The sequence below is a fragment of the Anolis sagrei genome, chromosome 3, assembly GCF_037176765.1.
Source record: "Anolis sagrei isolate rAnoSag1 chromosome 3, rAnoSag1.mat, whole genome shotgun sequence".
NCBI classification, from domain to species: Eukaryota; Metazoa; Chordata; class Lepidosauria; order Squamata; family Dactyloidae; genus Anolis; species Anolis sagrei.
This window is the reverse complement of record NC_090023.1, coordinates 154,233,286-154,810,001: the sequence shown is the minus strand read 5'-3', so window position 1 is coordinate 154,810,001 and position 576,716 is coordinate 154,233,286. Positions and strand designations below refer to the sequence as shown.

The following is a 576,716-nucleotide window of genomic DNA, read 5'->3' as shown; positions in this document are numbered from 1 at the left end:
GGTGCTGATTTCCAAAAACATCTAGAGAGTTAAGGGTTCCCCACCCCGGCTTGATAAAATCAAGATCCAGAGGGAGTAATAATCCAGATGCAAATGGGTCAAATACCAGGATTTGTGTTACATTTTCTTTTTGGATGCTTGCTAAATCAAATTACAGACTACTTCTCTACACTTGTAAATTTTCAATAATTGCAATATTTTAAGTATGATCTAAAGAAAGTCCAATGAGCAAAATTGTTGACCAACTATATATATATATATATATATTTGGCAATTTATCAGTTTTAATGTTCAAATTTTATATTTGTGTTTCTATATTTTCTACAATAGGGCAGCAATTTTCATCAATGAGAGTAGAACTTTCAGAAAAAAATGTGCTCATGAATATTATTTATGTTGTTTTCAATGCAAAACAATGCACAGAATAATCTTAACTGCAGTGAGTTTTATGCAGAAAATGCTATTTTTTTGGTAGAATAACTCACGAGCTGAAAATAGACTTCAAAAACTGCACAGCTTTCAAATATTTTCTTTTAGTGGGGAGAAATTGCTAAAAGTTACTAGTTGCTTCTGTCAAGAATGAAATTAGAAAAAAATTACATCCATAATAATGATAGAAACCTGCTGTAAACCCAATATGCAGTATAGAAAATCTTCAGATTGCAACATAAACAAGTAAATTAATGGAAAATACCTGAGATTGCACAGAAATTCCTTTTAGCAGAGGTATGCAATTGCAGCCCTACGTTTGTCATGGAATTTTACCACTATCCACACTGGCTAGGTAGTAATAACATCTGGAGTACATCAATGTGCAGTCAGTGAGTGGAAAAGGGAATCTGCTCAACACTTTATTCTGATTGTTTGTTATTGGAGAGGGAATTACTAACCACCTTGAAAACTTGGCAGCAAAAGAGTTTTAGAGGACATTAAGGTTTGGCATTGGCTTCATCTGCGGCTGAAGAAGTGTGACTTGCCCAAAGTTTCCTGGTGAATTTAATGGCTAAGTGTAGATTTGAACCCTGGTTTGCTAGAATCCCTGTCAATGTTAAACTACTGCATTTTGCTGGCCTTCTAGAACTAGGCCCACATTTTATCCAATGTGTCATTCAATGAGATAGGGCATGAGATCACTGCTTTCTTATGAGATAATGGAGGCCTACTTGTTCCCACCTCAGCCTATCTGAGAAAGGAGTGTAAATTTATGGTTAGCTTTCACTTTTTTCCTGTTTTTTTTTACAACTTCTGAAACATATGTTTTTTTGTTTGCATAGTGAGTCTTTCCTGTGAAATGTCCCTATTTCAAGTCTTGCTTTATGGAACTTTATTACATTTTAATCCAGCCTTTTGACCAATGGGGAAATCCAATAGGCCTGAGGATTCAGACTATACCTACTGAGCTCAGCTCTCTAGCCACTGAAGACACTTTAGTTGCAATCTTCTGTTGTGAGACATTTGCTGCATCTCAATACCTTCATTAAAGCTAATACTTTTCGGTGTTAGTAGAAACTGAGATTAGATTTAGGCCCATTTAAGAACAACTTTAAAAGGAGCTATCAAAAGTGTTGAACAATATCCCTAAAACAGATACAGCACATTTGGACAACTCTTTTGAAGTTCAGATAAAAACCTAAAATGAATTCGCACCCTGATTGATATGGAAGCCCCTGAAACTTTGTTACCCCTCCTTATTTATTTATTTATTTATTTATCTATCGTGTCAGGAGCAACCAGACATTTGTATTACATTTTTAACAAAACAAACAAACAGACAGACAAAACACAAAGTTTGCAACCTTGGTAGTTGATTAAATGTCCTTTGAACAGTATCTGGCTACTTGGAGTGCCTCTAGTGTTGCCGCAAGGAGGTCCTCCATTGTGCATGTGGCAGGGCCCAGGTTGAGAACCACTGGCATAGAAGATTTGATGACCAGAAAGTCTGGTGAACTTCATAGCTGTCAAGCTTCTCATATAATACGATTTACATACTACGCTAGCTGTACAAAACCATGATTTTTACACTTTTGAACATTCAGTTATAGTAGCTCAAGAATACTTTTGTCAAAGTGGAAACCTGGAACATCAATTAAAAATCTTTCTCAAGTCTCAACAATTATTTCTGATTGATACAAGCATGTAGCCAGGGGGGAGGGGGCTTGAGAGGCTTCAGCCTCCCCCCCCCCCCCTGAAATTCTCAGGGTGGTCCACGAGAAGGCCTTACTGGTACATTATTTAAATTGTTATGTTTATTCATATCATGATCTGATCACCATGCTCAATATATCCCATATGAATGGGGGTATTGGGATAACAATACAAAAGGTTTGCTAGGGTAGATCCTCTCTCACTCAGATTCATCCCCCCCCCCCCCCCCGAATCAAAATCCTGGGTTCTGGATTGATCAGTTAGGGATAATAACTTATTTTCTAGGGACACATACCCTACAAGTTACAGCCTTTATTTGCTTTTTTGTTTTATGTATGTATGTGCAAGCGATAAGGTAATCTCTACTTTTGAAATAGCCTTTAGCTGAAAGGAAAGCTACTCAGTTGCAGCCCTGTTGTAATACTGCCATGTTCTCCTTCACTTCCTTGTTGATCTCCTTTCAAACCAATGGACCCCTTAGATTTTGCGAACTCTAAACGTGGTCCACACTAATGATTTGTAAAAATCAAATAGAAATAACCAAGAATAAGGTCATGAGATTATAAACAACCTAGCTTCCACAGTCATTTTGTCTGCACCTTCTGATGCAGAAAGGTTAGTTGCAGCATTGCACCTATACTTGGTGACAAACACAAACTCATTTCTTTTTCCTAAACTTATTATAATTCTTCTCACCTATTCTCTCTCTCCCAAAACCCTTAGCACAGCAACTGGTTACAAACTATTAGACAAGATTCTGATAGTGGATATTAAAGTGTTGTCCTGAAGACACATTGATGCGAAAAGTGTTCCCTGAATGTAGGCAGAATACAGAGACACTGCATAGGGGCGAAAATCAATTTTAAGAGATAAAGAGCAAAAAGATAAAAATATGGAACCGAAAGTGCCATCATATTTTAGTTTAAAGTTATCAAACTACCAGTCACTTAGCAGAAGCATTTGGATATTTTAGTATGCAGAAAACATGTGGAAAAGCAAGGAAAACACCAAGCAATGGTCTTCTGGGAAAGAGGCTTTGCCATTTGGAGAAATGCAGAAAAAGCAGCTTGGGGCCTTAGCGAGGATGGATTTGGCACCATGATGTTTGTTTTCCCATTCCAAATTTAAATCAATACACTAAAAATGGTCAGACGCCACAACATTTATGGAACCTATTCAAATACCTCCAGAGAAAGAATTTGCTATAAATGAATTTGCTATCTTTGCAATTCCATACCAGTAATATACTGAAATGGCTCAAGTTATGATAAAAAAAACCCCATCCTTAAATAATTTTTTAGAAGTAATATTATATTACTGCTTTATTTTTATTTCTTTTCATTTTTTTTCTTTTCTGAACTGCTGAAAGAACCTGCATTTGAAATGGTAAATAATCATTTTAGCATCAATAATATTTTAAGCAAACATGACTGGAGCATGCCCCATACAAACTTTATTTACATTCTTGGTCATTTTTTTAATTAACAAAAAAGATCTATATGCCAATTATTTTATGTAGTATTTTTATGTTGTTTTATAGATTTATTCTGTATTTTTTTATTCTGTAAGTAAATTGCTTATGAATGCAATTTTCCTGCTTCTTGGCAGGGGGTTGGACCGGATGGGCCATGAGGTCTCTTCTAACTCTATGATTCTATGATTCTATATAAGCATTAATACTACTACTACTTGTAGTTTGAATCCCTGACTTCATGCAGAACATGCTCTATGTTGATGTTTGCAGACCATCAAGCCCATAACCAGGATTTTGATTCCGGGGGGGGGGGGGGGGGCTGAGTTTGATTCGGGGGGGGGGCTGAGTCTGAGCCAAAGAGGGTCTACCCTAGCAAACCTTTTGTATCGTTACCCCAATACCCCCATGCATATATGAAAGTATAGTGATCAGATCATGATATGAATAAACATAACGCACCAGTAAGGCCCTCTCATGGACCACCATGAGAATTTGGGGGGGGGCTGAATCCCCCCAAGCCCCCCCCCTCCAGCTACATGCCTGCAGACCATGCTTCTTGACTGGGATATATAACAAAATATATGCAGTACATTTTTTACATGATGCTTATACATTTCTCTTTTATTATACACTAATCAAGAGAACAAAAGGATGTGTGGATTCAGCTGTACACAAAACGTTCTGCATGTATTCAGACACAACATTTTCAGTTTAAGAAGTTTCCACTTGTGATTCATTGGCAATTATTTGTAGCTATCCACTTATCATTTTTCTTGAAGAGGATCAATGTCATGTAACTGACTAAATCACTCCTCATTAAGTATTAACAAACAAGACATTTGAAGAGTGAATAAAATAAATGAGTGGGCATGGGAGGAAAAGAGAAATGCGGATGAATGACAAACTGTACTGTTGTGGGCATCAGGTGTGATTGAAAGCTTTGGGAGAGCCTTACTGAACCTAAAAATTCCCAAATATGCTGGACAAAGAATTAATAACCTCCATAAGGTTACCTTCTTCCTACTTAATAGAAATACAAGGTAGTGTTTTCACCAAGATTTCTACAATTTGCACAAAATTTGTGCGCACAAAACTACCCCCTTTTTACTCCCCCCAACACACAAACTTGCACACCAGGTGCAAAGGTATGAGTGTTTGAAGTTTAAAAGAGCAAAATCTATCCAGTCCTTACAACATTTAAAAGCCCAGGCAACAAGACACCAACAGCCATAGTTTGCACAATTTGACTATTTGAAGAAAAAGCAATCTCACAAAGGCAAATGTCCTCCCTGAATAGACACAAATGTCCTCCTTGAATACTCCACCTGTGAGATGGTGGAGACCCTGGTGGCACAGTGGGTTAAACCTTTGTGCTGGCATGATTGCTGACTGAGGGGTCAACGGTTTGAATCTGGGGAGAGTGGATTGAGTTCCCTCTATCAGCTCCAGCCCCCCATGTAGGGACATGAGGGAAGCCTCCCACAGGATGATAAAACATCAAACATCCGGGTGTCCCCTGGGCAATTCTCTCACACCAGAAGTGACTTGTAGTTTCTCAAGTCGCTCCTGACATGAAAAAAAAAACCCTCAGAGGTGAGAACTTGAGGTGTCTTGAAGACTGATCACATAGGGCACCTGAAGTGTCCTAGAATGCTTCTACCCCAGTTCACCAATGGAGCCCTATACTGCCCATCAAATGACATATGGTGACTTCCGGTAGGGCTCTATGGGCAGCCTGGCATGGCAGTGTGGTGGGATGCTATTGCTGCCAACACAGATACCACCCTGTGTTCCATAACTAACAATAGGGCTTTGTCACAGTGGTGATGCTTCCCCACCTGGGATGGAGAAGTTTCCGCTAGTAGTTGGAGGTACTAGGATTGTCCCACTGCCATTCTGTTGCTGCCATGATTCACTACAGAGGCTGTGAATGACTGTTCTGGACGTCATCCACGTGATGAGATCCCTTATTCTCACATTCAACAATGAGGCAAGAAAATAGGACATCCCTACAGTGAACAGGAACATGCAACATTACTGTGTCTTGGAGACAGGTCCTTCCTTTATGTGTGATTATTTCCTTTCCCTATCACAATAGCCTGATGAAGAAGTTAGACTAAGATGTACTGAGTGGCTCAAGGTCACCCAGTGGACTTCATATGTCTGGGCTGAGACAAGATCTCCAGTCTTCTTTATCTATACATTCCTTTAATGCAGAGACTTAACATATTCAGAATCAGCTTGTCTGATAAGCAATGCTTATTTTCATAGCCAAGAATATCAAGATCTTTCAGAGTCTTGGCAGTCAAGTCTTTAAACTCCAAAATTGCCAATTCATTTTCTTCTGTAGTTGGAAATTACTTTCATCCATATCTTAACATTAATTGGTATGTGTTATCTATTGAAAATGTCCTCCTCTAAAGCCTTGTTTTTAGAATATCAAATGGCAATTAATTGGTATTACAATGGTTATCTGCTCATACACTTCTCTTTTATTATACACCATTATTTTCTGCTGACAAGCTCTTCAAATAAATTTTTCCCATACTCCCTGACATTATTAGTGGTGAGTGCCAAGTTAAAATCTGTACTTCCATTTTATCTTTTGAATGTATCGAGTGTCTGCTTCATCTGTCATTATTAACAAGTGCAATATAAAGATCCTTGAAATGTTCTTCTTTGCAATGAATGGCAGCTGCAGCTCAGATTAAGAACCTTTGAGTCTGTACCACTAATTTGAAGTGTTTTCTTCTTCTTTTGCTTTGCCTAGAACATTGCTGCCTACTTCTTTATTAAACAAATATCTAATTAAAGTTGCAAGATTGTAAAGCAAATGCATATGTTAACTAACATTAAATGAATATTTGAAAAGAAGTTTTGTGCTCATACTGATTATTCTACTGGCATTAATACAGTAGACAGCTGCTCAGCAACAAACATACTTGTGGCTAAGTCATTCTGTACAAGCACTCTCTTAAAAGGAACGTGTTAAACCGTGAATAAAACAAATACACAATTCAAACATTGGCAATGTTAGTATGCATAACACATATATTTAATTTCATTGACTGCATTATATGTTTTTCAATATCTCATGAGAACAAAGAACAAAAGTCTACAGAACCAAGAACATTTTCTACTTTTAGTATACATATACTAATCCACACTATGCATATATTTTAAGGTAAAGCTTATTTCTCAAGTTTTATGGGATTGGTTAACTCCTCTTTCCTTTTTATTAACATGGATTATTCCTAAAACTCTTTACAGAACTTGTCACAAGAAAACCCCTATCTATTTTGGTTTCATTCATTTCTTTCAACCATAGTAAAATGTATGAGTCATCACTGGTTAACTATAGGAAATCCAGGCAGAGTAAATACATCAGCATATGAGGAGTTCAATATTCCTTTCTGTGCTGTATTTTATCAACAAGGACCAGGAAGGAACTGTCAAAACTATCTATGAGTATCCTTTGCTTAAGAAAACTCTATGAAAGCCACGGTGATCCATGCTCTTGTTACATCCCGGATAGATTACTGCAACGCACTCTACGTGGGGTTGCCTTTGAAGACTGTTCAGAAACTTCAATTAGTCCAGCGGGAGGCAGCCAGATTGCTCACTGGAGCGTTATACAGGGAGCATACCACCCCCTGTTATATCAGCTCCACTGGCTGCCGATCCAGTTCCGAGCACAATTCAAGGTGCTGGTTTTGACCTACAAAACCCTATACAGTTCCGGTCCGAACGCATCTCCCTTTACGTTCCATCTCGGAGTTTGAGATCCTCTGGGGAGGCCCTGCTCTCGACCCCGCCTCTGTCACAAGTGAGATTGGCGGGGACAAGGAGCAGGGCCTTCTCAGTGGTGGCCCCTCACCTATGGAATTCACTCCCCGGGGAGATCAGATCAGCAACATCCCTCCTTTCCTTCAGAAAGAAATTAAAAACATGGATGTGGGACCAGGCGTTCAGGCAATCTGGCAGATGAATAAGGGACTGTGATGATGGATAGGAACTGGACAAGGTGGAATGAAAATGAACTCTGAGTGGCGAACGCTGTGTCTGAGATTGGCTATTGATTGTGTGATATATTGTTGTTCTAATTGTTTTAATTGTTGACCATTTAATTGCTGGTTTTATATGTTATTGTATTTGTGCAGGCACCAAGATGTGCCTTTTTGTAAGCCGCCCTGAGTCCCCCCTCGGGGGTTGAGAAGGGCGGGGTAGAAGTATACGAAATAAATATGAAAGGCACATGCAAACACCTGTGCACTTTGTGAATGCAGAAGTGGAGGAGAGTAGGGAGCAAGTCAATGGATATGTTAGCCATTTATATAAATAAAAATGTATAAATAAAAATCTATATAAATAAAAATGTAATGTTTGTTTGTGGGATTAACATAACTCAAAAACCACTGGACGAATTGCCACCAAATTTGGCCACAAGACACCTACTAACTCAAGGAGTGACTATCACTCAAAAGAATTGATTTTGTCACTTAGGAGTTGTAGTTGCTGGGATTTATAGTACACCTACAATCAAAGAGCATTCTGAACTCCACCAATGAAGGAATTGAAGCAAACTTGGCACACAGGACTCCCATGGCCAACAGAAAATACTGGAAGGGTTTTTTTGGCATTGACCTTGAGTTTAAGAGTTGTAGTTCACCTCCATCCACTGTAGACTCAAACAATGATGGATCTGGACCAAACTTGGCACGAATATTCCATATGCCCAGATAGGAACATAGATGGAGTTTGGGGGAAAATAGACATATGGGAGTAGTTACTGGGATTTATAGTTCACCTACTATCAAAGAGCATTCTGAACCCCTCAAATGATAGAATTGGGGCCAACTTCCCACACAGAACCTCCAGGACTAACAGAAAATACTTAAGGCCACCCAGTCCAACTCCCTTCACCAGGGCAAGAAAACATAATCAAATACTGTTTACCCACAAGCATAAAGAAATTACAAGACTTTCTCATTACTTTATTTCCCAGATCATGAGACTGGGCCACAGCAACGCGTGGCAGGGGGCAGCTAGTATATAAATACAAAATAAAAACAGCTTATGAAGAGTCCATTATTCCTTTTTCTGCTGTGTTTTTATCAATAATACCAGTGCATAGAGGAAGGGACTGTCAAAACTACCTATGAGTATCCTTTGCTTAAGAAAACTCTATGAAAGGCACATACAAACACCTGTGTACTTCAGGAATGCAAAAGTGGAGGAGCGAAGGGAGCAAGGCAATGGATATGTTAGCCATATTTCATAAGAATTGTAGTCCTCACGAAGTGTAGGGACCAGAAATAATAACTGGGGCCTCTTCTACACTGGCATATAATTCAGGTTATCAAAGCAGATAATCTACATATGCTTTGAAATGGATTATGTGAGTCTACACTGGCATATAATCCAGTGTAAAGCAGATAATCTACAATGAGACTTTGACGTAACCCTTCACCTTCTGTTTTGTTTTTCTATCCTACATTGACTAAAGCACAAGTCAGGTGCAGTCTATAGGATAGAAGCACACAGGGAAAAGCTACTAGTTTATTTTTTTAAAGAAACCTTGGGAATCTTACCCTTTGGAAAACAACAACACCACCAAGAAATTCCCAAACACAAGGAAAGGCTCTCATGCTGTTTTTTCACAGAATTTGGAAATCTTACCAATAATGGCTACTGATTCAAAGACTTCATTATGAAAAACTTTAAGATCTGTTCACTACTGGAGTAGATTGCCTTAAAGTGTAGTGGACTTTCCATCTTTGAAGATCTTTATACATAGGTTTGATTGGTATTTTTGATAGTTCTGGGGCAGAGGCGGCCCTAGGTAATTTTCAATGGTAAGCAAACAGTATTTTGGCGCCCCCCCAACCAATTACCGATATATATTTTCTGTTCGTCATGGGAGTTCTGTGTGCCATATTTGGTTCAATTCCATCATTGGTGGAGTTCAGAATACTCTTTGATTGTAGGTTAACTATAAATCCCAGTAACTACAACTCGCATATGTCAAGGTCTATTTTCCCCCAAGAGCGCCCCTGGGCAAAATCAACTATACGCCTGGCGGGGACAAGAGAGCGGGCCTTCTCGGTGGTGGCCCCCCGGCTATGGAACTCCCTCCCTGCTGAAATCAGACAGGCGCCTTCCCTCATGGCCTTCCGTAAGGGCCTGAAAACCTGGCTCTTCGAAAAGGCCTTCAACTAAGTGCTATGCTTTTGGAATGACCACCGGAATGGACTATGACTATGAGATTGACTATGACCCCAAACTAGACGAAGCGGATTTTTAGTTTAATTAGTTGTTGTATTAGTAATATGTTGTGTTATGGTCTTGATCTATTGTAAATTGTTGTCTTTCTATGTTCTGTACACCGCCACGAGTCGCCCTCGGGCTGAGAGTGGCGGTTAACAAGTGCAAATAATAAATAAATAAATAAATAAATAAATAAATAATATACTGCAAATGCTTACTTCTCGTAATGGGTTGAGCCGCCCCTGTTCTGGAACTATGTGTTCCTGCATTGCAGACAATTGAATTATCATCCAGATAGTCATGAGCCAGAGTTCTGCTGGTGGCTTATCCTTATGTTCTTCCTGCTTCACAAGCATAGCAATGAGGTTTTCTAGTATTTCCTTGCCAAGGACCTATGCCAGTGGTTCTCAACCTGTGGGTCCCCAAATGTTTTGGCCTTCAACTCCCAGAAATCCTAACAGCTGGTAAACTGTCTGGGATTTCTGGGAATTGTAGGCCAAAACACCTGGGGACCCCCAGGTTGAGAATCACTGGTCTATGCCTTGGGTGCATGATGACAGGAAGACGCTCCACAGTAAAGCTCTGAAAAGCCATGCCCTCCCTGGGTCACTGATCAGCAGCAGCAGGAGTCTCCATTCCCTGAAGAACAGCATGGGCACATCAGTGGAGACTTCCACCACATTGGAAATTTGACTTTATTTTGACCACTCTTTGCAACACAAAAAATGACCTTGCCTTTAAAGGTGAATAAAACTAGAAAAAATTGAATGTGTAGAAAGCAATTTAAACCACAGAGGGTATTTCCTTCTCCAAAATTTGAACTCTAGTTGTAAAACACCTGCTTTTGACAAGAAGAGACAAGATCAGTTCCATTCTAAAACCAATACTTTTCTTTCCTACAACCACAGACCTAGGTTTTATATTTATTTTTAATATTATTCATCTTGCAAAAATCTGTGGAGACAATCAGTTATTGAATTTGTAGGTATCTCCTGTCCGAACGTATCTCCTTCTACGTCCCACCTCGGAGTTTGAGATCTGCTGAGGGGGCCCTGCTCTCGGCCCCACCTTTATCGCAAGCGAGACTGGTGGGGACGAGGGACAGGGCCTTCTCGGTGGTGGCCCCTTGCCTATTGAATACACTCCCCGGGGAAATTAGAACATCAACATCCTCCCTCTCCTTCAGGAAGAAGCTAAAAACCTGGATGTGGGACCAGGCCTTCGGGTAAGCTGGCAGAGGGACAAAGACAACCAATAATGACCAGAGTAGGAAAGGATAATGACAATGCTAAATGGTTTACGGACTTTGATTTGGTGAACACTGACCACAAGATGTTTTTATTGCTGCTAGTATATTGTCTGATTGTTTTAATCAGTTATAACTGTGATATTATGTGGTAAATTTGTGTATTGTATATTGCATTGTATGTTGTAATTGTTAGGCATCGAATTGTGCCTTTTGTAAGCCGCCCTGAGTCCCCCCTAGGAGGTTGAGAAGGGCGGGGTAGAAGCACCCCAAATAAATACATAAATAAATAAATAGGTGTGTAAAGATATTCACAGCTTAGTTTTCTCAAATGTGCCTATGTAAAAAAGAAGCAGTGTCAATAATTTAATCACACCAGAATAGCTGAATTGAAGACCATTTTGTACTATCACTTGTGATTGCAAATCACTTAAAGCAAGCCAGTTGGATTTATTTGATTTAGCATTCAATACCTCTAATCACACATGGATTTAATTGATTTATAGCTTGGGGCCAGTTTCCACAAACAAGAGAACATGAAAGAAAATTGTTCCTTCATCTTATCTCTTTAGAGAAAGGCAGTCCTCCAGATGTTATTAGGCTGCAACTCTTAACAGGCAATGGGGAGGTGCAGTCTAACATCTGGAAGGATGAATAATTTCTACCCCTGTTTTAAATCGTGGGCAAGGAATTGCACATTTATTTATTTTATTTATTTCCAGTATTTCTATCCCATCCTTATCAACCCCGGATGGGGGACTCAGGGTGGCTTACACTCGGCAACAATTCGATGCCGTGCATACAAGCAAATAACAATATAATAACAGTTTAAAACAATGGATAAATCATTAAATTAAAAGCAGTTAAAAGCATTTTGTCAAAGCTGTAATGCCATTCCGAATTCGATTCCATAACCAAAGTGCTGCTATGTTTGTTGACCAAAGGCCTGGTCCCAATTCCACAATTTCAGATTCTTCCTGAATTAGATTGATTCTTCAAAAAGCAAAATCTTTGTACAAGAGATACAGAGTAGAAATGGTATTACCCTATCACAGTGGTTCCCAATGTTTGGTCCTCTGGGTATTTGAGACCAACTTTTAGCTTGGCTAACTTCAGGAATTCTGGGAACTGAAGTCCAAAACACCTGGAGAATAAAAAGATGAGAACCATGGACCTGTCACATGAATCTTCTAGAACTCCTGAAGTCACTTCATCTTATCTCTTTAGAGAAAGGCAGTCCTCCAGGTATTATTAGGCTGCAACTCTTAGCAGGCAATGGGGAGGTACACTCTAACACAGTGGTTCTCAACCTGTGGGTCTCCAGGTGTTTTTGCCTACAAGTTCCAGAAATCCTAGCTGGTTTACCAGCTGTTAGGACTTTTGAGAGTTGAAGGCCAAAACATCTGGGCACCCATAGGTTGAGAAGCACTGGTTTAACATCTGGAAAGATGAATAATTTCTACCACTGTTTTAAATTGTGGGCAAGGAATTGCATTTTAGATTGATTCTCCAAAAAGCAAAATCTTTGCACAAGGGATGCAGAGTAGAAATGGTATTACTCTACAACAGTGGTTTCCAATGCTTGGTCCTCTGGGTATTTGAGACTTCAACTCCCAGCTTGGCCAACTTCAGGAATTCTGAGAACTGAAGTCCAAAACACCTGGAGAACAAAAGATGAGAACCATGGACCTATCACATGTATCTTCCTGAACTCCTGAAGTTACGGTATAAAGTTCTTTTGTCAAACTGGATCTCCTTCTTCTGCCATTTCATTCTGGATTTTAATGAAGATTTATGTCTTTGTACATGCTGACATCCTAGAAAGGTAATAGCTTTTATCTATTCACCTAGCAAGTGTGAAGCAGCTCCCTTTGAACTCTCTCCTTTGGTTAGCTCAGCTACAGCTATCTATAAATATTTCAATTCTCATCAAAAATACATCACTTCAACATTGGTCTTACACCTTTGTTGTGCTGCAAGACAAGCCAGATTCCGGCCCCTATTCTGTTCAAGAAACATAAAATCCCTATAGCTCCAAATCCTACACAATTACGTTTTATATTTATTCTGCTTTATTTCCTCCATGAAAATCTAATACTTTTTCAGTTAGATCTTAAAACCAACTCTTTAAAATATATATAAACTAGCCGCCCCCTGCCATGCGTTGCTGTGGCCCAGTCTGTGTATATGTGCTTTTGTGTGTATATGTGTGTGTCTATATTTGTATATATGTGGTTTTGCGCATGCGTTGTAATGTATTTTTTTTTGGTTTTTTTTGGCTTTTTAAGTCTCTTCCGCTGTGTTTTTTTTAGTGTTTTTATAAGTAAAGGTCATTCATTGGCCTGATATGTGTATTGTGTCCAAATTTGGTGTCAATTTGTCCAGTGGTTTTTGAGTTATGTTAATCCCACAAATGAACATTACATTTTTATTTATATAGATAGTGTGTGTTTTTCCAGGGTGCCATATCACATTCTTTGGTTATTATGCATAGTTTCTATACTGGCCTATTTTAGGTTTCTTCATTAGCTGGACACTTAACTGCAAACATACTATGTGACTGAATATCCACAAGGTCCACATTTTCATCTATTTCTCTCTTTCTGTGTGTGATCTGTCATGGTTGGCTCTTTAGCCCTGTTGAGATGAAAGTCCTTCTAAGCTGTTAAGATTGTGTGCAAAAGAGAGCAAGTGCATTTCCTAGCATCCTATGTCTGAAGTTCTCCTTCGATCTTCAGAGGAGGCCCTCCTTTCACCCCTGCCAGTCTCACAAGCTCATCTTGTGGGCACAAGGGAGAGAGCCTTCTCCTCTGTGGCTCCCCGACTATGGAACTCATTACCTGGAGAGATCAGGAAAGCCCCTACACTAGAAACTTTAAAAAGTGGCTCTTCTGCTGCGTCTTTAGCAAGTAAATGTACAACATGACTCTACTGCTCCGCTCAACACTTTTGTCATTGGAGTACACGCCCCCCCAATGGGAAATTTAGTTTCACAACTCTGTGTTTCTTTATGAGCTCCCTGCAAATAACTTGCTCCTATTCTTATCTCATTCGAGTTTCTTAACATTTTATCCTGCATATGTGGCCAGCCCACTGTCACTGTGATTGTGTTTATTGTAATGTTATTTTGTTACTGTATTAATATGTTTTTTTCTTTTTTAATGTAATACTAATATTAGGCCTGGGTAACAACGGAAAAAATTGTTTCTAAAATCGATTTGTATTTGGGGGTTTTTTTTGTTTCGATATTTAAAATAATTACAAAATTTTCCTTTTAAAAAGTTCGATATTTACAAAATTTCGTAAATGGTAAAAATTAACGAATCGATTTCCGAAACAATAACGAATCGATTCGTTAATGGCGGACGCGACCGCGAAATACGCTAAAAAACCTCCAAAACCTTCTGAAGCTTCCCTCTCCCTCTGTTGTTGACTGTTGGTGTGATATTATAATTTTTTTTCACTAATTAAACCATAAAACTGGCCCAGACATGCGGAAATAATAACAAAACGACCTCAAAACAATAACGAAACGAATACAATATCGAAATACGAAGCATTTACAAAACGTTTTTGAAAATTCGTTTTTTTTAATAATTGCTCCAGAATGGTTCGTTATCATTTTGTAATTGAAAAAATTAACGAATTATTAACGAATTACGAATTAACGAAACGAAACCACCCAGCCCTAACTAATATTGTTGCTTGTTGCTTATGTTTTGGTTTTATCTTGCTGTAATATGTGGTCTGGGTTTGGCCTCATGTAAGCCGCCCCGAGTCCCCGTTGGGGAGATGGTGGTGGGGTATAAATAAAGATTATTATTATTATTATTATTATTATTATTATTATTATACAGTATATGCTTTTACATAGGAAAAAAACTTAATGAATGGATGAAAATGTTTCATAATGATGGGTTTCAGTTCATCACGAATGGCCTGGCAGCCTCTCTTTCCCTGGAATTATAACCATAGGAAGAGAATAGCACCCAAATAGTATTAGTCAAAGTATTGTAATGTACTACTTTATTTAAAATATGTATAACTTTCTTTCTACTCTAAGGTGAAGCACCCTAAGTGTTAACAACGAACCCTTTTTAGTCATTTAACCTTTTTTAAGAAATGAGATCCTTGTTCTGAACTAGCTTTGATATTCAATTTTCCATGTCATGTTCAAAGCTGTTAAAATTTCATTCTGTTAAGAGCAAAGGAGGGAACAAAGCAAAAGTAGGCCCATTTCCTTCTTAAATGCAATGTAACTACATGTTTGAGAAGAATAAAGGGAAGAATAAAGGGAACATACTGAAATAAAGAGAAACTGATAGAAAACTGAATTTTGGTTCTAGTAGTATTTTGGAAGCTGGTTTCCTTCCTCTATCACTTGGGTGCCAAGCTTGCATCTTTGAGAAGCATTGTTCTCTCTCTCTCTCTCTCTCTCTCTCTCTCTATATATATATATATATATATATATATGAAGAGTTGAATAGCATTGGCCCTAAACCATTTTGCATCCCAGTAGTCACTCCTCTCTAGGATGAAGAAGAGCCATTGATGAGCACCCTTTGCGTTCAGATGGTCAAAACAGTCATAAATCCGCTGAAGAGTAGCATTACCTAGCCCACATTTTAGTAGCTTATTTGCAAGACTATCATGGGGGATCTTGTTGAAGACATTACTGAAATCAAGGAATGCTACATCCACTCTCTGCTTAGAGAAATTGGAAAGACCCCTTCCTTTTTGTCCTTCCAGCAGCAGATGAAAGCCTTTCTTTTCAGGTAGGCTTTTCAAGAGGGAGTTTTTGAAAGCAAGCCACATGATGCTGTGTTTTATGCAATTTAACATGTTTTTAAAATTGTTTTATAGGTTTTAACTATCTATTTTAATAAGTCCTGTGTTTTAATATTTTGATATTTTTGGTTTGAAGTTACATATTATATGATTTTAGTGCTAGTTGCATCGAGTCTCCTTTGAGAGGAAAGAAGCAGAATATAAATACTAATCATCACCATGGTTATCATTATCATCATCATCATCATCCACAGCATTCTCTTTATTTACCAAGCTTGCATCTCTATTCAAAAATACATAGGATTGATCTGACATGACTTATTTTTGAGAAACCCATGTTAATTTTTAATTATCATGACATTGTTCTTTAAGTGCTTACAGACTATCTGCTTAATGCTCTGCTCTAAAATCTTTCAAGGTTTTGATGTTAGGCTGACTGGGTGGCAATTGTTTGGGACCCCTTTTCACCTTTGTGGGACAACATTTACTATCCCCCAAACTACTGGGATTTCTCCTGTTATCCAGGAAATTTCAAATATGATTACCAGTGGTTCTGAGATTACTTTGATCAGTTATTTTAATATTCATTGATGTGATTAATTTGACTCTGGAGAACTGATTTAGAGTAGTCAGATATTCCTTGACTACTACTTTATCTATTCTGTTCTATGTCTCCTCTCAGCTTCCTTAAAGTCTGAAGTGCATGTCTGATTATACTTGGCTTCTCTTTTCCTCTGTATAACAAACTCCAGGACAAGTGGTCACTTCCAACTAAGGATCCCACTCTGACCTCATTAATCAAGCTATCACTACTGGTTAGGATTAGATCTATAGTAGCTAATCCTCTTGTTGCCTCTTCAACTTTCTGAACAAGGAAATTATCTGCAAAACAAACGAGGAATTCATTGTACCTTACATCCTTGGCAGAGTTGACTTCCAAGGTAGTTCATAATGATTGAAAGTTCCCATTTCTTTTGAACCTATGGTCGTTTGTTTCAGGAAGATATCATCCAAATCTGCAATCTGGCTTGGGGATCTGTGGTAAGCCCCCACAATGACACCCCTATTTCTCTCCCCCTTAGTATTTACTGAGATGCTCTCAAAGAAGAGGAGAGAAGATTTTTGAACAGTTCAGTGGGACTGGGAGTTCAATCCATTGTGATGGTAAACAACATTAAAATAAAGATTATAGTCTTCCTTCTGAGGATAAAAACAACATGATCACTCACTGCCTGTATGTATAAATAAGAATGCGGAATCTGTTTACTTTTGAAATCCTGTGTAACCTTGACACTCAGAGTTGCAGCATTCTGTTGTCATGAGAACATTCTGTTAAGAAAGTGAGAGAGTGACGTCAATCAATTCAAGACATTTGTGCATGATGGCAGTTTCTTTTCTCACATGTACATTAATGTGCCACTCTTACTTGGCTGTGCCAAAAGCTTGACAATCTATTTTTGATAAAGGAAACCGCCATAAATTACATTGTGAAATATTCCCATTTAGTACCAGCTCTTATTTTTTATGATTCAACTAGTAAACAAAGGCTTGCACCCTGGTGATTTTTATGTTAATCCCACTTAGGATTGCCAGGTTTTTAAAATGACAATATTGACCAGTCCTCTCTTTCCAAGTTAGCTCAAGGCTAGACACCTGAAGATAGCCTAAATGAAGTCTGCCCATAGAAGGTCTCTCATGAGAAATATAGAATCTTATGAAAATAGAGAGTCCAGGGTCTCTCCTCCCCAGACTTGAGGGGGGCTATATATAAGTCTGCTTCACATTCTGCTTGCCTCCATTGATTGAGCCCACAAAGTGGAGAGGAGAAGGAGTTGATGGCATCTGTGTTTACAACAGAGGAAGTCCTGAAGAATCTCGTATGTATTATTGTCATGTTGCCAGGGCTCTACCTTATTTAGGTAGAGATGAACCAAACTCCCAGTTTTATCAAACTGTTTAATTAAAACAGCACTTACTTTCTGGCTGTTTTAATAGACCAAAACATAAAGATAGCACCCAGCCACAGAATAAACAAAAACTGATAGCAAAAACAACTCCGTCAAAAGGGTCCAGTCCAGTGGTCAAATACCGAGAGTTCAATAAACAAAGTCCAGGGATCAAGAGTCTATACCGTAGTCAAAAGCCAGTCCAAAGGTTCAAGGTTCCAGGATTCCAAGACTACAGGAGACAGGTCAAGATACCAAAAAATCCAACAGATCTGGGGGAAAATCAGCAGCATCCACTACCAAAATATAACAAATACTTTTCTCCTAAAGATCAGACTCAAGGTTAGCTTCTTAAATCCAGTAACACCCAGCTGCAACCCATCTCCTGCACACCTCCCCCCCTAATTGCTTTCACCCATGAACTCCCACTTACAGATTACCAAACCCTCTAGAACTAATACTCACATTAACCCTTCCATCACCAACCACCATCAACTGCAGAACATATGACAATTATGAGGCCATTTTGACACAAACCCATTTTGGGGGGGGGGGGGTTGTTGGAAACATAGCTGGGAGCCACTCTCACCAGATAACATATGAGATTTGGGGCTGATTTGCCCAAAGATTTTTCTAGTACATGGAGAAAGTCGCCAGCACAGGAAGGGTAGAGTGATACTGTTAATCCATGCTGTATTGCCAGAATGGTCTTGGAACTCGATGAGATGTGGAGTGTTTCAATTCTATTTTAGAACCAAAGTCATTCAGCCCCAAAAAGGAATGTGTTTCCTACCCCAGTCCTTCTTCTAATGGAGTATTGTATTTACTCAAATCCAGTGCTCACTTTTTTTCACTAAATTGCCTTCTCCACATTAGGGTGTACATTAGATTAATGTAATATGGCAATCTTATTGCTGACCAAAGCAAAATGGGTACCTGGAGCTCCTATTTGAGGGACATCATCTCTGATTTAAATGCTAAGTAATGCTGGAGTTTGTAGTTTGATTAAGGCATCAATATTTTTTGGCAGCCCCTATGACCCCATAAGGCAGGACAGTTAAAGTGGATTAATTCTACAGCATAGATGCACCCAAGGTTTTCTTTTCCATTGCTGAATACTCTGATGTTCTAACACTTTTGTTTATAAAGAAATAATTATAAGCATGCAGCACCTTTTTTTACCAAATTACAGTGTGCACTTTTTGCCACTGCATATTACATTTGGTAGCACATTTTTTTTGTTTCAGGGTTGTGAAAATTGAGGTGCACATTAGATTCAATGGCATATTAGATTAGAGTAAATATGAGTATGCCCTCTTCCCCTGAAAAAAAACCCCAAAAAAACAAAAATCATTTATGGTGGGAACAAACTAAGAGCAGTCTGCTGACTCAGACCCATTTACTGGAAAACTAATTTTTCTTTCCACTATCTCTTTTTTTAAAAAACCCTTAAGCCTAATCTTACATTGGTTAATCCTCCATCCTTGTCAATTTCTTTTCTTAACTGTTGTCTGTTGAGGTGAAGGAATTTTATCAATAGTCTCAAAGGGCTTGATCCTTCATTAGCTGCGGTTCATGACCCCAAGCTCTTGGATTTGACAATAAGTTCAATGTGCCTCATAGCATCTGTTCTTCTCTGCAGAATTGATTTTCTCTCATTGAGGTCACTCTCTTCAGTGCCCTTTCCCCTTAATATTATGTTTAATAAATGTCATTGCATGAAAACCTAGGTCCCAGTGATGCTGTTGGTTTGACACATCAGACATCTGTTTCAGGAACATCACAGTACTTCTTCGGTGGTGATGGTGGTAGTAAATTGGATGCACTCATTCAGTTGACAGCTGTGCTGCAAGACATATAGTTGTCTCAGCCCAATTTCTATTAGTTCTTCTCTTGTCTGCAAAAAGGATGTAGTTTCTACAATATTCCCATTTACAGCAATATACTTTTCCTATCTATTATCCCATCTATATAACTATGCCTTTTCCTTCTCAGTCACATGCAGAGCTGAGCCTACAATTAAGCTGAAAGCCTTATCTATTCCAGGGATCAATCATTAGCTGTTAACGGAGAGAGATTTTGCTATACACTGATTTATCACAAGCACATATCCTGAAATGCTATGCAAGTAGAGTTGCCATATTTGTCTTCCTGGACATCTAATTTGTGTAGTATGTGAATTATTTGTAGTCTTTTTTTCTCCACTATGTTTTAAACTTCATGCTATTTTTACAGTGACAGCTAAGAAGAGATACCAGTATAGGGTAATTTAAAGTGCTGGCACAGGAAGATCCAAGTTCAAATCCCTGTGTCACAATGGAATTTACCATTTGACCTTGGACTATCACTACCTTTCAGCAAACCTACTTTATAGGATCATTGTGAAAATTAATTGGAAGATGGAAGTCTTGTGAAGTATTCATGTACATTCCTAGTTCAATAAAAATAAAGTAACAACAACAATAGTAATATTGTGTCATACTCAGACAATTATAGTTGTATTCTCATCTTTTCGTGTTTTTTGTCATCAAGTTTTCACTGATGGCAAAAAAGCCACGGATCCATGAAAATACCGCAGGACTCATCTACAAGTGATTACCTTTTTGCCTTCAGCAATTTCAAAGAAATAAAAAAAATCAAATGCCCAATAGTTAAATATGGTTACATGGTATGATAACAGCTTCTGTATGAACCCTCTAAAGCAGTGTTTCTCAACCTGGGGGTTGGGACCCCTGTGGGGGTCGCGAGGGGGTGTCAGAGGGGTCGCCAAAGACCATCAGAAAACATAGTATTTTCTGTTGGTCATGGATTCTGTGTGGGAAGTTTGGTCCAATTCTATCGTTGGTGGGGTTCAGAATGTTATTTCATTGCAGGTGTACTATAAATCCCAGCAACTACAACTCCCAAATGTCAAGGTCTATTTTTCTCAAACTCCTCCAGTGATCACATTTCAGCATATTGAGTATTCGTGCCAAGTTTGGTCCAGATCCATCATTGTTTGAGTCTACAGTGCTCTCTGGATATAGGTGAACTACAACTCCAAACATTCAAGGTCAATGTCCACCAGATCCTCCCAGTATTTTCTCTTGACCATGGGAGTTCTGTGTGCTAAGTTTGGTTCAATTTCATCATTGGTGGTGTTCAGAATGCTCTTTGATTGTAGGTGAACTATAAATCCCAGCCACTACAGCTCCCAAATAACAAAACCAATCCCCCCTAACCCCACCAGTATTCAAATTTGGGCATATTGGGTATTTGGGATTTGAAAATACATCCTGCATATCAGATATTTACATTACAATTCATAACAGTAGCAAAATTACAGTTACGAAGTAGCAATGAAAATGTTATGGTTGGGGGTCACCACAATGTGAGGAACTGTACTAAGGAGTCACGGCATTAGGAAGGTTGAGAACCACTGCTATAGAGGTACTGATTAAATGATAGTCATCCATAAATCATAGGGATTTATAGGAAGATTTCCCATGTGTTTGGTCCATTTTGTATGCTTCTGGTAATCAAATATTATTAGTGAAATATGGCTACCAGAATAAGATGTAGAGGACTTGCAGCTGTACCACTTGTATTATATTAAATTATACAAAAACTAAAAAAAGTTTAATTTCTAGCTTTATAAATGCTATCATTCCATTGCATGGGGATTTCTCTCTGTGTTATGTGGAGGTTAGGAAAGTGTTACTTTATGGCATAATCAGAAAGCCATCCCAAATCCCAGGACTTGGGATGCTCCTGACCTAGGAGTACAAGCCACCAGTTTTGCCAAACAATGTATCTTTTAGTTCTGACAACGTAGAACATTGCATAAGTCTTGGGTAGGAAAGAAGGGGATATCTGCTATTCCACATTGAAATAATACAATTGTGGAAAGGGTATGCTTGAAAGCTCCTGAGTCTAAAATTACTTCAATATAACATTGTGTTTATGCCAGACTAATGAACCTGAAGTCAAAGAAAGTGAACATCTTCATAGAATATTTGCATGTCAGGGTGTGAATGTTAAAATTAATATTATGTTACTGTAGAAGGAAGTAATTTAAATTCTGGGTATATTTAAATGTGGATTAACTGTAAGCAACCAACTCTTCAAGTGGCGAAAACCATAAATAAATAAATAGTGAACACAAGAAAGCATTTTTATGTGAAAACCGGGCACAGATGAATTCATAGATCCATCTCTAGCTATTTATGAATACTGCAAGATCACGTCTCCATACAAAACAAAACAAAAAACAAAACTCCACAGGTACCATAGAAATCCAGCTCTTCCACTAAAAGATTACAATGAAAGGGGAAAAATATGCAGTAAGTCTGAATGGTCTGAGATAATAAAATGCAATTCATATTTTATATAAAAAAACACACAGCATTCTTTGTCCTAGCATCAATATACCTGAAAACTATTTTGCACATTGTTTTGTATGATCTTTCTCCTCCTCCCACCCACCTACATAACATGCACACAAATCCAAACAAATTCCAATGCCTTCTGTCAGACCATTTATCATGTGAATGAAAGTAACTGTATTAGCAATAGTTGTACGGATGTATTTCAGAATTGTGGTTAAGAGATGCTCTACTTATATGTAGTTAGTTTGCCTACATGTGCCTTAGAACCAGTGTCCCTATCAGCAAGTCAACTGGATACCTGCATCCACTCCTGTACCTCTGCAGCTCCTGAGAATGGAAATGTACTTGGAAAGGAGAGCCATGATGTCAGATGTCCACTACTCGTCTGCAATAGACCTTGGAGATCTGTATACAATATTGGAGACAGCGTCCTGCTTGTTCTATATTCCCTAAACTAGTCTGCTGCCCTCAAGAGTTTTTACTAATGTTGAAATACTGTTCAACTGCCAGTAGAATTAGGTTCTAGGCATGGAATTTGGAAGTTGGAATTCCATCTTGTCTTTTGCCTCAGCTAGAAAAATGACTTTGGCTACTCCTGGTTTTTTTTGTCCTACATCTATTGTTAAACAAACACATACCCTAAATGCCAAATATATGCTAGACAGCCCTAAATATCTACATAAATATTTTACATATATACAGAAGCATTAAAGACACTGGGTTGTTGTAGGTTTTTCCGGGCTATATGACCATGTTCTAGAGGCATTTTCTCCTGACATTTCGCCTGCATCTATGGCAAGCATCCTCAGAGGTAGTGAGGTCTCTTGGAAGTAGGAAAATGGGTTTATATATCTGTGGAATGACCAGGGTGGGACAAAGGACTTTGGTCTGCTGGAGCTAAGTGTGAATGTTTCAACTGACCACCTTGATTAGCATTTAATGGCTTGGAAGTGCCTGGGGGGAATCTTTTGTTGAGAGGTGATTTGATGTGCCTGATTGTTTCCTCTCTGTTGTTGTACTCTTGCAATTTTAGAGTTTTTTAATATTGGTAGCCAGATTTTGTTCATTTTCATGATTTCTTCCTTTCTGTTGAAATTTTCCACATGCTTGTGGATTTCAATGGCTTCTCTGTGTAGTCTGACTCAAAAAACTCAAAAATTACAACAGCAAAACAACAGAGAGTAAACAATCAGGCACATCAAATCACTCTCAACAAAAGATTCCCCCCAGGCACTTCCAAGCCATTAAATGCTAATCAAGGTGGTCAGTTGAAACATTCACACCTAGCTCCAGCAGACAAAAGTCCTTTGTCCCACCCTGGTCATTCCACAGATATATAAACCCATTTTCCTACTTCCAACAGACCTCACTACCTCTGAGGATGCTTGCCATAGATGCAGGCGAAACGTCAGGAGAAAATGCCTCTAGAACATGGCCATATAGCCCGGAAAAACCTACAACAACCCAGTGATTCAGGCCATGAAAGCCTTTGACAATACATTAAAGACATTACAAGGATTCACAATGGTTTTTAGTGCTGCAAATTTTGCAACAAGCATGCCTTTGCCACTATGCTCATCTGAACCAATACGAATATTAACAAGGAATTTATCTGGAGGACCACGATTCTCACCCTGATCTACTGTATCCAAGCTACTTAATTTAGGGAGAAGGAATGCCCTTGAAATGGATATAATTCCTGTCATCTCCCAACCACTGGTTATTCTGGTTTCTTCCAGTAGGCATTGATGGGAGATCTCAAACACTGCAGGTACCATTAAACACACAGTCTGATTAACCTTATGATCATGATAATGAAAATGGAACTCGTGGGCTGTATTTATTCTAGACCACAGCTGCTATAACCCTCAGGTCAGTGATACTTTAGCTTTATGAAACACCATACTCTAAGGCACACAAAAATAGGACTCAGAAGACCAAAGTATCATAGCAATATGCCAAAAATCCTTTTCAATGATTCATAATTTTCATTAATAGTAATTATGCTTTCACCAAATGCAGAACTCTGGAGAATTTGACAGACTTGTTTCCTAAGCTATCTTTCTTGCTGTGGAGATATGTTTTACTTTCTCCTGGGGAAAGAACAGATGGAAAATAGTGGTATAAAGAAAGCCCAGCAGGTGTTTGCGTAAAGTCTGTCATGTTAGCTCAATGACAATAATTGGCAGGATTGTGGGCGAGAGAAGAGGAGGAAACGCTAACGGGGTAGGGAAGGTAACAATTTCTAAGAGAACTTCAGATTGTTTGAGATAGGTTTTACTTCTCGCAGGGCACAGGCATCACTTTGGTGTCCCTCTGGTCAAATAGTTTTTGCTTGTTTTAAAGGCAACAACAATGGAACACCCATTGAACCTGCTTGCTAGAGACAAAAGGGAGCGGACTGAATTCATCACAAGCAATAACTCACTTTTCACTTGTCACCTTGCTCTCCCTGAGAAAAAAATCTTTCTCCAACCTATGGTAATTTTGAAAAAACACTGAAGAATGCAAAGGACTTCCAGAGATAATTCCAGACAATTATTAAGATGACTAGCAAATCATTTAAATTGGCTGCTGAGACTATTAACTGGATGGTGACTTCCATTCTACATATATACAGAAATGGATTGATCTTAGAGTTGAATGACTTCATGACTACTATCATTAACACACTCCATTACATTTGAGCACCGGGATAGTTAGATGGGGAATGCAGTGGAGGTGTGTAAAAATATAGCCCTTACATAAGGAAGCAGATGGGGAGTTTCCATTGCTGTTCATTTCACATCTGCTCATCATATGTTACTTGAGATGTCCAACTAATGTAGGGCCAACTTTGGGAGCCTATATGTAACGAAATAGGTAACAATCTTCATACTTATTTATTTTTATTTATCAGTTTTGCTTAACTTTTATTTACATTACAACCTTTTTCATCCTTCTCTTATACCTTGTTCCTTGTCTTGAACTGCCACTGAAGATTCCCACAAAGTTGCTGGGGTTTTTTTTGCTTCTATATGTCCATACTAATTCATTATCATTTTTAGGCTCTTTCACCATGACAGACATTGCTTCTCACTTTTTTTTTTTGCAATGTCTTGGTTTTGTGGTCTATTGGAAAGGAGATTAGCAATTGAAGAAATAAATGTACCACTTGTTGACCTATGGTGACCTCATGAATTTCATGTGTACCTGGTAATCTTTGATGGCCTCTCATCCAAGTGCTAACCATAGTCAAGCCTTCTTCCTAGATCAGATGAGCTCTGGAACCTTCAGAATATTGAGACATACACAAAAAAGCCCAACAGCAAGAATGAACTAATGTCTCCATAAAGGACTGAAAGGACAGTACTATATTTCTATGAAATTTTCAAAATGGAAGGACACTTGGGGATTTGTCCCAGGTGAAATGTTTCACATTCTGTGACACAGATTGGTGCTTTGCCTTCCACAATTCTCTGATAGTATCTCTCTCCCTGGAGCAGCACTGGAATTGAGAAGATGAAGGCAAAAAGATTTGCAAAGGCATGTGAGACAATATTTTACTGGAATAACACACTTTGGTGAAATGTGTTCAGTACAGATAAAAACAGAGCACCCTCTGGTTGTTATTCCTTTCCCCGAGAAGCTGAATTAACTCTGTTGTACCCTCAAACTAATCACTGTGTTACTCTCTTGTCTAAAATATATTTTCATAACTCAATTGTCATAATAAGATGACTGCAAATGAACTGAGATACAGCATTACAAGAATTACTTCATACCTTTTCCAAATAGACTCTGAAAGGTCTCTCAAGGAGAGAGACATTATCCCAAGGCTTTAAATAGTAGGTTCATTGTAAGCCAGAAAAAAAGAGAATATACCTATAAGTGATCTTTATCACACCACTAACAGTTTAAAATACCTTTAGTTCAAAATACCTTTAGAACTAACAGTTCAAAATACCTTTAGAATTAGCATTCAAAAATATCCCACAAATGTTAGGCATAACTACAGAGGAAAAAATGAAAATTAATGTATACGTTTTAATGCATTTTGAGGACAAACTGAATTTGAGGACCTCATCACACTGATGGGGGGCAGGCAGGGAGATTATCAAGCCTGCTGAATCCGCAGGGCAGAAGGAAATTTCATCACCCCGCATTGCTCGCAGTAATGCTTCCCCATTTCATGTGGGGAAGTGTCACTGTGTGGCTTCCCCCCCCCCCCCCCCCACACACTTATCTTATTGCTGTGGAGCATCCTAGGATGCTTGTGGCACAGTTCATCTATGGAGCCCTGCCAGAAGTGAGTGTTTGTCATGTGATGGGTGGCATGGGGCTCCATAGATGAAGTGTACTGCAAGTGTCCTAGATGCTTGTGAAGACCCATGTAATGAAGCCCTATGAGAAAAAATAAGAAGCTATGAGAAACTTAAATAAATGGTTCAAATCATATATAATTCTGACATATTACATAGAAATTGACAGGATCAGATTATTATTTATTACTCTTGTTACAGTTCCTTGTTTTCCTATTGAACCCAAAGGAATGTTACTAGGATCAGGTCCTAGATGTTGTTGGGTGACTTTATGGTGGTTTTTCTCAGATAGATGTTTAATTTTCAGGATTTCTCATACTTTTCTTGTGCACATCTGAAATAATACTTATTACAGAGCAGGTGCTGAGGTTCTTTAAATCAAGGAATTTGATTTCAGGTCAAAGTTGGATTAAGCTAATGGAATCAAGTCAATTTAGGATGTAGGACCCTAGCTTGAATAATGCAGACTTTTGAATGTGAATGCATGTTCACAACAAATTAATGCAGAAATGGTTCAGTCTAGTTCTAGAGCAGTGGTCCCTAACTTTTTTGGCCAGTGACCATTTGACCAGGGACCCCTTGACCATTGGATAGACCACATCAGCTCTAGTTGCTGATACAGAACATATGCCATGGTCAGCAACAGGGAAGGAATGACAGGCAGAGCAAAATGGATGGAAATAAAATAAAATAAATAAATAAAGAGGAAGGAGGCTCGCGGACCAAATTTTCATCCTCACGGTCCACAAGTAAAGAACCACTTGTCCATGGGATAGGATCCTAAAATCACCATTCCCAGTCTTATATTTCAGATTTTCCTACAGACATTTGCTTTGATTGTAAGATAAGGAGTCCAACACAAGGACATCATGTTTGATTCCTGGGACAGGCACAGGGTGACTACATTGCTAGAACTTGGAAGTTACATGTTTCAAGTAATGTAGTTACTGATTTTTAATGAGAATGTAACAACATTACATTTCAAAAGTAATATATTGAATGGGCATGTTACTTCATGCATTTAATGAGTAACTATGTCATGTTCAAAACTATGTCATTTCAGAGAATAGTTTAAAGCACATGTGTCAAACACAATGCTGTGGGGCGACTCCATCCTGCAAAGTCCTTTTATGTGGCTCACAAGGCTTTCAATGCCAGGGCAATTATATTTGTACAGTCTTACAATTACAAATGGCCATTTGAGGTCAACAATAAGGCTGAAGTGGGCCTTATGACACCCCTGGTTTAAAGGCATTTTGTCAAGACTTTCCAAGATTTATGTCATTCTTTCTTACCATACAGTTTTTGAACGGTGATTGAATACCAAACATGTTGCTGGGTGTGGGTTAGGATATAAAAAAGAAAAGATTTACTGTACCAGTGGCAAAATTTAATTGCACAATTTGTTAGAAGTCTTGCCTTAGGGAAGACTTCCCTAGGTTGTCACTTTCCAAATGTGTTGGACTAAAAAATGGCACCATTCCCAATCAGCACTCAGGTAGTGAGATTTGTTTGTATCTGGATAGGACTAGGTAATGTAAACTACTTTAAAAGCTCTTTTGAAGAAGCCTGGAAGCAAATGTGCAGCTTACAGGCAATAGTATCAATCAAACTACTATATGTTCTTTTCTTTGTCACTTATACGGCTTCTAATGCTAACAACTGATATAGGGCAACCCTACTATGTCAAAAAGTCTCCTCGCCTAATATTCAGATATATGAATTACATTTTTGGATTCTCTAAGAGTTAATTAAATGAATGAAGCCTTTCCACACACACACAAAAATCCGAACTCCAGAATGATTGAGCCCTCATCCATTTCTCTGAAGTATTTAAAGGGTTTTATCTGACAATAATAACAGTGTGGGGGTTTCTGTTGACTGTGTAGTTTTATGGCTCAGTATTTTTCTTGGGATTGTGCATGAGGTCAGAAGTGCAAGGCACTGTAAATCTTTTGAAATACAGTCCAGGCCACATTGCAAGAGGCAGCAAAATGCAGCCAGTTGGATTTAGTTTTACAACTATGAAATCGGCACAGCACTTTCTAAGCTGCTACCAGACCAGTTCCACTTTCCATTTGCTGAAACTGCAGACTGTTTTGTGCTCTGATAGGTATCTCCAGTCTGGTAAAACTAAGTCCATTCTGGTCCTCTATTCAGTTTTATGCTTGGGTGACTTCGATTTCACAAAATGACACAACCAGACAACACCCTTCTAGGAACTAGGACAGCCTGTTTCAGGCTAGTTGGCAACCAATTTCAGATTTTTTTTCAATATGCAAATGTGTATTTTTACAATGAAACCTCTCTCACACTTTCTCTCTCTCTCCCTTTCTCCTTGACCTCAATGGTTGAGCCACATTTTCTAAGGTGTTTTCTACACAGATACTATAATGCAGTTTGAAGACAGTTAGAGAGTGGGATGTCCACAAAATGCACTCTCCCAATGTGTGCAGCAGCAGTTATCCAGTCAGAAACAGCATGTTTTAAAAACTAACCAGAAAGTCTGGAATAAGTCAGATACTGTGCTGTAGCTTATCTGAATATATCCTATGTAGGGCTCCAAACTTGAACCAGAAAATGTAGAGCTCTTGTTAGGACACCCCTAGAGCTAAAGCATTTTAAAAACATCAAAACATAGCTGGCCAGAAGGTAAACAATTATGCATGATACGATTGCTGGTGGATTCCTATTTTCATCAGAGCAGATCATAGCAACCAAATGATTTCAGAAGCTGTTCTCCAGCCTGAGACGTGCTAATTCCCAAAAGCCAAGCAAGGAATTCCAAGGACCAAACTATTCTCAGGGCTCAACAAGGGCCCTGGCCAGTTTTGTGATTCTGTAAAGTCATTTGCTATCAGAGTGTGCCTAGAATCAGGTCAAGACAAGTTCAAACACCAATACAAATATTATTTTGTGTGGCATATTCATGCAAAACTTCCTTGAAATAAAATGATAAAATAACTTGAGATGGAAGTTGGAACTAACACTTTGAAAGTGCACCCCTCAAACATACAACTAGAAACTGATGAATGTTTCCTCCTGTCAATGGACTGACTTATAAATAAGCCAATCTCTAAAATAAAAAGGTGTGCAAAGCCAAGGATCTCATACCCTATATTCACCTTACAGTGTAGATCAGGGGTCCACAAACTTTTTAAACAGAGGGCCAGGTCATAGTCCCTCAAACTGTTGGAGGGCCGGATTATGATTTTTTAAAAAAACATGAATGAATTCCTATGCACACTGCACATATCTTATTTGTAGTGCAAAAAAACCCCCTTAAAAACAATACAATAATTAAATGAAGAACAATTTTTTAAAAAACATAAACTATTAATATTTCAATAGGAAGTGTGGGCCTGCTTTTGGCTGATGAGGTAGGATTGTTGTTATTGTTCTGTGCTTTCAAATTGTTTCATACTTAGGTTGACCCTGAGTGAGGGTCGGGTAAATGACGTTGGAGGGCCATATCTGGCTCTCAGGCTTTAGTTTGGGGACCCCTGGTGTAGATTATCCAGAGATATTTACCAAACAACATGAATAAGCCAGAGATAACCACAAGAGAAGACAATTATGTTGGGGAAAGTGGAAGGTAAAAGGAAGAGGGGCTGACCAAGGGCAAGATGGATGGATGGCATCCTTGAAGTGACTGGAATGACCTTGAAGGAACTGGAGGTGGTGACGCCCGACAGGGAGCTCTGGCGTGGGCTGGTCCATGAGGTCACGAAGAGTCGGAGACGACTGAACGAATGAACAACAATCACTGTAATACAGGAAAATGTGCAGAGTGATATTTCAGATCCTAAAAATGGTGAATTTGAGATCCAGCCACATTGTTCAGATCAGCTTCATATATCAATAATTATTCAAAAGAATTCGGAATCTACCACCACAACCACTTTCAACATCAATTTTGCCATTACATTATTGCAAACTTTAAAAATCTGAAGCAAAATAGGCAACAGAGAACAGGGTTTTACAAGTGAACAGAGTCCAACCAGGAGAAATTTTATCAACCCTAAGGAAGTTTTTTATGGTACAACCATTCTAGCTAAAAGGGGACTGCAAATTTTTTAAACAGTAAACTCTTCTAGATTTGTATTGTCGAAGGCTTTCATGGCCGGAATCACTCAGCAAATCTTCTAGATTTGCTTAGAAGCTATCCACATTTATTGATCTCTGGTGGAAGAACCATACTAATAAGGCACTCTGAGCCTGAACAACACAACATAGACATGATCCAACAGGGCTGTAGCCAGAAAAAAACATTTGGGGAGAGTTGAAATTTGGGGGGGGGGGGGGGGGGGGTTGAAACCTGCTTCCTAGCTCACGCTCAAGCAAAGAGCACAGCAGGGGGGCAGATCAGCCTTCAATAGCCTGCAGCTCTGCCTCTGTCAACCATCTCCACCAAGTCTGGCCTCCTTAATGAGAGCATTCAACACACACACACACCCAACTTGGTTGCTTCGCTACATCAGCTTTTGCTGCAAGTAATGACAGTGTGAATAAATTCTCAATATTTGCTTGAGATAGTGCTTGCAGTTCTGGTGGAACTCTTAATTTTTTGTGTCTTGTAGACTTAGCAAGAGGATTTGGTTAACCAGTTAAAATTCATGAGTAAATAGGATTTTTTTTTAACCTGAAAAATTTCGGGGGGGGGGGGGTGAACCCCTAACCCCACCCCCACCCCCCTCCGGCTACAGGCCTGTGATCCAAGGAGCCAAATCTGTGGTTATTCTGTGCGGTGAGTCTCCAAAATGCAAGTTGCATTCTGAGCCTGGAATGACTCTGCCTGTGGAAGTGGGAAACTGGTTCCTCTTTCACAGAAAGAGAAACATGCCCAAATTGATCTCCACATCAAGCCCTTGTACTGGAAATGTTGGTACAGTTTCACATAGGGAAGAAATTTAGACATCGTTCCATTTTATTTAAGCTATGGCAAAGCTAAGGATAATCATCCTGAACTTTGTTGTGTTCTTAAATCCTTTGGTTGTCTCAGACCCAGTCATTTTAGGGTTTGAAAAGCTGTTAATATCAATTTCATTGTGTTTTTCCAAATCTCGCTCTCCCTGAATCTTTGTGTGTTCTTCCTTTCCCACAGTGAAATGTATATGCATTTATGCATTTTACCTAATGGACACTTTTTCCTCATTCAGTAAAGTATAGTCGTGTTCATTTTTCAAAGCAAAAGCTTTTCTCTTTTAAAATGTGCATGTTGTTTTGTTTTGTACTCACCTTATCTCTCCAAAACATCCCTTTCATTGTGGTAAAATCTTCCTTAGTTCTCCTGAAAAAGTGCCTTCTATACTTTGCCAGTTCTAGGTAGGAAGATAACTTTGTCTGAATGAAAAGTGTTCAGATAGGGTTTGAAAAAATGATTTTAAAAAACCCCCCAAATACTTAGCATGTTCTGCAGACTAAGTATCACTCCTGGATAGATAGCATAATCAACTAGACAACAGACACACTGTTTCTAAGTATTAGAGAAAAAGCTCCCAGCTAGAGGTATAATTTTGATGTCTATTTAAAAGATTCTGCAATACAAAGCATATTTACCTGAATTTTAAAAAAAACAGATATTTAGCCAGAACACAATGAGAAGGAAAATTGCAAGCACACCATGTCTTCATACAAATATAATAAATTCTCTCACCAGACTGGAGAGCATAGGTCCTGTGGAGCTTTTTTGTTGTGAAAACTAGTTTTGTCCCTTTCCAAGCCTTTACACAGCATCATTATCGTATATTTTTTCCCTTTCCTTTCCTTTCCTTTCCTTTCCTTTCCTTTTCTCACTCTTATATTATGCCAGGCAAAGTTTGGATAGGTGCAATTCAAATGTTCTCTTGAACACTGGTTAGGAATAGCTTGGCTTTCTGTCTGGTATGTGAGGCACCTGCTTAGTCAATGTTATGTTATAGTTATCGCTAATGCTGATATAGTTATCGCTAATGCTGATTTCTTACCTTGGGGGGGGGGGGGGAGTGGAGGAAAACATGAGAAGGTAGAAGGAACAGTCTTACCCCATTCCCATCTTTCCCCATCTTGAAGGATAGCCAGTCGTTCCCTGTCCATACCTGTCTTTCCCTTGCTTTCTCCCAACTTATGGCTGAAGATGGGTATAGAGCTCAATTTCCATGCGCTGCACCAATCTGATGAAGTCCTATGTCAGGGTCATCAAAATTATGTGTCTGTGCCCAATAGGTTTGAATAACTGACATTTAACCTTAATCTTCAATCCAGCATTTGTCTTGGATTAACTGGAAGGCTTTCACCTCAAAGCTTCTTTGTAGACTTGCTTTTTTGCTATCTCAGCTTTTCATACCAGTTAAGTATTAAATAATTCCGGCATCTCTTCAATGTTTTGCTGTTTTGGCTGATATAAAACTTACATTGCCTGGAAAGAGATGAGCCGGAAAATTTTAATTGGACTTCTCATGAATGACATTGTGGAAAATATGCAACACTGTTTTACAAATATATGAATTGTTAAAGCAACGTGGATTCTTCTCATACATCTCAGAGTTTACAAAAAGGCTATTTTCATCAAGACTGCCAAATCTACCAAAAATATTTTCAGTCCCTACCAAATCTGGTTCATCTCTGAATTCCATCCCCTGATTAATTTTGGATCCCTATTTATGGTGTATCCACATTATATAAATACTGCAGTTCGATGCTACTTTAACAAACATGACTACATCCTGTGGCATCCTCAGATTTATAATTTGTCAAAGAACTCAGAATTCAGTGTTAGTTCAGGGGTATGGATTAAAACTTTCCTGTGCAGAAGAACCTCCCAAACTACAAATCCAACGAATCCATAGGGTGAAGTCATGACAGTTTAAATGGCCTGAAACTGTTAGAACTTTGCAATGTGGATATAACCTTGGTCTCAAGTCCTTTTACTACTCCCACCCCACTGTTGCCCAGAGCAACACATTAATTCGGAAGCATGGTATGCTTTACATTAAATGACATTAGTGCCTGCTTTCTAGGGTACTTTCCTGTTATCAGATTCTGCAATGCTTGCTCAAATTAATCCAAATCAAAACTGCTAAATTTCATCAATGTTTAGTCATGCAAAACAAAACAAGCAAAGCTGGTCTAATATGCCTCCCTCTCTGCTTTGAATGAGAAACAGGAGACTTCAAATTAAATCTAAATTGGGAAGCAAGCTCCCAAGAGAAACACTGAACGTTACCACTAAACTGAAACCATTCAATGGGCATTGTCTATGGTTTAAAAATAAAACCTGACAAGTAAGTGAAGCATGGGGGAAGGACCTTGAATGTGATGCAGATTGAGTAAGAGAATAGTATGTCATTATATTTAAAGATTCACACAGAATTAATGTGAATTTTTGGGCATGAGCCAGAAGGTACAATGTATGATGGAGCCCATCCCATTATGCAGGAGGACTTCCTACCTGCATTCATCATGCCTTTTTAGAAAAAAAGTTTCTTAAATATCGGGGGGGGGGGGGAGAAAGGCAATGAGATTTGACAACTTTTTCCATGTTAAATTGCTTTAGTGACGTGGAGTAAGGGGCCTTCCTATAGGTGGTCCCCTTCCAAGCATTTGGCATTTCTCTCCAAAATCCTGCTTCATGAGCCTTGTAGTTGTTCATTCGTTCAGTCGTCTCCGACTCTTCGTGACCTCACAGACCAGCCCACGCCAGAGCTCCCTGTTGGCCGTCACCACCCCCAGCTCCTTCAAGGTCAGTCCAGTCACTTCAAGGATGCCATCCATCCATCTTGCTCTTGGTTGGCCCCTCTTCCTTTTACCTTCCACTTTCCCCAGCATAATTGTCTTCTCCAGGCTTTGCTGTCTCCTCATGATGTGGCCAAAGTACTTCAACTTTGTATCTAGTATCCTTCCCTCCAATGAGCAATCGGGCTTTATTTCCTGGAGGATGGACTGGTTGGATGTTCTCGCCGTCCAAGGCACTCTCAGCACTTTCCTCCAACACCACAGTTCAGAAGCATCGATCTTCCTTCGCTCAGCCTTCCCTAAGGTCCAACTCTCACATCCGTAGGTGACTACAGGGAATACCATGGCTTTGACTATGCAGATCTTTGTTGCCAGTGTAATGTCTCTACTCTTTACTATTTTATCGAGATTGGACATTGCTCTCCTCCCAAGAAGTAATGAGCCTAGCATGATAATTTTTATATTAATTTAATTATTAGAAATACCAAAAATTCAAAATATCCTTGTTTTTCCTGTCATTTTCCCTTTATAGTATTCTTGGCTTGTCAGTCTGAGAAATGATACGATTTGCTTTCTAATGCAACAGGACAGAATAATATGGTCCTTCCTCCCCCACATGGGAGTCCTGATTACTTATTACTGAATTGTACTGACACAATATGAAAAAAAGAATAGTTTGCTGACCCCATTGCTTCTACCTCCACTTTTGGAGCTGCCCTCATGTTGAGGACAAAGATCTGTGTTGAAAAACATCCCTTATGCAAATATTCTCCATATGGAAGGAAACATTGGGGTCCCTGATTTCATGGAGAACTTCCAGATTTAGGGTAAATTCTTCTGCACAGATTCATTGGCTTTCAGGTAAGGAGACTGACCTGGGTAAGCCTGGGTAAGCCTACATCTCCTTTTTCTTGATTCAGCAGGTTTCTTGAAGAGTTGGACATTTGCCAGAGGTAAAAATGATGAACCACTTTCAACTTTTTCTTAAACTGGGAAAAATGATATAATAGTAGTTGTTGTTATTGCTGCTGCTGCTTTTGTTTTTTTTCATACCCTTCCCTCCTTTTTAATTAGGCATGTGTGGGTTTTAATTTTCACATGTTTAAAATGTCAATACCAAATGACTAATTTGTTTTGATAGCAATTAGTGGAATCAAAAACTTAATCTGTTTATGTTAACATGGCATCTTTTTAAAAAAGATAAGTTGATCAAAGCTTTTTAAGAAACCCAGAGGATTTTTTTATCATGTCAGAAGTGACTTGAGAAATTACAAGTCACTTCTGGTGTGAGAGAATTGGCCGTCTGCAGAGACGTTGCCCGGGGGATGCCCTGATGTGTTACCATCCTGTGGGAGGCTACTCTCATGTCCCCACATGGAAAGCTGGAGTTGACAGACTCAGAAGATTGCCAAAACAGTATATGTTTGATATGTTTGATTGACATTATTGCCCCCTAGTGGTATGTTTTGTTGTTGTATTGTTGAAGGCTTTCATGGCTGGAATCACTAGGTTCTTGTGGGTTTTTTCAGGCTATAGGGCCATGTTCTAGAGGCATTTCTCCTGATGTTTCGCCTGCATCTATGGCAAGCATTCTCAGAGGTAGTGAGGTCTGTTGGAATTAGGACAATGGGTTTATATATCTGTGGAATGGCTGGGGTGGGGCAAAGAACTCTTCTCTGCTGGAGCTAGGTGTGAATGTTTCAACTGATCACCTTCATTAGCATTTGAAGGCCTAGCTGAGCCTGGGAAAATATTTTGTTGAGAGGTGTTACGATGTGCCTGGTTGTTTCCTCTCTGCTGTTTTGCTGTTGTAATTTTAGAGTTTTTTTAATACTGGTAGCCAGATTTTGTTCATTTTCATGGTCTCTTCCTTTCTGTTGAGATTGTCCACATGCTTGTGGATTTCAATGGCTTCTCTGTGTAGTCTGACATGGTGGTTGTTGGTGTGGTCCAGCATTTCTGTGTTCTCAAATAATATGCTGTGTCCAGGCTGGTTCATCAGGTACTCTGCTATGGCTGACTTCTCTGGTTGAAGTAGTCTGCAGTGCCTTTCATGTTCCTTGATTCGTGTTTGGGCAATGCTGTGTTTGGTGGTCCCTATGTAGACTTGTCCACAGCTGCATGGTACATGGTAGACTCCTGCAGAGGTGAGAGGATCCCTCTTGTCCTTTGCTGAACATAGCATTTGTTGGATTTTTTTTTTGGTGGGTTTGTAGATTGTTTGTATGTTGTGTTTCCTCATCAGCTTCCCTATGTGGTCAGTGGTTCCCTTGATGTATGGCAGGAACACTTTTCCTCTGGGTGGATCTTCATCTTGACTCTCGTGGCTTGTTCTCGGTCTTGCAGCTCTTCTGATGTCTGTTGTTTTGTTGTTGTCTCATTTAAAAGTTCTATAGCATATATTTGCTCTCTTCTGCCCTTTTACCAGGTCAGCTTATGAAAAGAAATAATTTTCTAAGACTCTCTTGTAGACTGACTGGCAGCATCACCATCCAGGAAACACCTCTGTTTTCCTCTGCTTCTGACTCCCTGTAACAAAATAGCTGATTATAATGTATGTTTTAAATGTGTTTATTGATGTTGGGATATGATAAGTGTAGGACAGCTTATGTGTCACCTGAGCTGAGGCGTTACCATAACGACAGAACCGGCTGTTAGAATGTATACAAGTTAGAGAAGCCAAAGGGGCGGAGCTAACTGCCACTTGGCAGGGGCAGGCATTTTAAAAAAGGGAGTTTCTTTTAGTCAGTGGGACAAAAGTGGAAGTTGGGTTCTGGTGTGTGGAGAAACCGAACCCAGGGATTTAGGTCTTCAGCTTGTGTGTTTAGAGAGTCAATTGGGCCTGTTTAAATTAGCAAGTAGCTTGTGAGCTAAGGGGAAAAGAAACCCAGTAGAAATCCGTAACTTCAGTGGGGATAGCTGAAGGGAGAAAAAGGCAAGTCAGTGCCTTGAATTGTCAGTTAAAAAAAGAACGATACTTGCAGTGAAATAAGTTTCAAACCAGTCTGGTGGAAGTAAAAGCCATACTGAGAGTTATATTGGAAACTGTTTAACTGTAACAACATTTAAAGGAATACAGAATAACCATCAAACATTGTACAATACGTACATAAATATTTCCTTGATCAGTTCTTTATAATTAAGACTCATGTTCATTTATTGAGAAGAAGATTTACCTCAGAAGAAGGCGGCTGAAGATATCGGAAGAAAGGAATGTGGTTGGGGTAATGAGGTACTTGTTTTTAAAAAGTGCCTCAAGTAAAAACATTTTAAAAGTCAAGCTTCAGCTACACGCACCACCACTACTTTAGTCTCCTCATTGCCCTAGTTATATATCTATATCTATATCTATCTAAATAAAAATGTAATGTTCGTTTGTGGGATTAACAGAACTCAAAAACTACTGGACAAATTGACACCAAATTTGGACACAAGACACCTAACAACCCAATGTATGTCCTTCACTCAAAAAATTGATTTTGTCATTTGGGAGTTTTAGTTGCTGGGATTAATAGTTCACCTACAATCACAGAGCATTCTGAACCTCACCAATGATAGAATTAGGCCAAACTTCCCACACAGGACCCCCATGTGGGCCACAGGCCACAGCAACGCTTGACAGGGGATGGCTAGTATGTGTATGTATATATATATATATATATATATATATATATAAAATTAGTTAGTCATATTTTACATCCCATTTATTCCATATATTACACCTTTTTTCTCCATTTTTCTTCTTTTATTTCCATTTCTATATCTGTCACTGTTCTCCATTATCACTGTCATCCCATTCTCGATGTTCAACATCCTTTCTCTTTGCTCTCTTCCTCCTGCCCTTTACTTCTCTCTCTTGTCCTTATCATCCACTCCTGTCTGAGGTTTTGACAACCTTCACCTCCAGCAATGGCGTTAGCAATCCAACTAACTGAAGCAGAAGGATAACCACTGCTTTCAGGTTGCCTGATTATTATTGCTACTTTTCATGCATATCCTTTTCCTGTGTATTTCCCCTCCCTTCCCTTCTTCTACTTCTTACCTACCTTCCCAACACCACTACCATAACTGCATATTGTGCTTCACCTCACCTTGTACTTACTTAGGCGATCCTTCGTTGCCTGAGTAGGATAGTCTTCCAGGATCAGTGTTTTGGTGGGTCCCTAGGTGACTGTAGAGCCCTATTCTTGATCTGCATCTTCTCCCACAGTGAAGGCATTGGTTTCCAGGTAGAAGACGGTCTTGGTCGGGGTTGGCTTGATGCACCTTCCCCTTGGCACGTTTTTCTCTTTCGCCCTCCATTTGTGCCTCTACAAATTCTGCAGCACAGCTGATCACATCTTCTGTCTTCCTCACCTTGTAACAGGGGCAGCATCAGTACCACTCTACTGTCTACCAGTGCTATGTGTAATGCAATCATTGTCACATAAATTGGAGAACAGTCACTTTGGCAGTCTGAGGACATCCCTCTCCAAAAGAATGTCACCCAATCCAGTGCCCAGTTTTGTTGTTGTGTGTCTTATGGTGACCCTCAGTTTAAATACATAACAATAGCACTGATTCATGAGTCTGCATTCAGACCACAAGAGATTATTTTCATATCTTCTTCGTTCTTTATTTAGTGAACAGCCATAACAGATAAGAAGTCCAAGCTTTTTATATCAGACACAGTCTCACCAATTGCTTGAGTCTTTATTTTGTTAACAGCAAGCACAAACAGGGCAGCAATCGGAAGCTAAACAAGCAAAAGGTGTGACAGAGGGGTGGAGCATCCTTAAATAGCCTGCAGCTTCACTCCTTTCATGTGTTTGAGGCTAGTGAAGCCAACCAGTCCCACCAAGTCTGGCTTCCATTCAAAGAAGATTACTCTCTTTAATTTAAGACATGTCATGATCCATACTGAATAGGGCTTTTCAGGTGTGATAGTCCACAATCTCTATGTATAACAATCGAAATTATAGAGATACCAATTTCTTGAGAAGAGCAGCACCAGAAGATAATGATATCATTCTTGGTCTTATCCATGCGTCCCTCCTAAAGGGAAAATACCAGCCCAGCTTCTCAACTTTCCTTGTTATGCAATGTGAAATTGTGCTGATTAAGGAAAGACCAGCTCCCAGCCAAGTTTCTAACAGTCAGCATTTATCATTGACAGCAGGAAGAGAAGAGAACAAAACTTTGATCAGGGCCAGTGATCCCTCAAGGATTAAATGTTAGTTAAGTATTCTGATCACACAAAGCCCTCGAGGTCAAAGGGGACAAAGTTCAAGATGCCACCACCATGTTATAATCTCATTTGATTAGGTTAATGTCAGTTTCAAACTGTTTAGTTATGATATCATCGTTCATACCAATAAACTAATCAAACGAGTTTTATAAAATTGACGTGTCCAAAGATTTTTTTCACATTCCGTCCTTCATATGATTCTGTGAAATGCAAATCTTTTTCTGTTTAGCAGAATCTGACATACAAGCACAAAGCAATAATGAGGATCTTCTTTAACACATTACCCTTTGCTCTTAAGGCTACAATTTGAAATCCCAGCTGGATATTCAAACTCATGATGAGGATGTGGTTATTCTTGGATCATTGACACAAGGACCTTGTTTTCAACTGATAAGGAGAGAGGTTGAAAACCTCACATCAAGGGTTGGTGAAAATTTAACAAAATTGCAATTACTGTTTTAATGCCAAAGTCCACAGTAATCCTGTCTCCATTTTAAATTGGTCACCAATGAAGAAATTTGTACAAATTCAGCCTTTTACTAATGACATCATAAATTTGTTGCCCTCACAGTGTGTTCTATAATCCGCGAGCAAGCAAAGCATGTGTGGTAGGAGCAATTGTGTTCTCACACAATGTAAAAGCACCTACTAATTTCTTTCAGTCTTCTTTTTAAAAATCAAGCATACAGTCCTTATTGACAGCAGACTCTCCATATCCACAGATTCTGCACCCACAGTCATCCATAGCTTGAAATCTCCTCCCTCTGTGATAAACACATCCAGTAAACATACCTTAATTCTGGCATTTTATATAAGGGACACTATCACTCTGTGCCACTATATATAATGGATTTAAGCATCCATAACTTTTGATATACATGGCGACCGGAGGGGGGGGGGGGTCCTGGACCAAATCCCCATTGATACCAAGGGCTCACTGTATATCGCTTTCCAAAAATATGTACTTTGTAATATTGATTTGTGAATTTTGTTCATACTGTTGTTAGTTTCAAATTGACTTCCTTTGAGGACAAGTTACTTTCATTCTGCTTTGAGCTTTGGGTAACTGAGGAAAGTATCATAAAAAAGTACAATGCTGAATCAACTTGAAATTAAGGAGGGGAACAGTCACAAATAGAAGTCAGATTGTCTGTATCTCTTTTTAATTTCTGATGGGCAGCAAAGCCCACATGGCTTTCATTTAGTGAAAGTGCTTTAGCTTTTGAAACTGTATGATTTTTTTTAAAAAAATTAAGGGGTATTTTTCTCCTATTTTAAAACCATTTGTTTTTTTTAATGACTTGTGTATTTAATGTTTGGATTGTTTGTATTCATTATGCATCATGGTGGTTGTAGTGAAGGAGGCTTATGTGATAAACTCAGAGTGTGCTGGTACGGCTGTACCAGGAGCTCCAAACTCCCTTTCATTCTTTGAGTGTTTGCATGTGCTTGTTCTGGCCATGCATTTTGCAGTTGGATGGTTCCTGCTAGGCTGCAGTCATGGGGCTAGCCACCTGTCTATCATCGTTAAGTTTTAGTTCCACCATTTTTTCCAGGTTCAGGAGGGAAAGGGGACAATTTTAGTTCAATCTTACAATTGGAAGCCCAGCTACAGGACGTGAAAGGTTTCTGCGTGTAGAGATGCTTCGTTTCTTACAAAGTCCGGGGGGAAACAGTCCCAAAAGCTCTGGCTGGGGATTTTACAGCCTCACAGCTTTAAGAACAGTCTCTAAAGAAAGTCTTTTAAGAGAAACAGCTTTACAACACAACCCTTGTTGGGGTTGGAGAAACAGACCTACAATTTTCATGGGAAAAATCCTAAGGACTCCAGCTGAAAATTCTTCAGAGCCTTGGCTGGTAGGTTTACTCGAAGCAATTTGTATCCGGAGGTAGGGCCCACACCAGCAAAGCCTAGAAAGCAGATTGCCCAAGGAGGGGTCAAAGAAGACGGCCTGGAAGCTCCAGCTAGTCCAGCGCACGGCAGCCATGTTACTAACAGGAGCGGGACGCAGGGAGCATACAATGCCCTTGTTGTACCAGCTCCACTGGCTGCCGATCTGCTACCGGGCCCAATTCAAGGTGCTGGTGTTGGCCTACAAAGCCCTAAACGGTTCCGGCCCAAAATACCTGTCTGACCGCATCTCGGCCTATGAGCCCACAAGGACTTTGAGATCATCTGGGGAGGCCCTTCTCTCGATCCTGCCTGCCTCACAGGCACGCCTGGCGGGGACTAGGGACAGGGCCTTCTCGGTGGTGGCCCCCCGGCTGTGGAACACCCTCCCTGTGGACATCAGACTGGCGCCCTCCCTTATGACATTCTGCAAGAGACTAAAGACGTGGTTGTTTGAGAAGGCGTTTGAGTAAATGCAGCAACAATTGGCAATGACGATTGGAACTGAACATGGATAACGAGATTTGGATTGTGATTCAATGATGAGACGTCGCGAATGATTTAGTGTAACTGTATTATTGATAGTGATGTTGTTTATTGTTGTTTGTGATATTGCTTATGTTGCAAATTGTACCTGTTTTTATATGTTGTACACCGCCGTGAGTTGCCCTAGGGCTGAGAACGGTGGTCTACAAGTGCAGTAAATAAATAAATAAATAAATAAATAGTTCTCCAAGCAAATTGCCTGTCCATTGTAGACAAGTTAAGAAGCATGTGTTTGATTTGTTGAAGATCTCAGATTGTTTGTTGAAGACCTAAGCAATAATAAATAACTTTGTTAAACTTTTAAGCTTCTAAAGACTTTGTATAGGAAAACCCATAGGGCCTCTCATCTGAGGCACCCCGGCGTCCCACTGGGCACAAAGAGCACATCCTGTTCAAAAGCCAATTGCTATAGGCCTTGCGCGCAACAGCACACAGAGGCAATTCAACATTTTTGTAAATCAATAAATTAAGAATAACATTAGAAAAAGCAATAAGATAAATACAAACCCATATGCTTAAGACTTCTATGCAGTGTGTGTGTGGTTTTTAAAAACCCTTCAGAGCTCAACTGTATTAGATAAAACTCCAGTGTAGTGCACAAAATACACCAATTTTTAATTTTTTCCACCAGTTCAAAAATGATTTCACATCTAGAAATATAGAAGAAAAGTCATCTGGGGAACACATTGTTTTAGATCATACAGCAGATGAGAATTTATGTACCTTAGCATCATTGATGGGGAGAGCCAGAGGGACTATAATATGTTGGGACACTGTGCTGAAAATATCTAGGTTCTTCTGGCAATTTCACTTCTGCTTAAATCAATGACGTTATTGGAAGCTGTCACTTGGATCATAAGGTCCTTGACTGGGCCACAAGGAAAGGAATGAGTCCTTCCTAATTATGCATGGAAGAGACCAAATAGGCTGTGCATTAATTAAGCTTCTTCGGGTTAACTGAAGGTTGAACTTGTTAATCAGAGAATTGATCACTTCCATGGGTCCCCACTACCACTGCTGCTTTTGTTCTATCTAATCTCTAATGGAATGGAGACATTGCTTGTGGCCTCTGCTGTGACATTAATCTAGTGACATTCAGCAGCTAAGAGATCACTTTGGCATGTCTTACTTGAGAAGATAAAACAACTGGACAGCTGTGTTGGCCCCCTTGCCCTCTGTACTGCACTTAGCACAGAGAGTGCATCTTGGTTGTTATAGGACAGGATAAGAAATTAATTAAACCTTTAGCATGTTGCACTCACACCTCCATGAGAAAGATGCCGGGACTCAAGGAAACTATGCAGCTTTTGCTACAAAGAGATAGCAAAGTGCCTACTTTGGAAGAGGGCAGCCGTTATTATGCATAATTGGAAAGAGAATGTCTTGTCAGTGGCAGAGTCTTGCGGAGAGATGATAAATGACATTAGTGCAAAGCTGAAGAATTGCCTCCTTAAAATACAGTGGTAACTAAGAAAATGAACTGATCCTAACCAGATTAGATCTGAGGATAAAAATGGAATGAGGTTAGCCTTCTAATGCATCTCTCTTGTAAAAAAAAAAAAAAGCAGCTGTAACACTGATTTTGGATATAAGTACTTTTTTCTAAACTGCCAGGAAAAAAAAGGGGGGGGGGGGGCTATGGCAGATAATTTGCATTAATTATAGGAGTGAAATAAAAACAATGATTTTTTTAGTCTGAGTGCTTAAAAAGTAGAACATTTGAAACTGCAGGTAAGTATAAAGGGCTTCTGAACATTTGTTGTAGATGCTCAAAACAAATAGTTTACCAATCACACAGAGCAGAAAGGAGAAAAAGTACATTGCCAAGAATTTAAACAGAAAAGAAGACTTACCACCTCATTACAAAGAGCACTTTTTAGCGACATATGCTACCTCCACCCTACATCACCCATGGAGTGATACCGGCAGAGTTCTGTGGGTGTTGTAGGGCAGAGCTGGTACATGCCGCCACTGCGGCAACATGGAAGGCCATAAGAAGCCATGGGGGAAGCTGTGCAATCAATGCTTCTCCCCATGGGATCAGCTGGAACAGGAGCCAGGCAATGCGAGGCATGGGGCTCTGGGTTCCCCACACCCTCTGATGATGCAGGGTGATTCTGGTGGCTGCGTGACAAGGTCATTAGAAAAGCTAGGTTAAAATCTACACTGAAATTGTGTTCACATTTACCCAGATAATCTGGGATAAACTGCTCCAGATCTGCCCTGATGTAGCCCACAAGCATTTTTTGGGGTCTTTTTGGTGCCCAGAGGGGTTTCTTGGACTAAAAGCACCTTGAGACCATCACTGCTGTGTTGTTAGACACAAGCAGTTCCCCCACAAATTCCTGCTGGTGATGTTGCTATTCCTGGTCACAATTTTGACCTCGCAAGAAGCAAAGTGACCAGCAAGTCTCTCCCAGGGAGCTACTTGTGACTGGTGAGTTTGTTAAATTGTGGACATTTTTTTTTTGTGTCAGGAGTGACTTGAGAAACTGCAGGTAGCTTCTGGTGTGAGAGAATTGGATGTCTGCAAGGACATTGTCCAGGGGACGCCTGGATGTTTTTGATTTTTATCATCCTTTAGGGAGGCTTCGCTCATGTCCCCGCATGAGGAGCTGGAGCTGACAGAGGGAGCTCATCGACGCTGCCCCCAGATTTGAACCTGCAACCTGTCGGTCTTCAGTCTTGCTGACACAAGGTTTTAACCCACTATGCCACCAGGACAATGGACTGGATGTGTCCAGCCAGATCCAGCTGCTCATGTCTCCCGAAGACAGGGATCACTCCAGGGCCTCCTGGGGGCTCCACAATGAATTTCATATACCCTTTCACCAGAATAGTAACTGGATATAGCACTTTTATTGCAAATCCATCAATACATTGTGTGGATCCCCTGCATCAGCTGAACAACCCATGTAACCCATGTAGACATGGCCTTTAGTTAAAAACCAACCAAATAATCAAAGGCCAGTCACTCTTCTTCAGTCTGGTCTACCTCACAGTCACATAGAGGATAAAATATATAATATTTTATTTAATATATAATATATTAAAATATATAAAACATAGAGGGAAATCACGTGCACTGCCTCAAACTCATAAGAGCAGTGGTTCTCAACCTGGGGTCCCCAGATGTGTTTGGCCTTCAACTCCCAGAAATCCTAACGGCTGGTAACGCTGGTAAACTAGCTGGGATTTCTGGGAGTTGTAGGCCAAAAACATCTGGGGACCCCAGGTTGAGAACCACTACATTAGAGGAAAGCCAACAAGTCATTCTGCATAGTAAAAAAGCCGCCAGTTTTAGCACAAGGAACTTTGATGAACCAAGGTTGAACCATTGTAGATGAGGATCTTTAATAATTGTATCCATACCAGTGATGAGCAGAAATAAGCAACAAGATGGTGATTTTGATCTTTGTTTGATTTAGTGAAGCTGCTCTCATGATGTGTTCCATGCTATTCTTTTTGATTTCTCAAGAGGCATCTGCAGTGTTAAAGAGGGGGAAGGCATATATTACAAGCTTGACTATGAATAGCTTTCAATGTTCCAGAAAAAGAATGCCAAATCTCAGCATTGTGACTCACTTCTCCATTTGCAGGTGCAAATGGTTACCAGGGTGATGGAGACACTCTGCATTGGAGCTCCGCATCACGTGTGATTTCTTGCGACAAGTTGCTATACCACAAGTTCAGCTTCCTTGTCTAATGCCTCAAGGCAATTAACCCACCCAGGACTCAGAGAAAGCTGACAGCCAGAGCTGTGAGCTTGCTGTACTTAAACTTGCCTGATAATGGGTGGAGGGTGAGGGAGTGGGATGAGGTAGGCAGTCAGCAAATGTCAATCTCTGCCTATTAAGAATACATTCTGGAGGTTAAGTTTCCCATTTCCAGGCCAGACGTATAGCATGAGAGGCACTCTAAGCTACTTTTTTCTCCAATCTTTAATGAGATTTTTAGGATTTTCATCTTATAAAACAAATATGGGGGCTGCTGATAAGTCTTTGGCTTTACCCAGAAAGAAACAAGCTAGGAAGATGAAACTTTACATGTATTCCACATACTCTCCACTGATAACAACACACTTCTTACATCAGTGTTCCAAGTTCTGTAAGCCTTTTAAAAAGAAGGATTTCGGTTATGTCTCAAACCAGTCATCGATAGCAGCCATGGCATCAGAAATAGTGTGAAATTTGGTACCCTTGAGGTGTTTCTTCAGATTTGAAAACAGATGATAGTCAGAGGGAATTAGATCCGGTACATAAGGTGAGTGGTCAACCAGTTGAAAGCCTAGCTCCACCAGTTTTGCCATGGTCACTTGTGCAGTGTGAGTGGAGGAATTGTCTTGCAAGAACAAGAATACTTTGGACAGCTTGCCATATCTTTTGGCCTTGAGAACTGCCTTCAATTGGGTCCAAAAGTTCAGAATAATACCTTGCATTGATGGTGGAACCATTTTGAAGGTAGTCTACTGGCAGCACACCCTTCTTATCCCAGAACACAGACGGCATCATCTTAGTGGCTGATTTTTGCACCCTGAACTTCTTTAGATGAGGAGAACCGCTGTGCCTCCACTCTTTGACTTCTGCTTGGTTTCAGGGTCATACAAATAAATCCAGGTCTCATCCATAGTGACCAGTCGATCCAGGAAGTTCTTATCATTCTGGAAACACTGACAAATGGACCTGGAAGTTTTCACTTGCATGCTTTTCTGATATGTTGTCAAACATTTGAAGACCCACTTTGCAGAGAGCTTCTTCGTGTTCAAATGTTCATGTTCACAAACACATTCACGAGAAATCCCCTATTCCTTTAGCTGAAATTCGTCGATTCTCCAGTATGTGGTTCTGCATAGCATCGACGATCTCCAGAACAACAACCATTCTCAGACGTCCAGGAAATTCCTCATCATTGGTGCTGAAGTAGCCCATTTGAAATTTGGCAACCCAGTTCTTAACTGTAGAATATGAATGGCATATTCCTCCAAAGCACTTTACATTTCTTTAGGTCTACTCGTATGCCCTTCCACAAATACCACTATCACCTTTTCGTTCCATGTCCCAGCATTACTTCCAATTTTAACTTTAAATTTGGCTTTCCCACTGTTTTTAATTGTGTGTTGTCTTATTGATAATGTTGTATATTTTATTGTCTATGTTTTGATTTTAATTGCTTGTATTGTTGTTTTAGTGCTTGTATGGTTGTATTTGGGCTCGGCCTCATGTAAGCCGCACCGAGTCCCTTGGGGAGATGGTAGCGGGGTACAAATAAAGTGTTATTGTTATTATTATTATTATTATTATTATTATTATTATTATTATTGATCCCCAATGTCTGCAACATATCACCATGACTATCCTTCATGGACTTCCCTTGCAGAAACAAGCATTTTATCACTCATCTGCTCTCATTTGCTTTGAATATTGCCTTAGACTCCGCCATTTTGTTTTCCTGCATGCCTAGATCATTGTTGCCATAAGCTAAAAACACAAAATTTTGACAACATATATTAGACACATAAGGCTTTCATGTGGTGTAACATTCATTACCATAGAAACAAAACAAGATTTATCAGCAACCCCTTGTATATACAAGCATTCCATTAGAACAAGGGTGGAAAAGAAGGCACTTTGTAGATAGCATTTGGACTCATACAAGCCTCTCCAAAAGCTTGGTTCAGTTCTATGAAATCCTAAAGTTTATAGCTTAGTGTGGGAATAAAGAACTTCTTTGGTTAATAATGATAAATTCTTGAACTGCCAATTAAAAAGAGCAATGACACTATATTTCTGTAGTGTCAGCTGACCCAGGTGCTGGATAAATATTTAAATGGGAAATCGTTGTCAAGTGCAGTCTTAGGACCTCATAATAAAGGCCCATGGATTCAATACACATTGTGATGCATTCATGGGCTTCAAGCAAGGGGCCTAGAGAACCCATCGCTCTACACCCTGCATCGTGCAACTTGCCTTTGTTCCCATTCCATGGGAGGAAGTGTCACTGCCCGGTCCCCCCCCCCCCCACTGCTGATAAGGCTCCCATGTTGCTGCCATGGCAGCATATGCTGTTTGCTCTCTCCTTTCTGGATGGAGCCCAGCCAGAAATGCGTATGTGTCATGTAATGGGCTCCATCCTGAAAAGGGAGAACAAATAGAGTACAACAGGCCAAGTAGCCCATCTGATGTGATAGCTAGAGCGTGTGATTGGCTATTTGAAGAAAAAAAAGTGTGTGTGTTTATGTTAGAGCAGGTGATTCTGGGATCAATGTGTTGCCCTGGGAAGCTTGCACAATTGGGAAGGCTATATCCACAGACATCCCCATCTTAAGCAACAATACATGTCCATTCAAAGTTTAGAAAAATTATGTTTTTGGATTACAAAACCCTGAATCTAGCTATTTCATTTTCTTAAATCCTTGGCTTTATTGGATTTTCTCATTCTGTACTTACAAAATGCTCTGTTTATATACTAAACAACAGCATTTGTATGGCTTCCTCAAGAGTTTGCTAAAGTTCAATCTCCTTCTCCCTTTATTCTCAGTTCCAAATCCTTTCCCTTCAGTCTGTCTTCCTGACCTATATTATTTTCCTGGATTATATTTACAGACCAATTTATTCTCTCCCAAAAAGCCATTTCCACATTTATCCTGATTAAACCTCTTCTATTGATTTTTGCCCAGCTTGCCCAGAATCTGCTGAATTTTATCTCTGTTTCTCTAAGACTGAGGTGTTTTACCTAAAGCTTATGTCATAAGAAAATGTGAATTGTGCAATCCACATCTACGGGACAAGATTAAGACCACTGAGTTCTGCAAGAGTTTCTTCCACCGAGAAACATTATTCAGTTGGAATAGGAACAGCTCACTCAAGGCACTGATAGTCTAGGGGAATGACTTTTACATTTCCAAATACATAACACCATGTGGACAAACATCTCACATCTACTCAACATTAGCAATAACATTTCAGATTGTTGGAGGATATTTACACCCTTTACATTCCAAGCCATTGATGGAATTTCAGTTAGCAGCAGTTAACAGCACAATCCTACTTGTCTATTCATTCAATTCAATGGGGCTTCCTCATATTAAAGCATATATAGGTTTGCAGTGTAATTTTCTCATAATGTTTGCTCACAGGTGCCTTAATACCCCCCCAAACCCCCCCCCCCCCCCCCCGGGCTGATTATGGAAACATGAAATTTAACTTTGCCATCTGCTGTGGTCATAGACTACCTTGGGGCATTTAAGTGAAGACAACAGGATAAAAGCAGATAACTTATGGCCACCATCCAATTGTTTGTAGCAACCAGATTTTAAATAACTAAATGGATATCTGTTTGTGGTACTTTTGAGAAACAACACAGTAAAATTTGACCGATAAGGTCATGTAATTACAAGGGTTGAATGAAAAGTAATGCCTCCACCTTCGTTACTTGGGTTTGGGTGAGAATATTTTAATAAATCAAACACAGAAATAATCCTTAGAATGTGCTCTTTAACTACCGCTATTCACTTTTCCACATAGTCACCAGACAATTGGATATATTTATGCCAGCAATGAACAAATTTTCGGAAGCTGTCATGGAAGAAATCGACACTCTGTTCCGCAACCAGCATCTCACAGTTCTCTCAATGTCTTCATCAGAAGCATGATTTCCCCGCAGATCTTCTTTCATTATCGGGAACTGATGGAAGTCAGACGACACTAAATCTGGACTGTATGGAGGATGTTGTACGGTGGTGAGATCCAGTCTCTGAAGTTTCAAGTCTGTGCACTTTCATTTCAGGCATCAGCATCCTGGGTACACATCATGAACAGATCTTCCGATAGCCAAGCAAAGCAATAATGTAACCCACACAATTCTTGTGAAATGCCGATTATGCTTGAAATTTCTCTCTGACTGATATGACAATTGTTCTGAATCAATCTGTCAAACTTTTGTTTGTGAAACCTGGTGGCTGCTGTCACAGGATGTCCAACCCTTTGTTTATCACGCAAGTCAGATGTTCCCACCTCAACATCTTTAAACTTTCTTGCCCAATGACACACAGTACTCACATCAGCACAATCACCATAAATAGCTTGTATTCTCTGATGAATCTCCTTTGGGGTGACACCTTCAGCTGTCAAGAATTCAGTGACACACGTTGCTTAAATCTCATTGACCTACTGTCTGAGCAGGGTTCCATACTTGGCACTTTAACAATACAACCATTCAATGCTAAGGCTTGAATGTCCCCAGATTTTTTTCAATTTGATTTCTAAAGGTTTTGTATTTAACAATAGAAAAATGTATGACAGGGAACTCATTTTCATTAGATGTTTCTTCCAAAAGGAAGGGCTGACAGAAATTTGAAACAAATATTCCAGTTTATACCTATCTTTGTTCCAGACATTAGGTTATTATAGAATACTCTTGATTCATTCCTGTAGACATGGGGCATTATAACTGGAATTATATATAATTATCACAACAAAAGTTAAAAGGGTTCCCCAAACATGTAAATTTTGGAAGTTGAGAAAGATATTTTGCGGTGGGTGTTGCGTGTGGAATAAAACACTTGAATAAGAGGCCCAAGTATAAAACATCTTCCACCAAATTTTATTTTGTAATTATTGAAACAAGAAGACTGTGCGTGTGTGTTTTTGATGCTGATCAATCACGTTCCTACAAGTGTTACTCTTCACAGTTTAAAGCGTGAAAGCTTTTCAACTATTTTATAGTCTTCTGTTATTTGAAGAGTCTTTCATAGCTTGGCGCTGTCTTTTATGTCTTTCAAAAGAAAAAAACCCAGAATTTTCAATTAAAATTGATCCATTCTTGGCCCTCCTCTATCATATTGCATGCTGCCTGTACTGCAGAGTTTTACCTTACAGCCAAAAAAGCAGAACAATACAAGTTCATTGTGGAGTTCTGTTCTATTAGACAGATTGCAAACAGCAACAATTGACTCTCTTTTATTGCTCTCTTTTGATTTACCTGATTCTTTTTTTTCACATCACTGCATACATGAATTTGGAGGACTGTGGAAAATATTGACATTCTACAACTTACTATAGCAGTGACAGCCCTGCCTTCATTAGAATCATTTCCATTTTCTTGCTTTTTATTACATCATCACATTGTCATATTCCTTTAATTTTATTGGAACTTCATCTTTCACTCTTATTCCTCCCTCATTTTCCACCATCTTTTCCATATTTTTTAAAGACAAAACTCATAAAACATAATAGCTGGTGCAGTGGCTTTCAATAAAAGAGGTGTCCGATATCTAGATATCAAATTAATGTAGAAAATATATTTTCTGAAATCTTCAGAAACATCAAAAACAGATGAAAAGAGACCCGTTAGTTATTCAATATGCAGTGGCTGAAGTGAACTCTGAATTCCTCGATTAAAGTTTTGTCTAGCCCTTGTTATTGTTATTGTTGTAGCCCAGTCACCTACTTGATCCCTTTTTCACCCAGGCACCACACAGATGAACAGTAATAGTAAGTTTATTAAGAAAAGAGCATATAATATAAAAACAGTTTCAAAATACATCCATGAGCTAGATTTTCAGAAGCTTAACAAAAAGCAATGACCAACTCTGAATAGGAAATTTAAAAGTCACTTAAGCAAAAAAACTGTAATCTAAGGGTTGTTGCATTTAAACTAGAATTGTATTCAAAGGCTTAAAAACATGAACATCACCATAATACAGAGGGAGGCAGCATAACCTCCTTTTTTCAAAACTTAATAAAACCCATTGTATGAATCAGAAATTTTTATTTTTTTATGAAGTTTTGTTTTATGTAGTTTTGAAGATCAAATTAGGTTGGTGACGTCCCCCATTCTCCATTCTCCATACACTGAGTAAACCGATTTCTGGAGTTTGTCAGGACTCTTGCCAGCATAGCAGGTGTTATGTTGGCAATTTCTTCCTGGATGTTGGTCTTCAAATCTTGTAGGGTCCTTGGATGGTTCACATAAACACTGGATTTCAAAAAACCCTATAGAAAAAAATCACAAGGGGCCAAATCTGGAGAGCAGGCCGGCCACTCCAAATTCACTCGAAAAGTAGGCCTCAATGGCAAAAGCACGCTCCTCACTGTTCCAACGCGTGATGGCGACTGAACTGTGTCAGGACAAAACTTTATACTCCCGCCTCTCAAATGAGACCACTAGCACTCCGCTACGTCTTCAACTGACTGAATGGTACACATTTTTAAAAAGGAAGTTATGCTGCCTCACCTTGTATTTGAACTTGACTATAATCTCAAAGGCTTGAAACTCAAAACAAGATTGATAACCCAAACAGGAGGCAAGGAACTTCAACAGGGAAACAAGATACAGACCCAAGAACAGAACTCGTAACTTGGACCTCCCAAGACAAGCAACTTGGCACATGAAATCCAATTTTGATCTCCCCACCGAACACTGACTCCAATTGCTTAATAATACTCCCTCTGGCCCATGACATCACCCTTTCTCACACCTTGGTTCACTTTGTTTATCTTTCAGTCTCTGGGAACACCAGATTTGTCTGTTTTGCACTATTCTGTCTGATCTGTAAATGCTGGGTTATCTGTAACCCTCCTGTCTCCTCCACGTTCCTTCAGTGTCAACTTCTGGCAAATTCTCATGAGAACCACTGCCTGTTTCCCCAACAACAGATCTACCCAAAATATTCCCATCATCTCGAAAAACACTTTCGCTTTCCCCCACAGAAACACCAGGCTCAAACAGAAAATCCTCATTCTCAGAGGCTTCACAGGACTCAACAGTTATCATATGGATTATACAGATTGATGGAAGCCTCCACATTCTGTTTCTCCTGTATCCGATTACCAAAGACAGAAGCAAAACAGACTTTTTACTATATAGCATAAAAATAGTTTTTTAAAAAACCTTTAGAATCTTTGACACTAATGAAAAAAAGTCGAGCATAAGTTTTCCTGGACTCTTCATTGAATGCATAATTCTGGCATCTATAAATGTTTGTGTTATTTCCTCAGGATTTTTCAAAGGACTGCTGAATGCATGGGTGGAGAATCTGTAGATACAGAGGACGAACTCTGTTTCTCTTGCTATACACACACACACATATTTTTAAAAGCAGTATAGAGTGGCAGGAGTAGGGATGGAGGGGGATGGAGAACATTGGGAAGCACGCCCACACACACACACACACACACACACACACACACATAGAGAGAGAGAGAGGCGGGGGGAGGGAAAGGGGAAAAAAAGTATGGGGTGGCTTACCCAGATAGTTTTAATGATGAATTTTAAACTTCCACTCTATGTCTAACTTTTGTTTAGTTTATTTAATATGTATTTTATGGAAATATGTTTTAATATGTGATCCTACAGAGTATTTAAAATAATTATGTGTTTTGATTATGTGTTTTAGCAATGTTGTAACCCGCCTTGAGCCTTGAGGAGAGGTGGGTAAGAAATAAAATTATTATTATTATTATTATTATTATTATTATTATTTTACTCAAACTATCTCTGGTATATCATTATTATTCTCATAAATACTAATCAAAACAATTATTTTTTTAAAATCTTATTAATAAAATAAAAAACAATCCATCTGGGTGAAATATTTTAAAACCCTTATTAGAACATGCTTGAAACAAGGGCCGTGCCTATTTTCAGATCCAGTATATATATTTTTTACTAAGGACCACATCTTTAGTATTCTATGTGGGGGCAGGCAGGTCGACCAATAGCTCTAGTAAAGTCAAAAGATATCAACCTCATCTTTGCATTGTGGCTGGATGGAAATCATGCTGACATGTTCCAAGGACTGAAAGTTTGATTTCACTGCCTACTCCCATTTGCTTTTCACACTTTTTCCATTCCATGCTACAGCATAGAGATGTAGCATCTCTTTGTGTATGTGTGCTTTGCGAACTCCACAGGCAGAACTGAGATTATCTCTCACAGCATCTCAGATACAATTTTCTGCTTCCAAATCTCTGCAGGCCGACAGCAAAAGCTCACATTATAGCTCTAAAATAAGGCACACAGAGAATAAGTGCCTTCTTTTAAACCTGAAGCATACTTCTGGGAGAGTGATTCCAATTAAAAACAAGGTGAGGTCTCCCTATGTGCCTTGTTTTAGAATCTAGGTGGGAGTTTCGTTGCACTTGGGTCAAATGGGATCTCCATGTCTCTCTTTCTCTTTCTTCTCCCTGAAATTGTGTAGCAGAGTAGCCATTTTCAGGGTTAAAAAAAGTAGTAACAGCAATGTAGGTGATCTCTAATTTGAGATACCATTAGGATTTAAATAAAATTTTATTTTTTCCCCTCCTGATATAGTCTTTGACAAGGTGTGCTTTCTATTTTCAAAGCAGGAAACTTGCCTTTCTCTTCCCTCTGTTTTCTACTCACCTGATGAGAAAAACACAACAAATGTAGAAATGGTGAAGGAGGAAAAATATATAGGTTAATTTCTCCCTCCTTTGGAAACTCACCTCTTTACTTTTGAATGGAAACTTTTATTTATAATTTACAGAGGTCAACAAATGGAATGGCACCCTTCCTTGAAATGATTTCTACATGGTCCAATGCCTTCTCCTTCTCTGATGGAATAACTAAACTTAAAATTGTTGCTTGTTTGCCAAATAATAAGAAATGGGAAAACAGGAGAGCCAGATGTGCTTTGTGAGAATATCTGGAGGAGCATCAAGCTAAGGCATTTTGGCTTGGTATCTTGGTACACACAGACTCAAGCACTGACTCCCCATCACCCAGTTATAAATATCATATGAAGCTAGTGTGACTATTTCAGATGGCTTGGCTGTTCTTCAGAGCATCTGTCTCTTTGGCCACTTACTTAGTCCTGTGCACTAAGGGAGCACTACAATGAAGCATTGCCCTGTGTACTAACAATTCTGTGTGAAAGATTTCAAGAAAGGATTACTTTTGTCCATGTCATGACTCTTTCACAACTATTGTGACATACAATAATATCAGGTGGTATTAACGTTACGCAGCGACGTGTTTTGCCCAGCATCCCAGTGCCCAAAGTCTAAATGCAAAAGACTCACAGACCAGAGTAAAAATGAACAGAAAAATCTTTATTCAGCAGAGATAAAAACATGAACTGGCAATGTTGCATACAAAAATCAAGCAGTGCAACAAACTTACACAGTCTTTGTAAGAAACACAAAATACAGCATCTTCATCTTACAGCAAATGAGAGATCAAAATAAACTTTGAAGTAAATAGCTATTTCACCATAGCCTCCTTCAGAGTAGCTTCTCCAAACTGCTCCCCAGAGCAAAGCCATGTAGCATAGGTCTCCTCAGAGAAAAAGCTCTCCAGAAGCTCTCCAGGAACTCTCACAAAGATATATCCCTGTTCAAAATTGTGTTGCTTGTTTTCATAAGAAATAATAATGCAAATATGGAATATGTGCATATACCCTTGCTCCATAATAATCCAATAGGTCACTGGAAGTGCAATTCCTTTCATCTTCAAAGAAAGTAAAAAGTAATTTTTCTTTCATTGCAGTTTTCACAGTCTCTTCACAGTTCATTTTTTTTCTACAAAAGAGGCAGACTTTGGGAGTTGGGGTGATGCATGGCAGGGGGTTTGGACTAGTGGCCCATGTGGTTTCTTCCAACTCTATTGCTCTATGATTATTTATTTATTTATTTATTTGAAACATTTATATTCTGCCCTTATTGCCCTGCAGGGGACTCAGGGTGAAGCACAACATATGTATGGCAAACATTCCATGCCAGGACATAAAACCATAAATATACACAAACATTAAAATAACATATATACTCTTTAAAATCAGTTCCTTAAAAACCATCTCAGGACACCATTATATTATTGCCTCTTTGTACTGTCCCAAAGGCTTGGTCTCACAGCCAGGTCTTCACCATCCTTTTGAAGGACAGAAGGGAGGTCACTGATCTAATATTGCCAGGAAGGGAGGTCCATAGCTGGCGGCAATCATTGAGAAGGCCCTGTCTCTCGTGCCTGCCATATGCACCTGTGACAGTGGTGGAACCGAGAGCAGGGTCTCCCCAGAAAATTTTAGTCTTCATGGTGGCTTATAAAGGGAAATGTGTTTGGACGCATCTGGTGGACACAACTGGTGGACAGTAGGTATGTAGCATAACAAGTATTGTCGTGTTTAGATGGATATGGAAAAAGATTAGATAGTGGGGGTAGATCTATGAGTCCTTTCACAGAATGGTGACTTTACATTGCTTTGTTATTGCGTGAAGAATAATCAAGTTTAAAGATAAGAGAATGAAAAGTAGAATTATGTGATTCTAAAACCAAAAACATCATTTTGCAAAAAATATGTTTCAGGACAGAATATATATTACTATTTTCTGCAGGGAAAATGCTGTTTTCTGTGCAAAATAACTATTTCCAATTTTAATGCAAAATATATCCCAAACTGCTAATTCTTCATTGGGGTTTCCTAATACTAAAGAAATATATTTTGACATGTTTGAAATATTATTTCCATTCCAATAGAACACCCAAAGGGAGCCTGCAGTTTTCACCCATGGACAAGAGTTTGAAAATTTCTACCTTATAGGATGGCCTTATGGCCTGCATCATAGTCCATACCTTTAGAAGTAGATTTGTGAATATTTTTCTTCTAATGTCCAAATTTGGAGGAAGAAATTCAACAGGAAAGTTTGATGTTCATTTTCAACTATAATAAAGGTAAAAAAAAATTGTTTTGGTTCAGCTCATCTTAGGCTCAGCGCATCCAGTTGAAGGCAATATTGTCCTCCCAGTAGTAGCTGTAAAAGCACTTACTACCTGTCATTGTCTGGTTAATATGCTAGTTTTTATTCAAGAATAATTGCTTTGGCAGACAGGCTTAGAAATCTGGCCATAACATTATTCTCAGCATGAACAACTCTTCCCCAAGCAGCTCGAGAGGAAAGTATCTCCATTTAACCTGGAAGCTGGAACATGAGCCAAATCAATGTATTCCCTTTCATTTTTCTGTAATCAAAGAAGAGAAAGAAGAGCCAGAGAAATCAGCTGCATAGCTTGGATAATGAAGAATAGAAAGTTGGAAAGAACGGAAAGCTGGTATTATCATCACTATGCAAAGAGCTTAGGGTGATTACAGATGTCCAAATATCAAGCATTATCTTACCTTGCAATAATGGCATCAGTAGTTTTTTTACATTGACCTGTGCAGAAGTGAAGAGAACTACACAATTCCCTAGATTTCTGATCATCTCCAAAGCGTTGACAAATACTACCTCAGTTTCCTGTTGAAAGATACCATTTGGTAAGCTGTTGTCTGAAGTCAACCAATATTGGTAGAACTTACATGTATTTCATGTTTGAAATTGGATGATGGGTTTTGCTGTTAAGATTTCTATTCATAGAGGAAATATAACAGAAGCCTACATTTCTGCCTTGGAAATAAAACAGCCACTTAACACAACTGTATTTGTCCTCACAAGAATCCTTGCAAACTGACTTCTACCCCTCTCAGAAGACACCCTCCCAGAATCCCAGAATGGCTTCCACCCCTCCAGAGGAACTGTGGACATGATCTTCACTGCACGACAGCTCCAAGAAAAATACAGGGAACAAAATCAACCTCTGTACATGGCATTCATTGACCTTGCAAAGGCATTTGATACAGTGAATCGCAGCGCTCTCTGGACCATCCTCTAAAAAATTGGGTGCCCTAACAAATTTGTGAACATCCTACGGCTCTTCCATGATGACATGATGGCAACAGTCTTGGACAGCAATGGCTCCTAAAGTGACCCATTTAAGGTGGAATCAGGTGTCAAACAGGGATGTGTTATTGCCCTAACTTTATTTTCCATCTTCATCGCTATGATATTTCACCTTGTTAACGGGAAGCTTCCCAATGGAGTGGAAATCATCTATCAGACAGATGGCAAGCTATTTAACCTCAGCAGACTGAAAGCCAAAACCAAGGTTACAACAAAATCTATTATAGAACTCCAGTATGCTGATGACAATGCCGTCTGTGCGCATTCATAAGAAGACCTACAAGCCACTCTAAACACCTTCACAGAAGCATACAAGAAGCCCGGCCTGTCATTGAACATCGAGAAAACCAAAGTGCTCTTCCAGCAGTCACCAGGCAATCCCTCTCCAATGTCAGAAATACAGCTTAATGGTGTAACATTAGAAAATGTTGACCATTTCTGCTCCCTTGGCAGCCACCTCTCCACAAAAGTCAACATTGACACTGAAATTCAACACCGCCTGAGCTCTGCGAGTGCAGCCTTTTTCCAAATGAAGCAGAGAGTGTTTGAGGACAGGGACATCCGTAGGGATACCAAGGTGCTTGTTTATAAAGCTATTGTCCTCCCAACCCTGCTATACGCTTGCAAGATGTGGACTGTCTACAGATGTCATATGCAACTCCTGGAACGATTCCATCAGCGCTGCCTCTGAAAAATCCTGCAAATCTCTTGGGCAGACAAGCAGATAAATGTCAGCATGCTGGAAGAGTGTTTGAGGACTGGGACATCCGTGGGGATACCAAAGTGCTTGTATATAAAGCTATTGTCCTCCCAACCCTGCTATATGCCTGCGTAACATGGACTATCTACAGACGTCACATGCAACTCCTAGAATGATTCCATCAGTGCTGCCTCTGGAAAATCCTGCAAATCTGTTGGGTAGACAAGTGGACAAATGTCAGCATGCTTGAAGAAGCAAAGACCACCAGCATTGAAGCGATGGTCCTCCGCCATCAACTCCGCTGGACCGTGTTGTCCGGATGCCTGACCACCGTCTCCCAAAGCAGTTGCTCTACTCTGAACTCAAAAACGGAAACGGAATGTTGGTGGACAAGAAAAGAGATTTAAGGATGGGCTCAAAGCCAACCTCAAAAACTGTGGCATAAACACTGAGAACTGGGAAGCCTTGGCCCTTGTGTGCTCCAGCTGGAGGTCAGCTGTGACCAGCAGTGCTGTGGAGTTTGAAGAGGCACGAACAGAGGGCAAAAGAGAGAAATGTGCCAAGAGGAAGGCGCATGAAGCCAACCCTGACCGGGGCCACCTTCCACCTGGAAAGCAATGCCCCCACTGCAGGAGAAGAGGCAGATCAAGAATAGGGCTCCACAGTCACCTACGGACCCACCAACAGAACACCGACCTTGGAGGACCATCATCCTCGCACTACGAGGGATCGCCTAAGTAAAGTAAGCATCTGACATTACAATTGTTGTGTTCAGATGGCTATGGAAAAGGATTAGATAGTAGTGATAGATCTTTGAGTCCTGTCTTTACATTGCTTTGTTCTTGTTAATAATGGGCTATTGAATGTTTTATTTCATGAATAATAATCAAGTCTAATGACAAGAGAATGAAACCACACTTTAATTTTCCTACCAAGAAGTCTGAAAGTAATAAAAACTCAGATATATTTATAAGTTTTGCTATGGTATATGCATAGAATCAATAATTATTTTGAACAAAAAAGTGGGAGATACAGTACTTCAATTATCTTTGACAAAGTTCTTCAATGATTACAAAGTGCATTTCACGGTTCTTAAAATGAGAATGCCTTTTTTAATGCAGTCAATTATCTCTTATTTTCAGGATTTTTTAAACTATGTATCCATTTGGCTTCTTAAAAATCTATACTCCACCATATTTTTTACTGTTCAAGCCATGTTGCATTACATCATTTTTTAAAAAAGACACAAAATAAATTTATTAATTGATTGAATAAACTCAGAAAAGCTGTCAGACAATATAGATTACTTGGCATCAAGTGGATGGACCATAATAATATGCTTTATCCTTATTACCATAACTATACAATGTCCCAGAGTACTTGTAGGGTATCAGCACAAACACAAAATTTTGTTAAATAGCATACTATATGCTCTTTTGACATTATATTTTGACATTACACATAGATTGTTTTGTGGTTATCCTTATTACCACCATATACCATGTAACTATAAAATCATTTATTGGCTTCCAGCTTTTCGATCAAAAATCAGATGGCTTATGACCAAATTGTATTATACTCCGAGCAAATGACATTCATTCTTTATATTTTCTTGTTGTCCTATACATGTAACAAGTGCAGCATGCAACACCAATTTGCAATACACACTGCATGCCAAGTAATTGAATGTATACTTTGACAAGGTTGACTTCTCTCTAATATAGCAAGATAATGGAACAAAAGAGAGTCAGATATCAACAGCATTGAGCCAAATGGCATTTTAAAGCATACTAGGCTTTTAAACAAACATGGTACATGAGATCTCTTTAGACACACTGTGAGGCATTATTCTTGTAGCATGCAAAGCTGGTCCAAATATCCACTGTGTGCTAGTTTCTTGGACAATAACTGCAGCTGCAAATGGTTTATTATTGATCTTGAGGCAATTTTCCTAATTATTGCATTTGCTCTTTGATATCCCTCCTGGTAAACTGCAAGTGTCATTTTGAAATTTTCAAAATGAAGAACTTTGCAGAATAAATGGTATCTCTTCCAATAAGCTGAAAGTGCCATTTTGAAAACTAATGGCAAGGAGATGCCTATGTTTAAAGAAATTTATGAAAGAAGAACAAAATCTGCTTAGCACCTGTTTAAAACATAAGCATAGTTTTAAACATGCATCGGGGGTTCCTTCCATGTTTAGATTGGCAATAATTTTATGGGTGCAGGAATCAGAACCTGTTTGGTGTGCCATTTTGGGTCCCAGTCCTAGGAGAAAAGCAGAGTACTACTACGAATAGCACTAATGATAATACAGTGAGAAAAATTTAGTATCAGGGCCAGAAACAACCTGAAAAGAATAGGGATAATTTCTTACACCAAAAAAAAAAAAAAAGAGTGACCTGTTCAACATATTTCACAAAATTTGTTCTTTAAAACAAATACATGTGTGAAAGGAAACAATCAGGCTTATTAAACCTTCCATAAGTAAATAAAACATTTTGAAAATATATACCAGAGATCACTTGAAAGTTTCTTCTGAAATGTATTCATAGACAACTTCTTTCCCTAGTTTCCACTCCTCTTGTGATGATTATGATAATGATGCCACCTACCCACCAGCCTCAGCACCTACCTTGATGGTTCGTTTTTGGATACCAAGAGGAGTATCCAAATTAGTTGCTGAGTGAAAGTTGTTCAGAGAATTTAGGCTAGTTAAGGCTTGATAATAAAACTGTTAGTGAAGGGGCAGAGACGTTATGGCACAACTGAAAAAGAACCTTGAATCTTATCATTCTGGTTGGAATGCAGGGGTGTTTTTTTTTTATCCTGCATCTGCTATATGCAGTGGAAGCTCAATTTAAGAGCATCCCAACTTAAGATTGTTTTGAGTTAAGCGCTATTGCTCAGCCTGGGATTTTCTTTGACATACAAGCCGCATTTTTAGTTAAGTGTTAGCGCCAGAAGGAGAATAGAGGACTTTAAGGCTTCAAGGCAGCAGCCTCTGTAGCTCATGCCTCAATCTTCTTGTCCACTTTGGGAGATTGCAGTTTGCTTTGCTCTTTCCCACTTTATGGATCTTTGAGTTAGTTGATTTTGTGTGGTTTTTATTCCTGGTATGTTTAGCTTCATGGGGAGAGAGAGGGAGAGAGAGCAAAAGAACGAGGGAGGCTGGAATAAGTACAGTAGGAAGAAAGCAATGCTTCTGCCTGTTCACTTTGTGATTAAAATTGAGCTTTCTTTTTCATTGTTCCATGTAAATATGCATGTGTACATTTTTTTTTCATTTATAAAGTGCATGTTCTTATTTAAAAACATGCAACAAAATAAGGGGAGGTGGGGGCCAGAACAGATAAATAGTATTTTGATTCATTTCAATGGGGAAAATTCACATTGAGATAAGTGTGATTTGAGTTAAGAGCTCAGTAACGGAACAAATTAACTCAAGATATCACAGTACTTTAATTTTTTCCCTAATTAATGCTAATGCTCTCTGCAATGAATGATAATCCAATTTCTGTTGAGAAGTCATCCCCGAGAACACAGCTACTTTGTTAGCCGTTACTCTCTAACAAGTTATGTTTCTGTTTTACCCTTTTATTTTGTTACCTTTTGTGCATTATAAATGTGCTTCAAAACTACGTTTTTGTACTTTTAAAGCTCTCCTCCGAAAAGAACCCAAATCAAATATGCAACATAACAAGTTACTATAAAAATTGTGCAAGAGTCGTGGAGAGGAGGTAATGAGATTGTAATTAATTTTCCAGACTCTGTGAAAGGTCTTCCTCTTAATTCCACTTTCCCTTCGTACATACTTCACATCACTTGAAGAAACACTATAATGGGGTAGCTACATTTGTACAGTTTTTTTTAAAAAAAATAAGCACTTTCCAATAGCAATTTTTTCATAAACGCAATAAAAGGTGAAAGGCAAATAAACAGTTTTGGTTGCAGTTAGCAAAGGACACCATCAAGAATTCAGCCAATATATGTGCTATGATCTAAATATGCTAAAGGCACCAGATCCCAACTGATGTTAGGAGACTATCAACAAATACCAGGTGAAGTAGACTAGATTTCAGAAAAAAAGAACCCTCTGAGTATTACTTACTAGCCATCCCCTGCCACGCATTGCTGTGGCCCACATGGGTGTTCTGTGGGAGGTTTGGCCCAATTCTATCATTGTTGGGGTTCAGAATGCTCTGTGATTGTAAGTGAACTATAAATCACAGCAACTACAACTCCCAAATGTCAAGATTCTATTTTCCCCAAACTCCACCAGTGTTCACATTTGGGCATATTGAGTATTTGTGTAGAGTTTGGTCCAGATCCATCATTGTTTTGAGTCCACAGTCAACTTTGGATGTAGGTGAACTACAACTCCAAAACCAAAGGACAGTGCCCACCAAACCCTTCCAGTAATTTCTGTTGGTCGTGGGAGAACTGTGTGCCAAGTTTGGTTCAATTCCATCGTTGGTGGGGTTCAGAATACTCTGATTGTAGGTGAACTATAAATCCCAGCAACTACAACTCCCAAATGACAAAATCATTTTTTTGAGTGAAGGACATACATTGGGTTGTTAGGTGTCTTGTGTCCAAATTTGGTGTCAATTCGTCCAGTGGTTTTTGAGTTCTGTGAATACCACAAACGAACATTACATTTTTATTTATATAGACTTAAGAAAACAGTATGAAGTTCATGGTGTTTCTGTAAGCAGACAGCCAATTTGAAAGGAACTATACACACATGCAAAATATTAATATTACCTATGTGAGGAAATACTAGCTCTGTCCAGATCAGGTGACCAAGGTTCAACTGTGTGATTCCTTTGCATTTTGGCAAGACCTTTCTACCTCTTTTCATGAGCACAAATGATTTTGGCATGTTAGAACTATTATACAGGCATTGCCTCTCTTTGTCGTGAACCCTACAAACCAAATGTTTTCAGTGCTGGTAACCTTCACACCCCAAAGGAAAGGGCATCATTTAATTATTGGTGTGTGAATAGAAAGATAATTAAATCATGACCTTGTACAAGACACGGAATTTTCATATCGCAAAATAATTCATGTTGATACAACACAATAAATCAGACTATTGTGCCCCTTTGAATTGAATTTGATAGAACTTTTATTAACACTCATTTATCATAGAGGCTCATTGTCAGTTGATCAGGATGGAGATGTTATTAAGGGTTAGATAATCCAAATGTTACAAAACTGATTTATATTTTACAAATATAATAAACCGACTTCCCTGCTAAAACATTGACTTGCAGAGCTGTACTGAGAGTAACTTGTAGCACAGATAAGAAGCTCACTTATTCCTTGACAGCAAACAAGGAATGCTTATTTTTAAACATGTAGTGTTTCTCAGCTAAACAATTCTGCTTAACTTTTCTATTCTAGGAGATACCAAGTTATTATATGCTCAAACAGAATAGCTGGCAAAGCTCCTATTATGTGATGCTTAATTTCTTTAGGAGAATTCTGTACAATGTTGTGATTCTGTAGCAACCCAAGGCTACTGACTTGGTACAGAATATAATTATTTTCTCTGCTCTATGGTCTGCCCTTGCTATCTCCTTAAAGCAGGTTAAAGGCTGCCTTATAGAAGGGATAAAAAAGAAAGCAGCAGGGATGATGACTTTTCCTAGGCAGCTAAAATATTATTTAAATTAACAGAGCAGCTTTGTGACTTAAAGTTGGTATTTTTCATTTAGATCAGTGTTTCTCAACCTGGGGGTCGGGACCCCTGGAGGGGTCATGAGAGGTTGTCAGAGGGGTCACCAAAGACCACAAGAAAACACAGTATTTTCTGTTGGTCATGGAGGTTCTGTGTGGGAAGTTTGGCCCAATTAAATCATTGGCAGGGTTCAGAATGCTCTTTGATTGTAGGTGAACTATAAATCCCAACAACTACAACTCCCAAATGTCAAGGTCTATTTTCCCCAAACCCCACTAGTGTTTACATTTGGGCATATTGAGAATGCATGCCAAGTTTGGTCCAGATCCATCATTGTTTGAGTCCACAGTGCTCTCTGGATGTAGGTGAACTACAACTCCCAAAACTCAAGGTCAATGCTCACCAAACCCTTCCAGTATTTTTTCTTGGTCATGGGAGTTCTGTGTGCCAAGTTTAATTCAATTCCATCGTTGGTGGAGTTCAGAATGCTTTTTGATTGTAGATTAATTATAAATCCCAAGAACTACAACTCCTACAGGACAAAATCAATACCCTCCCCCAATCCCACCAGTATTTAAATTTGGGTGTATTGGGTCTTTGTGCCAAATTTGGACCAGCGTATGAAAATACATCTTGCACATCAGATATTTACATTACTATTCATAACAGCAGCAAAATGAAAGTTATGAAGTAGCAATGAAACTAATTTTATGGTTGGGGGTCACCACCACATGAGGAAGCGTATTAAGGGGTCGCGGCATTAGGAAGGTTGAGAAACACTGATTTAGATGAAGAGAGCCAAAAAGGCACCCCCCCCCCAAAAAAAACAAAAAAACAAAAGCAAAATAAAACAAAACTCCTGCCCCGTTAAGTTTGTGTTCTGCTTTAGGGACTAGTTGCCTTTCTGTTGCTCAAGGGCTTGCATAATTATATACATGTACATCTTTCAAACATGCATCCTGCAAATATGATGTATGTACTTACGGCTGATCAAGAACCTTTTATCTTGACCTGTATTTTTAAATGTGTATCATAGAGTCACATCAAGCTATTACTGCCACTAAATATTCACAAGCAGTAGGTTCGGCAATAAGAAATTTAGCAATGTAATAATTGCCTTCTCCTGTACAATCCACCCCAGACACTTTGGTCCTCTACGGAAAAACTTCTCCAACCAGCCAGAACCTGACTGGTGGCTGTCACCCAGGCCCCTTCTACACTGGCATATCACCCAAATGATCAAAGCAGACAATCCACATTATCTGCAATGAACTGGATTATCTTAATCTACACTGCCATATAATCCAGTTTAAAGCAGAGGACCTTTTCATTGGCTGTCCCAAGACTGTGGAATGCCGGAAAACCTCCAACAGCTAAAACAGCTATCAGAGTGTAAGACACAATTTAAGACCCATCACCTACCCAGTCAGTTTTAAGTTGTGAATTTTAACCTGCGTTTTCTAGGTAAATTTAAACCTGCAGTTTACCTGTGTGTATTTGTTATATGGAGCTCCCGGTGGCGCAATGGGTTAAAGCGCTGAGCTCCTGAGCTTGTTGACCGAGGTCGCAGGTTTGATTCTGGGGAGCGACATGAGCTTCCGCTGTCAGCCCTAGCTTCTGCCAACCTAGCAGTTCGAAAACATGCAAATTTATTTATTTATTTACTTTATTTATATACCGCTTTTCTCAGCCCTCAGGTGACTCAAAGCAGTGAACAACATCGATACAAACATCACGAGACAAGTATAGGGCAATTAAAAACAATTGTAAAATAAATCATTAAACATCAGTATAACAATCATTAGCGCCTCAACAGTAAAATCAGAATCCAGTCTCATCATCCATTATTCCGTATTCCTATGTTCAATTACACTGTCTCATCAAATGCTTGTTTGAACAGCCAGGTCTTCACTTTCCTCCAAAACGCCAGCAGGGAGGGGGTTGATCTGATATCTGCAGGCAGGGCGTTCCACAGCTGAGAGGCCACCACTGAGAAGGCCCTGTCTCTCATCCCCGCCAAGTGTGCCTGTGATGCAGGCGGGAAAGAGAGTAGGGCCTCCCCAAATGATCTTAGTGTCCTAGTTGGTTCATAGGGGGAGATGCGTTCGGAGATAATGGCGCTCCATGCAGTCATGCTGGCCACATGACCTTGGAGGTGTCTATGGACAACGCTGGCTCTTTGGCTTAGAAATGGAGATGAGCACCACACCCCAGAGTCGGACATGACTGGACTTAATGTCAGGGGACAACCTTTACCTTTTATTTGTTATATGTATTTTTAATAGTGTTTTGTTTTTCCTTGCTGTTTTAACTATGTTGAACCCACCTCAAGCCACAAGAAGAGACAGGTAATAAATATATTGTTGTTGTTGTCTGTTACTGCAGTTATTAGTAATTTTAGTATTGTTATTTAATTAGATCAGTAATTGTAGATTTTTCCTTTTTTCTTTTCATTACAGCTAGTACAGAGTCCTACTGCACACTGATTGTATGTCTCCATCTTCTCTTTAAAGTAATTTGCTATCAAGAAGTTTGAAAAAACAGAAAGGTGAAAAAGAGAAGACAGAGACATACATCCAATATACAGTAGGACTCTGCCCTAGCTGTAATGAAAAGAAAAAAAATCATAAAGTAATGGTAAATTAGATTGATTGTGCTAAAACTTAATTTTGAAATGAATAAAAAACCACATTTTAAGGCTACCATAACAAGCACATTTATTTATTTACAGCATTTTTCCCCTGCCCGAGGGGGGGGGGGTTCAGAGCAGCTAATATTGGCAACAATTCGATGCCGCAATATCAATAAAACCATAAATATGCAAAAGACTAAAAACAAAGACATTAATTATACAGTCACATAGCCATTTCCATTATTATAACAATCATGGTCCAATTCAATGTCCAAAGTGCCGCTGTGCCTACTAGCCAAAAGCCTGGTTCCAAAACCACAATTTCAATTTTTTCCTAAAGGTAAGGCGGGAGGATGCCGAGCTAATCTTGCTGGGGAGCAAATTCTATTAATACAAGCAGGGGGTCATCACCGAGAAGGCCCTGTCCCTCGTTCCCACAAGACACATTTGCGAGGCCGGTGGAACTGAGAGCAGGACCTCCCCGGTGGATCTTATTTATTTATTTATTTATTTATTTCACAGTTTTGTATACTGAGCTTCTCAACCTCGTCGAGGGACTCAGCCCGGTTTACAGCCATAAAAACATATACATTCATTAAAATATCATATATCACAAATTACAAAACAACTTTAAAAACACTAAATATAAAACTACAGTGGTCAGTCGTCCTAATAAGATGGGTCTATATCCACTTCCATCCAGAGTCCTATGGTGTTGTCTCATTCCTCGAAGGCCTGACTCCACAGCCACGTCTTCACCCGTTTCCTAAATGTTAGGATGGATGGGGCGGTTCTGGCCTCCAGAGGGAGAGAGTTCCAGAGTCGTGGGGCCACCACCGAGAAGGCCCTGTCCCTCGTCCCCACCAGCCGCGCTTGCGAGGCTGGTGGGACCGAGAGCAGGGCCTCTCCAGATGATCTTAGTAATCTTGATGGTTTGTAGGGGAGAATACATTCGGAGAGGTAAACAGGGCCGGAGTCGTTTAGGGCTTTATAGGTCAACACCAGCACTTTGAATTGTGCTCGGAAGCTAATTGGCAGCCAGTGGAGCTGGCGTAACAGCGGAGTGGTGTGCTCCCTGTACCCAGCCCCCGTTAGTAATCTGGCTGCCGCATGTTGGACTTGCTGCAGCTTCCGGGCAGTCTTCAAAGGCAACCCCACGTAGAGAGCGTTGCAGTAATCTAAGCGGGATGTAACCAAAGCGTGTACTACTGTGGCCAAGTCAGCCCTCCCAAGGTACGGACGCAGCTGGCGCACAAGTTTTAATTGTGCGAAAGCTCCCCTGACCACCGCTGAGACCTGGGGTTCCAGGCTCAGTGATAAATCCAGGAGAACTCCCAGACTGCGTACTGCTTTTAGGGGGAGTGTGACCCCGTCCAGCACAGGCTGTAACCCCGTACCCTGTTCGGTCTTACGACTGACCAGGAGTACCTCTGTCTTGTCTGGATTTAGTTTCAATCTGTTGTCCCTCATCCAGTCCGAGACAGCGGCCAAGCACCGGTTCATGACCTGAACAGCCTCCTTAGTGGTAGGTGGAAAAGAGTGATAGAGTTGGACATCATCTGCGTACAGATGACATCGCACCCCAAAACTCCGGATGATCTCTCCCAGCGGCTTCATGTAAATGTTAAACAACATAGGGGACAGTATTGAGCCCTGCGGGACTCTACAGTGCAATGGCCGAGGAGTCGAGCAGGAGTCCCCTAGTGACACCTTCTGGGAGCGACCCTCGAGAAAGGATCTTAAACTATGAGGTGGAACGTAGAGGGGAATACGTTTGGACAAGTAAGCTTTTAGATATGGATTACAATCTTTTGCTTTTATGTGCTTTGGCATGTGATTGTTTTATTATATTTTGAATCCTGAAATGTCACCTGAAGGATAGGGCAGAAGACCACAGCAGATCATTTGCTATCATGCTATGTGCATTACATAGCCCCTGCTAGATTTTCTCATGTGTTAACAGTTTTTCACAAGAATTCTTAGAATCCATTGAAAAAATATGACAGTTAGATGGTTGACACTTACTCAAGTTCTGCATGCACAGCTTGTTGGATAAATATAATCCAGTCCTGAGAGAAAACTAGGCTACCAAATCAATGAACAAATACAAGGCTGCTGCACCGAGGATAATGTCTGACAACCTGGAATTCATTACCATTTTACTGTAGCAGGTTCATTATTGTCCCATTGTCACAACTGAAATTATAGTCTCCAGGGGCAATTTCAAGAAATCACAACAAATCACAACGCACCCATCCAGGAGCTGTAAACAAATCAATTACATCAACAGAAAAATGCTATAATGGAGTTTAAATTACTGTTAGCTTGTACTGAAAAAGAGAGAACTACAAGTCATGTTTTATGGCTATTTGCACCACCCTGAAAACTAGTTGACTGTCGTACCATTTTAGGCATTGTGAATGAAGTTGAGCTATGTGTAATAAATAAAAATATATTTATTTATGGTTTTCTTCATGTACTTTACTTCACAGGAACATATAGCAATTCAGGAATTAAAGAATCACTGAGGCAAAGAGAGCATTAACCCACTGTCAGTTTCAGGAAGTGCACGATGGATATTTTAAGAATGGAAACAAAAAGCCACATTTTAACAGCTACTTCACTCTTTGTTTCCTTTTTTCTCTATATAGCCACCAAAATATAATCAGCACAGGTCTGTATAAATGTTTCTAATGCAGTTAAAGGCTTTCCAGTAATTTCCTCTAACTACTCCTTTATATAATAAGAATAAGATTAACAACAACAACAACAAGAATAAGAATATCAATTTTATCAGTTACCTACCTCCTCAAGGCTCAAAGTAGGACATAGCATGGTTAAAATACATCGTTGAAAACATAAGGTCATTAAAACAATTAAAATACATAGACCTGGGATTTAAAACATATTTAAATAAGTCCTCCCAATAAAATGAACATTGAAATTCATCGTTTAAAATGTCCCCTTGCTTTCTACAAATATTTCATGACATATTTGAGAGCCTGAGGCTCTTTCCAATCAGATAATCTACATTATCTGCTTTGTACTGGATTATATTAGTCTACATTGCTATATAATCCAGTTCAAATCAGATAATCTGGATTTTATATGGCAGTGTAGAAGGGGAAGGAAATAAGAAACCATGTTTCCCTGTCTAAAACTGGGCTGAAGAAAGGGGTCCTTGATATGAAGCTGAGAACTGGGATGATGTGAAAACAGTTTGTGCTGCCAACTTTGCTCTCATTCTTTTCTTGAGAATCATGGCCCACGAGATGGGTGACATTTACACATCTTTCACAATCTAAAACTATGTGTCAGCACACACGTGTCCTCAGTTCTTGTCATTATGTATAATTATCCCACTTCCAAGGGATGACTTTAAAATTACATTTCATCTAGAATGAAAATTCCTTTTGCTTAAAATCAATATGTTCTGCACAATATACAATATGATATGGATTTCCTCTCCACAAAACCATATTGTGCACCAAATAGAAAAGTTATCAATTGAATTTTTTTGTCAAAAAAAGTTCCAAAATTAAAATGTGATTGCCATAATTTCCCTCACTAAGGAAAAAGTGGTATAATACAATAGAACTGGAAAAATCATATATCTCTTTTCTATTAATACATGTATTCTTGTATTTGGCACTGCTTCTTATGCATTGTATTGCCAAACTGGATTATATTAGTCCACATTGATATATAACCCAGTTCAAATCAGATAATCTGGATTTTATATGGCAGTGTAGAAGAGGCCTGAGGCAAGGAGAGAGTGATTTCCAACAGACATAAAACTTTAGTTGTATGAATGAGACTGATTAAACCTCAGATTTCTTTTGCTCTCTCACTCCTTCTGTCATGGTTGAAAAGGAACGGCCTTTTTCAATTAACCATAATTTAGTGTTACATCTGGACACAGGTATAGCTTTTACTATGGTTTACTGAAACACATCATATTCAGTGCATAGTACATATAACTGTTTTGTATCAGTTTAGATTTGTATGGAATTCTATACCTTGTGTCCATCAAGGCTTCAGCAAAGGAGAAGCAATAGGAAGTATGCAAGTTTATTTATTTATTTATTTACAGTATTTATATTCTGCCCTTCTCACCCCACAGGGGACTCTGGGCAGATTACAATGTACATATACATGACAAACATTCAATGCCATAGATACAAAACATATATAGACAGTCACACAGAGGCTATTTAACATTCCAGCTTTTTCATGAGGGTATTCAGGCCACCAGGGGAGCTGTCACTTCACTGTCCATTTGTGACACCGATGAAGTACTTCCTCATTCTTTGAATGCTTTCTGGAAATTTTTATGGTGCTGTAAATTAGCCTCCCCGCGTAAGCGGTACCTAAATTTCCTATTTGACAGATGCAACTGTCTTTCAGGCTGCAAAAGTCGACGGCAAGCTACACAAATTGGTTGAAAGCTCACTCCGACCTGGGCTGGCTTTGAACTCATGACCTTTTGGTCAGTAGTGATGTTAATGCAGCTGACTCCCATCCACAGTCCTGGAACCCTAACTTGTTCCGATAGCACTGAAACCAGGAGAGAATTTTTTCCCTTATTGAGCATTATCTTCACTCGGAAGTTATCTGGGTTCTTTCTGGCAATAGGAGGGATTTACTACTTTATCACACAGCCTTTGGTATATGTCCTAGAATGCTTCCAGGATGCTTCCTTGAATGCCTGCCATATGCCATCACATAACGTGAGGCTACGTACAGCAGGACTCCATAATGGAAGCATCCTGGCAGTGTGCTAGGACACTTCCCAGAGAACATGGGAGGCTTCCCGTGTTCTCACTCAGAAGAATGGGGGGAAGCCAGGTGGTGATGCCTCTCTCTGTGGGATAATGTAAGGGGCACAGTGGGTGATGTAGGGAGTGGGGCAAATGTTTACCCCCACTGCCTGCCAGATTTGCCCCTGGTGCCACCCATCTTATTGACCTCTGTGTGTTGAGGTTCTAAATCCAGCCAGAGAAAAACGTGGTCATGGATATCCCTTTTCTCTCTCACCATCATCTCCATGCTAGAAAATGACTAGTCTGAGGATCTTATGGCGAGATGCAGTCCTTGAGACCCAAGCCATAAAGGGTTTTCTAGGTCCTAACTAGAACTTGGAATCGGGGTTGTAAAGACAGTGGGAGATTAGCACCTTGTGGAGCAGTTGCAATAAGGAAGTCGTATGTTTCTTGCAGTCAGCCCAAGTTAACGATTTTAAAACAGGAAATCCATACCTTTATTAAAATTATATGCCAAAAATAAGCTTCTGAAATGGGAAACTACATGCTTGGGTCATATAAATGACACTGCCATGCGGGTGGTTGGAGAGTAAGCAGATATGTTTCTGGAAATGACTTAAAAGGAGCTGATTTGGCAGATAGAGAATGCATCTGAGTGCTCCATTCGCAATCAGCCAAGAGCCAACTCTACTCAGGAAATCTGTCTTCCCTACAAACATATCTAGGCTACCACAGAAACCATTATTTGCAACCTCTCAAAATTTGGCAGTTTTCCCTGTTCAAATTGCAAAATAAGACTTTTCAAATTCAGATAACAAATTTACATTTCCAGTGTGAACCTTTTAGCTCAACATTTAAAACATAAAATGCTTTAGACATGTTAGCATCTCTCTTGACAGATTTTGGCAGGCTCTAAAATGAAATCTCACAACCTGTCTAATATTCACTGCCACTGCAAGTTATCTATCAAATGTTGCACGTTCCAATACCCTTTCATGTCAACAACCAAATGTTGTCAAATCCTAAGGACATGTGCATTTCAACCATCAGTTGTTGGAAATGGAACATGTCAGTGTTTTTGTAAGAATCCCTGTCTCTGGAAGGTTATCTGACACTCCTCAGTATTTTAGGCTCACCCGCACAGTTAACAATGGTGTCACCCAGATAAAGCAAGCCATATCGCAAAATTTCCAACAAGATAGCATGATTGCATATCACAACATAGCTACTCATGGATGTGACCTAATCAAGTTTACCTTTACCTGAATCAGTTAAAAATACCCAAGTATTGGTCTTAATTTGGTACTTATGTCTATCCAGATTAAGTGGTACCATTTTCTAAACAAAAAGAAAAGTCTGGACAAAAGTGTAAATTTTAGGGAAGTAGGCAGTCAAAAGCACATATTAGTGAAAGAAAAAGGGTGGGGGAGAAAATTATGGGGTGGGGGATATATTTTTGCTGTGTTTTGCCTCACTGATTTAACTCTTGAGTCATAAGCGGAGGTGGGTAATACAATTATTATTATTATTATTATTATTATTATTATTATTATTCATAAGAGTTATACTTAGCAGTTCAAAAACATGCAAATGTGAATAGATCAATAGGTACTGCTCCAGCAGGAAGGTAATGGTGTTCCATGCAGTCATGCCGGCTACATGCCCTTGGAGATGTCTATGGGCAATGCCAGCTCTTTGGCTTAGAAATGGAGATGAGCACCAACCCCCAGAGTCAGACATGACTGGACTTAATGTCAGGGGAAAACCTTTATCTTTGCCTTTAGTTATATTTTTGTTTTGTTTGGTTATTCATTTCTGGAAATGTGAAATTGCTCATTTTTTTCCAAAAATAATACAAGGCAGTAGAAGAGGCAGGGAAGACAGAGTTATGCGGGTGTGAGGAAGTATAATCTTGGGAATATGGATTGTCAATTCAGTGCAATTGCAAAAATGAAGAGAGGTGTGATATTGAAGGAACTCATCTTCGTATGTAATATATCTTCTATCTGTTCTAGCATAATTGCTGTGGAATAGCAACTTCATGTGACAAAGTCCTGAGAGGCTTGGCTATTTTTAGTTTCAACTGGGCTAAACAAGTCTCTCAGGACTTTGTCAACTGGACTAAAGGAGCCCCCGGTGGTGCAATGGGTTAAACCCTTGTGCCAGGAGGACTGCTGACCAAAAGGTCAGCAGTTTGAATCTGAGGAGCGGGGTGAGCTCCTGTCTGTCAGCTCCAGCTTCCCATGAGGGAATATGAATCATAGAATCATAGAATTGGAAGAGACCTCATGGGCCACTGAGTCCAACCCTCTGCCAAGAAGCAGGGAAATGCATTCAAAGCACACCTGACAGATGGCCATCCAGCCTCTGTTTAAAAGCTTCCAAAGAAGTACCCTTTACCACACTTTGGGTCAGAGGGAGCTGAACAGCTCTCACAGTCAGGAAGTTCTTCCTAATGTTCAGATGGAATCTCCTTTCTTTTAATTTGAAGCCATTGTTCCGCATCCTAGTCTCCAGGGCAGCAGATAACAAGTTCACTCCCTCCTCCCTATGACTTCCTCGCACATATTTATATATGAAAGAAGCGTCCCACAGTATGGTAAAACATTTGGGTGTCCCCTTGGCAACGTCCTTGCAGACAGCCAATTCTCTCACACCAGAAGTAACTTGCAGTTTCTCAAGTTGTTCCTGATACGAAAAAAAATGGGACTAAATGTTAAGTGAGCTTTGCTAGCATGGGCAAATCCCTTTAGGATTTTGGCTACAATTCTCTCAATACCTGAGGTATCTGTATTAAGCTGCTCCAAGGACCTTATGTTGGGATGTACCTTTTCTTTGGTTGGATAATGACTTCTCTCCAGCAGCATCTTTGTAACTTTCTAACACTGTTGTGCCAAAAAAGGGTGGGAATCAAACTTTGATCTGCAGACCTGCTTGAAAGAAGAAGAAAAAACAAGTAAAGGAGAGAGCAGGGGAAGGGGGCGGGAGAGAAGCAAACATTTTAGATGCTCTATCATATCTGAGATAAAAAATTTAAAACCTTGAAGTCAACCATGAAATGAGTGACAAATAGCAATCCATCCTCATTTAAATCAAAAAAACAAAACAGGTATCTTTAAAATCTCTACTTAAAATCTTCTTGCAGAAAAAAACCCCCTCCAATATCCTCAACATTCCTCCAAGGATATGCTCTTTTTATTTTTACACTACTGATAATATTCTCATTAAAAAGAGTATAAATAGAACACAGTCAACAGCAAAAGATTACAGTTTCATTCAATTTCTTTTTTTCTACAGAGATCTACCTCTTTGTATCCAAGTCAACAGATCTATCCCTGGCCCAGCTTAACGGTTTTAATACTGCAGTGTTACCATATAGCTTCTATTGTGATCCTCTACCAATGAAATTAGGATGCTCTGTTTATTCCATATGAGTTCCTGACAGAAGACCAGTTGGCACATTGGCAAAATCAATGGTGCACGCTTTTGAGAAGATAAGTTACAGTGTGTGTTTGTGTGTGTGCCAGGGGGTGGAGTCAGGCCCATAGCCAGGATTTCATTTCGGAGGGGGGGGGGCGAATATTTTCAGGGGGGGTTCAGGGGGGGGCTGAGTTTCAGGGGGGGCTGAGTGTGAGTGAAAGAGGGTCTAGCCTAGCAAACCTTTTGTATCATTACCCCAATACCCCCATGTATATGGGATATATTGAGTATGGTGATCAGATCATGATATGAATAAACATAACAGTTTAAATGATGCACCAGTAAGGCCTTTTCGTGAACCACCATGAGAATTTGGGGGGGGGGGCTGAAGCCCCTCAACCCCCCTCCCCCCCCCCCTCGGCTACATGCCTGGGTGGAGTGTGTTCTTCCATTGAAAAGATTGTCCAGAGATAGAAAATAAAAGCAAAGCTGGATTCATCCTGTTATATTATACTTTTCACCTTGCAGGGGAGTATTATTAATACATCACCTTTTTTCCAGAGTGGGACCCAAGGTATCTCACAAATGAATCAATTAAAACCCAACAACAGAATTTTACACACAGATAAAACCATCATGTCGAAAATAGTATGAAACTATTTACAAATCATGTTCCTAATATATATCCTTTAAAAACATATTTTTCTATACATTTTATTGTTAGATAGCTGTATACCAACAATGAAGAGAAGGGCAACTACTGAAGATCTGTGTCAAGGCAGATAATCCACAATATCTGCTTTGATTTGGTATATCTGAGTCTAAACGACCATATAATCCAATTCAACGTCGATTTTATGCAGCTGTGTGGAAGGGGCCTAGGAAGTCTCCTTTTCTATAAGCATGTCTCGGATGTTGGTGAAAATGAAGCTTTACTCAAGTGTTAATACCTGTTCCAGTAGAACACTTGTGCCAAATGCAAGGCCCATGGCCCAGATTTGGCCCTCACATTATTTTATGTGGGCCACAGGCATGTAGCCGGGAGGGGGGGGGGGTGAGGAGCTTCATCTCTCCCCCCCCCCCCCAATTCTCATGGTGGTTCGCGAAAAGGCCTTACTGGTGCATTACTTAAACTGTTATGTTTATTCATATCATGATCTGATCACCATACTCAATATATCTCATATGCATGGGGGTATTGGGGTAACGATACAAAAGGTTTGCTAGGGTAGACCCTCTTTCACTCAGACTCAGCCCCCCCCCCCCCCCCGAATCAAAATCCTGGCTACGGACCTGGTGGGCCAGGAAGCTTTCAGTGCCAGCCATCATAATTAAATGTCAACACTTGGAAGCTCTTGGAATAAAGGCAGGTTCACAAAGGCAATTCTTTGGACACAGCTTTATTTCCATCTTACCACAAATGATAGGAAGATAGTACTGGAGAATTCCCACCCATATAATCCCATATAATCCCATTTAACATGGATTTATATAGCTGTGTGGAAGGGGCACAAGCAACCCTTTATGACATCAGCAAATGCAACGCCTTAGTCAGAAAGGAGTGGTGGCAGAAACATGAGAGTGACCTATCCCCTTCCCTGTGCTGATCAGCTCAGGGGAAGGATGGTGGTGCCAGTGTGCATGTGAACAATGAATCAGGACAAATGAGATTCAGTTCACCTGTTCCAGTGGCTACAAAGTCAAGTAAAACTTTCTTACCAAAGGTTATTATGCATCATGAAGACTGCCATGTAGACACAAGGCAGGTCAAAGATAACCCCTAGATTGTTTGAAGACAGAGCCATACTAGAGTTTGGAAAGAATTAATAACAAGAAGGTATAAAGATAAGTACAATGCCTTTTCCAAAAATGGCATGACAGGGGCTAAGCTCCCAATGTTTTTAGTAGTATCTTGATCAAGTGAAAATATTCATGTTGTTCCTTAATGGAAACTTCCCCATTAAAAGCTTCATACTGATATACTCTTAGAAATACACTGCACCTTGTAGCATTCATTCGGTATGGTATAAATAATTTTCTCTGGGATATTAACTATCCTTGCAATCTTTTTTTCCATTTCAGGTACCCACAGAAAGACCAAATAATCTGGTTGTTCAATCCAATTGGACCTGGCTTCAGACAACCTGAGATATGATTACTGCAGTATTCAATGGCTTCGTTATATTGATGACAAGAATCTATCCTAAACAGCAGATGGTACTTGGGATGTTGTTGAAGTACAAATCTAACATCCCTTTGCACTGTCTATACTGAGTAGAGTTGTTAGGAACTGCAGTTGAACAGCATTTGGAGGGTCACAAGTTTACAATTTCTGATATACAAATTAGCTGTCATATTCAGACCATGTTGGAAATAATTTATTGCACATGCAATCCTCCTTGTAGCATCATATGCAGTAAGATAATTGATTAACATTTACCAAAAATCAACATTTGGCAATGATATAGCAACATGTGTTAGACATGTTATGAGATAACAACCAACCATACATTGTTTTCCTCTATAAAATTATTGATCAAATTAATAACTTAAACTTAGTAGCTGCAGTGAAGCAAGGAGAAAAGTTACAAGATGAGAAATACCAGTACATAATTCATAAGACTGAGGCATATACAGGAACATTGTATATGCGATCATCTGTTAATGTCTTGTTATCAAAGTTCTTGATGTATCCCGGTTTCCTTCAGTTTTGGATCATATGTATTCTGGTCATTTAAGAAAACAAAATAACTAGCAATGGCTGGACAGTTATTAAAAATCCTAATAAATAATATTTTAGAAAATAGCCACTGACTTCCAGGTAACAAAAGGTGTGTCAATCTATCTGTGTGCAAATTCATCTAGAAGGTTCCATGTTTATTGTAAAGTTAGGTAAGGGTAAAGGTTTTCCCAGTCATGTCCGACTCTGGGGGTTAGTGCTCATCCCAATTTCTAAGCCGAAGAGCCGTTGTTGTCCATAGACACCTCCAAGGTCATGTGGCTGGCATGACTGCATGGAGCGCCATTACCTTCCCACCGGAGCAGTACCTATTGATCTACTCACGTTTGCATGTTTTCGAACTGCTAGGTTGACAGAAGCTGGGACTGACAGTGGAAGCTCACACCGCTCCCTGGATTCGAATCTGCGACAAGTTTAGCAGCTCAGCAATTTAACTCACTGCGCCACCAAGGGTACTAGCAGAGATGGCCCTAGGTAATTTTCAATGGTAAGCAAACAGTATTTTGCCCCCCCCCCCCAACCAATCATTGATATGGAGCAGGAACGAGAGGGGCTTGGCGAGGCTCAAGGGCTCGGCCCCTTCGGGAAGAGGTTCGCCCGGCAGTGAGGCAAGGAAGCCGAGGCTCCCCCCGGACTATTAGGGCTGTTGTGAGCTGAGGGGGTGCCCCTCAAGTGGTGGTCAAGGGGCATTTACAGAGGCACCTCTGTGCCCCTGGCAAAAAAAAGTGTACCACAACCGCTTACTTTGCATAATGGACGAGCCGCCCCTGGGTACTAGTAAACAAAGTGAATGCACAGAGAATGAGGGAGACTGATAAACAGGAGGTAGCATATATGATTCAGTAACAGCTAATTTGCACTGGATTATTTCATTGCAGTGAAAGGAAGGAGTTTAGTATGAATTTGCTAGACCTAGAATTTACTTGATGTTTTGTTTGTTTTAACTGCAAAGCATTATTATACTCTAGCGGCAACAAATTCAATAACACAGGTTGAGGTAGTTACCAGGACACTTTAATGAGATTTTTTTGTTTAATATCTTCCTAATAATTTAGTACATTAATGAAATTTATAGAAAACAATAAATTAAGAGAAGTCATAACCAGCCATCCAGTGAGCAGAAACACAAGGCAAAAACCAAAGATTAATGTGAAAAATGGACTAGCAGGGTAGTGTGGGAAAGGAAGGTATAGCCACCTAGGGAAATACAATCAAAAACACAAATAATTCAGTCGGAGAGTAAGAACCAAAGGCAAAAGCAGAGAGGAAAGACCTAAGGGAATGATAAATAGTAAACATGCCAGCTAATTCAAATAAGTAACTAAATATTGCACTTACAAGCTGCATCCACAGCAAATATGCAATTAAATTCAATTTTGTATGTGCCACAGTGCAATTTAAATGGTTATCTTTTATTAAAACTATTTTAAGAGTGCTAACAGGAAGCTATGAGTAAAGATGCAGGTCAGGTATATCCTAGCTCCTGATATTTCAGGGCCCAGACTTTGAAACATGGATATAATTTCTCCTGATATTTGCAGAGAAGAGGAGGAGTACACCAAATGGACCCACTGGAGACTCTGCAGCATCCATTCCAAAGCACTCTGCCACAGAGCCCCCAACATTTGTGCATACATGAGGCATGGATAAACACCTCCAGGTGTTTTGAACCTCAATTCCCACAATTCCTAACAGCCTATAAGCTGGCTGGTATTTCTGGGAGTTGAAGTCTAAAACACCTGGAGGGCTGAAGTTTGTCCATGCCAGGCATACACACACAAACATACATACACAGAGAGGGAAATATAATTTTTAAGATACTATTCTTGCCCTAAGACTCTTCTCCCTTCCCTGACAACTGGAGAAGATGGACTTGTTATCAAGCTACAGTAACTTCCCTGTCCCAAAGATTTCTAGTTCACCAGAACAAAAAAAAAATGAATATATGGGTTTTTCCTTCTTTATTAAAAGCCTTTTTAGGAGGTCCAGAATTGCAAGAAGGAATATCTTGTTTTGGTTGTACTTGCATCCCTTTTGGCTTGTCTTCAGCCTGGTGAGTTTTTTTCTTTATCTTGTCCTTTCTGGTTTAGCATATGCTCGCCGGGCACAGATCCTCTTATCCGTGGTTCCAATTAAATCACTTCAGACTTAAACAAGAAGCATTAAACATTTCATTAAGATAGACTAAATCAGCCCATCAAAATTTGTTGCTAAATAAATCTTTTAGAAGTACCTGTGAAGAAATTACAATGATGGCTTCAGCAACACTTGCATGTAGTTTGTGTACCAGAATTGGGAAGGCTCTTTTCTTTTTTCTTTTTCTGTATTTCTTTCTCTTTCTTTCTTTTCCTCCCTTTACATTCTTTTATTTTTCTCCATTATTTCTTTATTTTCTTTCTTTTTATTTTTTTTGGATGGACGCACACACAAAATCCATTTTCCTCCTGTGGGGAGGGGAAAAATAGGAATGTTGTTAAAAAGTAGCAGAAATCTGAAACTGAAAGCTATTTTAAGACCGATAGATTGGTTATATATAAAAAGATTTGTCATGTTTGGTATATTCAATATAGATTTTATTTAGACAATAGTTGTAAAATAATTTAAAATTTTGTTGAAAATAGAGCCACATGATTCTGCAATGTAAGGGACCTCTTTTGACACCTTTCGGTGTTTCCAATGTGGGAGACAGAAATGAGAGACTTTGGAGGGGGGGCATTAAAGGTGATGTCCCCCACCCCAAATGTTTCTGTGTCCCACCCCCCACCCCCCTTAGATCTTCACATCTCTAACTGGATCTGTTCTGTGCTTGAAGCTTCACAACCTCACAATATGGTTTCCTGCTCCATTTTAACTATTGGCATCAGAGACTGGCCTTTCTCCTTCTGCAGCTATGAACAGCTCTCCTTCAGCCACCAGCAGTCTTCCAACAGATTGCATCAGCAGCCCCCCCCCCCCCCCCCCCGTCTCCTTCAAATACAACTTCAAGCCTCCTTTCCATAGCAACAAACATCCGTGGCAGGCACCATGCTCTTATGTCTGCTTTGGAATATTAAAACTAGGCTTCTAGCCAACTCAGTTGCATTATAATTTCACTCAGAGGCCACTCACAATGTATGTATAACCATGTGCAAAAGTAAAAATAGATACAAATATTCATAGCCTTCTTCAAATTTCACATTGTGTGTATTCTAACATATACATTAGAATATACTGTATATTCATATTCTTGTTTCCTGATGGATTCCAGAACTGTTTTTTTTTAGTGCAAGGGAGCACAAAACTGGCAGAAAGTGTGTTTTTAATTTTGCTTCTAGCAGGTTTTGTGGCGGATGATACTTTTGCCACTAATAACCTTAACTGTGAAGATTCTTACAAGTGCAATGTGGACTCATAGTTCCCTCCATGTGTTTTGTGCAGCTAAATTATTGAAGAAAGGGACAATAAAGCTAATACTGCCTGCTGATTGATCATTTAGTACATTGCTAATACATAATTCCTCAGGAACTACAAGGGAGTCTTGGGACTTCATCGTGTAAAACAGGCAAACTGGTATTGCAGTTGGACCATCACCAAAGGTTTACATCTCCCTGTGATTCTCCCATCCCTATTGATGGGTAAAACCTGCCAATATTTCCCAGTCCTGCAATGTACCCACATGATAGGATAGGTCCTTTCGGCTTCTGTGGTGGCATGCTGGCACTAAAGTGACACCAGGAGGTGGGACCATTTCCACTACCTTGGCAGCCACCTCTCCACCAAAGTCAACATCAACACCAAAATACAACATCGCCTGAGCTCTGCGAGTGCAGCATTTTCCCGAATGAAGCAGAGAGTATTTGAGGACCAGGACATCCGTAGGGATACCAAGGTGCTTGTCTATAAAGCTATTGTCCTCCCAACCCTGCTCTATGCCTGCGAAACGTGGACTGTCTACAGACGTCACATGCAACTCCTGGAACGATTCCATCAGCACTGTCGCCGGAAAATCCTGCAAATATCTTGGGAAGACAAGCGGACAAACGTCAGCGTGCTGGAAGAAGCAAAGACCACCAGCATTGAAGCGATGGTCTTCTGCCATCAACTCTGCTGGACCGGCCACATTGTCCAGATGCCTGACCACCGTCTCCCAAAGCAGTTGCTCTACTCCGAACTTAAGAACAGAAAACGGAATGTTGGTGGACAGGAAAAAGAGATTTAAAGATGGCCTCAAAGCCAACCTTAAGAACTCTGGCATAGACACTGAGAACTGGGAAGCCCTGGGCCTTGATCGCTCCAGCTGGAGGTCAGCTGTGACCAGCAGTGCTGCAGAATTCGAGGAGGCACGAGTGGAGGGTGAAAGAGAGAAACGTGCCAGGAGGAAGGCGCGTCAAGCCAACCCCGACCGGGACCGCCTTCCACTGGAAACCAATGCCTTCACTGTGGGAGAAGATGCGGGTCCACAGCCACCTACAAACCCACAAAAATAGTCATCAAGGAAGACCATCTTACTCGTCCAATGAGGGATCACCTAAGTAAGTAAAGGGATTCCCCTCCCCTTCTGCTTCACCTAACCCCCTACTATTTCCAAGCTACTTTTTTTACTTTTTATTTTATAGGTATATTGCATTCTTTTCTTAATTTTTAAATAATGGAATTCACAATTGTGCTAAGAACTGACAATTTAAAAATTAAGGAACAGAGGCCGTGAAGTAAGACAGGGATACAAGGGTTTGGAACTTGCTCCCCAGTGAAATTTTTATTTATTTATTTATTTACTGTTTTTGTATACCACCTTTCTCAGTCCGTAGGCGACTCAAGGCGGTTAACAGGGTAAATTTCAATGCTTAGAATATCATAAATTCAATTTAAAACATAACATATACTAAAAATTAAGCATATCAATAAAATATAAATTCATAGTGTCTCTTTGTTAAAAACGTTGTCCGGTCTCATTGTCGTCCTTCCATTTTCCTATGTCAGTTACTCTGAATTTGGAAACGCTTGTTCAAAAAGCCACGTCTTGACTGTTTTCTGGAATGTTAAAAGGGAGGTGGCTGATCTAATATCTATAGGTTAACTACTTCCCTCCTTTCCTTCAGGAAGAAGTTGAAAATGTGTTTGCGGGATAAGGCCTTTGTGTAGCAGGCTGACAATGACAATGCTATGGGAAATGGACTATGGATTGTGTCACTGGTTGCAGAATTTCGGTTCTAGATAAGGCTAACCAGCCAGTATTATTTTAGATGGATTTAATTTTAACTAATTTAATGTTTTTATTTACATGTAATTATTGCATTTATTATGTTGTATGAGGGGGCATCGAAGGCCCCCGGTGGCGCAGTGGGTTAAAGCACTGAGCTGCTGAGCTTGTTGATCGATAGGTCGCAGGTTCGATTCCGGGGAGCGGTGTGAGCTTCCGCTGTCAGCCCTAGCTTCTGCCAACCTAGCAGTTCGAAAACATGCAAATGTGAGTAGATCAATAAGTACCGCTCTGGCGGGAAGGTAACAGCGCTCCATGGAGTCATGCCGGCCACATGACCTTGAAGGTGTCTACGGACAACGCTGGCTCTTCGGCTTAGAAATGGAGATGAGCACCACACCCCAGAGTCAGACATGACTGGACTTAATGTCAGGGGACTCCCCAGATTCGAACCTGTGACCTGTCGGTCTTCAGTCCTGTCGGCACAGGGGTTTAACCCACTGCGCCACCAGGGACTCCTATTCTCTGTGGTAAAATAATATTGTATGTGTGCCCCTTTAAGTTGCCTTTTGACTTAATAAGGTTTTCTTATGCAAGGAGTACTTTGCAGGACCTTCCTCTGAAATACAGCATACAGCACCTGATAGACATTGGTGGTCTCCCATCCAAGCACTAACCAGAGCTGATTCTACTTAGCTTCCCAGATCAGATGGGATATGGTGCCTTAGGATATTGACGGTGACAATACTAACCGCAGGTAAAGCCAACAAGGGAAATACATTTATATTCATGCAAAGGAGTAGGAGAGAGGAAAACATTCCTGAGACTTGCTCCTTATTTTTAAATTGGTTTTCAATGAGGCAATATTAAATACATACTGGCCCCCAGTAACAATGGGGCTTTCCACACAGCCTTATAACACAGAATATCAAGGTGGATAATCCACAATATCTGCTTTGAATTGGGGTTGTTGTGGGTTTTTTTGTCGTGTCAGGAGCAAGTAGCTTCTGGTGTGAGAGAATTGGCCGTCTGCAAGAACGTTGCTCAGGGGACGCCTGGATGATTTTGATGTTTCTATCATCCTTGTGGGAGGCTTCTCTCATGTCCCCGCATGAGGAGCTGGAGCTGATAGAGGGAGCTCATCCGCCTCTCCCCGGATTCGAACCTGCGACCTGTTGGTCTTTAGTCCTGCCGGCACAGGGGTTTAACCAACAACAACAATAATATCAAAAAACAATAATTAAAAACGTCATATAATCTATTCAATTAAAACATTAAAACAGCAAAATGCAATCACATAATACCAATAACAATGGTCAGTCGTCATAGTGCATTCGTTGTCCGTCATTCATCCGATCACAGAAATATTGATTCACTCGTCGAAAGCCAAACCCCATAGCCAAGATTTCACCCATTTTCTGAACGACAGAATGGAGGGGGCAGTTCTGATCTCCAGTGGGAGAGAGTTCCAGAGTCGAGGGGCCACCGCCAAGAAGGCCCTGTCCCTCGTCCCCACCAGATGCACTTGAGAGGCCGGTGGGACCGAGAGTAGGGCCCCTCCAGATGATCTTAGCAGTCTTGATGGTTCATAGGGGAGAATACGTTCGGACAGGTAAACTGGGCTGGAGTCGTTTAGGGCTTTATAGGTTAACACCAGCACTTTGAATTGTGCTCGGAAGCTAATTGGCAGCCAGTGGAGCTGGCGCAACAGAGGAGTAGTATGCTCCGTGTACCCTGCTCGTGTTAGCATTCTGGCTGCCGCACGTTGGACTAGTTGGAGCTTCCGGGCAGTCTTCATAGGCAACCCCACGTAGAGAGCATTGCAGTAATCTAAACAGGATGTAACCAAAGCGTGGACCACCGTGGCCAATAGAGGGGAGAAGACCGGTATACAAAATTGCTAAATAAATAATAAATAAATTAACCCACTGTGCCACCGGGGGCTCCTTTTGAATTGGGTTATCTGAGTCCACACTGCCAAAATCCACTGATCAATGTGGATTTTTTATACAGCTGTGTGGAAGGGACCAAAGTGACTTGCACAATATATTACAACCAACTTCACTGCAACTCTGCTGTTGTGGGGTTCAATATGGATCCATTTTCAGCCAAGTTTTAATTTTTCCAGCCAAATAATTGCTCTGAACAAATGTTCAACACATAAAAAAGTCTAAATCAGGCAAGCATTCCAAACCTAAACACAATAGGCCTTTGCCAATGCAAGACAGTCAAGCTATTATTGGCTCTAATTAGCACGACTGCAAACCGTATCATTCTTAAAACGTGGCTGACAGGGCTCTGAAAGAGGCATGAAATTATTTCCTGACATTGAAAACATGAAAGAAAGAAAGAAAATCAAAGCAGTAGCTTTCAGTCTGCTCCACACAACTAAATGAAATCCTTGATCAGTGCAAAGGGGCAAAAAGCATCAGCCGCAACTGAAAAGCAAGCTCTAATTCATGGACCCAAATAGTCATTATGCAATTGATGAATCAAAAGTGTGCACTTGAGGAATTCTAAGCCAAAAAAGGGAGAGGCATGGCTATTTTTAAGTGCTATGAATTTATGGGCATTTCTCACCACTCTGGGAAATAATAGTTTGTGGCTGAATGTCTTTTTGTGTTTTAGTCTGAAAGTTAAAGGCACAATCTAGAGTACTCAGCACTATCCTTCTGGAAGAGGCTCAGCTCTTCAAATGGCTCTTTTAACATTTGGACTAAAATCCAAAGTGGATTCATTACCCCTTAGAACTGAAACAACCAATCCCATTCTACCTAAAAGACAAGACATCACCGTGGAAAATGGAGCCCCCAGTGGCGCAGTGGGTTAAACCCCTGCCGGCAGGACTGAAGACCGACAGGTCGCAGGTTCGAATCTGGGGAAAGGCGGATGAGCTCCCTCTATCAACTCCAGCTCCTCATGCGGGGACATGAGAAAAGCCTCCCACAAGGATGATAAAAACATCAAATCATCCTGGCATCCCCTGGGCAACGTCCTTGCAGATGGCCAATTCTCTCACACCAGAAGCGACTTGCAGTTTCTCAAGTCACTCCTGACATGAAAAAAACAATGTGAAAAATGAAGAAAATGGGGTCCCTCCATTAGACAATCTCTTTCTTCAGTAATTTAGGGGTGGTTTCTATGTTACGAGAACATGGAGGACATAACATCCACACAACAAAGAAGGGAAAGCTCTGGTCTATAGGCCAGATGTGCCCCCACACATACACAACTATCCACAAGCTTCTTCTGGAGAAAAGGGTGTTATTTAAAGTCTGGATAATTGTTTTATATAATAAAATAGTCCTTTGTATCTCAGAGAACAATATCACTAGCATAATACTTTAGGTACAGTGAGACTGTGTAGTCCCTATTATGAATTTATTTATTTATTTATTTATTTATTTATTTATTTGCAGTATTTATATTCCGCCCTTCTCACCCTGCAGGGGACTCAGGGTGGATTACAATGTACACATATATGGCAAACATTCAATGCCAAAGACACACAACAGATATAGACAGAGAATCAGAGGCTATTTAACTTTTTCTGGCCACCAGAGGAGCTGTCACTTTCATCGTCCATCTGCGACACTGATGAAGTACTTCCACATTCCCCGCATGCTTTGCTGGAGTGCTCTGCTGGAGTCTTTTTTATGGCCTCATAAATTAGTTAAATTAGCCTACCTAATTTTCCTACTTAACAGATGCAACTGTATTTTGGGTTGCAAAGGTCAACAACAAGCTACACAATTGGTCGGAAGCTCACTCTGACCCGGGCTGACTTCGGACTCATGACCTTTTGGTCAGAAGTGATTTTAATGCAGCTGACACTCAGCCAGCTGCACCATAACCCCGCTTCACTGCTCACGCTCCTTCTTGTGATTCTTGTATGCTGGCTGAACAATTTCTTGCAAAAAGATAAAAACATTGTGTCAAGTTAAATAGTTCAAAATATTTTGTCTCAATTCAAAATTTCTTCCTAAGACAGTGAAGGATCATTTATTCACAATCAATATTTTATCTCTGCCATCTTATTTTGAGTATATCTGTTAAAATGCCCCAAAGATCAAATCTCTTCTGATATGAGAAATCTAATATTATTGCACATTTAATAAAGAGTTCTTGAGCAGTCTATTACTAAAAAGGTTTCTCAATATTCATGCAAAATCCTCCAGAGTATTCAGACCAGTTGGCTCAGGCCACTTTCTTCCTTCATACTTGCCAGTTCTTCTCAAGCAATTTGATGTTGACCAATTGTTTTTTATATCCAATGTACCAGGAACTTATACCCTTTTCTGCCCATTGGCTATAACAGTTTCATTCTTTCCCGGAAACCCATTTTGTGGAATAGTAACTGATGGTTCACAATATTGGCATTGGGCCACATAACAGCACTTTGAGTAGCGAATCCATACAATAGCACTCCCCCGTAAAGCAGTGCTTCTCAGAGCATTTTGTCTGAAGGATTTGAAAAGTGCCACTGACCACAACAGCTTCTTTCTTTACTGGAATCGCAATGCAGACTGGCAGCTAATAGATTGCACAACTCCACAAAATAAAATGTTAAGTCACACACATCTAAATCACCAGTCTGTCTAATGTCCCAGTTTATAGTACTAAACTATGCAACAACTCTTAAAATATTTGAAGGGGATTGTTATATCATTTCTCAGTTGACTCATCCAGAGGTGAATTTTTCTCAACAACTTTTCTCTGGTTTGGTCTTCTCCATATTACTCAACGCTATATTGTTTTATTTATAAAACCATTTGTCTGCTTTCCCGGACTATATGTGTCAAGGTCAGACGCCAGCCAATTAAAGAAGTATAGTTTATTGTTCAAACAAACACAAAACAGCCCAAAACAAAACCACAGGGCAAAAAACACTTAGTCTTCAGTGTGAAACAGTTCAAAAAGGCAAAAGAACCCACAAGACCCCAATCAGAATATAACCTGGATTATCCAGAGATATAATCCGGATTAAACTCAAAATGCTTAAATTCAGCTCAAACTTGCTCCGTCAAACAACAGAAGCAAAACAAAGGTTTGCAAAATGTAACCCGAGCCTCAAACACTGCAGGAGACGCCACACTGAACTCTGAGGCTGGAATGCAGGGAGGATGATAACGCCAGCTCTAGAAGCACAGCCGCAGACGTGGAAGGGAGAGTAACGCCAAACTTTATCTCACCCTGAGTTTTTAAATCATTTTATGTACATGCGGCCCGCTCACTGTTGTTATGTTTGGTTTACAGCTTTTTTTTTTCTCTTTATGTTTCTCTAAATGGTTCTGGCCCTACTTACCTCTCCGAACGCATCTCCTCCTATGAACCGACCAGGACACTAAGATCGTCTGGGGAGGCCCTGCTCTCGGTCCCGCCTGCATCGCAGGCGCGCCTGGTGGAGATAAGAGACAGGGCCTTCTCAGTGGTGGCTGAGGAATGCTCTACCTGCAGACATCAGATCAGCCCCCTCGCTGTTGGCGTTTCAGAGGAAGGTGAAGACCTGGCTATTCGAACAAGTGTTTGACTAAACAGTGAAATTGAACATAGGAATACGGAACAATGGATAATGAGAGTGGATTCTGATTTTATTGTTGAGGCATTATGATTGTTATACTGTTGTTAATTGTTGATGTTATAATCTGTTTTAATTGCATTATACTGTTTTGTGGATATTTTGCATTGTTGTGTAAACTGCTTTGAGTCGCCTAAGGGCTCAGAAAAGCGGTATAGAAATAAAGTAAATAAAGTAAATAAATAAATAAATATGTTTTGTGTATATTGTTTATATGCTTATATGTTTTATACTTTAATGCTATGTTGTTTATTTTATTGCAATTTGTATCTTATTTTATTGTAATCTGTTGTTCAAGCTTGACCTCATGTAAGCTGCCCCGAATCCCCATTGGGGGAGATAGTGGCGGGGTATAAATAAAGATTATTATTGTCGTTGTTGTTGTTGTTGTTGTTGTTGTTATTATTATTATTATTATTATTATTATTATTATTATTATTATTGTAGGTCCTGCATTGCCTTTCTATACTAAACTTCCATCTTTCTGTATTTTTCAGGCATGTCCCTTTTAAATTTTAGTTCTGCTGAAAGTTTTTTCAGACATCCAATCTGGTTTTTTAGATATCTCCCAGTTTTACTTCTCAATGGAACTGTTTGAAATTGTGCATTACATATCTCACTTTAAAGAAATACTAGAAATGTCATGAATACTAAATAAGTCAGCAACTATTTTAGTATTCCTTACAACAGAATCATGTGCAGTATTCCTCTAAATTTATTGAAGTCAGTGTTCTTAAAGTCCAGAATGCATGACTGACTATGTTTGGTTTAATCTTTCTTCTGTATAACAAACTTTTCTTCTGTATAACAAACATAATTTGTACCATCTAAGTATGCCACCCCAGAAACCAGGTCATTGCTGGTGGTTAGAAACAGACCTAAAATAGCTGATCCCCTAGTTACCTTATCCATCTTTTGGGCAATTGAATTATCTGCAAGGCAAATGAGGAATTGTTTGGGACTATATTTTTGGCAAATTTGACTTCCAACAAATATCAGGATAGTTGAGATCTCCCATTACTACTACATCCACAATGGCATCAGTATTCTTGTTTTCCATCATAAATTTTACCTAGATTCTCTACTTCCAAGATTTAAGTCATAGATTTTTTTTTTTTACAAATGTAAACACCTTTGATATATAACATGACGTAACATGATTTTTGTTCCTGGGTTATATATGTCATTTCCTATCAGAAGGTAAAGGTAAAGATTTGGGTTTTGTTTGTTTGTTTGGGGGATTTTTTGCAAAAAAAATGGGACATCCTGCAGCACATTTTGCTATAGTTTTTCAATGAATATCTCACTGAGTCTCAACCAATTCAACTTAGTTTGTGGCAGTCACAAAAACAAAGTTTCTGGAGAACAACAACTATCTTTAAAGTAAGTACCCCACAATTAAACAGGAAGTATCACTTCCAAATCAGGAACAGAAAATGTTTCAAATTTTGTTACATAGTGTAATGCTACTTCTCCTCTTTTACTGATTGATCTATTTCTCAAAAAGAAGTTATACCTCTCTATTAGGCCTGGGTAACAACGCAAAAATTTGTTTCTAAAATCGATTCGTTTTTTGGGGTTTTTTGCGTTTCGATATTTAAAATAATAACAAAATTTTCCTTTTTAAAAGTTCGGTATTTACGAAAATTCGTTATTATTAACGAATCAATTCATTAAAATGGCGGACGCGGTTGTGCAACTTGCTCCCTTCTTCACCCGGCAGGCACTTTGGGTCGCCCCGAATTGGCCCTGGCAGAGAGAGGGAGAGCGGGAGCGCGCACGCGCGCGGCCCTGAAACCAGGAGCCTTGGTAGGAGTCGTTGCTGCCTCTACTGCTGCCTCCTCCTCCTCCTCCTCCTCCTCCTCCTCCTCCTCCTCTCCATGCTTCAGGCTTCTCTTCCTCTCTCTCTCCCTCTCTTGGGGCCGCCGGGAGAGGCGATGAACCTACCCGGAAAGCTTGGTGATCTTGACAAAGCTAAACACATCCATCCATGCAGCCGCCTGAGCTCTGCCCGCTCGCCTTGCTCACCCTTCTCTTGCTCACTCCAGCAGCTCCATGCCTGGGAGAAGGCGGCTTGGCAGAGGGCAGCTCTCCTTCTCTTCCTTTCCCCAGCAGAAGAAGCAGAAGCAGCAGCAGCAAACCTTGGCAGGGACGGGAGCTGCTACCCCCCTCCGGTGAGTTGCTGCACGGCCAACAACTGGCCGGAGGGGGGTAGCAGCTCCCGTCCCCGCCAAGGTTTGCTGCTGCTGCTTCTGCTTCTTCTGCTGGGGAAAGGAAGAGAAGGAGAGCTGCCCTGCCAAGCCGCCTTCTCCCAGGCATGGAGCTGCTGGAGTGAGGGAGAGAAGGGCGAGCGAGGCGAGCGGGCAGAGCTCAGGCGACTGCATGAATGGATGTGTTTAGCTTTGTCAAGATCGCCAAGCTTTCCGGGTAGGTTCATCGCCTCCCCATCCTCCTCTTCCTCCCTCGTCTTCACGGCATGTTTTGCTTTCGGGATTCTTCCAGGCTTTCCCTGGGGGTCTCTGGTGCCTCCTGGCGATGCTGGCGAAAGAGGGGCAACTAGGCAGGAGAGGAACCAGTGGCCCCGGTTCAACTTCCTGGTGAGTCCCGGGGGCTCTGCTTCTCCCCACCCTTCCTCCCCCCTTCCCCAGAGTGGGCATCTTGATCTCCATCCCTAAGGGGCATTTATTCTTGCAGGAGCAGAAAAAAGTGAAGCAGCCTTAAATGCCAAATCATTTCTGAGTATAAGCAGAATGTCATTCTATAACCAGTGAGAAAAATGCAGCCAGCTGGGCTTAGAGGCAAGAAGGAGTACCAATATGCAGAGCTTTGGGAGCTGAAATAATAAAGAAACAATTACAAAACAATTACAAAACAGCTTTAAAAATTCGTTTTTTAAAAAAATTGCTCCAGATTGCTCCAGACTGATTCATTATCGTTTTGTAATTCAAAAAATAACGAATTTTTAAACGAATTACGAATTAACGAAACGAATTGCCCAGCCCTACTCTCTATTACTACATCCAATAATGATATTCATCCCACCACATTTCGTGGATTCCAGTTATATCACATTTGCTGCATTAAGAGATCAAGTTCATTTTATTTTCCTTTTTTAAAGTCAAAATATACTCTGAGGGAATTTGCCAGTTCTTATCTCTCAAATATATACAATACTAGCTTTACCCGCCACGCGTTGCTGTGGCCAGCCTTCTCTCCCTCTTTCTCTGCTTCTTTCACTCCTTCCTTCATTCCATTTTCTTCTTTCCTTTTTTCCTTCTCTACCTGTTTACTTCCTTCCTTAGCTGTTTGCTTTCATGCTTCCTTCTCCTTATTTATTTCCTTCCCTGCGTCTTTCTCTCCTTCTTTCTCTTTTTCCTTTGCTGCGTCTTTCCTCCCTTCCCTTTTTTCTTTCCTTCTCTCCTCCTTCCTTCTGTACGTCTTTCCTTCCTCCTCCCTTTTTCTTTTCCTTCCTCTTTGTCTCCTTTCTTCCCTCTCTTTCTCTTTCCTTCCTTCCTTTGCTCTGAAGGTGCGTGACCGGCAGAGGAGGAGGGACAGGAAGGAAGGATTGTGTCAGTGCGGGAAGGGGCGGGGCAGCGAAGGGAGGGGGCATGGTTTTCTCGGAGGGGGCGTGGGTGGGGGAGGAGGAGGAGGGGGAGGAGGGAAGGATGGCATAAGGGTGGGTAGGGGCGGGGCAGCGGAGGGTGGGGGCGTGGCTGTCTCAGGGGGGTGTGGGTGGGGGAGGAGGAGGAGGGGGAGGAGGGAAGGATGGCGTATGGGCGGGTAGGGGAGGGGCGGCGGAGGGAGGGGCGTGGCTTCCATGGAGGGGGCGTGGTCCGGCCATGTGCACGCATCGGGCGGCTCGTGCCGGGACACCTCTGCGCATGCTCTGTTTGTTTCTGTGATTGTGAGTTTGTTGTAATGTTGTTTTGAATTGTGATGAGTGTTGTGTATACCTTGTGGTTTGAGGTATGTGTATGGCAAGTTTGGTGAGTTTTCGTCTGGGGGTTTTCATGTTTTGCGGTCCCTAAGGATGCCCTTTTGGATTTTATATATATAGATTATTGTAGCACCTAGTATTCATTGGAAGTCTTCCATCCAAGTATTAGTTAGGGTTGACCCTGTTGAGCATCCAAGGTCAAATGGGATCTGTTGCCTTCAGGGGTGCTTTCATGTTTTGCTACAAAAACAGAATGAAGAGGCAATGGAAGAAGCCGATTATATAACTTCACGTAGTCCTGCCCAATAAAATAACGTCATTGGAGGGTCTAATGGGATTCTTTCCCTCAACTTCACAATATACCTGTCGATGAATAAAACCCAGGTCCCCTCTGCACCATACGAGCAGAGCATTTTCCTGATATGTTCATGTTTGAAATACAGTCTGGCTTTTCCTTATAGATTTTTAATATTCAGGTCTCTGGATCGTTCCCAAAGCACTCAATAGTGTGCCATTCTGCTCTAGAACCAAGCTGGCCCAATGTATTCTAACCAGGTGCTCATATAAATTGATCTGAATCAGATTAATTCACCTTATTATTCAAGATTTAGCCAAAATATTTCTACAGCCGTACCTGCATATGATTCAGATAAACCACAGTGTGTCAAACACATAGTTAATATCTATAATGCTCTGCGCATTTCCATTCTTTTATATTTGAACTGCAATATAAAGACAGATTATCATTGGAAAAGAAGATGAGAATTTCCAGCAGATATCCTTACAAAGACCGTATTGCATTAAATACATCATTTTGAAAGGGCAATCTGAAATAAAATGGCATATTAAGATCTAGAACTAAGGTGATAATATTTACAAAAAGATTTCCCAGAGCTCCGACGAGACTTAAAACTAATATCAAAGGAAGGGAGGGGGTATAACCACTGTGTGCTGAAAATATCTTCAGTCACAGTTTTTGCCTCTCCTAGCCTCAGTCAAATCTATTTTTAATATGTTCATTATTCAAGGTTATGTTAACATATTTTTTTCACCTAAGAACCTTTAACGCATAATAGTGGCATTAATTAGAAAGGTTCATTGAATTCTACAGATGTATTCCTGCTTCCCAATATAAATATATTTTGTTTGCTGGCTTTTGGATGACTCAGAAGACACGGGTGGCACAAGACTGTTTGGATCAAGAAATATACTGCCTAAGGTAAAAAATAAAATCTCCCCCCTTGTCACAGGTACCCCTTTTATCCTGTGTACAAAGTCAACTGGAACAGACACTAAATCTTTCTTTATTGGTATTTATTTATTTATCGTGTCAGTATCAACCAGACAATTGTATTACATTTTTAACAAATTTTTAACAAACAGACAAAACAGGGTTTGCAAGCTTGGTAGTTGATTAAATGTCTTTTGACTAGTAGCTGGCCACTTGGAGTGCCTCTGGTGTTGTTGCAAGGAGGTCCTCCATTGTGCATGTAGCAGGGCTCAGGGTGCATTGCAGCAGGTGGTCAGTGGTTTGCTCTTCTCCACACTTGCATGTTGTGGATTCCACTTTGTAGCCCCATTTCTTGAGGTTGGCTCTGCATCTTGTGGTGCCAGAGCGCAGTCTGTTCAACGCCTTCCAAGTTGCCCAGTTTTCTGTGTGCCCAGGGGGGAGTCTCTCATTTGGTATCAGCCATTGATTGAGGTTTGTGTTTGAGCCTGCCACTTTTGGACTCTCGCTTGCTGAGGTGTTCCAGAGAGTGTCTCTGTAGATCTTAGAAAACTATTTCTTTATTTAAGTCGTTGACATGCTGGCTGATACCCAAACAAGGGATGAGATGGAGATGTTTCTGCCTTGGTCCTTTCACTATTGTCTGCTACTTCCTGGTGGATGTCAGGTGGTGCAATACCAGCTAAGCAGTGTAATTTCTCCAGTGGTGTCGGGCGCAGACACCCCGTGATAATGCAGCATGTCTCATTAAGAGCCACATCCACTGTTTTAGCGTGGTGAGAAGTGTTCCACACTGGGCATGCGTACTCAGCAGCAGAGTAGCATATCGCAAGGGCAGATGTCTTCACTGTATCTGGTTGTGATCCCCAGGATGTGCTAGTCAGCTTTCGCATGATATTGTTTCTAGCGTCCACTTTTTGCTTGATGTTCAGGCAGTGCTTCTTGTAGGTAAGAGCACGGTCCAGAGTGACTCCCAGGTATTTGGGTGCGCTGCAATGCTCCAGTGGGATTCCTTCCCAGGTGATCATCAGAGCTCGGGGTGCTTGTCTGTTCTTGAGATGAAAAGCACATGTCTGTGTTTTAGATGGTATTGGTAAAAACAAGATACTAATGAGGACAAAGAGGTTGCCCAGTACACAATCCCTACCAACTTCTTCTCCTTAAAGATAAATGCCACACTCTATTGAATGACAGGTGAGCCCTAGCAAAGCAGCTGGACTATTTATATTGGGTTATTTGAGTAGCCCTTCAGTTTTTTCAAATTTACCTTTTGAATAATTAACTTATAGACAAGAATAAGAACCTACCAGATTTTGAATCTGAGAAGAAATTCTTCACGCCCTCCTCTAGAGGAGCAGTTGTACATAATTAAGAGACTGGGTTGTTGTAGGTTTTTCCGGGCTATATGGCCATGTTCTGGAGGCAATTTTTCTCCTGAAGTTTCACCTGCATCTATGGCAAGCATCCTCAGAGGTAGTGAGGTCTGTTGGAAGTAGGAAATATGGGTTTATATATCTGTGGAATGACCAGGTTGGGACAAAGGACCACTGACCGCATAGGGAAGCTGATGAGGAAACACAACATACAAACCACTTACAGACCCACCAAGAAAATCCAACAAATGCTACATTCAGCAAAGGACAAGAGGGATCCTCTCACCTCTGCAGGAGTCTACCGTTTACCATGTAGCTGTGGACAAGTCTACACAGGGACCACCAAACGCAGCGCCCAAACACGTATCAAGGAACATGAAAGGCACTGCAAACTACTCCAACCAGAGAAATCAGCCATAGCAGAGCACCTGAGGAACCAACCTGGACACAGCATATTATTTGAGAACACAGAAGTTCTGGACCACTCTCACAACCACCATGTCAGACTACACAGAGAAGCCATTGAAATCCACAAGCATGTGGACAATTTCAACAGAAAGGAAGAAACCATGAAAATAAACAAAATCTGGCTACCAGTATTAAAAAAAAACTCAAAAATTACTACAGCAAAACAACAGAGGGGAAACTAACAGGCACAAAAAATCACTCTCAACAAAAGATTCCCCCCAGGCACTTCCAAGCCATTGAATGCTAATCAAGCTAATCAGCTGACACATTCACACCTAACCCCAGCAGACAAAAGTCCTTTGTCTCACCCTGGTCATTCCACAGATATATAAACCCATTTTTCCTACTTCCAACAGACCTCACTACCTGTAAGGATGCTTGCCATAGATGCAGGCGAAACGGCAGGAAAAAAATTGCCTCCAGAACATGGCCATATAGCCCGGAAAAACCTACAACAACCCAGTGATTCCGGCCATAAAAGCCTTCGACAATAAATTAAGAGACTATTCCATGGCATGTACTAGCTTGATTCTAACCCACGTGTTAACCTTTAAATTCCCCAAACTTTGCTTAGCAGAGCAAGCTTCTAGCAATCATCAGACTCTGTAAGGCCAAATTTACCACCAACTCTCCCAGCTCCTGAGCTTGATTTTGTAGCCTGGCACCTTGACTATGCTTTCCAGTGCTGACTTGCCATTGAAGGTTGGGCATGCTGCTAGGACTGCCAATGGCCTGTTGCATATATTTCTGATCTGAACATGATGCTAACATTAAAGAAATCTAGTTCTCAACATCATAGGACAAGTGGTTTTGGGGTGACTTGTAACAGTTTGGGAGAACCGTTGTGGTGAACAGACTAACTCACATCCTTCAATCCTTCTTCTAGGTCCTCCTTCTCAGTTCTAGTACAGGACCTAAGATTAAACTGTTGAGACTCATAATCCAGTTTCATCACTGTCAAGGTGACTCACAATGCTGTGTTACATGGAGGGGAAGAATGCACATGAAAATATATTAAAACGTGATGTTGACAACAATATTGCTATCTCCCTGCTGTCAGCATTATTAAAGCTGAGAATGAAATAGATTTGATGCAAATCAATCTGAAATTTCACAACACAGCTTTGACTAGCATACCAGATCATCATATCTGAGACATATGCAGAGATTGAAAATGTTAGGTTATGGGATTACAGATCATTGATTTCTGAGCATCATTGTCCAAACATGTGTCATTTTCAAGCAATGGATATCAGCCCAATGTCATCTCTGGCTTTCAGCAAAATCTTAAGGTATGTTTTTTTAAGGTTTTATCTTGAATCAGATAGAAGCATATTTTCAAATGGCAACAGAACTATAATGTTTTATGTTTCAACCCAATTTGAACATTCACAGAAAATAATGCTTTTTACTCAGGTCCAGTCTGACTTACTTTACTCAGGTCCAGTCTGACTTCACAACACATTAAGGTGAGTTAAGGATAAAAATAATACTTTGAAAAGAGCCTCTGGAATGCCAGAAACATCTTTAAGCACTTTCATAAATGGGGAAACATAGTCACAGTGGCTTGTTCTGCATGAAAAATCCACATTTTTTGGCATCAAAAATAATATTTTCCAAGGAGAAATCACTAAAAAATTGTGTGCAAGACAGAAATTTCTTCACATAATATAACATTTATGTGCAACATATACATTTCTGGCACAGCCCTGAACTACAAATCATCTTCAAATATTGTACAATTTTTACTACTACTACTACTAATAATAATAAAATTATTTATTTATTTATTTATTGTATTTGTATACAGCTTTTCTCAGCCAACTGGTGACTCAAGGCGGTTTCCAACAAATCAGTATATATAAAACTTAATAGATAAAAAAAACATTAAACAGTATAAGACATCAAAAGCAATAAAAGCAATATCATCAGCATCTCATTATTCTCAAACATTGTCCAATTCCGTTGCCAGGTCATTCGATTTCCTATATTAGCTACTCTGTATTTGTAAACGCTTGCTCGAATAGCCACGTTTTAACTTGCCTCCAAAACATCAAGAGGGAGGGAGCAGATCTGATTTCCCTAGGGAGGGCATTCCCTAGCCGAGGGGCCACGACTGAGAAGGCCCTGTGTCTCGTCCCCGCCAAACATGCTTGTGACGAAGGTGGGACCGAGAGCAGGGCAATAACAATAACAACAATAACAATAATAACAATAACAACAATAATAAAACCTTATTTATATCCCACTCCCTCTCCAAACTGGACTTGGGGTGGCTTACAAAGAGTAAAAACACAATGCAAATACAGAAATACAACATGATACATAAACATTTCTGGCACAGCCCTGAACTACAAATCATCTTCAAATATTGCACAATTTTTACTACTACTACTACTACTACTACTACTAACAACAACAACAACAACACTTTATTTATATCCCACCCCCTCTGCAAACTGGACTCGGGGTGGCTTACAAAGAGTAAAAACACAGTGCAAATATAGAAATACAACATGATACATAAACAATAATATCAAAACCTAACAAAAATAAACCACAATACAAAAACCAAAGCAAAAATAAATACATAATGCATAATGACAATATCAAAAAACTAACAGACTGACATAGCAATAACACAATATAAAATAACACAAATTTATTTTTTACTGGATTTAAATATGTTGTCCATCAGAGGCAAAACCAGTTCAAACCAGTTAGTATTGGTGCAGCTATAAACCACCATCACAGTAGAATTTTATAACCAACCATTTTCAAATGCCTGCTTCCATGTGCAAACTTTTAATTCTTTCCTAAAGGAAACTAGGGAGGGAGCCTGTCTAATTTCTTTGGGGAGGGCATTCTAGAGCCGGGGCACCACCACCGAGAGGGCCATTTCCCACAACCACACTTGTGAGGTTAGTGGGACCATGAGAAGGGCTTCTCTGGAGGACCTTAAGACCCAAGCAGGTTCATAGAGGGAGACGTGGTCATGCAAATAGGCTGGACCCGAACCACTTTTTGACAGCTTTTGTACTGCTGGGGGGGGGGGGGCATTAAAATTGTTCATTTTTGCCTATAATAATGAAATATATGAAGCTTCTGGGCCAAAACTATTTCCTTTAATGCTGTTTTTGTGATTGTTCTAATATACAGACAGCTAAGGATAACACAGACCCACATTCTCCATTGATGATGTTACAAGCACTTCAACAGTGAGCTGAAACAAGCATTATTATTGGGTTGTTGTAGGTTTTTTTCGGGATGTATGGCCATGTTCTAGAGGCATTCTCTCCTGCCATTTTGCCTGCATCTATGGCAAGCATCCTCAGAGGTAGTGAGGTCTGTTGGAAGTAGGAAAAAGGGTTTATATATCTGTGGAATGACCAGGGTGGGACAAAGGACTCTTGTCTGCTGGAGTTAGGTGTGGATATTTCAACTGACCACCTTGATTAGCATATAATGGCATGACAGTGCCTAGGGCAAACTTTTGTTGAGAGGTGATTAGATGTCCTTGTTTGTTTCCTCTCTGTTGTTGTGCTGTTGCAATTTTAGAGTTTTTTTAATACTGGTAGCCAGATTTTGATCATTTTCATGGTTTCCTCCTTTCTGTTGAAATTGTCCACATGCTTGTGGATTTCAATGGCTTCTCTGTGTAGTCTGACATGGTGTTTGTGAGAGTGATCCAGCATTTCTGTGTTCTCAAATAAAATGCTGTGTCCAGGTTGGTTCATCAGGTGTTCTGCTATGGCTGACTTCTCTGGTTGAAGTACTCTGCAGTGTCTGAGGATGCTTGCCATAGATGCAGGCGAAACGTCAGGAGAGAATGCCTCTAGACCATGGCCATACAGCCCGAAAAAACCCTACAACAACCCAGTGATTCTGGCCACGAAAGCCTTCGACAAAGCATTATTATTATTATTATTATTATTATTTCTAGCATTTCTACCCCCCCTCAAGGGGAACTCAGGATGGCTTACACTTGGCAACAGTTCGTTGCTATTACATATAACAATTACAATAAAACAACAATTAAAAAAATAAATAGTGCATTAATTAAAACCATAAAACAGTAACGTCAGCCATATCACCATTCCAGTCAAAGCCACATCCAAAGTGCTATTGTGTCTGCTGTCGAAAAGCCTGGTCCCAGAACCATGATTTTAATTTTTTCCTAAAAGACAGGAGGGATGAGGTCAATCTTATCTTGCTGGGAAGCGAGTTCCACAGGCAGGGGGCCACAGCCAAAAAAGGCCCTGTCTCTTGTCCCCGCCAGATGCATTTGCAATGCTGGTGGGAGCGAAAGCAGGGCCTCCCCGGATGATCTTAAACTGTGAGGTGGGATGTAGAGGGAGATGCATTAACAGAAATGAGACTGGGAATTATGAATGCAAAAAATGAAGGAAAGAATGGTGTTAAGATGGGGAAAATGGCAATAGAGTTGTGACAACTTCTGGGAAATCATCTAACACTTGCAGGGACTTTCTCAGAAGTCATTAAAAAGAATGAGATAAGTAATTCTAAAATCATATTATGGATGAATGTTGGTGATGGCACTGAGGAGGAAGAAAGATAAATAAAATGGTTAATAGCCAGATCTACACCAAAAAAAGGCTCTAGAAGAGCAGCGAAGCACCACAATTTTAACAGGCTAATTTATCCTGCTCCCCATTTATTTGTTCAGCCTTGCCAACTGTCCAACATTCAAAGTGAATATAAGAATTAGTGGCTGTTTGGTACAGCCCTAAGTAGCACAGAGCATGCAACTTCAAAGCATAGACTGTCTGAGATGTTGCCTTCATGAAGTAAGGCCATTCCTTTTATCCCACACTGTAGAAGCAGCTATGTGTTACGAAACCATGAAGAAAAAAGATCCAGCACAAAAGGCTGCAACGATTTTATAGAAACACAAGCAAAATACAAAGCCTTCTTATGTGAAGATTAAAGAAAAGGAGAACTGAAAGCCCTTAGTTCATTCCTTTCAATTAAAGCTACACAAGAAGGCAAGGATTTCTTAATTCCCTCCATATTTTAACTTATGGCTTTCACTGTTGTCACAAATAAATGAATCCAAATCTCAGTAGAAGTCAGATCCGAAACAAAAGTAATTAAAAAGGTTTAGGAACAAAAATTCTGTATCGTTTTTATTTTACTTGTAACCCCATCAGCAATATTGTCCCCAAATAAAAAGAAATATACAGTACACGATTTTTTTTTTTACTCTTTCCATCTAACTATTAAAAGATAAACATGCCTTCAGGGTAGCTACCGAACCTCTGGTTAAAATTCTCACTTTTACAGATTACAATCTCTTGGGTTGTTGTTGTTTTTTTTTTTTTTGAAAACCATCCCATTAGCCATAAAGTGATTAAGAGATTTTTTTTTAAAAAAACTGCCCTCTTTTTTCTTAGTGTAAGGACTAAAGTTTGTATCATTGTTATCCAACCTAGCTCCTGCAACCAGTAATTTAGAAAATGAAAATAAAATCCACATAAGATTGTTGTAGGTATTTTCGGGCTATATGGCCATGTTCTAGAGGCATTTTCTCCTGACGTTTCGCCTGCATCTATGGCAAGTATCCTCAGAGGTCTGTTGGAACTAGGAAAATGGGTTTATATATCTGTGGAATGACCAGGGTGGGACAGAAAACAGAGGACTCTTGTCTGTTGGAGCTAGGTGTGAATGTTTCAACTGACTACCTTGATTAGCATTTGATGGCCTGGCAGTGCCTGGGGGAATCTTTTGCTGAGAGGTGATTAGATGTGCCTTGTAAGCCACACCGAGTCCTGTGGGAGATGGTAGCGGGGTATAAATAAAGGTTTATTATTGTTTACTTTTTGTTGTTTTGCTGTTGTAATTTTAGAGTTTTTTTAATACTGGTAGCCAGATTTTGTTAATTTTCATGGTTTCCAAAATCCACATAGTTTACACTCTGTCAGAAGTAGCTGTCAGTCAGCTACTTCTGGGCAAAATGAGGAGGAAGAAAGGGGAATAGCAAGAAATTGTGCAGTTGGATTAGGAGCTACTGGAGGAAGAGAAAGAAAGAAAACTGGAACATACCGGTCTTCCCTATAATAAATTCCTAGTATGTTGTTATTGGTGGTGTATTTGTGGATGATGCAGACTAGATTACTGATGGAAATTGTGCAATCTCACAGAAATGGTTGGATTGTCACTTCCAACTTCCTAATTCAGCAAAGGCAAAAATGAAGAAATGTTGAGAGTTTATCAACTCCTGTATAGTCACATCATTTCCACCTATGATCTGGATGTTCTTGGTTTCTCTGTCAACATATTACATGAACATCAGAAATGAAGATAGCCCCACATAAGGAAGAGAGTAGGCAATTCTGGAATTGCTACCATTACGTTTTGGGGACTGGCATCTTATATTCCAAGCAGAGGGAATATCTCATTCTGTCCCATTTCTCTACTATATTCCTTGGGGTATCGGTTGCAACTTGACAAACAGTTGTAGAGAGGCCAAACTTGACCCAATCCAGCTATTCAAATGCCCACAAAGCCCATGGGTGCTCCAGCACTTCCTGCAAGCTCTGGAATATCCCCTGACTTTGCTTAGTGCAGAGCAAATTCAGGTGAAGGACTAAAACTGTACTTTCCAGTAGTCCCCATGTGTCATGAAAGCTATCAACACCTTACTTGGGTTAGTAAGGGGATGGAATGTCAAGACAGTCTAAGGGTACTTCTACACTGACACCATAATCCAACTTGGAACTAGTTTGGGAGGAACCAGTTTTGTCATTTAGGCAATCAGATTTCCATGCCTGGAACTAGTTTGCAACCAGTTACATTGAACATGAAAGCTGGTCTCAAAATAGTTCAAATGAGCTTTTGTTCCATTTTCAGGAGAGGAGTGCACCAGAGGCATATTGAGTAAAATATACCTCTGGGGGAGTGACAAATAGCAGTGGAAGTAACCATTGAGTTGATTGGCCCCCTGTTTCCCAGTCATGCCCGTAGGGTATTTTTGGATTCTTTACTGTGCTTAAGTGAGAGGCAGATGTCTACAATGCACTCCATTTTTGGCAAAACCATTTTTCCTTGGACCTGGGATACATTGGCATCTGCTGTAGTACATGTTTTGCCTAAACTTAGAATATATTGGGAGTTTTTTTTAATGCATTGTATACTCTTAGATGCATGCTGCAGCGCACATTGGTGGTGTGTGTTTTGTGGCCACTGTGATCTTGAGTCAACTTTAAACAGCATTATATAGTCAGGGTGGAAGGACCCGAAGAGTTTCAAGCATAGTAATAAATGGTGGTTTAATATGACCAGGAATGAAGTACTGAAGCCAATGTGTGGAGGCAGGCTAAAAACCGGAAAACGTAGGCCTGGTGTTCCTGCCTTAGTAAGCCAGGAACATTATGTTTGTATCAGTGTATTTTTTTTAAAAAAAACATACTTCCTTCAATAAATGTTACACTATTAAAAATAGATGTACCTCAGGCATGAGACTTTGCAGAGAAGGAGGGAGTGCAGATGGGAGGATGGGAAGGAGAGAGAGAGACTGAGCCATCTTGCATTGTATCACCCACAGATGCATTAGCCTTTCAGGACTGCATTTTTGTGTATGTGTGATATTTATATAATAGATAAAGATTCTTGAGGGAAATGTAATGATATACCAGCAACAATAGAACATGTAATCATCAGCTTTCCTGTACTACCTGATCAAAAATGCCTTGCCAAATGCAATCCAGCTGAAAAAAGTGTTAAGAGCTGAGTAGGCTGCACCAAGTAATCATTTCACAACCACTACCTTTCTAAAAGTCTAATCCTGACCTATTTTTAAATAATGTTGATTACACATTATGCTCAAGTTATCCTTACACTGAACCGATACAAACAAATAGACTAGACCTGATGAGATATGCAATAATAAACAAAACAAAAAAAATGTTGCCACAAAAGCTACTGACATCTTATACTCACAACACTAAAAGAACTATGTTTTGGGGGTTTTTAAAGATCTAAAAACCTAAGCATGGAAATAAACAAAATAAAGAAAACCAAGATAATTGATATACCCTCTCTTTCAATTTTAGCAACAGGAGTTAAGTCTTGCAGCTCAGGAAGAAACTACCCACATTCTCTTCCCATTAAGTACAATACAGAAAGATAGAATCCATCCATCTTGTCAGCTCTGGGTACTTGTACAACACTGAAAGTCTAGTCAGAAAGGCTGACCCCAACTTACCTGAAACCAGAATAACTAAGTGCATGCCTATACTAGTTCTATACACCGATTTGAACCAGAAGTTAAACCTGGATGTCCAGACAACATCAGGGTCTTCCAGACCTCAATGTGGGCAAATTCGATTAACAATGTTTCACACCATGTTAAAGAGATTTAAAGATGGGCTCAAAGCCAACCTTAAAAACTCTGGCATAGACACTGAGAACTGGGAAGCCCTGACCCTTGAGTGCTCAACTGGAGGTCAGCAGTGCTGTAGAATTTGAAGAGGCACGAATGGAGGGTGAAAGAGAGAAATGTGCCAAGAGGAAGGCACATCCAGCCAAACCCAACCGAGACCACCTTCCACCTCGAAACCAATGTCCTCACTGTGGGAGAAGATGCAGAGCAAGAATAGGGCTCCACAGTCACCAACAGACTCACAAGAATACTGCTCCTGGAAGACTATCCTACTCGACCAACAAGGGATCACCTAAGTAAGTAAGTAAATACACCAAATTAAGCAAAGTTGGAGACTGGTGTTTCAGTGAATCTCCAAAGCAGCCTTCCATTTCAAAGTAAGTGTGGACAGCACAACTAACTTTAATATGAACCTATGTGCTATCCACATGTGGAGATGCTCCCATTTCCTTCTGCCTGTGCTTAGTGGCACAGAGAAAAAAGGATAGATCAAACCCATCTAATCCCACTTTTTCTCCCTGGCCATGTGAATGCCTTTGCTGATGCCAGAAAGGATGCCTGACCATGACTAGGAGCTCTGATTGAAATTGTGGTCATCTTACAGCAGATATGGGGACAGCCACAGTAAAGTGACAGCCCAGCATAACTGAACCCATTATAATGCCACTGAACTCTGCCCCACCACTGCTGCAGGAGAGATACAGATAATGCAGTTGCCCCTGGGGCCAATCTAAAATCATGCTACTCCATGCGGGCCCCAGATTTCATAGTACATGTAGATGAGCTCTAGGATTACATAGGGCTAGGCCAAAATGTTTTACTGCTTGAGGCAAAGAGCAAGATTCCACATTCCATATGCAGAGCTTGACTGGACTGCCTGTTGAATCATTTTTTGAAATTGGTGACATAAGAACACCTTCCACTGCATCCAAGGGCAGCAACATAGTTGATGGGATACAGAGCAAACATTATGGCACACATAGCACTGCAGCTCCCCTATGTCTATGCTTCAGTGAGTTGCTTTGACTTGCCTAATGTAGAGCAAAACGTCCTGGCTTGGATTTATGTAATGTTAGTTATCCCAAGATTGCCATTAATATCATAAATATTATAGTATAAGATTATCCCAATTATAACTGATGACAGCTCACTTTTTAAAAAACACAGCAAGCCACAAGCCCTTGAGACAGAACTGTGCCTTATTTCTATTACATCTTTGATGATAAAGTACTTTTGTATTCGTTTACACTGTGAATTTAGGAGGGACTGTTGTGGCAAACCTATCAGTCAGACTTGATTACTATTTCTCCTGCAGTCACCTTCATCCGAAACTATTATTACTGGTGCCAATGTGTGGAATCAATATGGCTCCAGGCTTCTAGAATGCTGCTGCCTCCATGGCTAGTGGTGATGCTGCCAACTGACTGCAAGCTACCAAGGTAACAGAACATAATACATAGTCTGTTGGGAAGGAGTGGAGCAAAGGAGCAGCCAAGAAGAAAGATGTTGAGGCTTAACAAAGAAGGAGAAAGACAGCTGTAGATAGGTAGGCAGAGTAAGAAAAGGAGTAGCCAATTTCTTGGCTGGAAGCAATTCCTGCCCATGTACAACAACCTGGTCTTTTCCAAGTCCTTTATTTATTGTATTGCAAATCAACCAACTTGAGGTATCTCTATAATGATGATTGACAAATACATTTAAGAAAATATCTCCATTGCTGGCCTTAACAATGAACCAAATTGAAATGACTGGCCTAAGAGTAGAAACTGTGGAGTAATTTAAAGGGGTCATTTATACTAGAAAGTATTGCATTCTTTATATCCTGTTTAAGGGCAAGAGGGTAGACAAAGGAATGCCTTGAATTACAAATCATCCTGGTATTTCAAATTCTTTGACAGTTATTCTGGTTTATTTGTATGCTTTATCGACAATGTTACATTGCATTGCTGAAGGGAAATTATGATAATGAAGTCTATTGGGTAAGCTGTTCAAAATGTTATTGTCACTATGGTTGTCAATATTTAGATTCCATACTGTAGTATATGTTTTAAAATATCAATGTAATTTTAGCACTGTCCCAAGGAAGAACTATCAAGTCTCAAATAAAATATACTCACTCAGAGATATTTTAGAAAAAGATCTTAATACCTAAAATCATTCATTACAAGAAATGTATATAAATTGCCTATCAAGATACCAAGGCACATTCATGGTGCATACTGCGCAAAAGGAGTTTTGACATTTAATCTTGATTTTATCAAACATCATTTTGCATTTCACCATTTTATCAAGTGGAAAATTGAGAAGTGGATTTTCCATATTCCCAATAAAGAATTGGTCACTCTGGGCATATTTAAACTGACTACTTAGGTCAGTTTGGAACTGGTTTTGGAGAAACCGGCAGATTATAGATTGACATGACAGGCCAAGTGGGTGATTACATTAACCATGGAAGCTGGACTCAAACCAATTCCAGAAGCCACAGTAATTTTTTGCACATTTCTTTCTGTTTTTTTTTATAATTGATATTGTAGCCCACATAGCTACAATAGTATCATCTGGAATAGAATCCTATACTTTCCCACGTCACGTTTTATTGCTTTGTTTACAGTAGATTTGCTACTGCAACCTACAGTCTGTCTTTCTCCACCTCACCTTCACCACCCTTCCTAACAGCAACAACAACAGCAATAACAATAGCAACAACAACAAAAACAACAACAACAACCATCTTCTAGCCAGAGATGAGACAAGAAGTGCTGTGTAACTAAAGTAGCTTGTGGTCCTATAAAAAGTCTTTGTAAATAAAGAAACTTCATTGTTGGGGGGGGGGTGGGATCTATACTGTAGAATTAATGCTGTTTGACACCACTTTACCTGCTTTGACTCAATACAATCGAATCATGTCAGCTGTAGTTTGGTGAACCCACTCAATGGACTGTCACCTTGTCATGGTGAGGGGGTTTGCATGTTCCAGTAAATCTGCAGGCATAACCATCAGAGCCATGCATGCCCAGATCAAGCATAATCTGAAGATCTCAACCACAGATCAGGCAGAAGAGAACATTGTACATGTTACAATGGCTGTGAAAGCAAAAAAAGGCTGCAACAGATTGAGAAAACACCATCATTGTGTTGACTATACCACTGGTTGGGACCCTCACTCTGTGAAGACTGTGTTTTGATTGGCCACGCACCGATTTCCACACATTACAAAACACATGTACAGGCACCTTCCAAGAACTTGAAAGGCCATCATACTCAGACGATGAGGGATTGCCTACGAAGGAGAAGTAGTAGTTTGATGAAACACCACTCTCTTTGATACAGATGGCTAAAGACCTTGTAAAAGTACTAGTCTCGGGCTATTATAGCATGGAGTTGTGGCAGTTAACTTAAGTGTCAAACTGCATTAATTCTACAGTGTAGATGCATCCAGAGACTGCTGCCTAAGGTACGCCTGTACAACGTGTACAGTGTATAAGGCTAGGCCCTTGCAATGTAACCATTGTGTCATTTCTAGCAGAATGACAAAAAGAATCTATCATTTTTCAAGACTGAATGTTCAATGAAATTTAAACAATAGATACTATGGTTGGCAGAATTTGTTAGCACAAACTGAAGGGTAGAAAAGGGATATATAGGATCTGACTTGCAGGAATGACAATCAAGAATCCAACAGAGCACCTAATAAATGCATACAAGCTTACATACATATATGGAATTAATTTATAATATATATATTTAAAAAACTGAAATATATTACAACTAAATGATCTATATATTTTTGGAATATCATTATAACATAATGTAAATGTAAAGATCAGTTTGACAATAAATGTTGCTCTAGTAGAGGACTGATGACAATTGGATTAAACAAATCAAACTTTGAACATAAACCAGATGCATTTTTATATAAGAATCTCAGTGGCCAGCATTGAAGTCTTTTGTTTCCAAAACATTTTCAGCACTGTATCTATGACTGGTATTTCGAACCACTGCTTCTCTCCATTCCTTCTTTGACATAAACCACTGCATTTGTGCGTGCGTATTCACATTCTACTCTTTCAAAATTGCATTGTTTACTTGCTATATCTGCTGAATGTTTACATCTTCCACTAGAATGCACAACCCAGACATATTTGGAAATTAGGTACAAGCACATTTGCATCTCAAAACAGGTCAAGCTAAATCAATTCGACATAAATTAAGTTTGTTAGACACAGGGATGCTAAAGGCCTGAGGGTGCAATCTGTGAAATTAGGCATGCTTCAACACCTTTCTTAAATTGGAAGGTAACAGTGCAGGATTGCATAGGAAATAAAAGAAAGAGTGCTAATAGGGAAAAGTTTAACAGCACGCTTTTTCCACCCATTGGAATCTGTGCTAAATATACCAATTCCCCAAATTACTGTGTAGAACACATCATTTTCATGTATTAATAATGGAAATAATGGAAAGTAATTGTCTTTTTTAGAATGTAAAACCTTTGGGATAGGGGCCTGTTTAAATCTTTATAAACTCCCATCCATATTCATGGAAAAGGCAAGAGGAAGGAAGGAAGGAAGGAAGGAAGGAAGGAAGGAAGGAAGGAAGGAAGGAAGGAAAAGGAGGAGGAGGAGGAAATCCCCCCTTGTTTCTTCGTGTGCACCTCGCTGCTGTTCTCACTAACAATTTAAGGGAAATGAAGCATGAAAAGGCAGAAATGATGATGACTAATAAGAGAGGGATTCAGGCAGTAGGGAAACTAATCTTTATGTGTCACTTTAATATTTACCTGAGATATTCCAATACTGTTATGGTGGAGGTTTTGAAAAACATCAGAGATTCCCTAAATCAGTTATCACCACTCTGAAGGTTGTTATAGTAGAAATCTAAGTTTCAGGGTTCCTAAAAGAGACTGAGAAGTGGTGATTGGATGGATGACTGGACAAAGACAAAGGCAAGGTCAAATGATGGATTTTAGAGAGCTACAAAACTGAAGAATTAGAGAATGCGTTCTTAGAATAGTTTACCAAACAACTAAAAAGATATGATGCTAGTGGAAGACTTTGACAGCCCTGACATGTGTTCAAAGTCAAAGTCTCCCAAGAATTTGAAATTCAACAAATTCCTCATTTGTCTTACTAAAATAATAATTTCCAAGAAGGATGCAGGAGCAACAAGGGAATTGACTGCCTTAGACCTGATTCTCGATAAAGGGAACTAAGTGATGAATCATGTGGAAGTAGTATAAAACATGACTAAAACTAGATCCTTGGAATCCACAGGGTTTTGGTTCCAGAACCCCCATGGTTACCAAAATCTGTGAATGCTTGAGTTCCATTATATACAATGGTATAGTGAAAAGGAGTCCCATATACGCACAATGGTAAAATCAAGGTTTTCGGTTTGAATTTTTTTAACAAAACATTTCCAAGCTGTGAATAGTTAAATGTAGAATCTGTGGAGGGCTGACTGCATATTATCCTTGGATTCCGTATATAGATGAAAGGGGACATTATGTATTTAAGTGCTCATTCTGGGATTTAAGGAAACTGATTTTGATAAGCTGAAGGAAATACTCCATGATCAGATATTAATACCCCTTGGTCAAAAATATTCAAAGAGAAGGAAACTCGGTTTCTTTAAACTAAAATACTGAAGACACCATTTCAATCTATTTGAAAAAGGATGACAAGTGGGAGCCATATAAAGAATCCAAAGTAGATGCAAAAACAGCTGTACTATGTGCTGAGATTTAAAGAGACATGTCTGAGAAATGAGGAAAGGGACAATCACCAAGGAAGAATACAAGCATGGAAGATGAATCATCCCCTGAGGATAGTCACATATTTTGAATGTCTTACTTTTAAGGGGGGAGGGGTCGATCTTTGATGCAATTTGCAAAGAGTGGTAGACTCTTGGGAATGTTCTGAAGTTGCCCCCGACCCATGAGAAGTAGTGCAGGGAGTGTATCTGCTAGAACAGTGGTTCTCAACCTGTGGGTCCCCAGGTGTTTTGGCCTACAACTCCTAGAAATCCCAGCCAGTTTACCAGCTGTTAGGATTTCTGGGAGTTGGAGGCCAAAACATCCGAGGACCCAAAGGTTGAGAACCACTGTGCTAAAACACACAATGAGAGCATAACCCACTAAAAGGAATTTTGTAGCTTCCTTAGATCCCACATTTTTAGCATTGCAGAGCATGATGCACTGAATATCACTTCCATTGAGTACTCATATATTTGCTGTGTTCACATTCCTTTTGAAACTTTGACTCTTTATATGCCTAAATACTATTCTAAATGTTCAACTGAAAGTTTAAATTACTGTGATACTAGAAATTTGGGGACTGAAAGAGGTGGCAGAAATTTTATTTAGGAGAAGAAATGACATCATCAACCCACCCCCCTCCATAAAAACAACAAACCTCTCTCGGATAGACAGATGGTACCTCCACTGTTAGGCTAGCTTATTCAGATCAATACTGAGAACTATCTGGCAAAACCTTTTCCTCTGAGATTGGTCTTTTGGTCCTCCTTGTTCTTTTCCCTTGTCATTCCTGTGTCTTGGCCAGCTAAAGGAAACAACACAAATTTAAGAATAGTGAATGACCTTCCAAGTGAAAAACATGCAAATATTGCTTTCTAGATTGATGGAGCAGATATATGGAAACAGATATCATGCATGGATTTGGCAGTCTGCTCTTTCAACAGGATTTGTTTAAAAAAGAGAGATGGGGAAGATGTGCCAATTCTAAGCCAGAAAGAAAGCTGAATTTCCCAAACTGATACAGTGTAAGGCGTTTTGTTATGAGAGGGGCAAAGTGAAAACATGTTTCCCATGTAAAAAATCCTTTTAGGTATCTTACATAATCTTGATTTCACAACATTGTAACTGGTTTATATTTGCATATAAGACTGAGGAACCATTGTCACACATGGTTTTGAGTGTATATCTATGGAACTCCCTTCCTGGTGAGATCAGATTGGCCCCCTCTCTCCTGTCCTTCAGAAAAATGGTAAAGAAACTTGGCTGTGGGACCAAGCTTTTGGGACAGTGCAATAAAGCCGTGATAGGAAACTTTACCAGGCCAATTAGATTTGATGCAGATGACCAAGACGGTTTTAAACAGTGTATTTTGATACTGAAATAAACGTTTTTAATGTTTATGTATGCATATAATGAATTCTTGTCCCGGCATTGAATGTTTGCCATATATATGTTGTGCTCTGCTTGAGTCCCCTTGGGGTGAAAAGGGCAGAATATAAATGTTTAAATAAATAAACAGGAAATGACCATGAAATTTACTTCAAATGCCAGCTGGTCATCACTAGTGAGGGAGTTCTGTGGTGCTGATGTGACAAACTTGCAATGGTTTAAGGAATAGAAATAGATCCCTATAGTGCCTATAAGACATGGTTATAACACTTCACTGTACCATCTGCCACTGGCAGAAGAGAGCTAGTCACATCATCTTGGCCCCTCTCCCAGCACTGCTCAGGGTAGCTGACTGGTTTTTAAGGGAGATTTCAGGGATTGGATCAAGAAATGGAGCTAAGATATCATAGCCACATCTCTGATCTCAACCACACTTTAGGTATCCAAAGAAAAGGGATAGGTAGATCCAAAGGGTATGCAAATACAGCAAATATAAGACATCTGGATGTGTATAGTTTTTAATGTTCCACCCTACAATGCTAGAAATGTGAGTACTGAAGGAAAAATTAATTTCTAGGGTTGAATTCTTGTTTGGTGTTGCCCTTTTTTGGCCCTCCTCTTAACTACGTTCCTGAAATTATGATTACATTAAGCCGACTTGTCAATATTGAGTCAAAGGACAGCACAAAGTAGCAAAGATGTTTTAAAAAGCAATCTGTTCCTACTCATACTCCTAATAAAACTGACATTTTTGAATACTATGGTGAGATGTTGGCTTACATGCGCACGTACGAAAACACCTTGTTGAAAAACATTTGTCATCAAACTGCCTAGAGAGAGAGAGATAAATAATTGTCAAAAGATTGCCACATCTAGAAGGGAGGCATCTTCAAAAAACATTTGAAATGCAGTTGAATGGGAGTCTCATATTTGTTGATAAAAACTAAAATATCCTTCAGGAGAGGAAAAAGAACTAGGCAAGCTAATAATGAAAGGATTCCCCCATGTAAGATGCTTAATTAACTCTTTTTATGAAATGAAATGGTTGCTGTCAACTGTGAATTCTACTCCCACAGCTGTGAAAAAACTGTTGGAACACCTGATGTTTCTATCATCAATACAAAAAATGGGTGCCATGAAATTGCCAACTGTAAATAGGTGCAAATCCTTGCAACTGCTAGTGAAAATAATACAATTGGTGTCGAGATTCTTTATTAAAATATCCATTTTGTGCCTCTTAATTCTCAGTTCAAGGCAATGTGTCCCTAAATGACACTCACAGTACACTGTAGAGAAATCAAATACTCTCAAAACCATGTGTGCATTTTAATAAATAAATGGGTACATATGCATGCAGCTGAAAATACATATACACGCAGGGACGGCTCAACCCATTATGCAAAGTAAGCATTTGCAGTATAGTTGATTTTGCCAAGGGGCGCTCTTGAGGCGCTCTTGGGGAAAAGTAGACCTTGACATATGCAAGTTGTAGTTACTGGGACGTATAGTTCACCTACAATCAAAGAGCATTCTGAACTCCACCAATTATGGAATTGAACCAAATATGGCACACAGAACTCCCACGACAAACAGAAAATACAGGGTTAGTCAAAATGCATAGGCCAATAAGCCATTCAATTGAATGGCTTATTGGCCTATGCATTTTGACTAACCCTGTATATATCAGTGATTGGTTGGGGGGGGGGGGTGCAAAATACTGTTTGTTTACTGTTGAAAATTACCTAGGGCTGCCTCTGTATACACATTTTCATTGATAGAGAAAATATTAAAGATGGAAATTTTGTTGGATTTGACAGACTTGATAGAAGTGGCATTTTATTTCGTTTTTGCCTTCCAATATTTGTGAGAAAAGACATGTCTCATCAATTGCATTCGTGAGTTTTGATGGCATCTCCAAAGAATATAATGTATATAAAACTATAAGTATATTTTGAAATGTGAATGATTAAAAAGCACATACTTGGAAAAATACAGAAACATGTCACTCAGCATGGTAAAACTGTGCACAAATTCCAGTACTTAAAGAAAACACAAATTCTCACAAACCAGTATAAAACAAGGATGAGTAGAAAAACAAGCAGAATTATAAGAAACCCAAATTGAGATTGAGTAGTTTTAATATTCCTTAACAAAGTATACAAATATAAGGACAATTGGGGAAATGTGGATAAAAAATGAATATGAATGTTCATTTGGACCTGATATAACAGAGAATGGAAAGAGATGTTTGGAGAAAGATAACAGCCAAGATCTTAGACCAGCTACTTTGTTAGGCATAGTTAAATAATTAAGTATACTTAATTAAGTAGCACTTTCCCTGTTGTGGTTGTGTGCCTTCAAGTCATTTCCAGCTTATGGTGACCCTAAGATGACATTTTTCTCAGTTTTCTTGGTATGATTTGTTTAGAGAAGGTGTGTCTTTTCTTTCCTATGAGGCTTAGGGAGCGTCATTTGCCCAGACTCACCCAGTGTGTTTCCATGTCCAAGTGAAGACATGATTTCCTGAAGTCATAGTTCAGCATTCAAAACACCACACCGTTGATTCCTCAGCTATATCTGGTGTGATAATGAGAATCTGGGCACAAAAGATTCCTCTTTACACCAAAGATTGCTGGTAGGAGGATGGAAATGTCGGTATTGTGACCTAATTGAAAGGAGAACAGAGCTCCATTGCCTAACATGGTTACAGCTCAGTAAAGCAGAAGCAGGTGACTTTTAAGATAATGGCAATAGTGCCACAATTATGAAAACATAAAGACTGTATGAACCAGCATTCATAACTTTAATAGGGAATTTAAATCAATAGAGTTAAGGCTGTCACATCAGTCTGGAACCACATAATTTCTACTGTTGATCCACAGGTCAAGCTATGGCACCTACCTCAGCATTTCCTGAGGTCACCTCCCCCTTTCGCTGCTTATAGGTCCAGTTTTGAGCTTCAAACACCACATAAGCTATTCCATAATGTTGTACTCCTGCTATAATGCCAAAACCCCTACTCTAAGAGCAGGCCTAATGAGTCACTGAAGCTTTGTGTAGTGTCTCATCAGCCAGTTTCTGATTAAATACTACTTTCTTGACACTACCAGACTGTTGCAAACTGTTTGACAATTCTCTAATGAGCCACAAGAAACAAGACGTTTTGAACAAAAGCTGTAGATGTTTTCTTCCTGTGGTGCTTTTGAAAACTTGTTTTTGACATATTTTGCTCCTGAAGGATGGATGTTGTTATGGAAGTTACACAAAATGCAATAACAATAGGCACTAGAGTGAATCATGTTGCCTTGATATCTCTAAAGCAAACATACATCTATATACTCACACACCAACAAATACATACTTATTATTATTATTATTATTATTAACTTTATTTGTACCCCGCTAGCATCTCCCGCAGGACTCGATGCGGCTTACACGGGCCAAAGCCACAAAACACAATACAATAGAAAACATAACACAACAATAAACAAGCAAATCAAACAATTAAGCAAAATAACCACAATGACAATACATCAAGACACTATTAAAACTGGTTCGGCCAGCGCAATGGGGTACAGGGTTAAAAGTGCTGAGATGGCAGGAGGAACGTGGGATTAAGTGCGGTGTGCAGCAGCATTAGTTGTGCTAAAGTGCATCTAGGACTTGGGATGGGGATTCCTAATCTGCGAAGGCACATCGGAACAGCCAAGTTTTTAGGTTCCTTCTGAAAACTGCCAGAGTAGGGGCCTGACGAAGCTCTTTTGGAAGGGCATTCCAAAGTCGGGGGGCCGCCACAGAGAAGGCCCTGTCTCGCGTCCCCACCAAGCGCGCTTGCGACGTAGGTGGGATCACGAGCAGGGCCTCCCCAGATGACCGGAGCGAGCGTGTGGGTTCGTAGATGGAAATGCGGTCACGCAGGTAGGGTGGTCCCAAACCGTTCAGGGCTTTGTAGGTGAGCACCTGCACCTTGAATTGGGCTCGGAAAATAAATGGCAGCCAGTGGAGCTCCTTGAACAAGAGGGTTGACCTCTCTTGATAATGAGCTCCAGTTAGCATCCTGGCTGCTGCCCGCTGGACCAATTGTAGTTTCCGAGCCGTCTTCAAGGGCAGCCCCATGTAGAGCGCATTGCAGTAGTCCATTCTAGAGGTGACCAAGGCGTGGACCACCCCGGCCAGATCTGCCTTCACGAGGTACGGTCGCAGCTGGCGCACAAGTCTCAGTTGTGCAAAGGCCCTCCCGGATACCGCCGACACCTGAGCCTCAAGTGTAAGTGAAGAATCCAGGAGGACACCCAAACTGTGGACCTGTGGCTTCAGGGGGAGTGTAACCCCGTCCAACACAGGTTGCCACCCTATACCCCGATCCGGTTTACGATCGACCAGGAGGACCTCTGTCTTGTCGGGATTGATCTTCAGCTTGTTCTTCCTCATCCAGATCGACACAGCGGCCAGGCACTCGTCCAGCACCCGAGAAGCCTCCTTGGAATTAGGTGGAAAGGAGTAGTAGAGTTGTGTGTCATCCGCATAGAGATGGCACCCAACTCCAAAACTCCGGATGACCTCTCCCAGCGGTTTCATGTAGATGTTGAAGAGCATGGGCGACAAGATAGATCCTTGTGGGACCCCACAGGTCAAAGGCCAGGGGTCCGAGCAGGCGTCTCCCAGCTTCACCATCTGGGTGCGTCCCCCCAGGAAGGACCGGAGCCACGACAGAACCGTGCCCCCAAGGCCCATCCCGGAGAGACGACCCAGAAGGATACCATGATCGATGGTATCGAAAGCCGCTGAGATGTCCAGGAGAACCAACAGGGTCACACTCCCCCTGTCCAGCTCTCTGCGGAGGTCATCCACCAAGGCGACCAAGGCTGTCTCGGTGCCATGACCAGGCCTGAAACCAGACTGTGCCTGATCTAGGTAGTTGGTATCGTCTAGGAAGCCCTGGAGCTGCGAGGCAACCACCCGCTCCAGCACCTTGCCCAGAAAGGGGAGGTTGGAGATCGGTCTGTAGTTACTCAGCACCGTGGAGTCAAGGGAAGCTTTTTTGAGGAGTGGACGAACCACTGCCTGTTTCAAACCAGATGGAAAAATCCCTTGCTCCAACGATGCATTGATAATCAATACAAACCAGTCAACCAACCCCTCCCTGGCTGATTTAATGAGCCAAGATGGGCATGGGTCTAGAGATGAGGTGGTCGCTCTCACAGCCCCAAGAATCTCCTCCACGGTTTCAGGAAGAACAAGCCTAAAAGAATCCCACAAAATTGGACAAGCAGGTACCTCCGTCACCTCTTCAGGCACTGCGATGGAATTGGAGTCGAGCTCGGGGCGTATCTGGGCGACTTTATCTGCAAAATGGTGTGCGAAATCGCGACACCGAGCTGCGGGGTCGTCAGGGACATCCTCCACCGCAGGTGGGTGGAGGAGTTCTCCCACGACCCGAAACAGCTCCGATGATCTATTTGCTGCAGATGTTATACGAGCGGTCGTGAATGACTTCCTGGCCGCCCGTATGGCCACGGAGTATGCCTTAAGAGAGGCTCTAGCCCGTGTTCGATCAGATACATCTCGAGATTTCCTCCATTTGCGCTCTAGCCCCCTTCTCGTGTGCTTCATCACAGCCAGCTCCTCGGTGAACCAAGGAGATGGCCTGTCACGACGCAACGAGATGGGGCGTTAGGGTGCGATCATATCTAACGCCCTGGCCATCTCCCCGTTATAGAGAGTTACCAAGGCGTCGATAGAATCGCCAAGCTCCAAGGCAGGAAGAACCCTAAGATTCCTCAGGAATCCATCCGGATCCATCAGTCTCCTAGGGCGGACCATCTTAATTTGTCCTCCACCCCTGCGGAGGTTTAGGGTCGCAGTAAGTCTAAATGTGATCAGATGATGGTCAGACCATGACACTGGAAGGATGTTTTGATCTTCCACTCTGATCAGTTCGTTGTCCGCCACAAAGACAAGGTCGAGAGTGTGCCCAGCTTGATGCGTGGGGCCGGATATTATCTGTGACAGTCCTATGGCCGTCATGGTGGCCATAAAGTCCTGAGCTGCGCCAGATAAAGTGGTCTCGGCGTGGATGTTAAAGTCTCCCAGCACCACCAGGCGCTGGGAGACCAAGGCCGAATTAGAGACCACCTCCGCTAGCTCCGACAGGGAAACTACTGGGTCGCGGGGTGGGCGGTACACCAGCAGGAACCCCACACTGTCACGGCTCCCCACTTTCAAGTGGACACACTCAAACCCAGAAGCCTGTGGGACAGCGCATCTGATCACGGCGATGGATTGCCGAAAGACTACTGCGACCCCTCCTCCCCGCCCCCCTTGTCTGGCCTGCTGATGCACTCCAAAACCTGGTGGGCACAGCTGAGAGAGGTTTACTCCCCCCAGCTCGTCCAACCAGGTCTCGGTGATGCATGCCAGATCCGCCCTCTCATCCAGGATACACTAAGAGAAGTTCGTTTGTTTTTTTACCCAGAAATATTTAAAAAAAAAATTAGGCTTCATGCAAATGAGATGGGCTCTTAATTTAGTTGGTTTTGAGATAGGAAAATTAGTTTCCATATTAATTATCAAAGTGATAATAATCCCTGGATTTAACATGTAATCTGGGTGTTTGAGCTACAAATTATTAAAGGTGTATGAAATGGCTGCAATCTGATTAGAAATTCATTTTGGAGATTCATATAGCCCCCACTTTGATTAGTAAAGATTCAGAGGGGTCCCGTTCCAATTTGCAATCCAAATCTTCAGAGCTTCATAATTGCTTCATTAATATTATTTCCATTAGAGGCGATGGGGAAAAATACAAGGCTTGTTTCTCCATCATTTTTAAGGATATCAAGATATAACTTGGCACTCTTGTAGGCAACATTTACAACTTTGAGCCTGCCAAGTTTCACAACATTTCATTCATCCACTCATTTTTAGGAAATTTAAAAATTTTTTATACAAATATATATTTTTAAAAACTACAAAAGGTATCTCCTTGATTTTTTGCAAAATGAAGCAACATATTTAGGGCACAAGTTCTGAAAAGTTTCAGAAAGGTTTGTTCATGTACTAATTTCTACGATTTTTTTAAAAAAAATGTTCAATTAAAATTATTTTTTTAAAACCACAAGAAGTATCCACTCAAATTGTGGAGATAACATGAGTGAGATAACAAACCTGCAAAGTTTCAAAACAATCAGTTGATCCACTGATTTTTTAAGAAGTTTTATAATTTACAATTTTACAATTTAAGCACATGTGAATAACTTACACTGGGGCTTTCCTAGATTTGGAGGATCTAAAGATGGTAGTGCACATACAGGATACCTCACGTTGCACTGCAATGTGCTTTACATTGGGCTACCTTTGTATCAAGTTCAGAAACTCCAATTGATTCAAACTATGATGACCAGATTTTCTACAGGATCATCCTGGAGTGAACATATTACAACTATCTTAAAGTCACTCCACTGGATGCCAATGAGTTTCTGGGCAAAGTACAAGTGTTGCTAATCCAGCCAACCAGCACTCAACTGGTGACCACCCAGAGGACCTTTTCATCAGCTGCCCCAAGACTGTGGAATGACCTGTTAGAAGACCTCTGACAGCTAAACGAACTGTTGGAATTTAAAACACATTTGAAGACCTTTCTCTTCTTATGTTTAATCTTTATTCTGTGTATTTTAATATTTATTCAACACTTGTATTTTATACAATGTTTTAGATGACTATGTGTTTTTAGCAGTGCTGTAGTCACCTCGTGTAGGCACAGTAGAACATCAAGAATGATTTTCTACTATGAGGAAGGGGGCGATCCGATTTTCTACTGCACTGATTTATCTTCTGACTAACCAGGAGTACTTCTGTCTTGTCTGGATTAAATTTAAGTTAGTTTGACCTCATCCAGTCCATTATTGATGACAAACACCAGGACTACTTTCTTTAGATGGAAAAGAGTAGTACAATTGAATGTCATTTACACATAGATAGGACCACACTCCAAAACTCCAGATGACCTGTCCTGGCATAACTAAGCCTAAAACTAGATTTAAATGAATCCAGATAATTAGTTTCAACCAGAAACCCCTGGAGTTGGGAGGCCATCAAATGCTCCAGTAACTTGAAGGTTGAAGACTGAAGGTTCAACAGAAATTGAAGGTTGAAGACTGGTCTATAGGATACAGGAAAGGTTTCTTACCACAGCCTCCTCCAGGGACCCTAGCTTGACACAATGAGATATTGATCACTTCCCTTTCACACTCCACCAGACCCCCTCTGAACTTGCCAAAAAGGGCAAGGATCTAGAACATATGTAGAGGCTCTAACGCCCCCAATAATCATGTCTGTATTCTCTTTTGTGCTCCTGAAATCACCCCAAGGATTTCAACTACCTCTACCTATTTTAAAATTTCAGAGTAATTTGGAGGCAGTTTTTGGAAGACCAGAAAGCCCTCCCAAATGTGGGAAAACCTACCAACCCTATAAGCCCTGTAACATCTCTACAAGCCTACCAAAACTCTTTGGCATCCCTCAAATACCTCTATTTTCTGATGTATGCATTTACTGTCATTATTTTGTGAGGGACTGCAGTTGAAAAGGAAGTTACATTTTAAGAATGAAAAACAGCCATATATTGCATCCAAACTTGAAAAAATATAATTTCAGATCCTGATTTGTTGACACTGGCTTTGATTAGAACAGTCTATGGCTCTCTGTTTCCACAAACAACATGGAGCAATGATATGTTTGCAAAGTGAAAATGGAACCAAGAATCCCTTCCCCTGCCACCAATTTCTAGAAGCATGGTAGAATTAAACTGCATGACTCATTTTGATTCATCCCCAATCACACAAACCATAGCTTCCAAAGCTGTCTGAATTTGACCAATTACATGGCTAAGATCCCAAGATTAAGAATATGTATCCAGTAGGGCTGGGCGGTTTCGTTTCGTTAATTCGTAATTCGTTAATAATTCGTTAATTTTTTCAATTACAAAACGATAACGAACCATTCTGGAGCAATTTTTTTAAAAAACGAATTTTTAAACACGTTTTGTAAATGCTTCGTATTTCGTTATTGTATTCGTTTCGTTATTATTTCCGCATGTCTGGGGCAAGTTTTTTGTTTAATTAGTGAAAAAAAATTATATCACACCAACAGTCAACAACAGAGGGAGAGGGAAGCTTCAGAAGTTTTTGGAGGTTTTTTAGTGTATTTCGCGGTCGCATCCGCCATTAACGAATCGATTCGTTATTGTTTCGGAAATCGATTCGTTAATGTTTTGTAATTTTTTTTCACATTTACGAAATTTCGTAAATATCGAACTTTTTAAAAGGAAAATTTTGTAATTATTTTAAATATCGAAACAAAAAACCCCCCCAAATACAAATCGATTTTAGAAACAAATTTTTCCATTGTTACCCAGGCCTAGTATCCAGGTTACTAAGTTGATTGTTTCTTATAAAACTGCCTGTGCCACTAAATAGTAACCTGGTTTATTTTCTATACCATCATACATTCCCTATACTCTGATTTTAAAAAATGAGTGGAGTGGAAAGGAATGCTACAGAGTCACATTCAAGCATTTGTTTGATTAAAATCATTGCTGCTGACATACAAATAACACAGTGGAAAAAAGTGAGTGCCACAGACTTATTGGGACCATCTCCTAAGCACAGGTCATTTCACAGAGTTAATCATACAAAAAGCATTCATTAATTGGTAATTAAATATCCAGGAAGCACAGGCTGTCAAAACTGGGGTGCTGAAATCATTTGTCATGCACTTTAATCCTCACTTTCTGAATGCATAGTATCACTGCTGTGCTAAGCGAGACATTGGCATCTCTTTCCACGCATCAGAGAGCTGGCAAAAGCCCAGTGACTGATTTAGCAAGCAACTGGTGTCTACTCAATGACACAACATAGTTTTATTTCAAAAGGAGCAGGAAATATTCAATGTAATGTATGCTTATGCAAATATATTAAGAAAACACATATTCTGTTTGATTGACAATGCCATAAGGAAAACTGCTTCAAGATGGGACATTGGTGATGACCCTTTTCCATATCTCTGTAGGAAAAAAATGGAAATGTACACATGAAATCTATTAAAAATATGCTCCATATAATATTTTATACTGAGTCTTTTACTATCCCATGGGAAGCATGGTTAGAAAACTATTTGAGATCGAGATTGAATGGAGGTAGCCAATTGCAACATTCACACTTGCCTCAAGCAGACAAAAGTTCTGGGTTGTTGTAGGTTTTTCCGGGCTATATGGCCATGTTCCAGAGGCATTTTCTCCTGATGTTTCGCCTGCATCTATGGCAAGCATCCTCAGAGGTAGTGAGGTCTGTTGGAAGTAGGAAAATGGGTTTATATATCTGTGGAATGACCAGGGTGAGACAAAGGACTTTTGTCTGCTGGAGCTAGGTGTGAATGTTTTAACTGACCACCTTGATTAGCATTTAATGGCTTGGAATTGCCTGGGGGAAATGGGTTTATATATTTTTGAGAGGTGATTTGATGTGTCTGATTGTTTACTCTCTGTTGTTTTGCTGTTGTAATTTTTGAGTTTTTTAATACTGGTAGTCAGATTTTGTTCATTTTCATGGTTTCTTCCTTTCTGTTGAAATTGTCCACATGCTTGTGGATTTCAGTGGCTTCTCTGTGTAGTCTAATAAATTAAATGCTAATCAAGGTGGTCAGTTAAAACATTCACACCTAGCTCCAGCAGACAAAAGTCCTTTGTCTCACCCTGGTCATTCCACAGATATATAAACCCATTTTCCTACTTCCAACAGACCTCACCACCTCTGAGGATGCTTGCCATAGATGCAGGCGAAACGTCAGGAGAATATGCCTCTAGAACATGGCCATATAGCCCGGAAAAACCTACAACAACCCAGTGATTTCGGCCATGAAAGCCTTCGACTATACAGACAAAAGTTATTTCGCCACCCTGGACATTCTGCAGATATATAAATATCATGTGCCTAGTTTCCAACAGACCTCACAATCTCTGATTATGCCTGCCATTGATGTGGGTGAAACATCAGGAGAGAATGCTGGAACATGGCCATACAGCCCAGAAAACCCACAGCAACCCAAAGTATATTAATGCCCAAAGAGTCTGGATTGAAGTTGCAGAATTTGTGGAAGAGAAAGTCTTAAGAATCTAAATTGACAGTTTGTTATCATCCAAGGCAATATATATTATCTACCTATGCTTGATTATAGTTCAAATGAATTTACATATAAACTTTCTTTTAAAATCATCATATCTCAAATAGTAGTATGAAAATTTAACTGCAAAATTAGACCTGGGGTTCTAGGCTGAGCGATGAATCTAGGATCATTCCCAAGCTGCGAACCTGCGTCTTCAGGGGGAGTGTAACCCCATCCAACACAGGCTGTAACCCTATGCCCTGTTCAGCCTTTCGACTGACCAGGAAGACCTCTGTCTTGTCTGGATTCCATTTCAATTTGTTAGCCCTCATCCACTCTGACACAGCAGCCAAGCACCGGTTAAAGGTCTGAACAGCCTCCTTAGTAACAGGTGGGAAAGAGTGACAGATTTGGACATCATCTGCGTACAGATAACATCTTACTCCGAAACTCCAGATGATCCCATATAGATGTTAAACAACATCAGGGACACTACTGAGCTCTGAGGAACTCCACAAAATAATGTTTGTGGAGTCAAACAGGTGTTACCCAATAACACCTTCTGGAACCGTCCCTCCAGGAAGGACCAGAGCCACTGCAAAGCAGTACCTCTTAGTCCCATCTCTGCGAGGCGTCCCAGAAGCATAATCCTTCAACTTACTGCTCTGATGTACTGGCTTCCACGTGCTCTGCCTGCTGGGAAGTGGCAACTACTGCTGGCTCCTCTTCTGCAATAATTATGCTAGACCTGGGAGAGATACCTGCTGGAAGCTGCTGGTCAACAACTCCACCACTAGCCCTTCCAGTCACCCCTCATCCTCACTTTCAGAGCTGACCAGGATAATTGGGCTGTATGCTTGTTAAATAACTTGTTGCAAATGTAACAACCAATTCACCCTAGGCACCTGTCACAAGACTAGAAAGGGAGAAAAATGAATTTGTATATGTGTTAGTGTAGTGGCAGGGTAGTTTTATGTTTCCACTTCTGAAAAGCAGTTTTGACATTTCTCTTGTGTTTGGAGACAAATTATGAGGCACCAGTGTCAGTTGGGCACATTCTGTGAAGTCTTCTACATTGCAAAAAAATGTTGCCTGATGTGTAATGATTGGTAATCTCTATTCCCATCAATAAATGCAGGTCAAGAACATTTGAGGTGCCGTGACAAGGCTGTGTTCAGAAGTTGTTTGGACAAAGTACCAACATCTGCTGTTTGCTCAGCAGGTCAGGAGGTGCCATCAAATGTGTTTCTTAAGAGATTATAAAATGTACTTTAGCTGTTGAAACACTACATACATCGCATTATAGTCACACTTTTTCTTCACTCAAATAAGCCAGCAAAAGCATAGTGTGTACATTACGGCTTTGGCCACAATTTCGAGAATACAAATATGAATAGCTCAAGTGAAAACAGGTAAGTGTGCAGTCAGCATATTGTATTCAATTTGACCTGTGAGTAGGTATGGCTGAGAATTGCAAATGAACCCATTCTTGGCCTGTTTCAGGAGGATAAGAGCTTTGCAAAATCCACACATTTCTTGATAAATTCAACAGAAAGAAAAACAAATTAGGGCTTAAGTAAAAAGAATAGCTGTTTCATTACTAAATACACAAAGGTTAATTAATATGAAAATTAAATACAAAACAGGTATGGTGGCTATACAAACAAAACGTATCCTGGACAGGCTGTTTATCTGATAAATACTCTAAAGAGAGGAAGGAAGCAGGATAAGAGAACATCATTAGAAAGGACAGCACGTGAGCACAATACCACGTCTCCTAAAACAAGGGAGATAATAGATCATCTAAGTAAAAAAACTTATGGATTTGCAAGAAGATTCAATGGCTTCAACAAACAACAGAAAATTGTTGGAGAAGGTAAGAGGCAGAGGTTTCTGATGCATATGCCAATCCAGTTTAGGGTTGCCTTTTCATTAGTTCTGATTTGAACAAATGGACACTCTCCTTGGGTAAGTCTTCAGTTGGAAGCACACTTATTGCTTTCAAGGAAAAATAATATAATTTAGAAATCCAATGGTAGAACTCCCACATCAAGTGCATTGTAACCTCACATAAATTGCTTCAAGATGTCAATAATTTTCAGTAAATTTTATTATCAATCAATTACATATATATTTGTTACATTAGCGGTGGAAAGAATATTCAGAAATAATTCCCCCAAAAGTTAAAATCTGTGTTACTTCTTGTGAAGGAGAAGAAACGTATGAAGCTCAGAGGGGCTCTGAGGGAACAGAGTTCATCATAAGATAGTTAGACTGAATGAGAAGTGATACTGATTGGGTTTGATGTTGGATCAAATTCTGTGAGGATCTTGTGAGGAGACCTATTGGGGTGAGTGGAAGCCAAAGAGAAGACTTGAATGAATAGCAACATTTTGACAGAAGTGATGTGTTGTGGTTGAGGAAAAGGTACTATGAAAAGTACTGATCTCAATAAGATTATTTCTGAGGTACAAAAAATCAGGTACAATAGGAAATCATCATGTTAGGCATCTCCTTTTCGCTGCAATCGGATTTTAAGCACTCATTTTAAACACGTGCTTTTCAGTTGTTAATGTAGGAGCCCTTAGTGGTGCAATGGATTAAACCCTTGTGCTGGCAGGACTGAAGACCAACAGGTCACGGGTTCGAATCTGGGGAGAGCACGGATGAGCTCCCTCTGTCAGCTCTGGTTCCCCATGCTGAGAAGCCTCTCACAAGGATAGTAAAACATCAAAACATCCAGGCATCCCCTGGGCAATGTCCTTGCAGACGACCATTCCTCTCACACCAGAAGCGACTTTCAGTTTCTCAAGTTGCTCCTGACACGAAAAAAAAGCTGTTAATGTGATTCCACATGCACTTTCCCCAAACATTTTTTAACCATCCACATCCACTTTATCCTGGTTATTTCTGGGTTTTGCTAAATGTGTAGGGCCCTAATACAGCAGGATCTGCTGTATCCACAAAGGTTCAATCTTGGAACTCCAAACAGATACAGAAAAAGTTGATATGGGTGCACATGCGTCAGTGTGCCTGCATTCATATCGCTGCCATGTAAGATTATGAACCATGATGATCCACGAAATGTGGATTGCCAAACCCACTACAGATTCTCCCTCTTGTGAGAAAAATTAACATTAAGAGGGCTTTTCTTCAAATAAAAAACACTAGTTTTGCCCAAGTTTGACATCATTCTCAGAAAGGAGTACCATTTTCCCCCAAGTTAACATCATTCTAAGCAAGAAGGACCATTTACCCCAAGAGAAATCACTCTCATTCTGTTTTCTGTGTTATTTATATGCAAAATCATACAAACATAACTGAACAATTGAAACCTAGATGGCTATTTATTTTACCTGTGTGAAGTCTTACTAGCTTAGAAGAAGATGTTTTGAAAATAACAACAATGCTACATCTTACAGCTAAATAATCTTTTTTTCATTCTGCACATCAGAACCAATACAGAGGGAAATGACCGTAATTACTCCTATCTAACACTCACTTTTTTTTACTAAACAGCCTCTTCAAACTTAGGGTGTGTATTAGAATCACATTATACCATAATCTTAGTGCTGAGCCAAAACCAAAAGGGAAGTTGCTTTAGAAGTACACCTGGAGCTCCTATTTGAGGGATGTCATCTCTCATTTCATTGCCATGGCTCAATGCTATGCAATTTGGGATTTGTAGTTTGGTGAGGCATCAGCATTCTTTGGCAGAGAAGGCTCAAGGCCTTGTCAAACGACTGCTTCCAACATTCCTTTGGTGAATAGGTGCACACCATGGCATTTTGCACCCCTCAACGCGTTTCTGTTACTGGAGTTCGCGCCCCCCAAATGGGAAGTTCAACCTCATAAATCCCCGTAAATATCTTGCTCCTATTTTATCTCATCACAGTTTTTTAAATTGTTCTATTATGTACATGTGGCTCGCCCATTGTTATCGTTATTGTGATTGTGTTTATTAGAATGTTATTTTAAGACAGTTTTAAAAATTAAAATTATTATTATTAATGTACTTTTGATGTTGTCATTGTTTGTTGTTTATGTTTTGATTTTATTGCTGTAATATGTTGTCCGGGCTTGGCCCCATGTAAGCTGCTCCGAGTCCTCATCGGGGAGATGTTTTGTTTTTGTTTTTTTGTCGTGTCAGGAGCGACTTGAGAAACTGCAGGTCGCTTCTGGTGTGAGAGAATTGGCCGTCTGCAAGGACATTGCCCAGGGGAGATGGTGGTGGGGTATAAATAAAGATTATTATTATTATTATTATTATTATTATTATTATTATTATTATTTTCCATAGAATTGAACCTAGGCAGTTAAAGTGGATTCATTCTACAGCATAGAGGCATCCCAAGATTTTCATGGCCTGCTTACCCAGTGTTTTAAACTTTTAATCTTTGCAACTCCCTGTGCCCACTGTGATTACTGTGATTTTATATTTTTTGGTGTGTTCATTTATATCATTTTGTATTTTATTTTATTTTATTATATATATCTATATCTATATCTATATCTATATCTATATCTATATCTATATCTATATATATATATATCTGTATATATTTATGTTGTATATTTGCTTTGCTGCACTGTTGAGCTTGGCCTCATGTAAGCCACCCCAAGTCCCCTTAGGGAGATGGTGGTGGGGTATAAATAAAATTTATTATTATTATTATTATATTATGATTCTTTTTTATTGCTGGAAATTTTGGTGTTCTAACATTTCTGTTTTTAAAGAAGGATTCCTAAGCAGGCAACAACGGCAATGGGCACCTTTTTTGCCCAAATTACAAAGAGTGCACTTTATCCTGATGCGTATTACATTCTCCAGCAATTTTTTTCAGGGTTTTGGAAATTGAAGTGCGCATTAGATTCAATGGCACATTAGACTTGGGTAAATACGGGTATTTATTTATTTATTTATTTACAGTATTTATATTCCGCCTTTCTCACCCTGCAGGGGACTCAGGGCGGATTACAGTGTACACATATATGTTGAACATTCAATGCCAATTTTGACATACAACGTATACAGACATACACAGAGGCTATTCAACTTTTTCTGGCCGCCAGGGGAGCTGTCACTTTCATCGTCCATCTGCAACACTGATGAAGTACTTCCGCATTCCCCGCATGCTTTTGCTGGAGTCTTTTTTAACTCATAAATTAGTTAATTTAGCCTCCCCACACAAGGTGGTACCTAATTTTCCTACTTGACAGATGCAACTGTCTTTCGGGTTGCAAAGGTCGACAACAGGCTACACAGTTGGTTGGGAGCCCACTCCAACCCAGGCTGGCTTCGAACTCATGACCTTTTGGTCAGAGTGATCTTAATGCAGCTGACACTCAGCCAGCTGTGCCACAATCCCGGTGCTGTACCAGTCTTTCCCACTCTAATTCATTTCAACTGTGTTGTACTACAATTCCCATCATTATTCATCACCCATTATGGTTAAGGGATTTGCACTGCAGCACACCTGGAGGGTACCAAGCTGAAAAAAGCTTATGTATGTTAAGGTAATTGCATTCACCTGCAATTCACCTGCAATTCACCTGCAATGCAAATGCAAACCATTCCCAATAAATTTTTGCCACCCACCCCCCAACCCATCCAAAAAACTGTATTAGAGCCAGACTTCATGGAGGTTGGGAAATGTTGTAAATTACCTATAAATTATCCTGATAGAATCCTAGAATGAGGCCACTTTGAGGTTTTGAAGCTGCCCCTTCTTCTTGATTATAAAGACATTTTTCATTTTCAAGTTGATATATTAATGTATCATTGATGCCAACATGAGTCGGCAGTGCAGTGACAGCTCCTTCAACATGAGCAGCATTACACTACACAATAATCTACTGAATCTGTGGTTTTCCATGCAACATGAATCTCAATTACAGCCCCCCTAATTGCTGTAAAATGAAGGCAATTGATTATTTCCCACAAGCTTCATTTTCCTCTCCAGCAGAAAGGATCTATTAGGCATTCAACCTTTTTACCTGTGAAAGAACAAGCCGTTTACATAAATAAGAACGTGAGGTTCTCTCTTTTAAAAGCTAGCTAGAGAAAAGAACAAAAGATGTTCTGTAATATTTTTTTCCTCCAAATCTCTGTGGTATGCTACTAGTTTCAAGTTGGCAGCATCAGACCTGAAATCTTATTGGTGTCTTATAGAGATGCAAATTTCCCCATGGAAGCAGTTGGGCATTTTTGTCCAATGCAGAATGGCTGTTTTGATTTTAAGATTGTAGAAGCAAGGTGGTGCCTGTTGCACTATTTCACAGAATTGTGTATTATTTATTTACTTATTTATTTACCACATTTATATACCGCCCCTCTCAGCCCAACTCAGAGCGGTTCACAATTGGCAACAATTTGGTGCCTCAACAATTACAACAAGTAAAACAATCATAAAATACCGTTAAAAACATTAGCATACAATATAAGAATATAAAAAAGCCTTTAAAAACATTATCGTGAGCATCTCCACGTCAAGTCATTATTCAATTGCATTGTCAAGTGGTTCCATGATTTCGTATAACTATGCAATATTTGGAAAGGCCTGCTCAACAAGCCAGGTTTTCACAGTGAGGGGGCTGATCTTATATCCCTAGGCAGGGCATTCCATAGTCAAGAGGCCACCACTGAGAAGGCCCTGTCTCTTGTCTCCACCAAGCGCATCTGTGAAGAAGGCAGGACCAAGAGCAGAGCCTCCCCAGAAGATCCGAATATCCTAGATGGTTCATAAGGAGAGATACGTTCGGGTAGGTAAGTTGGACATGTTCATGTGTTATGTATGGATGGATGTACATTGTACATATGTATTTGGTGACAGTGTGTCACAATCCACAAATGAAGCAGTGTTTCCTAACTACCATGATATTGAATTGTAAAGTTTTGCATTGTCCTCCCAATGTAAGATCTTTTCACTATGTGGCAATTCTAGGTTAACCCTCTGACGCCACAGTGGGAAATTATACTGTATAGCCGGAATTGCACCACTTGACATCTATCGGGAAGTAGCAGCTGTAATGAAAGGACCAAGGCATTGACATCTCTGGCCCATCCTCAGTTTGGATATCAGCCAGTAAGCCAATGCCTTAAATCAAGAAATAGCTTTCTAAGATCTACAGAGATACACAGAACACTTCAGCAACTGAGAGTCCAAAAGTGGCAGGCTAAAACCCAGAACCTCGATTAGTGGCTGAGACCAGATGAGAAACTCCTTCCTGGGCACAGAAAAGACAGGGCGACTTGAAAGGCACTGAACAGACTGTGCTCTGGCACCATAAGATTCAGAGCCAATTTTAAGAAATGGGGCTACAAAATGGAGTTCACGACATGCAAGTGTGGAGAAGAGCAAACCCCAGACCACCTACTACAATACTATCTGAGCCCCGCCACAAACACAATGAAGGACCTTCTTACAACAACACCAAAGGCACTCCCAAGTTTCTGGTCAAAAGTAGCTTAGTATAATGTATTCTCAATTCGCTTCTGACACGATAAATAAACAAACCACAGTGGAACATTTCACTTCCACAAAGTTACATTTTGTTGCCAAATCAACACATCAGTAGCCTTACAGTTAGGCATGTAAATCTTCACTAATTTTGTTATTGAAGGAAGCAATGAGTAATTTTATCAAGTTTTTTGCTGCTACAAGACTGTATTTGTTCTACAAACTGAGCAGACTTTTTAGAACTATGTGTACATTTTGTGTAGAAATAGACCTCAATTACTGCATTTTCTGCACACGAAAGGCAAAAACAAGAGACCATTTTCTGTATAGAATGTTTCTGCATAAACATTGCTGCAGAGAATGTTGTTTTCTGCACAAAATGCCTAGAGACAGTTTTGCATAAAATATGTTTTGAAAAGTACACTGAGCATTCCTTTCAAAATTGAACTGTTCAAAATGTACACATAGAGTTTTCTTGTATGGAAAAAAGCATTTACACTACAGGAAACAGCAGATCCATTATTTTATGCAAAGAAAAATGCTGTCTTCTGTGCAAAAGCTATCATTACACATTGTGAACAGATTGAGTCTGGCCTGCAAAGATTCCCATCAGTCCAGATAAAAATTTCCAAAGAAATCTATTGATTTTTGCCATCAGATTTTTTTTTCATCCCAGTCTATGTAATATATCAGAACAAAGAAATTACCCCTAACCTTCCCCCACCTACCCAAAGTCATGATGCTTAAAGCAGAAGTGATGCAGCTTATTTGCCACTAGGTTAGCTATACTTGGGAGAAGAAGAAAAATATTTCTGGGGCTACTGAAATGCATTGCAGTAAGGAGATACTTAGGCGATCCTGCGTTGTCCAAGTAGGATAGTCTTCCAAGATCAGTGTACTAGTGGGTCCTTAGCTGACTGTGGAGCCCTCTTCTTGTAAGTAAGTATTCTTGTAAGTATCTTGTAAGTAAGGAGATACCCTATGAGCACATCTTAATGCAGCCTTTCCCTGAGTTAAGCTAATTCAAGGGAACCCTGCACCAAGATTTGTACTCTTTCCTGACTTAGGGGTTGTCAAGGCAGCTGGTTAATTCCTAACCAGACCCAGAAATGCAGCATGACATTCCCATCTCATATCCTTCCCAGACTATTTACTCTCAGTGTGGAATGGGAGGGGGAAAGGGGGATTTCCCCCTTCTTGCCACCTCAGCAAGCATCAGTCTAGCTAATGTCAGCCAGGGTTCTTTAATAGCTGGTTCAATGGGGGGGGGGGGGGTCAAGGCTGTGGTCCTTGAGGGCAGCTCAGGGAGTCCCAAGTAGGTCACCAAATGGCCCAATCCAGCATCCCAGGGCATGTCCAGACAGCGTCAAATGCCAGTCAAATAAGTGGGGCAAAAAATCACAAGAGTTAACAGAAGTCAAAACACAGACCTGTCAGTCTCGGTAAATGGTCCCCCACTGCCCTGGCACCTTCATTTTGTAGTGGATTTTAGAAATCCACAAGATGGACAAAGGACATCTGACAGAAGTTTACTTTTTTAAAAATTGACACTGAGATACGCTGGACCCAGGGGCGGCTCAACCCATTATGCAAAGTAAGCATTTGCAGTATAGTTGATTTTTCCCAGGGACGCTCTTGAGGCGCTCTTGAGGGGAAATAGACCTTGACATATGCGAGTTGTAGTTACTGAGATGTATAGTTCACCTACAATCAAAGAGCATTCTGAACTCCACCAATGATGGAATTGAACCAAATATGGCACACAGAACTCTCACGACGAACAGAAAATATATATCAGTGATTGGTTGGGGGGGGGGGGAGTGTGTGCCAAAATACTGTTTGCTTACTGTTGAAAATTACCTAGGGCCGCCTCTGGCTGGACCTCATATGCGATTGGACAGATATCTAAATGTATGCACAAGCAGATTTCTTATTATCTGTCCTCACCCTAATGTAGATTCAAGCTATATTTAATTTCATAAAGATCAGAACAAGGGAATGATTGCAGAGAGTTCTCATTGTAATTGCTTTCTATTTGTGCTTCCATTTAGCCACCTGTGTGTCCATAGTTCCATTTGTTTATAGTCCAAATCAGCTGTTTCGGGATTTTAAAATACATACGCTGGAACAGTCTACACCAAATGTACCAATGAAATCACAACTTTTCCTTGACTGCAGGGATTATACAGCCATGTGAGTGTGCACCTTTTTGGCTGAAATCAGGTTTTAAGCACACCGAATCAGCAGGCATTTTCATGAAACATCATTTAGTCACTGCACACACCCCTGTTTATCCCAGTCTCTTCCATGTTTTAAGGCATCTGTAGAAGGGTCAGATTGGGCCTGTCTTTGTGGTCAAGGGACTTGATTTTTTTAAAAACCCTGCAAGGTTTGATTTCATTTTATTTATTTTGATTTTTTCCACTCTTTGTTTTCTTTATAGGGTAAATGATGTTCTGTACACATGAAAAAAACCTTTGATCGTGCAACATTTTTATACAGTACCTCACTATACAATGGACAAGATCCTCAAGGTAGAGATATACTGTTGAATAGCAAAGTCAGAATACTTCATACTCTTTCCTGGTTCTAAGCATGGTTGTAAAGGCTGGACAGTGAAAAAAGCAGATAGAGGATCAATTCACTTGAAATGCAGCACTGGGGAAATGTTCTGAGGATACTCTGGATTTCCAAAATGACAAACAAATGCATCCTAGACCAAATCAAGCCTGAACTCAACCTAGAAGCCAAGATGATCCAACTGAGACCTATTCAGAAGAAACCATGTTGGCCATGCAGCAAAAGACAACATAATTCAAAATCCACAAAACAGAAATACATTTTTGGGCTAAGTCAAAAATATAAAATACATTATCCAAGTTTTTGCAGCTTCACTACCTTCTTCATTTAGCAAAGACATATGCGGTATCACAACAACTCAGAGTCAAGAAATCTATAATCAAAAACAGGTTTCAGGGAGTTGTCATCACCAAGTTGTGAAGCAGTCCATGAATTGCAAATCTGTAAAGTATACTTGCAGTATTTAGGGGAAATGTTCTACAGCTGCCCCACTCCCAATGTTGATTAAAGCCTTTTGCTCCATCTGTGGGGATGGTCTCAGCCAGGCTCTTCAGCTTCTACTTTTCCCTGGGACTAAATGGCTTCTGTTCCAGCTCTGAACCCACTTAACCTGCTAAACAGAAAGAGAACATGGCTGGCTTATAGGTAGCTGCTGTAGCTCCTCCATTGGTAAGTCTGTTTTGTCTTTATTGGAGGATGAACTCTCAAAGTCGGGGCCATGGCTTGTTGGTTTTGCTGGACCTCTTAGTGACTTTCAATATCATTGGCCTTGATAGCCTTCTGGGCTGGCCTCACTGGGATGTGATTTAGAAATGCTGCTTCATGATGGCTCCATTCCTCCCTTGGGGAGCAAACTCAAAAGATGGTGTTGGAGCATTCCTGAGGTTTCTTGGTCATTGTTCACTTTGATGTATGTTTTTAACTGTATTTTTTAAAATTGTATTCTACCTTGAGTCTTAATTTTGGAAGAAAAGTGGAATGGTAGTGATAATGACTGAAAATATCTGCAGAGGAAAACAGGCATTGGACACACACACACACACACACACACACACACACGAGGATTTGGCCCATGGTCTGACCACTATCCCCATTGGAACTGCCCATCCTTGAATTAAAGTGAGGAGATTTGGATTTGATTTGAGCCAAAACTTCTTAACTCAATATTTGTTCTTGGGCATGTTAAAATGCCCAAGGCAAGACAGAGGTACTCCTGGTCAGTCACAAGGCCGAACAGGGAATAGGGTTACAGCCTGTGTTGGATGGGGTTACACTCCCCCTGAAGATGCAGGTTCACAGCTTGGGTGTGATCCTAGACTCATCGCTGAGCCTGGAACCCCAGGTTTCAGCGGTGACCAGGGGAGCATTTGCACAGTTAAAACTCATGCACCAGCTGCGCCCGTACCTTGGGAAGTCTGACTTGGCCATGGTAGTCCACGCTCTGGTTACATCCCGTATAGACTGCTGCAACAAGCTGTACATAGGGTTGCCTTTGAAGACTGTCCGGAAGCTTCAATTGGTTCAACAGATGGCAGCCAGATTATTAACAGGAGCAGCCCTCAGGGAGCATACAACTCCTCTGTTGCACCAGCTCCATTGGCTGCCAGTTTGCTACCGGGCACAATTCAAAGTGCTGACATTAGCCTTTAAAACCCTAAACAGTTCTGGCCAAACTTACCTGTCCAAACACATCTCCCCTTATGAACCATCTGGGATGTTAAGATCGTCTGCTCTCAACTCCGCATGCATCACAAATACGTTTGGCGGGGCCTTCTCAGTGGTGGCCCCTCGGCTATGGAACACCCTTCCTAGAAACATTATATTGCCCCCCTTCCTTTTAACATTAAAAAAAAGTCAAAACCTTGCTGTTCGAACAGGCATTTGAAAGGCAGTGTAACAGACATAGGATTATGGAACAATGGGATTATGGGATCGGATTATGTTTTTATCTAGGAGACGAAAATTTGTTTTTACTAAATGTTATGGTCTTATATGATATGTCAGTGTTTTTAGATGTTTTAAATGTTTTTATGATGTTGTTGGGCATTGAATCGTTGCCTTGTGAACCGCCTTGAGTTGCCTGTGGGCTGAGAGGGGCGGCATATAAATATAGCAAATAAATAAATAAATAAATACCTCCCTTTCAGGGGCATGTTTAATACCCTTGCCATAGATATTGTATCTAAGGTCTTTTAATGCTGTTTGGCAGTCCTTTACCTTGTTAATAAGCTCCATTTCTGTCTTCATCTTTGCCTTCACTGCCATTTAATATATTCGCCAATGGCAACCCCTCATGGCTTTAGCAGCAACATCACAACGATGCATAGGATGTGATGTCAAGGATACCAATATATTCAGCATCACTCTAACCTGAATCATGGTCATGACTATGTCCCTTGTGATACAATGGCTCTTGAGGACACCTACCTAGTAAAACAGCCAAACTCTCAAGCCTTTATTTATTTATTTATTTATCGTGTTATCAGCAACCAGACCATTGTATTACATTTCTAACAGAACAAAACAAACAAACAGATAAAAAAACACAAATTTTGCAAACTTGGTAGTTGATTAAATGTCCTTTGACCAGTATTTGGCCACTTGGAGTGTCTCTGGTGTTGCCGCAAGAAGGTCCTACATTGTTTATATGGCAGGGCTCAGGTTGCATTGCAGCAGATGGTCTGTGGTTTGCTCTTCTCCACACTTGCATGTCGTGGATTCCACTTTGTAGCCCCATTTCTTAAGATTGGCTCTGCATCTCGTGGTGCCAGAGTGCAGTCTGTTCAGCGCCTTCCAAGTCGCCCAGTCTTCTGTGTGCCCAGGAGGGAGTCTTTCATCTGGTATCACCCACGGATTGAGGCGCTGGGTTTGAGCCTGCCACTTTTGAACTCTCGCTTGCTGAGGTGTTCCAGCAAGTGTCTCTGTAGATCTAAGAAAACTATTTCTTGATTTAAGTCGTTGACGTGCTGGCTGACACCCAAACAAGGGATGAGCTGGAGATGTCACAGCCTTGGTCCTTTCACTATTGGCTGCCACTTCCCGGCGGATGTCGGGTGGTGCAATACCGGCTAGGCACTGTAATTTCTCCAGTGGTATAGACACCCTGTGATAATGCGGCATTCTCAAGCCTTAACAAAGCAAGAATGTAAAATTCTCTCAAGCAAGCAGTATCTAAAAGACTATTTTGACAAGCTGTCGTTCCCAAATCATGACAATTCAAGACCAAGGCAATATTTTTTCTGGTGCTTTGAAGTTTGGAGAAAGCATCTATGCCTTGTTACTTAGAAGTAACTTTTCAAAGCTACCTAAATGCTCCCAGAAGTAATGGGGAGAGAGGGAGGTGGATGCCACACATGGTATCTTCCTCCTCTTCCAGCCTTGCTGCTTGCGCTTTCTCCCACACCCTCCTGCTTTTCTCCTTTCTCTCTCTGCCTGTATCTTTTCCACTGAATGCTCCCCCTGCAGTCGGCTGCAGAATGGGACACTCTTGTTCCAAAGCCAGCCGGCAGCTGTCACATAGCGGAGGCAGCAAGCAGCCTGAGCAAAGAGCCCACTCTGTCATTTAGGATGACTCACAGGGAATTGGCATTTATTCTTCTCTTTCTGATAGTGGACGGAGCACAAACTCAAAGCTATACTGGACCAGATCAAGGTAAGACAGAGAAGGCATTGCTTCTCTCTCTCAATCTTTCTCTTTTAAAGCTTTGAAGGATGGCTGAGAGACTGCTATTGGTACTCTCCACCTGGCATGGCATGCCACAAGTAATTTCTCCCTGGCATTAATGAGCCTGTACGGTGCCGTTCTGTAATTGCACATGCAATCCTGAATGACAGCAGGCAGCTTGCCGCTTGACAGATCAGTTGCTTTCCTTAAGTGGAACTTTTTGAGAAGGAACGCGCTCTAAAAAAAATATGAAAATTGCTTTAGCATTTCTAAAAACTCTCATCTCATGAAGTACTGTGCTGTCCAATTTTAGGGCATACAGCACAGCTAGGGATTTATTCTAAACACAGCTGTGCATCCCTCCTGGTTTGGGGTTCAATCAAGCTTCAATTCTGGAGTTCAAAGAAGCACTTTGCCCCCTGTTCCACACCCCCAGCAACCCAAATCCTCACAGGCACAAAATAAATTTCCCGAAATAATGTGGAGTGTTTTGAAAGCTACAGCGCTCGCTCTCAAGCCATCTGAAAAAGCCCACAGAGGTATGATCAGCTACACTGTGCCATCTATATATTGATATAAACCTTGACAGTACGTTTTTAAAAAGAGATAAAACCCATAAGATGCATCTAGGAGCATCCTGAATTTTATGGGAAATAACTCTTTGCTGTCTTCAGCCATAGGGAATCGTTTTAGGTTCTTGGATCTATTTTTCTTTCCTTAGTTTTTTAGTAATGTGGTCTTTGCTGCATCCAATGTTGAGACTTCCCATTTGGTTTGATTTTTGATTTCTACTTCATACTTTTGTCTTGTCTGTGTAATCTCTTGTGTTGAGTTAATGCTTTTGCCACTAGGCAATATGTCTCAAATACCAAAGAAACTGTTCCTGAAGTGTGTTTAGTACATTATGAGAAACTTAATATGGACCAATGATTTTGATCAGTTCTCCTTAATGCATGTTTTGGATCAACAACGCTGAATACTTTCTCAAACTTTAAGCATAACGTATTCTGCCTTCATTTTCCACATTCAACTGGATTTTATTTGCATACTCTATACATGGAAATGGTTTATTGTTTACTTTTTACTTTATTTGGTTTACTCGGACCTTTTAGGAACTTTTTAGGAATCGCCTTTAAGCAATTAAACAATGAACCAGAAAAGGACTTGTTTGTAAAATAATTAATACTGTAGGATCTTAAGGTTAACTGTGCTTATTGTTTCACATGTTCTGCATGGATGATACAAAAGGAGACAGGAATGCTAAATGCAGCTATTGGAATAGACAGTGAACCTGCTGATTCTTGCTGTATTTGACTACATTTCTGTACTGAACAGTTGTATCCTCCTCTAGGGTCAAATATGCCAGTAACACATCCTCCTGTGTCCACAGGCATGGTAGCATGTATGTACACCTACAAGTCCTAACGATGATTCATACTACGGCTCTTATATCTACATTATGCTTTTATCATTTCAATGCTGTTTTATGATTTTCATATGCTGAATGGTGCTTTGAAGATTCTTAGAAGAGGTAGAGATGCCTTGCAATTTTAATTACATTTATTAAAAAATATCTAAATGTCAAGCCTACACTACTTCATAAGTGGATAAAAATATTAAAGCAGACAGATTTTTTAAATGAAGCTTTAAAAACAGAATAAAACTTTTCATTTATCTATGATTATTCTAGCTTCAGGCACTAAAATCAGTCTGGATTCCTTAAAAAAAATTCTAAAAAAAGTACTCCAAATATAGTTTTGCTGAAGCTCCAAGAGAAGAAAGAACTACAGCTGAGGAGCAATCACAAAAAAAGCCTGCATGCTAACAGTACTTTATCACCAACAGTGCATTATCTGTCTGTTGTTGAAATTGCAATTGCAATCGAATATAGGAAAGCAGGTAATATCTTTGAGATTTCATATCTAGATCTTTGAGAAGCTTTAGATTTCAAAACTAGGCACTGAATTGTGTTTGCTGGGCCTTAGGAAGTCAAAGTAGACCTGCTGGAGTTTTGAAATCCAACAATCACTGTTGTCAAGCTGCAGGCCACAATCTTCTAGAGAAGTCCAAGAGACATAGGCTCTAGTCTTAAGATTACAACAAAACCTGGAATTGTGTTGTATTAAAAGTGATACACTGTCTTTCTTAAAATAAGACTATGAAACCATAGAAGAATGTGGGTTCTATGGAACAACTCTATATCCAGAAGCTGCCAAAGTCTGTAGACTGGGAGCTTGAAAGTATCATGTAATAAGGAATATGGTCAACCAGAACTATTACCCCCTCTCTCTTTATGTAATGAGGACAAACCAAAAAGTAATGCAGCATGGGGATAATTTGGTGTAATACATGCTTTCTAGTTACTTCTAAGAATTAATTGTAAAGGTATTTAAATTAGTTTTTAAAAACAAGCAATACTACTAGTCACAAAAGATCTTTTCCATCAGTAATGGCACCAAGAAGCTATGTTTTTAAAATAGCTTTCCAAGTTCTGTATAGGTCTAGATGACTAAAGACAACTGAAGTGTTTGATCTGCTCCAGGAACACAGTGTTTCAGTATTGTTTAAACTCAGCTATGGGCTTTATATTGTGTTGCATATTTAATCAGACACGAGCTGCAACAGAAACCTGCATAACTATGCCATATTCTCCTCTTTTCCTGGTAATGTAAGCAATTACTTTTACATGTTGCTATTTCATTTGTGTTTCCCTTTTTATACCTACCATAAAAGCAGCAGATCCTATCTGATCTTAAAAACCAAACAGGGTCAGATTTGGTTAGTACTTGGATGGGATACCACCAAAGAAAAATCAGATATTGTAGGCTAAATTTCATCTGAAGGAACTGACAAAGCTACCTTCGGTATTTCATACCTGAGAAAACTCTTTGGAACTCATGGGGTGACCACCATATGTTTACAAGCAACGTGAAGGCACATCCACACCCACAGCTAATGTTACATGATAAAACAGGAAATACACAACATGGGGTAAGTGTCCTCCTGGATCAAAGGAACAGTTAGCCTTTAAAGAAACATTACTTCCCAGTTCCTTGGATTTGAAAAAAAAAAACATGTCAGTTGCAATCCTATCACAGTTACAGGGAAGTAAGTTCCATGGAATGTGTGATACTTACTTCCAAGCAAACATAATTTGGAGAGGGATGGTCCCACAATGAGATGCCTCCAAGATGTTCTCATGCAGAGTTTAAAGCACAGAATCCATTTTTGGCAGAAGGTCAATCAAGCATTTGTGAAAATCTGTCAGAGACCCAAAGCAGAAGGGAGACATCTCCAAATGTGGACAACTTTACAAGCACTGTTTACATCAGCGTAGGACACATCTTAGAGCTTAAGACCAATGGGAGTCCATAATTCTCTTCTCTCAACTTTTCACCATTTAACAGTAGCTGAGCAGCATAAGGGATAGACTGTATGGAAAGGATGGGGTAACTCTTACCATACCTTTCCATTCTCCTCATCGCTGCAGTCAGGAGGTGTGATGTGGGTCGTGCCAGTCACTTTTTGGCTGCAGTTACACTGGCTGGAGTGATGAGCGATCAAAGAAGGGAGAGAGGAGAGGAGGGGTGTTTCCTCCTGTCCTCCTTCCCTCCCATATCACTCTGGCAAACCCAGACAATATCATTCCAGATGATGAGTGGCTGGCATGACCCATGCTGTTCTCTCTGGCCACCAACAAAAGGTGAACAGAAAGGGATCGTAAACGTGACCATCCAGTGGTACCAAACCAGTTTCAGTGCTGCTATATATTTCAGGACTCCCCCCTGCCTCCTCAGCAGCTGTGGAAAGTAGCAAAACTAAGCCATCCCAGGCAAATCCAGTTTTTCCCTATGCTGGATAAGCTTTGGGATAAGTGTTCAGTGTAGAACCAGATAGGTAGATACTAACTAGATCAGGGGTCCTCAAACTAAGGCCCAGGGGCCTGATACGGCCCTCCAAGGTCATTTACCCGGCCCTCACTTAGGATCAACCTAAATCTGAAATGACTTGAAAGCACACAACAACAACGACAACAACAACAACAACAATCCTATCTCATCAGCCAAAAGCAGACCCACACTTCCCATTGAAACACTAATAAGTTTACATTTGTTGAAATTAGTCTTCATTTTAATTATTGTATTGCACCGGGATTGTGGCTCAGCTGGCTGAGTGTCAGCTGTATTAAGATCACTCTGACCAAAAGGTCATGAGTTCGAGGCCAGCCCGGGCTGGAGTGGGTGTCCAGCCATTGTGTAGCCCATTGTCGACCTTTGCAACCCGAAAGACAGTTGCATCTGTCAAGTAGGAAAATAAGGTACCACCTTAAAGTGTGGGAGGCTGAATTTAACTAATTTATGAGGCCATAAAGAAAGAAGACTCCGGGGAATGTGGAATGCGGAAGAACTTCATCGGTGTCGTTGATGGACGATGAAAAGCAGCAGCTCCCCTGGCGGCCAGAAAAAAGTTAAATAGCCTTGGTGTATTTGTTGTCTGTATTTGTTGTCTGTCAAACTGGCATTGAATGTTTGCCATATATGTGTTTACTGTAATCCGCCCTGAGTCCCCTGCGGGGTGAGAAGAGCGGAATATAAGAACTGTAAATAAATAAATAAATAAATAAATGTTTTTAACTGTTTTTTTGTACTATACACCATGTGTGGTATGCATAGGAAGTCAGTCATTTTTTTTTTTCAAATTATAATCTGGCCCTCCAACAGTTTGACGGACCCTCTGTTTAAAAAGTTTGAGGAACCCTGAACTAGATGCTCAGCAAAAGGAAGACATTTGTTTAACTTTAACAATATAAATCTTCATTCAGCACAAAGCACATTCAAATTTCCCTGCACTGTATTCCTCTCCATCTTTTATAGTAGGTGTCGTGATTGATTGATAAATGTCTTTTATCATTTGGGACATCCCTTTGATAAATGTCACTTCTACTACAGGTTGCCATAACCATTTTCATATTCAGCAGGATCAATTTACTGGTGGGTAGCTTTCAAACATCTATTGATATCTAGGTTGCCATCCCCATGCCAGGGAGAGGGAGAGGGAGGGAGAGAACCTACTGGGTAGCAGTTATAGCCTGTAGGGGTTTATTTACTTGCGTCTGCTCCATCTTGGCCATTTGAATGAGACTTCAGTATAAATGGTGAGGTCTGCTCTTGTTCACCAATGAATACAATGTAAAACCTATTCATAAAGGAATTTGATACTTATCAATGCATTATCAGCTGTTTCCCTATGGTTCTTTTTCTCTCAAAACACCAGAGCCTATTGAAATGTAGATGACTCAGTGAGATAACAGTTCATTTGTAACTTGGCAACCAGGAGAGGGAAATGAATGTTGCAGTAAGACATCACCAACGCAATCCTATAGTTGTGTTGCCTGTTCTCAGAGAGATGAACCCTGGAAAACTAAGGCTGCAATATGATACTATGGTACCTGAAAGTCAACTCCACTGCATTCAATAGTGCTGTTCATCTGGAAGGCGATGATGGTTCTATAATACAAAAGCCGTCCCAGTTATTTTTCTAATTAATGAATTCAGAGATAGCATTGTGGATGAACTGCTAGTGAATTGAAACATTTGTCTTTCCATTGATTACTCTGCTGTGTTTATCTGGCCTGTTGCAATCAAACTTTATTTAGTTTTATGCTTTGAGAAAACACAGGGAACAATTGAGAAGCATATGTCCATTAAAACTTCTGTTCCATTTCTACTCTATCATGACTGGGCCATTTTTAATCCATGACATTTCTACTGCCCATGGTAAATAAAGGTGGTAGCTGGAAAGGGACTCACAACAGAATATATAAAACTGAGTTTTGAGCACCAAAAAAAAAAAGATTTCTTATTAAAACACTCAGCACTATGGACAACAGAGAAGGAATGGCCAGTTGAAACCAGCCTGAGATCATAAAAAGCACTGGGAGAAGGAATCGTGTAGTAGTAGCAGCAAACATTAGCAGATCAGGAAGGGACTTAATAGGCAAGCATAAATGGCATATTTATTTATTTATTTGTCGTGTCAGGACAACCAGTCAAATTATATTACATTTCTAACAGAACAAAGCAAACAAACAGACAAAATACAAAATTTGTGAGTTTGGTAGTTGATTAAATGTCCTTTGACCAGTATCTGGCCACTTGGAGTGCTTCTGGTGTTGCTGCAAGAAGGTCCTCCATCGTGCATGTGGCAGGGCTCAGGTTGCATTGCAGCAGGTAGTCAGTGGTTTGCTCTTCTCCACACTTGCATGTCGAGGATTCCACTTTGTAGCCCCATTTCTGAAGGTTGGCTCTGCATCTCGTGGTGCCAGAGTGGCAGTCTGTTCAGCGCCTTCCAAGTCGCCCAGTCCTCTGTGTGCCCAGGGGGGAGTCTCTCATTTGGTATTAGCCATTGGTTGAGGTTCTGGGTTTGAGCCTGCCACTTTTGGACTCTTGCTTGCTGAGATGTTCTAGCGAGTGTCTCTGTAGATCTTAGAAAACTATTTCTTGATTTAAGTCATTGACGTGCTGGCTGACACCCAAACAGGGGATGAGCTGGAGATGTCTCTGCCTTGGTCCTTTCACTATTGGCTGCTACTTCCCGGCGGATGTCAGGTGGTGCAGTACCGGCTAAGCAGTGTAATTTCTCCAGTGGTGTAGGGCGAAGACACCCCGTGATAATGCGGCATGTCTCATTAAGAGCCACATCCACTGTTTTAGTGTGGTGAGATGTGTTCCACACTGGGCATGCATACTCAGCAGCAGAGTAGCACAGCGCAAGGGCAGATCTGGGACAACTGGTAATGACAGAAAAAAGTGACCCCACAAAATGAGAGAGCTAGATGTATACTTACATCACTAACCAGGTTCTTCAAGTGAAAGTAGAGGGAATGACTAAACAGTGAAACTTTTGGCTTATAGTCATGCCCTTTTTTTTTTTTACAAACTATGCACTTGGTGTACATCTACACCGTAGGATTAATACAGTTTGACATAACTTTAACTACCATTTCTCAATATTCATGGGATTGAATCATAGGAGTTGTAGTGTGGTTATGCTCCAGCTGTCTTTGACAGTGAGAGTTAAAGACCTTATAAAACTACAACACCCATTATTCCATAGCATTGATCCATAACTGTTAAAGTGGTGTCAAATTGTATTAATGCACCCTCAGTCTTCTCCAACTGAAACATTAGTCAAAACTAACCTTTTTGCTGAGTTGGTGGGTAGATTCCCAAGTGGTCCAAGTTGCCATTTCCATGTTCAGTACTGAGTAACACCACTACCCCCTCCTTGAGGGCTACTGCACAATCCTTCTCTATAATTGGGTGATCAAGGATGCCTGATATCTCCTGGATAAGGAAAAATTGGTACAAGCAGTTTGGAGTACAGATCACCATGACATGACTAGCAATGTGGTCATTGGTCTTTCTTTCATGGAAAGTGGAGGAATGCCAGCTATAAATTTCAATGATAAACCATACCACTTTCGAGAAAGTTGGGATTTGATTAATAAGCAATTCTGCCTATTGCTGTTTTGCCCTTCTGGATAACAGTTTGACAACATAAGTAAGAATACATTAAAATGTAATGTACTCAGCCTCGGGCATCATATTTTAAGGGAAAGGTAGACAAGGAGGATGGATTCAGAGGACAGTTGTACTGATGATAAGAGAGATGGCATCCAACCAAATAAAGTGAAATCAAGAGTAGTTTTGAATGTGCTTAGGGAAGGACAAATACAGCTAAGGACATTTTTCTTCTTCATTGTCCCACTTTATAGAGACATTTAAATGATATAGAAATTTAAGAAACAGAATGAATAAATGAAGAATGTAAATATGAGATAATACTTGCAGTTACTGGCTCCCACATCAGGAAACACTTTTTGACATAACTGAAACATGATTTTTAAAAGCCCACAAAGTAGCACAGAGGTTGGACACCTGTCCTCACATTAGTATCAAAATTAGTGTAAAAGATCTATTGCAAGCCAAGGTATGTTACTGTGAAACAACACATGTATCACATTACTAGATCCCAACTATAAATAACTGCCAGTTCCCAACGTTCTGTGTCAGTCCAGCAGAACCAAGAAAGAGAACCCAAGTGAGCTCTATGCAGAGGAGAGTAGACTCAAATCTTAAAAGATAGCACTACAGGAAAAAAAGAGCAGTCCTATCTTTAATTATATCCCAAATAATATTTTTTTTTTGTTTTATGTGTAAAATGAATGACATTCATTCATTCTAAAATAAAAATGGAAGTGTTGCAGGAAGGGAGAAGCTTAACATGTTCCTTTAATATCAAATATTTTCTCAAGAATGAATTATTTTAGTAATAAGTGGATCAGAATATTATGGGAGATAAAGAGTATAGTGGTTTGAGTTTTGGACTAGGAGACCAGGGTTCAAATGCCATGAAAGCCAGCTGGGTGGTCTTAGATACCTTTAGAGCAGTGTTTCTCAACCTTCCTAATCTCACAACTCCTTAATACAGTTCTCCATCTTGTGGTGACCCCCAACCATAAAATTATTTTCATTGCTACTTCATAACTGTAATGTAAATATCTGATATGCAGGATGTATTTTCATTCACTGGACCAAATTTGACACAAATACCCTATATGCCCAAATTTGAATGCTGGTGGGGTTGGAGGAGGGGATTGATTTTGTCATTTGGGAGTAGTAGTTGCTGGGATTTATAGTTAACCTACAATCAAAGAACATTCTGAACTCCACCAACGATGGAATTGAACCAAACTTGACACACAGAACTCCCACGACCAACAGAAAATACTGGAATAGTTTGGTGGGCATTGACTTTGAGTTTTGGAGCTGTAGTTCACATACTACAGAGCACTGTAGACTCAAACAATGATGGATCTGGACCAAACTTGGCACAAATACTCAATATGCGCAAATGTGAACATTGGTGGACTTTGGGGAACATAGACCTTGACATTTGAGAGTTGTTGTTGCTGGGATTTATAGTTCACCTACAATCAAAGAGCATTCTGAACCCCACCAACTATAGAATTGGGCCAAATTTCTCACAGAACCCCCAATGATAACAGAAAATACTGTTTCCTGATGGTGTTTAGCGACCCCCCTGACACCCCGGGGTCCCGACCCCCAGGTTGAGAAACGCTGCCTTAGAGGAAGGGAATGCCAAGCCTCTGACTAAATCTTGCCAAGAAAAGTTTATGATAAATCAGAGTCAGCTATATAGCAGCAAACAACTACAATAATGATGGTGTATGTAGATAAACTAATATAAAAACTAATTGATAGATTATTTAAACTGGGGTAATACATTTCCTATAGGTGGTAGGGACATGCTAGACCACAAAAGCTCACCTGCTACCTCCACAATGCTAAAATTTGATGACATATGAAAAAGCTGTGTTTTCCTATTAAATTGAGTTGAGTGGGAAGTGTGCACCTTATGATAAAGGAGAAACCTCCCAGAAAAACAATCATGTTTTAGAACAAAGTAAGTGCTCCGTAAATGCTATTTTACTTGACACAAAGCATGACTTGCAAACAGTTTTTGTGCTATAAGACATCAATGCACTCTTTTAAATGGAGAATGTATTAATACAAACATGCAAACCTAACCATTATTCAGTTTTCATATTGACTAAGGCCCCTTCCACACAGCTGAATAAAATCCCCCATTTTCTGCTTTGAACTTGAATATATGGCAGTGTGGACTTAGATACCCCATAGAATCCTAGAGTTGGAAGAGACCTCGTGGGCTATCCAGTCCAACCCCCTGCCAAGAAGCAAGAAAATTGCATTCAAAGCACCCCCGACAGGTGGCCATCCAGCCTCTGCTTAAAAGCTTCCAAAGAAGGAGCCTCCACCACCCCAGTTTAAAACAGATATTGTGGGATTTTCTTCCTTGAAATTCTGGGTTATATGACTGTGGAAGGGCCCTAGGAAGTCTACATTAGATTGGTTCACATTAAAATGGGAATCATCAATCGATTCCCATTTCAATGTGAACCTAGCTAAAATCAATCTTCCTCTTTCATTCCCATTACAAGCTCTCATTTTCAGGCTTACATGAAAAAAAAAATCTCCTTGTAAACAGTACAATTTAGAGACACTCTCATAAAATACAACTGATGATGGTCACTCTTAGATACATGGTATAAAGATGTAATTATTTGCAAATGTTATTCTCGAAAGCAGCAACATGTAATTTTAACAATTTTCTCCCTTCCGCAAGAAGATCTTTGAAGTCTATTTGGATTTTGAAATTTATTCTGTGCAAAATGCAAGTCTGGCATTTATATGTGGAAATTTTATGTCCAGGATTATTATTTCTTGTGCAGCAAATATTAGACAATGCTACAGTTGAGGGACATATCTACACTAACAATTTAGGTTACTATAGAAAGCAATCAGTCCTATGGTCACTAAATGACACACAGGGCTGATATGAATTAACCTGGAGCAAAGTCATGTAACACAGTTTTACCCTGCATTAAATTTGAGGAGGGTGGAGGGACTCTGATTATGAACTAGGATGTCCATTGTGCTCTGAGTTACTGACAGTTCAGACAACTGTGGCCAGTTTCAAATGGAATTAGTTGCAGCTGTTTTAACACTCATCCTATGCTGCCCAAGCTTGGGCTTTCTGCATCTCTCTTCTATTTTCTTCATGAGTCATGCAACCCAGTAGTAGAAATGAGACCAGACAGGAGCAGAATTCAAAACGATCTTGACAGATTAGAGAGATGGGCCAAAACTAACAAAATGAAGTTCAACAGTGACAAATGCAAGATACTCCACTTTGGCAGAAAAAACGAAATGCAAAGATACAGAATGGGGGGTAATGCCTGACTCGAGAGCAGTACATGTGAAAAAGATCTTGGAGTCCTCGTAGACAACAAGTTAAAAATGAGCCAACAATGTGATGTGGTGGCAAAAAAAGCCAATGGGATTTTGGCCTGCATCAATAAGAGCATAGTGTCTAGATCTAGGGAAGTAATGCTACCCCCCAAATCCCGCTTTAGTTAGACCACACCTGGAATATTGTGTCCAATTCTGGGCACCACAATTCAAGAGAGGAATGTGACAAGCTGGAATGTGTCTAGAGGAGGGCAACTAAAATGATCAAGGGTCTGGAGAACAAGCCCTATGAGGAGCGGCTTAAGGAGCTGGGCATGTTTAGCCTGAAGAAGAGAAGGCTGAGAGAAGATATGATAGCCATGTATAAATATGTGAGAGGAAGCCCCAGGGAGGAGGGAGCAAGCTTGTTTTCTGCTTCCCTGGAGACTAGGACGCGAAACAATGGCTTCAATCTACAAGAAAGGAGATTCCATCTGAACATGAGGAAGAACTTCCTGACTGTGAGAGCCATTCAGCAGTGGAACTCTCTGCCCCGGAGTGTGATGGAGGCTCCTTCTTTGGAAGCTTTTCAACAGAGGCTGGATGGCCATCTGTCAGGGGTGATTTGAATGCAATATTCCTGCTTCTTGGCAGGGGGTTGGACTGGATGGCCCATGAGGTCTCTTCCAACTCTTTGATTCTATGACATGGAGGGAGGAGGCTTTGCAGTTGAGACTCTGTCCAGACAGATCAAACTGTTTTCAGTGTGGCCAAGCAGTGTGGCCCCCTTCTGCTTCAGAATAGGCATGGAGAGCCTCTAACAGGCCACAAAGTTGGCCCAAGTGGAAACACTTTAGGTTCCCAAGGAAGTATTCTTTGTTAAATTCACAGGTGGTTGGTGGAACTTGTATATAAAATAGCATTCAGTGCAGAAAACAGCATTTTCTGTATATAAAATAAGATTTGTAAGCATAGATATTATTTTCCAAGTAGAAAATGTTGTTTCCTAAGCAATTAATGTTGTTCTCTGGATGGGTGAATTTTGTGCAGAATAGATCTCAAATTACAATGTGTGAAATCAGTCTCTGCAGAAATGGGAGATTATGAAGAGCTGTCCAGAAAAGGAATTATGCACGTGGAAGGGATCACAAAGCACTTTCCAAAACAGAGCAAAGATGTATTGTAGATCTCCCTTCTATCTCCACTCCAAGCTAGGCTTGATGACTCCCCCTCAGCTCACTTTGAAAAAAATGTATATATACATAGGAGCTACCAAAAATGAGCCCCCCACACACAAGCCAGGTGCCATCGCCATCCATCTCTGAGGGCGAACACAAGCAGTTATACATACCAGGATTTGTAAGTTCTTTGACATTGTTTTCCCCCTTTGTTAGAGGCCCCACAGGGCATAGAAAAATCTGTAATTTTGAGCCAAAGTTTGCCATCCAATTATCCACAAGATTGACTTTATAGTCAAGTATACACACAGTAATGCAGAGGAGAACTATTGTGTTCCCTGGATTAAGTCCATTATTTTTTTCCCAAGATGTGGTTTGTAAGCTTTACCTTAGAAATTGCAGCATCCAAGAGTAATCCCCAAACCAGAACAATTTATATGACAAGTCTGAGAAACATAATTGCATTTTTAAAAACGTTGTTAACTTTAGAAAAGGTATGTTAAAGGCATTAAGAATAACAGGTGCTAGCTGTTTATATTTACCTCTTAACAACACAGAAATAAAATGTTGTATAATATACACAGAAAAACAGATTTCAAAGATTTTTGAAACATATCCATTCATTTATCCTCTGCTGTGATTGAAGATGCAGAAAACTTTCCAATTGTAATTGAATTAAATTTGAACCTGAATAGAGATTATGTTCATCAAGCAAATACACAAATAGTATCATACATTCATTTTAATTATTAGCATATTTCTCAAGGGTAATTTACTGATCTAAAATCTGTGGTATGGCAAATACAGCCAACCTTTCATTGTCCAAAGAATATCTATGTGAAACAAAGGACAGAAAGATAATTTTCTTGGCAATCATGCTCTGAATCATATCAGTCCATGACATTTCGTAGCAAATCAGTGTTGGATATGTGACAGTATCACTGTTCACACATAGCAATTTCCAGCTGCATCAGATATTTCCTAACCCAAGAAATAATTTTGAGTTCTTTTGTGGCAATTACCAGAAGGAACTTAAAGGGTGGATACTTTTCATTGCTATTCAAATATTTGTCAAAATAGTCTCTTTTTTTGGTTTACAATTCTGATTTGGAAACCATTTATATTTTCTCCAACACTTCATAAATCTCCTTTTCTTAAAAACAGAGATGGACAAATTATCCAGCAATGGAACATTAGACAAATATCTGGGCCCAATTTTCTTTAAAAATTGGAAAAATTCCCCTTTTTACAGTACAACTCACCTATAATGGTCTGGAAACTGTAGTCCATAACATAGGTCTTCCAAGCATATACCAAAACAATTTGGCACATATTAGAGTAGTGGCATAGGTCAAAGGTGATATGGTTTCTCTACAGCTTAGACAATTCGATTCTGAATCTATAGGGCTATATTCTCCACCTTGTCTTCCTCCAACATCATGGCACTTCTCCCAAAGCCAGGAAATATTTTACTGCATCATCATAAGTAAGCCAGTGTCAGACAGACAGCAACAGAGAAATGCCTCTTACTTCCATCCCTTCAAGATGGTCCAGTAGGGCATCACGGTTAATGATCTCAAAGCCACTGAGAAGATTAACAGGGAGAATTAACAAGGTAACACTTATCTGACTTTTCCCTAGAGTGTTTTCAGTACCATACCCAGTATCATAGATTAACTGGGTATAAATCTGTTTCTTTCAAGTTGTTCAGCCACCATACAATCAAGCACCTTACTAAAAAAAGGAATATTTGCAATAAGATTGTATAGTTCCCATATACCCAGGGTCATGCATAACTTCTACAGGAGGGGATGCACAGCTGTCTACTTCAAGACATATGGCATCTCCTCCTGATATAGTGAGGTGTATAGTGAGGTCTGTAATAGGTGCAGTCACAAGTTCTGAATGAATGCAAACAATTTTATCCTCAGCGTAACTAGCCATTTTTTCATAACCATGGGCTGAATACCGGATATCTCTGGGTTTGTGCCCAAAAAACCTCACCATTTAAAATAATCCTACTGGATAGGCAGTTGAGAATATAAACCTGGTAATGAGATATGATTTGAGGGCTTGGATCACAACTTCATAATAGGCACAATGAAGAGTCTTTGCTGAATTCTTACCACATTCTCTCTGGGGCATACACCACCTACTTTTCAGATTTTTCATGTTGGTGACAAGTTTTTTAGACATGCATCCTTTCACAATACAGAAATTCACTTTTACTGGTAAACCAGAGGTTAAACCAACCCCTTATAAAGTTTCATTTTATAGTTGTGTGTGTGTGTTTCATTTGCTGTATAAATGATGCTTGGATTTTTTCCCTTAACACTTATGTATTTTGGTTGATTCTTGTGTCCATGTTGTTCATCACAAACATTGTCAACAGATTTTCTTTTCTTAATTAGAAACTCATCTATTTTAGGGAAATTACTCCAACTCAACTAAAAATGTTTAAAAGTTATAACAGGGCCTGCATTCAACAACACCAGCTTTTGTTTGTGTGGGAAGGAGAGTTTTTTGCAGGACACACCTTGGGATTACAGGCAACACACTGCTGTGTTCTAATACACAGATTGGAAAGCTTCCTTTGGGAAACTGATAGCTGCAGAGTCATAGCTGAGAATTTTATGTGGGACAGAGGCTGATGGACTGGAGGAGTTGTTACTTTATCTTGCATATTGAATTGGATGGGATGCAGGAGTGTATACTGATGGTAAATCCCTTTATAATAAGTCCATTGACACTTTTGTAATATCTGGACATTGTACCTAGTGCAATATCTGATTAATTGCTAGTTGGGGGGGGGGGGGGCATGTCCAGAGATGCTGTGGCTAAGCATTGTTTTTATACCACATTAGTATTTTCAGTTGCCTATTTTCTTCTTTCTCCCTGAGATGAGAATGCAAAGGATGCAGTGTGTTCTATTGGCATAGTGAGAGCATCCCTCCTTCAATCAGCATGATCCAAATGTAGGATGACTCTGCAAATGAGCATCAATTCACTCCTAATTCCACTTAAAGTGAAAGCGAAATTAAGTGAACTGAAGCTCTGGGTGCATTGTAACCATTATAAAGAAGCACATAATTCTAAAAGAGATTAATAATAATTGAATCTAGTTTGAACTATTTTTGTTGCCTGGAGATGATTCTTTTAGATAATGCCAAACTGAATTTTCTGTATTCATTGGCTTCTAACTAGAAATGAATCTTTTGCATGCTAAGAAAGTGAGAGTTAATATGTATGTGTGTTATGGTAGTATACTTCTACTGCCTACTGTTCAATCACAGGGACAATAACTGTCCTTCATCAAGTTGTTATGCCGAAATTTGTTTGCATCTCATCTTAATATGAACTGATTTAATGTCAAGACCCAGAAGCCTCAAGAATGCCAAACACAGTATAAAAGGTCCAAACAAAAGTTATTTAAACACAAAAAAGGCTTAGAGACACTTAACTCAGTGCCTCTAACACAAACTAAGTCTATAGCAACCACTAAGCAAAAAACCCAACTTACATATAATCTGGATTATACCGGAGTATAATCTGGGATAACAAAAAGTTTCAGCAATCCGCTTGAAATTCAGAGGGTTCAAAGGGCACAAGAAAACAAAGCGGGAGCATGCCAAATCAAAGTCCAAAAGTAGTCCGAAGTCCAGGAACGTCCAAGAAGAGATGAAGAAGTCCAAAATGTAAAGCTGTCATCAAAACACAATCCGGAGTCAAAGGGAAGGTAGAAGTCAGCACTTACAAAGTTCCAGCCAGAAGTCACAGAAACATGGAGATCTGTAGTCCAAGGACCCAAACTTTAGAGTAATGGCAGTAACAAAGTTCCAAACCTGATAAGACACTTCGCCTTCTGAAAAGACCCATTGATTTCAAACCAACTTATATCCTATAACTCCTCATCAGAGGATGAACTGCTCCCCACCCTTTCATCATCACTTTCAGCTGCCCCATTCCCTGCAGCTGAGCACTGACGCCCATCTCTCCACCTTTGCCAGCGTCTTTCAAGACTTAGGTCTTCCCAAGTGCTCCCAGATTGCCAGTCTTCTGCAAACCCTTCAATGTCATCACTGGATGTAGGCTGAGTACAGATGTCCCTAATCTCCTGCACATGGGTCCAGTCTAAAGCATCCTCCTCCCCATCGTCACTCCCAGTCCCATCACTCCTTTCAAAACCACAAGTCTTCATCTTCTGTTGGAGCGCTAAGTATATAACGGATATGCTTCCTTTGGATTTTCTCATCTAATTCTTGTTCTCGAGTAGCCCGCTTAACTCCCCTGCTTTCCTCTCCTTCCCCCATTTCACAATCTGAGAAACCCTCAAAGGACTCTGAATCAGCTGGAGTCATGAATATGTCTCTAATCCGCTTTCACTGCTGCTCCTCCTCCAACACCTGTGCAGCCCTCTTCTCCCTTCTCCCAGTAGTAGTAACATTACTATCACACTGTACTACAACATTTAATCTTCTTCCATTTTGTATTTCTTCTTGAAATAATACTGAATTTATCTTAATTCTTGAACTAATGTGAAAAATATCTAAAATGTGAATGAAACAAAACTGCGAGTTATTCACATTGATTTAATCTGGTTTGAGTAGAAATATTTTGGATTATCATTATGATTATGGGTAAGATTATAAATACCTGACCCCTTCCCATTTTTGAGAATCAAGGGATCTTAGGATCTTAGGAAGTTTTTAAAAGATGAAGCTAAAAGTAGACATCACACAAAAGAAAAATATATAATAATATAATATAATATAATATAATATAATATAATATAATATACAAATAAAAGCAATTAAAAGCTTGGAAATTAAAACACATAGAAAATACAACAAATTAAACACCTTTCCCCCAGTCACTCTTCAAAGGCTTACTGCGGGGGAGGGGGGATCTTCACTTGGATATTCAAGAATAAAAAAGGAGGTCATCAGCCTAGGTTCTCTAGGAAAAAGAATCTAGGGTCTGGGAGCAATCAGTAAGGGCACATCTGCACTGACCACCTTGGTCAGATTGAAGACGGATCAGTTTTGTGACAGCTGAACATTGCACAGAGCTAATCAGGGCAACTCAGTACATGGCCGCCTTAACTTTGCCCAACACTAAGTGTAGCTGGAGAATAATCTGAATTCTGGACCAGAATTTGAAACTATGCCTCAACTTTGTACTCATCTGAACAGTTGAACCAGTTTCAGAATGAAACCAGTCACAATTCTTCCCACTACCATCTCATTTTTTCCTGGACTTTGGCAGTCCAGGGAGCCAGGATGGCTATTACCATCCCCTCCCATGCTCTGTGTCATAGCAGTCTCTGCCTATAACATAAGTACTACCTCTCGGCCATTCTCTACAGTGACATTGGCAGAGGTAATTGAGCACTCTGGGAAGGGAGAGGAAAGAGGAGGGAGGGAGGGATTCCAGTCTTCTACTCCCACTTTCCTTATTGCCCCAGTCAACTGCACTGTTGCAGCCAGAGATCACCATAAAATGGAGTAGGAGACCATGGAAATCGTGACTGTCCAATGGCGTCAACTAAGTTTGGCCCTGCTGGGTGGTCAGGATTCCCTTCCCCACAGCAGTTGGGAGGATTTCTGTGTGACACATACCAGGGGTGATCTGGCATAAGTCATGCCCAATAGGTCCTGGATTAATGGGTCAGTGTAAATCCACCATAAAAAGATGTTTACCTGTGCTTCCACATAATGTCCATCTGAAGATGACGGTACAGTGAGATGGGCCCTCATAGAAATATACAGTTAAGAATGTGACATTTGGAATCTTCCTCAACTTCCATTGAACATTCCATCCTGAATCTTCTCCTCCTTCAGCCTCACAGATTCACAGAGAAAACAATAATAAAAATATCAGGAAAATGAAGATACAAAATATTCAAAGTATTCATTTCAGAGATAAAATGTAACAATTTAGATTGCCAAACACCCTGAAACAGAATCTACTGAAAACAAGGTAAAGTTCAGAAACTCTTTTAGAAATTTTAGAGCAGAATTGGGCCACTCAGAATGTCTTATCTGAAGTTTATTTGTAACTGAAGAAAGGTTACTGTAAATGAGAAATAGGCTCTTTCAAAGTGACATCCTTCGCTATTCTGCTACCCGAACTTTGTGGGCACTCACTTCTATTTTAGTACAGCAATATTTGGAGCAGGGAGGGTTTATCTAACTTGATGCCATAGAAAGCAATCACATGCCATGTTATGTTCAAAAGAAGAAATAATAAAGGTCTCCCACTGGCATCACTGATAAAAGTTTAAAAACAAACATAGCAAAATAACCAAAAGGAAGGGAAACCAGTTCACTAAAAGAATGTTAAAAGAATTTGCTCCACTTTCAAATTCCACCATCTTTTTGTGAACTATCTCCTATTCACTAAGGTTATCCCTTTACCCCATATTGTTTTGTTACACTATGATAATAATGCTTTGGCAATTTGTTCTAAAAAGCAATTTGTCCTCAGCACTATTGAGTTCTTTTGAACCTTGGGAAGTACAGAATAAATTGATTTTAACACTGATTAACTCAGATATTCAAAAGTTTTAAAAGCAAATGCACACATACTATGCTACTGCAGTCGAAGAATATGTTCAGAACACAGCGATGGATTATAACTTCTAGTGACAACATACATAGGGCCACGTACAGTCAGCACTCCATTTTCCAGACTTTAACACAGTTAAATTGATTTTGCCCAGACTTTCCAGTTCATTTTCCTTTGCAAAGTATGGAAAATCACAACCCAAAATGAATTTTTGAGATAGTTATGACTTATTTTAATTCAAGGGTGTGCAAAGATTCTGGGATTCAGTTATAATAATACTTCCTGCTAGAATAAAATCAACCAGAAATCTTTGCCTGCATCATTAACATACAGTTATTTAACTGGGTTTTCTTGTTCTTTATGAAAGAATGTGTACTGACAGTTTAACCAGAGGAGAAAATAGTATACCTTTAAGCTTCCACATTCAGCAAAATCCAAAGTGTGATACTTCTCAAAATGTTTATTCCCCCCCAAAAATTGCTTGCAGTACTATCTTCATAGAAAAAAGTATATGAGGTTCCCTAGGTACTCATGAAATGCCTCTATACTGTATTGGACTTCAGAAATAAAAAGCTGTCTTATGAAAGAGAAGATAATACCAAAGTGAAACTCTACAGAAAGATTTACAGTTCATGGGGTAATGAGCGGCAATAGAAGTTTGATTTCTTTTTTACTATTTTACTTGTCTGAGTCTACAAAGTCAGCCTGCAAGATTTGCTTTCCTTTGGATTTATTTCAGAATAAGAGATTACCACCAAAAAGAAAACAAAACAAGAACAAAAATAAAATAATTATGCACACAGAGGAACTTAAAAAAGAGACAAAAAATAAAGAAACAGCAGAATAAAACAGAATAAAGGAAACTGGGTTTTCATCTTCCTGTAGAAAAAAATGATTATCTGTAGCAGTAAGAATATGCCAATTCTAACATTAACTGAGATGTATTGTCTAAGGCTTTCATGACCAGAATCACTGGGTTGTTGTAGGTTTTTTCGGGCTATATGGCCATGGTCTAGAGGCATTCTCCTGACGTTTTGCCTGCATCTATGACAGGCATCCTCAGAGGTAGTAAGGTCTGTTGGAACTAGGAAAAAGGGTTTATATATCTGTGGAATGACCAGGGTGGGGCAAAGGACTCTTGTCTGCTGGAGCTAGGTGTGAATGTTTCAACTGATCACCTTGATTAACTGAGATGTTCCGCAAAACTCACTTTTGTGCACCATGATACAGTGAAGGTTGGGATAGTTGTCCTCCCCCCTTCCCTCCATCCCTTCCTCCCTTTTGATAGGATCTCCCCCACATCAGAAAAATCTCCTTCATAGGTCCAAAAACTCCCTAAGATAATATAATTCTGCAGCAGTTTTCTCTAACAGGGTGTCATCCAGATGAGTTAGACTACTTCTCTCAGCAATTTGTAGAGCATCCATTTGGGAGAATCTGCTGGAGCTAACACAGAATTAAATTAAAACTTTTAATCCTATTCTAGATGCATGGGACAGGAAATAATCTGGAAGATTCTTTCTCCCCTCAAAGCAGCTTACGCTATATACTCATGTATAAGTCTAGAATTTTTTTTTTTGTAAAAAAAAAACCCCAACCTTATCCATGGGTCAATGTGAGAACGCTACCTTAAATGTTATATTTAAAAGGTACCATCCCTTTCTCTGAACAAAGTTGCAAAAGACAATAACTGATCAGCCTGGAGGAACCTAAAAGAAGCACCAACCCCTTCTATTCTCTATAATTTTGGTCCCCAAACCAGCCCTTGATTTATACATGGTTTTGACTTTATATGAGTGTATACAGTATTTGCTAACTTTAATGCAGTGGTCTTCAAGATAAATATATTTCTCTTTCTTTGTGACTATACACCTTTGTATATTGTTGAATTGACTGAATCTAACCTCCAGTTTGCCAATCTATATAAATAAAAATGTAATGTTCGTTTGTGATACCATCAGATCACAAAAACCACTGGGGGAATTGACACCAAATTTGGACACAAGACACCTAAAACCCAATGTATGTCCTCCACTCAAAAAAATTGATTTTGTCATTTGGGAATTGTTGTTGATGGGATTTATAGTTTACCCACAATTAAAGAGCATTCTGAACTCCACCAATGATGGAATTAGGCCAAACTTAGCACACAGGGCTCCCATGACCAACAGAAAAAACTGGAAGGGTTTAGTGGGCATTGACCTTGAGTTTTGGAGTTGTAGTTCACCTACATCCAGAGAGCACTGTGGACTCAAACAATGACGGATCTGGACCAAACTTGGCACGAATATTCCATATGCCAAATATGAACACAGATGGAGTTTAAGAGAAATAGACCTTGACATTTGACCCCACCAATGATAGAATTGGGCCAACCTTCCCACACAGAATTCCCATGACCAACTGATGGTCTTTGGCGACCCCTCTGGCACCCCCTCACAACCCCCCCCCCCCCAGGGATCCCGAGCCCCAGGTTGAGAAACACTACTCTAACACAACCAAATCTCCTCAGACTCACCAGACCTAGGACCACATCAGATAGGCTGGGGAAAGTGACGAGAATCATCCTCCTTCATTCTCTACCATCTTTCCCTGTCTTCTGGGATGGCCTCCCATCTCACATGATTTTTCATCCTTTCCCCATCCTTGCCCTGCTTCCTCTTTGTATTCCTCAGTGAAACAGAGCCCAGAATGGCTTTGGAGAAGTTGGGTGTTACCGAACTCCTCCAAAGTCATTCTGGGCTCAGTTTCTGCACATTGTTAAAATGGAGCCCCACAAAGTCCTGCTGGCAGTTGCCCTGCATCATGTGATGGGCTCTGAGTGACTCAATTTCAGCAACATCTAGCAATGAGAAGATGCAAAGAAGACTGCAGCAGATATGATCCAAAGACTCAAAACCTTTTGATTTACAACAGGCATTTCTCAAGCTACAATACTTACCTAAGGAAGAAACCAATTGACAGTACTCAAAAACCAGTTGCAGAATACTTGATTCTTTCTGAACACATACTAAGGGATTTACAAGTTGTGGTACTTGAACAAAGAAACTACAAAAGAAGACTAGAGAGAGAGTCAAATTGAATTATATTCACAAATTCCAATCCATTAGCAGACAAAAAAAATAGCTCCATGGCACATTGCCTATATTAAGATTATTAAGATAAGAGTGCTCTTTTCAGAGAGACTTTTGAACCTTGAAGCTGACTTTTTGGTAAACAAATTTATTGCCTTCACATATCAACACTAACTGATCATTGTAAAGTCTCCCAAGCCTCCTCAAAAATTAGGATAAGGTTTATGATTAATATTTTTCTGGATACTAATTCCTTCTACTCCATTCTCACAACTGTAGAAATATGCTTTATGTCTGGGGTTTTAATATCAATCAGTAATGACACCGGAGAAGGGAGTTTATATATATGAAAGCTCATTAGTCTTAATGGTGATGCTATATTTCTTTCTTCATCATCCCATTGCTTCCTTTTATCCATGCTGTAAGAGATGAACACAGCTGCTGCATTTTTTTAAAAAAAATCACTAATTAGTGATCCTAGTGAGCAGAAAAACACACATGCGATTGTGTATTTATTTGAAGGGTAGTATCCTAAAGCATTGTAACACAGGACTGAATATCAACCCCAGCATTAGGCAGAGGGACAGAACTGCTCAGTGTTAGGTGGTGAGAATAGCCATTGCTGTAGCTTCTGAGACCCACAGGCAATGTGGCCTGTGCTTCTTCCATGTGCTGCTAGCCAGGATTAAAGATAGGATAATAAATAAATAAATAAATAAATAAATAAATAAATATTGCAATGTGCTGTGGAGACATGTGATGTGACTATTCACAGCTTCTGTTTGTGAAGGAGGCCACTGGACTGTCATCTTCTCCTTCATCTATATAAAAAAAAATTGTCTTGTCAGGAGCGACGAGAAACTGCAAGTCGCTTCTGTTGTGAGAGAATTGGCCGTCTGCAAGGACGTTGCCCAGGGGACGCCCAGAAGATTTGATGTTTTTATCATCCTTGAGGGAGGCTTCTCTCATGTCCCCGCATGAGGAGCTGGAGCTGATAGAGGGAGCTCATCCACCTCTCCCCGGATTTGTACCTGTGACCTGTTGGTCTTCAGTCCTGCCGGCACAGGGGTTTAACCCACTGCACCACTGGGGGCTCCTAATCTATATAAATAAAAATGTAATGTTTGTTTGTGGTATTAACATAACTAAAAAAACAACTGGATGAATTGACACCAAATTTGGACACAATACATCTATCAGGCCAATGCGCGACCATCACTCCTAAAAACCCTGAAAAACACAGCGGAAAGGATTTAAAAATCCAAAAAAAACCCAAAAAGGACGCTACAGCACATGCGCCACACCACATATATACACATTAGGCCTGGGTAACAATGGAAAAAATTGTTTCTAAACTCGTTTTGTTTTTAGGGGTCCGTCGCGTTTTGTTTTTTTAAAGAATTCAGAAATTTTCCTTTTAAAATTTTCGAAATTTACGAAATTTCGTATAATTACGAATCGATTCGTTAATGGCGGACACGATTGCACAATATGCTAAAAAAACCTCCAAATGGGACAGGGGGAACTTCTGAAGCTTCCCTCTCCCTCTGTTGTTGACTGTTGGTGTGATAAAACAAACAACTATAAAACTTGCATCAGACATGCGAAAATAATTACGAAATAATTACGAAATAATTTCGAAATAATTACGAAATAATTACGAAATAAATTGAAAAAATTGTTTTGAATCTAATTTACTCCTCACACTATTCCTGCATGGATCAATATTGGATCGTAAGCTAATTTAAATACGAATTAATAACGAATTACGAAATTAATGAACGAAACCGCCCAAGCCTAATACACATGCATACACGCACAAAACACACATACACAGACAGGGGCACAGCAATGCGTGACAGGGGACGGCTAGTCTTAGATATAAAAATGTGCCTGGCCAACTCTGGCTTGAATCATATTTGTGTCATTTTTTGCATGGTATTGTCTGTGGGGGAAGGGTTTCTTTCATGTCAGGAGCGACTTGAGAAACAGCAAGTCACTTCTGGTGTGAGAGAATTGGCTGTCTGCAAGGATGTTGCCCAGGCGATGTCTGGATTTTTTATGGAGGCTGCTTTCATGTCCCTGCATGGGAAGCTGGAGCTGACAGGTGGCAGCTCACTCCATCTTGCAGACCTGAATGTCAGCAGTTCAGCTAGAACAAGGGTTTAACCCATTGCACGACTGTGGGGAAGACCTAGATCTAATGATAATACTATCAAATATTTTCCATTGCCTGGATTTTGCATAAATGTCTGCATCTATAGTTGGACTCTCAGTGTATCATTTGTCACACCTCATTGCCTTTCCCCTCCCCAGTAGATCCAAAGGTCTTTTAATGGACATGTGTTCAAAATACGTTGTGAACTGCAGTTTTACATTCAAATAAAATATCACATCTATTTGTACATCCCTCCTGAGGAGCATTTCCATACTTTACATGATTTATGATGCTAATAACAAGGCCTTTTGCAGGACAGTTTGAACCAAGATCTTCACCGCTGGGCACTCAATATGATAGGAAGTCATTAGTTAGCTTCAGTCACAATGCGCGTTGCCTAATTTAATTACATTCAATAGACTTCCAAGGCAGCTGCCAAGTGGAAAAAACTAAATTGCACAGACATCTACTGCAGATCATTAGAAATTAACATTCTGAAGAGATCATCTCTAATATTCAAAAACAACAGAAGGTAATATTTCAAATATCGAGACGAGGACAACCAGACAGACATATATGCTCTCTAACAAATCACAGAGGAAAATCAGAACCCTTGTTTCACATTAAATGTATTAGAAGTTCACGCATGGTGTTGAATGAGCTAAATGCTGTTTCCATGGAGTTTGGCAAAATGCCAAAAAAATAAAAGACATTTTAAAATATCTGTGTTTCAAAACACAGCCAGACCTGAGAAACCCTTAACCCCTTCAAATCTCAATCCAGCCACAAACTCACTAGTTGGCCTCAAAGAAAGACAGATTGACCTCAGAGCCTCAACCCCTATTTGTAGTCTGAAAGCTTGAGAGTAATTCACTGGGCTGTTGTAAGGAAAGAACTCTCAACAATCAAGGGGAAAGTTGTATATGAATATTAAATGTTGCTGCTACACAGCACAAATGATGCATTGTCTTATAGCTCCCAAAGCACCCTTTTCAATCAGTGTATTAGAAATTAGAATTGTGTGAAAGAATTGTCTGCAGGAACATTGACCAAGGTACGCCCGGATGTTTGATGCATTTCCATCCTTGTGGGAGGCTTTTCTCATGTCTCCACATGGGAAGCTGGGACTGGCAACTGTTGGTCAGCAGTTCTGCTGGCACAAGGGTTTAACCCATTGTGCCACTGGGTGCTCCACTCTGGATGTTACTGGAATGCAATACCTTTGAGTCCTACCCAACAGGGCTGAAGGTGGAATGGTGGAAGTTGCAAGCCAAGAACATCTGAAGGGCCACATATTCTCCATTCCCTATTCAGAGACAAGGGTAAAGGACAAACACATGTTTCGCTTAATGAGTTGTTCAAGATATTTCTAATTCTGAGGCTGGGTTTCTTTTACAAGATGATGTTTATTAAGATGTGTCAGAAAGACATAGTTCAAGTGCTTTCACATGAGAAGCTGTGCAGTCTTGCCTGATTAATTAACAACCCCAGCAGGCAAGATAAGTTATCAGAAGAAGGTTTCATTGCTAGCTATTCCTTAATTCCCAAGAGCACATGCAGGGACCCAACAAGTCAATTAAATGCTTTCAAGGCAAGATACCATCTGCCTGAAGAATGCCTGGCAGTCCAACACTTACACCTATTGTGATGTCACAATGAAAAAGCATAACCTTATATCACCAACCTTTGGTCCTCCAGGTGTTTTGGACTTCAGCTCCCATAATTCCTAACAATTGGGAAGTTGGTTGGGATTTCTGGGAGTTGAAGTCCAAAACACATGGAGGACCAAAGGTTGAGAACCACTGCTTTAGACCATGGGACTTTTTCATTAATAAAAAATGGAAGTGTGGGGATTGCACCAACTGTCTGCATACACAGCATCCATTCAGAGCATTCTTAAGGATCCATTTCAGCCAACATATTATTTTTTTTAAATTATTACCACCTGGTAGACAGTACTGGATGACAAAGACAAGGACACATAGACTGAGAAATAGCCTTTATTCTAGAGCTGTAACTATATTGAACTTCATGGTTTCGCATTAATGTGACATTGGGGGCTGTGCAATGGTGGTTGGAATGTGGAGGGATGGGTCTGTTGTATTTGTGATGTGTATGTTGGGAATCAGCCTGTGTTTGTTTTTCAGGTTCCTGATGTGGGAAATAATGAGGCAAATGATGAGGGGAATGATGGTGCTGAGGCTGAGGTACAAGATGGAGATGGTTTGGTCAATGATTTTCAGGCAGACAATAACAGAGAGGCCCCAGTGCAAAGGGCAGTTTCTCATGAGAATATTCCTGCTGGGCCTAGCAATGATAGTTCACCCCCCTCTCTCTGTGAGCTCTCAAGATTTGGGTTTGGAAAACAATCTGACACCTGGGAATTTTAATGAGCAGCCAGATAGGGAGTTGAAGAATAGGCAGCTGTAGATTTGCCAGGATCTACAGCAAACTCAGTGTTTACATCGCTTCAAAAGGCTTCGTCTAATAAGGGGTAAATGTGGGGGAAAGCAAAACCAATTTCTGAGTTTTGGAATATAAGGTTTGCCTCAAGGCGAAATCTGTTAGATCAGGCATCATTTGGAAACCAAGTTCATGTGCCATGGAAATCCTGTTCAAGGGGTCTTGTTCTTGTGGAGTCTTTTGGATTGTCTTTGCATCCTGTTGATTCCTGTCTGGATTAATGCTGTCTTGGATTGCTTTTATTTCTTGTGTGGACATTGCTTTGTGCAACTGCCTTTTATGGACTTATTACCTTTTGGAACCTACTTATTTACTTACAAGCATTTATTTCTTCTGGCTATTTACTAAGCTTCAATAAAAGATGTGTTTCTTCAATCTTCGTGTGGTGTGTTTTAAAGTCAGAGGGCTTTTTCCTGACCTGGAGTGCAACAGTGTAGGATCTTCAGCAGAATGAATAGAATAGAAGAACTTTATTAACTCTATTCATTCTGCTGAAGATCCTACAAGTACATAAAGCTAAAGAAGAGTAGGCTATGCAAAAAACATCAGGGACTCTACAATAAGTGGGTGGCATAAGTGTATGCATAGTTTCAGTGGAATATATGCAATTCTGGACTTCCTTATCTGTATTCTCCCTCCTCCAGTACACACATCAACAAGCATGGTTTTTATTGTATTACAGTTGAGGTCAAAGCAAGAATCTGGAGGCACAACAAACAGTGCAGACAGAAACATGAGGAAAGGGGGGATCAACAAAGAGCAATCGTTTTCCTACACAATACTGGAAAGGGGGAACGTGTGTAAGGAACAGAGGGTCCAAATGTCCTCCTTCTTGGAGAGTTAGTGACTTGTTGTCTGTCTTCTAAAGAAAGCAGCAAGGAAGGTATTGGCACTGGGTAGACATTGGCTGGCAGGATAAAGGTAACATATGCAGTTCTGATCAACTCTTGCCTCTTACCTTGAAGAGATGGAAAGGTTTAGTTGCCATGGGAACGCTATTAACAAATTGCACCATAGTCGCTGAAGATAACACTGCTTGGGGTTATCAAAATGTATTCCTGGAGGCTTTGATTAGCAAAATCCACAGTTTCTGGTGTGTTTATTTAATATGTTGCCATCTCTGATTGTAGCTGTGGTTTTTTGTTTTAGATTCAAGGCTTTTTGCTGGATTTTCACAAGTAGTCTCTCCATTCCACTATAATCCAAGCTACACAATTCTTCCAACTGTGAAAAAATGGGAAATAAAAAAGGGGAACGATACAGATAAAGAGAATGGGCTTGTTGGTTATGAAATGCTGGAAACACACTGTCAAGGATTAAATGTTTGTTTTTTTCTGATGTGAGAGAATTGGCTGTCTGCAAGGACATTGCCCAGGGGATGCCCAGATGTTTTGATATGTTACCATCCTTGTGGGATGCTTCTCTCATGTCCCCGTATGAGGAGCTGGAGCTGATAGAGGGAGCTCATCTGCACTCTCCCTGGATTCGAACCTGCGACCTGTCGGACTTCAGTCCTACCAGCACAGGGGTTTAACCCACTGCACCACCGGGGGCTCCATAGCACTAATACAAGTTATTTATTTATTTTATTTACTTTATTTGTATACCGCTCTTCTCAGCCCTTAAGCGAGAAGTTACATATCAGATACTAGTTCACTTTATCTATAAAATACTTGATACAAATACCATGGTATTAAATTGTTTGTATAATGCTGCTTACCACTTCTTGAGTATCAGTACCACTGCATATCAAACAATGCATTCTGTCAGATGCTCTGCTCTGAAATTGAATAAAGCTGAAATAACTATGGATGAACGAATAAACAACAACAACAATCAAATTCAACTCAAAAAAACTTTACATTCAAAACACGTGGAAATTATTCAAAATCAAAATTCACAGAGGAGAATTTGAGAAGAATTATGGGGCCAAAGTTCTTGATTCTCATTGATTTAAGCGATTAGGACGTTTTATTTGATGACTTTTCAAAGAGGCAGCCATATATCACCCCCATCTACATTAATCATTGAATTCAGTTTCAGGACGACTTGAAACTGCAGTGACTACAAAATGTATGTCACCAATGCACAGCATGGATTAAAGGTGTTAAAGATTGAGAACCACTGGTGTATATGATCTCATAGCACTGTAGTAAAATTTAACTGGCAGTCCTATATCTGTATATAGAACTGTGGGTGAAGGCCACTTTCACTTCAAGCAGAGAAACATATTAGGTTAGCTCTGATGGCCTGAGAGCTAGAACCAGTTGTTAGTTCGAAGTAGAGTGGACCCACTACATTAATGGTTGTCTTATCTTACCATTCAGCAATTGAATCCCACTCTAGTTGGGATTGGAGGTTGGATTTAGGCTCTTGACATAGTCTGGGATAGATTTAACTCAAATGTAATAAGATTTCCATTACACTGACACAAAATTAATCTGTTAGACCTAAGACTCCTATATGCTTCTCTATGTAGCCCATTCAACAAGAGACTTTCCTTCTCAATATAGTCCCATCCCTCAATATTTTTTTCCTATGTCTCTATCATCATTGTGATGGCAGCAGCCCTAAATGGAGTTGCTATAGTCATGCACGTCATTGCTCAGTCCAGCAGGAACCATGACAACAGTTTCCATGCTTCCCCATAACCTGTCTGCTGTTTCACATGGTTACAGCAGTCTTTAGGATATCAAACCTTGTTAAGGTCCTTCCTTGTCAGTATGATTAAGTCTGGGTATATAAGAGGAAGAGAAGATCACTTGTGAGATTTTGAAGTTAGCAAGATAAGCTATATACAACAAGGAAAACAAAAAACAAATAGACCTTATGTGCATAAACTAATTACTAATCACTTCCAAACTATACTACAACTACATGAAATTTGTATAAGCAGACCAACAAAGGGACATATATGACTTCCAAGTTGCCTGTTTATGGTCGTAGTTATCAAATATTTCAATCTTCTTGACTTTTATTTGAAAAAAAAACTTAACATTTATATCACATGGTATTTCTACTTGTTAGTATATTCATCTATCCTTCAAATACCAAAGTTATGTCTATTCCTGATTCTTTCTCATATCTATCTTGTTTTTATTTTAGTTGATTGTGTTTCTATTTTCCCCTCTCCCAATCTTGATTACACCTTTTCGTTGTGTTCTTTCTACTACTGTTGACTTTAATTTTTCTGTTTGGAAGTATTAGGGATGACAAACTAACCCATGTGGACTTGGGAAGGATGAGTTCATACCACCCTTTGTCAGACTGATGTAGGTTGAGGGAGCTTTACAAGTTGCTAAGAGGACTTTGTGGTCAGCAAATCTGGGCATCAGTGTGAATGCAGTCTGTGGGCCACATTTTTCCCATTCTGGTCTTAACGAATTCATCATATGGGCTTATTGGCCCATATGCTGGTTGCTCTCCCCTTTCACCATGGAGTCCATTACAAGATGCACACCTACTTCCATCTGGGCTCTGTGGCAAAATGGGAGAGTAAATATCATACACACCATGGCAGCAATACAGGTAGTTTCCTGTGTTACCTTTGAAACAATGGAGGGAAGCTGAGCGGCTGACATTTCCCTTGTGGGATGAATCCAGCTGTAAGTAGGGCAATGCAGGATATGGGGTAATATGGTTTCTCCACTCACTTCCACCCCACCCCCACCCCCCACCAGGACCCTACGGATTCACCATGATGCATGGCGAATTCGTATGCCAATGTGATAAGGCATTTGAAGTATTAAAATGCAAATGAAATGGGTGTGGAGGAAACAGGCTTGGTTTCAGCCCTAGCCACAAGATCCTGTGAGGAGCCCTTGGATCACTAGAAGTTGCCCATCCTTTTTGTTGTTTATTCATTCAGTCACTTCCGATTCTTCTTGACCTCATGGACAAGCCCATGCCAGAGCTCCCTGTCGGCCGTCACCACCCTCAGCTCCTTCAAAGTCAAGTCAGTCACTTCAAGGATACCATCCGAGGCGGCCCTAGGTAATTTTCAACTGTAAGCAAACAGTATCTCCCCCCCCCCCCCCCCAGCCAATCACTGATATATATATTCTGTTCATCATGGGAGTTCTGTGTGCCATATTTGGTTCAGTTCCATCATTGGTGGAATTCAGAATGCTCTTTGATTCTAGATGAACTATACATCCCAGTAACTACAACTTGCATATGTCGAGGTCTATTTTCCCCCAAGAGCGCCTCAAGAGCGCCCCTGGGCAAAAAAAAAAAAACTATACTGCAAATGCTTACTTTGCGTAATGGGTTGAGCCGCCCCTGGATCCCATCCATCTTGCCCTTGGTCAGTCCCTCTTCTTTTTTCCTTCCATTTTCCCCAGCATCATTGTCTTCTCTAAGCTTTCCTGTCTTCACAATATGTGGCCAAAATACTTCATCTTGGCCTCTAATATCCTTCCCTCCAATGAGCAGTCAGGTTTTATTTCCTGAAGTATGAACTGGTTGGATCTTCTTGCGGTCCAGGGCACTCTCAGCAGTATGCATCTGCAGTAATCTTTGCACCTAGAAATACAAAGTCTGTGACTGCCTACACATTTTCACCCTCTATTTGCCAGTTGTCAATCAGTCCAGTTGCCAGAATCTTGCATTTTTTTACATTTAGAAGGCTCCTCATCCTAATTTCCATGTTATCACAGCTGGCTAAGGCCAGGAAGCCTTTCCATGTGGTTTCTTCCATATAAGGCTCTGTGTGACAATTTTCCATAGTCCGATGGCACCACTAACATGGATGGAAGCACAAAATCCCCTTTCATCATACTTTCTCCCCAAGTGCTTATTGAAGTAGGGAGCGCAGATATCATTTCTCATATATAGGTTATAAGGAAAAATAATCATGTGGTGGTAAGCAGGATCCTCTCAATGTTTCAATGAACTGGAGGAACATAGGTACTTAGATTCTTTTCAATCTATATATAGAAGGACTAAATCTTATAAGCAGGCATGCTGCAGCTTCCCAAGTATGGGCAAACACATAAGAGGTGGGGAACGGAATTGAACAGCAGGTTTCTGGTGACTCAGCCCTCCACATAGAGAATTCTCATTACTTTCCCCTCTTGTCTTAGGTGTTTTGTGCACTGACAGGTCTCAGGCAGTCAGAACATACAGAATCCTTCCCAGGGGAGTGGTTTAGCTGCAGGCAACTCCCACCCTGCTGATTATATAGAGTCAGTCACAGTGTCACTATCACACTCAATGTTTCAAACATTTGACAAGGCAATTGTGACAAACTGCTCCAATCTCATAGGGGGAAAATGTATACAATCAGACAACTAGAAAAAAGACACAGAGCTGGAGACTTTAAGATGCATTGGTATTTCCCCAAGGCTACACGTGGCAGCAGCAGCGTACCATGCATGTAGGCTCAACGTGAATTTAGTGTATAGCCCATGAGAAATTTTGGGTTGTTGTAGGTTTTTCCGGGCTATATGGCCATGTATAGGAGGCAATTTTTCTCCTGCCATTTCGCCTGCATCTATGGCAAGCATCCTCAGAGGTAGTGAGGTCTGTTGGAAGTAGGAAAAATGGGTTTATATATCTGTGGAATGACCAGGGTGAGACAAAGAACTTTTGTCTGCTGGGGCTAGGTGTGAATGTTTCAGCTGATCACCTTGATTAGCATTCAATGGCTTGGAAGTGCCTGGAGGGAATCTTTTGTTGAGAGTGATTTTATGTGCCTGTTTGTTTCCCCTCTGTTGTTTTGCTGTTGTAATTTTTGAGTTTTTTAATACTGGTAGCCAGATTTTGTTCATTTTCATGGTTTCTTCCTTTCTGTTGAAATTGTCCACATGCTTGTGGATTTCAATGGCTTCTCTGTGTAGCCTGACATGGTGGTTGTGAGAGTGGTCCAGCATTTCTGTGTTCTCAAATAATATGCTGTGTCCAGGTTGGTTCATCAGGTGCTCTGCCATGGCTGATTTCTCTGGTTGGAGTAGTCTGCAGTGCCTTTCATGTTCCTTGATGCGTGTCTGGGCGCTGCGTTTGGTGGTCCCTATGTAGACTTGTCCACAGCTGCATGGTACACGGTAGACTCCTGCAGAGGTGAGAGGATCCCTCTTGTCCTTTGCTGAATGTAGCATTTGTTGGATTTTCTTGGTGCGTTTGTAGATTGTTTGTATGTTGTGTTTCCTCATCATTTTCCCTATGCGGTCAGTTGTTCCCTTGATGTATGGCATGAGAAATTTTGTTCACCTTGTGATATAAACCCACCTAATTTATCTTCCAAATGAATATGAAGAGCTATTATTGTTTTTATATTAGCACCTCTTCAAATATCATAGTGTAGCTCTTAAGTCAATATACATTGCCTAGTGGCGGTGGTGTGCCTTCAAGTTATTTCTAATTTTTTATGTCCCTCAATGAACTTATTATGAGAATTTGGTCAGAGAAGGTTGTCTTGCTTTCTTCTGAGGCTGGAGAGCATGCCCTAGGTTACCCATATTTATGTATTTGTTACTTGTTTGTAAAGCTAGAAGTATCTTTAAGGCATACATATCCTGAGATACCAACTTCTCATTCAGTCCATGAGGTCATCTGGGGATGACCTCTTCGTGATGCCACTCGCCAGGCCAGTAGCCAGGATTTCGATTTGGGGGGGGGGGGGGCTGAGTTGTTTTCAGGGGGGGTTGCGGGGCTGAGTTTCGGGGGGGGGGGGGCTGAATCTGAGTGAAAGAGGGTCTACCCTAGCAAACCTTTTGTATCATTACCCCAATACCCCCATGCATATGGGATATATTGAGTATGGTGATCAGATCATGATATGAATAAACATAACAGTTTAAATAATGCACCAGTAAGGCCTTTTCGCAAACCACCATGAGAATTTCGGGGGGGGGGGGCTGAAGCCCCTCAAGCCCGCCCCCCCCCCCCCGGCTACATGCCTGCCACATGCCTGGCTACATGCCTGCCCCCCCCCCCCCCGGCTACATGCCCCCCCTGGCTACATGCCTGCCACATGCCTGGCTACATGCCTGCCAAATTCTCATTATAAGTTCATTGAGGGACATAACAGTTTGGTTAATAAAACATTTGAAGCAGGACATTTATCACTGCAGCAGGCAATGGCTGCTATGGCTCAATGCAGCATAGCAGTTCTGTATGGTTATCCACATTAAGGTGAGATATTTACCATACAGTGTCTCTTAACACCCCTCCTCCCAATCATTTAATGGCTGGGGAATGGGTTTCAGAGACTGTATGGTAAGTGTATTAGCCTAATGCGAAGAGAATAGCATCAGAGAAACATCTGGCTATAGGGGAAAAATAGGCAGTGGACCACTTGCCAAGATAACCATGTGAAATGATTAACACAATGATGAGATCTGCTGGGGCCTTCCACAAAGATCACCAGCTGCCGGGACACAGCAGAAAAAATAATAGCCTGAGGCGAGTAGCAAATATTAAAATGCTAGATCCGAAGTAAGGTGCATAGCATTAAAGTTAGTCAACATTATATAGTATCAGAAAATCCCACAAGCATCTCCTCCTTCCTTTTCAGTAAAAATAAAAAACACTATTAAATTGATTACTATTTGCAATCAGTTAATGATTGAAACAGCCATCATATTCTGCTTAACAATAAGTCTGGCCCCTTAAGATACTTCAAAACTCCTGTTCCCAGAGGGATCTCAATAGAGCTTTCCCATGGAGTGTAATTTTATGATTTTGGTATTTTATTTTTTAAGATTTTTTAAAGTAATCTGTTTTGAGTAGCTTCAGAGTCTATCATGCCTTATGACCACTTGCCCAGAATTTAAAGAAAATATAATGTACATAGGACATTGTTGAAAGACACAGTGAATTTGAAACTCTATTTTTAAATGACCAGTTATAAAATATTCTGAACAGTAGCAGTGAAATGTATGAAAAGGCTGCAAGTAAACCCTAATCCTAACCCTATTCCTTTCTGGAAAAATGGTCCCAGAAATTGGTGTAGGAAGTATCCTATTTGACTCATTAGTCTGTCAGCCGTATGGATGTCGAAAACTAATGACTAAGAAGTCAAACAGGAGTCCTCCTACACCATTTCTGGGAGCATCCCTCCAAGAAGGAATGGATCCACTGTAAAACAGTGCCTATGAGTTACATCCAAGCATAATGTCTAAGAAGGATATCATGATCAATGATATCAAAAGCTATGAAGAACACAATTTCTTCCTCTCTATTTCCTTCTCTGTCCAAGGCTTTAAATCAGATTATAATGGATCCTTAAAACTGGAAGGCCAGTTAAAGACAGGATGTCTTTAACCTACACCTGTTGATAAACTCTACAACTTAGCTGGCATCCCCCCCCCCCCCCCCGATGTGTGACGGGAAGTTGCTACTAAATGTGAGAGAAATAAGGTTGAACACTGTGAAAGCCATCCACTACATGGCTACCAGCCTCCTCCCAGTGGACTCAAATCAAGGAAAAGCTTTATGAGAATTACCACTCCTTGGTGTCCCCCCAGCAACAGCAAGGGTATTCCTCTGGGCAGATAAATCAGGAAATCCCAAATGAGTCTTCTTTTAGGGGAAAGCCAAGAATGGGCAACTTGGAAGTCCCTGAACAGACTTAGAAGTGGAATGGGCAGACCAAATACAACCTGGCAAAATGGCACTACTGAAAATAATCCTTCACCTTGTGTGACTGTGGAGCAGAACAGACAACTCTGCATCAGTATACTTGTCCACTTTGCCCTGCCTCATGTACAGAGGAAGAATTGTTGGAGGCTACAGATAATGCCATTGCTGTTGCCCATTTTTTTGGTTAAAAGATATTTAGCTACCTGCACTCCTTCTATTTTTATCAGTTTTATACTAATTTATGCAATGCATTTGATACGAAATAAATAACTTGCCCAAAGATGGGCCATAGTTATTTATTATAGATGAATCCAGGGAATAATTTTTCCAGCAAATGCCTTACAACTGCCTCCACTGGGTATTCTAGAACCCTGCTTTGTTCTAAGGAGTCATTGACTACTCTCTACACACACTTGTTCAGTCCACTACTAAGGCCTTTAATGAGGTAAGAAATGCTCATTAAAGGACTTCTAGCTATCTGACCACATCCTCCGACAGTATAAATTGAAAAGAATCCATAATGGACAAATTAGGGCCACAATTAAGTCCACCAAACATATTAGCTATAACTTCTGAGTCAGAACAATATATCCCAATTAGTCATTCAAACCTGAGTTATGCACAGAGTTTTCAGTATGTTTGGCAAAAAACTTTGCTTAGTTTGTTAGGTACAATTTCACTCAACAGCTATTGACAGATTAGAAACAATCACATTGGATAGATAGACCAATCCAGAGATAATCAGCCAAAATGTGTGTCATTACGCATGCAAAACACGTGCCCTGGCTATTCCTACATATGCTGGACGCTTTTCCTGATCAGTGTGTTGCCAGGAACATAAGCCATGTTCGAAATAGTTTGGAGGCTTCAGTCACATCACCATCCTCACCCCGCACACACATTTTAGCCATAAAACAAGGCTTTTTTCCCTTCTTGTGGCTTTCCAAGTCATGTACAAATTGCAGCCCATCTGTTCATTCTCCTTTTCTGCAGCTCAGCCTTGTTCTAACAACCATAGTACAGTAATATTGAACCATATTTTTATAACAGAGACACCTGGTATGAGCTGCACAGTAAGTGGTGCCCTTTAATGATACATTTAAGCCAGAATATAACAATATTATTGTTTTTCCCCCCTGGTAGTGGCCAGTTGGTGTTCAATTAAATATGGTATTCTCTTTGAACATTGTAAGCAGGTTTTGTTTTGTTCCTAGTCCATAATTCTTCTAAACTATGCCTTAAAGGGTCAGACTCTTGGCTCCTAGTGCTTCTTTCTTCATGGCAGGCCAAATACCAATTGTTGATGGCTCTCTTGCTTGGGTCACGCTGTGCAACTGAACACAATGGTGCCTTCTCAGCAAGTACAGTCCTTGCTAAAATGAAGTAGCTGTAAAAAAAACACTGTCACATTACATGGGCAGGTGTTATTACCTACAGATAAAATTTATTTGTGTTGAATGCAATGTTTAGACTCTGTAAATGGGCAATTTCATTTATTTCTTTAGTTCACAAGAGTTTAAAACCAAGATGTTTATTTTCTTTTTGTCTGTTCTTGTTAGAATGTGGTATGGATTTAAATATTTGCTGATTTTACATTTGCACATAAGACTCCATCATTTTAACAGTATCTTGTGCATTTTTATTTTTATTTCTCTGTGTTGGGACTTTTTTTGTGGGAAAAATGATGATTTTGTGCTTCACAAAATAAAAAGATTTGCCTGCAATTTTTAAAAAGTTCCTAAGCACAAGAAATCTCATGCTGTTGGATCATTTTTGGTATCTTCTCTTGATTCTTGTGATCTTCTCTTGATGTGGATAAGAAAAACTGAGTATTATAATCACTCTTAATTGATATCTCATTAACCATGGTAGCATGTTCTAAACTGTAAATATGCACAGAAGGTTGCATGCTCCAGGTTTTTTTGTTTTTTGTTTTGGTCGTGTCAGGAGTGACTGCTGGTGTGAGAGAATTGGCCATCTGCAAGGATGTTGCCCAGGTGACGCCTGGATGATTTGATGTTTTTATCATCCTTGTGGGAGGCTTCTCTTATGTCCCTGCATGAGGAGCTGGAGCTGATAGAGGGAGCTCATCCGCCTCTCCCCGGATTCGAACCTGCGACCTGTTGGTCTTCAGTCCTGCCGGCACAGGAGTTTAACCCACTGTGCCACCGGGGGTCTTATGCTCCAGGTAGGGTGGGGTAATAAAAAAGAAGAGTAAGGTATTGGGTTTTTTTTTAATTTTTTTCTTTAAAAAGATAATAAACCTGTAACTTTGAAATGAAAATGTATCAAAATGGATTACATATACCAATAAAAAATATATTGGCAACAACAAAAATAGATGGCAGGATTGTTATTCTTCATCTAACCATTAGTTGGCCAAAGCCAAATACCAATATTTGACAACAGATTGTGTGTCACTTTTCTACATTGTAACTTTAATTTTTCTTACTCACTCAGCTCAGGTGATAAAGTACATATGTGTCTGAGGTCCCTTCCACACAGATGAATAAAACCCCACATTATCTGCTTTGAACTGGAATATACGCAGTGTGAACTCAGATATTCCAGTTCAAAGCAAATAATGTGGGTTATTCTGCCTTTATATTCTGGGTTATATGGCTGTGTGGAAGGACCCCAGTCTTCTTTATTCCCCATCCATTTTATTAAGAAATTCGTCAAAGCTTCATATGCCTGGATTATCTGTAATGGTAATATTTGCATATGAAAAAAGGAGTAGTGTTTACCTGACTGCTTAAAGTTGTGAAACACATATGTAAGCAGATCTTCATAGGCAGGGAGTTTTAAAGCCAGGTCAAAACTTTCAGGGCTAATTCAAGATTTCATGAGATAAGATGGTACCCTTCCAACCAATATACAGGAGTTGCTTACACCAGCAACTGACTCTTGCCTCATTATGCATTGGGTTACAGAGGCCTTTTATCTATTAGAGGGAAGGAAACAGAGGTTTGGAAAAAGATTAGGACAGCATTTTGGACACACACACCTGCAAGAAAGCGAAATGGCAAGAGGGCTAAGGAGGAACAGCCTGATGGATTGCCATTGTTGCCTCTTGAAGCAGCTGCCTCACTTCTGTTAGCAAGAAACTTAGGGCCCTTTCAGACAGGCCCTGTATCCCAGGATCTGATCCCAGGTTTTCTGCTTTAAACTGGATTATATGAGTCAGATAATCTGAGATAAACAGAAAACCTGGGATCAGATCCTGGAATATAGGGCCTGCTTGGAAGGGTCCTAAAGGCCCTTCTACACAGTCAAATAACTCAGAATATCAAAGCAGATGATCCACAATATCTGTTTTGAACTGGATTATCTGAATCCATACTATTTATTTACTGTATTTGTATTCCGCCTTTCTCAGCCTGTTGGCGACTCAAGGCGGTTTACAACAAATCAGTATGCATAATATCATAATACAGGTTAAAACATTAAAACAATATAAAACACAACAGAAGCAATAAAAACATAATTGACATCTCCTTATTATAAAAACATTGCCAAATTCCATTGTCTAGTCATTCAATTTCCTATGTCAGTTTGCATTTGTAAACACTTGCTCAAACAACCATGTTTTAACTTTTCTCCGAAATGTTAAGAGGGAGCCGATCTAATCTCCCTAGGGAGGGTGTTCCATAGCCGAGGGCCACCACTGAGAAGGCCTTGTCTCTCGTCCCCGCCAACCGTATAATCCAGTTCAATGTGGATTTTATACAGCTGTGTGGAAGGGGCTTATAGGAACATCTCTTTTACTATAAGCATGTCTCTGATATTGGTGAAAATGAAGCATTACTCAAGTGTTATTACCTGTTCCAGTAGAACACTTGTGTCAAACACAAGGCCCATGGGCCAAATTTGACCCACACGTTATTTTATGTGGGCCAGGAGGTTTTCAATGCCAGACAATATCATTACATTTATATAGTCTTACAGTTACATTCAGCACTTTGAAGGCAACAATAACGCTGATGTTGCCATAAGTGAAAATGAGTTTTATACCCCTGCATTAGAAGAATAGCATAACCTGAATGATTATGCCCAGTCCCAGTGTCCCAGTGTTTACAAGCTCTGCCTCTAGGACTTGGGAAGCATGGTAAAAAAAAAACAAAACAAAAAAACCATTTCCTCCTTGATCTGCCTAGAAAAAAAAGTCACAAATAAATAAAATTGTGAATATAATCATCCTTAGGCACACTTCTAAAAATTCCAATGTTTTGTGTGTAGTAAACTCTCAATCCCTTTCTCTAATATAAATATTATGCAATGGGGAAAAGTTGAATCAAGATAGTTCTGCAGACTGATATTTTTCTCCTATAACTAGAATGGAGTAAAACGTGGACAGATAGAGTAGAATCCTCCTCCTGCTTCTCTGTTGCCAAATTCTATTAACATGGAAACACTGAGGTAGAGGGAAGAGCTATTCCACCCCCACACCCCTTCAATTCATTTCACAATGTGAGCTAGATTGTCAACATGGGCACCAACTGTGTGGCATGGACAGCTGCCCACTCAGGCCTTGCCAAAAACTGTCAAGCCATTGCACAGGCAACATGCTAAACAGATGTCAGATGAAAATGAATGGCTATACCAAATCAAGGTGTGTGTGTCGGTTCCAGGGGAAAATGGCTGGATAATTACTCAGGCTCATGAGCAAATCTTTCTCATTATTACCAGAATCCCATGATCTATGTAGAAATGGCTTAGATCCAGTTTCAGAAATGACATCTCTAATTTAAAGCATACAAAGATGGAAATGTAGGCAAATTATAAAAATGCTAAACTTTTTTGAAATTGTAATGGAAATCTCTGCATATCCATATGCTGGCATCATATGCAGAACTATTTTCACTAGACAAGCATCCAGTTATGCAGTTTCCTGCTAGGCACACCATTTTCCCCAAGCAAAGAGAGCAGTCTTGCTATCGTTCAATTTGTAACACAACTACTGTTGTATAAACTTCATCAGACACAATGGGACCTTGGTTCTCACATGGGTGGTGTTCAGAAATTTTGGTGATTGTAATCAAATAACATCTGAAACTAGTATGGCTATAGTCTCTGACTATGTCTTATACAGCAGAAATTGCTCTTTGGGGTATATTGGTTGCCACAATGCCTGTACAAGAAAAAGCTTCCCAAATCAGCCAACTGTTGGAGATGTAATATTACTAATGCTTCCATAATGCATGTTTTATAGTTGTCTCATGGTAGAAACATTTAGAGAGAAGGTAACTGAATGTGTAAATCTGGTTTTGGAAAAATATTTAAACTGATAGCTATTGATTAATCAGAACTAGATATTCCAATTTTATATTCCATTCTTGCTTTTGTCCTCTTACATCATAGTAATTTACAGATAAAATTATATCTATATAAATAAATAAATTGATGGTTTGTTTGGCTACATTATTTGCCTCAATTAATGTCTCGCATTATTAGAGAAACCAAAAAGTTGTACAGACTGTAGTAAACATTTCAGTTTGTAGGTAACACCAATTTTCATTTCTGGGTTCCACCATAGGGTCAGTATATGGGTCAAGTTGTAATTGAAGAGAACTAGCGGAGTGGGCAGTGGTCCAATTTGCCTAAAGGTGGCAGTTGTGAGACCCATATTAAAACAAAACATCCTTGAACCCCTCTGTAATTGACAACTATCGGCCAGTGTCTAGCCTCCCCTTTTTAAGCAAGGTTTTGGAGCATGTGGTAGCTTCTCAACTCCAGGGATTTCTGGATGGAATGGATTATCCAGATCCATTTCAATCTGGTTTCAGACCTGGCTATGGAATAAAGACAGCTTTGGTCACCTAGGTGGATGCACAGTGCTAGACAGGGGGAGTGTGCCCCTGTTGGTTCTCCTGGATCTCTCAGCGGCTTTCAATACAATTGACCATGGCATTCTTCTGGGTCATCTCACTGAGATGGAACTTCTTGCTTGACTACATCCAGAAGGTGATGCTGGGGGACACCTGTTTGAGCCCCTGGCCATTGACCTGTGGGGTTCCTCGGGGTTCCATTTTATTCCCCATGCTGTTTAACATATACATGAAGCCACTGGGAGAGGTCATTCAGAGTTTGAAGTGTGGCGCCACCTATATGCAGATGACAACCACCTCTACACCTCCTTTCTACACCTACCTAAAGCCGAGGAAGCTGTCAGTAATGGACTGGATGGGGGCAAAAAAATGAAACTTAATCCAGACAAGACAGAGGTGTTTCTGGTCAGTTGGAAGGCAGCTTAGGGAATAGGGATCCAGCCTGTTCTGGATTGGGTTACATTCCCCCTGAAAACCCTTTAAGACCTATATTGTGTCTTCTTGAAACAACGTTAACTGTTGGCTAGGGGATTCATCACTTAGGTATGGTTCCTGCTTTGAAAATATTTAATTGTTAATCAAAAGAAGGGTATAACAATTATCTTTTCAATTATCTTTCATATAGACCCAGTCAGAACAGGTAATGGCTAAGCAAGAGCCTGTTGAAGGTCTAACAGCTGTTTTTATGTCCACGTGTATGTGTAGCAAATACCCATCTTTGCATTGGTTACCTGTTCCTAGCAGTAAAAAGTCATGTAGCCAATGACATTCTGCTACATGATATCTCTAAAGATGAATGAAGAGCAAGAGCAATTTTCTTGCTCTGTATTAGTTTGTTTATGCAGAGCAAGAGCAATTTTCTTGCTCTTTATTAGTTTATTCTGTTGGTATTGACACTGCCACATAGCAAAAAACTCTGTCTGAAGAAAATTACCTCTAAATTAACAACCACTAAGCCTACAAACTTAGGGGAAAAGCATACTGTGGATTCAGGAGACATTTTGAATTCCAAATCCCAATTTCCCTACAGTACATTTAAAATCTGGAGTGCATTGTTTGCTTGACTGTCATGGAACTCATCAGACATTTCTGATTATAATTACATGAAGAAGAAGAAAAATTACCTCTTAGAAAAATTATGCTCTCAATTTGAGAATGAAACAGTCAACTAGAATTAAGGTTAGGTGTTTTTTTTTTCAGGGCAAAATATTATTTATTATTAGCGTATTTGCCTAAAGATCAGTAGCTATTTTCTGCTCCTTAAAGCCTTTTTTTTATTTAGCTCATGTGTCAACTGCAGGCAAATGCAAACCATGGATTACTGTCTTCGTACTCTGCCCACAGTGTAAAATATCTCCACTTGGCATGTTTTATTAATCATTTTCTCTCTTTTGCTTTGTGTTAGGAATTAGCCATTTCTCCTCTTCTTTTCAGTTTCCCAGCTCTCAGTCTTTAATTCTCACTAAAGAAAGGAGAAAAGTTGATGGAAAGGGAAGCATTATCAAAAGTCCGAGGTGTTTCCTGCTTGGCTAGAGAGTTTTGCCCTTTATCTCATTGCCACCATCTAGAACCGCCAGTGTGAAAAGCCAGATGCTCAGGAAAACCTTTCCCCAGCACTTCCAGTTGCCATTTTCTACTTCTAAGCTGCATTGTGCTCCATATCCTAGTCATTGTGCCATCCTCCTACTTTATGATCTTATTTAGAAGACCTGGGAACCCTATCTTCAGTAGCTGACTATTGTATACAAATAGTGGTTCAGTTATTGCGATTATACTGAAAACTGAATTAGCACATGGGAATATGCCTAAACTGTTGCTTATGATCTCTGTTCTTTTCTTAATTAGCAATGAATAAATTAAGATCAGAAATATGCAAACTAGCTATGCCAAGTTTCAGCACATCCTTCTAACATGTGAAAATAGCACTGCATAAGAGTTATACGTTTACCCTTGTCCAAATTTGCCTTACATAATTAGTAGCTCACCTTCCATGCAGAGATTATTTTCAAATAAACCATGCCTTATGAAATAACAATTCATCTTTCACAGATCTTGGAATTCATTTACTATATCACTATATTCAAATTCTGCAGACAAGCCACTTCTCCCAAACCATGGCCATGGATTATAATAAATATCACTCAACAGGCTACATCGCTACTGATCAGTCTGCTAATCTATATCAGCTAGATCTTCCCTGTAAATGAGATTCAGTCTTTACTGAACAAACCTCATTTACAGGGAAAATCTAGTTGATATAGATTCGCTCATTTTTAAAAGGTTAGCTCTTGAGAAAATGAGACTCTATGCCACAATTTTATACACTGCTCACCATATCAAATCTCAAATCTTTCTTTATTGTGGTCATAGACCAGCATAATGAGAGTGGGGTAGAGTCTAATTTGAAAGTCTCTGTAAAACAGGCACAGCTGATGGGAGGAGGGCATGACATTGTGCCAAGTAAATGCCCTCCAGTGGGACTGTTCACCATTTATATTTTGGATACTCAGATGTACCCAAAATGCCCTATACTAAGAACCCTATCAATTCTCAGTAGATTGAAATAGTAGTAGCACCGAACCATATTTGGCACTGTTGGGCAGTCCTAGTATGATGGCCTTCCAAGTATAGTGTCTTGGCTGTGGATACCTAGGTGTCTATGGAGCCATATTCATAATCCACATGTTCTTCCACAGTGAGGACATTGGTTTCCAGGTGGAAGGCAGTCCTGGTCAGAGTTAGTTTGACGCACCTTCCTCTTGGCTTGTTTCTCCATTTTACCCTCCATTCGTGCCTCTTCAAAATCTGCAGCATTGCTGGTCACAGCTGACCTCCAGTTAGAGTGCTCAAGCGCACCTCAACACCACAAGATGACAATCCATTGAGAGTGATATCTTGGTACCACATTGGATGTGGCTAATGGTTTTCCCAAGCAATATATTTAATTCTGGAACCACCTACCTTTGCCCTACAATGTAAAATAATCACACAGGGGCCCTTAATTTCTTATGTATATTACTTTTCTCTTCAGGAGTTGAGATGTCTAAGAACCTATCTCATCTACTTTCTCACTCAGATGACTGATGGAATAACTTTGTTCCATTTTGCTATCATCTTGCTACCACAAGCCATGAACTTTTTTTTGTCATGTCAGGAGTGACTTGAGAAGCTGCAAGTTGCTTCTGGTGTGAGAGTATTGGCCGTCTGCAAGGACATTGCCCAGGGGATGCCTGGATGATTTTTGATGTTTTTATAATCCTTGTGGAGGCTTCTCTCATGTCCCCACATAAGGAGCTGGAACTGATAGAGGGAGCTCATCCACCTTTTCCTGGATTCAAACCTACAACCAGAGCCCCCATGCCATCAGGACTGAAGAGCGACAGGTCATAGGTTCGACCATGAACTTAGAATTTGTATAATTGTATAATCTTTTCTGCTTAGCAAAAGCATATAGCTTTTTAAGATTTGTTAACTCAGTGTTGTTTCCTCATTGCAATATCAAATCACCTGCATATATTAATATCATAATTTTATGGTTGTCAATTGCAAGGAGAAAATATTCTGAGAAGGTTAACTCTATAACAATATTATTACTGCAGATATTTAACAAAAGGGAGCCAACAAATACCCTCGTTTATCTTTTCCAGTCATAGACATTTCTCAAGCAACTGTCTTAAGAGTTTTTGAAATTGTTTTATTCCTAAACATGGAACAACATTCCCTTATCAATATTAGGACATGTAAATTTGTCCCCAAATTAGTTCTTCTTGGTTGAACCAAAAGCTGAAAAGAAATGAATCAAAACAACAAACTGGCTGCTGGAAAGCTTAGTGGCATGTTTATGATACAGATGGTAAAATACAAAGAAAATAATAATTTCCTAAACTCAGTTTGTTCTTGGTATGTTACTTTCCTCTTCATCTTCTAATGGTAGAAGTAACTATACATACTGGAACTGATATCCAGCAGAATAACTGACCAGCCATTCTGAGTGTTATATTTATCTCTTTTCTTGTCACATTTCATTAATCAGGAAAACATCCTACGTTATTAAGACAAATACATAATTTTGCTAACAGAGGTGTCACTATTCTAAATTAGTTTAAACATCTTCCAATAGGGATCGTGCTCTCAACAGGTGTTTTGTCCACTGGCCAAGGCATACTGATTTATTCTTCTGTAGCTGTGTGCCATTCTGTACATCCTGCCAAAACCTGAATGGAGATTAAACCATTACTGCCAATGCGTATTTCATTTCCAGAAATATTCTTCAAACAAGTATGTGAAAGACTAGCTGAAACACATGGCTCTAACGCAGGGCTTGATCCTTCATCTCTTACAGTAATTGGGTCTCTAAATGTTCTCACGTTATCCCATAGCTGCAAGATCCAGCTTTGCCCACTAAGCCAAAATAAATGTCACTACTTTCTTTTTTTAGAAATTCCTATCATTCAAGCTAGAAATAGCCAAATGTCTCAATTCTGTTTCCAACTTCTAGTTAATTGATCCAAGTTCTTTTCAAGCTTTGTCTACATTCTATATTGTACCACCCAACCTGGTGAAAATCCAACAAGCATTTATGAAATCCTGTTGTTAGAAGTAGATTTAAGGCACTAGCTGTAAGCAAATCACCATTAGAATGCAAGTGGGCTTCCACAATATTTTTCAATAATTTTAAAAGATAAGGGCTATTCAAATGTTCTTGGACTGACTAGCCAACATATGTAGACTATTGAGACATTCTGAGGTCGTACTTTGTGCTACTGCTAGATGCATCGATATTGTATTAATATTTATTTCACTTCTATGCTGCCTTTCTGCCTTTCTTCCACAGTGGGACCAAAGCCACTTCCAAAGAGAATCAAATTAAAACTTAACAAAACAATTTGGGTTTTTTTTTAAAAAAAATTAAGAATCATTTCATTAAATAGTATAGAATCATTTGCAAGGTTTTCAAAAGTTAAAAATAAATAAAATACACATTAAAACAAGGAAGTTGGTTGAATCCTAACAGGAAATGGCTTGGCCCAACTTACCAGGCCAAGCTTGTTGTGGCACAGGGTGTCCTTGCTACCATTTGGCCCAGGGGACTTCTTCTTCCCCGGGGCCTCCTGGCCAACGTTGGGCTGGCCCCACCCCATTGCCGGAGTGGCTGGGGCCAGCCTCTTGCTTCTTTCTGGTTAGCCTACTTAAGGCTGCCCGAGGCCTACCAGCAGGCACTTCACCTGCTCCAACTTTTCCATCTCTCCCACTCTGCGTGCTGGTTTGTTTCGGGAAATTTTGTCATTCTGTCATGTTAGCTTATTCTTGTTAGCTTGTTGGTTAACTTGTCACAACTCCATGTTTGGCGTGTGGCATGGGCCCTGGATCTGGCTGGTTTATTGCCCCTTGGTGGAAGGGGGGAATAACGCCTGTGGCCCTGGGGTGCAGAGTTTACATTGAACAGTATTGTGCCAGCGGCACCCGGGCATGTAGCAACATCGGATAGCAGTGGGCTGCCCAGTTCCTGATCCAGGACCCATGCATGGCTGCCAACCCTTGTTCCTCTAATCAATAAATGAGTTGTGGCCAATTTTCACTCCAGTCAACTTGTGTACATGTCTCCTTGGGTTTACTGGAGGGAGGTGTATCATCCATGCACACGAAATGGGTAGCTAATGAAGAGACATTTGCTGAAGTGACTCCACACTGCTAAAAATACGCAAACTTTATTGCAACTGAATCTCACTTAAATTCATGGTCTAAGATAGGTCACCCTATGTTGCACAGTCACAAATCTGAAAAGCCATTGCTTTTTTTTCTTTTCAATCTGGTACTGGAGCAGAGGTTATTGACAAAAATCCAGTCCTAGTGAGAGCAGTGTCTTCCTTGGACTCAGAATTCCCCAACCTTAGTAAATACAGGCAATTAAAAATCTCATTAACGCAGGTTGTGAAGAAACATTGATTTCTAAGGAATGTATGCATTTCAGCGAAATGACTTGTTTTTTCTTTTTCATTTCTTCCTCCTTAGCTGCTAAGTTATCTTGCTGCATGAGGCCAAAGCAATACTGAAATATGCCAGGTTGTTTTGGGGAAAATTAGAAAATTTCCACACAAAATAGTTCAGTCAGGACACCAGTTACCTTCCTCTTTCAGTTTACATTGACATCACAGCCTCCAAATCCATCCTACGATACATGTATTATTAAAACAAACTGTTATAATTGAAGATGATTTCTGTTTTAAATTGATTTTCTCTGCAAAGTATTCCTTTATGTTGTGCTTGGAGACAATATTCCAATACTGATTTTTGTGCTGATGTAGGGAGTATTGATGTCTCCCTTGACCCTTCTTGGCCCTGGTTACTGCCACGGTGAAATAATTCTGAACACCAAATTAGGAGAGTAGCTAAAACTCCAGAGGATGGGATCAGAATCCAAAGTGTCTTTAACAGATTACAGAGCTGGGTTAAAACTAACAAAATGAATGTCAACAGGAAGAAATGCAAGGTACTGTACTTAGGTAGAAAAAATGAAATGCATAGATATGGCATGAGTGACACCTGGCTTGAAAACAGTACATGTGAAATCAATCTAGGAGTCTTCAGTACATCACAAACTGAACATGGGTCAACAATGTGATGTAGCAGGTAAAAAAAATCAATGTGATTCTAGGCTGCATCAATAGAAGTACAATGTCTAGAACCACATCTATTTTGACCACAAACAGCTAGGCTGATCTGGAGTGAGGTACACTGGATCAGCATCACCATGGTCCACATGGTTCAGCCACTGAGCCAGCTCTGGAGCTGGCGGGTCTCCACACAGCAGATTGCCTAGATGGTCTAGCTACTAGATGGCATCAGCATGGCCCAGTGGCTCTGGAAAAAGTTCAACACCATTGGACCACCATTCTTACCTTAGTTGCATCATCCATTCACCCCCAGACCAACTCATTTGACCTTTGTAGATGGAAACTTGATCAAGGAAAGTTATAGTACCATTCTATTATGCTTTGGTCAGTTCTAGACAGCACAATTCAGGAAGGATATTGACAAGTAGGAATGTATCCAGAGAAGTGTAACCAAAATGATAAAAGGTCTGGGAGCCAATCACCATGAGCAGTGGATATCTTTAGCTTGGAGAAGAGAAGGCTCAGAAGGAATTATCATTATTATTATTATTATTATTATTATTATTATTATTATTATTATTATTTGAAACAGAACAAGATGAGTCCACAGCAGACACTCTGCTGGCTGTTGAATTGGATCACCCCAAGTGTCTAGGACTGTGTGATGTATCGACGAATAATGCGTACAGATCCCAGTAAGGTGGCCTTCTGCAGCTGGCAGATGGTAATTTTGTCAGCGCCAAGGTCTTTAGGCACTGCACCCAGTGTGCCGATCACCACTGGGACCACCTTGACTGGCTTGTGACAGAGTCTTAGCAGTTCGATCTTTAAATCCTCATATCGTGTCAGCTTTTCCAGTTGTTTCTCTGCAATCCTGCTGTCACCTGGGATTACGACATTGCCGATTCATACTTTGTTTTTTAACACGATTATGAGGTCAGGAGTGTTGTTGTTGTTGTTGTTGTTGTTGTTATTATTATTATTATTATTATTATTTACCCTCCTCTTCTCATGGCTTGAGGTGGATAACAGAACAATTAAACCACATAAACACTGAAAAAACACCACAAATACACGTATTAAAGCTTACCTCTATAAAAGCTACACACCAAAATATATCTCTATGAAATGCATATTAAAATGCACAAAACAGAGATTAAACAAATGATACGCATTTAAAATTTATGTTTAAAGACTGGGTAGAATTATGATAGCCATGTTTAAATACTTGAGTGGGTGTCATATTGAGAAGGGAGTAAGCTTATTTTCTGCTGCTGTAGAGACTAGGGGTACATCTGCATTGTAGAATTAATGCAGTTTGATACCACATTAACTGTCATGGCTCAATGCTATGGAGTTTTCAGAATTGTAGTTTTACACATCTTTAGCGTTCTCTGGTAGAGAGTTCTAGTGCCTCACCAAACTATCACTCCCATGATTTCATAGTATTGAGCCTTTGCAGTTAAAATGTGCCAAACTGCATTACAGTGTAGATTCTTCCTAGAATATGGAGCAATGGATTCAAACTGTAGGAAGAGATCCCAGCAAAATATATAAAGAACTGCTTGACTGTGCCTTAGAGTGTGATGGAGTCTACTTTTGTGTGTGTGTGGCGTAAACTGAGGCAGGATGGTTATCTGTTGGAAGTGCTTTGATTGTGTATTCCTACATGGTTGGAGGTTGGACTGGACAACATTTGTTAGTTTTTTCCAACTGTATAATTCTATAAATTCTTAGATTTTACATGTGATTGTACTTCTATCACAAACTTTAAAAGTGTCTTCAAAAGAAAAGAAATCACTTTATTAGCAGCAGCAGGGGAAAACCAGCTTAGTGCGATGTAGTGGTTTGAGGCCAGTTTTTCAATCCTCACCCAGTAGGTAAATTGAGCATGCCACACATTCTAGACTCAGAAGAAAGTGCTGGCAAAACTTTGTATCAAATTTGCCAAGAAAACCCTGCGATAGGCTTGCCATAAATCAGATTCAACTTGAAGGCACATAACAACAAAATTAATTGGAACTGAAGCCATCCCAACTACGGAAAACCAACTCCAAATTGTCATCCAAACAACATATGCCAAGTCCAATCAATTCTTCCACTTCTGTGGCAGCCTCTTCCAGCTAAATATTCAGGACAAGAATGCTTTGGCTCTCACCTTTCAGCCAACACCAAGACTTGTGATTCTGGCAAGCTAGCCCAGCATATGTCGCCTAAGCAGTGGGGAAACCAAGACTCAATCCATCTCTCTGAAGCAATTTCTCTGTGCTGCTTGTTTAATTGATGTCACTTGGCTGAAAATTCCAAAAAGAGCCGGGAAAACAGAACATAAATGTTGTATGGTACAATAAAATACAAAATTGCATGAAAAAGTGAACTTACCCAGCAAGGATACATCACAAACATCACCCAAGAAAGTCATACATAGCCTTTTTTCTTGCATATTACCATATATTCTGGCATATAAGATGACTGGGCGTATAAGACGACCCCCAACTTTTCCAGCTAAAATGTAGAGTTTGGAATATACTCGCCATATAAGATTACCCCTCTTCCAACACACACCAAATAATTTTTTTAAAAGCATCAGATTTGATTTCAATATGGTAATTTTCCTCTTACTGTACCTCCTTCTTTGCCTCTCAGATGCCGCACATGCGCACCTGCACCACTTCACTGCAGTCTTCAGGAGCAAGATCTGAGAGGTAGAGGAGTAGGTACGATAATAGGATACAAGGGCGGCCCAGACAGGTAAAAGAGGTGTGTTTTTCTGGGGCCAGAGCCTCTCTGTCTCTCTCTCTTTTTTCCATACCCCGGTTGCCCCAGATGCCTGCAGCTTGCTCCGCCCTTCACTTACACCTTCCTGGTGAGGTGCCCATTCACCTCACCATCAGGACCGCATTAAGTCCACGAATCCTGATGAATAAATTTTCTTCTACCATACTTGTACAGCGTCACCCTTAATGCTTTCATACAGTCGCTGCATACTGCAGGGATGCAACCACTGCCATTTTTGAGCTCCCCCCACCATATATGGCAACCACAGATTCTCTAGTCCAGATTGGAAGTTTCAGCACCCACTCTATAAGACGACTCCCACATATAAGAGTTGGGCATGTTTAGCCTGAAAAAGAGAAGGCTGAAAGGAGATATGATAGCCAAGTATAAAATATGTGAGAGGAAGCTACAGGGAGGAGGGAGCAAGCTTGTTTTCTGCTTCCCTGGAGACTAGGACACGGAACAATGGCTTCAAACTACAAGATTCCATCTGAACATGAGGAAGAACTTCCTGACTGTGAGAGCCATTCAGTAGTGGAACTCTCTGCCCCGGAGCGTGGTGGAGGCTCTTTCTTTGGAAGCTTTTAAACAGAGGCTGGATGGCCATCTGTCAGGGGTGATTTGAATGCAATATTCCTGCTTCTTGGCAGGGGGTTGGACTGGATGGCCCATGAGGACTCTTCCAACTCTTTGATTCTATGATTCTATGACCCCTGACTTTTGAGAAGATTTTCTTGGGTTAAAAAGTAGTCTTATACACCAGAATATACGGTAGTCCCCCTTACCCATACATTACCCACTACTAAAGTTAATTTTTAAAACATAAACAGTCACCTTCAAAAGTTTTTTTTATTTTTTATTTTTTTTGCTATTGGGGGCTGTAATTCATTGCTAGATATATACTCGAATGTCTACAAGTGTTTAAATTTTCAATTCTGCAAATCAATTAATTCAGTTCAAAACTTCTAAAAAGTAAAAAAAAAATGATTGGGCAATGGCATTTGCCAAAGTGTCGCCAGTAAGTGAAATTTAAGCAAAAGGTTATAGGACTGGTTCTGATAACTATGTTCATCAATGTGATACATCTAGTAAAACTAAACTCCTATTTGACTTTATTGCATTTGTCTGGGTTAACCAGCCTTTGAAACTGGACTGGGCATGGATACTAGAACATGAAATCCTTAAAAACTGATTATTAGTCTCAATAAAACCATTGAATCAATCTGATTTATCTCTGACGACTCCCCATTTCAATGATTGATTCAATAGGACTTTTGTTGTTGGGGATAAGCAAAAGAACCCCAGCATAGTTGTATAAGGAAATGAAGCATGAAAGTGTTATATCTATCTCAAAACACAAACTCATACAAAGAGAATTGTGTGCTCAGTCTTTATCATTAAACAAGCTCATTCTCTGCTATCCAGCAATCATTTATTCAGTAATAATCTCAAACACATCTGGTGGGATAGTACAAAATGAGTGATCTGAAGACTGACAATTTTACATAATTTTAAAAGGCTGGCATACTTATACTATTAGGTATTTTAAGCTGCTGAAAATTGAGTCTAAACTTCAGATTCATTAAAGCAGCAACATTGTGCCATTGAAATCAAATGATCATTAAACTCATTTATTGGCATTTTGCAGGCCTGGCTAATTAAAAAGATGGTGGTGTATTACAAGGTTTGTAAATTTAATAAACTGATAGCTATTAGCTAATTATCTGTGGAAAGGGGGTATATTTCTTGAGAGTCCATAGAAGTATTTGGTTTGAATACTAAGCCACAATTACATAGGAAGAATATGCAGAATCATATAAAAGTTGTTAAACCTTATAGAAAATTACTTGTTTTCATTAGCATGTTTAGTAAATATACAAGAATTCTATATTAAGTTTGAATGTATCTTAGTTCACTATTATGGGAGTCTTAGGATAGTGATTATTGTCTACTTGTGTATGTTTTTGTTTTGTCTTTAATGTTGATACTGTCAGTGGACTAATCAATAAACTTTGCTTTGCTATATTTGGTGCCTTCCATACTTGGTAGTATCTAGCATGTAAGATCATAATGAATACTTGAACTATCTTACTTTTACTTACTTACTTACTTACTTTACTTAGGCAATCCCTCGTTTTCCGAGGATGATTGTCTTCCAGTGTTCTTGTGGGTCCGTATGTGGCTGTGGAGCCCTATTCTTGATCTGCATCTTCTTCCGCAGTGAGGGCATTGGTTTCCAGGTGGAAGGCGGTCTCGGTTGGAGTTGGCTTGATGTGCCTTCCTCTTGGCACACTTTTCCCTTTCGCCCTTCATTCGCGTCTCCTCAAATTCTGCAGCACTGCTGGTCACAGCTGACCTCCAGCTGGAGCGGTCAAGGGCTAGTGCTTCCCAGTTCTCAGTGTCTATGCCAGAATTTTTAAGGTTGGCTTTGAGCCCATCTTTAAATCTCTTTTCCTGCCCAGCAACATTCCATTTTCCATTCTTAAGTTCGGAGTAGAGCAACTGCTTTGGGAGATAGTGGTCGGGCATCCGGACAACTTGGCCGGAGTTGATGGCGGAGGAACATCACTTCAATGCTGGTGGTCTTTGCTTCTTCCAGCATGCTGACATTTGTCCACCTGTCTTCCCAAGAGATTTGCAGGATTTTCTGGAAGCAGCGCTGATGGAATCGTTCCAGGAGTTGCATGTGACGTCTGTAGACAGTCCACGTCTCACAGGCATACAGCAGGGTTGGGAGGACAATAGCTCTATAAACAAGCACCTTGGTATCCCTACGGTTGTCCCGGTCCTCAAACACTCTCTGCTTCATTTAGAAAAATGCTGCACTCGCAGAGCTCAGGCGGTGTAGTATTTCGGTGTCGATGTTGACTTTGGTGGAGAGGTGGCTGCCAAGGTAGCGAAAATGATCAACATTTTCTAATGTTACACCATTAAGCTGTATCACTGGCATTGGAGAGGGGTTGGCTGGTGTCTGCTGGAACAGCACCTTGGTTTTTTTCAATGTTCAATGACATGTTCATTGAACTGTCATAGGCCTAGATTCACAACTAATATATCTGGTAGACTGTTTCCTAAACCAATCTTTGGCTGTATCTGCTGGTTTCCCATTCAACGAAGAGAAATATGACATTAAATTATGGAGTACACATTTTTCTTAGAACTTGAGTGGAGAAATGTGGAGAAATATATCATTTTAAAAAGTATCTCGACTAAAAAATAGAGGCCAGATACAACCCCACTGAGTTATATGCAGGCCTCCTTCCTCTTTAACTTGCAGAGTGCTTCTATTAACTATTTCAAGGAGAACAAACTTGTTGAAAGCAATAAAATGTTCTCAGCTGCAGTAAAGTAAAATATTTACAGCCTCAGCTACCTAAATCAAAAATTTAGGTCATTGACTTATAAAAGCATATTAGTATTCATTTTGTCAAGATGGACTATAATAATAATAAAAATAATAAAACTTTATTTATACCCTACCACCATCTCCCCAAGGGACTCAGAGCGGCTTACATGAGGCCAAGCCCAACAACACATCACAACAGAAAAGCAATAGCAACAATACAAAGCAATACAAAATAATATAAACCACATATAACAATGGCCAGGCCAGATGTAATGATTTAAAATTTAAAAAACTAACGCTGGGTATGACAAGATAGGATATAACTCGTAGGAGTGTTTTTTTAAAAAAATCGTGAGGGTTTTAGAAAGTGAGGGGTGCAGTCCAACGCAACCCAATGGTTAAAGTGCATTTGCAAGGGTATTTTGCTGGGAGTTATTCCTTTATTCCGGGAAGGCACACTGGAATAGCCACATTTTCAGGCTCCTCTTAAAGACTGCCAATGTTGGGGCATGCCAGATATCCTTTGGAAGTGAGTTCCAGAGTCGGGGGGCCACCACCGAGTAGGCCCTCTCCCTCGTCCCCACCAACCGCACCTGTGAGGGAGGTGGGAGTGCGAGCAGGGCCTCTCCAGATGATCAAAGACATTGTGTGGGTTCGTACACAGAAATGCGGTCACATAGATAGGTGGGTCCCAAACCATTCAGGGCTTTGTAGGTAAGAACCTGCACCTTGAATTGAGATCGGAAGATGAATGGCAGCCAATGTAGCTCCTTAAACAGGGGGGTTGACCGCTCCCTGACTAGCTTAAATACAGGTAATTAATATTTTATTATTATTATTATTATTATTATTATTATTATTATTATTATTATATTTATTCCCTGCCTCTCCTGATGGCTCAAAAAGCAAATGAACATAAAATACATACAATAAATTACATAGATAAAAACACAAAAAAATGTGCACAAAACACAGATACAGAATTGACCTATAAAATGGAAATCAAAACTCATGATTGAAAGTTGACCAGGTAGTCTGCTGGAAGAAATGGGTCTTCAATTACATTTTAAAGTCCAACAGCTTGCTTAGCTCTTCTGGCAGATCATTTCCACAGTCATGGGGTGGTCAATGAAAAGGTCCTCTGGGTGATAGTCACCAGTCGGGTTCTAGCCGGTTGGAGTAAGTGTCCTCCAGAAGACCTAAGTGTCCTAAAGGTACAGTCAGCCCTTGATTTTTACAGGAATTAGGGACTACTTACTGTAGTCCTAGTAGGCTCCCTTGTCCCCCTGCCTTTTGTCCCCCTGCCTTTTCTCCCTCTGCCTATTCACTCACTCACTCACTCACTCACTCACTCACTCACTCCTCTTTCTGTGCCTGCTTGCTCGTTGTTGGTCCATTTCTCCAGTTGCTCACCACTCTTTCCCTGCAGCCAGGGAACACATGGAAGTACTGGGGACAGTGGAAGGAAAGAGCCTGGTAAATCAGCCAGGGGTAGTAGAGACCTTCCTCTGCCTTTACCACATTCACCCTTATCTGCCAAATGGGTCACAGAGGCCAAAACAGCTCCAATGGGTCCTCTCTATTGCAGGGAGGGTCCAGGCAATGCCACTGCTGTACCCAGGCTCTTCACCCTCCACACTTGCTGTGTGCCTCAGCTGCTGATGTTGTCAGTGTTGCTCAGGTGAAACAGAAATGTGACGCATGCAGCTTCAGAAGAAGGAAAAGCAGACCCCCCACACTATTACCTGAGTTGTCCTTTTTATCCCAGCTCCTCTTCCTGTTGCTGTATGCCATGTATGTCTCTTTTGCCTGGGCAAAGGAAGAAAGGAACTGGGCACTCTCTGTTTTTCCCACCAGCCCTCTTGCTCCCTGTCTTTCCTGCTTGGCTGACATAATGAGATTAAAACATCATGTAGGTACAGAATGAAAAAGATCTTAAAGACAATATATTGTGTACAAGCTGTAGGCAAAGAGATTATTGGTGGCCAGATTATTGGTGGCGGTGGCCAGGGGAGCTTTTGCACAGTTAAAACTTGTGTGCCAGCTGCGCCCATACCTTGGGAAATCTGACTTGGCCACAGTGGTCCACGCTCTGGTTACATCCCAAATAGATTACTGCAACGCACTCTACTCTATGTTTGAAGACTGTTTGGAGACTTCAACTAGTCCAACGGGCAGCAGCCAGATTACTCACTGGAGCGCCATATAGGGAGCACACCACCCCCCTGCTGCATCAGCTCCACTGGCTGCCGGTCCACCTCTGAGCACAATTCAAAGTGCTCATCTTTGCCTATAAAACCCTATACGGCTCCATCCCAGCTTACTTATCTGAATGTATCTCTCTCTATGTTCCACCTCGTAATTTAAGATCTACTGGGGAGGCCCTGCTTTCGGTCCCACCGGCGTCACAAACGCGTCTGGTGGGGACGAGGGACAGGGAATTCTCAGTGGTGGCCCCTCGCTTGTGGAATTCGTTCCCCAATGAGATTAGATCGGCGTCCTCCCTCCTCACTTTTAGGAAAAAAACTAAAGTCGTGGTTTTGGAGTCAGGCTTTCGGCTAGTGGACTTAGCAGCACTTAGACACTGAACCTGACCACAGGATTATGACAATAGGAAACGGATATGTGATTTTGATTAGGCGACTATGTTAGTATATGAGTATGTGATTTTAATTAATGTTATTGTTAATTTTTTATGTTTTTGATTTTATGTTGTTGTATTGACATTATGGCATTGAATTGTTGCCCATGTAAGATGCCCTGAGTCCCCCCTCGGGGGTGAGAAGGGCGGGATAGAAGCGATGTAAATAAATAAATAAAATAAATAAATAATTGAGACAGAAAAGACAAATTTGGGATAGCACAGCACCTTAAAACCCAAGATTAGCATCTTCTTTGAAACTCTGGGTGGTGGTTCAAAATTTGTATGTTTTTTTTCCTCCATGACTTTGGTAAGGATAGATCAAAATGCAGGAAACAAACAACAGTCATGCCAGCATTATGAGCTGAAAAGGTAGAAGAACAGCTATGTTTAGATTTGTTTGGTTTTGTCTATTTATTATAAAGAGGGTTCTCAAAGAGAGCTTTAATATTAGGAGCCAATACCAAATTGAGGAGAATACTGAGCACTCTGGAGGGTGGGCAAATTAACAAGCATAAACACAGTAGAGATTCCTAGATTTCTTTTGCTCAAACAGACTGATGCTGAATAGTTAATCAGAAAACTCAAAATAATTTCTTTTCTTGAGATCAGTCTTTTCTTAGGATTAGCATGCACTATGGATCCTTTGAAGTTTCAGTATGGTTTCTCTTGGTTTATGAAGCTGATGACAATGTTTGAATCCCCTCAACCTAAAATGAACAGTTTAGAAAACAAGGAAATATACGAAGAGACAAATACAGGAAAACCTAATACATTGAAGAGTGTGCTCTCTGCTCCACAAATAGAACATTTCACTTGATCCCATCTTTCATGAGCGCCTGGCAAACACTCAAACCCATTTTTAATTATTCCCGTCTGTGATCTAATCCATAATAACAAAGTGACTGATATTATTATCCCATGTAATTTGCGAGTAGAACCTTTTCTCAGAGACTTTGAGATCAAACCCATCAAAGCATATGGGTTTTCATAGCATTGGCCCACAAATAGATAGTACTGTCACAGCTCAGTGTGGGGGTAAAAATGTTTCTCCCAAAGCTCAGCTGAGTACAAAAAAATACATTCTCATGTCAGTGGATGAGAATTTATTTTGCAAACTGAGAATAGTTATTCTAACAACCCTAAAATAATAAGAAGTTGGAAATGACTTTTGTTTAGAAACAACAAAGTCTATCTTTGGTAGTTGGCAACAATATTCTCACATGCACATGTTCTAATGAAAGATATACCTTCTCATCAATGCCCTTTAACACTCCACATTGGGCAAATAGGCCAGTCTCCAAATCAAAGAATAAGTAGACATAAATAAGTCATTGGAAATGGGAATACATAAAATCCAGTTGCAAAACAGTTATGTCTTCCTGAGCATGCCATTCCTCAGAATAGCTGTCCTTGAACCAAAAAAGCAATCTACAAAGGAAGACTGGAAAGAGAAACAGATAAAATGGAATATATCCACAAATTCCAGTCCATCAGCAGTGGGTTGAATAAAGGAAATGGTTTCCTGGCAAATGACATATATTATAACTAGTTAATTCCCCAACCTCATGATGGCTCTCTTGGACAGTTTATCACATCTTTGTTTTGATTCCCAGCTAGCATATATCTACATGCCAGCAACTCCTTCCACCACTCATATGATCCTCCCATCTTGCCCTTGGGCATCATATTTTCTTCTGCCTTTGTCCTTCAATGCCATAGTTTAAACTAAACTTGACACCTTTGAGAAAATGAAGGCCATACGTTCAGTAAATAAACAAATTATCAATTATCATATCCATATGTTTTGCATTTCTATGGGTATTCATATAATCTGCCATAAAGGTACCTTCCTGGGCAGTAGTTATTTACTTTATGCATATGATTAAGTACACCAGACAAAATACTCCATAGTAGTCTGCCCCAGAGCTGCCCTGACTACATCATGGAGAGTCCACACCTACCAGCATGGAAATGCCCTAAAGCCCTTTTGGTATCCGCATGTCTAGGCTGGCTAACAACTCATCAGCACCAATGTCCCTTCCTCCTCAGGGCCATCATCACTTCACACTGGCCAGAAGCAGCTCCCTGGGAGAGCCTTACTGACAACTTCCGGTGAGGTCACAATAGGACACCTCATAATGTGATCACCAGAAGTGACTTCACCAGCAAGGCCAGGGAGGTGTGTCTGGCTGGATCCAGGATCACACCAGATCTAATCCAATCCAGCTGTTTCCATGTGAAAAATACCTAGGGTCTTCCAGAATTTCTTGGAAGCACCAGAGTAACCTGTGGATTTCCCTTCTACCCCTCCTGTCCTGTCATTTCGAAGCATCAGGACTCTCCAGAGGAGCCTGCGTTGCCAGCAGACTCTCTCAAGTAAGGTTTAAGGGAAGAATAGGAGGCTGGGGAGTTGCTGGATGCCATCCCGGATCAACCTTTGGTTGACCAAGGATGTCATCTAGCTTCTGCTGAGAGAAAGCCTGGGGTTGTGGGAGGGTGGAGACTCAAACCCAGAAGGAAGTGGGTTATTTGAACCTGCTTCGTACTGGATTTTAGGCAACGGGCCCTTACAGATTAACCTAAAATGCACTAAGATTAAGATGTGTTGAATTGTGAGGTTTTCATTTTTGCTTTCTAAAAGGGTAGAAGTTTCTTTAAAAATCTAAACAAATAAACACATTAGAAAAAAAATTGAATCCATTTCATTTCCTCACCCAATTTGATGGATCTCATCACATGAAAGTGGAGAAAAACAGAGGGAGGCACCCTCTTTCATTTCGTACTCCTCCTTTCAGTCTTCCAAGATGGCAGCCATCCCAGGTCCTTTCCCCACCTGTCCTTGCTTCTATCCACCTGACTTTAAAAGAGATTCTTCCCTCCTTTTCCCTCATATGATGATCTCTGTCGAACTCTGTTTCAGCAGAGCAGAGAAATGGAGAGAAGACTGTGTGGGATGAAGTCCTAAATTGGGGACTTCCATATCGTTCTGGTGGTTAGAGTAATTGCACAAAAATAAATCCTGAAGTTAGACTTGAAGCAAATTTGATGGTTTCTGTTGTGGGCAAAGCATGCATATTAACTACTTCTGCAGAAAGACCACCTTAAGCAAATAACTTTTAAAAGTTTTCTATAAAATTAAAGCATACAATGAAGATGGATATTAAAAACCCAAGGGCCTATCGCTTATAAAGTCCTGACCCTTGTATTCACCAACCTAAGTGTTGTAGGTAGCAAGTTATGAGCTAGGTCTATGACAAAGACATGCTCAGCAAATGAGACACTTTTGGTAATTCCAGACTTACAAGTATTTTCAGACCCAAATCTTTTAGACAAGACCATGGACTACATGGCTTCTCTATTCCAAAGACAAGGAGCTTTTCTTGTCTTAATTCTGGGAGTGTGATTCAAAGCAGAGATGAAATTATATATCTCTCTCTTCCCTGTGCATGTTACTGTAACATATGTCTAATTTACATATGAAGAGACACAAAATGGCACCAAAACTACTTTTCAGCAAGCATTTAAATATATATGTTTTTATAAAATGCATTTTCCAATACATCATGGTCTATTTTTGAGCTGAAAATCACATAGCAAAATATAACATTTGAGACAAAGTTAGTATGTCTAATTTAGAAAGTATAGAGAGCCCATACATTGAATGAAACTAAAATAATAGAGCTTCTTCCTATGGAGGGAGGGAAATAACTGTATGTAGTACTAACCAGTAAGGAGCTGGGGAAAAGAAACCTTAAATATTTGGAAGCAATAAGTAGATGGGTTGTTGTAGGATTTTTGGGCTGTATGGCCATGTTCTAGAAGCAAGGAGAGAATGCTTCCAGAAGATGGCCATACAGCCCGAAAAATCTACAACAGCCCAATGATTCTGGCCATGAAAGCCTTCAACAATACAATATGTAGATCTTGTACCTACATACCATTTACAAAGATCTATTTCTTCTCCAAAGAAAAATCGTGCTCAGCTAATGAGACTTTTCAAATATGTAATTTTGTCCTTCAGTTTCCAGAAAGTAACATGGGAAGTTACAAACTTATCACTTTATGTGTACATTTGGCCCGCCCATTGTGAGTGTTTTTAACTGTATCTTGCACTGCTTTGTTTTGTTCTTATGTTCACTTATGTTACTGCCTTATTTTGCTGTGTTGTTATTTTTGCTGTTTTGTATTCATTTTATTGTAATTGTATTATTGGGCTTGGCCTTATGTAAGCCGCCTCGAGTCCCCTTTGGGGATTATTATTATTATTATTATTGACACAAAAACACAGCATGTCACAGCAAATGAGATCTATATGCTGGATTTCGTATCACAAAATCACAAGTCAAACACTTCCCAAGCATCTAGGACTGTATGATGTATTTTCGAATGATGCGCACAGATCCAAGTAAGGTGGCCTTTTGCAGTTGACAGATTGTGATTTTGTTGATGTTTATTGTTTCCAAATGCCGGCTGAGATCTTTTGACATGGCACCCAGTGCACCAGTGACCACTGGGGCCATCCCTTACCGGTTTATGCCAGAGCCTTTGCAGTTCGATTTTGAGGTCTTGATAGTGGCTGAGTTTTTCCTGTTGTTTTTCCTCGATGCATCTGTTACCTGGTATGGCAACATCAATAATCCAGACTTTTTCTTTTCCACCATCGTGATGTCTGGTGTATTGTGTTCCAAAACTTTGTCAGTCTGGATTCGAAAGTCCCACAGTATTTTTGCATGTTCATTTTCTTTTTTTTTTTTTTTTTTTTATTAAATTTTATTAAGTATAAAAGACATTACAAGTAGACAAAGACAAATACAAATACAAATACGTAAAACAGACAGATAACAAACAGGTAACAAATATCAACGACATGAAACTTTAAAATATCAAGCCAGCAATTAGTGGCTAGACCTCCACCCCCTATAATGGCGATTTCTGAGTTCGCCCTTATATTTTGCGGTCGGTTTTCTTACTAGTTTAGTCATCTATTGCTCTTTACACATCTACATACTCCTTATTTCCTACGATTGCAATCCTGTATCCTACGCTGTCCTACTGTATCTCTATCTGTATGTAACCTCATGATCCCTTTTTATGTACCCATATTATCCTGTCTCTTTCTTGTCCAGTGCTTTGTAGTAGTTTTTATGAGAATGTCTATATATATGTATTAGTATTGTATCCCACCTACATTCCCACCTTGTTGTTTATTCTTTAGATATTTGAGTTTTTTTTTTTTGTTTTTTTTTGGGGGGGGGGGGAACTCTTGCTCTGCAAAATATATTAGTTGAACCAGAAAGGTTTTTACTTTGTTACTTGTTTCTGAGAGGCTTTGACTGTACATTACCGTGTGTCTCAGACCATCTAGAGACCCTTTACTGTGTTGTTTTTATATTTTGTCCACAAGTTGAGGCATAGACAGAGAGGTATGTATTTTTGTGTGGCATATGCTAAATTATCTGGAGCTTTATCTTCCTCTTCCCTAACCAGACCTTGAGTGGGGACCAGTTGGTGACAGTAATCGGCAGATTGCGTGCAGCGGAGAGTATATAAGATAGGTGATCCATATTCATTATCTCAACTGTCTTTTCGATCCACTCCTCTTCCGATGGTATCTCTTTGGTCCTCCAGACTTTTGCAAGCAGTATGCGGGCGGCGGTGATTAGATATATAAACAGCTTGTCGGTCTCTTTATCCCAGCCTTTTCCTGATAAGCCCAATAAGAAAATCTCTGGTTTGAGGGAAATGTTTCTTCTTAGTATTTTTTGACAATTTTCTTGGGTTGTTTTCCAGAAAGCTTTTACCTTCTTGCAGGACCACCACATGTGTTTATAGGTCCCCTCCTCCGTACCGCACTTCCAGCATTTGTTACTCATGGTCCTCGAAAATTTGGCGAGTTTGGAAGGTGTCAAGTACCACTGGTGGACCATTTTTATCCAGTGTTCTTTTATATCATAGGCATATGAGTAGTTCGTTTTTGTGTTCCAGATCGTGCTCCATTCTTCTAATGATATTGTTCTTCCGATCAATCTTGCCCATTTAATCATGTACTCCTTTATTTGTTCTTCCTCCGTAAACCACTCGAGGAGTAACTTGTAGGCTTTTGTAATAAATTTTTTTGGTTTCTCTACTAGCTTGTCCCATGCCGTTGAGTTTTCCATAAAGCCTAATTTTTTGTCCTTCATGTAAAGTTCTTTTAATTGCCAATATTGTAGCCAGGTTAGATTTCCAAATCCCTCCTTTAGTTCGTCTTGTGATTTCATTACGACTTCTTTACCCCTCTTGATTAATAGATCTTTGTACGTTGGCCACGTTTTCCAACCTAGCTCTCTCCTTTGGTTGGCTTCTAGAGTAGATAGCCATAGTGGCGTTTTTGGGTACATCCTCATTTTGTATTGGTCCCAGACCTTTAGAAGGGCAGCTCGAATGAAGTGATTCCGGAAGTTCTTTTCTACCTTCGCTTTGTTGTTCCATAGGTAGGCGTGCCACCCGGTTCTTAAATCGTGGCCTTCTAGTATTAGCAGTTTTTTATTTCGTAGTGCTATCCAGTCCATGATCCATTCCAAACAACTAGCTTCAAAATAAAGCCTGAGGTTTGGTCTGGCTCAGGCTCAGGCATGTTCATTTTCCATGATCTTCATGGGTTTATGATCCCACCAATTCCTTACTGCTGGCAGGTGGTACTTGTGACATAAGTTCCAGTGTATCATCGTCTTCGTCTTCGTCTTCGTCTTCGTCTTCGCCTTCGCCTTCGCCTTCGCCTTCGCCTTCGCCTTCGCCTTCGCCTTCGCCTTCGCCTTCGCCTTCGCCTTCGCCTTCGCCTTCGCCTTCGCCTTCGCCTTCGCCTTCGCCTTCTCCTTCTCCTTCTCCTTCTTCTTCTTCTTCTTATTATTATTATTATTATTATCTCACAAGGCCCTTCATAAAACACATCCATCTTAGCTTTAAATACATGGGATAAGAATTTGCGCTCTAGATAAAATTTAAAATAGATCCTGTATGCATGCACACCAGATTTAAAACTTGTTTTGAGACCAGCTGGGCCATCTCTTTAAAAACAAAACAAATAACTATCAAGCTCCTTTGGCAAGGAATTATTTCTTTTTAGTCTGTAGGGTTTCGACTCTTAGCACTTCATTAAACCTATTTGCATATCTGGCAACTGCACACAGAATCAAACTATGCAGAAAAATGCAAGATGTTAAATGTTGGGCAGTGGAGTTTGCGACTGTCAAATGGGAGGCACAAAGGCTCCAAACAGATCGGGATACAGCCTAGGGCTCTGCACCTGCAAATGCTGTGTGTGGAAATATTACAACAGATGTTATTTCCCTTGCCAGATCAAGACTTGGTAAGAGAGGTCAGGACTTCCTGGGCATTCTGTGGACACAAAAATTAAAGCAGCCAAAAAGCATTTCAGGAGCAATCACTCAAAGTGTAACGCAGATCAATAATGGATATTCACAGAGCTTTAAACTGTGGTAATGACCAGGCATTGAACTGTGCATATTCTTCATTTCTGTAAACGCACAAAAAGCAATCAGCTCAGTAGCAAAAACAAATTTCAGCATCTTGAGAATATCCACTTCTTTTTTTAAAGCTACTTTTTGAATCTTGATAAGACAGTGAACCCTATGAAAATTAATGATGGGTGAACATCTTTCAGCTCAGTTCAAAATTGGCTTGGCAATCGTTATCATCATTGAAAAAGAGGGAGGGGGAATTCCTTCAGATGTAAACTGGCTCAGTCCCCCCCCCCCCCCCCCACACACACACACACCACACACACAAAAATGTATGTTGTCATAATACTTCTAGGGAACTGCAATGTGTGGAGGGAGGAAAATGACTGCAGTACAAACCATAATAAAAAGATTCCTGTGAGTTCAACCATCCCAGTGTGGAACACATCTCACCACACTAAAACAGTGGATGTGGCTCTTAATGAGACATGCCTCATTATCACGGGGTGTCTGTGCCCTACACCACTGGAGAAATTACACTGCTTAGCCAGTATTGCACCACGTGATATCCGCCGGGAAGTAGCAGCCAATAGTGAAAGGACCAAGGCAGAGACATCTCCAGCTCATCCCCTGTTTGGGTATCAGCCAGCACGTCAACGACTTAAATCAAGAAATAGTTTTCTTAGATCTACAGAGACACTCGCTGGAACACCTCAGCAAGCGAGAGTCCAAAAGTGGCAGGCTCAAACCCAGCACCTCAATCCGTGGGTGATACCAGATGAGAGACTCCCTCCTGGGCACACAGAGGACTGGGCGACTTGGAAGGCGCTGAACAGACTGCGCTCTGGCACCACGAGATGCAGAGCCAATCTGAAGAAATGGGGCTACTAAGCAGAATCTACGACATGCGAGTGTGGAGAAGAGCAAGCCACAGACCACCTGCTGCAATGCAACCTGAGCCCTGCTACATGCACAATGGAGGACCTTCTTGTGGCAACACCAGAGGCTCTCCAAGTGGCCAGCTACTGGTCAAAGGACATTTAATCAACTACCAAGTTTGCAAAATTTGTGGGGGTTTTTTTATCATTTTGTTTGTTTTGTTCTGTTAGAAATGTAATACAATGGTATGGTTGCTGATGACACGATAAATAAATAAATAATAATAAAATAACCATCCCCTCCCTAACAAAACAAAAATACAGAAAAATTGGAGAAACTTGAATCTGAAGGGGGGCAAGAGAGAACATGAAGAAATAAAGTGATTATTAAGCAATAATTATTCATTGTTCACAGTCACTGGTAGCTTGATCATAGACACACAGTAATGAACACATAAATTACTTCTCCAAAATCTTCCTGGCCATGCTTGCTAGGAGATTCTGGGAGATGTCATTGAAAACACTGACTTTTCCCATCTCTGTTCATGGATTCAAAACTTCCAGCTAGTATGTCACAGAGTGTGCAGGTTCCAATACACAATTTTTCACATGCGTTTTGAAGCTGCTGGACACCTGCTTTACTGAACGCCATGCTGGGAATCATGCTGGAAGAAAAACTGGTTGGAGGAAAAATGACCTTGCTTACACAGTTAGGTGTGAGTGAATGAATCAGTATTGGTAGCACAAGACAGTAATAATATATTCATATTAATGAAGAAAATTTATCAGCTGTAACGTTCAGTTTGTCCAGCATTTTGAGATTCATTGGCCACACAAATCTCCCAATTCATGGTGTTTTCTGTGCGGTTTTGCTATTCAGATGATGTGTTTGGAAAGTTATTTTTACTAATATGAATTTTATTGTGCAATCATTCCTAATATTTTCACATCTTTGACTGGTGTGAATTTTTAGGGATAATTACGATTTGACTCATTGGTTCCAAAATGTGAAATTAGTAAGTTCACATTGAAAAATGAATATAATTTTCTCCTCCGTGTCTACATAATGTGGAGAGCCCTTCCAAATAATGACTGAAATTGGTAACACATCTTGAACCATGTCTAAGGAACTCTGCAAATAAGAAAACCCTCCGTAAAAATCCAGTGGTTATAAGGCATAAGGTTATTTTCTCTCGCGTCTTAGCTTCTCCTTAGTGCCTAACCGTAAAATAATCACCACAGTTCTAAACATATTTACCCAGAATGAAATCTAATTGAAATCAGTAGGGCTTACTTAACACAGAGGATTTTAGTGCAACTTATACAAATTATGAAAATACACACTAATACTGCGCAATATCAATTTGGCATAGTCTTGCTTTTGTTATTTTAAATACCCAACATTTTTCTTTAGCAATTTCATCCAATGCATGCAAAAACGAAAAAGGTTAACGTATTCTACATATCATGGCTGTTGAATCTACAGCTGTTTCTGGCCCCATCTACACTGCCATATAATGCAGTGTAGCAGCCATATTAGCTGGGGACATTGAAGTGACATGCCGAGGCTAATATGGTTTAACCCGAGGTAAGCCTTTTACTTCATCATACCCTTGGGTTAAAAAAAAAACACCTTTAATGATCCTGTTCTTCTAGGAAGATCCAAATCTTTGTGGGTACTTTGGCAATGGATACTGCCATCTGGGGAATCACCATGCACAGTCCGAGATGGCATCCTGACAGCCATCCTGCACTCTCCAAGCTTAGGCACCCCAGGGAGGTGGGATGGCAGCCCTTCTTGAACCTCCCTGCATCCTTATCTCCTGCAATAGTAAGGGGTAATCACTTACTATTGCAGTCAGAGGTGGTCCTAAGTAATTTTCAATGGTAAGCAAACAGTATTTTGCCACCCCCCCCCCCCCCAACCAATCACTGATATATATTTTCTGTTCGTCGTGGGAGTTCTGTGTGCCATACTTGGTTCAATTCCATCATTGATGGAGTTCAGATTGTAGGTGAACTATACATCCCAGTAACTACAACTCGCATATGTCAAGGTCTATTTCTCCCCGAGAGCACCTCAAGAGCGCCCCTTGGCAAAATCAACTACTGCAAATGCTTACTTTGCGTAATGGGTTGAGTCTCCCCTGATTGCAGGAGACTGTCCTCTTCTTGGATCCCCCTTACTAATGACACAACAAATTTTGGGGGTTGGAAGGAGACCTCCTCCTCCAAATCTTTGCTGCAGCATCAGTGAGGGTGATTCAGGAAGAAAACAGCCTCCAGGAACTGTAAGAAAAATTTCTGTGGGGAATCAGAGGCCAAGAATACTCAGGTGGCATTGATAGCCATGTATACATATGTGAGAGGAAGTCATAGGGAGGAGGGAGCAGCTTGTTTTCGCGCTGCCCTGGAGACTAGGACGCGGAACAATAGCTTCAAACGACAGGAAAAGAGATTCTATCTGAACATTAGGAAGAACTTTCTGAGTGTGAGAGCCGTTCGGCAGTGGAATTCTCTGCCCCGGAGTGTGATGGAGGCTCCTTCTTTTGAGGCTTTTAAACAGAGGCTGGATGGCAATCTGTCAGGGGTGCTTTGAATGCAATTTTCCTGCTTCTTGACAAGGGGTTGGACTGGATGGCCCATGAGGTCTCTTCCAACTCTGTGATTCTATGACTCTATCAGCCCTGCCAAGCTGGCCATTTGGTGGTGAATGAGAGAATAGTATTTCATCAACATCTGGATTCCCTAGGGCTGCTGTATATAGGTAGGCATGATGTAAGTACTGATATAATAGGTGTGCATGACATAATACTGTCCTGCTGGGGGGAAAATGTAAGGATTGTTTCCAGCTGAGTTGAATGTTTTAGATAAGGCAAACCCCAAGCTAAATTAGCAAACCATCATAGGCTAAGTCACACTGGGCATATGACAACATTGCCCAAATAATGTGAAACCTGTTGGACAATATCTCTTGCATATCAGTAGAAGCAATATAAAGAAAGGATCAACTCTGTAATTCCTTGCTAATTCCAATTTCCAGAAAAGGTAGCAATGGCATAGGCAGGAATATCTTGTTGGTAGTCTAGTGACGTTATCCCACCAGGGCTTTAAAGTGAGTAGCCCCACATTTCTGCCATCTGCAGAATTCTGGGCTATGTAGTTTATGGCAGTGCCTTTTGAATTCTCAGCTACAGAAGTCCTCACATTTCCCAGAATTCTGCAGGCAGCAGAAATGTGGGGCTGTCTGCTTTAAAGCCTTGGTGAGGTAACATGGTAGACTTTTCAACACAACTTAAGCCAAGGGTCTGTACTAGAGTGGATGGGGTTTTCTCTGCTCGTTCAAGTTAGACACAAAAATATATATTAAACCAATCCAAGAGTATTTGACTCTTCATCTCATTCTTTGGGACATACATAAAGACTGCCAATTTTACAAATTAAAAGCACAGAAATATAATTTACAGGCATACACATTTCTGGATTGCTTAACATGCCATACAGATGTTCCCACAGATGTGGAATGTATTAGATTTTCATTTGTAACAGCTGAAATTAATAGTCCCAGAAAACAGTTTCCAGGAAATCATTCAAAAACTCTGTAAAAGGCACACGCAAACATCTTTATTAGGAGTCTTGCCAATAGCCTTTTGGAAGAAGCAAATGTGGGGCAAAAGCAGGATTCAGGTGCATGTTATCACCATAAATATATATATAAAGGTAGGTAAAGGTTTTCCCCTGACATTAAGTCCAGTCATGTCCGATTCTGGGGTGTGGTGCTCATCTCCATTTCTAAGTCGAAGAGCCAGCGTTGTCCATAGACACCTCCAAGGTTATGTGGCCGGCATGACTGCATGGAGCGCCGTTACCTTCCCGCCAGAGCGGTACCTATTGATCTACTCATATTTGCATGTTTTCGAACTGCTAGGTTGGCAGAAGCTGGGGCTGACAGCGGAAGCTCATGCCTCTCCATGGAATTGAACCTGTGACCTTTCAGTCAACAAGCTCAGCAGCTCAGCTCTTTAACCTACTGTCTGCAAGGATGTTGCCCAGGGGACGCCGTATGATTTTTGATGCTTTTATCATCCTTGTGGGAGGCTTCTCTCATGTCCCCGCATGAGGAGCTGGAGCTGATAGAGGAAGCTCACCCGCCTCTCCCCAAATTCAAACCTACAACCAGAGCCCCCAGTGGCTCAGTCAGTTAAACCCCTGTGCCGACAGGACTGAAAACCAACAGGTCGCAGGTTCGAATCCGGGGAAAGCGTGGATGAGCTCCCTCTATCTGCTCCAGCTCCCCATGCGGGGACATGAGAGAAGTCTCCCACAAGGATGGCAAAACATCAAAACATCTGGGCATCCCCTGGGCAACATCCTTGCAGATGGCCAATTCTCTCACACCAGAAGCGACTTGCAGTTTCTCAAGTCACTCCTGACATGACCCAAAAAAAATTAATTATTTACACTACAGAAAAAATTATTTATTTATTTATTTATTTATTTATTTCCTATATTTATACCCTGCCCTACTCCCCCCGAAGAGTTATACCCTTCCCATAACTGCAGAAAAATGCCATGCCTATTGGTAGACTCTTTCCTTGTTCTGATTATAAAATAGACTTTATTAAAAAATATTTTTAGCACAACACTCATGTGCCTCTTAATAAGTCCATCTTCTATTATTGTGTTAGATCTCCCTTTGCTGTAAATGTGTTTGACATTGCACCCTAAACTGACTTTAACACCTTAATGCCACTTACAGCTTCTCGACAGCACTTCAGTTGCGGGCTCTGCATTATTAAAAGCAGAAAATGTAGTGTTTGTAGTAATATGTTCCTTTTCAAGGGATCCACTATGCAAAAGCTCTGAGGATAAAAGCATTTCTGATCATACAAATAGTATGATTCTCTCAACAGGGAAGGAAACAGCTCAGAATCCCATTATATGCATTGTATGTATTAAAATGGTGTCCCTTATGTAAAATGGCAAAATCAGGGCATTAGTGTTTTAAAATCTGGGTTTTGAGGATCATTTTGACTGGTGAACCAAGAAACTGGTGAGTCTTGATTAGTAGGAAAATGCACCCCCCCCCCCAAGTTCTAGAAGGAGATGTCAGCTATTTTACATTTTCTTAGAATACTGTACTGTATATTTGGAAAAAAAATATTTGTGTTGCTATAACCAGATTTGGAAGGGAATTAAAGAAAACTGGTTTACTGCGGCACACCTACACAATCACCCCAGGAATTCATTCCATGACAGTGGCCACAGTATCAGCTGAATACAGATAGGAACCAAATCCAAGAACTGCAGTATCCACAGCTAGACAACTGTGAGAAAATGCAGGGTTTCCCCCTATTAACTAATCCATTGAGTTGTGCTGATGCACATATCCATGTCCATTTGGGATCACCCATTTCAAGCCCTGCGTGGGATATACTCTGATTGGATGCAGAGTATCTGGCTTATTCCACATGTTGTTTTATTTGTTAAGATGCTGCTTCAGGCTTAATGTGTGCTACAGCTTGCATTGAGGGTGCATGTTGTGTAGACACCTCAACCTTGATAAGTCTTAATGTCCGTGTCGAACCGCCCTCAGCTTCTCTATATTAAAGTATCTCTTTTGAATGTACATCCTGCATTTGACTGCTGGAGGTTCAAGGAGTGTTGCAAAGCTCTGACTGTCTGGTCAATTCACACTGCACTCACAACCCATTTTCAGGTCACCCTCCCATTGGCCGGGTGAAAGGAAAGCACTATAGAGACTGGCAGCTTCCCATGCAAGAAGTTTTGCAACATTCCATGAATCCAACCAGATGCATTTGGCCGTTTCCTTCCTCTAATGCCTTCATTATTTTTACAGGAGATTTGTGCTAGTCCAGCAGCAGAATCCAGGTCCTCCCATTTGCTTTACCCCATCAAATTTCACACTATAATACAGTCACTGTGCTGTCAGGCGCTGGGCCTGTGAAAAGGTCTGTAGATAGGACATGTTCTGTATGCCCAATGGGACGCCGGGGGCGCCTCGGATTAGAGGCCCTTTGGATTTCCCTAAACAAAGTCTTTAGAAACTTGGAAAGTTTAACGAAGTTCTTTATTAGTGCTTAGGTCTTCAATAAATCAAACAAATACTTCAAGGCTTTGAATCAACTGGTGGCTTTCTTAATCTTGTCCACAAGGGACAGGCAACTATCTTCATGAACTGTTTCTTCACTATCAGGGAAATTCTTGACTTCTACCTGGGCAACCCGTCTTAGGCTCTGCTGGAGTGGGCCCCTATACCTGGTCCAAATTGCGTTATGGCTGCCATGAGTGGTCCTTACCAACCGGAGTCCTTTTGTAGATTTCGAAGAGGAAAGAAGGTCTTCAATTCCCAGCAAAGGTTGGCTGTAAAGCTGTGGGACTGGATCCCCCCAGCAAAGGCTATGCTTCTCTGTAGAGATGTGGGACTGAATTTCCCCCAGCAAAAGCTGTAGAAGATGAAGCTTTCTACAGATAGAACTGGTTCACGTCCTGTACGAAAGGCTTCTCTGTGTGAACTGAACTGCTGGTTTGGACATGCTTTACAACATGTCCAAACCAGCAGTTTAAAAAAAGCTAGTTGAAGCTTCTGGGTAGTCTTCAAAGGCAGCCCCACGTAGAGTGTGTTGCAGTAGTCTATTCAGGATGTAACAATCACTGGGATGGCAGGTAACCATTTTTTCCCTCCAAAACCCAGAAAAGGGGGCGGAACTAACGAACCTAATGATGATTGATGGGTCATTGGCCCTATAATTGCAAATCAAGGGAAGCCACCTTATTGCAAAATGCATGGAACTTTGAAATACATGAAAACACTCAAAGAAATAAAAAGAAGTTGGAGCTCCTGGTACAACTGTACCAGCACAGTCACCGTTCCTTGTAAAAAAGTTCATTGAGTACTGGATGTATAACTAGCCCCCTTTCTTCAAAGGTGGAGGTGGACATAGGGTAAAAGAGGGGCTTGGAGTATTTTGAATTTCTGAAAAAAGAGAGTGACCCTGTACAAGCAGATTGACAATTCCTCCTCCTGCTCACCTGTTCCTCAAACAACGCAACAATAAGTCGCCATACCCTTCAGCCAAGGTCACATACAAGAAAAATAGAACTTTAACACATTATTTCTCCATTCTCACTCCATTTCACTATCAAAACATATCAGGAAGAATAAAATAGCCTTTGTGTATGTGTGTATTCTTACACACAAAGATAGAGACCTGTTTTTGTATTCCCTTTAAATGAACTTGAGAGTGAAATAAGCAAATCAACATGGACATTTCTTCGATAATCAGTTATTAGAGAGACAAAATGGAGGTAGAAAAGAAAAAAAATAACAATCAGAACAACATTGATTAGAATAATCATGATAGTTAGTTAGAATCAATCCTTCTCTGAAACTATCATCAAGCAAGGTAACACAGATTTCCATAAAAAATAAGAAATATGTGTGAGCAAAAATAGTGTTTGCCAGCAGGGGTGTATGGTACTTTGTTTCTGTTTCCCCTCCTAACAGACAATCCATGCCCCCCTCATATGCCCCCTTTCACTCTAGTTGTCTTCCAGGCATGCCAAGTGCTTTGAACACAATAATAACCACAGTTCAGACAGCTGGGTTCCCACTAGCACCAAATGCACAGGTGTCTAATAGCTATGATATACGCCAGCAGATGCTAGTGATCACAAAAATATTTAACAACAAGTTACTTACTGTGTAATTTTGGTTCACTACAGTGCTAGGTACATTGACAAATCTCAAGACTTTCTTGATTTTTTATCATGTCAGAAGCAACTTGAAAAATTGCAAGTCACTTCTGGTGTGAGAGAATTGGCAGTCTACAGGGATGTTGCCCAGGGACGCCTGGATGTATTACCATCCAGTGGAAGAAACCTGAGACCAGGCCCGTAGCCAGGATTTTGTTTGGGGGGGGGGGGCTGAGTCTGAGTGAAAGAGGGTCTACCCTAGCAAACCTTTTGTACCGTTACCCCAATACCCCCATGCATATGGAATATATTGAGTATGGTGATCAGATCATGATATGAATAAACTTAACAGTTTAAATAATGCACCAGTAAGGCCTTCTCGCGGACCACCATGAGAATTTCGGGGGGGAGGGCTGAAGCCCCCCAAGCCCCCCCCCCCCCCCCCCCCCCCGGCTACATGCCTGCCTGAGACCTTATAAAATTGCCAGGTTAGAAGCATCTCAGGTCTTGAGATTTCACAAGAAGAATTCCGAGACCTAGGAATGGTCTTTGGTGATGTTTGAGGTGAGAGGAGCAGTGTATCAAATGAACTCCCTGGAGAGTCTACAGCAGGCTTCCAAGAAATTTGCAGCATGTCAGCAATACACACTAATATGGATTGTGTGTACCTAGTTTTAAAGGTATTACTGGCTATTGACCTGAGAATGGAGAAGAGGGCAAAGCCTTGTGTACTGGCAACTCTTAATAGCAATTGTACCATCTATTCGACAGTAATCTCACATTCTCTCTACCCAGGGTGGCACTGTGAAAATATCTTTTACTTTTGAGCTTTCCACTCTCTCAAGTATAGAAAAACGCTTTCACACTCCCACCTCCTGCCTTATTTAATTTTTAGAATAGGGACTTTATCTTACTAGCAAAATTGGTCATCCTACGACACTTGTGCCTCTCTTCAGGCATGGAGCCTGCCCGATCCCATCACATGACATCAATCTGCTTCCAGTGGGACTCCATTCATGAAGAGAGGTACTAGCTTTACAGGAGGCAGGATCTGCAACACAGGAGACAATAAAGGAAAGCCAGGTAGTGACACTTCCTCCAATGGGATGAGATGAAGGGCAAAGCAGGACTCCAAGATTGCCCATGGATTTGACATGGAGGCTGGTGAATTGCCCCGCTGTCGTTTTCTCCTGATAGCCTCTTGGCAGCCACATGGTCCCAGAGTCTGCAGAGCCCAAAATGCCAGGTATGATGGCAGATTTGCTCTACAACATGTCCAAACCAGCAGTTTAAAAAAAGCTAGTTGAAGCTTCTGGGTAGTCTTCAAAGGCAGCCCCACGTAGAGTGTGTTGCAGTAGTCTATTCAGGATGTCTCTGGTTTGTCTCTGGTTGCTTTAAAACAGTTTGGGTATCAGCCAGCACGTCAACGACTTAAATCAAGACATAGTTTTCTTAGATCTACAGAGACACTCGCTGGAACACCCCAGCAAGCGAGAGTCCAAAAGTGGCAGGCCCAAACCCAGCACCTCAATTCATGGGTGATACCAGATGAGAGACTCCCCCCTGGGCACTCAGAAGACTGGGCAACTTGGAAGGCGCTGAACAGATTGCGCTCTGGCACCACGAGATGCAGAGCCAATCTTAAGAAATGGGGCTACAGGGTGGAATCCTCGGCATGCGAGTGCGGAGAAGAACAAACCACTGACCACCTGCTGCAATGCACCCTGAGCCCTGCCACATGCACGATGGAGGACCTTCTTGCGGCAACCCCAGAGGCACTCCAAGTGGCCAGATACTGGTCAAAGGACATTTAACCAAATACCAAATTTACAAAATCTGTGTGGTTTTTTTTTCTTTTTTTTCTTCTTTTTAATCTCTGTGTTTGTTTTGCTCTGTTAGAATTGTAATACAATGGTTGCTGATGACACGATAAATAAAATATTAAGGATGTAACAATCACTGGGATGGCAGGTAACCCAGTGATTTCGGCCATAAAAGCCTTCGATGACACGGTGGCATATACCATTTTTTAAAACAGTAAACAGAGTTTATACCCAAGGAATTCAGTGGCAGAAGGATGCTTCAAGATACTATACCTTACGATCTGGTTCCAACTTCCCTATTTAAAATAAACTTTCTTTCAAAACCTTTTGTTAAACTGCATTGGTGCTCATGGATATTTGGCACACAGGATAGATTCCTCCCCAGTCAGAGGAAATGGGGAAAGGGTGAAGGAGGTTACTTTGATTTAAATATCATACTTTTATACATCTGAGAAATTGGAAGAAGAGGGTACTGGGAACATGTGTATCAAGGCTACCTATCCTTTCTTTGCGCAAGGGATAGTAAGTAGGATGTGTTACTATTAATTATCTACCCTTTAGCTGCTATAGCAATGCAATCTGTCTGTTTCACATCCTCATCTGGGCAACATACCCAGTGCAGTGCATGAAAACAGGAATTCATTCTAAATATTTGAGTTGAAATTGAGCCAATTTATGCCCCCTCCCCCACATGTCCTCAAGGCGTGTTTAACATCATCATGTATCCTTTGATCAGTGAATTATTAATCATACCAGGGAAGGGTAAAATATTTTAAAAGATCTCATAAAAATATATAGACTTCAATAGAATGAACATTTCAAACAGGTGGGCAGGGTAGGGATGGGGAGAATAATAAATTGAGAGCAAAGCAACAGTGGTGGCACCATCACTATTATTAATAAGCACTATTCCTCTGTTAGCTTTTCTGCAGCCACAGAATGACACAATAAGACTGCTGGTTCCAGAAAGGTCATTGTAATAAGGCAAGCCAAGAACATCAAATAAATGCCAAGCAACCATGATACATAATTTTACCACTTTCGTGTGAATTCAGCTTCTTTCCACTTCGGTTTGTCTGCTTTTCCATGCTTTCATCCAAAGCAAAATGTGTTTCCCATGAGTAGGATGGTCACTTGTATATCACCCAGAAAAGCGAGGACTAGGTTACCATAAAAAATTGAAAGAGAGATATTTCAACTTGCTATATCAATACCTTCTATGTTTGAAAATTTAATCATCCTTGCAATAATTTAAATAAAATAGCACATTTCCCTAAAGGGAGGAAGATCACAAAGATAGCCAGTATGTCTGCTCTGTGTCAGGACATTTTCTCACATCGAAATTCAGGTTGGAATATGAGGAAATGCAAGACCTTTGAGGATTCTGAGAGCTATAATCCAAAACAAGATTTCCATGTTGTGCTTTCTGCCTTGTTGAGAGTACGTAGGAAATGCCTACAGTTTGTAGGCAAACATTCTTTCAATCTATACAAGACTTAGGACATTATCACATGTATCTTGTAAAATGTGACAAATCCATTTTGGCTGAGATGGGTGCATGCCTTCCTAGCTCTTAGTCACCAATCTGTGCTGTTCCCGTCTTCATTCGTGACCCCTTTTTTGTTTTGTTTTCTTTAAAAAAAGAGCTGTGCAACTTGAAAAGTCCATAAGTTCAAAGCTGTGCACCCTGAATACTTGTTTTTCCAACTTTTGAAACTCCAGTCATATGCATCTCAATTTTTAAAGCACTTTGAAACGTACCTATTTTTGTTTTTTAAATTTTTATTCAGAATTTGGAAGGTATACTATATATACTATATATACCTTTTTTTGTGCAGACTACAACAAGGGAGGAATCACATTTTTAATGCGATTTCTCCTAAACTACAGGGCTGTCTGGAATTGCCCGCAATGAATTTCTGGTGCATTATAATAAGTCTTGATACCTGATATTTATTGGATGTTCATATTTTTCTCACTGTAACTTTAAGACATGAGGGAGGCATAGATTTCATTTTTTGAAAAGGACATCAGCCTCATTCTCTTAAACAAAGACCCTTAACTGAATGCTCAATCCCACTTTTGATGCACAGCTTCATCATATGAAATCCTGAGCTTTGTAGCCTAGCCAGCAGCAACGGAGAAGTTCTTTGGCTGAGAACTCTAAATGCTTTCCCCCAAACTGCCAATCCCAAAGTTCTTTAGAACGCAGCCATGGCAGTTAAAGCCATAATTGTATAGGAACTTTACCACACCAATGTGCTAGTCCACAACAGTCATGTTAGTGTAGATAACAGACACATCCTGAGATGAACACTTTCAATATAGCAACTCACTTCAGTAGCACAATTGTGTCAATTCACCACTCTTTGGTCCCGCAATCAGCCTTCTGCATAGAGTATAACCTTCCTGAACTACTTCCTTCTCAGTGAAACTGGTGTCTAATCTATTTTAGTGTGATTGTACAATTCTAGCATTTTTTAAAAAAACAGCAAAGATACATATAAAATAAATGAAAAACAACCACCTTGGGAATAGTGAGTATGAGATGAGAGAAATCTTGCCTCCTGATGTCACATTACTGCTGTTTTTCTGGCACAGAAGCAGAAAAACTCAGGTAGCTGAAGGTAGTGGAAATGTTGCAGTATGGGAAACTATTGATGGATTATTAATCATCAATATCTAGGGACTTGAGAACCACAGGGGAGAGAGGCAGACTTTTAAAGATTAAGGTGTTTAAGACCATCAAGGGTGATTTTGTGATGTGATTTTATATGTTTTTATTATTTTAACCTGGATTGTTTTGATATCGATGTTGTTTAGTAAAGGTAAAGGTTTTCCCCTGACATTAAGTCCAGTCGTGTCCAACTCTGGGGATTGGTACTCATCTCCATTTCTAAGCTGAAGAGCCTGCGTTGTCCGTAGACACCTCCAAGGTCGTGTGGCCAGCATGACTTAATAATAATAATAATAATAATAATAATAATAATAATAATCTTTATTTGTACCCCGCTACCATCTCCCCAAGGGACTCGGTGCAGCTTACATGAAGCCAAGCCCAAAGTACATCAAACAAAACATCAATAAACACAATATCAATAAACAATCAATAAAATACAAATCATATAAATAATATAAATCACATAAACAAAAAACAATCAATAGTGACATAAACAATTTTAAAAATGGCCGGACCAAATGTAATAGATTAAAATTGAAAATATGTTGACGTGAACAAGGTAAAATATAACTAGGATAGGATTTAATGGAGTGCTGTATCTTCCTGCCGGAGCAGTATCTATTCATCTACTCACATTTCCATGTTTTCAAACTACTAGGTTGGCAGAAGCTGGGGCTAACAGTGGGAGCTCATGCCGCTCCCCAGATTCAAACCTGTGATCTTTCGGTCAGCAACTTCAGCAGCTCAGCACTCCTTGATATTGTTTAATACTGTTTTAATATATGTATATTCGAAGTTGTATTTAAATGTTTTTAGTTGTGAGCTGCTTTGAGTCTCCGTATGGAGAGAAAAAGTGGAATATAAATAAATAAATACTATACTTCATGTGGGAGCCCCCGGTGGCACAGTGGGTTAAAGCACTGAGCTGCTGAGCTTGTTGATCGAAAGGTCGCAGGTTCGATTCCGGGGAGCGGCGTGAGCTTCCGCTATCAGCCCTAGCTTCTGCCAACCTAGCAGTTCGAAAACATGCAAATGTGAGTAGATCAATAGGTACCGCTCCGGCGGGAAGGCAACGGTGCTCCATGCAGTCATGCTGGCCACATGACCTTGGAGGTGTTTACGGACAACGCTGGCTCTTCAGCTTAGAAATGGAGATGAGCACCACACCCCAGACATGACTGGACTTAATGTCAGGGGACTACCTTTACCTTTATACTTCATGTGATAGGGACTGTCCTTAAAAATGATGGTCCAGCTGCAATGCCATGTGTAAAGTCCCAGTATGAAAAGACTCATGGGTAAGCAGAAATGGCAAAGATAATTTAGTAACCTGCCTAATGCTTATTGTTATTGTTTTAATGTTTATTGCTTTGCTTTATGAGTTTATTTATTGTTGTATTTGTTATGCTGTTGTTTTATTGATGTGTTGGGCCTTGGCCTCTTGTAAGCCGCACCGAGTCCTTCGGGAGATGTTAGCGGGGTATAAATAAAGTTAATAATAGTAATACTTACTTACTTACTTAGGCGATCCCTCATTTTCCGAGGATGATTGTCTTCCAGTGTTCTTGTGGGTCCGTATGTGGCTGTGGAGCCCTATTCTTGCTCAGCATCTTCTTCTGTAGTGAGGGCATTGGTTTCCAGGTGGAAGGCGGTCTCGGTCGAGGTTGGCTTGACACACCATCCTCTTGGCACACTTCTCCCTTTCGCCCTCCATTCGTGCCTCTTCAAATTCTGCAGCACTGATGGTCACAGCTGACCTCCAGCTGGAGCGGTCAAGGGCCAGGGCTTCCCAGTTCTCAGTGTCTATGCCAGAGTTTTTAAGGTTGGCTTTGAGCCTGTCTTTAAATCTCTTTTCCTGTCCACCAACATTCCGTTTTCCGTTCTTGAGTTCGGAGTAGAGCAACTGCTTTGGGAGACAGTGGTCTCCCAAATAATAATAATAATAATAATAATAATAATAATAATAATTCAGTCCCATCAAGAAAAAACCCCAAAGGCCCCAAAGGGCTCCATAACCCACTAAGGATAAGACTAGATGACATGATTACAGTTAATATTTCCTGGTGTTTAACATTTAGATAGCAGAATGGAATTTCACATGTATTAAGACCACAATGCATGGGGAGAGTATTAGCAAATTTCTTGACATTGGGGTTGCAAGGAAAAACACCTTTCCCAAGCTACCCAAGGGTCAAATTGCTAAGATTATCTTAGATTCAGGTAGCACTACAAAAGCAGGCAGGAATGCATTTGTCCCAATCTAGAAATTATGTACTGACTAACAAGGAGAAGTGAGAGAGAACAAGTGAGGTTGGGGGAGAGAGGAGAGAAGCACTATGACTGCACAAATCCATCATGAAACAAATAAGCCTGGAGACTGCTGAAGATCCCTGTACTTATGTTGTCACACAAGCACCAATTGAGATTCTCACAGGAAGGTAATGAAAGAACAGCAGTAAATTAAAACATCAAGTCATTATCATTAGCAGCGACCAGCTATTGATCTTCACCAATCTTCTCTTCATCCTTTAGCTGTCCTCATATGTCAGTATGTATGTTGGTGATATAATTGTTTGTCCACTTAATTACTTTCACTAACAGTCAATCTCTGGAACCAGCAGATATAGAGGAGATGAGAGATTAATTAGATTCAAAGCAATTGGACATTGGATTTTAGGACCATCCCTGGCTTCGCCTGACTTCTAAGACAGAGTTACTAAGAAAAGAAAGGCATGATTTCTATCTCATGCCTACATTACTAATTAGGGGTGTTTGATCTCAGTGCAACCCGGATTACAAATTGTGCTGAAATAGGCATGGGAAGTATGAGGATTGAATGAAAAGTAATGCCTCCACCTTCGTAACTCCCCAACAGATGGTAGTACTGGTATGAGGCAGGTACTGGTTTGTTCAGTAGACTCTCCTCTACAGTTCCATTTTGGCAGGAAGCCTTAGCATTGAATGGTTGTGTTGTTAAAGTGCGAAGTATGGAACCCTATGCAAACGGTCGTTCAGTACAACTTAAGCAATGTGCAGTTATTGAATTCTTGACAGCAGAAGGTGTCACCCCAAAGGAGAATCATCAGAGAATGCAAGCTGTTTATAGTGATTGTGTTGATGTGAGTATTGTGCATTGTTGAGTGAGTAAGTATAAAGATGTTGAGGTGACACCTTCTGATGCGCCTTCCTCTTGGCATGTTTCTCTCTTTCGCCCTCCATTCGTGCCTCTTCAAATTCTGCAGCACTGCCGATCACAGCTGACCACCAACTGGAGCGCTCAAGGACCAGGGCTTCCCAGTTCTCAGTGTCTATGGCAGAGTTTTTAAGGTTGACCTTGAGCCCATCTTTAAATCTCTTTTCCTGTCCTCCAACATTCTGTTTTCCGTTCTTGAGTTCGGAGCAACTGCTTTGAGAGACGATGGTCAGGCCTCCTTTTTCTTCCTTCAGCTGTCCCTCTCTTGCTCTCCAGGTCTCCTGAGGGGCTGCTATGTCGATGTTAAAGTGTCCCAACTCCCTTGCAATGATGGCAGTTCTGCGTTCGGGGCATTCACTGTTAGTGTTGTCCATCAGTGTCCGTACGTTCCATGTACCGAAGTTCATTTTTCTTTTTTGGCCGCAGGGTGGTGACCCCACTGGACGTGGCAGTCCAGTCAGGGATAAGAGACGCAGACTATGTTTAGGGCACCTTTTCCAGCCCCCTCCCCATGTGGGGTGAGCAGAGCAGATCCTCAAAAGGGCTGCTCAGTCATGGATACAGCTGCCGAACTACTCAACTGCCTCAGACCTTGAGGTAGAACGACTGAGTCCATATCCACCGCCCATGTGCCAGTCTGTGACTAGGGGCTTCCAGATTTCACAGTCCTGCCCCCGTCACCACTTGCTGATCGCCATGGGACTTTTGTTGTTTTTTCCCCCCTTGGAAGTTGCCTGTGCATGGATTTTTTTAATGTGTGGAGGTCAGTTCACACTGATCACAGGGTGAGGCTCCTCAGGTGGCATAGTTTACCAAGATGACCATGGCTTCTCAATCTGTTGCAGCCTTCTTCTGCCTTCACAGCCGTTGTAACATGTACCATGTTATCCTCCGCCTGCTCCGCCGTTAAGGTCTTTAGGTCTTCGGACTGTGCTTGGTCTGGAACCTCCCTCACGGCCACTCCTGGGAGTGCATGACACGCAAGCCCCCTCACCACGACAATGTTGCAGTCCATCGAGGGGGGCTTCAAACTCATGACCTCTTGGTCAGTAGTGATTTAATGCAGCTATCTACTAGCTAGCTGCACCACAAGATCCCTCACCATAACCTCTGTTAGCTAAGATAAATAGGAATTGCAAGTCTCTTCAATAGCATCGAGAGAGCTATATATTAGGCCTGGGTGGTTTCGTTTCGTTTCGTTAATTTGTAATTCGTTAATAATTCATTAATTTTTCCAATTACAAAACGATAACGAACCATTCTGGAGCAATTATTTAAAAAAACGAATTTTTAAATACGTTTTGTAAATGCTTCGTATTTCGTTACTGTATTCGTTTCATTATTGTTCTGAGGTCGTTTCGTTATTATTTCCGCATGTCTGGCCCAGTTTTATGGTTTAATTAGTGAAAAAAAATTATAATATCACACCAACAGTCAAGAACAGAGGGAGAGGGAAGCTTCAGAAGTTTTTGGAGGTTTTTTAGCGTATTTCGCGGTTGCATCCGCCATTAACGAATCGATTCGTTATTGTTTCGGAAATCAATTCGTTAATTTTTTACCATTTACGAAATTTCGTAAATATCGAACTTTTTAAAAGGAAAATTTTGTAATTATTTTAAATAACAAAACGCAAAAACCCCCAAAAAACGAATCAATTTTAGAAACAAATTTTTCCGTTGTTACCCAGGCCTACTATATATTATTTATATTTGCTTTCATTGAAAATGCATTGGACGCAAACTAACATCTTAGTTATGGAAAGCACATTCTCTCCTGCTGGACTGCTGGCCTTTCCTCATCATGCCAGCTATCAAGCATCTTTCCACTTGACCATATGGAAATGCAGGGAAAAAAGCCGATAGTCTCTGTGGTTTCTTCCTCCTTGGGCATTGCTCTCAAGGTTCTCTTTTATGGGAACTGTTCATAATTAATTGGCACGTACCCTAAATCCCAATACACATGCAAGCATCTTTACTGAATAAACATAGCTATGCAAGCAACAGGTTACCAGGCAGCCTGGCAAACATTAGTGTCTATGGGGTAAATTCAGTGATCTCACCGTGAGCTAGGGGCATGTATTATTCATTTATTCCCCAAATCATCCACAGAAACACTCATGGGATTCCTATCAACTCATTGCAAATGTAAGCCAAAGAACAGCTCAGATGAAAGCCAAGGCTTAATTGGGAGGAACACAAGATAAGAGTGAGAAAGGAAAGAGAAGAAGCCAAAAAGGAGGAGATTGGCTGTATTGCAGCAGGAAATACGTGATCAGTCCTTGTCCATGAATTCAGGTAAGTACTAAGGTAGACATCTGACTTCTAAAGAAGTCAAGAATTAATGTTTAGAATGCAGACGTTGCATAATATCTTGTATGTGTGTGTGCATGTGTTTTAGGTGCTCTTCCTGGTAATATTTTACTACTATCCAAGTATCCATATATGAGATTTTATACAGGGTTCTGACTTCCATCATGCAGTATATGTTTCTATTGTTATTTACTTTAGATAAACTATTCATTTCAGAAAAATACTTGTATGCCAATTGGTACCAAACATATTTAAGGAAGTGGCACTGCCTTTAACCTTTATGCAGATCTTGTAAACATTGCTTTACGGACTCATTGGCTATACTGGCTGCAGAATACTTGGAGTTTCAGCCCTAAAGAATAACAATTCCAAGATCTGTTTTTAATTAATAAAACAATGGAAATATATGCAAAGAGGCATGCTTGTGACTATAAACATTCTTGATGGGTTGTTGTAGGTTTTTGGGCTATATGGCCATGTTCTAGAAGCATTCTCTCCTGACGTTTTGCCTGCATCTATGGCAGGCATCCTCGGAGGTTGGGTCTGTTGGAAACTAGGAAAATTGGGTTTATATATCTGTGGAAGGTCCAGAGTGGGAGAAAGAACTCTTGTCTGTTGGAGCTAGGTGTGAATGTTTTAACTGACCACCTTGATTAGCATTTGATGGCCTGGCAGTTTTTTCAGAATAATAATAATCCTACAGATAATCCCTGACACAGATTTTCCCCATCCAAACTTAGTCGGATTCCAACTATAAACCATTGTGAGACACCTTAACACTCTTCAGATCCAACTTGCTGAACATTAGCTCTTCAGTCTTGCTCTTAATGCGTAAAATGGATAATAAGCTTGGTAGCAATACCTTTCAAAATTGTTTACTTTCTACATGTGCTTTTTCATAGTTTAAAATTATTCCTACCAGAACTGATTGCTTTCCGGGGGGAGGGGTGATTCGGTGAATTTTCAGTCTTTCAGCTCAAGATTTCCATTTCTTAAACTGCAGACCAGTCAACTTTGTCTCTTGAAATCCTCCATGAAATGGCAAGCTGTTCAGATATTCAAACAGAAAATTAGCTAGCCAGTTTAAGAAACACATCAGTGAACATCTACATTAAGTACCAATAAAAATGTTCACCAAATGATAAAACCCAGGTTCCCAGCAACAACTGCATTGGTCGCAGTTCTCTTATTTCCAAAACAGAGATAAAGTTCTGGTTGAGTTCTTTAAACAAAAGCATGTATACTAATATCAAGAAACTAATAGAAGGACTTTCATTTTCCTGCTCCACAAAGGTGACTGGTATTTAGTAGCTCAGGAATATTTTTCAAAGATTTATTTATTTAACGTGTCAGGAGCAAACCAAACAGTTGTATTGCATTTTTTAACAAACAAACAAAGCACAAAGTTTGCAAGCTTGGTAGCTGATTAAGTGTCCTTTGACCTGTATCTGGCCACTTGGAATGCCTCTGGTGTTACTATAAGAAGGTCCTCCATTGTGCATGTAGCAGGGCTCAGGTTGCATTGCAGCAGGTGGTCTGTGGTTTGCTCTTCTCCACACTCGCATGTCGTAGATTCCGCTTAGTAGCCCCATTTCTTCAGATTGGCTCTGCATCTCGTGGTGCCAGAGCGCAGTCTGTTCAGCGCCTTCCAAGTCGCCCAGTCTTCTGTGTGCCCAGGAGGGAGTCTCTCATCTGGTATCACCCACGGATTGAGGTGCTGGGTTTGAGCCTGCCACTTTTGGACTCTCGCTTGCTGAGGTGTTCCAGCAAGTGTCTCTGTAGATCTTAGAAAACTATTTCTTGATTTAAGTTGTTGATGTGCTTGTTGATACCCAAACAGGGGATGAGCTGGAGATCTCACTGCCTTGGTCCTTTCACTATTGGCTGCTACTTCCTGGCGGATATCAGGTGTTGCAATACCTGCTAAACAGTGTAATTTCTCTAGTGGTGTAGGGCACAGACACCCTGTGATTAAAAAAAGATGAAGGAAAAGTTATGTTGAGATCTTATATGCCAGCTTTTTGACTGGCGGTTGAAACTGTCTTTGAGAGAAGAGCTTCACCAGTTAAAGAAAGAGAAGCAGGTTAGGCTGCAATTAGCAATGTTCCTCATCCATCAAGTACTCGTTACCAGTCCTGAAAAAGCAGGGAGAGAAAAGGGAAGAAGGCTGCTATAGTGAAGAGATTACTTGCTTTCTGACTCATTAGAGAACTCAACAAAACTTGCCAAGAATGAGAATTTTCAGAACAGTTGACTTTTTCAACTTATCTCACCAAAATGTCAGTATAGTCACCCCATGACATATAGCTACTGACAGGGATGCAGGGAATTAATTTTCCTTCACTCTCCAACTTATTTGCCCTACGCCCTCAATAGGTTCACTTCTGCTCTCCCACTTTTTTCAGATTATCAGAACAAGTGATAGGGCAGGGAAACAGAAGATCAGTTATTGTTTGGTTCTACTTAATTCCTGTTAGCTTCAGCCAATATAGGTGATGGCTAAAGATTTTGAGTGGCACAGTCCACTAGTGCACTCTATATCTGTATTAAAAGTAATCCTAAAAGCTTTCTGCATCATTATCTTTAATCCAAGAAAGTCTACTTTCATCGGTGAGAAAAGCTTTCACTTGCTGAAATTCTCTTTTGCACCATTAGTACAGATTTGGTTTAATCACAGCTCCTTTGTATCAAGATGTCTTAACAAAAGTAACATTAAAGTAGGCATATACTAAAACAGAAATATGAACAGCTGTGTGCCCAAAAACATTTATATCTGTATATTTATGTACTGCAAATGGGGACAAATTATCCTGCTGCTTTTGGAGGAGGAGTAGGTAAGCACTATGATATCCCAATTATGAAAGTTTTCTTGCTGAATGAACTTGAGGCAGTCTTCTTCTCATAGCCAACTTACCTCTAAGGTTCTCAACCTGTGGGTTTCCAGGTGTTTTGGCCTGCAACTCCCAGAAATCCCAACTGGTTTACCAGCTGTTAGGATTTCTGGGAGTTGAAGGCCAAAACATCTGAGGACCCACAGGTTGACAACCATTGCCATAGCTATACACTAGTATCTGCAGGAGTTGGTTCCAGGACATGGATGCTAAAGTCCCACTATCTATATAAATAAAAATCTAATGTTCGTTTATGGAATTAACATAACTCAAAAACCACAGGACAAATTGCCGCCAAATTTGGCCTCAAGACACCAATTAACTCAAGGAGTGGCCATCAATTTTGTCATTTGGGAGTTGTAGTTGCTGGGATTTATAATTAACCTACAATCAAAGAGCATTCTGAACCCCACCAATGACAGAATTGGGACAAACGTCCCACAGAGAACCCCCATGACCAACAGAAAATATTTAAGGCCATCCAGTCCAACTCCCTTCACTAGGGCAATAAAAAGTAATCAAAGCCCTCCTGACAAAGAGCCATGCAGCCATAGATATAGATAAATATATATGATTCGCTGTTCTGTCGTGCGCTGGGCCTGTAAAGAATTTCCTTTAGAACAGGACGTGCAACCTTTGCCCAGCGGGAAGCCAGGGGGCCCAAGGAGAAGTTCTCAGAGGTTTTCCACCACAAATGATCTTTAGATGGCTTGTGAAGTATAACAAAGTCTTTTATTAATGAACAATCAAACAGAAACTTCTCTTGTCTTCAATAAAGCTAAACAAATGCTTCCAGGTTTTATGCAACTGGTGGCTTCCTAATCTTGCCCACGAAGGACAGGCAACTGTCTTCAATAACTTCTTTTTTACTTTAAAGGAAAATCCCCTTTTTAACTTCTCCCAGGCTGACTGTAATCTAACCCTTACTGATGTGGGCTCCGCTACCGGGTCGAACTGTGTCTCGAAGCACCAAGTGGACCTACCAGTAAAGGTTTAGATATTCTCCAGCTGGAGTTCTTTGGTCTTTAGGGCTGTTTTCCTGGACATCTTTGGAGACTCTTAAGACTGTTTTTCCCCCGGAAAGTCTTGATGCTCTTAAGACTGTTTCCCCTGGAAAGTCTTACAGGTTGAAGCTTTTGTACAGGGGGAGCTTGCACACATCCTGTACATTAGCTTTCCTTGCTGAGACTAACTAAAAATGGCTCCCTTCCCTTCCCAATTGCCCTGAGCAAGGGGTGGAACCAAAACTTAATGATGATGGACAGGTGACTTGCCCTATGACTGCAACCAAAGGAAGCCACCTTTCTGCAGAACCTCTGAAACCTAGGACTGCAAACAAACATTTAATACACTGCAAATAAAGTTGGAGCTCCTGGTACATCCGTACCAGCACACAGAGAGAGAGATACAGTGTCATAGATTTGAAAGGGACCCCTAAAGAAGGACAATTATATGCTGCATGTTCCAGAGTAAGCAAACCAGACAATCTCTACATCAACACTTACAAAGAAACAGCAATAAATACTGTTTACCCACAAGCATAAAGAAATTACATATATTAGAAACCAACACCTGCTCATTACTTAATTTTCCAGATCACCAGACTGGGCCACAGCAACGCGTGGCAGGGGACAGCTACTGTATTATAAATCTGTGGATTACCAAGTCCCATTATATACAATGCAATAGTAAAATAGTGTTCCTTATATAAAATGGCAAAATCAAGGTTTGCTTTTTGGATCTTTTTTTTTTGGGGGGGGGGGCAGGGTCTCTTTTTGGGGAGAGTGAATGGAAGCCATGAATGATGAGGAATCCATGGATATGGATGGCTAAGAGTACTTATATACTTCCTCCACAATTTCCAAAAATATAAAATGGCAGATAGGTCATTCTTTCCTGATTAGTTCTCTGGTATGTGCCCTTGGGCCTTTTGCCTAGTGATAGTGTCAAAGGATAACTGTAAATGTTCAATGTTTAGAAAATCTTTCATGTTACTGGTACCCTACCATACTAGTCCCTGAAGAAACCTCTTCGATGTTTATGTTTTCAAGCAAGAATCAAGGCTTATCAACTATAGCTTCAATTTTTCAACTGTGGAGAATTTTATTTTATAGACAACTAGATGCTTATTTCTCAAAAAAGCAAAAAAAAAAAAGTGGTCCTTTCGCTACACCTACTACATTTCAGACTTTTACTGACATTATAGTAATCCTCCTGCCCAGAGAAATATACCTAAAACACCTTAGATTGCCTCCTGCATTTATGAAAACATGTAAGAATAACTGTCATAGAAAGGAAATTGGAGCTAGACTAAAACAGATGTATTGCCTGGTTGGGGAGGTGGGATTTTGCCTGGGTTCTAAACTTGCCACCGGTGCTTGTTTATACCATGAGCTAGCTGGAATTCCAAGTAGAAAACATGTGAAGAAGAAAAATATACTCTCATCTTTTTGAAAGAAACTAGCCTGCTGCTGCCTTTCAGTATGTTCAGCCAAAAGAGCGAAACTGTTGACAGTTTCTATTTACAGGACCTCATAGATTTATAATTGAAGAACGATACATCGATGTCTGTGCAACAAATGTGAACATCCCTGGCTCTGATATACAGAAGGAACTCTGCACTCCTCTCTGAAAAAGCATTTCTGTTCATTTCATTTTATGAAATAAAGCCCCTTTCTAAGACACTTTTTCAGGCCACAGTCCACTCTCCAAGTGTTGATCACCATGGTACTTGTTTTTAGGAAGACATATAATGGGATTATGGTGATAATTGGCTTTTTAAACAACACCTTTATGTGTAAGACAGGAAGGTCTCTGCAGATATTCAGAGACAACTGCTTCTCAAGTCCATTTTTGAAAATAGGAGTGAGTTCTTTTACTAGATAACTCTTCTTCTTAGGCGATCCCTCATTTTCCAAGGAGGATTGTCTTCCAATATTCTTGTGGGTCCGTATGTGGCTGTGGAGCCCTATTCTTGCTCTGCATCTTCTTCCGCAGTGAGGGCATTGGTTTCCAGGTGGAAGGTGGTCTCGGTCGGGGTTGGCTTGACACGCCTTCCTCTTGGCACGCTTCTCCATTTCGCCCTCCATTCGTGCCTCTTCAAATTCTGCAGCACTGCTGGTCACAGCTGACCTCCAGCTGGAGCAGTCAAGGGCCAGGGCTTCCCAGTTCTCAGTGTTTATGCCAGAGTTTTTAAGGTTGGCTTTGAGTCCATCTTTAAATCTCTTTTCCTGCCCATCAACTTTCCGTTTTCCATTCTTGTGTTCAGAGTAGAGCAACTTCTTTGGGAGATGGTGGTCGGGCATCCGGACAACTAAGATAACTAAGATAACTAACCAGATAACTAAGGACCTCATCATACTGATGCCCCTCCTTTGTTCCATTTTGCCAGCAATCACTGGTGAAATGGAAGACATGTGTGGTGCCTCACAGTTGTTTACACAACTTCCTTCCTTCTCCCATCACATGGGACCATCAGGGCAAAGTGCATTGGCACCCTGTCCGTCCCCCGCCTAATCAAACAGATGAAAAGACCAAAAAATGTCAGTAGCTCCGTCTGAGCTACCCAAAGGTCCATTTCCTTACCATGGTTGGTGAGGAAGTGACTTGCAATGCTTCCTCGCCTCTTCAGCCATCAATGGAGAAGGGCCATGGCTTATATCATATGATGGCATTCAACAGGATCAGTGGCTGAAGAAGAGTAAGGAGCAAAAAACCTCATATGATGAGGTAGCAATATCATGCCAGCATGGTGTTGTAGTTTGAGCACTGGAGTACAGCTCTAGTTAATTCCCCACTTGGCTGTGTAAATCCACTGGGTGACCTTGGGCAAATGACACACTCTCGGCCCCAAAAATCCAATGGTAGTTTCATCTTAGGGTTGCCATTAAGTTGGAATGACTTGAATGCAATGTAATAATGCTAACCTAGTTTCCACATTGCATTCATAAGTACATAAATGTAATTATTCATGCCCTAAGAAAGACCTCCAAAACATGCCTTAAATCTGAGGGAGTCATTCCATATGATGGAAGTCTGTTACATTGGAAAGTGGGGTGTTTCAGAATAAAGCTATTACAGTAGCTCGCTCCAGTTCCTAAGCCATAGTGAAATAAACCCTCTCCTGCTCCTGAATTCCAGTGCACTGACCAAAAGTTTCTGCTTGTATCAAAAGGGCGCCAGCACGTAGTTATGAAGTCCTGCACTCGCTGGTGCTTCAGATATCTGCAATACAGAGTGGCCCTGCCAAGTTTAAGATGGCTTCCAGGGTGCATTTACAATAATGACAATAGTGGTGCAATCATGAATATTATGTACCATGGCTGAACACAAAGCCATTCTAGATCTGTAACTATCCTACAATATAGGATAGCAGCGAACAAGAGGAAGAAGAAGAAGAAGAAGAAGAAGAAGAAGAAGAAGAAGAAGAAGAAGAAGAAGCATCCTTAAAATTATTGCTACTTCACTCAGTCCACCTGTTTTTTGCACCCCTTTCTTGTTGAACATCTTGTATATTCTGTGATTGGAACATGCAGTTATCCCTTGTATCTCGAAACTCAGTTCTGAAAATTGGTGTTTGTTTTTTGTTACTGATGTTCACTTCCTTGAACAGTCTGAATGTGTCTCGCATCGTAGTTCTAAAAACTTTTCTTTCTGTGAAGTGGATAATCACAACTTTTAAAAAATATATTTTTTATATTCACTTCTAATTCTCAAGGTTTGTAAATTAATAAGATGGGGTTGTCCCATCACATGATGTCCATAATGAGCAAATAACTAACATCATACTCAAATGAGGCTGCTGGATTTAGGGAACTACAATATAGCTATCTTGTATTATGTCATGTTACAGCCTCTGACATGGTCCACCCAGTTACATGGTGACAGTTTCTTTTGAGAGAGAGAGAGAGACTCTCTCTCTCTCTCTCTCTCTCTCTCTTTGAAGTATGGGACAAGTGAGCTCAATATTGTTGTGCTCTTCCTGGCATTAAACACAGTCTCTGAGTCAATTACTCCAGCTACTATTGATTTCAAGCCAACATTTAAACTTGAAAATGAGCTGTAAAAATCAGGCGTTTTGTCAGAGTCTGGGAAGCATCCTCATCATACTAAGTAGAAAGCTTGTTGTATGCCTTTCTTAAAACAAATGAGGCTGGCCCAGTGTACCTCAGGCTCTTGGCGCCAACTGCCACTGCCCAAATCTGGAGAAAGCTGTCAGATTCCTTTTCTCAGCTGTTCTCTTGCTTTCCTGCCTCAAGCCTTAGGGGGAAAGTATCATTGCCGTCTGTTGATATCATCACCCCAGCAACAAGTCTTCAATGTTCTAGAAGCTGACTGCCTCTACGTAAAACCCATATCCATTTTCTCCCTCATTCTCTCTCTCTCTCCTTTTTCTCAGTATGTGGTAAGACTCTTTCTGGATTGCTTTACTTTCATGATCGCATATTCCTGGTATGAAATTCTCAATATTGTCCTGTTAAGGAAAACATGTGCAGGAAATGCTGGGATGGGGAGAGGGCATGGATGAGCATTATGTTATGAAAGCTGTAAAGTGAGGTCTAAAATAGTATAGCTTAGAGACATATTTTCTTCTTCAATAAAAAACTCAGCCTTTAGTAGACGGAAGAATAGGCTCGCCACAATAAAGGAAACTGATCATGAATGTAGCCCAAACTAATTAGTGGCTAATTTCATTCTTCAAAGAAGCAATGAGTAATTTTAGCCATTTTCTTCTAGCTGTAAGAGAATCTTCAAAAGCAGTGTTGTTCTCTGTAGTCCTGGAGGTTAGGGTCAGGTTAACTGGTCTGAAGATACAGGACAGTAGATTTTGATTAAATATTAGATGGGACTTCTTTACAGTAATAGCAGTTGAGCAATGGAATCAACTGCCTAGAGCAGTGGTGGGATCTTTTCTCTAGATGTCTTCAAAGAGAAGCTGGACAACTACCTATTTAGGATGCCTTATCTGGAGATCTTGCACTGAACAGAGGGTTGGATTACATGGCCAACAGAGTGGCTTCCTGCTCTGTGATTCTATGTCTCAATTCAATTTTTAAAATTTTTGTTGTTGTTCATTCATTCAGTCATTTCTGACTCTTCATGGCTTCATGGTCCAGCCCACGCCAGAGCTCCCTGTCAGTCGTCACCTCCTTCAAGGTCAATCCAGTCACTTCAAGGATACCATCCATCCATCTTGCCCTTGGTCGGCCCCTCTTCCTTTTTCCTTACATTTTCCCCAGCATCATTGTCTTCTCTAAGCTTTCCTTTCTTCTCATGATGTGGCCAAAGCACTTCAACTTGATCTCTAGTATCCTTCCCTCCAATGAGCAGTCAGGCTTTATTTCCTGGAGGATGGACTGGTTGGATCTTCTCGCAGTCCAAGGCACTCTCAGAACTTTCCTCCGACACCACAGTTCAAAAGCATCTATCTTCCTTCACTCAGCCTTCCCTATGGTCCAGCTCACATCCGTAGGTGACTATGGGGAATACTTTTAAAAGTAATAACATACAAAATTCTTCCTAAATGGGATGGATAATACTTGACATTTGCACATTTCAAATGTGTGAGAAAGTGAAATTGACAGAGGCACCGGGCGCTGAGTTGTCAACTCTTGAAAGATTTGAATCAAAATCTTCACTCAAGTTTGTGATATTGAATTAAAGCTGTTGATACTTCAATCTTCTTAAGGATGTTATTCAACAACTATATGAAAGCATGGGTACAACATGGCCCTATCTGTTCTAGGAACAGCTGTGCCTGTTAAATTTGGCTGGTGTAGATAGATATGGATTTCATTCTGTTATGTTCTTTATAAGAACATACCAAAATATGGAAAGGAAAGCAAAGTACCTGATCTGCTGCCTGTGGAGATTATATTTATTTATAGCCCACTTTCCCCCTAGGCTGAAGCTCAAGGTTGCTTACAAATTTTAAACAGATACAGCTAAATTCCATATAACATCCAAATGGTAAGATATAGTTAACTATCAATAAAAAGAAAACTAATTAAATATATACATTTTAAAAGAACCACTGGAAAGCATAAATATTAAAAAATATATAAAAAGCATTTTAAAAATATTAAGCAACATTATCATTCAGCCAAACACCAAATATAAACAACATAGTATATGAAATCCCATCCCACTGCTGTCAGTCCCCAAGGGCCTACAGAAACACAAAGCTGTTGTTGTTCCTGCTGCTGTTACTGTTCACCTTCAAACTATTTCCAATTTATGGCGTTCCTAAGGCAATGTTATCACAATTGCTATTTTCTTGGCAAGATTTGTCCTCTGATGCTAGGAAATTGTGATTGCCCAAGGTCACCCAGTGGGTTTTCAAGGAGGAGTGGTGATTCCAAATTTGTGCTGAGAATCCAGAGTGACTTTGGGTCCTTGTGAACACGGCCATCCAGTATTCCCCAGGCTCCAACAGCCTCGGAACATAGGATGGCACTTACTATCTCCCTCCTGTTCTTATCAAAGTGGTGGGCAGTGGATGACATGACTACTGTCTTGTAGCACATCACCTAGAATGATGTTGGCCAAGGTACAAGGGTGATCAGAGAAGAGGAAAGAGGGGATTTATTCTCTCCTCCTCCTACATCACTCTGGCACTCTATCTGACATCCCTCCAAGGGATGAGCAACTCACATGAGCCATGCTACACTTGTTGTTCTCTGCTATGATAAGAATAAGAAGGGATTGTAAGGGTGGCTGTTTGGCAGTGCTGAACCTGGTTTGGTGCCACTGGACCATTGGGACACCTTTCCACCTCTGAAGCAAGTATAGTCTAAACCATTGGGGCCAATCTGGAATTTGACACTCTGGATCAGTCTCAGAATAAAGGGTCAGTGTTGAGCCACCCATAATCCAAATCTAAACTAGCCAACTGAGATACCAGAGAGGGTGCCATATTAAGGGAGTTTCAAAATCTAGCAACAACCACAGGAAAAAAAAACCCTCCTCCATGTTTCCAGAAGATGTAAATATGAGGATGTTGAGACCAAGAGAAAGGCTTCCCCAGAAGTTTTCAAGACACAGGCAAGCTCAAATAGGGTGATATGGTCCTTCAGATAACCTGGACCTGAGTTTAAAGATCAAAACCAGCTCATTGGATTGTGGCCAGAAAAGCCCAGTGGTATTCCCTGTAAGCAGACCTGGTTAACAGTTTGAATGCAGTTGTTTGGATCAGCTGAAGTTGCCAAATGTGGTCTCATCTGTCTTGACTTGACTAGGAACACCTCTCTGTTGCCTGGGATAAACCTCAACTTTCTTACCCATGTCTCATTCATTACAAATGGGAAGCAATGTTTACAATCAAGTCAACTTCCTTAGAATGATGCAAAAAGAAGAATTAGTAGAGCAGAATGGTATCTACATACAGATGCCAGCAGACCCCAATATCTAAGCAGCTTTCCGTGCATGTGCTAAATAGTATTGGGACAAAACAAAACAATTAGGGATCTCATAGGTCAATGCCCAGGGAGGATCTGCATCCATGCCTCATCTCAGTAAGGTGTCCTAGAAGAATGTGGTGACAAGAGACATGTAAGAACCAACAGAGACACACTCCCTCTGTCCAGTTCCCAGTGTAAGTCATCCACCAAGGCAACCAAACTACCTCTGTTCCATAAACAGATCTGAGACCAGATTGAATTGAATGTAGTTAATCTATTGTATCCTCATAACAACTGAATGTGGACAAAAATGAAACTGACAGATTTATCTCTCCCTGAACTGAAATTTCAACAGAGCTACGCTGTGCTTCTTTCTTGATACAAAAGATTAAGGTCTTTTCCCACTAGTACATTAATGGATCATAGTGACTTTAAGCAACTTACTGGCGTTTGTATAATTTTTAAAAGGGAACCAGATATAAACAGGGACAGGTTAAGTATGTTGTGCTCTGTATTTTGAATATGAGGTATATCCAGTCTAGTATTTCAGAATGAAATTTTGTAAAGGATTTAGATTTCCATTTTATTTGTATATACATTGTAAACAATTATTTTTAATTATTTGAATGTCTAGCTATTAGATCAAGAACATTTCCCCTAGGGTATGTAATCTATCCTTGAATGTTGTAAACCTACAGAGTGAGAAATAAATTCCACTGAGCTCACTTGAATGTAATTACAAGTGGTAGACATGCCTTCATTCATCATAACATTTCCCATGATCATCACATTTGGGGATGGTGAATGAGGAGCGTAAATGCTTAAATATTCATAATTGTGGGACTAGTGAAATCTCTTTAGCAGATTTATTTCAGATCAGTAAGATATTTATATGATGCATAACAGAAGAAAATGTTTTCACACTCATATTTAGACATTCAGTCTGAGGACTCACTTTGGAAGATATTTAATGTCTAAACCATTAAAATATACTGACTGGGAGAGCACTTGTTTCTCTGTATCTATATTTATGCTCCCTTTTGAGTTATCAGTCAAAACATTATTACTCATGCAGAATCAAAATGAAATGGAAGTAATGGAACCCATGTGGTACCCCTTAATCTACTTAGGTTAATATATGCATCTGAGTTATTGCCTAGGCCAATGGTTCCCAAACTTTGGTCCTCCAGGTGTTTACAATTCCTAACAGCTGGTAAATCATGATTATTGTTATACTTCAGTATTCACTCAATTAAAAATGGTTGGAAGTAGTGAAAGACTGAATGAGTCAAACACAGAACAACTTGATGGTTTTTGGCATACATGATCTACCTGCGATAGTTACCAAAAACAAAAGATACGGGCAGAGAGCAAACATGGTGTAACCAAATGTGTGTTGGAATATGACTCTAGAGATAACTCTTTGAATTCCTGCTCAGCAACTGAAACCCATTGGATGATTTGAGGCAAATCACAGTAAAAGTCAGCTTTAGATAAAGGTAATACAAAATGTGGATTATCCATATCATATTGTTTCTTGATTGCAGGGCTGAGAAGGAATGTTGAGAACTGATTTTTATATAAACAGAAGATAGGATGAAAAGAATTCCCACACAGTTTGGTGATGTGAGTAGGCTTGGGCCCGTATCAGTTTGACCAAAAGTGATTTCTAATATTTGGTGGTCAGTTTTGTGTAATCTCCCAAAAACAGAATGGGGAGGAGGGAACCAAAAAGCTGGGCAAAATGGATCAAGAGAGCCAGATTTATCAACTACTGGAGAAGAAAGATTACACCTGAGGCAGGGGTCCACCACGGGTCTCCTGGAGAAGATCCTTCAATGTCTTTTCTCCCTCCTTGGCAGTGGAAAAGTTTCCTAGGCTCTTCCTCCAAAGAAGGTCCTGCTGGGAACTCGCTTTCCCAACAGCACTTGCATGGGGCAGGCATTAAAAAGTCTTTGAGTTCCTCTCAGAGTATGATGACAGTTGAAGTTTTTATCTCTCTCTGTTTGTCAGCCAATAAAAAAGCTTGGTTGTGTTCATTCATTGATTGACTGAGAATGGACACAACCGGCGACTACAATTCCTAGAAACCTCTCTTGGGGTTTGTCTTATTTTAAAAAAAAGTTATGGCGAAAACTTAAAATAATTCTTAAAAAATCAGTAATTTAGTGAATTGTTCTGACATTTGGAGGCCTGCAGCTGTAAATGTGATCTAAAACTGAGGTAGGTTTCATGCAGATGGGCCATAAAATGACTCAGGACTGAACCTTCAAAGTTTCCCATTGTAGCCAATGGGTCAAATCTTTGCCAAATTAAAACAGCAACACTCCTCCTGATTTGAGTAACTTCCCGGTAAACAGAATGAGAGGTTAGCTGAAAATGGACCCCAAAATGGCTTGCCTTTTGGCCGGATTGCACAAACCAGGCTGTGAATCAGCAAAGTAGGTCTGTCTTTCTGTGCATAGGATTAGCAATTATATGCACATCTATTCCAAAGTGCTCCAAAATCCTCTCTTTGTGGTACTTGGTAGGATGCCATCAGCTATATTGAGTTGTATGCAATCCAGATTTGTTGGTCAAGAACATTAAAGGAAAATGACACAGCTTTTCAATATGAAGATCATGCATTATTTACATGGGAACATTTAGACTTTCAATATCTGTTTTTAATAACTGTTATTACCAACCAGGATTCTTTTCTGAAAAGTATAGGCTTTATGCATACGAAACTTGGGTAACAATTTGGAACAGAAGATCCAAAGGAATTTTATAACTTCTTTCTGAAGAAGTAAGAACTGTGTGCCAAACTCAAGATCTGGTGAAAAGAAACCCCACCAGTTTTTATTGGAAAAGCATGAAAATTTGTATTTTCCCATCAGGAAGGCGATGAAAAGCAAATCCAAAAGCTGCCAATATTTAATTCTCAACATTAAGAAGCCGTGGTTTTTATCTGGGGAAGAGAGCAGCTGCAGAGGGAAAGAGAAAGAGAGCCGAGAAGAACAAACATTTTGAGGACATATTTTGCTAATTCCACACAAAGTTTTGTGCAGTCAATAATTAAGATAATAATAATTATGTAAGATTGTGCAGCTGGAGAGATGATTTCTTTTATTCCTAGACATTTCTAGATGGATCTTATGGTGCATGCACCTTGGATTTACTAGAAAGCATTAGAACTTTGCCTTAAAAAATGAACAGAAGATTCAAAGGTAATAACACCCATTTGAATTTTGCAGTCCGTTCAGAATATTTTCTTCCCAATCAAATCAGATAGGCACACTTTGGCTATTAGAATTCTTGTTATTTTAAAAATTCTGTTTCTCATAGCAAAAAAATGTCAAGAGTTTCAGGAATTGCAGTTGAGTAAAACACTCACAAATAGTGAGATTGGATTTACTTGCTAGTGGTGGGTTAAACTTGATTAAATACAGAAAGTCTTCCTAAATTAGCTCTGTGTTTTACAGTCCATCATCATGTATCTTCCAATCAGTGGGCTTTGTACCTTCAAAGAGGCTTTAGCTTCTGCAAAGTGACAGGAAGGTGACAGAACTTACAAAGCTTGTAAAATAAAAACCCTTGAGTTTTGCCAGGATTTGACAGCTATTGTTACCTCTGCATCCACTCATTCTGCTTCTAGCATTTTCTTTCATTTGTATTAGGACTCTTCCAAAGGTGGTAATAATAATAATAATAATAATAATAATAATAATAATAATAATAATAATATTTTGGGACTTTCAAATCCAGACTGACAAAGTTTTGGAACACAATAAGCCAGACATCACGATTGTGGAGAAGAAAAAAGTTTGGATTATTGATGTCGCCATACCAGGTGACAGTCACATTGAGGAAAAACAACAGGAAAAACTCAGCCGTTATCACAACCTCAAAATCGAACTGCAAAGGCTCTGGTATAAACCAGTAAAGGTGGACACAGTGGTCATTGGCACACTGGGTGCCGTGCGAAAAGCAGGCATTTGGAAACAATAAACATTGACAAAATCACGATCTGTCAACTGCAAGAGGCCACCTTACTTTGATCTGCACACATCATTCGAAAATACATCAGTCCTAGATGCTTGGGAAGTGTTTGACTTGTGATTTTGTGATATGAAATCCAGCATAGAGATCTCGTTTGCTGTGACATACTGTGTTTTATGTCAGTAAAATAACAACAACACCAATAATGATGATAGTTGTTGATGTTGCAATCCCAGGTGACAGCAGAATTGCAGAGAAATAACTGGAAAAGCTGACACGATATGAGGATTTAAAAAGCAAACTGCAAAGACTGGTACAAACTGGTAAAGGTGGTCTGAGTGGTAATCGGCACACTGGGTGCAGTGCCTGAAGACCTTGGCCTGCACTTAAACACAATCAGCAATGACAAAATTACCATCTGCCAGCTGCAGAAGGCCACCTTACTGGGATCTGCATGCATTATTCACTGATACATCACACAGTCCTAGACACTTGGGAAGTGTCCGACGTGTGATCCAATTCAACAGCCAGCAGAGTGTCTGCTGTGGACTCATCTTGTTGTGTTTCAAATAATAATAATAATAATAACAATAATAATAATAATAGTTGGAGTGTAGATTGTTCTGAGACGGATCTATGGCTCCAAGGGCAAATTTTCTTGTTTCTGAATTTTCAAAAAGAGTTAAAAGTAATGGAAAAGTTCCATTTTGCTGGTGTGCTCATATACTATAACTCAAAAAGGGAGGGACAAAGAAAGGATCACAGGTTACTTTTTTGGATCTGATATGTCTTGAAATTAAAGAAACCCATCTGATGGTAGGAATAAAACATCCAAGCTAGTGCCAGGAATGGCAAGAAAATAGTTAGTCCCCATCTCCAAATCCATATAAAATCCAGGTTATCTACTTTGAACTGGATTATATTAGTCTGCACTACCATATAATCCAGTTCAAAGCAGATAACCTGGATTTTATGCGACAGTGTGTACAGGGCCTTAGAGACAACAAAAATGTCATCTAGATTTTTTTGAAAAAAGTAAAGCAATAAATACCCCAGCCTCCCAACGCATGTGTGCCATCTGGAGGGCACCATTGTGTATGTCAGCCTGGTCTCCTTTATCTTCTATTCTTCCATGGCCATGGGATTGAAAGTAACTACTTTCATTTTCAGTTAATCATGGCTTGATGTCTAATCGAATCCACAACCTGCTGTGATTAGTTTTAACTATTGTTTATCCACACAAAGAGATCAGAAAGCACATTTTCTGGGCACTTAAAATATTCCTGTGAATACAAACTATGTGTTGGCACAAAGGACAAGGAGTGATGCTTTTGATCACAATCATGTGAATAAATGTCACAAATGTTCTTTTTTAAAATTCTGTTTAAAAACTTAACTTTCAACCCCTCTGGCTAAAGTCTTATGGTGCTTAGTTTCTAGATGCTGAGGTGGAATAATGAGAGACTGTATGTGTGCAAAGATGGAAAACCCATTGTGATTATAAACCCATTGTGGTTGTCACTGTAAGATGTGAATTTAAGTTTGTCTGGAGTCATGTATATACCCTCTTGGTTCCAATGTTTTTCACTGATGCCGGTAATTTTGGCAGGAAATCTCATGAGGGAAGATCTTTTTGTCCTTGTATCGAATGCTGTCCGTTTCCCCATCATGTCCAAATAGCCGAGCATTGCCTCAAGGAATGCTGCACATCCAGGGCTCTTTGGAACGTAGGGTATCAAGACCGTTTTCAAGTGAGAAATGTCAGGAGCACATGTCAGAACCTTCCAAATATGATCAAAGGGTTATTTCCTCTACTGAACTCATTTGTTCCGTCCTGTCTTGCAGCTGAAAGATTGTTCTTCTATATGAAGACGGCAGCATCTTTGGACTGTAGAGTAAAAGACTAGACATGATTTATGCTCCAAGCCTGCACTGGGATGACAGGAAGAGGAGAGGTAGAGATAAAGCATTATTTGTCTCCCCCAGGATTAAGGTGGGAAAGAATAAAATATTTTTGTAGGTTTTTTTAATTTACTTACATTAACAACTTACAGTGTAAACAAGACAAAAAACAGTGAACATTTTACAAACACATAGCCCCACCACCAAGGCCTGAACAAGTATCCTTTGCCATATATTTATTAGGTAAAGGTAAAGGTTGTCTCCTGACATTAAGTCCAGTCGTGTTTGACTCTGACGGTTGGTGCTCATCTCCATTTCTAAGCTGAAAAGCTGGCGTTGTTCATAGACACCTCCAAGGACATGTGACCGGCATGACTGCATGGAGCGCCATTACCTTCCTGCCAGAGCGATACCTGTTGATCTACCCTCATTTCCATTGATAGTTTATCATTTAAGGCTACGTTCCATACCTCCCTATACCATGCTTCCAGTGTAAGATTAGTTACTATTTTCCAATTCCTTACCATTATAATTCTTGCCACTATGAGTAAAATAATCACCAATTCTTTGTTTTCCATTTCTAAATTCAACTTTGTGGCATCCATCAGTAATGCTAACCTAGCATCTGGAGTAATATTTAGTCCTATAACATTGCCTATTTCGATAAATATATCATTCCAAAACTCTTCAATTGGGGGCATGCCCACCATAAATGAAAATATGTCTCTTTTGCATGCCACATCTCCAGCAGATGTTGCTTTGCTTGCTATCCATCTGATGTTGTTTAACTGGTGTGGTATACTAACTCCATACACATTTTCTTTTAATCTTATTAATAGATTCTTTACCACTCTCCACTCTATAAACATTTTCCATTCAAAATCTGTCAGAGGCCCTAGGTCTCCTTCCCATACCTTTTCTAACTGTGTCAGCACTATTTCTTCACCAATTAATCCATTATATATTTTCCCAATTAATCAAAAAAATATTAAAATACACTTGACATCAGTTAAAACACATACATAGTTCAATATTCACAATGCAAACATTAAATTTGAGGCATGCTGGAAGAAACAGGTCTTTAATTTTTTTTTAAATTGAGACAATGTATTCAGCTGTCAAAGGTCTTCTAGCAGGTCATTCTACCATTTAGGGGTGGCTAAGGAAAAATCATGTGAGTGACTGTTATGTTATTTCAGGTGACTGAAATAAATGTCCCCCAGACAACCTGAATGTACAGTGTGGGTTATATAGGAGAAGACAATCCCTTAGGGAACCTGTAGGACTTTTAAAATACTTTATTGAATTATATTAAACACTGTATTAAAGGTAATAAACAACAACGGAGTCCAGTCAGTTTTGCATGCCATGCTCAAATTGGTCTTTTCATTACTCATATTAATTTCCCCTAGGCATGAGATTTAATTTAAGAAAACACAAAGTCATTTTTATTGATTTGTAGAGCTGTGGCTTAGAATGTGGTTTCAAATATAAATGATAATACACTTATAGGTTACAGTCCACCCAAACTGAAGCAATTTTAAGTTCAATGGACATGTCTGTGACGCTAGCTTTTTGGGTTTTGGACTTCCACGATAGCAAGTGCAACATACAGACATACTGAAATTTCAAATTACTGTTTTAAAAGTATCTAAAAAGCATAAGGGGTGTGTGTGCATAGAATAACATACTATGTCTGGGTCACACTTCTTTCTGAATGATCCCTGGCACTATTACAAAGGATTTTCAAATCTCAAATATCATTTTGGGTTCTGTTTGTTTATACCTCAGTATACTAAATTAATATATAACCATCTGAAATTTCTGTTTTAGAGTCCTTAGAACAGTGGTTCTCAACCTGTGGGTCTACCAGTGTTTTGACCTACAACTCCCAGAAATCCCAACCAGTTTACCAGCTGTTAGGATTTCTGGGAGGCCAAAATATCTGGGGATCCACAGGTTGAGAACCACTGCCTTAGGAAAAACACTGCAAAAAACGTTTTCCTGACTTGAACATAAAAGAGCAATTTTTCTGTTGCATTCCCACGTGTAGAAAACATACTGCTAAAATTTGTTTTTGAAGGTAAAGGCTAACAGATTTTTAAAAATGAAATGTTTTATTTTCTTACTCTCTCTGTCGGAACACAGATGCCTTAAAGGGCCAGACTCGTAGTTAATTCCAAAGCAGAGTTTATTGAACAAGGAAAAAGACTCAGAGACACTTAACTTAGTGCCTCTGGTCAAAACTCAAAAGTATAAACCAGTCCTGGTTCAAAAAAGTTAACCAAAGCTACAATCCGGATTATCCAGAAAAAAGAACCGGATTAAACAAAGTACTCCGAAAGCCACACAAAACAGCACAGCATGCAAACGGTTAACAAAACAGAGAAGCTGCAGGGAGGGAAGCATAGTCAAGCAAAGTCCAGGGTCGTAGCAAGCAGAATCCAAAGTAGCAAAGTTCCAAAGTCCACAGAAGCAGTGTCGCAGTCAAACCGGTCCAAGATCAGGGAAGGAGGAAAGCCGAGTCAAAAGCACACATGAACAGTAGCAGCAACCTGCAGATCCCAAACCCAATGCCAACACAAAACAGGCAGCGACAAGTCCAGACAGTACCCAATGCACGAACGTAACCAACACCTTGCCTTCTGCAAAGATTCCCCATTTCAGAGCCTACTTTTATCTTACACATAATCATCAGAAGATGAGCTGACCTCCGCCCCATCATTATCCCTTGCAGCTGTTCTTGATTCCACATGTGAATTCCTACTCCCATCTCTCCAACTTCTCCATCTTCTGTCAAGACTTAGATCCCCCCAAGACTCAGATGTATTTCCCGATTGCCAGTCCTCATTACCAGAGAACCTCACAAATGTATCACTAGACGTCGGCTCCACACATACAGCTTGTACCTCTTTTACCTTAGTCTAGTCTAATGTGTCATCTCTGTCTTCATCACTCCCTAACCCATCACCCCCAGAGAAACCCATGAACGATTCCTCATCTGTAGGAGCAGTAAGTATATCCCGGATCCTCTTCCTCTGTTGCTCCTCATCTGACTCCTGCTCATGAGTAACCCTCTTTGTTCCCCTATTCCCATCCATTGTATCTCCTTCCTCTCTTTCACTCATTGACCCTTCGTCTCCAGAGAACCCCTCAAATGAGTCCTCATCGGTAGGTGCCATAAGTATATCTCAGATCCTTTTCCTCTGTTGTTCCTCATCTGACTCCTGCTCACAAGTACCCCTTTTTCCCCTTCTGGCATCCATACTACTGCTTGCAATGTTACTTACAGGCTCTACTACAACACTCTCATTGCTAAGAAATTGTAAAAACTGAACTTTAGATATTTCATTCAGAGAATGCAGATTTTCAGAAAAGTTTTGCTGTCTGTAAGAGTCATATGTTCACTCAATAATAATAATAATAATAATAATAATAATAATAATAATAATCTTTATTTATACCATACCACCATCTTCCCAAATTTATATATTTGTAAAGGAGACTCCTGAACGGAGTAGTAGTGACAATCCTTCATATGGACAGGAGACAATACAGTATGAGGACACCCATTATAGAGGAGCATGACAAAAGAGGTGAAAGATCACTCCCCAAAAGCGTAACGGAAAAGTCACGTCTTGAGGTTCTTCTTAAAAGTTTCTAAGGTGGGGGCTTGCCTCCAAAAATCACTCTACTCCCAGTGGGTTGTTGTCTTATCAGATTTCACCTTCTCAACTAAGCTTTGAAACTGTCAGCTGCTTGGCATAATAAGTGTTACCCGTTTATATTTCATTTTCTCACTACCACCATTTTGACAAATATCTCAAAGCTGAAGGATGCAATGTATATATTATCTCCTCAGCAGGCATGCAAAGTTCCATTAGCTGAAGCAGAATAGGAAGTAAACACACTCGGGGAAAGAGGCAAGGGGAATAAATATAGTCAGAATTACTACTGAGTTCTATGTAATGTAGAGTTTGTGAGGTGAATTGAAAGGCTCCTCCTCAGGCAAAATTTTGAGAGAAGCAATATTGTTGAAAGCTTTCATGGCTGGAATCACTGAGTTGTTGTAGGTTTTTTCGGGCTATATGGCCATGTTCTAGAGGCAGTCTCTCCTGACGTTTCGCCTGCATCTATTGCAAGCATCCTCACCTCACCACCTCTGATGCACGTGAAATGTCAGGAGAGAATGCCTCTAGAACAGTGATTCTCAACCTTCCTAATTCGGCGATCCCTTAATACAGTTCCTCATGTTGTGGTGACACCCAACCATAAAATTATTTTCATTGTTACTTCATAACTGGAATATTGCTCCTGTTATGAATTGTAATGTCAATATCTGATATACAGGTTGTATTTCATTGATTGAACCAAATTTGGCACAAATGCCCGATAGGCTCAAATTTGAATACTGGTGGGGTTGGGGGGGGGGGGTGGGTGAGTGGAGATTTTGTCATTTGGGAGTTGTAGTTGATGGGATTTATAGTTCACCTACAATCAAAGAGCATTCTGAACCCCACCAATGATGGAATTCAATCCAACTTGGCAGACAGAATTTCTACAACCAACCAACAGAAAATAATGGAAGGGACATTGACCATGAGTTTGGGAGCTGTAGTTCACCTACATACAGAGAGCATTGTGGAATCAAACAATGATGGATCTGGACCAAACTTGTCATGAATACTTAATATGTCCAAATGTGAGCACTGAGGAAAATAGACCTTGACATTTGGGAGTTATGTCAAGAAGACTAGGACGCGAAACAATGGCTTCAAACTACGAGAAAGGAGATTCCATCTGAACATGAGGAAGAAATTCCTGACTGTGAGAGCCGTTCAGCAGTGGAACTCTCTGCCCCGGAGTGTGGTGGAGGCTCCTTCTTTGGAAGCTTTTAAACAGAGGCTGGGTGATCATCTGTCAGGGGTGATTTGAATGCAATATTCCTGCTTCTTGGCAGGGGATTGGACTGGATGGCCCATGAGGTCTCTTCCAATTCTTTGATTCTATGATTCTATGAGTTGTAGTTGCTGGGATTTATAGTTAACCTACAATAAAAGAACACTCTGAACCCAGTCCATGATGAATCTGCATCAAACTTGGCACACTACCTACATGGCCAACATTGAATACTGGTGGGGTTGGGAGATGTTTTTGAATTCTGGGAGTTGTAGTTCCCCAACACCAAAAAGGAAGAGAAGGTCGGGCAGAGAAATCTTCAGCCTTCTCTGCCAAAGGGTTCTTAAGACCATCAGAAATATATGTTTTCTGAAGGTCTTTGGTGACCCCTCTGAAACCCCCCTCGCGACCCCTCCAGTTGAGAAACACTGCTCGAGAACATGGCCATATAGCCCAAAAAAAACCTACAACAACCCAGAAGCAATAATATTTCCAACATGGATAAAGGTGCTTCCCAGAGGGGTTTGAAATATCACTACTGGGACCGACCCCAGAAATGAATTCAGAGAGTCATGCTGGATGACTGTCTGGAAATAAAATCTGCATGTAGTTGCCATAGCAGAAGTGGTAGAACCTCAGACTAGACTTGCCAGTAGATTTTATCTCGCTCGAAATGTTGAAAAAAAATTAGTGGTTCCTTCTTTGGAAGAGCTGCTCAAGGAATTTCAAGGGATGATGGAGTGCTCTGTGGAAACTCGCAATATTCTGTGGGAAAGCCCTGAAAATTTCCCTGTTAACTGGAGGACAGAAAGAAAGAGACTTAAATGATGAGGTTTAAATTACTTCATCAGCCTCCTTCTGTCCTGGGGTTAGGAAAGATAACACATTCTATTATATTTTGCCATTCATTAGTCTGCCTGAATAACCATGCAAGGAGGAATCCCATTTTTTTTTCTAGCTGCTGGATATCTTCTAACTTCTGACAAATGTTCTTAACATGGGTCATAAATTCTAGGGGCATGGAGGGGATTGTACTCACTCCCCTTTCCTGTACTGAATTCTTAATAGATAATGTGGGTTGCATGATAAGCTGGCTCACTGCACATCTGGTTGGATAAGTCAATATGATACTGTATGCAATTTCATCTTTGTGTTCTTTCTTCAGGAACCTTTGTGCTTGTGGCCATTGTAGACATAATATGCTAATTGCAGATGATTGTTTATAAGGAATGGAGGCAACTATTTCTATAATTAGTCACTGTAGCATCAAGTGTAATACATCAGAGATAATTGCTTTGTGTCTAAAGAAGCATTGGGAAAGCCTACTCGTTGTTTTGTCACACGAGTCCCTTATACTTCCTTATATTTGTATCCCAGTCAGTTTAAGGGTCCTTCCACACAGCCATATAACCCAGAATATCAAGGCAGATAATTTACAGTATCTGCTTTGAACTGGGTTATCTGAGTCCACACTGCCATATAATCCAGTTTAATGTGGATTTTATACAGCTGTGTGAAAGGGGCTTAGATAGCCAACATCCTTCTCTCAGCTCTGTCCTATATCACCCAACAAGAAAAAAAACGTGTGGGAATGGGGTGCCATCAACATCTTGGTACCTTTTCCCCTGAATCCCATGTCCTGCTGTTAAGTCTTGCTTTTAAAATTTTCCAAAATGTTTATTTGGCATGACAGTACATATCCAGGAACAGCTGAAGCAATAGGCAAGAATTGCATTTGCGTATAGCATGAAGCCTCAAGAGGAACTCTTGAGGTGCCCATGGCCTGCTTGCACAGCAGTAGTTTGCAGACCTTCACACCATTGCCTTGCTCCCAAGGGAGGCAGAAGTGTGAAAAGTGGGAATGGTGGAGTGGGGAGGAGGGGAAGTGACAGAGTGCCCTTTGCTCACTCCCCACGCTTTGCTTTTTGCACAGCTTTTGGCACTTCACAGGCCCCGCAGCCTTCAGGAAAAGGGGGGAGGCAGTGGGCCCTTCATTCTCTCCCCCTCTGCCTTTTTTGTGCCGCTTTCAGTGCTCCATAAGCCCCGTGGCCAGTGGGGAGGGTGGGGGGTGGAGGCGAGCCCTTCGCTCTCTCCCCCCGCCCTACCCTTGGGTGCGGGGCCAATGGAGCGCTAAAAGCAATGCAAAAAGACAGCAGGGGAAGGAACGAAGGTCCTATTGCCTCCCCCCTCACCTTCCTGCAGGCTGTGGGGCCAGCAAATTGCCAAAAGCAGCATAAAAAGCAATGTGCAGGGGGGGGCAGTGAAGGGCCCCTCCGTCACCCCCTGCGCACCATCCCTGCAGGCCATGAGGCCTCTGGGTCTCCCCATGTGGCGTGAATAACAATGGGGGATGAGTGAAGGGCTCTCTGTCAGCCATGCAGGCGGGGGGGGGGGGGGCAGGATGCAGGCAGAAGAGGGCCCTTTGCTCACACAAAGGGAGACCAGCGCTAACCCCATCACGAGGTTGCACAAGGTGGCTATGGAGTTCATGGCCAGGAAGCCGGTCAGTCCTGAGATTATATACATGGCAAACATGATGGCAAAAAGAGTGGCAGGAGTACAGGCAGCATAGAAGATGTTTTTGCCGTCGTTGTGCTTCACAAAGTTTGCATAGACTTCATCTAGCTCCTCTTCAAGTTGGTCTTGGTACCGGCGACAGAACTCTTCACCTCCCATCTTCTTCACTGAATGGAACTGCTTTATAGCCAGTCCTTTCAGGTCGTGATGCTTGTGCTCCAAGTCTGCAGGAGCAATTTAAGGCTTATCTCCACCACAAACCTGCTCCATTCCTTTGTAGTAGGCATCCTTTGCTCCAGCTACTGCAGCAAGGTTGTTAGCTTCTGCTGTTGCCTGGAGCATTGACTTAGGATGAGGTAGTTCCTCTCCTTCATAGATTTTAAGATAAGCCTTAAAATATTGCACAAGATCCCTACAGGTCACCTTCGAGCCACTGATTTCTTTTTCCACCAGACTTTCAGGAGAAAGCAGCAATGGAACCAAATTCCGTAGCTCTCTCTTAAAGTCATCAATGTTGTTTAGCCTCCCGTCAAAGTTTGGGTTAGTTGCAACTTTAAGACCAGGATGTGGCAACAGGAAACAGCCAAGATTACTGAAACATGAATGAATATGCTTCTTTACGTTCTGGAGCTCTTCATGCTGATGCAGTTTTACCTGCAATCGCTTTTCTAGAAACTGTTGTCTTCCTTCTAAGCCATATGGATGTTCATAAGGATAGCTCCAATCTCTAATTAAGAACATAAGTGTCTGAAATGGCTTTTGGTAAATTTCTTCCATAGCTAGCCTTCCATATTCTGTAAATAGCTACAAATGCTGAAGATCATCTTCTTTAACGTAAGTTTGCTTACACTTCAGAGTTACCTAGGGCCATCCCTGTACATATCAATATAATTGGGATTCATTTTAGATTGGCTAAGAGTCTACATGGTTTAATTTGAAAGCCACTATTTATATATTTTAATATGAGCAAGAAAATATGAGTGTCTCTTAATGGGAAATGCAAGTAATTCTAATGATTACACTGTGTAACATCGATTTTTGTTCCTGGGTTATAAATGTCATTTCCTAATTGGTTTCCAAATTCTATCATGAAAATGTTGGAAAAGTTTATTAAACTGCAAACACTTTGTTTTTGCAGGACATCCTGCAGAATACCTTGCTACAGGTTTTCAATGAATATCTCGTAGTGTCTCAGCCAATTCAACATACTTTGTGGCAGCCACAAAAATGCAGTTTCTGGAGTATAACAACTACTTTCAAAGTATCTACCACACAGTTAAACAGGAAATAACACCTTCAAGCCAGGAACAGAATATTTTTAAAAAAAAATGTTTCATAATGTTATGTATTCCTGGCCGGGTTTGAACATTTTATTCTATCAATCTTTTGCACTCTGCCCAGCAATGCCCCCCATTGATCTGTTTTCCTTTGTGCTTTTAGAATTACACTGTATTTCTGTTTACAGTTTGAATTTTACTGTGGAGGGAACATGTTACATTAATGCAATTAAGTCAATCAATAACAAGTCACTAATAGGTTACAAATGGAATGAGAGGACTCCATGTACTTGGCAGAGTAAAACACAGACCCCCCCCCCTTTACACCGCCTTATAGTGCAATCTCAAAATGCATTATATGGCAGTGTAGATGGGTCCACGGATTAGGCAACCCTGGTACAATGATCAACCCCTTCCAGACAAAGTCAGGTCCCTATACAGAGCAAAGCTTCAACTAGCCAAAGACTGAAAATAGAAGCAGTCAGAAGTAGGCCTACAGTTTGGAAAGCAATCACAAGCCTGTGATGAAAAAAAATCTTTTTCAGTATTGTAGCTGTTTTTAATGTATTTGGGGGAACTTAATTTGAAAAGCACAATAATTCATTTTTAATGAATTCAATTGTTACTCTGTTTTGATTAAGTGCAGATGCTGATGTTCCAGTGTAATTTCTTTTAGTGCTTTTGAATAGATATTTGTGTTTTGTATCAGTAAATGAGTGTTTTGGAAAGAAGACTTTAACCCATCTTGTCTATGAATACAGATGTCCTTAATTTCCTGTACATGGGTCCACTCCAAATCACCCTCCTCCTCAATGTCACTCCCAGTCCCATCACTCCTTTCAAAACCCATTAAATCTTCATCTTCTGTTGGAGTGCTAAGTATATCACGGATACGCTTCCTTTGGAGCTCCTCATCAGATTCTTGTTCACGAGTAGCCCACTTAACTCCCCTGCTTTCCTCTCCTTCCCCCATTTCACAATCTGAGAAACCCTCAAAGGATTCGGAATCAGTTGGAGCCATGAATATGTCCTCTAATCCGCTTTCGCTGCTGCTCCTCCTCCAAGACCTGCACAGCCCTCTTCTCCCTTCTACCGGTAGTAGTAACGTTACTATCACGCTGTACTACAACACATCTCTTATGGTTTATGCTTTACTTCCCAAGGAAATCTTACTCAATCACATATTACAAAAAATGTCAGAGCAATATGTGAAAAAAGTATGTGATGGAGCAAATCTGAGGTCATTTTCAGATTTAGAACTCCAAAATCCTATAAAACCATCCTAAGTTTTTGTAATGTTATAATGAACCTCAATATTTGCAGGTTTGTGAAATCTTGACAGCAGAGGTAGAATTGAAAAATACACTTAAACTAGCTTCTCAGCAACCCATTGCCAAGATTAGGGAATCGTTTGGGCCAAAAATAAAAAATTTATTTCATCCCAAGGACCAAATCAAATTAATAGAAATTTGTGAGGATTGGATTCCACGAGGATAAGGAGAGACCTGAGGAAAAATGTTAGGATGAAACTTCTCTCGCTCCCGCCCCTATCACAAGTGCAACTTGTGGGGACGAGGGAGAGAGCCTTCTCTGTAGTGGCCCCTTGGCTCTGGAATTCGCTCGCCAGAGATATTAGGCAAGCCCCCACACTGGCAATCTTTAAGAGGAGCCTGAAAACTTGGCTGTTCCAGTGTGCCTTCAATGATCGAATATATGATAATTCCTGACCAAACTCTGCATAAAATGCCCTCAGAAGCACTTTATTTTCTGGTTTGTGAAGTTAATCCTACCTTATTCCCGGGATCCCCTGTCCGGATATATTACATTGCCCTATCACCCAGTGTTTTTTAAATTTTTAATCTTTGAAATTGGCCCTATTTTATGTATTTTATGTTATTTTATTTTCTTATTTTTTGCTGTGTTCTGGTTTTATATTATGTTACTGTACCGATGGACATGGCCTCATTTAAGCCACCCCGAGTCCCCTTGGGGAGATGGTGGCAGGGTATAAATAAAGTTTTATTATTTTTATTATTTTATTGACACAAAAGCACAGTATGTCACAGCAAACGAGATCTCTATGCTGGATTTCGTATCTCAAAATCACAAGTCAAACACTTCCCAAGCGTCTAGGACTGCGTGATGTATTTTAAAATGATGTGTGCAGATCCAAGTAAGGTGGCCTTTTGCAGTTGACAGATCGTGATTTTGTCAATGCTATTATTATTATTATTATTACTACTACTACTACTACTACTATTACTAACATATTTTGTGTTAAAGCTCATACTATCAGTAACTAAACCTTAGGTGAGAAAAACAACTATTTAGAATGAGAAAATGGGATGAAATTGACTGGCATGCACCCTATAATCTGATAGATTCAAACCTGTGTGTTTTAGCTTCAAATATCTGCAGCTAATCCATAACATAATATTAAATACAGAACATAAAGAAAAATCTGGAGCTTGAGGTCTCTCGCATGACACCAAGACACCTCGGTTAATTTGGACACCACTGTTAAAGATTACCATGCAATTCAAAGAATCTTATAAATTTTCCTTAATACTTTTAACCAGGTAGGGAGTGGCAGCAATACTAAAAGCAATCAGCATTGTCGTTTAGTCACTTTAACTGCTGGACACAGAAATAAGGTGAAAGAATTCGAATAAACTCAGTCTTCATCCTTCTAGTCTTAAGAAAATTGCTGCAACTTGTCACCATTCCGGTGGCAACAAATTGCAAAGCTTTAAAAGAAGAGTCAAGCTTGCTGAAGAAACGAATCTCAATAATAATCAGAAATAGAATTTGATACTGAAATTCAACTAACCAATTAAAAAGCAGGATGGATTTGTTGCCTGGAGTGTTTACTATTTTTTAGCCAGATCATCATGCAGACCGGGTTTGAAGGCAACAGGAATAATCCAATAATCTCTGAGATTTAATTTACACAAGCTGTTTATAATATGAAACAATCATGATAAGATGTAGCCCTCTAGTAGTGACTTTATCACACTAGAGGATTAATCTACTTTAAATCCAGTTGCTGCCTCCTGCAGAATTCTGGGTTTTGTAGTTTAGGGAGGAACCTTTAACAGCCTCACTAAACTACAAACTCCAGAATTCTGCAGGAGGCAGAAAGCAGATTTAGAAAGGATTCATTCTCTAGTGTGATGCAGTAGTAATAAGTGTAGTTCATTGTCGTTTTCTTCATCCCTCACCATGAATTATGCTTGTTTTTTATTCGTTCAGTCACTTCCAACTCTTCGTGACCTCATGGACCAGCCCACGGCAGAGCTCCCTGTAGGCGTCACCACCCCCAGCTCCTTCAGAGTCAAGCCAGTCACTTCAAGGATACCATCCATCCATCTTGTCCTTGGTTGGCCCCTCTTCCTTTTTCCTTCCATTTTCCCCAGCATCATTGTCTTCTCTAAGATTTCCTGTCTTCTCATGTTGTGGCCAAAGTACTTCATCTTTGCCTCTAATATCCTTCCCTCCAATGAGCTGTCGGGCTTTATTTCCTGAAGGATGGAATGGTTAGATCTTCTCGGGGTCCATGGCACTCTCAGAATTTTCCTCCAACACCACAGTTCATCTATCTTCCTTCGCTTAGTCTTCCTTATGGTCCAGCTCTCACATCCATAGGTTAGTACGGGGAATTATGCTAGGTAAATCTAATGAAAGTTACAGTCCAGCACCAAGCTGCCCATCTCAATGAGTTTCAACACGTATGAAAAAGACTATTGCAGACAAGACAAGGAATGAAAACTATACCTTTGTAACTGCAATAGCTTAATAAATAGCTCAACAATTACTAGTGATGGCTCCAGACAAAAGAATGAGAGGGGAGCTTAAAGAAGAAGGGGAGGTTATCCATGGATTGTATTTAGATGTCATTTACTTTCCACATTGTGAAGGAAATTGGTTTAGTTCAGGCAATAATCAAAATCCAGTTCCAAACAGCAGGTGTTTACTGTCAACTGCATCTAAGACAGCATTTCCAACATTTTGCATTTTCACCAGCTTGCAAATCAATGTCACATAATTTCCTTCTATCCCGAGATGAAGCGTACATGTGAATTATAAACCTGACTAGAGTACAGTCATGTTTTTCTTCCAGCACAACTCTCTCATGCATTGTTTTTCTTTTACTTATGTCTTGTTTTATCATCTGGTTAAATATTTTATGAGAAAGATGTAGAGGATCCATATCTAGCACTGTAGCAGAGGGCAACATGTCAAAACAATGAAATAATTCTCCTTTCTCCCAATCTATATTCATTTGCTTTTGGCATTATAGTTTAAAACATGAGATATGCCACCTTCCATGAGTAACTCCCTTGTTTAAAAAAGATATATCGGTATGTGGTCTGAATAGGTATACATAGCAGGGAAACTTTCCTGTTAGCCAGTGTAAAGTACCTGCCTCAGATTGTACAGTATGTGTGGTAGCAGATCATGAACACATACCAGTATATACATATGAATGCACAGCCCACTGCTTTAGAGAGCCTTGTTGGCCAATGCACAAGTATCCAGACGCAAACAAATTCCAAATGCTTTTCTCTATCCATATGGCAAGGCAGTGTTCAAGCAGACATCCTTTTCCAAGCCTTTCTGTACGGACCCTGATAGTTCCATACAGAATGGAAAAAATGTGGAACTAACATATATAAAAGATAAATAAAATGCTGTGACACACAAAATGCTTTAGTAACACATAATATATTCCAAAGAATAAAACCAAATATTAACCATCAAGAAATTATTAGTAACTAGCCGTCCCTTGCCATGCGTTGTTGTGGCCCACATGGGGTTTATGTGTGGGAAGTTTGGCCCAATTCCATCGTTGATGGGGTTCAGAGTGCTCTGTGATTGTAGGTGAACTATAAATCCCAGTAACTACAACTCAAGATTCTATTTTCCCCAAACTCCACCAGTGTTCACATTTGGGCATATTGAGTATTTGTGTAGAGTTTGGTCCAGATCCATCATTGTTTGGGTCCACAGTCCTCTCTGGATGTAGGTGAACTACAACTCCAAAACCAAAGGACACTGCCCACAAAAGCCTTCCAGTATTTTCTGTTGGCCATGGGAGAACTGTGTGCCAAGTTTGGTTCAATTCCATCGTTTGTGGGGTTCAGAATGTTCTTTGATTGTAGGTGAACTATAAATCCCAGCAACTACAACTCGCAAATGACAAAATAATTTTTTTGAGTGAAGGACATACATTGGGTTGTTATGTGTACTGTGTCCAAATTTGGTGTCAATTCGTCCAGTAGTTTTTGAGTTCTGTTAATCCCACAAATGAACATTACATATTTATTTATATAGATGTAACTCACAAGAAGCAGGAATTCTGCAATGAAATATTTAAGGAAAGACCATACAGCTATTTAAAGTGTCATAGGTTTTTTTAAAAATCAACAAATACTACAATGTTAATGTAGTTCCACAGGGAAAATTAAGAGCCAGTACTCTGGCAGAACTGCAAGTAATTTGAAAATCTCCTTATGCATTCATTGGTAGCACTGAAAAAACACACTTGAGATGAGACCAAAATGTAGTTAGTTGCTGGAGAACAATTAGGATGCCAAGTTTCAAGATATATTCAAGGTCATTTTGACTTTCCAGTCTCCCTCGGCCATTGAATTTTTCTTCACATAACCAGAGAAACTAAAAAACCAAGTACAATGAGTCTCCATGTTATTCTAACAGTAGCCTTGAACTTCCTCAGATCTACAGAGAGCACTGCCAGCTTTTTTCTGTGGCTGGCATAACTCGCCATAAAGCTGTCGCTCCACCTTAAGGTGCAATGTGGTTATGAGGGGGATAACAAAGGGGTGGCAGTGGAATGGTGCTTCTCCTTCTACCTTAGAGCTCAGAATGTTGCTGAAATACAAAGTTAACTCTGCAACATGTTGGCTTAATGAATAACCAAAACTGAGGAAATGCTACCCAATGGATGTTGTCAGATTATAACTCTTATCTTCCATTATTTTGACTGGCCGGGACTACTCAGGGCGGTTCCAGACATCCTTTTATCCCAAAAGCATCTGTGTTAAAAAAAATGCGGATGTTTTTGGGGTGCTGTCTGCACCCCACCCCAGAAAGTGCACACTTTCTGGGGTGGATTGTCCACATGTTCTCTCAGGGCTAGCCCAAGAGAACGTGTGGAGGCCCTACCCCCCCTCCCCAGACCACTTAGAAAACTAAGAAAAACTTTCATAGCCTCCATTAGAAGCCCCGGCTGGCTCTCCCGGCACATAGAAATGACACACCAGGAAGAGGGGGGGAGAGCAATTTTCCTCCCTCCTTACTCCCCTCTCCTGGCAAATCATCTCTACATACTGGGAGAGCCCACTGGGGCTTCTAATTGAGGCTACATAAGTTTTTCTAAGTTTTCTAAGGGATCTAGGGGCTTGGGGCGGGGGGAAGGGGTGGGTATTCCCACAGTTTACCGGGCTTATTTAGCCTAGTAAACTGTGGGAATTGTGTCTGGACTGTAGTCCAAACACAGGAAATAGTGCATTTATCCCACGCCTTCCAAGAAGGCACAGAATAAAAGCACTATCAAATTAATTTGCTACAAACCAGGGTTTTCAAGGTTTGTAGTGAATTAATGCAGGACTGTCCAGAAGGTTGTCTGGACAGTCCCTCCATTATTGCGAGAGTTCCCGCAATAAAGGCCCTTTCTGGATGGGCCCTGAGAGCTCCAGTTCAACAAAATTTGCCCTTCTCTGTACATCACAAGGGCCTTGCCCATTTCACTTTAATAACCCTTTTTCCACAGTTATTCCTACATGCAAGGAAGCACTACATGCACGTTAGAGCACATTTATTTATTATTTATTTATTTGGAGTGCTTTTACCCCGCCCTTCTCAACCCCCTAGGGGGGGACTCAGGGCGGCTTACAAAAGGCACAATTCGATGCCTAACAATTACAACATACAGTACACTATACAATACACAAATTTACCACATAATACCATAGTTATAACTAATTAAAACCATCAGACAGTATACCAGCAGCAATAAAACATCTTGTGGTCAGTGTTCACCAAATCCAAGTCCGTAAACCTTTTAACATCGTCCTTGTCCTTTCCTACTCTGGTCATTATTGGTTGTCTTTGTCCATCTGCCAGCTACCCAAACACTTGGTCCCACATCCAAGTTTTTAACTTCTTCCTGAAGGAGAGGAGGGATGTTGATGTCCTAATTTCCCCGGGGAGTGAATTCCACAGGCGAGGGGCCACCACCGAGAAGTCCCTGTCCCTCGTCCCCACCAGTCTCGCTTGTGATAAAGGTGGGGCTGAGAGCAGGGCCCCCTCAGCAGATCTTAAACTCCGAGGTGGGACGTAGAAGGAGATACATTCGGACAGGTACGCTGGGCCGGAGCTGTAAAGGGTTTTGTAGGTCAAAACCAGCACTTTGAATTGTGCCCGGAACTGGATCGGCAGCCAGTGGAGCTGACATAACAGAGGGGTGGTATGCATGTTGGATTGAGTCGAAGCACAAAACATGTTTAAGTATAACACATCCTTGTTTGGTGCTGGTTCAGAAACACATGGGAGACTTTTGTCTGAACAAGGTGGTAAAAATAAGTTCAGTTTTGAAACCTTCTGTATCTTCATCAATCAAAGATGGTATACAATTAGGACAGAGGGAAATTATAGTGTGAAATGCTATAGATTTTCATGTTTATCTTGATATTACCAAGTATGAGGCAGACAGAAACTTTAGAAACTTTCCCAAGAAAATAGAGACAAAGAAGTGACAAAAACTGTAGAAACTGGCAAAATGGATTTAGAATTATCAACTCCAGACTCTAAAGGCCCCCTTATTAGAGAAGATTGCATTACAAAGCACCAGGCATAGCTTTTTCCGTCATTTTGTTGCAGTGCTTAAGGAAACTGCATCTAGTAGTACGTTTTCCTTCCCTACAACATTGAAAAGCAAAGTAGCTCTATCTACATATTATTGATTTATCTTATATTATTTATACACTGCCCTTCTCATAGCATGGAATCTAAGGCAGCTCATAAAGGTTAAAAGGTCTGAAAACAGCTTCACTGGCTACTAGTTCATTTCTGGGCACAATTTAAAATCCTTATTATGACCTATAAAGCTCTGTGTGGCTTAGGTCCAGATTGTCTGAAAGTTTGTATCTCCCTATATGAACCTGGCCAGATTTTAAGATTGAAGATTCTGGTGGTGGGCTTTCTTACTACTTCATTACACTAGAGAATAAATCAACTTTAAATCTGGTTTCTGCCTCCTGAAGAATTCTGGGGTTTGTTCATTTATTTACTTATTTCCTTCTTCTTCTCTTATTTCTTATTTTCTTCTCTCAGACTCCACTCTCCCGGTCCCTCTGTTTCACAATCTTAATTTTTTGTTCTCTGTTCTCTATTCTTTTTACCCCCTTTGCTCTTCCTTATTCCTCTTTACTCCTTCTCCTTTAAAGTTCTTAATTGATTTCTTTCGGTCTCACTCCTTTCCTTCTCTTTCTGTTTCCCCGACACCTTTTGGGTGCCCCCCCCCCCCCCGATGCGAGCTCTCCAACCTCCTTCAGATACCCTTCTTTATTCACTTACTTTTGATTTCCTTCTTTTTTTTCTTAATTAAAAAGTGTGCTGGTTGGAAATATACACGATTGTAATCCTGTGCACTTTGCCACAGCCCGCCTTACCTCAGAGCCAATACTGGGTCCTTTCAGGATCTCCCCTTGAGGAGGGGATCCCTTTCAGACCATCAGCTGGCCCCCTGGTTATGCTGTTCCCCTCACCTCGATCCACGTAGGGAAAGGGAGCTATTTGCTCTACCCAATTGCCTGGCAAAGTTGGCATGCTCCTGAGAGCTCTATTGTGCCCATCTCCCCACCATGCTTGTGCACCCAGAAGTCCTTACACTAGAGAAAAAATCCACTTAAAATCCAGTTTCTGTCTCCTGCAGAACTCTGAGGTTTGTAGTTTATGGAGGAGCCTTTAACAGCCTCACTAAACTACAAACCCCAAAATTCTGCAGGAGGCAGAAACCGGATTTTAAGTTGATTTTTTCCTAGTGTGATGAAGTGGTAAGGCACAAGAGAGGAGAAGAGCAGAGCTCAAAGCTTTTGAAATTCCCTTCCATGGGTGGTTATGTTATCTCTTTGCTTCTCTCCTGGCTCTTCTTTTGCCAGTAGGCAAGGACCTTTTTATTCAGACAGACTTTTAAAGATTAATTGGTTTATGGTCTGACAGTCATGTTTTTAACATGGCCAAAAGTGGCGAGGAGTTGAGGAGTCTTCTAATCATGGTGAAAGAAGAAAGTGCAAAAACTGGGTTGCAATTAAACATAAAAAAAAAAAAACAAGATTCTGGCAACTGGACTGACTGATAACTGGCAAATAGAGGGAGAAACATGGAGGTAGTGACAAACTTTGTATTTCTAGGTGCAAAGATTAGTGCAGATGCAGACTGCAGCCAGGAAATCAGGACATTTACTTCTTGGGAAGAGAGCAATGACCAAACTTGATAAAATAGCAAAGAGTAGAGACATCACACTGGCAACGAAGATCCACATAGTTAAAACAATGGTATTTCCAGTAGTAACCTACAGATGTGAAAGCTTAAGGACCATAAGGAAGACTGAGCGAAGGAAGATAGATGCTTTTGAACTGTGGTGTTGGAGGAAAATTCTGAGAGTGCCTTGGGCTGCAAGAAGATCCAACCAATCCATACTTCAGGAAATAAATCCTGACTGCTCATTGGAGGGAAGGATATTAGAGGCAAAGATGAAGTACTTTGGCCCCATCATGAGAAGAAAAGAAAGCTTAGAGAAGACAATGATGCTTGGGGAAATGGAAGGAAAAAGAGGGGCCAACCAAGGGCAAGATGGATGGATGGTATCCTTGAAGTGACTGGCTTGACTCTGAAGGAGCTGGGGGCGGTGATGGCTGAAAGATAGCTCTGGCATGGGATGGTCCATGAGGTCACGAAGAGTCAGAAATGACTGAACAAATAAACAACAAGAAAAATCACATTTTCGAAAAATGTTGTAATCATGTTGTGCTGCCACGCGCTGGGCCTGTAATAATTGATTTTTTAAACAGGACGTGCTTTTTGTGCCCAGCGGGGAGCTGGGGTGCCATGGGTGAGAGGCCTTCAAGGATTTTCCCATACACCATCTTTAAAAGGCTTGAAATGTTTAATGAAATTCTTTATTATTGCTTAGGTCTTCAATAAAACAACAAACACTTCTTGGATCTTTAACAGATTAAACAAATGCTTCTTAACTTGCCCCAAAATGGACAGGCACCTTGCTTGGAGAACTATTTCTTTCTTTAACAAGGAAAACCCTTTTTTAACCGCTCCCAGGCAATCTCCTGTCTAAGCTTTGCTGATGTGGGTTCTACTACCGGTTCCAATCTGCGTCTAGGGTCCCGAGTAGACCTACCAGTCAGGCTATGTAGATTCTCCAGCTGGAGTTCTTTGGGTCTGCAAAACTGTTTTCTTCCAAAACTTTAGGACTGTTTCCCTCAGATGCTGTAAAGCTGAGAGGCTGTAAGCTCCCAGCCAGTGCTTTGGGACTGTTTTTCCCCGGAATTTCTGCCCCGGATGCTGTAGGAAATGAGGCTTTTCTATGGATGGAGCTAATCCACATCCTGTAGCTTAGCTTTCCACTATAAAACTGAACTAAAAATGGCTCCCCCTTTTCCCATGGCCCTGGGGAAAGGAGTGGAACCAAAACTTAACAATGATAGGCAGGTGGCTAGCCCTATGATTGCAAACCAAGGGAAGCCACCTTGTTGCAAATGATTGAAACCTTGGAATATATGCAAACAATAGAAAGAAAATGAAATAGGAGCTCCTGGTACAGCCGTACCAGCACACATGTCTTAACGTGATCCTATAAAAGGAGGCTTGTCACTTTCTTCTTCTGATTTGGTGTGGTGTGAATTGAGCATGGTCACCCAGTGGGTTTCCATGGTTGAACAGACACTTGAACCATAGGTTTCTCAGAATACTAGTCCAAAATGCAAACAACTACACTAATAAAACAGGCAGAGTTAGTCTCAGGTGATAACTATTGGGTGCAAGATGATAAACCCCAGCACTTTCCCTGCTCTTCCTAAACTGCCCTATTGACCCCAAGTATGATGGACAAAACTGTACTGAATGTTTCAGCCCAACTATATTAAATAGTTGGCATGGGGGAAGGGGCATCATATATTTTGACTCGGGCATCACACTAGCATAGGCCTTCCTAAACAAAAAAATAATGAATGTATTTAAAAACTGAAGACAAGTAAATTTGCCCGGTTTAAATTGACATTAAATTGATTCACTTGCAAATCGGATTAAAAAAAAAGCTCCTTGAAACAGAAAGGCCAGCCTGCCACTAATAAGATAGAAAGTGCAAAGCCAATAATCCTCTCACCAGAAACACTAATTTTTTTGGGGGGGGAAGGGGGCAAGGAACAGCTTGCTCCACTGTTACTTATAGTACAACCATCAATTATCAGTGCTAATGATCCTCCATTAGGTCAAATCCAAAACCAATGCCATATTGTTAAATAAAACTTGAAGACCTTGTGCAGAAAAAGGTATTTTGACAGGGATAAGAAAACCTACATCTGCTGAAATTCCCCATTTTTATGGTTATTAATGATGCAGAAGCTGTGACCTCCTATGCATCTCATTTGCTGCAGCAGCACTGGCCATGGTTTGCAAACCTGTCAGGGTCTTAACATTTAATTAGAGGCCATGGGGATTGAACTGGGAACTTTATTCATGGTATTACTCTCTAGTGGGCACTGCCTACCTGTGACGGCTAAGTAAAAAAGAGGGCCTGCCTAGCACTTAGCTTACCATGATACACAGCCATTGGGTTATGTGTGTCTGCTGCCAAGAAACTGAAGATTCTGTAGAAGTCTATACATTTCATTCCAAGAATAGAGAATTTTCTTCAGCTACAGCCATAAGTGAACTACCTATATTGGGTGCCACAACTCATTGCATATACCTATTACTGGTTCAATCCAATAAGTGAGTCCAGTTTAAAGAGGGAGAATGGAATGTATGAGAGAATGGGAAAGAGAGAGAGAGGTTGTTTTTGCCATAGATAAAAATTACTTCCCTGTCACCTTGTTTTAGGTAATACAATTTTGATATACAATATATTATATTATATATTATATTATATTATATTATTAGAATAGCATAGGAGACAAGGTGGAACTGTCTCCTGCCCCCCTCTCTTCCCAGAGCGGCAGTTGGTGCTGGGGAGAGGGGTCTCCAGCTGATGGCATATGCAGGAGACAAGATGGAACTGTCCCCTGGCCTCCCCTCTCTTCACTCTGGCCCAGAGCGGCAGTTGGTGCTGCGGGGAGAGGTCTCCAGCTGATGGCATATGCAGGAGACAAGATGGAACTGTCCCCTGGTCACCCCTCTCTTCACTCTGGCCCAGAGCGGCGGTTGGTGCTGCGGGGAGAGGTCTCCAGCTGATGGCATATGCAGGAGACAAGATGGAACTGTCTTCTGGCCTCCCCTCTCTTCACTCTGGCCCAGATTTTGCTGCTTCTTGGCAGAGGGTTGGACTGGAGGGCCCACGAGGTCTCTTCCAACTTTAAGATTTTATGATTCTATGATTCTAAGGTGCTTCGAGGTGTTGGGAACTTATAGAATCGTAGAATCATAGAGTTGGAAGAGACCTCATTCTCTCATTCACCACCAAATGGCCAGCTTGGCAGGGCTGATAGAATCATAGAATCATAGCATCATAGAGTTGAAAGAGACCTCATGGGCCATCCAGTCCAAGCCCCTGCCAAGAAGCGGGAAAACTGCATTCAAAGCACCCCCAACAGATGGCTATCCAATCCAGCCTCCATTTCAAAGCTTCCAAAGAAGGAGCCTCCACCACACTCCGGGGCAGAGAGTTCCACTGCTGAACGGCTCTCACAGTCAGGAAGTTCTTCCTAATGTTCAGATGGAATCTCCTTTCTTGTAGTTTGAACCCATTGTTTCGCATCCTAGTCTCCAGAGCAGGAGAATACAAGTTCGCTCCCTCCTCCCTATTGTAAAGCTGCTTGCTGGTTTAATTATAAACTGTGTAGCATTGTTGCAGGGTTTTTAAAAAGTGATATAAATGTTCAAACTTTTGTAATTGCTTCTACAATGTTAATTTTAAAAGTGGAAATATCCCATGGAAATTGTTCCTACAAAATTCTCTGTATGTATCTGTACACTGCAATGGTTCTCAACCTGGGGTCCCCAGATGTTTTTGGCCTTCAACTCCCTGAAATCCTAACAGCTGGTACACTGGCTGGGATTTCTGGGAGTTGTAGGCCAAAACACCTGGGGACCCACAGGTTGAGAACCACTGCTGTACAGAGAGAGAGACAGATCTTTAAAAGGCTTTGATACCTTCCAACATTTTGCAGATGAAACCTGGGACATGGGGGGCCAAGCAACATCAGAGTGTGATCAAGTTGGGACAGTTTCTTACTAACGGAAAACATGCAAACTGTGGAGAGTAGGGGTGGCACTTTGCTTTTGCCTGAGCCTATTGAGATTGGCAAGATTATGTTGCTCTTCTCTTCATTCCCTGCTGAGCTAACTGAGCACAAACTATATTTTTTGTATAATGGTTTTTATTGAGCACTAGCCATCCCCTGTGGCCCACATGTGGGTTCTGTGTGGGAGGTTTGGCCCAGTTCTATTGTTGGTGGGATTCAAAATGCTCTGTGATTGTAAGTGAACTATTACACACCAGTACAATGCACTCATGTTTGCCCATCACTCTGGAGGAAAGAACTCATTAGGTCCCTGTGTACGGCTAGTGGGGAATAGGAATGAAGCATATGTTCTGAACACTGGGTTGTAGTTTTTTTCGGGCTATATGGCCATGTTCTAGAGGCATTCCCTCCTGACATTTCGCCTGCATCTATGGTAAGCATCGTCAGAGGTAATGAGGTCTGTTGGAACTAGGAAAATGGGCTTATATATCTGTGGAATGACCAGGGTGGGACAAAGGACTCTTGTCTGTTGGAGCTAGGTGTGAATGTTTCAACTGATCACCTTGATTAGCATTTGATGGCCTAGCAGTGACTGGGGCAATCTTTTGTTGAGAGGTGATTAGATGTCCTTGTTTGTTTCCTCTCTGCTGTTTTCCTGTTGTAATTTTAGAGTTTTTTAAAACTTTAATCTGGTAGCCAAATTTTGTTCATTTTCATGGTTTCCTCCTTTCTGTTGAAATTGTCCACATGCTTGTGAGGAGCCCCCGGTGGTACAGTGGGTTAAACCCCTGTGCCGGCAGGACTGAAGACCAACAGGTCGCAGGTTCAAATCCGGGGAGAAGCGGATGAGCTCCCTCTATCAGCTCCAGCTCCTCATGCGGGGACATGAGAGAAGCCTCCCACAAGGATGATAAAAACATCAAAAATCATCCTGGCATCCCCTGGGCAATGTCCTTGCAGATGGCCAATTCTCTCACACCAAAAGCGACTTGCAGTTTCTCAAGTCACTCCTGACACGACAAAAAAAAAAACATGCTTGTGGATTTCAATGGCTTCTCTGTGTAGTCTGACATGGTGGTTGTTAGAGTGGTCCAGCATTTCTGTGTTCTCGAATAATATGCTGTGTCCAGGTTGGTTCATCAAGTGCTCTGCTATGGCTGACTTCTCTGGTTGAAGCATTATTTCCATTTTAACTTTACATTTGGCCTTCCCACTGTTTTTAATTGTGTGTTGTCTTATTGATAATGTTGTATATTTTATTGTCTATGTTTTTATTTTAATTGCTTGTACTGTTGTTGTTTTGCTTGTATTGTTGTATTCGGGCTCGGCCTCATGTAAGCCGCACCGAATCCCTTGGGGAGATGGTAGCAGGGTACAAATAAAGTGTTGTTGTTGTTGTTGTTGTTGTTGTTAGTCTGCAGTGCCTTTCATTCTGTAGAGAATTATTATTATTATCAATATGCAGTGCCTTGACAATGCACAATCACGATAGTAAAGTATTGTAAACATACACTGAACTTAGTATTGGTCAAATAGCAATGCCTGCCCTCTCTGTGTACCTCTCTTAAGGGAGCCTCAATGTCATAGCTTATAATCTGTAGATCTGTTAAGAGAATTATAGCTTGTCTATAGAGTTAAATGTTATTTGCTGCCTAAGCATCTTTTCCTGGCAGAGAAAAGAGCCATTATTTCCTTCCATAGGAAACAGAATGCTGCAGACACTTCTGTCACAGAGACCTCATTGGTACCTTTCCTACCAAATAAAACTGGCAACCAGCTTAAAAGTTCTGCCCTTTGCTCTACATAAAGTTTTACTATTCTGTTATATTGGCTCTTTTTTACAAGCTAACAGCAGCGAGCAAGATTCGCACAACCTCCATTTGTTGGAGTATGGAATTATGAGCTCTGCCCAAAGATCGGCTCATTCCACTTTACACCATCGCAGTAAAAATCTATGTGATCATTATGTGCTAAAAGACTAAAGTCAAGAAATGAGAATTAATCATTGATATTTCGTACCTCGGAGTCATTCGTTTCGCCAGCCCTCTCCAACAGCAGCCGATTGCTGTACTTGCTCACTATTAGCTGTCAGCTGTGATTTGGAAAGCCTTTTATTTATGGGTTATTGCAAAATGAATTTGTTTGCTCTTTATGTTCCCTCGGCAGATTTGAAAGTTAATTATAAAAGGGAGGGAGAAAACGAATGCATGTGAAACAATAATTCAACGTATGTTGAACAAGGAAAGACCATTTGACAAATGCCAATTTCCCCACAAAAAATAGAGTGCGATAGCCTAACAAGCACTGTAAAATCCAGGCAGCATCTGCCATGCCTTATAAATCATGTTTATTTGCAGAGATAATGCAGAGAATGGGGAGACGTTCCCCAATTTATTTCAGAGATATTCTAGCGCTGATGGAAAAACTGGTTCCTAATGTACTCCTTGTTTGCGCTAAGGTACTTTGCCTCATGTATATGTGGCTTTGCCAACCATTTCACATTTTATTTCAGAGACAAATGTAAGCTCGGAGCTTACAAATAACTAGTCACAAATAGAGTGTTACTTCTAATTGGCTCCTCTCTTCAATGGCTAACTGCTTGTTTATTGCTGTAACTCAATGAGGAATCATTTCATCCCATTTGTGGTATTATGGCAAATTGACGTTAACCTCTATACAGTCATTCCTCCATATCCACAGATTTTTTAAAAAAATTATTTATTTATTTACAGTATTTATATTCTGCCTTTTTTTTACACCCCACAGGGGACTCAGGGTGGATTACAATGTACATATACGAGGGGTATTTTTTAAGTAAGGTCCGTTTTGTTGTAGACACTAGTAGTTTGCGCGCATACCGCAAAGAGCGCGTGCGTCGTGTACCGGCATGCCTCGGGAACAACTGTGCTCAGTTTCCGCTCTGTAGCTAACCTGTATGGTTCTGTTCTGTGCTTTAAAAATGTTTAAGACTATCAACTCACGCGCCACATGTGAGGTTCGCTCAGTGATACGGTTTTTGTCAGCAAGGAACCTGCCTACTGCAGAAATTCATCGACAGATTTGTGAAGTGTACGGTGATATTGTTATAAGTAAAAGCAAAGTGCGTAAGTGGGTATGACAATTCAAAGATGGCCATAACAATGTCCATGATGAGGACTGCTCTGGTCGCCCTTCTTTGATTACAGACAATTTGATTTGATTGCACACTCAAATCTTTGGTTTTTGTGGTCCTCTGTTAGGAGTTTCGGGACCCAATGAGAGCACAGTTTCCTAAACTTTAGGTGTTCAGAAACAATGTTGTAAAGCACTGATCTCGACACGTCAGGAAATTCGTTTGAGAGACTTGTTATTGTGAAGCGCCTGTTCTCACAAATCCTCACTTCAACTGAAGCCACCAAATCGTCTGTAATCAAAGAAGGGTGGCCGGAGCGGTCCTCATCATGGACGTTGTCATGGCCGTCTTTGAATTGTCATACCCACTTACGCACTTTGCTTTCACTCATAACAGTATCACCGTACACTTTACAAATCTGTCGATGAATTTCTGCAGCAGGCAGGTTCCTTGCTGACAAAAACCGTATCACTGAGCGAATCTCACATGCGGCGCGTGACTTGATAGTCTTAAACATTTGTAAAGCACAGAACAGAACCGTACAGGTTAGCTACAGAGCGGAAACTGAGCACAGTTGTTCCCGAGGCATGCCGGTACACGACGCACAAGCTCGTTGCAGTATGAGCACGAACTACTAGTGTCTACAACAAAACGGACCTTACTTAAAAAATACCCCTTGTACATGGCAAACATTCAATGCCATAGACATACAACATAAATAGATAGACACACAGAGGCTACTTAACATTCCAGCTTTTTGATGAGGGTCTTCTGGCCACCAGGGGAGCTGTCGCTTCACTGTCCATTTGTGACACTGATGAAGTACTTCCTCATTCTTTGCGTGCTTACTGGAGATTTTTATGGTGTCGTAAATTAGGTACGCGGTACCTAAATTTCCTACTTGACAGATGCAACTGTCTTTCGAGCTGCAAAGATCGACAGCAAGCTACACAAATTGGTCAGAAGCTCACTCCGACCTGGGCTGGCTTCGAACTCATGACCTTTTGGTCAGTAGTGATTTTAATACAGCTGACTCCCAGTCAGCTGCACCACAGTCCTGGTGCATCCATGGATTCAACCATCCACAGCTTGAAAATTTTCCCAAAATAAAACCAAAAATCATACATTGATTTTCCAATTTTACGACGCCATTGTATATAATGGGATTTCATCATATATAGAGTCTGATATCAATGGAGGAGTCCTGGACCCAAACCCCAGTGGATTTCAAAGACCCACTATAATGATGTGCATGAATTTCACATGGTTTAAATTCCAGCTTTTATTGTGTCTCAAGTTCTGTTGTGGATGTTGCAGGGATGATAAAGCATATGAGAAATACATGTGTTTTGTACTACAAGGCAGCAGCTTCATTGCTAGGAGTACAAACTACTAGTTGTCTAGCTGAGAGACACCAAAGAAGTTGCAATGAATTATAATGCCATGTGAAATGCTTTGCCAAATTTCTTGTTTTGGATTTGATTTTTGTACTGGGATGAAAACAGGTTCTCTATACCTTACATAAGCTTTGTGTTAGTTGATTGACACCACTGTTTACCTGCATAGAATGTCTCTTGACTTTCATTTTATCTTACACAGAAAGGTGGGATTGCTTAGTGAAATTACCCTCTTGGACTTTGTGAATCAACTTGGATGTAGTTTAATCCCATGTAAAGCAGATTGTCTCTGTAGGAATGGGAGAAAAAAGACAAACGAGAAATGAATTAAAGGCCAAGCACTAATACAATATTTATTGGTTGCCTGGAGCTTAAATCCTTGCCTATACATAAATCCCCATTTAACAAGTACGTTGTATCAATAAACAACTTAGGTATTTATACATGAAATAAATAGATTTGCTATTTATATTCATGTGAATCATTTATATCAGTTTACATTTTAATGACTCGTATCAGTCTGCTCTGTGCCTTGAATAAGTTAGTAGTCTATGCATTCACAAAGGAGAATTCAGTCTGGGAAAATTCTTTATCATCATAAGCTTAGTGGTATCCAGGTTACATGACCTCAGAAGGTAAATAGGCAAGAATTCCATGTGGTTATTGGCATATAAGATCATAGAAAGACACGCAGCAATCCTGGTCAGTAGCTACTTTGGCAGGGGAGTAGAAAGTTGATGGGTCAAGTAAATCTTCCAGAATTCTGGTTATTACTACCATATCCCTTCACAAGTATCACCTTTTTGAATAAATAGGGAGCCAACAGTTTTATGCTGCCTGAAAGCAGATTTGACTGTAAAGTTTCCAGTGTCTGACCAATTGATAAAGGTCTTTAGGCAGGATCTCTTTGGCAGAATCTTGAGCAAATACTGTATGTCACTTTTGCTTTCACACATATTCAATTTAAAAAAAATCTGAAAAATAAACTGAAATGAAATAATCATACCTTCCTAGAATAGTTCCTTGCTTACCTACCTACCTACCTTAGAGGTCAGGAACCAAATTACAGCTAATCTATGTGCATAGCATGTGCTTCATGTAGCAGATCTTCCAAGCTAAGTACCAGAACAAGCTGGTGATATCCAATATTGGGATTTTCAAGGACAGAATTATTTATGCTACATAATACCACCTTAGCCAGGCCCGTAGCCAGAATTTTGATTGGGGGGGGGGGTTGAGTTTGTTTCGAGGAGGGGCTGAGTCTCAGTGAAAGAGGGTCTACCCTAGCAAACGTTTTGTATCGTTACCCCAGTACCCCCATGCATATGGGATATATTGAGTATGGTGATCAGATCATGATATGAATAAACATAACAGTTTAAATAATGCATCAGTAAAACCTTTTCGCGAACCACCATGAGAATTTGGGGGGGGGGGCTGAAGCCCCTCAAGTTCCCCCCCCCCCCCCGGCTAAATGCCTGACCTTAGCTTTTGTTATGCATCTTCAGCGTAACTCAAACGTATAGTAATCTTATCATAGCATTTTCGTGCCAAGATGTATTCAGAGGAAGTTTTCCTCTGACAGTAGTCTGATATTACTTAGGACGTCATCACATTAACTACTGGATTTGTCATTAATTGTGACAAATCTGGTGGGGTCCAGTCGAAGGTATGAGGAACCTGTCACCCCATTCCTCACATCACCCGCCTTGCCACTTACCCCGTTACCATGGGAGAGAAGTATACACTGCCTATCTTCTCACTTTGTTGCTCCCATGGTGGTCAATACTACTTTCACATCTCTTCAAGCAAACAGCCCCACCAGAAGTAGGTCAACATCATGTGGTGCGGGTTGGCTGGTTCCATGTCTGGAGAAGGGCCGAAAAGCAGTGTAGGATGGACAATTTTGCCAGTCTGATCTTACTCACAAGAACTAACCAGATCTAATCCTGCTTATCTTTCTTCATTAGATGGGATCTGGTGAGTTCACAGTACTTAGCCTGCCTCTTAAAGATGTTTACACTGGTTGGAATTTTCCAAAAAAATAATTAGACAGATTTAATGATCACAGACCAGTGCTCAGAGAAGACTCACTTGTCAGGCGCTAGAGACTGAAACTGAGTCTCATGGAGCAAAACATGAAGTTGGAAACAACTTGCAGTTTGATGTCCATAGCTTTCTGATCTGCCAGTGCAATTTATGCAACAAAATTATTTACTTATTTACTTATTTATTTATTTATTTTATCGTGTCAGGAGCGAACAGTAGTTTGCATTAAAAACAAACAAACAAACAAAACAGATGCAACTTGCATGCTGCAAGTCATTTCTGGTCACTTCTGGAGTGAGAGAATCAGCCGTCTACGAAGATGTTGCCCACGGGATGTCTGGATGCCTTGCAATCCTCCGGGAGGCTTCTCTCATGTCCCCAGATTAGTAGTAGCAGTAGTAGTAATAGTAGTAATATGTTTATTTATACCCTCCTTTTTATCTCCACAAGGAGACTTCAATATATTTCAGAAATGTACATAACAGAATTTTAGACCATAGGAGAGATAATGCATACGTTTCAAAAATGCGTAAAATTGACGTACATTTAATATGTGATTTTGGCTAATAAGAGAAAATGCATACATTTAAAAAAAATCACAAAATGCATATGAATGTTAATAATCTGACTCTTCTTTAGAGCATTAGTGTTTAAGAATAGCTTCAGTTGTAAAAGAAAAGTGTATACCATGCTGCTAGGACCATCACACTTGCCTTTGACCGATACTGCTGTATGTGGATCCATACACAGATCCACAAATCTACATGACATATCCCTCCTCTTAGCAACTTTATAGAACCTGAACAGGCTTAGCACACAGTTCCAGTTTGTTCTATGGGGGGATAGTGTAGCCCATAGTAGGTCCCAGACAGAGGCGGCCCTAGGTAATTTTCAACGGTAAGCAAACAGTATTTTGGCGCTCCCCCCAACCAATCACTGATATATATTTTCTGTTCGTCGTGGGAGTTCTGTGTGTCATATTTGGTTCAGTTCCATCATTGGTGGAGTTCAGAATGCTCTTTGATTGTAGGTGAACTATACATCCCAGTAACTACAACCCACATATGTTAAGGTCTATTTTCCCCCAAGAGCGCCTCAAGAGTGCCCCTGGGCAAAATCAACTGTACTGCAAATGCTTACTTTGCGCAATGGGTTGAACTGCCCCTGCTCCCAGAGCAAGTAGGATGACCCTGAATCCCTGGAGTTTTTCCCACCTCCGCCTTAACCATGGGGGGGGGGGCAGGCTTTCACATCTTACATCCCATGTCACCAGTAAATAAGCATAGATCTACGTATTAGATAAAACTAGATAGCAGGGCTTCCATAGAAGATGGCTTCCATAGATGCTGCCATGTAATTTGTCAGTTTTAAACATTTGAGACCTGACATCACCCTTAGGAATTAAACGTTGACCTGTGATATGGCAGATTCCCTCCCAGTGTGAGGAGAAAGGTTTTGTTACATTTTTCAGAAAACCTAGTGGTTTATTAAACTGCAAGTATTATTGTATTACGCATCTCTATCATCTATTTTTTGTATTCAGATTCACTGAATTTTCATTCCTCTGGTTAACATTTATTTGCTCTTAATATTATTGTGTGTTCTTAGTTCATGCATTAAATTGTACATATCTATTTGTCCAGTAATGGCTTTCCATTTGGATACACAACTATTATTTTTAAATACCTTGTAGTGGCTGAACTTCAGCATCTCTCCACTGCACGTTTAAATGGTACAGTCCTATAAGGAATGTACAATGTGCGATTTGTGAACTCATAGATCAGTTCAATTCTAAATACACCCCTCTCCACACACACACACATACACACAAATTGCTGCAAAATAATGGTACATCTTTAGAAATTGTGTCCTTCAGGCATGTTCCAGTTTCTGTCAAAGTCAAAATAAAAACTTAGATGGCTTATACGATTATTGATTACACTGTAAAAATGATGTTGAAATGACTACTTATACTTCTGCCAATATTTTCAGTAGCACTAAAAAACACTTTCCATTTGGGTAATTGTTTTCAGCAATTTTCGCAAAAAATCTTTGCGGGTTCATTTACATTGCCCTCACGTGCCTGAGTAATATCAAGATGTAGCTACATTTAGTGTAATATTATCATTCTTGATTTATTACTGGCTGGAATCATTTGACTAATTGAAGAACTAAAAGCAGCAATCAAGGCAGGATGCAGCAAGTCATCAAAAGGAACCGAAGTTTGAGGAAACAATCATGTTGAGTAATATTGGACATAAAGAGGTGAATATTTCAATTCAACTGTTCATCAGGAGAAAGTTCTATATGACAAAATCCAGAATTAAGAGTATTAAAGACATACACAAGAAAACTTTAGTCAATGGGCAAATGCATGCCAAAAATGCATATTTTAATTCTCTCTCTCTCTCTCTCTCTCACACACACACACACATTAAGCTTGGTTGATCCAAAAAAATGGTTCAAAACCCATTTCAGATGCGGTGGTTGTTAGATTCTAAAGTCAATTCTGATTTTCACAGAAAAAAATGACAAAACTTTTCACAACTTCCGAGACTTCCGAATCCTTACGTTAATGGTTTGAAAGTGTTATTTCCTGTATCATTGGGTAGTATTTACTTTGAAAGTAGTTGTTTTACTCCAGAAGTGGGCAAAAGCAAATGGAGGAATTTCCTTTCATCTCTGGTTCAAAACTGGCTTCTCTGGCTTGAGCCCAGGCTAGGAAATTCCTTCCTTCTCTGGTTTAAACTGGCTTCTCTGGCTTGAGCCCAGGCCAGAGACCAGAAGCGGGGGAAAGCAAGTGGAGGAAATTCCTTCCTTCTCTGATTTAAAACTGGCTTCTCTGACTTGAGCTGAGGCCAGGAAATTCCCTCCTTCTATGGTTTAAAACTGGCTTCTCTGACTTGAGGCAAGGCCAGGGACCAGAAGGAGGGGAAAGCAAGAAGAGGAAATTCCTTCCTTCTCTGGTTTAAAACTGGCTTCTCTGGCTTGAGCCAAGGCCAGGGACCAGAAGGAGGGGAAAGCAAGCAGAGGAAATTCCTTCTTTCTCTGGTTTAAAACTGGCTTCTCTGGCTTGAGCTTAGACCAGAAAATTCCTTCCTTCTCTGGTTTAAAACTGGCTTCTCTGACTTTAAATATGGATTCTCTGGCTTGAGCCGAGGCCAGGGAATTCCTTCTTTCTCTGGTTTAAAACTGGCTTCTCTGGCTTGAGCCGAGGCCAGGGACCTGAAGTGGGGGAAAGCTGAATCATTTCCGACTCACTTCCAGAGTCATAACAAAAATGGTGGAAAAAGTTTCGGAAGGGCAAAGGGACTTCCGGTTTTTAAAAAAGCTTCAATATTGCTTCAAAAAGGCAATTTTAACGAAATTATTACAAGCAATGAGTTATCCAATGCGACTCTATCCATGCCTTATAGATACAGATATATAGATACACACACACACTTTCCATGTGGATGGAGAAAACCTCTCACAATATGCGAAAATGAAATACCAATGGGAAAATGAGAAACATGATGTGAAAGAAACTAATTGATCCACACACACACAGTCTGCATCGTTGTCTAAATCTCTTTGAAAGCCACATGTTACGTGATATGGGGTGGCAACTTTATTCTGAGTATTTGCAATCTAAAGCATACCAGGGCAGAAAAAAATGCTTATACAGTAAAGAAGTAACTGTCATACCTTGCCAGATGTGATCCTGTTCACTGTACCACAATTCCCAAATCAGCACTTGTTATTAATCAAATGTTATAACAAGCTGCCTGCAACAGCACTCTGCAACCATGATTAATTAGCCAGAAGCTTCTAAAGGGAGCAAAGTCACTTATTCACAAAGTGAAGCAAAGTCTCAAGGCTAGAAAATTACAAACTCCAAATGTAGAGATGTAGTGCAGCAGTTGTTTGTGCCTGGCCCCAAATGCGGGATATGTCAGGCAAATTAAACATTGTTCTTGTTTTGCAGAGCAAAGGGGGATGAAACAACACAGCATTGGATAAGCAATGAACCTTATTATTCTCACTAGGTTTTCTTATTGGCAATCTTTAGGAGCAAAAGACTTAATCCCTATTTAGGCATTGTTGATTTGAGTTTATGAAGCATGCAAAGAAGGTAAGCATGCTTTCCTACTCCCTTCAAGTATTTCTGTCACTCTCTTTGCATGGGGAACAAAATGTGTCTGTCCATTGAGGCTCACAGGGCTTAAAAGCACATGAAGTGTGTCCATGGACAGAGGAAACTCTCTTGTTTAGAAAGTCACATTCACAAATGGATAGCACTGGGTATTTATTTATCTATTTATTTTGCATATTTGTATCCTGTCCTTCTCACCCCTGAAGGGGGACTCAGGGCAGCTTCACAACAGGCATTCATTCAATGCCAACAACAATAATAAATGATAAAAGCAATTAAAACAATTCATTAATGCTTTAAAATTACTAAAACATTGTTTAAAACACGCAGGTTTGAAATCATAGTCCAGGTCAGTCCATTGTCATTCACACAAATTGAGCCTCAATCTAAATTGCTGCCTCTACTGTTCAAATGCTTGGTCCCATAACCAGGTTTTGATTTTCATTCTAAAGGACAAGAGGGAGGGGGTCAATCTAATGTCACTGGATAGAGAGTTCAACAGGTAAGGGGCCACCACTGAGAAGGCCCTGTCTCTCATTTCCACCAGTCATGCTTGCGAGGATGGTGGGACTGAGAGCAGGGCCTCTCCCGTCAGTCTTAGACTTCGCAATGGTTCATAGCAGGAGATACGTTTAGACAGGTAAGCTGGGCCAGAACCATTCAGAGCTTTATAGGCTAAAGCCAGTACTTTGAATTATGCTCACTAGCAGATTGGCAACCAGTGAGGCTGGTGTAGCAGAGGGGTTGTATGCTCTCTTTACGTCTAATAGAGTTTCAGTTGCAATTTCTCAGGTAGGATTCTCACACAAAAAAAAACCACCTTGAGCCATGATGAGATGACTTTTTGAAAAACCTTATATCACCATGCATATGTCTAGAAATCAACTCAAAAATTGGACTGATATATCTACAGATCAATTTCAGTATTGCATTTGAACTCTTATCTAAAAAACTATCCCCTTCTCTGAGCAGAGTGAAGAAAGGCAAGAGCTTACTCTATCCCAGGAGAACCTAAAAAATACACTGACAACCCCCTCCTTACTCTTTCTATCATGTCACCACATTTGAATGTGTAGGCGAGGAAATGGCAGTGATGGCCAGGAGTGACTGGACCCCAGAGGTGTCTGGTTATGAGCACCACCACCCAGAGTAGGACACAACTAGACTTAATGTCAAGGGGAAACATTTACCTCTACTTTAGAGAATTTCTGAGCACATGTGGTGTGGTTGAGCACTAGATTATAACTCAGCAGTGGCCGGGAGAGCTTTTGCACAATTAAAACTTGTGCACCAGCTGCGCCCGTACCTTGGGAAGTCTGATCTGGCCACGGTGGTCCACGCTCTTGTCACATCCCGGTTGGATTACTGCAACGCACTCTACGTGGGGTTGCCTTTGAAGACTGCTCGGAAACTTCAACTAGTCCAGAGAGAAGCAGCCAGATTGCTCACCGGAGCGGCGTACAGGGAGCATACCACCCCCCTGTTGCGTCAGCTCCACTGGCTGCCGATCCAATTCCGAGCACAATTCAAAGTACTGGTTTTGACCTACAAAACCCTATACGGTTCCGGCCCAGTGTATTTGTCTGAACGGATCTCCCTCTACATCCCACCTCAAAGTTTAAGATCTTCTGGGGAGGCCCTGCTCTCGACCCCACCACTCTCACAAGTGAGGTTGGCGGGGACGAGGAGCAGGGCCTTCTCGGTGGTGGCCCCCCACCTGTGGAACTCACTCCCAGGGGAGATTAGATTGGCGACTTCCCTTCTGGCATTCAGGAAAAAACTGAAGACCTGGGTTTGGGACCAAGCCTTTGGACACACTGGCAACTAAATTAAGGATCTGACGATAGACAAGGACAAATGGAATGGAATGGATATATGGACTCTGAACCTGAGCATGAGATTGTTTTAATATTTTATTATGCATTGATGTTTTAATTTTAACCATTGAATTGTTTTTTTGTACTTTGTATTGTTGTCAATTGATTTAGGCATCTAATTGTGCCTCCTCTGTAAGCCGCCCTGAGTCCCCCCCCCCGGGGTGAGAAGGGTGGGGTATAAGTAGATGAAATAATAAAATATTCAAATCCTTATTTGGCCATGAAACTTCACTGGGCAACCTTATCAAATCACACTTTTTCAACTTCAGAGCAAGGCAAGACTAACATTTGAGAAAACATCTCAAGAAAACTTCATAACAGGTTCACTTTAGTGCCACCATAAGTTGGAAATGATTTGAAACCATATAGCAATAACAAGAAAATACTCTGTGTGAAGCTCCCAGAACTCTTGTTAAGGTACTAGTATTGTGCATCCAGGATACCGGTACCATTAGGCTGAGTATGACATGGAGGGAAAGTCCAGATTTTCCTCCTAATGTCCCCAGCTGTTTTTCTTGGTTAGAAGGCATAAAGTCACATAACTACCCTGAGTTTTGGATGCCCTTGTTTTATCAATCTTGTAAGCTGTCTTGGGCCTGTGTTGAGAGCACTGCAGGAAACTGATTAATTGATTGATGACATGGGTTGTTGTAGTTTTTTCGGGCTATATGGCCATGGTCTAGAGGCATTCTCTCCTGACATTTCGCCTGCATCTATGGCAAGCTGAGGTAGCTGAGGATGCTTGTCATAGATGCAGGCGAAACGTCAGGAGAGAATGCCTCTAGACCATGGCCATATAGCCCAAAAAAACTACAACAACCCAGGGATTCTGGTCATGAAAGTCTTCGACAATAGATTGATGATATGTTCAACTAGGATTCAGCAACCAGACAAGTTGACTTCTGTAAGTGGGCTGAAGGGGAATGACGTATTTTATTCTTCATCTTAGACCAGGGGTCCTCAAACTTTTAAAACAGAGGGCCAGGTCACAGTCCCTCAAACTGTTGGAGGGCCAGATTATAATCTGAAAAAAGCATGAATGAATTCCTATGGACACTGCACATACCTTATTTGTAGTGCAAAAACACTTAAAAACAATACAATAATTAAAATGAAGAACAATTTTAACAAATATAAACTTAGTATTACAATGGGAAGTGTGTGCCTACTTTTGGCTGATGAGATAGGATTGTTGTTGTTGTTGTGTGCTTTCAAGGCATTTCCGACTTAAGTTGACCCTGAGGGAGGGCCGGGTAAATTACCTTGGAGGGCCATATTCGGCCCTCAGGTCTTAGTTTGAGGACCCCTGTCTTAGACTATCCATGCTGGGCAATCCATTTCTATTTTTGCGTTTCCTTACAATTTTCATTTCTTTTTGGAGGGAATGATATAGGCAACATAACCTTTCTGCCAGTGGTTATGGGCAATCTGTCTCTGACAGAACAAGGCCTTCCACAATGCCTGCCTTTGCTTTATTCTCTCATAGATTTCAGGAGAGGGCCAAGGAGAAGTATCAGCAGAGGGACACACTCTCAAGTGTCTATGATTCTCAAGATGCCACGTCTTAAGGTATACCCATAAAGGCTTAATTCCTCTTAAGATTAATAGATGGGTGTTTCTGCATCTCTGTTATTGTTTGCTAGATTCTTGATAGCTCCTTCGCTTTGCCATTATCCATTCTGGCAAGGGATTCTGTGTATATGTGTGTGTGTGTGTGTGTAACTTTCCATACTCTGGCATCCTAGTAGACTGCTTGACGGCTTTTGTGGGTACTGATTTAGAAGTGTTATAATTTGAGGAGATGGTTCTCCATTGGTGCTTTTATGATAGTGCTTCCCATTTTTCTCCTACCTCCAATTCACATCCAAGGTGATATGTAGAATCCACTTTAAAAGATCTTAGAAACAAAACAGCAGGTGTGAAGAAAATAAAGACAATTACCAGCAGAGTCAGTGCATGAGAAGTTCTCTTATAACCAGCCAGCCATCACAATGTCTTCTCCTCACCAGAATGGCTCTTAAGATGGAACATCTCCACCTGACAATACAACGTTCTGTTTTCTATTGACGGTCTTGTAATTAGCCTGTAAGTATTGTTTTGTTCACCTGAAAAAGAAGGCACAATAATTGTGATGTTTGAATTTCCCTTTTCCCTCCTACATGCCTCTAGTTAGTTGCTAAGCAACTTTCTGAAAAACCTTACCATGCTTTTGAATTTGGAATTAAATCATTCCCATTTTTTTTGTTTTGTTTTTAAAATCAGTTCTCTGCAAATGGTGAAAATGGCCCTTTTCCAAAATCGGTAGCTTTTTTCCATGGCTTTCCTGGAGTTTGTGAATGCTGCATAACAAGCTTGTTGCTAGGTGAGTCATGGCTTTAGGTGACAAGCACAAATACTTTTTGATGAGGTATACAGTATGCCAAACCAGTCGGGCTTCTTGTCAAGTGGTCTCCCCGTTGCCTTGGTGAATGCTAATTTTAAAATAATATAGCGAAAGACAACAATGGGGTGCACTAAACAGCAAGATTTCTCCAAGGTAATTTTCAGGGTTACACTCCAGTTTGTGAAAAAATGAAAGTACTTTCTTGAATTGCTTCCTCAGGACCTTCATCAGCTCTGCATAGATAAAACATGTGTTAATCCTGCAATATACTCTGGACACATGATGAACCATTCACAAGACATTGTCGTTCTTGAAAAAATCAATTTACATTGAACAACTAGTTTCATTATTCTGTCCTCACTCAAAAGCATGCCTGACATTTTGAAAAATAAACAGCAGTAGATGAAGTTCAGTTTTCCCCAACCTTGCATTCTCAAGGAGTATTAGACTACAACTCCCAACACCACATAACCCAGTCATTGGGGATAATAGGATTTAGCTTAATACATCTGGAGGATGCCACGTTGGAATAGACTGTTATAGATGATCAGATTGTAAAGTTTAAATCAAAAACACTTGCTCATCCCTAGAAAATTAAAATCTGACAGTACAAAAAAAATAGCATTATCAGAACAAATTCTGACTTTACTGATTTTTCTTGATCCTACTGTCATTCTACTGGTGTATTGTCATTTCTTTTCATTTGGAAAGCTTATATTGGGGGAGTTGACACTGAAACCTGTTTCAATTGCTTTTGTACCCAGTTTTCTGTCACTCAAACAAAACATGAGCTCATGTTGTTGTTGTTGTTGTTGTTGTTGTTGTTGTTAACTGTATTTATATCCTGTCCTATCTCCCCGTGGGGACTCAGGGTGATTTCCAACAAGAAATGACAAACATTCAACACTATACCAACAAAAATATTGCCACAAGAATTTGAAGAAAGACATCACAAGAAATTAAAAACCAAATAAGTTTTTTGGGGGAAATGTGAGTCTGGAGGAGGGAGTGGGCACTGTCCCACTCCTTCAGGCTCCAGGAGCCCAAAGAACCAGGATGGTTGTGGACATTGACCTCTAGGACTACAGAAGCAATCCCAGGAGTCTATCCGCATAGTGCCCACATAATCCAGACCTTAGCTTAAAGACTAGATCTTTGCTGTTTCCATTTGTTTAATTAACACAGAGTAAACTGGGAAAATCCAGTGAGACAGGTTCCATATTTTGGGCCAGTGTGGAAGCGCCCTGAGAGGAAGGCCTCCCCTGTGGGTATCAGGGGCTGAGCAGATTCATATTAGGAAATGTCAGATAGCCTGGATTTAAGTAATATAGGGGTTAATAGGTCATAACTAGCTTTTTCAATTGTGTCTTGGAGCTGTTAGGGTAGGAGGGTCATATGTTTCCTTGATCTGCCTTTTAACTGACTAGGGGTGGTTCCAGACAGCACTTTATCACGGGCTTTCGTGAGGGGCAAAAAATCCCGGGACCTCAGGAGAGGTCCACATACACACCTGCCTCCATTGTCTGGATATCGTGTTTTGTTCCACAATTTAGAGGCTCCCAAGATGGTCACTGGAGGCAGAACCTCCGCTGGAAACTGGCAAGTTTTTTAAAACATCACAGGATGCGGATATGCGGATGTTTGGCTATAAGGTGAACTGCAAAAGTTCCGTTCTTTGTCCTGGCCACAAAAAATGTTCCCTAAAGATGTTTCATGAAGTATCTCCCACACTTACAAACCTCATGGGATAGAACCACTACTGCCCAAGTCAGCAGTACACAAACAGGATCACACATTTGAAAGCCAGGAACAAACCTTTGTCATTATATACTATTTTTAGAACCTGGCTGCCTGACCATTTGTCCAAACAGATTTAGTTGTATACTTGTGGCATCAAACAACACAGAGCTGTTCCTGTGTTACACATGGCTTTTCCTATTAGCCACCTGCATAACCTTGGCTCTCAGTATTTACATTCCTCTCCAGCATATCCATGTCCTAAAAGCCAGTAGTAAGTTTTTGCCATAAACTGTACACATGTTATCAGCATACACCTAATGAGGAACCAACATGTATAATCCAGCAACATCATCCTGTTGTCCCCTGATACAAGTACACCATGTGACCTGTCTGCACAGATGTCCACACAACCAGGTCTGAGTAATTATAGTAATGATGACATTCTGTTCCTGGTTTGAAAGTGTATGTTTATTTATTTTATTTATTTATTTAGTACACTTGTATACCGCTAATATCTCAGCCTAAAACGGCGACTCAGTGAAAATGTTCCTGTTTCACTGTGTACTAATTACTGTAAAAGTACTTGTTGCACCACAGGAGCTACATTTTTCTGCCACAAACTTCATTAAACAGGGGAAGGATAAAGTTCCTCCTCCCAGGACAAAGTTTTTGCCTTCTACTCAAGTGTCACCTTCTTTTTTAGAAACTGACCAATCAGGAACAAGCATCAAAAACCCAACAACAAACCAAGATTTAAAAAACCCCATGGTATCCAATTGCAGGGACATACAGACATGCGAACATCTGGATATGCGGCTAAAAACAGCGATATTCACACACCTGGAAATCTCGCATTTTTTCCTTTTGTTGCTATTACTTCGGGATTTACTGGTCACCCTCCTGATTTCTGCAGGAGCTCCTGAGATAAAAGTACTGTCTGGATGGGCCCGAGGAATATTTCTGTCTTGCTGTAAGGAAGCATTGACACCTCTGGGTTGTTGTAGATTTTTTTGGGCTATATGGCCATGTTCTAGAGGCATTTCTCCTGGCGTTTTGCCTGCATCTATGGCAAGCAATCCTCAGAGGTAGTGAGGATGCTTGCCATAGACGCAGGTGAAACGTCAGGAGAAATGGCTCTAGAACATGGCCATATAGCCCGAAAAAACCTACAACAACCCAATGATTCCGGCCATGAAAGCCTTCGACAATACATTGACACATCTGTTCATCCACTCACTCAGTCCACCTCTAGCCTTTTAATGAGCCAGGAAAAGCAAGGATCTAGTGGATCCTGTCTGACTTTGGAAGCTAAGTAGGGTCAGTCCTGGTTAGTATCTACATAAGACTAGCCAGAAATACCAGGTACCTGTAACTCAGAGGAAGGAACTATAAAACCCACTTCTGAGTATTTCTTGCCTTAAAAACCCTATGAAATGCAAGGTTCACCCTAAGTTGACATGTGATCTGAAGACATATACACAAAAACACAGATTGGTAGGTAAGTAGGAGAATAAATCCATTGTGAATATAATAATGTCAGCCTCTGCTGGGAGTATAGCAGCTCACTCAAGAAAGTCTTTACAAAGCAATAATTGGGACTATCTCAACCACAAAAGACCAACAATGACTGGAATATCAATTAGCTTGAACTTGCAGTACAAAGCTGCCAGAGAGCAATCCATAAACATTTAAGCTGAGTGCAAAGCACATGGTTTAAGTGATTTGTGGTATACATCCTTCATTTATTTGTGCAATGGGAATAATTCTGATGTTATGTGAGAAAGGGGGGGGGGTTGTTGCTATGTATCTTCCCATCACTTCTGACTAATGGCAATCCTAGAGCAAGCCTATCAATGGTTTTCTTGGCAAAATTTGCTTAGAAAAAGTTCACCATTGCCCGAGGCAGGCAAATTGTAACTTTTTGTGATTCATCCAGCAGGTTTCCATGACCAAGCAAGGCTATGAATACAGGTTTTCAGAATTGTAATCAAATTCTACTGCTACATCATGGTGACCTCTTTTTATGAAGAAGCAATTCACATCTTAGTTGCTTCTCTATTTTTATAAGAAGCTGTGATGCAGGAATATATTAGCAATTAAATATTCAAGTTAATCATCCAGATTCATATCTAGAGGATATTTGCATTTGATCAAATTTGCACCTGGGAGCATTTGCTGAGAGTGTCTTTATGTGCTGCATCATCTATGTGATCAGTGCAATAAATAACAATAGGAGTGTTAGCAAGCAAACTGTTTGTCTATGGATTACCACACATTGTTTAGCAAGTAAACAGATAATCCCTCTTTGCGTGTTATGAAAGCAGGTAGATTAGATATGTAAGGAGGGAAAAATACCAGACCCACCTATTATGCATAGATGTCCAGCACTTTTCTAACAGGGAAAGCAACTTTTGAAATAATTGCATTGACTACATTTGCACATAGAAGACAATGTCCTCCTCAACTTCCATCAATGGAAATATGATGGAAACATGCCAGGGGAGGGGGAAATATGGCTAACACTTTCCACTCTCTTCAAATTTTAGTCCACAGATCTTAATTCCTGAATTTACATCTATATAAATAAAAATGTAATGTTCGTTTGTGGGATTAACATAACTCCAAAACCACTGGACGGATTGACACCAAATTTGGACACAACACATCTATCAGGCCAACAAGTGATCATCACTCAGAAAATACTGAAAAACACAACAGAAGAGACTTAAAACACCAAAAAAGCAAAAAGACGCTACAGCACATGTGCAAAAACAACTCCCCGGCAAAAAAAACACAATAGCATATTCACACTTTCTTCCGGAGTACCGCTCCCAGTATCCCCAAGACCTGGCCCTTTAGCAGAGGAGGATCCAAATGCACTGCTTCCAAGCTGCAAGCTTTCTTCTCCTTGGATTTCTTTGAGAGAATCCCAATCCCTGCATATTTCCAATTTCCTATTCCTGGACTGCAACTCCCAGCAATACTCCAGGTAGATGAAATAGATAGATAGATAGATAGATAGATAGATAGATAGATAGATAGATCAGGAGTGCTGGGAGTTGCAGTCCAATAATAGGTAGAGAAGGAAGAAAGGGGAGAAAGGGGAAGGGAAAGAAAAGGGCGGGAGGAAGGGAAGAGGAAGACAAGGAAGGAAGGAGAGAATGAAAGGGAAGGAAGGAGAAAGAAAGGAGGAGAGAAAGAGGGGGAAGGTTGGCCACAGTAATGTGTGGCGGGTACAGCTAGTTCTTAAGTAAATGTAAAAGGTTTTGAGCTTGGGGATTGTTAAAGATTTTTGTAGGTGTTTTCTCTTTAATTTGATTGTGACACAGAAGATAATGATTGGCATTCTGTTAATGATATACACTAGGCCTGGGCGGTTTCGTTCGTTAATTTTGTAATTCGTTAAATATTCGTTAATTTTAGCAATTACAAAACAATTACAAAACTTATTTTTAAACCCGGAAATGTTTTTAAATATCGAAACGGCATGCGCCAAATATTTTTGTATTTCCGTCCATTTCGGAAATACGTAAGATGGCTAGATGCTTGCTGGGAGCTCTGGGAGCCAATCAGAAGAACCCACAGAGCTGATTGCCCTGTGGGTTCTCCTGATTGGGCGGGCTCAGGGGCGGCTCAACCATTACGCGAAGCAATTAGCAAGTAAGCCATTGCAGAACGCTTTATTTTGCCAGGGGCGCCAAGAGCGAGGCTTGACAGGGAGCCAGGGGCGGGGACAGCTCAGCTGGCCACCACCCCACCAGTCTCCCTGGTCATGGGGCCTTCCGTTCCTCCCCCCCCAATCCTCCGACCCTTTCTCTTCCTCCTCCTCCTCCTCAGGCCGTGCCGCTCGGAGATGCTGAGGGCGAGGGAGGAGGAAGAGGAGGAGGAGCGGCAGGCCCGGTTATCAGGGAGACTGGTGGGGTGGTGGCCAGCTGAGCTGTCCCTGCCCCCGGCTCCATCTCAAGCTTGGAGTGACTGGGCAGCGGTGGCAGGAAGGGGCATCCATGGGGGCGGGGCAAGAGCAGCCGGGGCGACCTCTCCCACCGACCTCCTCACTCCACTCCCAGCCACCCACTCCCCGTGAGTATATGGCAGCGGAGAGGGAGGTTTAGGGCAATCTGCACAACTACATGATCCAGAATACCAATGGCAGGGGGATGTACAAAAACAAAAAAAAAACCCAGAGTTGATTGGATTATCACAGGGCCCTTCCAGGCAGAACTTATATCCCAGGATCTGATACCAGGTGTTCAGTTTATCCCAGATTAAAAATTAATAATTAAGTTAAAAAAATATTGGGAAAAAAAAGGGTGCCATCTTTACAAAACGTTTTGTAAATATTAACGAAATTTCGTAAATACCGAACTTTTTTAAGGGAAAATTTTGTAATTATTTTAAATATCGAAACAAAAAAAAAACCCCAAATACAAATCGATTTTAGAAACAAATTTTTCCGTTGTTACCCAGGCCTAATATACACCAGTATAATGTACTCAAATGTTTGCCCATCACTTTGGAGGAAGGAACTCATTAGGTCCCTTTGTTTCGGCTAATGGAGAATAGGAATGAAGCATATGTTCTGAACACGTTCCTATAGAAAGATATACCATGGCAAAAGTGACCTTTAGAATCCTCAAGATGTCTTGGAGGCTAACATTGTTACTATGTATCTAAGTAGATGGTTCTCTCCCACCCTCTGCTCTCCACCACTAAATAGTGATGAAGAGGGCCACATAGAAGCAAAGTGAGAGAAGAGACATGGGGCAGTGCATTGTTTCCCAGGGGCAGAATGTTGCAATGTAGCTTCCCATCCAGGATCTCAGCCAATGTATGCAACATCACTTCAAACACAAACATCTCAGTCCAAGAAATCACAGTTTACTGGCCTGAGAATGTTTCCTCTTTCCAAGGCTTCTGGTGTTGCCGCAAGAAGGTCCTCCATTGTGCATCTAGCAGGGCTCAGGTTGCATTGCAGCAGGTGGTCTGTTGTTTGCTCTTCTTCACACTCGCATGTTGTGGATTCCACTTTGTAGCCCCATTTCTGAAGGTTGGCCCTGCATCTCATGGTGCCAGAGCGCAGTCTGTTCAGCGCCTTCCAAGTCGCCCAGTTTTCTGTCTGCCCAAGGGGGAGTCTCTCATTTTGATTGAGGCTCTGGGTTTGAGCCTGCCACTTTTGGACTCTTGCTTGCTGAGGTGTTCCAGTGAGTGTCTATGTAGATCTTAGAAAACTATTTCTTGATTTAAGTCGTTGACACGCTGGCTGATGCCCAAAATCTGACAGAAAATCTCTCTCATTAAGAGCCACAACCACTGTTTTAGTGTGGTGAGATGTGTTCCACACTGGGCATGCATACTCAGCGGCAGAGTAGCATAGCGCAAGGGCGGATGTCTTCACTGTGTCTGGTTGTGATCCCCAGGTTGTGCCAGTTAGCTTTCGTATGATATTGTTTCTAGCACCCACTTTTTGCTTGATATTCAGGCAATGCTTCTTGTAGGTCCAGGGTTTATTGAACCTATTCCTCATTGCATAATTAGGAGAATATACATCTTACTATAAGGCAGAATATGAAATCAGAATCTGATCCAACAAATCATTCTGTTCAAATGAGAATGAAGAATGGTGTGGACCCTTTCATTATCTGTTTTATGCACTGCCATAGTATCTTTTCTGCAAGGCACCTGAGTTTCTCTTATACAAGAAAGATATGTCATACACACGTATATATACACATGCACACACATTTAGCCTACCAAGAATTACATTTAAAATAGATGCAGCAAAGCCTAAGAGAATATCTGTGCATCCCACAGTTAATTGGGATGTTGAAATGTGAGTCGCAAAGAGCCATATTTATTTAAAAGACCATATGCTTTGGTTGTTAAAAAATAAAAACAAATTAGAATATCCACAGGAGTCGGTTTTTACTTTATTAAAAAAATGCCACCAAGCAATTGACTTAAATAACTCAATTAGCACTGAAGAAGACCAATGTGATAATCAAGCAAAGCATTCTCTCTTTGCCTTAAGTTTGGACCAATAAATAATGACTAAGAAAGAACTGTGCTTAGAAGGCATTCTCAGGGGGGATCAGGAAGCTTCTTGTGTCGTTCGCCAAGGGCTTTTATACCCACATGCATATAAATGCCTTTTTAATTAATATTTGGAAGTAAACAATTATTTAATGGAGATAAGAGTTATCTAACAATAAAACCAGGAATATAAATAGAATGCAAAAAATCTAATTTACATTTAGAGAGAGTATTTTTCATAGAAAAATAAAGAATCCAAATGTACTAATAAATGTTGAGAAACCCATGATAGAGCTTCTAGTTTGTATTAATGCTTATAGGTACTGAAGTGTCAGGGTTCTGAAATCAACTATGGAAACATTGAAACTAGACTGAACTGTCCATGGTCCTGACAGGCAGGTTGGAACAAAACAGTAAAAAAAAGAATCAACACAAATAGGAGGAACATTGTGACAAGCTGTCAAATAGCTGTACCAAAGGTCAACAGTCGGAGGTCATCTATTCATCAAAGGGAAACTCGTAAATCACAAATCTTCTTCTTTTAGCAAGTGGGAGATCTAAAAAAGTGAAATTTGAGAGATATAAACTGTCTGGTAGAACCAGAACATCTAGCCAATGACTATCCACCTGGACCCGATGTAAAAATATGAACTGATTCAGATCACAAATGTAGCTTTAGTAAAACAATATACAGCTGTATAGTGAACAAACATAACGAAATTGGGTGCAATTTTCTCTTCAAGTCTTCAGCAATGCCAGTCCAAGCTGGATGAGTGTTCCGATTTTGATAGGTAAGGACTCAAAGCCTCTCTTTAACATAGATTATTTGACAGATGTCAGGAGCAGATCAAGAACCTCATTTTTTCAGCCTGACAGTGAGGTCCAGTTCTGTTGTTTCCAGTCCTGATCCCTTAGTGCAGTGGTTCTCAACCTGTGGGTCCCCAGGTGTGTTGGCCTAAAACTCCCAAAAATCCCAGCCAGTTTACCAGCAGTTAGGATTTCTGGAAGTTGAAGACCAAAACATCTGGGGACCCACAAGTGGAGATCCTCTGCTTTAGTGGAATAGAAAACATAGTTTCATATAGTCTTTGAGACCTGGGAACCTTAGTTAGAGACCTGAGACCTTAGTTAAGTCATACCCAAAGAGCTGCTTTGTTGACATTTCTGGTACTGAGATTTTATGATCTACGATTTACAGAAGTATTTTAAAAGAGGAATCAGACATAGCCAGGAATTAAAGCAAGTTCAGATAAGTAAAATTGTATTGTAATTTTGCAGATGTTTCATCGATAATGAGTAAAAAGGTAACATTAAAAGTCTAAGTAAACAGAAATTTCTTATTAAGATTACATAGTTGCCCTTCTTATTCATAAGTATGTATCATAAATATGAAGAAAAACCAGGATGGAGGAGTTAGTGTTTTTAGAAACATCTTTGTTGTTATGTTAGTAAGAAGTTTATGAATTGTACTCAATAAAATAATCAGGGAAATTCTAGTTAATCCAAGAATACTTTTTTAAACAATAACTTGAAGACAAAAATGTTTGTTTGACAGAGGAGCTGTGAAACCCTTCTGACAAACTGCCCTCATTTGATTCAGTCTGTATGACTAAATTCTAGAGTAAATCCATGGAATCAATAGGAACTTGATTAATGTTAGCTGTGTTACTAATGTTTTGTTAGTGCAATTGATTCAGTGAACTGGCTTTACTTAGAGCTGGCAATTGGATTTAGATCTTTGGGTTTTTCTCAAAAATTTTCAGAAGCTTTGCCAGAGGACAAAATAATAACGGGACTGTGGTGCAGCTGTCTGAGTGTCAGCTGCATTAAGATCACTTCTGACCACAAGGTCATGAGTTCGAAGCCAGCCCGGGTCGGAGTGAGCTTCTGACCAATTGTGTAGCTTGTTGTCGACCTTTGCAACCTGAAAGACAGTTGCATCTGTCAAGTAGGAAAATTAGCTACCACCTATGTGTGGGGAGGCTAATTTAACAAAATTTACGAGGCCATAAAAAAGACTCCAGCAAAGCACTCCAGCAAAAAGCATGCGGGGAATGCAGAAGTACATTATCAGTGTCGCAGATGGACGATGAAAACAACAGCTCCCCTGGTGGGCAGAAAAAGTTAAATAGCCTCTGACTGTCTCTATCTGTTGCATGTCTTGGCATTGGATGTTTGCCATGTATGTGTACATTGTAATCCGCCCTGAGTTCCCCTGCAGGGTGAGAATGGTGGAATATAAATACTGTAAATAAATCATAAGTAAATAACAGCAACAATTATTTCTTACCCACCTCTTCCCATGGATCAAGGTGGGGAGCGACAATATACTAAATATACTAAATATAAATATACAATATTGTGACGATGTGTAAATTTTATTTCTTTAGTTATGTGTAGTTTGGATAGTGGTTTAGGGATGGTAAGTATGGGAGATTATGTTTTGTGGGAGAGGGTGGCTTGGCGTTAGCTGAGTTGCCATAGCAACAGGGGCGGAGCCAACTGCCTCTTCAGGAGGCAGCTGTTTTTAAAAAGCCAGTTGTAAGCCGGTGAGCTACAGGAAGGGACTGATTTCTCTAGTGGGAGAAACAGGGAATTACTCAGTACGCCAGTGAGCTGCTGAGAGGACTGGGTCTCTGGATGGAGATTCAGGGAATGTGTCTGTAGCCAGTGTGCTATAGGGAATTCTGTTAAAATAAGCCTTTTAGCTTATTTGTTATATTAGGGCAGTTGTACAGAAGGGTTACATCTGCTTAAAGAAACTTCTTGAAGACTGTGCCTGAGATTACTCATGAAACCTTTCCAATGTAACCATCAAGATTTGTGCCTCTTTTGAAACAGTTAAACATGTTATACTCATGTTAAAATAAACTTGTTACTGTTCTCCTCAAGCCTTGTCTGATACAGTTTCTCCTAAGTTGAACAGCCTGCAATAGTAAAGTCAAGCCAGGAAAGTAAACGCTACGCTATCACTGAAACAAAGCCTTCTGTAATTCACAGTCCCTTTATAAGATAGCTCCTAGGTTGATATAGATCGTTGCCTGGCTTCCCTCATAGATTAGGTGGCAGTGGGTGTTTTACCACTCGCACCTTCACATTTGGTGGCATTCGGTGGCATTAAAATGGTCTTCTTCACAATTGGTGGCAGCAGTTTAACAACTTCTTTACAAATATACTTAAAATACAACATATACAGTCAGGTAAAAACATATAACTCAATCAAAACATCAGTTTGAAAGAACATACACAATCAATACATAAGGAAACAACCACTGCATAATCTAGGTAGGCTTGACAGAAGGGACTGATCTTGAATTCCATTTTAAATTCAGACAGTATGGTGGTTGAATCTTACTGATAGGTCATTCCACAATCTGGGTGGCATTCAGTTATGGTCCTGGTAAAGTACGAGGACAACTAGGTAAGTCTGAAATATGCCAGCCTTTCTTTAGGGGAACATTAGTCCAGAAGCTTCCATTTCCTCCATCTGAGACTCCTATATTCTACAACAAATTGACTCTGTCAGAATTACATTTAACCATCAGTTACCTGTGACAGGACATGTGTCCCACTCAATCAATTCTCTCCCCCCCCCCCCCAAAAAAAACCAAACCTCTATATAATCCATTCACCATTCCAGCACCCTAGCCAATTGTCAATTGGCTGCCTGTTCCCTTGCAATTTAATATATTTAATTTGTCCTCACTGAGATATTATGCAGGTTTCCCATATACTGTTAGAAGGGTCTCTAAAAATGTTCTCTAACTTTGTCTCTACCCCAGGTATGTGGGTACAATAGCATTAACAGTCTAAACATTCAGACAGAGAAAATTGTTTCCTTCTCTTTAAGGATATTGTGTGGAATATCCCCAAGCATCTCACACACAACAAACCTAATCAGGCAATGACTCCTTTAAGGAATGATGTAATAAAGTTGTGCAAAATTTTATTTCTCAAATTAGCACAAAACATATTGACCAACATTTTCTTTACTAATTTGAGAAATAAAAGCTTGACCTGGTTCCATACATTAAAAAGTTGAAATACACAAAATAAGAGGCCTTTAAAGTTTTATTGGCTTCCTCCATCAAAGAAAAACATAAATCATACAGTATTATCTCAAATAAGAAATAGCAAGGAGCCTACTCTAATGCTACAATGTTGATGAAACAGCAAGATATTTTTGAGTACTTAATAATTTCTTTATTTTCTCACTCTTTCCTTTTTTTCTAATTCTTACTCAGTTTTTACAAGTTTTGGAATTGCTTTCTATGAAAACTTTCATTTGTAATCTGGGATTCTGGAGGGCCAAGAATTTGAGCAAAGAGTGCGGTCAGTCTCATTCTATGAGGAATTGCAGAAATACTGAGGAACACCAAAAAAAATTGCACACTGGACTCATGCCCAACTCAAGGTGTTGAAAGCTAGGCAAGGGAAACTGTTTGTTTTGGAACCTGGAGATCAACACCTCTATTCAAAAGTAGAAGTGCTAGACAGTTACTACTGAAATATACACATCTCGGCACTTTCTACTATGGGAAAAGTGATTGCATATTTTGTGTAGTCTTTTATTTTTTAAAAAAATATTTCTTCACTGCCTTTCAAAACCAAATATCCCCAAGAAAGTCTGTTGAGTAAGATTGGAAAACCACACAATATATAATACACTCAATGAAAAACATTTAAAATATTCACATTTTTTTCTAAAAAAACCCAAAAAAACAAATTAGATTTGCACTCACCTAAAATCAGCCTGGAACAATGGACTTTTAAATCCCCCTTTTCCAGGGTGGAAAAACCAATGTAATTTAAAGATGTGACAATCTTATTTCTCAAATTATTTCTCAAAAATATTTGTGTTCCTTTCCTGTGAGTACAACAGTGAAAAATTTGACCTGCAGGGTTCTTTTAAACGTATCTCCAAAGCTTATGTGCAAAATTTTATTTCTCAAATTAGCACAAAACATATTGACCAACATTTTCTGTGCTAATTTGAGAAATAAAAGCTTACACATCTGGAAATTCTATCTCCGCTCTCTATATTGGATGATTTAAGTTCCTTCTGCTTTCGCTCTGTGTAGGAGTGATTTATGGTCCAATCTTTAAGAATGTTTCCCCTAACATATAGATACTACCAGAAATTGGATGAGGGTAAAGCTACAGCCAATTCCACAGTTTTGAATTAATGATGGTGGAAGAAAGCCACCATTTGTTTATACATACTTTGTTTGTTTGTTTGTTTGTTTGATACCCTAAAGTGGCTTACACATGAATCACAAGTTGCATGATTTAAATATTAGTAATAAAAACTTTTAAAATGATTAAATGATCACCCATAATTCCACTGAGTGATATTCCCAGCTTCTTTTCCACACTAGCAATTTTTTGTTTAAAATTAAAAGCTCAAACGAATTATTTTTCCTATTTATACATATTTGTACATGTAGAAATATTTCCTTAGTGTTCCTTTCTTTAATGGATATCTCTTTCTTTATCATCTATCATTATCATTCACTCCACTTTGTAAGAAAAAGGGAGGAAGATAAACAATATGAAAATATGTATTGTCGAAGCCTTTCATGGCCGGAATTACTGAGTTGTTGGAGGTTTTTTCGGGCTATATGGCCATGTTCTAGAGGCATTCTCTCCTGACGTTTCTCCTGCATCTATGGCAAGCATCCTCAGAGGTAGGGAGGTCTACCTCTGAGGATGCTTGCCATAGATGCAGATGAAATGTCAGGAGAGAATGCCTCTAGAACATGGCCATATAGCCTGAAGAAAACCTACAACAACCCAATATGAAAATACAAATAATACTATGCCAACAACTAGCATCTACCACCACACTAGACTGGGCAAGTTCAGCTTGGAGAAGAAAAGGCTGAGGGGAGATGTTTACTGCCGCCACAAAGGGTAATGCTTTGAAGTTACAGGAAGGTTTGATTTGATTGAATATTAGAAAAATGTCTTGGCAGTAGGACTGGGTCAGTAGTATAATCAATTATCTAGAACATTGATTCTCAACTTGTGGTTCCCTAGGTGTTTTGGCATTAAACTCCCAGAAATCCCAGCCAGTTTACCAGCTGATAGGATTTCTGGTAGTTTCAGGCCAAAACATCTGGGGACCCACAGGTTGAGAACCACTGATAGAGAGTTGGTATGATGCCTTTTTCTGGAGATCTTCAGGAAGAAGTTGGAGAACTACATGATGGAGATACCTTATCTGAGCAATGTGGTCGATTTGATGGCCCATGTGATCCCATTTAACACTATGTTCCAATGACTCCATGTGAATTCCATTACACAGTTTTCAATATATGTATTGTGCTATTCTTGATATGTTTGCTTCACATTATGTTGCTGTTTTGTTTGCAAACCACAATCCTATTCATTCTGGCTGAAAAAAAGAATATATAAATCACTGGTTAAATAAATAAATGCCTTTCATCATTAAATTGACATTTTACACGACATGAATGTAATTTCTACTATTTAGTATTCAAAGCATAACTGTAAAGGGACTACAAAATATTTTTAGTCAAACAATTCTAATTAAGCATTTTCTAGCAGATATCGTTGGTGTTGATGGTAACACTGTGTGAGCCCCCCCCCCCCCCCCCCATTTCTGAAAATGCTGCATGTTTTACTTGAGCAGTAAGTCACACCTTGTCTTGAATTACACTTTCGGAGAAAGAGGTGAGTGCCAACAGATGGAAACCCTTTTGGGAAGTGGCACTGGTCTGAATATTTTAACATTAGATTAATGTTTGTAGATACTTTTTCTTGAACAGAATTCTCTCATTCCTCATGAATTTTGTTTTAGGTGAAATTGGGAAGTGTCTCTGCAAAAGATTACCTTTTCCATATTGAAAATATGCTGAAGGGAGCGGGGGGGGGGGGGGGAGAGAGAAGGGGAAAGTGTGCCAACTAAATCACTGCACCAATTTGATCAGCTCTCCTTGTCAGTTGATTTTGATAAGTATTCCATTGACAAAGCCCTGTGCATAAATGAATGTTGATGTTAACAATAATAGCAGAAAAGCAATCATTATCCATTGTTCTCGTGCAGTGAACCGACTGACTTCTATACAGAGGCCTTTTGTGATGCATTTCATAGGGATTTGGCAGCAACCGGGGGTGGGGGAGATAAACACATTCTGTAGCCTACACCTTTCAATCACCTTCATCTTTGCAGAAACAAAATAATAAATGCAAATGGTGCCCACATCTATGGATATTTTTTGTAACTTTGTAGAGAATACAATTTTATTTATTTAGTGTATAACACAAGTACTAATGTGCTGTGAGTTGTTTTACTATCAGAAGAAAGGTAGATCATAAAGGCTTTGTTCTATCTTTGGCCAATATCATCATAACTAAATGTATTGATTGAGTGAATGAATGATTCATTCATTCATTCATTCGGAATTGTTCTTAGGTCTCCTTATTCATAAAGGTTCCCGTCAGTTTATAAAAGGAAGGACAAACTATTAACATGCACAAGCACACATACATAACGAATGTTGAGGAGGGGAAAAAACTCACTAAGATCCAAGATCAGGGTTGAGAATGGGTGTCTCAGCACAATGAATTCATGATGGTGAGACTGTCTGCACTGCCAGGAAATGGGGGACCGAACAATATCAGAGTGGTTCTCAACCTGTGGGTCCCCAGATGTTTTTGGCCTTCAACTCCCAGAAATCCTAACAGCTGGTAAACTGGCTGGGATTTCTGGGAGTTGTAGGCCAAAACACCTGGGGACCCACAGGTTGAGAACCACTGGGCTAGAAGTTATCAAAGGGTTTCATGACCGGAATCACTGGGATGTTGTGTGGTTTTAAGATACTACAATGCTAGAAATTTCAGAACTGAAGATTTTATTGATGGGCAGATTTCTTATTGAGGGACATTGCTCTCATTTTGTCTTCTTATAGCTATATCTCCAACAGTAACTCATTTCAAGGTGATCTGCCAATTCATTATCTTTTCATGAAGTTTGGAGGGCCTTAAGACCACAAAAACAGACTTAATGGACAGTATATGGTCCCACTTCTGACTTAATACAGAATAGTACAATGCAATATTTTTGCAAGAGAATAAAGCACTGAAAAAACAAACAAAATTCAAAATGATTCCAAAACACTTTGGTTGTTTCTAACATGGTGATAGAAAGCATTGTGGGAGCCAGTTGAGTATCTTTCAGGAAAGCATCTCAAACTGATTAAGATTTGAGATTGAGATTTGAGAGGTAATGATATGTGAATGTATGAGTGAATATATAGAGGAAGTGTACATAATATAACTCTGCTGAAGGCATTTTTCAAAAGATACAGCTAATAAAAGGCATCCAAACAAAATCAGTAGCTGTCTACCTGTCATTCCTGATACTTTCAATGTTCCTTGTAGTCTTAAATGTTCATTAAAGAAATAATTTGAGACTATGTTTAAATAAGGGGGGCAGAGCATAAGAGCCATCCTGCTTATTACTCATTCACATTTCTCAAGCAGGGACTGTAAAGTTTTATTATAACTACCAAATATACTCATGTATAAGTTGACCTCACATATAAGTGTAAGGTGGAGTTCGGGACCAACCCTTAGGGATTTTGATATGATTTGTGGATAGCTCAAGGCAATGGAGAGGGGAAACCGCTTGTTGTGGATATCTTGGAAAATGAGGATGAAGAGGATGAAGAGGTGCTGGTGGTGGAGAGCTCAGAAGTTGAGCTAGAGCCCAGCACTGCTCAAAAGCTCAATCAGCCATGCTTTGAGGAAGCACCAATGGAAGGAGCTACTACTTCTCTGTCAGCAGAACAAGTACAAGTGAGCTTCTCTAAACAGGCTGAGGAAGAGTTAACTGTTCCAGCATTCATGGACCTGCAAAGAGAAAGGTTTCACCTGCACTGGTCTTTAAGACTAGCTGAGAAGAGAGCCAGCAACAAGGAACACCTGTGAACGTAGGCTTTAAGGAGCTCAATGGTGGTTCCTTGTTACTGGCTGCAACATCGGTTTTAGAAGCTATGACCCAGAACTCTAGTTATCTTGCATTTCTTGAACTCTTAGGTCTTGTGTATTGTAAAGCTAGTCTCACCAGGAAGGTGATGGGACACAACAACTAAGCAGAGCTTTATCTACTGTGACATCCATGTTCTGGAATTATCTGCAAAGGACATTCCATCTTACTTCTTGATGTGCCTGTCACCAACATCAAAAGCCTATTGGCTCTTAAGAGCATTTCTCAGCTACTGATGCCAAGTTCATGATGGCTGATGGCAGTGGGGAGGTGATACGGTTTAAATTTTAAAGTTTGTGGTATGTGCCTTTCATTGTTGCTTGTCATTTTGCACACAGCTTTCGAATAGTTTTAGAAATAAAAGATGCCTTTTTCTCTATTTGAATCAGTCAGAAAGAAGGAATGCCAATTCAATAAGGGGATAAACATTTAAGACAGAATATGTGGCAGGAGGTTAAATTATATGCATGACTGGGAAATCATATGGGGATATTCTAGACAAACCACAGTTCCAAATATCTGACAGCCATATGAAAACAGGAGTGATCACATTCTCTGTGGGGGAACTGTGTATATAGTATGACCATGCCAACAAAACTTGTCCCAAGTAAAATGTAGCAACAAACTAGATCAGCACCGCATGGCAGGCAGAAATCTTGGCAAAACTAAGACAAAAGTGCCCAAGTGTTACTTTCTTTCAAAGAAGACTGCTAGCTGGGTTACAGCTGTGCATCTGTGTGGTCCAGAAAAATTGCACATTCCCTACAAATGCCTTTAACTGGCAGCCAAGAAAGTTTCTCAGAAAATTGTAATGGGGAAAAAAGGAAAGCAGAGAGAAGCCAAGGAGGCAGTCTTTTGAGGTAATAAATAGAGTAAGCATAAGCAGACCAGTTTTCAGGATGCAGGGACCTTTTTTCTTGTGAGAAAGCATTTTCTCATGTGAGCATTAACCTACTCTTGGCTTCAGTTAAGTAACCATCACAATGATTTGCCACCTCAATGGGAATTTGTCCCCTCACTATAAATCCAAATGCAATCTAAAAAACTCATATCTTAGGGTTTTTTGTTGTTGTTGTGTCAGGAGCGACTTGAGAAACTGCAAGTCACTTCTGGTGTGAGACAACTGACAATCTGCAAGGATGTTGCCCAGGGAATGCCTGGATGTTTTGATGTGTTACCATCCTTGTGGGAGGCTTCTCTCATTCCCCGCTTGGGGAGCTGGAGCTGATAGAGGGAGCTCATCCACGCTCTCCCCGTATTCAAACCTGCGACCTGACGGTCTTCAGTCCTCCCAGCACAGGGGTTTAACCCATTAAGCCACCGGGGGCTCTAATTCTGAACCATGCCAAAATTACCAAATACTATTGCCAACATCTCTAAATAATGCTCAGTTAGACTCTTCTCTGAAATTCTTGAGAGCCTTACCAGCCAATATAAACCAGAAAAGTAGTATGTTTGAGGCTTCAAATGCAATTTCCACAGGTTCTGTAGCCTACATCAACACCCCTAAATTGACATTACAGCCTCAAATCAGTACTAAGATACTCTCCAGAGTCTTTTGAGGATGTGGTTGTTTCCAGGGCCAATGTTGTAGCCAGAAAAAGGACTTTAGACATTGGATGTGATGCCTGGAAGCAGTTGCAGAAGATGTAGTCATAGCCAATTGTGGGATATGTCAGTGTAAAACTGGCCTGAATCCCTAGTGAGACCTGACCTCCACGACAGTGGAGTAATAGACCTATGCTGAGTTTTCTAGTTGTTTAAAGGAACTCTCTCATGTGCTCGATCTGTTTGAGGATTAGGGTTCAGCATATTGGATAGCTCATTCAATTTGCATAATAAAGGTAAAATGTAAAGAGTTTCCCCTGACATTAAGTCCAGTCGTATTCAACTCTGGGGGTTGGTGCTCATCTCCATTTCTAAGCCAAAGAACCAGCGTTGTTCGTAGACACCTCCAAGGTCATGTGGACAGCATGACTTTATGGAGAAACTCAGAATGACTTCACTCCCTCAATAACAAGGGAACTGCAACTGGCTTGAGGACCAACAAAAGTTGCCTACCCTGATATAGAAAATACCTAGATTTGATATAAAGCACTTTTCTATAATATTCACTTTGCCTGCCTGTTGACTACTCAAACATTTGTATAAGCAAGTGCTTAATATTTAATGGTTTGTTATCCTTGAAAATAGCTTCATTTATTATTGTACTATCTTTTTTATTTCATGTGATTCAGTAATTGAAGTAGTTTTCCATAATCAATTACAGTCAGCTCTCCACATTTGGGGAGGTTAGGGGCTCAAGACCCCCACAAAAGTTGAAAATTAGGGAATATCAATGTTTCCCAACCTTTGGTCCTCCAGGTGTTTTGGACTGCAGCTCACATAATTCCTAACAGTTGTGAGCTAGCTAGGATTTCTGAGAGTTATAGTCCCAAACACCTAGAGGACCAAAATTGGGGGACACTGATCTATACCCTTAATCCTGTTGATGATATATAACACAAAGTACAGTACATATATTTTATGGAATTATGACTGAACAAATTGTTTCTTTACATTTTGTTTTCCCATGGGTCATCTTGAAGTTTCTGTAGTAGACTGCAAAGCCCTCCCCTCCTTAAAAAAATCCAATTTAATTATCTATATAAATAAAAATGTAATGTTCATTTGTGGGATTACCATAACTCAAAACCACTGGACAAACTGACATGAAATTTGGTCACTAGACCCCTAACAGACCAACGAGTGACCATCATTCCTAAACCCCCCCCCCCCCCCAAAAAAAAAAACAGCGGAAAGGACTAAAAAAATCCAAAAAGCTAAATGACGATACAGAAAAGGAGGGAATAAAAGTGAGAAAGAAAGAAAGAAAGAAAGAAAGAAAGAAAGAAAGAAGCTTGGAACAAAGAACGAATGAAGGAAGGAAAGAGATATAGAAGGAAGAAATGCGAGAAAGGGAGAGGAAAGGAAAAAGGGGGGAGGAGGGAAAGAGGCAGAGAAGGAAGGAAGAAGAGAAGGAAAGAAAAGGGGGAACGGGGAGGGAGGGGAGGAAAGGAGGAAAGAGAGAAGGAAGGATGGAAAGAAGGAAAAAGCAAAGAATGAAGGAAAAAGGTAGAGAAGGAAGAAAGGAGAGGGAAAAAGGAAGGACAAGAAAGGGGGAGGGAAGAGGTAGGGAAGCAAGGAGAGAAGGAAAGAAAAAAGAGAAAGAAAGAGGGAGCGAAGGAAGGTGGGAAAGAAGGAGAGAAAGAGGGAGGGAAGAAAAGAAAGAAGGAAAGAGAGGGGAGGATGGAAGGAAAAAGTGAAGGAAGGAAGGAAGGAAGGAAGGAAGGAAGGAAGGAAGGAAGGAAGGAAAGAGGTAGAGAAGGAAGAAAGGAGAGAGGAAGGGCAGGAAAAGGAGGGAGGAAAAAGGTAGAGAAGGAATGAAGAGGAAGAGGAAGAGGAAGAGGAAGAGGAAAGGAAGGAAGGAAGGAAGGAAGGAAGGAAGGAAGGAAGGCGAAAAAGACGGAGGGAAGGTTGGCCACAGGAACGCATGGCGGGTACAGCTAGTTGACAATAAATTCCTGAATAATTTCGTCTTCGAAAGTTAAACCTGCAAAACTTGAAGTTTCAGTAGTAAAAGTTATTTTCACTTGTAAATTGTCTTTTGGAAATTGAGTTTATAAAGAAAAAGTGGTCTAGATTGTTTGATAACAAATGGCACTGTTTACACTTCTGTGTGATAGTAATTGTCAGCTTCAATCTAAAGCAGGAGATTGAACACTGGGTAGGTTTTTGTAATCCCCACCCCATTTACCGCCCCACCATACCTTACCACCCTGAAAATGACCATAAGTCTTATCTCCTTTGTCTTGGCATTTTCCTTTGACAGGCCTAGACTGACAGCTGGAGTTTTCTAAAGGTTGCTTCCAGAAATGTGCAAAGGGGATTAGAAGGTTATCTGAGTGCTATTGTTGGTGGTTTGGGCATAATGCTGGCTTTCTCCAGTCTGAGCTGTCAGTTAACAAGGGGGCAAGCAGTTAATTAAGTGAACTGAGAATGTTTGGGCTTTTCTTTCGTTTCTTTCGCCATGCCAATACACTTAGCTTTACTTAGCGCATATTGCTAAGCTTCTCCTATTAGGTTCAAAGCTGCTCCCTCTCCCACACCCTATGAATGGAGTGGGCAAACTCCTAATTAACAAATTGAAAATGGCATTTCTTAAGTCCTTGTAGGTTTCTCAGTGTAAACATAATCTAGAGGAAAGGGAAGCTTCATAAAATTATGGGTGAGCAACAGGCATACTAGTTACATAAGCCAAAGCAGTTGTGAGACTCCTACTAGATTTGCACTCAGAGTCTCTCTGGGACATTTTTCTGCCTTAGGCAAAAGCTATATGCTATATGGATGCTTCATTTGCAGTCTGGTCATCAGTTGAATCTTCTTTACAACATTCTTCATCAAAGAGGGCTTGCCACCACATCAGGCATCAGCAAGCTAGCAGAGGGAGTACCTAAGCAGTACAGACTATATGGTACCTATAGCTCAGTTCTTTAACACCTTATTGCTCACTCACTGTTCTGAATAGTGTTTGCTTATCGCCTGCCTCAAAAAATGCTACAGTGATAGATAGATACGTTTTATTGATTGGCCTATTGGCCGTATCAAAACATTTAACACATAACACATTTAACACATAGTCATACAACATACATGCTACAGTGGAGGTGTGGACGTCCCAGTGTGCATCATGTCAGCAAAGCAAAACACTAATACAAAAATATGGCTGAGGGAGGGGGGAGGTGGAAAGAAAATATGAACATCTCAAAAAGGGGGGAAAGAGAGTCTATGAGATGTACAACCTCAAGCAACTATTACCAGCAACAGGGTTGCCATCCTCCATTCACCCCTTCCTCTAAAATTTATTGTTTGCAGCACCTGCCTCACTGTGTCCAATGAAAGGGTTGACCTTCTTTGTTTAATCAACATAATCTACATATAAGAAATGTGGCACTTGAAAACAAAGTTTATATTTAATGCCCAAGCCAGGACCCAAGATGCTTACATTTCTTCAAAAATGTTATCCCATTCTTGCTTATATCTTCTAACGAACCTGTAGATTGGGTTATCCTATCTATCTATCTGTCTATCTATCTATCTATCTATCTATCTATCTATCTATCTATCTATAAATGCTCTGTGCATAATGAGTACATTAAAAACAAAAGAACCAATGAACGAAATCACACCAAATTTGGCAACAAAATCTCTCACAACACAAGGAGTGACCATCACTCAAAAAATTATGATTTTGTCATTTGGGAGTTGTAGTTGCTGGGATTTATAGTTCACTTATAATCAAAGAGCATTCTGAACTCCACCAACAATGGAATTGAACCAAATTTGGCATACAGGACTCCCCTGACCAACAGAAAAAACTAGAAGGGTTTGGTGGACATTGACCTTGAGTTTTGGGTTTGTAGTTCACCTACATCTAGAGAGCACTGTGGACTCAAACAATGATGGATCTGGACCAAACTTGGCACGAATATTCTATATGCCTAAATATGAACACAGATGGAGTTTGAGGGAAATAGACCTTGACATTTGGGAGTTGTAGTTACTGGGATTTATAGTTCACCTACAATCAAAGAACATGCTGAACCCCACCAATGACAGAATTGGGGCAAATTACCCATACAGAACTCCCATGACCATCAGAAAATACTTAAGACCATCCAGTCCAACTCCCTTCACCAGGGCAAGAAAATGTCATCAAAGCCCTCCTGACAAAGAGCCATCCAGCCATAGATATAGATAGATATGATTCACACACACACAGATATAGTATCATAGATTTGAAAGGGACCCCTAAAGAAGGACAATGATATGTTGCATGTTCCAGAGCAAACCAGACACTCTCCACATCAACACTGACAAAGAAACAACAAGAAATACTGTTTACCCACAAGCATAAAGAAATTACATATATTAGAAACCAACATTTTCTAATTATTTTCCAGATCACCAGATTGGGCCACAGCAACGCGTGGCAGGGGACAGCTAGTTTTATAATATGGTATGTGTTGCACTCCAGGACAGGAAAAGCCCTCTGACTTTAAACACCACACTGTTGGGTGGGAAACAATCTTTTTATTGAAGATAATTTAAAAGCAGTAAAGTAAAAAAAAACACTTTAAAGAAATAGATAAATCCAGTTAGGTAGGAAGATAAGCAGGAGCAAAATAGTCCAAGGTAATAGTCCAGCAAAGTCCATAAAAACAAAGTCAAAACTTCCCAAATAAAATTTAAGAAATCAGGAAACATGAACTCAAGGCATGAATATAAAAGCATAGAATCCAATAATAAAAACCATGAAACAAAGACATTTAAACATGAATTTTCCAAGCAAAGCTTCCATGAAACAAGGACAAGATCTTGACTTGATTCCAAATTATTCTTCATCTGACTACATATCCTGTACTTGGGACTTTTATCTCCTCGTTAGCTATGTCTCTAGCACTCAGAAATTGTTTTCGCTTTAACTGAGAATTTCTTTTCTTTTCTCTCAGAGCCTAGCAGAATGCCAAAACCACTGTTCGGCTCTCCTGTTTTGAATGATCTCCTCTCATCTATCTATTTGCTCATTATCTATTTGCTCATGAATTTCTGCAGCTGGGCCAGGTGCCGAGCTGTTTTCATGTTCCCTATCATGGGAACTCTCTAGTAACAATTAAGAAAGCACGCCATCATCCCCACACCCCTCAGGGACATTCTCATGGGAAGCTACACTTTGAACAGGGATCTCCTGGTCATTCTCTGCATCAATATCACTGACCAAACCATTGCCATCTTGAAACTCATCTTGAAACTCATTGACATCACTCCCCACATCCAAAACACCCCGATCCTGAAACACAATCACAGGCTGAGCTCCAACAGTATGAAGGTTCCAATGTGGTGTAGTGGTTTGATTGCTGGAATCAGGCCCTTAGCCAGGATTTTGATTCAGGAGGGGCTGAGTTTGATTCGGGGGGGGGGGGGCGAGTCTGAGTGAAAGAGGGTCTACCCTAGCAAACCTTTTGTATCGTTACCCCAATACCCCCATGCATATGGGATATATTGAGCATGGTGATCAGATTATGATATGAATAAACATAACAGTTTAAATAATGTACCAGTAAGGCCTTCTCGTGGATCAACATGAGAATTTCGGGGGGGAGGCTGAAGCCCCTCAAGCCCCCCCCCCTCTCCCGGCTACATGCCTGGCTGGAATACAACTCTGGACATTAGGATTTGAATCTCCATCATTTAAAACCTACTGGGTGTCCTTGGGCAAGTCACATTTTCTCAGCCTCAGGGGATATCAGTGACAAACCCACGAATAAATAAGATAAAGAAGAGCTTCTGATGTGATCATCATACATTAGTCAGCCTGGAGGTACATGACAATAACAGTGTGAGTTAGTTTAGTCTGGGGAAAAAATGACTGACCCAAGGCTATTAAATATGTTTCAAAGCTGAACAGAAATTTAATAATACACTTTATCTCCCCATAGTTTTAAAAATATATAAGGCAAATATTCAATGCCTTTTTAACACAGTGAACAATGACATACGAAACACAGACAGGGTAAAGCCCTTCCCCTTTCCATCTCCAGCATCTCCAGCATGCTCAACTCCAGTCATGGGGAGGTGATCTTGTTCCATGCCAAGGAGCCTGTTGTCCATAGACTTTCTCCAATCATTGTGGACATGTCCGCATGAGGCATCCTTTTACCTCCCTGCTGAGGTGGTACCTATTAATGTACTTGCATTACATGTTTTCAAACTGCTAGGTAGGCAGCAGCTAGGGCTGTCAGCAAGGAGCTCACCCCAACTCATGGCTCCGAACTGCTAACCCTCTGGTCAGCAGATTTCCTGTAGCTAGCAGTTTTAATCACTGTGCTACTACAGCCCCCCTTTTTTAAAAAAAATCCTGGATTTCTCACTCTGTCCTACCCATTGTGTCCAATAGAATATCCAGAGGCTAAGAGGAACTAACTGATTGCTCAAGCTTTCAGACATAGAGCCCAAAATCAGAAGAGTTGGGGATTCAGTTTTTGGTGTACCAATATATATAGCAGATATGGGATTTCATGATTTCACTTATCATTTAAATAGAAAAAAGTTTACCTAATAGCACCTGGTATAAAATCTGTTTCACACTGAATTGTGTGCAAAATGAAGCACAATTTTTGTTTTGTTTCACTGGGCTTGCTGTTGTGAAGTTTGCAGATTGGTTTAGCATGCCAAACACATAAAACAGACAAGCAAACGCCTAAAACGTCAGGAGAGAATGCCTCTAGAACATGGCCATATAGCCCAAATAAACCTACAACAATCCAGTGATTCTGGCCATGAAAGCCTTCGACAATACATTAAACACCTAAAATATAGTAGAGATGGGAAATCATTTAAGCAAATCAGACACTTTTTTCATTCTGAAATGGTATGGCCAAACAAATGTAAGAAGACATGTTACGTGATACTGCTGATCATGTTTCAGCTTGCCTTGACTACAGTTCTCACCCAATAGTAATGCAAGAGAACACCGAGCTGCAATTATTGCAGGAGAAAAAAATTGATTAGGCAAAATGTTTGGGTTAAAATCCGTGACAAATTTCTATCCAATGAACATTTCCAGACCAATACATTTAGCCTGTTAGGTTCATTGCACTCATTGAGTGTAACAACACAAATGGAAAAGAAAAGCCACTATGATTCTGAACACTTAAAAAGCAAAAGATGAAAGCTAGAAAAAAAGCCAATAAATGAGGAAAACTGTCTTACAGATTTTGTGGTCTTATGATTTACTGAGAACAGCTGTCCAAATACATTTGCATCGATGACAGTAATGGGGACTTGTAATTTGAAGCCAGAAACCATTTGTAGCACGTCACTTGTAATTTTTCTTAGTAGAAGCTATAGCCACGTACTTCCAGTGGCAATACATTTGCAATTCTTTTCACATTATAACAGAACAGAATTTCCTTGTTATAAATTTGCCATCAAATCGCAGCAGGATGAGAACTAATGTGCATTCAGTCTGCATCAGTAGGTATCATTACACACCAGGATCAGCTTTAATATTATGGCATCCCTGAGGAATACATTCTGGGGAAAGGTTGATTTCCCAAGTTTCTGTTGCTGATACCTACTTAATATATACTCTTTTGTTGCCTTGCCATCTTTGTAACTTCATTTCAACTCAAAGATGGTAGTTATTTGAAAGATGTACTCAACTTCATCTATTACACTCTTTCTCTTTCTCTCTCTTAGTCTTTTCTTTAGAAAAGTGGTTCAGCATTTTCTTTAGAAAAGTGGTTCAGCATTTCTAAAGTGTGCGTGGATGAACTTGCATACGTGATGAACTTGCTGCGCCAACTCCACTGGCTACCGATTTGCTACTGGGCTCAATTCAAAGTGCTGGCATTGGCCTTTAAAGCCCTAAATGGTTCCGGCCCAAGCTACCTATCCGACCGCATCTCTGCCTATGAACCCACCAGGACTTTGAGATCTTCCGGGGAGGCCCTGCTCTCGATCCCGCCTGCCTCCCAGGCACGGCTGGCAGGGACGAGAGATAAGGCCTTCTCGGTGGTGGCCCCGCGGCTGTGGAACGCCCTTCCCACGGACATTAGACTAGCTCCATCATTAATGGTATTGCGCAAAAAAGTGAAAACCTGGTTGTTTGAGCAGGCGTTTGAATAGTCAGTGCAATGAATGTAATGAACATAGGAATGGAACAATGGATGACGGATCTGGATCATGTTTTTAGTGATGAGACGCTAGCCAATGGCTATTGGTGTTAATGGTATATTGTTATTAATTGTATACTTTTCTATAATATGTTATGATGTTAACTGTTTTTTATACCGTGTTATGGTAGCATTGAATTTTTGCTGTTCTTGTTGTTAACCGCTGTGAGTTGTCTAAGGGCTGAGAACAGCAGTATACAAATAAAGTAAATAAATAAGTAAATAAATAAATATGTTCAGCATTCTGTTAGGCAAATTAGATGTTAAATAGGAGCTGCCACTAAAACTAGCAGCCATAAGTAACCTCCGAAAGTGCACCGAGGAATCTCTTCTGTCACAAGGCAGGATAGATCTTATCCTTTTTACCCCACTACTAACTGTTACTTACTACTGCTACTAACTATAGTAGTAGTAACTTACTACTGCTACTAACTGTCAACTTGGCTAGGGGCTTGACTGAGGATTGTATGAGAGAGAGATGATTTTTAAAAACACTTGTTTGTGACACTTTAATATGTGTAATTCTAATGCAACAAAGTTTCCGGCTCCAGAAGATCTTCAACTTCCTCTCTTCTAGAGAATCTTCTTGTCACACCTCAAGATAGATGCACCTTGCTCAGAACAACACACACACCAAGGCTGTAGGTTTTGTAGTTTATTAAAGAAAAAGCAAAGTCTTAAACGCAAAAGTAAAGTTGCAAAAGTTCAATAGCCAAACAGAGTCTTAAATGCAAAGGCAGAGTTCCCAAAGTCCAAAGGCAAATAACATGAAGCATAATCCATAAGCATTGATCAAACAAGATTCCATGGCAGCATGACAGTCCCAAGAAGCCAAGATCCAAATCAAAGTCCCAAAAAGCCAAAAGCATTGCCCAAAAGCCCAGGCATCCAAAGAAGTTATCAGGGTGTTTGCCGAAGTTGCACTGACAAAAGGTTGCCTTCAATCAGCTCACTTAATATACTTTCCCAGCACGAAAGCATTCCTTTGACCTCTAACCTCTCTTTTGTTTGCAAGCCTTGTACTACGGCAAACCCTGAATTGCAAGTGATCCTCCCTATCTAAATCTGCAGAGCCTTCAAGGTCGAATAACTCATTATCCTGGAGCTGGGAATCGGCAGCCTCAGAATCAGCAGGCAGAGAGCTCACAGGCTGGCTCGCCTCCTCCACCTACAGCTGTGAAGTTTTACTAAGATCAGAAACATCTTCTAAGACAACATTCCTTCCCATGGGAAACTGGAACTCCTTGTCTTCAGCATCAACATCGTCTGTATCAACAATAGGAACATGATCAGGAATCTGAAACCCATCATCCTCTTCCTGCTCTTCCTGAGGTTCCAGCTGAACCACAACACTTCTCTTAAATAAGCAAACACAAATTCTCAGTATTTGAACTAAACAGAAACAACATTTACTTGAAGATTTCTCAGGTTCATATAAGCTTGATGGTTACACAGTATCTTCATTGAAATCTTTGTTCTTTTAAACCAGAGGTCTTCAAACTTTTTAAGCAGAGGGCCAGGTCACAGTCCCTCAAATTGTTGAGGGCCGGATTATAATTTGAAAAAAAATATGAATGAATTCCTATGCACACTGCACATATCTTATTTGTAGTGCAAAAAACACTTAAAAACAATGCAACAATTAAAATTAAGAACAACTTTAACAAATATAAACTTATTAGTATTTCAATGGGAAGTGTGAGTCTGTTTTTGGCTGATGAGATAGGATTGTTGTTGTGGTTGTGTGCTTTCAAGTCATTTCAGACCTAGGTTGACCCTGAGCGAGGGCTGGGTAAATGACCTAGGAGGGCGGTATCCGGCGCCCAAGCCATAGTTTGAGGACCACTGTTTTAAACATATGAAACTGTTACTATTAAACTTTTAACATTGGCTACTCTTTTGTCACTTTAATGTCTGCAGTTTCCTTTCTTTTAAGACTTGGTTCCTCTCCTCAGTCTCACTTTTGTTGCTCCAGGTTTGACACTGAAGTCAAAACAAAACAACTGATAATTTCTTTCTTCTAGCACCCTGGCTAGATCATACCTTGGAATTAAATACTCCTATTCTTAAAACACAAGGCTGAAGAATATACTAGTTACAATTGAAATCTCTGAGTCCTGCTCCTACATAGCTAGGACAGGTCTATCCTCTTAACCGACTGTTACCGGACTCCTTTTGAAAGTGTCCTCTCTCCTGCAATGGCAGTTAGCCCCACCCCTTTCTCTTCTGCCTGGGCTTCAGGTCACACATCAGCTTGCTTGAACTTATATCAAAACATTAATGAACATATTTAAAACCCACATTATAATTAGAAATTGCTCTTACCTACAAGAAGCATTGCCTGAACATCAAGCAAAAAGTGGGTGCTAGAAACAATATCATACGAAAGCTGACTGGCACAACCTGGGAATCACAACCAGATACAGTGAAGACATCTGCCCTTGCGCTATGCTACTCTGCTGCTGAGAATGCATGCCCAGTGTGGAATACATCTCACCACACTAAAACAGTGGATGTGGCTCTTAATGAGACATGCCGCATTATCATGGGGTGTTTGCGCCCTACAACACTGGAGAAATTACACTCCTTAGCCGGTATTGCACCACCTGACATCTGCCGGGAAGTAGCAGCCAATAGTGAAAGGACCAAGGTAGAGACATCTCCAGCTCATCCCCTGTTTGGGTATCAGCCAGCACGTCTACGACTTAAATCTAGAACTAGTTTTCTAAGATCTACAGAGACACTCGCTGGAACACCCCAGCAAGCGAGAGTCCAAAAGTGGCAGGCTCAAACCCAGAACCTCAACCAATGGCTGATACCAAATGAGAAACTCCCCCCTGGACACACAGAGAACTGGGTAACTTGGAAGGCGCTGAACAGACTGAGCTCTGGCACCACAAGATGCAGAGCCAACCTTCAGAAATGGGGCTACAAAGTGGAATCCTCGACATGCGAGTGCGGAGAGGAGCAAACCACTGATCACCTGCTGCAATGCAACCTGAGCCCTGCCACATGCACAATGGAGGACCTTCTTGCAGCAACACCAGAAGCACTCCAAGTGGCCAGATACTGGTCAAAGGACATTTAATCAACTCCCAAACCCACACATTTTGTATTTTCTCTGTTTGTTTGCTTTGTTCTGTTAGAAATGTAATATAACTGAATGGATGCCCTGACACGAGAAAAAAAATTAGAAATTTCATTACACCATGCATCCAGGGCCCTTCAATACTGACTCAACTGCAAAGAAAACCGGGCATTTAAAATCCTTTGTTGGATGCAAAGTAAAGACTTTCTGTATTTATTTCAGATTTTAATATTAGTCAGAGATACGTAGAATGATATTATATAGGATTTGTGCTACACTAGAACAGTAAATTTATTTTATTATTTATTTTCTTTATATACCACTTTTTTCACCCCTGGGGGGACTCAAAGTGGTGTCCAATAAATAATGGCAAAATTCAATGCCATGTGAAAACCAAAGCATAATATCTCTAGACAATAACATATAACTATGAATTAAAACCAATAACCATATTAAAACATGAAACATAAGCAAATATTTAGACATTAAGACATAGAATTAAAACACCAAATTTGGACACAATATACCTATCAGGCCAATGAGTGACCATCACTCATAAAAAAAACTAAAGAACAGGAAGAAGATTCATGAAATTGCCAAAAAGATACTTGAATTAAGAATAGAAATGAAGCCAGAGTACTATCTCCTTTTTTTCGTGTACTTCTACTATCATGTACTATCTTTTTTTCGTGTACTTCTACCCCGCCCTTCTCAACCCCCAAGGGGGGGGGGGGGGTTGAGAAAGGCACAATTCGATACCTACACAATAATACAGATAAAAATATATAGACAGCAATTAAAACAGTTATAACTGTTAAAAATCAATATATATCACTGTCAATAAAACCAATCTCATGCTCAACGTTCACAACTCAGAGTCCATAACTTCATTCCACATTTTCCATTCCTATCAGTACATCCCAGTCTACTTGGAATTGGTCAATTATCTATCTGACAATAACAAGAAACCCAAAACAGCCTTAAAGAAAGAATATAGGAAAGAAAACCTAAGTACTGTAGCTTTGAACCTTATCTCACTGCACTTTTATAGCACTACTAGCTTGGGGACCCGGCGCTGCCCGGGTTATTATAGAAAGTGGGTAATGGCGGTTCTGTATGCCAAGTTTGGTCTGTATTGGTCATTGGATGACAGTTGCATTGTTTTCAGGAAGTGAGTGAAGGTACTTGAAGTCCCATTGTCCATGGTCAACCCTCCTCCAAACAGTAGCAGGATATAGAGTGAGTCATGGGGGCTCTGTGTGCCAAGTTTGGTCTTTATCAGTCATTGGTTCAGGGTCGCAGTGGTTTCAGTAAGTGAGTAAAGGTACTGCAAGTCCAATCATCCATGGTCAACCCTCCTCCAAACAGCATCGGTATGTAGAGTGGGTTATGGGGGCTCTGTGTGCCAAGTTTGGTCTTGATCGGACATTAGATCAGGGTTGCAGCAGTCTTGGGAAGGGAGTGGAGGTACTTGAAATCCCATCATCCATGGTCTGTCCTCCTCGAAAGTGCACCAGGATGTAGAGTGGGTCATGGGGACTATGTGTGCCAAGTTTGGTCTGGATCAGTCATTGGCAAGGGTCTCAGTGGTCTCAGGAAGTGAGTGAAGTGACTTCAAGTCCCGTCATCCATGTCCAAATGTTTCTAAACTGCACCAGGATGTAGAGTGGGTCATGCGGGCTCTCTGTGCGAATTGTGATCCTGATCCATCACTGTTGGCACTTGCAATGGTCTCAGGAAGGGAATTGAGGCTGGCCAATCAGAGACCATATGCAAATTTCCTTCTCATGTCCCAGTTTCTGTCATGAACTATTTTCTCCACCAGGGGCTCCTGTTGAAGCAGGCCAATCAGGGACCATATGCAAATAGCACCGCAGCAGCAGCCAATCAGAATCTTGGAACTTTCAGGCTGGCCAATCAGAAAGCCGGCACATACACCGCCACACATCCGCCGCATACAAGTTTTGACTTTTATTATATATATAGATATTCAACTTTAAATGCCATGGCTACATTGAATGGAATCCTGGGAATGACAGTTTAAAGCAATAGACATTCTAAGCAAAAGAGCTGTTGGACCTGATGAAACGGCTGCCTTGGAAGAGAAAGAATCATGACCCAATAAGCAAAACTGCATTTCCTTTTTCTTGTTCCCAGTCACTTTCTTTCTGGTAATACCATACAAAAAATTCTTTTTTAAAGCTTTTTGGGATGGTTGGATTTATTTCAAGAGAGTCAAAACAGCATATGCTTTGTGAGAGTTTAAGCCTCAAATTACTCTCTCCAGCTCAACAAAGTTTCTGTTTTGAGCACCCTCCCATGAGGATTTGTGATTGGTTGTAAAATCTATATGGCACCAACATATTACTCTGTCTAGATGTCAATGCAGCTGCTTTTAAAAATACAGTGCTTTCCGATTTTTTCATTTAAGGAGCTTTAACGCTGCAATGCTTTTGCAATGGGTGTTGCACACCAGAATGGCTCAAAGGGGAAGCAATAATTTGCTAATCCAGGTTATGTATCAAAGCCGTACCAAAACTATTCAGCCTTGCAGAAAGAATATTGATAATGTAGTTTGTAGAGCTTGATTTCACATTATGTTGGTGGGCCTCTGGAGACTTGGTGATTTCCATGGAAGGCTCTGTTCCCTTGTGTCCACTTCTTCTCATCAGCACAGGCCAATGATGTGGCATTCTTACTGGCCAGGATAAAGCCCTTTTTGGTGCCATATGCTGGTGCAAGTATACTTCAGCAGATGGTTTCAGATTGCACAGGGACATGGAGAAAAGTCCATGTTCTGACTATGGCTATTAAACTATTGTTTTGCCAGTTATAACCATTGTGTAAGCATGTGTACCTTTCATGAATGTCTCCTAGTAACTTTTGGACTTCTTTCCACAGGATAAGTAAAGCATTTGGAATAGTTGTTTTTCCCTTAAGCTTCACAATGACCCATTTGGAAATTAAATGGATGATTTTCCTACCCCCATCACACCTTTTTTCTGCTTTCTTTAGGATTTATCCATTTGATTTGCTATGACATGGTATAGATTTGTTTCCTCTCATTGTCCCTCCAGGTTTTCAATTTTTTTAATTATCCTGTATCGTAGGAAGTAGTTTTAAATTAACCCTGATCTTTCCCCAAGCCTCTCTATTGTTGATCATGGAAAGTGGCTTAAAATTGGGGAAATTGGCATTTCGACTCCTCCAACACATGCCGTCATTGTTTTATTTACAAGCGGGCAAGATCACATGGGGAAATTGGCCATTTTTCCTGTCTTTATGCAGAGAATTTTAAAATAAGTCATTTGCCAACTGGCTTTGGAACCATTGGAGAAACTAACACTTCAGAAACAGCAAAATACCTCAACTCCACAGTTGAAGCTTGCATCATATGAAGAGCATCGTAGGTTGCCATTTTCTTTTCTTTTTTAATAATTTTTATTGAAAATTTTCAAGGGTAAGCATTAAAAGGATAATGGATAAGGACCATAAAAGGAGTGTGAGTAGGGTTAGGATATGGATCGGGTTAGGGCTTAGGTATTAGAATGGGTTAGGGTTGGGGTTCAAGATTGGGGGGAAATCCAGGAGACATAGGTGGGACACTTTAAAAAAAGAAGAAAAAGAGAGAGAAAGGGAGGGTGTAACTTCCATTCTTCTTTATAATGGTACAAAGAAGAGAGAAAAAATTAAGTTCTGAACTATCCGCATATCAACATCTTTAAGTTATTCTCTTTTATCGATTTCTTAACGGGGGTCCAGTTTGTTGTCTTAATATGTGTATTCTGGTGTCTTGCTAATAGGAAAGTCAGATGGTCCATGTTCGTTATATCTAGTATCTTTTCTAGCCAATCTTCCTTCGATGGTATTTTGTTTTGTCTCCAAACTCTCGCAAGAACAATTCATGCTGCTGATATTAAGTAAACAAACAACTTGTCTGAGTTTATATATCAGTCCATATTGCCCATCCCTAAGAAGTAATGATCTGGTTTTAAGGGAATCGTTGTTTTCAGAATCTTTTGACATGCTTCTTGGATTATTTTCCAGAAAGGCTTCACTTTTTCACAGGACCGCCACATATGGTGGAAGGTCCCTTCTTTTGTCCCACATTTCCAGAATTTGTTGTTTATATCCTTTGAGAATTTTGTCAATTTGTATGGTGTTATGTACCACTTGTACATCATCTTCCAGTTCTCCTTGAGGTCATATGGGTAAGGGGGGGGTGCCATTTTCTTAAATGTGCAGAAACGCTGGTTTTACTGCATGGGATGAAGTCCTTTGACTTCAGGACTAACAATGAGGTGCAACAGCAGTACACATTAGTGAAGTGTGTGTCCCATGTTCTGCAGCACAAATGTGCAATCTAGTATAAACCCTATTGGATATTGGATAATCACTGGTCAGATAACAAAATGATTATGACCTATTAGAATCATAATCTATTGGATTATGACCAATTGGGAAAACCATGACATTTATATCTTTTAAGAAAATAAATTGTATCTATTTATGCTTGGCAATTGGTTTTCAGCTGTTAGACAGATTTTCAGGTGACTCTGAACTATTAGGAACAGAGAATATGCCAATGTACTCTATATACTGGAGAGAGAAAGGGAGGGAGGGAGAGGGGGGGAGGGAGAGGGGGAGGGAGGGGGGAGAGGGGGAGAAGATCTTCAGAAATGTTGTTTAGTGTTCCAAAAAATCTACTCTCCCATAAATATCTTGTTTCTATTTCATATTCCCAGGAGACAAAAAAAAAATCAAGTAGACATCTTTAAAATGACATGTTTGTTTTACTAATAACTTGATGTATTTCTTGTTAGTTTAAACTTTAGAACATTTTGGTTTGTGTCTTTAACTTTCAATCTTTATCAGTCTCTTCAACACTGCACAGTTCTATAGAACTCTCCTTTATAACTGTCTACCTCCAACTGTCATCTTCAACGGTCATCCCTCAACTGTCATCTTTTGACTGTGTTCTAAACAGTTCTTGATCTGGTCAAATGATCTGCAGCCCCTTCCACAAACTCAAGGTCATAAAGTTAGGAAAAACTGCATACCAAAGAACACATATACACTTCCATATCAAAATAGCATGTTACATATTAGATCAGTCCCCTCCTTCCTGGCATTTAGGAAACAACTTAATATGTGACTTTTCAAGCAAGCATTCGGGGAGTGAGATGAAGTAGTCAAGATAACCTCAGTATTGGTGCAATGTTGAATGTTTCATGTGCTATGTTTCTTTATGTCTGATGTTTTATAGTTTATGTCTGATGTTTTATAGTTTATAGTTAATCTATTGTTATATGCTATTTTAGTTATGTGAGGCATTGAATGTTGCCATTTACTTTGCTGTGAACCACTTTGAGTCCCCCTAGGGGTGAGAAAAGTGAAATAATAAATAAATAAATATACAGACAAATCATTCAACAGAGGAGACTTCCAACAAGACCATGAACCTAGGGCTCATTTCAAATATTTCATAATGTGCAAAGCAGGGAGACCAAACATGAAAATTTGCTTCACTCCATATTAGAGGCCACCCTGAATTTTCATGTTTGGTCTCTCTACTTTGAACATTATGAAATATTTGAAATGAACCTTAGGTTCATGGTCTTGTTGGAAGTCTCCTCTGTTTAATGATTTGTCTGTATATTTATTTATTTAATTTTTTATTTATATGCCACTTTTCTCACCCCTAGGGGGACTCAAAGTGGTTCACAGCAAAGTAAATGGCAACATTCAATGTCTCAGAGATATATAAAAATGCATCACATAACTAAACTAGCACATAACCATAGATTAAAACCGGTCTAAAGACAAACATAAAGCAGATATTTCTGAGAAAAAGCACAGTGATGTTCTGGATTTTTTGGAATTACCATTATAGAATCATGGAATTGGAAGAGGCCACAAGTGCCATCCAATCCAACCCTCTGCAATGCTGTGGAATAAATTCTACATTATTCCTTTTAAAAACCCGAAAACTACTCAAAGCTTACCTACAGAGTATACAACACATAGTCTTTCCCTAGTTTTAGTTCCATCACATTTTTCACCACAACTAGCGATGAAAAACTATTTCATCCTAGCACATAAGAACAAGAAGAAGAGAAGGCTGAGAGGAGACATGGTAGCCATGTATAAATATGTGAGAGGAAGCCACAGGGAGGAAGGAGCAAGCTTGTTTTCTACTTCCCTGGAGACTAGGACACAAAACAATGGCTTCAAACTACAAGAAAGGAGATTCCATCTGAACAGTAGGATGAACTTCCTGACTGTGAGAGCTGTTCAGCAGTGGAACTCTCTGCCCTGGAGTGTGGTGGAGGCTCCTTCTTTGGAGGATTTGAAATAGATGCAGGATGGCCATCTGTTGGGAGTGTTTTGAATGCAATTTTCCTGCTTCTTGGCAGGGGGTTGGACTGGATGGCCCATGAGGTCTCTTCCAACTCTATGATTCTATGAAATAATTGCAGATGTTTTCTCCCAACTGTGGGAAAGAACAAATATTCCTCTGCCATATTATCCTCTACTCAAAAATCCTCTAAAGCAGTTGTACTTAAACTCTGGTCCTTCAGATATTTTGGACTTCAGCTCCCTTTTTTCTATAGAAAACACTGTTTTTGTGCAAAGAAAATATACATTTTTTCTCCACAAAATTATTCCTCCAAAATAATAAATTCTTATTCCATTTTTCACATACATCACGAGTGCCTGTGCTTTTTTAAATAAAACTTACACAACACATACTTACTCACACTATTGATATGAACTAAACATATTGGATTCTCATGTGTCTTTTGTATTGGCATTTTACTAAATGGCAGGGTCACATCTCAAAAATGCCACATAAAAAAATCCCTAATATAACATGCATATAATTATGTCAGGACTGCTTTTATTTTATTTTTCAGTGTTCATGTGTTCATACCTCATATTATATTGGGGGGGGGGGATCCCAGAGGATGGAAATATACTGAAGAAATTGAAAGCTGCAGTAAACTATACAAATGTCGATTGTTCAATTAATTTAAGATTTTTTTCTAATTAAACTGGAATCCAGGAGGACTAGAATTTGGGCCAAATGAACACATGGTACAAGAAAGGAGCAGATTAGGGAAGAGTCTCTTGTTTCCTATTTTAGCCACAATTCTTGTAGGTATGGCCTTCTGCCCTACCCCAAGTGTCTCTTAGGAAGCAGCTGTGCAGAGGCTGTTCCATCTGATGAACTAGGGGAGAGTTAGTCCTGCCAAGATTTGCTTGCTAAGAAAAATTCCTCACTATATTTATCAAATTGTAGCAGATGGTGTTAGCAAGATGGTGTGGCATCAAAGTGCCGTAGCTGCAGGCGCTGGTGACTATCATTGGAGAGCTCCAAGTTGTTACTGTCTTAGCTCGTCCATGGTGAAAAAAAGAAAGCAGGATGCTTCAATAAAGTGTCTGAAATACCAACTTGGTATCATAGTGCTTTAACATGTTTTCACAAAAATTCTCTGTATCCGCAATATAAGGCACTTGAAGGCAGCAGGAACAGTGGAACTTTTGAAGAAAGTTTAAAGCTGGGAAGATGGGAGAGTGTACATGGAAGGTACTCCAGGCGGCTCATTACTTGAGCAAAATCTTGTTATTATTAGTAACCTATGAGGGAGGACTCCACAAGATAAAGGAACTGCAACTCCTGTATTGACAGTTTGAACTGTGGATTGGTTCAAAGTACAGGGTTGGAACATCTATTATCGACATGTAATTGCCCATTTCAGAGAGGTGAAGTATTCAAAGGGAGATCTTTAATGTGAGAATAATGATGGCATCAAGTCACAGACATTCTGTATTTCTATTTCTGGAACATTGCAGGGTATAGATTTGGGAGCTCAAACTTTCTAAATCAGAATTGCCAGTTAACAACCTGGAAAATTATCTTGCCCGTTTAATAATCCTTTCCTCATTACGAAAAGAGACTTCCTAAAACCATATAATTTTTCTTTGGTCCATCTCACTCAGTATTCACTTATCTAGTTGGCAGCAACCAGTACAGGCCTGAAGCAACCATTATCCCTCTGGAATAGTTTCCCAGTTGTGAAATTTCCTCTCTGGAGTGTTTCTGGGCCTCTCATGACTAATGTTTAGGTACCAGGGGCCATGTAGTGTAATGGCCTATTGGACAATGACTTTGGAGATGAGGATTTGAATCTTGACCATGAAAACTGAGGGACCTTCCGTGAAAGCCAAAATCCTGAGAGAAACTGGGATTTTAAATCCAAGTTCTTTTTGGAATTCAGGCCATACAACTGGCCCAAACCCCAGAGCTATGTGTGGCTACATTCCCTCCTGTGCAGATTTGAGATCAGCATGCATGGGCAAGGGCACTGCAAGCCCCCCTCCCTGTCTTCCATTTTCATACCTTTAGCGGTATTGATTAAACCTAGATTTAATTTAGAGAACACTAAATTTACTCTAAATTTAAATGGATTAACCTGAAACATCATTTAACACCTCAGGCTAATCCATTACCAGCCCACATTTTAGGGTTGTGTAGATGGGCCCTCACACTCTCAGCCTCAGAGAGCCCTGTGATAAGTTCACCATAAATTGGAAACAAGAAAATATCCTGGAGTCCTCTCAGCAGAGCTTCTGGTGGGGGTTGGGGTCTTCTAGATGCCAAGCATGCATTCAGTCATTGTGCTTTGTGGACCCTCCCTCTAAATCTGGATCTACACTGCCCTGTATCCCTGGATCTGATCTTATCCCAGATTATCTGACAATCTAGACTCATATAATCCATTTCAAAGCAGATAATCTGGGATCTGATCCTGGGATACTGAGCAATGTCGATCCAACCTAATGCCCCTTCTACACTGCCACATAAAATCCAGAATATCTGCTTTGAACTGGATTATATGAGTGAAGACTCATATAATTCAGTTCAAAGCAGATAATGTGGAGGCCTGAGTCTACACTGGGATAAGAGATACTGGGATCAGATCCTGGGATATAGGTCAGTATACATTCAGCTTAAGGGGAACTGATTCCACAAGATTGTTTGTGTAGAGAGGAAGGAAATCACATTATTAAAACCTCTCCTCTCCAGCCTTTGAAATGAGTTATTAAGCACAGGAACTGGTTGAACTGTGTTTTTCACTTTATGAAAAGGTATTCTCCACAGGAATTTGTTTGCATGATTTTTATTCTCTCTCATACACCATGGCAACTAGGAAGATGCCCAAATATTTCTGATAAAGATAAAGACATCCAGTTTGTAAAATAATATTTAGAACACACTGCACTTGTTTCTCTGGGTTTTCTCCCCATGCTGTAAAGTAAGTGAATATTTATAAAGCTTTTCAATACTGGAAAAATTGCAGCCGAAGGATAGGAGATTAACATCCAAAAGTGTGCAGAGAAAGTTCACACAGAATCTGCTTTAACAGAAGGCTGGGCACATAGAGTTCTCCAACACACAACCCATAAAAATCTGACTCTTTGACAAACATGCAAGTTCCTGAATAAATATGTCTTAAAAATAGAAGCACAGTGGAAAGCAACACATAAAAATCATACCAATGTAGCAAAGAGCCCAGTTGTCTCCTTGTAACCTGCTAAGTCTCTTATGTTAACTTTCAAAGAATATATATGTTCTTTAAAATAGTTTTCCAGCATTTAAAAAAGCAATGCTGATTGAAAATGGGAACTGTTCCCCTTCCAAAAACATGTGCACATGGACATAAAAGGCCACCAGAATTTTCAATTTGTTCCTGGGTTTTTGTTTCATTCATTTTTCCTCCAGTTGATGCCCAGTATTCTGCGTCTTCATGAAAAGGTTTTACTCTTTAGATCTTTTATGTTTTACTTTTTATCATTCTACATTTTCCATCTTCAAAAAAAGGGGAAAAATACTCTCTTGTTTCTCATAGTCCTGCTTTGGCTGCATTAAAACATCCAGATAATCTCACCATAGAACACAGAATATATTGATGTAATTTTATGAATGCTGGAAAATCAGTGAAACTTATAGAAAAGGAGGAAAGTATTTACTTACTTACTTACTTACTTACTTACTACATTTATATACCGCCACTCTCAGCCCAAGGGCTACTCAGACAATAGTTCTGCCAATATTTAGGCAGAGATGAGCCAAACAAATACCCAGTTTGTGTCAAATAATTTAATTAAAACAGCACTTACTTCATGGCTGTTTAAATAGTCCAAAATATAAAACATAAAGATAGCACTCGGCCACAGAATAAACAAAAACTGACATCAAACACTGCTGCAGGTTCAAGATAACACCGTAGTCAAAAGGTCAAAAGGTCCAGTCCAGTGGTCAAACTGATTTCAATGAGCAAAGTCCAGGGTTCAAGAGTCTATATTGTAGTCAGAAGCCAGTCCAGAGATTCAAGGTTCCAGCATTCCAAAGATTCAGGAGACAAGTCAGGATACCAAAAACCCACAAACCTGGGGGAAAACCAGCAGCATCTACCACCAAGATAAGACAAATAGTCCTAAGGCTAGCTCCTTATATCCAGAAACACCCAGCTGCAAACTATCTCTTGCATACTTCCACCTTTAATTGCTTTCAGCCATGAACACTTACTTACAGATTACTGAACCCTTTAGAACTAAGACTTATATTAACCTTTCCATCACCAACTGCTAGGCCTACCACCACCAACCACCATCAACTGCAGAACATGATACATGACAACATTTTTCAAAATCCAATTATCACAGGTACAGAAAGTGAGGGGAAATCTTCTGAGCAGGGGCCCCTTCTGCACCACAATATTAAATCCAGATAATCTGCTTTAAACTGAATTATATGGGAGTGAAGATATTTATAATCCAGTTCAAAGAAGATAATGTGGATTTTCTGCTTTGATAATCTGGATTATATGACAATGCTGAAGACGCCAAAGACTGCAAAACAAACACCACAAGAGTTTTGACCCTTCTCTGTGCTATCCAAAACACACACATCAATCACATCACCCCTTTGTGATGGAGTTACACTTGAAAAATGTACGTCTTCCGACACATAAAAATTGAACTTAAGAACAAACCTACAGAATCTATCTTGTTCGTAATTTGGGGACTGCCTGTATGACTGACTCCCCCCCCCCCCCCTCTCTATATATATGGATATAACTTGTCCTTAACCATTCACTCAATTTGGACATGGGAATAGTGGGAGGAAATATCCATAGATGCAGAAGTATAGATGTGATTATGATGGTGATTATAATTTATTCTATCACCCTCTCTCTAAAAACTGAAGCATGGAACTGCAAGAGATTAAACACAAACACAGATGAGCCCAACTTTATCTTTTTTCAAAGTTTAGTCAATAGACGAGAAAGATATATGACCCCATCACACAGGCAAAATTACTTGTCCTATGGCAGTTTAAACTCAATTCAGACACAGAGCCCACCAGATCCCATCGCACAATGTAGATCTATGTCAGGTGAGGTTCCATGCCTGAAGTGAGGTCGAAATGTTGTAAGAGCAGGGATGGGAATACAGGAAGCTTCCCGTGTTCCATAGAGAAGAGCGGGGGGGGGGGGGGAGGAAGCCGGGCGGCTATTCTCCCACCCCCCTGGGATGAGGTAAGGGGCGATGTGGTTGATGAGGGGTGTGAAGGATAGGCTTACAGCCTTTGCAGATATCCCACCAAAAGTATAAAGGATGTTTAATTCTGCTGCCACCATAAAATGTAAAGGAATGAATCCATCAGTCGAGGGTGTTTTAAATATCTTTGCCACCTTTTCTGTTCAGGAGCCTTGATTATTTATGTTGAGGCTTAGAAATGAGAGTGAAAGTCTGCTTAAGGCAAAACAGTAACTGTTTGTTTATTTGAATCCTTTGAGTTACATAAGCATGATGGTTTCAAGAGTATGTATACAGTACAGATGCTTGGTGGTTACAAAGATGTGATTATTCTCTTATGAAGAAGTTACAAAAACAAAGTTTCGGTGTGACTTTTGTTCAAGCATTTCTTCCACCTTTCCTTTCTAAAAGGCATTTATTATAACTCCTAAAAACTGATTTCTAAAGAAAGAAAACCTACAATCTTTAACCGGATGTAGAGATCCTAACTACTCTGCACTTTAAAACCTCTCTACTACTAACTGTCCTCTCCCAGCTCCTTGATACCAGCCAACTACAAAGGTTGAATGAAAAGTAATGCCTCCACCTTTGTAACTCCTCAACAGATGGCAGTACTGGTATGCGACAGGTACTGGCTTGTTCAGTAGACTCTCCTCTACAATTCCATTTTGGTGGGAAGTCTTAGCATTGAACGGTTGTGTTGTTACAGTATGAAGTATGGAACCCTTTGCAGACAGTCGGTCAATGCAACTTAAGCAACATGCAGTCATTGAATTCTTGACAGCAGAATGTGTTGCCCCAAAGGAGATTCATCAGAGAATGCAAGCTGTTTATGGTCGTTGTGTTGATGTGAGTATTGTGAGTTGTTAGGTGAGGAAATTTAAAGATGTTGAGGTGGGAACATCTGGCTTGCATGACAAACAAAGAGTTGGACATCCTGTGACAGCAACCACCAAATTTCACAAGCAAAAGGTTGACAGATTGATTCAGGATGATCATCGTATCACTCAGAGATACATTTCAAGCATAACTGGCATTTCACAAGAATGTGTGGGTCACATTATTGCTTTGCTTGGCTATTGGAAAATCTGTGCATGATGGGTACGTTGAGAGAACTGTGAGATGCTGGTTGCAGAAACAGTGTGTCAACTGGGTTGTTGTAGGTTTTTTCGGGCTATATGGCCATGGTCTAGAGGCATTCTAGACCATGGCCATGGCCATATAGCCCGAAAAAACCTACAACAACCCAGTGATTTCAGCCATGAAAGCCTTCGACAATACAGTGTGTCAACTTCTTCTTCTGTGATAGCTTCAGAAAACTTGTTCATCGTTGGCAGAAATGTATCCAGTTGTCTAGTGATTTTGTGGAAAAGTGAATAGTGGTAGTTAAAGAGCACATTCTAAGGAATATTTCTGCATTTGATTTATTAAAATATTCCCATCCAAACCCAAGTAACAAAGGTGGAGGCATTACTTTTCATTCAATCCTTGTACAGTAGCTACCCCAGCTAACTGAAAAAGAATTATCAGTTGACCTCCTCTAACTGCCATTCTTGACTCAGCCCATCTCTCGTGCTTTAGCACCTGCTCATTTGCATTGGGCCAATCAAGCCACTCCTATGCAAATAGCTCCTCCCCCGGCTTTGCTGCACAATGAGAGCCACAAAATGGCTGTCTAACTTCCTGGTTGTACAAAATGGCTGCTCACATACCAATCCATCAAGGTAGGTCACCTACCAATTTCCCCAGGTTAATCAGATCCATCATAAGGGGCATGGGGTGAGAGGTTTCTCACATACCTCACCAGATTCGCCACGATCCATAGAAAATCCCCCGCTATCATCTGGCTTACTGACCTCAATATGATGAGGTCCATAGAGTAAAAACCTCAGAACATTGTCATTAACTGCAACTTGTTACTTCAAGAGTAACACATTAATTACTAACATGCTAGATTATACTTCTATCATCAAATTCACAACAATGAATTTTAAAATGACAAAAATAGCTGAAACGTTTATTCCAAAGTCAGCATCCTGAACTAATGACAAAAGGTTACATATTACACTTAAAAAGTAGCAGTGTTGTGAACTACTACATTAATGAGTGTGCATGATGGGTACGTTGAGAGACACCATGGCACTCATCAACCAGAGGTTCCCAGAAGACATCACGGCTCTGTTTCACCATTGCCTTACCACCAGTTACTTTCAGTGGGACAATGAATTCTACGAACAGAAAGATGGAGTAGCTATGGGGAGCCCTCTCAGCCCGGTCATAGCTAACTTCTACATGGAACACTTCTACATGGAAGAACAAGCCCTGGAGACAGCAACCAAAAAGCCCACGATATGGTTCAGATATGTGGATGACACCTTCACCATTTGGAGCCATGGAGAAGAAGAACTCAACAGGTTCCTGGACCATCTTAACAGCATCCACCCAAACATCCAGTTCACCATGGAAAAAGAAAATGAAGGAAGACTGCCTTTTCTAGATGTCCTAGTCATCCGCAAACCAGATCAACAATTGGGTCACACCGTCTACAGAAAACCCACACACACAGATAGATATCTACATAAAAACTCCAACCATCACCCAAGTCAAAAAAGAAGCACCATTAAAGCCTTGGCAGACCGTGCAAAAAGAATCTGCGAACCCCACCTCCTCCAAGATGAACTGAACCACCTCAACTGGGCTCTCCAGGCCAATGGATACTCCACCTCAGACATCAGAAGAGCTGCAAGACCAAGAACAAGCCACGAGAGTAAAGATGAAGATCCACCCCGAGGAAAAGTGTTCCTGCCATACACCAACAACCACCATGTCAGACTACACAGAGAAGCCATTGAAATCCACAAGCATGTGGACAATTTCAACAGAAAGGAAGAGACCATGAAAATGAACAAAATCTGGCTACCAGTATTAAAAAAACTCTAAAATTATAACAGCTAAACAACAGAAAGGAAAAAACCAGGCACAGATTAACACCTCCCAGCAACAGATTTTCCCAGGCTCAGGCAGGCCTTCAAATGCTAATGAAGGTGATCAGCGAAACATTCACACCTAACTGCAACAGGGAAGAGCTCCTTGCCCCACCCCAGCCATTCCGCAGATATATGAACCCATTTTTCCCACTTCCAACAGACCTCACAACCTCTGAGGATGCTTGCCATAGATGCAGGCGAAACGTCAGGAGAAATGCCTCTAGAACATGGCTCTATAGCCCGAAAAAACCCACAAGAACCTACTACATTAATGTTTAAAAATAATGCACTTGAAGATATGGATAACCTCAAAGTACAATGTTTCTGGTAATGTAATTGCAGGTAACATACTACTTCCAAGCTCTATTCGGATCCCTTATACTGATTATTTTTTATATTGTAATGAAGGAAACTAAATCAGTGGACTATCGCCAGGGGCGGCTCAACCTATTACGCAAAGTAAGCATTTGCAGTATAGTTGATTTTGCCCAGGGGCTCTCTTGAGGCGCTCTTGGGGGAAAATAGACCTTGATATATGCGAGTTGTAGTTACTGGGATGTATAGTTCACCTACAATCAAAGAGCATTCTGAACTCCACCAATGATGGAATTGAACCAAATATGGCACACCGAACTCCCACGACGAACAGAAAATATATATCAGTGATTGGTTGGGGGGGGAGGGGTGCCAAAATACTGTTTGCTTAACATTGAAAATTACCTAGGGCTGCCTCTGACTATAGCAAATGCCTACATAACATAAAAACATAACATAAAAACAGAATAGAAACCTTGTTGTTGCAGATCAGAAATCCATTGTACAAAAATCTCTGTATATAATCCATCCTTTATTTTCTTTAACCAAATTAGCAAACAATTTCATTAGGAATTTCCAAAATCTAATATTATGAAATGCTCAAACCAAATATCCATTATCTTCACATTTTGCAAAACTTCTCTACCCATGTCTCTATCACATCCCACTTTGTAATGGTTCTTTTCAATTGAAATGTCCAAATGCCTTTTCTTGTGAGAAAAATATTATAAGCTTTGGTCATTTTGACCTTTTCTAAATGTTTTCCAGCTTTATGACCGTTTTTAAGGCTGGTGCAATGGAAAGTCACTGCAAAGTAAATTGTGGTCAGAGTACATAATATAAAAGAGGGTTTTAGAGTCCATTATTTATCATCCCTATCACTGAATTTGATCTTTTTACTACTATTGTATACAGGTATGTTTCAGTTAACTCCTCACCAGCCTCCATCTTTCTAACAATTTTAATTTTGTCAGCCATACATATAAATCTATGCTTTTCCTCATGCCAGGGGTACCTGGTTTATCTGTTCTCCCCTTGTTTCTCTGTTTTAGTTTTCATTGATGGCCATTAAAGGGTTCCAAAAGCAGCTGCTGTTTACCTTACCTATTGTCAGGAGGCACACGTAGCTACCGTTACATGGGTTCTGCCATTATTAGAACAGCTTGTGTTCTTCTACCTTGTGGATTACAATATTCACATATGAGACAAACATTCAATGCCTTTTACACACACTGAACAATGACATACGACACAAAGGTAAAGGCCTTTCCCACATCATAGGCCATATCTGTTGACACAACATTAAATCTAGCTGCTGCACTGCTGAATTTTGCTTCCAGATAACCAAAGACAGACTACCACCTATTCACCATTTTTTAATTTGATCACCACTTTTAATTCTCTAGTCAGCATTTTTAATTATGTGCAGAGAAGTTTCATGCTTTCCAGGCTATTCCAATTCAGTCTTCCAATATTTTTCTTTTACAGCAAAACTTGGTTTATTTAGTGGGAGGGGTGAGGTGTGATGCCCCTTCCAATGCAATAACATGACGAAGATGGCACATAGGACAACCTCAAGGACCACATGATACACTGAGGGACACCTTTTGGATGCAGCTCAATTGGAATCTGTCATTCTAAGTTGTATTTCTTAATCATATCAGAGAGTCTGGTGAAAGTTTGGGGCCTAAAATTATTTTCATCAAGTGTAAAGTACATCAGCTTTGAGGCTATTTTTAAAGGCATGGTGCTCATAATACACGAGCACAGTTTCCATTTTGAGAAGATTGCAAAGCAAGCATGGTGTAATACTGCTTAGCTATATTCAGGCAACATACAAATGTGAAGACGAAAATGGATTATGCTGTATGAACTTTGGGAGTGGAGAAAAACCTATTCATTTTTTAGGAGATTATACTCTTTTCCTTTCAGAATGCTGGGATTGCATTTTGAGTGTTGCTGAAATCAACCTTTCTGACGTGAAATGAACTTTTGGAATTAGGAAGGAGTGCAAAATGCAACTGCAAAGGAAAGGCTTTGAAACATATTACAATAGGATCACTTTTTCTAACAGCTCTAGTTTTCAGATTTTAAGCATAACATCACTTTCTGCGCCATCTGCCACCAGAACTGACCTTTCTATAGATCTCTGGTGAGCAATGTATGTTTAACAGGAGCAAACAGCTAACTTTTGAACTGAACAATGGCGAAAAGATCTGCAACATTGGCTCTGTATTGTCGAAGGCTTTCATGGCCGGAATCACTGGGTTGTTGTAGATTTTTTGGGCTATATGGCCATGTTCTAGAGGCATTTTCTCCTGACATTTCACCTGCATCTATGGCAAGCATCCTCAGAGGTAGTGAGACACTACCTCTGAGGATGGTTGCCATAGGTGCAGGTGAAACGTCAGGAGAAAATGCCTCTAGAACATGGCCATATAGCCCGAAAAAATCTACAACAACCCAACATTGGCTCTGTTGACCAAAAGACTATTCTGAGCTTAGAACTGGTCAAAACATCCTTTATCAGCAGCAATGTCCATTCCAGACACTACTGTTGTGTACAATCTGTTGCTGCTTAGAGGGGCGGTTAATCAAGGATACAGTAGACTCAGTGGACTTCATCCCACAAAGGGAATCATCTTCTTTGCATGGCATTTCATTGGGTTCCGTCTTTAAAGAAGACAGAGAATTTGCTCATCGTCATCACACAGGATTGCCTTCTCCCCTTTCTAGCTCAAACATTTCAAGGATACCAGCACACTTTTTGAAACAGGTGTCCTTTTTGTAAACATCACTTTCCATGGGATCATAAGCTTCGAGTCTACACTAAAGGAGACAGGCACACATTTTTAAACACTTCTTTCAATGGGACTTACACTGTCTTTAAACCACTAATGGAAACAGTAGGAACATTAGCAGACCACAAACACCCACACTGAAATGTCACAAACAAGTCGAACAAATCCACCACTTCCCATCACAAGGGAAAATACTCATTTTTAAGCATTTCTCTGAGCCTGGAAAAGAGTGGTGTCAATTTGTGCCCATCTTTGAAATACTCCCATTTCTATATGCTATGGAGATGGACTCCCTTTAACAATCACCAGAAGCAGTCCTGCATCATTTGATGGGCTTCGTGGAATCCATCTTTAAGTGTGTAGAAGTGGGTAGAAACCAAGGTAAACTTCCATATGATGGGGTCCAAAAAAGTGGTCCACTGACTTTGTTGCCTGAATCTTGAAGTGAGTGTCAAAGGCACATAATAAATGTAGAACTCTGCCAGATCTGATCTATGGGAGGTTATGAAGAGAAGTCCTACCTCGATACCTTGTTTGTTGCTGTTCATTCATTCAGTCGCTTCTGACTCTTTGTGATCTCATGGACCAGCCCACGCCAGAGCTCCATGTTGGCCGTCACCACCCCCAGCTCCTTCAGAGTCAAGCCAGTCACTGATACCTTGTAGCTAAGAGAGAAAAAATAAGAACAGATAGGGAAAATGGGATGTTTCAAATGAAAGACAACAGTGTCTGGACCCCTTGATAAAATTCTGAGGGCTTTACCATAAGAGGCAGATACATTTCTATTACATCAGCATATTAGCACATTGAGTTGTGTATCATATGGTGCAGCCCTTCTTGTGTTGTTCTCCCATGGGAACAATTTAGACATAATGTATTTTTTTTATAAATAAATACTTTAAAATCCATTAATGACTTCCATTCTTGCTTCTGTTGTGATATCCTGTAAAAAGGTTCAATTGCACTTTTATGCTAATTTTGGATTATCAGTGGGTGTACTTTGAGTGGAGAAACATCAGTTCACCTCCAGCAGAAGGAGAGAGAAGGAGAAGGGGTGGACGTTTCAGTGTGATTTCCTTTTAATTAGCAAAGAAACTGTTTTTTCCTGTATGAATTGTGTCTTATTTAAATCAGAGAAAGGTACTGTGGGTTATATTAAATGGGAACCAACACCAGAGCTTGTTAATGGTCAGAAAGATCCCTTCATCCAAGCCAATATCCTATCACTGGATCTTCAAACTTCCTTCATCATCCTTGGATACAACCAACAGAGTATATTATGTCCTGCCTCGTATTATTTCTGAGTGTACAGCAGCCTTTTTAAAATGATGCCATTTGGCACTGCAAATTGTCTTTCTAAGGACATCTGCTTTTATTCAGATTCTACATGTTTGGTGCACAGCTTTGATACATTTAACATACATTAAATGTATTCCCACCCACCGTCTTCAAAAAAAAATGAGAGGAAAGAACTCAAGTTGAGCAGGAAACACAATTCACTATGGAAGCTTTGTTGATGTTTTCTGCTATTGCTATCTCCTGTTTGAATTAAGGTTGTGCATGTGTTTGTTTCTAGGCTACTTGTTATGGTTGATCATGGCCATATGGTTCTGAAATTTAATGACTCAATGGGTAAGAGTTCCAGTCAAAGCCTTTGAGAAAGAATTAGGAGAAACAGTTCAGGATTTGGTGGATCATTTCAGCATGGTGCAGTCACTTAAATGTTGAACTTAGACCTTTGGGAGGCTGGAGACTGTCTCCCTGTTTAGTTATGGAAGTCATCTTGGCCATGTCGCAGTCTCTCAACCTGAAAGGATGGCAATAAACCTTGACAAGAAAATTCTAGAATGGGAGTGCCATCAGTTGGAATCAACTGGAAACATATAATAAGCACATGTATCTCCTATTAGGCCTCTAGTAACAATTGACTGAGCTGCCCTGATGTCATGAAAGGAAGGACAGAATTTAACTGCCTAGATCCCAGGAATTGGCAGAGAAAGGAAGGAAACCTAACAGATACCATGCTGTGTAAAAGAAAATTGAGAAAATCTTAGAATAAGATATGGCCTGTGGGAATAATATAAAGGAAGCCAAAGAACCTGCAAGATAGAAGGGGAACAAGTGATTTGCTAATATTTTCCCTTCTTCTCTGGCTTCCTCCATCTCTGCACAAACCATTTGTTTCTCTTTTCTAGTATTATTACAGCTGGATGTGGTGGCATGTCAGCAGCAATAAGCTCTCTCTCCCTCTGTGACTTTCTTACTTCCCAAAGGAAAGGTGTATCTCCTAAAGAAGGGATGGAAAACAAACACATTCATTCATTTTTCTCATCCTTAATGATAAAGGGTATCTTAACAAGTTGAGATGACTTATCAAAGAATTGTGAAACACAACAAGATTAGTGATGCTTGCATGGAAGATGCAAAGTCAACACCTTTTTTTAAGATTAAGAATTATAGCAAGAATCTGTTTTGAACAAAAAAAGTCAGTTTTGCAAACAAAAGAAGTTGCATTTTCACACACACATGAAAATTAACACATTTTATAATACCACACAATAGAAAGAACACAATTTACAATGTATTCCTTCATGTCTGACAGAACCAACATTCCTACTCTAAAGGTTTCTGGGAAGGAAGAATTGCTAAGCTGTGCCACTGAAGTCACAAATATTAAAGAGTTTGGAAAGATTATTTCAGTAATCACAACAGCTCCACTCTTCCCGTATCAAAACAAAAATCCTTGCAATTTTTTTTAACTAGTAGTCAGGCATTTTGAAACCAAAGGTAGTTTTCCAGTCACTGTCCACCAAGAGAGGCCTGCTTTCCCCATTGCAAGCCCATAGAGGTAGGAGTGATCCCCAGAGGTCTGAAGTGGCAACAAAATGGACAAACATTGATCCGTTGAAAGATTCACATCTAGCTCCAACAGACAGGAGTCCTTTGTTCCACCCTGGTCATTCCACAGATATATGAACCCATTTCCCTAGTTCCAACAGACCTCACTACCTCTGAGGATGCTTGCCATAGATGCAGGCAAAACGTCAGGAGAGAATGCCTCTGGAACATGGCCATATAGCCCGAAAAAACTTACAGCAACATAGTGATTCCAGCCATGAAAGCCTTCAACAATAAGATAAGCTATTTCCCATATAGAAGCTAGCGGCCCTTTTCTGCCACATAATTTTACCCCACTTTTCTTACTACCAAATTCAACTGAAACTCTTAAGCATTATGAGGAAAGTCCTTCATGTAGTTGTCAGATGAATGCACAGTGCCTACATGCTTCCATGTCAGCACATTTACTCCTTTGACCCAGTTTTGATCAACATTACTACCAGGAAGCATTCCTGCTACCTCATCAGACGGGGTGATTTTAGCATCCAGCAATGCTTTCACCCTATCTTGGGGATGGAGACTAAAGCTGGACATCACACCATGTTTTGTGACGTCTGGCAGAGACCCTGCCTCCACTCGGGGTGAAAGCGTCGCCGGATTCTTCCACCCCAACACAGGAGGCCTCCTGTGTTGTGCTGGCTCCAATGGAGCCAGCATAGGGCCTCCTCACAAGAGTGACGCTTTCCCCATGTGATGGAGAAAGCATTGCGGAGAGGGAGCTGCATATGGTGTGACAGATTCACCCCACAGCTCCCTTTTTCCTTGCGGAAGCCCAGTGAAGTGGGACACTTCATATGGGCTTTATGATGAGGTCCCTGGTCTCTTCTGAACAATCTTACCAGAGTACTTTATTTTTTAAATTTTAAATTTTATTTTTTATTAGCTTTTTAGAAGGTAACAATAAAAGAGGGGGAACAATCTGATAACAGGAAAGTAGGAAACAAAAGGGAGCGGAAGGGTAAGCAGGATTGGTAAGGAGAATGGGAAGGGGAGAGGGGGAAGGCTTAGCCAGGGAATGGGAAGGGGGATGAGTTGGGAGGGAAGATGGACGAGGCGGGGAGGGAGGGAAGGGGGGTGGACGAAGCGTTATTACCATAGTACTTTAGAACAGACTTTCTCATGCTATCTTATGAGTGGGACAAACTTTTTCCAGTGTTTTGGGGGCCAGTACATATTTGTGCCTGCTTTGTACACATTCTTTCTTTGCTGGAAACCCTTCATGGACTGGTAACTGATTGTCTGGGAGCTAGACTCAACCAGTCCACAGATCAGCATCTGATTTGGAAGATGTCAAAAGGAGTTGCTAGACAAGAAAATGTGCTTTGTAGATGACAATATGCCACAAATGCAACATGTGTTTAATGGAAATGGAAATAATGGCCATAAAGAAGTGACATGCATACTTTATAATGGGAGGACCTTTTTTGCAAGCTTTTAGCTAATGCCTGTTTCAACTGCCTGAAATGACGTGATGAGAAAACATGGATGAAGTGACATTGTATACATAATTAGAGTGTATGCTGTGCCAACTGTGGGAGAAAGACAGAATGCAAATATATCAAATTAATTAATTAAACCAACAAAATCTTTAAGCAAAATGTTGTTTATACAGGCTCCAAGAGCACAGAGAATAGGAAAAAAATGTAAAGAAGGATATCCTTTGTACACAGTCATTAAAATCTTAAGCCTCTGTTTATGTGAATTGAACTAAAACAAAATATCTGTTTAGCACTTATGAGACAAATGTATGTAACCATGATTTTTGTGCCCCCCCCCCAAAAAAACACAATTTGGGGGAAGGAATGTCACCCAAGCTAATGCTATTCTACTATTCAAGCAAATAGAATGTAGTCGGAGTTTGAAATTGTTTATTTAAGCATAAGCAGAAAATACTGCCCATGTACAAGCATCACCCAAATTACTAGAATGTGCAAAGCTAATTATTTCTGCAGATGTTTCTGCTTTGCCAACAAGTAACTCTGCATGTTGGGGACACTTATCTGCAAAAGCAAGTATGCAGTTGTTGCCAAGCTATTTCATTTAGGCATGGTTTTATCATTTTCTTTGCCTTTAGGGTGAGGCTAAAATGCAGAGCAAATGTGTGCCTTGTCTATGGCAGATAGCGCTTGAACCATATATGCCTACTCCATCATTTAGTGGACAACTATGGAAGATGATGTATATTTTACATTACATAGCAAATGGAATAAAGTTATCCCTTGATCAGCTATAATTGCAATATGAGATACTTGTATCTTTATTACTGGGGAAAAGAATTAATTGCAAGTAACTGGTTATTTTAATTAGTTCCCACAAAACTCTAGACTTAGCACCCTACCAAGCTGTTAGTTTTCCAGCCAGTTGGCACCCATACACTCATCCCAATAATAAGGATAATCAGTAATGTTGTTTCTTCTTCTGAAAATAGCTGAATTTAAGAAATTTGTGAATAATCATTATCGCATAGCAGGTTCATAAACATTAGAGAATTGTGTATGGTGTAAATCCCAGTCAGAAACCATTTTGCATTAAGCTAGTATTATTCTGAAATGCCCATTAGAGTGTGTGTGCATAGAAAGTGCCACATAATGATCGTGTTACATGCTTATATAAGGGCAGGGTATGTAAGGTTAATCTTGTATTTCTGTGTGTCATGTCTGGACTTCTCAGAGTTAATGAGACTATTTTTTCTGAAATAAAAAAATCCATTTTAATGTAGAATTTTAATTGCTGCTTGAACGGAAAAGATCAGCAGCATTGGCTAATGAAATCAACTTGATCTAAATGGCAGACAACTAAATGACAGATGACATTTAACACATTGGCATCTTACATTCTTCAGGAAGAGATTTCACTTCATCCATATCATTGTTCAGTCTAGCCCCAGTCTCTTCATATCACTCACAAGTGTCTCATATTATATTTATCAGACACATTTAATGCATACCATGGGAAGAAGCCCATATCCGTAGCTAGCGCTTGTAAAAATTGTAAGACAAAAAGGACAACTTGTAAATACAAATACAAACCATTATTACTCCTCCCACAGATTGAATATAATACCATTATGGGTGTGTTTAATTTGACGGCTGCTCATTTATTTATATTCCTCTCTCTCTCACCCCAAGGCGGACTCAAAGCGGCTTACAACATGACAATATTCAATGCCACATATACAACACTGACCACCTAGACCAGTTGAACGTTCCATCCCATCTCTTTTCTGTGCTTATTTATTTATGTTTTAAATTGTGGGATTCTATTGTTTTTTGCAAATACATGCTGTTTCTGTTTTCTGTGCACTTGGAGCCTTTATAAACAATATTTTTAAAAAGATCTTATTAGTTTAAATAGTAATTTGATGATTTTGTATCCTGTCTTTCTCCCATGCTTGGCACAGCATACACACTAATTGTGTATGCAATGTCACGTCATCAGTGTTTCCTCACCATGTTATTTCAGGTAGTTGAATCAAGCATTACCTGTAAGCTTGCAAAGATCCAACTTATGAACAAAATACATTCTGTAGATTTGTTCTTAAGTTGAATTTGTATGTAAGTCAGAACTGGTACATTTTTAAACTGTAACTCCAGCCATATGTGTGTGTGTGCTTTGCATAGCATGGAGAAGGATTAACACCACTGTGGGGTTTTTGTTTTTTTGTTTTGCTGTTTGTACCCCTGTTCAGAAGGTTTTGCCTCATTTTCTGTCCCTGTAGGAATTGGATTTTGAAAAATGTGGCTTCTTGAGGGAACAATAATTGGTGTTAAATCCTTCCTTGGAATAGATTTATCTCACTTCCTGTCATCTCATCCCTGTTCTTAACTATGAGTACTTGTAAATCAGATGTTTATAACTTGAGGACTGCATGTACTGGGTGAGCATCCCTTATATGAAAATCCAAAATAAGCCTCCAGGCTCGCTCTCTCTCTCTCTCTCTCTCTCTCTCTCTCTCTATATATATATATATATATATATATATAGTTCTTATACCTCACTACCATCTCCCACAGGACTCGGTGTGGCTTACAAGAGGCCAAGCCCAACAACATCATAAAACAACAACAGCAAACAATAAATAAGTCAAAAAAGCAAAACAATACACAACACATTTTAAAACATAAGGCAGGGCCAAATGTGAAAGTTTTAAAAGTTAAAAGCTGGGAAGTTTAAAGGGGATAGGAGGAATGTTTTGGGAAAGGTGGAGGTGCAAACAGTTCTAAATCTCTCATAAAGTGCAATGAGGACATATTGCTAGGATTCCTTATTCTGGGAATATATATAATACAAATGAAATATAAATGGAGTTAGTGTTTCAGTTGGATCAAATCTCCAAGATATTTCATTATGTAAATATATGCAAATACAGGTCTTCCAAAATCTGAAAAAGTCTCCACAATACTTCTCATTTCAAGCATTTCTGATAAGAGATACTCAAACTGTATGGCATACTAACCATTTACAGTGTAAAATCAATGTAGTTTGCTCAAATTGAAATGACATGGCTCAATAATATGGAATCCTGGGAGTTGTAGTTATATAAGATACTAGCTGTACCTGCCACGCACTGCTGTGGCCAACCTTCCCTCCCTCTTTCTCTCCTTCTTTCCTTCCTTCCTTCACTCCCAATTTCCTGTCTTGCCTTTTCTTCTTTCCTTCTCTCCTTCCTTCTCTACCACTTTCCTTCCTTCCCCCTTTTTCTTTTCCTTCTCCTTTCTCTACCAACTTTCCTTCCTTCAGTTCTTGTGGGTTTTTTCGGGCTATATGGCCATGTTCTAGAGGCATTTCTCCTGACGTTTCGCCTGCATCTATGGCAAGCATCCTCAGAGGTGAGGTTTCCTTCCTTCCTTCGCTCTTTGCTTCCATGCTTCCTTCTCTCTTTCCTTCTTTCTTTCCCTCCCTCCCTCTCTCTTCTTTCCTTTCTTTCTTTCTTTCTTTCTCCCCTTTCTTCCCTCCCTCTTCCTTCCCTTTTTTCCCTGTATCGTCATTTAGTTTTTTGTCATTTAGCTTTTTTTTTTTTGGGGGGGGGGGAGGTTAATCCTTTTTGCTGTTTTGGGAGAGTTTTAATGAGTGATGGTCACTCATTGGTCTGTTTGGGGTATAGTGTCCAAATTTCATGTCAATTCATCCAGTGGTTTTTGAGTTATGTTAATCCCACAAACAAACATTACATTTTTATTTATATTCATTTAGCCCTCTCTGCCAAAGCAGGATGATGCCTTACCAAACTAATGTTATAAGAGAGTGGTATGAAAATACAACTGGTTCATTAGGTGCTTCAGTAATCAATACTTGAAAGATTATTGAAAGCCTTTTAGCATCTTCTCTGTTCATGAACTCAGGAGAGAACCATGGTACTTCAAAGAAATATCACATCAAAACTATTTATTTATTCAAATTTGAACTGTTACTTTCAACTATTACTATAAGCGTAGAGTTTGATGAGACTTTCAGTTAGCTCACTGCAGGATATAAGTTACTTTTTTCCTCTTTGTATTAATGGATCTATTTTATCATGGTCAGTTCATTCAGAATTCTTTGGATATACATATTTTATACAGATATTGAAAATGCATGGCTCTGTTTAGGTGCTGATCATTCCTTTTTCGCAAATGTGCATAATGCAAATTCAGCAAAGTTTTGGTAACTTTTTCCTCACATGAAAAGAAATACTGGAGAAGGTTTTACCTTCAAACTTTCTGGAGGTCAGCCAGGGCTTTGGAGTGGTTTGTGTGTGTGAATGATAACTATTTAATACCTTGAGAAGTCAACTGGACTCTTTAATGTAAAGCATTAGTAGTAGAAGTGCTATAATGGTTAAAGACAGCTCAGCAAACCAATTGGATGCACCCTCATTTCCATTAAATGAGTTGTGGGAAAAGGTGCAACCGGGGGAAAATTGTAAAGAATTAATCATCAAGCAGAGTATTAGGAAAGAGTTGAAGCGATCAGTATTCATTATCTGTGCTTCCATATAACATCCTGATTGTACCAGATGTTTGAAATAAGGTAACAAGAGACAAATGAGCCTAAAGGCATTATCACATACTCATGAGATTTTTTTTTTTGATGTTGCATTTGTTGATCCAGAAATTTACAATAAATCATTTAGAATTCACATTTCATAGGGAAATCTATTGGGAAAAATAGCCATAGTACCGGCTCTGAAAAAAGGTACATAAACTAAATATTGGATACCAGTTTGTTTGAAGTTTTGGTCTTTAATGAGATGGTCATTAGATAGGCAGACCAAAGCAAGGAGAAACATCTGAAGCACTTGTTAGGGAGCACAACAATCATATTCTAGTCCAATGACCACTAGAAAACCCTAGATTTGAAAATAGACACATTACCCCAACGCAGCTAAAAATGAACAACACTTTGTATCACCACCCCAATGTATTCCGTTGTCAAAATTTTGTTGGCATTGCTTGAGAACCTTTTTCACTTAGACCAGTGAAGAACTTCCAAAAATGCTTCAGATTTCACTTTGAATGGAATTCCAATTATCTCCCTAAGAGCTCATCCAATAGGATGATTTGTGTTGATTTATATCACCGCATTTCATGCTTTTGAACTTAGATGCTTTTGAACTGTGGTGTTGGAGGAAATTTCTGAGAGTGCCTTGGACCACGAGAAGATCCAACCAGTCCATACCTCAGGAAATAAAGCCCGACTGCTTATTGGAGGGAAGGATATTAGAGGCAAAGATAAAGTATTTTGACCACATAATGAGAAGACAGGAAATCTTAGAGAAGACGATGATGCTGGGGGAAATGGAAGGAAAAAGGAAGAGGGGCCGACCAAGGGCAAGATGGATGGATGGTATCCTTGAAGTGACTGGCTTGATCCTGAAGGAGCTGGGGGTGGTGACAGCCGACAGGGAGCTCTGGCGCGGGCCGGTCCATGGTCACAAAGAGTCGGAAGCAACTGAATGAATGAACAACAACAATTTCATGCTGGCTCTTAACTGACCTTATGAATGAGAGACCTCCCAGTCACCCTATCATCAATAGAACTGTTCAAGTCTTGCAGACTCAAAGTTGTAACTTTCTTGATTGTGTCTATCCACCTGCAATGCGGTCTTTCTCTTTTCATACTGCTTTCTACCTGACCATGCATCATTGTCTTTTCTAGTGAGTCTTGCCTTTCTGTTATATGGCAAAGTATGACAGTCTCAGCTTGGTCATCTTATCTCAGGAGACCACATCACACGGGTAAAATTTCCCATCCTACAACACTTTCATCTGAGTTCAGGGACAAAGGCCACTGGATCCCATCAGACAAGATAAATCTATTTCTAGCAGGGCTCCATCCCTGAACTGAGTGAAAGTGTCGCAAGAGGGAGCAAGGAGAACACAGCAGATTTCCCGTGTTCTTACTATGAAGAATGGGGAGAACCCAGGTGACTATACTTCCCCCTGTGGAATAGGTAAGGGGTGATATGTTCCCCATGCTCCCCACCAGATTTGCCATGATGCATGGCAAATCCCCCTGCTATTGCCCATAATTTTGACCTCTATGTGATGTGTCTAGGGTGACTATTCCTTTTTTGTCCATTTTAGCATGCTCACCCAAACTATTGCAACATTTATATATTCCATTTCTTGTTTTTACCATGTCTGGCTTCTCCTGATTCATGGTCCCCAGATTTCATGTGCCTATGTGCTCTGAACTTCAGGCTTTTCTTAGACTCTGAGCACGTCAATGGGTAGATGTCCTTTTCTGCTGCTCATAGTTGTCCTCTGTTGTCCCCAGTAGCTGGTTGAGTGCCTTCTGTTATGAATGTCATCTTCTGGCATTATCTCCTATTTCATTTTTAATATGTCTCATCAAAGGATTTTCATAGTGAAAGACATTCAAAAGAGGTATACTATGTTTTCTGTGGTGAATTAACATGTGTTACTTATGGTGCTACTGTGGTTTCTGAAGATGCATCTATTCAATAGAATTAATGCAGTCTGACATCACTTTAACTGTCATGGCTCATTGCTATGGAATCATGGAAGTTATAATGTTGCAAGGTCTTTAGCCTTCTCTCCCAAATAATGCTGGTGCCTCACCGAACTACAATTTCCATGGTTCCGTAGGATTGAGTCTTGGCAGCTAAAATTGTATCGAACTGCATTTGTTCTACAGTGTAGATGCACCCTGAGAGAGATTTATGCAGTGTCATCATCCTCTCCTGCCTCTGCCCACTAGCTCTTTGGCTCATTTCATTTGGTTCCTCAGCAGAAGCTTGTCTTGTTGTGAAAGACCCTCCTAGCAGCACTGCTGTTAGCAGCATAGCATCCTGTAATCCCCTATTTATTTATTTATTTATTTATTTATTTATTTATTTTCTTACTTACTTACTTACTTACTTACTTTACTTACTTTACTTACTTACTTACAGTATTTATATTCCGCCCTTCTCACCCCGCAGGGGACTCTTGGCGGATAACAATGTACATATACATGGCAAACATTCAATGCCATAGACACACAACATATATAGACAGACACAGAGGCAATTTAACATTCCAACTTTTCATGAGGGTATTCTGGCTGTTGCTTCACCATCCATTTGTGACACTGATTAAGTACTTCCTCATTCTTTGCATGCTTGCTAGAGATTTTTATGGCATCGTAAATTAGTTACATTAGCCTCTCCGCGTAGGCGGTACCCTATATATAGATATACTCATGGATAAATCTAGAAATTTTATTTTAAAAAATCAACAGAAATCCTTGGTTGATTTTTCCCATGGGTCAATGTGAATACTGTACCTTAACCCTTATAAAAAAAGAAATCATCTTCAGAGTGGCTAAAGGCAAAAGCTTAGTCCATCCTGGGGGGAACCTAAAAGAGGCTCCAACACTCTCTCCTCTCTGTGCTGTAATACTGTTTCTAGCTTTTTTTTCAATGCCTGGGTGGGAAAATAGCTGTGGTGGACACGTCCCATTGGTGCCTAGAAGCAGCATTGGTGATGCCCGCTCTCTGTGGAATGACCCCTAAGTTATCCATAAGCAGAGGTAATTTTCAACGGTAAGCACACAGTATTTTGGTGCCCCCCCCCCCCCCCAACCAATCACTGAAATATATTTTCTGTTCGTCGTGGGAGTTCTGTATGCCATATTTGGTTCAATTCCATCATTGGTGGAGTTCAGAATGCTCTTTGATTGTAGGTGAACTATACATCCCAGTAACTACAACTTGCATATGTCAAGGTCTATTTCCCCCCAAGAGTGCCTCAAGAGCACCCCCGGGCAAAATCAACGATACTGCAAATGCTTACTTTGCGTAATGGGTTGAGCCGCCCCTGTCCATAAGTCATATCAAAATCCATAATTTCAGCTTATAAATGAATACATACAGTATATTGGATTGACAGTAGGCAGTATGAGTTACCTTTGCCTCATAATGCATTTTTAAGGTACACTGTAATTGTGATCTCTACAGAAGGCATTGCATCTTTACATCATAATGTTTCAGCAACCTTTATTTTGCTGTAAAACCAGTATAAATGGGGTGTATGACTTCAAAAGATCCAATATGATGCCTCTTTTGGTTTATCTATATCTTGATTTTCACAACTGATGCTATCAATGTAGGCTCATGGCTTTCATTTCCCTCTTAAACACTACTGCTAAACTAATCAATATTAAATCAGTGAACTCACTTTTTTCCAAGTAGACATTATTGTAGCAATTTTGTTTTGCTTCGGGTTTCATGTTCATCACACCAAGTTATTGTCATCATAAAAGCAACAACATTTACTCTGTATGATTGAGAATGGCTTTTACAATGAAATAGAACTAACGTGCTTATGATGAGCTAAATAAAAGAGTATAAAAGCTAATCAAGAGAAGCATTAAAATCCATTTATGTGGTAATCACCTTTACCTTCTGAGAACATCATCACTACTCTATGCAGAGCTTTTGATTTATATTTGATTTAACAAAAACAAATATGAAAATATAATCAGCAGGCAAACCCAGAAGGAGTACATTTTACTTTTCTTTACTAGCCTTTTCCCATATCATAAACTCACATCAAAGCAGTTAGAAAAAAATAAACATTGGCTGTGTAAACTTAGGGGAGCCTTTTAATGGGCAAACAGTTTTTCATCAGTCTCAATATATTGTTTTTTCTTCATACATCAGCTTTTGAAAATTGTAAATAATGTGTTCTGTCGCGCACTGGGCCTGTAATAGCTGTACCTTTCTATAGGACGTATACTTTAAGCCCAGTGGGAAGCCAGGGGCGCCTCAAAGAGAGGTTCTCAGGGATTTTTCTGAAGTGATGGTCTTTAGAGTCTTTAATGATGCAACAAAGTCTTTATTATGGAACAAACAACAAATCTTCAATAGTTCAAACAACACTTCAAGGCTTTCTTAGTCTAGTCCTCAATGGACTGGCACCTGACTTTAATTAATTAAACTTTCTCTGTAGGAAAAACCCCTTTTAACCTCTCCCAGGTTGCTTTCTATCTATGCCTCATCGGTGTGGGAACTACTACCAATTCCAAATGCGTCTGGGTATCGAGTAGACCTACCAGCCGAGGCTTGAAGATATTTCAGCTGGAGTTCAGTGGATCTGTAATGCTGTTCTTCCTTCGAGAATTCTTAGAAACTTCAGGGCTGTTCCCTCTGATGCTGTGAGGCTGAGAGACTGTGAGCTCTCAGCCAGAGCTTTTGGGACCTTTCTCCTGGAATTTCTGCTTCTGTATCCCTGGATGTTAACTTTTTCCTGGATGGTTAATTTCCCTGGATGCTCTTGAGAAAGGAAGCTTTTCTACGGGATGAGCTGGTCTACGTCCAATAGCTTAGCTACCTTGTGTGAGTGCCTAAAAAATGGCTCCTTTTCCTCCCAGAGCCCAGAACAAGGGGCAGAACCAAAGCTTAATTATGATGGACAGGAGGCCTGTCCTATGACTGCAAAACAGGTAACAGAAAGGAAATAAAGTTGGAGCTCCTGGTACAGCCGTACCAGCACATAATGAGATGTTTTATGTTTGGTTTCTTTTATTCTTTAACCAAGGGCCAGTTGGTTTGACATGTTTTAACCATTGCCAAAACAATTCACTTCTTGGCTGTTAGTGCTCAACTCATACACAAGGTACTGTCATAGATGCAACCCTGGCACTGCTAAAATTCACAAATGACACAAGCAGCACACATAATCCACACATTCTTATGTGACAGAAATAAAGTTAAAATAAAATTGCATTCCTACACTATTTCCATCACTCTGTAATGCTCTCACAATGGTGTAAATTCCCAGATCAGATGTAGTGTTACTCCAGGTTACCAGAGGCTTAGAGAAAACCACAGGCAGGATGATATCCATTGATATCATGCCTTGCTAATAAGCTTCCATTATGATGAAAACAGAATGTAGGACTTCAGTGAACCTTGAGCTGATCTAACAAGACAATTCTATGTGGCCTACAGGTCACAGAGTTAGGAAGGGTTATTTCTGGAGTACAATCCTCAGAATCCTGCAGCCAGTACACTTAGCGGCCATGAAAAAGTCACTTTTCTACCACTGAAATATCAGCTTTTTCCTTTCTTTTTTCCCCTCTCTTTAATATTGGATTTCAACATGTTGGTTTAATAACAAAGATCCAGCATGTGTAATTTTATAAATAATATAGTGAATTGTTAGGTTTCAAGCATTATCTTTTCAGTGTTTTGGTGAATACTAATAGATAATAATAATAATAATAATAATAATAATAATAATAATAATTTCTTCATTTATACCCCACTCCATCTCCCCCAGGGGGACTCGGGGCGGCTTACATGAGGCCATGCCCATCAGTACAACAAACACAATATTACACAAAAACATAACAAAACCAGAAAATCTATATATATATAAATGTAATGTTCGTTTGTGGGATTAACAGAACTCAAAATACAGTGGGCGGATTGACACCAAATTTGGACAGCATACACCTAACAACCCAATGTATGTCCTTCACTCAAAATTTTTTGATTTTGTCATTTGGGAGTTGTAGCTCTTGGGATTTATAATCCACCTAAAATCAAAGAGCATTCTGAACTCCACCAATGATGGAATTGAACCAAAGGTGACACACAGGACTCCCATGACCAACAGAAAACACTAGAAGGGTTTGGTGGGCATTGACCTTGAGTTTGGGAGTTGTAGTACACCTACATCCAGAGAGCACTGTGGACTTAAACAATGATGGATCTGGATCAAACTTGGCATGAATACTCCATATATGCCCAATTAGGAACACAGATGGAGCTTGGGGAAAATAGACCAGACCAGACAACAGACCAGACCCTCCTGCTGTTTGAGCCTTCAACTCTCAGAATTTCTGACATTTGAACAAGCTGGGTAGGGCTTCTGGGAGGTGCAGACCAAAACACCTGGAGGGCTAGTTTGAGGATGTCTGGTGTCATCATCATAGCCAGGTGATTGCCTTCCAAGTGTAGAGCCTTGGCAGTGGGTCTGTAAGTGGCTGTAGAGACCTATTCTGGATCTGCATGTTCTTTTGCAGTGAGGACATTGATTTCCAGATGAAAGGCAGTCTTGACGATGGCTTGCTTGACAAGCCTTCCTCTAGGCATGTTTCTCCCTTTCACCCTGTATTTATGCCTCTTCAAAATCCACAGAACTGTTAGTAAAAGCTGACCTCCGGCTATAGCACTCTAGGGACAAAGCTTCCCAGATCTCTATATCTATGTCACAGTTTTTAAGTTTAGCTTTAAGCCCATCTTTAAATCACTTTTTTGCCCACCAGCATTTTGTTTTCTATTCTTGAGTTGAGAATAGAGAAACTTTAGACAATGATCAGGCATTTGGACAGTGTGGCCAGTCCAGCAAAGTTGATAGCAGAGGACCATTGCTTCAGTGCTGGTGGTCTTTGCTTCTTCCAGAACACTGACATTTATCTATCTGTCTTTCCAAAAGATTTGCAGGGTGTCTGGTAGATCCATATAATACAGTTTAAGTGCATTGAACTGCATTCTATGGGTTTATCCTGACTTTTTTTGCTCACAAATAAAGCCCATTATCTGGATAGTATCTTCCAACCACACCTCTCTGCATACTCAAACAAATAAAAGTATAGCACTACCAGTGGCAAGGTGTTCTGAATTGTTAATAGGTGAACAAGAGACTACTTAGAAAATTGGGTGGTTGTAGGTTTTTTTTTGGGGGGGGGCCTATATGGCCATGTTCTAGAAGCATTCTCTCCTGACATTTTGCCTGCATCTGTAGCAGGCATCCTCAGAAGTTGAGAGGTCTGTTGGAAACTAGGAAAATTGGGTTTATATATCTGTGGAAAGTCCAGGGTGGGAGAAAGAACTCTTGTCTGTTGGAGGTAGACATGTGAATGTTTCAATTGGCCACCTTGATTAGCATTTGATGGCCTGACAGTTTTTAGGAGTGCTCTGTTACTGCCTGGGGGAATTCTTTATTGAGAGGTGATTAGCTGCTCCTGATTGTTTCTTCTCTCGAGTTCCCTTATGTTTGAGTTTTGTTCTTTATTTACTGTTATAATTTTAGAGTTTTTAATACTGGTAGCCAGATTTTGTTCATTTTCATGATTTCTTCCTTTCTGTTGAAATTGTCCACATGCTTGTGGATTTTAGTGGCTAACAATAGTTAGAAAATTATTTTCACCGAGGCTTTTTCTTCTAGGAGAATCTTTAAAGAAAGAATTTCTTCCAAGCAGAGGAACAAGATGCATCCATACAGACTTGGTAGCAGGCCATTATTTTGCCAGTACTAGTCCTTCTTTCCAAAGAGTAAAGTTGTTAACCTTGTATTGTCGAAGGCTTTCATGGCTGGAATCACTGGGTTGTTGTAGGTTTTTTCGCCCTCGGGCTGAGAGTGGCGGTTAACAAGTGCAAATAATAAATAAAATAAATAAATAAAATAAATTTTCGGGCTGTATGGACATGGTCTAGAGGCGTTCTCTCCTGACGTTTCACCTGCATCTATGGCAAGCATCCTCAGAGGTAGTGAGGTCTGTTGGAAGTAGGCAAAAGGGTTTATATGTCTGTGGACCTTGTCAACCTTCTCTGCATTTTGGTGCAGTAGGAATATTCTGTCTAGACTTTGTTCCAGGTTTTTTTAACAGCTCCCAGAAATGTTCCTCATTATAAATACCGGAATTAAATATTGTTGCAAAAAAGACCACTTCTGAAAAAAAGGGATCTTTTTAAAAACAAGCACACACCACATTGTTCCTTTCTTGTTTGAAGATCCAGGCAATATTTACAGGAAATCTGATAATTATTGATTGCTCATTACAGCCCAAATTAAATTTGACACAAAGTGACTTATAGTTACTTCCCTCAGCAAATCCTGGCCAAACAAAGGTTTAGAGTGCTTTGTCTTAATAATGTTAGTGCAACCAATGCAGCCAGAGGGGGCTATTTATCATAATCTAAATCTCATAAGATAAAATGAAAGCCTAGATGGGAACAGAAGCACTGTATCAGTGTGAAACAGGATTCTATTAATGAGCACCGGTGAAGAACGGCAGGTTCCTGCCGTTCTTCACACAGCATTCCCAGGCAACGAACAACCGCTTCCATACACTGGCTCATCTATAAAATCTCTCTGAAGCTGTGAAATCTTAAGAATGGCCTTGCTGCGCTGCTATGTAGTTAACTCGTTGTTCTCCAGGAACCACTGAGGACTTGGACTGCAATACACTAAAGAATAAAACTACAAGCCTTCAGTCACTGGTCTGTGTCTCCTCTATATTTCAGTCTCTCCACTAAAGTGCCAAAGGGTGGGACTAGCTTATGTTGTGAACTCCCACGATGTATCAACAGGGCATCGAGTTTGAACAGTTGGGAAGTTTGTGACATCACAAAAGCCACAAAAGGGAAGTACAGGCACTCAAAAATAGCAACCAGAGTGTTTCCCCATTTTTAAAGTGCATTGTTGTACAATAAACAGGGAAAGTAATGAAAAACAGGATACCTTTTGTGCATCACTATTAAGTGTCGCTTTAATCACATCCGAGTTGTTACTTCATTACAGAACTATTACTGTGTAAGAAGAGTCAACCTAGGACAGAATTATTTTGCAATTAATGTAACCCCAGTAATACAATCCTGATCAAGGATAAGCAGCTGAAGGTTTTTGTTTGGAACAGACTATATACCAGGGGTCCACAAACTTTTTAAACAGAGGGCCAGGTAACAGTTCCGCAAACTGTTGGAGGGCCAGATTATAATTTGAAAAAACATGAATGAATTCCTATGCACACTGAAATATCTTACTTGTAGTGCAAAAAACACTTTAAAACAATACAATAATTAAAATGAAGAACAATTTTAACAAATATAAACTATATTTGTTATATTTGTTATATTTTAACAAATATAAACTTAGTATTTCAATGGGAAGTGTGGGCCTGCTTTTGGCTGATGAGATAGGATTGTTGTTGTTGTTGTTTGCTTTGAAATCATTTCAGACAGGTTGACCCTGAGCGAGGGCCGGGTAAATTACCTTGGAGGGCCGTATCTGGCCCCCGGGCCTTAGTTTGAGGACCTCTGCTATATACACAAGGAAGCATTGCATGACTTGATCACTTATCATAATAATTTCAAAAGCAACTCCACTGTTCTGAAATTCATTAACAAAGCTTACATTGAATCCTGGATCCAGCATGGTGTAATAGTTTGAATATAGGAATAGAAGTTCAGGATACCAAGGTGCAAATCCCCATAAAAACCCACCAGGTGATCTTGGCCACTCACTTAGCCTTACAGGAAGACAAAGGCAACCTCTTGCAAATTAATCATTTGAAGGAAATGCTGCGATAGTGTCACTATAAGTTGGAGTCACAGAATAAAAAGAAAGGATTGTAATAAGTAAATTGGAGATCAGCCATATAGAAAATATAGCTAGTAACAAGGCAGTCAGTCACACTGCAGGTTCTGTTAAAACATATATACATGTCAAATGCTATTTTTAAATTCAAGTGGGAGGTTCAGAAAATGAATCTGGGGTGAAGAACACCTTCATAGAAACACTATATCACGTTTATTCACACTCATTTATTTCAAAAGTAAGAAACACTTGCCTTAGTGGGACCAATCATGCCTGTGGCCTTACCAATTGTGCTTAAAAATACAGAAATACATAATGTGAGAATTTATTTCCCCATTTTAAGCCCTTCTACCTTTCCATCCAATGGGATCAGAAGGTAGTTTATCCTGATAAAATTAAAAAAAAATCCCAATTTCAGGTGAAACGAGTAACATGTCTGAATCTAAACCATCCAGTTCTATTCATCAGTAATAGAGAGCACTATGAATAAGAGAATTTACCAGTGTCATTCAAAGTCCTGGTGAAATTGATAGGCTTTTGATTGTTTTCTCCAAGCCAGCAGATTGCTATCATGGTCCTAATGCATTTCTGAGGTTCTAATGAGTTATATGGGCACACTGTGATCAATTGCCTTCATTGGCAATGCACAATTCCTTGTATTTTGCTGATGATGACCTAGGGAAATGGTGGCAAAGCTATGGCAAACGTGGCAGAAGGGGCATGCAGAGGCACCCTGTCTCCTGACATGCATATTGCCGCCCACACTCACCCCCCACTCACTTGCCTGCCCACTCACTCTCCATATAAGACAGAATAATAGTTCCATAAATATGGAGAAAGTAATAGTGCATCTGGGAACCATAGTGGAGTGTGAACTAAAATGACCCTCATGATTCTCAGTTTCTTGCATCTTTTTCAACACTCTACACACCATTAGTGTTATCAGGCATAACTTGTAGCTTGCAATAGTAACACATATCTTTCTGTTGATAGCATCCCTTATTTGGAATTCCAAAAATCTCCAAAATTGTCCACATAAGTGACTAAGGGCTCTTCCACAATCCTATATCCCAGAATATCAAGGCAGAAAATCCCACATTATCTGAGTGTGGACTCGGATAACCCAGTTCAAAGCAGATATTGTGGGATTTTCTGTCTTGATATTCTGGGATATAGGGCTGTTTGGAATGGCCCTAAGATAGTGACATTTTAACTTTCTGATAGTTCAAAGAATATAAACTTTGTTTAATGCACAAAATTATTTAAAATATTGTGTGTTAAATAATCTTAAGGATAAGTGTAAAAGAAGAATATGAAACATAACTAATTTTCGCATTTAGACTTGGATCCCATTTCCAAGATCCCTTAACAAGTTAAAGCTTTCCTTTGCTTTAGACTAGAGTTTTTTGGGTTTTTTTTGCATTTCAGATTATGGGGTGGAAGGATAAGGAGAGAGATTTAGTAATAACTGTATAGTTATTACTAAATTACACATAGAAAAATGCGATATGGGGGAAAGGGGGCTAATCAGATTCCAGTGCCCACAGAGTTTCTCCTCAAGGAGCCCTGATTTTCTTTTTTTCTTTTTTTTTGGGGGGGGGGGGGGTTGCTTTTTACAGGAACTTCTCTTTTCTCATTCCTCCTTGAGGATAAAATCAGTGTGTGCTAGATGTGTGACGAGCCCCCTTGCCTCAAAAGCAGTAATGAGCCCATAGCAGCAAAAACTTTTGGATTTTGAAGTATCTATACTGTATAATATTACAAATCATAATGTCAGATGAAGTGAACCTAACCCACATTAAACCCCTGTGCCGGCAGGACTGAAGACTGACAAGTCGCAGGTTCGAATCCGGGGAGAGGTGGGTGAGCTCCCTCTATCAGCTCTAGCTCCTCATGCGAGGACATGAAAGAAGCCTCCCACGAGGATGATAAAAACATCAAATCATCCAGGCATCCCCTGGGCAATGTCCTTGCAGACTGCCAATTCTCTCACACCAGAAGTGACTTGCAGTTTCTCAAGTCGCTCCTGACACGACAAAAAAAAAGTTCCTAGTCAAGGTGGACTGGAAGCAGGAAACAGAATGTCTGTGTTTTAAGTTTTTGATTCCCTGAGAAGATAAGGGTTTAATCTTGCATCTGCAAGGACTTTGGATTATAAAACTACACTTCTACCAGTCTTTCTTCTATGTTGAACTAATCATTTGTAAACCAGTCAATGATGCCACCTCCTTGGAATTACAGTTCTGTGGTTATGTTTTGGTATTTTGCCATCAGTTCAGCTTAAGCATGCTACATGCTGACATTGGAAATATTACTTTGGGGACTACAACTCCCATAATCCACACACCCACACACACCCCATCAATCATGATTTGTTGAGTAGCTGTTCAAAAGGAACTCTGCCAGATCCGAACAATGAAACATGGGCTGGAATCTAAAGGCATACTTGAATCAAGATTTAATTGTTAAGTCCTACAGCTCTCTAACAAAACCCATAGGTGTCACTCATCTTACACAGTCACAAATAAAAACAGCAAAATTTTCAAGGAACAGAAGGTTTCAGGCTGCTTGTCTGTTTTCTTTCTCCACCATTGATTTTTTGCATTATAGCCACAGGTCATCAGTTCAACAGTAATGTTAAACCATAGCTGCCTTGTGAAAACAGAGAATCAGCAAGATTCCCACAATAGCTCATGTCTCTGTGTTAACTGCTGGCAAATAAGCTTCCCTTCCAAACACTTCTGATTGATTAGAAGAAGGCTTTGCAAAGGTTTTTTATTAGAAAGGCTCTTTTCAGTGCTGTGAAAAACTAAGAGGCACTTAAAGTAACTTGATAAAGTAAACACTGAGCTGGACAGAAGAATCTGCATGACAATGTGACAATGTTCTGAACTTGTGAAGCATTGGTGAAAGGTCGAGCTGATACTGCAGAGCAGAAGAGGGCAAAAACAGCCCCTTTTAATTTGTCCTAGTAAATTATCCATTCACACCACTAAAGTTCTAAAGTCAGTGTTGACAGACGCAAAGTAGCCTCTTGTGTTCTTCATGTGGTCTTTCCACTACTAAGAATGAAGAAAACTCAGAGAAAATGAGGCTGCATATTAACCATTACTTTTGGTCCTGTGGAGTAGGTCTATAATTCTATGTTACCAAAATTTCTCTTTACTCTCTAATGACCTTTTCTCTAAAACAGTGTTTCTCAACCTTTCTAATGCCGTGACCCCTTAATACAGTTCCTCATATTGTGGTGACCCCCAACCATAACCCTAATATTATGAATTGCCATGTAAATAATGATCTGCAGGATGTACTTTCATTCACTGGAGCAAATTTGGCACAAATACCCGGTATGCCCAAATTTGAATACTGGTGGGGTTGGCGGGGCGATTGATTTTGTCATTTGGGAGTTGTAGTTGCTGGGATTTACAATTAACCTGCAAACAAAGAGCATTCTGAACCTCACCAACAATGGAAATGAACCAAACTTGGGACACAGAACTCCCATGACAAACAGAAAATACTGAAAGGGTTCGGTGGCCATTGACCTTGAGTTTGGGAGTTGTAGTTCACCTACATGCAGAGAGCACCGTGGGCTCAAACAATGATGAATCTAGACCAAACTTGGCACGGATACTCAATATACCCAAATGTGAAAACTGATGGGGTTTGGGGAAAATAGACTGATATTTGGGATTTATAGTTCACCTACAATCGCCCTAAAGGGCTGAGAATGGCGGTTAACAAATGCACCAAATAAATAAATACAATCAAGTAGCATTCTGAACCCCACCAATGATAGAATTGGGTCAAAGTTCCCACACAGAACCCCCATGACCAACAGAAAATACTGTGTTTTCTGATGGCCTTTGGCGACCCCTCTGACACACCTTCGCGACCCCCCCCCCCAGGGGTCCCGACCCCCAGGTTGAGAAACACTGCTCTAAAATCTCAAGGATTGCATGGAGACGATGGACTAGGGCACATCCAGACAGCTCCTAAAATGCACACCCTTCTGCATTTTCCCCTGGGGCATCCATACAACACCTCAGGTAAAAATTAATTCCTTTGAGACAAAGCAGGAAAACCCTCCTTTGTCCCGAAGTAATTTGACAGCTGGAAAGACCTGGGTCGTCTGAAAGATGTGGGCGCTGTGTGGATTGGGCCCAGGGATAGTGTTGTACAACTTCCAGTGCCCATTCACATAGCTGTCTTATGTTCTTGGTCTCCTGGAGCCCAACAAACCCGACAGCCCCCATCCCCTCTCAAACTCCCTTTTAAAAACCTTTTAAAAGAAAATAACTTACCCAGCCTCCATTCCCCCTTCACCGGAGCTCTCCAGGTGTGTAGAAATGACACACCAGGAGAAGGGGGAGGAGGAAAATTTCTCCTATCCCCCCCCCCTTTCTCCTGGCGCATTATTTCTACGAGCCAGGATTGCTCCAGAGAAGGGAAAATGGTGGCTGAGTAGGTTATTTTCTTTTTTTTTAAGGCTTTTCTGGGGGTTTTGTGTCCCGTCCCCCCAGGAAATTGTGGATGTTGTGGGAGGTGTGCAGACTTTAACCCAGGCCTAATTGGGTTTCAGAAATCTGATTGCACTCGGGTTAAAGTCCTGTGTGGAACCACCCTAGGAAAGAAGAGCTTCTACTCCATATGGTGGGAAGACATGTTTTCCCCTCCAAAACTCAGTCCATAAGCTGCCCATGAAGAGGAGAGAGAAATTACCAGCTTCCATATGTGAGGCCACACTGATACACATTCCTGATCCAATGACATAATGTGAAGTAAGTTTTCCCAAGAGATACACATTTTCTATGGGTGTATACACAGTAGAATGAATGTTGAAGTCATATTAGTTGAAGGGTGACACCACTTCAACTAATATGGTTCAGTGCAATGGAATCATGAGAGTTGTATTTTGGTGATGCGCCAGCACTCTTTGGCAGAGAAGACTAAAAACTTTGTCAAACTGCATCATGTATATGTCTAGTAGGCTTGAGCCTGGATCTGTTTTTAGCCATTTCCTTCGGCCAATCCGGCTTCTTTGATTTTTTAAGGCGGCTATAACAGCAGATTCTCGTCCATAACAGGGTCACATCGCAGCGGATCTTCGCTCTTCCTTTCCTACTCAGCACCACAGTTTAATCTTTTTGATTTTCCCTTATTTTCCTTTATTTTCCTTATTCTTTTTATTTAGTGGGACTGACTGGGACTTGAGGATGGGTGGGTGAGGGAGTTGGGAGAATCAACCTTTAGCTTTTCTTTCTCCTTCCCTTCCTCTCCTTCAAATACTTCCAAAATATAATAATAATTATTAATCCCAGAATGCAAAAAGAAAACACCAATCTCTGAAAACTACTACCACTTAGTTACCTTTCCTCTAGAGCCGAAAGTAGAAACAACTTTAAGAAAGCATTAAATCTGGAGATTGAAGTGTGCCCACTCCAGACAAGGCATGCAGTAGAGCAGGGGTCCTCAAACTAGGGCCCGGGGGCCAAATACGACCCTCAAAGGTCATTTATCCGGCCCTCGCTGAGGGTCAACCTAAGTCTGAAATGACTTGAAAGCCAACAACGACAGCAATCTAATCTGCCAAAAGTAGGCCCACACTTCTCATTGAAATACTATTGAGTTTATATTTGCTAAAATTGTTCTTAATGTTAATTATTGTATTATTTTAAGTGTTTTTTGCACTACAAATAAGATATGTGCAGTGTGCATAGGAATTCATTCAACTTTTTTTCAAATAATAATCCGGCCCTCCAACAGTTTGAGGGACTGTGACCTGGCCCTCTGTTTAAAAAGTTTGAGGACCCCTGCAGTAGAGCAAAAAGAGAGGATTTTTTTAAGGAAGCCCAGCGAGATAGGTCCAGGTCAATGGCTCTTTCTTCCCTGAGAAGTGGGAAGCCTTCTTAAATGCCTTGGAAGGCTGCGGTTGGGGGGGGGGGGGGGGGGGAGTGCGCGTCTCCAGCCTGTCTCCTCTAGAGTAGAAAGAAACAGCTTTAATGAAGCATTAAATCCAGTCTCCTGTACAGATAGAAGGTAGTATAACTGATTCTTTTAATCCAGGTCTTATGAAGGATATGGAAGGGGAGCCTGTGGGAAGTCCCCATCCCTGTAATGGGACAGATAGGGTGTTTTCTTAACCCAGTTGCTGACACCCAGGCTCCCTTGAAGGAAAAAAAGGAAAGGCTCCCAGGAACTGAAAGGGGAGTCCCGTAAGTTCCCCATTGCCACCATCGGGTCAAATCTAGGCAAATTTCTGGGCTATGGACTGAAAATGGCAATCCAAAAATTGATATTAGGGTCTACCAGTATCCAGCCAGCAGAAATAGATCAAAGTTTAGCTAAAAATCATTAGTCTACTGTCCAGATGAATCCTAAATCCCTTTTCATAAAGCTATATGCATGCAATATCTTTAATTGTCCTTTTTTCAGAATTGCTGAGAATTTATTTTCTAAAACCTGAAGTGGTACTGCAAGTTGAAAATGCTGGTCCAAATGAACTACGAGGGTTGAATGAAAAGTAATGCCTCCACCTTTGTTACTTGAGTTTGGATGAGAATATTTTAATAAATCAAACACAGAAATAATCCTTAGAATATGCTCTTTAACTACCACTATTCACTTTTCCACATAATCACCAGACAATTGGATACATTTCTGCCAAGAATGAACAAGTTTTCTGAAGCTGTCACGGAAGAAGTCGACTCTGTTTCTGCAACCAGTACCTCACAGTTCTCTCACACTGGGTACCCATCATGCACAGATCTTCCAATAGCCAAGCAAAGCAATAATGTGACCCACGTGTTCTTGTGAAATGCCGATTATGCTTGAAATTTCTCTCTGAGTGAATACAACGATCGTCCTGAATCAACCTGTCAACCTTTTGCTTGTGAAACTCGGTGCTTGCTGTCACAGGATGTCCCACTCTTGGTGTGTCATGCAAGTGAGATGTTCCCACCTCAACATCTTTAAACTTACTTGCCCAATGACGCACAGTACTCACATCAACACAATCACCATAAACTGCTTGCATTCTCTGATTAATCTTCTTTGGAGTGACACTTTCTGCTATCAAGAATTCAATGACTGTATGTTTGTTTGGGTTTTTTTGTCATGTCAGGAGCGACTTGAGAAACTGCAAGTCGCTTCTGGTATGAGAGAATTGGCCGTCTGCAAAGACGTTGCCCAGGGGACGCCCGGATGATTTGATGTTTGTATCATCCTTTTGGGAGGCTTCTCTCATGTCCCTGCATGAGGAGCTGGAGCTGATAGAGGGAGTTCATCCTCGTCTCTCCAGATTCGAAGCTGTGACCTGTCGGTCTTCAGTCCTGCCGGCACAGAGGTTCAACCCACTGCGCCACCGGGGGCTGCTATGACTATGTTGCTTAAGTCGCATTGACCGACTGTCTGGACAGGGTTCCATATTTTGCATTTTAACAACACAACCATTCAATGCTAAGGCTTCCTGCCAAAATGGAACTGTAGAGGAGAGTCTACTGAACAAACCAGTACCTGCCGCATATCAAGAATTCAATGACTGTTTGTTTGTTTGTTTTTGCCATGTCAGGAGTGACTTGAGAAACTGCAAGTCGCTTCTGGTGTGAGAGAATTGGCCATCTGCAAGGACATTGCCCAGAGGACAGCCGGATGATTTGATGTTTTTATCATCCTTTTGGGAGGCTTCTCTCATGTCCCTGTATGAGGAGCTGGAGCTGGTAGAGGGAGCTCATCCTCTCTCCGGATTCAAACCTGTGACCTGTGACCTTCAGTCCTGTCGGCACAGAGGTTCAACTATGACTATGTTGCTTAAGTCGCATTGACCAACTGTCTGCACAGGGTTCCATACTTCAGATTTTAACAACACAACCATTCAATGCTAAGGTTTCCCACCAAAATGAAACTGTAGAGGAGAGTCTACTGAACAAGCCAGGACCTGCCGCATACCAGTACTGCCATCTGTTGAGGAGTTACGAAGGGGGAGACATTACTTTTCATTCAACCCTCGCATTTCTCTGAATCGTAATAAGGCACCGACCTATGTTCCTCTGTCAAAAAACACCATGCTGTTTAGATTTGTATCATGCTGCTTTGGCAAACCAAATTCTGGGCTAGAAAAAGAACTCACAAATGGATTAACCAGGATTCTGCTAAACATCTCTTCAGTTTGAAATGCAGTTATGAGTATTTATATCCATCTCTATATATAAAAATCCTCATGTCGTCGTTAGGACCCTAAAAACAAAAAAAAACTACAGGGCCAAATGACCCCAAATTTGGCTACAACACGTCTCACAATGCAAGGTATGACCAACAATAATAAAAAACAAAAAAAGAACTTACAACTCCTAAAAAAGGAGAAGATACCACTGGGCATGCGTACAAGGACGGGGGGGGGGGCGCTCACACACGAGAGCTCCACGTGGTGGAGCCTGTGCTGGTAACGCCCTGGAATCAGCCTCGACTCCTCGTGGTTCCCCTGCACAAGGAAGGCATGCACCTGACCAAGGGAGCTGGAGGCAGAGGGGCCTCTTCTTCCTCCTTCTCCCTCCAGAGTAGAGATTGGAGATCAGTATGCCGGAGGAGAAAGAGGAGGAGGAGGAGGTCAGATTTAGCAGCAGCAAGGAAGGGAAGGGAAGTTAAAGGAAAGAACTTCCATTGGAATGCTCTGCCATTCAAATTGTAGGTCCAACTCTTCCCCTTTCCTCTTTCATCCCCTTCCTGCCTTCTATTCCTTCTTGCTCTCTCCCTCATCCTTCTCTCCCTCCCTTCTCTCTTCCCCCATTTCCTCCCTTCATGCCTTCCCTTCCTCCTCTCCTCCCTCTTTCTATCATCCTTCCCCTCTTTCCTTCTCTCTTTTCTCTTTCCTTTCCTCCCTCCCTTCTCTCCTTCCCTCCTATCATTCCTCCTTCCCTTCTTCCTCCATCTTGGGTGCCGCCATCAAGGGGTTCCAGTAAGCCCCGCCCCTAATGAAGCCGAGTGTGCTGGAGAGGGAGGGAAGGAGGGAGGAAGGAAGGAAAGAAGGAAGGAAGGGGTGGGCCCAGTTCAGGCTCCTCATTGATTCCAGGTGAGCTGGACATCCAAGCAGCTCCCAAAGTCAGTTTCCCCCAATTTCCACCAAAACGTCTCACAACACAAGGAGTGACCATCACTCAAAAAATTATGATTTTGTCATTTGGGAGTTGTAGTTGCTGGGATTTATAGTTCACCTACAATCAAAGAGCATTCTGAACTCCATCAACGATGGAATTGAACCAAACTTGGCACACAGGACTCTCTTGAGCAACAGACAACACTAGAAGGGTTTGGTGGGCATTGACCTTGAGTTTGGGAGTTGTAGTTACCTACATCTAAAGAGCACTGTACACTCAAACAATGATGGATCTGGACCAAACCTGGCACAAGCACTCAATACGCCCAAATATGGACACAGACGGAGTCTGGGGAAAATAGACCTTGGCATTTGGGAGTTGTAGTCACTGGGATTCACAGTTCACCTACAATCAAAGAGCATTCTGAACCCCACAAACGACAGAATTGGGGAAAACTTCCCACACAGAAACCCCATGACCAACTGAAAATACTTAAGGCCATCCAATCCAACTCCCTTCATCAGGGCAAGAAAACATAATCAAAGCCCTCCTGACAAAGAACCATCCAGCCATAGATATAGATAATAATATACAGGTATATTATTCTCACACAGAGAGATATAGTATCATAGATTTGAATGGGACCCCTCAAGAAGGACAATGATATGTTGCATGTTCCAGAGTGGGCAAAGCAGGCACTCTCACATCAACACTGACAAAGAAACAGCAAGAAATACTGTTTACCCACAAGCATAAAGGCATTACATATATTAGAAAACAACACTTTCTCATTACTTTATTTTCCAGATCAACAGACTGGGCCACAGCAATGCGTGGCAGGGGACAGCTAGTACATTGTTATTTAACTGGACATTTTGTATATGGTTCTTATGGTGGATATTTTTCCTCTTTGTTTTTATTTTATTTTTTTAATGGCGAAGAAGTCCATGACTGAAAACCAAATGGGGGGAAGGGGAGAGAGAGAAGCAAAACATGCTATCTTTTAAAAAAAGAAAGAAAGAAAGCATTGGTAACCCTGAGAAATAAGCTCTCCGCAGCATTGCAGCAAGTGTCACATGAGAAAGCGGGAATGCAGGCAGAGGGGAAGTTCTAAGAGCACTTTGCATTGTTACTGTTGCTACGGAAACCACTCCCTTGGAATCTGAGTGTTTGGTCTTTCCGACTCTCTCGGCTCTCAGCGCAGGTCTTCCTGGAAAAGTGGGCGGCAGAGACAAACGGCCTATTCCAAGCCTGTTTGAGGAGCAAAACAATAAGAGATACAGATATGCACGTTGCAAGCCAAGCATCCCTCATCTTAAATACCTCAAAATCATCTGCACAGGTGGTTGGGAGGGTGACACATTTGGTTTCTAATGAGTCAATGTACACAGACTTCATTTCATGAACAAAATATTTATTGATTTACTTTATTTATATACCGCTTTTCTCAGCCCCCAGGCGACTCAAAGCGGTGAACAACATCAATACAAAACATCACGAGACAAGTATAGGGCAATTAAAAACAATTGTAACATAAATCATTAAACATCCGTATCACAATCATTAGCGCCTCAACAGTAAAATCAGAATCCAGTCTCATCATCCATTATTCCGTATTTCTATGTTCAATTACACTGTTTAATCAAATGCTTGTTTGAACAGCCAGGTCTTCACTTTCCTCCGAAACACCAGCAGGGAGGGGGCCGATCTGATATCTGCAGGCAGGGCGTTCCACAGCCAAGGGGCCACCACTGAGAAGGCCCTGTCTGTTGTCCCTGCCAAACACGCCTGTGATGCAGGTGGGACAGAGAGCAGAGCCTCCCCAGATGATCTTAGTGTCCTAACTGGTTCATAGGAGGAGATGCGTTCAGAGAGGTAAGTAGGGCCAGGACTGTTTAGGGCTTTATAGGCTAAAGCCAGCACTTTGAATTGTGCCCGGTAGCAAACTGGCAGCCAGTGGAACTGGCGCAACAGAGGAGTAGTATGCTCCCTGAGTGCCACTCCTGTTAGCAACCTGGCTTCCGAACGCTGGACCATTTGAAGTTTCTGAGCAGTCTTCAAAGGCAACCCCATGTAGAGGGCATTGCAGTAGTCTATACGGGATGTAACCAGAGTGTGGACTACTGTGGCCAAGTCACACTTCCCAAGGTACGGGCGCAGCTGGCGCACAAGTTTTAACTGTGCGAATGCTCCCCTGGTCACCGCAAAATATCAAAAATATTACGTAAAACCACCTTTGGGCTATGTATATAAGGTATATGTGAAACATATATGTATTTATTTATTTTGTTTATTATGTTTATAGCCCTCCTTTCTCAGCCATACGACAACTCAAGGAGGGTTACAGATCAGCATAATTCAATGCCAGGCATTCATAAAACTGCCATTAAAAACAATCAGCATGACAATATAAAACTTATATAAAAAACATTAAAACATATAATCATTGGTGTCATGCTATTAAAAACGTTATCCAGTAACATCATCTGGCCATTCCATGTTCATCATTCATAGTTCCGTGTTATCTATTCCGCTGCATTCTCAAAAGCCAGGTCTTTACTTTTTTCTGGAAAGTCAGGAGGAAGTGAGCCAACCTAATACCCCTGGGGAGGGAGTTCCATAGCCCGGCGGCCACCACTGAGAAGATTCTGTCCTTCATCTCCGACAATCGCGTTTGCGAGGCAGGCAGGATTGAGAGCAGGGCCTCGCCAAATGATCTTAAACTCCTAGATGGTTCATAAGAGGTGATACGTTCCGATAGGTAAGCTGGGCCAGAATCGTTTAGGGCTTTATAGGCTAAAGCCAGCACTTTGAATTGTGCTCAGTAGCTGATTGATAGCCAGTGTAGCTGACGCAAAAGAGGAGTAGCGTGCTCCCTGAGTGCCACTCCTGTTAGTAATCTGGCTGCCACTCAATGGACCATTTGGAGCTTCCAAACAGTCTTCAAAGTCAACCCCACACAGAGCATGTTGGAGTAATCTATTTGGGATGTAACAAAAGTGTGGACCACCATGGCCAAGTCAGACTTCCCAAGGTATGGCCGCAGCTGGCACACAAGTTTCAACTGTGCAAATGCTCCCCTGGTCACCGCCGAAACTTGGGGTTCCAAGCTCAGTTATGAGCCCAGGATCACACCCAAGCTGCAAACCTGCATCTTCAGGGGGAGTGTAACCCTGTCCAACACAGGCTGTAACCCAATGCCAGTGGTTCCCAGCCTGGGGTCCACATATGTTTTTGGCCTACAACTTCCAGAAATCCCAGCCAGTTTACCAGCTGTTAGGACTTCTGGGAGTTGAAGGCCAAAAACATCTGGGGACCCCAGTTGGGGACCCACTGCCCTATGCCCTGTTCAGCTTTTCAACTGACCAGGAGGACCTCTGTCTTTTCTGGATTCAATTTCAATTTGTTCACCCTCATCCAGATCATCACAGCAGCCAAGCACTGGTTCAGGGCCTCAAAGCCTCCTTAGTAGCAGGTGGGAAAGTGTGATAGAGTTGGACATCATATGCGTGCAGGTAATATCGCACCCCGAAACTCTGGATGATTTCCCCCAGCATTTCCGGTTTGGACCTGGGTGCCATCTCCAAGATACCACATTATATACAGCTATAGATATCGACAGGTAGCCCAAAATCTAGAAGGGAGGGGGGAATCTGAAATGCAAACATTTCTGCTTCCAAGCATTTTGGAGAAGAGATATTCAGCCTGTATATGTAAACATGGATATTCTCTGGCTTTTTCTTGTATAGTTAGTGGTTTGGGTTAATTGAATACACTTCTGGTTTATCTTTTCATCCTATGAAAGTTTCTGATTTTGAGTAAGGATCTCATCAGAAAGAACAAGCAAAGCACCCCAATTTGTCTGGCTTGGCCAGCAGACAGAGGGGGCAGTGGAGCAAATCTGTCACCCCATGCACTGCTTTCTCACAGTGACATATCTCACATCACACATGGGAAGCATCATCCCCCGGCAGACCCAAGTTGGCTCAATTGAAGCCAGCACAACACGGACAGGCTCCCATGTTGTGGGGGGAGCATCCAGCAATGCTTCCACCCCATTTGGGAACGAGGTCTCAGTCACATGACATCATGTGACGGCTGGCATGGGGCTCCATCCAAAAGACAGGGTGGAAGCTTCCTAGGATGCTAAACTTGCCCCATCAGATGAGGCCTTTTGTCTGAACTGTATTCATTATCACTTTTATCTTAACCTCTCTAAATAAACAGAAATAAATCACAATAATCAAGCAGAACTATTTCTACTTATTTTCTCTACAAACTAAAGAACAAGGCAAAAGTCACCAGGAAAAAGAAAGTATGCAGTGGAAAATATCATCCAAGAAAGATGGAGCTTCGTGATGAGGTTGTGTTTCTCACTTCCTTAATTTCAACTGGAGCACCATTAAGCTTTAAGCAATTGTAGAAGTGCCCACAGAAGGTATATCCCAGAAAACAGTTTTGTGGAGCATAAAGACCTAGTTTGGGAATAAGTAGGCAATTCCAGCATTTGAAGTAGAACCGTATGACTTCAGGTGTACTGCCAAATATAAAGTTTGGAAGGTAGGATTATCAGAGCCTAGCAAAACTAAAAGAGAGAGAGAGACAGAGAGACAGAGAGAAGCTTAGTATGTCTGGGTAATGTTATGGTGGTAGTAAATCTTGATTTCAGTAAGCTTCCTTGTGATATTCTTGTAGGCAATTTATACTGGACAATGCTATTGTGGGATTTGTAACTAGTTGATGGAGTGAAGTCATCAATGTTTATTTTTCATCTCTGCGGGTCATCTATTCAGACCCTGATGACATCGCCATTATTATTTTTGGAGGGGCAGGGGTATTTTTTGAAAATACATTCAATAAGAAGTTGAATAATAGAAGAAAAGCCATACTTATCAAATCTGCAGATTATACCAAATTAGGAGGGATAGCAAATACTCCAGAGAAGAGAATCAGAAATCACCTAAACAGTTTGGAGAGTTGGGGCAAAGCTAAGAAAATGAATTTCAACAGGGGTGCCTATTGTTGTTGTTCATTCATTCAGTCGTCTCCGACTCTTCGTGACCTCATGGACCAGCCCACACCAGAGCTCCCTGTCGGCCGTCACCACCCCCAGCTCCTTCAAGGTCAGTCCAGTCACTTCAAGGATGCCATCCATCCATCTTGCCCTTGGTCGGCTCCTCTTCCTTTTGCCTTCCACTTTCCCCAGCATAATTGTCTTCTCTAGGCTTTGCTGTCTCCTCATGATGTGGCCAAAGTACTTCAACTTTGTCTCTAGTATCCTTCCCTCCAATTAGCAGCCGGGCTTTATTTCCTGGAGGATGGACTGGTTGGATCTTCTCGCAGTCCAAGGTACTCTCAGAACTTTCCTCCAACATCACAGCTCAAAAGCATCGATCTTCCTTCGCTCAGCCTTCCCTAAGGTCCAGCTCTCACATCCGTAGGTTACTACAGGGAATACCATGGCTTTGACTAGGCGGATCTTTGTTGCCAGTCTGATGTCTCTACTCTTTACTATTTTATCGAGACTGGACATTGCTCTCCTCCCAAGAAGTAAGCGTCTTCTGATTTCCTGGCCACAGTCTGCATCTGCAGTAATCTTTGCACCTAGAAATACAAAGTCTGTCACGGCCTCCACGTTTTCTCCCTCTATTTCCCAGTTGTCAATCATTCTTGTTGCCATAATCTTGGTTTTTTTATGTTTAGCTGCAACCCAGTTTTTGCACTTTCTTCTTTCACCTTGATTAGAAGGCTCCTCAGCTCCTCCTCGCTTTCGGCCATCAGAGTCATATCATCTGCATATCTGAGGTTGTTAATGTTTCTTCCAACAATTTTTACCCCAGCTTTGCATTCATCAAGCCCCGCACATCGCATGATGTGTTCTGCATACAAGTTAAAAAGGTTGGGTGAGAGTATGCAGCCTTGCCTAGGGGTGCCTGTTACTAAGGAATATTACCTGTCTATTGCTGAATGGCAAGGTATTGGGCAAAATGACCCTTGAGGGTGCCTTCAAATTCTATATTTCTAAAATTCTATGATCTTAGAATAGAATAGACCTTGTTGGAGCGAAGGGTTATGGATGTAGCATCTAAAATACATGGTATTGTGAATAATCATGAATCATGCATCATGAATCATGGGCTACAGACATGGACCAAAGTAGCTGCCTTTCTTCAGGAAATGAGGAGCTCTTTCTTAAAGTGCTATATACAGAGGAACACCATTACTATTCGAACCTATGGCCCTGTAGTGTCCCAGAAGAAGAGAATGTGATACTCTTCCTAGTGGAATGGATTACTGAGTTGCTGCCAGATTTTATTTTAGGAACATATGACAAGTGCACAAAGTTCTACATTTCTCCCATGAGAAAACCTTTGAACAGAATGTTGTACCTCTCTGTTTGGAGGTATTTTAGTGGTTGGGCCACATAAATTACAACTGCTGCAGTACACAGACAAGCCAATGATGATTCTGTTCTGATCTGAGTTCTGACATACTGAAATTGCAAGGTTTATAAAGAGATTATCAGAACAACAGGAATATGCATAGTTATTTAAATTATTCCCAGTGTTCCCACAGGCTTAAATGGCTGCTGGAACCCTGTTTTCTTTGCAAGCATTCCCAGTTAGGGGAGAAAATAGTCTATTTTAATCTTATCCAAATACTCTGTGTGTGTGTACATATGTGTGCTGGCATGTGAGTGTGTCACTTCTGTGAGGTCTATTTGGGGCTTTGATATTAACAGGGTGTGTGGTCTTAAAGGAGTGTCCGCATTACAAGAAACAAGTGTTAATAAGAATATGACAAACAACAAAATTTATAAATATCTGTAAAACCAAAGTGATAGTACTATATCCAAAATGTTTGGAACCCCCTATCAAACACAAGAGAATGCAGAACATGGGAAGAAAGGGTAGATCTGATTTTCTCTCTCTCTCTTTCACACACACACACACACATACACACAATTATTAGGAAAGGCACTCAGTCTGCACAGCCATCCTTTTAGGAAGCATTACATGACTTCAGGCTCTTCAAAGTCAAGAAAGAAGCCAATGGCAGGGACTAAAAGCCAAAGAATTTGTTAGCTTTAGAAATGTTAGATGATCTAAAAGTAATGTTTATCACAGAGGTGCCTGGGGATGAAAGAATCACAGTAGGCTCTGTATATAGCCCAAGGAAAGGATTGGTTTTTATCCTTTTTGTAGAAATACTTCAATATTTGGAAATTTGAATGAGGGATTAGAACGTTGTCTATGACATAAAAGCAGACAGAGAGAACTTGTCATGGTCTCATGGCCCTAAACGTTAAAAGTAACGTTGTTGTTGTAACATGCTACTTCCAAAATGTTGCAACTACTCTGCCCTGCTTCAACCTACTATACACCTATAATACACCTTTAATTGGAGCCTAGCATTGGTTTCTAGAGTATGCATTTCGGTTTGTAGACAGTAATGTTTATCACATATACTAGTTGCAGTTCTATGACATATTAACAGGCTGCAATTAGTATTAATGGTGTGGGAGTTTTATTCCTGATGAGAATTGTTTTCTGTGTTATTACACTGCTAGATCTATCTAACAAGACAGCAGCATTATATATTATTTACAGTAGTTTTGAAAGCAGGAATATATATATATATATATATATGCCGTCCCCTGCCACACATTGCTGTGGCCCAGTTTGGAGATCTGGAAAATAAAGAGAAAGTGAAAGTCTTGGTTTCTTTGTGTTGATGTAGAGATTGTCTGGTTGGCCTACTCTGGAACATGCAACATATAATTGTCCTTGTTTAGGGGTCCCTTATACATCTATCATACTATGTTTGTGTGTGTGTGTGTGTGAATCATATCTATCTATCTATATCTATAGTTGGATGGCTCTTTGTCAGGAGGGCTTTGATTACGTTTTCTTGCCCTGGTGCAGGGAGTTGGACTGGATGGCCTTAAGTATTTTCTGTTGGTCATGGAGGTTATGTGTGGAAAGTTTGCCCCAATTCCGTCATTGGTGGGGTTTAGAATGCTCTTTGATTGTAGGTGAACTATAAATCCCAGTAACTACAACTACCAAATGTCAAAGTCTATTTCCCCCAAACTCCACCTGTGTACATATTTGGGCATATGTAATATTCGTGCCAAGTTTGGTCCAGATCCATCATTGTTTGAGTCATAGAATCATAGAATCATAGAATCAAAGAGTTGGAAGAGACCTCATGGGCCATCCAGTCCAACCCCCTGCCAAGAAGAAGGAATATTGCATTCAAATCACCCTTCACAGATGGCCATCCAGCCTCTGTTTAAATGCTTCCAAAGAAGGAGCCTCCACCACACTCCGGGACAGAGAGTTCCACTGCTGAACGGCTATCACAGTCAGGAAGTTCTTCCTCATGTTCAGATGGAATCTCCTCTCTTGTAGTTTGAAGCCATTGTTCGGCATCCTAATCTCCAGGGAAGCAGAAAACAAGCTTGCTCCCTCCTCCCTCTCACATATTTATACATGGCTATCATATCTCCTCTCAGCCTTCTCTTCATCAGGCTAAACATGCCCAGCTCCTTAAGCTGCTCCTCATAGGGCTTGTTCTCCAGACCCTTGATCATTTTAGTCACCCTACTCTGGACTTTTTTCTTTTCTCTTTTTTTTCCTGAAATCCAAAAGGAAGTAGATGATCTACAACTCCCAAACTGGATATAGGTGAACTACAACTCCCAAACTCAAGGTCAATGTCCACCAAACCCTTCTAGTGTTTTCTGTTGGTCATAGGAGTCCTGTGTGCCACATTTGGTCCAATTCCATCATTAATGGAGTTCAGAATGCTCTTTGATCGTAGGTGAACTATAAATCCCAGCAACTACAACTCCCAAATGACAAAATCAAATTTTTTGAGTGATGGTCACTCCTTGGGTTAGTAGGTGTCTTGTGACCAAATTTGGTGTTTGTCCAACAGTTTTTGAGTTCTGTTAATCCCACAAACAAACATTCCATATTCGTATATATATATATAGAGAGAGAGAGAGAGCGAGAGAGAGAGAGAGAGAGAGAGGTCTTTCCATTATGAAATTATACATTTGGCACAAAACGCATTGCCCACAATGCCCCTGACTTTGGAAAATCCAATAATAAATGTCACAAAAGTAAAGTGTGACTTTATTTAGCAACTTCCTATTTTTAACTAAGAAAGCCTCCAATGGTACGTTTGCAGTAATTAATATGGACAGAAACCGAAACTTACATGTACATACAATCGAATAACACATAAGAGCTAAACTATCACTTTTCAGAATCCAGTACTACAGTGGTTAAGAGAAGAAAGTTTAACTTAGGAAATCCCCCACTTTAATGTCATGACAAATAGGAGTTCCCACAGTAGTTTCAGGCAAAACATTTTCCCTTTCAGTCTCAGCACCACCAAATGCCATTTCAAGAAAATTTTTAAAAGTGTTGTTATGATTACTAATGTCCAGAAAGTGTTTTCAATTCTCAGCAGAATAACACAATCACCTCTATTCCAACCATGCTTAATTGCAACAAGAATATTGCACTTAAAATAATGTCAGTATACTAGGCCTGGGCAACCACGGAAAAATTTGTTTCTAAAATCGATTCGTTTTTTTGGGGTTTTTTGCATTTCGATATTTAAAAGAATTCCGAAATTTTTCTTTTAAAAAGTTCGATATTTACGAAATTTCGTAAATGTTAAAAAAAATTACGAAACATTAACCAAACAAATACGAAACAATAACGAATCGATTCGTTAATGGCGGACGCGACCGCGCAATACGCTAAAAAACCTCCAAATGGGACAGGGGGAACTTCTGAAGCTTCCCTCTCCTTCTGTTGTTGACTGTTGGTGTGATATTATAATTTTTTTCACTAATTAAACAAAAAACAACTATAAAACTTGCCCCAGACATGCGGAAATAATAACGAAACGACCTCAAACCGATAACGAAACAAATACATAATAAATCCGAAGCATTTACGAAACGAATTTAAAAATTCGTTTCGTTTTTAAGTTGCTCCAGAATGGTTCGTTATCGCTTCGTTATCAAAAAAATAACGAATTTTTAACGAATTACGAATTAACGAAACGAAACCGCCCAGCCCTACAGTATACATATTTTGGCACATAGGAATGAAGTATTTAACTGAAGTGCTCATTGAGCAGAGAGCCATTTCATAGCACCCCCAATAGATAGCCATCCAGCCTCTGCTTAAAAACCTCCAGAGAAGGACAATTCACAACTCTCCGAGGCAGAGAGTTCCACTGTTGAGCAGATCTTACCCTCAAGAAGTTCTTCCTAATATTTAGGTAGAATCTTTTCCCCTGCAATTCTAATCCATTGCTCCACGTCTTCGTCTCCAGAGCAGCAGGAAACAAGCTTGCCCCTCCTCAATGCGACATCCTTTCAGATATTTAAACATCGCTATCATATCCCCTCTCAGAGCCCTTCCACACATCCCTGTATCCTGGGATATCAAGGCAGAAAATCCCACATTATCTGAATGTGAACTCAGGTACACCCAGTTCAAACTCAGGTACACCCAGGTCTCGGCGGTGGCTGGGAGAGCTTTTGCATAATTAAAACTTGTGCGCCAGTTGCGCCCGTACCTTGGGAAGTCTGATCTGGCCACAGTGGTCCACGCTCTTGTTACATCCCAAATAGATTACTGCAACACATCCTTCTTGAATTGTGGTGCCCAGAACTGGACACAGTATTCCAGGTAATGTCTATTCTGCTTCACCAGGTGAGGTGAAGCAGAATAGAGTGGAGCTATGGCTTCCCTCAATCTCAACACCATACTCCTATTGATACAGTCTAGAACAGAACTGGCTTTTTTAGTCACCACATCATACATTTGAGTCATTTCAGATTGTGATCTACCAGGACTCCTAGATCCCTTTCACGGGACTCTTTTCAATCCAGGTGTCATCCACCCTATATATGTGCATTTAATTTGTATTTTATAAGTGTAGTATTGTACATTTTTCCCCGTTGAATTTCATTTTGTTAGTTTTGGCCCAGCTCCCTAATCCATTAAGATCATTTTGGGTACAGATCCTGTCCTCTTGGATATTAGCTAGTGCTCTGAATTGGGTGTCATGATTTTGATAAAAATACCTCCTATTCTGTTGTCTAAGCCATTGATAAAGATGTTGAATAGCACGAAGCCCAGGGCAGAACCCTGGGGCACCCCACTGGTCATTTCTCTCCAGGATGAAGAGGAACCATTGGTAAGCATCTTTTGGGTTCGGCCAGTGAACCAGTTCCCAGTCCACCTAACATTGGCATTCAATAACATCTATATAAATAAAAATGTAATGTTTGTTTGTGAGATTAACATAGCTCAAAAACCACTGGGTATATTGACACCAAATTTGGACACAATACACCTATCAAGCCAACAAGTGACCATCACTCATAAAAACACTGAAAAACACAGTGGAGGATACTTAGAAGGCCAAAAAACAAAAATGCATTACAACACATGCACAAAACCACATATATACACAAACACACACATATATATACACACATATACACATATATACACACACAAAACACATATACACAGACTGGGCCACGGCAACGTATGGCAGGGGACGGCTAGTTATAAAATAAGTAAGTAAATCATTCAAATAGTCAAGTCAACAAAATTTTGATCTACAAAACAGATTGTAAAAATTCACTGTACCGTTTTCAGAAGATCAGGAACCCGCTCATATGGCACAGTTACAGCACTACTGTTTCCTTTAACTACCATGGCAACATCCCATGGAATGCTGGGATTAGCAGTTGAAGGGGAGGCATTTGGAATCCTCAGTCACAGAACTTGAATGTCATGTCAATCTGCAAACTCCAGGATTCCATAGCATGGAGCAATTCCAGTTAAAGTAGAGCATCCATGCAATAATGTGAGTGAATCCTACGAGTCTTATGAGCCAAGTCAGTGTACTGGGCCTACAGAAATATTGAACAGACTCACAAAAATGCAGTAATTTGAAACCCCACAAATAACGCAAAGAACAGATTAGAGGATTATAATACAGATGATCATGTCTTGGTTGGTCTAAGAGCAAGAATTGGAGTCACTGTTGTTGAACAGTTAAAGGAACTGTGTTTACTGGTGTCCAGGGCCATAGCCGGTGTGTGTGTGTGTGTTAAGGATTCAACCTCCCCACCCACCCACCCACCCACCCAAATATGCCAGGTTAAAAAACCTGGTTTATTCATGAATTTTACCTAGTTAACCAATTCATGAGTAAACCAGGGGTTTTTTTTTTCAACCTAATAGGGTGTAGTTTATTCGATGCTTAGACTATAGGTCTTTCACATACAAGGCAAGGCAAATAAATAAATACATGAACACCAGATTATTAAATACAATATAAAATACACAATAAAATCCTATAAATCATTAAAATGCTTCATACATTTCCGGGGGGGGGGGGGGGGGGTTGAACCCTTAACACACACATGTGCACGCACACGCATGCACACACAGACACACACACCGGCTATGGCCCTGATGATTTTTTTTCCATGTCAGGAGTGACTTGAGAAACTGCAAGTAGTTTCTGATGTGAGAGAATTGTCTGCAAGAATGTTGCCCAGGGAATGACAGGATGTTTTACCATCCTGTGGGAGCCTTCTCTCATGTCCTTGCATGAGAAGCTGGACATGACAGTCAAGAGCTCACCCCGCTCCCCAGATCTGAACCGCTGATCAAGGGTTTAACCTATTGCGCCACCGGGGGCTCAGGCTTGCTTGCGTGGTTGCTGAATTTAAAACTTTAAAATGCAATAAAGCTAACATTCCACTTTATGGGGAGGGCTCCTACATCAACTGTGAGATAATCCATGGGAATGAACACACTGGCGCAATGTGAGAAATCTGTGTCAATAACTAGCATACTAATCTCATCATCATCAACTTGGTACGATTCATAGCATTCAAAGAGATCAAGATGTCTGTGGCTGGTGGAATAACTGATATGTTGTTGTTGCTGCTGCTGCTGCTGCAGTTGTTGTTATTGCTGTTGTTGTGTGCCTTCAAGTTGTTTCAGATTTATAGTGAACCAACTTTTTTGAAAGACTCCTCTTAAAACTCAATTTTGATTCTGATGGAGAGTTGAGGAGTTTAAATTTATGAAAGGGTGAATACATTGTTCTACCTCAGTTTATTTCTTTAGTGATAATTTTTATTTTCACTAAACACCAAACCTACATGCAGACCAAAAAAAAAAGCAAGGCTATAAACCACAAGACAAAATATTTTTTAAAAACCAGCAAAGATACATTTTAATATAAAAAACTCATTATTTCGACATCTATTAGAAGTGTCCTCTAGCTCATTTTCAAATCTTAATTCTTAAATTAATCAGTTGCATTTATGTACTTGTCTGTGATTTTAAGCAAACTGCACAATATTCATTTTCTTTTTATTTTGTATTTACCTAAAAATGGAAAAAATATGTATACACATTTTGAACACTACATAAAATGAAATTTTGTATGCATTTTACCCTAACAAACTTTCTTTGGTATTCATTTTTGGTGTAAAATTTGTATCACAACATTCAGAGAAGTGGAAAGAATGAAGTATGATTGTTTCTATCCATCTATTAGTTCACTTAGAGGGAATTGGATCAGTTTTGTTAAAAATGCAGAGTGTACAAAATTCTTGAGCATTCCTAAACCCAAACAATGAAATGACAAAGAGATTTTTCTTTGAAAACTAGCAAATCAGAGTGTCATTTCCGAACTGGCACAAGTAGATTAGTTTTAGTATTTATGTCGAACTGCCCTTTGAGACATGTTGAAAGCTTGATGGAAACAAATTGCCATGGGCACATGCTCCATAGAACCTCTCTTGCGTCTAATACATCATCTCAAGCATCTTTCAAACACTGCATCTTCGAAAGCTACCTAGGGCCCACTACAAGAGAAAAGAAATCCTATTTAAAGAGGACTGGCAAATCAACGCTCAATTGTCAAAATGCTGGTTGCAGTCATAATCAAACTGGCTTCTCCAAAGCAGTGTATTCTTGTCTTTAGATTTTATTTAGAATAACGTATTATGTAGACATCAGTGTTCACAGCTCCATAGCCTCGTGTCACATTTCTGGTTGCTGATAAGTATTCTTTAACCTCACAGAGCAGATGGTGATCACTTGCCAGAGGAAACTATTCCAAGCAGCATTTTTTCTGGCAAATCTGAAGAACCTGTACTATATGAAATGAGAGATTTCTTTAAGTGTAGTGCAGTGGAGAACCTGGCTATTGGGGTCGTCTACATTGGGTTAAAAACCGGGGCCTGCTGCTAATGGACCACTGGCTGTATATATAAATATATAAGGCGGGGGGCTACAGCAGAGAAGGCCCCGTCTCTCGTTCCCTCCAGATGTATTTGCGACACTGGTGGGAGCGAGAGCAGCGTCTTCTTGGATGATCTTAAACTGCAAGGAAGGACATTTTCCTATATTGAATTTTCTTATATCAAATTTTCCTATATTAAAAAATCTCTGTTTGCATTTTTCTGGGATCTACAGATTGCCAAAGGTAGTACCACCCTATTTTCCAATATATACAAGAAACTTGAGATACTTAACATGCTCGTACTAAAGAGGTGGCTAATGCAGACCTGGAGAGGTCATATTAGAGGATCAAAACATGTGAAAACTCTAATTTCTTAGATAAACAAGCAGGAAAAGGGAACTAAAGCCACTAAAAAATTCTACTCCTACTGTAACTTTCCAAGTATTCAAAATAGGCACCATTTTACTTTATTAGTTGCCATTTGTTCCACTTCATAAAACCCGAGGGTTTCCCCACCCTGAAAACCCCAGCAGCCTGTTTTTGTCATTTCTTGTGTGCTATAGGGAAACAACGTAGTTAAAAGGAGAAACTGGTTGCCTCTGAGTTTCCAAAATTTGTCTTTTTGTCATGTTAGTTTCACTCTGTCTCATCATGTTTATATCAATGAGAGATGTGCTTATAATATCTGCCTTTTTGTCAGAGTGCAAACCTTTTGCAAATACGAAAACAAATTATATTGTGCAAAACAATCAGAAATAGATTCATGTATATTTTTGCAATATCAGTTGTAACCTTGGGTACATTTGAACTGTAGAATTAATGCAGTTTGACACTATTTTAATTGCCATGGCTCAATGCTATAGAATCGCAGGAGTTGTAGTTTTACAAGATCTTTAGCCTTCTATGCTTACTAGTGCATAGACTTGGGCCCGAATAAGTTTGAATGAAAATGATTTGTAATATTCAGTGGTCCATTTCATATAATCTCTGAAAACGGAACAGGTAGGAGGGAACTGAAAAGTTCAGCAAAATGAATTAAGAAAACCAGATTTGATTGGCTGCTGGAGAGAATAGAGTCAAGTCTGCAATATACCTCCTGGAGAAGCTGGGATTATTGCAGCATCTTCTTCTCCCTCCCCGACAGCAGCAGTGTCTGTCCATTTTTTAAAAAGTTTCCTAGGCTCCTCCTCCAGAGAGAGCCCTGCTGGGAACTCACTTTCCCAGCAGCACTTGGATTGGGTGGGCATTGAAAAGTCTCTGAGTTCCTCTCAGAGCATGATGGGAGTTGAAGTTTCTCTCTCTCTCTCTCTCTCTCTCTGTTTCTCAACCAATAAAAAGCCTGATTATGTACATGCTCTGATTGGCTGAGAATGGACACAATTGGTTCCTAAAATTCCCAGAACCCTCTCTTGAAATGTGTCTTATTTTAAAAATTGTTATGCTTAAAACTTAAAATAGTTCTAAAAATCAGTAGATTGGTGAATTGTTTTGAAACTTGGCAGGCCTGCAGATGTAAATGGGGTCTAAAACCGAGGTAGGTTTCATGCAGATAGGCCTTAACATGATTGGGAATTGAGGCTTTTAAGCTTCCCGTTGTAGCCAATGGGCCGAATCTTTGCCAAATGAAAATGGCAACACCCCTCCTGATTTGAGTAACTTCCCAGAATGAGGGGTTAGGTGAAAATGGACCCCAAAATGGCATGCCTTTTGGCTGAATTGCACACCTCTACTGGTGCCTCAACAAATGACAGCTCCCAAGATGCCTTAGCATTAAACCATGGTGTTAAATTGCATTAATTCTACAGTGTAGATACCCTCTGTGAGTAAATGATAAATGTTCAAATATGTTAGTCTCTTGATGAAATGGAAAAAGTAATACATTGTTCAATAAAAAACATACAGATACTTTGAGAGGAGGAATCAGGTGTTAGTACAGTATACTGCCAACAATCTCAAGACAAAGTTGAATAGTCAAATATGTTGGGACTAAAAATATAATGAGAATCCTCGAGCTAATTTCTTTATTATACATTATGAAAATCACCACACCTAATTATGCCATTTACCCTCTTTCTGACTGAGAAATATGTTGTGTAACTGATCTAAAACAATGTCCTAGGGAGTTCTTGCTTTTATGGTATCCCACTAATGCCCATCTGGAGTCCTGCAAAACCCATCATCATGATTGTAATATCAAAGCCAAGCAAGAACCTACATTAGCAGTGAAATTAATTGCATGTGTCTGCACTGTTAGTAGCAATTTTTCCCCAAAAATTACCTTGAAAATCAAAACTGAAGGTTATTATATCTAGGTTTTAGGGTATGCAACAGGATAGCCCAAATATTCATTTGATACTCCCCTTATTTTATAGGAGAAGGTGGCAAGACTAATGACAAGAACAGAGTGAAATAGCCCCGAGGCCTCCTCCTGGGAAGATCTGGATGGCAGAACCACTGTGCAATGCTGCTGTGAAGAAATGTAAAGTAAGTTTACTTTTCTGGAACCTATCCTACATGTGGGGATTTTGTTTTCCATGCATTTAGGCCTTATCTACACTGACCATTTAATGCAGTTTCAAACTGGTATTGAAGAAAGTGGTTTTGCTGTGCAGATGGAGATCATGGAACTAGGTTGAGACCTGGATGGTGATTACACACACCACTGAGCACTATGTTATGGGTTTTCTTTCATGTGCTTCTGTGGGTGTTTGTTGCCTGGCTGACACAGTTTGAAGATAGCTTCAAGCTGCATTAGTGGGGCATTAATGTAATATCCCAGTAGATGTATGGCTTGCCAGTACTGCTGAAGCTGAAGCTAATGCCAACAGTCAATTTCATTTGACACATGCCTTAATTGTATCCCATTTGGACTACTGTAACATGTATGTGGGGCTGCCTTTGGAACATGTTGGGAAGCATCAGCAGGTCCAAAATTATGTGGCTAAGCTGGGGCTGTTTATAAGGATCATATGACTCCTTGTTGAAAAAGCTTCACTGTTTACAGGCAAAATTCAAACAGTTTGTTTTAGCTTTTAAAGGCCTAGAGGAGTCTTCTAAACATTTCATGTTGGTAGCACACTTTTTAGACATAACATCATTTCATTTCTGATTTAACTAGCCAACAAGAGGTTAAACTAGATAGGGACACATACATAAATTGCAATAACAAAATGTGTAGAGAAAAAAATATCTTGTGAAAACATTTCATTTATATTTTTTAAAAACATATGATTTATAAAATAATATATATTTCCAAGGTTTTTGTCATTTATGAGTAAATATGTAAATATGTACAAGAATATGTCTATAAGTGCATGGTTATATTACTTTTTTCACATAGACTCAGTGGTTTCTTGTTACATTGACGCAACACACCTATACACCGCAGCCGACACACTAACATGTCACAACACACAGTTTCTTAAGCTCTGGTCTAGGTGGTGTAGGTTCTCACTCTCTGAAAGATCATATCTCCTTAAACATATTAAAGTTTTAAGATCATGACATTCAAAGGTGCATTTGGCAACGACTGAGAAGTCAGCCTCCTCAGTGCCAAGGAGTCCGCTTGATCCCTTCTTTGCTTTCTTTCTGATGGTGGGGGAAGCCAATTTTATCTCAGGAGGCATTTAGAATACAATGATATGGTGTACTAATGATTTAATCTATTTTACAGATAATTAGTTTTAAATGTTCACAACTGTTTTAACCATGTTTACAAAAAATAACATTATGGTTTAATTCACTACTTATTTTTATAAATTAATATTTAACTTTTTTAAATTTTTGTAAGCCACATTGAGTACTACAGATATGAATTAATCAAAGTTTAGCTTAGAAATTTCAACAGTCTAGGAACCTCATCACATTGAGGTCTAACTTGTGGGTGATAATGGGGGATTCCTCATGCATTGTGGCGAATCCAGCCTGGGATATGGGGAAGCTATCACCCTGTGCCCCATATTGCCCACATTGCCCCTTACCTCATCCAACAGAGGAAGCACTACCGGTTAGCTTCATTCTTCTCTATGGAATACAGGAAGTCTCCCATATTTCTGTTGGGGCCTCTTGCGATGGTTTCACCTCACTACAGGCACGAAGTCTTGCCAGAAGTAGATCTATATCGTGTGATGGGATCTGGTGGGCTCTGTGTCTGAAGTGAAGTCAAAGTATCATAGAATAAGCAGTTTTGCCTGTGTGATGAGGTCATATATAATGGTGGCTATGCTATTAAATGCACAAAGGAGGCAGCAGAGCAGCTCCAAAACCAGGGGTTCATACTCAAGAAGTGAATCTAAATTTCTCAGCTCCTTAGCATTTTCTTCAGGAATTTCTTTCTTAGTATTTTAAATGAGGAGCCTCAAAGTCAACTCAAATGATTAGAACATGGATGGGAAGATATTTGAGTATGTGTGTGTCAAAAATATGTTTGTTCGGTATCAGGAAAGCTTGACTAGGAGTTTCCTGCATTAATGAGAATGGTCACAATCAGAACTTGCCCTGTTTAAAATTCCTGTGTACTATTTTTTGAAATAATATTTCTGAAATGATATTTCCGTGCAGAATATTCTTTTTCCCATTTAACTTTCTTTGACAACAAAATTAGTGAATAATTACATATTTATATTAGAATTTTCTTTCATCAATTAAATCTGATCTTTCTCAATTAATCAATTAATCAATTAACATTTGGGTTGTGCAATCAGACTACTTCAAATAGGTAGCCCAAACTCCAGGAGTTCTATATATTTACTGAAAGTGTCAAAACAAGACATACTGATGGGGTATCTATAAAAAGAAAATAATATAACAGCATTATGCTGAAGGGAAGTTGAAAGACCATTGAATTATGACAACATTCTTGTAGCACCTTGAAGAGTTAAGAAAAATATATTATGGCCCAACTCTTTATGAACTAGAGAGAGACTACTTCATCAAATGTGCTGAGAGCGGCAAATCTTGGAAAGTTACCTTTAAGATAAATGGGTGTCCATAATCTAGTCATAACTCAGCAGTGGTACAATGACACTCTGGCTCCCAAGTATGGATGGCTTTACCATGTCATTGCATTTATTCTTCTGAATAGTAAATTTCCAAGTTCTGCATTATTGAGACTCTCGAGATAGGAATCTGCTTTGCTTTAACAATGCCAGAACCTTGGAAATGTTTGTTCAGCCTCTTTTTCAAGGCATCATTTTTAGAGGTTTGAAAACTACTATTACGACTCCTACTAAATGTCCTTCCTGTGTACTAAACACACCCAGACACACCAGGCCTTTTTTTCCCACATGAGTGCTGAACCTTTCATCATTGCTGTTGCTTTCTTCAGTAGCAAAAAGAAAAAGGGCATGCAGTTTGATCTAAAACATAACCAGTGTTATTGGCTTCAGCTGTGACTAGGGATGTAAACCTTTACTTTGTTTGTATATGCAAAAAAACAACAACATTTTTCTTCCCATACATGAGATTGTGAGATTGACACTTACTTCTTGGGAGGAGAGCAATGTCCAATCTCGATAAAATAGTGAAGAGTAGAGACATCACACTGGCAACAAATATCTGCATAGTCAAAGCAATGGTATTCCCCATAGTCACATACGGATGTGAGAGCTGGACCATAGGGAAGGCTGAGCGAAGGGAGATATATGCTTTTGAACTGTGGAGCTGGAGGAAAGTTCTGAGAGTGCCTTGGACAGCGAGAAGATCCAACCAGTCCATACTTCAGGAAATAAAGCCCGACTGCTTATTGGAGGGAAGAATAGTAGAGGCCAAGATGAAGTACTTTGGCCACATCATGAGAAGAAAGGAAAGCTTAGAGAAGGCAATTATGCTGGGGGAAATGGAAGGCAAAAGGAAGAGGGGCCGACCAAGGGCAGGATGGATGGAGGGCATACTTAAAGTGACTGGATTGACCTTGAAGGAGCTGGGGGTGGTGACGGCTGACAGGGAGCTCTAGAGTGGGCTGGTTCATGAGGTCACGAAGAGTTGGAAACAACTGAACAAAGGAACAACAAAAATTTTATTTGTCCATTTATATTCTCTTTCCCTCTCTACCTAACTCAACTGAAACTTCAAAAATAGTATCTAACTCTGGTCCAAAAGCATAGAGGCTAACTAAAGTATTTTAAAATATTTCACAAATCCCCTCAAAACAGATACAGGCATGTATCAGAAGATCCAATGTATCACCTGAGGAAATGGGGAGATGGACTGTTTCTCTCTGTGGCACACCATAGCCATGTCAAAGGACTATATACACGTACACACACACATACATACATACATACGGTAGATTCAAGACTTACCGGGTTTTATCAGCATCACAATGCATGGAGAAGGAAAGGTTCAGTTGTTTGTTTGTTTTTCCGCCATCATAATCTCAACAAAAATACATTCCTTCTTTTATACTTCTGTTTGAAAGAACCTTTCAGATGGCACTATTACAATGTAATGATTTCAATTTGACTGTCATGGTAACTTTTTATTGAATCCTGGATTTTGCTATTTAAGGAAAAGTCATTACAATACTCATCCAGAGAGCTTTAGAGCCTCAACAAACTACAAATCCCAGAATCCCATAGGATAAAACCATGGCAATTAAGGTAGAATAATAATACCATAACAGTGTAATGTGAAAGGACCTTTCCTTTTCCCATGGCTAATAATAGTACTAGTAGGGGACCAATTTCTATCTGAGATGGGGCAGAGAAAGGTCAGATTAAGCCTTTAAAAAATTTAAAATCCTGATTGGATTCTGACTGATGACTTTAATGTCACATCTGTTTTGCCCCAGGGATCCGTTACTCAATGCTTCCATAGAAATATTCTTATTTTGCAGTAAATATCCATGAGATCAGGCTATAAATCATGAATGCATAACAGGAAACAAAGAGTGAGTGAGATTGGATGTGGGTCATTTGGCTTTATTGATTATGTGTGTATATTAGGGGAATGATGTGAAATTCATAAGGCTATTTGTATATTAAACTTTTTATTGATGAACTGATAACTCTCACATGGTATTATGACTTCTCACTATAATATATGCTGCACTCTAGTAAGTTCCATTATCAACATTAGTATTAATATCTGTATGTGAAATCATTTCTGCTGCTATAAAACTAGGCAGAGGAAATTAAGAGTGATGTGTTTGCATACTAGGGTAGACCCGACATGGCAATCCTAATAATGAATGGGTTTTCACATCCCAACTTTCTGTGTCTGAAGAGACACATAATTCATGGTGCTTCTTCAATAGATTTCCAGTCCTATTGCAGGCTAGGAATTATCTACTTCAACCCACAAAGTCTCCTGACACATCTATTGTGCCTCAAAGTAAAAGTTCCAGGAGGCAAGTTTTGTTTCATCTCACTGTTTTAAAAAAGTGAAGTTGTTAGAACCCCTTTGCCACAAGTTGCAACACATGATCATTGCGTAGCGGAAATTTATGGGTGTCATGGTTTCCTCCCATGCCTCACCAGACTCAGGACAACACATTTGCTCCTGCTATATAAATATACATAAAAGCAGTACTATGATTCCTAAACAGTACTTGGGTCTAACCACAGCTAAATGGAAGAGACTTGAAAATTAAAATACAAAGGTTTCATTTGGAAATGCAATAATGTCAAAAAATTGTGCTTTCAAGATCTATTGGAAGTCCCCAGTGTCAAGACCTTGCGTCTAATGGCAACCAGACGCAGAGCCTTCACAGCAGTGGCACCATCAGTCTGGAATGCTCTGCCACCTGAAGTTCGTGCCCTGCGGGACTTACCAGCTTTCCGCAGGGCATGTAAGACATACCTGTTCCGACAGGCTTTTAATGTTTGATACTGTTGTTTTTAAATTGTTTTAAATGGCTTTTAAACTTTGTTAGATTTTAGCTATTCTTGTAAGCCGCTCCGAGCCCCAGGGGAGTGGCGGCATATAAGTTTAAATAATAAATAAATAAATAAATAAATAAATAAATAAATAAGAACTTTGTGATGTGTCTTACTTAAGCTGTGTCTGCTTGCTTAGCCCTGTTGCTGAAACCCAGGCTCCCTTGAAGGGAAAAAAGGAAATGGTCCCAGGAAGGGTGCTTCCTTAACCTCATTGCTGAAACCCTGGCTCCCTTGAAGAGGAAAAAGGAAGGGGCCCCAGGAAGGGTACTTCCTAAACCTCATTGCTGAAACCCCAGCTCCCTTGAAGGGGAAAAAGGAAAGAGTCCCAGCAGGCAGGATTTCAATTTGGAGGGGGGGGGGGGTGAGTTTGTTTCGGGGGGGGGGCTGAGTCTGAGTAAAAGAGGGTCTACCCTAGCAAACCTTTTGTATCGTTACCCCAATACCCCCATGCATATGGGATATATTGAGTATAGTGATCAGATCATGATATGAATAAACATAGCAGTTTAAATAATGCACCAATAAGGTCTTTTCACAAACCACCATGAGAATTTCGGGGGGGGGGGGCTGAAGCCCTTCAAGCGCCCCCCCTCCCGGCTACATGCCTGGGTCCCAGGAAGGGTGTTTCCTTAACCTCATTGCTGAAACCCTGGCTCCCTTGAAGAGGAAAAAGGAAAGGGCCCCAGGAAGGGTGCTTCCTTAACCTCATTGCTGAAACCACAGCTCTCTTGAAGGGAGAAAAGGAAGGGGTCTCAAAAGGGGAGCGTCGTAAGTTCTACACTGCTACCAATGGGCCAGACTAGCCATATTTTTCAGCTGCAGACCAAAAATGGCTCTCCGGCTACCTCCTCATTTTTGGAAGGTGCGCAAAAATGGATATGGTGGTCTACCAGAATACGGCCAGCAGAAACAATCAAGGTTCAGCCGAAATGCACAAGCCTAATAGGGACCTATTGTGTCCTTCAGCTACAATTGTTCATTTCATTCCTGAGCTAGCAGCTATAACTTGCAGACCAGCAAATTCCATAAAACAGCACTTTGAGGAGCACTGTTTAAAATACTGTTTCACTACCAACACTAACATTCAAGTTCTAACAGACCAGTTAAAGTCAATTTCAAAGTGCTTTAATTTCAAAATTAGAAAAAGGTAAATTGAAACAAATACAGTGGGTCCTTGTTATCCACAGGGGTTTAGTTCCTAGAGACACAGACACAAAAACCTCATGGATACTCAAGACCCATTAGATGCAATGATGTCATAAATGGTGTCCCCTTTGTACAAATGATAAAATAATTGGGGGGGGGGGTGGGATTAGTTTTTTTTAAAGCTGTAGTTGGTCAAATCTGTTGATTCAGAATCCATGGATATAGAGGGCCAACCGTAGTTCTTGTTTTTACATTTATAATGCAATCCTTTCAAAAGTATGTTTGTGTTCTTAATAATGCTCAACGAAGTTTAGACTTGTAAGTTAGAAGACTGAAAAAGTATCTGGGGAAAGCATGCATACAATTCTAATCAGAAATCTTATTTATTTGTTTAATTAATTAACTAATTAATAGAATACGCTTCAAATCTGTTTTTCTGTAATGCCATATATTTCTTTCTTGGTGGTTTCTGCCTGTAGAATTTTTCTTGTTTGTATTGTCGAAGGCTTTCATGGCCGGAATCACTGGATTGTTGTAGGTTTTCCAGGCTATATGGCCATGTTCTAAAGGCATTTTCTCCTGACGTTTCACCTGCATCTATGGCAAGCATCCTCAGAGGTAGTGAGGTCTGTTTTTCTTGTTTGTTTATGTTATTTCCGAAGAGACATAGAGAGTCCACTGCAGCAGGATGTTTACCCAGTGGTGTCTGGTGACTATCATGTCAGTGGGGCATAGTCAGTGTTATACACAGTTCAAGCTTACTTCCCCAAAATGTTAACAAGTTGTCCCATATCCACTCATTAAACATCATTATCAGGGCAAAAGCCATTCACAAGGCACTGCTTATGTTAGGATCCTTTGAAATGAGAGAGGAGAGTTCGTAGCAAAAATGCTACAAGGTGAAAACATACCATCTTATCTGGGTTCATATGGTATGATATGAGTAACAAAAAGCATTAAGGAAGACCATATATGATCTAGATCATTTTCACTGAGGCCACACCAGTCTTATGCAGTAGTTCTCAACCTGGGGCCCCCAGATGTTTTTGCCCTACAGCTCCCAGAAATCCCAGTCAGTTTACCAGCTGTTAGGATTTCTGGGAGTTGAAGGCCAAAAACATCTGGAGACCCCAGGTTGAGAACCACTGGTCTTATGGTTAGCTTCAAAGGGCCGTTTGTATAAATGTTACTGTGTTGCCCTGGCACTGAAAGCCTCATGGGCCACATATGATGATGTGGCAGGATAGATTTGCCCCATGGGTCTCATGTTTTACATGTGTGATTCAGATTATGTTTCTGTGTGATGTGTCTCTCTCAGTCCAGTGTGGTCCACTAAGGTAGACTATATGCATAAGGAAATGAAAAACTGTTTGCCAGCTTAATTATGCAACGAAACCAATACAACTGCTGATACCCTGCATGGCCAATCCTCTAGTGGGCAATGGTTTACATTTGTTTGGGGTGCATGCTAATGGATTTGATGTGCAAAACTGCACAGATTATACAAGGATAAGTACTGCGTTTTTTGTCAGTTTGATTTTTAAATGGATTGGTGAATTTGGTGGGTGAGTCCACCCAATATATTGATGTGTTTTTGGCAGCACCCTTTATTAAAATATGCTTTATCAGTACCCAAGTGGGCTTGGGTGACTTCCCTAAAAGAATCTCTGCCTTGAAGAAAGGGGAAAGTTAGCCCTTGGTGAAAGAAGCTGACATTTAAGAAAGAATATGTGGTTTCCCAATGCAATGTCAGCATTGGATCACAAGAAGCCATAGCAAAATATCCCCAGGCTCCGAGGCCCAGAAGATACCAATGACACATTAGAGAGGCTTTTTATTCATATCAGCCATAAACAATTTCTCCGCCAGTGATTGACTTTAATAAGAATTACCACTACTGTTGTCTATTAGTAATCCCATTAAAAAGTTATTATCAACAATGACATTCACCTGCCACATGTTGTGGACACTTAGGGACACAAGTAAATTACTGAAATGTATAGAGCTCTACACATTTTAATGAAACTGGTTTAAGGAATATCCCCCCCCTCCACACACACACACACACATACACATCTGCCTGCATTAATGGAAATCGACACATGTCACATCCATTAGCCAATAGAATTGACACTATATGGTGAATTTCCAAGGTGCCTGGTTTTATTAGGTTTGTTGCTTCATTAAAATGCCTCATGATCTGCTGTGTTTCCTAAGTACATTCTCAAGAGTGAAAGGAAATTGAAAATCATGACTATTTTAATGACTATGTAAGGCACATGTGAGAATATGGATTTCCAAATGTCATAGCCACAGATTCTGCAATCCATCAGTGCCAAGGCTAGAAGTACACATTACAGGAAACAAGTCGCTGCCACTAAAATGTTGGCTCATGTTCCCCATGTTCTCTCTTATAGTAACATCAACGTATGTAAACATGAAACTCATAATTTGACCTCAGTGCACTTTCAGTTTTCTGTGCCTCATTGATGGCAGTCAATTCAGTGGAGTTGGGTAAAGAAATTGTAACTTTTTTATTTATGTGACTAAATTTTATTGTACGATGAGGAAAAAAATGTTTGAGGACACTGGTTATGAGGGCAGCCACACTAACATGATATGGTGCCATCTTTGGATAACAAACATTTGCTGTCTCACTTATATGATGAAACACCTCAAAGCTTGCCACAAAACACCTCTACCTTCAGCTGATACTCAGCTGAAAATTATGTCTGGAAGTAACACAAGATCATTTCCTATGCAGAGGGAAGTGAAAGTATGGCCTATCGGAGAAACTACAGGGGTGAAAATTGATCTCCACTCCTTCACCATCCAACTGCCCATCTCTAGCCTAATACTTTTCAATATTCTACAGAGCCCTTCGCATTATTATCATTAAATAATTTTCTATGGGAAAATATGTTGTGCAAAGAAACATAAACACCAGCTATATTAGTCTTTAAGAAAGAAAACATGGAATTCAGCATTTTTGTCCAGAAAGATCCCTAATGACTAGTGCAAGGAGCTGTCAATGAAACTGACTGTTTGTGCTGACATCACAAAGCTGATTAGCAGTGATGTCACAGACAGCCTGGAAGGCAGAGAAACTCCAGTATAGTTCAGGAAAGAGAGCAGGTAGTAGAGTGATCAGACTCTAAAGCAGTGTTTCCCAACCTTTTTTTGACCAGGGACCATTTTGACCAGGGACTACACTCCAACATTAGTACCAGAAGGGTTACGAATCAGTTTTTGGTCAACTTTAGATTTGATTTGGTTATTTGGTGCTGATTCAGAAAATTGCATTGGACAGACCACATCAGCTCTAGTTTCTGATATAGAACATATGCTATCCAGTAGTCACCATGTGCTCGCCCACAGAAAACCATATTTAATAAGCCTAGGTACTATAAGAGGGTTTTGTGAGACCAGTCACTCTCATTGCAATGGTGTAGTAATGGTAAGGCCACAGACCATATTTAGTTCTTGCGGACCACTGGTGGTTCACGGAGCACAGGTTGGGAGCCACTGCTCTAAAGTAAGGAGAAGCCTCTTGCTGGAAAAGAAACTTGACCATAAAGGGGCTAAGAAGAGGAGCTACAGTACAAACTTCTGCATCCACAGCAGCTGTGTTCAAAGGCACATGCACGCGCGAACACGGATACCCCAAACCATGGATAATAGTGAACACTATATTTTTATTATAATTGAACTGGAGGCATACCATAGAATAGGATTGTGGAACCTAGAGAGGTCCACAAACACTTCCAGGGAGAATATTTTACGAGTGTGGATAATAGTGAACGCTATATTTTTATTATAATTGAACTGGAGGCATACCATAGAATAGGATTGTGGAACCTAGAGAGGTCCACAAACACTTCCAGGGAGAATATTTTACGAGTGTGGATAATAGTGAACGCTATATTTTTATTATAATTGAACTGGAGGCATACCATAGAATAGGATTGTGGAACCTAGAGAGGTCCACAAACACTTCCAGGGAGAATATTTTACGAGTGTGGATAATAGTGAACGCTATATTTTTATTATAATTGAACTGGAGGCATACCATAGAATAGGATTGTGGAACCTAGAGAGGCACACAAACACTTCCAGGGTGAATATTTTACTTGATATAAGTGTATATCAAGTCAGTGGATTTGTGTGTGGGAAGAGTGTTAAACTGGGTCCAAAGAAAGGAAACAATTAACGAAGAGAAATAAAGACTTTAAAAAAGGGAAGTATGGTGGAAAGGTTATGAGGCTGGCTCTACTCTGGCCTATTTCCCAGGATCTGATCCCAGATTATCTGCTTTGAACTGGATTATGTGAGTCTCCACTGCCAGATAATCAGGGATAAGCAGACAATCTGGGATCAGATCCTGGTATATAGGGGTGTGAGAAGGAGCCTGAAATGCTAAATGTGGTAATCAGCTCCAATGGCAACCTCAAGCTCATAATACTTTTGCTGTAGCTCTTTCCCTGATTGTTTTTCATGCAGTTCAGTTGTTGGTGATGACCTTAGAAAGTAAGCCAGTATTATCTTCGTATTGGAGAGGGAGATGGGGCTTCCCAAGATTAGTGACTCCTGAATAACATCCGTACTGGTGGACAATGTCCTTGTAAGAGATAAGTGATTGCCAACATTCTCATGTGATGTGCAGCTGCAGGGAGTATTGTGCTGTAAGGTCTACTTTGCTTTTGTAGGGATCAACAACAAAATCCAGCTGCATGCCTGTTGTCCGGTTGATGGGAATATGCACATCAGAGGGTCCCCACCATCCTCTGTGAGGTCCTGGGAACTGTGGGAATGAACTGTGGTGAAATCAGCAGCATGTCAGAATGGGAAAGGTTCCCTGAGGTAGAATAAGGACATGTTTGACTGAACATTTAAAAGGGTTTTTCACAGTTTCAAGAGCAAAGGTTCCTTTTATTCTTTCTTTCTTTTTTTGCCCCATAAATGAAGGGCTCACTTTCCTCACCCACACCAAGTCCTATTTGAAAATTATATGCAGCGAGTGGGCACAAACCGTAACACATAACGAAATATCAGCAACATCTCCAACAGTCTCACCCCCCTCTCTCTCCCACCTCATCTGCCCACACACAACACCCACACATCTTACATCACAAGCAGACAGTGTTGGTTTTGTTCCTCTGTGTAATTTCCCCTTTTCTCTGTAATGTACAGCAAAGGGAAAGCAAAGTACCGAGCATTTAGTATCAGCATAAAGCAAACTGTGATGCATTTGCCATGCTCAGCGGTGCAGCTTATGACTAGATAGCATTCAAAGTGACAACATGGGAGCCGCAATGCTCTAGCCTGATGTGATGCTAGTCCCCAAGTTTGTCTGTTTTGCGTATCAAAGCCTGTGGAAACATGAACTAGAACAGCAATCCCATGTGTTTTCTCTTAGTTTCAAAATGCTATACACTGTACAATGCAGGTCTGTACTCTTTCTGAATTTTCAAGGGAGGAGAACTGGAAAACCAACTACCAAACCTGTGCACTGTAGTCCAAAATGTACCTTTTTCAACTCTAGAGAGGAGTGGAGATCTTCTCACATACAGGAGGTGAAACATGGGCTTTTTATTTGGCCCCAGTGCTTAATTTGTAATAAATCTCTATGCCCTAGAACCCTAGATTAGGTTACATGGATCTCAGAAGTAAAAAAAAAAGTTTTTGTGCATGTTTAGAGGTAATCATAATTTTCAACCACTTGACCCTAAAACTTTAAACAGTTTTGGGGGGCTGTGCTGTGGCATCAGTTCATTTTTTTCTGAGAAACAAAAACCAAAAAGACATGAAAAAAAGACATTTTCTAGATTCCTTTCTCGGCCCCTGTCTACACATTTTTGCTGCTTGTTCAATATGACTCTATATATTCAACATCTGGTGGACATTGTCCACAGAGGAGCAATGAAGGATCTAGATATTTCTAGTGATAACACATTAAACAAATGTGTGAATAATCAAATATATAAAAGCAATTGTGGAGATTCAGCTATAGATCAAACCAAAAACAGGAAAACAGGAACAGCACAAGAGATTTTGCTTCCAGGAGGAGCAGCAAAGGACTCCCTGGGTTCAGGTAGATAGCACTTCAAGAAAGTTACGTTATTCTGAGACACAAAACCCCACAAGCACCATTATCAGTGTGTGTGAGAGAGAGAAGCAATAAAATTACATTAAATTACCAGTGGTTCCCAACTTTTTTTTGACTAGGGAACACTTGACCAGGGACCACTTTGACCAGGGACCACTCTCCAACATTAGTACCAAATGGGTTACGAATTAGTTTTTCTCAACTTTAGATTCAGTTTGGTTATTTGGGGGGCTGATTCAGAAGACTGCATTGGATAGACCACATCAGCTCTAGTTCTGATACAGAACATGTGCCATCCAGTAGTCACCATCTGTTCGCCCACAGAAAACCATATTTTACAAGCCTTGTAAAGCCATGGATGATGGGACTTGAAGTAACTTCACTCACTTCCCAAGACCGCTACAATCCTTATCCAATGACTGATCAAGACCAAAGTTGGCACACAGAGCCCCCATGACCTTCTCTACATCCTGGTGCAGATTTGAGGAGGATGGACCATGGATAATGGGACTTGAAGTATCTTCACGCACTTCCTGAGACCGCTGCGACCCTCATCCAATGACTGATCAAGACCAAACTTGGCACATAGAGTCCTCATGACACACCCTACAACCTGGTGCAATTTGGAGAAGCATGGACCATGGATGATGGGACTTGAAGTAACTTCACTCACTTACTGAAACCACTCCGACCCTTATCCAATGATAAGAGGGTTTGCCTGCCAACCCACCGAATGAAGACACAACACAACAGTTATGGGTTTTAAAACTGGGCAACTTTATTAATCGTTACCTAATAATTCAATAACTGAATATCATAATCAGACTAGCATGAACATGTATTGTCTAAAGCCGAGGTAGTGTCCCTTCCCGGCCTACCCCTCGGCTAAAATAGGGCGAAGCACCCGGTTCCCGTGTGACATAAACCAGGGTAACCTTTTAGCGAATGTTGGAGGAATCTTCCTCAAGGATGTTGAGGTAAGACCCTCCCCATTTGAAAGCCATTTATCCAGTAGTCACCTTGTTTATAGTAACAACCGGTGATGTTTTAAGTTAATGGCTTTTTCCCAAAAGGGGATGCTTCGGGTGAACACCAAATGTATTTCTTTCTAGCTGTTTTTCCGCTAAACCTATTTATAACCACCGAAAACCCAATCTGCCCTCTAGTAACAGTATAGGGTAGGCGAAAAAACCCTCCTAGAACATAGAAGGGGAAAAAATTCCTACCCGGCCCCTCTAAGGCAACCAACTATTATACTGTTAATGGGCGGGTGCGGTGGGTCGCCGTCAGGCAAGAGACTGAGCTGGAGGGAGGCTATCACCCTCCAGGCTCCGCCCCCAAAGTAGTTCCGGCTGGAACTACTTTGGGTTGGTTTTCTTCCTCGTTGGGAGGAGGCAAAGCTTTTTCCCCTTTTAAAGCTTCGCTTTATGGGGAAACAGGATTGCCTGCCAACCCACCGAATGAAGACACAACACAACAGTTATGGGTTTTAAAACTGGGCAACTTTATTAATCGTTACCTAATAATTCAATAACTGAATATCATAATCAGACTAGCATGAACATGTATTGTCTAAAGCCGAGGTAGTGTCCCTTCCCGGCCTACCCCTCGGCTAAAATAGGGCGAAGCACCCGGTTCCCGTGTGACATAAACCAGGGTAACCTTTTAGCGAATGTTGGAGGAATCTTCCTCAAGGATGTTGAGGTAAGACCCTCCCCATTTGAAAGCCATTTATCCAGTAGTCACCTTGTTTATAGTAACAACCGGTGATGTTTTAAGTTAATGGCTTTTTCCCAAAAGGGGATGCTTCGGGTGAACACCAAATGTATTTCTTTCTAGCTGTTTTTCCGCCACAGGATGAGGGCAAGTGTCTACTTAGCTCCATCCCCCCACCCTTAAAAACAGCTCTTAACCCACTGCTAGCCTAATCTGTAACAAAGCTGCCCAGGTATGTATGCGTGATCAAAAATTTGACATCTTATTGTCTGCATTGACAGTTGTTAAATGTGTTGACCTTGATTTGTATGATGACTGTGATAACACAACCTTGTATTGTATTTGGCATGACAGCGTGCATGATGATGTTAGTGAGTCACAGGCTGGGGGTTACCCCAGTTCTGTCCAAAACAAAGTTTTCCACAATCATAACAAGGAGAACTTCATCTCCCATCAATCAGGGATCGATAGTCCCAACAAAACCACCTCCGCCTCTCTTGCTGGTATCAAAGGCAGCAGGTCTCCAGTGGTGGCCATAATAGCAATTGTCGGAGCTACGACTCCATCTCTCTGACCCCACGGTTCGGCAGTTCAGTCATCCATATATCGCCAAACTGAGGCTGCAAGATTCAAACAGAGATCAAAACAAAGGGGCCAGGGGGCGTAGTACCCCTCTGTCCCCCAAAACTGGTCTTATATCCCAGGCTGAGCCTGCAACATACCTGTCTCACAGGTCAACTGCCACCATGACCCCCTTGGGTCCGCTCATCATCTGTGATGCATATTCATATCCTTCTCATGATATGAATGTCTAGCACACTGTGTCCAATGACATCTCCAGTTTAATGAGTGCGGCCTGCACTCTACGTAGCTTTAACTGAGCAACATCACCATCTCTGGATTCTTTCCAGGTTTACATAAGTATGGCAATCTAAACTGTTGAATGTCACTCCGCTTTGTCATAAAGACTTGTAGAGTCCCCTCAATGACTAGTGTCCATTATATTTCTGGGATGCTTTTGTGCCGAAAGTTATGGCAGCTATCTAGAGGCTGTATTGATCTAATGATAAATGTGTAATTCTCTATCACATTTTGTTGGTATCAATATCCAATCTATTATCGAGATAGAAAAGTAAAAATTATTTATACTGGACTTGAAGAGACGTGAACGCTTATGTATTGTATCAAGAGAAAATTTCTATAACTAGTGTGAGCCGAATATCTTATTTTTAAATATTGTCATATCTCTTGATTTAATTTATGGTAATTGGTATTGTAAGTGTTATTATTTATTTTGCATATATTTAAATTATGTCTTGATTGTGATAAGCATTGTTGAAATCTAAGTTGCGGTATCTCTGTAAATGGGAAACCCTATGAGCTTTTGTCCGCCTCCAAGTGTGTATGATTTAACAGTGAAGCCGTATCGATGAACATTAGCCCCTGTTAGCTTTATTGTGTTTAATTATTATTGATTGATAACTGAAATAGCGGTTTTGTTTGAGGCTCCTAGGATTGACTAATAATGTTGTGAGCCTTGCGTTTGCAGCAAGTTTAATAACTAACTCAAACTAACAAAAGAGGCTCTTTACAATAGTAGCTGGTATTGTATAACCCCTGAGGCTGGAATTTGAGCTCTCCTCTTAAGGTCCGGCAACCATTATTCCCTACGGGAGCAGTATTAAGGGGGATGGCCTCTGATGTGAAAGCTGGGTAAGCCATAGGTACAACTATGAATTAGCAAATTCCGGCTGACCCATTTAAATTAAAACCGATGTCTTATGAGACCAAGAACGCACATTCTAACAATCAATAACGCCTGTGAATTATCTGTAACCTGTTGCCATTATGAATATGAGTCCCTACGAACTCCTTTTTTGGCGTTTAGTGATGGCTAGTGTCACCAGCCTATAGTCACCAGCCGAATGTAGTCTTAGTATGGCTCTTAAAATAATCTAGGTAGTAGTCATAACTTGTCTGATGATGGTGGTCTGGCCTTGTGTCTATCAGGGAGGCCCAAAGCCCATCCAACAGTTGCATGGCCCTGATGGTGTTTGACAAATAGTAAATTTATTTGGTTGTTTGGTTAGTTGGTATCATGTTTGCTAAGCACACTCCTCGGATGCAACAAGTCTGATTTGTGATCTCCAGGAGCCATGCGTAGCGGTTCATGGGCTGCCGCTGAAGCGCCCGTGCGCTTAATTCTAAACCAAGTTTGAAGTTATACCAGCTATCTATCTCTGATTAATAAATGGCAGGCCCCATTTTAATCGGATCACAGAATATTATAAGTTAAGGTGCTGTAACCTGGGCTCACTCTGATTAGAACGTGAATTGGTGAAAATGAACTGTGACTTTTATGAATCATGTACTGAATTGACCACGGTGCAGGGGGGGGGGGGGGGTGTTGACCAACTATAGAACAAAAACAACGTTAACAGCTTGGTGTTAACATCAATGGACAGTTTTGACCCCTCATAGGGAGTGGAACCCAGTCTCAGATAAGTAAGCTGATTGGCCTCCTAATATGAGTTGAATGTCCATGTGGCATCTACAGCGCCAGACTTGGCCAACTCAGGTGATCCGACTCCCTGTCCATGTAACAGACATCATCATGACTCTCCCCTGGGAGGGCCATTGCAAGTCTCCGTAGCTGTCCCTCCACCAAAAAACCCCAGCGCAGTGCGGGATCTCAGCTGGCTTCTGACGAAAAAGGTCGCCATATCTGAGCCACGCATCTCCAGGGAAACTGAAGTATGCTTCATGCACTGTCAAGATATTTGAACAAAGCATGGGCCTGAGCCAGGTCATGTTGTATTATCACTCCCGCATAAACCATAGAGTAATTAAACCAATTGGCCCAGCTCCAGCCTATTCATGGGGTGGTGGTACTGTTTATGTTACTGGTCTACCCGTGACCCATTGGGACACCTAAAATATAGGGTGCCTAAATCCAATATTCATTATTCAAAAAATAGCAACCACTGATTGTTGTGGTAAATGGGATCCCAAAGATGTAGGGTGCAGTCTCCCCTGTAAGACATTGAAGATGTGGCTAATAACCACTATCTGGTCAGTGTGATCCTTATTGGATGTTACATTGTTTGCTGTGGCAAACGTCTGATCAATACAATTAAGGGCCACTGGGGAAATATCTTCAGTGTGCCGCTATGTCATATGTGTAGGATCCCTCTTTTGCTTTATGTGATGTTATGTCGTCTCTGGACATGTGGAGACCACTCCCCATTACCTAGTGGCTGGCCAGCTCATCCGGGCATCGCCTGAATCCGACATCTGCTGGCACCTGCTATTGATGACGCATGTCTTGTAGGTACGGACAGTATCACTGAAGGCTCCGACTACAGCCGCTGTAGTCCGGGGGATGTGATGGGTCAAGGTTTTGGTTAGACTCCCAATCAACATCCAGCCCTAAGGTAAAGAGACAAGAAAAGAAGTGGTTCAAGTAAAGGAGCCTCATTGTTATATGGTGGTAACTGAATGTATGCTCAGGTGGTAAACCGTCCGTCAACTTTTCGACCGCCTTTATGCGGGCTAGCAAAGTGTTGATACTTCCTTAGATGTTGTGACGTCAGGCACCGAATCTGCGAGGGACTGACTGCGTTTTGCTGACCTTTTATTAGCTGGACCCTTGTCATTTTGTCCCCTCATATTGTTTCGGGTAACGTCCTGTAACCATAACTCAGTGTGAATATTAAAATAATTCATAAAGTATCCGAGGCCCAGGAATCATTTTAAGGGGAATGTGGAATCCCTCACTTTATCCTTCCGTTTATATATACATATATACATATATATACATCTGTATAACAGGAGCGCCTTGAGAAACTCCAAATAACTTCTGGTGTGAGAGAATTGGCCATCTGCTAGGACGTTGTCCAGAGAATGTCCTGATGGGTTAACGTTTTATAATCCTTGTGGGAGGCTTTCCTTGTGTCTTTAAATGAGGAGCTGTAGCTAATAGAAGGAGCTCATCCATCTGAACATACGGAAGAACTTCCTGACTGTGAGAGCCGCTCAGCAGCGTAACTCTCTGCCGCGGAGTGTGGTGGAGGCTCCTTCTTTGGAAGCTTTTAAACAGAGGCTGGATGGCTATCTGCCAGGGGTGATTTGAATGCAATATTCCTGCTTCTTGGCGGAATGGGGTTGGACTGGATGGCCTATGGGGTCTCCTCCAACTTTTTGATTCTATGATTCTATGATCTGCCTCATTTTGGCTTCGAACCTGCGACCTGTTGTTCTTCAGTCCATCTGGGGGGCACCTGTTTGGTCCGACCAGCTCTATCCTATGTCGTATATAGGTAACATTATTTGTCGTATAACCCTCTCATTGCTGTACTAAACACTTTTGTCCTGGTCTAGGAAGAAGTTAACGTAATATTAAAGAACTTCAGCTATGAAGGTTATTATGGAAAGAAAAACTTTTTGTTTTCCAAAGCTGGCCTAATGACCTATGGAGCCTTTCAAACTCTATATTTGTGTAGATCCTATTATATAAAGTAGCCTACTTTCTATCTGCCTGATATCAATGTATTGGGCCGTAGGTCGACAGCAGGCTATACACAATGGCTGGAAGCTCTATCCAGCCCTGGGCTGGCTTAAACTCCTGACCATTGATCTCCAGCTAACTTAGTGCCGCTGACCTTCATATAGCTGAGCCACCGTCCCGGATAAGTGAATGGTTATAACCGTTTCTTATCAATATTTGTATGCACACATATATACATATATAAACACATAAATATATATACATATATATACATAGACACCCACACACACACACACACAAAACAGCCACACACACAGCGACGTAAATGAATGAACACACATGTGTATAGATTGTGATAACCAATAGCATTATCGTAAGGGGTGACTTATACATTAATTCCTTATTAATGTTGTTGTTGTTGTTGTTATTGCTGATATTATTATTGTAATCCTGCCTGGGCTTAACAAATGACTCTGAGACCGCGAAAGCTGTTATCCAGGCAGTATGATCTGAGCTAGCATCTGCTGGTAGGTAGTTAACTAGCGAACTAGCACTAATTTGTTTAAGTGTCCAAGATGGCTGCCGGTTTATAGAACGACCCGACTATCAGCAGCTCACAAAATGGCCGCTGGCCACGAGGCCAATTTAAAATGGCCGCCGGCCATGAGGCAGGCCCTCTTTTAGTCTCAAGCAATTTCTATTATATACCTAAAGACCTACATGTATATATATAAACCCACAGACCCTCATAAGCCAATGTACATTGAAGGCCAATTAGGCCCAGAGAAACCAATGGGCGTCCCAAACCTCGTTGCTTGGAGGCAGTGGGAGTATCCAATAGGTCAAAATAAACCTAAGCATGAATTAAACTTGATGTCCTATGCATCAATGCAGCCGAATATCAATTTGGGCTTGGGGGGTTATTGGCTGTTAAGTCTAGGTGTAGTAACTAGTGGTCTAATATTGTAAGCCAGATAAGGGTAGAAGCCCATCCTGCCGTAAATGTCCAAGGAGCTAATTAGCTCCGTAAGGCCCCCAACAAAGCGTGTGCGATCCATGCCGCCATTAGGCACTGCCGGGCAGCATCCAATAACAAAATGACCAGCCCGGCCTCCCTTGGTCGCACGCGTCAAGAAAGAGGGGAGGGGAGAACATCCCCGCTTGAAAATGCGGCCTGCAAGGGAGAAGGCAAAACGGTTCTATGGCGGGGATGCTGACGACTCTCACATGAGCGGCGCCGAAAAAACCGCGCCTGTGCGCAGCATGCGGCACCAAAAACATGGGCCCCCAGGGGCAGGAGGCCAAAGGCCTACTTGCCCCTGCAAGACCCTTGGCTACTTGCGTGTCAATCTGATCTCCCCGTCCGTCTGCCTGGCAACTGGATCAGCTCCGTGTGAGCATGGGGCAAGAGCCAAAAGCCTCGCCGCCCCCGCAGGCCTTCTTTAGAGGCCTGTTCTTCACGTCCGCTGTCCTCGCCGTCAGGCAAGAGACTGAGCTGGAGGGAGGCTATCACCCTCCAGGCTCCGCCCCCAAAGTAGTTCCGGCTGGAACTACTTTGGGTTGGTTTTCTTCCTCGTTGGGAGGAGGCAAAGCTTTTTCCCCTTTTAAAGCTTCGCTTTATGGGGAAACAGGATTCACGAGACCAGTCACTCTTGTTGCAACTGTGTAGTAATGGTGAGGCAGCAGACCATATTTTAGTTCTTGCAGACAACTGGTGGTCCACAGACAACAGGTTGGGAACTAATGAATTAAACTAATGAATTGTTTTCTCCTCTTTCATGACATCCCAAATCAGTTGCCTGACATGGATGCTTCTCTCAGTCTCATGGTAGATCTAGCAATACTCGTTTGTTTTTTCATGAGTTACCAACTGTCACAATTGCAAGGGCTTTTTCGTATGTATATTTCAAGCATGTTTGCAAAGCTTACTGTTTTTAGAAACTGGGGCGCTTTCTACTTTTTTCCTTATTTGAAGAAGGATACTACATTTTTAAGTAGTGGTTCACACAACAAAGTCAACTGATGAAGAGTCCAACACATATTTCTAATATAGAAAGATACCATGTCAAAGAACAGAATGTATTCTCTACAGATGACTGACATACATGAGCAGAATATCACAGAAATGTTTTCACTGAGCTTTGATGACATCTCACACATCTTATATTTCAGCAGAATCAATTCACACATTCAGGCACAAGTCATGAAATTCAGGTACATGATATATTCACTATCTAATCTATATCTTCTTCATGATATGGTATGTCTCAAAGAGAGAAATCTCATAAATTCCTTGTATTTTAATTCTTGTTTAAGAAATTGGTGTGGCTTGTTCTTAGGATTTTCAAATCAACCCTACATGAAAGAAATTACTTTTTCAGAGTATATTTTTTTTCAGAGAATCTCTTCTTTCCCTTTTGGAATGACAATAACTGAGCACCAAGGCTAGATAAAATTTAGGTGCTAAAACTACTCCTAAAAATACTGCTTTGTTTAACCATTTGACTTAATACAACAGTCCTTTTGAATGCTTCAGTTTATCTTACTATTGTGTAACCATTTTGACCTGAATAATAAACAGGCTTATAATAAACAGGCTTTTGCTAAAAAAAAAATTGATCTTCCTCTCTTCTGTATTTGTAAAGATAATTCTAATTTCAGTGACAAGGAAATACATTAATGAAAGATTTGGCAGGCAATATTTTAAGACTCTAGAGAGAAAGGAGAAAAAGAAATACTTTAACTAAGTGAGGGATCCTTTTCTACCAGTCTTGTTTTCATTTTATGGCTCTTTGGCAGAGATCTATGAACTTTTCTTGTAACAGGCCACTGTAAAAATCAAAGTAAAAAATCTCTTGTTGTGTGACCTCAAGTCAATTCTGACTTATGATGTCTGTGAGGCCAACTTATCACAGGATATTCTTGTCAAGATTTGTTCAGAGAGGAGTTGCCTTTGCCTTCCCCTGAGCTCAGAGCATGTCTTCCCAAGGGCACCCAGTGGATATCAATGACTGAACAAGGATTTGAACCCTGGTGCTTATACAACTACATCTCTTCTTCACTGGCTATTGATTTAGTAATTTTTAAAATTAAATTATCCATGTCATACTTTGGGGCATTGAAAAAGCAGGCCTCATACATGAAACAGAATTGATCCATATTTGACTTGAAGCTGCCGTGTTTGAACTCTAAAGGACCATTCCCACATGCTGGTCATCAAGTGATGAATATCCATTCAGGATTCAGCCATAAATGACTAAGTCAGGTTCACAGCTCAGATCCACTACATTTTCTGTTTCATCTCAATGGGGGATGTGAGTTTAAAATACACACACTTTCAATACTCTTTTTAAAACTTCTATTCGCTCTGTTTTTGCTGAATATCAATGGTGTTAAGATAGCCAAAGAATGCATTCATTGATTACTCAGGTTATTTGAAAATGGGGCTCTAAAAACTGATCACACTCCTTTTTCTAAACCTGTTATGATTGACAGTTTGGAAAGCCACATAAAGCAGGCCTAACACTTTCCACTGTGGCCAAATATTTATCACAAATTAGAGTCACAGCAAACAAATTGGGGAAATAAATATTGTATAAATTAATGTTTCCTTAAAATGACTGACAGCATAGAAGTGGGTGCTAGAAACAATATCATACGAAAGCTGACTGGCACAACCTGGGGATCACAACCAGACACAGTGAAGACATCTGCCCTTGGGCTATGCTACTCTGCTGCTGAGTACTCATGCCCATTATGGAACACATCTCACCACACTAAAACAGTGGATGTGGCTCTTAATGAGACATGCCGCATTATCACAGGGTGTCTGCACTCCAAGTGGCCAGATACTGGTCAAAGGACATTTAATCAACTACCAAGTTTGCAAAATTTGTGTTTTTTTATCTGTCTGTTTGTTTTGTTCTGTTAGAAATGTAATACAATGGTCTGGTTGCTGATGACACGATAAATATAAGCATAGAAGTGAAGAAAGTGTCTTTAATCACTGTTACAAGCACAAACTAGAAAAGGATTAATCCTGTTTTTGTGAAAGTGGCCGAGAGGACAATTAATACAGCTGTATAGATCTACTTGGAAGTTAAGAGTTGGGCTTTTTTAATTCATTGGACCTTACACCCAGGAAAGTACTCATAGGATTGTAGCCTTGTTGTGCAATCCCATACTCAGAAATAAGTTCTATTGAATTAAATGTGATTCACCATTAAATAACCAATGGTGTTCCATTTCAAAATTCTTCTAAAACTTCAATATCATTCTCCCAATGGCTTTCATTGGCTAAAAGTAACCTGGGACAGTTTACATCAAGGGAACAATGCTGAGGGAAATTCCCTTCCACCTCCTTCACTCATGTAGTCTCTAAAACATTTGGAACAGAAGCTCTCTGAAGCTTTAGGTGCTCTTACTGCCTATTACAGGGAAAACCAGCTGATTCCTAATCCATCTAAAATGCAGACATTTGCTTTTCATCTTAAGAACAAACAAGCATCCCGAGCTCTGAAGATTACCTGGGAAGGAATCCCACTGGAGCATTTCAGCACACCAAAATACATGGGAGTTACTCTGGACTGTGCTCTGACTTATAAGAAGCACTGCTTGAATATCAAGCAAAATGTGAGTGCTAGAAATAATATCATACAAAAGCTGACTGGCACAACCTGGAGATCACAACCAGATACAGTGAAGACATCTGCCCTTGCGCTTTGCTACTCTGCTGCTGAATACACATGCCCAGTGTAGAATACATCTCACGATGCTAAAACACTTTAAAACAAAATATAGCTTCCTAAGATCTACAGAGATACTTGCAGGAACACCTCGGCAAGCGAGAATCCAAAAGCAGCAGGTTAAAACTTGGAACCTCGATCAGTGGCTGATATCAGATGAGAAAGTCACCTCCTGGGCACACAGAAGAATGGGCAACTTGGAAGGCGCTGAACAGACTCTAGAACCATGATGCATAGCTAACCTTAAGAAATGGGACTACAAAGTGGAGTCCACGACATACAAGTGTGGAGGGAGCAAATCACAGATCACGTACTACAATGCTGTCAGAGTCCTGCCACATGGACAGTGGAGGACCTTCTTACAGCCACACCAGAGGCACTCAAAGTGGCCAGCTTCTGGTCAAAGGAAATTTAGTATAATGCCGAGTTTTTAACTTTGTTTGTGGTTTTTCTAGACATTATAGCTGTATTCTCAATTTGCTTCTGACATGATAAATAAATAAATAAAATACTACCTGAAAGCTGCCATTTGTTCTGGAGTAGAAAAAATATACTTTGAATGGTGCTAATTTCCCCCAGCTTCACTGCCACATTGTTATTAGCTTCAGGGGAACAAATTATGATGACAAAAAGTGTTGTGGTGACATTTTTTCAATCCAAATTGGGAAATGTATGAGCTCTTTTACCAGACATTAGCACAATTATTTTTGAACTATATCTTCCTGAACCCACCTGATGGTGTGGTCACTTGAAATTTTAGGAATTGCTAGTTAGAAATACTAGGAACCTAACTTTTCCAAGCTCCCTTTCTGAACATTAAAGAAAATCACATCTGATCCTCCATAGTAATCCAGTACTGTTATTTCCACAGGAAATGAGGAGGATTGAAAGAGAATGGCTTGCTAAATGCCATCAAATATTGGCAAAGACAAGGTTTGAACTGCCAACTTGTACGTGACAAGAGAAGAAATCCTATAATTGTGGCTATGCTTTGGCCTGCTTTATTCTACTTTTTCTTCTCAGCAATGCTTATCAAGGAAATGTAACTTACTGCTCAAGTCTACTTCCTGATAATGCTAGACTTCCTGATAATGCTTGACATTCAGTTGGGATTAGAGACTAAGTGAGTGGAGAAGGAGCTTTCATGCCAATGTAACAGGGATCTGGTTGTAGTCCAGAGTTTAAAAGATCTACTAAAGGTACTGGAGCTAAAATAAGTTCAGGACCTTGGATAGCTCCTTTAAAGTTCAAAATAAAACCCACTCTAAATTCACTAACCCAATGACCTGAAAGCCACTAACAATCATTGCCTTTAGAGACAGGAAAAGAAGAAAAGTATTTGGCAACTTTTCCCAAGGACAATATTTCAGGTACGTTTGGCACCTAAGGGAAAAAAAGTCTAAGACAACCTGTATGGCTTTGTATATCTTCATAATAATGCATAAGGGAAGAAATTTAAACAACTAGCTCTTCTCATCCCTGCTGTGACTTCCCTTTATAGAATTAATCCATGCTTCATGTGCTCTTCCTCTTTTTCTACCATTTTTCATATTTTCCAGGAAATATTGTCATTTCTAGTGAGGCATGCCATTTCACGATCTGTCCAAAGTTCAACAATGCAGTCACTTTGGCTTCTAGAGACAGCTCAGATTTTATTTGCTCCAGGACCTATTCGTTTGTTTTTTTGGCAGTCCATGGTATCTACAGAACTCTCATCCAGGACTGCATTCCAAATGAATTGCTTTTTTTTTCCTCTGGTCATCGCTCACCATCTACTTTTCACAGCCATACATTGTAATTGGAAATGCATGGATAGTTCTGATTTTGGTGTCCAGGAATATATTCTTAAACACTTTACAAAAGCACCGCATAACCACCAAATGAAGGAATATTATGCCTGCATTTAGAATGCAATGAAGAAGAAAAAACCAACAGGTACCAAGTGGACTGTTTCACTGAAAACAGTGTATGTGGACAGTGAATTGTAATTTCTTCTTCATCTTATTTATTTACTGATTACCTACAAAATAAGTTTATTTGTGGCATACAAATGCCATTCTTGGAAAAGAATTTTCTATTTTGTTCTCCTATATAAATGTATAGTTGCACTGGATCTTAAGCACTGGATCTTATGTAGAGGGGAAGCACCTTCCCCTCGAGATAAGGTAGTAGGCATGAAAATTGCCCTGAACAGAATAGAATAGAATAACTTCATTGTCATCATACATTGTACAATGAAATTGAATGGTTTCCCCAGTACACACCACAAAACAACAAACCCATCCCTCAACACACCCACCACCACACAGCGCCCAATGCCACATCAATGCAAAACTATAGAGTTCAACATACCCACAGCGTTACAGTAAAAGCTGACTCTCAATCTGTTTGTCCTTGCATTTGACACCCTGTACCATCTGCCAGATGGCAATAATTTTTTTAAAAAAGAATATGCTGGGTGAGATGGATCCTCAAGAATGCTCTGAACTTTCTTAAGGCTGTGAGACCTATCAAGTTCTTCAAAAGAGGGGAGAAGGCAGCCAATGTTTTTTTGTGCAGAAGTGATGACCCATTGGAGCACCTTCCTTTCTGCCATTGTGCAGTTACCAAACCATGTGCAGATGAAGTAGGTTAGGACACTCTCTATAGCACTGCAATAGAAAGTCACCAGCAGTTTTTCATTCAGTTGTTGCTTCCCTAGAAATTTCAGCTAGTACAGTCTCTGGTACTCTTAACCAATGTGTCTCCCCTTATGAACCACTGAGGACTTTAAGATCATCTGGGGAGGCCCTGCTCTCGGTCCCGCCTTTGTCACAAGCACATTTGGTGGAGAGAAGAGATAGGGCCTTCTCAGTGGTGGCCCCTTGGCTATGGAATGCCCTCCCTAAGGAGATCAGATCTGCTCCCTCCCTCTTGACGTTTCGGAGGCAAGTTAAAACGTGGCTATTTGAGCAAGTGTTTACAAATACAGAGTAGCTAATATAGGAAATTGAATGACCTGATAATGAAATTGGACAATGCTTGAGAATAATGAGGTGCTGATGATGATGCTTTTATTGCTTTTGTGATGTCTTATACTGTTTAATGTTTTTTATCTATTATGTTTTATGTATACTGATTTGTTGGAAACCGCCTTGAGTCGCCAATTGGCTGAGAAAGGTGGTATACAAATACAGTAAATAAATAAATAAATGCTGCTGTATGAGTGTCCCAGGTCAGATCGGCCTTAACAGTGATACCCAGGAACTTAAAACTGGCCACCCACTCCATTTGGTCCCAATTTATGACCAAGGACCGAATTTCTGGTCTGTTCTTTCCATTATGAGCTCCTTGGTCTTATTGATGTTAAGAATCAGATTATTGTCCCTGCACCACAAGAGTGGTCAATCCACCTCATCCTGATAGGCAGACGCATCCACTTAAGAGATAAGCCCCACCATGGTTGTATCATCCACGAATTTGGTAATGATATTGTTATAGTGGGTGGGGATGCAATCATATGTGTACAAGGTGTAAAGTAGAGGACTCAACACACAGCTCTGTGGCATCCCAGTGTTGCAGGTGAGAGCTGAAGAGGTATGATTACCTAATCTAACCCTCTGGGAACATCCAGACAAGAAAGCACAGATGAAAGGGGACCTCTAAAATCCCACTCTAACATATAGGAATGCATTGAATTCTCATATGGAGCTATGGAACCCAGGTGGCAAATCTCCTTTTCTTTTCTCTATCTCTCTTGTTCACTCTCAGACACTCACTATATAACAGTGGCTCTTTTTGTTTTTTTTCAAATTATAGAAGCTATAGTCAAGAAATGGGGGGAGTTAATATTTATAATAGAGGGATTTGATAATATGAAGAAGAAATTCCAATTCATTGTGCACATACTCTGTGCACAGTGAATTGGAATGGAACAGCCCACTTGCTACCTGTTGTTTTATCCATTGCATTCTAAATGCAAGCACAATATTCCTTCATTTGGTGGTTATGCAGTGCTTTTGTAAAGTATCTAAACTTGTTGAAAGAAAGAGTATTTGTTTCTTATTTTGGAAGCATTAACAGCCGTGTTAATTAATATTTTCTCTCTATATATTTTTAAGAAGCATATTTGAGCTGTGCTCTCATGCTGGCGAATGCTCCTCCTTCAAGTTTCTCTTTCTTTCGTCTGCTGTTCCCATGACAGCAGGCTCATATTTCAGGCACACTTAGCACCTCTCTTCTGTTTTGTGCTCACTGATTCATGCCACAGCCCTTGACCTGTTCACCTGTAGAATAACAAACCATAAGACAAAGGCTCACGGCAATCACATTTCCAATTGGCCTTTCTTGTTCAAACATATTAAGAAAAATTAGGGTGGGGGTGGGGAGAAGAAATATACTCCCCTTCTAACCCTTCAGCTTCGCGGGTGGTGTAAAAGATTCTTTCAGATGCCTCATCTGAGTGGTTTGTCGACAAGGAACATAAGCTGACAAATAGCAGTCACGGCTTCATTTTTACCAATGTTGGGATGCCCTGAATCATAGAATCATAGAATCAAAGAGTTGGAAGAGACCTCATGGGCCATCCAGTCCAACCCCCTGCCAAGAAGCAGGAATATTGCATTCAAATCATCCCTGACAAATGGCCATCCAGCCTCTGCTTAAAAGCTTCCAAAGAAGGAGCCTCCACCACACTCCGGGGCAGAGAGTTCCACTGCTGAACGGCTCTCACAGTCAGGAAGTTCTTCCTCATGTTCAGATGGAATCTCCTCTCTTGTAGTTTGAAGCCATTGTTCCGCGTCCTAGTCTCCAAGGAAGCAGAAAACAAGCTTGCTCCCTCCTCCCTGTGGCTTCCTCTCACATATTTATACATGGCTATCATATCTCCTCTCAGCCTTCTCTTCTTCAGGCTAAACATGCCCAATTCCCTAAGCCGCACCTCATAGGGCTTGTTCTCCAGACCCTTGATCATTTTAGTCGCCCTCCTCTGGACACATTCCAGCTTGTCAATATCTCTCTTGAATTGTGGTGCCCAGAATTGGACACAATATTCCAGATGTGGTCTAACCAAAACAGAATAGAGGGGTAGCATTACTTCCTTAGATCTAGACACTATGCTCCTGTTAACCGCCTTGAGTCGCCTATGGGCTGAGAAAAGCGATATACAAATACAGTGAATAAATACGTAGGTATGTCATTGTCTTCATGTCCAAGTGAATGTCTTGGAGGCCTTTGGTTATCCAGCTGTCTGGATTGTCTTATGGAAAGATACTTCTCCCAAGAAAAAAAATAAACAAAAGAAGCCAGTGTATTTGAATGATGCATCTACACTGTAGAATTAATGCAGTTTGGCACCATTTAATTGCAGTAGCTCATAAAATTTTATGAATATAGGCACTAAACAAAGATGTACATAAAAGTGGTTTTATTTCTCATCAGAAAAACAAACTTACGTTTCCTATCTTGAAAAATAGAAAGAGGCATGCATGTCTTGAATAAAACTTGACTTCACCTACTTGTTGCATGGAAGTGTTCAAGCATTCCACCTGGCTGGGCAACAGTTCGGAAGAGAGATCTGTTTTTGTCTAACCCACTTATCCTCAAGGGCTTTTACTCTGCTTGTTAGGCTTACTTTTCACACTGAACCCTGCTGAGGAAGATTTGGGAGTGAGAAATAATACATAATCTTAAAATTCAGACCTACTTAAGAAAAAGATAGAGTCCAGATGAAGCCAAGATGGGTGCACAGCTTGAAGTCTAACCTCTTGGCACTTGTGGAATCCAATATCCAAAATAGGCTTCAGAACATTAAGGTCAGTGGCTATTGTATACCTAAGAGCTGCCACAAACTAGTGTCCTGCAAGAGCAAACTGTGCCAGCTCAACAGCGAGAGTACGCTGGCATCGCTGCCCTAGCAAAGGAAAAACCACGCTGGCACGGAGAAAGAGGCGGAGAAAGAGGCGGAGAGAGAGGCGGAGTCTTCGACGTCATCGGACGTGCTGGCACAGTTTGCTCTCGCAGGACGCTAGTTTGCGGCAGCTCTTAAAATCATTTCTGACTTACAGCAACCCTGTGGCAGACTTAACACAGGGTTTTCTTAGCAAGATTCATTTAGAGAGGGTTTGTCTTTGCTCTCCTCTGACGCTGGTCACCCAATGAATTTCCATGGCTGACTAGCTAGGATTTCATCACATAGGTGAGGTCTAGCACTGTGATTCAACAGTCTCGACATGGCAAATCATGACAGCAGTGGAGCAGTAGTGGGAAGATACCAGCACCCTGGTTGCCAGCTAACATTTCCCCATCTCATGTGGGAAAGTGTTGCTACTGTGTCAAAACCTCGTTGTTCCTTGGAACATGGGGTGGCCTTCCTGTTGGCTGTGGCAGCATCCCACCATGCTGCCATGCCAATTCACCCATGGAGCCCCACCGGAAGTCACCATACATCGTTTGTTGGGCAGTGTGGGCTTCCATGGTGAACTGGGGCAGAAGCATCCTAGGATGCTTCAATTGCCCCATGTGATGAGGCCCTAGGGTTTCAAACCCTGATCTCCAAAGTTTTTGTTCAACATTTAAACCTCTACTCCAGTGGTTCTCAACCTGGAGTCCCCAGATGTTTTTGGCCTACAACTCCCAGAAATCCCAGCCAGTTTAGCAGCTGTTAAGATTTCTGGGAGTTGAAGGCCAAAAACATCTGGGGACTCCAGGTTGAGAACCACTGCTCTATTCCATGCTGGCTCTACGTTAAAGTCAGACAACCTTTTAATTCCATATATCATTATCAAATATGAATGGTATTTCACTCAGCAATGAAAGTTGGCTGTACTCCCAATTTCAATCTTCTTCACATAACAAAGGGAGAAATCAATTTGTGGTTGATTAAAAGTATGTCATCAGATTTGACATCTAATCCAAACAATTTAAGAGGTTTGGGTTCTAAAGGCAATTCTTACTTCAAGCCCAAACTATGACTGGATCTACAATGCATTATAATGCAGTCTAAACATGCATTATATGGCAGTCTAGATTTAGCCTATGATGGAGTAGATAATAAGATATGGCTTCCCATGAGCAATATTTAGTCCTCATTTCAGAGCAAGAAAAGTACTGCCTGCCCTGCCCCATCCCTTCCTCTTTTTTCTCTCTCTTCCCTCTTCACATTAGGAAATGAATATCAAGTCATCATCCAGTTCCCAGAATCTCTAGGAATCTACCATCTTCAATCAGCCTCCCTGCTTTGTACTATTATTCACCAGGCAGCATAATCAATCACTATGGAAACTAGAGACAGCTTGTAATATCAAGCATCAAAATGCATTCTCCTCTAAAATTGTCATTCGCTGCTTTCTTTATTAGTCTGCCCATGTCATGTTTATTTTGCATTTATCACATTTGCTCCTCATCCATTGGGTCATCCCATTTAGCTCCACAACAGCCTTGGGGGGCCCGTAACAGCTTGCCCAAAATCATCTAGCATGCTATAAAGCTGAGAAGGTTTAAAAGCTGTTGCTACTCTAGGAAGCGCAAGGCAGTGTATATCATATCTTATCCTCAGTTGTTCAACAGACTCAACAGAGGTGGTTTCTAGCAAGCCACAGCCTCTCAGAGTATATCTGCACTGGAGAATTGATACAACTTAGCCTCACTTTAACTGCCATAGCTCAATGCTATGGAATCCCAACACTCTTTGGTAGGGAAGTCCGAAGACCCTATAAAAACTACAACCCCAATAAATCCATAGTACTGGTGCATGGCATTTAAAGTGGTGTCAAATTGCATTATATTTTCAGTGTAGAGAACACATGGCATGGGAAATGATTGTATCAAGAGGAGAGGGCAATTATTCATAATAATAAAAAATGTTCCATTAAAACAGATACCTCTTATATGATGTATGTTAGCTCATTGAAAGTAAAGATATTTCCAATATTATACGTGTCTGCACTGCTTAAGAGCTTAATGGTTCAAAGCAGAGTTCCATGTAACATGTCATCTAGATCAAAGATTTGCCTAGCTTGTCATTCTGATTTCCAAAGCATACAGCCAAGTAAACAAACTATGGCAAATGAGATTTCTTGGGCACTGGTGACTGACTAGAGCAGTGGTTCTCAACCTTGGGTCACCAGATATTTTTGGCCTACAACACCCAGAAACCCCAGTTAGTTTACCAGCTGTTAGGGTTTCTGGGAGTTGAAGACCAAAAACATCTGGGGACCCCAGGTTGAGAACCACTGGACTAGAGATAGATTCAGTTCCCCAGATTCTTAGGGGCTGTCACACTGAGAACCTCATCAGACATACCAATTTAAGCATCCTAGGATACTTGCCACCCAATTGAGAGATGGATGGGCACGCAGCCCTTCACATGATGTCCCTCAACATTCAGCAAAAGCCCCAACCACAACTGGGATCCTAGGGCCCTTCGAGACAGGCCTTATAACCCAGGATCTGATCCCAGGTTTTCTATTTATCCCACATTATCTGGTGGTATTGACCCATAGAATCCTGTTTAAAGCAGAAAACTTGGGGTTAGATCCTGGGACATAGTGTCTGTCTGGAAGAGCCTCTAGAATGCTTCCTCAACAACATGGGAAGGCTCCATTGTTGTGCTGGTTCCATTGGAGCCAGCACACTTCTGCCACACTTGGGCACTTCTTCCTTCATATGATAGGGGAAGTGTCACAGTGATGGAGCAGTGCATGAGATGACAGAGTAGTCCTATACACCAGCCATTTCACCATGTTTTCTGGCAAAATGGCATACAAGTATATTTTTGTGTTTGTGTGATAAGGTCCTGAGAGATAAGGGATGGGTGATGTCATTCTCTCAAGCAGCACTTGTAGAAAAATATCTTGCAAACTTCTTATAGAAAATACTTGAAAACACTGGGGTTATTTCTGAAAATTCTCTGACAGCACCTTAAACACACACTTACACCTCAGTTTGTATTATCAGCAGAGATCTAGGCAACACAGAGGCACTGTGTTGTAAAAAATATGTATATCATATTTTGGTTTGGGAAGTGTTAAGATCGTTTGCAAGGAACTGTTACTTGCAAGTCAACCAAGCAAACTACTTTCAGCCAATGGTCTTGAAGAAAGGTCTCAAGTCCACTAGCGAGCTGTTTCACACTATATAATTAAAACCACAGAATGCTATTGCTTGCCTTGCTCCAAGCTTCCCAAATGTTGTTTGTTGGAGCAGAATCAATGTAGCCTGTCGATTTACATATCATGGTTACAGAGCACTTGGCAGACAGTCTAATTGCATGGCTTCTCAATGGATTCCTTTGCTGACTTCAGGGCAGCTCCAGTAAAACTTAAATTTAAAAGGAAGGAAATGTCCAAAAAGATTTGATCTTTTCAACGATTTTCAAGGTTGACATATAATATGGGTCTTAAAATTGTCGGATTTTATTAGCAATGCACTGAGAAATTAATTTATCAATGTTAGTGTTACTGTAAGAGAGGGAGCGGGAGAAGGGGAGTGAATAAGATTTGCTTCCTTTGATTAAAACATGTCTGAATATAGTAGTTTGGATATTGGGAATAAGCTTAATTTTGTTATTTGTTGTTCTTACTATCTTGTTATATATATCCATGCTTGCCATGTGGTATGGCTAAAATAAAAGATCTATATGCCTTAAAGGTATCAGATCTTGTCTGATCTTGAAAACTCATGGCCCTTCCATCCAGACAAGCCCCATATTCCAGGATCTGATCCCAGGTTTTCTGCTTTAGATTGGATTATATGAGCCCACACTGCCAGATAATCTCAGATAAACAAAACACCTGGGATAAGATCTTGGGATATATATCCTGTCCAGAGGGGCCCTAAGTAGAGTTAGCCCTCGGTGCATCCACGCTGTCAAATTAATACTAGAGTTGTGTGCAAAACCTGATTTCATTTGGACATTTGTTCTTTCATTCCTTTCATTCTCTTTGGGAGCACGAAACGGGAAGGCCCTTCTTTATATGAAAATCAGCTTGACACGAAAGCAAGCAGGAGCCAGTAACCAACTCCCCCTCTGCTTTCATGACCATGTGGCACTCCTAAACTTGAGTGAACTCCAGGTCATTGGCTTTTCCTTCCCTGGGCCTCCTTGAAATGCACAGCCAAGTGCCAAGGAACTCCCCACTCCCCCTCCCCTCCCTCAGCCTCTCTCTGGGGAGATGGACCCGGCACTGGCACTGCCACAGGAGCTTGGAAAAGAAAGAGGGGCATCTTCTTTAACCCTCCCAGGTCTGGCCACTTCCTTCTCCTCCCCCAACATTGAAAACTTTAGCAGCAGCAACAGCCAGGCTTCCAGGTTGTGTTGGCAGAAGGGGGGGGGCAAGGCTAAGTGCACTCTGTCAATGGCCAAGAAATGTCCCCCTCCCTCTCTCTCTCAACCTTTCTCTCGGGGAGACAACATAGGTGCCACAGGAGCCTCAAAGCCAAACCACAGTCTACCTCTCCTCTAGAGTAGAACAGCTTTAAGAAGCATTAAACCCAGTCTCCTCCTCTACAAATGGAAAGGATCTAGAAAGAGTGGTAACTGATGCTTTTTTAAATCCAGGTTTCAATGAAGGATATAGAAGGGGGAACCTATGGGAAGTGCCCCCCCCCCATAATGGGTGCTTTCTTAACCCCATTCAGCAACGAACCAGTTTTCAGAAGGCACAACCCTTCCAGTTCAAATAAGCTGAAATGAACAGTGATTCTACATGAATGCACAACCCTAATTCCTACAGTTCGACACCACTTTAACTTGCCATGGCTCAATACAATGGAATCCTGGGAGCTAGAGTTTTACTGGGCCTTTGGGTTTCTCTGCCAAGATCATCTATCCACTTTAATCCACTTTAAATGCTGTGGCTGCCTTCTATACAATTCTGGGATTTGTAGTTTAGGGAGAGGCCTTTAAACTGCTCATTACAAACCCCAAAATTATGCAAGAGGCAATCACAGTGATTTAAAGTGGATGGAAGATCTAGTGTGGTAAGGTAGCTGGTGTCTCACCAAACTGTAAATCCCATGATTCCATAGCATGGCCCATGGCAGTTCAAATGCTGTCAAACCACATTAATTCTACAATGTAGATGCACCCCTTGTCAGTACTTGGATGAGAGACCAGGTGCTGTAGCCTATATTTCAGAGGAAGTAACTCGCAAACGCATCTCTGCATATTCCTAGTCCAAGAAAATCCAATGAAATCCATCATAAGCCTATAAATTACTTGAAAGCACATACAAATACGACTCAAACAAATAGCTGTTTTTGTTTTGGTCTATTCCTGATATATCTGTATACTCAGCCAATATATTCCATGGCTCACTTAAGGATATAATATTTAATGTAAAGGATAAAGCAATTTAGTTTTCAAAATTGGCTGCTATCTTTGGTATTTAAGAAGTTAAAACTATGTATAAAAGAGCTAGCAAGCAACTACTGAACTAGGCATGATAATTCTCTACTTGTAACACACAGCTAAGTACTAGGCTTCATCTTTCATTAATTATAGATCTGAAATAGGGCTCAAATCAGCTAATGACAGCCCGACTCCCCCCAAAAAGAGGTGAAGTCAAATTATGGATGGCAGGAAGGATTTCTTTATTCAATATTGCCTTCTACATAAGGAAATGATGTGGTTGCGATTCATTTTAAATTTGCTTTCTTCTCTTCATTTTACTACAAAAATATGAACCTTGAGGCAGCTCAGAATAAAATTAAGTGGCAGAGGTAGTAAATACTTCTTTGAAAAAGGGTATGTTCCAACTACTCCAAAAGAAACAATTGTATGAACGTCACTGAAAAAATCAACATTGGACCCTAATCCACACATAATCTGCCAGTCTCTAATCTCACTTTTATCATCAAGATCCTAACAGTGGCAAACAGAGGCAACAGGACTCCATGCTTTTGGGGATGGAACAGATTATCTGGACACATTCCAGTCTGGAACAGTCCAGGTTATGGGACCAAAACAGCTTTGTTGGGTAACCTGTACTGGGGCTTTGGTCAGGGAGTAAGTCACTATCGGTCCTCCTGGAACTTTCAGAGGCACTTGAGACCATTGACTAATGAATTAATTAAAAGCATTTATACCCCGTCCTTCTTGATCTCCGCAGAGGGACTCAGAACAGCTTCCAAACAGGCAATAATTTGATACCAAACAATATACAACACATAATAAATACATCCACAAAATTAAAATAACTCTAAATATGAATTAAGAACCTTAAAATCACCACATTAAAATCACCAGAATTAAAATTGTCATCCAAAGCAGTCCAAGTCTGGTCCAATAAATCTTGCCTTTCTCAGTAAACAAACTATTCTGTGAATGCCTGATCCCATAACGAGGATTTAAGCTTCTTCTGGAAGGTCAGGAGGATTTAAGCTTCTTCTGGAAGGTCAGATCTAACCTCATTGGGGAGGAAGTTCCACAGCTGAGGGGCCACCATGGAGCAGGCCCTGTCTCTCATCCCCACAACTGTGATGGCGGTGGGACCAAGAGCAGGTGCTCCCCTGATGATCTTAAGGTCCTAGACGGTCCATAAGGGGAGATATGTTTGGACAGGTAAACTGGGCCGGAACCAGTTTAGGGACTACAGTATTCCTTTGGGTTTCTGACTGATATGGTCCTTGGGGGCATTGCTTTCCAGTGGTTTTTTGACTGACTGTTCCCAAAGGGTGGTGCTGGGCATTGGTTGTTCATCCTTTGGGACATTACCCTGTAGGATTTCACAAGGCCAATGCTGTTCCCTATGCTTCTTAACATCTATATGAAGCCACTTTGGGAAATCATCCAGAGCTCTCTGGTTGGGTATCATCAGTATGTTGGTGATACTCATCTCTTTATCTCCTATACAACTGATGGCAAGGAAGCTGTAGTAGTGCTGAATTATTGTTTGGCTGCAGTAAAGGACTGGATGTGGATGAATGGAGTGAGGCATAATCCAGACAAGATGGAAGTGCTGCTGGTCAGTAGACATACCGAAGTGGGATTAGGATTACAGTTTGTTCTGGATGGGTTTGCTCTTTCTCTGAAAAAGCAGGTTTTTAGCTTGGGAAGGCTCTTGGACCCAGCACTACTCTTGGAAAGCCAGGTGGGTACAGTGTCCAAGAGTGCCTTTACCCAACTTCAACAGGTGTGCCAGCTGTACGCTTTCTTGGATAAGGCAAATCTGGCCAGAGTGGTTTATGTATTTGTAATCTCTTGTTTAGTCTACTGTAATGTACTCTGTGTGCGTCTGCCCTTGAAAAGTGTTCAGAAGCTACATTTAGTGCAAAATATGTCAGCCAGACTGGTGTCAGGTATACATTTTAGAGACCATTTAACACTAATCTTGCAAGAACTATACTATACTGGCTTCCTATAACAACTACACACCCTTCCCAAGAAAGTAAGTTTGGCCTCATCTCTTTTAAGCCTCCAGCCAAAACAGTGCTGATCTTCATTTTATTTTATTTTATATTTTATTTTATTTTATTATTTACTGTATTTATACCCCGCTCTTCTCACCCTGAAGGGGACTCAGAGCAGCTGTTTGAAATTGCAGTTTTAAGTGTTTCAAAATGGGATTTCTAATTTTTTAGCCTGCTTTTGGGAGTTTTTAAAGAGTATTTTAGTGTGTTTTAAAATGTTTATATCTTGGTTTTGTTTGAATTGGTTTTGATTTGTTCATAATAATAATAATAACCCTTTATTTATACCCCACTATCATCTCCTGGAGGACTCGGTGCGGCTTACAAGAGGCCGAGCCCACATACATCAGTAAAAACAACGACAACAACTATACAACAATAAATGAACTCAAAACAAAGCAATAAACATTAACAACATACCACGACGCAATCTATGGCAGGGCCAAATGTAATAATTAAAATTTAAAAATATGCTGGGCATGACCAGGTGAAAAGGATAGGTATTTGGAGGGGGATGGGGCATGCAGATATCCTAGATCTCTAATAAAGTGCATTTGGGGATATCTTGCTTGGAGTTTCCTTATTCTGGGAAGGCACACTGGAACAACCATGTTTTCAAGCTCCTCCTAAAAACTGCCAGCATTGGGGCATGCCTGATGTCCTTAGAGAGAGAATTCCAGAGTCGAGGGGCCACCACCGAGAAGGCCCTGTCCCTCGTCCCCACCAATCACACCTTGAAAAGCCTTGTGGGCTAGAGGGGGATACAGAAATCATTTAAATAAAATTAATTAAATACATTAATAAAATTTATCTGATTCTTGGATGAAAGTGAACAGACCTTGTTCTTTCTCCAGTTCTGGACCTTTCGGCACACATCTACCCAATATACATATTGCAAAGGTGAATTTAAAATTGCCATAGCCCAAAGTGGCAGGTAAATACTTAATGGAACAATTAGCATTGGTGACATTTCACATTCAGGTGACCCTTGTGTATGTGGTTTCAGAAATAAATCCCACTGTCCCCCATTTATAGTTTTATGGAACTGCAATATCCTTAAATCTATGCACATGCCTTTTTAGGTATTCATTTCATATAAGAGAGTGGAGCATACCACTGAATAAATTTGATCAGGATCACACTGTTACAGACTAACCAGCTCCTGAAACTTACATCAAACACTTCCCTTTTCAAGGATCAGTGAGAAAATTTGACAGGAGAATCAATTTTTAAAAACTCTCTGCTTCTACATTTATTACAGAGGTATTTATTCTCTGCCCTGTCACTACCCAAAGCAGTTAGCTTGTCTCACATTTGATTCATGGGTCTTGTAGGTCCCTTCCAGATAGGCCCTATATCCCAGGATCTGATCCCAGGCTTTCTGTTTATCCCAGATTATTTGGCAGTGCGGACTCATCTAATCCATTTTTTAGCAGAAAACCTGGGGTCCTACCCTGAGGTATAGGATTTGTCTGGAAGGCCCCATACTTAACCCAAAGGAAGAGATGCAACTGACGAAGTTCTTCTCATGTTCAGATGGAATCTCCTTTCTTGTAGTTTGAAGCCATTGTTTCGTGTCCTAGTCTACAGGGAAGCAGAAAACAAGCTTGCTCCCTCCTCCCTGTGGCTTCCTCTCACATATTTATACATGGCTATCATATCTCCTCTCATCCTTCACTTCTTCAGGCTAAACATGCCCAGCTCCTTAAGCCGCTCCTCATAGGGCTCTGAGGCATTTGGGAGAGATGTTTAGAATTGGGCAAATGAAGGTCCTTCCACACAGCAATATAACCCAGAATATCAAGATAGATAATTCACAATATCGGCTTTGAACTGGGTTATCTGAGTCCACACTGCCATGTCATCCAGTTCAATGTGGATTTTATACCTCCGTGTGGAAGAGGCCTCAGGTTCCTGGATGGTCATTTCACAGACAGGTTGTTTGTAGTGTGGTCTCGTGATACACAATTCATGCCACATTTCTGGAGCTGCTGCAGTAGCCTTTTCCTACTGTCTTTAAAAAGATTTTGGAAATATTATTTTTGGATAATCATTCTAAAGCATTGTAGCAGTGACCATAGCACTGGATTTTGAGGAATCTAGTCCTAAAAGGTAACTTATCCAAGCTCTGCTTTTCAGGAACAGCTGGAAAATCTTCAGCTCTGCAGATGCAGTTTAGACTGTATCATTTTCCATTTATCATTGTAAGCACTGTTTACAGCTTCTTGTCCTCTCAAGATCCCCAAATAGCATGCGGTTTTCCCATTTTAATGAAGAGATAAACACGAAATGCAACTCCTAAGTCAACAAATGTACTAGCAGGGAAATTATCATTTATTCACATCTGATGTGCATTGGGTGCAGAAGAACAATGTAAAAATCAAAACCACAGGGGGGGGGGGGGAACTAAGATATTTTCAGATATTGTGTAACAGTAGCAAACATCAAGGAAAATCAAGATATTTTAGAAACTGGAGAGATTCCTCTAACACATGCCCCCCCCCCCCAAAAAAAAAAACAACAACACAACAACAACCCCAAAGATGTTCAGGTTTCTTACTTGGCTCGTAGCTTGTCATTGTCTCACTTTTAAAAATTGAAGTTAGTAGCAGGTTGACTAAACTGATGGATTGCAAAACTTGATCACATGGTTGTTCCGGGTAGATCACAAGAATAAGCATTTAGTATGAGGAAATGACTTGAAAGGTGAGCACTGATGTATTGCATCTTATTAGCAATTATTTACATAGTGTTTGCTCTCCTCAAAGTAATTGCACTTGTGTTAAAAGAATCAGAGCCAAACAGAATTAATGGAGACACACCTTGCTGAGTGCTGGTGCGCGCATGTGTATATTTTCTTTTTAAAGGATTATACAATGCTTAAACCCTTAAGTACACAATACTTAAAAATACCCTTTTCTAAGTATAATTGCATATTGTAATATGGTGTACGGTGATTACTTTGCCTCAAAAATCCAAGGAGAAAAACTGGGAGAAATTATCTTAATTGATTTGTGAATATATTTTTTCTCAGTAAAAGTCAAAACAAATATTGTTGTTAAAGACAATGGTCGTAGCACTAGAACCTTTATCATAGCTAAGAAGAAGAGTCCTACACAGAGACATAAAAAACAGCAGCATTTAAAGTCTACATAGTCCATTCTACATTTTCAAATTATGTGAAAAATCTGTAAGGAGGCTGGTATTATTATTTCCAAGATGCATATAATGGGTCTAGGGACTGCTTCATGGATAACTTCTTTAAATTTAGAACTGAAAATACAAAGTCTGAGTGTAAGGAGAAATTGCTTGTTTTAGAAACACAGGTATTGTACAAGGGCTTTCAGCATTGTTCACATCTACACTGTAGAATCAATGCAGTTTGAAATTTTAACTGCCATAGGTCAATGTTATGGAATCATGGAAACTGTCATTTTACAAGGACTTAAGCCTTCTCTGAAAAAAAATGGCTAGTTCCTCATCAAGATACCCCAGTACTGAGCCATGGCAATTAAAATAGTATCAAACTGCATGGACTCTACAGCATAGATCAGTGGTTCCCAGCCTGTGGTCCATGGACCCCAGTGGTCCGCAAGAATGAAAATATGGTCCACAGCCTCACCATTACTACACCGTTGCCTCAAAACCACACAACAACAAGAGCGACTATTCTCGCAAAACCCTTTTATAGTGCCAAGGAAATGGGGATGTTGGGAGGGGAGAGGCTGATGAAAGATTACTACTACCACATCAGTTCTAGATCATTAAAAATGGTTTTCTGTGGGCGAGCAGATGGTGATTACTGGATGGCATATGTTCTGTATCAGAAACTAGAGCTGATGTGGTCAATCCAATGCAATTTTCTGAATCAGCACCCTAAATAACCAAATCAAATCTAAAGTTGACCAAAAACTGATTCGTAACCCTTTTGGTACTAATGTTGGAGAGTGGTCACTGGTCAAAGTGGTCTCTGGTCAAGTGGTCCCTGGTCAAAAAAAGTTGGGAATCACTGGTGTACCTGCATCCCTAGTTTCACAATATCAGACCTGTCCACACTCCCAGGCTCCATCTACACTTCCATATAATGCATTTTCAAATTGCATTGAACTGCATTGCCTGCTAACCCCCCGAATGAAGACACAGGACAACAATTATGGGTTAAAACTGGGCAACTTTATTGTTACCATTTTAATTTGTAACTGAATTTTACTTTTCTATCTTGAATTTGTAATGAGCACAGCCGAGGTAGTGTCCCTTCCCGGCCTACCCCTCGGCTAAATAGGGCGAAGCACCCAGTCCCCTGGTAACATAAACCCGGGTAACCTTTAGGAAAATGTATTGGATGAATCTTCCTCAAGGCTATTGAGGTCAGATCCCTCCCATTTTAAGGCCATCTATCTTTTATATATCAGATTTGTCCAGTGTACCATTCGTTGATAATTCCGTTAATGGCCTTCGCCCCCAGAAGGGGTGCCTAGGGTGCACACCAAATATAACTCTTTATTGCTGTTTACCGCTACCCTATTTAACACCCACCTAACCCAATCTGCCTTCTGGTAACAGTGCAGGGCAGGCGAAAAAACCCCCCAAAACACAGGAGGGAGAAAAATTCCTGCCCGGCTCCCTAGGGCAACCAATCATTTACACTGTTAATGGGCGGGCGTGGTGGGTCGAAGTCTTGAAACAGACTGAGCTGGAGGGATCTAACTCCTCCAGCTCCGCCCCCCAAAGTAGTTCCTACCGGAACTACTTTGGGTTAGCTTTCTTCATCGGGCGGAAGAGGCAAAGGCCTTTTCCAGCCTCCAGCTGCGCAGGAGGCTGGAATGGTCATTGCCTGCTAACCCCCCGAATGAAGACACAGGACAACAATTATGGGTTAAAACTGGGCAACTTTATTGTTACCATTTTAATTTGTAACTGAATTTTACTTTTCTATCTTGAATTTGTAATGAGCACAGCCGAGGTAGTGTCCCTTCCCGGCCTACCCCTCGGCTAAATAGGGCGAAGCACCCAGTCCCCTGGTAACATAAACCCGGGTAACCTTTAGGAAAATGTATTGGATGAATCTTCCTCAAGGCTATTGAGGTCAGATCCCTCCCATTTTAAGGCCATCTATCTTTTATATATCAGATTTGTCCAGTGTACCATTCGTTGATAATTCCGTTAATGGCCTTCGCCCCCAGAAGGGGTGCCTAGGGTGCACACCAAATATAACTCTTTATTGCTGTTTACCGCCACAAGATGGAGGCAAGTGTCCACTTAGCCCCCATCTCCCCAACCTTCCTAACAGCCCTTGTTAATTTTATATCCAAATTTGTAACAACAAGTTGCCCCTATAAAAGCCACATGTCCATTTTCGTATTGGGTGAATAAAAATCGTAAAAGTAGCTGGCATTATATTGACAAACGTTGTAACCACAGGTAAACCTGGGAGCACCTCCTGTGTTCCCAGAATATAACCAAAATAATCACTGTTGTATCAAGTGGCCAACCTGGGAGCGCCTCCAGTGTTGCCATAACATATCGACTTCATACCGCTGTAACACATGATGGACCTGGGGGCGCCTCCAGTGTTCCGTTAACTGTATAAATCAATAAATGCCATAACAGTTGGCGAACTTGGGAGCTCCTCTCGTGTTCCCCTTAACATGATAAACATACGATTGTGTAATAAGTGGCGAACCTGGGGGCGCCTCCAGTGTTCCCTTAACATAACATATATATAGGCGTCAGGGCTTGCAGAAGTGTTGTCAACTCTCCAACCCTTGTCACACACTAGGGGGTTGAAACCTCAAATGCCTCAAGCCGCCCTTCTTGCCAGTGGCGATGATGGCTAGTCCTGTGAAGCCGGCCAACCAACGTCTTTATGCCGCCTCATAATGCAAATGCCTCCATCAGGATAAATCATAAATCCGCAAGACACAGGAACAGGAGCTGAAAAACTGAAGAACAAAATCAACCGGGGGGGGGGCGTAGACCCCCTTTATCTCAATCCAATAAGGATGGTCTGTCTGCATGTCGCATCCTGTAACGCCTACCAAGGCCCTTGAAATCTTGATCCTCATAAAGACCACTTTTGGATTGATAACTCTGGCACCTAATGTAGGGAATAACTTTGTTTATAGCACTAGTAATGGTATATATTTTTAAAGGAATTAATGGCAGCCGCTAAGAACTTGGCGATGCAACCTAGCCCGATCTTTTCCCTATCATCGTGTCTCCTAGATAGCCTTATTCCCTCTAATGTGTGTTATCTTAACTAATGTGTAATAGCCTCTATGGTTATGTGCTAATTTTAAAGTCATAGGTATATACAATTTCTTTGGCAGGTTTATCTCCTCCTCTATATGCATGTTAATCCATGTAACCTATGTAGCTCACTGCTGGCATTGGCTATTTAACAACCCCCCCAGCGCCAAACCTTTCCCCCCAATTGAGCCTGTCTGTGCCCTGTGAGCTGTCTCCTAATCTCCCAATTTGGTTTGTTCCTCCTTCTGTCTGTTGAAGTCATTAAATCATGTCCAACCAATGGGCTTACACGAAAAAAAAAAAAAAAAAAAAAAAAAAAAAAAAAAAAAAAAAGGGGGGGGGTGTTTTCCGACTCATAATGGAACTCAAATAACAGAAGGTTTAGAATTAAGCCCTGTGACCACATAACCCTTTATAAATATAGTGTCTCGATTTTCATATTGCCTTTGGTGTTGTTATTTATTTAAACTAGGGCAGAACCCGCACGTGAGGACCTTCCTATCAGTATAGCCCTTGCGTTATAAAGAGCTGTAGATGGAAACTGTTAGTATGATTATTGTCTCTTGCCCTGGGGTGATAACCCCTCACCCAATCATATTGGGTTGGCTGGAGGACTCATCGCTGTTATGTTGTTTAAACCGGACCATCATTGATGAAGCCACTCCCGCAAGGCCTGAGATTAATGTGAGAAATGCGGCGAGTAGACATTATCTGGTATTGGGATCGGGGAGAGGAATATTGGCTACCTTAACTTAATGATTAATCACACAAACATCATAAACCCCCGTATGGTGGCCCTATATTGTATACATGAACCCAATTTAAACTGCGCTTTGGAAACATCCGGATCAGGTAAAGACCTTTTGTGGTCGCAGGATAGTGAAGCGCTGACCCTCCTAAACCAGCGGGAGCCAGTCTGCAGTTAGCCCTTTGTCCTGAAACAAACTAATAACTAATTAACGTTGTGGGATCTCCGGCCCTTTTTAACATGGCTATCTCATAGATAAAGCATCCGCTTGTAGCCTATATCAATGGTTTTCCTCCCGATATGCAACCATCTTAACTCTTGCAGGATTGGTTTGCCGTGCGTTTAAACAAATTGCGGCAAATTTTTTTTTTTTTTTTTTTTTTTTTTGCATTTATTCATTTCAAATTTTATTATCCATATTATATATATATATATATATATTTGGTAGCGTCGCAGCGCATGTTGTGACAATTTAGTTGTGTGGAATGTAAATTTAAACATATAGATCAATAGTTAATCATCCTGGCCAGATGTCGAGGAGGCCTGATCCGCCTCAGACTGCGGAAGTCTGTCACCACTGTTCAGTGTCATATCATTGTTGGATGTTGTTGTCTCATCCCGAGAGATCGTTTGGTTATACGAATGAGTGACAGGGGTGCTTCTGTCTTGTAACTGATTGGGGATATAGGCCTGGCTTGCCTCAAGGGTGGGTCGCTCTGTTGAGATGTCCATCCCTTCATCGTTATCGGGATTATCCTGACCTTGGTCTGGCCGGGCTCTTGCCTGTCTCCATAAATGCCCGTCTATCAGATCCCACCTGAGCGCGGGATCGTGGGCTGCCTTTTGGCGAAAAAGCCTGTCATACCGAAGCCAACTGTCTCCAGGAAAGCTAAAGTATGCTTCTCGAATTAAGTCTAGGTATAAGAACAGGGAATATGCCCGGGCCGGGTAATGCTTAATAATCACACTGGCATAAATCATAAAGCAATTAAGCCAGTTGCCCCAATTGGGCTCCATCTCTCGGGCCTGTCTCTCTGCATTGTAACTGGGCCCTAAACTGCCACGCGGCGCCTCTTCATAGGCCGCCACATATAGAGTAAATAATTCTATGTATCTGTTGCTCAGAATCGCGTCTATTGTGTCCTGTGTTAAGTGTGCTCCCAAAGAAACAATACCCAGACTGCCTAGCGATAGCGTTGGGTGCGTTACTCTCCTAGTCAACATAGTGGTATGATCCCCCACTCCTGCCAAACCGCTTGTTGAGGCCAATGGTGATGTGCGCTGCCGAACATTAACTAGGGAAACATCCATGAAGGGTGAGTTGTCGCTACCTATCGGCCCCCCCTCGGCTGAAGATCCAGTGCTGCCCTCGCCCGCTTCTAACGGCAGGTAATCGTTACCTGCTGATGTGATGGTATCCTGAACCCCTCGTGGCTGGAGCTGTGATGGGGTGGGCAGGGCCAGCGTCATATCGCTGACTGCCGGGTGCTCCGCGTTAGACTGCTGATCAATATCGGATTGAGACGGTTCTCCATCTTGTTGGAACTCCCGGTCCATGTCAGGCACTAATTGAAACACACAAGAGAAAGGAGCTTCAAGTGAAGTAGGCTCTGACTCACTATGTGATAGTTGTGCGCTCTGCCCGAGCGGAAAATTATCTATGTTATTTTCCAATGCCTGAATGCGCGCCACCAAGGCCTGATAAAGATCTGATGAAATTTCGTGGCTCGACTCCCTCCTTGTGAGGGGTTGGTGGCGCCTTGTCCACCTCCTTCTGGCAGGGCCCTTGCCTTTCGACCCGCCGATGTTCTTCCTTGGTAACATCCTGTAAACAGAGAGGTAAGCATATGGAATGATTAATGACCAGCATCACTTGTCAGGAAAAGGAATTGCAAAAAATCCACCGGCTTTTCCGGTGGATAATGCCTTCGCATCGGTGATATCGTCCATACCATGCGGGCCATGTATCTCCAGGCCGAGGGAACTCTAAGAGTACGTTTATTAATAAGCGACCTGATAAAGCCCCGTCCCCTTAGCCGAACGTGGACCCAGCAATCTGTTGATATAACCTATTTTGCCCAAGAATATTATGTTCTATAATAAATCATGGCCTGTAGCCAAAAAGTGGATGTCAAATAATCGAAGCACCTTTTTATTGTCGTAGGTACTAAGTCAATTTTACTGAAAACTTATTCAGCTTGGATCTTGAATGTCCCAACATGGCCCAGCTTGGAGGCCCTGTCTGGAAGAGAAATCGTGTCTTGGGTTGTTTTGGCTTTCAAATCATTATAAATAAGCATATATTTGGACAATAAATGTGTATATAACATTAACCGTCTCTATATAATGCGTAATGACCCCTGACTGCGGATATTGGTATTATCCCATCATATGCCTATCTCCATAATTATTATTGTAAAGCAATCTCTTAGCTTTACGTCCGATTTTTCGACTCAGGGGTTTGGTGCTCATCTCCATTTCTAAGCCGAAGAGTCAGCGCCACCGGTATACACTCGCAAGGTCCCATGGCTGCTAGACTTCATGCAGCGCCGTCACCCACAGGCAGGAGCGGCACCTATTGATCTATTCACATTTGCATATTCTCAACTGCTAGGTTGGCAGAAACTAGGGCTGACAGCGAAGCTCATTCCGTTCCCAAGAGTAGCCCTTGCAATCTTACAAACGCAAGCTCGGCGACGCCGTAACTTAATCCCCTTAGCCACCTGGGCTCTCTGAGTGCTATACTTTATAATTATTATTATTAGTAGTATTTTTTTTTATAGTGTTTGACCTTTTAATATATATATATATATATATATATATATATATATATATATAGTGTTTGACCTTTTAATATATATAAAGTCCCGTGGGGTTAGGCCCTCTTTAACAGGTTAGCCCAATGAGGCAGACTAATATAACCTTAATATGTTCCAAAAGGCTTGCAGCCTTCCATGGGTTTTAGCATGCCCTTGTATGTAGCCAAAATGGCCGCACGCTCGTGGCGGCCAAGATGGCCGCCACTCCTTGAGTAAAGGTGCAATGGCGCCCGCCATGAGGCAGGCCCATAAGCCCCATTTAACTTAGGCCAAGGCCCCATCGTGCCTTAACCCCAATCGTTATATGGATCAATAGTTAAGTCCCACAATAATCCTTAATAAAGGACTTAGTACATGATTCGCCCTTATAGCAGCATGCATATATCCGTATTGAACCTGCATTTATATAAGATCATCAAATCGAAGCGTCAAAGAGTATATAAGATCACCAAATCAAGCGTCAGAGAGTAGGGGGAGACTCTATGGGCCATCTAGCCTAACCTCCCGCCAAAAAGCAAGCAACCCGAAGAAAACGCCCCGACAGATAGCCATCCCGCATCTATTCAAGTCCCGCGGGATGGCGCGAGCCAGCAAGCGACCCCGCATGTCGGCCGCTTATAGCAAAGCCACCCCATTGGTGGCACCTGAATGGGCAGGAACGTGGGAAGCAGCGCCATTCTCCACCCCCTCCCTCGCCCGCAGAAAACCAGGCCGCGACGCCTCGGCGGGCGCCCAAATCGCCATAAGCGTCCGGCCCAGCAAACCGCCACGGCGAAAGGCAGGGATGGCCGCCTTGAAAAGCCCCGGGAGGACGCTCCACCGCCCTTGGGGGTGTAAACGCCCTGGGATGATCCGCTCCAACAATACCTGGGCCCGGCCTGGTAACCAGCCACGGGGCCTGGCCCATCGGCTGGGCCCCACCTACCGACCTGCTGACTGATGGTCCCTTAACAGGTCCTTCTTTCCCGGAGCTAGGTCCTTCTTCCTCGAAGTCTTGAAACAGACTGAGCTGGAGGGATCTAACTCCTCCAGCTCCGCCCCCCAAAGTAGTTCCTACCGGAACTACTTTGGGTTAGCTTTCTTCATCGGGCGGAAGAGGCAAAGGCCTTTTCCAGCCTCCAGCTGCGCAGGAGGCTGGAATGGTCATTATATGAGTTTACTACACTGACCATATAATGCAGTTTCAAGTGCGTTAAATGGCAGCATAGATGGAGACTCACTCTGGATGGGACTACACTCAGACTTTATAATGCAGTTCAAACTGTGTTGTTGATAGTGTAGAGCCAACCTTCATCAGATTCTGCTAAAATGTCTCACGGTGCATCTACACTGATGCAGTTTAGCACCACTTGAAATGCCCTGGCTCAATGCTATGGAATCCTGGGAGTTGTCATTTCACAAAGTCTTTGGTCTTCTCCGAGTGCTGTTGCTTCAACTTTTACAGGAAGAGAAAGTTAAATATGTACTCCTAAACCATGGCATTTTTGGAGAGACTGTAACTTACAGTACATCCGCTTTGTAGCATGAATGCAGTTTGACCCCATATTGACTGTCAAGGCTCAATGCTATGGAATCCTAGATGTTGTAGTTTGGGAAAGCACTAGCACTCTTTGGCAGAGAAGGCTACAGACCTTGTAAAGCTGAAATTCCAATGATTCCATAGCACTGAACCATGGCAGCTAAACTGCTTGGAACATAGATTAACTGCTATGTAATGTGTAAAATGGCCTGCAATCTAAGGGCAAGCTATATGTATATTGGAGGGAGAAGGAGAATAGCAGTCTCCTGTACCTCTCTAAGTGCTTCTTCGTGGTGCCATTAGGGAAAGTAGAAACATGCAGCTTGAAGAGAATTAATTGGAGTCAGGCTACTGGCACTAGGGCAAGGGTTAATACTTTTTCCATCTAAATAGGAGTTGATATCACTGCCTGCTTCGGATGACAGGTTTTTGTAACAGCTATGCATGGGTTCATAGCCAAGGGATGTCTTTGACCAGGGGCCCTCAAACTTTTAAAGCAGAGGGCCGGTTCACTGTCCCTCAGACTGTTGGTGGACCAGATTATATTTTGAGAAAAACATAGGCAAATTCTATGCACACTGCAGATATATTATTAGTTGTGCAAAAAACATGAAGATGATAATGAACAATTTTAACCAACACAAGCTTACCAGTATTTCAATAGGAATGGTGGGCCTGCTCTTGGCTGATCAAATAGTCAAGTTGATTCAGATTGCTGCTGTTGTTGTTGTTGTTGTTGTTGTTGTGTGACTTGAAGTTGTTTCAGATTTAGGATGACCCTAAGTCTAAAGTTTAGACCAGGGGGTGAGTAAATGACCTTGGAGGGCTGCATGCGGCCCACGGGCCTTCATTTGAGAGCCTCTGTCTTAGATACTAGAACCCTGTTTAGTTAGGACCAGTCTTGGGATTCCAAGGACATCACCAAATACCAGCGCTGTTTACTTTCAAACTCAGCAATACTTCACAGAGGTAGAATATTCAGTAGTTAACTGGTTTCACTGCGACAAGATGCAATATGTGCCATTTCAGATGGCTTAAAAAAAGATTTCACAGATTCATGGAGAACAGTCTGTTACAGCTATGACAGCTATATATACATCCATATGGGGGTGAGAGCTGCTGTTTTCACACAAGGGATGAGATGTATGATTTTAAATCACCTGTCAACTTATGTCGACCTGATGACTTTCACAGGATTTCCTTAAGCAAGGGTTTACTTAGGTTTTGACAGCTCCTTCCTCTGAAATGTAGCCTACAGCACTTGGAGTTTGTTTGGCCATCGCCCATCTAAGTACCAACCTGCTTAGCCTTCAGGATCATATGGGATCTTATGCCGTTAGAGTAGAGATTTACAAACATTTCATGTTGGTGGCACATTTTTAAGACATGCATCATCTCATGACACAGTAATTCAGTTTTACTAGCAAGCTGGAAGTTAAACCAATTCCTTACAAAAGACACAAACATACATACATTGTAATAATGAAATGTATGAAGACACAACATATCTTATGAAAAATTTTGTGTGTGTGTGTGTGTTGTTCATTTGTTCAGTCGCTTCTGACTCTTTGTGACCTCATGGACCAGCCCACACCAGAGCTCTCTGTCGGCCGTCAACACCCCCAGCTCCTTCAAGGTCAAGCCAGTCACTTCAAGGATGCCATCCATCCATTTTGCCCTTGGTCGGCCCCTCTTCCTTTTTCCTTCCATTTTCCCCAGCATCATTGTCTTCTCTAAGCTTTCCTGTCTTCTCATTATGTGGCCAAAATACTTCATCTTGGCCTCTAATATCCTTCCCTCCAATGAGCAGTCAAGCTTTATTTCCTGAAGTATTTATATATAATTGTCTTTCACATAAAGCCAGAGGTATTTTATTACTTTTGCGTGACACACCTACACACTGTAACCAACACATTTATGTGTCACAACATACAGTTTGGAAAGCTCTGCTTTAGAGTATTTAGGAAGAAGGAATCAGTCGAACTGCAATTTTAGTGGTCAGAAATGAGTAAATTTGTGCACTTTAACGGTAGCAAAATTGCTTGCACAAAAGGTCCATTGGGAGCAAGCCATTTCTCTTGAAGGGAAAAGCAAGTCTGGAAAAGACTAGAAGAATGAGTTCTCTGCCTTTGTGGCTTGTTCTGAAATAAAATCATTGTTTCCTTTAAAAAATTCTCAAAAGGACATGCAGAGAGGCCACGTGTGTCTGTATAGAAAGAGCGAATCAATAAAATTGTAATGGCCATCCCTGCTTCAGTTGCCTAACCAAGAAAGAGAACAAGAGGTGAGAGAGGTGATTATCTTTTGTATTACCGGGATCAGATGTTTTGAGTGGGTGGCAGAGAGGCATTTGCCCTGTCTCTCCAGATAATGTGTTTTTACAGAAAGTAACAGCTTTTTAATGTTAACTTTTCCTTGAATATTACCGATGTGCACAGAATTTGAGAAGCGGGGGTAGATTGAGATAGTTCTGCAGAGGGATGACCCAAGACATTTTACAATGTGAGCTGAAGAAAAAAATATGGCACCCTTTTGCAAAGCAAGCAGAGGAAGCTGGCCAGATGAGCCATGGGAAGTTATGTCAATTCCCAGGACTCCATAGTATTGAGACATGGTAGTTAAAATGGGGTTAAACTGTATTAATTCTACAGTTTAGATGCACCCTAAGTCACAGTTCATTTTTAAATGGCATAGTTAAGAGCGCAAGCCAGGTCGCACAGCATATTCAACTCTGTCTTTCCATAAAGGGGAACAAAGAACAATTTTGGAATTTAGGAGAAAAATCAGGCAGGCTGGAACTTTAATCATCATCATCATCATCATCATCATCATAATCATCTTTATTTATATCCCACCACCATCTCCTCCAACGGGGACTTGGAGCAGCTTACATGAGGCCAAGCCTGAACAACAAATGCCTCCCACCATCATTTGCCAGAGGCAAACATCTCAATCTCTCTAATGCAAGAGTGGGAATGTCCTCAGGGGATGTGATTGTGTAATGATGGCACAGATGTGGCACTGTGGGCATTTTGAGTTTTACTGAACATAGGTTTTCTGTAGTTTAAAATAACTTGTAAGTGCTAAGATCATCTCTAGGGCATTGACTGCAAGGAATTCCTAGAGTTGACAACTGGGAACTTTTGACTACATCATGCTTTTTTTTTCATTGTAGGAAATCCAGGAAAGATTAAACTGGTTCCCAGTCCCAACAACTTGCTGGCAGAGCATTACCAGAAACTAAACACACAGATGTCTATAATATGCAGTAGACAGGAAAGAGGATGTATGGTATAGAGTAGTGTAATACTTCTCATATAGGTATTTTATTTATCCACTTTTCACAAAGTATACTCATAACATATTAAGTGGTATAACTCACAAAATTTTACTCCAAACTTGCTAAGATTCTCAAGTATAACTAAGGCTTCAAACTAGGTTAATAATGCATACTTAACATAAAGTTGTACATATAGGTAACACTTATTCTAGCAGTACAATAGTAGTAGTATAGGTTCTGTAATACAACCAAAGTTCAAAAACAGTCTTATTGCCGTCTTGAATCTGTTCTTAAGTCTTCATGGAGTCAACAAACAAATTAATGCACGTATAAATGTTCAAATTCTTCATGCAAGTGATATGGCATGTTGCATGCATGTACCAATTGACTTCATATATAGGAAGACGACAAGGACCCAAGTCCAATTCTCAAATTCTCTGCAATTCACAAAGGGTCTGTGAAAGATATCCAGACATTGCTTAGCAGGCCCATGTGAAGAAAGGATATTCTTAAGGTAGTAAACTAAAAACTTGTTATGCAGTAGATAGAATGTTGTATCTGCAAGACCTCAAGTCAGATCCCTGTTCTGACCAAACCTAGATGGATTTAATCCCTTCACCAAAAAAAGGGCACATAAAATGAAAGAACCCCTAAATAAACTGACTTATGTGCATTGAAGAGAAAGAATGCACAATGAGTAAATAATAAAATATATAGACCACATGGACACAGGCTATATAATACCATTTTATCAGACAAGGAGTGGCCTACAAAAGCTTAGACACAATAAACCAATTTGGCTTTCTGCTTCTGCTACAACATTTGTTGTCTTTTTATAGCATTCAGTCATGGGCTTGAAACAAATCCCATTAAAATCAATGAGATTATTTCCACTGTCTTTAGCAATGCAAATTATGGATTTATGTTGGTCACAGATGCAAGTCTGAATGCAGCAATCCCATTATGGAATCCATTTTTTTCAATAACAACCAAAAAAAAAGCTTAGCTTCACAGTACAGGAAGCACAACAATAAAGATTAGATGATCCTTGATGTGTGAACATAAACAATGTAAGAGATTCCAATTATCTCTAGTTCAGATTTTAGGCCAATATCAGAGATGTTGATGAATAATGGATTAGCATTCTACAGGAACATCAGTGCTGAACAGAATAAAGATGAAAGTCATTTTAGAGGTTTGTTGTGTACATGCGAGATGGGCAATTTGCTTAAACAAGATATGTGACATTTCCATCTTTTGATATTTCAGCACTAGCTCAGTTAGCAAAGCATATGCCGATATGTAGCTTTGAGATGGACCAAAAAATGGTTTTCTCATTTGTCACTGGTACATGTGGGCGGAAGGTCTGAAGAGAACATTTCTTTTTTCAGAAAACGCCTTCTGTAAGAAAGTCTACAGTTATGTAAGAAGACTAGACTTGCAGCTGGAATAGATAACAGTAAAACAATATCCCATTTCTTTATGACATGGAAACATCACAGCAATAACGATGTTAGTATAAAAACTGAATGAGCAGGATTTACAATATGTTTGCCAGTGCTATACAGAAAATAAGGGGGGGGGGGGGGAGTCTTCACATCCATGTGATAAGTTTGTGTGTGTGTGCTTTCAAGTTGCCTATCAACTCATGGTGATCCCATACATTTCATAGGATTTTCTCAGGCAAGGAATAATCCCCTGAAATATACCCGCAGAACCTGGTATTCCTTGGGCATCTCCCATCTAAGTACTAATTTTAAGCTGAATAAGTCAATAGTGGGAGGGGGGGAAATCTACTATTGGGGAGTTTTCTAGAAAGGTTAAATTGTGTGCTTTTGAATATATTCAAGATCAAATAATTCAATTAATATTTATTGCAAGAGCAGTAGAAAGCTGCCACACGGCAGTACAAGTTGCCAGCTAATAGCATAGGCAATCCTGAGGAATGTTCCCATGTGGTTTAAAATAAGTTTCCTCTTTGCCATCACTAAACAAGATACCTGATGTTCAGCAGAACAGTGATTTCATTTACAGGTGTCAATATTTCAAGGTACACTTATCTCTCTGTTGTAGTATCTACATATGACTACAATAGCATCCTGTATTTGGATTGGATGCAAAGTGTGTGTTTTGTGAAAAGGTCTGGGACTGAGAACAGGAAGATGGTTTGGGTTGATTGCAGCTGTAAAAAGGATGCATCTGGATAAGGTTTCCTTAAAGTTTTTATTTGAACTTTGGCCTCAAAGCTGCATTTGATCATTATCCATCTCTTATTTCCACTGTTCACTATCACCATGAGCCATACAAAGGAAAGTTTCCTCTGAGGCCGACAGTGGCTACTGAAAAATGTATAATCATCATTTGCAACACCAAGATGTGGATTTTGACTGTTATCAGCCCTACTGATGAAGATAAGAGTGGTGGACATTGGCATATTTTTTTTTCTATTGAAGAAGAAGCTATCATAAAAATAGTCACCAGCTTTTATCTACAAATGATAAGCACTAAATTGATGCTTTTCTGTTTCATTCTCAAAGGAGATTATATCAAACTGGCAATGACCAGTATTAGGTTGTATGCTGATGCAAAGTGGTTAGTCTAATTTGAGTTGATACTCCCAACTAGAATAAAATTATGGACTTCAGGAGATCTTGGTAGGTCCACACTTATATAGGTTCCATTGATTTAATTGGTTTTGTTGTAGCCTGGTAAGCATGAGATTAGCTTTTTGAGTGCTCAGAAGATGATAAAGGGGGTGATGAGCTGCAATTTGTAATTTCCAAAGAGTTTGTGGAAGATAGCAGGGGCCTCGAAGGAGATGTTTTGGAATTTCCGGGCCATTCCTAGGCACATGGAGAAAGTGATATAGTTCCCATGAGAATAGGTCAGAGTGGCCTTCGGGGGAGAATGTGGGAGATTAAAGTTTTTTCCAAATCGAGCCACCTTGAAATTATGAGACAAAATGTAAAATAGAGACAAACTCATTTTTCCCAGACACTTAGAGATAAGAAGAGAAAAAGCAGGTGTGTGTGAAGTGATGTCATGGGAGAGATTGAGGCCTTTTAAGTGGTTTCTGAGCTCTCAGGCCTTCAGTGGGAACAACATTGTAAAAAAGGTAAACAGCTCTCAGTTTCTAGTTCTAAGTTCCTGGTTCCTGGTTTTCAAGATTCCTGGTTTGATTTGTGTTTATGACTTTCTTGTGTTGTTTTCATGTTTATGGATAGAACTTCTGAACAATACCCTGCTTAAGTATTATTTTGCTTTGTGTTAACTCAAGTCTCAGTGGGTTACTTTTTGATGATTTGGTTCAAAAGCTGATGAACTCTTGATCTTGTTGGAAATTACGTTTTGTACTTTTGCTACTTCTTTATTGACTTTTTTAATACTTATTCATTAGTAACTGTTTACTTATTGGATTGGGAACATTGGTGTTGGGTGAAAAGGTGTTCCAGGGCTACAGAGCACCAGGTTTACTCTCATTGGAATTGGGCAGTCATCATTACCCACTCATTTTTTTTGCTGCAAACTATTAATATAACTGGTTGTTGTTTCTTTTGAACTTAGCAAAGTCCTGTCTCGCAGTGTGAATTTACTTCAAGCAGAGTCACTTTTTGTATAAGCTATCTGGCATGATATAAGAGTCTAGAGTTGCTGATTTTATCAACTCCTGAGGAAGGGGATTGCTTTCCCCGAAACAGGGTACAAAAATACCCAGGCACCCCTGTTGAATGCCATTTGGACTTTTCCTTTGAAGACTTATTTTGAGAAGCAATGCTCCATTTTCACTGAACTTGATTTGGATTTTTTCCATGAAGATTGTTTTGAGAGTGGCGCTCCATCTTCATTATTGTCTTCCGTTTACATATAGCCTCATGACTCAATGCTTACTTTGTTTATATGACTTTTCTTATTGAGTGTATCCCTGAAGCCTATATACAGTGGAATCCTTATCCAGACCGAGAACTGTTACATTTGGGAGCGGCTGCTCCTTTTGATTTTGCTGTGTACTACTGAATTGAGCTATGTACTGGGGATTTTGGTAAATGGAATACTATATGCGCTTTTGATAATACACTTTGACATTACGCATAGATTGTTTTGTGTTTGTGATGATAAGCTACATTACCATTTGCCTTTTTGTCTCTCCTCTTTAAATTATCTGAACACCTGTAAAATCCATGTTCCAAGAGATAATCCTGTATTTATAAGTGACTTATTCCTGTATATGCAAGTCGAGGAATAGAAATAATGCTGCCTTCCAGGTGTTGTGATACTACAAAGCCCAGTATTTGCCAGTATTACCTATGTTGGCTCTAAAGATCAACACACCATAGGAACCTGGAATGTAAGATCTATGAGCCAGGGCAAATTGGATGTTGTTACTGGTGAGATGTCAAGACTAAAGATAGACATTCTGGGGGTCAGCGAACTGAAATGGACTGGAATGGGCCACTTCACATCAGATGACCACCAGATCTACTACTGCGGACAAGAGGAACATCGAAGAAATGGAGTAGCCTTCATAATTAATAAGAAATTCGCTAAAGCGGTGCTTGGATACAACCCAAAAAATGACAGAATGATCTCAATTCGAGTGCAAGGAAAGCCTTTCAACATCACAGTGATCCAAATATACACCCCAACCACAGCTGCTGAAGAAGCAGAAGTAGATCAGTTCTATGAGGATCTGCAGGACCTACTGGATAATACGCCAAAAAGAGACATTATTTTCATTACAGGAGACTGGAATGCCAAGGTGGGAAGTCAAATGACAACTGGGATCACAGGCAAGCATGGTCTGGGAGAACAAAATGAAGCGGGACGCAGGCTGATAGAATTCTGCCAGGAAAACTCGCTGTGTATAACAAACACTCTCTTCCAACAACCTAAAAGACGGCTTTATACATGGACCTCACCAGACGGTCAGCACCGAAATCAGATTGACTACATCCTTTGCAGCCAAAGGTGGCGGACATCCATCCAGTCGGTGAAAACAAGACCTGGGGCTGACTGTAGCTCAGATCACGAACTGCTTATTGCCCAATTTAGAATAAAACTAAAGAGATCAGGGAAAATACACAGACCAGTTAGATATGATCTCACTAACATTCCTAGCGAATATACAGTGGAAGTGAAGAACAGATTTGAAGGACTAGATTTAGTAAACAGAGTCCCAGAAGAACTATGGACAGAAGTCCGCGACATTGTTCAGGAGGCGGCAACAAAGTACGTTCCAAAGAAAAAGAAAACCAAGAAGGCAAAATGGTTGTCTGCTGAGACACTGGAAGTAGCCCAAGAAAGGAGGAAAGCAAAAGGAAACAGTGAAAAGGGGAGATATGCCCAGTTAAATGCGCAATTCCAGAGGTTAGCCAGAAGAGATAAGGAACTATTTTTAAATAAGCAATGCATGGAAGTGGAAGAAGACAACAGAATAGGAAGGACAAGAGACCTCTTCCAGAAAATTAGAAACATTGGAGGTAAATTTCAGGCAAAAATTGGTATGATAAGAAACAAAGATGGCAGGGACCTAACAGAAGCTGAAGAGATCAAGAGAAGGTGGCGAGACTATACAGAAGATCTTTATAGGAAGGATAACAATATCGAGGATAGCTTTGACGGTGTGGTGAATGAATTAGAACCAGACATCCTGAGGAGTGAGGTTGAATGGGCCTTAAGAAGCATTGCTAACAACAAGGCAGCAGGAGACGACGGGATCCCAGCTGAACTGTTTAAAATCTTAAAAGATGATGCTGTCAAGGTGATGCATGCCATTTGCCAGCAAATATGGAAAACACAAGAATGGCCATCAGACTGGAAAAAATCAACTTATATCCCCATACCAAAAAAGGGAAATGCGAAAGACTGCTCAAACTTCCGTACAGTGGCCCTTATTTCTCATGCCAGTAAGGTAATGCTCAAGATCCTGCAAGGAAGACTCCAGCAATACATGGAGCGAGAGTTGCCAGATGTTCAAGCTGGGTTTAGAAAAGGCAGAGGAACAAGAGACCAGATTGCCAATATCCGCTGGATAATGGAGAAAGGCAGGGAGTTTCAGAAAAACATCTACTTCTGCTTCATTGACTACTCTAAAGCCTTTGACTGTGTGGATCATAATAAATTGTGGCAAGTTCTTGGTGAGATGGGCATCCCAAGCCACCTTGTCTCTCTCCTGAGGAATCTGTACAAGGACCAAGTAGCAACAGTCAGAACTGACCACGGAACAACAGACTGGTTCAAGATTGGGAAAGGCGTACGGCAAGGCTGCATACTCTCACCCAACCTTTTTAACTTGTATGCAGAACACATCATGCGATGTGCGGGGCTGGATGAATGCAAAGCTGGGGTGAAAATTGCTGGAAGAAACATTAACAACCTCAGATATGCAGATGACACCACTCTGATGGCCGAAAGCGAGGAGGAGCTGAGGAACCTTCTAATCAAGGTGAAAGAAGAAAGCGCAAAAGCCGGGTTGCAGCTAAACGTCAAAAAAACCAAGATTATGGCAACAAGAATGATGGACAACTGGAAAATAGAGGGAGAAACCGTGGAGGCCGTGACAGACTTTGTATTTCTAGGTGCAAAGATTACTGCAGATGCAGACTGTGGCCAGGAAATCAGAAGACGCTTACTTCTTGGGAGGAGAGCAATGTCCAGTCTCGATAAAATAGTGAAGAGTAGGGACATCAGACTGGCAACAAAGATCCGCCTAGTCAAAGCCATGGTATTCCCTGTAGTCACCTACGGATGTGAGAGCTGGACCTTAGGGAAGGCTGAGCGAAGGAAGATCGATGCTTTTGAGCTGTGGTGTTGGAGGAAAGTGTTGAGAGTGCCTTGGACTGCGAGAAGATCCAACCAGTCCATCCTCCAGGAAATAAAGCCTGACTGCTCACTGGAGGGAAAGATACTAGAGACAAAGTTGAAGTACTTTGGCCACATCATGAGGAGACAGGAAAGCCTAGAGAAGACAATCATGCTGGGGAAAGTGGAAGGCAAAAGGAAGAGGGGCCGACCAAGGGCAAGATGGATGGATGGCATCCTTGAAGTGACTGGACTGACCTTGAAGGAGCTGGAGGTGGTAACGGCTGACAGGGAGCTCTGGCGTAGGCTGGTCCATGAGGTCACGAAGAGTCGGAGACGACTGAACGAATGAACAACAACAACACCTATGTTGGCTAGAACTGATAGGAGCTGTAATCTCATCCAGTTTGTCATATAGCTCTTATCCCTGCTATAAACAATGGAAGGTTATTTATAAAAGTTTTAACCTGGTTTTGCTGAATTCAAAAGATACAACCAGCAAAAAATATGAGAAGGCTGGTTGATTTCCATGATGTCTGGAAATTATAGCTGAGCTATACAGTAATAGATTTAAATAAAATGAATAACCTAACGTATTTCTATCATACAGATTGTTGAATTGGTCTTGTGCACAAGTCCCATATCTCTTTTACAAGGGCGAAAAACAATACATACACTTTAATACTTGATACTCAAGACAAGTCAGATTTTATCGAAGCCTCTATTAAGGGACTTCCATGTAACTCTGATTATTGCCTAGTGGCCTTAGAAACTTTCCTAATCAGGGTAACAACTTAAAAAGCTATCTTTTCTGGTCATACTTTATTCACATAGGCATGTGTATACAAGCTAGTAGAAGTTTGTGTTGGTTTATAAAATTCTGATGAATTTATTGGCAACACTGCTTAAGCTTGCATTGTTCCATGTAATTCCTTGGCTCTTCCATCAGATCATGAAGTTACTGGCTCAAATCCTAGAGTCCGTAGTGTTGAGAGAATGAAACCAGGATAAGAGTGTGATTTTTTTTATCTTACAGTTAAAATATCAAACTTTGCATGTCACTGGAAAGCAACAGTGGAAAAGGAGAAGTTTCTCCCAGAACATTATGAATTTGGCCCTTAGTCATATTCTATTTAAAAACTATGTCAAAGTCATTCTTTCAAAGCATAAAAAGACCATTCACTTTCCCATCAAAGTGGGAGTTTTTCTGTAAACTGAGGTCAAAATGATTGATTGCCTTGGAAATTTTCATTGCTATATTTTACACTGAGACTTTGTTAAGAATTAGGTTTTACATTCTGAAGTTCTATTCATTGTGTCTGCCTCATTATCACTTTTCCAAATGGGATCTATTTGTATTGAAAAGTTAGTTTAAACCCAATGTCATAACCAGAAAATGTACAGGCAGTGTTTCATTTCTGCTAGAACTGCAAAGACTATTTTAATTATACCACACAGTGCTGCTTTCCGATATCTTGTGGCATGGGAAGTTTCCAAAAATATTGTTCTTAAACAAAAGGAAGCTTATAAGCATTCCAGAATTAAAGATCAGCATTAGTAGAGTTGTGTTTACTTCTGCTGATTTGCTGACACACTGATGTATTCACATTTTGACATATGTGATTTGCACAGTCATTTATGCTGACAACAGCTTTCGCAGGAATGGCACAGGCATTTAAATAAGGATACTCACAGAACTGAACAGATATCCTTGAATGTCTATTGGAAGGGTCAGGATGAATTCAGCTGTATACACAGGCTGCTGCAAGCTGGACTAAATTCACACCAATACAGTTGCAGATGGTGAATTCAGTGTCAATGTTAGTGAAAATGCCTATGGGTTTCAGGACAAATTTTAGAGGAGTTATCCAGGGTGCTGAATCCTATTCACAGAGTAGCTTCAGCACTTTGAAGAGCTCCAAGAAAGGTCAGATTACCCAACCTATCTCTCACTTAGGTCTGAAACTAGAAATGTCAGCTCTAGCATTCCTTTATGGAAGTAACATGGAACATGCTGTTACCACAGTCCTTCTCCTAATGGGGCACAGGATTCCTCCTACAGGGACTGTAGGGCTACTAGTTCCAGTTTATTTTTCCCCCACTACTGGTGAAAAGAGATGATCTCCTGTAGATCTGTAGCAATGCCCATTTCCCCCTTTCTGATCCAGCAGAAATTACAATAGCAAAATCCTGGAAGGGGAAAAAAGAACTACTCATTAAGGATTGGAGAAGAAAATTAGTTGTGTATTGTCAAATGGCCTTTCTCTCCGATGGCATGGAATGATGTTACGGCTATTAATACTGTTTTTACTGTTTTAATAAATGTTTTATTTATTGTTTTAATTGTTATTATATTTCTGCGTTATATTTAGTGGTATCGAATTGCTGCCAAATGTAAGCCCCCCTGAGTCCCCCTTTGGGGGTTGAGAAGAAACGAGATAGAAATACCAGAAATCTATATATATATAAATGCTCTGTGCATAATGAGAACCCTAAAAACAAAAGAACCAATGAACGAAATCATACCAAATTTGGCAATCAAATGTTTCACAACACAAGGAGTGACCATCACCCTAAAAAAATATGATTTTGTCATTTGGGAGTTGTAGTTGCTGGGATTTATAGTTCACCTACAATCAATCTGGCTGGCTCTGAACTCCATCAACAATGGAATTGAACCAAACTTGGCACACAGAACTCCCATGACCAATAGAAAATACTGGGTTTGGTGAGTATTGACCTTGAGTTTGGGAGTTGTAGTTCAACTACATCCAGAGAGCACTGTAGACTCAAACAATGATGGATCTAGACCAAACTTTGCACAAGCACTCAATACGCCCAAATATGAACACAGATGAAGTTTGGGGAAATAGACCTTGACATTTGGGAGTTGTAGTCACTGGGATTCACCTACAATCAAAGAGCATTCCGAACTCCACAAACGAGCATTCCGAACTCCACAAACTTCCCACACAGAACCCCCATGACCAACAGAAAATACTTAAGGCCATCCAGTCCAACTCTCTTCATCAGGGCAAGAAAACGTAATCAAAGTCCTCCTGACAAAGAGCCAGCCAGCCAGATAGATAGATAGATAGATAGATAGATAGATAGATAGAGATATAATTCTCACACACAGAAATATAGTATCATAGATTTGGAAGGGACCCTTAAAGAAGGACAATGATATCTTGAATGTTCCAGGGTGGGCAAACCAGACACTCTCCACATCAACACTGACAAAGAAACAGCAAGAAATACTGTTGACCCACAAGCATAAAGAAAATAAAATATATTAGAAACCAACACTTTCTCATTACTTTATTTTCCAGTTCAACAGACTGGGCCACAGCAATGCGTGGCAGGGGACAGCTAGTAAATAAATAAATAATTTTAGGAAACAATGAAGATTTCACTAGAAAATTGAGACTTGCATTTGAGTATTTAAAAAGGAAGACAAAAATAGATTTTGAAATAGCCACGTGGGGAATCGATTAGTGCAGCTGGTAAACGGGCTGGGATTTTTGGGAGTTGTAGGCCAAAACACCTGGGGACCCACAAGTTGAGAGACACTGTATTAGTGTAATGATAAGGATAGATTTTTGTTAGGTACAGGCTCCATACTGAAAGATGTCAAAAAGTCATGGGTGGGATTGGGGGTGGGGATTGGGGAAATAATATTTGTATTTTGATTGTATGGTATTTTCACATAACCCAATACAAATGTATACAACCCCCCCCCCCCCCCACACACACACACACAAATAATTATTTATAAGAAACAGCTACAAGCAGATGTATGTTCATATTTTCCTGCTTATGAGTATTTGAGGAAGAGTATGCAACTATTCAAATATTTCTCCTCCAATTCTTTTCCATATTTAAATTAGCCTTCAATTATTCGGAATGTATGCAGCACTCCAACTTCCTTCAGAACATCCCTATGCTTAAAATAATGTGCAAGGAATCTGGGAGAGCTAACAGCCCTAGAAACCAATCTAGCTCTGACAGGCTTAACAGAAATTACTCTTAAAAGCACCAAAATCAATAGATACAGATACACCATAAATACACTAGCACTGTTTTCATTTGTTTACTTGCTGTTTTTCTTGTTGTTTTGCATTTTGTACCAGTCAAATGCTTTGATATATAAATGTGAATTAACCAAAGGGATAAAAGACTGCTCAATTCCATGTTGTTGTTGTGCGCCCAAGCCAAACAAGGAATTGAACCCTGGTTCCCAGAGTCATGGCTCAGTGATAAATCTTCTATTTTGTCAGATTACTCTGGTATTGACAGGATGAGCCTAAATGCATTTTTTTAAATGTTCAAAAGATTTTTAAAAAAATAAAAATACAGTGGAACCTAAACTAAAGAGTGTCCCTATTTACGATCATTTTGAATTACGAGCTGTCACTTGGCCCTGGTTTTGTTTTTACATATGAGCAGCCAGAGGGCATGCTATTTGTTGTTATTTTTATTTATAACATATTTTTTAAATTTAAAAACAAGTAACAAAATGGGGGGGGGGGGGCGGCTAAATAGCATTTCAATGGGCAAAATCACTTTGAGATAAGAGTGGTTTGACTTAAGAGCTCAGTCACAGAACAAGTTAAACTCTTAACTCAAAGTATCACTGTACACAAATATTTAGATTTGGGTTTTAAAAAGAAAATGTATCTTAATTAACAAACATCACTTAAAGTTGCTGGCTGTTTTTAAAAGTTAAACACTAGCCTATATATATATATATATATATATATATATATATATATTAACCCTAATATTTACTTCCATTTTTACCATTGTCATTTTAGCATATACATGTTTAATGCTGTTTTAACTATTATATTCAATACTGAGTTCTAACTTTGCTTTTGACATTGTTTCTTAATGCCTAAATGTATATGTTCTTATTCCGACATGTGTACATTTTTGGTGCTGGTCATTGACCATAAATAAATGTGTGTGTGCATGTGAGATATATATATATATCTTAGCACTGACACTAAACTACCTTGAAACTGGATAGAATTGGAAAAACTATTTGCTGTAAGTTATATTTCAGGGAAACAAGCAATGCTACCTCTGAGTCTTTTTTGCTAAAGAAAACCCCATGAAATTAATGGGGTTGCCATAAGTCAAGAGGTGATTTGAAGACATGTTCACAGATGTAAGCATTTAATCTCTATTCTTATATTTGATACTTACCAAGCTGATGCATTTTACTTTTGTTCAGTAGAATTTACTGGCCTGAATCTTGATGGTTAGTCCATTGAATCAATTGTTGAATGGTAAGGCTACACATTGCTAAGTCCCATTAATTCACTAGGTATATTCTACTGAGACCTAGTTTTGTTTGAGTGTGAAACAAGGATTCTGGGAGATTAAGGTTCATATCTCTGCTTGGCCATGGAAACTAACTGAGTGATGTTGGACAAGTCATACTCTCTCAGCCTTGGAAGAAGACAATCCTCCTCTGAAGAAATCAAACCAAGAAAGCTCAATGAAAGATTCATCTTAGGGTCTCCTGTTCTGTGTCTTTACGTCAGAAATGACATAAAGACACAGAACAGCAACAATTCTATTGGCACTACCAACTAAGTTTAAGCCAAAGTTTCGTAAACAAACACTGGACTGCAGTCTTCGTTTATTATTGTTCCAGATAATTGAGATAAAATGTTAATAGCATAATAAAACTTTATAATAATTGTTTACCTTAGGCACTCTAATCCCATAATAAAGCTTTATTAGAAGTATCTACTTAAGGTATTCACCTGAGGCTACATGCCTAACTACTTAATGTTTATTACCTCTTAGAGGGCATTTTGCTTAATGCTCTCACATTCCACAGGGCCACATCACTCTGCACGCCTCTTTTCTTTGTGTGAAGCTTTGTTTGCCAACTATAAGAAACCCTGCCCTACCAAACCAACCAAGTCAAGGAAAACAGGAGGAACTGAAACCTCAGGTGTAATGCAATCTGGTTTTGAATAAGCTTGTTTATCTCTCAGCCTCTAAGGAAAGCAATGTCAAACCCCCTCTGAAGAAATCTTGCCAAGAAAATCCTCAGATAGGGTCAGGGTTGTCATAAGTTGGAAACAACTTAAATGCACAACACCACTACTATAGTGGTATACAGTTGTCCTGAACTACTACAGAAGTGGAAGCATTTGAACCCATTTACCAACAGAGTAATTTGTCCAGCTAAAGTTCGGTTACTGTAAACTTTTTTCTTGAATTGTCATACATTGTGTTGTAATACTTGAAGCACATTGTCTCTCTCTTCGCTTTGTAAAGATAAATCATAAAGGCACTTGTTTGGAAGCCAGCTTCTAAGATTTACTTCTAAGGTGACATATAGTGAATTGCACTGTAGATTTGCAGCTTTTGAGATATTTGAATCATACTGCACGTCCAATGTATTCTTCCTATTTTATTTATTTTACTAGCTGTACCCGGCCACGCGTTGCTGTGGCCCTCAGAAAACAGAGGATTTGCAGGCATGACGCAATCTGGGCTAGGGAATTCCTCCCACCAAAGGTTTCCTGCTGGCTATTAGTGATGGTCACTTGTTGGCCTGATAGGTGTATTGGGTCCAAATATGGTGTCAATTCATCCAGTGGTTTTTGAGTTATGTTAATCCCACAAACGAACATTACATTTTTATTTATATATAGATTTATTTCCGGTATTTCTACCCCATCTCTTCTCTACCCCCGAAGGGGGACTCAGGACGGTTTTCATTTGGCAACAATTTGATGCCGCTACATATAACAATTACAATAATACAACAATTACAATAATAAATAAAGCATTAATTAAAACAATAAAAACAGTATCATCAGCTGTATCGCCATTCCAGTCAATTTCCAACCAAAGTGCTAATTATGTCTGCTGTCCAAAAGCCTGGTCCCAGAACCAGGAGTTCAATTTCTTCCTGAAATGTTATGTTATATAGTGCTAAATACAAGTTGTAGAACTCAGAATCATATCCTTACTGTTCTGCAGAATCTTACATTCCCTTACTGGATCTAATTGATGTAAGAAAATCCCTGAGGGTATCAAGATTTACTGCATTTCACTACATTTAAACGTTATGAATTTCCAGTACAAGTTAGCCAGAGCCATGCTTGTTGCATCCAGTTGTTGCAAATGTTGGTTGCATGACTATTACGACTTGTTTATCTTCAGTGTGGTATCTAATGTGTGGAAATTTCCTGAAAGTTTCTGCTTCACGCCTTTATACCACACCCTGTCTCATTGGGAGGCCTGGGTAATACTACTAATAATGCATAATACTACCTTAACAAGCTTGTAAAGCATGCTGACTGTAAGCATTCCAAGAATTGTTCTTCTCTTCATGAACATGCTGTACTGTTACATAAGACATGAAAACAGTTCACTACATCATCGTTTCTGCTGGTTTTGCTAGTCACTACATTCCACAAAGGCATCTTCAGCAATGCATCCAACAGTGCTCAAGGGATGCGTATGTGAGGGGGAAAAAACCATCTAGCAAGATCCAACCAGTCCATTCTTCAGGAAATAAAGCTCATTGGAGGGAAGGATATTAGAGGCAAAGATGAAGTACTTTGACCACATCATGAGAAGACAGGAAAGCTTAGAGAAGACAATGATGCTGGGAAAAATGGAAGGAAAAAGGAAAAGGGGCCAACCAAGAGCAAGATGGATGGATGTTATCCTTGGAGCGACTGGACTGACCTTGAAGGAGCTGGGGGTAGCCACGGCTGACAGGGAACTCTGGCGTGGGCTGGTCCATGAGATCATGAAGAGTCGGAAGCGACAGAATGAATGAACAACAAAAACAAATGTATATCCCCAGCTTTCCCTTGCAAAAGAATGGTACAAAATATAAAAAGAGACTAAAGCAAAAAAATCATTAACATTTAATAATAATAATAATAATAATAATAATAATAATAATACACTTTATTTATACCCCGCCACCATCTCCCCCAATGGGGACTCGGGGCAGCTTACATGAGGACAAGCCCAAACAACAAATTACAATAAAATAAAAACCAAAGACACAATATGACTACAATAAGCAAGGTGGCGCAGTGGGTTAAACCCCTGTGTCGGCAGGACTGAAGACCGACAGGTCGCAGGTTCGAATCCGGGCAGAGGCGGATGAGCTCCCTCTATCAGCTCCAGCTCCTCATGCAGGGACATGAGAGAAGCCTCCCACAAGGATGATAAAAACATCAAATCATCTGGGCGTCCCCTGAGCAACATCCTTGCAGATGGCCAATTCTCTCACAACAGAAGCAACTTGAGCTCCTGACACGACAAAAAAACAACAACTACGATAAGCAATATAAAATAGTGTACAATATCCATAATCACAATGACAATGAGCGGGCCACATGTGCAAGATAAAATGCTAAAACTCAGGGTGAGATAAAAGAGGATCAGATTATTTGTGAGGGAGAGCTCATAAAGAAACGGAGTTGTAAAAAACAGGCCTTCATACAAGCAGGAGAAGTGTACTCCAGGAACAAAAACGTTGAAGAGAGCGATAGTGTATGGTTGTGTGGCTGCTCTCTGAAGGCACAACAGAAAAGCCAGGTTTTGAATCCTTCTCGAAGGTTTCTAAGGTGGGGGCTTTCCTAATCTCTCCGGGCAATGAGTTCCAGAGTCGGGGGGCCACAGAGATGAAGACATCTAAAGACTGCAGAATAAACAAAATCTGAAAGACCAAAAGAATCTACTCTGATAGAAGATAGCAATGTTCTCAGCAATGGAAATTGGTGGCTACCATGTTTTTGGAGTCACCAGTCCATGCTTTAATGGAGGTCTCCATGGTGCTGGACCCTTTTTAAAAATATGCTCAGCACCATGGATTACTCCTTTAAAGTTGGCCAATACTTGGCCTGGATTCACCAGAGAGCGACTAGCGGCTGGTGATCTTCAGATATTTTTGTTGTTCTTACTTGGAATTAGTAACCTTGCTATTAAGATGGAAATTTCATCATAGAGTAAATATATAAATAAATGGTGGATTGTCTTATTGTTTCTTTGCCCCACCCATGCTAAATTCCTCAGAAGTGCACTTGTATATTTTTCTTTCACAACATGCATCTACGAATGTATCATCTTTGAAATAGCATGTTTAAATTCACATTTTCTCTCAAAACAGGTATTTAAGGCAACATGTTTTCTCTTAAATTCAGATTTTGATACACTTGGACCTCTCCTGAAACTTTCAGAGAACTGCAAAACTTGATGAGTATCAAATTCCTATCCAAATATTAGACTAACACTGAATTCTTCACTTCGTCAGAACATGCACGCTATCCAACAACAGCAGACCTTACAAAGCAAGTTTACATGTAATTTGCCTAAAAATTACTGAAGGAAGTTAATAAAAGGATATAAATAACATATGCTGGTGCTCCTTCCCTTGTAATTAAGAAAGTAGCTGAGGTTGGAAGAATGTAAATTGATGCCTGGGTAATTACTTGTTACTCTCTTTTAGGATTCAGGTATGCAATTTATCCAACTGCCTTTAAGTAAATTGTTTGAAACACACTATAATTCAGATGGTAGACTCTCAAAATTGACAGCCCAGAGGCCATGGGAGTGATCAGAATCCTCCTTAGAATTGGTCACAGAGCTCCAAGTTCAGAAGACAGAATCCTTATTCCTACAGAAATGTCCATGCCTGTCACTTCCCTAGATTTAAAGAGTGGAGAAATGTAAGGACTGGGAAAGGCACAGTTTATGCAGTCGAGGAAGTTCGAAACATTATGAACTTCTACCACTGATGACAATTTTTATTTATTTCATACATTTTTACCTCGCCCTTCTCCCCCCAAGAGGGGACTCAGGGCGGCCTCACATAAGCACCATATGGTGCTATCATCACATAAATAATAAACAATTACATTAAAACATTAAAACAGTTCATTAGTCACGGCAGTTAAAACCAAATCCAAGTCTGGGGATTAAATCAATGTCGCAGTATCCAGTTCTTCTTTCCAATTGCTACTATCCTCTAACCAAACGCCTGGTCCCAAAGCCAAGTCTTCAATTTTCTTCTAAAGGACAGAAGGGAGGTAGCCAACCTGATGACCCTGGGGAGAGAGTTCCACAGATGGGGACCACTGCCGAGAAGGCCCTGTCTCTCATCCCCACCAACCGCATTTGCGATGATGGTGGGATTGAGAGCAGGGCCTCTCCTGAAGATCTTAATCTTTGTGGTGGTTCATAACAGGAGATACGTTCGGACAGGTAGTCTGGGCCAGAACAATTTAATAATAATAATAATAATAATAATAATAATAATACCTTTATTTGTACCCCGCTACCATCTCCTGAAGGACTCGGTGCGGCTTACAAGAGACCGAGCCCACATACAACAACAACAATAAACAACAACAACACAACAAAATAAATCAAAACAAAGCAATAACATTAACAACACACAATGATGCAATTAAAAGCTATGGTAGGGCCAAATGTAATAATTAAAATTAAAAAGTGCTGGACATGACCAGGAGAAAAGGGTAGGTTTTTGGAGAGGGATGGGTTTGCAAATATCCTAAATCTCTGATAAAGTGTGTTGGGGACAAAATGCTTGGAGTTTCCTTATTCTGGGAAGGCACACTGGAACAGCCACATTTTCAAGCTCCTCCTAAAAATTTCCAGCGATGGGGTTTGCCTGATATCCTTAGAGAGAGAGTTCCAGAGTCGAGGGGCCACCACCGAGAAAGCCCTATCCCTCATCCCCACCAATCGCGGTTGCGATGCAGGTGGGATCCTAAGTAGGGACTCTCCAGATGAACGAAGAGATTGTGTGGGTTCGTATGACCACACAAGGGCTTTAAAGGTTTAAAACCAGCACTTTTAATTGTGCTCAGAAGCTGATCGGCAATCAGTGGAGCTGGTGTAACAGAGGAGTTGTATGCTCCCTGTATGCTGCTCCAATGAGCAACCTGACCAGCTGACTGCTGGACTAGTTGAAGCTTCCAGGCAGTCCTCAAAGGCAGCCCACATAGAGTGTGTTGCAGTAGTCTATTTGGCATGTAACAAGAGCATGGACCACCGTGGCCACTGTGGCCAAACATAAAATGGCAAAACATTTTAACCAGCATTGGAGCCAGGGGCGCATTCACACCACACTGTTATAGTATTCTGATTCCACTTTAGCATCTATGGAATCCTGGGATTTGCAGTTTTAGAAGGGGTATTTTGAATTCCCAAGCAGGGCGCTTTCATGCTTCAACAAACGACAAATCCAAGCTTCCATAGGGTTCAGGCAAGGCAATTGCAGTATAATCATCATGCTACAATTGTGTAGGGTGAAAGGTCCCCTGGTTAAATGATTTACCTCATTGTTCTCAATGCAAGTGAAATGCTTTCTTTAAAATAAAAAAAATGGAACAGAGGAAAAAGAGCAAACACTGCTCCACCCTCCTTCCCTACTTGGCAGTAGCCCAGCAGAGCTCTGGAAATGGCAGCATACCCAGAGCACTCTGACATAATGATAGGATTGTACTGTCCAACTCTTTTGATTACCTTTACCAATTTTACTGCAAATGCCAAGTCTAAAGACAGACACAAAAACTCTGAAACATCTACAAGCGAACAAAATGTCTTTGAATAATTGTCCTCCCATAGTTCCCTTTTCTATTTGATAGAATTACTCCATTTGACAGAACTATCTGTTCATTGAAATACAATGAACTGCATGTGATAAAAAGATGCCCAGTGTAGCCTCTTCAAATACTTATAAAGAAAGAATCCCCATCTACTTCAAGGAAACTTACTCCTAAGTTAACGTACATGAAGTTTATTCTTTAGCCCAGTCATCAACAGAATCAAGCAAGCCATGATGACTAACTTACTAATTCGAATCATTAAAGTTATTATCAGAAAAGAAAGAAGAGTTGTGGATAACTGGAATAAGGTGCTTTTAGCAGCTGGAAAAATACTGCACCATTGACAGCTTGCAGTATAAATATTATAGTCTAATTATAGATAAAATATTATCTGCATATTACCAAAATAAATAGAAGATAGCTGGCAAAGGATTCATAAGATGTATACCTACATACCAACTGGCTGACAATGATAAGACAAAACAAAAATTAGTAATAAAGTCAGTTATTTTTCCTCATCTGGCAACTTTACCAAAAACATACTGTTCCTGCCAGGTACTTAACAACCTAGTTTTTTTGGCAGTTCAAAGCAAGCAGCAAAACAAGAGATTTGTCAAAAGTATCTCTAAAATCAAACCAATGTAATGTTCTTACTGCAACCTGTAGTGTCTTTCAAATACTATCTATCACTCTTCCAAAAACAAAAAGGTCCAATTGGTCAACTGTTCATTATGTTTCATTAGCATTATTCAGAATCTGTAAGTAAAGTACTCTGGTCTTACCATTTGATAGAGTGAGGCAGTTGCCTCAGGTGTCACACAATGGAAACTGTTCCTTCAGAACTTCCCACCACTCACAGTATTGGAGGACCAAGTCTGATCTCTAAAGTATGTTGATGGACCTTATCTCATTGAGAGCAGTTTTGGACATCAACCAAATGGCTTCATGGAGTGGGATTCGACTTAATCCTTCAACAAATGTCTTGACATAGCTCTGGATGCATGAAATCTATATCTCCCAAGAGATGTATGCATTTTTCATCCAAACCTTGTTTGGGTAGCAGTTCCTATTACAGTATGACTCGTATCTGCTGAACTGATGTACACAGTTTCACTTATTCACTTAGGATCCTTCGTACACCTTCTGCTTAGTTACTCTGTCATTCATCAATTGAAAAAAAATAATAGTGTTCACTATTATCTGCAGTTTTGTGTATCTATGCGAAGTCTGGGAACATACCCTCCACAGTTATGTCATACTGTATACATAAACATTATCTACTATTTCAAAACCTTCATCAAACCAAAATCCAGTCTATGAATAATTGTATGCTTCTTCTTTTAAATCTTTTAAATCTTTTTCATTTTGCTGTGAGTTAGTTCAAATGAAGTAAGAAAAACTGTGAGATCAGAAGTGTTTTACAGACTTACATCATCCTTCCCTCTAATGCTCAAAATGTCCACTGACCACACTGGGACATTTTGGGAACAGCAGCCCAAAAGGTAATGGGTTGTTGTAGGTTTTTTCAGGTTATATGTCCATGTTCTAGAGGCATTCTCTCCTGACATTTCACCTGCATCTATGGCAAGCATCCTCAGAGGTTATGAGGTCAGTTCCAACAGGTGAAACATTAGGAGAGAATGCCTCTAGAACATGACCATATAGACCGAAAAAACCTACAACAACCCAGTGATTCCAGCCATGAAAGCCTTCAACAATACATCAAAAATAATGTTTGTAAACTCTGGTTAAAACTATAATTATGTCCTATTAGTAGAGCATGAGTACTATGATGGATTTATCATGTTCATGCTTTGGATGTAGTTGATCCCAGCAATAATTGTCAGTGTTGGTAGTTAAAGCAGAGATGGATGTTGTTGGACTGCAAGTTATGGCAACCAAAGACAGGATAGCCAAGGGTGAAGGATGCTGGGAATTGTAATCCAACAAGAAGTTGTGGGCTGCGCGATTCCAATCCTTGCAGTATAATTTTAAGGTATTTCCATTCAAATCTCTCCCAAAAATTCCTTATAAAGTTTAGTCAAGACACTGCTCACAGCTCTCACCCTGTTTTCTCTACCATTTGCAATATGGAAATAATAATCTAATTTAATAATGACAAGACTGTTATAAGGATGACTGAGAAAATGTATGTGAATCCTTTCAAATGCTGGAAGAGCAACATGTAAAGGGTAAATGCTGTGATAAAGCAACACGACACTCATGAAGTATTGATCAAAAGCCAAAGGCTTTTGATGTCACAGATGTTTCCTTTTGACCATACTGTGGTCACAGCTAGTAACGCTTCCAAAAATGACCAGTGCTCACTTTTGCTTTAGTTGAGCTGGTGTTAGCAAGTATCATTTGAATCTGTGTGCTTTCTCTTCCTCATTGTCTTTTGGCAGTCGTTCTTCTTTTTCCTTTGTATACAGTGTTCTATGCAGTTTTATTAAGCAAATGCACAATTTATGGCCTTACAAAGTTTCTTTATATTTAAAACATACAGAAAGGTTTTGAGAATAACCCCTTGGAGGAAGATCTCTGGGGTGTGCCTATAGAAATGAATGAAATCTGCCCAGGAGACTTTCCTAAGGGTTATGCTACTTTTGTTGAATAAATCTCCTGCGGGAACACTTCAGATAATCACATTAAAGTGGACAAAGATCATACAAGGCAATTCAAATAATGTTACATTATATAATAGTGCTTTTGAATGTGGCAAAGTTACACATGTGAAAAGGGCTGCCACAGCATGGCATTTGCTTTCAGAGCAAAATATGTTCCAGGTTCAATTCCCAGTCTCTCTAGGCAAGGGGTAAGAAAGACTTACACAGGGCTCTTGTAAGGCACTGTTGCCATGCTCAAATGAACACAAGGCATTTTCCTGGATTCGTTAATGAGATGATTAAGGAAGGCGGCAGGTCAGGGAGAGGGATAATGGCTGCTGAAGCTTCTCCTTAGTCCTGTACCTGCAGCTTCACAGTAAGATTGACAGCTGTCTCTTCTTATAAAGAAGGTCCTTGGTTTGAGGATTGGAAAGACTATACTTTTTCATATAGATTACACAAGATGCCAAGAGTTCCAATATTTTGGGACAGGTGGGTCCTTTATAAAGTCAGAAATGTGTGCATCATGTGTGCATCAGCTTGAAATCTAAAAAAAAATCCAAAAGCAAACCTTGATTTTGTATCATTATATAAGGGACACCATTGTATATAATGGGAATTAAGCACGCATGGATTTTGGTATCTACAGTGGCTTTTGGATGCAAATCTCTGTGGTTACTAAGGACCCACTGTGATTTATGACAGTGGATAATATGTTCCTTTTACAGAGAAAAAACAATAACAAAGTTAACTGGTTTGGGTTTATTGGGCTGCAATGGTTCAGGGATAGAGGCAACGGGGGTATCCCCCCTTTTGTGACATGTGGCATAGGCCCTGGATCCGATTTGCATACTTCCCCCCTTTTATTGATGAGTGGGAATGTCTTGGTGGTGTAGGGGTGTGGCAGTACCGATGTACGAGGCCAGAACCAGTCAGCTCACTGCCAGGGACACCTACTGTTGTTTAGTGGCATCGGTCAGCAGTGGGCTGTCCAATTGTTGATCCAGAACCCATGGACGGCTACCAACCCTGTTTTCATTGTAACCAATAAGCAAGTTCTGGCTATTGGTTATCCCAAACCATTGTATTTATCTTTTCTTGTGGGTTCCTGGTGGAGGGAAGTTGGTTGTCACTGCCCACACAATCAATACTTTTATTTGGTTTTGACCTATAAAGCCCTAAAAGGCTCTGGCCCACTTTACCTATTCGAATGTGTCTCTCCCTATGAACCATCAAGGACTTTAAGATCATCTGGGGAGGCCTGCTCTTGGTCCTGCCACCACTGCAGTTGCGTTTGGTGGGGACAAGAGACAGGGCCTTCTCCATAGTGGCCCCTCGACTGTAGAACTCCCTCCCTAAAGAGGTTAGATCTGTCCCCTCCTTCCTGACTTTTCACAAGACACTTAAGACTTGGCTGTGGGAGCAAGCATTTGCAGAATATATGGTTTTTATTAGTGAAGATAAGATTTTATGGGCTGCATTTTTGAACTGATTTGGAGGACGTTTTAAACCTGGTGAACTGTTTTAAATGTGTAATTGTGTATTTATTGGTGTTTTTAGATTGTTGGAAGCCGCCCTGAGTCCATCTTCGAAGGTTGAGAATAGGACGGGATACAAATGTTCTAAATAAATAAATAAATAAATTTGGTATTTAGGTAAAACACAACTTGTTCACAGCTGCTCCTTGATTGTCATGAATTCCAACTATACCTTGTTGCTGTTTAGAAAACTTGGAAATATCTGCTCACACACCTAAAACATGTGCAACCATTGCATGCTGCTACCTAGGAAGAGGTAAACGCCAGTGCTTCTAAAAGTTACTTTTTTATCTATAGATTCAAGAACCCCCCCCCCCCCTCAGAATTCTAAAATCCACAATACTCCAAAATCCAAATTCTTCACATGGCTGGCTGAAATAGTGACACCTTTGGTTTCTAATGTTGTTTCATGCAAAAAAAAAAATTGTATAATGCATTGTCGAAGGCTTTCATGGCCGGAATCACTGGGTTGTTGTAGGTTTTTTGGGTTATATGGCCATAGTCTAGAGGCATTCTCTCCTGACATTTCGCCTGCATCTATGGCAAGCATCCTCAGAGGTAGTGAGGTCTGTTGGAACTAGGAAAAAGGGTTTATATGTCTCACCCTGGTCATTTCACAGGTATATAAACCCTTTTTCCTAGTTCCAACAGACCTCACTACCTCTGAGGATGCTTGCCATAGATGCAGGCAAAACGTCAGGAGATAATGCCTCTAAACCATGGCCATACAGCCCGAAAAAACCTACAACAACCCAAATATTGTATAACTTTACTTTCAGGTTATTGTCTATAAGGCAGTGGTTCTCAAACTTCCGAATGCCATGACCCCTTAAATCAGTTCCTCATGGTGTGGTGACCCCCAACCATAAAATTACTTTCGTTGCTACTTCATAACTGTCATTTTGCTCCTGTTATGAATCGTTATGTAAATATCTGATATGCAGGATGTAGTTTCATTCACTGGACCAAACTGGGTACAAATACCTGATACGCCCAAATTTGAATACTGGTGGGATTAGGGGGGTGGGGTGGGTTGATTTCGTCATTTTGGAGTTGTAATTGCTGAGATTTATAGTTCAGCTACAATCAAAGAGCATCCTGAACTCCACCAATGATGGAATTGGACCAAACTTCCCACACAGAACTCTCATGACCAACAGAAAATACTGGAAGGGTTTGGTGGGCATTGACCTTGAGTTTGGGAGTTGTAGTTCACCTACATCCAGAGATCACTGTGGACTCAAACAATGATGGATCTGGACCAAACTTGGCACGAATACTCAATATGCCCAAATGTGAACACTGGTGGGGTTTGGGGAAAATAGACCTTGACCTTTGAGAATTGTAGTTACTGGGATTTATAGTTCACCTACAATCAAAGAATATTCTGAACTCCACCAACTATAGAATTGGGCCAAACTTGGCACACAGAACCCCCATACTAACAGAAAATACTGTGTTGTCTGATGGTCTTTGGTGACCCCTCTGTCGCCCCCTAGCAACTCCCCCCCCCCCCCAGGGGTCCCGACCCCCAGGTTGAGAAACGCTGCTATAAGGTGTATATAAAACATAAATGAATTTCATGTATTGACTCCCATTTCCAAGATATCTCATTATATATGTATATGCAAAAAAAAAAAACCCAAAAACCAAGCACTTCTGGTCCCAACAATTTTTGATAAGGGATACTTATCCTGCAGTTAATGAAGTAATGTTTCCAAGCTCCAGGGAGGAAAATATCTGAGAGCCCTTCCACACTGCCCCCTTTCCCAGCATCTGTTCCTAGATTATCTGCTTTCAACTGGAATATATGAGTTCCCACTGCCAGATAATCTGAGATAAATAGATAATCTGGAAATCAGATCCTGGAATATAGAGGCAGTGTGGAAGGACCCTGAGACATGCACCAGGATGTGGGAGTAGTCAGCAAGTTTCTTTTCTTGCTCAAAGTCTTCTAAGCAGAGCAGCCTTTTCTAGGAGCTTTATAAGTTCACAGTCATTCTTACCCATTTCTCATGCTCGGAGGCAGCATGGATTAAAATGCTACACAAGTGTAGAAACGACTAGATAGGGAGTTGAAATACAGACAGCAAGGTAGAATTACGTTAGAGATAACACACTGGAAATTCAGTCCTGAAGGAAAAGCCCTTTCTTTCTTCTCATCTAACATGACAGAAATGTTCTGCTTCTTATCAGCCCACAAGGGAAGCCAGAAGTGTTGATAGAGTTTCTTGGAAGGGAGTTGAACTGCCATGACCTCTGTACAGAGAAGAGAAAGAATGGTGTCTTTAACCACCCACCAACATTCAAGATGAAACACTAATTGTAATTAGTTCTTTTCAAGGTTTGTTTAGAAAAGGCCTAAGAAGCAGGGTAGTCATTATTATTATATGCTGTTTGTCAGTGCTGCTTTCAGAAAGCACCAGGGAGGAACCAGCAGTTCAGCAGTGGGCACCACTAATCTGTGTTTCTGAACACATGGAAATGTGCACATTCTTACAGGCAAAAAATGGATTGTTTTACATGGAGAAACAAGCAGATTGTTAGCACAGCACAGTTCCAGCAAGGAAAAGTGGCATGTTGAATTTTTATTGAAGGAGTTTCACTAGCCTTTAAAAAATAATTGGGAATTTTGATACAGTGTTCCATTAAACCAAAATACAACCATGTGCCTAGTATCTTTTTATAATATTTAACACTTGCACATACTCCACATATAGGTTTATTTATCGTGTCATCAGCAACCATACCATTGTATTACATTTCTAACAGAACAAAACAAACAAGCAGATAAAAAAAGCACAAATTTTGCAAACTTGGTAGTTGATTAAATGTCCTTTGACCAGTATCTGGCCACTTGGAGTGCTTCTGGTGTTGCCACAAGAAGGTCCTCCATTGTGCATGTAGCAGGGCTCAGGTTGCATTGCAGCAGGTGGTCTGTGGTTTGCTCTTCTCCGCACTCGCATGTTGTGGATTCAACTTTGTAGCCCCATTTCTTAAGATTGGCTCTGCATCTCGTGGTGCCAGAGCACAGTCTGTTCAGCGCCTTCCAAGTCGCCCAGTCTTCTGTGTGCCCAGGAGGGAGTCTCTCATCTGGTATCACCCATGGATTGAGGTGCTGGGTTTGAGCCTGCCACTTTTGGACTCTCGCTTGCTGAGGTGTTCCAGCGAGTGTCTCTGTAGATTTAAGAAAACTATTTATTGATTTAAGTTATTGACATGCTGACTGATACCCAAACAAGGGATGAGCTAGGGATGTCACTGCCTTGGTCCTTTCACTATTGGCTGCTACTTCCCGGCGGATGTCAGGTGGTGCAATACCGACTAAGCAGTGTAATTTCTCCAGTGGTGTAGGGCGCAGACACCCTGTGATAATGCAGCATGTCTCATTAAGAGCCACATCCACTGTTTTAGTGTGGTGAGATGTGTTCCACACTGGGCAGCAGAGTAGCATAGAGCAAGGGCAGATGTCTTCACTGTGTCTGGTTTTAATCCCCAGGTTGTGCCAGTCAGCTTTCGTATGATATTGTTTCTAGCGCCCACCTTTTGCTTGATGTTCAGGCAGTGCTTCTTGTAGGTCAGAGCACGGTCCAGAGTGACTCCCAGGTATTTGGGTGTGCTGCAATGCTCCAGTGGGATTCCTTCCCAGGTAATCCTCAGAGCTCGGGATGTTTGTCTGTTCTTAAGGTGAAAGGCACATGTCTGTGTTTTAGATGGATTAGGGATTAAGTAATATATTAGGTAATATAGGTAATACTTCAAATATGAATACAATGATAGTGCCCTATCATATAGTGCTTGTGTAAAACGTTATGTGGAATCAACAACTTTTAGTCACAGTCAAAATGTCATCTTACATGAGAACCACATCCGCAATGGAAACCAATACAATCAGACTGAAGGCCCATATACACAGATCAAAGAACTAGGGGTGGGGTGAATAGTGCACAAAGCCAATTTGCCCCCAATATGGGGCAAGGCTGCTTGATGTGGTTTTGCTCAGTGTTAGCCAAAATTGAGGAATGCCCTGGAGCTTCCTGGCACTTTTGGGGAGTGAGAAAAGTTGGAGCAGTTTTGAGTTGGAACTGTCCATGACAAATCCTGCTTTCTGTGGGCTCTATGGCCAGGTGACAGAGGATGGCTCTTACTGTTATTGCCTTGTCATCAGCATAATGGTAGCAACAGAGCTCCAAAGTGATCATCGCCATTGCCAATGTTTACAAAACAGCCAGTGCTACTCAGAGAGAGGAGGAGGGAAGGAGGGGTTGAGATATGTTAGGGTTACATGAACCACATTGCAACTATAGTAAAATCATATCTAGTATTTTATTCAATTCCTCTGTAATGCCAAAAATATTTTTTTTATTTTTTTATTTATTTACAGTATTTCTATATTGCTTTTCTCACCCCTAGGGGGACTCAAAGCGGTTTACACATAACTGACAAAACTTCAGTGCCATACATTGGACACTGACGCAATGCCAAACCATAACAACCACAATAATAAAACCACAATTAAACATAAATCATAATTAGACAGTACATAAGCAATCATTAAAACAATAAATAATAAAAACAGTCTCTCCAGTCGTATTGTCATTCTAGTCCATATCCTTAAACTCTACAAACATCTACTGTCTGAAGGCCTGATCCCAAAGCCATGATTTTAATTTCTTTCTAAAAACCAGGAGGGAGTGAGCAGATCTTACCTCATTTGGGAGTGTGTTCTATAGGCGAGGGGCCACAGCCGAGAAGGCCCTGTTTCTCTTCCCCACCAGACGCATTTGCGCAATTGACGGGAGCGAGAGCAGGGCCTCCCCGGATGACCTTAGATTACGAGATGGGACGTAGGGGTGGATGCGTTCAGACAAGTAAGCTGGGCCAGAACCGTAAAGAGCTTTATAGGTCAAAACCAGCACTTTGAATTGGGCTCGAAGATAGACTGGCAGCCAGTGGAGCTGGCACAACAGGGGGGGGGGGGGTGGTATGCTCCCTGTATGTCGCCCCAGTTAGTAATCTGGCTGCCGCCCGTTGGACTAGCTGAAGTTTCCAAACCGTCTTCAAAGGCAGCCCCACGTAGAGCGTGTTGCAGTAATCTATTCGGGATGTAACCAGAGCGTGGATGACCATGGCCAGATCAGACTTCCCAAGGTACGGGCGCAGCTGGTGCACGAGTTTTAACTGTGCAAAAGCTCCCCTGGCCACCGCCAAAAACTGGGGTTCCAGGCTCAGCGATGAATCCAGGATCACTCCCAAGCTGCTTAATGATGTAACACTACAAAATGTTGACCATTTCTGCTACCTAGGCAGCCACCTCTCCACAAAAGCCAACATCGGCACCAAAATAAACACCGTCTGAGCTCTGTGAGTGCAGCATTTTTTGAATGAAGCAGAGAGTACTTAAGGATTGGGGCATTCATAGGGATAGCAAGATGCTTGTTTATAAAGCTATTGCCCTTCCAACTCTATTGTACATCTGCAAAACATGGACTATCTACAAACGTCACTCCCGACTTCTGGAACAATTCCATCAGTATTGTCTTTGAAAAATTTCGCAAATCTCTTGGGAAGACACACAGACAAATGCCAGCATTTTAGAAGAAGCAAAGACCACCAGCATTGAAGTGATGATCCTCTACGATCAACTTAGTTGGACCAACCACATTGTCTGAATATCTGATCACTGTCTCCCAAAGCAGTTACTCTATTCTCAACTCAAGAACGAAAAATGGACTGTTGGTGGACAGGAAAAGAGATTTAAATTGGTCTTAAAGCTAACCTTAAAAATGTGGAATAAACACTGAGAACTGGGAAGCCCTGGCCCTTGAGCTTTCTAACTGGAGATCAGCTACTACCAACAGAACTATGGATTTTGAAGAGGCAAGACTAAAGAGTAAAAAGGAGAAATGTGTCAAGAGAAAGACACATCAAGCAAACACTTGTCAGGATCTCAAGCACGAGGAAGTTAAGCATAAAGAATCGTGCTGCAGGATCCCCAAAAGAACATATTAATCAAATCGGTAAATAATCAAAACCACAAAAGTTAAACATGCAAATGTGGAAGGCTGACTTATTTTCATGCTGTTGTTTTGTCTCAGAAGTCATAGCTCTAGTACTAGCAGTATTTCTTTGACACACAAAAGGCAGGAAAACATATAAGGAAGAGAGAGCAATCTCCACCCAAAGAACTCATACAGTCTAAATATATACAAGGTAAAAGACAACAAAGGGAAGGAAGGGAGGTAAAGGAAACAGGATCAATTTAAGAAACAGTCATTGAATGTACTTAGGGTTAGATTAATGAATAAAGATACTGTTCTAAATATTTTAAATGATTAGAATACAGACTTTTTTTTGTTATAGTCTGAACCAGGCATGGGCAAAGTTTGGCTCTCTAGGTGTTTTGGACTTCAGCTCCCACAATTCCTAACAGTCGAGAAGCTGGCTGGGATTTCTGGGAGTTGAAGTTCAAAACATCCAGAGGGCCGAAGTTTGCCCATGCCTGGTGAACTGTACTGAAGTCACATAAAATTGGCAGCAAAATTAATTGTGCTGTATTGATAGAGAACACATCAATTCAGGCTTCCTTCCGGATTGTTGGCTTTGTGGGATCCAACAGGGACATGTTTGTGTTTTCATAATGAAACTTTGTGATGAGCAATATACTTTAATGGTGCTAAAATGAAAATTAAGCAAGAATAACAACAACCAGCGTCACAATTATACCATCTCTAATTTAGAAACATAAAGGAATCCAGTGCTACCTTTGAGATTAATTAGGAAGAAGACATTTCCAGCATAAGCTTTTCTGTTCACAGCCCATGTTATCAGATACAAGAAACGGACTGTGTTCATGAAAGCTTATGCTACATATTTCTCCTTCCCATTTAAGTCTCAGAGATGTTGCTGGAATACATTGTAACTTTTTATGCTAAAAATTAGAATTGTGCGTGGAATTAGTTTCTCCCATTTCATCCGTTCTTTTGGTCCCTTCAGGAGCATGTAACAGGAAGCCCTGTGCCAGCACGGAAATCAGTTCAACCTTTGCAGCCCGAAACATAGTTGCATCTGTCAAGTAGGAAATTTCAGTACCGCTTATGCGGGGAGGATAATTTAACTAATTTATGATGCCATAAAAAAATCTTCAGCAGTGTACAAAAGAATGAGGAAGTACTCCATCGGTGTCACAAGCGGAAGGTGAAGTGACAACTCTCCTGGTGGCCAGAATTCGAAGCATACCCTTATGAAGCTGGAAAGTTAATAGCCTCTGTGTGTCTGTCTATATATGTTGTGTGTCAATGGGATTGAATGTTTGCCATGAATATGTGCATTGTGATCCGCCCTGAGTCCCCGGGGTGTCTGCACCCTACACCACTGGACAAATTACACTGTTTAGCCAGTATTGCACCACCTGACATCTGCCGGGAAGTAGCAGCCAATAGTGAAAGAACCAAGGCAGAGACATCTCCAGCCCATCCCTTGTTTGGGTATCAACCAGCACATCAACGACAAATCAAGAAATAGTTTTCTAAGATCTACAGAGACACTCGCTGGAACACCTCAGCAAGTGAGAGTCCAAAAGTGGCAGGCTCAAACCCAGAACCTCAATCAATGGCTGATACCAAATGAGAGACTCAGCAGGAGAGTAGCATAGCGCAAGGGCAGATGTCTTCACTGTGTCTGGTTGTGACCCCCAGGTTGTGCCAGTCAGGTTTCGTATGATATTGTTTCTAGCACCCACTTTTTGCTTGATAGTCAGACAAAATTGTAGGTCAGAGCATGGTCCAGAGTAACTCTCAGGTATTTGGGTGCGCTTCAATGCTCCAGTGGGATTCCTTCCCAGGTGATCCTCAGAGCTCGGGATGCTTGTCTGTTCTTAAGGTGAAAGGCACATGTCTGTGTTTTAGATGGATTAGGGATCAGCTGGTTTTCTTTGTAATAGGCAGTAAGAGCACCTAGAGCTTCAGAGAGCTTCTGTTCTACAGTCTCAAAGCTCCCTGCTTGAGCAGTAATGGCATGATCATCAGCATAGATGAAGCTCTCTGTCCCTTCTGGCAGTGGCTGGTCATTTGTGTAGATGTTGAACACGGATGGGGCAAGCACACTCCCCTGAGGTAGGCCGTTCTTCTGTTTCCGCCATCTGCTTCTCTGGCCCTGGAACTCAACAAAAAAGCTCCTGTTTTGTAGCAGGTTTCCTATGAGGCGGGTGAGACGGTAGTCCTTTGTGACATTATACACTTTTCTCAGGAGGAGGCGGTGGTTTACGGTGTCATAAGCCGCTGACAGGTCTATGAAGACAGCTCCTGTGACCTGCTGCCTTTCAAAGATGGATGGTATCCTTGAAGTGACTGGCTTGACCTTGAAGGAGCTGGGGGTGGTGACGACTGACAGGGAGCTCTGGTATGGGCTGGTTCATGAGGTCATGAAGAGTCGGAAAGGACTGAACGAATGAACAACAAGCTTGCAAACTTTGTGTTTTGTATGTCTGTTTGTTTGTTAAAAAATGCAATACAACTGTTTGGTTTGCTCCTTACACGATAAATAAATAAGCCTAGGTACCTAAACTAGATGAAAAGAAGGAGAAGGAGATGCTCCTTTGCTTTGCTTTGCAAAGGAAGGAAAAGAGGGGCAGGCCCGTTTGGGGCTCCCCAAGCTGTGACGAAAGGGGAAGCCGAGGGCGGGGCCTTTCCTCTCCTGTGGAGACTTCTTACGCACTTGAGAGAGAGAGAGAGACAGACAGAGACGCCCACAAAAGGCCAGAAGAGCCAGCGCCGCGTTTGAATCCGCCAAGGCTTCGCTGCCAGCCAACGGGGAGGCGAGCCAGCTGCCGACGTCGGAGAGGCTCGGGGCGGTGCTTTGCCTTGGCTCCGGTGCATTGGCGCTGTTTGTTCAGACCCGGGCTGGCGGGAAGAGAAGCCGGATCGAGAGGCAGCGAGAGAGGGAGAGAGAGAGGGAAGGAAGGAGTCTCCTTGCTGTGCCTCCCCTTTGGTGGCAATGCCTGGCGAAGAAGGGCTTTGCCCCGTCTAGAGAGCCGCCAGCAGCCCCCTCTCCTCACCCGCTTATGTACATACTCCAGAAAACCATGAGGGTAAGGCAGAAAAGGTTTCTTTTTGCCCCACTCTCCCTCTCTTTCTTTCCTCTCTTGCATCCTCTGGCTTTAGGTTTTGGGCTGAGGTGGAATCAGGTTTGGAACTCCCCTGTATTTGGAGGCAAAGGACTCGCCTAGAAACGCTGTGGAAGAGTTTGTTTTCTTTTATGAGCTTCTCTCAGAGAGCCTTATTTGGAGACATGGGTGCCAAATGTATCTTGTGGGATGGGTTGAGCACTTGGCTCCAGTTTGTGTACCATACTGGCTCGCCTCCAAGGGCCTTTCCACACAGAACATCCAGTTCAAGATCTGCTTTGAACTGGAATATACAGCAGTGTGGACTCAGGCCCCTTCCCACATAATCTGCTTTGAACTGGGCATATATGGCAGTGTGGACTCAGATATTCCACTTAAAAGCAGATATTCCACCTAAAAGCAGGTGATTTCAGCATCAGCCTTGGGGCCCTTCCATACAGACATATAACCCAGAATATTAAGGCAGAAAATCCCAAATTTCCTACTTTGAACTGGAATATATGGCAGTGTGGACTCAGATATTCCACTTCAGTTCAAAGCAGATATTGTGGGATTTTCTGCCTTGATATTTCAGGTTATATGGTTGTGTGGAAAGGCTTCAAGTCTGATGCTAAAATTGTTTTATTTTGCTTAGGGCCCTTCCACACTGCCCTTTAACCCAGGATCTGATCCCAGATTATCTGCATGTTACTGGAATATATGAGTCCCCACTGCCAGATAACCTGGGATAAGTAGATAATCTGGGATCAGATCCTGGGATATAGGGGCAGTGTGAATGGCAGTGTGGACTCAGATATTCCAGTTCAAAGCAGATATTGTGGGATTTTCTGCCTTGATATTTCAGGATATATGGTTGTGTGGAAGGGCTTCAAGTCTGATGCTAAAATGGTTTTATTTTGCTTAGGGCCCTTCCACACTGCCATTTAACCCAGGATCTGATCCCAGATTATCTGCATGTAACTGGAATATATGAGTCCCCACTGCCAGACAACCTGGGATAAGTAGTTAATCTGGGATCAGATCCTGGGATATAGAGGCAGTGTGAATGGCAGTGTGGACTCAGATATTCCAGTTCAAAGCAGATATTGTGGGATTTTCTGCCTTGATATTCCGAGTTATATGGCTGTCTGGAAGGGCTTCCCTATATCCCAGGATCTGATCCCAGATTATCTGAATGTTACTGGAATATATGACTCCCCATTGCCAGATAATCTGGGATCACATCATGGTATATAGGGGCAGTGCGGAAGGGCCCTAAAGCCCTTCCTTCCGCACAGCTGAATAAAATGCCACATTTTCTGCTTTGAACTGGAATATATGGCAGTGTGGACTCAGATATTCCAGTTCAAAGTAGATATTGTGGGATTTTTTGTCTTGATATTCCGGGTTGTATGGCTGTCTGGAAGGGCCTCAAGTCTGATGCTGAAATTGTTTTTTTTTTTGGGCTGTTTTAGCTCTGGATCTGGGCGGCTTGAGTTGTGTTGTTTACTAAGTCAGACATAACAAGTGCAGTGATGCTTAGGTCCCTTCCACACTGCCCCTTTATTCCAGGATCTGATCCCAGATTATCTGCTTGTAACTGGAATATATGAGTCCCCACTTCCAGATAACCTGGATAAGCAGGTAATCTGGGATATAGGGGCAGTTTCGAAGGGCCCTAAAGCCCTTCCTTCCACACAGCTGAATAAAATCCCATATTTTCTGCTTTGAACTGGAATATATGGCTGTGTGGACTCAGATATTCCAGTTCAAAGCAGATATTGAGGGATTTTCTGCCTTGATATTCTGGGTTATATGTCTATGTGGAAGGGCCCCAAGTCTGATGCTGAAATAGTTTTGTTTTGGGCTGTTTTAGTTTCGGATCTGGGAGCTTGAGTTGCACAGTTTACCAAAATCCAGACATAACAAGTGCAGTGATGCTTAGAGTCCTTCCACACTGCCCTTTATCCCAGGATCTGATCACAAGGACCAAAATCTATGGTGGAAGTGTGGGAATGCATCACATATTGATATAATGCAATATCTCATCTTGGACTAGACCTAACTAAAGAAACTGGAGGAAAAAAGGGACCAGATTAGGAACACCTTTGTCTCCCATGCCACCTGCCCAAACTTGAAATTTGGATTATATTCTCCTTCGGGCAAGGAACTGCTTTGCTCAAACCAGAGTTTCTCAAACTCTGCTCCTCCAGGCGTTTTGGACCTCAGCTCTCACAGTTCTTAACAGCTGGTAAATTGGCTGGGATTTCTGGGTGTTGAAGTCCAAAACACCTAGAGGAGCACAGTTTGAGAAACACTGGTTTGAACTATAGTTCAAGGGTCTAAGGGTTTCTTAAATTTTTGTCACTCACGACCCCTTTCCACCAGAGAAATTTTGGCATGATCCCAGGTACATAGGTATATAAAATGTTTACTGGTAACGAAGCAGCATTTGCAAGACTGGCTGAACAGGCTGATTTTCAGGGTTGTTGTGAGTTTTTCGGGCTGTATGGCCATGTTCCAATAGCATTCTCTCCTGATGTTTCTCCTGCATCTATGGCAGGCATCCTCAAAAGTTGTGAGGTCTGTTGGAAACTAGGAAAATTGGGTTTATATATCTGTGGAATGTCCAGGGTGGGAGAAAGAACTCTTGTCTGTTGGAGCTAGGTGTGAATGTTTCAATTGGTTGCCTTGATTAGCATTTAATGGCCTAGCAGTTTCAAGGTCTGGCTTCTTACTGCCTGGGGGAATTTTCTTTTTGTGGAGTACAGTTGAAGCATTTTCTGCAGAGTCCATTGTAAACACTGCACGTTTTCACGAACAAATTTGAGGAAATGGATGACACTGAGAAACCTTTATCTATTATCAAATATTGTGGTTTGAATGCTTCTACAGTAAGTCCCCTTCTACATAGCCATATAAAATCCAGATTATCAGATTTGAACTGAATTATATGGCAGTGTAGACTCAGTTCAAAGCAGATCATGTGGATTGTCTGATTTGATCATCTGGATTCTATAATGGTGTAGAAGGGGCCTAAGAAGCAGTGGTATAGAATATTTATTTATGTATTCATTGGATTTGTCTTTCTCCCAGAATGATTTCAGATACATTGATAAGGCAAGCATGCTGCTTTAGTTCTCAGAACCATTGAAGCCATTCTCTTCCCAACAAATGAGATTGGCTCAGTGGCATAGCAGAATATATCAACCCCCATTCCCATCATCCACATGAAACGGCCTTGAGCATATACTGTTGTGCCTGCTTTGTTGTGAAACCTATTCCCTAAGTTCTTGGAAGGAAGGGTGGGATGCACATTGGATAAATTATCCAGCAGTATACATTACGGGAAATTGGCCCACTGCAGCTTCATGTCAAGCTGTGTCAGCCAATAAATCTTTTAATTTGAGCTTTCCATGATTAGACAATTGATAGAATGATCTAGGAAATGCTTTACTTGCCACAGAGTAACTCAGGTTATAAAAAAATGTATACCATTTAGATGTGCAATTTCAGGAGACCTGCACAATGAGAGTTCATCCTGAAGTTATGCAGCCCTAAACTTAAACTGTTATATTGTTCCCCTATTGAATCAAGACCTCTGCTCACTGTAGTTTTCCAGATTTTATTCTACGACATGTGTGCAGTGTTTGCCCTGACTTCAACTGGGTGGGTGTCAGGCAGTGGGATCAGCATATGCACCAATAATAGTGATGACTGACAACATCTCAATCTATTGTTTGCAACAAGTATGTGGGCAGAGTCTTATTGAGCTATGACTTAGAAACATTTTTCCTCTGTTTGTTTTGTTGCTGCTGCTGTGTGTTTTCAAGTTGTTTCTGACCTCCGGTAACCCTAAATCAAACCTACAATTTGGGGAGAGGGCTGTGAGTGTGTGACTTGTCCGAAATCCCCCAGCCATTTGTATGGTCAAATAGGGAATCAAACCCTGGTCTCCAGAGTCATCATCCAACACCCAAACCACTACATTATGCTGGCTCTTACCCCCTCTTCTTCACTGCCATATAATACAGATTATCAAAGTAGATAATACTTATTTTGCTTTGAACTGGATTATATGAGTCCATACTGCCCTATAATCCAGTTTAAATCAGATAATCTGGATTTTATATGTAGAAGGGGCACCAGCCCAGTCATATCCCTGGGATGATGCAAAAGGAGGGAAGAGTTTGTGTGCGTCTTCCTATCCCCAACAGTGTTCAATACAGCTTCTGAAAAGCATAGACATGTTGTAAAGGTCTGCATGCACGAGTAGGGACCTTGATAGACCTGTTTGTCTGGGGCATGGCTGGGTAACACATAGCTTATGGGCATCATATGGGGCCCAAGGCTGTGTCTGTGCCTTCATTTCTGCAAACTTATATGTTCCTTTAATTCTGTCAACAATCATGAGTCTCAGTTTGGTTTTAAATCCTTGTGTGTTATTGTTTATTGTTTATATGTGATTTATATTAATTGTATTGTATTGTTTTTGTTTATTGCTTTTTTGTTTTTATTGATATGTTGTTGGGCTTGGCCTCATGTAAGCTGCTCACAGTCCCTTGGGGAGATGGTGGTGGGGTATCAATAAAGTTTTGTTGTTGTTGTTGTTGTTGTTGTTATTTGGGAACTTCAAAGTTGTGACGGCCACAATCCTCCCTTAATACCTGCCCCAGGTTTCTGGTGGATAGAGGTATAATGCCACCTTTAAACACAATTAAGTTTCACTTATATATGTAGGAGTTCTTTATAGATCTATCTTCTCATTTAATGAATTTTAAGAAGGCAGTTAAAGGAGCCACGATGGTGCAGTGGGTTAAACCCTTGTGCCGACTGACCTGAAGGTTGGCAGTTCAAATCTGCAAGACGGGGTGAGCTTCTGTCTGTCAGCCCCAGCTTCCCATGTGGGGGCATGAGAGAAGTCTCCCACAGGATGGTAACACATCTGGGCAACATCCCTACAGATGGCCAATTCTCTCACACCAGTAGCGACTTGCAATTTCTCAAGTCAATTCCAACACACACACAGTTCTTAACAGCTGGTAAATTGGCTGGGATTTCTGGGTGTTGAAGTCCACAAAACTAAAACAAGGGAGTAGCTAATGTTTAGCCACCCAGAAACAAGAGGGAAGGTTGAGCAATAAACCCAAGTGTGGTGGCACATCACACAAATTGTACACTAACATGCTCACTGGCTATAAAGTGTTGTATTACCTGTTCAGATTTAGATGGGTGAGAAAATGTCTTGGGGAAAAAGGTTGGCTTGCACTCTTTAGAGAAGCAGCCAGCACTTCAAAGTTTGTTTTCAGGTCCCATTTTTGCTCTGCTAATGGTTCCCCCACATCCTATGGTGGTGAATCCCACATGTATGCGCTACATGAAGAAATACTTCCGCTTCTCTGCCCTGTTCATATCAATTGATTTCATATCATGTCTTTGAGTTTGGTATTAGAGAGAGGGTGCTTTCTCAATTCCAAAACCTGCAGTTTGGACATTCATCTCAATGAACATCCCAGTAGCAAGCACTCTACATTAAAGGCTCATTTTTTAAAAGGAGCCACAATGTACTTTGAAAGGAAGAAGTACACTTGGAGATAACTGGCATAACCAATGGAGCCAAGCCACCTTTTATGTCAATGTGTCCCTGCCAGAGGAACAGCCTGCTTGTCGGACTGTCATGAGTTCTATAAATGATGCCTTGTGACTATATTTATGAAATATCACAGAACATTAGCAAGGAAGCACTTGTGCCTAGAATCACCATGTCTCAGTTCTCCATTGCATGCCAATTAAATTCTGTACATTTTGTCTCCTCTTTCGATTCACATGAGTCACTTCAAAACATTTAAGTGGCAAAAGCTGGCCTGAGCAATGGCAGAGATGTTGCTGTTTACTATTAGGGACATTCCATGTTTTAACTCGTAACAACTGCTGTGGAGGGTTTTGTCCTAGAAGATATTTTGTTTTTATTTTGGTTTCAAATTGAGATGTGTTGGGGTAATGGCAGAGCTAATTTCGACAAGCTCCCAAATAGCTGGGTAAATATTAAGGATGGTTTTGCAAGAATCTGCCTTAAAAGAAAACGAAACATTTGGCTGCTGTTTTATATAGCACAGAAGAGTTGTGGTGCCATACTTCATTCACATCTTAATGTGCACCAGAAGTGACTCCATTCCCTCTTTTAAGGTGCCTAAACTATAGCCTTCTCATTAAGTGAATTTGGTATTTTGTTTGTTTTTGTTTGTTTGTTTTGTTGTGTCAGGAGTGACTTGACAAACTGCAAGTTGCTTCTGGTTTGAGAGAATTGGCCGTCTACAAGGACGCTGCCCAGAGGACACCTGGATGTTTTTTAATGTGTTATCATCCTTGTGGGAGGCTTCTCTCATGTCCCTGCATGGGGAGATGGAGCTGACAGAGGGAGCTCACCCGTGCTCTCCGCAAATTCTAACCTGCGACCTGTCGGTCTTCAGTCCCGCCAGCACAGGGGTTTAACTTACTGCGCCACCGGGGGCTCCTATTAAGTGAATGAAAGGAAAAGACTACCTACCTCGGACCCTTCTGATTTCATAGGCCGGGGTAATGGTGTTAGCCATTTAGAACTTTATAGTAGCCCCATGCCTCTTGGTTTATGATACTTTGAGCTCCCACATGTTGCATTGGGCCATATTGATAAAAATTAACTAGATACAGTGTTACTTGAGTCTTAATTCTAAAGATGTGTTGATATTGACTTCACATTGTGAATTCTCATCACATTGTTGAGACTGATGGGTTAGTGCCAGAATTGTGTTGCTTACATTTAAGTGTGCCCAGTTATAGATATTATAATTATATATATTTAATAATATGATATTACATGTAATATAAATATATATAATTATAATATTACTAATAATGTTACAATATAACGGTATAGTACAATATAGTAATATATAATAATGATATTGGACTATGCTAATAATATAATATATTGTATGTATATATATTTTGTAAGCTGCTCTGAGTCCCCTTCGGGGTGAGAAGGGTGGCATATAAATGTTGTAAATAAATAAATAGATTTTGCTGCCACAGCATGGCAGATGGGTTTGTGGGTCACGTTGGAACAAATTGTGATGAAATTCTAAAGGAGGTATCCAAGCTATATACCCTTCAGACCTTGTGAAGTACTGTAATGGGCAATAGGCAGGAGCCATGGTGGCAAAATGAGTTAAACCCTTGTGCTGGCTGAACTGCTGACCTGAAGATTAGCGATTCGAATCCGTGAGACAGAGTGAGCTTCCATCTGTCAGCTCCAGTTTCCCTTATGATGGCATGAGAGAAGCCTCCCACAGGATGATAAAACATCCAGGCGTCCCCTGGGCAACATCTCTGCAGACGGCCAATTCTCTCACATCAGAAGCGACTTGCAGTTTCTCAAGTTGCTTCTGACATGATAAGAAAAAAGCACAGGGCAATCTCATTATTTGAATTTTAGCATGACCAATGTACCTTTTGGAGATGATGTCTCTGGCAATGACTGGCTGATGTCCTAATGTCACAGAAGGCAGGATTATCTCCAGCTGCCATGAGTGGAGCAGCTCAGAGCCTATAGAAGGTCAAAACAGCCAATAGAAAAAAGAAACTGCAAGCGGAAGTGATATAGGTTTAGAAAAATATGGGCTTAGAGAAGGCAGTATTGCAAGGCCAAAGGAGTGGGGCTAAAGAAAGGAAAATGAGTTGATTCAGAGAACCAAAGGAAAGTGAGGACTGTGGCAGAGATTTACTTCGAAAAGAAAGCCGAGAAGACTTATGAGCAGGAAGTGAAGAGACAGGGAATTGCAATAAGGTGTCATCCCTTGGGCTGTTTGCTTCCAGGATCATGTATTTGGGGAAAGAAGTCCTACAGCACATCCCTAGGGCATAGCAATGAGACAACCTCACCGAGACAGTGCAGTATATATCTTCACGATCATAGTAAACATAGACTTCATTGAGAGAAGGAATGGCACGGGATCAATGTCTGCTTATTTTTCTTAGCAACTACTTCTAACAGACTGCTTAGCAACCTTAAAAACTCAGGACAGTGAACATGACCTATTAAGAAACAGATTGTATATCTCTCATATGGGTGACAGATATATAATTGCTTTGACATCCATGTATAGTAGTAGCCATGTTCTAAACAAACCACAGTAACTCAGTTGTTAGTTTGTTTGTTTGCCTCCTGTGTAAATTTGCTTTGCAGACAGAAACAATTGCAGTTGTTGACCATCACACATTTCAGTTTGATGACTGAAAGACAAATGTGTGTTTGTGGAGGGGGGGGGGAGCTAATCTCTGCAAATAACTCCATATAGCAAATATATCTTTGAAGGAACAGAAACATGGGATTGTGTAATCTTCTGCTCGCACATATCCATAATGAAGTACAATCAAGGTAGCTGGAAGCTATCAGGCAACTTACATTGGTTCTATGTTGACTCCTCCTAGCCATACTCTACAGAGAGAGCTGCCAGATCCAACCTCCTTTCCCTGGTTGTGCTTTCCCCCATCGTTCTCTATTCCCGGTACTGTGCCATTGCACCTGCTGTTAGCATTGCCTTAGCAACAGATCTGTCTATGTTCTAGAAGCCAACCGCCTTCTCAGCGTGCCAGCCTTTTGGCAGATGGCATGGCCAGCTCAAGAGACACATTTCCAGGCACTTCTAGAACTGCTTGTGTTTCTGAGTGCAGGCCAAATGAAATACGTTGCTGTCCAGATTGAAACCAGATCAAGCAGAATATATGCGCTGAATTGACATATGGAATAAGCACACCAACTTATTTCCTGCTAATTGTCCTTTGAAACAGATTGAGTTGGACCAGTTATGTCATGGCTAACTTAACCCACATGAAACTTCCAAAATTAATAGCTGTCGCTGTAATTCAAGGCTCCAAACTTTGAAGAACACAATAGTGATAGCCAGCCATAGGACCATCATTGTCCTATTAGAACGCTTTGGAACTCTTTACCATGTGATGCCATTAATGTACATCACTGCTTACACACATTGGGATAATGCTGTGATTTTGTAGTTCATGAGTGTATAGCTGGGCTTTTATTGGCATTACAAGGGTTGAATGAAAAGTAATGCTTCTACCTTTGTAACTCCTCAACAGATGGCAGTACTAGTATGCAGCAGGTACTGGCTTGTTCATTAGACTCTCCTCTACAGTTCCATTTTGGCAGAAAGTCTTAGCATTGAACAGTTGTGTTGTTAAAGGGTGAAGTATGGAACCTTGCACAGTCAGTCAGCCAATGCGACTTAAGCAACGTGCAGTCATTGAATTCTTGACAGCAAAAGGTGTCACCCCAAATGAGATTCATCAGAGAATGCAAGCTGGTTATGGTGATTGTGTTGATGTGAGTACTGTGTGTTGTTGGGTGAGTAAGTTTAAAGATGTTGAGGTGGAGTTTCACAAACAAAAGTTGACAGATTGATTCAGGACTATTGTCATATCACTCAGAGAAATTTCAAGCATAATCAGCATTTCATAAGAACGTGTGGGTCACATTATTGCTTTGCTTGGCTATTGGAAGATCTGTGCATGATAAGTATGTTAAGAGAACTGTGAGACGCTGGTTCCAGAAACAGAGTGTCGACTTCTTCCATGATGGCTTCTGAAAACTTGTTCATTGTTGGCAGAAATGTATCCAATTGTTTGGTGATTATGTGGAAAAGTGAATAGTAGTAGTTAAAGATCACATTCTATGGATTATTTCTGGGTTGATTTATTAAAACATTCCCATCCAAACCCAAGTAACAAAGGCGGAGGCATTACTTTTCATTCAGCCCTCATACATTAGGGAGATTGTATCCATGATTGACACTATTATGTTTTTGTTGAACACCACTGGAACTATTGGAAATGACAGAAAAGAAAGTGTGTGTTTGTGTGTTTAAATACAGCAAATTGGTTTGATCCTCTATCAGAATCAGCATCATGGGTCTGCATAGTACTGTAAGCAATGTCATCCTGTCAGCCGGTTTGCAATGTAAGGTATATATTTAATGTAAAACCAAACAAAACTCATGCACAATTGTTTAAACTGGGATTCTAAACTCTTGCTCTTTAGAACAGACTGTGTTAAATTCAAATGTTCAGTACAGCCAGATTGTAAGCAGAGGTAGTTGTGCCTAGCTCCAATGATTCTGCTGAATTTAGACATGTGCTGTTGTTGTTCTTGTTTCGCTGGAAACCATGCAGGCACAAATTAACAAGCTATTGTAATTGGCTCATATTGCTTCCATTTTTCCTCCACTCTTGCAGGAAACTATGCCCCAGACGCCAATATTTTCCAGTATGCTTGGTTCTGGATGTAGTGGGCAAGTGCAGCCAGATACCGGAGAGCGGAGCAGCGATCCCATTTATCAGGATGGAAATCTTATATCTGGTTCACTGGAGGCCCTGATTGAGCGCCTGGTACCCACCACTGACTATTACCCAGATGTAAGTAGACGGTTGCAATCTTGCTTGTCTTGCTAGAAATTTCCTAGAAGGAGGCCTTGGAGTTATAAACAGTTGTAGGAGAATGATATGTTTTGTTTCCATTATTATGTAGAGGCAATTGCTTGTTTTTGGAAAAGATTATTGTTATTTGTTTGCTTCACCACAACATTTTCTGCGTGAACTTTATCTACACTCTAATTTTACCTGCTTGAACTATTTTACCATTTCATGAAGGAATCCTGAGCCACATAGTTTGGAGGGACCAGGACCTATAAGGGGAAACTGCAACCACAAATTTTAAAATTATTTAGGAAAGTAAATCGGTTATGAAAACCGATACAGGCAGTCCTTAAGTTACAAACATCCGACTTACAAACAACTCATAGTTAAGAATGGGGAGGAAACAACAGAAGGTTAGAGAAATCTACCCCAAGAAAGAGAAATCCACTCCTGGAAGAGTTATGGTGAAAAGGTGCCTCTATTGAAACTTTCTTTGTTTCCACAACATGTCAGTTTTTTTCCAAATCGAATTATCACAGGGACTGTAAGTGAGGTAAAATCTGAACAGGGGCACAGCATCAAAGTAAACCCTACAGGGGTATTGACCTTTCCCTATGCTATATAAAGCACAGATATATATATATATATATATATGTGTGTGTGTGTGTGTGTGTGTGTGTGTGTGTGTGTGTATGTATATGTATATGTATATGTATATACACACACACACATACATACACACACACACTCTCTCTCTCACACACACACACACATATACATACATATACACACACACACACTCTCACTCTCTCTCTCTATATGTGTGTGTGTGTGTGTGTGGAATTACAGTTGCAAATGTACCTGTTCCAACATACATACTTACAAATTCAACTTAAGAACAAACCTACAGAGTCTATCTTGTTTGTAGCTTGGGGACTGCCTTTATGTACTTGCAGTGTGGTAAGTGGCAAGAGTCTGTATTGGGGAGGTGGGTTACCAGATTTCTTACTTCAGTCATCAGATCTTTGTTAGCATCCATTACATTTTGAAGTTTGAAGCCTGTAGTGTTTGGAGAGAGATTAGAGAGAACAGCCTGCATTTAGATCCCTGATCAGCCATGAAATGTATTTGGCAGCATGCAGGTTTAGAGACATACATTGTTGAGATTTTTCATTCTTTATGTAAATATAGGGAGGAAAAAATAGCTTGACACATATTAGGTTTAACTATAGTTCAACCAATGATAAGAAACTGGAGAATTATTTTTAATTTGTTTATGTATGTTTGTATTTAAGGTTGTTGTTTAGTCATGGTAAATATGTTGGATCATTTGGCCAGTTGTGCAGTGTTAGGAAACATTGTCTAGGTGTTTATATGTTTATGAATTTTCCTGTCTTTCAAATGTTCAGATTTAAAAGAAATAGGGAGGGAGACCTTTATTTGGCAGCCTTGGGTAGTCACTGTGTCTTTCAAGTGTGGTTTTTAAATCTGTTGAGATAATAAAATAAAGTGTCTCAACTTTTTTACAGAAAGTGGATACAGTGTCAAGATGCGGAAATAAAATTGGGCAACTATGTTTAGATAACAGAATAAATAGAGATTGGTTGCATACAGTGTTTTTAATATGCACATGTACAGACACACATACATACTAGGCTGAGACTTGGCAGTAGCTTAAGCAGATTGGTTTGCAGAGAAGTGGTACCTTGTTCCTTTTAGATTGGGACAAAGAGAAATGTCAGGTAATGCAAACATTTCTATATCTCAGTTTGGTATGGCCCCCTTATTTTAGAATCAAACTTGTATTACCCTTCAAAATTCACTCTTTTTAATACATTCCTCCCACAACACATCTGACAATCGATGCACTGCAGGACTAAAACATTCAGCGGAGAATGTCAGACATGTTCAGCTTTTGTCAAATAAATGAGGAAAACTTCTCAGAAATCAGCCTATAAACCAAACTGTGCTGAAACTGTAATTGCACTGTACTTTTTAGATGAGCAGTTTGCAAGGATTTGTAAACACCAGGAGGTAACTCTTTCATTCAAGGCTCCCAAATCAATTTCCTCTATTATTTCCCAAACTTGTAGCACTGTAGATGCAAAGCAACAGACAAGTTTGCTTCTTTTTTCCCTTCAAGGTACTCAATAATCCCCATGTATGTCAATGTGTGTCTGGTAAGCTTGAGCAGTGAGAGATTATTATTATTATTATTATTATTATTATTATTATCATCTGTATTTCTCAGCCCATAGGCGACTCAAGGCGTTTAACAGGGCAAAATTCAATGCTTACAATATCATAAATACAATTAAAAACATAACATATAATAAAAACTAAACAAATCAATAAAATATAAATTCATAGTTTATTCTTGTTAAAAACGTCTGGACTGATTGTCTAGTCATTCCATTTTCCTGTGTCAGTTACTCTGCATTTGCAAACGCTTGTTCAAAAAGCTATGTCTTGACTTTTTTTCGGAATGTTAAAATGGAGGTGGCCGATCTAATATCTATAGCAGGCATGGGGAACCTTCGGCCCTCCAGGTGTGGTGGACTTCAACTCCCACAATTCCTTGAGGCCAAGGTAAGCCTTTGGGGCGAATGCCGAGCCTCAAGGAATTGTGGGAGTTGAAGTCCACCACACCTGGAGGGCCGAAGGTTCCTGACCCCTGATCTATAGGGAGAGTGTTCCACAGCCGAGGGGCCACCACGGAGAAGGCCCTGTCTCTTGTCTCTGCCAAACGTACTTGTGACAAAGGTGGTAACTAAAGCAGGGCCTCCCCAAATGATCTTAAGGTCCTAGATAGTTCATAAGATTCAGAGTGTTCCATCCCACATCCTCTCCCTGCAGCAAGTTATTATTTTTTCAAATCCTGTCTCGTAAGTTGCCTCATATCCAAGTTTTTCTTAGGTCTCACTGGACTAGTGCGGATCTTTCCTAAGCAAAAGGGGCACAATGCACTTTATGAACAGACAAAGAAAAAAACTTTATGAGTTCTGTAGAGCCTGATGTGATTCCCCTCCCTTTCTTTTCCCTACTGTCAGGAAAATTACAAGTGGGATTGGCTTGAGAGAGAGAGAGAGAGAGAGAGAGAGAGTATAGTTATGTGTTGTTTTATGGAGGCTTGTTTGCACACAAGGAAATGTGTGTGCTCAAATACAACAGCTTTCTGGAGGTAAGAAATGGAGTGTACTCAACCTGCAGTCATTTCAGCAAATATTCAAACAAGCAAAACATTTCAGATTGAGATGGGTGAGCCGTATGGAAAAATATTTTTGCTTCTTCCCCTAAAGATATCGCCACATTCTTGGTCTTTAAGTAACAGTTACTATTTTAGTCTTTCTCGTTTACTTGCTCTAACTCTGTTCCACTCCTCCTTTAATTGAACATGTCTCTTAGCAACAAGTTTAAGAACTATACGACTCCGCTTCAATCTTTTGCATTTTTAAAAAAACGCTCATCGGCTTATTATGCGCCTCCCTTTCCAAATCCCTGTCAGCTTCTGCAAATGATATAGGGGGTATGATTTTCAAGCCCCAAAGTTAAAGATTTCCTCTCATTTTGTTTGTATAATTGTAGCAGCTTGGAAGGCGTGCCAGTGCAGTCACGAAAATCATGGCAGTTACATGTGCCGCTTCCATGTGGGCATCCTGGATCACACAAAGGGTGTTCCATGAGCAGGGTGCCTGCTGCTTGGAGGAAGATCACCATCTGGTGTTAACAGGCCCTGGGTTTAAAAGCTGGAACATTTGATCAGCTGTTGCAAACAATGACAGTTCTCTTCCTCTTCAGGTTGTTGTCAGTGATGAATGTGCATAAGCTTTTCCCAGTACAGGAACTTGGATATTGGGGAAATCATTCAAGCATTGTCCCTGACACACACGTTTCTGTTTTATTTTAGTATAGTGCAAAAATTTGCATAATCTGAAATGAAGTCCAATAGTATTTGTATATTCTTATTATATTCTACTCCAGTTATATCCTACCTTGATTACGTCAGCATATTTTTAATTTTAATCCTATTACATTTGGCCCGGCTATTGGTTTTAAATGTTTATATGTCATTTTTGATTGTTTATTTGTTTATGTGATTTATATTATTTGTATTTTATTGAGTGTTTTATTGATGTTTTGTTTATTGATGTTGTTTATTTATGTATTTTGGCTCATTAAGCCTCACCGAGTCCCTTGGGGAGATGGTAGCGGGGTACAAATAAAGATTATTATTATTATTATTATTATTATTATTATTATATGTCAAGTAGAGTAATCAAAAGTCCTTTTGAATTGCAGTACTGTCACAAGCTATTTTAGCTTCTGGCTTCTTTGCCTTGTTAAAATAAACGTAAGCTGTTAAGAATGTAGAGGATAGAATATTCCATGGTAGATGGTGATGTTATGTGTTCTGCTCTGAGCTAAGACTATGGGCCCTTCCAGACAGACTCAAATAGTGAAAGGAACCAGGATTTAACATCCCAATTCCTTTTGGGATTTAGGCCACAAATTGGGCATGTGCAATTTGGGAAAAAACTATCCTGTTTTCAGTCCCATTTTCGACTAGACTCCTGTTCTGTTTTCTGGGAAGTTGCCAAAATCAGGAGGAGGTAAATGCCATTTCTCCGATCTGTAGCAAGAAGCTCCGTTTTTGCTTTAGGAAGATGCAATGGGGGATCTTCATTTATCAGGATGAAAATGGACACACTTGGAGGACACATTTACCACCTCAAGCCCGCTAAGTTTCAGAATGTTTGGGTCATCCACCGAGTTTTAGGAAATGTTTAAAAGACAGAGATTCAAAGAGGTGAAGTAACAAGAAAGGTTGGGGGAGGGAAGGCTGCAAAACTGGTGCAGGCACAAACAAGCCAGAATGTAGGGTTGGGGAGGGGGTATAGCAGAGACTGAGAGTCAAAGAGGTGAAGGTGGGGGGAGGAACTTAGTTAAATTTCTTTCCGTTCTTTTATTTTACTAGTAATGTTGCTAAGAAGGAGTGGCCCACCCAATCCTCCATAGCGAAATTATTAGTAAAATAAAAGGACTGAAACTAAGAAAATTTAATGCAGAAAAAAAGGAATGATCAAAAAGTGATCCAACAGCATCACTGAGACACACGGTGTTAGTACATCTCTTCCTCTCAAATGCCAACTTTGCAAAAAGCCACGTGATCCACTTTCTTTTTCTGATTGGCTCTGGCAAGTCTGGGGGGGGGGGCACGTGTGCTGCTCTTCTCTCGTAGCAGCTGAATACAGCCGAAGATCGGGGATTTGGTTGCCGATTTTTGGTTGCCAAATTCATCAAATATGGAATGCCAAGCTGATATCACACACACACCTACCACACATAGGGACCAAATCCCAGGTTTATCCCTGGAGGGCTGGCTACATGTCCTACCGGGTTTTCTAAAGGTTTTGGATGCCTTAGGTAAATCCAAACCTATAACAGGCTTTGTGCCTGTGTGGAAGAGTCCTAGATAGCATTATGTTTTTCAGTCTATGAATCCAAAACCTTACCCCAAAGTACTTATAAAATGTGGGACTTCACTGTACTCTTAAATGGCTATTTCCAAAGACATGTTGAGATGATGAAACAATAGAAATCACAGCAGTATGATCTAGAATTACTGACAGATGCTTTTAGGTTAGCTCTTACTAGCAGCCTCTGTACCTTTGGTTACTTGCAGACACCTATAAGAAGGGGCTAGTGGCTATAGCAAGACATTCAGAGTTAGCTAATAATGGATAATATGGTAGTTTTTCCAGCTAGTGTGGTCATGCAACTGTTAAAACATTTTATAAAGACTACAGTCTTTTGTTAACATGGCTCCACTATTTTGTTTTATCTGCGAAAATTAATCCTCTTAGATGACAAATTTGCTTGAAACGATGACCGTTGCTTCCGTCCTTAGAGTGAAAGCAAGTGTAGCCTGTTTTTTAAAAAGTCCAAATTGTTTTTCAACTCATGCCATTTCTAAGTTTGTACATCAGCATTATGCCTCAAGTTTGCCCCTTTTAAGGGCAAGGCACTCAGAGGAATGCAGTACGTTAAGTGTCCTCCCATTATAACGTGCATTTTGCCTTGTTCTTTAAAAATGACATTCAAATTATGTCAATCTCAGCCCACAAAAATAGGCCTGTCAGCTGCTTCCTTCTAGTTCGTGATGCACATCTTTGCATAGTGAGTAAGTAATTTGCTTTTCATGTATTCTGATAAACCAGAGCTGCGTGGTGCGCTCCTTTGCTTGCAGATAAGACACTAGCAGTGGGCATGCGCCAGGGCTCTTGAGGTAGAAATCATAGAAGAGTTGAATTGTTGGGTGGATGGAGAAGTGATTGACTAGCTGTCCTTTATTTCAAATTGAAGACACATTGTTCTCCCACCTCTTTCAGCAAGATGTTTGGAGCTGGGCAAAGAAAGGCAAAGTTCATGGAAGATCAAACTGTATGGGAAGAGAGCCAGAGCTGGCATGGGACACCTCGTTGATGAAAGCTAGAAAAATGGAAGTTTATTATATTTCATTGGGAAAGTAGTAAGCATGGGAGGGAGGAGAACTGATGGGTTGAATCTGCAGAAGGTAAAAGGAATGGATGGAGGGAACTGAGTTAGAAAATGAGTGTTGGAAAATTAATTGAAGTGAAGATTATTGCTGGGGAAATTTCACAATAGAAACCTGCCCCTGCCCTGGATTCAGTTTGAAGCCTTGAGTAAGTCCCTTGTCTCTTAAGCTTACTAGCTTGCTTTCTGTCAATTGTATATTGTGTTGCAGCAGCAAGTGGGAGAAAGAGTAGTTCTTTGTTTGGAGCCCATATCCAGCTTCTGTCTTGTACCTGTGGTATTTGGCAGATCACTTCATTGTTCTTCATAGAATCATAGACTAAGAAGAGACCTCGTGGGCCATCCAATCCAACCCCCTGCCAAGAAGCAGGAAAAACACATTCAAATCATCCCTGACAGATGTCCATCCAGCCTCTGCTTCAAAGCCTCCAAAGAAGGAGCCTCCACCACACTATGGGGCAGAGTTCCACTGCTGAACAGCTCTCACAGTTAGGAAGTTCTTCATGTTCAGGTGGAGTCTCCTTTCCTGTAGTTTAAAGCCATCCTAGTCTCCAGGGCAGCAGAAAACAATCTTCCTCCCTCCTCCCTATAACTTCCTCTCACATATTTACACATGATCATCATATCTCCTCTCAGCCTTCTCTTCTGCAGGCTAAACATGCCTAGCTCTTTAAGCTGCTCCTCATAGGGCTTGTTCTCCAGACCCTTGATAATTTTAACTACCCTCCTTTGGACACATTCCAGCTTGTCAACATCTCCCTTCAATTGTGGTGCCCAGAATTGGACACAGTATTCCAAGTATGGTCTGATTAAGGCAGAATAGAGGGGTAGCATGACCTCCCTGGATCTAGACACTATACTCCTACTTATGCAAGCCAAAATCCCATTGGCTTTTTTAGCTGCCGCATCACATTGTTAGCTCATGTTTAACTTGTTGTCCATGAGGACTTCAAGATCTTTTTCACATGTAGTGCTGTTGAACCAGGTGTTCCCCATTCTGTATTTTTGCATTTAATTGTTTCTGCCTAAGTGCAGTATCTTGCATTTGTCCCTGTTGAAATACATTTTGTTAGTTTTGGGTCATCTCTCTTATCTGTTAAGAGCATTTTGAATTCTGTTCCTGTCTTCTGGAGTATTAGCTATCCCTCCCAATTTGGTGTTGTCTGCAAACTTTATCATGCCTTCTAACCCTTCATCTAAGTAATTAATAAAGATGTTGAACAGAACCAGGCCCAGGATGGGAACTCTCATGTGTTTTGCCTTTCTGGAGCAATCAGCCAAATGCTCCTGGTGAATGTGCAAGCCTGGGGGGGGGGGGGGGGGGGGGAGCCCCTAACCCTATTGTGTATATCCTCATTATTTTGATATTCATGTAGATAATAACTATGAATTAAAGCTATAACTTTTAATTATCATACCTGACAACAGAGAAAGTTGTAAAGGAACAAGTAGGAGAGCTTGTGGGTAATTTGAACCAAGATAATGAGAGTGCTGTATGCATCCTTACTTTTTGGAATAATCGACCATTCCTGAAAATGTAATTAAAGTGGGGGCAATGTAATCTTTGGAGTCAGAGCTATACTCCGGGTAGACAGGACAGGCAGTGGATCAGGTTCCCAAATACCTATCTCTATTCTACAGAGAGACTTATTTCTGTTGGGGTAAAAGGGAAGGGGTGGAATCAACACCCACATCATAATTATTGGCAGCATCAGGATATCAGTATGCTTGCTAGCACAATGTGTTTTGTAACACTGTGTGGGTGCAGTGTACCTTGGTATAAGTATTTATAAGTTGTTATAGCAATTGTAGAAATAGGCTAGGTTTCTTATTTTTTGTAGTGCTCTGGTGAAAGTAAAGACAGTGTATTGTACTGGTTTGAGTGTTGGACTCTAGAGACCAAGGTTTGAATCTTTGCTAAGCCACGGAAAGGGTTATCTTGAGTAAGTTACAATCTCTCGGCCTCAGAGGAAAACAAAAGCAACTCCTTGCGAACAAATCTTTCCAAGAAAGTCCCATAATAGGTTCACCTTCAGGTCACTATAAGTCAGAAGTAACTTAAAAACAAACAAGTGATGAAAAACGTTTCAAATCATTTGCTCAGATAATATGGTCTACATAATTTCACAGTGCAGATAGAAGAATATATGAATCCTGACATGAACACTGTCTTGCCCACATGCATTTGGAAGTGGTGCACAACATTGTCTTTAAACAAGTTAGACTGCACATATACCCTTCAATGTTTTAGTTGGCTTCCCTGTTCCACTGAACATTATGAAGTGTGCATATTCCCATCTTTCCAAAAGAAGAGCATTACTTCCCTCTGGGAATCACCCTCTGGGTTCGTCCATTTAACCAATTACAGATCCACCTCACCGTAGTTTTTCCTAGCCCACATTGGACTAGTTTCCTAGCCAAAAGAAAAGGGAAAGATACTTTTGGACACATCGCATGAAAAAGCACATTTATATGTACGCCAACAAAAGGTATACATAAACAAACATGTCAAGCTAAAGGTTAGACTTGAAATGTTTTCCCAGACCCACAGTCTGGGATATAGATCATAAGCCATACAATTGGACAGTATGTTGAAGCCAATAATTTTTGTGTTGTGTTTGGATACAATTAGGCTTTCTACCTCTTTATGCACACTGCTGACTTCATCAGATGGGGAGGAGGGAAGTGAGGGAAAGTGGGGAAAAGCATTGAGGAGAGTGGGGAAACCATCTTATACGGTTCTCTCCTTGGAAGGGGCTGCCTTTAGGGATGGGCAGCAATCCCACAACCTTTCCCATCTTTTTTCCACTTTCCTTCGCTCTCCCCATCTCACCTCCTCCACTTTCTGATGTTACCCAACTCCCGAGAACACAGTATTGTCTCTATTGTAACATGCTAGCAAGATGGGTTATTGACAGGACATAGGGTGGCCTCCGTAGGACTCTGTTTCACAGCATACAAAAACATCCATGTGATAAGGTCCTGTAGAAAAGCTTTTGAATTTTCTTTGAGGGATGCTGGTTAATAATGCCTTGATGTATTCCAAAAGGTTTTCATGATTTCCCCATTATGCCTAGTAGTCTGACAGTTTTGGGGAGAAAACCCTATGATAAAAGTGGAAAGGGGGAGGGACTCTGCTGAATAATTTTGCTTAACCATTGCTTTTATACTGAAGTCGCTGAAAAGCCAACATTCTGACTTATCTCCAAATTGCTTCAGATGACAATTTTGTGCCTTATTCAGACAGTTTGGAATGGAGACCCAAGCTAGAATTAGTGTGCAGGGACTGAATTATAACTTGCTGCCCTGAAAAGAATGTGACCTGGCTTGTTCGAAGAAGGGTCATTGGCAGGACAGTGCTGCTGACATGTAGGCTTTTTTACAATTAGACATAGCAAAGGCATCTCATTCTTGCACAACATAGACTATGATTTCAGGATGGAAGGAGGAGAAAATGCATTTTTTCAGTTTCTCACATTTTTCTTAGTTTCAAGGGTAGAATAGAAGGGCGCCACAAAGCAGCAAGTACTTGTTGACAGCCTGCCTGAAAAGGGCATTCATGTACTGTCAATTGATCCATGTGTTCAATATCATAATCCCTGCAAGAATCTAAAAGGTTCGCAGATTAACAAATGGGAATACTCTTATAATATGCTGTTATCAGACTAAAGATTAAGCTCCCTTCATCCCCTTTGTATATTGATCAAAAATTCTCATCCCCCATTTGTCTTTGCTTCCTCCTCCTCTTGCTTCTGAAGCTATTATAGGAAAAACTTGGTGACTTTTCCTGTTCATTCAGTCTTAGGACCTGGTCTCTTTCCTCTAGGCCACAGGGTGAGAAGAGGAATCTGAAAGAGGGAGCAGTATATTGAAAAGAAAACCTTTTAAAAAACTATAAGCTGCTTCAAAGTACCTGCTGTAGATGCTACAGACCCCCCCCCCCCCAATTTAAATTTGACCAGTAGCATACCAGTGGTTCTCAACCTGTAGATCCCCAGATATTTTGGCCTTCAATTCCCAGAAATCCTAACAACTAGTAAACTGGCTGGGATTTCTGGGAGTTGTAGGCCAAAATACCTGGGGACCCATAGGTTGAGAACCACTGTCTTAGTGGGACTCCTTCCACGTGGGAAAATAATGGGCTTGCTCAGTTATCACTCTTCGAGGAACCACTGTGTACAGGATTGAAATCAGGACTGCTGCTTTCCATCTACCCCTATTGTGTTTCCCAATTTTGTCCCTCCATTTTCTTTACTCTGTCCTAAATGGTAGATGTCTCGGTACAGTTTCCTTTCATAGTCTTCCATATACATGCATTCCAGTAATGTTAGCAATAAGTCTCACACTACTTCTTTATGCACCCTGTTGACTTGCTTCCTGCTTCAGCATTGCTTAAACACTTGTGATTCTTGATTTTGGGTCTCTCTTTCTTATCCTTTTCGCTGCCCCTCCCCAACAACTTTGACAAAACATCTCTCCTCTTTTCTCTCTCAGTTTTGCCTCATCGCTGAGGCTGTTGCTAGGTCTCCGTTTTCAGCCTGATATCTGGCAGCCTGGAATGCACCTGACCTAGCAACTCTACTCCCATTGGAAACCCCATGTTCTTTATCTTAGTGGTAAGAAAAGCAACTGAGGAGGATAAGAACTGAGAATACAGTTCTGATTTTATGAAGCAATCATTTTTGCCATTTCTCTGGGAACATGTAAAATAATAAATAATTCTGATTTGAAGGATCCCTCTACCCGGGATGGAAAAAGCCCTTCTTCTAAAATAGACTAATAGATAATCAAGAGTGAAGAAACATCTATATGCTTCCTAATGGCAGCTAGAATAATGGTTCTGTGATCCTCCAGATGGTTTGGTCTTCAACTCCCAGAAATCCTAACAACTAGTAAACTGGCTGAGATTTCTGGGAGTTGTAGGCCAAAAGACCTGGGGACCCACAGGTTGAGAACCACTGCTCCAGATGTTTACGGTAGCTGAAAATCAACCAATACAGCTTCCAAGGCTCCAGAACATAGATGCTTCTGCTACATAGGCTCAACTAAATTGCAACCAGGAAACATGGAACTGCCCACAAAGATGACACTCCTGTCGGCATAATGTTTATTTCAAGAGCATTCGATTGTACATAGTTTTCATTAACCTATCACAGATATAAAGTGGGAGTGGGGAAATGTACACTGAAATGTCAAGATGTGTCATAAAGTCAACTGTGCATTGTGGATGGGAAGAAGGGACACAACTGGGGCTGGTATTTTGAGTGGCAGCCACACTGGTGTGCACTGCGTATTCATGTTATGCGTAGGATTTGCCTGGAAAGGAAGGGAACAGGAAAAGGAGTGACTCACTTATCACTTATGAACACACAACTGTGCTCTCCTGTCTTGGCCCTGTCAGCTGCATCAATAACTTGTCACATCACGTTTCGCTATCTCCATGTAAGCAGACAGATTGGAGGATGACTCTCTTTTCCTGTCTGGCCAAAGCTTGTGACTTATCTTAACAAGAAACGTATAACAACAATAAATTATGGTATAACCTTCTACCACGCAGCATATCTAGGCTGGAATCCTGCCAGTGACTTATATCAGTGTAGGTTTTACTTATTCTATTGTAAGCGGTTTTTTTGACCAGGATCTAGTGATGAGGATAGGATGAGCAGGTCAGAAGCTGACAAGGTAACTTTGTTTGCTGACAGGGATGGCTTTCATTACCATCCTCCTACCATCACAATGTCTGTGGCTTATTGTTCTCAGTTGTTGCACTACTGCCTCCTTTGCATGCACTGGTATAGTCAAAATGGCAACCAAGTTTATAACCCTATCAAGCTTGCATCCAACACAACTTGCTAGAGTTCGATATGAGCTTATTAGGGTTTAACTATACCACTGTATGCAAAGGAGGCAACAAACCACTTCTTACTATTGATTGGTATCTAATTTGTTAGTGTTATGTACCTTCAAGAGGGTTTACCATTGCCACACTCCTAGGCTGAAAGAGTGTGACTTTCTCTGCAGGAATTTGAACATTGGTCTCCTTGAGAGTTAGTTCAGCACCATCTCTCTTCTCAGATATTTTATTACCTGTTTATATATTTATTGGATTCCTGTCTGGCCTCTCTCCCAAAAATGAGATTCAAAGTATTTCACAACAAGATTGATCAATTTTTTGTTAAAACACAGACAAAGCTAAATATTAGAGCACAGTTAGTTTAAAACAATAACTGAGATGGGAAAGAATAGACAATTAAAAATGCAGACATAAATGGAGGGAGTAAAACTGCTTTGTAAGTAAATGATCAGCTGCTCTTTCTTTGCTGGATTCAAAAGATCTAAGCAAAGGAAATCACAGCCATTTCCTTCATTCACTTGGAACATAAAGTTTTCCAGAGAGCAAAGAAGTAAGTGTGCTACATCCCTCAAATACAAAAACAAGCATCTGAAGCAGCGATCGGGGAAGTGGCTAATGCCTATCAAGGAGTAGCAAAGGTCAAGGATGAGCAAGTCAAAAGATGCTCTGAAGGAGGCTGAAGAGCACCCAAGGACCAGTTCAGAAATAGGCGATTGTCCTTCAGAATGAAACAGTTGATCATAATATTCACAGAAAGAACGGCTCTGTTCCTCCCTACTTCTCTTCAGGTGCTTCTCTGTCTCATCACTTTCATGGGTACATCTGGTGGGAATTTGTTTGAAATTAAAAATATAATGATCATTCATAGCAATGTTTCTCACTCCTTGCAGTCATCACTGCCTCCTTCAACAGAGTATAGCAGGGGAAGTGGCAAAGGAAGAGGGAACAACATACTGTAACAAATAAAAAGATTTTCCCCTACCTTCAAGGGGAAAAGTTACATTGAATTTTTGTTGTGTGGAAAGATAGTTTCTGTTCTAATTTAAGCTTTTGATGGTTGTGGTTAACATGATTAATATCAACCACTTGATTAAGTCTCTAGTCCAGTAGTTCCCAACCTGTGGTCCATGAACCACTAGTGGTCCTCAAGAACTAAAATATGGTCCGCGGCCTCACAGTTACTATGCCATTGCAACAAGAATGACAGGTCTCTTGAAACCGTCTTATAGTGCTGAGGCAATGGGGATGTCCGGAGGGGAGAGGTTGACTGACTACCCACAAAAGGTATAACAACAAACTTCCTGGCTACTGCTTCTCCTCCTTCTCCCTCCCACTAAGCGGAGCCATTCTATGTGGTGCCTGGAAGCGGGGATGCCTTGGTGTCTTCATTTTTAGGACTATTACTGGGGTTATTTGGGGTGCTGATTCAAAAAATGCATTGGATAGACCACATCAGCTCTAGATTATTAAATATGATTTTCTGTGGGCAAGCAGATGGTGACTACTGGATGACATATGTTCTGTATCAGAAACTAGAGCTGATGTAGTCTATCCAATGCAATTTTCTGAATCAGCACCCCAGATAATGAAATCCAATCTAAAGTTAACTAAAAACTTACTTGTAACCCTTTTGGTACTAATGTTGGAGAGTGGTCCCTAGTCAAAGTGGTTCCTGGTCGAGAGGTCCTTGGACAAAAAAGGTTGGGAACCACTGCTCTAGTCCCTCTTGAAGGTATTCCTCAGTGAGAGTATAATTTATAAATCAATAACACATTTTCTTATATTTATTGTGTGTTAATTTCCATGGAGGTCTGTTGTCAAACACAAGGCAGGCTATCAATATCGATATATGTGTGGCTCATTCACTTGGGTGTTTTTTTCCTAGACTATATATTGGATGCAAGAGAGAACACATAGATACAAGAAAATAATAATAAAAATAAATCAATCCAAAGAGGTTCATTTTAGTTGCAAACGTTAGGACTTCTAACATTGCCTTTTGTCACATGGAATCTGCTTAAATAGAAATGAAGGAAAGGACAGGAACTGCTGGGAGGGAGGAAACATCCATTTCTCCCCTTTAATAAATCCATCAAAGTAATTGTTAAATGGCATGATTTTGTATACATCTCATTGATTCAGTGGATGTACCTTTGTTCAGATTACCAACAGTCTTTGAAACCTAGTCTTTACTGGCTACGTTAACAGAAATTTGGCCTGTAATACGAAGAGGAGATACAGTCAAATCTACCATGAGTTTTTGAATAGAGTTCAAAGCTGAAAATACAACAGGGGAAACATTTGGCAGATTTTTTTTTGGCAACAATTCAGTAGTCGTCTGCGTTGTGCAACTACAGGAACGTTGGGGAAATCATAAATTATATATTCAACTTTTGAAAGCAGGGGGCTGAAGAGACTGTCCCTTGAGAGTCATCTTGTGGCCTTAACCACAAGACCAAAAGACAAACAGTCACAGAGAGACAAAAAGTCAGGAAGGCATAGCATATGAATGAAGAGTATGTGCTTTATTGTGCAATGACACTTAGTATGCCATATGAGACATTTCTGAAGAGGTTATTCAGGAACAATTACTGGTACAATGGGTAAGTTCAGGGTAAATTAAATTATGTGAAGTACTCCAGAATTGCCTACGCATGCACATAATCATTGTCAAGCCTTTATTTACTATATTGGCACTTATATTCCAGAAAAAAAAATGTTCCAGTCATATTGTCTGAACAGTGCCTTGAGAAAGTTTCCCTACTCATAAGAGCATACCATTGAGTTCAACCAGGGCTTGTTTCTGAATAAGTCACAGCAGTGCAGCCTTCCTGTTGTAATATTCTGAAAATGTGTCCAGGAACACAAGAGAGGTACCGTATATTCCAGCATATAAAATGACTGGGCGTATAAGACGACCCCCAACTTTTCCAGTTAAAATATAGAGTTAAGACGACTCCCATGCAAAAGACTACACCCGTGTATAAGACGACCCCTGACTTTTGAGAAGTTTTTCTTGGGTTAAAAAGTAGTCTTATACGCCAGAATATACTGTACTTCTTATTTCAGTTCCATGAAAAATAAAGATTAATGTGGGTTATATAAAAACCAAGTTTGTCTCTAAACGAGAAGTGCATTTTACCGTGCTTTCATGCCATGTTTAAATACAGTTGTCAATGCTTATATACCTTTGTATTTTTGTCCTGCTGGTGGTTTAAAATTGGTTTTATATGTTGATACGTATTATTCTCAGCTACCGATTTTATTACAGCTTTCTATTCTGCATTTTCAGTTACAGTTTTATTGTGGTATTTTAAAGTTATATTTTTAACAGATTGTAAATTGCACAGAGAACTTGGGTTAGTGGGAAGTTTACAAGTGCATTGAATACATTTTTTTTATTTTCTTTCTAACACAGAGGACATATATCTTCACTTTCCTGCTAAGCTCCCGAGTCTTCATTCATCCGCATGAACTCCTAGCTAAAGTGGGCCAACTTTGCCTTAAACAGAAGCAGCAGCTGGAGACTGGCATTGAGACAGACAAGGTATGTGTCAAAGCTTCTCACTACTTACATCAGCAATTGGTTTCCTTTCCCCTAGCACTGGACTCTGTATAATCCATTGCCAAGTAAGTTCTTTTGGCTATCAGACATAAATTGAATGAACTCAGCATAATCTATTGGATTGACTAGTACACTGGGAGAGCAGGGTTTAGTTCCCCACAGCCATGGAAAACCAATAATAATAATAATCATCATCATCATCATCATCTTTATTTATATTCTGCCCTATATCCTCAAGGGGATATACACAGATATGACAAACATTCAATGCCATTATACAATTAAACAAAGACAGACAGTCCATAAACAGAGGTAATGGCTTCCCATCTTTTTCTATCTTCGACATCTGGAGGCTATGCTTGACTCCAGCCATGGGGAATTCTGTCACCCCATCTTCCATGCAGAAGGAGCTTTTTGTCTTTAGATTCTCTCCCGATCGAATCACCAGCATGTCTATATGGGTGCCTTTTATTACCTCTTTACCAAAGTGGTACCTATTTATCTTACTGTTTTCTAACTGCTTGGTGAGCAGAAGCTGGGCTGTCAGTTGGGAGCTCACACCAGCCTGAACTTGAACTGTTGACCTTATAATCTGCAAGATTTTCTGCAGCTGGCGGTTTAACCGACTGTGCTAAAGCCTAGCCCAATGGGTGATATTGCGCAAGTCACACTCTCTTGCTTTAGAAAAAAGCAAGGGCAAATTTGCTCTTAGTAAATTTTGCCTCCCCCCCCCCTCCCCAGCCACACACAAAAAGAAAGAAATATTGTGATAAAGTCACCTTACAGTCACCCTAAGTCAGAAATTACTTGAAGGCACACTAGTAAGTGTAACTTGATATTGTCAGAGTTGTGAAAGTTATTTTAGAAGTAATAAGTTACCATTTCAGGTTCAGGAACACACACCCAAGTAATTATTTTTTTAATTGTTTTTTAAAAGTGTCTTCTAGCATTGTTGAAGGCTTTCATGGCTGAAATCACTGGATTGTTGTAGGTTTTTTCGGGCTATATGACCATGTTCTAGAGGCATTCTCTCCTGACGTTTCACCTGCATCTATGGCAAGCATCCTCACTACCTCTGAGGATGCTTGCCATAGATGCAGGCGAAACTTCAGGAGATAATGCCTCTAGAACGTGGCCATATAGCCTGAAAAAACCTACAACCCACTGTCTTCTAGCATTATTCAAAGACTACTTACTTTTTCCCTAAAAATAAATAATAATAATAATAATAATAATTATTATTATTATTATTATTATAATATCTATTTATACCCTGCTTTATCTCTCCCGATGGAGACTTGAGGCTACTTAACTTAACAGCACTAGCATACAATTTAAAATATACAAATATGCAAACATTAAAACAGAATCAATATATAAACAGTATTAAAAAAAATTAAGGTTAAAAACCATTAAAATAAAATCAATATGTGACAAGCTTCTAGCTTATAATAAAAAAACATCAAACCCTAAGTAAGATTGGAGGCCACCAATGAATATCAGGTGCTATGGGCTATATTTCAGAAGAAGAAACTGCCAAACCTCTGTAAGTATTCCTTGTCCTAAGAAAACGTATAGGTTGCCATAAGTCAACTGGCAATTAGAAGGCACATGCACTCGCAGGCATTCCGCAAATCACCTGCAACTATAAAAGATATTAAAAACAATTATAGTTACATTGCAACAAGAGTGACTTTCGATACAATAGCAATATAATACAGCTGTGCCCTAGTTATTACAAAAGTAAATTAATTACAAGTAGCATTTAAAACCTATAGAACTATTACATTAGACCCTGTCACGAGTAAGCTACAGGTAATGAAAGAGCCTGGACAGCCTTCTTAAGAGAGATGAGAAAGAATTGATAAAGAGTACTGTTAATAGCAGAAGGTTGCACTGGATTCTAGGAATCCCTTCGCCCGCCGCCTTTTTTCCAGCTTGGAAGTATTGGTCTAAAGGACAGCATTTGGAAAACAAGTTATTTTATGTATCTTGATGTCGTGGCCAAGGAAAGTTACTCATCGCACAAGCTTATCTAATAATAGATAATAGATACAGACACATGTTTCAAAGTCAAAACACAGTTGATCAAAACAATGCTGTGCAGTAGACCTGCAACATGTACACACACGTAGACACACACCTTTTAATATACAGTGATGAAACTCTGGCATAAGTGTATTATAAAATCAGAAGCTGGTTGGATAGCCTACGAGCAGGAACACTGGCAATATGCCAAGTGTTGCGGTTCTGTGCTTTAATGCTTATCATTCCGGCACTCATGACGTCACCAGGAACTAACAAAAATCACACAGAAAATGTTCCAAGACATAAACGGACGGATTAAAAACAAACTTTAGCAAACTCTTCAGATCCACTTGGGAGGCTTTTGCTGGTGTCTTTGGCAAGTTTTAAAATACCAAGCTTGAATAAATATGTCAGTGGGCTGTTAAACCCCTGCCAAAAAGAAGTGAGTTAACTTTACAAGGGCAAGAAGAGAAAAAGAATCCAATGTTGTCCTATTTAGGAAACAACCAGGAGATGTACTTGAACTAGCATCAAGGCAGTTGCTGATGCTGTAGAGTCAGCATGATGGCTGATTGTGCCAGCACAAAAACAAAGGAAGGATGTTTCACTTTTCTGAATGTTGTGCGGATTCCTTCATGCCTGTCGAAGGTATCAAAAGAATTCTTTTTAAAACAACTTCCTTTTCTTTCAGAACTCACAGCTTGGGCTGTTTTGAAATGGGAAGGAAGTCCCAAAATGGGTCTAGGAGTAAGAGCAGAGGGATAGCATACAGTTGGCCCTCTGTGTCCACAGATAAATAACATATAATAATAATATACTTTATTTATATTCCACCCTATCTCCCTGAGTGCACTCAGAGCAGATTACAGGAAACATATATGGCAAAATTTCAATGCCATTATACAATTAACAGATAGTACATAAACAGATTTAAAGGCTTCCCATCTTTTTCAATCTCGGCACCTGGAGGCTGTGCTTGACTCTGGCCAATGGGGGTGCTGTTGCACCATCTTCCATGCCAAGGAGCTTTGCTATCTTTAGACCAGTGGTTCTTAACCTGTGGGCCACGGACCACTAGTGGGATGCGAGGATGAAAATCTGGTCCACGAGCCTCCTCTTTCTTTATTTTATTTTATTTTATTTTAGTTCCACTCCTTTTGCACTGCCTGTCACTCCTTCCCTATCACTGACCAGCTCCGCCCCCTTGAATAGATTACATCAGTTCTAAATTATTAAATTTGGTTTTCTATGGGTGAGCAGATGGCAACTACTGGATTGCATATTTTTGTATCAGAAACTAGATCTGTTGTTGTCTATCCAATTCAGTTTTCTGTATCAGCACCCCAAATAACCAAACCAAATCTAAAGTTGACCAAAAACTGATTCATAACCCTTTTGGTACTAATGTTGGAGAGTGGCCCCTGATCAAATAAATGTTAACCACTGCTTTAGATACTCTCCTGATCAAATTGCCAGCATGTCTGCATGTATGCTTTTTATTACCTCCCTGCCATATTGGTACCTATTTATCTACTCACATTACTGTTTTTGAACTGCTAGATGAGCAGAAGCTGGGGTGATGGTTGGGAGCTCACCCCTACCTGGGCCTAAACTCTCAACCTTAGGGTCGGCAAGATTTTCTGCAGCTGGTGGTTTAACCTGAAGTGCTAAACCTCAGCCTAGATTCCACCATCTATGGCTTAAAAATATTTCCCTTGGTCCTCCAAAATTCCAAAGATTTTGCTAGATTATATAAGGAACATCATTTTACTGTGTCATTTTATGTAATGAGTCTTGCACAGACACAGATTTTGTGTAGGCAACCGAATCCGAGCAGATATGCTGGCTGCTCTCAGAAGGAGAGCAGGGGAAACTCTTTCGGTATGAGTTGTGGCTGAGAGGGTGGCCTTCTTTCTCAGTGTGTGGGATTGAACGTGTGGGATGGTGCATCATGCCAAGCTTCATGTTCCCAGGGATGTTGTTACTTATAAGATCCCCCCCCCCCCCTTGGCTCTTGCCCTGAGAAAAAAGGGGTGAGTGAGTACAACCTTTACACTCACTTTCCCAGAGAGGTGCCCATATGTTGGAAGTTTGTTTCCCCAAAAAGCTCCAAAATTGTTCACTTGGGTGATGAGATACCTTTCAAATTCTTTGTCTCTAAAGATGCTGTTGGTCAACTGCCAGCATCGCAGCTTTATTGTTTGTTGTCTATATGTGTACGGTGCAATCCTATACATGTTTACTAAGAACCCATGTTGTGCTGTTCAGCAACCAACAATAATGGCATGAGGGTGAAGCCAAAATTGGACATTACTTAGAGCAGGGGTCCTCAAACTTTTTTAACAGTTAATAGTTCCTCAAACTATTGGAGGGTCGGATTATAATTTGAAAAAAAAAATGAATGAATTCCTATGCACACTGCACATATCATATTTGTAGTGCAATAAACACTTAAAAACAACACAATAATTAAAATGAAGAACAATTTTTACAAATATAAACTTATTAGTATTTCAATGAGAAGTGTGGGCCCGCTTTTGGCTGATGAGATAGAATAGTTGTTGTTGTGTGCTTTCAAGTCGCTTCAGACTTAGGTTGACCCTGAGCGAGGGCCGGGTAAATGACCTTGGAGGGCCACATCTGGCCCCCGGGCCTTAGTTTGAGGACCCCTGGCTTAGAGTCTCAACTAGCTCAATATGTATCAGTGTGTTTCCAAAAAAATCTACTGTGTGTCCTGATTATAGTCATTAGATGCACTCCATAATATTAACATTTCTTTGTAAATTGACTAATTGCATATCGATATCTAGTATTTACTTTGAATTGTAGATGGATTTTTTTCCCTACTGCCCCAGATAAAGCTTTACCACCCTACGCAGTGGGGTGGTAGAGGAGTTTGCCTCATCCCACGAAGAAGAGAAATGTAGTTCCATTTGGGACTACTTGGAAGGGGGCGAAGCCAGGCTCTTAGCACTGGCCTGCCTCCTTCCTCATTCAAGAACCGAACGTTGAGGAGGGAAGAAGCCCAGGTCGGTCTCGGGGCTGGCGGGGCAGTTGGGCCTTTGCCCCCCACCCCACCCCATCGTCACCCTTTAAAAACAGCAGGCCTGGGCTTTACACCAGGGGAGGGCATCGAGTGGGCAGACGGTGCCCTCGGGGATGTGCCCCTCTTTCCTCTGGGATCCCTTATTTCCTTCCCGCCACCTGGCCACATCGCCGGGCGGCTCTTATGTGGCCAGCCTCAGGCCTAGATTTAAATCCAAATACTGATGTATTGTCTCTTTATTTCGGGGGTTAGCAGGCAAATCTCTCTTGCCATGACAACCATAAGACCGATGGCAACACCCAGGGCAACAGGAACCTCCACTTCTGAATCCTGGTTTTGACGTTGCACTTTCATTGTAAGAGACCAGCTTGGCAGAGCAGCCCTTTTTGTAATGATTTTCTAGTATTTCCATCTTGAGTTATGTGGTTATAAAGTCATATCCCAAGCAAATTGCTGAGGCTCTTCCAGATTGCACATTAGTGAGTTGTTAAGAATCAATAAACTGCTGCTGGGTTATTAAAAATGCACTGATAAGCTGGGACCTAAATATGACTTTCTTGTGTGCAGAGCATTCTCTTGTGGGGGGAAATTTCACAAGGCACCTTCCCCTTTCTCTTAAAAGGAAACCTTTGCGTTTGGCATCCCCCCAAAACTCTGTAAATTCCCAAATAAGACTGGAAATCACAGAATAGCCCTTTCTCACCCCTTATGTAGGGTAAGTGGTGGTGGGGAAATTCACAAGCTTTTTTCGATTCATGTAATTAGAATAAAAAAAACAAAGACTGCTCTTCCAACCTTTATTAAGAACAATATATCTGTTTTTGCTCAGAGCAAAATTACACTATTCCCCTCTCACTGGGAGCTAGATTTTAATTAAATGTAATTATGTCATACTGTAGACCCAAACAGGGCAAAACAAAGGTAGAACAATAATAACAAAGGAGTCATTAGATATAATGAAGAAGATGGACCCGTGACCAAAGATCTAAATCTTTGGTCCCTAACCTCAGGACTATGGTTGAAGCCTGAGTGACTCGGTAATGAAGGAAGTATAATTTCCATTTCTCTCCTGCAATGCCTCACTGGAAGTTGCTGCTAAATCCTTCTTTGACCACTAAAATTGGATTCGAAGCCATATGCAACAAAACAGGGAAATAATTTGCCACATGATACTTTATTACTGCACTAGCTTGGGTACTCGCCATTTCTCGAGTTATTTTTAAAAAGTCAAAATTTTAATTGTGGATTAACTACAACTAATATCATGCCAGGTTGACCCTGAGAAACTCCATCAGTACTTAAAGTTTGTTATGTTGGGCAAGTTTACTCTAGATGCATCATCAGTGGAATTCAGTGTGCTCTCTGGCTGTAGGGTAAATTACAACTTCTGCTATGGTAAGTCAGTCCCCTCAAGCCCCTCTAGTAGATTGAATTAGTCAGGGGATGGACTTGGACCACGTTTGGTCCAGGTCCATCATCGGTGGAGGTCACAGTTTCTCTCATGTGGGTAAACTACAACTTCCAGAAAAGAATGTTAGTTCCTCCCAAACCCCTCCAGTAATGAAATTTCAGCATATCAGGGTATGTATACCAAGTTTGGTCCAGACCCATTGGTGTTTAGGTTCACAGTGGTCTCTAAATATAGGTGAACTACAGCTCCCCCAAATTAAGGTGAATTTCCCCCAAAGACTGCAAGTATTTTTGCTTGTCATTGAGGTTCTGTGTGCCAAGTTTAGTCCAATCTCTGGTGGAGTTCAGAGTGCTCATTGATTGCAGGTGGGCTATAAATCCCAGTACCTACAACTCCAATATGTCCAGGCAAATTCCCCTCAAAACCTACCAGTATTCAAATTCGGGCCCATCAGGTATGCATGCCAAGTTTGCTCCAGATCCATCATCATTTGGGTTCATAGTGTGCTCTGGATGTAGGTGAACTACAACTCCTATAAATCCCTCCAAAGACCTCCAGTATTTTTTGTTGGTCATGGAGGTTCTGTGTGCCAATTTAGTTCTAGGTCCATTGTTGGTGGAGTTCAGAGGTTCTTAAATTGCAGGTGAACTATACATCCCAGTATCTACAACTCCTATAAATCATAGTGAATTCTCCCTGGACCTCTCCAATATGTTTACTTGCTGATCAATTCCTCTCTGTTTGCTGCATGCAATAGAAAAGAGTAGGGAAGGGTTTTATGGGAGAGGCAGTGGGTGGGATCATGCAAATTCCACACTAGTGGAGAGAGTAAGAAACAGTGGGATGTGCTGGAGGAAAGACATAAAATCTAGGATGAAATTGTCCCTGTATGAAAGCCTTCACTTGGATGGTGGGCAGTATGGTGTTTGTGGATGACATTGGCAGGACTCTTGTACATGTTCATGGTGCTCACTATAACCTGCATTGTCATTGGAGGGAAGAACTTTGGTGTCTCCTGAGTAGTGGGAGCTGTAGCTGTTTGTGGAGGCAGGAGCTTGTCAGTGTAAGTGGACACCCCAGCCATACATACATACATACATATTTTCACTTTTATTATGTGTAGATTAAAAGATTTATGTTTTCTCTGTGTACAGATTGTCCTGAAATACAAATGTGAAAAGTGATGGAAATTGTAACAGATCCCAAATAAAGTATTATACACACATTCTACCATTTCATGTAACTTTCTAAATACGTCTGGAAGGGAAGGAGAATGGACAGAAAGTTGACTTCTAATTAAGGGCACTTTAATTTTTGTTTGTTTTTGTCCAGCTAGTCATGCAAAGATTTTTACTATTATGCACATCTTATTATCTAGAAATCCTCGTCCAAAAAGATCGTTGATTGACTGCTCTGATTTTTCTTAGGCAAAACTCAAATCTTTTGCTGCCAAGATCATACAGCTCCTAAAGGAATGGACTGAAACATTTCCCTATGACTTCCAGGACGAGAAGTCTATGAAAGAGCTAAAAGAAATTGCTCACAGGATCACACAGTGTGATGAGGTAAGGATGCTCATCCAGGTAAAAGAACAGCCCCCATTGCTGAGTCTATAAGTTGTCTTTTTCATTTTGAAAGTCTCCTTCTTTCCTCAAATTTCTATTATTGTTCACTGCTAGAAGTCTTCTTTTTGTTGTGTGTGCATTTCCTTGGCAAACTGCCTGTCTTTGGATGCTTGAGCCGTATATCTAAGTGCTCAGTTGAAGTTTCAAGTTACTGCATTGCTAAAAACAAGGACTGGAGAAAAATCTCATGGATGAAAGTAAAACTCTTTACTCTTGTCCCCTTGGTAGCTACACTCCTGCTTCTAATGGTGCCAAAGTCAAAAGCCTGCACTTGGCTATTAATCTGGCATGAAGAATTTGGTTTTCACGTTGGGGAAATAAAGCTACATGCTGGAAACATTAACAGAAATCGAAAGGCTCTAACTAGCTCCCTGAGGAGCTATAGCACGATTCTGCGCTTGTTTACTCAGAAGTCGTGCTCAGCTCTGTGTTTACTTCCTAAGCCGAATGTGGTTAGACATGCAGCCAAAATAGGAGAGTAACAAAAGGCTTTTTTTAAAAAAGGCTGTTCAGGATATATTTTGAGATTAGCCAAAGGGCTTTAAGAATGATTGCATAGATACTAGTTAAGATTTTTTTAACACCGAAAGATTTGACAACAGCTTTGACGCCATCACGGGACAATAAGTGGTGATGTTAAAGGTGTTAAGCAGGACAGCCTGACAAGTTTCGGTTTGTCAGCAATGTTGTTTATCAGAATGTCATTCCGATGTCACAACCTGAAGGGAAAAGGATATGATTAAAGTGCTACTGTTCGTTTTCAAAAGTGTATGCATGGACATGCTCTTGCAAAGCTTACAAAAAAGCAAAAGAAACAAATCTGATATTGTTTTATGTTTTGTTTTAATTATGAGGATAAATTTCCCAGATTTTTTTTTTTGTCGTGTCAGGAGCGACCTGAGAAACTGCAAGTCGCTTCTGGTGTGAGAGAATTGGCCGTCTGCAAGGACATTGCCCAGGGGATGCCTGGATGATTTTTGATGTTTTATCATCCTTGTGGGAGTCTTCTCTCTTGCCCCCGCATGAGGAGCTAGAGCTGATAGAGGGAGCTCATCCGCCTCTCCTCGGATTCGAACCTGCGACCTGTTGGTCTTCAGTCCTGCCGGCACAGGGGTTTAACCCACTGCGCCACCGGGGGCTCCTCATTTCCCAGATAGGAGATTGTCAGATAGCGATTGTTGTTGTTTCAAATTTTTATAGAAATTTAACTTAGTAGGGCCCTTCCAAAAAGGTCCTATATTCCAGGATCTCATCCCAGGTTTTCTGTTTATCCCAGATTATCTGGTAGTGCCGACTCATATAATCCAGTTAAAAGCAGAAAACCTGGGATCAGATCCTGAGGTGAAGGGACCTTAGGCTATAGAAAGGGCTTACAAGTATGGCGTGGTAGTAAAACTATATCAAGATCAGGATAAGGTATGTGTGGCAGACTCAAGGGGCTTATGAAGAAAAACAGCAAAATATAAGTCTATCTGCCTCCTTACAAAGTGGAAACAATGTTCGACATACTGCAGGCCATTGACCTTTTTAATTAGAATGGTTTGTGCAATCTTGGCACTTTTAAATGGGAACAGTGTCCAATTATTCAAGAACTGAAACTAGCATTAAAGTAGTGATTTAAAAAATCCTAACTGCTTAAGTGTTCATATCTGCTCTCATAGATATAAGTACAGAAAATGGTTTTGGGGCAGGCTAAGGTGGAAGTGTGTGTGGAAATGTGTGTGGAAATGATAATGAAATACCCACGAGTCTTTGTTGTGTGAGTAGGTGACAAAGACTTGGACTTCAAACAGAGCAGAAGTGGTCATAGGAAAGCTTTCACATTAGACTGCAGTTTTTCAGTACTCCCTTCTGTAAAAAACTGCACAAGTGGCAGGATATCACAATAGGAAAAGGGTTCATCTAGAACATTGGTTCCCATCCTTTTTTTGACCAGGGATCATTCTCCAACATTAGTACCAAAAGGGTTACAAATCTGCTTTTGGTCAACTTTAGATGTCAATTCCTTTTCTACGGAGCACATGGACAGCGATAAGTTGGGAAGAACTGTGTTCTAGTAGAGATAACATGTCCATAGTCTGTAAAATGAAGAAAGCAGATTCAAGTTGCTCATCACTTACTTAAGCAAGCAAAGGGAATTACTTCCAGTTGCCTTAAAATTTCCAACATTATAGGTCCTTCTCCCTGCCCTCCAGTTCCCCATCTAAGGAATTTCCCTCCTTCTAGCAATGCCCACTCTCAAAAGTCAAATATGTAAAAGAAAAACAGTCAAATCACCTTTGTTTATTGCTCAAAAACTCCATGTTATCCCTCCTCATTTTCTTGCCTCTCCTCTCTCCCCAAAAGGTTACTGAGAGTGCTATACGTTGGAATTTTTTTTCCATGTCAGGAGCGACTTGAGAAACTGCAAGTCACTTCTGGTGAGAGAGAATTGGCTGTCTGCAAGCATATTGCCTAGGGGACGCCAGGATGTTTTGATGTTTTACCATCCTTGTGGGAGGCTTCTTTCATATCCCCACATGGGGAGCCAGAGCTGACAAAGGGAGCTCATGAGACTTGCAGATTATTTAAAGACAGTCTCTGGGTTATGAACAAGATAGATTCTGTATGTTTGTTCTTAAGCTGAATTTGTATGTAAGTTAGAACAGGTACAAAGATTTGTGATAAAGCTTCAGTGGAGACACTCTTTTCCCATAATAACTCTTCCAGGAGTGAATTTTCCTTCCCAGAGGTAGATGGAGGCCCAGGTCTCCACCATCAGCAGAACTGCTTTTTTTCATCTGCGGCAGGCTAGGCTGCTGGCCCCATACCTGTCCAGGGACCACCTAGCTACGGTGATCCAGGCTACGGACATCTCAAGACTGGACTACTGTAATGCCCTCTACATTGGCCTTCCTCTGTTGGTGATCCGGAAGCTCAAGTTGGTACGAAATGCAGCTGCTCGGCTTCTTGCGGGAATGAGATGCCACATAACACCAATCTTATGGCAGCTGCATTGGTTACCAATTGAGCACAGGATCACTCTCAAAGTGATGGTACTCACCTTTAAGGCCTTGCATGGTCTGGGGCCTATGTACCTGAGGGACCGCCTCACCCCCTACCAACCCCAGAGATCCCTCCGTTCTGAGAACCAAGATCTATTGGAAATTCCCAGCGTCAAGACCTTGCAACCAGACACAGAGCCTTTACAGCAGTGGCACCATCACTCTGGAATACTCTGCCACCTGAAGTCCGTGCCTTGCGGGACTTATCAGCTTTCCGCAGAGCATGTAAGACATACCTGTTTCGACAGGCCTTTGATTTTTAATATTGCTGTTTTAAATTGTTTTAAATTGTTTTTAAATTGTTTTAGATTTTAGCCATTCTTGTAAGCCGCTCCTAGCCCCAGGGGAGTGGTGGCATATAAATTCAATAAATAAATAAATAAATAAATAAATAAATAAATAAATAAATTTCCTCTCACTTCCTGTTGTCTCACCCTGTATGTAACTAGGAGTCAAATATAAGTCAGATGTTTGTAACTTGGGGATTGTATTGATTTCTGCAGAAATGATGTACATTTGAAACATTGCACATAGAGACAGGCAAATTAAGACTCACATGTATCCCTTCCCAAATACTACCAAAGGTTAGCCACATGTGAGAAAAGAAGACGAGACTTGGTCAATGGTTCCACTTTGACCATAAGTATGTCTCAGTCATAGTTCTCACTTCCCCTTTCCTGCCTTCAAAACTAAATGTTAGCAGCACTATTTCCAGGATTTTAGGGGCTGTCAGAAAAGGCAGTCCACAATGCTAGAAGCAGTGAGGCATGCAAACCAATATTTCTGTTTTGTTATCTTGGTGCTTCCTGAATGTTCAGTGCAAAGTGAGAATGGCAGGGAGGGAGAACCTGTAGGATTTAAACAGGCAAAGCTGAACTATTTTCCATCTTATCAGTGTAATGTAGAGTCTCTTTTTCCATATTTAAGTCTTTATAGGCAGTCCCCGAGTTACAAACATGAAACCTACAAATGAACCATAGTTAAGAACAGAGGTGAGACAATAGGAAGTGGGCGAAATCTACCCCTCGGAAGGGAAATTCACCCCTGAAAGAGTTATCACTGGAAAAAGGTGTCTCCACTAAAGCTTTCTCAGCAATCCTTGTTTCCAGAACAAGCCAAAATTTTCAACATCCTATGGTCACAGGGACAGAAAGTACGGGAAAATCTTATGAACAGGGGCACAGACAGCAACACAAACACCGCAGGAGTGTTAACCCTTTCCTATGCTATCCAAAGCTGTGCGTTCTCTCTCTATATATATGTGTGTGTGTGTTACACTTTAAAATGTACCTGTTCTGACTTACATACAAATTCAACTTCAGAACAAACCTATAGAACTTATTTATTTCCTATATTTATACCCTGCCCTTCTCCCCCTGAAGGGAGACTCATCTTGTTCATAACTTGGGGACTGCCTGTACTTGTATCACAATCAACATATATTTAGAATTACATCCGTGTTTTTACTCATTGAGAAAATTCTCAGCAAATTTGAATTATACATTCATTTCCAAAAGGCTTTGATGATCAGGTCAAATCCCTGAGAACCTAATCAGTGCATGAGTTTACCTGATAGTGAATTGAAATTTTCCAGTAATTTATCCAGAAATTCATCAACCTCAGACAATCCAGAGTTCTTGATTTCACTGACAAAAGCTATTCTGCTTTTTGGTTTAGGAAAATGGAACAGTCAAGAAGATCATTAGCCAGATGACACAAAATCTGCTGATGAGCCTTGCCGCACGCAATCAGTTCCAGGAGATCCGAGAAAAATTCCGCCAACCAGTGACGGATAAAGGCACAATCCTTAAAAATAAGCCTCAGTCATCACAGAAGGACATTCTGAGTGTTTGCTGTGATCCACTAATACTTGCACAGCAGCTAACACACATCGAGCTGGTGAGTGAACCTCTGTTCCTTTGTTTGAGTTACTGTCAGCTCTTCAGTTTTGTGCGGGCTTGGGATACAGCATTCCCCAAACTGTATTTAACACACACACACACAAAAGTACTTGTACTGATAGGATGGCCTGTCCCAGCCATGCACATTTTCCCTTTCATAACACTCATTCACTTGCGTGGTCGGAGGGAAAGGGGCAAGGAGGATGGATAGAGGGAATGCTGTTGCAATAAGAACAGAGGACACAGCACCACTGTTTATCTTCCTGTCAATGCAGCCATCATTCTGCCCTGACTGTCTCTTCCCCTTCTGCCCATCCTGCTCCCTATATCTGCCCTGGAAACCTTCATTCCATTACCTTGCCTCTGCTCACTTGAGTGAGTGAATGAATCAATGTGTGAGGGAATGCTCATGCATGTGGATACCCTTATTCATGTTCCCCTTTGTCTTCTCTGCTCATGTGAGTGAATGCACCCTCTCTTGTCGCAGTTACCCAACGACTTCTTTCCTGTCCTCCTGAGCAAGTAAATGTGTGAGAGAACGTGATTGTGTTAAGGCCCAGCCATTTTTTATGGCCTCGAATTTTTTTGTTAAATTAGCCTCCCCACACATAGGTGGTACCTAATTTTCCTACTTGACAGATGCAACTGTCTTTTGGGTTGCAAAGGTCGACAGCAAGCTACACAATTGGTCGGAAGCTCACTCCGACCCGGGCTGGCTTCAAACTCATGACCTTGTGGTCAGAAGTGATCTTAATGCAGCTGACACTCAAACAGCTGCACCACTGTCCCAGGTTCCATACTTCGCACTTTAACAACACAACCGTTCAATGCTAAGGCTTCCCCCAAAATGGAACTGTAGAGGAGAGTCTACTGAACAAGCCACTACCTGCTGCATACCAGTACTGCCATCTGTTGAGGAGTTATGAAGGTGGAGGCATTACTTTTCATTCAACCCTCATAAATATGATGGCAGGTGAAGGTAGGGTTGAGATATTAACAATTTCCCCAGGCCCCCATGAAATTGGAGGGCCAACTGTATTTTCTCTACTCTCCACACATGCCCCATTCTCAAGTTCCCACAACCTTCCTCCTTCAAAGAAGTGAAGAATCTAGCCTGAAAATGACATCTTACTTCTAATAAGTGAGAAAGTAACCGTGCAGCCTTGCCAGGGAGCATGGGGGAATTTTGGTTCCTGTTCCCTCCACAGCTGCCCTTCTCTGCTGTAAAACAAACTATAAATGCATACATTTTAAAAAAAACTCTGGTTATATTTTCTACTACTATTCTTATGCCAACAGAACCTGCTTTAAGATAATTATTTCAGGGTAAGTCATATATGCCCATAGCATAGGAGTGCCTAATGAAAGCAGAGCTATTTTCTTTGGCTCATAATTCCTAAAGTCTCAGTCACATATTTCTGCTGCCTTCCACACAGCAGGGTTCTGGATATTAAGTGAATATGCAGCAGCAACCACACCTATTCCTCTACCTCAGTGGCTCTTCCACCGACCATTCTCTGCATTTTGCTCTGCAGTGCTGCTAGAGGGGGAATGGGTGGGCAGCAGGGAAAGAGGTGTCACTACTGCCTATGCTCTTACTGGCCCCAAGCTTTTAAAGAAATTCCATGATAGCAATTAGCAATTCAATAGGATCCAGCTTGGCTTGTTTTTGTCTTCTCCACAAGCAACACTGAGGCTGTTCAGAGGCAGAAAAAAGGTGACAAGAAATGTGTGTGTGTGTAAGAGAAAATAAGTGTTTCCTGCGTCTTCTACAGGACCCCAACCTTTTACCAAGGAGAACTGAAACCTGCCTGACATAGTCTTTTATACTCATTTCAGTTAGGATCTGCCTCCACAGGGATACCTGTCAATACATAACTCTGTTCCTCGTCTGTAGGCTTGTAATCTTGACAGTTTTTTTTTCATCTGTCTTGCTTCATGCAGGAGAGGGTGAGCAATATTTATCCCGAGGACCTCATGCAAATAGTCAGCCACGTGGACTCCCTGGATAATCACAAGGTATGTGCAAAGTATGCAAGGAATGGCAACAGGAAACAGAAAGGGCCACAGGTGAAATTGTACACGTAGGTGCAAAGATTGTTTAAAATTCAGGGCAGGTCAACTGTATATTTAAATGTATATGCCTATATATAAACACCCTGTAGGTAGGCTTGGGCAATCCATGGTTCTAAATGGTTCTAAAGTACTTACAAAACTAAAGTTCTGGTGGTGAAAATTTCAGAACTCTAACAAAACTTTCAAAATTTAATTATTATTTCATTATTGGTGATTTTAATGACAGAACCAATTAGGAACTGCCATTTATTATGAAATTTTGAGAGTTTTGTTAGAGTTCTGAAATTTTCACCACCAGAACTTTAGTTTTGTGAGTACTTTAGAACCATTTAGAACCATGGATTGCCCAAGCCTACCTGTAGGACTAGGTACTATCCCATTTGGCAGGTTTTAGGGTGTATAGTATTTCATTATTTTACTGGCCATTACTTCATGTTCTGGCACAAACACTATTAACCAATATCTAACTGGAACCTTCATGTTCCATGGCAAAATACCCCAGAATACCAATGCTTAGAAATAATAAGGGAGGAGCATCATTGCCTTCATGCTCAGCCTGTGAGTTTCCAAAGTCACCTGGATGGCCTCGGTTTGAACCAGAATTTAAGATTAAGTTCTGTCTTTATGCCAACAACATCGTCTTCCCCCTTTCCCCCCTCTTTCTTGATATTCCATAACAAAAAAGTAGGACATGTATTGATGTTGCTTTGTCACCCAATTTAAAAAGTGCCGTATTAGTGATACTCTGACATAAAGACATTTCCTTTCCTTTATTCCTGGATACCACTTAGGCCATTTGTAACCTTTCATCAATTGAACTGTGGTAATAACACATAGTGCTTGAAGTTATCAAAGCATCACTCATAATTTACTTTAGCAATAATTGTGACAACCTTGGTCTGTATTATAACCCAGTAGCGCAGAAGCTGGGAGCAGAAATTGAAAGAAGCCATCCAGTGGCTAAGTGGCTGGAGTGAGGTTTATTGTATAAAAAACACAGGTTCAGAGCTCTAAAGTTCAAGACACTATTCCATAGATTGTGTAAAAACCTTGGTTATTAGATCCCCAGTGCAAATTATTTTGGTCATCCAATTCTTGATAGTGGGAGTCTAAGGGACCTTCTAGACAGAAGTGGGTTTAAAAATCGCAGGGCCTTAAGGAGAGTCCAGACATGGAGATGTCAGTCCCACCAAATGGTCCCCTGGCATCTTGACCGTTTCAGTTGCAGCAGGTTTAGAAATCCACAAGATAGACACGGGACATCTACCAGAAGTTTACTTTGACTTTTTTTTAATTGATCTTCTGAGATGGGCTGGGACTCATAAGTGCCGATGTGGAAATCTGAATGTGCACACAAACAGATTTTTTGTCATTAGCTCTCTTCCCCGTCTTGGCGCCTTTACCTCTTGTACCCTGTTTCCCTTTGCAGTCACTTGCTTGCCAAGCTGGCAATGACTGTGTAAATTCAAGATCTGTTTAATATCATAAACATGAAAACAAAGGAATGCTTGAGAAAGTTCTCATGGAAATTGCTTTCCAATTGTGCTTCCATTTAGCCACCTGTATGTCTGTTGGCTCCATTTGTTTACAGCCCTCTTCAGCTGTTTCAGGATTTTAAAATGCAGACATGTGCTGGAGCAGTCCACACCAGCATATACGAATGAAGTTGCATGTTTCTTTTTTCTTGAGTCCAGGGATATATAGTCGTGCAAATATTTTTTGGCCCAAAAAGGATTTCAAGCGCACTTTTAAACATTAATGCTGAAAAACCCTTTTATTCTGGTTTCTTCCACATTTATTTATTTATCGAGTCATCAGCAACCAGTCAGTTATATTACATTTCTAACAGAACAAAGCAAACAAACAGACAAAATACAAAATACAGAATACAAAATTTGTGAGTTTGGTAGTTGATTAAATGTCCTTTGACCAGTATCTGGCCACTTGGAGTGCCTCTGGTGTTGCTCAAGAAGGTCCTCCATGGTGCATGTGGCAGGGCTCAGGTTGCATTGCAGCAGGTGGTCAGCGGTTTGCTCTTCTCCACACTCGCATGTCGAGGATTCCACTTTGTAGCCCCATTTCTGAAGGTTGGCTCTGCATCTCGTGGTGCCAGAGCGCAGTCTGTTCAGCGCCTTCCAAGTTGCCCAGTCCTCTGTGTGCCCAGGGGGGAGTCTCTCATTTGGTATCAGCCATTGGTTGAGGTTCTGGGTTTGAGCCTGCCACTTTTGGACTCTCGCTTGCTGAGGTGTTCCATCGAGTGTCTCTGTAGATCTTAGAAAACTATTTCTAGATTTAAGTCATTGACGTGCTGGCTGATACCCAAACAGGGGATGAGCTGGAGATGTCTCTGCCTTGGTCCTTTCACTATTGGCTGCTACTTCCCGGCGGATGTCAGGTGGTGCAATACCGGATAAGCAGTGTAATTTCCACATTTTAGGGCCCCAAAAAAGCAAAGGTTTAAATATTGAAATTATATATTCCTGAAAATGAAATGTAAAGAAGACTGTAACCCACAGGGTTTAGCCTCTTAGTTTAGGAACATTTTAAAGTTCCTGAACTGGCACACGGAGCTTCCTGTTGATAATGTGGTGTGGAATGGAAGTGTTCTCCCTCCTAAGTATACTGCTCTTTCTTTGCTAGCTTAGGTTTCCAATATAGCTGAAGGAGTTTTTCTCTTTCTTACCATAGTTTATCAAGCCAGAATTAAGGGAATTTTTTTCTACAATATATTTTTTTTCTAGATCTAACAATTTCCACTCGTTCTGCCCTGCACATTACTGGTGCTCTGTTGATGTTTTCCCCAGCTGCGAGTGGGGTGGGAGCTATTTATCTGTAAGTAGCTCCCACGTAGCTGAGAGAACAACTAAAAGGGCACCTGACATAGCAGTTCTTCTCTGCAACTTAGCAATTATGGAATCCAGAGGTCAAGGAGTCTTCTGGGATATTGTACAAGACTGGGATCTGTCTAGACACAACAGCAACAAAAGATTAAATAGCATAATTCACAAAAGCCCTTTTGCTTTTGTGCTTCATTCTTTAAAGTTCTAGGGAATACATATTACACCAAGTTAGGTTTTTTAAAAACCTGCTTTCAGGTTTAAAAACATTTCTGAGTTTCTCCATTGTTATGTATAGGGAAAGCAAGAAGGGATGCACATACGTCTTGGTAGACAACAAATAGTAATACTACAGAACATGTTGTCCAAATTTTTGATCAGACGTTTCAACTGCTATAGAAGAAGCAAACTCCGCACTGCAGTTTTCCTGTTGTCTTTTCAAAGGCGTTTGAAGGCAATGAGCAAACCTTTTCCTCCTTGGATAAACATATGCAGAAAAGAAAATTAGAAATTTGTGACCCTATCTCTGAAAGCTCAGGTCATTTCTCTGAGTAGATAGAACAAGAATTCAAACTACTGTCAAGAAGGCCATTTAAAATGGATAATACATATGCCACTAAGATACTTTGATTATTAGAGATGCTCAAAATGTTTGGGCTTTTAAAACACAGAATGCAGGATAAAGAAATTCTCTTTCCAGTAGGAGGTCAGCAGGGCTAACACAGTCATAATAAAACATAATGGAATTTTGAGCTGCGATCTTTCTTTCTGCCATCCATTCCCACCTTTGAATCATATTACTGGAGTATTTCCAGCTACTGACAGGGACCTGTATCTGTGTGTGAAAATGCAAACAGAGTGGGTGGAATTGGAAACAACTGGGTTCAGATTTCTTTTATTGTCTTTTTTACAAGTGCAAAATAAAGATATATTTCATAAACTTTCTTTTTTCAGTGCCGAGGTGATGTTACCAAGACCTACAATCTTGAAGCCTACGACAACTGGTTTAATTGTCTCAGTATGTTGGTTGCTACGGAGATTTGTAAGGCAAGTATATATTAGGAGAGGTGCCACTAGGTATTCTGTTTGCTTTGGCTTATCTATCAATAATAATAATAATAATAATAATAATAATAATAATAATACACTTAGAGCACGTCAAGCTACTCTGGGACTTCTGAATTCAGACTGACAGAGTTTTGGAGCACAATACTCGTGACCTCACGATTGTGTTAAAAAACCAAGTATGGATTGTCGATGTTGTAATCCCAGGTGACAGCAGGATTGAAGAGAAACAACTGGAAAAGCTGACACAATGCGAGAATTTAAAGAGCAAACTGCAAAGACTCTGGCACAAGCCAGTCAGGGTGGTCCCAGTGGTAATCAGCACACTGGGTGCAGCTCCTAAAGACCTTGGCTTGCACTTAAACACAATCGGCGCTGACAAAATTACCATCTGTCAGCTGCAAAAGGCCACCCTACTGGGATCTGCATGCATTATTCAGATACATCACATAGTCCTAGACACTTGGGAAGTGCCCAATGTGTGATCCAATACAACAACCAGCATAATGATCTTTTTTGCTGTGTACTAATCTTGTGTATCAAATAATACACTTTATTTATATTCCACTTTATCTCCCTGGAGGGACTCGGAGCAGATTACAGTGCACATATAAGGCAAACATCCAATGCCTTTTACACAGTGAACAAAGACATATAATATAAAGACAGACACAGGTAAAGGCCTTCCCCTTCCATCTCTGGTGTCTGGGGAAGATGCTCAACTCCAGCCATGGGGAGGTGCTCTTGTTCCATTTTTCCATGCTGAGGAGCTTGTTGTCCCTATCTCTATCTATCTATCTATCTATCTATTTATCTATCTATCTATCTTTGTATGTTTGTCCCACAAAGGCTGTTGCTATGTGAAGTGGCCCTCTGTGATGTCACTGGGAGAGAAAGATACCATGTGTGTGAGAGGAAGGGTGGAAGAAAGGAAAGACCCACAAAGAGAGCCTGCCTGCCATTGCCAGTGTTGACACAGAGACATTGTAGATATACCCTCTTAGAGCTGGGGAAGGGAGTTAAGTAGGTGGACAGTGATCCCAATGACACCCAGGCAATGCTGGCTATACTGTATATACCCTAGTATTTTGGTGTAACTGACTTCAGACTGCCTTGGCTGAAACTCTGTGAGCCTTAGCTCTCTCCCACAAAGTAACTATTTCTGACCTAGCTGGGGATCTACATCAGGGGTCCTCAAACTAAGGCCCGGGGGCCGGATACGGCCCTCCAAGGTCATTTACCTGGCCCTTGCTCAGGGTCAACCTAAGTCTGAAATGACTTGAAAGCATACAACAACAACAACAACAATGACAACAACAATCCTATCTCATCAGCCAAAAGCAGGCCCACACTTCCCATTGAAATACTAATAAGTTTATATTTGTTAACATTGTTCTTCATTTTAATTATTGTGTTGTTTTTAAGTGGGTTTTTTTTTGCACTACAAATAAGATATGTGCAATGGGCATAGGAATTCATTCATGTTTTTTTTCAAATTATAATCCAACCCTTCAACAGTTTGAGGGATTGCGACCTGACCCTCTGTTTAAAAAGTTGGAGGACCCCTGATCTGCATGAACAAATGCAAGTTTTTGCAATGTATCTTGTGGTCACTTGGAGTTAGCTTTTCACCTGTGTCATTGTAATTTGATTAATACTGCATACTAGTCTTGCTGCTGTAAGTAGGCTCCCCATTCTTAAGGACACTTTCCCCAGCTTTTCTCCACTAAAGCCCAGTGACTTCTTTCCCTATGTGGTATGATTTCTCGTTTAACTTGCTTCATGACATATCATACCAGTAGTGTATGAAATAGTGAAATCCCGTGATATAAACGCTGCAGCATATTGCTCTTGAGGTGTAACAGAGTGTCATGATGATGCCCCTTCCGAATTACATCCCCTCTTGATTTCATAACATCTCATATGTTTGTTGTATAGCAATGTATGAGGGCCACAGGAGTCACAATTGCCCGATAATATAAGACTCATGCTTCAGTGAGAGATCAAGGATGTCTCTGGCCATAGAAACACACCACGCCTTATAACTGTGTGACTGTTCTGCTCTTGCAAGAATCCACCATGTGTAGGTGTGAAGGTGCTAGTTTCCATGGATACAAGGATGCCGGATTTGCTAAAGCTGCTTACCGAAAGTGCTGCAGCTTTCAAAAATTAATTTTACAATATATCGGAACAGTTTGTGCCTCTTTTCAAATGGCATATAATCAAGAGAGAGAAAAAAAACATGCATATGCAAGTTGATGTCTAGGCAAGCTTCCCATGATCAACGTTTTCATCTTGCAAGTCCCATAGAGAGTGTGAACATGTAATACAAGGAATATTGACAGTTGCATCAAAAGAAGTGTCTTCTCTGTGCACAATTGGTCACAAATAGACCTATGACTTTTAGCTCATGTCCAAATAGAAACACAAAGATGGAAATTTATGCCAAAAGGTGAACTTTCATATAATTCCATAGAGGAAGTCTGCAGTGATAAACAGAATGTGTTAAAAGATAATCGTTATGTAGCAGAATTATGTGGTAGACTCCTCCCTAGATAATATCTCTTAGACCCCAGGTAGGCAATTATACTTTTAAATGCTCTGTCTGCCAAATGAGCGCCTTAAATATAAAATCTGGCACACCAAGGAGAGCCTTTTTTTGCCTACAGAAGGTTCTGCAGAAGATGAAACTCTTAGAAACACAACTGGAGAAAATAATGTGCATAGGAAGCATTGATCCACGATCAACAAGGGCAGTGAATAGTAACTTGACAAGTATAACAAACACATTCATTCCCAGAAGCTAATTACAAACAGCATAGGCAAAACTGCAACTCAGCAACCCGTCATGTAAATAAACCATTCCTCAAAGTACAAAAGGTAATTCCTACTATGTGGGCAACAAACTGTGAAAATGAAGCAGGAGATAGAGTCAGAGATATCGAGGCACTTTCAGACCTTTTCCATAGGAGAAGTCCCATTTAAGTGCAAAGCTATCCTGTTGCAGTCATGAGTGTGTGTGCTAACTGGATATTTTGGAGAATCAAATTTGAGGTGTAATGGATAGTGTTAGATTTCCAGCGATGAAATATGTGGGAAATTTTCTGAATTCAAATCACTTGATCAGGAAAAACTCCTAGTTTGGATTGTTGTAGGTTTTTTCGGGCTATATGGCCATGTTCTAGAGCAGTGGTTCTCAACCTGGGGTCCCCAGATGTTTTTGGCCTTCAACTCCCAGAAATCCTAACAGCTGGTAAACTGGCTGGGATTTCTGGGAGTTGTAGGCCAAAAACATCTGGGGACCCCAGGTTGAGAACCACTGCTCTAGAGGCATTATCTCCTGACGTTTCGCCTGCATCTATGGCAAGCATCCTCAGAGGTAGTGAGACCTCACTACCTCTGAGGATGCTTGCCATAGATGCAGGCGAAACGTCAGGAGACAATGCCTCTAGAACATGGCCATATAGCCCGAAAAAACCTACAACAACCCAGTGATTCCAGCCATGAAAGCCTTCGACAATACAACTCCTAGTTTAATTTGAGGACTGTGGGTTAAGCCATCATGGAGGTGCAATTGTAAGCCACCTTGAGAAAGGGGTAGAAAAAGGCGGGATATAAATAAGGTAAATAAATAATAGATAAATAAATAAACAGCTAAGCTGCAGAACTTGCTGACTGGAAGGTTGGCAGTTCAGATCCATGTGATGGGGTGAGCTCCCATTGTTAGCTCCAGCTTCTGCCAACCTTGTATTTTGAAAACATGCAAATGTGAGTAGATCAATAGGGACCACTTTGGCGGGAAGGTAACAGCGCTCCATGCAGCCATATGACCTAGGAGATGTCTACAGCCAACGCCAGCTCTTCGGCTTAGAAATGGCGATGAGCACCAACCCCCAGAGCCAGATGCGACTAGACTTAATGTCAAGGGGAAACCTTTACCTTTACCTCTGTTATACTGGAAGCTGGGTGGGGGGCACATTGTTATAATTTGCCTCTCAGGATTATTGGAAGACTGAATTCCACCACATTGAGCTCCTCAGGGAAACTGTAAGATAAAAGAGTAATAAGCAGATAAAGTCAACTAAAATTCAGCAATCACTAATTAAGGAGAAATAAGTCAGTCGTTAAGCTGATTATTCTCATTCACTTACATATTTGATGTCAGTTTAATACTTTATCACTAGGTGGGAAGTGTCCCTCATGAAGTGCAATATAATATTTTACAAGTCGGATTACAGTTCCTCAGTGCCATAATCAAACATTGCTTCCATTCTGTAGTCTCTTCATTCTCAAAGTACTAGATAGAATATATAGGTTTTTTTTCTATTTTTAAAAAAGCAGAATACTCTTAACTGCTACTTGGTATTCTGCTTGCTTGAACCATTCTTCATGCATTCTTTTCTCCACTCCCCCTGCTACCACAAGGAAATGATATAAATTCTTGTTTGGTTGATAAACTCTTCCTAATACTCCAATTCTTGTGTTATATAAGCCAACAGAATTCTAGCAACCCACAATATGCAGGGTTTGTGTGATCTCCCAAGATCATATCTGTTTTTAATAAAAAGGGGATCACAACACAAAACCCCGAAGGCTTTTTTTAAAAAGAAGAGACTCATATTGGGATTGAAGCACTGATAGTCGTTCCACCCCACGACCAAATGAATGCCTTTATAATATGGAACACTCCTACTGTATAGATGTTATTCCTGTTTTCTCCCACTTAAGGCATCTTTATTCAATTTCAGGTTGTGAAGAAAAAACAGCGAACAAGAATAGTGGAATTTTTTATTGATGTGGCCAGAGAGTGTTTCAACATTGGGAACTTTAATTCGATGATGGCCATAATCTGTGAGTACTTTTTTGTGGGACGCCACGGGGCAATATGTTCATGTGTGACAGTGCTGGTAGAGTAATGGTGTTTGGGTGGATCCAGGTTCTGATAATAAATGCAGTAATCTATACCAAGGCTTCTCATCTCTTATGGGAAACCAGTAATAATTTTGTTTCAGCATGTCAGAGACCAGGATCATCTTTGTGCTCATTGGCCACATTTATTTGTTTATTTATTTACTATATTTGTATACCGCCCTTCTCAGCCCTCAGGCCGAAACTCCTGGAAACTTGTTCAGGAACCAGCACTGGTCCAGGGCCCATACTACTTTGAATCGTATTGCCCTGTGTGAAAAATGAGCATCATAGAGATTACTAGAACTGTAGAAACTGACTTTTAAGAGGCTACAGTTCCTAAAGGAATTCATTCAGGAGAGGCAAGAAATTACTCATATCTAGTCACTTAAATATTCTTATGAGCACTCCTTATTACATTTGCACTCACCTCCTAGTGTCACAAATGCCTGTAAAAAAATTGAATGACACTTCATGCAGTGCCAGCACCTTCATGTACATTCAGGGCCATTTTAAAGGACTTGCTTGACATTTTTATTGTCTCATTGCAGCCGGTATGAACCTAAGTCCTGTGGCACGGTTAAAGAAAACATGGTCCAAAGTCAAAACAGCCAAATTTGATGTTTTAGAGGTAAGTTTTTTTGTACATTGCCAAAGCATTTTGCCAAATTCACAGCTGCAATGTGCAATGTGTTTCTTTTCTTTTGAAACTGGGAAGGTTGTATATGTCTAGGACATCTTGAAAATGTGTTTACTAGTATTCAGATACTGGCTACAATCCTGTTGGTGAGACATGCAAGCCTTGCATATGTCCTTTCAATGGGCTTTGATTGTGTGTTCCTGCATGACAAGGAACTGCACTGAATGGTTCTTGTGGTCTCTTCGAACTCTGTGATCCTGAGGTCGAATTTAGACTAGGACCACAGATAAGGAGGATCCATGCCTGGTGAGCATCTATGATTCTAAGGTCAGTTGATTCTTTTGCCTGACTGCAAGCAACTTACCATTCTGAAGTGGTGTTTGTCCCTCAGCTTCTGGTAGACAGTGAGAGCAACCAGGTAGTGACAAGGAGAATTTCTGCAGCTAGATGCCCAAGAAAATAATCGTTGTCCAGGACCTCCAGAGAACTCCCATGATTTGTATAAGGATTTTGTTGTACAGAAACAGATATGGCTGCTACTTGGTTGTCCCACATCCTGCCCAGGTCACTAAATGGCTGTCAGGGAGGACCACAACTATGCATATTTGTTGTAAGACAAAAAGAGGAAGTGGATTTGGCAGAGTTTTACACCCAGCAAGACAACGCAGGATCCTAACCATTGTAACAGTAGAGGAGAGTAAAAGTACACATCGAAATGTACTTGTGAAACAGCAAAATTCTAAATTCACATTGAGATGTACTTGTGAAACAGCAAAATTTTAAATACAAATAAGACAAGTTTTTCCAAAGCTTTTTATTCGGCAACCTTAATTCAGTTAAATGTTTGGAGACCTTCCAGTTATTTTTATATTCATTGGCTTGATCTGTGAGACAGAAACACATATGTTCATCTAACTGAACAACTGGAAAGGATAGAGCCTGTACATTTTGTTCTCATACTTGTATAAGTCAGGGGTATGCAGCCTCAGGCCTTCCAGACAAGATCTCCCATCACCCCTGACCATTGACAATACTGTTTGGACCTGATGGGAACTAGAATACTACAGCAAGAATACTACAGGTTGCCAGTATATCTGGGAGTAAAAACCTCTTTAAAATAAGAGGTGGAGCTCAAGGGAAAGGACTTGGAATATCCATAAAGAGAGGAGGGCCTCTGCATTCAGTGTACTTACAGAGCTATTTTAAATATATATATATTTTCCTTGCACATATGATATATGTGGGATTTATTATTCTTCATCTCTAATTGAAGACTGCCATCTGGTGGCGAGAGATAGTCAACATTCCATAATAAAAAGACCATCATAAGAGATGTTTCTACTAAATCACACTATGAAACACAATCACCTGTTAACCATTAACTCTTCCAATGAAAAGCAAACATACAAGCAGACTGTTCTAGGGTAAAGACAGAAACAAGGAACAGTTTTATTACATGGCTTTGCCAACATCAAAAGTTAGCCGTACCTTTTACTACTATTGTAAAAAATAAAAAATGTAATATTTTTAGGGATTGCATCCATGTGGAGTAAGAGCAATTGATGATCAGATTAGCTTAGGTCTGCATGTAACATTACTCTAACATTCATTAAACTTAGTTTGCTTTCCCGGGGATGTAAGCAAGAACTACTTTGTAGAAGCATTATGTACTTCCAAACAGACTGGAATGATTTCCAAGCGAATTCATAACAGAAAGGGCATCATTAAAGGCAACAAATCACTTAGTAAAAGTGAATGTCAACAGTTTCTTAGGAATATGCACAACAGACACATATCTTCTTTCTACCATCAACATTTAGTGTATTGTTAGTACACCTGAGGTTTATTATTTGGAAGATCTGTCATGTTTATGGGGTGATCAAGACACAAAGTACCCAACCATTACCAGAATTAGATTGCAGGATTGAGATTTACACAAAACAGCCCATCATCCACAAAATATCCACCAGCTTTTGCCTTCATGATCTGAATAATCTGAATAGTTGTTAAAGTTTAAATCACTACAAATCGCAATAATAGTTACTTTGAATCAGGACTTCCATTTCATACCATTGTTCATCTAGGAGGGAAGCGATTACACATAAGATTCTGTAAGTTTGTCTTTAAGATGAATTTGTATGTAAAATGCACATTTTAAAGCATACTTTAAAATGCACATACATCCAGGGGTGTGTGTGTGTATGTGTGTGTATATGTGTGTGTGTGTGTGTGTGTGTGTGTGTGTGTGTGTGTGTGTGTATATATATATATATATATATATAAGTTTGGCTAGCAGAGGGGAAGATTAACCCCTGTTCAAAAGATTTCACCTCACTTTCCATTCCTGTGATAGTTGGATTTTCAAAAATTAGGTTTGTTGTGGAAACAAAGACTAATGATAAAGCTTCAGACACCTTTTGCCCATGATAACTCCCGAGGGGTAAATTTCTCTCATTTCATGTTGTCTCACCCCCGTTCTTAACAGTGAGTCGTTTGTAAGTCAGAAGTTTGTAACTTGGGGTCTATCTGTATTTGTACTTATGGGAGTTCTAATAAGAAATTGTTTTTCTCGTTGTTGTTGTTTTTGACCTAACAGCATCACATGGACCCATCCAGTAACTTCTGTAATTATCGAACCGCCCTCCAAGGAGCAGCACAGAGATCCTTGACAGCACACAGCAGCCGGGAGAAAATAGTCATCCCCGTTTTCAACCTTTTCATTAAAGATATCTACTTTCTGCACAAAATACACACCAACCACTTGCCCAATGGGCAAATTAACTTTAAGGTAATCAGCACGCAATCATATGATGGGTGTGAAAAGAATTTGGGAATCTCCAATCTAAGGGGGAGAATGCCACCTAAGTTTGTGAAAATTTTTCATTGTGGTCCAATGTGGTCTAATGGTTTGAATGTTGGAAGTATGACTCTGGAGATCAGGGCTCAAAATCCTGGTCAGCCATGGAAACCTACTATGTGACCTTGGGCAAATTACTCTTTCTCAGTCTTAGAGGAAAGAAATAAACACCCTTTTTTAATATAAAAAAACCCCAGCTGCAACAAAATTGGAATCTTTACTTGGTCAATCTTTTAGTGAACAAAAAATATGCACTGCATAGTTGGCATGTGGCGAAGGAGTGGAAACCTGTCTTGGACCAGAAACAGCACATTCTACATCAGAAGGAGATAACTGTAGCCAATTTTCTATACTAAGACCCTGGAAATTTGCCCAAAAATGGTCATAGGTGAAACCAAACCATAAATGGACAAGAATTTGAATCTGGGTATAAAATGCAGGCATATTTTGATGCTGGACAGTGTAGTATAAAATATAGAGAAAGGTAAATTTCTGGAGACTTCGGAAAGGCTATGAAATAATTCAGTGGTATATAAAATGTGCCAGTTCAATAATAAATCCAGATCTGACTAGAACCTGAATCATATCTAGTAGTCTATGGCTACTACATTGGGCTAACAGGCTAATGATCTAGGCAAGATTTTATAGTGATGCTAATTTTATGAACCATGAGGGGGAATTGCAGTAGTAGCTGATGGCTTCCATTTCAATGAAGTAATGAATTGAATTCTCACCCCCTGGGGTGAGAAAGGCAGGGTAAAAATGCCATAATTAAATACAAAAATAAATAAATTTAAAGGAGATATTCAAAATGCTGGCACTAATTTGGGTACAGGGGTCAGAACCTTGGATAGTTCCTTTAAAGTTCAGACTAACCCAAAAGAGATTCACCAATTATTATTATTATTATATTATTATAACTTTATTTGTACCCCGCAAGCATCTCCCGAAGGATTCGATGCGGCTCACAATAGGCCGAAGCCCAACACAATACAATAATACAATATCTAGCAAATAAAAACAGTTAAGCAGAAAAACAATAACAATAGCAATACGACAAGACATTATTAAAACTGAGTCGGCCGGAGTAGGGGGTACAAGGTTAAAAGTGCTGATGTATCGGAGGGGTGTGGGATTATGATATAAGTGCGGTGTGCAGTGTGCGGTGATTTGGTACTAAAGTGCTTCTGGGATTTGGTAGTGGGAGATTCCTAATCTGAAAAGGCACATTGGAACAGCCAGGTTTTCAAATTCTTTCTGAAGACTGCCAGTGTAGGGGCTTGTCTGAGATCTTTCGGGAGGGCGTTCCAGAGGCAGGGGGCCACCACGAAGAAGGCCCCGTCTCGCGTCCCCACCAAGCGCGCTTGTGACGCGGGCGGGATCACGAGCAGGGCCTCTCCAGATGACTGGAGTGAGCGTGTGGGTTCGTAGACAGCGATGCAGTCACGCAGGTAGGGTGGTCCCAAACCGTTCAGGGCTTTGTAGGTAATTCACCAACCTATTGATCTAGAAGTCTCCAATTTCCACTGGAGAACAAAACATATGGCTGTGAGGATTTTCATTTTTCCAGCAGCTTAAGACAAGACTTCTGCAGTTGTACTAACCGAGGTGACTGCATGCCCAACCTTATGCCATGGTTTATTCAATCAGCATTGCCATGACGTGCTGGTTGCATCATAATACCACTAGTTCTCCCATGTCCTCCCCCAAGGTATTCTAATCTGAGTTGTGACCAAGGTAAGATGTCACAAGTAACTGTTGCTTGTAATGCATTATTTCTTGAACAGAGTGGATGGGAATGAAGAGTGTAGCGATGATGCTGATGTTTTTTTTTTATGTCAGGAGTGACTGCAAGTCACTTCTGGTGTGAGAGAATTGGCTGTCTGCAAGGACATTGCCCAGGGGATGCCTGGATGTGTGATGTTTTACCATCCTTGTGGGGGGCTTCTCTTATGTCCCCGCATGGGGACCTGGAGCTGATGGAGGGAGCTCAACCACTCTCCCTAGATTAGAACTGCTGACCTATCAGTCAGCAGTCCTGCCAGCACTAGGTTTTAACCCATTGCATCACCAGGGGCTCCTAATAATAATAATAATAATAATAATATACTTTATTTTTATTCCACCCTTTCTCCCTGAGGGGACTCAGCACACATCCATGGCAAACATTCAATGCCGTTATAGAATTAACAATACATAAACGGGTAAAGGTTTTCCCATCTTTTTCCATTTCCGGCATCTGGAGGCTGTGCTTGACTCTGACCATAGGGCACTGCTGTTGTTCCATCTTCCATGCCGAGGAGCTTTGTCATCCATAGATATTCTCCCGATGAAATCGCCGGCATGTCTTTAAACGGAGAGGTAATAAAAGGCACCTGCCTTTTATTACCTCCCTGTTTAAAGTGGTATTATTTATCTACTCACATATTTGTTTTCTATCTGCTGGGTGAGCAGAAGATGAGGCTGGCGGCAGGCCCTCACCCCCGACCTAGGCTTGAACTACCAACATTCAATCAAGATTTTCTGCAGCTTAGCAGTTTAACCCACTGCTAAGCTCTGCTCCCTGCTAAGCCTGATGACTATACCTGAAATTGTCATGAATAACATTCATTGATCTCTCATTAAATATTGTTTGGGATCATTTTAAGAGATTCAGTACTCTTTGGCAATTATAAAGGTTTAAAATAATTTAAAAACTAGAGAGTAATTAAGGACAAACAACAGTGGCAATAATACCTTTTCAAAGACAATACTTACTAAACAACAATGGCAGTATAACCTTTTTAAAGATAAACGATGAATTAATTTTTAAAAAACAAAGTCCCAAGCCCTACTAGTAGTGTTCTAATTGCTTTTATTTTTCTCATGCAGAAATTCTGGGAAATTTCAAGGCAAATCCATGACTTTATCACGTGGAAGCAGGTTGAATGTCCTTTTGAGAAAGACAGGAAAATTCAGAGCTATCTGCTCACAGCACCTATTTATAGTGAAGAAGGTAAGGTTTTAACTATTCAAACAAAATAAATTTATGCCCATACAGCCTCTTTGTGTCTTTCACACTGTTTGTTACCTCTGGACATTACAGGTTTTAGATGGAATGAAGAGGAAAGGTATAATTTACATTGCCATCAACATAAATAAATAAAATCTACCTTGTATTCCAGGCTTCTAGAAGATTATGCTTTCTGTTGCTGGAATAACAAACCTAATTATATATATTTGTGAATCAGCTGTCGGCAAGAACCATTGCAGTGTAATAACAATGGGATCAAAGGGGGTAGTTATCTATGAAAAAATGTGGAAATCACAGTCAAAAATGTATTTTTACTTCACATTTGTTAAAATTACATGTTTTGATCTCATCATTGTAGAAAATATATGAAATATGTCATATGTACTAATCAATCCCCTTCCCTTCCCTCTTTTAGCTTTGTTTATTGCATCATTTGAAAGTGAGGGCCCTGAAAATCATATGGAGAAAGACAGCTGGAAAACACTGAGGTAATAAACCCCTCTTGGTTCCTTTCATAGGGAGAGCTATCACACATACACAAACACACCTGAGCTTTCAAAATACAATACATGGATCCACAGATACATTGAGCAAGGTAGAGGAGTATTAAAGTTTGCCATCTCTTGAAAGTGTCTTAAGGGTTTGGTAATGCTTGTCTCATGAAATCTGCTTAGATATACTCCAGCTAGAAATAAAATCCAAGCCAAAGAAATACTTCTCAGTCACTGATTTATTACATTGCCTTATAGTGGTGGTTCCCAACAGGCATCCATGGACCACCAGTGGTCCCCAAGAACTAAAATATGGTCCGCAGCCTCACTATTACTACACAGTTGCAACGAGAGCAATTGGTCTCACAAAACTCTCTTATAGTACCAAGGCAATGGGGATGTTGGGAGGGTAGAGGCTGACTACTGATGAAAGGCACGACAACAATCCTCCGGACTGCTACTTCTCCCTTCCCCTGAGTGGAGCTGTTCCATGTGGTGCCTGGAAGCAGGGGCACCTTGGTGTCTGTTTTTAGGGCTTTCCTGGGGTTATTTGGGGTGCTGGTGCACCGGGACTGTGGCGCAGCTGAGTGTCCGCTGCATTAAGATCACTTCTGACCACAAGGTCATGAGTTCAAAGCCAGCCCGGGTCGGAGTGAGCTTCCGACCAATTGTGTAGCTTGTTGTCAACCTTTGCAACCCAAAACACAGTTGCATCTGTCAAGTAGGAAAATTAGGTACCACCTATGTGTGGGGAGGGTAATTTAACAAAATTTAAGAGGCCATAAAAAAGACTCCAGCAAAGCACTCCAGCAAAAAGCATGCGGGGAATGCGGAAGTACGTCATCAGTGTTGCAGATGGACTATGAAAGCGAAAGCTCCCCTGGTGGCCAGAAAAAGTTAAATAGCCTCTGACTATCTATATCTATTGTGTGTCTTTGGCATTGAATGTTTGCCATATATGTGTACATTGTAATCCGCCCTGAGTTCCCTACGGGGTGAGAAGGGTGGAATATAAATACTGTAAATAAATATATAATAAATGCTGATTCAGAGAATTGAACTGGATAGACCACATCATCTCTCAATTATTAAATATGGTTTTCCTTGTGCAAGCAGATGGCGACTACTGGATAGCATATGTTCTGTATCATAAACTAGAGCTGATGTGGTCTACCCAATGCAATTTTCTGAATCAGCACCCCAAATAACCAAATCAAATCTAGTTGACCAAAAATGGATTCATAACCCTTTTGGTATTAATGTTGGAGAGTGGTCCCTGGTCAAAATAAGGTGGGGAATCTTATAGGATGTAGGATAGATTACATATTCGTTGATGCATTTTTAGTAGACGGGAACATTTTTAAAATGCACTCTGGAGTGGTGCAGTCCAGAATTTTGCCATCTCAACAATGTTCGACATCCACAATAGGACAGGGAGGTAAATTGCATGGTTTCAGCATGATGGAGGACACCTTTGGGTTTTTTTGAAGGTTCCTTTCTATTAAAACCCTGCAACTAGAAAAGCAAAGCAGCAGGTAAAGAGCTGGAGGTGCGATGATTGTTCACAGAACCTCTTCATTTTTGATATGAGAAGTGTTTTGACACTTTGGAACTGTCTGCCAAGAGATGTCCAGCCTTCATGAGAGTTCACACCTCTTGCAAAAGGATGAGAAAAGCTGCCCTTGTTTTTCTTGACAAGGCAGCCATAAAAAATGGCTTTTTCTACTTGTGAAGCAGAGAGCTAAACACAGCCATAAATAAAACAGACAAGGGATGGCTGAGTAAAAGAGTAATGAAAAGACTTGCACAGTTAACTATTGCAGATCTTATGATTTACCGCAATTTGTACAAAATCTAGCAATGTTGGATATAAAAAGACATTAAAAACAATCCTATTTTTCTATCCCCACCCCCTCTCATTTTTCTATCTCTTTTTTAATGCAAGGATTGTTTGGTGTTTTGTGTTTTTAATTGGAGTGTATTGTGAAGTTGTTTTCTTTTCACTGTAATAGGAAATATTAGTGTCCTATCATCACAATATCCTGCATTTTCACTTTAAACTCATTTTGTTTCATGCATAATATGAAATGTGAAGCACAGTAGAACAGCTCTGGATAAGCCAGCACTCAGGATCATACTGTATACAGGCCAAATCCAAACTCAGTTTACAAGAGAATTATGCTAACATAGACTTTAATGTCCATTTGGCTGGTGACAGGCCTATCTCACTATGCTTTCCATTTTATAATTCTCCCATGCCTCCTGACTTCTTCCATCTGCTTTCTTTCAACAAAATCTACTAAATTGGGGCAGAAAAAATAGCTGCCTTGTGCCTTTTTACAGGTAACAGTTCGAGGAGACCATAAAGTATTGTTTTTTGTGATTTTATTTTTGAAAGCACCCCATTATCAGTTAATTTGAGGGCAAGAAACCAGAAACTTAGTGTGGTTAAAATTATTTCCCGTCTCTCAAGGCTTCATGCATATTTAGGAACATATCAATATTCCAACTAGATGTGAAATAATCCGTGATAGCCAGTTTCCAAAGTCTGGCAGTGAATACCAGGTGATGCTGGCAAAATTACAGAAGGAAAAACTGTCAAAAACACCTGCGTATTCCTTGCCTAAGAAAATCCTATGAAATTCATGGGCTCCTCATAAGTTAACAGGCAACTTGAAGGCTCACACACATACACATACGCAACAAATCAGTAAACAGCACTGGGGTGGAATCAAAATGGTGCATATACATTGTAGACTTAATACAGTTTTGACACCACTTGAACTGCCATTGTTCAATGCTATGGAATCCTGGGAATTGTACTTTGGTGAGATACCAGACCTATGAAAAAGAGAGGGAAGGCTTGAGTGAGCGAAGGCAGGGAGGAAGACTTGGGCAGGTGAGGGGCAAAAGAAGGAGGAAAGTTTGGGTGAGCAAGGGCAAGAAGAAAGACTTGGATAGGCAAGGGGCGAAAGGGGAAGGCTTGGGTGAGTGAGGGGCAAAGGAGGAGGGCTTAAGTGAGCAAAGGGCGAAAGAGGAAGGCTTGGGCAAGTGAGAGAAGGAGGAAGGCTCAGGTGAGCAAGGGACGAAGGAGGAAGACTTAGATGAGTGAGGGCAGGGACGAAGGCTTGAGTGAGTGAGGGGCAAAGGAGGAAGGCTTGAGTGTGTAAAGGAAGAAAGCTTGGGTGAGCGAGGGGCAAAAAATGAAGGCTTGAGTGAGCAAAGGGCGAAAGAGGAAGGCTTGGGCTAGTGAGAGAAGGAGGAAGGCTCAGGTGAGCAAGGGATGAAGGAAGACTTAGGTGAGTGAGGGCAGGGACGAAGGCTTGAGTGAATGAGGGGCAAAGGAGGAAGGCTTGAGTGTGTAAAGGAAGAAAGCTTGGGTGAGCAAGGGGCAAAAGATGAAGGCTTGAGTGAGCAAAGGGTGAAAGAGGAAGGCATAGGTGAGTGAGGGGCGGAGGAAGACTTGAGTGTCCAAGGCTTGGGTGAGCGAGGGGTGAAGGAGGAAGGCTTGATGAGCAAAGTGCGAAAGAGGAAAGCTTGGGCAAGTGAGGGAAGGAATAAAGCTTGAGTGAGAAAGGGGTGAAGGAGGAAGACTTAGGTGTGTGAGAGCAGGGACAAAGGCTTGGGTGAGTGAGGGGCAAAGGAGGAAAGCTTAGGTGAATGGGGGAAGGAGGAAGGCTTGAGTGAGCAAAGGGCGAAAAAGGAAGGCTAGTGCAATTGGGTGGCGGGTGGTGAAAGACCTTGGCAGGCCATATCCAGCGTATCTATCCGAACGGATCTCCTTCTACGTCCCACCTTGGAGTTTAAGATCTTCCGGGGAGGCCCTGCTCTTGTCCCCCCCTCTATCACAAGTGATATTGGCAGGGACGAGGAGCAGGGCCTTCTCGGTGGTGGCCCCTCACCTATGGAATTCGCTCCCCGGGGAAATTATATCAGCGACATCCCTCCTTTCCTCTAGAAAGAAATTAAAAACATGGATTTGGGACCAGGCGTTTGGGCAATCTGGCAGATAAACAAAGGACTACGACGACCGATAAGAGTAGACAATGTGGAAAGAAGTTATGGACTCTGAGTTAGCGAACGCTGAATATGAGATTGGTTTATTGACTGTGATATATAATGATTGTTTTTAACTGTTATAACTGGTTTAATTACTGTCTTATATGTTATGTATTATTGTGTAGGCATCGAATTGTGCCTTTTGTAAGCCGCCCTGAGTCCCCCCTCGGGGGCTGAGAAGGGTGGGGTAGAAGCACACGAAATAAATAAATAAATAAATATCCAGCGGGCAGACAGTAGTTTGAGGCCCGTGGTTTAAGGTTCTTTGCTGGTCTGATCATCTATCTTTTTTATTTTCAGGACAACTCTCCTCAACAGAGCCTGAAGAGTTCAACATTGCTGCAAATTCTAAAGCACACACTACGAACATTGCTTTTAAATCATGAATTACATGGTTTGAGAAAGGCCTCACTGGTTGGGGCCTGTTTTGTATATACAATACCTTTTATGAATTACAAGAGAAAAAATGTGCAAACTTTTCCACATCAACCTTAAGGCACTTAAAATGAAGGATATTGTTGGTTTTTTTTAAAAAAAACTAAGAAATCAAGGGCAGGACCCTGTTCTCAGAGATGAAATGGACTGTGGGGGAGTGGACTTATGGTGATGTCTTATTGTAATGGCATCCAGATCTTTATTTTCATGTTTGATTACTTCCACCGAATACATGAATACTCTCAGATGGACTCAACACAAGACCGGTTCAGTGCGCCACCATGCCTTGATCCGCCCAACACTTTATGAATACGATTTCCATCATGTGGGACTGACACATTTGAAAAAAAACCAAGGTTTTCAAAGTCCTACAGAAATACAATAACAGTTTGCAGCATGAGCAGCGCTTGGCTTCACTGAACCACTACACTGACACTGGAACATGGAGTACCTGTCAACATACAATCCCGTTTGGATCACCTGATATTGCTTCTCCTGTTCTTTCATTCTTATAACAACAAAACAAGGAATGAAATCAACTTCTTAGTCACATCTCATTATTCCTTTGTTGCATCTAAAGGACGAGGTGTTTGCCTATGAGAGTTCATATCATGGAATATTAGGTGTCAAGGTACTGCCGGTTTGCTCTTTTTTTGTTTCAAAGTACTGTATTTTTCATTTGCTCTTGTTCTGGATTTTATTCTCATTGTTCTGGGCACCCCACCTCTCTTTTGGATGCTGCATTCCTTGCCTCTCTGACTTGTTTTGAGCTCTTAAAAGAAAGAAAAAAACTCTTCTAAGGGTCACTTGAGACAGTTGGAAAATTTCAGCAGTATAGCTTTCCCTGGACTGTTCCAGTGTAGAGCGTAAAGGCTGGCATTTGTTGCATATTTGAATATACACTTAATGAGGAAAAAAGCAGCCTATGGAGAAGACTAAAGGTCCTTTCACACTATACAGCTGTAGCACTATGATCCCCTTTAACTGCCATTGTTCAATCTTATAGAATCTTAAGATTTGCTTACGGAGCATTACTAGAAATCTTGGAGAGCTTTAGGGCCTCAACATTTTTTGTGTGTGTCAGAAGCAACTTGAGAAACTGCAAATCACTTCTGGTGTGAGAGAATTGGCTGTCTGCAAGGATGTTGCCCAGGGGACATCTGGATGTTTTACCATCCTGTAGGAGGCTTCTCTCATGTCCCCACATGGGAAGCTGGAGCTGACAGGTGGAAGCTCACCCTGTCTCGTGGATTTGAACCGCTGACCTTCAGGTCAACAGTTTAGCTGGCACAAGGGTTTACACCCATTGCGCCACCACGGCTCCAACAAATTATAAATCACAAAATTATATAAAATACAAACATGGCAGTTAAAGAGGAACTGTGAGGATGTATTTGCATAGTGTGAAAGACTCCTAAGACAAATCTTTCCCGCCAGTTTTCCAATTTTCTGTGGGCACAGGCTTGGATCCGACAGGTAGGTTACCTGAAAGAGATTTCTCCTCTCACCCTCTTCATTGCTGCATATGATCCCTCCAAAAACCTTAGAAACCCAGGTTTACGAACATTGTGCGAGTGTGTAACATCCTGTTCTTTGGAATTGTAAATTGAGCATAAGATGCATTGAATGAAGCAAATGCACACAAGAGATATTCTCAGTGGTTTTCCCTAGTCTATCTGATACAATTAAAGATCCAGCCCATGACCACTTTCTGAAAAGGCCTTATTGGGTTATAGGTGGCTTCAGCTTCAAGCCAGTGTGTTTATTTTAATAGGGAAAATTCAAACACCTTATTCCTCTACGTGCCAGCCCAAGAGGTTTAGGACAGGTCATATTTCACTATTTCCTTTTGTCAGTTGCATAGAAACAGACCCTCCATTGCAACAAAACAATCTGGTTGCCCCCAGTTCAGCACAAAGATCCTTGGTCTCCTTTAGCCTGGCCTTAAATCACTGTAGCAGCAAGACTGCTCCCCTCTTACATCAGAAGATAGTGCCTTACAAGGTAATAAAATTATGTAGTATACCTTCTTCTTCAACTCTTGAGTTGGAAGCAAACAAAATAAAAATATGGATGTTTTTATTAACCAGCTACAGCTTTGTAAATAAACTGGAATACATGGCATGTGAACTAGAGTATACCTGTCTCTCTATCAAGAATGGTGCAGCCAAACTTATTTTTGTTACATGGTTTGACAAGGTAAAATGGAGCAGTTGGCAGGTCTTTCTTCTCCCCAACCCCGCAGTGCAGTTTGACTAGTTCGTAGGACTCTAGTTTACGTTTATATTTTGTTTATCAGGGATTTTAATTGAGAGTGGAACAAGGTGTACAACTGTCACAATTTCAGTAAAGGACGAACCAATCAACATATTCTCCTTTGGCTAACTGAAATCAGCTGGTGGATGCCATCTGCAATGTCACAACAGTAGGCAGTTTTGAAAAGGGTTTTCTTGAATTTAGGTGAGTTTGGTGATGATGGTTAACCTTTCATACAGTGCCGTGTTTGGAGAGAGTTTTCTGGCTCTTTGCTTGACTTCCATTCATAAGCAAATTGACTATCACTCATGGAAAAGTGTTCATATGATAGTTTGTAAGAGCAATTTCCTCAATCAGGCTGAATAAATTATTGCAGTTCCAAATAATTTAATATGAACTCACCTTTCAATGTCGAACGCTTACTGAAATGTTGATCCTGCCAAAAAAAGGTGATTGGGATTAAATGGTTCATAAATTAAGTAATATTTTTGCGTGAACTGCTTCTAGTCAGGAAATGTGAATAAGACTGTCAGTTTTCCAGTGATTTTTAATATGTGCAAGTGTCTCAGCCCATATTCATAGAGCCACCTAGTTAAAATAAAAAATGCACACTCTATAGAATTGAAGGGCCTGATGTTCAATAAAGCTCTCTTTAAAATACTTGGCCAAGTCAAATAAGATGTTGGAACAATCTCTAAAGACCACAATTAGAAACATATTCTGAATTCAATGAGCAAGCCATTTTTTTTACTTTGTGTGCACTTAGCCATATTAATTCACTTCTTCGTTTGGTTTCAGGTTTTTACTTTTCTTTAAAAATTAACTCAACTGGGTTGTTGTAGGTTTTTCCGGGCTATATGGCCATGTTCTAGAGGCATTATCTCCTGACGTTTTGCCTGCATCTATGGCAAGCATCCTCAGAGGTAGTGAGACCTCACTACCTCTGAGGATGCTTGCCATAGATGCAGGCGAAACGTCAGGAGAAAATGCCTCTAGACCATAGCCATATAGCCCAAAAAAACCTACAACAATCCAGTGATTCCGGCCATGAAAGCCTTCGACAATACATTAACTCAACTGTTTCTATCCAGCTTCTGTTGTTTCTTAAATCCAGAGACAAAACCTTACCATGATTACTACCATCAATACAATCTTTAGAATAATTGGTAGCTAAACATTTCCTAAACACCTATTAATTTTCTCAGACAATTAAAACGAGACCTCACATTGGACCATGAATACATTTAGATACCTGCAATTCCACGTTTAAAATCAATATATGAAAAGCTTTTTCATGTCCAGCTTTCCCTTGATTTCTAATTAATACAATCCATTTTACAACCAATCTGCTTTGCCAAAGCATTTTTCTATTTATACTAAAATGGTTCAGGGAACAAATCAACACAAATGAGTTTTAAACATGGAAATGAAATTAATGCATACAAGAGGACAACCCCACAGTGACAGAGAATTAGTGGCTTTGTTTATTTGTGACTTGCTGCTAGTCTTTCCCACGCTGAAGTATTGATTTTCAGCCCTGGAGTAAAGAGAATATTTATACTGTATTATTACAGTAGGGTTTTTTTGCACTTTTCCGAGATGTCCTAGCTAGCAATGTTGTCAAACACTATGAAAGGGATTGTATATCAGCTTTGTTAATGTATTTAAAATTTACAAAGGGATGCTTTAACTTTCAGAGGTATATATTTGAAATGCAATTCTGAAACATTTTTGTGTATGCATATTTAAGCAGAAAAAAAGCTTTTACATGAATGTGCACTCCAGTGGTCCATTGGTTCTAGTATTTACTTGAAAAAGTGCCATTTCTTCATGTTTTTCTGTTACTATTTTCTTTTCCTTTGGTTTGATACATTCCTTCAACATCTGTATTTCGTTATTCAGAGTTGAATTGCTGCATATAAAGCTGTACCATAAAGCAGGATATTCTGTGTTTGACTTGATGTGCTTGCATTAATAAAACCGAAATTGCTTCAGCCAGGCTACGTTGATGCAATTCCATTACTATTAAACATTGGGGTTTCCACACGGCAAGGTGATTGCTGTTTTTTCTTTGTGTTAGAAGCTACTTGAGAAACTGCAAATCGCTTCTGGTGTGAGAGAATTGGCTATCTGCAGGGATGTTGCCCAGGGGATGCCCGGATGTTTTATTATTCTGTGGGAGGCTTCTCTGATGCCCCTGCATGGGAAGCTGGAGCTGACAGATTGCAGCTCACCCTGTCTTTCAGATTTGAACTGCCAATCTTCAGGGTAGCAGTTCAGCCAGCACAAGGGTTTAACCCATTGCGCCACTGCGGCTGGGTGAGATGAAGAGATTCTGGGAGTAATTTATAGCATCAATGCAACTGTGGGCACAGGCATAATTATTAATTCAGTGTTTGCCTTTCAAACATTATATAAATAAAAATGTAATGTTCGTTTGTGGGATTAATATAACTCAAAACCCAATGGACGAATTGACACCAAATTTGGACACAATACACCTCTCAGGCCAACAAGTGACTACTCATAAAAACTGAAAAACACAGCAGAAGAGACTTGAAAAAACAAAAAAACAAAACAACATTACAACCCATGTGCAAAACCACATATATATACACACACAAAATACATATACACAGACTGGGCCACAGCAACGCATGGCAGGGGACAGCTAATCTTTTAAATACCGAGACACGCCTTCAAGCGATAGCCACCATCAATTGGGAAGGGGGGGGGGATGATGTTGACTTACTATACAGAATTATACGATGAATGAGATAGTATGCATGCAGCCTTAAGCACACAATGATTGAGATCCTACATTCACCAGGTAGGATATAATGCCCTTTTTGTTTGGCTTTGTGTGCTCAGACTCTGCAGCCTCTAAGCCCTGGCCAGGACCAGTACTAGTGGGAAGAAGACAGGCCAGACCATGCCAGTGATGGAAAAATGTGGTGCACTCACCCATTAGAGCAGGGAGGCCAAAGCTAAGGCCCGCGGGCCAGATGCAGCCCTCCAAGGTCATTTACCCAGTTCCTGCCCTAAACTTTACCCTTGGGGTCGTTCTAAATCTGAAATGGCTTGAAGGCATATAACAACAACAACAATCCTAATTAACTTGACCTCCTCTTCAGCCAAAAGCATACCTATACTTCCCATTAAAATGCTGAATTGTTCTTTTTAAATATTGTATCATTGTTCTTTTATTTATGGATTTTTTTTGTACTACAAATAAGTTATTGCAGTGTGCATAAGAATGTGTTCAAGTTTTTTTTTAAACTATAGTCCTGTCCCATCTGGTGGTCTGGTGGACCATGAACTGGCCCTCTACTTAAAATATTTGATCCCTTCATTCATGTAAATCCTTCTTAAGTCTCCCAACCCAAAGCCTGGACCAGTCACACCTTCACTGTTAGAATTGCTTCACTCTTTTCCCCTTCCTGACTGTTTAATGACAGCAGCCACTTCTAAAAACTGGAAGATTCTGGGGGAAGATTTTAGATGGTGTTCAAAGGGCTTCAGAATAGTACCTTCTGACCTATCCTAAAACAGACATGTATATACGAGCTATATTTACATGCCTGTATGTCACTAACAAAATTCTAGCTGCTCTCTTTTTCAGTCAAAAGATCTAGTTTGATAGAAATATTTTTCCAGTGGTGATTTTTCTACCCAATTATGAGTAATAATAATAATAAATAATACACTTTATTTGTATACTGCCCTGTCTCCCCAAAGGGACTCAGGGTGGCTTCCAACATGTAAGGCAAATATTCAATTGCCGGAAATAAACCATACAGACAATTATATAGAAATAATTGACAAGTACATTTGACAATATAACACAACCTAATAAACTTAATAGACAACAACAAATAGAAACATAAAAATACCAAAAAAATCTACTAAAACATATTAAATGTAAGGAGTAGGTTTATGCTCATATTTGATGTGATAGGTTTGTGGTGTACCAGTAGCCTTTTGTGGATGACCAGTATCCCTTAATGTGTTCTGCACTTTTTTGATTCTTACATCTTGTCAGGCTAACAAACAGATTGAGAAAGATTTATAGTACAGCACTGAGCACAAACACCAGGACACTACTCAGATGTGAGCAAGATGGTCATGAGACTGAAGTTGGCAGTATCTGAACACACCAGAAGAAGGGGCACAAATGGAGGGCGAAATGGAGAAACCTTTCAAGAGGAAAGCACATTAAGCCAACACTTGTCAGTACTGTCTTCCATCCAGAAATCAGTATCCTTACTGCAAAAGATCAAGGATAGGTCTCTACAGTCACCTACATATCCACCGCCAAGACCCGACACTTGGAAGGCAATCATACTCGGCCATGAGGGATCGTTTATGAGTAGAAGAAATCCCTATTGTCTCAGCCAATCAGTAAGTGTAGAGTAGTTAACATTCATCTTCAACATTATGTGAATCCCTTGTTATTGGTACCCTTCCAGTGACAATCAAAACTTTGCCAGAGGAATCACCAGGAACAAAAACTTACCTTCCAGCAGAGCTGAACAGTTTTTTGCAAACTGATTTTTGCATGACGTTTCCCAACTGAAAACCATTCAGCATCACCAACAGGAGGTGAACATATGCTGTAGACTGAGGGTAGCAGCATCAAGTTAAGAATTAGAAAATTAACTATAATCTGATGTTCCTTTTGTAGATGTAGGGATTCCTTTTGCTTCAGCAATACATAACAAAGGAAATGGAACCTGCAGATTTGCCCTTTTCAGTGATGTGGAGCAGTTTCAGAAGAAGAAGAAAGTAGCCAAAAGGCAACAATCTCAACTGTTCCTTCCCATCACAAGGTTACACTAGAAGACAGTTTCTAACACCTTTGTCTGCTCTGTTTATGGATTGCCTTAGCAACCCCTTTTCTGTTTGGATCCCAACATTCCATACTAAGGGAAGAAACAGTAGAGAAGTAATGGGTTACATACTGTGCCAGACTGCCATGTAGGAAACTCATGGACATGTCAGGTAGTATGTTATAGAGATACACAACATATTGGAGTTATTCCTAATGGCATGCAGGTGCCTATGTTGAAGATGAGATATTTCTGGATCTATTGCTCTTCAAAACTGTCATACAAAGTAGAGAAGCTGTAGAACAGCAAAAGAGGATTAAAGATACTTGACAACTTGAAAGTAAATATCCAATAAAGTAAGACCCTTGTACCTGTAGGACTATCACGTGTAGTTTCACAACAGAATACATTCTCTTTAGGAATTTTCTAGATCCTCCAGGAGATTCGGGTGATGTTTTTCTGCTGAAAGTTGCCATACATTCACCGTAGAGGACCTACCAAAGTCTATGCCATTGTACTGTATTTCCAATTTCTCTCTATGGCTAGACAGTGGAGAAAGCTGATAATTAAAAAAAATCAACTCATTGGTAAAGTGGTGCTGGAGCAAGATCCTGCACACACCCTGCCAAAAAGACAAATACAGTAGATCGATACCAAACACATCAGAACAAACCATCCAGGCTGAGTAGATGCAACACAGTTGGAACAAAATGGGAAGGACATTAAACCATGAATGTTCGTTGATGAACAAGCACAAAAATCTACATTGATACTTGCGTGCTGTGTATTTCACTTTTAATTAGCTATGAACAAATAGTTACTTGTTCTTTTTTTTCTCAATGAGGAAAGATAGGCCAAGACGCCTACACATAAGAGCCATAATTAATCCCACAACAGAAGACAGAATGAATAAGACTGTTCTTCTCTAGCCGAAGATATTTCAAGAGCATTTACTCTTGAGTTCCATTTGTTAAAGGAAATTCAATTCACTTATGAATCTCAATCTCTTTCATAAGTTATTATCAAATCACATCATGTGTCCTGCTGTGGAACCCCAAAACCCCTGCTGTGGAAACCAACAAACACAGCCTAGATTAGACAAAGTCATGCATTATGGATCTTATGTCTTATGAATGCAGATTGCTGACAGATAGCTGATAGCATAAATAATGGCTAAGGCTCAATTCTCCACAATAAGGAATATAGCTCTCCTAGAATCTATATAAATAAAATTTTAATGTTTGTTTGTGGGATTAATAGAACTCAAAAACCACTGGATGAATTGACACCAAATTTGGACACAAGACACCTAACAACCCAATGTATGTCTTTCACTCAAAAAAATTGATTTTGTCATTTGGAAGTTGTAGTTGCTGGGATTTATAGTTCACCTACAATTAAAGAGCATTCTGAATCCCACCAATGATGGAATTGGACCAAACTTGGCACCATTCTCCCATGACCAACAGAAAATACTGGAAGGGTTTGGAGGGCAGTGTCCTTTGGTTTTGGAGTTGTAGTTCATCTACATCTCACTGTGGACTCAAACAATAATGGATCTGGACCAAACACTACATGAATACTCAATATGCCCAAATGTGAACACTGGTGGAGTTTGGGGAAAATAGAATCTTGACAATTGGGAGTTGTAGTTTCTGGGATTTATAGTTCACCTCCAATCAAAGAACATTCTGAACCCCACCAACGATAGAATTGGGCCAAACCTCCCACACAGAACCCCCATGTAGGCCACAGCAAAGCGTGGCAGGTGACAGCTAGTATAATATAAGCTCTTTTGATGGCAATCAATCGTTTCAAAAACCATATTGAAAATTTTATCTGGATATTATTTCAATGTCCATCATTGAGAACATATAATGTCACAGTTCGTGAAGACATCAAATAATGGAATTCAGTCAGTTAAGAAAAAGGTTTGGTGTTTGGCCAGTAAGGATGGTTTTAGCTTTCTATTTAATCCACTATGCTTCTTTAGTCACACTATGTGACAATTAAAAACAATACACCAGATTCCACTGTTACTTAATTTTTAAAATGTCAGTATTGTCATTCTTCGTAGTTTTTTTTTGTCAAAAGCATGCAATGAACAGAATATGGTTTTTTAAAAAATATCCTGAATGTATATAACATAGGTGCATATCATAGATAGAATCTAGAATAGTAGTGTTGGAAGAGACCACATGGGCCATCTAGTCCAACCCCCTTCCATGCAGGAAAAACACAATTAAAGCATCCCCGATAGGTCCAACCTCTGTTTAAAAGGCTCCAAAGAAGAAGCCTCTACTACACTTTGAGTCAGAGTTCCACTGCTGAACGGTTCTCATGGGCTTCCTAATGTTCAGGTGTAATCTCATTTCCTATCATTTCAACCCATTGCTCAGAGTCCTAGTCTTGGATAATAATAATACATTCTTTATTAGAAGCTAAAGAGTTCTGTAAGAAAAAAAGCAAGATTAAGTGATTTGTTCTTTTAGCAAAGAAGGTACTTGATGAACCTGAAACATTCAACACTTCTTCTCACAATAAAATTAGCTTATGGATTTGTTGCTAGGAGCAATTGCTGTCCAAATGCAGAAACAGAAATTCCACATACATAATTTCACCTCTTAGAAATGTATAAACCAAACTGTGAGAGTAGGTAAAGCAATGCTCTGCTTATCCCTTCCCCATCATTATCAACCTGCCCCATTTTATTCCTACCAAAAACATCTCTTCGGCTGATTTTCTGGCCAACTGCATAGAAATGGATGGAGGCTAAAAGCTGAAAATCATACCATTCCATCACAATTCATCCAACCTATGATCTCCTGAGGCTAGATTGGAAAGAGTCTAGAAGAAAGCTGAACAGTTATCATGTCCTTTTTGACAAAGGATAGCCCTGTCCAAAAAAAACCAAACAAAAAACCCTGACTATTGTCCAAAATATTTACAGGCAGTCCCCAGGTTACAAACAATAGACTTATATAAGACTCACAGTTAAGAACAGGGGTGAGACAACAGAAAGTGATAGAAATCTATACCTTGGAAGGGAAATTCACTCTTGAACCTTTATCACCAATCCTTGTTTCCACAACAAGCCTTTTTTTTTTTCAAAATCCAACTATCACAGGGACAGAAAGTGAAGAGAAATCTTCTGAACAGGGGCACAGACAAAAAAAAACAAACACCGCAGAGGGGGTTAACTGTTCACTATGCTATCTAAGTATATATACATATTTGGCTGAGGGTACACTGAAAAAATGCACCTATTATGACTTCCAAACAAATTTAACTTAAGAACAAACCTACAGAACCTATTTTGTTTGTAACTTGAGGACTGCCCGTAGTTACGATACTCACAGAATCACAGAACTGGAATGAACACTAAGTGCCATCAAGTCCTATTCCTTCTGAACGAAGGATTTCCAGCTAGGTTGTTGTCCAGTTCCTTTTTAAGGCATCCAAAAAGGAGATTCCAGCACCATGCTAGACAAATTGGTTACTCTGCCAAATAAGATTCAATTTAAATCATCCCTCATGTAACATAAAGCCATTAGACCTGGTCCTATCTTCTGAGACTCTCCATGTGTTAAGATGGCTTGTCTGAATACTAGTTGGATGATGACATAATAATGGAGGGAGGGACATCTGATGTCACACTTTGCTGGTTGGCTTCTTGAAACTATCTGGTTAGCCAGGATTAGATGAAAGCCAGTTTTGCATCTTGTGTTTTTGCTGTGTGTGTGTGTGTGTGTGTGTGTGTGTGTGTATGTGTGTGTGTATATATATATATATATATATATATGTATGTATGTATGTATATATCTATACACACACACACACACACACACATATACACACGTATACATACACACACACACAATCATAGATTTGGAAGAGACCACATGGACCATCTAGTCCAACCCGCTGCCATGTAGGAAAGGTCAATCAAAGAACCCACTATAGATGGCCATCCAGCCTGTTTAAAAGCTTCCAAAGGAGGAGCTTCAAATGTGTAAGGCTTCAATTCCTTTACTAAATAAACATTATTGAAGCATTTACTCAACTCTGTAGTTGAAACAGCTCCCAAGACTAACAAACGCTTGACTGTCAATGCCTATATGCTAAATGAGATGTCAGAAGAATAAGGAAAGAGCTCTAGCTCTTGCAAAGAAAAGTGCGATGGTCAGGAAGGAAACAATTTGGAGAGAGAGTTAAATAGAGCTGGTTGTCCTATTTTCCACCTCTCCCTCTCTATTTGATAGCTTTTGTAGGAGTCAGGGTAGAGAGAAAAATATAGGGCTGTGTGATGCATAATTTAGTCTGCATGGGTTATTTAAAGGCTTGGAGTTTATATGATTTGTGTTGACAAACCTGCACTGTCAGGATTATTTTTCACACAAGTACAAACACTGAAATGTTGGAATGATCTTGTAACTGTAAAGCATTGGTCTTCCACGCATATCCAGCATAGGATTTTACAGTCACACTACCATCATGGTATTATAAGATACTGGGTTGCTGTGAGTTTTCCAGGCTGTATGACCATGTTCAAAAGAATTCTGTCCTGATGTTTTGCCCACATCTATAGCAGCCATGCTCAGAGACAGTGAGGTTTATATATCTGTGGAATGTCCAGGGTGGGAGAAAGAACTCTTGTCTGCTTGAGGCAAGTGTGAATGTTGCAAATGGCCATCTTGATTAGCACTGAAGAGCCTTTCAGCTTCAAAGCCTGTTTCCTGCCTGAGGAAAATCCTTTGTTGGGAGGTGTTAGCTGGCCTTGATTATTTTCTGTCTGGAATTCCCCCTTTTTTGAGTGTTGCTCTTTAATTACTATCCTGATTTTAGAGGTTTTTAAAATACTAATACCCAGATTTTGTTCATTTTCGTTGTTTCCTCCATTCTTGCTTGCCTCAAGCAGACAAAAGTTCTTTCTCCTACCCTGGACTTTCCAGATATATATAAATCTCACTTACCTAGTTTCCAACAGACACCTCAACCTCTGAGGATGCCTGCCATAGATGTGGACAGGAGAGAATGCTTCTGGAACATGGCCATACAGCCTGGAAAACTCACAGCAACCCAGTTATTACATGGTGGTTGTAATATTTCTTCGCAATGAGATGAATGACTTCAAAATCAAGGGCTTTGCAAACTAACCTCAGAATTAGGCCCCTCAACCTCTGAGGATGCCTGCCATAGATGTGGGTGAAACGTCAGGAGAGAATGCTTCTGGAACATGGTCATACAACCCAGAAAACTCACAGCAACCCAGCAATTTTGGCCATGAAAGCTTTCGACAACACATTATAAGGTACTGTTTCCCTCTAAAATAGATTGAGGCACATCTGTTTCAAGGCTTCAAAAATAAGAGACAAGCCAAATAATAAAACACAAGAGTATTCAATTTAATTATAAAGATAAGACAACAGCAAGCCAACTTGCATTACATTCTCTCCACTTCTGACGACTTAATTGCTCTCCACAATGTTATAGAAAGGCAAACTACATGTTTAAAAAAGGGACCAGTGTCCAGAACGATATGCAAAAAGTACACAGTTGTTCAGAACTAAAAAATGGGATAATTTAACTGACCCTGAATTTAATGGGCTCTTAGTGTCTCCTCTGCAAACCACATTAGTTACTAAAAAACCTTTTTTCATTTCAACAGAGCTTGAGCAGGATCCATTCTTGTGCCCACTGAAAGAAGTAAAATAAAAAGGAGAAATGGATCCAGGTTAGCATAGTTAGCCATCAATTGTTGTCTAATCTTTCAATGCAATTTCTCCAGTTTTCAGTCCATTCACTTATGTGATGAGACTTCAACATTCACCTGAAGAACAAATGACATCAGAAGTGTAATAATGAGGCAGTGAAGTGAACTGCTATGTGTTCAGACAGATTCTCTTTCTACATCCTGAAACATGCAAACATCATTTGGCCAGCAGCTAGGATAAGCAAATAGCATACAAGCTCATTTACAATCTAAATATTACAGTCAACTGTTCAATGGCCTCTTTTTTTAAAAAAACTTTAAATATATAGATATATTTGAAAACTGATTCATGTACCTGATGAATAATAAGGCGAATTCAGTGATTCTAGCTGCACAACGTATCATGTTTTTGCATATGGTCTTGTCTCGGTGTCTTTTTCCCCGTCAAACGAATACATCGATACAGTGCCTCTTTCTAAGGATGACGGTGAAATGAATAATACAGAATAATCACAAGTAGTGAAATAGTTTCCTACCCAGATGTAATGCAGATCTAAGAAGAAAAAAAAGTTAAAAAGAAAAATCTAGATGTGGAAAAATGATCACATTCTGCCCTTGGTTAATTTCCTCTTGAACAACTGCATGTGGAAATGCAAAGAGAAATATTTCCTTCCACAAAAGAGTCTGCTTCGATGAAATGTGTCAATACCAGCTGAGATAAAGATCTTGGAGCTCATCTTCATCAAGAGAGAGGCACTGCATTTTTTTAAGCTGAGTTAATTAAGGCTTCAGAATGATGCTGGTTCGTAGCAACTCTAGAGTTTGTGGATTGCACTGAGAACTGTTTTAGCCTATTGCTTCACTGTTAGTCCTGTACGCCTGCTTACGCAGATGGGCCTCTATCTCCTCCCTGAATACCAACATCCCCAGGTGAGAGTGAGATGCCTCATTCATGGCTTTAGACTGAATACACATGCGATATTGCTCTGGAGTCAATTCATCCGCACAGTGCTTCTCATGCCAGAGGTGAAAGAGGCCCGGCACCGGGGTCCTGACCACAATCAGGTCACCATGCAGGTATTTTCGATAAAGGTGAACGTCCTCTCCGCCCCAACCTTTGACTTCCAAGTCAAAACCACCTGTGAGAAACAGTGAAGAGAATTGTTAAAAACTATACTTATGAAGCAGATGAATTTTGACCAAATGTCATAGTGGGGAAGAGTCAAGCAACATGTCACCAACAGCACTTTCATAATTCTAGGTATTTGAGAAAGAAAAAAAAACAGTGGGTTGTTGTAGGGTTTTTTGGGCTATATGACCATGTTCTAGAGCAGGGGTCCACAAACTTTTTAAACAGAGGGCCAGGTCACAGTCCCTCAAACTGTTGGAGGGCCGGATTATAATTTGAAAAACACATGAATGAATTCCTATGCACACTGCACACTGTTTTTTGTAGTGCAAAAAACACTTAAATGCAATATAATAATTAAACTGAAGAACAATTTAAACAAATATAAACTTATTAGTATTTCAGTGGGAAGTGTGGGCCTACTTTTGGCTGATGAGATAGGATTGTTGTTGTGTGCTTTCAAGTCGTTTCAGACTTAGGTTGACCCTGATTGAGGGCCGTGTAAATGACCTTGGAGGGCCGCATCTGGCCCCGGGCCTTAGTTTGAAGACCCCTGTTCTAGAGGTATGGCCATATAGCCTGAAAAAACCTACAACAATCCAGTGATTCTGGCCATGAAAGCCTTCGACAATACATTGAAAATAAAACAGTTACACAGAAAGGAGAAAAATAGAGAAGTATGTTTTTTTTAATCATCAAACATTATGAATTCATTTAAACTAAGAGAAGTGCAAACTCTTCAATAACAAATCATCATCATCTTTATTTATATCCTGCCACCAGCTCCCAAAAGGGACTGTTATATATGTTATATACTACATATAACATAAATGGTACATGCGCATAAAACAATATCACATAACAGTTATAAAACCCACCACTATTAATACATAAAATAAAATAAAACAGTTTAAAACGCAGTCCATCTGTAGTTAAAACTCACTGTCTTCAAATCACAATTAAAGTGCCAAAGTATCAACCTCAAATTTCAGCCTACTTGAGGCCAAAAGTCTGCTTAAAAAATCCATGTTTTTAGGCTGGATCAGAAGGAGTCAAGGTGCGGGCTAACCTAATCTCTTTTGGGAGGGTATCCCAAAGCCAGGGAGGCACTACAGAGAAGGCCCTCTCTCTCGTCCCCACCAACCATGCTTGAGACGGTGGTGGAACAGAGGGAAGGGCCTCCCCTGCTGATCTCAAAGCCTGCGCTGGTTCATAAAAAGAGATGCGGTCTCGAAGATCACATATTATATTTTAGTTGGATTATTCAGTTGTTATCCTCAGCTGTGAAAATCTTTAAATGACCAGACTTTGCCATGAACATTCAGAGAGTAAATTCCATCATCTTCCTTATATTATTTAGCCTTTTCTATACAGATAAAGATCTCTCTTTGAATTTGAAAATAGCATTCAGAGGTAGCCAGCTAACAATTTTGTAATCTCTACAAAAATTTGGTACAAAAAATTAATTCACAGTAGATCTTAACAACAAAAGCAAATTATTCACGAAGAAAACTGCAGCTGAAAGGCATCAATCAGGAACATAACAATGCCAGAGTTGAGGGGAGTACTCAATACCTACCCCCAAAGGATCTCAGCAGTTTGTTTTCTTTTCAAATGCACTGTCACTTTTGATGGTGCTGCCATGCTTTCATGATCCATTTGAAAATAGGAAGTGAACTGGAGTTTATTCACATCCAGTTTTCAAAAAAAAAAGTCTTTTCGGGATATAACTAGTTTTTTTGGTGGGGGAGGGTAGGATTAAGAAATTGCAGAGAGGAGCATTGTAGTAGCAAAAATGGGCTTGAGAAACTCAGAACGCAGGACTTAGGTTGCCTATGTCCCACTTTGATGCATAACTATTTCACTTGGAACAACTAAATCCTACTTTTGAGACAGAAATAAAACCCGCATTTGTGCCATTCCTGGAAAGTGGACACATATACTAATAGCAGGTTTTCCTTTGAACTGTATAAGTAGGCAGGTATTGGATTCTTGCCCAGTCTCCAAAAAACAATGTACTTCAATGTGCGTGCATGTCCTCCTCTGCAGTTAAAGGAAGAAAAAAAAACTAGGAGAAAAAAGAAACCTAGCCACTGTATTTTGGCAACAAAATGTTCTTTAGTTAAAGTCTTGAGTTAAAGACTAACTTTTTTCAGAGCATTATCATTAAAAATTATGACTTCATACACTTATTTAAAAGAGAAAAACAACTGAAATCAAGATAACAACAAATAATGGGATGGTGAAAAACCATACATTCCAAAGCAGAAATATACCACTCTTTTTCCATTTAATTTATGATTGGAATTAGCCCTATCTCCCCCTTCTTCTCACTTAAATTACTTCATTTGCCTCCTCTGGTTATGACTTCCCTAGCAAATGCTCCACTTCTTCAGTTCATAGGGGAGCAATGAACCTACAGTTGAGCGAGGAACAAAGAAGCCACAAGCAAGCAGCAGGCACCAAACAACGATGTATAGATTTATTTTGATTGACTTTTTCAAATGGAAAGGGAAGAAAATGCCTCACTGCAAGACAATAGATTTTAAAATATTTAATCCAATATATTAAAACTCAATTGAACCACAAGGTGGTGCTAATATGTACACATAAAACAAAATTGTTCCAGAACCTTATACAGGCAGTCCCCAAGTTATGAACAAGACAGGTTCTGTTGGTTTGTTTTTCAGTTGAATTTGTGTGTAAGTCGGAACAAATACATTTTCAAGTGTAACTTCAGCCATATTTAAATAGATAGATAGCTTTGGATAACATAAGGAAGGGTTAACACCTCTGCAGTGTTTGTTTTGCTGTCTGTGCCCGTTCAGAAGATTTCGCCTCACTTTCTGTCCCTGTGATAATTGGATTTTGAAAAAATTGGCTTGTTGTGGAAACAAGGATTGGTAATAAAGCTTCAGCAGAGACGCCTTTTCCCTATGATAACTTTTCCATGCGTGAATTTCCCTTCCTAGTGGTAGATTTCTCTCACTTCTTGTTGTTCCACACCTGTTCTTAACTATGAATAATTTGTAAGTCAGTTGTTTGTAACTCAGGGACTGAAAGTACTACCTTTTGCCACTTTAAAATGAAGTGGCAAAAATCTCAGAATGCATGAATACATCGCCACAAAAATCCATAAACTGTAAAGAAACAGAATTTGATTACACTTTGTATTACAAGCAGGAAATTAGAAACAATATAAATTGCTTAAATAGCTTCCTGAAATGAATGACCTCTCTAAGAAATGCTAATGTCACTTTTGTACTTGAGCCAAAAGCCCATTAAGATGCAAAAACACTCCAAGTCATGTAAGCAATAAAGTGGAGGTCATTTGACATAATCACAAGCAGAATCAGGGATCTTACCAATAGCCAAGAAATCTGTTCGATACTGGCAAGTCATCCCAAAGCCAAAATCCCGCCAAAAACCAGAATCCTTTTTGTGTACCTATAATGAAACAATACGGGCATTTTAGTCTTCAGAATTTTTTTACGGAGCAGAAACAAAGCAGGACCTGATATGAATCTGACTTCAGGGAGTTCCTCACTCATCTCACTCCCTCCTCATTTTGTTTCAGATTGAAATTTCCTTTCCTCAAAGCTCCAAGCTCATAATATAAAGTAGAAACCTAAAGATAGCAACCCACATAGGACTGTTGGTGAAAATGGCAACCATATGCAGAGGATTCCCAATCTCCTTCTTAAAGCATAGTTATTAAAATCATATCACAATGTGCCCTGAATGTATTTTCAGTTTTCAAAAAATCCACACACGTTGGGTTGTCTACCAATCCAAATAAAGCATAAACATTACGGGTGTGCAACTTGGCCAAAAGGTATCCCATTTTGGAGTCTATTCTTGGCTGACCCCTCATTCTGTTTATCGGGAAGTTACTTGAAAGGGGAGGAGTTCGCCTTTCAATTCGGCAAAAATTGTCCCATTGGCTACAATGGGAAACTTTGAAGACTCAATCTTCTGTCATTTTAAGGCCTATCTGCATAAAACCTACCTCAGGTTTAGATTCCATTTACAACTCCAGGCTTGCCAAATTTCAAAACAATTCACCAATCTACTGATGTTTTAGAATTATTGTAAGTTTTAACCATAACATTTATTTAAAAATAAGACAACCCACAAGAGAGGGTTCTGGGAATTGTAGTTGCTGGTTGTGTCCATTCTCAGCCAATCAAAGAATGGACACAACCATGAAACACACACAGAGAGACAGAGACAGAGACCGAGACAGAGAGAGAGAATAGAACTTCAACTCCTATCATGCTCCAAGAGGAACCCAGACGCATTTCAATGCCTGCCCCATGCAAGTGCTGCTGGGAAAGCAACTCCCCAGCAGGCCCTCTCTGAAGAAGGAGCCTAGGAAACTTTCCAAAAAGAAATGGAGAATGCTGCTGCAGCCGGGGGAAGGAGAAAAAGATGCTGCAATAATCCCATCTTCTCCCAGGAGCCCTACAGCAGCCCCTGCCTCAGGTATATTGCAGACGTAACTTTCTCCTCTCCAGTAGCCAATAAAATTGACTTCCCTTAATCCATTTTGCTGGGTTTTTCAGCTCCCTCCTCCCCGGTGTGTTTTCGGAGATTATATAAAACGGCCCACCAAAAACTACAAATCAAGTTTTATCAAGCCTTTTTGTTTAGTTTGGTGTTGTGATATAGCCTACAGGCTAATCAATAAAATTTACTACTACAAATCTTTTTCATTCAAACTGATTCAGGCCCAAGCCTAATAAACATCCTTCCCCTCCCCTTTTCTTTCTCTCTTTTCTTCCTGCTCTACCTATTCATGGACTGTAACTCCCAGCAGTCTTCCTGATTGATCTATCTACTATTTATCTCTATCTAATCCAGTGGTTCTCAACCTGGGGTCCCCAGATGTTTTTGGCCTTCAACTCCCAGAAATCCTAACAGCTGGTAAACTGGCTGGGATTTCTGGGAGTTGTTTATTATTTATTTATTTATTTATTTAAAACACTTATATTCCGCCCTTCTCGCCCCGAAGGGGACTCAGAGCGGAGCACAACATATACATGGCAAACATTCAATGCTTGGATACAAAACATAAACATTTAAACATTTATCTAAATATTAAAATACACCATTTAAAATAGCACAATTTAAAACCGTCCTAGCCATCCGCATCAAATCCAATTGGCCCTGTCATCTTTCCCATTGTCGCTTCATTGCCCTGTCCCGAAAGCTTGGTCCCACAGCCAAGTTTTTACCATCCTTCTAAAGGACAGGAGAGAGGGGGCCGACCTGATCTCAAAAGGAAGGGAGTTCCATAGCCGGGGAGCAATCACCAGGAAGGCCCTGTCTCTCGTCCCCACCAGTCGCGCTTGTGACAATGGCAGGACGGAAAGCAGGGCCTCCCCGGAGGATCTTAATCTCCGCGATGGTACATAGAGGGAGATGCGTTTGGACAGGTAATTTGGGCCGGGGCCGTTTAGGGCTTTATAGGCCAAAGCCAGCACTTTGAATTGTGCTCGGTAACAAACTGGCAGCCAGTGGAGCTGGCGTAACATGGGAGTTATATGCTCCCTGTATACCACCCCAGTTATTAACCTGGCTGCCTCTCGTTGGACTATTTGAAGCTTGGCCAAAAACATCTGGGGACCCCAGGTTGAGAACCACTGAAATATATATCTTATCTATCTGGAGGATTGCTGAGAGTTGCAGTCCAGGAATAGGAAATAGGAAATATATACAGATTAGGACGCTCTCAAAGAAATCCAAGGAGAAGAAAGCTTGCAGCTTGGAAGCAGTGCATTTGGATCATCCTCCTCTCCTAAAGGATGCTGGGGATGCTGGGATCTGTCGTTTTCACGCATGCACTGTATTATCATTTAGCTTGGGTTTTAAAGACCTTTCTGCTGTTTTTTTGGGAGGGGTTCATGAATGTTGGTCACTCATTGGTCTGTTAGGGGTGTAGTGTCTAAACTTTGTGTCAATTTGTCCAGTGGTTTTTGAGTTATGTTAATCCCACAAATGAACATTACATTTTTATTTATATAGATAGCCCGAGGTCACATAAAAAATGCTCAAGTGAAAAGGGATCGCAAGTGAAAAAAGTTTAAGAAGTTCTGGTCTATTGCTCTCAATATTTTTTTATTTAGGGGGGAAAAAAGAAAATACCACTTTCATTCACTGCAGTAGGAGTGCTAACAGTCGTTCACTTTTGATGAACATAACATGATGTTAATAAAAAGAAATCTAAATTCTGTCAAGCTTTGGAATGGACAGACATCTGCAAATATTGTTTATAGACACTTCATTGTGCTCCCTTCCTCCTGAAATGCTTGGGGCCAATTCAATGAGGACATAAGAGACAGCCAGCTAGGGTTTAGCAGTGCTTCACCTTTGCCCATGTGCCACACTGAACTAACTCTGTTAATGCAGAGAGAAAAGTTTTTAAGCCTCTTTCAGCTCCTGTCACTTACCAACTGCTGTTCCACAGGAGGTGGCACATCTTGATTAGCATAGACAATGGCAGGATTATAAAGGCTGAATACCACAGGATAGAAAACTTTCTTACCTATAAAGACAGAAATGATTTGTTACTCATTGTGGGACATCATTCAGCAAATACAGGCAGTGGCAAATCTCCTTTTTTATAAGTCAGTAATCTATTTGACAAGAAATGCAAAAGAGGCAGGCTTGTCTCTTAAGGCTTTGGATCAAATATCACTTTTTTATGCAATAGCAGGAGGACTGGGGTTAGAATTGGTACCAAAAAAATATCCACTCCAGAGGCATGGAGGGTAAACTGGAGTTCACAAAGAGCAAATTACTGGAGAAATGTTTTTAAACGTATTGAATTATACATTTTCAGCACACATGATTATAACCACAGATATTTGAGTCTCACACTCCATATCTGTCATGCTTAGGTTTTTGTTCCTGAGCAGGTTGTTAGTTTATTAACTAGCCAAAGTTATATGCTAAATTCAATGTTAGTTTCATCTACTGGAGACCCATTCAAATGATTTGATTTTGTTAGTCAAGACATAATTTAGTCCCACTAATCTGATTAGGACTATTCTCACTGGGACTAATTCTAGATTTACCCCTGCAGCTGTAGGAGTAGCCAGCCCAATTTTTGAAGGACATTTACAACCAAGGCAGAAGAGCATCAGCACTATTTAGCCGTCTTAGATGAAAGCATGGGCAGAGCAGGTAAGCATAGAATGGAAAAGGAATAAGTGATACCAAGAACCCCCCACCCCATTTATTCATCTTAGCATGAACATACCTGGTTCAGCATTCAAACGACAGCTATTTAAGAACTCAACATTGAAATAAATATCAACATCGCAGAAGAACATCAAGACCTCGCCTTTTTCCCAGGCTCTGGCACCCACGTCTAGTCCTCGACCACGATTGAATTCCTCATTCAAAGATACCAGAGTATAATTATGAAAGCTAGCCTCTCTGAAAGGGGAATAAGAGAAAGTAACAACAAAAAGATAGGCATTTTTTCTGTTCAGGACACACAACAACAACAACAACAACAAATTGTATTTATATTCTGCCTTTGTCCCTTAGGGAGAATAAGCAAGTCCAGATAACAACAACATTTTTATATCTCACCACCATCTCCCCAAAGGGACTCAGGGTGGCTTACACATGGGACACAATGCCCACAAGACATAAAAGCAAAGAAACAAAAAAAAAAAAAACAGTGTATAAAACAACATACATTAAAATAAAATACACACATGTGAGCACACAGACAGCACAAGCACATCCTGAGTCCACCAGCTTTTATGAAACATTTCGGGATGCTGCATTTTATACTGGATTTTACTTGAAATAATGCTAGTTTCTTAGTAGTGACACTTTAGTTTAGGATGGATTGACTAGGCTAATTTCAGACCAAGCCATGTTTAATGAAGTCATTGCTCTGGACTTGCTTATTCAGGTAAAAATAATTAGCCTCGAGATAGCAGTGAGATTTCCATTCTCTCTTCAAATTAAATATTACTATTTAGTAACTATGACTATAAGCTATTAAATCAATGTTGAGTTTGAACCTTATAGGTGCCTATTGACTTATGCTGATCCTACTGCCCAAGATCCAATGTGAGAAAGGATCTTCCTTGTCAGTGAAGTCTTATTATGAAATACTGTTTTACCACTGGGTTACCATATAGTTGTTTGAGAGGCTTGTTGGTGGTAGCTGATGCTTGAATTGGTGTGTGTTACTTCCAAGATTGAGATTTTGTTTTACTACTGCTTTTTGTTTGTTTGTTTGTTTGTTTGTAGGTTTTTTTTTATAGAGGTTGTGTTTATCAATTTGTATAGTTTTGTAAAAAATTTCAGCCATCAGGTTTTTTTGTAGGATATATGTAAGATATATAGTCAACCGTACACATTTTCTGGGGTTAGGGCATTAGACTCCCTTGAATGTGGGAAAAGGCACAAATTAAAAAACACTACTTTTTTAAACCTGTGAGAACCCCTAGGAATTTCTAGGTCCTGGCGCACCTTCTAGTGGAAATTGTCCATAAAACTGCACTGAAGGATCTAGAAATTCCTAGAATACACATTTTATTTAAATCTATGAATAATCAAATCAGCAAAAGTCAAACTTGCATATATATTAAATACAACAACAAAGTAATAATGATAACAACAACAACAACAACAACTTCATTTTTGTACCCCGCCTCCATCTCCCCCAAAGAGACTCGGGGCGGATTACGCATGACACAAAGTGCCTAAAAACAACGCATAAAATAAAATAAAATAAACAAGGCCTGTGATACTGGCTCACTAAAATTGAAACAATTGTAACATTGGATAAACTTTTTTCTCATTTCTAAGTGATTTGCATGTTTCTCTTATCCAATTACTACAATCCTTTTGTTGAATGAACACGAAACTAAGCTACATACTGGGACAAAAGCAAGAAACTGACCAATAAATGGGATTTTTATAAGGTCATATGCAGAGAATTTCATAACTCACCTGGCAACTGATTCTAAGATGCTCTTGACTTCAGAAAGCCCTTCATGTCCAAAATATACTACAGTGAGATGAATCCGCTTGTCCTGATTAATGCACACTTCTCTGAAGGAGAAAAACAAGAGTGCCAGGTGTCTAGCATTACAATAGGCCAACAAGAGCTCTCTTAGCAAGGAATAGGTAAAATTAGAACATAACACAATGAATTTGTAATGTTAACAAATGGATCCCCTCTTGCTACCTAGAAATCAATCTGACTAAATTAATCATGAAATTATTGTGTTACTCTCTAGAATTTCAGAGCTCCAAGTGTGCAGTCTATTTGAAGTGAAAGACAAATAGTTCCATCTCACTTTTCCTTTTCTCCTGTTTTCCATTACTGGATCTTTAGATCACATTAGTGCTCAAACTAGTGCCTTAAAAGAAGAGATTACAGTTCAGATTAACAGATATCACACAAATCTTTGGTCAAGTTTTGCAACCAAATATATATGACTGACAAATCTTAATTTTCTTTCATCTTGAATGAGAAAAACCACCTTTAAACAAATAGTTGGAAATGTCAGTGTTTTGTAACACTATTGAGAATAAGATTTTTCCCGCAAAGTTTAACTGCACTCGTCTTATTTTCCAGAAGACTACACTGGATTTATAGAGTTTAGATTATGATGCACTTACCTGAAGTTTTGCATAAACTGTGCAAATACCTCTGTTCTTCCAGCAAGAGGCACAATTATATTTATGATTGACCTGGAGATGTCAACAGTTTCACTCTTCACTTTCATTAAGGGCCCAAATGGACGAAATAATGTGACATGCCTGTATTCCATATCATCGGCCTTCTTGTAGAACAATTCATATTGCGTCCCTTTGTCTCGTTCAGTGCGATAATACCCTTAAGAACAATTCACAGGAGGAATTAATTCAGTCACAGATTTCAAATTCATTGAGAAAATCCACATCCTCAGGAATGCTTATACATGATGAGGATCATTCAGAGTGCTGCTCAATCAGGTATGTTATTTTAAAAGCTTCTCAAAACAACACAAGGAAGAATAAAAAATCAGTGACAGAAATATGCTTCACAAGGACCAGACTGAATTATCTTCCATTCACACCAAAAGGATTTCAGATACTAAGATGGGAAAAGACCTCAATCAAACCTCTGCAAGCTACTATGCATTATAACAGAACTATGACCCGAATCTCCCTAACACACAGCCCCACCAGCTACTCCTATAGCAAGAATACAAGCCAAAAAGGACGTTTTTTATGTTACCACCCAAATGTTAGTCAAGTTTCTTACAGTACTTCCCACTATGCTGAGATACACTATAGGAACTAATATTTAAACTGAAAGTCAAGCACATACTTTCAGTATCTATTGCAGATTTTTATTGACAGATTAAGATGCTTAGTAGGTCAAGTCCTACACTAAGCAGCAGATGACTCGACTCGACTGTGTTAAGCTGCAACTAATCCCTTTCAAGAAGATCAATATTGCAAAGTCAGTTTCCTGACTTTCACAAAGTAAAGCCAGAACAGTGTAAAATTCCAAGTAGCCTCTTGGTCAAATAAGACACTTTGGGAAGTTTTAGTGATATTAGTGTTTGTGTAGAGTTATAGCTATTTTATGTCCCGGCATAGAATGCTTGCCATATATATGTTGTGCTCTGCTCTGAGTCCCCTTCGGGGTGAGAAGGGTGGAATATAAATGTTTCAAATAAACAGATAGATTTTCAGCATAATCTATTTTACCAAATAAAACTATTTAGCTAGTAATCTTATATTTTGCCATGGACATGCCAGCGCTCTTTAGATATAACTGAAGTACAGAATTCATCCAACAGAGCTGGGGAAAAGACGATGAGTTTGCCAGAAGCAGCATCATTTAATTCCTAGGAAGCTGCAAATTGAATCTTCAAGCCTTCAGAACGTGAAGCCACTAAAAAGAAGATAGATTAGGCATTCATTGCCAACAAATCTGTGCTCCTTCCAAACAATATAATCTTTTAGAATAAGACAAAACAGTAGCAAACCATTTCCTAAAGTGAGTCTCAGAAGCCACCAACTCCAAATGATAAGTAATTCTCCCTCTACTATTTCCCATGATGGATGCATGAGTAAATCAACTGCAAGAGATCTAAATGAACCTTATTGTTCTTGCAGAATATTATACACAAATGGTGCCTTCTGGATGAAGCTTTTACTTAACTGGAAGGGCAGTAGAAAGCCAATTTTCAGGGAACTGTTCGTGCAAGATAGAAAAAAAGGTCTTCTTAAAATGCTCCTATTTGTGGGTAGTAATGATATGAGGATGATTTATCTGATTATTTCTGGGAAGTGGGAAGAGGAAGAATTTGACAAAAAAAAAAAATCCTGAGAGTGGATCAGCTCACTTTAGTAGTAGCAACTACAGAGATTTCTTTCCTCCAAAGGCATCACAGTTTTGTCAAGATAGCAGAGGGGATTAATAAGGAATAACAGGCAGGGTGCAGAATTTGCTTTTGCTTGAGTCTTCTGGAAAGGAAAAGACTTTTGTCCACTCCTCATTCTCCCCAAAAGCCCCCAAGTTAACTGGGTGCAAACTACTTTTTTCCTTTAAACACAGTGTGCAAACACTGAAGTAAACTGAGGACAAAAGAAGAAGAAAGTGGGAGGAGAAGCTGAGACATTTTAGAAGTAGTTGAAAAAGTTGACAGAAGAGGGTTAATTGGGAGTCTCCCTGCTAGTTGGAGTGTAGACAGTATTCAAGTTCTCATAGTGCAAACTATTCTACATCCTACACTACTGTCATTCTAGGATATTGAGATTGAGGTGAGGATATCATCAGAATATATCCTTGGTTTATATATACTTTTAAGTAGCCATTTTCCGTTCTATACAAACAAGATTGCAATCCAATACATACAGTAGGCCCTTGGTATCTGCTGTAGCTTGCTTCCAGGAGTCTCTATATATACTAAAATCCATGGATGCACAAGTCTCATTAACATAGTGGCACAGTAAAATGTTATCCCTTATATAAAATGGCAAACAACACAAAGGAGTTCCTGAGTGAGACAGAGGATCTGTAAAATGATGGGATTTTGCATGCAGCAAAATCAAGGTTTGTTTTTTCACTTTTTTGGAATATTTTGAAGCTGTGGTTAGCGAATCCATGGATGTAAAACCCGTGGAAACCAAAGGCTGACTATATTACCCAGGATGATAGTCTGTAAAAGCTAATGGGCCTTGATCAAACATAGGCAAAGTGGGACTGAACATAGGCATAAACACTCAAACTCATATAAATGGTATATAAGATGTGGACTATTATCCACCAGTCCTCATAAATGTCTAAAAGTCTTGCAACAACTAACCATTTCAAAGTGTGGCTCAGATACTTAATTCTATTGTAAAGAAGATTAACATGCCACTTCAGAAAATGCACAAGTAATGAGTTGTATTTGGATTTTTAAGCAATGTTTCCAAACAATCTCCAGATTTTTATCTCTTCCTTTTACATAAAACAAATTGTTGATGATTTATTAATTAGTGATTAGCATTACTGTTGGTATTCCAAATCCATGGGTTATACTGGGGAGTGGGAGGGGGGACTTCATTTTGCTACTTTATATAAGAGACATAATATTACTATGCCATTACTGTATATATAATGGAGCTTGAGCATTCACAGATGTTGGTATCCATGGGGGTCTTGGAACCAAATCCTAGCAGATACCAAGATCCCACTGTGCTTCCGTTTTGCTACTGGGTTCATCTCAAAACCTTTCATCCATTTCTTTTACAGAGAAATTCAAACCAGTCAATCTAATAGTATGAGGATATTTCTTCTATCAATATTGCTTGCAGGAAACATCAAAACATATTCAGTTACCAATGAAAGTATAATTAAAAAATAAACAATTTCATCCAATTTTAAAACTTCATTAAAACATGGCCGTGGCTCTTCAAGATGAAAAAAAAATGCCAGTGGCACTTACTCTCAGTTAAAGCAGATGTTTCTTAGAATAAAGACATGGAGAAATGAACATAATTTCCTGATCAGGCTAATTTGTGTTCCTACATTATTCTTCAATGCACATCTTCTCTTTGAAGGCAGTGGAAAAAGACTATATGTTCCTCTACAATGTACATTCAGAACAGATGCTGTACACTAAGAAAATTCATTCAAGCAGTGCTATTTTAATAATCCTTCTATTTAATCTGAATAATACTATTTAATATACACCACTTCAGACAAATTCTTTCCCATGTAAGATTTATAGTGCCACATCCGTTCCCAGTATCAACTCAAAACACCTGCTCAAACATCAGAATTTTATGAACAGGCTCAAACCTAAATATTAAGAACTCTTGAGAACTGTGGTTTTGCTCTAATTTATTTTTCATGTTTAGATTTAATATGGAATACTCATTCTGTCCTTCTGCATAATATGTCATAACTGATGACAGGTAGTAGCTAAGATTCTAGAAAGTGACTAGAAGATTATAAAGGCTGCAAACAAAAAACCACAAAAGTCATTGCTGATAGTACATGTACCACAAGGATCTTCATTCCAGTTAGTATGCAGGTTAAGTCTATGTGGGGCAAGAGGTTTATGGTGTAATGAGTTATGTTGCATTGTGGCTTATGTCTTGACACAATGAAGCATGAAGGGATACTCTTCAATAGCAGGGTTCTAAGAAAGTTAGATAGGGCCAAACCTAAGTTGGTAGTCCTGCGTCTTGATAAACACTGAGACCTGAATAGCCAATGCGATGATTCATATGCAAAGTCAACTACTTCCTTTGCAAGGGGGGGGAGCATCCAAGAATGTTCCTTACATAAGCTAAATCCACAGAATGCAGAGCTGTAGGCTCTGTTTGTAGAAATAGCTAGTGAGGAAGAAGTGTGTGATTCCTCAAGCAAAACGCTGAATTATTGAAATTGCATTCTATATTCTTCATACCACTGCAGATTCCTCCTTCAAAAAATATTTCTGAATGTTGACCTCGTTTAATGCTTAGTCTAGAAAGTCATCTATTTTCCAAAAGACCTTAAGCGTACGGCTCTGTTTTTCTAAGATTAACATGCTTGCAGATCTTGCAATCTTGGACTGGTACTAGAATGATCATGTTAGTCTTGACTTAAAAAGTATAAAATCACAATTTGAGACTCCTATATATCTGACATCCTTGCATCCTAAGCAGCCAATTAACAGTCCTTTGGCCATTATGTAATAGCAAGCATCCAACTAGGAACATGGTAATATAGAATAGTGGGTATGCTAAATATGAGTGAATCCAAACTAGCAGTATACCTCAATTGTTACTGATGGATTATCGTTATGATAATGTTTCAGATCTTTGGGAGGAGGGTTGGTGGTGGCTTCAGAGATAGTAATAAAGTTCTGTTTTCTTACTAATCCAGTAAAAAAAGCAGGATGTGTGAGATGTAAAAGAAAGTGGCAAAGCATACCATAACTTCTAGGTTTTACTGTATAATGAAAGGAGTTATCAACTGATGAGAGGAGTCGTAAATTGGTCAGAACTCTCATATGTTTTGTGAACTAAAAAGTTAATATCAGATTGTAATACCCGATTCCAGCGATTTGTTTTAAATGAACAATTGTATTAAAGGGTAGACAAAATTAATTTTCGCACAAAATAAATAGTTTCACAAAGAAACAGCAATATCTATTAACAAATGCTTACTTGGGGGGGAAAGTTCCACAATAATTTACTTTTGACTGGAATCCTGCTCTTTTTGTTCCTGTGAGATAACACTCATTCGGCTACAATTGTTACGATACTACTGATTGTACTAATGGCAGAACACACCAATGGGAACAAAAAATTAAGAAGACTGAATCACCAGTTGTTTCAGTTGCTTAATTTTTACCAAAAATATTCTGTTGGATTGCCAAACCGGTTTAGCCAATACTATTGCCTCAGAGTTATAAAACTGCCAAAAAAACTATTTAAAAATACTTTACTTCCTCTTACTAAAAGGAAATAATGCAAAAGTTACATTACTGTGGTGAGCTACTAACATCTTCTAATGATTTATTGCCAAAAGCTCTTTTCCTGTAAATGTTGCAGAATAATTCAACCACACTATAATCCAACTATGAAGACACTTCGTCATGAGAGAAATATGTCTATTTTGCACCGGTAATATTCTTCTTTGATGAACTTCATTAATAATCACATTTAGTATTTACAAAGAGTTTTGTAATTATTCAAAATGCTACACACACTTTACATTTAATATACAAAAATGCTTCGTATAGAGGGAGGAATTTAGAGGCGTAGAAATATTAATCAATTTCTAATTTTGACAGTTTATTGCAAAACTGTTCAACTACTCACACATTGAAAGATGAAGCAGATAAAAAAGTACTACTCAACACTATCATGTGACATCTTGAAAATGGCTATCTCAAGCCAACCTTGGACATGAGCATTTTTAATAACTGCTATCTTTTATGGCTGTATTTTAGATACTGTGAGATGCCATCAAAAAATGAAAAATACGCCGCTTCTGCTACCTTAAGAACCAGCAGTAAAATGAAGTTACAGTTTCAAGCTTCTTAAAAGCCACAAAAAATTGATCACATAGTATCCAGTAGAATCCAATACAAGCAGGTTCTTTCATACTTTGGCAAATTTTCTATTTATATTTGGATCACACTGTATGATAATTTCAATATGCAAGTGTAAAGTATCAGGAAAATTCAAGTGGGGTTATTAAATTGCATTCTAGATCATTGTTAAAAGGTTGCCATCAACTACACTAACTCATGTGGCCCTCCGTAGAGGTCTCCATAGCTGGTAAATCAACTGCGGTATAGAAGCCAACCTGTACTTTTGAAAAATATGTGATCAGTTGATGTAATGAGGACAGAAAGAGAGGCAGCGGAATATCTGTATTTTGTGAAAACATTGATCATGATAAATTAACTGGAGAAAATATCTAATTTATTATTAACTTTCTGAATGTGTGAGCATAGTGTAAAATTCATACACAAGTGTCAGGTATATGTACCTTTTTTGTATGAGTAATTTTGGACAGCTTGCTTTCTTGAATTAGTAAGCAAAGTAAACACAGGCAGTCCCTGAGTTACAAACATGTGATTTACAAACAACTCATAGTTAAAAACGGGGGTGGGACACTAGAAAATGAGAGAAATCTACACCTAGGAAGGGAAATTAACTCCTGAAAGAGTTATCATGGAGGAAAAAGTGTCTCCACTGAAGTTTTATCACCAACCCTTGTTTCCACAACAAGCCAAATTTTCCAAAATCCAATTATCACAGGGACAGAAAGTGAGATGGAATCCTATCATAGGCACAGGCAGCAAAACAGAACGCCACAAGGGTGTTAACCCTTTCCTATGCTATCCAAAGATAGATAGAGAGAGAGAGAGAGAGAGAGAGAGAGAGAGAGATGGAGTTACTCTTAAGAAATGTACCTGTTCTGACTTACATACAAATTCAACTTAAGAACAAATCTTGGGGGCTGCCTGTATTATAAGAACTGCAATATAATTATAGCAGCCAGAAAAAGAAGATCTCTCAAGTGTTTCTTGTAGGACATTTAAAAATGTGGCTAATTCAGTCTTAGTCCTACATCCAGTTAACAACCCCAAATAGAACAGACCCACTGAATCAATAGAATTTATATATGTGTTGATATACATAAATTACATCGATTTATCCCCATCAATTCAATGAATTCAATTAATGAAGTCCCCATTAATTCAATGAGATTTCCCAATCATACAGCTATCATGTAGCTTGCTCATAAACCCAGTGGTCTGGCCAGGTTTGGCACATATCCAAAAGAAAAATATAAGAAAAAATTATAGACAAAATACAGAGGGACTTCTTGTGATTCCATGGTTGAATCTCTAAACCTTTGTTTCACCATAGTCAGAACTGGACTCATGGCTATTTAATAAATAATTTAGTTTATTAAATGAGTTTAAAAATGTTTTGAGAGGGTTTTTTTTTTAATCCTGTCTTTCATTTTAAAAAGTAAAGCAAGTTAACTCACAATCCACAATTCCTCTAAATATTCTGTATTGTTTAGAATACCTTAACACAAACTTTTCAATCTAATGAAATACCTTCTATGAAATCATTTTCCGTGTATAGCTGTCTTTCTCCAATCCCATCCTCTTCATCTTGACCATCTTCTTCATCTGGATTATTGATTACCTCAAGGCCAGCCTCGATTACTTCCACCAACTCATCTCGCTTATCTTTCCTAACAGGCTTCTCCTCTGGGTGGCGGGTAAGCCCCATCTCCAACTGGAACACCTTCATGGAGGTAAAGCTTTCAAAAGGAATGACTCCGTATTCACTAGGCAGTTTGGCCCCCATGCTTACTTCAGCTTTGTCTATTTGAGAATGCAGATATTCTAGGAGATCATTGGGTGCTTGCTCTTTGGTGCCTTGGTAGCCCATGCTGTTGACTCTTGGGCTCTTCTTTTCCTGTAACAATTTCAACTTATCGCTCATTTCTTGAAGCTCCTGCTTTAACTGGGCGATTTGCCGTTTGAGGCTCATAGCCCTGGTTTGGTAATGTTCTTCTTGTTCCTGCAGAAGAGCTTGGTAATGTTCCTTACCAAAATTCTCCCCTACAACGCCAGGAAGTGATCCATTGCTATCTGTTTGTGGTGCACATTCAAGAAGGTACATGATCAGCAACAAGCTCAACAGTAAAGCAAGTCCAACCAACAGCCATCGAGTCCTGGCTTGAAACATGAAGCCTCTTCTGGGCATTCTTAGAGTACTTTAATTGTATTCCATCTAAAACTCCTAGTCATTAGTATTATCTGAAAGGAGCCATAGTTTTGATCAAAGAAATTTTCTTAATTGTTACATCCACTTGTGTAAGGGGGGAGGCTTTTTTCAACAGTTGTCATATTCCAGCAACAACTGTCTTGCTCAACCTCAACCCACAGTGTTATAAGCATTTCCATTATTGCATCCAATTACAGGCTAATTGCTTGTCAGGTATGGCGCTCATTATATTCATGGTGATCCATCTAGTTATAAAAGTTACAAATGATTCATTATGCCTTTGTTCTTCAAAATCATCCACTGAAAAGTCATCAAATGCTAAGAAGTATAAAATGAGAATAAAGTTCTCAATTTTGAGGTGTTCTTATAGACACAGCAACATTTTTGACTCATATCCATCTATAAAGCCCACAAAGGCCGTCAATAAATCAGCAACAGTCATTTTCATTGGGCAGTCTCCATGATATTTTCCTTTGATATTTGTGTTTCTTTCTCACCCTTTCTGGAAATCTGTGATCTGAGTCAGCAAAATTAAAGAAGACCCTAAAAGTAAATGAAAAGTACACTTGGGTTAGTTCTACAAAGCAACCAGACATCTGGAAAGCACATAAAGGCAAGTCGTAATATCTTTAAAATGTAGACATGATGAATGGCAAATTTTATTTTTTGTCCTGATCCAGGACTTGGTTGTAAAGTTTCAGCTCTCCCTACTGAGTTAAACATCAGTGATTTTCTTCTTATGGAAATTTCTGAAACAGACACATCCAAAAGACTAATAAAAAAACAGCTTTTTCAAGCTTATAACGAGGCTGTCACACTTCTTTCCCTGTACAATTTTGTCATCACTGGAAAGTAATAATCATTTTTCTTTAAAATAGCAAATGCACTAGGAAGTTGGGTGAATTTAGCTCCTACTTCCTATTAGATTTTCTATCACTCTGAAGGGCTATCTGTCATCTGTTGAATCAAGAACTAAAATAATTCATCACTCTGGCAGATTGTAATAGTCAATCAAATTTAAGAAGGATTTAAAATTTAGTCAGGGTACATATTTGTTGGGCATATGTGAAGTAACTGTTATAGCTGTAGAAGGATGGAAAGGGAATGTGATGAATACTATTAATTTTAGGCTGCCTGTCAACTTACAAGAACATTGAAGAGAATATTTTCCCCACTATTGTTGTTGTTGATGATGCATTCATTTATTTCCCACTTTTACTCAATTCTGGGTTGCAAGATGGCTTAAAAATAAAAGCAAACATAGATTAAAATACAATCTAAGACAGGGGTCCTCGAAATTTTTAAACAGAGGGCCAGGTCACAGTCCCTCAAACTGTTGGAGGGCCGGATTATAATTTGAAAAAAACATGAATGAATTCCTATGCACACTGAACATATCTTATTTGTAGTTCAAATAAACACTTAAAAACAATACAATAATTAAAATGAAGAACAATTTTAACAAATATAAACGTATTAGTATTTCAATGGGAAGTGTGGGCCTGCTTTTGGCTGATGAGATAGGGTTGTTGTATTCTTTCAAGTCGTTTCAGACAGGTTGACTCTGAGCGAGGGCCGGGTAAATGATTTTGGAAGGTCGTATCCTGCTCCTGGGCCATAATTTGAGGACCCCTGTTCTAAGTTATCAATAAAATATACTGTTTTAAAAATAAGGTAAATTGCATGGCAGTCAATTCTAAATGTTAGTTTGAAGTTTCTGCTAGAAGGATATCAAGGAGGGAGCTATCCTAACCCCTTTACCAGGTGAGAGTGGAGCCATTAAGAAGGCACTGTTCCTTGTTCATACTAAATATGCCTAGGAAATTGGATAGATTGAGAGAAGGGGCTCTCATGAACATCTTTTTAAAAAATTCAGCAGTATTATACAGGAAGTAATGGATCTTTAGCTAGCCAGGACTCAAGCCATACAGGACTTTATAGGTGATAACCAGAATTTCAAATTGTGTCCAAAAACGTTTAAAAAAACAGCTCCAGGTAATGCTCCAGCTGACTGAAGAGTATCATCCAACAACTCCTGTTCTCAGAAAACTATGGACAGGCACAGAATGAAAAAGAATACAGGCCACCAAAAAACAGAAGAAATATACAGAATTGTAAACAAGCCAAAGGCCTAAGAAGAAACTACACGAGTGCCCTTTCACAACTAAATCAAAGCATTGCTAGTGCCTTGACAGGTTTTCCACCTTTTAGCACAGTTTCAAAGCCAAAAACTGCATTGTTCTATATGCCGTTCTATACTGAACTTCTCCTTGCAGTATAACTCTTCACTCCTGATTTGCATAGGATAGTAAAGGTAACAGTTTCCCCTTGACATTAAGTCTAGTCATGTCCAGCTCTGGAGGATAGTGCTAATCTCCATTTCTAAAACCAAGAGCCGGGGTAGACGCCTACAAGTTCATGTGGCCAGCATGACTGCATGAAGTGCCTTTACCTTCCCACCAAGGAGGTACCTATTGATCTACTCACATTTGCATATTTTTGAACTGCTAGGTTGGGGGCTCCCTGTAGCTGATACGTATCCATAAAATTTAAAAAATATGAATAGCAACAAAGAAAGAGTGGTGATGTATGCCATCAAGTCCCCCCCCCCCCCCACACACACACATACACATATACTTTTACTGGCTATCATTATGTTGTTTTTTTATATTAAGAAGGGGTGTTTATTGCCTTCCTCTAAGACTGAGAAAGTGATTTGCCCAAGGTCATATAGTAGGTTTCTATGGCTGAGCAGGAATTGGAGCCCTGATCTCCAGAGTCATACTTCAACATTCAAACCACTATATCACACTGGACAGGACAATAATGGTCAATGAACAAATCTCACAAATTTAGATGGCATTCTCCTCCTTAGATTGGAGATTCCCAATTATTTAAACCCGTTGCAGACAGTGAGCCTAAAATCTTACAATAACCAATTTTACTTGGTATTTCTACAGACTTCCAGGCAAATCATGCTGTTTAAAATTGGCTTGAGTCCCATCCATCCATTTTACAAACCAGGGTTTCCTACAAGTGTCATCATATCCTTTAAGTGGCTATATGTATGCAAAGTATAAGTACAGCTATATCAGCAGTATTGGCTTTGCAAGATTGGGGATTCTAGGCCCATTAAAGCTGAAGGAATTGCTTCTTATTTGGCTTGCCTTTGCAGAGTAAGGATTATGTTTATGCGGATGAGATATGATTCTCTCTACTTTATCAGTCTAAAAGCAAAAATTATTATGCAAAATAGAAAAAAAATGTTTGCAAGGATGAGAATCGAGCTAAACTGAGAACATTTAATCAAAGTCACATGCATATAAATGTGATTTAGAAACTGATGAATCTTCACATCTGGCATTTGGTCAATGATTCACTCAATAACAATGCAGGAAAGAATGGGAAACTACAACTGCTGCTCTTGGACAAAAGGACAAGACAAACCCCTAAGTTTTCAATCTCAGTATTTGTTTACAACACATGCAGAGAAGAAGAACAGGCAAAACAGTTAAATTTTAATCTGCTACTTAGCAAAATAAGGATTTTATGTGCAAACAACTTTTTCAAAAGTTCATTCCCACCCAGCAGAAGAAGATGACTCAATAGTTTTGCAACCAACACATTTAAAAAGACATTCACATAAAAGTTAGACATTGCTGTCTTGTTACTAGTTGTTAATATGTATACTTGGGTTGGGGAAGTGGGAACAACAAAGCACTGTCTGTTTATAGCTTCATGGAGAGATTAGACCCACAATGGCAACAGTCATAGGACCCTTCATTTATCCTGGGGGCAAGTGGGGGGTGGAGTTCTCACAGCATTAATTCTCTTTCTTGACCATGACAGAAGCGCCTTTTGAGGACAGCACTTTTAACTTTTTGTAAGAAGAGTTAAAAGGAAGCACACCACTGTTCAACAAATCACCACAATGCGCAAACACATTAAGAAGCCAGCTCTGTCTTTTCCTAAACAATAAGGTAGGCATCCAGGGCCTAACAAGCTGAATGCTTGGGAAAGAGACAAGACTGAGCCTCCATTTTTAATGAAAATGGCCAACTGGCAGCTCAAAGGCAAGATTTAATGCCAAAACAACATTATTTGGCTTCCAGTAACTGTAGCAAACAAGTATTCACTCTATATGTTTTGTGTGCCTTCAGGTTGCCTGATCAGTTATGGCAACACCATGAATTTCATAGAGTTTTCATAGACAAGGAATTATCAGAAGGTTTTCTCAGTTCCTTCCTCTGAAATACACATTGCAGCATCTGATATTCCTTGATAATCTCCCATTCAAGTACTAACCAGGGTTGACCCTGCTTAACTTGCCAGATCAGACAGGATTTGGTGACTTAAGGGTATTTTTTAAGCTATCGTAAGGTGAAACATTTGTTCAAGCTTTCCAGAAAGGAATAGAAGTAAATGAGCCGTCATATATATTTCATATTACTTCTCCCTCATAAGCTTTCTTGAAAGGCATAAAAACCACTGCCACTTTTATGCCATTGAAGCATTTGGAGAAGTGAGTGCTCTCAAATACACAGATACACTCTGGCACTCGAAAATGGTTAAATGACACAGATCTAGCAACACTACCTATTTATTGGAGCAGAAACCTTCACTGAAGACAACTCTTACAAAATACAAAGGAGGTTTTAAAAACTGGGAAAAGGCTAAGAAGTTTCATTAGTTCCCCAGATCTAGACACAATTGTACTAAAAGTACATACTCAATTATCCTGAAGCTAGCAAACCTCAGACTCCAGCTAAAATGTACTTCCCTTCAAAATGCAATTTTACTCCAGATCTGTTCTCAATATGAAACTCAAATGACACCAGCATCAGCAGCCTACAGAAAATGTTACTCTTATGTACTGATGCTGTTGAAAGAAATACGCTGTAAGCACAAAAGCTGCTATTTGGAAAGGCTATGTTGAACTTTAAAGTGATCTTGGTTATGTATCCTACTATACTATTAATGTGTATCTGCACAGTGTATAAACAAAGGAATGCTTTGGTTGCAGTCAATTTGTCATTCAAATCTAGTCTTATTCTTCAATGGTAAGAAATTGTTAAAAATTTACTTTTAAATACATGAATTCTTTACAAAAATCATAAAAATATATTTCCCCCTAAAAAAACAACACTGGGATCAATAGTAGGAAAGCAACATTCCAAATATTTACTCCTGATGGGGAAAACATTCTAGCCTAAATCTAACCATTAGTCCCAACTAGATTTGACTCACTGAATCAATGGGGAATTTGTCAGGTTTTACAGATGTTTCATTGTTCTATCTAGCTGTGATGAAGTTGGATGTATGCTTCTGGGTTCAAGAAGAGCTCACATAAGGTTTTATGAAAGGCATTAAAAGGTCTCTCAAGCTTTCAAAGGCAAACAAGTTGCTCACACATGGCTGATCATCTTCACAATGTGTAGGATCATAATTACTAGTCTTCACATCATGTAGGATCGTAATTATTAGACGAATCATGAGCACTGTATACTCATTAAAGAACAATACACCATTATATTTAAGTCCCTATTTCCAAGGCAACTGGGAATTTTCCAAATAATACGTTGCAATTACTTTAAGATAAGATTTTCATTACTAAGCTCACCCACCTGATTCCCAAGACCCAGTTCACTTTATCAGTAATCTTTCCATACATGTCAATTGAATTTAGATTGACCAACAACAATTGTTTTAACTAACATAAGGACATTGTCACCAATGAACAATGTGCATGCATGTTTCTTCCAGTTGTCTATTAACTTATGGTGACTATTCTGGAACAGCTGTTCCAGGAGCTCCAATTTTGTGCTTTGCACTGAGTGTTTGTTTATAGTTCTAAGTTTCAGGGACTCTGCAGATAGGTGGCTTCTTTTGGCTGCATTCATAGGGCAAGCCACCTGTCAATTATCATTGGGTTCCCTGGTTCCACCCCCTTTCTAGGCTTTGGAGGGAAGGGAGCCATTTCCAGTCAATTATCATTGGGTTCCCTGGTTCCACCCCCTTTCTAGGCTTTGGAGGGAAGGGAGCCATTTCCAGTCAATTATCATTGGGTTCCCTGGTTCCACCCCCTTTCTAGGCTTTGGAGGGAAGGGAGCCTTTTCCAGTCAGTCACAGCAAGGTTAGCCAATGTATAGGATGTGTTTACTTCCCCTGTACAAAGGCTTCAACCTTTAAGGGCTCCAGGGAAAGAACGCCAGGGAAGCATTCCCACAGCTTTAAGGGTCTCCTAAGAACTCCAGGGATTACTTCCTACAGCCTTGGGAGTTTCCAGGAAGACAGCCAACTCTAAAGAACATCCGTTGCCTTTCTGGTAGGTCCTCTCAATGTTTCGAGAAGCAGTTCAGCCGGGCAGAGGAGCCCACACCAGTGAGGGTTGGATTTTAGTTAGCCTTGGGAGAAGTTAAAAAGGGGAATTTTCCTTTGAAGAAAGTTATTGAAGATAGTGCCTGTTCCCTGTGGACAAGTTTGAGAGAACTGATACTTTACCAAGAAAGCTTTACAATTCCTGTTTGATTCATTAATACAATACTTTGTTGTACCTTTTAAGCCATTTGAAGGTTCCTTTTGTAAAGGAAGCCTCTGAGAACTTTTCCTAGGGCCCCTGGCTTCCCGCTGGGTACACATCCTATATCTAAAGTCAACTAGCTATAGGCCCAGTGGCGACAGAACAGTGACCCCATACATTATAATGATATGTATGAATTGTAATATGAAGATCAATATGTAGCTTTTATATTCTGTGGTTTCACCAACTGAAACAACTCAGCCAATGAACAAATTCCATTATACATGGAAATTTGATCATTGGTCAAGTCAAAGCTATCTTACCCCTCCCCCCACCACCAAAAAAGACCTGTAGAATCTAAAAGAGAGAGACATGAAATGGAACCAGGAATTGGGGTACTGGGTCCAGTTTGAAAGGAATGCTAAGCATGTTTTTTTAAAGCCACAAAACACCCACATGGGATTTAGCTAAGTATGCTATTCTAGCACAGTTAGAAGATAGGCCCACAGATCTTGTACACGATACCAGCAATTCTATTTATATGCAAATTAGGCAAAAGCAAGGGCATCAGAATTGGCATGATGGCCAAGAGGTTAGTCAAATATTGACATCTGACCAAGATCAAACAAGAAAAGCTCAGATACTATCAAGCCAAGATTCTGGGAGAATTGGCTTGCTACCTATATAGCTGAATTGCTCATAACAGGATTTTTGTTTAAAGGTCACAGTGACATTTAAAAATCTAATGCATCTCTTAACTCCCACACAGACCACAATCCCACCCCCTTAATTTAAAGACAAGATGAAAGAACATGTAGCCCTTTAGATGTTGCTGATCTGCAGCTCAAACTGTCTCTCACCACCAGTTATGCTAGCTATGGCTGCAGAAAAGTCTAGTCTAGCAACATCTGGAGATTTGCACTCCAAGCAAAAGGAAGACAATCAAATTTCATTTCATTTGTTCAAGCTTTCTACCACAATAATAGACACACATCACACACTTCATAGAAAGATGTGATTTTTATTTCCTCAAATAGTCATAGAACATTGGGGTGTTTTGTTTTGTTTTTTGCGTCAAGATTCTATGGTTATCTGACTCTGCTGGAAAAAAACATCAGTAATTTTACTTTGAAGATACAAAATTGATTTTTCACAATTTTCTTTGATTTTATTTGTATTTGAAGCTAATAGGGGAAACATGTTGCACTCCAGTTGTTGTTTGGTCTCTAAAATACCCACATAGCCCAGTGCTGCACAATGATGTAAGTTGCAATGGGCCAACCTGTGCTAGGCTATACCTTGGACATGAAGATGCCTTGTACTAAGCAAATGCTGATGTTTGATTTACAAGAAATAGCCTCTTTCATGATGCTTCCAGGGAATCAACTGGAAAAGCATTCTATTTACATTGTTATAAATACTGTATAAGGTCACATGGCAGAAGGCCAATCTGCTCCTTCACCTCTAAGTATGGCTGGTCTCACACAATAAACTATCACACATTTAGCATCTCTTTGCTTTTTTTTGCTTTTTTTTTTTGTCGTGTCAGGAGCAACCTGAGAAACTGCAAGTTGCTTTGCTGTTAAGAAGAGATTTCAAAGATAGCTATTGTGTCACGCTGCAACATCTCAATTCCAACAAACTTAAGAGGGCAAAACTAAAATTACTTGCAGCTTCTCTAAAGTACCCTTGGGGAATTATGTGGGTTTTTAATATTTTTCATGCAAATTCCAGAAATCTGCTGGAGCAGCAGCAATGGCAGTTCATATATAGATTACGATGGCTTAATCACTGGAAAAGAAAACCCAAGCAAAATCTTTCCACATCTTCACATTAAAGAGATGGCATAGCTTTAAGGTCAGCAGCACAATCAGAGATTTCTCTTGGGGCTGTCAAGGCCCTTCTCATTTATTTTCTTTGAAGAACAGTTTTAAAATATTACCTTGAAAAGCTGGAAACCAAAGCACCAACCTTGAGCTACTCCACCCTCTTTCCTTCCTTCCTGAAGAATGCTTCTGGGCACCAGCAAAAAAAGACAGGGCACCTGGAGGATAATGATTTATTTATCTACACTATCAGCAAATACTTATTAAACAAGAAAAGAAGGAAACCTTCTGGTGCCAAGTAAGCTGAAGGATGGTGGGAACACAGTGTAGTGGGAAACAACCAATAGTCTTGTCGTCTCACACTATTGCACTGCATGTTTTGTCTGTGCATCTGGAAGAAGGTAAGGTTGAGGCGGTTCACCAAGAACAAATTCCCCACATTTGAAGTCAAAACACTCCCACATGTTCCTTTTGCACAGTGCATAGGCAACATGACAAAACATCCATACAAATGTAGTAAATCCATTTGTTTTGTGTGTGTCTTTAAGTAATTTCTGATTTATGATGAATCCGAGACAAACCTATCATGGCCTTTTCTTGGCTAGATTTGTATTTGCCTTTGCCTTCTTCTCAGGCTGAGAGAGTGACTTGCCCAAGGTCAAAAATTGAGCTTCCCTATTCTCCAATCCTAGTCCAACTCCAACCACTACCCACACCTGTTCCTTTACACATTCCTATATTGTCAATGTGGAAAATAGATATTTGTCTATAACTTTTTATGCTGAGAACACCATTTCAGACATATGCTGTGCTTGAGTAAACAATGTAAGATTCCTGCATTAAATTCCTACCACATCAATCCAGTGAGCTGTCTACCATCGAATCTTTGAAATGAGAACCCGTTAGCTTCCCCCCATTCCAATCTAAACTGTTCTCATATGGTTAACATCGTGTGACTCACCAAGAGACAAAACATCCAGTCAGTTCTTCCATTGTACTTATTTACTTTGAAAATAGAGACAACATCACAATTCTCCTTTTTAAATGTCACAGACAAAACCACAACAAAGATTTCATGTCTCAGTAGATAACAAGGCAACCTATCTGCAAGCAGTGCGAACAGTGTGAGGGGAGCCTATCCCTTTTTTCAGACACAGGAAATGTTAGATAGGCAAACTGTTACATGACCCAGTCCTGGGCTCTCTGCAGAACTGAAGGAGGGAGACACTTGGAATGCCAAAATTCTCCTCAAATAAACCGAGGAAATACAAATTCAGGCAGAGCCTCTGATGATGGTTCCCAAGCTTGGGTGCCCTGTTATCATTGCAGAAAAACTCTCAGAATCTCCAACTACATGGGTTGGGTCTTCTGAAAGGTGACGTTGGATTATCATCTGAGCATCTAATTATGGGAACCACTAATTTACGTCATAGAATGGAAGCAGGAATCCTGTGATACCCCAAATGTTGCTGGAGTACCTTCTTCAGCATTCCTTGCTATCGGCGAATGGCTGCAACTGATCAGATTTGAAATTCAATAACTTCTGGAAAGTCACATAATTTCCACCGATACTTTACACAAAAAAGCTGCTGATTATCCAAGTACCTGCCTCAATTCAACTGTCCCATCTTCATGACCTATTCTGGCCTGAACAAAACTAGAAAACAGGAATTCAACGGTCTTATTAATTCACAACAAACTCTAAAAGCATTTATAAGAAACTCCACATTACTTGACGACATACAATCTAATGGTCATCATCCCTCCACTAGATGTTGAAAGCCAATATATAATTTCTATCCATTTTATAATGAGAAACATTTTAATGTTTTTGATTTCATAAACAGTAAAAAAAAATCTTTTTATGTTTGTGATTAATTACAGAGTGTATTGTCAAGTGGTAAACTTAGTAAGTGATGATTATTAGAAAACAGTGTATGTGCTTATAATAGAGATATAGTGAATAGACTACATATTATGCTAATCTAAAAAGATGCCAACTTCCATTTTTACCCCATCTTGAGCACAGGTTATTCTCCAATTCATATTCCCTAACATTTTACTCTGTTTTATCTGAATTCAACAACTTGTTTCTTCAACACTTGATGTTACAAATATACTTAGTCACTCGACTCACATTTATAAAACACCAACGGGATGGAATAATTCTGTTGCATCTCTACATCAAGGATAAAATCACTCCCAAAGTAGTCATGTTGCAAAATTACTTTCTTTTAGGAGATGCCATACCAAGAAAAAGGGCTGACAGAGAAACACAAGTTGTGAATTTCTGACTAGAGCAGGCATGGACAAACTAAGGCCCAAGGACCAGATGCGCCCCCCCCCCCCCCCCCGGGGATGATTATCTCAGGCCCTCCTCATTTTCACTGTCCTCTTGGCATAAGCACACAGTGGCCCGCCATGTCCTTATGCCAAAAAGATGAGGGAGGGGGGCACACAGAAGCTGAGAGCCCTCCTTTTCCTCCCGGCATAAGGAGGTGTAAGCGGCTCCATCCTTATACCAGGAGGATGACTTGAGTAAGGCATGTAGCTGCTGAGAGCCCTCGGAGCACTCTCAGCCACCATGTGTCCCACCTTCCTCCTGTGATAAGGATGGGGCGAACGGCACCGCCCTTATGTTAGGAGGACAACCTGAGATTCTCCTGACCCCAGCCCCTCCCAGTGCTGTCCCATTCAGTGCGTGTCTGGGCCCCCTCCCTCCTGTCCCAGCCTGCCTGGTCAGCCCCAAGGCAAAAAAGTTTGCCCATGCCTGATCTAGAGGCAATAGAAGAATGCTATGTCTGATCTTAAGAAAAACAGTGTGCTTCACTGGAGGAGCAAAACTTGTTTTTCTTTCCTCCTCCCCCTCAAAAATGTGAAGTGGCTTACAAAAACTGAAACACATCTACTCATTTTTTCTTAAAAAACAAAACCTAAAACACTTATAAACATAACAAAACACTATTGTCAAAATGTCACTATGCTATCTATGGAATTACTGTAAACCACTTAAAACAAAATCATGACAAAGTTAAGAGTTAAAACTTCAAATAATCACACACTATTAAAAACCTTTACATTTTTAAAAAAAGCTTCTTAGAACAGAAACATTTTTAATCGCTAACTGTAGAGCAACAAGGAGAGAGCTATCCTAGGATAGATGTACATGTGGAATTAATGCAATTTGATACCACTTTAATTGGCATAGCTTATGCTATGGAATCATGGGGTTTGTAGTTTGGTGAGGAACTCTAACTCAGTGGGAGAGAAGGTGAAAAATCTCGTAAAACTACAATTCCCATGATTCCATAGCATTAAGCCTTAGCAGTTAAAGTGGTGTTGAACTCATTTGATTATTCAATGTAAATGGAGCCCCTGATGGTGCAGTGAGTTAAACCGCTGAGCTACCAAACTTGCTGATCGAAAGGTCACAGGTTTGATTCCAGGGAGCAGCATGAGCTCCCGCTGTTAGCCCTAGCTTCTGCCAAACTAGCAGTTTGAAAACATGCAAATATGAGTAGATCAATAGGTACCACTCTGGCAGGAAGGTAATGGTGCCCCATGCAGTCATGCCAGCCAAATGACTTTGGAGGTGTCTACGGACAATGCCGGCTCTTCAGCTAAGAAATTGAGATGAGCACCAACCCCCAGAGTTGGACACAACTGGACTTAATGTCTGGGGAAAACTTTTACCTTTACCTTAAATCTACTTGTGGAAGGACTTCCAAAGCCTGAAAGCAGCCACCAGGGCATTGAGAAGAGCTTTTAGGAAGCACTATTTTGCCTGTTCCAAAACCACCCTTTGCACAATCAGTAGAATCAAGGGGGAAAGCTTTTCTTTTAGATATAATATTTGAAGTCATGGGGAAGGGTTCAATGTTTGTAATTTCCCCCATCACAAAACAAATCTCATTCTCCAGTCTTGGAAACGTTACCTGTTTGGAAAGAATCTCCACCATAAGAGATGTTTTATAAAAAGAGTGCCTCCCTGAATGTTACTTTAAAAACAAGCCATGTAGACATCTGTTACTTCACCCCCTTCTCTATGCCAAGTACCTTACAGGTGTATTCAACATTCAGAATAACACAAACACCCACTGATGCCCAAACACTAGCACCAGTGTCAGCCATGGAGTTATTCCGTTACTACTCTCTTTGTGCAACAGCAAGACAGAACACACACCTTTCAGGATGCATTATTGCACTTAGTAATAACTATATAACCCACAATTTTACTGAGGAACAGTTTGGTCTGTGGCAGTATGAATGATTGCTTCCTATCACAGAAGCTGGCTTGTTCTGTACCCTAACAAGAGCCCTTCCTCCAAATTTCACTGCCACTGGATGTCAGCAAGATGATGAATGGCACATTCTCACTGTTATCCAGCACAAGTCAAAAACTTCATTATTTGGCCAGAAGAATACTGAGACAATAAACCATTTTTCAATATGAATGTACAGAATGTTTTCCAAAGGGAAACATGGGAGGCCAAATATGATCACTAGCTGATTTTTAAATGTGTTTTATGCTTTCAGAAGGATTCTAGCCTCTGCCTTCAGGTAACCATTTCCATCTATACTTTGTTGTTTCAATGTATTCCAACCCGAAGTTTCATGCTGTAGGGCAGATTACATGTTGTTGTTGTTCATTCGTTCAGTCGTCTCCGACTCTTCGTGACCTCATGGACCAGCCCACGCCAGAGCTCCCTGTCGGCCGTCACCATGCCCAGCTCCTTCAAGGTCAGTCCAGTCACTTCAAGGATGCCATCCATCCATCTTGTCCTTGGTCGGCCCCTCTTCCTTTTGCCTTCCACTTTCCCCAGCATAATTGTCTTCTCTAGGCTTTCCTGTCTCCTCATGATGTGGCCAAAGTACTTCAACTTTGTCTCTAGTATCTTTCCCTCCAGTGAGCAGTCGGGCTTTATTTCCTGGAGGATGGACTGGTTGGATCTTCTCGCAGTCCAAGGCACTCTCAGAACTTTCCTCCAACACCACAGCTCAAAAGCATCGATCTTCCTTCGCTCAGCCTTCCCTAAGGTCCAGCTCTCACATCCGTAGGTGACTACAGGGAATACCATGGCTTTGACTAGGCGGATCTTTGTTGCCAGTCTGATGTCTCTACTCTTCACTATTTTATCGAGACTGGACATTGCTCTCCTCCCAAGAAGTAAGCGTCTTCTGATTTCCTGGCCACAGTCTGCATCTGCAGTAATCTTTGCACCTAGAAATATAAAGTCTGTCACGGCCTCCACGGTTTCTCCCTCTATTTTCCAGTTGTCAATCATTCTTGTTGCCATAATCTTGGTTTTTTTGACGTTTAGCTGCAACCCGGCTTTTGCGCTTTCTTCTTTCACCTTGATTAGAAGGCTCCTCAGCTCCTCCTCGCTTTCGGCCATCAGAGTGGTGTCATCTGCATATCTGAGGTTGTTAATGTTTCTTCCAGCAATTTTCACCCCAGCTTTGCATTCATCCAGCCCCGCACATCGCATGATGTGTTCTGCATACAAGTTGAATAGGTTGGGTGAGAGTATGCAGCCTTGCCGGACGCCTTTCCCAATCTTGAACCAGTCTGTTGTTCCGTGGTCAGTCCTTACTGTTGCGACTTGGCAGATTACATACTGACCAGATAAAGCTTAGGGAAATGGTGTTAAGCTAGCCTTTAGGTTTGGCACCCCTCAACTCCTAACACTTCCCTCTTATCTGAGGGATGTCCACTATCAGCTGAGCTATGGGAGAAAAAATATGGCTGAAGACACAGTATTGCCTTCTACTGCAGCCACTCCTAATAGAAACACCTATGCTGAGATGTCAAAAAAAATCAAATTGCAAAAGGATGAATTTTTAAATCCTCCTGTATCATTAAGGTTGATTTTCCAGCATGCATGCTGTTTCTGAAACAAGCAAATAACATAGATGCTTTGAGCACATATTGTATACTACAACAGGTTCCATGAAGCCCTGGAACTAATGGTTACTCCTTAAACCAAACAGGCCGAACTAAACAAAAACAAACAATGGCATCAAATGCCAAAAACAGTTGAACTTAACCATTATCTGTGCCTAAAGCCATGACTGAACATACTGTGAAGGCTGGGATAGCATCATATACAACATAAGCACTGCCACGTTATCCTGGAGTGGTCATACCTAAGACAATATGACACGAAGACGAAGGGCAGCTAGAAAATCTGCAAATTTCAGAGACAGGCCTGGAATATCATTCAGCAGCAAATAAACAGACAGCACTTCTGGTTTGCCTTAAAGCAATACATTGACTACAATGCTGAATGTTTAACAAATCAATCCAAAAGTAACTTACCACAGGATTTATGTTAACTATTAAATTACTCTAGATTGAGCTAGTCAACTTTGGAATTCCCTCTTTAATCCATCTAACATGTGTCTCACAGTGCACACATGTCATAAAAGCAAAGATTCCAATACAGCCATACAATTTGGCAGGTTTGTGGATGTTGTGGGAAATATAGCTGATTTTTTCAAGTTGCCTAGTTAGATTCTCAGTTACAATGCTGTATGTACTACTTCAGCAATAAACGTTTTTGGTTTGGGGAAAATATATACGGTACATTCTATTTTGGATCTAAAAGCATGAAAAGTAGAAATTCTTCCATAATTAATACTAGAACTCTCCACTGCAAAAGATAGACTAACAACATTTTGCATTACATATATTAAATGTTTTCAATGTATACATGCACAGAGCACTTGAAAATATCCATTGCTTCTCCTAAGCACAATGCGCAATATTGTATGAATATATTCTTTGCTGTCAATAAAGAGGTTTCCTTACTTTTAAATACATTATGCAGCGCTACTAACTTTAAACTATTTGCAAGTTAAATAGTTTACAAGGCTTGATGTAATCATAACAAGCATTTGTTTAAATTACTCAGAAGGAAGGTATGGAACTATGTGCTTCCTTTCATCTTGGAAACATTTTTCTCACTTTTGCCTGTTGTGTGGGAACATGAGTACATCTCAGATGTAATTTCACATTCTGAGTCAGTAACCTCATTCAGGTTTATTAAAATCATATTTAAATGTTCAGATGCAACACCAAACCATGACCACTTTGTAGATTTTTTTTTATGGAGCAGTGGTGTCTATGCCATGTTGCACAATATATTACATCATGGTTGATGTGGCCATGTCTGTGTTCCTCATCAAATCATGTATAAAAAATATTGTGATTAAACTATTGCTTGTCACAGTATTTCTGAAGATTTTTTTAAAAAAGAGTTTTAAAAGGATCCTATTCTCTTTGCTGATAATTTACAAGCAAGAAGCGAATGCACAAATAACCCACTTGTTGCCTCTTAATTATAAAGGACAAGTTCCATCCAATGTCTATCTGTTCAACAGTGTCTTTGTATGAGAGCAAGATAACCAAGATTTTGACTCTCATAATATGATCAAATACTTGAGTCTAACATTGTTCAGAAGTGTCCAGAATTTGTTTCTATATCCGTGGTTCTTTTTTCTTCAAAAATAGTTCAGATCAAAACAGAGATTTATCTTCTACAAGCAGAAAACGCAGCTGTAGCAATTATTTAGGTACGGTACATATTTTCTGTAAAAGCAGGGGGGAAAGTGTGGCATACTTCAAATGTTACTAAAAAGAGGCTTTAATGCACTAAAGCAACAAGCATCTGTGTTGTATGTGGTTTTAGAAATTTGTTTGTAAAAATGGATCATTGTGTTACTTTAATCTATGCTGCAGACTTAAGCCAAATGCTACAACTTGTATTTGTGGTTCACTTTTACCTCATTTGTTTCAGACAAAAATGGCAGGATGGGTTAGCATAAAAGGATGCCCCAAGTTTATCTCAATTTGGGAATAAGAATCCCTGGAAACTTGGCAAAACAAGGAGTCAACATGCTACATCAGATGTGTGCAACTTGTGTCCTTCCAGATACTGTTGGAAGCCACATACTCATACGTCCCACTTCAACAGATTCACTACCAGGAGTATTACAGCCATTCATATCTTCTGACAGGAGAAAAGAATGATAAACATTGTGTCTCTACAAAAACCTCTTTGTTTTTGATTATTTTGCCTCTCCTTTGCAGGCCTTTAAATCTCCCCACATCTTTTCCAGTGGACAGAGGAACCCTATGATGGTGGTGAAAGAGGCTGCAAATCATCTCCTTCATTTTTTCATTCATAGAAGTTGCCACAGATTTTAACAGTCTTAGCAGTGGGTCGTAACTACATACAACCCGAATTTTAAAATCAACATCGGTGTTCATTATGAACACCAATAATTATACAGTGCTTTGGTTCACATGAAAAACAGCAGTCTCCCATACCACTCTAAACACAACTTTAAAAGCTACATCTGGTTAGTAACTGGATGGTAGGCCATAAGGCAATAATCAGAGATCTCCAAATGGTCTAGGAAGGAATCCTCCCCAAAAATCTTGAAGAGATGCTGTCAGTGCTGAAAATACTGAGTTATATGAACTAATGATCTGAATGAGTATAAAGCATCTTCCAATGTTCTTGATATGATTGTCCCCATATTCTAGAGGTCGAGGGCTGCCCCAAGGACCTTTCACACTAGAGCAGATGTTTTGGACTTCAGCTCCCACAATTCCTAATAGCTGGTAAGCTGGCTGGGATTTCTGTGATCTGAAGTCCAGAATACCTGGAGGAGCAGAGTTTGAGAAACACTACACTAGAGAATTAAGTGGGATTATATCAAATGCTAAGATTTCTAGTTTTGGGAGGGATATTTACAATTCTCAACAAGAGAGCAGTAGTTCCTCATCAAACTACAAATGTGAGAATTCCATAATATGCAGCCATAAAAGTTAGGGCAGAATCACAGTACTACAATTGTGTAGAAAGGCCTCTGTCCTTTCCTTAGACTTGTTGTGTGTCTTTGTTTCTGACTTATGGCAGCCTTGGCAAGATTTATTCAGAAGAGTTTGCCTTTTGCTAAAGCCAAGAGAGCATGACATGCCCAACATACACTCGGTGGGTTTCTATGGCTGAGCGGATACTTGAACTATGGTCTAACAAACCACTACATCTCACTGGTTCCAGATTCTCAGGCAACTGACTTAGAAAGTTCATAGCAAAGATGAAATATGAGCCAAAGATTTTCAAATTGTGTTTCTCAGCTGTATTTTGCCATCTCATTTGATTCATTTGTAAAAACTGAAAATCAGCATCCAACCACTACATGCCCTCACATAACACTTTATTTTTTTAAAAAAAAACAGCACCCCTACAAATGAGTGATCAAACCTTAGGCCAGAAAAAACAAAGTTTCTGCATTGACAAACCTGAAGGAACACCCTTTTTGTCCAATGGGGGCACAGAGTGCTAAAATGTCACCCCTAAAAGCAGGCATGGCTGGAAGTCCTCTTCTGCTGTTGGAAAATTGGTCTTTTAATAGGGTCTGTGGGTGGCTACGACCAATTTAAAATATGTGGTGCCACTTCTGGAGGCTTTCAATAGTGGCAACTCAGCTTTTCCTTCCACAGAACAAGAGCAGTCCGGAGAAGGCATGGCCCACATTTGGCCACACATTGTCTACCCTAGAAATTTTAAAAGTTCTATGGCTCTAAACATACCTCTTAGGAACAGACATGGTCCAACATACCATTTATTTACCCTTTTAGATTTCAAGCCTGCCTTTTAGAGCACTGCTTCTTAAGCTGTCCCAACACCAAAAAGGGTCCCCTTAGATCAATGTTAGTGTCATGAAAAATTTGGCAACAGTAAAATGCCACCTAGATATTTACCAAAATCTGCAGAAAATACTTCAGCTGTACTCCACAAAAAGGAAAATCAACCAGTTTAGCAAGCCTCACAAATGCTGAATTGTTATCAGTAAATGTTTTATTTCTATACCTCTTTTAGATACCTATATACCTGGGGTCATGTAAACATTGGCTCTTTTATGCATAAGTAGTGTAACTGTCAAGGATTATAAAATATCAAAAAACATCTGGGCGTCCCCTGGGCAACGTCCTTGCAGACGGCCAATTCTCTCACACCTAAAGCTACTTGCACTTTCTCAAGTCGCTCTTGACACGACAAAAAAAAAAGTTTAATTGTGACAAGTGACAAAATGTTACTATAAAATAAAGAAAGAGATGGAAGAACTATTAGGACAAAAAGTAGAGCAGAATAAAATAAAAGAGATTTTTTTTAATACAGAAAATTAGGGCAAAAGGAGCACAACAAATGGGCAGATATCCCATAAAACATATGATAGAAACGACCTAAGCAACAGTAGCTCTGGGCTGGAAAGAGCAGGAAAATGGGAAATTAAAAAATGGTTTGAATATTTAGCAGACTGTACGCTGTATGCTCCAGGATTATATATTTGAAAGAAGGATGAAATACATAACAGGATTAAGGAAGAAGAACTGGGACATGAAATGGGGAACTCTGTTAGCTAGAGTAAAAGGGAAAAGAAAATGATAAAGAACTAAATCACACTCTCTTCATGATAGATCAATTCAAATAATACTCAAATTGAAGATACAATTGTTCCGGGGGGGGGGGGGGGGGGGGGGAGCGAAAAATTGCTGGATACAAGTGTGGAATCCGGATTGGTGAGGTTAAGTAAATCAGTTACATTATACTAAGTTAAAATGTAAGTGGAATTCCATTATTGAGATTTGTATTACTCTACTTGTGTCTACAATGAATTTAAAATATTGTTCATTCCTTGAGTCGTTTCCGACTCTTCATGACTTCATGGACCAGTCCAAGCCAGAGCTCCCTGTCGGTCATCACCACCCCCAGCTCCTTCAAGGTCAATCCAGTCACTTCAAGGATACCATATATATATATATATATATATATATATATATATATATGGTAAACATTTATTGGACTGAAAAGTGTCTCAAGCGGTAAAGTTTAATTCATACTTGCTTCAAACAGACAAGTGTCTCAAGCGGTAAAGTTTAATTCACACTTGCTTCAAACAGACCACCCTAGACATTCCACAGACACTCCAACTGCCTCATTTCCAACTGACTCTGAACAAATCTCTGAGGAAGCTTGCTACTGATGCAGCCCAAAAGTCAGGAGAAATGCTACTGGAACATGGTGATATAGTCTAAAGAAACCACAGCAACCCAGTGATTTTGGCCATAAATGCCTTCCACAACACATCGTGTAAGAAGCTGTGGTCTAGAGAAAGAAGTCCTGAAGAGAAACTCTCCAAGTCGAAAAGTGGGCAAAAGAAAGAAAGAAAAGGAAAAATAAGTGGTGAGACAAACACACACCCTATTATATACACAAAGGAGTGATCCTGAATGATGTTAAATAACTGCTGGGTACTAGAAGTGGGAAAATGTTTGCTTTTTTAAAAAAATGGATCACATTTGTTAGATTTGTGCATATGAATCAATATTAGAAACATGCTGGAAAAGTGGTGGGATTTAGGAATTGAAACACTTACCAATCATTTTTGTTAAGATTCTGTAATATTCAGGTGCCTCCTAAGGTCAGTTTAATTTTCAGTATAAGCATCAAGCAAGTTTGGTAAAGCCAAGAGAACATAAAGTGTTTTAAAAACCAATCCTTTTCATTTGACCTGATTGCCATAAGGCCCCCATAAGGGGACGGGCCAAGCAGGCTTGGGTAGGAGACTGAACACAGCATTCTTAGACATGAAGTTTGGGAACGAAAGGCCCCCAGTAGCAGAAAATGCAAAAGGCCCTGCCTTAAACTACATTTCCCAGAATGCAGTGCTCAGGATCAGAAAGCCCAAATGAGGGCTGCAGCAGCCAGCCGTTTAGAGTCAGTCTAATAATAATAAATAAAATTATTGAATCTGCAAAGAGGACTAAAGTAAGTATAAATCTGTGCTAAATTGAAGTTATGTGGTTGTGTGCCATAAAGACAAACAGACATTCAAGGGAATTGCTGTTGTCGCTTTTTAGGGAGATAAATTGTTTTTGTCTAAACTTTTTAAATTCCTTAAAAATCTGTAGATGTGTGAATCTTTCTGAAACTTCTGGGGATTGATGCCCTGGTTATCTTGTGCATTGTACATAAAATCCAAGTAGATCACCACCACCATCATCATCATCTTTTATTTATACCAAGCCACCATCTCCCCGAAGGGACTCAGGGCGGGTCACAGATGCACTTTGAAGTGCCACAAATAAAGCAGACAATACATAGCATATAAAACATCAACAGAAGTCTAAAAACAACTTCACCTCATATGATAAAATTGAAAAGTTCCCAAAACACAGTAGAACTTGTGAATGAGGCTGGCTATCCACAATTAACAAATCAAAGTGCTGGAGTAAGTAGTTGTTGAATCCTCAATCTGACCATAGATTACACAGAGTCAAAAGCCTGCCTGACGAGCCATGTTTTTAAACTAGCCTGAAATGTTTGGAAATGGGGGCTAACCTGATCACTCTAGGGAAGGCATTCCAGAGCCGGAGGGACACCACTGAGAAGGCCTTCTCTCTCGTCCCCACCAACCATGCTTGAGATGATGGTGGGACTGAAAGAAGGGCCTCCCCAGCAGATCTCAAAGCCCATGCCGGATCATAGAAGGAGATGCGGGCTCAAAGTTAGGTTGGACCCAAAGTGTTGGGCTTTATAGGTGATAACCTGCACTTTGAATTGGGTTCAGAAGTTTATTGGCAGCCATAGATAGCATCTTGTAGGGGTTTTTTAAAATAAAAGTTTGAAAATTTCCCAAAAATCCATGGATATGTGAAACATTCTGAAATTTGGTGGGCTAACACTGGTAAATGTAGTCTACCATTGTGGCATATTTCACTCCCAATAGTTTTTAAAATGAGGGAAGGGGGACTCAGGACGGCTTACATTCGGCAACGGTTCGATGCTGCTTAATATAAACAATTACAATAATACGACACAATTAAAATAGATAAAGCATTAATTAAAACAGTACAAAACATTAATTAAAGCAATAATACAATATCATCAGCTGTATCATCATTCCAGTCAATTTCCAACCAAAGTGCTAATTAAGTCTGCTGTCCGAAAGCCTGGTCCACAATTTCACTTTCTTCCTGAACGCCAGGAGGGATGAAGCTGATCTTATTTCCTTTGGAAGCACGTTCCACAGGCGGGGGGCCACAGCCGAGAAGGCCCTGTCTCTCATCCCAGCAAAACGCGTTTGCGATGTAGGCGGGAGCGAGAACAGGGCCTCCCTGGATGATCTTAAATTATGAGGTGGGACGTAGAGGCAGATGTGTTAGGACAAGTAAGCTGGGCCAGAACCGTATAGAGCTTTACAGGTCAAAACCAGCACTTTGAATTGAACTGAAAAGTGGATAGGCAGCCAGTGGAGCTGACATAAACACTTTAGAAATTAAATGCCAGCCCCCCCCCCCCCAGTTTTGTCATAACTTTTGAACCGATTTTTAATGGGTTTCACATCCCTACTGGGTACAAGGGAAGGCAACAGTGGAGTTTTCTACAAGGTTACTGTGGAAGCAGCTCAAAGGGGGTCCCGCAGGGAGCCATTCTCTCCCCTCTGTTATTTAACATCTACATGCAACCACTTGCCCGACTGGTGCGAAGCTTTGGGCTTGAGTGCCACCAGTACGCTGACGACACTCAGCTCATTCTGAGGATGGAGGGCCGGCCGGACTCCGTTCCCGAAAATTTCCATCAGTGCCTTGAGGCCGTTACTGGATGGTTGCGTGCCAGCAGGTTGAGGGTGAACCCAGCGAAGACAGAGATCCTTTGGCTAGGCCGTCCGGGTGGGAGGGAGATCCAGCTGCCTACCCTGGATGGCGAGACACTATGTCCATCACCTTCTGTAAAAAGTCTTGGTGTCTTATTGGACCCGCTGCTCACAATGGAGGCCCAGGTCTCTGCTGTGAGCAGATCTGCGTTTTTCCATCTACGTGAGGCTAGGCGACTGGCTCCCTACCTATCTAGGAACGACCTGGCTACGGTGATCCAGGCGACAATCATCTAGAGGCTTGACTACTGTAACGCCCTCTACATTGGCCTTCCTTTGTCAGTGATCTGGATACTGAAGCTGGTGCAAACTGAGGCGGCTCGTCTTCTCGCCAGGGTGCCAGCGAGGTGTCGTATTACCCCAATTCTCCAACAGCTGCACTGGCTTCCGATTGAGTACTAGATCACTTTCAAGGTGCTAGTACTAACCTTTAAGGCCTTATATGGTCTGGGGCCGGTGTACCTAAGGGCCCGCTTATCCCCCTACCAACCCCAGAGATTACACCAGTCTGAAGACCAAAATTTGCTTGCAGTCCCTAGCATAGAATCATAGAGTTGGAAGAGACCTCATGGGCCATCCAGTCCAACCCCCTGCCAAGAAGCAGGAATATTGCATTCAAATCACCCCTGACAGATGGCCATCCAGCCTCTGTTTAAACGCTTCCAAAGAAGGAGCCTCCACCACACTCTGGGGCAAAGGGTTCCACTGCTGAACGGCTCTCACACTCAGGAAGTTCTTCCACATCCGGACCTATCATTTGTCATCTACTAGGCATAGAGCCTTCTCGATCGTAGCCCCTTATTTATGGAATGCCTTGCAGGTCGAAACTCGAACCGAGACCTACTTGCTTTTTTGGAAAGCCTGTAAAACTTTTCTTTCCCAGCAAGCTTTTAATGGGTGAACAACCTGGACTATGCCTGTTCTCGCTGCTTATTGTTATTGTTATGGTTATTTCTAATGCTAATTGTATTGTTTTCTGCTTCCCTGGAGACTAGGACGCTGAACAATGGCTTCATACTAGAAGAGAGGAGATTCCATCTGAACATGAGGAAGAACTTCCTGACTGTGAGAGCCGTTCAGCAGTGGAACTCTCTGCCCCGGAGTGTGGTGGAGGCTCCTTTTTGGAAGCTTTTAAACAGAGGCTGGGTGGCCATCTGTCAGGGGTAATTTGAATGCAATATTCCTGCTTCTTGGCAGGGGGTTGGACTGGATGGCCCATGAGGTCTCTTCCAACTCTATGATTCTATGATTCTATTGTTTTGTTTCTGTAAACCGCTCCGAGCCAAACTGGGAGTAGCGATATACAAGTCAAATAAATAAATAAATAAAAGTATGCGTGTGTGTGGGGGGGGGGGGGGGGGGACAGAAAGAGAGAGAGAGAAAACGATTAATCAATGTAACAGGCAATGAAGAGTCCTTCCACACAGCCATATAACCCGGAATATCAATGCAGGTAAACCACAATATCTGCTTTGAATTGGGTTATCTGAGTCCACACTGGGATAGGACCCAGTTCAATGTGGATTTGATACAGCTGTGTGGAAGGGATGTGTGCACGTTGTCAGTCATTCCCTGGCTTGAATGCTCCAAATCAAGATCCTGGGAGTGAATGCCAGCCTTGGCTCAGTCTGCACTGACAGCCAGGAGTTATTCCCAGCGAGGAGGCGTCTTCACCCCTTGGGGGCTTCCACACATTGCCCCCTCCCCATTCAGTGATGGAAAAGAATGCCACAGGAGAGAGAGAAGATACAGGCTCCAAAGGGAGGGGGGGACTCTTCTGCGCGAGCCTACACGCCTGACAACACAGACAGAGAAAGAAAAGCGTTTCAGGCCAGGGCGGGGAGGGTCCCTAAGGGCCACAAAACGGGGGTGTCCCTCCCCTGAGGGTGGCCAAGGCAGCGAGGGAGGGTCGAGAGGCCTGAGGAGAAGGCAGACATAGCGAAGGGTTCTCCCAAGAGGCAAAGGCGCCTCACTCACCTCTCCTTCCTCTTCCTCTTCTTCCTCTGCTAAGGGCTGCCCCGCTCAGCAGCAGCAGCGGCGGCGGCCCCACTTCCTGTGAGCCAGCGAGGAAATGAGCGCGAGGCGGCCGCGGCATTGGCTCGCGCCGCTCCTGCTCGCCTCCCGGCTGCCGCTGCAGCCCCTTAAAGCGGCAGGCACCGCCAGGGACGCCTCCTCCTCCTCGGCCGCCGCCTCTTTCCTAGGCTTCTCCCCCCGCCCCTTCAGGGAGACCCGCCGGGCCCCCAGCTGCGCGAGGAGGGCCCCGCCCCCTGCTCCCCCGTTGGGCCCTCCCCGTAGGGGCACGCGCCTCTCTCCGCCTGGGCCTGCTTCCAGTGCGGGGTCGGGCCAGCCCTGCGCTCCCAGTGAGCAAGCCGCCTTTGGCTCCCCTGCGCCCTCTGGGACAGTGCTGGTCCTCCAGGTTTATTTATTTACTAGCTGTCCCCTGCCACGCGTTGCTGTGCCCCAGTCTGGTGATCTGAACAATCTATCTATCTATATCTTCTATCTATCTATCTATCTCTATCTATCTATCTATCTATCTATCTCTATCTATCTATCTATCTATCTATCTATCTATCTAAATAAAAATGTAATGTTCGTTTGTGATATTCACAGAACTCAAAAACCACTGGATGAATGGACACCAAATTTGGACACAAGGCACCTAACAACCCAATGTATGTCCTTCACTCCAAAAAAAATCGATTTTGTCATTTGGAAATTGTAGATGCTGGGATTTATAGTTCACCTACAATCAAAGAGCATTCTGAACTCCACCAATCATGACACTGAACCAAACTTGGCAGACAGTTCTCCCATGAGGAAGAGAAAATACTGGTGGGCAGTGTGCTTTGGTTTTGGAGTTGTAGTTCACCTATATCCAGAAAGCACTGGGGACTCAAACAATGATGGATCTGGACCAAACTACACAAATACTCAATATGCCCAAATGTGAACACTGGTGGAGTTTGGGGAAGATAGACATTGACATTTGGGAGTTGTAGTTGCTGGGATTTATAAGTTCACCTACAATCACAGAGCATTCTGAACCCGACCAATGATAGAATTGACCCAAACCTCCCACAGCAACGCGTGGCAGGGGACAGCTAATCTATATGAATAAAAATGTAATATTCATTTGTGGGATTAACATAACTCAAAAACCAGTGATCAAATTGACACCAAATTTGGACAGCATACTCCTAACAACCCAATGTATATCCTTCACTAAAAAAAAATTGATTTTGTCATTTGGAAGTTGTAGTTGCTGGAATTTATAGTTCACCTACAATCAAAGAGCATTCTGAACTCCACCAGTGATGACATTGAACCAAACTTGGCACACGGGGCTCTCATGACCAATAGAAAAGACTAGAAGGGTTTGGTGGGCATTGACGGTGAGTTTGGGAGTTGTAGTTCACCTAAATCCAGAAAGCACTGTGGATTCAAACAATGATAGATCTTTGTATTGTCAAAGGCTTTCATGGCCGGAATCACTGGGTTGTTATAGGTTTTTTCGGGCTATATGGGCATGGGCTAGAGGCATTCTCTCCTGACTTTTCACCTGCATCTATGGCAAGCATCCTCAGAGGTAGTGAGGTTTGTTGGAACTAGGAAAAAGGGTTTATATGTCTGTGGAATGACCAGGGTGAGACAAAGGACTCTTGTCTGCTGGAGCTAGGTATTAATGTTTCAACTGACCACCTTGATTAGCATATAATGGCCTGACAGTGCCTAGAGCAAACTTTGAGAGGTGATTAGATGTCTTTGTTTCATTCTCTGTTGTTGTGCTGTTGTGATTTTAGAGTTTTTTAATACTGGTAGCCAGATTTTGCTCATTTTTATGGTTTTCTCCTTTCTGTTGAAATTGTCCACATGCTTGTGGATTTCAATGGCTTTTCTGTGTAGTCTGACATGGTGATTGTGAGAGTGGTCCAGCATTTCTGTGTTCTTAAATAATATACTGTGTCCAGGTTGGTTCATCAGGACAAGAGGGATCCTCTCACTTCTACCGTATACCATGCAGCTGTGGACAAGTCTACATAGGGACCACCAAACGCAGCATTGCCCAAACACGAATCAAGGAACATGAAAGGTACTGCAGACTATTTCAACCAGAGAAATCAGCCATAGCAGAGCACCTGATGAACCAACCTGGACACAGCATTTTATTTGAGAACACAGAAATGCTGGACCACTCTCACAACCACCATGTCAGACTACACAGAGAAGCCATTGAACAATGGAATTGAACCAAACTTGGCACAAAGAGCTCCTATGACCAACAGATAATACTGGAAGGCCTTGGAGGGCACTTGACCTTGAGTTTTGGAGTTGTAGTTCACCTACATCCAGAGAGCACTGTGGCTTCAAACAATGATGGATCTGGACCAAACTTGGCATGAATACTCAATATGCCAAAATGGTGGAGCTTGGGAAAATTAGACCTTGACATTTCAGAGTTGTAGTTGCTGGGATTTATAGTTCATCTACAATCAAAGGAAATTCTGAACCCCATCAACAATAGATTTGGGCCAAACTTCCCATACAGAACCTTCATGACCAACAGAAAATACTGTCTTGTCTGATGGTCTTTGATGAGCCCTCTGACATCCACTCACGACCCCCTCAGGGGTCCCTACCCCCAGGTTGAGAAACACTGCATTAGAGAATGCAAGCTGTTTATTGTGATTGTGTTGATGTGAGTACTGTGCATCATTGGGCGAGTAAGTTTAAAGATGTTGAGGTGGAAACATCTGACTTGCATGACAAACAAAGAGTTGGATATACTGTGACAACAACCACCGTGTTTAACAAGCAAAAGTTTGACAGATTGATTCAGGACAATCGTTGTATCACTCAGAGAAAAAAACTCAAGCATAAATGGCATTTCACAAGAATGTGTGGGTCACATTATTGCTTTGCTTGGCTATCGGAAGATCTGTGCACAATGGGTACCCATGATGCTGATGCCAAAAATGAAAATGCACAGACTTGAAACTTCAGAGACTGGATCTCCCCACCGTATGACATCCTCCCTAGAAACCTTTAAAAAGAACCTTAAAACCTTGCTCTTCCTTTGGTGAGTAGGTATACAATCCCACACTATTGTTTAGCCTCAAGGTTCTGTCATTGGAGTATACGTCCCTCCCTTGTGGGAAACCTTGATTCCACAACCCCCGCTATAATGAGTCCTCCTCCGCAAATAATGTTTCTCTTTTATCTCGCCCTAGTTTTTAATTAGTTTAAATCAGTTTTTCTTTTAATCATTACATGTAGCCCACCCATTGTCATTGTGATTGTGTCACTGTAATTTTATATTTATATTATGTATTCACATGTTTTATGTAATTATGATGTTGTTGTCCATTGTTCACATTTTCGGTTTTATTCTATTGCAATTTGTTGTTTGGGCTTGGCCTCATGTAAGCCACTGCAAGCCCCCATCGGGGAGATGGTGGCGGAGTATACATAAAGATGATGATGATGATGATTATTATTATTATTATTATTATTCAGTCCAGATTTAGTACCGTCTTACTTCCAACTGTTCCCGATAATGAAAGAAGATCTGTGAAGACATCATTATGCTTCTGATGAAGAGAGAACTGCCAGACGCTGGTTGCGGAAACAGAGTGTCATCTTCTTCCATGACAGCTTCAGAAAACTTGCTCAGTGTTGGCAGAAATGTATCCAATTGTCTGGTGATTATGTGGAAGAGTGAATAGTGGTAGTTAAAGGATTATTTCTGCGTTTGATTTATTAAAATATTCCCATACAAGGCCCTGAACGGTTTAGGACCTGCCTACCTGCGTGACCGCATTTCTGTATACGAACCCACACGATCTCTTCGAACATCTGGAGAGGCCTGCTCACGCTCCCACCTCTATTGCAGGCGTGATTGGTGGGGACGAGGGAGAAGGCTTTCTCAGTGGTGGCCCCTTGACTCTGGAACTCACTCCCCAAGGACATCAGGCATGCCCCAACTTTGGCAGTCTTTAGGAGGAGCTTGAAAATGTGGTTGTTCCAGTGCGCCTTCCCAGAATAATGAACCCTCAGCATTATGTCCTCTAAATGCACTTTAGACTGATTTAGGATTGCTTGTACGCTTTCACCAACGCCCCATCTATAGGGTATAGGGTTACAGCCTGTGTTAGACGGGGTTACACTCCCCCTGAAGACGCAGGTTCTCAGCTTGGGAGTGATCCTGGACTCATAGCTGAGCCTGGAACCCCAGGTCTCAGCGGTGGCCAGGAGAGCTTTTGCACAATTAAAACTTGTGCGCCAGCTGCACCCGTATCTTGGGAAGTCGGATCTGGCCACGGTGGTCCACGCTCTTGTTACATCCCGGATAGATTACTGCAACGCACTCTATGTGGGGTTGCCTTTGAAGACTGTTCGGAAACTTCAATTAGTCCAGCGGGAGGCAGCCAGATTGCTCACCGGAGCGTCATACAGGGAGCATACCACCCCCCTGCTATGTCAGCTCCACTGGCTGCCAATCCAGTTCCGAGCACAATTCAAAGTGCTGGTTTTGACCTACAAAACCCTATACGATTCCGGCCCAGTGTATCTGTCCGAACGCATCTCCCTTTACGTCCCATCTCAGAGTTTGAGATCCTCTGGGGAGGCCCTGCTCTCGACCCCGCCTCTGTCACAAGTGAGATTGGCGGGGACGAGGAGCAGGGCCTTCTCAGTGGTGGCCCCTCACCTATGGAATTCACTCCCCGGGGAGATCAGATCAGCAACATCCCTCCTTTCATTCAGAAAGAAATTAAAGACGTGGATGTGGGACCAGGCGTTTGAGCAATCTGGCAGATGAATAAGGGACTGTGACGATAGATAGGAACTGGACAAGGTAGAGCGAAATATGAATTCTGAGTTGGCGAACGCTGTGTTTGAGATTGGCTATTGATTGTGTGATATATTGTTGTTTTTAATTGTTTTAATTGTTGACCATTTAATTGCTGGTTTTATATGTTATTGTATTTGTGTAGGCACCAAGATGTGCCTTTTGTAAGCCGCCCTGAGTCCCCCCTCGGGGGTGAGAAGGGCGGGGTATAAGTACACGAAATAATAAATAAATAAATCTCTCCTACCTTGTTCATGCCTAGCATTATTTGTAAACTTTAATTGCATTTGTCCCAGCCATAGATTTTAAAATGTGTGTTGTATTACTGTTATTGTTATTGCTTTTGGTTATAAGTTTTATTTTAATTGTTTATTGTTGTTGTTATTGCTTGTATTGATGTATTGTGGGCTCAGCCTCATGTAAGCCGCACCGAGTCCCTTGGGGAGATAGTAGCGGGGTACAAATAAAATAATAATAATAATAATAATTATTATTATTATTATTAAATCCAAACCCAAATAACGAAGGTGGAGGCATTACTTTTCATTCAACCCTCGTATGATTTGGCGAACCATTATCCTCTTTCTTGTGCCAAGGACTGATATCTCCAAAGAGGTCCGAATTTGAGGGTGGCAGCAAGGATTGGCAAGTCTGGGTTGCTCCTATCGTCTTACTCATTTGCCTCCTTCTCTTCAGCACTTACTCACGCTTCCCTCTTGAAGATGGAAAGATCAGCCTACCCATTAAAAACATTCATAAGCTTCCATCAGCATAAAATGCAGCCACAAGATGTGATCATAATTTGACCATGCTGTGCTAGCACTATATAGCTCCACTCTTTTCCAGCTGGTCTCTGGGTCTGTGCCAAGGTGCCAGCTCTTGCCTTTAAAGCTCTACAATCACACTGGGATCTGAGTATCCCAAAGACTGCCCTCTGATCGCAAAAGATATTTAGCGGCTCCTGTGTCAACTCCAGCTGATGTGACTTTGATTATGTCTTTCCGACAGAGACAGCTTGTTATCTCTGAAAGTCCTGATCCAGGCCTGTCAGAGGCAGAATCCCCATGGCTTAATTGGACCTAAGGAAACAGCAGCTATTGGTCAACTCGGTTATGATGTCATTCTCAGGTTACTAAGCAACCTCAGTATACAAAGGCAGTTGAAAAAGGCAGTGGAGGGTCGCCCCAGAGGGAAAGTGTTTTGCTGTGTCTTTCAGCTTGCTTCCATGGGCAGCTCTGAGAAACTGTCCTTGATGTAAAGGTAGCCTAGGCTGAAGGAGGAAGTTATATATTACTAGCGATCCCCTGCCATGCATTGCTGTGGCCCAGTCTGGTGATCTGGAAAATATAGTAATGAGAAAGTGTCGATTTCTTATATATGCAATGTCTTTATGCTTGTGAGTAAACAGTATTGCTTGCTGTTCCTTTGAAAGTGTTGATGTAGAGATTGTCTGGTTTGCCTACTCTGGAACATACAACATATCATTGTCCTTCTTTAGGGACCCCTTTCAAATCTATGATACTATATCTGTGTGTATGTGAATCATATACATCTATCTATATCTATGGCTGGATGGATCTTTGTCAGGAGGGCTTTGATTAAGTTTTCTTGCCCTCGTGAAGGGAGTTGGACTCGATGGTCTTAAGTATTTTCTGTTGATCATGGGAGTTCTGTGTAGAAAGCCCCAATTCTCTCGTTTGTGGGGTTCGAAATGCTCTTTGATTGTAGGGGAACTATAAATCCCAGTAGCTACAACTCCCAAACCTCAATGTCTATTTCCCCCAAACTCCATCTGTGTTCATATTTGGGCATATGGAGTATTTGTGCCAAATTTGGTCCAGATCCATCATTGTTTGAGCCCACAGTGCTCTCTGGATGTAGGTGAACTACAACTCCCAAACTCAAGGTCAATGCCAGCCAAACCCTTCCAGTATTCTCTGTTTGTCATTGGAGTCCTGTGTTCCAAGTTTAGTTCAATTCTGTCATTGATGGAGTTCAGAATCTAAACTTTTCCTTCTAAAATTGAAAACAACCATGGGAGAATTTTTCAAGATATGATTATGGCAGCAAGAAATGCGCAGAAACAAAAAAGTATTATCTTACTTACTAAAGAAGAGCCATAATGCTGCAATGGGTTAAACCCTTGTGCTGGCTGAACTGTTGACCTGAAGGTCAGCAGTTCGAATCCGTGAAATGGGTTGAGCTCCTGTCTGTCAGCCTCAGTTTCCCATGCAGGGACATGAGAGAAGCCTCCCACAGGATGGTAACACATCTGGGTGTCCTCTGGGCAACATCTCTGCAGACGGTCAATTTTTTCACACCAGAAGTGACTTACAATTTCTCTTTGAAATAAATAAATAGTGTTTTTATGGTTGGAAACCGGGCTAAGTCCCTCTTATGAGGTGAGAAGCTCGGTATATAAAACTTTGAAATAAATAAATGAAATATAAGTCGCCTCTTGACACGATAAAAAAACTTACCAAAAAAGAATAATTACTAAAAGAAATGAGTTGGCAGAGATGAATAAAGGGATTCTTTTCTTTAAACTAAAGTCATTAGTAACTATTTAAATTTATTGGAAACTCTGATTTGATTTTTTTTTTTTGAGAAAAGAAGAAAAGTGATGGTTATTGCTTTCAAATATTAACATGAGTGCAATCTACAGATGAAGTGTAATAATTTAGGCTAGAAATTACCATCTAAGCATAGCAAAGATTCCTTTTGCATATTTTTAGTTTTGGCGATTTCTTTTTTAGTCTATAATGCAATGGTTTTTAATATGTAGTATGCCTATGTGTGTTTTGCCCTGATGTATTGTGTTCTAAGTGTATGTGTATCTAAAATGTACATGGCTATTGAACTCCCTCCCAAATGAAATCTGATCACCCCCCTCCCTCCTGACCTTCAGGAAAAGGCGAAAGCTGTAGATGCGGGATCAAGCGTTCAGTTTGTCACTTACTAGAGAACTATGGAATAGTGCAATGACAATGTGGAACAGCCATGGGTTACGATTTTGGATAACATAATTTTAATAATTATTTGAAGGTTTGATATGTTTTAATAATTGCTTTAATATATATGTTTATTTTATTATACAGTATATGTATGTTTGCATGGCATCAAATTGTTGCCTATATATGTAAGCCACCTTGAGTCCCCTATGGCGGGGTATAAATAGGGTAAATAAAATTAAAAAAAATAAGCAGAAAAACCCATTTAATTTTTGTCTAATTTGAAGTATTTTTGTGGTTTTCTAGTAAAGTAGAAGGAGTTAATTCCTTTGGACAGTTGTCATTATATAGACTTGGGGTAGAATAAATGTACCTTAGGATAATTTTATTGTTATTATTATATGGTTTCAGTTGGCTTCAGCAAATCATGACTCTATTAAAGTGTTCTCTTGACAAGACTTATTCAGAATAGGTTTGTCATTGCCATTATTTAAGGCTATGAGGTTGTGACTAGCCCAGGAAGGTTTCCATGGCTGGGTGGAGATTTAAACCCTATAGCTTGCAGCCCTAATCCAATGTTCAAACCACTATACCACACTCTTCTCTCATTCCAGCCAGGATGGGATTCCACAGGGTAGTCCTTATCTACCGGAGTGGATCTTGCACTAAAATTGGGTGCAGGAGAGCAAGTCAAGGCACTTCAGAAACTGAGAGAGCTCTGTAAAAAGCCATAAGGAGCTTTGCAGAAGGTCAGAATCTGAATGATTTACCAGATAGTGAAACCGATCAATAGAATGGCTAAATCCCACCAACATTACTCTCAGCAGCCCACTGAGCAAATTCGCAGCTTGTTGCTATGGCCACCATATGTCCAGTTGTTGTTTTTTGTTTTTTCTCATCCCTGACCTTTCTAAACAGAAACTTGAGCAGCCAATACGGCTGAGATGCAGCTGATAAGTTAGTCAAAGACCAGAATCAGACATGTTCTTTCTTCCGATAGTTCACATAGCCTTGGACCTAGCATAGTGTTTACAATGTAAAAGCAATGCTATGATGTGTGATTTCATCTAATGTTGTGATGATTGAACCTCATCCTGGCAATTTACAACTGTAAATAACCTTTAGTTTCTGCCTTTAATGATAAACTTCAGATGTGATGAGAGTGGTGATGATGTAGAAATGAATGATTATAGGAGGGTTGAATGAAAAGTAATGTCTCCACCTTCAGAACTTCTCAACAGATATCAATACTGGTATGCGGCAGGTACTGGCTTGTTCAGTAGACTCTCCTCTACAGTTCCATTTTAGCAGGAAGCCTTAGCATTGAACGGTTATGTTGTTAAAGTGTGAAGTACGGAACCCTGCAAAGACGGTCGGTCAATGCAACTTAAGCAACGTGCAGTCATTGACTTTTTGACAGCAGAAGGTTTCACCCCAAACGAGATTCATCAGAGAATGCAAGCTGTTTATGGTGATTGTGTTGATGTGAGTACTGTGTATCATTGGACAAGTAAGTTTAAAGATGTTGAGGTGGGAACATCTGACTTGCGTGACAAAGAGCTGGACGTCCTGTGACAGCAACCACTGAGTATCACAAACAAAAGGTTGACTGATTGATTCAGGACGATTGTATCACTCAGAGAGAAATTTCAAGCATAATTGGCATTTCACAAGAACGTGTTGGTCATACTATTGCTTTGTTTGGTTATCGGAAGATCTGTGCACAATGGGTACCCAGGATGCTGATGCCTGAAACTCGCCCAACGACTCACAGTACTCACATCAACACAATCACCATAAACAGCTTGCATTCTCTGATGAATCTCCTTTGGGGTGACATCTTCTGCTGTCAAGAAGATGATGACTGCATGTTGCTTAAGTCGCATTGACTGACCATCTACACAGGGTTCCATACTTTGCACTTTAACAACACAACTGTTCAGTGTTAAGGCTTACTGCCAAAATGGAACTGTAAAGGAGAGTCTACTAAACAAGCCAGTACCTGCCGCATACCAGTACTGTTGAGGAGTTACAAAGGTGGAGGCATTACTTTTCATTCAACCCTCATATCATTTGAATTGTTATCTGACTATTCGAGAGTGGTGTAAAAGGAAGGTATTTGTGCAAGTGAGATCAGTTGGTTCAAATGGTAGGTTCTCTTCACGAAGCGGGGTGGAGGAGAAGAGATGATGTAAATGTTCTCCATTCTCAAATATATCAAATGAGAAAGCAGTGCTTCTAAATACTAAGCAAGGTTAGGACTATCAGACTGAAGAGTTGACTACAAGACAACTGACCGAGGGAAAAACTATAAATGAAACATATGTACCAGGAATTGTAACCAAGAAGTGTTTCTGAGGCAACACAGATTTTGTTCAGCTTTCAATGAGCTCTTAGAAAGTCATTAACTTGATTTGCTAGAGGACCTTTTCAAAATTCCAGTTTAGTTCTTAATGGAAGAATAATTCCAACCATGATTCCCAAAGGCTGCTGCTTTTATTGTCACAAGTTAATCCGAATGGGCCAAGAATACATCTGAAAGTACTCATGAGATCTGTTCCAAAATACTTTTACTATTTGTGTGTGTCATACAAAGCCATCTGGAAATTCAGTGTCACATGACATTTTATTTTAAAAAAAAAATACTAATATTGTTTTTGGACTATTCTGCTGATCCAGCATTATAGCTTCAATATGCAAACGTTATACATAATTATCACAAAATAATTGTGCAATGCTTTTTAATGTTGCATTCAGAAAGAATTTTCCTCCAGATAAAGTGGCACCTCCTTTGCCCCCTCCGCTTTGTTTTGGTAGTAATATTATATATTCTTGTTTCCTGGAAGCTTGAACGCCATTCCTTCAGACTTCACTTCCTTTTGATAATAGAACAAAGCCATTTATGATGTACTGTTCACATAATTACAGAGTAGAAGTTCAGAATACATGTTTGGGACTTGGTAAATACTGGTTTTAATCTCCAATGCATGAAACTACCATGGTGACTTTGGATCAGTCCTACATTTCACCTATTCATTGGCCAGACCGAGAGGGTCTACCCTAACAAACCTTTTGTATCATTACCCCAATACCCCCATGCATATGGGATATATTGAGATATATTGAGTAGGGTGATCAGATCATGATATGAATAAACATAACAGTTTAAATAATGCACCAGTAAGACCTTCTCACGAACCACCATGAGAATTTCGGGGGGGGGGGCTGAAGCCCCCCAAGCCCCCCCCCCCCCCCGGCTACATGCCTGGCCAGACCTACATCATTGAGTTGGGGTACAGATACTGGGGAGGAGGAAAGCAATCCACTATCTTGAAATCAATAGAGAAAATGGAAGATATAAGTGTAACTAATTTAAAGTTGAGCATGAGGAACAGGAGCCCCCAGTGGCGCAGTGGGTTAAAGCACCTAGCTGCTTAGCTTGTTGATCGAAAGGTTGCAGGTTTGATTCCGGGGAGCGGCGTGAGCTTCCGCTGTCAGCCCTAGCTTCTGCCAACCTAGCAGTTCGAAAACATGCAAATGTGAGTAGATCAATAGGTACCGCTCCGGCGGGAAGGTAACGGCGCTCCATGCAGTCATGCTGGCCACATGATCTTAGAGGTGTCTATGGACAATGCTGGCTCTTCGGCTTAGAAATGGAGATGAGCACCACACCCCAGAGTCAGACATGACTAGACTTAATGTCAGGGGACTACCTTTACCTTTACCTGTTGGTAGCCAGTTGACAAAAATCCATAAGTCAATCCTTTACATCAGTGGTTCTTAACCTGTGGGCCACGGACCA

General features: G+C 40.5%; 2 protein-coding genes and 1 pseudogene across 7 annotated transcripts; 1 reads left to right on the top strand and 2 right to left on the bottom strand.

Annotated features, from left to right (window-relative positions):
* The first annotated feature begins 135,582 nt into the window (after positions 1-135,582).
* On the top strand, positions 135,583-512,520 carry RASGEF1A (RasGEF domain family member 1A). Of its 3 annotated transcripts, none has more exons than XM_060769048.2 (14): positions 135,583-135,746; positions 364,054-364,162; positions 457,745-457,924; positions 473,752-473,880; positions 481,811-481,948; positions 486,730-486,951; positions 488,898-488,972; positions 492,821-492,913; positions 497,680-497,782; positions 498,391-498,470; positions 501,076-501,267; positions 504,208-504,331; positions 504,765-504,837; positions 509,200-512,520. In XM_060769048.2, the coding sequence occupies exons 2-14, from the start codon at positions 364,121-364,123 to the stop codon at positions 509,222-509,224; spliced, it is 1,476 nt and encodes a 491-aa protein (XP_060625031.1). In that variant the 5' UTR covers positions 135,583-135,746; positions 364,054-364,120; the 3' UTR covers positions 509,225-512,520. The 3 variants fall into 3 exon arrangements, with proteins under 3 accessions (XP_060625031.1, XP_060625030.1, XP_060625032.1); XM_060769047.2 differs by having other exon boundaries at positions 364,051-364,162; XM_060769049.2 differs by lacking the exons at positions 135,583-135,746; positions 364,054-364,162 and adding an exon at positions 447,102-447,439.
* On the bottom strand, positions 240,683-243,300 carry LOC137096582 (atlastin-2 pseudogene; annotated as a pseudogene).
* Positions 512,521-521,803: 9,283 nt separating the features above from the next.
* Positions 521,804-565,313, bottom strand: CSGALNACT2 (chondroitin sulfate N-acetylgalactosaminyltransferase 2). Of its 4 annotated transcripts, XM_060769050.2 has the most exons (9): positions 565,091-565,169; positions 542,183-542,277; positions 540,358-541,579; positions 532,919-533,135; positions 532,244-532,345; positions 530,526-530,704; positions 529,714-529,808; positions 526,627-526,708; positions 521,804-523,271 (listed from the first exon to the last, which is right to left on the bottom strand). In XM_060769050.2, the coding sequence occupies exons 3-9, from the start codon at positions 541,013-541,015 to the stop codon at positions 522,979-522,981; spliced, it is 1,626 nt and encodes a 541-aa protein (XP_060625033.2). In that variant the 5' UTR covers positions 541,016-541,579; positions 542,183-542,277; positions 565,091-565,169; the 3' UTR covers positions 521,804-522,978. The 4 variants fall into 4 exon arrangements, with proteins under 4 accessions (XP_060625033.2, XP_060625034.2, XP_060625035.2 ...); XM_060769051.2 differs by lacking the exon at positions 542,183-542,277 and having other exon boundaries at positions 565,091-565,166; XM_060769052.2 differs by lacking the exons at positions 540,358-541,579; positions 542,183-542,277 and having other exon boundaries at positions 565,091-565,313.
* Positions 565,314-576,716: the final 11,403 nt, after the last annotated feature.

Bases quoted from the DNA above. Each gene is read 5' to 3' on its own strand.
- RASGEF1A (XM_060769048.2), top strand. From the start codon at position 364,121: ATGGCAGAACCACTGTGCAATGCTGCTGTGAAGAAATGTAAA. The intron at 364,163-457,744 runs GTAAGTTTACTT...CCACTCTTGCAG, and splicing joins CTGCTGTGAAGAAATGTAAA to GAAACTATGCCCCAGACGCC. The intron at 457,925-473,751 runs GTAAGTAGACGG...TTTCTAACACAG, and splicing joins CCACTGACTATTACCCAGAT to AGGACATATATCTTCACTTT.
- CSGALNACT2 (XM_060769050.2), bottom strand. From the start codon at position 541,015: ATGCCCAGAAGAGGCTTCATGTTTCAAGCCAGGACTCGATGGCTGTTG. The intron at 533,136-540,357 runs GTATTTCATTAG...ATTGTTCTTAAG, and splicing joins GGAAAATGATTTCATAGAAG to GGTATTATCGCACTGAACGA. The intron at 526,709-529,713 runs GTAAGTGACAGG...GTTTCATTATAG, and splicing joins CTCCTGTGGAACAGCAGTTG to GTACACAAAAAGGATTCTGG.